The following is a 576,716-nucleotide window of genomic DNA, read 5'->3' on the forward strand; positions in this document are numbered from 1 at the left end:
TATAGAGTACAATTTGAGTTTACATGTATATGCTTTCTCTATATTTATATATAGAGAGAATATATATATATAGATAGAGTATATATATATTTACACTACTTACCATATGTATATGCTGATACAACAGATTTTAGATGAGTAATTGATGGTCACAGGTTCTACTAATGCACAGTCAAAAGGCTCACTGAAAGGCAATAAACAGCACTTTAAACTCCTATAAACTGTCTAGAATCTATATAAATAAAATCTTCAAATGGGGTATAGCCATTTCAGTCCTATCATGACTGATTACTCCTTTTAGCAGACTTATCTCTAGCAACAATAGTAGCAATCAGACACTTTTAAGCTGGTGCTATTATTAATGGTGCCTAGAATGTTTGCAAAAAAATTCCAACTTTGTTTAAATGATACCACTGCAAATTATTCTATCATTAGCACAATAGGATTTTTTTCACTTGTAAGTATTTTTTTTAACTGGAAGGACCTTTTGCTTTCATTATTATGGTACAGGGGAAAGATGGGAATAAATGTTTACAGGATGAGACAGCTCAGGACCTGAAACAGAACATGAACCTGCCTCTTCCTGATGGAGACTTCGGTTCTTTACTAACCACCAGAGCATTTCCCTTTCCTGTTCAGAGTCAGTGACCAGCTCCAAGTGCCCAGTGACCACAAGTCGAGATCCAGAATTGTGAGAGTAACACTTCCCCTCCCATTGCCAGAAGAGAGTTACTTGAATCTGTATTTCAGAGCATTTTATATTTGCTCCCAAGATTTCCCCTAACACTTGTGATGGTTAGAAATCTGCTCAAAATGACAGCCCTGGCTCCTCATAAATTGCTTGACTATGTGTTGCTGTTTAAACCCAGTCAGCAACTGGGACTGTGCAGCTGCTCACTCGTGGAGGCATCAGGGAGGTATTAAGACAGATAATGTTTTTTGGAGATATAAGTTTTTATAATGAGTGAAGAGCACTAGCCCTCCATAGTTCTTCCAGCATTTCTGCAGCTTGGGAGTACTATCTCATTACTCCTTTGAGATTCCGGGACCTGCCACCCTCTAGTCTTGTCCTAGTCCCCTTCTCCCCTTTCATTAAGGAAATCTAACATGCCTTAAGGAAACAGGATGGAGCTAACCTACTGGAAGGCTCATGTCTTCCCTGCCCTTCTCACTGCATTTTGCTAAAAGATCGCAATTTTCCTTTGCTGCATTTGTCTTACTCAGAACTCCAGTGCTTCTAGCACTACAAATAGCATCCTGGCTACCGGAAATTCTAAAATGAGCTACTGGGCCCTTAGCAGAATTCTTCAACTGTCTGAGCAATCCCCCAAAATAGGCCAGGACATGTGATGCTTCTGATTTTGAACCTGCAGCATTCCTGCATTAGTGCTTAGAGATTTATTCAGCATCTAAGAAGACAGAAAAGCCTCCCTAATCTGCACAATGATCAAGGGATGCACTGTAAGCAATTGGGTGTTTTGCGGTATTTGATGAACAGTTTCCATCTGGCTGGACTATTTCTCAGCATACTGCTCTGAGCTTTTCTAAGACTTCCTACTTATTCACAAATGCACTGGAGTGTTTAGAGCCATTTCTTGCATGAGTTAGTCATTGCTGGACAGCCATCCATGAAAACCTCCACTGGGATATAAACAGCAGACAAATACCTGCACTGGAACGGAAGGTGTGACTACGGCCCGTGCAAACGCACCCAAGCTACTGCTAGTTAACTAGCTTGTGTGCCAATAGCAGTAAAGCTACGGACTTCAGCTTAAGCTGTACAAAAAACACAGAGGAGCTTTGGAATTAGTTAATTAATTAAGCCAGTGTGCATGTAGATATGTCACCAGTATCAGTGAAAGGCCAGATCTATCCACACTACGTTCTGGGGAACATTCAGCCTTTGTATGCATTGAAGCAGCATTTTGCTTCATATTGAGAGAAGAGACTGGATCACATGAAAAATAAAGAGGCTTTCTCACATGAAGGCCTATATGTGAAGGAATTCAGAACTTTGGTTTGGCCGAATGTAGATGGCCAAAAAAGTAGCATTTCTGTAAATCACACCAGCCTAAAAAAAACCAAACCAAACCAAAAAAAAAAAAAAAAACCAAAACCAAACAAACCAGGAAATCTTTTGAGAGAAAGCAACCCTTTTTTACCGTACTGTCTGATACATGCTGCTTGGGATCGGGTCAGCAATGTCCCAAGAATAGGAACTCACCGTATTCTCGTACATCTGGTTCTTGTCCCAGCAAGTTTGGAGAGGTGTGAAAATGAAAAGTGGCTGTGCTGAAAGTTACCAGGCTCCTCTGACCATCAAGGAAGTTCAGCTCAGGTTTCAACCAGCAGCTTGCGGTTTGGCATGGAAGGGACTGTTCTAGTTCACAGCAGGATGTAAACACCCCGCGCCAGCATTACTCTTCTCTGGGAGACCTCTGGCCACCTGCTCCAGCATTCATCCTTGCTCCAGGCTTATTAGAAGTGCCCTGGGATTTGGTGAGTAGGAGTGGCAGTAAATACATGTTTTGTTCTCTCTTGTAGACAGCCTTGAAATCTTTGCTGTGTACCCCAGGAGAGAAGGGAAAAGTGAGGTTTTCACACGTGCTGCTGAGGTGCTGCCTGAGAGAGCCTCACCCCATTTTACCTCAGGGCCTCCCAGCCTGCTCCCCCCAGAGCTGCACCCCAGCCCTGGGCACACCCCAGCAGGGGCCCTGAAGTTTGCTGGCAGGTCCTCAAGGGCTCGACAAAAAATTGTGCCCCCACAGATGCTGCGTGCAGCCGGAGAAACTCACGCCAGCCCGGCGCTGTGCCCCTCGCAGGGCCTTCCAGAACGATCCCCCTCTGCCTTCCCCACGGCCTCCGGAGGGGTCTGTGAGGTGAACTGCCCAGGGAAGTTCACTTCTCTCCCCGCCAATACCACCTCCGCCAGGCTGTGCCGGCCCGGGCCCTGCCCCTCCACAGGCCGGACCCCTCAGCTGCTGCAAGCGCCGCCATTTCAGGGCTATACCCTCCCTTGAGGCCCGGGCGGGAAGGGCAGGTAGGTCGGCGCCTTCAGGCCCTCACACCGCCCTCGCCAACCAAGGGGACACGGTCCCCCTTTCACCCAGGCCACCATGGGGTTCGCAGTCTTTCCTCTCAGAGCAGCCCCCTGCAGGCTGGACGCTCCCGCTGCGACGCCGGGGACACTAAACAGACGCCGCGACCATGGCCCTGCACCTCCCTCCCTCCGGCGGGCGGGGGCGCTGGACGGGCAGGGTCAATTCCCCGCAGCAGCGCGGCTGGATGGTTTGTGCGTGAGATAAGAGAGTCCGCCATGGGCTGAGCTCCTGCAGGGACTCCCAGAAGCCTGCAGCTGTCGGGCGAGCACTGCAGCTGTCGGGCGAGCGCATCAGCACTCGGCTCCTGCTCAGCCCCATGGCTGGGTCTGCTGGTGCCCCGCTGCCATTAATGCCTGTAGTCACACAGAAAGTACACGGGAGCATGGTGGGTTGGTATCTGGCACATCCCTGGTGCATGACCAGGCACGTGTTTGCTGGTGTTCTGCTTAGTTCTGTTACCACAGCAATGTGCCGTTCTTTGTTCCATAGGGCATTAAGAAAGGTGCTCCTTTTTCAGTCATAGAATCATCTAGGTTGGAAGGGACCTTTCAGATCGTCGAGTCCGACCATTAACGCTGCCAGAACCACCACTAGACCATGTCCCTCAGTGCCACATGTACCCATCTTTTAAATAGGTCCAGGGATGATGACTTAACCACTTCCCTGGGCAGCCTGTTCCACTGTTTGATAACCATTTCTGTGAATAAATTTTTCCTAATACCCAGTCTAAACTTCCCCTGGTGCAACTTGAGGCTGTTTCCTCTTGTCCCATCGCCTGTTCCTTGCCAGAAGAGACTGACCCCCACCTCTCTACACCCTCCTTTCAGGGAGTTGTAGAGCGTGATAAGGTCTCCCCTCAGCTTCCTTTTCTCCAGGCTGAACGATCCCGGCTTCCTCAGCCACTCCTCATAGGACTTGTGCCCTCACCAGCTTCGTTGCCCTTCTCTGGACGCGCTCCAGCACCTCAATGGCTTTCCTGTAGCGAGGGGCCCAAAACTGGACAGAGCACTCAAGATGGGGCCTCACCAGTGCCACAGGGGAACAATCACTGCCCTCGTCCTGCTGGCCACACTGTGTATTGTCAACTGAATTGTGGCCCTCTCATTTGTGTTATTATGCCCATCATTACCTTTCTCATTTTTCAAGATGCTGAGGGTTCTCCGCTCCTGCTCAAGACCCACTGATAGGAATGAGTGGTTTAGTACTTTCTTCCATTTGAGTGATTACAGTTCCATTTCAGGTTGTACCAGCTTTCAGTGTATTGGTGTTGCATCATGGAAAGGCTGGCCTTCTTCCTTTCCTTTCTGCAATTTTCTTCTTAAGAGCATTCACACACGGATACAATTACATTAACATTAAGCAAACTGTTGCTTTAAAAAGCCATTGTAATTGAGTGACAGGTGCTTATGACTGAATCCATTTAAACAATATAAGACTAAAGTTACTATTCAGGGAGCTGCTTAGCATCCTGAGTACTCACTGACTTTCGAGTGGATATGCTGTGGTGATCAGCATCACACAGTCAGTTTGTAGTTCTCAGGTTAGAAAGTATACGATAATGCTATAGAAGTTCAGGTGGCACTTGCACTATGTGTCTGGATGTCAATGAATCTGAAACTATGGTAGAACATGGACTAGCAATAGTTTTATAGTAGTGTAACAATTTTCTTTTAGATAGTCACTTTTTGTTAACAACTGAAGGAACTTTTCTGCTAGCTCTTATTGCATTGCAGGTATTAAAGTATTTATAAACCTATGAGAACTGTATAGATATATTTAAAACATGGCTACAGAAAACTAAATTGAGACAAGTGTCTTTTCAACTTAAAAAATGATGCAACTTTATCTTGCTGAAGTTTTGAAGTATTTGTAAATATCCTTTTACTTGAATGATTTGCCACAGTTAGAAAGAAAAGGCAAATATAATGTGCATATAGAATTAGTTAGCATTAAGCTTCAAACTCTAGTCTGTGCTCTCTTACGCCAGATTTAAATCTTAATTTATTTTCTTTATTTCTTCAGGTAGTTAAGACTTATGAAGATGTGACACTTTAAGATATGCCTGGAAATTAGTACTTTCTTCAAGGAGTCAACCATCTAATTTATAAAGCATGTTGTAAAAGGTAAGGATGAGCTTTTGTTAAATAGTTAGATCAGGACTAATTCCTCAGAGAGGCCAGAACTTCCCTTGTTCTTAAACATGGCACTTCTCAAAGCAGTAAGTACCTATGTTTAGAAACTAATCCACTTTCCAAATGACATACACTTGATAATCTACTAACTTCCTCAGGATAAGATGACAGTTGATAGTATTTTGATCTCAGTATTCTGATTCTTCCAATGATGATTGACCGATAAACCAGGTTCTCCTACACAGACGAGAAGAATTAGAGAAATAGTGAATTTTGCCTCTTAAAGCCTCAGATATAGGCTGGGGATTTAAAAAAATAAAAATTCTTTGTAAGCAGTAAGGGGTTTTTTGCTGAATAGTAAATTTGCAGTGCTAGAAAACAGTGATTCATTAAAGTCATGTAGAACAATAAAGTGATGTTGATTAGAGACCAAACATAGCATACAATCCAAGTGACTTTAATATGTAATGTAGAATATGGTAACTAAAATATAATACATAAAGCGTATGTACATCAGATATGACGTATATGAAAAATAGTTAACAAAATATGTTAAACAGCATATAAATGCATGTATCTTAGTTACATAAGAAATCATATATGTACTGAAACTTTTATTAATCTGCTACTCATATTTTTAAATGGTACTTGCTTCAGATTTCTTCCCTATTCTTGAACTTAACAAGTTTGCACAAACCCTCCTTTTAGGTGTGTATACACACTCATTATGCATGTATATGTATGTGTAACATGCACATTACTCTAGGACTTGTTGCTAAGTTCACATCGCTCACATTGGACTGGAATACCTGAACACCATTTTAATACTTTGCTTTTGGAAGGAACACTTACCTGAAGTTCACACGGGTCTGATATTTCTTCCTACATTTTTTCGAGACATTTACACTCCATTTCTGTGAAGTGATGAGTGCTCTCTCCATTCAAAGCAGTAAGTGGGGTTTTATTAGGGATACTCAGGTACCTAGTCTATGTCCTGTGAGTTCCCAAAACACCTCTGAAGGTCTAGTGAACTCTGCCTTAAAAGAAGGAATGTCAAGGACTGATGTCTTTAGCAGAATATAGCTTTTTAAAAATACTTTTTCCAGAGCATTTTTCTGCATTTTAGTGAACCATGAGAAGGGAAAAACAATCTTTCTTCTTCCTTGGATGTTGTCTTTAGCACAAAGATATTGTTGTTCTTTTAATTATTATTCTGATCATAGAAGCTGATCTGAAATTTTGTAGCCACAAAAGTGGTCTGTGCAAAGTTTTCTGTAATTTATCTTAATTTTCTGTATTACCCATTTAAAATTTAAAAAGCTGTCTAACACCAAAGCGGAATGAGAGTATGGTAGGCTGAAAGCAGGCTGAAGGAACTTGTTCTCACAGCTGCAAACTGCATGAGAAATTGAATATTCACATGTATGGATTCATTTCACCAGCATGTCTTCATTTCCTAAGGAGACATTGCTCACATAATATAACAAGTTTAATCTAAAGATTTTCCTCCAAACAAAACAGCCAATCTTGGTAAACACCTTGTTCCATATGATCTTGAAGAGGTAGATTTTCTGATAGTTCTTTAAATGGAGAATGATTAAGCCCTGAAGATTTTTGAGCTTCCCCCAACATTGCACTAGCAGTCATGCAACTCCACGGGGAGAACTCAAATAGACTACCCACAGGCATTTTTCTGTGGTGTGTAATGCAGATCCACAGTTGTTGTTTTGGCAGCACGGATTGAACCCAGGACCTTTGAATCTCAGAGTGCAATGCACTTATTGCTAGAACTGGCTGTGTCCATAAGCTCAACGGCTGCAGGTGGCTCATAAATCTACGTGCCTCCCTGCCGCCCCCAACAGAAGAGTGAAACTGTGGGCTGTGTGTGTCAATACTGGGCCTGCATAAGAGGAGTAAAAGCCCATCTTCCCTGTGGTTTGTATCAGAAAGGAACAACTGTCCAGGCACTGATGGTGCCACAGAGCCCAGCATTGAAGTCAGTGAGGAGGGCAGGAGGAGTCCCTCAGAGGGAAGCTGTTTGCTTCTCTCTGCATGAAGGGCAGAGACCACCAGAGAGGGGATCTGGGTACTTTTAATGTAAGCAGCAGCAGGGACTGGGGAGCTCTGACAGATGAGTGTGACTTACAGGGAGAAGAGCAGCAGAAGGAGAAAGAAGACTCCAATTTGGGAGATAGATAATGTTGGACAAAACATTTGTTGCTCTGTGCCTGTAAGGCAAGAGAAATAATTCTCTCCTTTGAAATGCTGTCTCCTGTGCTGTGTGGCAGCAAGGTGACTTTTCTCCTTCTGTTGCCTTTATTTTCCTTTACGATGTTGGTTACTTAACCTGAAATCCAGGGAAGATATGTGCAATATGCTACAGAGTTGAGAAATTCTGCCGCTCTGCTCCCTTGAGGCTCTGTGCACTGTGTTACAAGAGAGTTGGTGAGTTAAAATAGTGGAGGCCAGTGTAGTAATTACAATGGAAAGGGATCACTTGTGTGAAGAACAACTAGTTTTTGTAGGCTCTGTCTGTTGCTGGAATGTTAAGCCCTATGGTTATTACTACTTGATGAGCCCAAATCTAATGTGCCATTTAATATTTCAGGAAAGAATGCCCGTATGATGAACTGCTTGGCATTTCAAGCTTTTATAGGTTAAATGGCAAATTCTTAGCAGTCTCCAGAGACATAGTTTTATGCCATGGAAGAGAGTCGTGGGTACCTGTAATCTAAGTTTTAAGGAGATGCTTGTGGTAAATTGGCCGCATTCTGAAAGTTGACTTGTATTGTCAGTCTTGGGGTGTTGGAGAGAACCTCTCTCTTCTTGGTAGTAATACTGAGAAAGTGCATACCATATGTAGGGGACATTATTTCATCTTACAGCATCATAGTCTTGGTGCATTATACTTTTTTAAAAATCCAGATTCTGCAAAATGCAGATGTCATTTAAATACTGTGGTTACACATTCTTGCCATTATAAATGGTTTAAGGTAGAAATCACCTTAACTTTAGACATCAAAATTCAGGCATCTAATCTAAGGTATTTGCCTAGGAGCCTTATATTTTCAATAGAGAGACTGGAATATTTCCAGACAGTCTTTTGTCAACCTCTGTAGTTGTTTGTCTTCTTCTGTTTACTATAGACAAGGTACGGACAGTTACCGACAGTTACCTTGATGAATAAAGCTAAATGAGATCACAGAATCACACGGAATCACAGAATGGTTTGGATTGGAAGGGACCTTGCCACTTCAGTGAATTTTAGGAATAAGGTTACCTTCTTCTGTACCAAGGTGTGAGCTCACTGTTGAGTCAGGAAGGAATTATTTTTCTCTAGCTTCGGTGCCCAGCTGCACAGGACCTTCTTCCACTTTTTCCTAAGACAGCAAAACTCAAGGCAAAGATATTGTCTTGAAATACGGTTTGAGGCAGGGTCCTAGATGAGGAGGTTGTTAACATCCCATGGCCAGATGGGACCATTTCATCATCTGGTTCCATCTACAAAGCACAGTTGTTTTTTTCAGTTTATTCTCAGATTATAAAACAGCCAATACTAGATTCGAACTGGGGTATGAAAATAATGACTGTTCTGTTAAACTGACTGCAAGGATGCCACAAAAAAATGAAAACTGGGTTAACAATGTATCCTACTTAGTACTTTGAGCTGATTTTTAAATTGGAAAGGAAGACTTTGTATAAGATTAAGTACAGCTGTTATCATGGATATAAACAGCATTCTTTCTCCCCTTTAAAAAAAGAATCAAAGAAGTTATCTTTTTGATGGTGATTTTCAAGTATACCTCTTTATCCTATTCACCATTTCTGCTACATGATAAATACATGTCTTTGGACAATATAGGGCATACTATATTATGCCTCCTGATATTTTTATTTGTATGTTTAGAAAATACCTTTCCCCAAGCAGTAAATCTTGCCATACTAATGTAAACTGCAGTCTAGAACCTTGTTGCTTTAGGATGGTTAAACAGTTGCCATAAAAGATATAAAGCACTTCTGTAAAATTCAAGAAAAATTAATGCAATGGAAAACAATTTTACCTCTGCCAATTTTACAGCTGCCCAAGTGAATACTTATTCTGCACATACCTGTATTTTAAAAATATAGTGGTATTTTCAGTTGTTGTGTTGCACAATGTGACAGAAATATGATATCTTTTTTCTTAAACCTTCTTGTCATGGCATGACTTTTTTAAAAATCCTACTGAAGGGTTTTGTGTTTTTTTTAAAAAAGAGTATTAGTTATCACCCATCAGCAAACATGGCCTGAGGGGTGGTGGTGTTGTCAGGAACCCCTAACTGTATCAGTCAGTTAGATGGAGTAGCATGATCTTCTGCTGCAACACCTCTAGTGGGATCTCTAGAGAGGAATCAGCGTTGATTCTGACATCAATATAACGCCATGGAAGTATGTCATGCTATATTACACATGGTGGGGGCAGCATCCATATCTACAAGTGGGTTCTTCAGCATTGCACCTGCAATATAAGCAAAAACATCTTAAGTGCTCACATATTTATTTCAGGTTTTTATTTAACAATATATTGTTGAAAGAATGAACAAAGGAAAATAACTAAAACCAGAAACAGAAACTGGCTACCACCAGAGTGCAACCAGGGACAGATTAGCAATGACAAAAGAATTTCCTGTTTTGTTGATTCAAAGTAAATACTGTTTCAGTCACAGAATACTGCAGTGATTAGCATCAAAACCCATCTCTTCCTGTAACTCCAGTAAGTCTATTACTTAATGGGCATCAAGGTATCTACTGCCATACCACACACTGAGAACACTCTTACACAGCAGGGGGTACAAATGATGTGAACAGTGTCATTGCCTTGAGTTGTGGCACAAGAAATTAAATAGTCGTTGTCATCCCCCGCCAGCCAGATGCCAGCTCTGGCTCTCATTTTGTCCTGTTTTCAAAGTTCAAGTCACAAACCCCAATGTAGTTGCCCTGCACACTTCAAAGCTACATGCAGTGGCTCTTTATGGAGTAAGAAATATGCCATCTGCATTTACCCGCAAGTGTCTTTTTAGCAGGAGTTTTGTCATTAAGCTTCTGAATTTTCATGAACTAAGTAAAGCGCTCCCCAGAGCCCCCACCACTCCTACAAATGTGGTTATATTTTTTTCATTATTCTTGACAGCGAGTGATGCTGTTCAGTGGTTTCCCAGCCTTTTTGCAGAGGAACCTCACCTTGAGGAACCGTAGGTGGAGATATGCGATCAGTTATGTTTGGCTTCAGTATTCTCCCCCAACTGCAGCTTTCCCATCGTCCCCCCTCCCCAGTCCAGGCCTCTCAACCTTCCCTTTCTTTGATGCTGTCCTGTTCCCTTCCCATGACATCTCTGTCTCTGCTGCTGGCTCAGACAGCAGTGACACTAAAACTGAGCAAATAGATTTGGATGGATCAATCAGTTTCTGCCTGATGTCTCTCGTGTGTCCCCTTCCAGGCCAGGTAGAGTCCTTTTCCAGAGCTCATCTAAGTGACTTGCTTGGAAGGCACTAATTTAAAGAAGTCCAGGATTAGATGTTGAATGAGGCAGTAGAGGAAAGAATATGCCTAGTCCTCCCCTAGACAGTTCTGCCTTAGTTACTCCTGAAAAATAATATCAAATCAGCTTGATGGACCTCTCTGGTGTATTGAGACTTGTGAGCTCTTGTAGATGTAATTCAGAGTATGGCTATTGCTGTGCTCTCGATTCCATCCTGCCAGCTGCTAACATCTGCCCCTTGTGAGGAGGAGGCTACAGAAATGTGACGGGACAGGCAGAGGAGGGCAGCCTGCCTGATGAACAGGGCAGGGCATCCCCGTGAGGGGACGCGTTCACCAGTCACAAAATCATAGCGTTGCCTAGGTTGGAAGGGACCTTTCAGATCATCAAGTCCAACCATCAACCTAACTCTGACAAAAACAATCACTAAACCATATCTCTAAGCACTATGTCTACCTGTCTTTTAAATACCTCTGGAGATGGTGCCTGGGATGGGCAAAAAAACCTTCTGTATCAGCAGGAGCTCACTCTTAACATGTTCTCAGCGCAAGCTCTTAAGTAAAAAACAGTTATTGCCCTCTTACTATCTTTATTTACATTTCAGTTTATATAAATGGAAGACACCTCTGTACCCCTTAAGTGGTTATTCTTACTCAGAAACTCATACTTAGGGTCTCCTGTCCACAACCAGTCTGTCGGCTTCCCTAGGCGGTAGCATAAATGGCTCCCCAGTTTGTGCCCACCTTCAAAGTGGCTGGGAACAGCTGCATTCCTGCCTGCTCCCTGACCCAGGCAGGCTTCCCAAGCAGGGAGGAGGCTTAATCCTTCGAGAATCCCAAACACAAATACTGCAGTGGTATTTGGCAGACCAGCACAGGAATTTGGGACATTTGTAGGCTTACTACAGTTTATTTTCCTTGATCCGGAGGCTGTTTTTCCACGGGTTAAGTGTGGCTGACGAACCAGTTTGCCCGCTCTGGCAGCGCGCAGCACAGCCTGGAAGCTGGCGGAGCGGCGGTGCGGAACTCCCGCGGGATGCGGAGCGGCAGGGCTGCCGGTGCAGCGCTGACACCTACCGGCTGATCTCCGGCTTCCGGACCCCGGCTACGTTCCCTCTGCTATTGCAGTCTCGGGCAGGCGGGTCCTTGCTGCAGTATTTTACATAATAGATACGTTTCCGTGGTTGGGTTTTTGTATGCCGGGATTGATGAGACCGGGTCGACTGCAGTGAGGAATTTATCAGGTTGACTCCCAGGTTATGTCATTCCTAACATTTTTTGCTAACAAGCACGGTTTCTTTGCCATGCCCCAAGTCATTCGGGATACTTGCCAAAAATGAGAGAGTTTTGGCACCTGAAAATCCCCACGTAACCTGAATGTTGGCGGTCCCTGAATAAAAGCAAAGAGGTTTAGCACGCGCCTGGAAAAATGATACGAAAAGCTGCTAAGTGCAAAGGCCTTCTTCAACTGTTTGGACTGCTGTGACTTCTTTCTGTTGCATGTACTCTGCTAAGTTCCCAGTGTGTGTCCTGTCTTCAGAGAGGTCCTGTCAGCTTGGAAAGTAATGTACTTTGCAGATCTCTAAATCCCCATCTGCTGTAAAAAATCACACCAAAGCCCTGTCACCCTGGTGAAATAAATGTCATATCTATTTTACAGCAAGGTAAGTAAAAGACTCAGGGTGGTGATTTGCTTATTCAAAATACTACATGTCAGCATCAGAGTTGGTAACAGGGTAGGGGAGTTCTTAATGTGTGTCCCCCGCTCTGGACCTTGGGACATGCTTCTTGACAGCCCAGAGGACAAGGACAGGAAACAAAGCAATGGCTTTTGTAGCAATTGTGAGAAATGTCCACCGTGCAGATCTTACCTGATGATCTGAATTGCTGTGAACTCAAAAATCTGCCTGTAGTCACTGAAAAATCTGACAACATCTGTGGGCATCTTGGCCTTCACAAGAATACAGAAAGGATTTTGATACCACAGCATTCCAGGATCCGTATGTCGTGTGTAGAGCTGTGGCACCTGGCAGAGGCTGCCATTTACAGTATTATGGTCTCAGAAAGTTTAAGCCAGAAGGACTTTAATGACTATATTACTTGCTCAGTTAACTCATTTCTTGAGGCAGTGTGTTGTCAGCTGGTGAGCACAGGGTGGCACAGCAGAGCAGCAGGTTGAAGGAGAAAGGGTTGCAGCAGGGTGGTAGCTCTGGTAGCTGGCTTTTCAGGTCCTGACAGTGCAGGAGGGCTCTGCAGCCCATAATTTCTGAGGTCACCATCCTTACTGCTAAGTCCAGTTGTCTGGTAGAACGTCTGACTTTTTAATATCTCCTGGGCAGCTCAGTCATTTCATCTACAGATTCCCTAGAATTTATGAGCGAATATCAGCTCAGCCTTTACTGGCATTGTTTAATTAAACAGTTACTTCTAGCAGCTCTCCTTTTATGATGCAGTTTTCATGACATCTCAGCTGTACCTGCAAATTAAAACTGTGGGATAGTCTCAGTGATGTCCTGACTCTCAGTTCCTTTCTCCTACAAGCACATTTGAAGATTTTTCTTGTTTCTGGTGTGATTTTCCTTTTATCAGTTGAATTTCTAAGCCTTGTTGTATATGCTTTGATTTTTTTGTTTATTTTTCTTTTTGCATCACACAGTTTTCTAGGGGTTACCTGAGGAACATATCCAATCTTTCATCCACTGGAGCAGAACACTGGCCCTTTAAGGCCAGAAGGGATGTTTTGCAAGATCAGTTGCTCATGTGCCTAAGGAAATCTGTTTAAAAATATTTAATGTAGCCTTTGCTAGAGAGAAGAGTGTCTTGGGAGCTATTAATGTCAGAGGCAAGTTAGAATGTGGGGCCACCAGTCCCTTAAGGGCCTGGTTTAAAGAATCTTATATAGTATGGCATTATAAGGTTTCTCTTTCTCTTATCTGGGACAAAGATATGTCTGTGTAATCAGCCTCAGAACTGAGAGTGATTAGATGAGTGAAGTTAACCATGTATCTGAAGGAAGATTGGGCTAATAATGGACTATGCAAGCTGGGAGAGAAGCCTCCTGATTGCAGTTGAAGGGGGACAAGAGGAGGAGATTCTAAATCAAGGAAGTCAGGACTGGGAGAGTAATAACAGCATCAGTTAAGTGATAAATAAAGACCCCAATACTCCTCACACCCCACCCACCCACTCCCCTCCCAAAAAAAAACAAAAAAAAAGAAAGCTGATTAACTTAAGTAGACACCGGGAAAGAGAAATTGAGGCAGGTTCTTTGCAGGAACAGTTTCTGCCATGAGGGAATGCCCTGAAGCATTCTTTGTCTAGCCTGTCCATTGAACTGCTGTAACCTTGATGCCAAGGTTATTTAATAGCTTTAGCATTATCACGCAGAACTAATTGCTCCAGCTGGTTGTGTAGATTAGAAGTTAGCTGGGAATTTTCTGACGGAATGAATTTCAGATGGGCAATACACTACTTTTCAAAAGTTTGAATATTCTTTGTGGAAATTGAGTTTTACTGGAACAAAATAGAATTCTTCCAGGAAAAATGCGTCACTGCCTAGAAGATTTGCCAATTAGTAGAATAGAATTGATCATAAGCAGCATGCACATAACAGGCAGATAATCTATCTCAGTGGTCTGCCACGGAGATGTTCAGAAACTCCCTTTCCATGGAAAGTATGGGTTTAAAATACTGTAATCATGAATTGGCCTGAGTTTTAAAAACCAAAAGGACTTTAATTTCACAGCCCCTCAGTTTCTCAGGGCATGTACCATTTCTGAATAGTGCCTTGAGCACCTTATTGCACATTAACAAAAATAAGTACAATGATTTCTATTCAGAAGCGCATTTTGCAGGAAACTTCCAACACTTCTGGCAATACTAGGTTGGATTTCAGTCCTGCTGAAGACTGAACACCCACACAGAAAGAGTGCAGCTGTGCTGGTGCCCCGTGAGTTTAAGAGGAACTCTGTGCAAGGGCCAAGGGATCTCGATCTGGTCAGTCAGTCCTTTATGTAATATTATATCTCTGAACACTGTGCATTTTTGCTTGCTTGTAGACCTCAAATTCTCAGCCTGAGTCAGAATGAGCTCTATACGGAGAAGAAATCCAGTGCATACTCCTTGTCCATCTCCAGCCTTTATATGCCACTCTAGAGGTCTTAAGAACCCAAAACAGTGATTTCTAGACAGAGCAGAGGTTCTGGCTCAAAGGCCAGAACTATACCGTAGATTTTGCTATGACATGCTTATGCACAGATCAGCACGCTGGAGTGTGACCTGACAAACAACGAATTTGCCAGGAGTCCCCTGTGTGAAAAGCCAACTTGTCACTCCCAGGGAATCAAGAAGTTATACGGTAAAAACTTTTTTTTGCTGTTATAAGCTGCATCTGCCTTAGAATGCTGTGCCAGCATAATATACTGCATAATATTATAATATATAATACTTGTGCTGACAAAGCACTCTGAGTGTGGACCTAGCCCAATCTGCTAGCCCCTCCTTTCCCCAAACTACACGACAGAAAAGGCACAGAAAGAAAAAATTGTTCCTGTAAGTTAAAATATCATCACATGCTTAATGCACTTGATTACATGGGCAGGGTCAGGCTGTCAGAATCGGTCAGCAATCTCTGCTTCCAAACGAAATTTGCAGTTTTGCTGTCTGCAACTTGTTCCCATCCTCATTGTCTGCTTCACAGCTCACGTTCAACCTCTGAGTCAAGGTCACAGACAGTCTGAAAATCAATTTTCTGTGCCTGCATTACACCTTCCTCAACCTTATTTCTTTTCTTATCTCTCTTTATGAAAGAGCTGCCTCCACAGACCTATGTCTAATGCATGGGACAAGCTCACATGTGCAAAATCTTTGCCATATAGGAAGTCTATAATAAAATAGCCTGTAAATAATCTGTTCCCCTAGCTATCACGGGCCTTTCAGATTATTTATATTGGATAGTCATTTGAATCTTGTCAGTGATGCATTGTGCTACTGTTGATTGAAATGGTAATGAATGCAATACAGTCTCTCAAATTCTTCAGTTTTAAAAAAAGATATAATTTACAGGCAGTTAGCAGTGTCACAATTGCATCTGGCTCATTGATTGCTAAGTACAAGCTGGCTGTGTCTGCGGGGTCTGGATTGCAGCAAATCCTGTGTCATCTTTGTGTTGTACATCTGTGGTGTATCTGCTGACTTGCTAAAGTTAGGGTCAGCAAAGCAGACCCTAGCAATCATTAGTAAGCACCAAACTGGTCTAAGTATGTTTGCAATTAATTTTCCTGAGCCAACTCATTTTCTTTTGCTGGGTACAGACCACTATCCTGCACGTCACGGGAGTGCTCTTTTGACTCAAATTTCTCTCTCTGTTCTCACATGCAGACTATGTCCGCATCTGGTTTATTCTGTGCATAAAATCCTTTTATCCATATGACTAAGGCTGTAATTCATGTTCTGTTCATTTTGCTTCCGAGGAATCAAAATTTCCGTTTCCTTTGCCCTTGGTAAGCACAGTCTTGCCTGTTCATATCCACTCAGAATGTTGTCACAAAGATGGCATTCTTCCATCTGTTTATACCAACCCAAACACCTGTCACTGCGTATTCCCCCTCATTTCTCTTACTCTGTAACATCCATCATTTGGTCGTTGACCTCACTTCCAAGACTTCTGAAGTCCAATCTCTATCCTGTCAGTTGTATCCTGGTCTACCAAGATACCGTTTCTTGTTTATGATTAGTTAACAAGACCAGTCCGCATTGTCTCCTTGTTACGTTTCCAAAGAAGAAATTTAATGTTTTGCCCTATGGGGCTTCTTGTGTTTGGAAGTCCATCCCTAAAAGTATGATAACATGAGATGACACTTCTGTTTCTGATGGGCTGACTGGTGCTATCTCTTCGTTTCCTTTTACTCTACCATCTGTCTGTATCCATCTGTGGGCATTTGCTTTGCATTGTCATTTCTCGACATCATTTCTAGCTCTTTGGAGTACAGACCCAAAATCTGATCTTTGTTTATACAGCATGAGGGGAGGAGGAGGGTAAAGAGGAAGAAAGTGAGACATCTGGGTCTGGAATATCTGGGCATGGCAACAACAGAAATTATTACAAAATCTCTATTTTTTGATTTTGCAAAACTAAAATTGAAATTCAGTCTTGCCTGAATATTCTCTATGGCCAACTATCCTTGATGCTATAGCTTACAAAGTCCTGCTCATTTTTTACATCTTCAGTGTATTTATAAGGCCAATTGTTATACTGTTTTGGTAGTAAGCAACCATTATACAGATCTATATACGTTTTTGCTAAGCTTCACTGGAATGGAAATCTACATGAAGCAGTGATGTGACACACAAAGAAATCATCCTAATTTTCCATCTGGAACAATTCCAGATTTAAAATGAATGCTTACACTCTCAGAAACAAATGAATTTCACTTCCTCTTATTGAAGAAGGCCAGACAGCAAGAAATAGAGCTAGAGACAAATTGCCAAGTGTTACGTATAATTTTATTGGCTTAATTTTGAGCCATGATGAAATAAGGTAAATCCTTCACTTTTTCCGTCATAAAAGGTCTTGGGTCGTGTAGAGTTTTCAAAGAGGTAAAAATAAAATGGACCATTTCCAGATCAGAACTTCAGATGACTTGTTGACTCTTCAGCAGAGGAATGAGACTGACTGGGGCAGCCTCCCATACTGAGGGAGGGCTGTTTTATTCCAGGAATAAGGGTCCCCGCTCTGTACCAGAACCCTTCCGTCTGACAGAATGGAAGGCAAGCAAAGAAAATAGCAGCTCCTTGATGTCAGGCTCACCTGCACTGCTTCATGGGAGAGGTCTAAAAGTTCACAGGTCTCTCCAGTGTCAACTCAGAGGAGTTCTCTGTGACAGCCTTGGGAGGAGATGGTGCCTGTCTGAGCTCAGAGGTTGTGGAGCTCTGGTGAAGAGGCTTTTTGACATGGTAATCATTTCCAAAGAAGATAACTGCACTATTAGAGAAAATTGCACTCTCAAAGGGGGTTATTAGCAGATGAGAAAGCCTTGCTAACAAAGTTCTTTATTTTCTTGCAAGTGTCTGATTCACACCTTGCAGGACAGGTAGACTGAGGAAGCCATCTATACCTCTGGTGCTTTAAAAAATGGTGGGGTGTTTAAAGAGCAATTCTTGAAAAATGCTTCTCTGGAAATAAAGCTAAAGAGACCAGGTAGACTCGTTAGATGCTGAGATCTGGTCCAGGCAGTCTAAGTTTAAAGTTTAGTGACAGGTATCCAAATTACAGAACCATACAAACCAGTAAAAAGGAAACACTGCTGCCATCAGATCCTTGACCTTTGTCTATGGTGCTCTGGAGAGAGCACCTGTCCCAGCGTCTGGATTTGGTTCTAGACAGACTAACTAACAGTAACTGCAGGAGAGGCTGAATTATGACATGTACTGTATTCCATCATCAGACAAAGCTGGCTGAAGTGTGTTTGGCACTTCACTGGGACTGCCAGAAGCTCTGGGGTCTTTACCAGCCAGGACTGGCAGGGCAGTGTTGGCAGTGGGACTTGTCTTTCGAGTCTTCAGCAAAGTCAGGCACTGAGGACCCTATGGTCCTACCGGACCCTGTACAGTCCTGCAAGTCTAATTTGTTTTGATGGCAATAGGAATATTTTCTTTAGTTGACCTTCCCACACCTGGTGTTTCTAACCACAGTTCACGCATTCGGCCTCCTAACAAAGACCCTAAGCATTAAAAATGTATGAGACCCTGGTGAGAGGGACAGCTGAATGGCTGCATTAGCACTGAAGCTGAATTATTGATAGAAAGGGTGATTTTTACTTTCCTTTTAGCTATTGAATAATAGCTGAAAAGCTGCACAATAAGATTATTTTCATTACTCACGTAAATTACTTGTTCAGTTAAAAAGAGTGAGAAGAACAAATGAAAAGTGCCCTGTGGGGGCAAATATATTACACTTATATTTTTTATGTTCTGGAGTATTTATTCATTTTGGACATATTTTCCAATAAACGTGTTGATTCAACAGAAGTAATAAGGAATGTTTTGTATAATTTAGGAGATAGGAATGTGCTTTTTTTTCTCTGAATGTAACTATGATACTATCAGTGAAATTTATCAATAGAGAACAACTGATGTGTTTTGTATTAGCTGGTGCCCATGCTAACCCAAATAAAAAGTGTTATTTAACAGTTGAAATTACCAGAGTGACTAATATCTGGTCTTTATAATTACTATGTTATTGAATCCCTCAGTCTTCCTATGTGTGGTATGCCACACTGAATGTGCCCATCTGCGTAGCCCTAGAGAAATAAGTTTGTTTGATTTTGCTTTTCCTATTTAGTTTGGTTGCAATAAAAATAGTGGCTATTAAATCTTTTCAGGGATTAATAATCTGTTTGTCTTTCTACGCTGCCTTTGGCTATCAGAGCTGCTGGCTGGTTATTAACGTACCCAGCAAGAATCCTGTTGCAGATTTCAGTTAATCAATTGTGTTGAAGGTATTAGATGTCATGGTGCCCTGAATTTTGGATAGACAGTTGCTTCTGCATTTCCACGTGTGCTACTCTCCTGCAGGGCTGGATGATGTTGACTTTGAACTGGACGGCTCCTTTTCTATCAGCTTTGAAATTTTTTCAGCACAGACTCAGCAAGTATCTGGTAGGCTGGCTGCGTAGCTTTCTACTTAAACCCCTTTGGCAACAATTTGAAAAAGAGGAAGAAAAAGCGAGTTTCCTTTAACTGAAATTATTCAAATCCATTCATTACAGCCTCTGTGGAAAAGTGGGATTTCCAAAATAGTTCACTTCCGTTCTTCTGTTGGTATTTTCTTATCCAAAGAACCAAACGTAACACAGCTATCAGTATTGCTTCATATAAATATCTCAAAATGTTAAGTTTTAGTCATGGTAGGTATTGATTTAGAACCCACTCAAATATCTGGAAAAATCTCCATGGATTTGGAACAGTCTCTGCAACATCTTATTGATGGGAGGCATGCTATTTAATACAGCAAATCAGGATTAGATTTATGCAGAATTGTACCTTGTAGCAGCCACACAGGCTTGTTTCCTTACACATCCCTAGCTGTTACAGAATAAGCAATTTCAATGCACTTCTCAGTACAACCCTCCTGCATGACAGCCTTCAACTATCCAGCTTCAATCCCCATGCATTTTCGGATCACGAATTTTCAATAGGGATGGGAGGATTTGGTAAATTTTGTGATGCTGAAGACTGTCTGGTAAGAAGAGAAAGGAGCCAGTCTGAGTTCACTGTGAGTAGGCTGCTAAGTGACTATCCAAGGGTAAAACAGAAATACGTACCACTGACCTACTTAGTGTTGAGCCTCCATATTCCATTATTGATGAGCTGATCTACTTAATGCCCTCCTTGTTGCCTGCAGTTAGTTCAATGGCAGGATGATTTCAACTATTCCTTCATCTCTGGACTAATGTAATTAGAACTTCCCTGTTTTATAGCCTGATAGTCTGACCCAACGGAATATGTACAGCTGAAATATATAGGCTGAGTCACAATTTTGGATCTGCTTTCAAAATCTAAATTTAAGCACACAAGATTGTAAATTTTAGTCTGCAGGGTCTGGTAAGGTGTATAAGGAAAAACACCAATGGTGCTAAAGTCTTATGCTTTGAGCTTGCAGTTTAGAACTGATCCATTTTGGTAGGGTGTTTTATAAGACAGTTTCTGCAGGGGTCTGAAGTATTGGCATTACATTTTTTGGTTTTATATTGTTAGACACACTCCAGCAATAGAACTTGCTTTTCTTTGTTAAAGAAACTTAATTCCTCTGACAGCTAAAACAGCAAATGGTGATCCCAATAAAACTAAGGTTTTATTCTAAGAATTTCATTTTTGTAGTGTATTTTAAAATTATCTATTTTCAAAACTTGCTTTTAGGTGCAGTATATGTCATGCAGGTAACTATAGAGATGAATATAGAGTCACATCTTAACTAGTGTAAGTGACTGCGCTCACATTGCTGAAGGAGGTGATTTTAATTTTGGAAGCTAACTTCTTTTTTTAACTGTCAGAGATAGGAATATGATAAATTGAGCTGTCAGCCATGCGTGGGGTGGGGAGGAGGGAAAAAGGAAGTCTTTCTGTGCTATATTTAGCAGTGTTCGTGACGTAAAAACAGCAATTGGTCTGGACTGTAGTAAGTTCTTTAAGTTTTATGACCCTGTTATTTAGAACTGACTGTATGGCTACGGGTTTGACTTAATAGCAGCCTCTTAGAAAAACAGGAAGGAAAAACAGTGAGTCACTCTAGGACATGCCTTGGTAAACACCTCAGGGTAGGCAAAGGGCAAATGCCCAAATTATTTCCTTTGGGCTTTGTAACTTCTAGGTTCCTGCCAGATTGAATAGCTTGCATTGCCAGTGATGGGGTAAAACAAATCACAAGGGCTATGAACTGTGGAGCAGATTTTATGTGGAGAGATGAGCTCATTTCCCTTCCCGTTGAAAGGAAAGGAGCATTTCCTGCAGGCTGCTTTAGAGTGCTAAAGAAGTTAAGCCATCCTTGGCTTTCCTGCTAGGTGAAAATCTCATGTTAAGTTAAATATTCTTCTGTGGTTTAACATACTTTTCAGACGCTAAGCTTTTTTTCTAATACTAGAAGTTAAACACACCATCTCTATGTGAAGAGTGGCAAGTCTTTCTGTTATAAGTTATTAACAGGATCCTGGTAGAGTGAGCCACAGATGTTGAATCCAGGCAGATCTGCTTGGATAATGATGGAAAACATGCAGGTACCACTATTGTTACTGGACCTATTCTAAAAGCAGGTGCAACCCAGCGATAAATGAAAAGATGGAAGCACGAATGCAGTTAAGTTTTCTGCGGTAACATTCGAGCTGTGCCCAGTGCTGCACTGAATGGAGAAGACAGTATTTCTGTGTCATCTTTGCCTTCCTCTGTTTCAATCATTGAGGGAGGCTGCTCTCATGCTCTCTTGTTTCAAATCCTGTAGAGTTGCTCTGACAACCGGAGGTCAGGCAATATGAATGGGTAACCCAGAAATGTTGCCAATTTTTTATAATACTGTTGAATACTTTTTCTCAGCCATCCAGGTATTCCCTTTTGACACAGGCAGTATTTGGAGAGAGGATCCACTGGATTTACAATCCTTAATCAAACCTAAGAATCTGTCCTGTGATTTACTATCGCCTTGACTGGTCATTAAGGTTACTCACCCAGCACTTTGTCAGAGAATGTTGAATCACTGAGCTTTTTTCATCTCATAACCACAGCACAGACTGTTTTGTTGCGCTTCCCCCCAAGCCCAAAAATTAGGACACAGTCTATTGTAAACTTGCATGTCCATTAAATGATGTGAATATAGAATGGGTTGGAGTATCTGGGAAATTAAGTCCAAGGGTGCCCAACTGCAACACAATCAGCCAAACATAGCATTCTTCTTGCTCCTTACCTTCTGGGGAAGGGAACTCTACTTGATAAAGGCAGATTACTAACACAGTTATAATTCATGTTTAGTAAGCATTTGTATTCTTGCAGATGAATCAGTTAAAAGGACAGATCTACACAGTATGGGGACATCCTGTTTTATTTAAAAGACGAAATGTGGCTACTTAGGCATCATACATGAATAATTTGTTGCATTTTCAAGTTTCCATTTGCATCCTCTTTGGAAAGTCACTTAGAAGGTTAGAAAGACACAGTGAGCAGGATTGTTTTCTATATTTTATGGTTAAAATTTCTAATAAAAAATTGGAGAAGACAGAAGAGAAAGTGATATCATATGACGCCTTAGTTCCACTAGTACATAGCATACTGCTATGCTTTCATGACCTGATGAAAAATATGATGATACTTGTATACGTAAGCTGTGTAAGTTTCAAGGAGAATAATTACTATTCCTGTTGTATATATGTTTGTGTATTATTTTGGAGAGATGGCTGTTAGGAACATGAACATAATCCATGAACGGTACACAATTGATGTATAGGAGATTATTTCATTATTTCACAGAACACAGGGAGTAATACATTCCCAAATATTGATAAGGCAGTAGGTGTAAAGTACGTATGGTTTAGTGATGATTTTTGTCAGTGTCAGGTTGATCGTTGGACTAGATGATCTGAAAGGTCCCTTCCAGCCTAGGCGATTCTAGATTCTACATAATTTTTTTCCCCATACAATGCAAAATTAAACTGTAAAATTCATTAGCACAGAATTTCATAGAGTCCAAAAGCATATATTGGTTCAAAATGTGATTAAATAGATAATGGAAGATGGGTCTGTTTATTAAATACGGTGGCATTGTTTGCCCTTAGCTTAGATAGCTTAATACCACTGATTGCAATATGATGAGAAATGCTAGAGTATTTGTCTAATTTTTTATTATTTGCCCTATTTTTATTCTCTTCCATAAGCATTCCTCCTGATCACTACTGGGGAGAAAGTAAATGGAGCTTTCATCTGCTCCGGTATGGATGTTTTGGATATTCACATAAATGCAACTGTTTAGTGTCAAATCTAGTAATAAAAGTACCCATTCTAAAAATCTGTCTGTCGTAACTGCCTGTGTATTGTAACTGCCTCTGTCTCTCCTCCTCTCTCATTTATGAGAACAGAATTCCTCAGGAAGACTCTTGAATTATGGAAGGTGTAAGTTCAGCCTTGTGAAATACAGCGAAGAAATTCTGGAATCTTTTAATTTTTTTCTGTTACAAATTGAGTCTAAGCCTTCATGCCTTGCTTTTCTCTAAAACCCTTTGAAGTGAACCTCATTGATACCGTGGATGAGATGCTCAGAGGTTTTCCAAATTTGCAATTTTGATAAAAACACAAAGATTTTGTGACCGTTTTTGGTTAGCTCCCACGGCATAAAAGGCCCAAGATTTCCAGAAATCAGTGAAGGACATAATTCAGTGCACTTTATACTCTTAGGTATTTATCTTTGTGGAAATGTGGTTAAGAAATAATAACAAGTTACAAATTAATGGAGAGTTCAGACTTTGGAAAGTATTTGACACTGAAGCAAAGTTTTCAGTGTTCATGTTGCTTGACTTGGTAATAGGTAGGCCCTTAATCAACTTAAGGATTTTCTTCCTGGGAGCTAGAGAAAGCTCTCTTTACAGTAGGATTTTTTTCCACTATGAAATGTTTTGTATTGGGACATTATTCATGGTTGTATTGTGCTCACTTTAAATTTTCATGCCTTTAATTATAACACTAAGTGGATTGCTGTGTGATATGATAAGTGATAAATTTCTGGTAGGGAAAGTTTACTGACTTATATTCTGTGGATGATTGCCATATGACGTTCTTATTAGATAACAGAATACCTTTTATAGATTTCCTGAGCTCATTAAATAAAATGACGACTGAGGCAACATCACAATGCCTGCAGGTCGGGTTAAGGTTGAGGTGCTCTCTGTGCTTGGAGTCAAAGAGACATATAGTTAAGAGGAGTGCAGATGCTCCAGGAGCAGCAGAAGAGGGTCTGGAAGTCGCTTCCTGAAAGACCTTCCTGGAAGCCTTGCAGCTTTGTGTCCAAACAACATACAAGAAAAGACAGAGGGAAGTGGATAAAGAATTGTTGTCTCTGCAAACTCTTTCCTGCAGGCAGCACATAAAGTTAATGCTGCTTCTAGCAATGTTACCTTCAGGCCTACATCTCTTCCCCTCCTGCAGAAAGGAATCAGTGCTAAGAAAGGTGAAAGAGGCAGCAGAAGCAGGGCACTAGCATAGAATTATGAAGAGGTTGAGTCTGATGATTAAAAGTAAGAAAATTTGGCACTTCATCCTAATGGAGAGTGCTCAGGGTCTACAATTGCCAAAAGGCAATTTTCTTTAAAAAAGACTGGTTTTGCTGAACCGATTTGTTACAGATCAATGGGGAAGCCAGTCTAAAACATATTTAGGAATCCTGTCTTCTTTTTTCGGTACAATCATTTGGTGCCATAGAGTTGCAGATAAACTCATCTATTCTAAATACATACCGTCCCAATTTCTGTTAAAATATCTTTTTTATAGCATTTTTCAAAAGCTTCATGAGTAATTAAAAAAAATAATAAAAGAAGGTCAGTGGTAGTTTACTAACCCACTAATTCTTGTAACTCAACATTAGGAGGTGGCAGCTCATTGCTAACAATGCTACCGTTGTCTAAGTAAGTCCTACTAGGCAAAGAATCAGAAGACATTTACAAGCTAATTGGAAGTTACACGAAGCATTCATTCTTGCAACACACATAGCATGCCATCAGAAATCAGTGACTAACAGAGCATTTATTAATAGAACCAGCCTCAAAGACTAAACAATGCGGCTGATTTGAGCACTGCAATTCTTGGGACAAAGTCTGTGCCCACTCTATCCCACAGACATGGTAGCATGAAGAAACTATGCCATGGCTGGGCAGTGAAGCGATTGTGACAAGGGGATGTGAAAGGATGGTGCATGGCCTGTGCACTGTAGGGAACAGCGCTTTTCAGCAAATCAGTGCATGAAGCCAGAGGTGACCAGTGGATTTGCAATTACAGTTAATGCTCCGTGATCCATGGGCAGTTACTGAGATTGTGGATTAAGCAAACTGTGCACGCGGGGCTAGCTAAGGTGGCTTACAGTGGGAATGCGTGGGAATGCATGGGAAAGTAAAGTACTGTGTTTGTGCTCTCACAGAACGTAGGTTTGTCTCGGTTTCTTAGATGCTATAGCAGGCCAAGCCAGATGGAAGCTGTTCTGTGCAAAAAACTTTTGATCCCACTGCAGTGCCCTCCTGAGAGCCCATATTACCTGTTTTTTCCACTATCCAGGTCTTCCCAGACCACTGAAAAGCCCCAATAATGGAGAGCTGTCAGCATTTGAAGAAACCTATGCCTCATAGAAACACAGAAAGAGATGTTGTCTTGACTGGGGAGGGCCAACTGTTTTGCACACTGCCTATATATCCTGGGCATATGCAGGAGAGAGGTATGTGATCTTGAGCAGTATAACAAAAGAAGTGCCCATAGGATAGTGTCATGGATTCAGCTGGGATGGAGTTATCTTTTTTGCTAGCAGTGGGTGTAGTGCCATGTTTTGGAATTGGGATGAAAATAGTGTTGGTAAAACACTGATGTTTTAGTTGTTGCCAAACAATCAAGGCCTTTTTTGCTCCACGTACCGTCCCGCCAGCAAGTAGGTGCACAGGAATTTCAGAGGTGACACAGCTGGGACAGCTGTCCCCAGCTGACCAAAGGGATATTCCATACCATACGACATCATGCTCAGTATATAAAGCTGGGGGAAGAAGGAGGAAGAGGGGGACGTTCAGAGTTATGGCATTTGTCTTCCCAAGTAACCGTTACGCATGATGGAGCCCTGCTTTCCTGGGGATGGCTGAACACCTGCCTGCCCATGGGAAGCAGTGAATGAATTCCTTGTTTTGCTTTGCTTATGTGTGCGGCTTTTGCTCTACCTATTAAACTGCCTTTGTCTTAACCCACGAGTTTTTCATGACTTCTACTCTTCTGATTCTCTCCCCATCCCACCAGGGGGGAGCAGGTGAGTGGCTGTGTGGTTCTAGCTGCTGGCTGGGGTTAAGCCACAACAGATAGCTAAACTGTGCTGCTTAGATTGTTGCAAATGTTTCACTTGTAGGTTTCCCAGATACCCATACTTCATAAAAATTTTCATTGCACTTTTTAAGATTATAGAGGTTGCAACATCCCTTTAACTTCCTTCCTCAGTGTCAGCTCAGCTATAGTAACTGTAGCACAGTGCAGGAGGTCTGGCCACCACGTCATATCAGTGGCTTGCTTCCTGATTTGCCAAAAGGGCATCTGGTATACAACATTCACCCTGCCCAAGCCAAGTGGTGCTGGCTTGTAGGGGATTGTGTTCCTCCCTTTGCTGATTGCTCATTGCTGGCTTGCTCAGTTCTCGGTGCGGGTGAGGAGTAACCCAGCTGTTCTGTGATTGTTGTCTCCTGTCTTTATCCTCCAGGCCTTTTCTAGGTGGCGGTAGTAAAGTACATAGGTTTAGAGTGAATTCCTACAGGAGACTGGTTGTACCTTGCAAGAATTTATCTCTCGAAGTATACAGCCAGGGTAAATGTAATGATTTATTTGTTCAATGAAAAATCATATTTACAGTCTATATTCTGTGATACTGCCAGGTGATTTACGTACATTTATTTGAATTGCCATATTTTCCACTCCTTTTGGTAGACTGTAAGGTATAACGTTAGATAAAGAAATGGAGAAACTCATTGATATTCTTTTTTCTTTCTTTCCTTTTTTTTTTTTTTTGCCAGCATTGTCTGGCAGTGTGGGCAACTTGGAAGTTCAATCATCTATCTGCAGAGACACCAAAATACAGCTGAGGACACTCTGCTACTCAGGATTAGGCCAATAATAGTTACTATCCAATAATAGTTACTGCAATTACAGACTTTTTCATTTTTTCTTTAGCAAATAAAGGAAGATAGCATACCTTCTGGCATAAGTCACATGTCAGCTCCGGGAAGAATCCTACCCTGCTGATCCGAGATAGAACACAGCTCAGTGCAGCACGGTTCACGTGAGCATACACATGATGGGGATTAGTGAAATTGATTTCTGAGGAAATCCCACAGGTATTAAGAGCAGTGTCCTATGAGTTTAAATCAATCAAAATTCCTAATGGTGTTTACTGATTCTTAGGCTGAAAGTGAACCTTGGCCTTGCAAAAATACAGTTTCCCTAAAACACAATTAAGGCACAGAGAGGAACAGCAGAACGGGAACAGTGTTATGGCAGACAGTGGTGACTGATGAGGGGTAGAACCAAGCTATAAAGAAGACGCTTTTATTGGAAGGTCACTAGAAAGGTGGAACCTTCCTTTCTGATCATGAAATTTAGAATTTTTGGAGGGGTCAGAAGTACACTGGAGAGCAGCAGTTTGCAGTTGGAGGTACTGGGGTTACTACTGGTCTATAAAATGTTAGAACATGACAAGCAAAACAACTGAGAAAATATAGGGAAAAACACATGTTTTCCCAAAAAACCCAAACAAAAAGTAGGAAAACGGAAGTAAAGTATGAACAATCAATATTTAGACTAAATTTTATTCAGTTAAATTAAAGTTACTTGGTCTCTAGACTTCTTTTAAAAGCCTGCTTCATTTTTGGATTTTTTTTTTTAATATTTTGAAGGCTAAATGTCCCTTTAATTAAGTAGGTTTGAAACACACTGCAATAGAGGCTAGTCTTACCTGGGAAACAATCAGCTGCCCCGACAATTTATGTTTGTATAGTTTGTTGGCTATTTGATTGAACCACTATGGGTCAAAGGCATTACGATTTGTATATACACTGATGGGTACGCCATCTTTATCTTTAATAATATAAAATGTGTAAGGTTCAGAGGTCAAGGGAGCAATAGAAAGAATCTGGGTTCAAAAATACAATCTTCAGTGCAGTAGACAGTGGGGTTGGCCTTCAGAGCCTCTCTCTGGTATTATTCTATTAGTGCCAACTCTTGGTTAATCTGTCTGTCTTGCTTTTAGACTTCATTTCCACCAGTGAAGTACTACACAAATTTCACCTAAGGGACACAAGGCTGTTTACAATATCAGTAAGAACTTTAAAAGTCCTTTTGTTTGAGAGAGTAATTAAAGTGTGTTCATTTCATTGGGGTTGCTTTACCAGTGCTTCAGAGATTTACTTAGAACTTTTTGGAAGGAGAAGGAAGAGCAAAGGAGTATAATGGGGCAACTACATTCCTAAAATTCCTTCTGAACTTCAAAATCATAGGCATAAAATCCAATTTCGAGGTCTGTATATGGGTGTATTTTGGTCTGGAATAAGTAGGAATGACAAACCAACACTTCTCGAATGCATATACTGCCCCTTTTATTTTTTTCTGCTGTATTCCTGAAGAAGGGTTGCATATTTTATTTTATTTTTACAGTTTTCTTCCTTTTAAGTGTCTGGACATATGTTTATAAAATCTCATAACAAGCCTTCACGTTTCTATCATTCACATCGTACAGCCCTCAATCGACAATAAATGTCATTTTTAAATGAACCTCATCCGTTCTTAATTTGTGCTTCAAGGATTAGACTCAGTCATACAGTCTAGCTGTCATCGCCTTTAATGAACTCTGAAGGGAAAACTAACATATCTTTCTCTAACAGAAAAACTATTTATTAGTTTTGTTATGTGATTTTAAAATAAAACAGCTTTTGAATTGTGAAAAAAGCTAAGAGCATTTAAAAATTTGTAAGTATGATTCATTAAGTGTTCCAAAATTCTGCACATTATAGTTGAAGAGCACTTTTGAGAGCTGAGATGATTCAAGCAATGTCTTGTTATTGATTGAAGCTTTAAGAAGTATAGCAAAAAAAAGCCTTAAATTGCATCCCTGCTGTTTCCTGGAATCTTTTTGCTATCTCAGTAGCAAACTGCTTCCAAATGCCTAATCACTCTTGCACATTAACCTAACCAACCTTGCCTCGATCAGACTCACTGTAAAAACATTCAGTTGTTACTCAGGAAGCTGTAAACTCGAGTTTTTGCAAGATGTATTTTGTGGGTGGTTAGACCACCATCTTAATTATAAACGGGTTTCAGGGAGTTGGTTGCTATAGCAACAGTCTACTTAGTGCTTTTTTCAGAGCAAAACCCAACTTGCCTGTATGTTCGAGGGAAGACAGAATGATTAAGGAAGGGAGATTGAGCTTGTATTTCTCCGAGAGCCACAAATTGCAGCATCCTCTATCTAAGGTATGCAGATGGGAGAGCTGCTCCTTTTCCTCAATGTTTTTCCTGCCGCTGACAAGCCCCTTTTGATGTTTGTGTAAAATACAACCTTCCCTTATTTCAGAAATGCAACTGTACCAGGGTTAATTAAGGCTAACACCCAATCGAATATTTCCTAAAAGTGCAGCTGAAAACAGAGGGCTCAATCTCCCTTGAAAAGCTGGAGCTGTGAAAATTTCTGATGCAGTGTTTTGTGTAGTGTCTCCTACTGTAAATAAGGCTCCCTCTCCATCCTTACTGAAGTCAGATGGAATTTTTTTTGCCGTACATTTCTCTGCCAACGTCTCCCTGGTTGTGTATCACAGCCCAGAAGCCACCTTGCCTTGATTTTGTTCCCCTTCTGTTGGCTGTGAAATGGAAAAACATAGCAAAGGGGCTGGGGGAACAAAAATCCTTAATCCTGCCTCATTTTAGGTTGCTATTCTCCCATCCCTGTGTCCTTCAGTCACCATCTGCACCTCTATTAATGTGACCAAAGCACAGAACCCAAGGCTCAGTTCTGTGGCTACTGTTGGAGTTAAACAGAGCTTGACCGGCTTGTGCGGGTGATGTGCAAGCCTGTCTGCAATTCGATTTTCATTTTGTGCATAATCATTTACAACATGCTGCAGGTTGGGATTCTGCAGAGTCAGCACATTTCCTTTGCAGAAAGGAATGGGGAGGAGGAGAGGAGCCTGTGACAGCAAAGGGCCAGTTCTGAATGACGACTTTCCTTCCTTTGTGTGAAATCCCTTTCCCAGCTGTTCCTCACTGCTTCAGACTCAGCCGGCGAGGTGGGGATGCAGGGATCTTATGAGCCTGGGGACGAGGCTGCCTGCCTGAAGAGGGGTCTCCAGGCTCTTGAGGGTGAGGAGAATTGTCTGGGGAGGGGTGATGAGCTGCGAGGAGGTGTCAGCTTATCAGGCATGTGGGAAAGGGGTTTTGAAGTAGGTTCGGTCACCAAAAGGGAGCAGAAGGAATGTATACCGTGTGAGAGGAAAGAGTTGAGCCTGTTTGGGGCAAGTTAGAGGGAAAGTTGTCATGAAGGGAAAAAGAGGTAGATTAGGAAAGGAAAATATCACAGTTAGAGAAGATTAGGAAAGAGGAGATGGGGAGGAGATGGGGCAATACAATCTGCATTTTTCTACCTTGTTCTCTGTTGGGAAACGAGAATCATTCAATCGGAAATAAGGACAAAGAAGGCCTTCCTTTTTCTTGGATCTCCAGTAACCTTCCCAGTATCTTTACCTGCAGACTGACAGTTTCCCCTTGGATGATATAATCACCTCAAAGGAGAGGATGGCTGATTGTGGGAAGAGAGAAAGTTGCTGGCTCCATCATTTGTGCGGTTGTCATCCCTGGCTGCCACAATCATGAAGTCCCACAAGATCTTTTAAGCTTTACCTGAATAGGCCTACATAGCACGTAGAGAGAGGCTTAGATTTAATGCCTTACTCCGAAAGAAAAATCTAACTTACAGTACTTCTTTGCTTCTCTCTAGCCTGAGCTGTATTGCTGTCCGAGAACTGCAAACATCTTTCTCACCTTCAAATGTCGCAAATGAGATGCAATCCCCATGATAAGAAACTCGCCACACCAGCTGTATACAGTCTAGCCTTTCTTGAAGAACTGACAAGATGAGTGTGCTTAAAACAGAACAGGCCTGATGGGGAACTGTGTTCATTTTGGACATTTCCTTAAAAGAGCGTAGGTTCCCTGTCTTATTGTTCATGAGCACTTGCTCATGACAACAGTGGTTCATGCCTTTCGCTGTGATGGTCAAATTTTTTGCTCTTACCTTAGCCAGATTTAAAATGTTTTGGTTTGGTTGGATGTTGGGGTTTTTTGAGAAAAATGCAGAAAATCTACTGGTGCTGAGCATTTCTGTGCTTTCTGTCTCCTTGGACTATCAGTCTTTGTTTACACAGAGACCCCAGACTTAGATACTGAAGCATGTCCTCTGCCCTGAATATACAATTACAACAGTGTCCATAATCTCCCAAGTGTTGCCAGGGACAGTGCCTGTTCTGGGGACAAACAGATGTCAGAAAAGGAGGAAATTAAAAAGGAATATTTTGGGAGTTTTACAAAGCAAAATTGATATGTACAACAAAATAGACATCAGATTTTAAGAGGTGCCTGAAAAACACACACTAAACAAGCTAAAGGTTCATAACACAAATGAGAAGGCTTTGAAGTTTGTATGCTTAAGTGAGTTTGGAAAAGGGAGCGCTAAACCCAGACATTCAGAAAGAGCCACCGTCTGGCTCAGGGAGTGCTGGTTGCCAGAAGATGGGCTATTTCAGGTTTCATAATTCTCCATTTGCCCTGCTTTTGCCACTTGTTTTCCAAGCACCTACCGCAGCCCATTGGCAGAGGTAAGGATGCAGTGGTTTTTGGAGGACTCTGGTTCTGCCTCTCTCTGCATGTTCTGATGGGGGGAAGAGAACTAGAGATTTTACACTTGAGGTCCAAAAAGCTGAGGTTACCAGGCTCTTCCTTCTACTCTTTTTTCCTTGATGGCTGGTGGGTATAAACGCCAGCAGATTTGTACAGAGCATTCTCGAGCTGAGGATCTGCTTTGCGTTCGGTGTCTCCATGACTGTACTCCAGATGGGGCAAGATTCTCTCCCGTTTGAATGAAGAAGCCTGCTCTGTAACTGGATACTAGTCTCTCACTTTCCCCTTCTTCCCACCCTTATGCATTCCTGGCCATCACAGCAGAACAGAAGTGAAGCAGTTTTTCATCAGAATGCTAACTGATTCTTCCCTTCATTTAAACAAATGGTGTGATATTTGGCCCAGTCCCATGCAGATAGTTATCAGGTCTCTAGCCCAACTTCTAGAGACAAAACCTGACTTGTATTTTTGCAGGTAAGTGTCAGGTAAGACACTAAGCCTCTGAATAAGTGGTTAATTTGTTTGCATTCTGCCTTGATTTCTCCCCATTTCTCACACAAAGGCACCGTGTTTGTTTCATACGCCCTGTCCCTCAGCCCATGCTGCTGTCCACAGAAACTGGTTTCTATTTTTTTTCCCCCTCCATCGCTGCCCCCCTAAAAGTCTCACATTCAAGGCTGGAGGAGACTGGGGGCCAACCTCTGCTCTCAAGGTTAAATCTGGGAATTGTTCCCCAGCTTCAAATTTATGCTGATGCAATGAAGATGAGAATTTAGCTTTCTGTACTGTTGTCAACAGGGGAAAAATAGAGTCTGTATAAGACTGTATCCATGGAAACCATCCTACTGCAATAGCGGGTAAAGCAGCAAATCAATTTCTTCAGTTTTAAAATGAAACACATTTAACAACATCATAGTGCATCTGCCATTTGAGCGATCCTCTGTGCTGATAACTGTGTTGAAAAACCCTTCTTTAGCAAATAAGCTGGCAAGAACGTTTCTTCCTCCTGGTAGAATTCTGGTTTTGGGTAGAGTAAGCTTTGATGACAAACTCTCATGAAGACAGTACAGTGAGGTGGAGCCAAGTCCAGAAGCAACAGTGTTTAATGAAGGAGAAAATTGTTTAATTTAGCATTTAGCCCAAGTATCTGGGCACATGATGACTAACACTCAAATGTATTAGCAGAGGCAGTGGCCTGTCACCGCTGTCTCCCCGCTCTTTGCTTCTGTGGTACCATATGAGACAAACAGCACATTTGTACTTCGTGATGCATTTGTCTGAACAGGAGTGTGTGTATGTGCTTGCCTGTGTGTGGATGCGGCTAGTGGACTGTCAGATGAGATTTCAATATCTGGTTCAGTGCAAGACGATCTGGGCAACTCACATTATAAAGGTGTATGTTTCAGAGCCAGAGGCATTTCCAATGCAGAAAATGTGCTGGCTGTCTCTGCATTTTATTGTTTTTACATTTCATCATGTGATACTTGACAGAGGACCTCTTTGCTATGCCATGGAGGAAGCATGGAAATACATAGATTTTTTACCTCAGGCTTTGAATGTGTTGCCATACTCTTTCCCTGCTGTGTGCAGATGGATTATGCCTTTATTTTTTCACCTGTTAAGGCATCTCTCCAGCAATTTTGAGAAATAATACCATAGTTTATCCGACAATTGCTTCTATGCAGATGAGGCTCCATTCTGCTTTTCCTTTTTTTCAAATCCAAGTACTGCAGTCTGCCTTCCCTATGCCTCACGGATAGAGAAATATCTGTCTGGGAGAAATGCAACCTTATTCAAGACAGAGGGAATAAAGTTGAACCAGGAGGGAATAAAAAACATTCCAGAAATTGCCTAGACTATGCGTAGCCCATCAGTTGGTGAGGATCAGATTCACATTCCTCTGTCACTTTGCAGTGTCCAGGCTGTATTTTATCTGCTTTTGAATCTCAGTTCCTAGATAACAGCAATCACATATGCAATACTGTCTTCTTTTATCTACAGCTGCCCTATCTATTATGGCAATCCCTCTTTGATTGACAGTTACCTATTTTTTGTGACCTGAGGGCAAGCTTATTGCAACGCGCTCTTAGCGCTATCACTGATGCATCCAAAAGCTTCAACTGGTGCATAATGTGTCGGTTCAGCATTTGCATGAAGTGAGCACATATTGTTGGGCGCACATGGGGGTTTTGTTGCTCTGCCACATCTACCAGTTAATGGAAGATGCAGTTCAAACCACGTTTAAATGGTAGAAAATGGTTCAGTGGTCTGAAATACTGCTGTTTGCAGAAAGTGCTTTGTTCTATCTGTGACCAGTTGCTATGACATGCAGTGTTGTCTGTCTGTTCGGTCAGTTCCAGAGATTTTAACGGTCAGGAAAAGACATCCCAACTCACTGCTTTAGGACAGTGTTTCCCTTGCTGAGGATATAGAGTTTCCTGATGGATAACATCTGGTCAAAAGGCACAAACTTCTGCACTTGGTTTCTATGGTCCATGAATATACAAATCTAGGAATCCTCCCCATATTCAGGCGATGGACTGCATTCAGTTCCTAAGTCCTAGCCTTTCAACACTGAAGAATGAATATTACGCCTTTCATTGCACTTCCTATGGGTAATTTCCACTTTCTACATAACTCCTCTATGTCCCCATGTAAGTTTGCCATTTGCCATGGGGGTTCCTTTACCATCAGGGTTCAAATTCCTGGTGAGCTCAGATATGAGGCATTTGCAAATGTTTCTCTAAAATGCCGGGAAAGGGAAGAATGGAAGAGGAGCTGGGACTGGCACTTCTCGTACCCGTTCTTCGTCACAGTTGTGCACCTGTGTTCAGCAGGGTAGGGAAGCCCCGGAGACCAGGCATGGCTCGGGGGAGCCCTGCACACTAGTTGGAGCAGAGAGGATGGGCTGATTTGTTACTGTGAGTACTGGGACGAGAGGAGATGGGGGAACAAAACCTGGAGATTTTAATGGCTTTTGATATCAGCTTTTCCTCTGCCTCATGTTAAATGGCAAGAAAGTTGACCTTCTCCTTCCCAGCTCCTCAAGGTCAACCCTGGGAATCCATGGGAGGGGCAGGGGCTGCACTGGAGCTGCTTATGCAGCATTTGTTCTGAGGGACAAAGCAGGAGCCACCTCTGGATCGGTCACTTCTCTCACAACTCCCAAGTGTGGTATTTTAAAATAGTGAACCTTGGAGCATTCTTCATGTATGAGCTCTTGGGGTTTGCATAGTCATGTCCAGAGTAGGAGTGTTTCTCCATGATGTCTGTCTCCATGGATTCAGAGGTGACACCATGTTTGTATGTTGTCTCTCTTAGACTACCACCCCCGTGATTAAGGCAAAGATCCTGAGTCACCCTCAAAAAAAATTAAAATTTCCGGCAAACCTGTAGGCCATCTGTTAATGTGGGCAGGCAAGAAGATACTGCGTAGGAAAACTCAGGCACATGGCAGTGTTTATATCTGTCACCACAGCCATTTCTTTTAACCATGTTAAATGACATTTTAATTATTGTCTAAATTCTTTTTCAGTAAGAAATTGTAACAAACAACAAGCCTGTAGTGAAATAATTCATTGAAATGAGACCATTCCTCAGTGTCACTTTATGAACATGCAAATCCCATCTATATTTTAAAATGCCATTCATTGTACTGTTAGAGAAACCTCTATCAAAAATCAGCACATCCCTTGGAAAAAACTTGAATTGTCTTCTCTCTGGGACTCAGGTGGTAGCATATGAACTGCGTCACGTTCCTGTCACTGCAGGTATTGGTGCTGATACATGGTGGCATACAGCAGCTTCCATTTGATACAACGCAGTAGAAAAAGTGCCCCGAGTCCAGTAGCGTCTACTTGCAATATGTCTTGTATCGTGTAAAGATACAGTCTCACCATTTCTGACAGTCATGGCAGCTGTGGCTCCCTTCTCCAGTTCTACCAGAAAGCAAGTGACTCCTCAAAATTAGAATCCCTTTGTGCGCTCTTAGCCTGCAAAGGCAGGGATGTGCTTAGCAGTACCCTGTAGACTAACGTTTGCGACAAACTAAAAATATCAGGCCAATGCAGACATCGATCTGCTGTTCTAACCCTAAAGCTGTGCCTAGCACTGGTTTCTTACGCATACCAGCTGTGCCCACAAACCTTTCCTTATTTCAGAAATAATCTAATAGAGGCAAGTAGTTCTAAGGACTGTGGTGTGTCCTTTAATGGCAAGTCCTGACCAAAAATCTGGTGACACAAGAAGGTGGCTTGCTAGTCAGCATTCTTTTCAAAAAAAACAAAATCACTTCTTTCACTAGAAGAAGACCTAGTTCACTGATGAGCAGGTTATAACTAGACAATGTGTTAGTAAAGGGTATTGACGACTGACAGGCTCTGGCCCTTAACCTCATGCAGACCCCTGAAAAATATCCCTCCCTGCGATGGTAGACTTGTTAGTGGGGAAGGGCACTTTCACAAAGATTTACATAGCAAAGTGTGTGGCTGAATCTTCCAAGACTTGAAAATGTGAGGGTGTTTTTGCCTCATGCAGAGAAAAACACTGTCCTTTTAGTTTCTGCTGCTTGGAAAGCCTTCAGAGATGACCAGAAAGCAGTCACACTGCTGTGAGCCAGAGAAGTGTTGTGTTCCCTGTGTCCCTCCATCCAATAATGAGCTGTTCCTTAATTCTCTATCCTGGCCCTTGCTGCAGCCTCCTCTCCAGCTTCCACCACCTCCAAAGGCTCCTTCTCAGGGTGCCAGGGCTGGGCAGGGTCCAGCCAATCTGTCAGATTTGGCAGGGCACACAATAGAGAATTTACACAAGTTTTATACTTCTACAACAGATTCCTCTCAGCAACTGGAGGACAGAGGATTTCTCAGCTGGCGTAGAGTTCGAGCAGTCTGTACAGATGGTATCTGCTCTGGCCTAAAGCCCCGTGTGACAGGCAAATCTGAGGCAGCACAATGACTGCGTACTTGATCAGCTCTTTCTGTTTTACAACAGAGGTGTTTCTTACCTATGTCAGACACCAAATTCTGGACCTCCCTATACTACGTAAGTGTGGCTCAAGGATTTTCAAAAGCTTGAGGTGCAGCACAGACCCTGTAATCCCTCTCTTGAGAAGCTTGTCAAGCCTTGCATACGGAGCCTGCCTTGGCTTCAGCCTGCCACAGCACTGTTTGGCCAGACACCAGCTGCACCTGCTGGAGACAGACTTCAGGCTTGCAAGAAGGAAGAACATCCTTTCGGCACACTTAGCAGCAGCAGCACAGTGTTGTGGGCCTTCCCTTGTGCCTGAGGGTGTACCATATATATGCAACTGCAGGACAGGGTATGTCTGTCTGTCCCATGACTTAACATGGCAGATCTCTGGCTTTCTCCTGTGATCCCCTGCATAGCAGCTCACACGTCAGGACTCCAGTAGAGAGCTCTGTCTAATATCCAGTTATCACTCCAGAGGGGAAGCAGGGCATAATTTTTATGCTGTCATTATGTAGCAAGAGGATTTCATGACCTGGAGTGAGGAGTCTGAGCTGAATGCTGCCAGCAGTCTGACTGCCCAGGCAGCTATATCCAACATGTTGTTCCAAATGTGGCAGATCCTGGAGTGGGAGAAGCGAAAATTTTCCCTGCTTCAGCTGGTGTAAGAACTGCTGCACCTGGGTGGAAAATGGGGCTTCAATCTTTGCATGGCACTTGTAAGACTCCGTGAATGTGATACCTGCTGTATGTGGCCCCTGGTTTGGCCAATTGTGTAATTTAACTTATGGTTACTCTTAACTACCACACTGAAGTGCAAGTTAAGAACAATGAAACTGTAAAAGTGACAAAGCCTGAGTATATATCAGACTCTGCTGCCTTAAGTGACCCTCTGTGAAAAGAGAACAGATGTTACTTATTTCACATTTCATTTCAGACTCCCCATAAGCACTCACCTTCTCAGTGCAGGTGTGTTACTGGTGGTTCCTCCCTGTCCCTGCTGTGTCCGGGGTGGCTGCCTCTGGGCAAGGGGACAGAGCGCTCCCTCCGGCCAGGCCCCTGCAGGGGGTCTCTGCATAACTCCACGGCCCTGGGCTGCACTGCTTGTCCTCCTTGGGCTGCAGCGTGTCAGCCAGAGACACCGTGGTGCTGCATGACGCTTGTGAAAAAGTAGCAGGTATGTCCGAGCAGACAGAGTTAAAGAGAGGTAAAAATGTTGGTCTACTAAGAGTTGTAGCAGGGGCAGAGTCACTTGGACTGAGATCAAATGTGAAGTCTTTTAAATAGGAGAGTGCTTGGTTATTTAGCTGGGCATATTCAAAATTTATCTTGCTTCTAGTGACCTCATCTAGGATTTTTGCTCTGGTTTTCTGATCTTCAGAGCGAATTTGCTCCCCATTTTGCTTCAAATGATACGGACTGCTGGATTGGAAACTTGTCTCATAGTTGTATTGGTTTGTGCTAGGAATACTGGAGTATTCTGGATTTTGGGCAATGCAGTTGCATTCATTTTGCAATAATAACTTGTTTTTGTACTGAGACATCTTACGAATGATATTGTTCATTTCTTTCCCAATGCATTTGTCTTCCAGGTGCTTGTTTTCATAGCTGATTTTTAATGATGCCACTTGTGATACACAGCGCTCTAAGAGCTGCACTATGTTAGTGCTGCTCTCCGTTGGCGTGGGGCTGATGTAGCTCTGGAAGTGTCTGAGAGTAAGAGGCTGCAGCGGTTTGTCACAGGAAATAGAGAGAGAGTGATACATTGGTTTATTTCTGTCCTCCCTCTCGAGGGGATCCAGGAGTGAGGTCGCAGCAGTCTTGTAGGAGTAACATGATTCTACTTCGTGATTATCATCTAGCAAGGGGTTTTCAGAGCTCTGGGAGCCACTCTCTTTATTCGGCTTTTCTGGCAGTGGGTTTTTATCTCCGGATGTCTCACATCCTTCTGAAATTGTCGCCTTCTCATTCTCAGCTGAAGATGTCTGCAGATTGTCTCCGTTAGCCTGTGATTGTGGTGCATAACTTGATGCTCTGGTGGTTTCCACAGTCCCAGGCACTGTAGATGAATCCTTGTGGTGACTCCCTTCCCTTCCTTGGAAATCCAAATTAGATGTGTTAGGGCAAGAGTCCAGGCTGTGGTCTCTTTCAGCAATGTTTACCGAAGAGGACTGGGCTGCATGGTTGCTTTCATCCAAAGACACACATAGGTTAAATTTATTAGATTCTTCCTTGCTTGGTTTCTCCTGCTGAGCTTCTGTGCTCAATTCTTGCTCTGGACTGGGACTTGGTGGGATCGATGAATCATTAGACTTTTCTGGCTGTGATTGAGGACTCTGAAGAGAGTCAGGGGAGGAAACGAGTCCTGAGTGTTTTCGCAGCCAGTTTATTATCCCCATGGTCAGTGAAAGCTCGGTATCACAGAGCTTTAGCAAACATTCTTTGCCTTTCCATGTGCTGTGGAAAAACCCCTGACTGATAATGTCTAGAGCTGGTTGGGAAGCCATATTCTCCTCAGCTCCAACATGAAAGCTGTAAATGGACAAAGGGATTTCAATAGCATGTTCTGAAGTGCTCTCAGATGTGCACAAGTCATCGTCTAGGACTGGGTTTATTTTGACTTCATTTGGGTCATAAAAGAGCTCATAAAGGGCATCTCCACTGTAGCTGTCTCTTGGAAATCTACCTGGGACCCCAGGGGTCTGAGCTTCCTTCATTTCATCATCTTGTCCAGGAGAGAATGAATCATAGTAACCTTCATCACTCGTGGATGTGGATTCCTGGTTGTCACTTTTCGGCGTTCCTGTTTCTGTGGAGCTGTCTTTGGAATTGTCACCATCTTTATCAGGTGATGCCTGGGGGTCTGTCACAGATGCAGCAGCCTGGCTTCTAGCCTTTTCCATATCAGGACTGGGTACCTTCAGTAACTTCTTATCAAACAGAGCACTCTGATGTAGCCTCACTGATTTGTTGATGTTGTCCCAAAACTTTGCAAATTCAACAGTCTCATTCTGGCCAGGAGAGGCCAGCTGCTCCACACCCCCTTGAAAAGAGCCCATGACAGGGCTGTCTTTGTGCTTGCTTCGTCTCAGCAGAACTTCTTTGCTGTTCTCCAGCTCCAGGTGAGCAGAGCTCTCATCAGCAAAGATTTCTCCACAGCCAGTGAGGGAGTCAAAGCTCTTCAGCGAGGCAACATCTTCACACAGGGTGTTGCAGCAGTCAAAGGACGAGTCAGACTGCAGTTCGCTGTCTGAGCAGTCTTGTGACGGGCAATCAGCTGCAAATGTTTCTCCGGTTTTGAAAAGATACTTTGCAAGACGCCCAGAAAATTCACTCTTGCAGCCTGGAGAGGACAGATTCTTGTCCTTCTCAACCAGGAACGTGAGGCTGTCTGGTTTATTTTTTTTAATATGAAAGATATCTCTGATCCCTTTCTTAGATCTCTTGAGGGAAATCCTCTTCCTGGGAATGGTTTTTGCGACAGCTGGTACAAAAGGCATCTGTGGCACAAAGTTCCTGTAATCGATCATCTGACTGCTGCACGCAGACTGGCTGGGGCTGACCACGCACTCTTTCTTACTGCTGGAGCTGGACATCCCCGAAAAGCTGATGCTATTGACAAGTCGCCCCTTACCCTTTCCAGAAAAACCTTCCTCGCAAGCCCTGCTGCTGGGGCTGCACTGCTCTGTTTTGTCTGCCTCAGTAACACAGTCATGGGTTTTACTCTTCCTGACAAGTTTGTAGGAGGACCCAGATGATTTTTCCAGACTGTTGTCACCAGGTCCGTTCCTTGCTGCTCTGGTAGAAAATCTGTAGTTCTTGTGCGTGGCCAAACACGCGAGCTGGACTTCACCTACACTTGGGTTTCCCTCCAGAGCCACCTTTTTGTCTTTCCCTGTATCATCTTTATTGATGGGAACTGTGTGCACTGGTGGCACTTTCTCATGTTGCGCGCTGGATTTTATGAACGTCTTTCCTCTTTTGAGCTCCATACTGCTTCCTCACATCTGTTTCTGTAAAGAAAACAGCAGCATAAAAGTATTGTGAGGTTTGGTGGCTAGCACTTGTAAACTTTGAAAACATCTGGAGAACAAAGGGATGGATAGTAAGCATTATACAATTAGTTTTGTTTGTCAACAGAATTTTGCATCACGAAGTCATGGTATTGCATGAGAAATGGATCGAGTGAAACTAAAGGTATGTTGGCAATGGCTGGAAGATCCAGCTAGGAGAAGACAGTATACATGGGTTGGCAGCTGAGGCTCAGAGAACAGTGTGTCTGTTAGAAATGAGGGGGGTTGGATTTAGGATTATGAGTGCAGGATGGCTTTAAACAAGAAAGAGGTCCTGTTCCAAAAGTAGAAGAGGCATCAATGGAAAGCAATGCCTGAGGAACTTCAACGTGCTAGTGTGTGCATCAGGGAGGCAGCAGTTCATAAATCTGTACCTTTGAGGATGGCAAAGAGCTCAAGGTGGGAAATCTCCTGAGAAAATGGATCAAACATTTGACGCATGATGCTCACTTTATATTAAAATAATCCTTATCTATGAATAGAAAATCCATAAACGTTCGTATTACTCTGGGAGGCATGCTGAAACCGAATTATTGTTTTTGCTTCCTCCTGAGCGGAATGTATAATTTTCTGCACTACTACTTTTATTGTAAAAAGTCAAAAATGCCGCATGGAAAATCACTGTTAATTATGACAGAAGTGTTGTTTCTTATTTAAGAAGACCAGTGTAATACACTGTGGCATTGCCACATTGAATCTCCATTGTGCATTGATTAGCTATTTCTAAAAGTACTCTTATTACCTCTATCAATGCCAATTTTGGTCTCTGACTGTATGCTTTAGAATTGAATCTGTTTTGTGTTTTCATACATTTAATTAGTCACGATTTATTTTAGCCATGACACTTTCAGTTTTCCAGCACTTATTTCATGGGCACATCTGATCCTTTCCTGCCTTATATCAACTTGAATATTGAGTAAGTCACTGGACTTACATAAAGGTAGGTCAGGGAAGAAGCAAGCACTTCCTAAAAGCTGTTAGAGAAACCAGATTTTTACTGGATGGGAAGCAGGACAAAATCTTCAAGTCCTGTTCTTGAAAGAATGGGATTAATGAGAACTCAGTTAATCATTTATCTTGTTTTGAATTGTGTAGATGTAACTAAAACCACTTACAGCCATTGAACTCTGCACCACACACAAACACCACAGTGAGATCTCTAGCACTCCTTGACAAACCGTACGTAACAGCTCTGATGAAATGAAAAATTACCAATACTCCCTTGAGAACAATGTTGGATCAGATCTATGGATCCAGACTTGCACCCAGTACAAAGACAGCCAGGGAGATGTTAAATTCAACACCAAGCCTTTGTACACTCTAAAGTACAACCTAAAGCAATCTTTAGTCTACATTGGACTGTAACAGCTGCCTGTAGCCTCCAGAGGCTTTCCAGTTGCCAGGGCTTGCTGGGAACAGCAACGCTCTGACCCACACCTCACAAGATAGGGGTCTGCGTATCTGGGAGTTGTGTCACCTGCAGCACTTCTCCAGCAGGCGGATCAGTGACAGCCTGTTTCTCACAGAAGCTGCAAACTAGCAGGCGACTAGCAATATTTACAACTAAATGCAGGTCGGTGACAAAAGGTAGAAAACATAAGGGTAAAGTGTGAATATTTGACATCAGGAGTATGGATGCTATGGAAAACGTGGTGGGTGGTGATAGATGGGCATCTATGAGTATGATTGAGATATTGGCACATTTGTTTTCATTTGGGGCTGCGTGTGAGTATTGCAGAGTATTCTTAATGAACACCAGTAAACATTTTACTACACTGACAGGTATCTGGAATTCACTGATGCTGCAGGAAACTTGTTTTGCATATTTAGAAGTAGGTCACTGGGACATGATTACACTGCTCTTCTGAAAAGCAAGGTGTGATTGAGAAGAAATTCAGCATGCAGAACCCCAGCAGAGTTGTGAAAACGATCAGAAACAGCTGACGCAAGACCATTTATTAATATCTCAAAAATAAAGTGTCTGACGTCTCAGTCCTTTGCAATTCTGGGAGTAGGTACTGTGTCCCTGTGGGAAGTCTTGCTACTGAGAAGCTCCTTAGAGGTCTGTGACATGGCAAATGCTAGCGTTACAACAATGTTATGTAGGACTCTGAAGTCCTACAGCTGTTTCTGCCCATTTTGAGTATTAAGCAAGAGTCATTTTTGTAGGAAATTGCAATTTTGGGAAGTTTTTCTGTAGATGCATTAAAAAGACTTTTAGAGGTGGATTTGTTTTATTCTGAAGTGTGAAATTATTAAAGCTAAGAATTCAGGACATCATTAGATAATCCTTTGAATAAAGAAGTCTTTTATCTGAATTGTATCTGCTTGATAAGAAACACAATAGACTGCCGGTTTGATAACTGGGTCTAGATACTTCAAGGCTTGTTCTTCTGTCTTTTTTTTTACAGATTAGGTGAACAGTTTTAGCATGAAAGGCCAAATGGCCTGAATAACATCTGTACTGAGAATATATGTAGTATAATAACATAAGGTACACTGAGGGCATCCTGTGCTACCTTTTCAGTTTCCTCTGATGAGAAAAAAAAAGCTAGGTATTGTTGGGGATTTTTGTGGAGGTTTTTTTTTTTGGTTTGTTTGTTTTTAAGATCTACTATACATCTAATCACCAACTTTGTATTCTAATCCTTTAACGTCTCTATTTAATCCCATATATTCTTTTTCTCATTTTCCCCCAGGATTCATGCCAGACTAATTAGTATCAAGTTCATTGTGTCATCCAGCTTGTCCTGTTTTAACACTGGCACAGTTTCGGGAATCTTCCCCATTAAAAATGTTATTAAAAATGAACACCAAGAAAGGGAGGATCTCCTCAGTCAACTCTTGGAGCGCTCTTAAGGGCAGACTACCAGAGTCTGCAGATTTTTTAAAATATTCGTCTCACATGCTGTTTTGTAAATTCCCATACTGTGAGTTCCTCTTCTTCCTCTATGATATACATTATCAATGAGCTTCTTTCCAAATACGGATCAGAAATAAATATGCCGCTCTCTTTGTGTGTCTATTAATACATTTAGCACTTTTGGTTGTAATGGACTGTACCACGGTACCTTTTTTTATTCTCTGCAGGGACAGTTATAGAGTTATGTCTCTAACCCCAGAAGCTGTACCAGTGAAGTCAGAAACAGATTAAAGTGCTGTAAGGGAAATTTAACCTCCAGTGGTTATGTAAAGCTAATCAAAATTATATGAAAAATGATTCTAGGCATTTAAAAAATGGTACATCTTCTCTGGGATTTCTTGACCCATGCACTCAGCTACACTATTGCCTGTTTCTGCTCCTTTTTATTTATTCTCCTCCTGGACTTAACTTGCAATATACTCTTATTCCACAGGGATAAAGAGTGTATGAGGCACTGATTTCCACCTTTGCAAAGGAAATATATTTTGCAATTAAAAATCACTATAAAGAATAGAAACCTGTGGAAACTAGCAGTCAGTTTACTCAGGCTAGGTTGTTCTGTTTTCAACAGGGTCTGGATGTTTTCTTTGTTAATGTTACTCGACCTCTTTTTTTAATATCTGTGAAATTACTTATGGAACACATGTTTAAATAGAGGACATCCTTGAATCTTATACTGGGCTACAGTTTAATTGTCATTTACAATGATCTTAGGTGCAGCAGCATTGAGACTTCCCATCTATAGTAAATAGTACTTTTACCTGTCTTGATCATACCAGCTACTCATTTTTAGGATTTCACATGTGTCTATGCAGGCAATTAGATCTGGATTTTGGGATTATACTATAATGGAATAAGGTTTTGGTTTAAATTTGGATAATATTTCTCATAAAATGCAGAGATACTTCATGCTTTAACATATACCATCTGCGCAGCGTGTCTGACAGCCTTTTCATAACACCAGAAGGTTTTACTGTGTCTGTGGTTCATCTAAAAGTAAATTAAAGTTTGAGAATGGGAAGGTGAACACATTCCTGTGGGGTGAGGAGGCTTGGTTTTAGGACAATCAAGGCAATTGCTTGTAGTTCTGGGTCATGAGGACCTGAACAAGACTGAGTTAGGTAACTGCTCTGGTTAATAAGAGCCATATTCAGATGGCCTAAATTCTACCTAAGTCCAGGTCAACAGATGAGGAGGCCAAAGAGGGGTTCTGTGTAGCTGGACTGGATATTCATTAGAAAGCAGGAGGAAGATGGGTGAAGGCAGGATTCAAGCTGTGCAAATATTGCCTCTGTCATGCGGGTCAGAGAAGAGAGGGGTCACACCTGCCTCTGCCCATGGCCCCCAAAGCTTTCTGCCAGGCCGAGCTGTCTGCAATTTTCCCTCTCTGGAGGAATGGAGGAAGACTTGCTTTGGTTTTGGGGCTGGTGTCAAAGTTGTTATATGTTACTGGCTTATCTCATTGTACTTTAATGTGTCAGTAGCTAAAACAGCAGCCCTCTTGAATGTAATTCTAGGGAGATCATCCTTCTGGGAAAGTAGAAGTATCTGCTTCAGTGAGGTTGCGTGACTAGTAATAATAGTATTATGAAGAGGAAATACAGATGAACTCTCTGGCTTCAGCAGGTTTGGCTCAAAATTGCTTAAGTAAGAAAAAATATAGTTAACATTCATTTATTCCAAAATCTTATCAACTGTTGGGCTTGGACACTCTTACTTGATTGTTTGATGTGTAATTTATATATAATTATCTCTCTTGAAGACAGAAATAAGCAAAATTCGGAATACAGTCGTCATTTTGCGGGGGGGGGAGGGTAGGAGTGCTCTTTCTTCTTGTTTGCCTTTAGATCTTTCTTAAAATTGGCAGGTTGTGGAGATGGTACCTTGCTGTCTTTTCCTAAGCAGAATTCTGCATGCCATTCGGAGTCTTCATTTCACCTCCCTCCAAGCATTTTCCTTTTATTAAATTAAAGACTTGATAAGCATTGCATACTCTTTTTGGGTTTTGAATTTAAAAAGAAGGAAATAACTCTATTTGGACTGCTTTTATGGTTTAGGATACAAGTTTGGAGGGAGTCCAAAATCCCTTTTCCACAAGTGGCTTCATACCGAACAGAATTAAGATCCTGAGTATCAGAGTTACCTTTCAAAATGTTACCCCTGCTTTCCAAACAAAAATAGTAGCATAATTAAATTTCCTGAAAACACATGTCTGGTTTGGGCATTCAGACATGTATTATACTTAAAAAGGATGCATTTTAAGATGAAATGGTTTTTTAAAATATTTCTTGAGAAATTGTATAATGGGAAAGGGAAAAAGAATGAAGGGCTCTGGGAAGCTCTCCCTTCCTAGTTAGGAGGATTTTTAGTGGGCAACGGTTGGAAGTCCTAAAATGGAAAAACAAGCAAGCATGAGGTGGTGAGAGCCACAGTTACTTTTAAAGTCAGCAGACAATACTAATTTTTAATGCTTAGGATCTAGTCAGTTAGCAATGCGTAAAGAACAGCTGGTGCTCCCAGTAAAGTGTGGGGGGGGTATTTTTGGAATAAGACTGTTTACAGTCAAAAACCTTAACTCCATCTCAGAAGATAAAAGTTAATAATGAAAATATCTACTAATAATCATGAGCATAAATTCCATTCTGTTAATTTGATTTTTAATTACAAAGCAATAAAATGCTTCCTTGCTAGAGGATAGTGATATCCTGTCTGCAGTTATTGTAATGACACTGTTTCTAGTAAGCAAATAAACAGAACAGTTCTTATGGTGAAAACCAAAGAGGATTTTAAAGCAGGGCTCATCTTCTCACTTAAACTGATTACCCTGCTAGTATCTCATCTCCATTAGAAAACATAAAAGAACAGGGTGGAAAGGATAGAGGATGTTATCAGGGACAGTCATGATTCACAAAACAGAAGAATGTTTATTTTTAAAGACGCCTGTGTGACACAGAAACCTGCATTGAGATCATGCTTCTTGTTAGGAGTACTCCTCTCATCATCGTTAGTGGCTGTGTCTTATCATTCCCCTTAATCATTTGTCTCTCTTGGGTAACCCAGGATGTCTAATTATTAGCATATAGATTTAGGTCAGGCAATGGCTTTCTCATGAAGAACCAGCAAAAAGCACATTGGTGTGTTTTTCTTCAACCTTAATTCCAGTGAGCACACAAAGTAAAATCTTACGCTCCCCAGCAGAATACTAGAAGGACGTGTAGTTAAATGCTTAATCTTATTAGCAATGTGCTATAGGGAAGCCTGAACCTTCCTTTAAGCCCTGCCAACTATTCTGTGGAGCTCGGGATTTTTCATAGTAAAATTAACCACGTTTCTACTCCCAGCATCCTGTCCCGCTGTGTGCCGAGAGGCAGGATGCCTGGGGGAACAGCAGCACCCACTGCTTCCCCCAGCCCCATGTGGGGCACCCACTGCTTCCCCCAGCCCCGCGTGGGGCGTGCGGCAGGGCGGAAGGAGGCTGAGACCACGACAAAAGGACGCTCCTTCTCTGACAAAACCTCTGCATCCCTCACTCAGTTTTCTTCTATACCTGAGGCTGAAAGAAATGTAACTGCTTGAAATGTGCCAATTACACCGTGCAAAAGGGCAGCATAAACTCCTGCACAGGGACCTATCGAATCATCACTCTATTGCTAGAAGGCAGCTGAGCAGAAATTTCCACTGTCTACCTGAGAAGGAAACAGGGAATTTTTTACTTGCCCTGACCAGCAGCCTGTTGGGACCAGACAGCAAAGTGTTAATGCTGTCAGCTTTGGCTGTTTTCAGTAATTTATTGCTTTAAAAGGATATAGGAGGTGCATTTATATAAATACAGGCACACACTTGTCAGATGTATGGAAAAATAAGTAAAAAACAATGCTTCAAAAACAAGCAATCATCCCAAAATAATAGTCCCTCGGAGTCGGTGCGAGTGTCAGAGCAAATGAAATGCCACTGCAGCAGAGCAAACAATAAGGCAGATCACAAAAATCCTACTCACCATGTTTTATCACTGAGCAGAAATCCTCTGTCTCCTAGCCTTGCTACTGAGGCTGGTCTTTATCCAGAGGCTCCTGTGATGCTTTTCAGATTCTGAGGGGCTGGACCACTGCTGCTCTCCAGTGTTACTCTCCTCCCCCTGTCTTTTCCTCCTCCTTCTTCCTTCATCCCCACCCCCTCATTCCTCCTGCTTGTAGCTTTTTCGTACCTTACATAGATTCTAGGCTTCCACATGTAGCTAGATTTAGGAAAGATGCTTATTTCAGCCATCTGCTTGATGCCATGGAAATGCCTCCATTGCTAAGGAATAAAAGCCCAGAAGGTAAGCTCGAGAGTCCTGAGCCAGGATTTTGGTTCCTCTCTATATAAGTTGTTATTTAATAGGGAGGAACACATCCAAATTAATGTCATTTCTCACATGTTTTTTTCATGTCTGACTAGGATTCAGGAAAAGCAGTCCTAACATGTTCTTAGTTTAGCAAGATGCTGCACTGTGCAACGTATACAGATTATTGGAGTGTGCTGCCTTTTGTAGGGCTTTTGTTAACACTGAAGCAAGAGGGGAGTAAAGTGGTGTAAGGGGAGAGAGTGAATATTTCTGTTGCCCAAAGCTAGAGTGCCTGGTGTTAACCTCATATTGCCTTCAACAAACACGATTTATCAAATTCTCCCTGCAGTCAGCCTAACTTCTGCTTCAGTGTGCACTGAAGTCAACATCTGATGTTACAGCATCGTTCTTTGTTATATAGATGAATTTATTACCATCACAAACGCCAGAGCTTTAATTTCACAGAAGCGTACAGCTGGCATCCTTGCCCCAGCCCTCTCCCCGTGAAGGGCTTCCAACCTGATCGTATCTTGATTGTCCCTCCCCTTTAACTCTCCTTTGAGTCCTTTACATCAGTCTCTCAACCCCCCTTCCTTCTCCTTCCTCCTTGTTGAAACACCTCTGTTGGGGGCACGTCAGGAGCCTCTTAAAAGCAAAAGTGTATGCCATGAAGCAGTAGCTTAATCCACTTCAGTAGCTCTCCTGTGAGCTGCCGTTTAAAGCTGTACTCTAGGATAATGCAGTAGTTTGTGCACAGGCTGGCATATCCGCGGGCAGTTTACCCTTGTGATGTAGGGACTACCATCACGGTTGCTCCAAGATGGTGAACACGCAGCTCTCAGATGACTGAGACAGAGCAAGTTTGGACAGGTCCGATCAGTGCAGGCATTTAGGAACTCCTTCAGCTCTGTATGAACTGAAGATGAGCGTTCCCTCACAACCAGAGCAGGCACATCAGTCAGAGAGCTGATCTTCTGTCCCCACATGACAGCAGAAAGGGAATAAAAGCTTTACCTTGGTACCTGTTCTCATTTTCCTTTTCACAGTGTGCTTGAGAGCACTCCCTTGGAGATGGAGAAGGGAAGGAGCTTAAACTTTTGTGCTGTCTAAGCTTCTAAAGCTGAATAATCAGGCAGTTCACCTTATAGGAGGCAGAACAGAGTGCTCCTGCTCTGAGTGCCAGTCAGTAAGCCACTCAGGTGTCTCCAATGGTAGACACTGGAAAGTTACATCTTTGAAAACACCCCAGGTTCAGTCCAACCTGCAACAAGTAGAAAGCCTTTGTGACTTCACCAAAAGACTGGTGGGAGGAAAGAACAAGCTGTGGGTGAATCCTAGTAGCTGTGGCAAGTAGATTAAGATGAATCCTGAGAGAAAATATATTAATTAGAATTAGATTTGATGGTTTTTATTCTGCATGAAATATTTGTATTAATATAGGAGGAAGCCTTTCTTCATGATGGGTATGTGAACCACTGAGTTTTCAGGTAGTAGATCCTTGCTCTGCAGTGATGTCGCTTTTGAGAGCATCCACTTTGTGCACTCTGTTTTGGAAAGAGGGAGCCTTTAAAACTTTGAAGTCCTTCTTTGTTCAAAGTAACACCAAGGCTTGTTAGAAATGCTGAGAGTCTTGAGAGTCAGTCAGAGGTCACCTCTGGTGCTGATCCAAGGCTGGTGGCTGGTGTTGGTACTGTTTGAGCAAACCTAGCAAAACCAGGGGTTTATATTTTTTATTTGAAAATTATTCATGCACACAATTTCTGAACTGAGTTTCTGAACTCTGAAGTGTAGGCATTAAAGGTAAAAGTACACCAGAAAAGATGTACCCAAATATGGCATGTGCAGACGGAAATAGGCAATAGAGAGCACTTAAAATTGCATTTGAGGCCTGCCTCATGTTCAAATCAAGCTCAGTAAGACAAAGCCATCCTCAAAGATTTGGAGAAGAGAATCTGGCCAGGGAGGAGCTCTTATCTCCAGTACTGTTTCAGGTAGTTCCCATACCTCCTGTCTCTAGGACAGTCTGTTGCTGCTCCTCAGGAACTAGGAAAGCTCTCATATAATGTCCCTGTTTCTAACAAATGGCATCTTTTGTCCCTTTGCTGGAGGAGTTAGAGGAGATCACTCTAGACTTGGATGAGATACCCAAATCTGTTCATGGTGACTCAGGTAAGGCAGCTCCTGTGATGAGAGTTCTCCAAGTTTTAGGATATTTACTTTAGGATGTCCATATGGATAAACATTTCCATCTTTAGGGCCTTTTATTTCCCTTCATCAAGGGATGTAGCCTAAATCCATTGTCCATCTATAGCCATAGCTATCAGCAGCTAGCCATGGCCATAGCCATCCATGGCCATAGCCGGCCATAGCCATCCATAGCCATAGCCTGCATTGGCCTAAATCACAGCCTCATTGCATGCACTGGTAAACGCACAGCATGTTGAACAGCAGCTGAACCATGGGAGCTTTATGCATTGCAATAGAGCTTTTTTTTCTTCGTAAATAGTTCTCAACTTGTAGTTCCCTGAACTATCCTTTCCTGCTACCACTTCATTTCAGGGTATTTCACTGTGGCTGTTGATCAGCTTGGTTCAAAAGGTTGGTTCTTGGGGAATCTAATCATCCTCTCTGATTAATTCTGATTAGTTCAGTCTGTCCAGAATTGTTTTGGGCATCAGTGGGCATAAAAGGGAAGGGAAATCAGAAAACTGTAAATGAGGGACAGCTGCCATCTGTTTAGCAGAAACACACAGCCCTTGGCATAGGGAGTAAGAAGAGGGCCCTTGAGAGAAGAGGCACTAAGGAACGTACAGTCCCTGGCATGGCAAGAGTAGGGCAGCCGGGATCCTTGGTATCCAATGAGGAAGACTGGGGAAAGGAGGAGAAAAAACCACATAAGGGGTGGTACGGAGACACAGGGAGGGAGTTTTTAGATGAAGCAGGCCCAGCCTGTCAGAACTTGGAAGCCTGCATCTCCCCAGTGCAAGTAGCAAATGTTTGCATCAAGTGATTGAAGCCGACTATTAGCATGAGCAACTCACAAAAAGGAAACTATACTGTTTTTTAATTTTCTGTCATGGAAGAATGTAGCAGATTCTTTAACCCCAAGACTCAGAACAAAACCGTTTGCTGAGATAGTTGTATTTGTTTCCAAGGAATTACTTACAGAGTGAATTTGACCCAGGCTATTTCCTGCCAGTGAAATAATGAAGAGTCTAACATCCCCCATCCAGTTAAGCTTTCTGCTAACATCAGCTTAAACTTAATTGTTCATGGATTCTTATCAGTATTTCTTGGTTTTGCATGTCATAGAGAATTGGTAATGGGATATGGAGCTTTTTCTCTCCAGATTGCTAGCAGAAGACTGCCCTAGGTTGAAGGGAACAATCTTTGCTACTTATCTGACTCCTTCCCAGGGCTTACATTAAGTTAATTGCTACTGTCTTCTCAGTTACTTGGTGAGCTAGTGTCTGCTGCAAAATTTAGGCTTCTGAATTGCTGTTCATAACATCAGTATTTAGCGAAGGAAATAGAAGAATTTTTATCCACAGATTTCTTTAAGTGTATTCCACCTCAACACCTCCTGCCTGTCTTCCCTGTGAGGCACTGTTGTTGCCATATTTGCTGCCAAGGGGATGAGGTGGAGCTCGTGGGGTTGCCAGAGCCCCATTCAGTACTGGTATTAAAAAGCTTGGCTGCCTTGCCTGCCAGCCAGCCCTCACAGTGCCAGTAAATGATGCCCTTGAGGGCAGGAAGGAACGCTGAGAGCCTCCAGGATGGGCCTGAGCATGTTCTTAGTATTGCTGTTCTGGGGACTATGGATGACTGATTGTGAACTACTTGTTGCCTCAAAGGAGAACGAAAAGGGAATTTGAGAAAAAGAAAAGAAAATGGTGAGGACATTTCTCCAGCTGCTCGTGTTAGAATAGTGGCTGCCCTTAAACTTCCTGCTTTAAACAAAAAGCTCTCAGGTAATAAATGCTTACCTGTAAAATCAACATGGGGGAAATGAGCTGCATTAAATGCGATGAAGAACTACTCCAGAAGAATTGTTTCACCAAATCATAGAACTTCAAGGCTCTATAGACCAGATACAACACCTGGGCGGCACATGACACCTCAGGGACCTGACTACAGAAATGTTTAAATACAAGGCGCGTTTTCAGAAGTTTTTCCATTCCAGATATGTCTGTGTGCCATAGACATCTGTCCAGATGAGGCAAGAATACCTCCAGTTCATTGAACTGCTGCTGTCATTAACAGACGCTCCCTGTCTCAAAGGCAAAATAATCATTCAGCATAAAGCATGTGGGATGACAAAATGCTCTATTCGACAGACATCCCAGTGCAACCTATATGCAAAATTTTCTCAGCATCTGCTGAGGAAGATGCTATTGTAATGACTTAAGGGAAGGTTATAGGAAATTTTTAATGACTGTTTTGTATGACTTGGTTTCCCTGCTTAATTTTATGTTGCTCTCTGCCTGAATACATACAATTAAGTGCTTGAAAGGCTTTGTTAAAAGCTCAGTCAGGAAAGCGAAAAAAGAGATATAGGTGTAAGTAGCCATAGATACACAGCTTCAAATAACAGAGACAGAACAGTGAGGGAGAAACTATTTCAGTGGCTCTAATGGGATAGTATTCCAAACGCTAAAGCTGGGATCAAAGGAGGGCTAAAACCAAAAAGACCTAGATAAGAGAGAAGTGAGTAATTAGACAAAGTTAGTGAGAGCGCAATAGCACAGCCGGCTCAGATCTACGCACACAGACAGGGGGATACTGAGCTGTGAGCAGGACAGGCTGCTGCTCCCACTTCTGCCTTTCACTGTTTGTATGCTTTATGTCGTATCTCAATGAAAAAATTAAATAGTGTGTTGCACAGAGATGCTGGCTTGATCACATTGCAGAAGATATATTTGTCACAGGATCTTGCACAGGACTCCTTGTGGGTGGTATGGGGGCCATGAACCAAATCACAAATCCTGTTCTGAGGGAAGAAACCTCTTGGCTGAGCATGTAGTTGGTGGGACCCTGAGGAAAAAGAGCACTACAGCCAGTTTGCTCACTGCGACAAGTCACCCCTGTAAAATCCCACTTGTCTACCAATCGGTAGACAAACAAAAGAACATTTGAAGATGGGTGATAAATGAAGCCTTTGAAATCACCAGCAGTGCAGTTGGTAACAACGCAGTTAGAAATGCTTATGGTTGATTTACTCAGTGGAACATACATTTTGGAAACAAATCTGTGTGTTGGATTTATGTTGTTAGTGGCAATGTCACAGACAGATTTCATTTTAAAGCAGCAATTTGTACATTTTAGAAGAGAATAAAATATACGCTTTTCAATGCAGTTTGCTAACAGACTTAGAGATAATGTTTGGCGGTGTTTGTTTCTCTTGTTCTCCTGCCTGCTGCGTGCTCGGTGGTGGTGGCCATCTCCAGAAGCTTGCTGCCCGCTGCTGCCTTAACTGCCATCACAGCTGGAGGGTGAAACCTCCCACCATGTTCCTTGAAGTCATTAAACGATGTTTGTGGTAGGAGTATGGCATTACAAGCAAGGCTCTTATGGTAGTGAAATACGACCATTAATATATTTTTGCAGTCACAGTAAATAAAGCAGTAAAACAGAAAGAACTCAGCTTCTGACGAAGTGCTCCATTAATGTATCATGAGTATTGACAATGCCAAGGTCATAATTTGGTTTGAAGCTACACAAATTACCAGCAGGTTTTAAAATACGGTATTTTGTGGGTCTTCCTAGCTGGCAGGCTATTTAGAGAGGGGTGATTTGTTGAGCGCTATTCTTTGGGCTTTAGCCTTTCATGGCTTTGGCTGTTACCATAGCTCTGCAACAAAACAACCTCTCCCAGCTGTTTGATTTTTCACAGAGGAGTTATTAAGGTTTCTAAGCTAGATGATATGCCTAGGCAGTACTCAAGCATATTAAACTGTTACATATTTCTCTTATGAATGTGCAGTAGCCATTTTCCAACCAGTAGCCAAGTGCAAGCCAGGGTGGCGTGGTGGCTGGGAGAGGGGAACAGTGTGTTTGAGGACAAAAAGCTGGGAGCCAAACTCCGCTGGGGCCATGCGAGTGGCACTGTGTTTCGATCGGGGGGATGCTCTGCTCTTTGCTGGGTGTTGAGGGGGGTGGTAAGCCTGTGAAATAGGACACCTTCATTTGGGAAAAGAGATTCAGAAATTATTTGTGAGCTTTAATACCGAGATGGCAATTTCTCGCCCTGCAAACGCACTACTACAACCTGTACTTCGGAAAAGGACTAGTGGTTTTTTAATAGATCCGTTTCTAGGCACCTGGTTTGAAACACCTTACAGGGAGTCTAACTCTTCTTGAAAATCAGACACCTTAAGGTGCTTCAAAGCCCTTTATATGTTGGATTTTACTGTGGGGGGAAAACAAATAAAAAACCAGCAGGAGACTGATGAGTTTGCGGAGCTGGAGTGAAAGGTGCATGAAAGAGTGTGAAGTGGGGAATGCTGGCTGCACGGTCATAGCTACATAGTCATTTGGAGCTTGACAGTGTTTCAAAGAGCCTGGCCCATTCAGAGCTAACAGAGTGGTGTCCAAAATGGACAGAAGCCAGCCACAAAGTGAGTTAACTTCTGTCTCAGCTGATTAAATGAGTTGCCCAGTCAAGAATGAAGTCTGGATTCACGTGTGTTGTCACAGAAATGGTATGAGAATGACAAAGGGATGGACACCTTGATTTCCTCGTTTGTTGCTTTAGCCTGAAGTTTTCTGTACAAAAAATGTTGCTGCATCTCCTCACTGCGGTCGGTCAGAGCAGTGCCAGTACTGCTGATTGGAGCTGGAGGAAGCAGACTTCTTGCCTTTGGCTTTTGCCTGTTATAGATGTTTTCCCTAATGCCTGCATAGCTCAAACCCAGGTTAGTCTGCTCCAGATTGGGAAGCATTACCCCAGTAGTTAGTAATTACCTAAAATAACAAGGTGCTGCAATACCTAGGTAGTGGAAGAGCCCAGGTAATATGCAGAGAAACGTGAGTCAGGGAGGAGGCTAGCTCTTGACTGCTGTGGTCCTCTTCCCACAAGTGCTACTGCCCATGGTGGTGAGGGCAGGAGTGGGCAGCCAGGTGGGCAGGACACCCCTCCTTTCCCAGCAGCAGCTCCCAGGTGAGTGTGTGTGCCCAAGGCACCCTGCGCAGGGCCCCTAGATTCTCTCATAATAGTATTGTTTTCCTTGTCCCATAAAGATCTTTCTTCAACACCTAAACAGGTATTTGAAGTTGTGAATTTTTTGCCTGCTCTACCTCATGTGTGCTGCTGTTTCCGCCTGAAATGTCTGATGTATTTCTGATCATTAAGGTGCTAACCTGTCACATCCCTTCAGCGTTCAAGGCTGTGGGATGAGTGGATCAGCAATGCGTGTTTTATTTCGGAGTTCTCATCTTTGGCTGTTTGTAGGGGGACAGAAGCATTCTGTGGAGATGATACGCCTGTCAGACTAAGGCAATCATCAGCACTTTCGGTGAGGAGAGGGAGACCAGATTTACTGCTGAAGTAAAAAGGCGTAATAACACTGCATTTTAGCACCCCAGCAACAAATTGTTGTCTGTGCCCCAGCACCCCCATTAGAGCTGTGGGTAACACGCTGGTGACAGCCCCGCTGTGCGGTGACGTGGCCGAGGAGAGGAGGCAGGGGAAGGGGAGCCCAGCTGCTGCGTCTACGTGGTGTGCGGGACCTGCCTGGGGTTGGTGCTGCAGCAAGAGGCTCGGGGAGCTCTTCTGGCTTCTCCCCGGTTTGTGGGCAGTGCATATACAGCGCGCTCGTGCCATAAAAGAAGGAAAGTGGAGTCAAAAGGCACCAGGAAGAATAGCTCTCGTTCAATAAGCATTTGAAATATTTCTAGACAGAAAAGATGTTTAAGAAAATGTGAGGATGTGTTGTTCCCGTTAATTCTTTGGGCCTTTTCCTTTTGCTGGTTGAATTAGGCATAATTTGTATTAATATATTAAGTATCATGCTTATAAAACAGATGCTGGTTGGTAAGAGAACAGCCCAAACTACACTCTCAGACACTGCATGTTCTTATTAAATATATTTAATATAACTGTGTTTTAATTTGCTTCAAAATACAGAAGAAATAAATATCCAAAGTCAGCTTTCATGGAATGAAGTAATTGGTTGCACACCCTTAAAGCATTTTTAACAGGAAAATTTATAAGAATATTTTAACTTCTTTTTAGCTTAATTTCCACATCAGCAAGATTTATGAAATCTTGTTGTTAGTACCTGCCTCCTTGTCCCTGCCTTTGAGTAACTTCTACGCTTATTAGCCAGGTTTATCCTAACTTGAGACAGTGAGAAAGCTCTCAGAAAATATTGCCTTTTTGTAATGGTTTCATGAAACTAGGTGGCAAGCAATCAGAGATGGGCCGTGTAAGTACTTCCACTGGGGAAAAAAAGGCTGCAAAAGAAACCCTGCTTTTATTAGAAAACAAATAAGCAGCATTGCAGGCAGGTTAACATCTGAGATACCAAATGCAGTTAATCAACAACAGATTACAAGGTCCCAGAAAAGTAGGCGTTGTTACAGTGCTTGAACGATTTACTTTATATGTGAATCAGTGGGGGGAAAAAAGCCCTCTGTTAAGCAGCAATTGTTTATAAGCTTTAATGCAGTAGTAAATAAAATATGAGAAAATGGTAAAAAACTAAATCTGAGAGACTTTTCCATGCTTTTGGAAATCCTAGTTGTTTTCCAGATTCACAGTGGGATTTATAAGTAACCCTACAACCCCTGTGAACCCCGCTTCTCTCCCTCCTCGCTGCACAGACGGGTGCCTGGGTGAATTAATCTGGACGTCTCTGAAGTGACTCCAGTATTTTCTAGGTTATCACAGTTGTTTAACCAGAGAATTTTGCTCAGAACACTTGATATTTCTGTGAAAAAATACTGAGTATCAGCCAGTACAGCTATCTGGTTAATTCAGTCAAATACCAGAGACACAGCGTTACATATATTTAATGCCTTTCTGTACCATCACAGTATGCTGCCTGATAGTGTCACTGAGCCTATTTTGCACTTGTATTAATAAGAACAAAAACTAAAACTGAGGGTTTGTGTTTTGTTGTTGTTGTTTCCTTTTTTTTTTTTTTTTTTTTTTTTTGAGGAAAGCTTCCTGAAGTCATTAGTCAAAGGAAATTACTTTTAGGAAATGCATACTTTGGATGCAGTGAGATCCTGCAGTGAGACAGGCTTGATTTCTTGTTCCAAAGGCTCTCCTGCAGATGCTGTAGTGTCTCAGCAGGGAAGCCTTCTGTCTGAGAAGAAAAGCTTGTAAAATGCATTTTTGAGATGTTAAGCAAAGATGCCTTTGTTCAGACTGTTGTAAAATACTACCTGTATTTAGGCTGTTGTTGCAAACAAAGAGGTTTTCCACTAGATGGCCCTCCATATCAAACATTGAATATGTTTCCATGTAAACATGGAAACAATTTCTCAGCTTTGAATTTCACTTTAAGCTTTGCCAACAAACTTTCTATCCCATGATTCATGTTGGCCAATCTCAGGTTTTCTCCAATGCTGAAACTGGGCAGTCCTATTCCTGCAACACAATACCTACATTAAAATACCTTGTCTTTTTTTACTGTCAACTTGGCTGCCTTCTTATATACGGGAGCTATATATAAGTGGCTGTTAATTATTCTTTTTATCCATTTATAACAAATTGAGATCTGGGACTTAGGGTTGCAAGGTTATCATTCATGTTCATGAACAAAAGAAAAAGCACTGATATTACAGCCTTGTCATTTATCTTGTTGCACCTATTCTGCTTAAAATTTTTACATCTGGCAGGGTTTCCTAAGGGGGGAGAAAACCCACAGAACTAAACTTTCAGAGGATGTAAACTGACATTACTCTATTAACATACAAAGAATAGCATTAATCAACCTCAGCTTTGGCTGAGGAATTTTGGGAGAGATCCCTTCCTATTATTCTGCCTATGACAAGCCAACAGAGGCTATTTTGGGACGTCTCTTCCTTGGAGTGTGGCAGAGGATATTTCCTTGTATTTGTTCCTCCAGGTCACTGCTGTTTGTCCAAATAACACCTTCCTGTGCTTCTTGCATTTTGCTGATGCTTCCCAGTGTTAAATTGCAGGATGCTTGACACAAGTCTCATCTTCCTGCCATGAGCTACATGTAGGTAAATGCTTTTCACACACAGCTCTTTCCAGTGCTAGTTATTCCCAGAGGACAGCTCACACATCATTACTGGTACACAACCACTCCAGAGCTTTATAAGTGAGCCTGATGGTGGGTGTGTGTCAGAGACTGTGTCTAATTCTGTTGGTGTGAAGGTGCTTACAAAGGGAGTTTCACCAAGCAGCCGACCAGGAGTTAATGCAATACAGGTCCCTGGTGCTAATTTGATGCTTTGTGCACAAATGGCAACTCGCAGCACCTGCAGGAACCACACAACAATTTAAGAGATGGAAACAGGCCTGGGGAAGAGACTGAGACCAAGGGTAAGGTGTTGCTGAGGCTGGGTGTATTTTAGGTTGGGGTAAGGAAGGGGTTGGGGACTAGGTCTGTGGGTTGGATGCTGCAGTAAAAGGATGGGGTAGAAGAACTTTGTGTCATGCCTCAATGCAGTGCGTAGAACCCATTGCAGAGCCGGGTGTTATTGGTCTCCTCTCAGTTGCTGCTGTTAATAATGGTATCCCAGATAAGCAGGTTTGGAAATGTCTGTAGTGAAATGAAAGCAAAGGTCTCCCTTCTCATCTTGTAAAGTGACTTGTGGACCTTGTGTTTTAAGCTGCTGCAAAACACGAGAAAGGCTCAGGACAAAATGAAGTTGCTTTGGCAGGAAAAGGGGCAAACAATGGTGCAGGGTAATAACAACTGATGCTGATAATAAATAAATTAAAACTATCACAAATAAGGTACATGTAGGGGGCATTCATCAAGCAATGCACAGAGGAGTTAAAAAGTTGAAATTAAGTGATCGTGATTAAAAAACAAAATACGAGAACATGTCTTAAAATGGGCTTTTGTGAGTAGGCAAGAACTGGTGCATTCACTGTGAAGGAAACGCAGCAGGTTACCAAGAATGAGACTGAATATTGCTGTGGGCCCTGGTGAGTGTTCTTTGTTTCACTGTGCTGCCTTCAAGGGGCTGGAATCAGATTTCCTTGCTGAGAAGGGTGGTGTTGCTAAATGGTATTATGATAACATAATGAGAAATCAGAGCAGCTAAGTCTTGACAAGGCATCCAGCTTGAGTTAATTAAAATAGAGAAGTCATACCATGGTGCCAAGGGAAATAGTAAAAGCACAGATGGGGAGATTTGATTGCTTACTGAGGATTAGTGTGGTTAGTGCAGAGGTCTTAAAGGACAAAGGGACAATCTGGACAACCTCAAGGCTGGGACCAGAAGATGAGAAGAGACGTGGACAGGGGGATTGCAGATAAAACAATTTTAAGACTCCTTACTAGTGTGGATTTGTGAAGGAAAAGACGAGCTTTAGGGTTAACCCAACTTTTTGTAATTATGGGAATTGCGTCTGGAAAAAAAGGGTGCCTGTATGCAGTCATGGCTCATCATAATAAATGTAATTATGCTCATACTGTAGTACAGCCAAGTCCAGGCCAGATCTGTTTAACAAAAGATTATCCTGAGCCAAACTGTTCCCAGTCCAAGCCAGGCTGGCCCATCCTTTTCAATGGTACAAGGCAGATGTGGTTCACAGCACACCTTAACATGCCAAGTGAGTCTTGGAGGTGACAGTCGCAACTCTGCTGGGGTCTGGTAGCAAGAACTTGTCTGCTCTGGCCTGGAGGGGCAGGAGGGCAGGAAATGCCTGTAGCACGGGATGGGGCATTAGTGGTTTTTCTGGGCTGCTCACAGCAGCCATGGTCCCCTAATGTTTAGTTCCTGTAAAAGATCATAGTGCAGAAATAGAAGTAGATCAGATGGAGGTGTCTTCCATGCTCTGTTTGGCCTCAGTGCTCAGAGCACACTGAATTAGACAGCCATAATCTCTCCTCCTCTGCACATCCTCTCATATTGGGCTTAATTCCTGCATGGATTTGGAGGCATGGTACATGGGCCTACTGTATTTGTTGCTGTTTTCACTGGGACTGCAGCGAAATGCAGGAGGCCTGGGCTGATCAGCTCCTAGAACAGGATTGTATGGAAGAGCGCTTCCCTCCATCCTCACCCAAAAAAACCCCACACAACCAGGTAAAAGCTCAGGGCAGGCATGATATTTCCCTGAGAAAAGGAATCGTCTGGAGGCAGAAGGAGGAAATTCCAGAGCACATGAAAATGGAGGAAAATTTTCAGATTAGGAGGCGTCCTTAGGAAAATAAATAAGTGCGTGAGCGTAAGAATGTGTTTTTTTCCCACTCTTCAGTGGACTAGATGCTGCTTAACTTCTGATTGTCTCTCTGTCCAGTTAGAGATCTTCTTGTGCCTAAATGAAGAACACAGCTGCTTGTTCCTAAGGCTACTATATTAACTGAAAACAAAACCGGTAAATTACTTCATAGTTCAGAGCTGCTTTTGTTGGGCCTCTTGCTGGAAATCGGTCCTGATTATGCATAAATTAGTAGAGAAGCTGGTCATTTATAGCATGCTAAAACCAGAAAGGACAGTATGAAGGAGGGGGTAGGAGGAGCTGATCCTACTCCAATTCATTTACAGAAACAAATACCTTTTTATAATTCTGTATCCCTGCAGACACCCTGTTAGGCTCCAAGGATCCTATCTTGAGTCTGACAAAGAGAGAGTTAACTCGCTGTAAGCTGTTCTCCGACAGGTTGAAAGGCTTTGCTTGGTGGGGGGGGAGAAAGTCCTCACACTGGTGTTTATCGATGGCTAATCATGGGACAGACCTCTCTCTATTTTGGGAACAGGAAGGGTGGGCCTGGGAATCCTGCCAGTAAACACTTGGGATGTAGCCTCCAGGGCCCTTACCTTCCTCTAGTCTGTCCTTGCGTGCCGTTTCTCTCACTCCAGGGCTGAGGTCATTGCTTCTGTAACGTTTTTAGCAAAGTGTCAAGGTGAGACACTTGCTGTGAAACCAAATTTAGACCCCGTGGCAGGCAGCTCGTATGTCAGCCCAAGCGTAACATTTGGTTTATGTGAAAAGCCCGTACTACTGGGGGTGCAGATTTGAGGCTGTGGGAGCAGAGGGGCTTCCCCTTACGCTGACTCCTCAGCTTCTCAGGCTGCCAACAGCAGGAACAGCCTTAGATACGTGTTTGTTTTAACTAAAACTGGAGCTCAGTGATGCATATCAGAGACTGCCTCACAGAGGGTGTTGACAGGAGCTGAAGTGGTTCCCAAATAGACAGTGTAGGAGACTTTCAGGACAGATAGCTGGGGATGAAAAGTGGCATTGTGCGTCTCATTTTCGCCATCACTTCAGTCTCCAATAGCAGGCAGGAGAGAGAAATAAGTGGAGAGACAGTCTCAGCTCAGAAATTGATGTGGAAGAAATTGGCATGATACTTGGCAGGGAATGAAGAAACACAAGTGGCAGGGGTTGAGGTAGTGTCCCGGGGGATGGCACACATAATTCCACAGCTGCTGTGCTAGAGCTGCAGCTGGCACAGATGAAACAGCACTGGTTTGAATACAGCTCGGGTCAGATCCAAAAACAAGAGAACATTGTGGGCTTCCCAGGGAAACCAAGTGTTTGAAAGGGGGAGGACTCATGGGTCAGCTAGTATTGGGGTGACCACCAGAACATTTGAAGGTGGTAGTGCTTCCAGGGATGGCAGCTGCACAGAGGTTTGTGCCCCTGAACTGCCTCAGAGCATCGCTGAGGGACAGTGAGAGACCAGAGTTCTGATCTGGTTCAACTCACAGCTTGTTAAAATGGCTCATTAAAATGTGTTGCTAATTCATTTAAGTTTTCTTCCTGTATATTTTGTCTTGCGGCTTTTGTGATCTATAGCAGTTTCGTGTTAGTTGCTATTCGTTGTGCTGGGCTGGCACTGAAATGTTTCCTTTGGAGCAAGAAACTGCTGCTTCATGGGGGAAGAAGCAGCTCAGTGAAAAGGATGGAGGAATTCCTGAGAAAATCAAAGAATCATAGAATGGTTCGGGTTGGAAGGGACCTTAAAGATCACCTCGTTCCAAGCCCCCTGCCCTGGGCAGGGACACCTCCCACTAGACCAGGCTGCTCAAAGCCCCATCCAAGCTATTCCTGAACACTTCCAGGGATGGGGCATCCACAGCTTCTCTGGGGAGCCTGGGCCAGTGTCTCACCACCTTCACAGTGAAGAATTTCTTCCTGATATCTAATCGAAATCTCCCCTCTTCCAGTTTAAACCCTTACCCCTTGTCCTATCGCTACACTCCCTGATAAAGAGTCCCTCCCTAAAGTGCTGAGAATGGGTTAGAAAAATTGTTTGTTTTCTAGTTGCCCCCAGTAGCTGTAAATAGAATGAATTCTTTACAGGACAGGCATTTCCCTGTGGATAACTGAGTTATATCTGAGCTACCTGGACGCAGTTTGGAGCTGCTACCACACTAGTAGGTAGCAATGCTTACAAAAGCATAGAGAGACTGAAAAGGGAGTGCAGTATGTTGGCCCTGAACCAAGACTCAGGAGGTGAAATTCTAATTTCTGTCTCTGCCACTGCTTTTCAGTATGATTTGTGTTAAATTGCTGAAAATGCAATTGTTCATCATCAAATTGTACATTTATTCAGAGACCCTTTGTTGTCTCTACGAGCTGCTGAGGACAGCAAGGAAAAGAGAGGACGTATCTTCTCTGGAGCACCCCATGCACATCCTCTAATGAGCTGGAACTTGAACTGGTGAAGAAAGAAACAAATAATTAAACTAGGAATAACACTGACTGTGTATGGTGAAGATCTCAGCTTGCTGGCTGCCTTCAGCAATGTTCTCTCCATGCCTGAGTCTCTCCCTGTTGTGAGCTGTAACTCTGCCAGGCAGTTTGGTGAGAGGTTCTGGGCATATGAGGGGGTGATGTGCCCTCTGCCTTGTCCCTGTGGGGGGCACCAGGAGAGTCAGACTGACGTGGGCTCACATAACCCAAATGCTGGTAGTCTTGCCTAAAAAAAAATATCATCTCTTTTCTTTACAAGTTTGGATCATTTGTGTTCCTGCTCCCTCCCTAACGTTGCTTTCCTGCCATGGAGCCTGAATCTCCCGTGTGAGAGGACAGGGTATTGCTATGGAAATGAGTGGGAGCAGCACAAAGCCGCTGTTACGAGGACAAGGCAGAGCCAGGCCCCATGTGGAGAAAATCTAATTTTTAAGCACCTGTGCTGGATAAGTAACAAAGGAGCTGCTGGGAAGGGACAACAGAGCTTGTGAATGGCACTGTGTATGTGACCCACGGCATATCCCCCGCTTGGCTAATAAAAGATTGTGACTCTTATTCAGCACATGCTGGCAGTTAATCTCTCTGCCATATGGCGGCTGTGCCTGGCACCTGCTTCATCAGTGTGAGATAAGGTCAGCGTCTCCCTGCGGGCAGAGGTATTTCGGAGAATCAATGTTGCTTCAGCGTCTTTGCCACCCGGGAACGACTGCCGTTCCTAGGTACGGTGCTGGGAGCTGGGAAGAGCATCTTAACTTTGGCAGTGGGGCTCCTTCCTCCCCAGGATGGTGCTGTGCCTTGTGCTGGTCCATGCCGTGTGCAGATTGTATCCATGCATTCACAGTCTGTCATCAAAAGGCATGAATAGGAAGAGGCAACATGTGTTTTCTTTCACACTGCTTTTTTCCTCCCTTTTCTCCGCTTCTTCTCCACTTCTGGCATGTTTCCTCCCTCCCGTCCCCCCCCCCCCGCCCCGAGTTTGTACAGTGCAGGCAAACGCTTCCCAGCTGTCAGGGAGGAACTGTGACAGCGTACAGCTGTGGCTGGGGTGCTCCTGTCTGCTGCATCGCCATTAAAGCCCCCGCCTGTCTGCCTGTATATTCCAATCTGTCTCTTCTACCCCTTTTTCCTTCCATCTCTCTTCCATATTTCATTTTATCTTGCACTTTACACTCTCCAGCCATCTGTCTCCCTTCTCATTAAATTATCCTTCAAGGAAATACTATGCTAAACCTCTCCTGTGCTGCATGGCTTCTTATGTGAGACAAAACATGTTAGGACAGGGACATAGCCAGACAACTTCTGCTTTTGCCTGCCAGCAGTAGTCCTTCCTAGGCAACGCTGGAGATCATTGCTGGTGAGACAGGACAGAGACAAAATTTTCGGTGCCAGCTGCAACCAGAAAAGACAGACAGCCTGAGATGGAAGGATGCCCTTAGGAGGTTGGTGGATGTAGGTAGCTCCCCCATTTGAGAAGCTTTCTCTCAGGAGAAGGAACTTTCTGCCTGACTTAGAAGAGGAGCCACAAATTCAGATGTGTATTTCTAGTTCTGCTCATGACTCTGTGTGATATTGAATGTGGGTTTAATCTCTTCTGATAGTTGCTAAATGCTCAGATAAGAGTGATATGGTATTGTTCGTTACCTAAGACCTCAGATTTCTGCAGATAACTCCTGTTAGCGCCAATGTTGTATAGTGTTTGAAATTCTTTTAGAAAGGTTCTACACAAATTAAACTGCTTCAGGAGAGAAGGATGATATTTTAAAAATAGGCCTTATTTAGTAGACAGTTTCTTCTGTTTCACAAATGCATTGTTTTGAAAAGTAGGTAGGCAGGAGAGATCAATAAACCTGAGAAACAGTCTAGAATCATTTCTCTTCGTGTCCTGTGAATCTGTTCAAAAATGACCATGTAAACTAGCAGTTGTTTGCTATAAATCCCTGTTCATATCTGCAGCTTGTCACATGAAAACATGTAGTGAATGAATCACGTAGGTCCTTTCAGCATGGAAGAGGCGGTGTGGCAGAGGAGGAAAACCTGTCTTGCTTTGCTTTGCCAGGCTCAGGAAAAGAAAATGCGTGAGCACTGCTAGCTGCAGCTCCCAGCAGTCGGGGCCAAGCAGTGACCTGCAGAAAAGTAGGTGATGTCTGGGACCTACAGGCACTCCCTCCCCACCCCACCCCCCCCACCCCCCCCACCCCGGGGAAAAAAAAACTTCTCTAACCTTTTGTTGCAATATTTGTCAAATATCCCAAAATTCTGTTCTTCTGTCATCCAGATTAATTCTCAACACTGCACCTGCAAGGCAGATTTGGTACAAAATTTACCTTGGCTTTGTGATCACCCTGGCCTGGTGGTATTTGGAATTAGAAAAAGTGATTCAGGGATTCAATGCTGAGTCCTCCCAGTCTCTCTCTCCATGTCCTCTCTTTTGGGAGCCCCATCAAAATGTCTTCAAACCAACGCTTTCTAATCCCTCTTTTCTTTTGTTTCACATTTCATTTGACCTTTAAAATCATTATAATCTGAGTTTAGTTTTCACACCCATTTCTTTAGGTATTTGCTATGCTTGATTTGTGAACTTTGTACCGTTACAAGAGCAATGCATATGTCTCTTGTCTATAGCAAATAACAAGCAAGGCACTCAACAATCGTTCTGGAGCCAGGTGGAGACAGATAGCTGAGGCAGAGTCTAGGACAATAAGACTAGGATGGTCAAGCTGTACCTCTCCCCTGCTGGTCCTGACCATGGAGAGGTGCAGACAAGTTTAGAGGGAATCTTAAAGGTTTAGAAAAAAGTTGTTTTAATTGACTTTCAAATTAAAGGAGAAGAAAAAGGGAAAGCTCACCCAGAAAAACAGTACAGTTAAACTGGTTTGATTACTTGTTTTTTCACTGGCAGTAGCTCATTTCCCCAGAGTGAGAATATGGATACAGGCAGGAAATAATTATGGCTGGTTCTTCCAGCCCTGCTGGGAGGAGCTGGCCTGCTCGTGGGCACTTGGCTATTCACGGCTGGGGGAGCTTCACCAACAAGTGAGATGCCTTCTGGACCTAGATAAGCCCATAAGGGGAACATTCCTGGAAGGAAATTGAAGAAACTGCAATAGCACATGAAGACTCTTGAGCTCAAGGCTCTGTTACTAAACATGGCTGGAAATATCCCCATGAAACAACATTCTAGTGAAAATGTTGATTTGTCCAACCCAACTGTCTCATCCAAAACACTTCCGTTCAAAGAGCTGGGGTGGACTCTGAGGCAGCCTTTCTACACTGGTGTCCCTGGGCTCCTGGCCAGGCAGATCAGTCTCTGGGGCAGACCCAAAGCACAGCATCATTTTCTAGGCTTGGACCCGGTGAGTGATGCTGGAACAGGCAGCTACATCAAAGACTCTGTGCTCATACTGAGACAGTGACATGATGGCACCCAGGGAACCTCAGAGGTGAAAGGGAGCATGCAATTTGGTCACGTACTTCCTCTGGGTATCCTCTCCTAACACAATCCCTTAGGATGAAGGGCTGGGGAAATCTCCGCATCATTATCGTTGGCTTCCCTTTCTTGTATGGTGCTTCCCTGTTGTGGCAGCAGTGTCCTTGTTGACTTGTTGAATTGGTTAGACTGAACTCTTCGCGAAATAGGAAGCTTCCCTATGTCTGTACACAGTTAAGTCCATACCAACTACTGTAAGATGGTAATATTTCTGACTTTTTCTGTTCAATTTGACAATACCTCTTTATAGTCAGTAACAGCATATAATGTAGTACAGTCTTTGGATTTACAGTGTTTAGTATGGCTGAATGTGTGCTCTCTTAGATCTCCCAAACTCAACAGATGAGATGACTAAACTTTCAGTGGGATATTGATTGAAGCAGAAATGAGTAAAGTAATGGACAGTGTGCGATTCAGTTTGAAAATCAATACAAACTGTATTGAGCCAGAATAAGAGCCAGAAGAGGGACTGCTATGTAAAAAGTGCATCCACCTAACATAAATTTACCAGAGAGCATTTTAAAAAAAATCAATAACTAGAGCATTAAGACAAGGTTTACAGGAAATTGCAGGAGAATCATTCAGGCTGGCACCACAAAATATTGAACACTGAGACGCAATGGCAAGGAGCTGTCAGTATCCTCAGGAGCGGTCTTCAGAGCTGCCAGCCCGTTGCAAATGGTCTAGACGTAGAAATGCCCCATAAGCTCAAGAAAATGAAAGGAGACAACAACCAGATATTCTCCAGAGCCACCTATTCTGGATGTCTATCAGTGCGCCAAGACACCAACCTTTTAAATTTTTAAATCTAGCAGAACTATACTAAGCCCCTGTGGAAATCTGAGGGGAGTGCCTTTGGCTGGACTTGCCCAGGTCTGATGGGGTTGAATTTGTCTTCTGGTTGTTTTGCTGTTTTCCGTTTTTGTAAAACTGAAGCCTGCTTGCATTCCTAAGACTTTTACAGTAGCACAGTTAAGGCTGAACAAGCTCATGCTATAGGGCTTACTCTGCCATCCATAGGCTGTAGCAGATGAATAATTGAGCACAGGATAAGAAAGGCTGTGAACTTGTGATGTCTCCTGGGCTCTGTGGTACTCTTTCTGGCTAAATGAGAGAGTCATGAGCTACTTTGCATTTGTCTTGAGGATCTCAGCTGGGAGTGAACCTGCAGTGAACCACAGCTACTGCAGAATAATTAGCAAGTTCATACCTTTACTTACCTTTCACATTATTTACTTTACGCTATTCACATTTACACTTTCATGGCTGTAGAAGTGGATTTTTAAAAGGTGGTTTGGTGGAAGGTTGCTAGAGTTACCACTTTTGCTTTGTACTTTTCAGTAGTGAGGATGTCAGTGTTTGTTACCCTCCAGATGTAGCTGGGACTTGTAGCTCATGAAGGCTAGGTCTTTCATCCAAGAGGAAGGAATAGATCTGCTATAAGGATGTTGTTTGCAGGCATCAGGAGAAAAATAATTAGACTGAAGAAATAAGAACTATTTGTTAATTGAACAACTATATATAAACAAAAAGCCCTTGAGATATATACTTGCAGAACTACACTGCTGTACAACATCACTCTGTGAAATACTTGGCTGCATTAGACACTCTATAAATGCCAGCGGCTTATTGTATATTGTATTTGCATTTATTTTTCTGTCAGCCAAAAGTGTGCAGCTGAGATGACAATGAACTCTTTCGTATGTTCACACTTAATACTAACTAGCTGGTAGAAAAGACAGTTGTGATTTTATATGGAAATGAGAGAATCTGCCCATTAATAGGATATCACAGAATCACACAGAATGATTCGGGTTGGAAGGGACCTTAAAGATCACCTCGTTCCAAGCCCCCTGCCCTGGACAGGGACACCTCTCACTAGACCAGGCTGCTCAAAGCCCCATGCAGCCTGGCCTTGAACACTTCCAGGGATGGGGCATCCACAGCTTCTCTGGGGAACCTGTTGCAGTGCCTCACCACCCTCACAGGAAAGAATTTCTTCCCGATATCCAATCTAAATCTCCCGTCTTTCAGTTTGAGGCCATTACCCCTTGTCCTATCATTACACTCCCTAATAAAGAGTCCCTCCCCATCCTTCCTGTAGGCCCCCTTTAGGTACTGGAAGGCTGCTATAAGGTCTCCCCAGAGCCTTCTCTTCTCCAGACTGAACAACCCCAACTCTCTCAGCCTGTCCTCATAGCAGAGGTGCTCCAGCCCTCTGATCACCTTCATGGCCCTCTGCTGGACCTGTTCCAACAGGTCCATGTCCTTCTTGTGCTGAGAACTCCAGAGCTGGATACAGTACTCCAGGTGGGGTCTCACGAGAGAGGAGCAGAGGGGCAGAATCCCCTCCCTCACCCTGCTGGCAATACTTCTTTTGATGCAGCCCAGGATGCGGTTGGCTTTCTGGGCTGCAAGTGCACACTGCTGGCTCATGTTGAGCTTCTTGTCGACCAGCACCCCCAAGTCCTTCTCCTCAGGGCTGCACTCAAGCCATTCTCCACCCAACCTGTATTTGTGCCTGGGATCGCCATGACCCAGGGGCAGGACCTTGCACTTGGCCTGGTTGAACTTCATGAGATTCGCACGGGCCCACCTCTCGAGCCTGTCAAGCTCCCTCTGGATGGCATCCCTTCCCTCCAGCATGTCAACCGTGCCACACAGCTTGGTTTTATCAGCAAGCTTGCTGAGGGTGCACTCAATCTCACTGTCTATGTCTCCAACAAAGATGTTAAACAGCACTGGTCCCAGTACTGACCCCTGAGGAACGCCACTTGTCACCAGTTTCCACTTGGACATTGAGCCATTGACCGCAACCCTTTGAGTGTGGCCATCTAGCCAGTTCCTTATCCACCAAGTTATCCATCCATCAAATCCATGCCTTTCCAATTTAGAGACCAGGATGTCGTGCAGGACAGTGTCAAACGCTTTGATTAAGTAAGTCCAGGTAGATGATGTTGGTTGCTCTTCCCCTATCTACCAATGCTCTGGCAACATCATAGAAGGCCACCAAATTTGTCAGGCACAATTTGCCTATCATAGAATCGTAGAATCATAGAATCATAGGGTTGGAAGGGACCTCTGGAGATCATCTAGTCCAACCCCCCTGCCAGAGCAGGGTCACCTAGAGCAGGTTACACAGGAACACGTCCAGGTGGGTTTTGAATGTCTCCAGAGTTGGAGACTCCACCACCTCTCTGGGCAGCCTGTTCCAGTGCTCTGCCACCCTCAGGGTAAAGAAATTCCTCCTTATGTTTAGGTGGAACTTCCTATGTTCAAGTTTGTGCCCATTGCCTCTTGTCCTGTCCCCGGGCACCACTGAAAAGAGCCTGGCCCCATCCTCCTGACACCCACCCTTTCAGTATTTATAAGCGTTGATAAGATCCCCCCTCAGCCATCTCTTTTCCAGACTGAAGAGACCCAAATCCCTCAGCCTTTCCTCATAAGAGAGGTGTTCCAGTCCCCTAATCATCTTGGTAGCCCTTTGCTGTACCCTTTCCAGCAGTTCCCTGTCCCTCTTGAACCGGGGAGCCCAGAACTGGACACAGTACTCCAGGTGCGGCCTCACCAAGGCAGAGTAGAGGGGGAGGATGACCTCCCTCCACCTGCTGGCCACACTCTTCTTGATGCACCCCAGGATGCCATTGGCCTTCTTGGCCACAAGGGCACATTGCTGGCTCATGGTCATCCTGTTGTCCACCAGGACTCCCAGGTCTCTTTCCACAGAGCTGCTCTCCAGCAGGTCAGCACCCAACCTGTACTGGTGCATGGGGTTGTTCCTCCCCAGGTGCAGCACCCTACACTTGCCCTTGTTGAACTTCATAAGGTTTCTCTCTGCCCAGATCTCCAACCTGTCCAGGTCTCTCTGTATGGTGGCACAGCCTTCCGGTGTGTCAGCCACCCCACCCAGCTTGGTGTCATCAGCAAACTTGCTGAGGGTGCACTCTATCCCCTCATCCAGGTCATTGATGAATATATTGAACAGGACTGGACCCAGTACTGACCCCTGGGGAACACCACTCGTCACTGGTCTCCAACTAGACTCTGTGCCCCTAATCACAACCCTCTGAGCTCTATCTTTCAACCAGTTTTCTATCCACCCCACTGTCCATTCATCTAACCCACACTTCCTAAGCTTCCCTATGAGGATGCTGTGGGAGACCGTGTCAAACGCCTTGCTTAAGTCAAGGTAGACCACATCTACCGCCCTCCCCTCATCTATCCATCTAGTCATGCCATCGTAGAAGGCTATCAGATTAGTCAGACATGATTTCCCCTTGGTGAATCCATGCTGAGTACTTCTGATAGCTTTCCTTTCCTCCACATGCCTTGAGATGACACCCAGAACGAGCTGAAGCCGTGTTGGCTGTCACCAGTAACCTCCTTATTTTCCATGTGCCTTAGCAGAGATTCCAGGAGGATCTGCTCCATGATCTTGCCAGGCACAGAGGTGAGACTGACCGGTCTGTAGCTCCCTGGGTCTTCCTTTTTTCCCTTTTGGAAAATGGGCGTTCTGTTTCCCCTTTTCCAGTCAGCAGGAACTTCACCAGACTGCCATGACTTTTCAAATATAATGGAAAGCAGCTTGGTGACTTCATCTGCCAGCTCTCTCAGGACCTGTGGATGGATTTAATCCGGTCCCATGGACTTAACGCACCTTCAGGTACCTCAGATGGTCCCGAACCTCATCTTCTCCTACAGTGGGCAGTTCTTCATTCTCACAGACCCTGCCTTTGCCTTCTGCAACTTGGTGGTGTGGTTGGAGCCCTTGCCGGTGAAGACCAAGGCAAAAAAGTCATTCAGTACCTTAGCCTTCTCCATATCCTGGGTGACCAGGTCTCCTGTCTCCTTCCAGAGAGGGCCCACGTCTTCCCTAGTCTTGTCTTTACCCCTGATGTACTTATATTTAAAGATATCCTTGAAATGCTGTGAGCTGGGAGGTAGGAAACACTTTTACTGTTAACAGAGGTCTGAAATTATAGTTCGAGGTGATTTGCATGCTTGAGTTTTCATTGCTTCCCTTCCATTTTGCAGTAACAGTTTAATTCAAGAGTTTGGGTGTTTGAGTGCTACCGTCTACTTAAGGTATTAACTGTGTTGTGACTCACTGATAGATGTGGGGCATGATCCTGACGCCAAATGTATAATTGCATCAATATCGTTCACACACTTTTCAGCGGGTGCAGGACTGAGTGAGCAAAAATAATCACCTTCTGTTTTGCCTGCCCAGGCACCATAGCAACTGAAATGCTGTACTTGAAATTATCATTGGTTTTTCCTCCTATCCCTTCGTTCCATATGGTGCAGCCTGTCAAACTCTCTTAACATACAGTTCCATGGATGCCAGCTACCAGTGTGTGAGGAAATGAAATGTGCACAAGATCTGATGACTGATGCTGAGTTTCATAAGCTGTCTGCTTTGTTACTTGGCATGCCCTGAGACAGCACCTCCGTGGCACAGCACGACTTTCTGCGAGGTGAGACTAGGCACCGACTCCCACGGATGGAAGCACGCTGCATTGCTATATGCTGGTAGTGCTGGGGAAATAACGAATACAACAATGCCGTATTAAGTAAGGAGCCGCGTTCCCTCTGCTCGTGTAGTGTCAGTAGTAGAACCCATATTACTGAAGAAGAGGAGGAAGATTATACTTGAAACAATAGTTAAAGATTTGACCATGCTGGTGAATGTGGGAGGTCCTGGTAGACTTGTCAGGACTACCAAAAGGGTTGTCTGGGCTTAGACAATTTTATTTTTAGGCACCTAAATAAATAATATAACTTCAAAACAGCTGAGCAGCCAGCAGATTTCATTGACTACTTATTTTGACTATTTTATTAGACCTTTGGCTTGTGCACACACTGTTTTTCAAATGCTGGGAGTAATCCTTTGATGCTTACCATTACTTAAAAAACTCCAGATACCCCTGTACGACCGGTGAGAAGAGCACCTAGAACTGGTAGCTGACAAAGCTGCATGTTCTGCAGATCTCTTGTCTTAGCTACTTATGGCCTGTGTAAACAGCAAGGCATTGTGATGTCGCAGGGGTAAGTGTACGCAGGGGTAAGCACTGCAGGAGGTGTAGACCATGAAATAAAATAGTGCTGCTGTGCCCACTTTGCATCACACAAGATGATGAACAACTTCATCAATACAGTCTTTTTGATTAAAACTAAAGCATTATGAGCCAGTGTTGAGCCTATTAAAGAAAAATTAGCTTTTCTTTTGATCAGACCATGCCTGGAAGAATTTGAAGAGTTCCTTCTCCACAGTCCAGATCCTTCACAATTCTCTCATTGCACCCCCAGCTCTGAGGCTGAGATCTGACAGTAAAAGCAGCGCAGTGCAGCAGCGTGCTGGCCAGCAAGCCAAGAATTTGTCTCCAAATGGCCATTGGAAATGCCAAGTCTGCTGTAAGGTATGCATTATAGTGTATGTCACTCATCCCAGACAATTCATGTATTGACTCTGCAATAGATGAGAATTCAGTATTTGTATATCATGCATTAAAAAAGGCAGGAAGGGCTTATAATCTATAAATAACATGATTCACTGAAGCAAAAATGTTTGTCATCTATAAATAAGATAACTTCATTCACTAGTGCCATCGTGATACAATTTTACAACAGGATTGAGAGCCATTTTTATTGATCACTTCAAGTCGATTGCGTTGTTGCATACAAATTGGTACAATACATCACCCAATCATTTATGACTCTCCTACATCTGTACACGTGGAATGTTGTTCTGTATCATCGCGTATTTGTTTAATCAAGCTAATATTTCATCTGCCTTGGAGTGATAATGCGGTGAGAACAAACTCAAATTACTGAAAATGATCAACCCGTTCATTTCTGATCAAAGAGCTAGCCGAGGGATTTAGACTTTTTAAAGCACACAGAGATTCATTCTCTTTTCTAAACATTAGATTTTGCAGAAGGAAAAGAAAATCTCCACTTTAGGCAAAAACATCTTCTGGCACCACAGAACTGACTTCCAAGTTTCAGCTTTCTGTCCTTGAGAAGAGCTGGTAGAATTGGCTACAGAAATCACTTTGCTTCCACAGGCTTTTTGCATCTTCTGCTTCATTTGCTTTTCTAAGGACGCAGCGTAGACTATCTTGTGTTCTCCAAGGCAGACAATCATCCCAAAATCCTAAGGAAATGGACTTCTCTGGCTGTGCTGTAGTAAGGAGAGCGAATGCAACTGCACACCGCCCCAGGGAGACAGAGTTCAACGGTTCCTCAAATCTGGATGACGCTTCTTTGGACAATTTGCTGGAGGAATGGGCTCTCAACCCACCAGGCACAAACATGAAGATGTTTTTAATCCCTCCAGTTGTCTGCCTCGTGGCAGGTGTCCTCATCATTCCTACCATCTTGTTTGTGATCTTCTCTAGGTTTAGCATCCGTCAGGAAACAAGGTACATGCTGCTGGGAAATGCTCTGCTTGCTGATCTGATCTACCTGTTGTTCTACACCCTGTCAGCTGCTCTCAATGCAGCACACCTACATCTCCCACAGGAAGCCTGTGTCCTCCTGTTATTTCTGCTGGCAGTGGCTTACTGTGGAGGATTGTTCACAGCTGCTGCAATAGTCTTGGACACGTACATAGCTATTTTGTTTCCTTTGCGCTATATTGCCATTTTGCCGCCTTCACGAACTAAAAATAATATTGTATTACTATGGATGTGTTCTGGGGCTTTCCCTGGGATTTTCTTCTTGGTGCTATCGAGCACGCACAGCTTTGTGCCCTGTGTCCTGGAAATGTGCTCGGTTCCAGTAATACTACTGTTAACTCTGAATGGGACTGATGCAGTGAAACTCTGTTTCTGGCTTTCTACCACAGTTATCATTCTCTGCCTGTCTTTAATATTTTGTTGCTATGTTATTCTGTATTTTAAAACCAAACAATCAGGTATATGGGAGGGCTTCTGCTCCAGAGCCAGTGTAACATTCTTAATGCACAACACTGTGTTATTTTTTTACTTCTTTCCACTCTTGGCCCTTTTTGTAGAATCATTCTTCTGCATTAATGTTGTCATCAGACTGCAGACAGGAATCTGGATCTCCCTGACAGTCTGCAATATCCTGATGATTCTGCCTAAAGTTTTGTTCCCTTTTCTGTATGGGCTTCGATACAGAGAGATCTCAGCATCTCTCAGATCCATTGTCCAAAGGAAGCATCTTCACGTGGTGTCACCTGCTCCATCACCATCTGAGCCAACACAGAGCACCACCACAGCAGAGGAGTTGTGCTTACCTTGGTAGCATGCAAGCCTGGTGGAAATCACTCAGCTTCTGAAGAAGTGATCTGAAGAAGTGATCAACTCATGACATGAGTTGATTTCTCCGTCTCCTTGGTGCCAGAAGGCCACAGATCTTTCATCACATCACAAATGGGAATACAGCGAATGCTACCCTGAACAAAGTTCCAAGCTTTGTTCTGATGTGGGAGGCAGTATCTTTTGGAGGAGATACTGAATCAAGATCATTTTCACCCATCTGTGGCAGATGTCTTTCTGGAAAACAGAAAATGAAAAATAGATGGTGCAAAGCAAAAAGAGTAACCACAGGGCTCTTGAAACCTCTACAGCAGAGAGGATCCTTAACCAAATGTGCAGTGACCACAATAGCTATTTCTTTCACTCGCAGTGTATTCTTGCAAGGTTGGTAGGCAATGTCCTGTTCTTTAAAACATACGCTGGAGGGTGCTTCTGGAAACTGCTGTACTCAGTGAAATGCTGTGCTTCGTCTTGTGCAGTGTGCTAGCATATTAGCTGCCTTATGGATTCCATCTGACAACCTGAAAAACACTGAATTTTTATAAAATCGCAGTCTGATGGGAAGTCACCTTCGATCAGTGTCTGCTGGGCAGCCCAGCACATGATGCTGTCAGGGAGTAACAGAGATGGGCTGCTCGGTGAGGGAAAATGAGCCAGGAGCAGCAGGTGGCAGTGCCTCCCTGCAGGGTGCAGTCCCGCTGTGCCCGTGGCTGGGTGAGCCAAGCGAGCGGCCACAGGAGCCTGGGTCAGCCCAGAGCCATGATTCCCTGCAGGGTCCATACTGGTGCGACCAGGCCAGGGCTGCGCCCAGCATCTAGGGCAGCAGGGCAGGAGCAGTGGGGCATGAGGCTGGGCACGGGTGTACCCACAGTGTAGTCATAGACAACCTGGGGCGAGGGACTAAGTGTGAACACTGCTCCTGAGTCCCTGCCGAGGCATTTCCCAGGTCTGTCTCACATAGATCCTCTCCAGCAGCCTGATCCCAGGTTATGGCTGTACCATATCAGAGCTGGTGTTGGGCACCTGCCACCAAACCCCGAGGAAGGTCAGAAGAGGCTGCAGAGCCTGTTGATGTACTCAGGGGGAAGAGAGATAATATCTTGTAAGAGCCTTTTAGGTTTTCCAGAGCAGCCACCTATATATAGAAGACGAGTGAAATGTTTTTCTAATCTTTAAAGAACCAAAAATTTCATTAGAAGTAGACATCAATATGGGAAATTTAAATTGCAGTGCTGTTCCTTGGACTTGAGAAATTAGTTTTGTATTTCTGAAGAGGATATTTTTAGAATTTGTTACTTTTTATATAAAAGTACCTTGGGCTTTGCAAAAAAAAAAAAAAAAAGGGCATTAGAAAACAGCCCTTGATGTCACTCTGTGCAATATTTTACTTGTGTGCAAACTCTCTCCACCTTCTCTTTGCTTAAAGCAATACACAGAATGCGCTGAATGTGGCTTTTGGGTATTTCACACTCATCTGAAGAATTCCACTAAGTGTGAGCCAGAAGGAGATGGGTGTCTGGTTGCATGAGATGTTTTTTCGCAATGAAGCCCATTTGAGAAGTTCCCGCTTATTTCTTTCTCTCTTCGTTCCCAAACTGCTTGCTACGCTCCTCGCATTGTAGCGTCTGCTCTCTCCAGTTTGCTGATACAACTGCTTCTGGGGTTGCAGGTTAAAAATATCCTTCCAGAGAGAAGCGGTGTTGTTTTCATTTTAACCAAGATTATCCCAGTGATCTGTTTTATAGCATTTTCCTCAAAGAGATGTGTCAGCACAACTGAGGGGGTAGCAAATTCCAGTTCAGAGATGGGAATGAGCAGGGACATCTTAGAGGCTTTGCTGCTATGGGACACTTCTTGTGGAAGAGCATCTTTAAGCTAACATTGTAGCAGGTGAATAAACTGTATTCGCGTGTATTTGCTTTAACCATGGTTCTGTGCTTCCCCTATTTTGACCCAAAGAAACATTGAGTTTCCTGAGTAATGTCTTTGTTTATCAGAAAAAAATCCCCACGTTTCTTCTCAATCCTCTTCAATAAAAAATTAGGACCTAAAAGTTGCTTTTTACTGGCTGCTTTTATTTTTCTCCAAGATGAATGTACCGTAGACGTTCAGCACACAAGCTGTGTTTGTATGAAGACTTCAGTTTTGGCCTATAACAGGGCTCTTCCATAACACTAGGATGGGTGGGGAAAATGTCTGTATACTAGATCTGGTGCCTTCTGCTAAATCCCTTTAGCATGCCGTGTGATCAAGGATGGAGGAGGTTCCAGGAACTCCCCCGGCCACTCATATCCTGGGCCAAATCTTTGTGCTGATGCCCCTTGGCAAAGACGCTAATAACTAACAGGTTGTTTTGTCCAGGCAAGATTCTTTCAAGCTTTATTACCTGAAGTTTACCCATATTGTAAATGTTCATGCTAAATAGCAAAGATAACTTGTAAATACTATGAAGTAGTTCTATATACAGCCATAGGTGACTTCAAATACAGTTAACCTGCAGCTATTCAATCTTCCTGCTAACCTCTGTCAATTATGAAGTTAATCTCCAGGACAGACTCTGATAGGATTATATTGCCAATTCTGTAACTTTTTCTTACATACACATTCCCTGGATATGTTTAGAGACAACTAGAAGTTTGGTAACATAAAGAAGGCCACTGAAAGAAGGAGGAAATTAATTGATGATCGTGGCAAGTTTATGTGTGTATGAAATCTGTCTACGGTGATATAAGAACCAAGCAAACAAAACACTGCTTTGTGGAAATGGTCTTCTAAGAAAGATGAATTAAATAATGTTATTCATATCCTTGAAATTGTTCCCTCAAATGGGTGTTTGCCTAGAAATGATTTTAGTTGAACTGAAATTGTTAAGTTGAACGGAATTCTGAAAAAGTCATCCTCATTGCGAGTTGATGGTATCTAATTAATCCACTTTAATTTGGTTTCACATTAGTTGGGAAAGATTTTCTTAAGTGACCGCTTGTAGACATCTCCTTACCGTGGAATATTAGTGTGCTGTTTGGTACAGAAGCAGTATGTTACAGCAGGTGTAGAAGAAACACACCAAACACCTGAATCATTTGCCTTTTGGGGATTTCCCAAATCTGTCTGGATTGGACCAAAGGAATCACCAGGGCAACATCACAAGCACTAGGTTCCTATAATTCTTTTCATAAATGTCTTGAGTTTTGTCTTAAAGATCGTTTGGCTTCTTTTTTTGCCAGAACCTCATGGCCGTGGTGACTAGCAACCTTGTAAGGATGTCTCCAGATAAGCTCTGGAAATTCAAACTGGGACTATTTACCAGAGCCCAACTATCGACCTTTGCGAGGTCACATAAGTGAACTTCTTGGATGTCACTGTGCCTGCCCAGCATTTTAATTTAAAGTGAAATGGAGAGCAGTTGGCTTTAACATGTGATTTGGCAGCTGGGGGCAGTAATCCTTTAATAAATTGCAATAGCATGAATCACTAAGGTGATTCTAATTTATAACCTAAATATATTCCTGGTCAGTTTTTCCCCTCTTTTCTTGTGCCAGTGTTGTCGCTTACCTTCCCACTGCTCTCTTCCCTCTCCCAGTTGGACTGACAGTGCGGCTGACTGCTGTCTGCAACCTGCAGACTGGCGGGAGTCAGGCCTCGTTCCAGGGGCTGGGTCCGTGCCATCCAGCACTGGAGAAATAAATACATCTGCACGTAGGTCTGTGCCTCACAGGAGATTGGTTTCAGTGTCACAAGACGCGGAGAATCTCCAGGCAGGTAAACAAGCACACAGCTTTGGATTTGAGGTTTAGTTCTTTTGCAACGATTTGAGTAATTATTCAGTAAAACTAATTAACCTCCTGCAGTTTTAGTAATTAATAGTCGAGTGTCTACTCCTGCTCCATCAGCTGGCTGTTTCATTTTCCAAGGGAAGTTTAATACAGTAATAGGTCAGAAGGCAACTGGCATTTGCCTGGTTGCAGTTGTGGCAGCCCCGTGAACGCTGGGGCTGTGTCCCAGCGCTGGGGGACGGCACTGGCTGCCCCCGGGACGGGTCACGCAGCTCCCGCAGGGACTCGGCTGCCCTTTTTTTCACTGGTGGCTGGTTTTGTACACGGAGATACTGTATGTATGTTTGGACAGAAACCGTGATTGTGGCTGTTCCCTGTGGCGGGAGGGTATGTATGACAGGTGAGAGAGAACCCGTGATAGGAAAAGGAAATTACAAGTTTCCTTGAAACTTGATTTCTGTTGTCTCCTGTCTCCACTCCCACCTCGCTGCTATTAACAGAGGGCACAGCACTGCTAGTTCTTGCTGTTTCTTCACAAGCCTCGTGATTTTTGGCTCCTTCCTAAAACTACTGATCCTGAATGTTTTTGTTTTTCAATACGCTTTGAGTCCTTCAGATTTGCAACATGAGTGTGAAAGGTACAAAGAGCAGGGAGGCAAGTAAAAATGACTCTCCCTGCACTGCTATTAAAACATCAGAGTTTTTGAGAGACTCTCATGAGTTAGGAGAGGGAAAGGAGCCAAGCTGTGTGGTTTTGCCATCTCGTGTTTGTCACTGAGGGATCGTCTGGCTCGTGCTTGCCCAAGGCCTGCAGGTGTGGCTGGGGAACCACCACAGGAGAGACGAAGAGGCTGCTTTCTGATCTGTAGAGTGAAGAATTTGTATTTGGAAGTTTATTTGGACAACTTTGTTCCAACTCAGTGGATTATCTTTCTCAAGCTAAAAAAATGCATGTTTTGCTACTGACATTGCAGGGAGAAAATCAGCAGCCAGCTCCTGAAGGCTACTGGTTTTTAGGATGATTCCCAGTAGGAAGAGCTGGCCAGCTTCAGCAGCCACTGTCATTAGTTTTGGCAACAGGTGAAGATACAGAAGCACAGCTCCTCAAGGGGAAGTGACATGCCCCCATTCATCCACCTTCTCTACCCCTGTAGACCGGCCAGTACTGCTAGCCTAGTCAAAGGTGGTAACTGTTCTTCACGAAAACCTTTTGAAATGAAATACCCTTTTTAGAGGGCATTTCTTCATGCCCTCCGAAAGGGGAGCAGGTTGGGACCATCTGGGCCAGTGTGGAAGCGTGAGAAGTGCTGCGCCCTGCAGGATGACAGCAGCATTAAGGAAGAGGACTGGTTAAAAAAAATATTTGAAAATGGAAGGGCTGTGGGAAGATTAGAGTAAGAAAATGTGGGGATTGGCTGGAATTGCAGAAGTGAGTTTTAAGGCGTGGGGCCTATTGCAGAAGAGACAGGATTATTTGCTGTCTTTCTGAGGGAAGGACATTCTGGAGACCTTCTGGGGGGGCAAGCACCTACATCACGGGTTGCATCTGCCCCCCTCAGCCTGTGTGGTTGGGGCAGACTTGCCAGTATGGTCTGGGACTCTGCTGTACCACTGTACCGCTGAGCACTCTGGCATTAGTATACCGAAATTCAGGAACCCGCGTCCTTTTTCTCAGCCCAACAGGAGAGAAATATTATTTTTAATACTGTATAAGGCAAAAGGAGACATTACAGAGAGGGAGAGAGGCTGGAAGGAGTCGCTGTTCTCCGCTTGGACAGATTTGTTTTGTACAGTGTTTTCTGTCTTGATTTAGTGGTGAGTTGGCTCTTTCCAGCAACTAGGCAGGGGAGGAGGGACGGGAACATGTTCCCAGCCTTTGGCCAAGAGTGTCCCAGAGCGTCCCGGGTGTGACCTCTTCAATGTTTATTTTTCTTTCTCTACAACTGACCCAGATGCTGGGACTTGAGACTCGGGCCCTCCTGGCCTGCTGAACATTTGCCCCTTCTGGTACAGCATGTGATGGTCCCAGGAATCAGACTGGGAACGGTACCTGGAACTGTTTGTCTCTCCAGCAGACTGTTCTGTCCGTTTGCATTCCAGGAAATCAACACCCGCGAGAAAAATCCTGGGAGAGCACTGCCACCCAGTGGGGATGCAGGCAGGGATGCCAGTCGGGTGCACCGGTCCTCCAATGCTGTACAGCAACAGTGACAGGAAAAAGCCTTTCAGGCAGAACAGTAAACCATCCCAGAATAGAACAAAAGGGAAACTAGGTTTTGGTCTGCTTTATTGGAAAACAGCTACAATGAATGTTCAGTGGAACCAGGTTAGCGTTCATTTCTATTTGCAGCCTATGCAGTCTCTATCGTGGGTATGACAGCAAAGTTTGCAAACTGAGATGGATTTTTTTGGTCACGCAGAACAGAAAAACTAACAAAGTGTCTTCAAGCAAACAAACAAACAAACCAGTTTTTAACTTAATCTAATGTGACAACCACTGGAAAAAACAAAACAAAACAAAACAAAACAAAACCAAAAATCCATAGCTTTGGTGGAAATGGCATTACATTTCATCAAAGTTACAAATCTTTCATTCCAAAAAAGCATCTTTTCTTTTTCACTAGTAGGTGCTTCAAATCCAACTTAATACAATAAATAACTGAACAAACTTCAGGACCAGGCTGAGCCAGTTCAAGCACATTTCTGGGCAGATATAGCTGGGAAGTAAATTTCCCGCCTACGCATCGTATTTCTTTGCCTGATTGGAGGTATTGTGTTCGCAGGAGTAAACTACAGCTGGTCCCTTTGTTTTTCTGTGGAGGGAAGGAATTAAGATAATTTAAGGATATACTGTACAGAGGAAATGCAAGGACTGAGCGTATATACAGATACTCCCCAGAGGACCCCAGTGGTGATATTTCCATCCATTGCTACCTGCAGCTAAAAAACCATCGTGTCAGGCTGCGCCACAGGGACACGGAGGTATTGGGTTTCTTTGCAGTTCTCCTCCAGTCAGACAGAAACTGCCCCAGGCACAATCCTACGGATGTGCGTGTAAGACTTCCTGAGGGTAACACTCCCGTGATGAGACACCCCCCGAGGCAGGACACACTCTTCGGTCAGCTTCTGAGTTTCAGGGTCCCAACACAGCACTGTCGCAATGACTTCGTTCTTTTCATCTCGGCCCCCAGTGATAAACAGCTTGTTGTTGCAAGGAGAAATCCCACAACTGGCTCTCTCATGGGTGAACTGAGTCACCAGGCACCACGTGTCTTCCTGGGGGCTGTAGGAGTAGAGTGCTTTCATTGCCCCACCTGGAGAGGAAATGGATATCAGTTTGCACCGGCCATTCCTGTAAGAGACTTTAACTAAACCCCCCACTTCAACAAGGCTCCATTCCTGACATTCATAAGAATGATTTATGCCCCAAGGCTAAGAAAAAACAAGGTCACAGGATACTTTATTGTTTTGAAAGCCAGATCCACAGAAGGCCACTTATTGTTCATAAGGCTGTGGAATTTAAGGCCAGAACAAACTGCTGTGCGACCACAGCGCAGCCATCAACAGACCTTTCTCATACCTGCTGCTTCAGCTAAGGACACAACTTCAGCAAAATACAAACTTGTTTAGAAGAGTTTAGATCATGAAGGACTAGATATGGTCAGCTGTCACTACTAGAAATGGGTGCATGATTTCTTCACTGACTAACTTCAGTGCCCATCTGCCCATTAAACCTTCCTCTGCTTGGAACTGGCTATTTTTGAAAGCCCATTTCTCATTTAGAGGTTTGTCAGACTGAACGCATAATCTCCTTATGGGTAAGCTAAACAGAGAGTGACCTTCAGTTTCTCCATGTTTCCCAAATCTGCAGTCATTCTTAAAACTTCCTGTGCACCTTTTCCAATTTTGCAGGGTCCTTTTCTTTTGAAAAATAGTCAATACCTCAGTACCCAAGAAAAGCTACGGAAATATATTCCCTACCAACAGTAGGGACTGGGTACCAACAGATGAATGGCTCTTATTCTGAAATTTGCCGGGACTGGGTCTGTCTTAAACTGTATAGAATAGGGCTGGGGAAACAGAATCACAGAATGGCAGGGGTTGGAAGGGACCTCTGGAGATCATCTAGTCCAACCCCCTGCCAGAGCAGGTCACCCAGAGCGGAATTACAGGAACGTGTCCAGGTGGGTTTGGAATGTCTCCAGAGACGGAGACGCCACCACCTCTCTGGGCAGCCTGTGCCAGGACCCTGCCACCCTCAAAGGAAAGAAATTCCTCCTCATGTTTGGGTGGAACTTCCTATGCTCAAGTTTGTGCCCGTTACCTCTTGTCCAAAAGCCGTGGTCTTATTGAATGAGTTGCAACAATACCTGGGATCCTACCCATTAGCAAAGTGAGGATTTATCTATTGTAGTTATAATAAATATTGGTTTTGGCAATACTAATCCAGTACTTCTGGGATGATGAAGTCACTGAGAGGTGACTTAAACAAGTTTTATTTCCCAATTGCAGCAGACTGAAAACATACACATTGTTAGTTACAGTGATTCATTTGGCAGTCTGGGTAATTTGATGGCTTTGGATGCAGCAACCAAATGCTCTTTTATCTTTTAAAAGTCAGGTGGGGCTGATTTCTATCCAATTGAACTAGATTTGTTTCTCAAATAGGGAAACAATAGGTTTACTGGTGAAAGATGCTGAATGATTTTAACTGGAGTGTCGTGTCAAATTTTATCGGGAGTTGTATCAGCTGGCCCGTAAGTCATGCCTTCTCTTTCTGTCTCTCATCTTGTACCAAGAGGGTGATATCAGTCCCTGTGCTGAGGCGAAGCACAAGGTATTTACATGTCTACAAGGATCACGCATATATATACATGCACATTATAAATCTCCCTTCAGAACAGCATTTACTATTTGGTGGCATCCTGGCTCTATGCCAGCCCTCAGCACCATACTGATTATACTGCAAGTGAAATTTCTGTGCCAGGGCTGGTGGGGACGACTCTTCAGAGGTCCTGTTTTAGAAACAAATGTTCCTCTTTCCTTCTTTTGGTTTTTCCAGCACCATCTGGAGATGTGTGCAGGCTCCCTCCTCCCTCCACAGTTCATCTCACTACCATTAAACTCTTTTTCTTCCATCTTTGCTTCCAGTTCTGGCAATTGACGGAATTAACCCCTAGCACAATCTAGTGAAGAGGTCTGGATCTTTGGGTATCAGTGGCTCTGCTCCTATGACCTGCTCCTAGTACTCATATCCCTACATAAATCTGGTGTGCAGTGGGCTGCCCCTGGAAAGGGGACAGGGGACATGATGTAGACACCGGTCATGCCCTTGCCACTATGAACCCACCTTTGGATGGTTTTAAGTTGTCTCTGGGGTAACTCCAGCTTTCCAAGATACCTACCATGCTAACAGGGAGTTTGACTTGGTGACTCTTCACTACTGTTTGTGAATGTGCTGGATTCCCATCCCTCACTAAGCTCAATGGGAAAAGCCATCTGATCATTGGAGTTTGTGGGTAAAACTAACACACAGAAACAAGCCCTGCTGTGTCTAAACAAGATGGAACATTAACGCTTCACCTACCCACAACATAAATGTGATCACGGAAACTTGCAGCATTGATGCATTTAGCTTCTACTGGCATGGCAGCTTTCAGGCTCCACGTGTTGGTCGCAGGGTCGTAGCACTGAGTCTTGTCCGTTGCCAGCTTTCCGTTGGGTCCTCCTCCGATCACGTAGAGTTTCTTCTTGTAGCTCGCTGCTGCAAAGGAGCTTACATTGACCATGAGGGGAGCAGCCTGTGTGACCGTAAAAACTCATTAGTAACCATTTTGATTTCAAGTACTCAGACTGATGCCTATGGGGCGGGAGCCTGATGAATTTTAAGTTAGATGGTCTTTTAAGATGATCAATAGGGTTCAGAAGATGACTTTTCTAGGGATAAGGGAGAAGTATGTTTCAGCTTTTTCTTAAGGCTGTAAACCTCTTAATAAAAATATGCTCTGTTCAAATAGTGTTATTAAAATAACATTGTCAACAATTCAAACGCTAGGAAATGTACAGAAATGCCTCAGATCTCCTTTACATACTTATGTACATTGAAAAAAACACAAGAAACTTGTTCATACTGATCTTTCTACTTGCAGTTGTGATTGTTAGATTCCTCCACATGGCTTCGTATTATCTAAAAACTAGGGTTTGTATCTACCATTATGATGCCTAATCTCATTAATTTCATGGATTAATTGGCTGCCTAATACTCTCTTCTCATTGCTTGAAGTACAGTTAGAACTGGGTTTTTTTCCATCCTGTTTACCTTGAAACCTGCACTTTCAACTTAACTGTATAATCCAGACCGTATATAATGCATAGGTTGCTATACACTTTATATATATATATTATGTATCAGAGCAGTAGTTTTCAGCCTGTGCTCTGGTTCAGGTATACTGTGTTCTTACTCACTGATTTATGAACTACTCGCTTTAAAAGCCAACTAAGAAAAGGAAAATTAGGCATTTGGTGTCTCCCAGGCAGTGACTGGCAGGCAATCCTATGAGTTTTACTTTCTGAAGGATACGCTTTTCTACAGAAAAAAATACAGACCAGAAATACTTAAAAGAATTGTACTAGATCCCATCTTGTTCATTTTTATGGTTCGAAGTCCTAATGTTTTCTGATTAAAATGTTCCAAATGAATAAAATGTTAAGCGATATAGTATCTTACCTCTGACCAGCAGTTATGAAAGGGATCATATGCTTCCATGCTGTTGATTCTTTGCATGCCATCGAACCCTCCAATGACATACACTTTGCCACCCAACACAGCCATTTTATGCCTCCATCGCCCAATATTTAGATACTCAATTTGTATCCATTTGTTGATGGAGGCGTTGTACTTCCAGACATCATGCTTTGTTTCTTTGCCACCTGCAGTGTACATGACGCATGTAAATAGCATAGCATAGCTTGTATTTACTCCAAAACTCCAATATGTTTAAATTTAAAAATATTCTCTCACAATAGAAAATAAATCATTGGTCCTTATTAGCTTCTTCATGACCTACACTAATGGCCTGGGCCTGTTATACAAGAAGGAAATTTCTGCATTTAGTTTACTTAATAGTGAAGGAAACTGAACAATTTCTACAGCCAAATATTCAGCAGATAAATCACTGTTCCTCACTCTACCAGACCACAGTCATTTTCATTTTAACACTGAGTGAATGACCAACCACACACAGCACGGTGATATGCAGGAGATTTTTGTGCACCACCACGGCTTTGCAGAATGCTGGGAAACAACAAATAAACAAATGTGATTTAAATAAGATAGTGGACGATGCTGCTGTTGGTAGCCCCAAATCCCTCAAAGACAGGCCTGCACTGGGGAACTGCCAGTTTGTGCAGGGCAGCTCCAGTCAGCTAGCCTAATGGTTTACATCGGAAAACAAAAGACCTGACTGTGAACTCCTATCAGCGGAAGTCCTGCATGAGATGGTAGGAGTTTTACTATTCAACCTTGGGATCATGTGGCTGGGATCTCACTTTTGTACCTCACCTTGTGCCCTCTTTCTCTGCTGACTTGGATTTGCTTCTTATTTCTAGATTGAAGGTCAGAATTGGACCCTGCAAACTCATTCTAGAGCTGACTTGCAAGTGAATCTTTACTCCTGCTAACGCAGAGAGCAGTGTTTTAAACAAGCACTTTTGTTTGCGTATAATTTTGGTGTAACTGCAATAGGAATGGATCTAGTTAAGCCTGAAACCACATTTACAGACTGAGCAGTTTATTCCATCATCTGCAACCTGATTAAACATTTGCTTCACTGGTGAATATACTGAAAAGATAATTCATATTCCATTGAGAAAGTGTCTGCCCTTATTGGTATTCTGTACTGCAGCCAGATCACTGCAGACTGATGGAGCTCATCTCTGGGCCAAATAGCAGATTGAATAGGAGATAATTAGCATGCTAGAAAGAGTCGTTTGTAGTGCTTTTGTCTCAGTATTTTTCACATGTATGTGTTGAATTTTATTTGCACTCAAATAGCTGAAGTGGCTGAAGGGCCTGAATGCTGCATTCATGGTTACAATGGGGCTGAGAGACTGCAGGTGTTCCTCTTCCCCTCCCTTGAAATTTCTCTTTTACATGAGCTTGTTCTTTCCTGCACAGGCTGAAACTCTGGTAGGAGCCTGAGCTGGACCGGGATGGGGGGGTGTGGGTGTGTGTGTGATTTGCTGCACATCAGGGGGCAGGGAGAGATTTTTGAGAGGACTAGAGGTTTATTTTGTTTCTGTTCTTTCTCTAGACCACAGTTCTTTCAAATTTGAGGAAAAAATGTAGCGGTGAGTGATAATTCATTGTCATTTTTAATTACACTACAAATGTAGTGTTTCAGTCCATCCAGGCCTTTATACTGTTCAGGGAAGGGTGATCCAAAAGTAGTGATAATCTGCGCAAAGGACTTTCCTGTTGTTCAGATGCTAAAAGAGCAGGGAAGACTCCAAACAGTACCAGGACAGTGAGGGAAATGAGAATGCGGGAGGGGAGATCAAGTTAGGAAAGATACAAGTCGAGTTAGAAAAGAACCAAGTCACAGGAGCTAAAAGAAAGCAAACAACAGTAGAAGGACACACAGGAGGAGGCAGATGTTTAGTCAGGATTGAGACACTAATAATTTGGTTCAGCTGGAAAGAAACTGCTAATGACTTTGGTCCACTCAGCCCTTTATTCGGGTGGGAACAGTGAAAAGGAGAAAGGCTGAAAGGGAATGGTGGGAGTCAAAGATATGAAACTAAGCAGAAAAGGAAGAAAGAGGAGCTGTGAGAATAGCAGCAGGAGGAAAGGCAGCTCAAGCTCACCATAGCAGGGGCGGTGTTAGCCTGGCCTGGAGGTAGCCTGCGTAAAGCATAAAAGAAAACCAGAGAAGAGATACTGGAAAAGATGTCAGGAATAGGAGGAAGCCAAAAGCCTGTGACCTTGAAAAAGAGGAACGGCTAAGAGATTAAAGGCAAATGGAAAAGAGACCTCTCAACTCAAGGGTGTGAAGGTGTGAGGGATGTTCCCTACTTGGGATGTTTGACTTAGGGTCCCCTCTGCAGCTAACCTTTAACAGAGGGGCTGCTGCCAGCATAAAAAGAAACTCCCTGTGGTGGGCTGAAAGAAAAAACCTCCTTTATTTGTAACTAGGGAAGGAATAATCTAATTCTTATCCTAGGATAAAGATTTAATAAACTTTAAATTGGAATGAGGTAATAAAAATCTATGAATTCCCAAAAGAGAGACTGCGATGGAAGATACTTGAATAAATAGCAATGGACCACTCTTCATGCTTAAGCAAAGCATTCATGCTTTAGTCCTCCCTCCTCCTTTGCTCTCTCCTATCTTAAGTGAGGATAGAACGTGGTGGATGATTTTGCACAAAAAAGTGCCCTGCCCATGGAAGCACTGCTCTACATCGTGGTCTGTAACATGGCAGTGATTACAGGCTTGCTGTCACTTTTCCTTTGGAAGGCAGAACGAGACCATCAAATTTGCTTTTGGCAGGCCATCAAAACCAGCTGTCACACTGGCTAGCGAGCTTGAGTTTAACCTTTTTGATTGTCAAAGTAAAAACTCTGTAACTCCAGGAGCGAACCCCTACGTGGAGCTCAGCTGTACTTGTGGGGGAAGTTATATGTGCCTCCTGAATCTCTCAGGATGAGGGCCTGCAAATGGTATGTTCAGACCCATGTTGTGTGTCTGGACCATTGGGTTTCATCTGGCTTCGACAGTGAATGTTGCCGTTAGCGAGTGGGCACTTCTGGAGTCCTGTCTGATGCATTGTTGAAGTGCTCCTGAAAGTGCAGTTTTCAGGTAGAAGCCAAACAGTGGTGACAGTTCCCTGCACGTTCTTGACTGACCCTTGCAAAATGAGCCAGATTCTGGCAGATCTTTGCTTACGCATATGGAGCTGCAAATGGACTTATTACAAGAAGATGCTGGAGCAAATATTCTTCATTTTACGTTTGGTAAATTGTTCTCAGAAGCCCTTCCAAGACCACTGTTGCTGAGTGCGCACACATAAAAAGCTATGCATATAGATGAATGTTGTTTGAAAAGGAACCCTTGCCAGGGCCAGGCAGTGTCCTTGCACATCCAGCACTTCTCTGCAGCCTGGTCAAAGCCAAAGCATTAGGAAGTGCTGTAGCGCTTAATTCGACTAAAGGTGCCTCAAGCATGCTTGTGATAAAAGCTGGAGATAATTGTGAGAACCCTCTGCTCCCCTCTTCCAATGTCTTGTTCCTTACCCGATATGTAGACTTCGTTTTTTAGCGTAATGCACGCAAACTCCACCCATTTTTTATTCTCATTCTCCGTCTCCTGCTCTGTGATTGGTAATTTTGCTACTTCCAGGCGGCTTCGCCTCAAAGGATCCAGGCAAGTCACTTCTGCTACAAACTTCTCATCTTTTGTACAGCCCCCTATGATCATAAACACCTCAGACTGGAACTCGTGCATCCTGGGCTTGGTTCTTTCTGTAATAATCTAAATGCAAGCAAGACAGAGTGAGTACACAGGGCACTGTAAGTTACAGAAAGGTCTGGTGACCTTTCTTCTGATTATCTGTTTTGTAAATCACAACTGGCTTACATCAGCTGAACCAATTATCAAACGCTCTCTAAGTTGAAAGCCTGGAAAGCACCCTAGAAGCATTCAGTAGAGGTTGCTGTATCGTTCTTCCCGCAGGATTTCTCCAACACTGGGCTTAGTTGCTTTTGCCTACCCGCTAGGATCCTTTCAGATCCTCTTGGGAATTCACAGGGTGGCACCAAGAGCTATGAAGGTGCGCAGTAGTGACACGGCTGGGTGCACGTGAGGCAGCTGAAGAGGACAGGTTTTATTTGGGCTGACAGGGTGAGGGCAAGGCAGGAGGGCCCTAAGGTTTGTGTATGCCCTGGGGAGCTTGGAGAGATCAAGGCTGCAGTTAGCACGATCAGAAAATAAACGCTCTCATTATCTGTCCTGAAGAGATATGTTAAAGCATTGAAGCATACTGGAAGGGTGCTTTTATTGGTTTCTTTGTTTATAAGCCTTAATTTTAAGCCAAAACCAGAAGATTTAAAGCCAGTGCCAGGCTCTGAAACGTGGTAGCTCTGATTTACTGCCTCTTGGCTCAGTTTATTCTCCAGGTCTTTGTCTCGGGAACACTGGAAAAAGTCACTTCCCGGGTAGATGTTCACCAGGACCAAAGAATGCAGGGGGTGCTTGGAAACTTCTGTTCTGCCTGGAGGAAATACTTACAAGGAAGTGGAAATGAATGCATTAGTGTTCCAAGGCACACTGGTGCTATCCTGAAGGACAGAAGGAATAACCTTCGTTATCCCCCCCAGTTTTTCATACTGGAAGAAATGCAGTGTAAAAGGTATGGGGAGCACATAAAGTTGTTCCTCTGCTTCTGCTGCATCAATTTGCAAACCCTCAAAATCTGCTGGGAGAGGTCTGCACTCCTCTGCAGCAATCTTACATCTGGTGAGGATCGGCTTGCAGTTGTTACCTTCTGCATGCCCCAGAGAAGCAGTCTGTGGACCCACAGGTTAAATTCTGTGGCAGTAGGCAACTTGCTTACAGTTTTACTTCTCTTTCTAAACTACTTTTAATATGTTTCTATAAATTGGCATAGTTTATCTATATTAAAAAATTATTATTTACACAGACTTGTGTAAATAAACCTTGTATTTTCGCTACATTTAGCAAATTATTAGGCAAATTTTTTGAAAATGTCTGTCCCAGAACTTGCCAGCTTTCAGAATCCTGTTTTAAACCCATCTGTCGCCATTGCTGGGCGTTAGCCCCGGGGAGGATAGCTGTCAGGGCTGCCTCTGACGGCTGCCCCTTTGAAGATGAGTGTAATGAGTGTTCAACCCCGAGCAACACTCCCTTATCTATCCCACATGGACCTGACAGCGCTGCTGAGCGGGGCAAGGCTTCCTGAGCAGTTCCCACCAGACTCGCCGGCATTGCCCGGGTCATTGTGTGCTGTCTTACGCAGTCACCGGCACAAAGAGCCCTTGGTCTCTGCCCTCTGCCAGTGACACATCCTCTATTAGCGATGGATCCACAACATGCTCCTGAAGCCTCCTGCCTTCCTCTGACTCTCTGAGGAGGCACACAAGTTTCCTCACCTGCTCACATACCTTTGCTGCTGTTGTGAAATCTGACCTCCGGTTGCTCTCCCCTGTACCCCACATTTTGGGCCAGGAGGCGTAACTGATGCCTAACTGTCCAAAGAGGACAGGTGATTGAAGAACTGGAGATCTACCACAGCCTACCTTGAGCAGGCAGGACAGGACTCGACTGGATGTCAGGATGAGCCTGTCTCTTTGGGTGCAGGGACCTCTGCAAATGATGAAGATAGGCAGACCTCTCCTCTGGGAAGAGACCGTCTTCTTCATGGGAGGTTGTCTCTTTCTGAAAGATTCCCCCCATAAGTAATGAATTGAGATGTTACATCTTCAGATTTGAAAGAGTCATTATAGATTGTGACTGAGTTTAGTGGGAAAATTATTCTTCCTTTCTTAGAAAGGAAGAATATTTCTTGGGCTTGAAATATTAGCTAAGAGGGTGAGGTGTCAGGAGTAACACCATTTGTCTTTTTACTAGGGAAGTCACCTGGGGTCTTTGTTTATCTGTACAAGTGTGTGTACGAAGGGTCAAGCTCAGATGTTCATATTCAGGAAGCTGTACGCTTTGTTTTAAAACAAGCTACCAAAAGTTTCTAAGCTCTCTAAATGACGAGGATAACTGGTGAGGCCCACCTTGACTTTTTGGTAGCACCAATTAGTGAAACTTCAGTGCAAATACCTTTTTCTACCTCATGGTACTGCTCCTTCCGATGGAGTTTTTGAGCAGAAGCATGAGACATTTAGAAAGAGCAGCAAATACCTTCCTTTTTTACTCACCTCATTGCCTGACAGATGGTACATTCTTGCTTCCTGGAGCAAAGGAAAAACATCTGGACACTGTCTAATGAGTTGATCAGCTTCAACAGTCTCTACGAAATACCAAGGGTCCAAGAGGGGCAGACGGACATTCTCCAGCACGTATGGCAGGAGAGGAAACCTTTCCGACTCTTTGTAACGAACCCAGTTCATGACAGTTTCGAACACCTGTGCCTCTTCCGTGACGTAGAGGTCATCGCTCTTCAGCGTGCTGCAGAGAATGTCGGCTGGCAGCTCCAGGAACTCCTCATAGTTCAGGACCTGGGTGAAGTTCTGGATAATGTAGTTCTGCACTTGTTGTTTCAGGCTCTGCAGGGAGTGGGCATCAGCCAGCCTCAGGATGCCAACACAGTTCTCTGGCTGGAGGGCTTCGGTGAGAAAACTGGCACAAGCATCTACCATGCGAAGGAACTGTGGACAGAAAAAGCACGTTTACGCACACAGTGGTTACGTGAATGACTGTATTGCAGATGAGCTATGGAGCTTTTTGAATTTTATTTTTGTCACAAAGGTAAAGGGGTTTCTAACATTCCCCCTACCACCATAAGATCTCAAACCACTAGCAAACATGGAGTTACAATGCACAGATAAGGTCCCCGGGCTTCAGATGTGCTTGCCCTGCTTCATCTTGTATATCAGCTCAGATCAACTAGAAGGGAGTCTGGTTTTGGAGTCCAGCTGGTTCCACAGTCTGCATTTATGCTCCCACCATGCAAACTCTGAACGTGTCTGAGGCTGTGCCAGGGTGGTGGAAAATGAGTGCTGGGGTCTGGGAGGCTTGGGCCAAAGTGCAGCCTCCTTAGAGGGTATGGGCATGCTCTCCTGTACTGGGGGACGTGGTGGGAAGAGACTGACCATCAGCCAGTCGCTGACTTGCCTGACAGCCAGGGTAGTCCGGCAAGTGTCTGTTCTGGGGGAGGCCTTTCGATGTTTTAGTGACCTTTGTTTTCCTTGTCTTCACCATAGGTTCAAAAAAACATAGATGTGTATTTTACACACAGAGTCTGCTTAATCAAAGAACTTCCCATGTTTGCATTCAATAGGGCATCACAACTACTCTCATTAGTTTCCTTTGCAAAAAGCACCACCTGAGGGTCCCACAGGTGCAGATCCTGGACCACAGATGTCTGTGGAGCATTGCCCATGGACTACAATGTGAGCTGGGTTGCTGGTGATTATTCAGGAATTGGGAACCAGTTTGGGATAGAACCGATAAGTTACAGTCCTTCATCCTGGGCTTTCCATCGCCTCTGTGATTTCAGATATGAATGGGGCATCAGTATTTCGTGTTGGTTTTGCCCCTGAGCAGTGCAAATACGGAAAGATGGGTCAGAACTGATGCTGTGCATTTCCGTCCATGCTTTTCGGGTCCTTTTTCCACCCAGCGTCAGCAAGCGAACCATTTTAACTCATTCTGTCCCACTGCGGAAAGTTGCACAACAGTAATTTAGGGGTAAAGAGGAAGTGAAAAATTTTTAAACACTGTTGTATGTAGATTTGTTTCAGTAATTAGGGTAGAATCTTCCAGACCCAGCGATGTCGTGTTGACACATTTAGACTGTTTACCAGAGCTGAGCGATCGCAGACTCTGCATACAGACTACCTGGTTCCTGTTTTACATTTAGATGTGGTCAAGAGTTTAGAGAAATGCAACTGACTGATGAACAAGGGTATGCGAGGTCTCAGAATATGTTGCTGCCGTTGGGATATAAATATGTCAGCAGCACGCTGTGGCACCGCGGCAGAGCTCGGTGGCCCCTCGGTGCCTGCCACGCTCACATTGCCTGTTCTCCGGGCCAGCACAAGGCTAACACTTTGAACTCACCAGTGCATTTCCCTGAGGATCTGAAAGGACTTTGCCAACACTGGGTAGTCCTTGGACCTGAGGCAGATTAAGCATTAGCCCTTTAAAAGTTGGCAGTAACGAGACGCAAAAAAACCAAATCTGGGATTTGCCAAGGTCAGTCATCAAGTCATCCACAAGTCTGGGAACAGACCCCAAAACAACGTTCTCACCAGCCTACGGTCCAGCCACTGTAGAGTGCTCTAATTATTTATACATGGCTTGTTAAGAGCGATACTCACGAGATGACACCAGCGGGTTTTCTCCCAGGCGGTGCACGCTGGTCTCACAGCCACGCAGGCACCACTAATCACGCTGGGTCGCTGTGTTTGTGGCCAGACGAATGCGGAACTGTGAGGGGTGGGTGTGAGAAACAGTCCCCACCGAGGGCTTAACCAGGGAGGTCAGACCGCTTGAGAGCATATCAAGGCAGGACTTTCCCTGGCTGCTGCTCCTTGTCTCCGTGCTGCGCTGTCTCCCCACCACTCCCTTCATTTAGAGACAAAACTCCCCTCAAAACTCCCCAAAACTTGCTGGGCGTGCTTCAGTCAGTCCCATGAGAGCGGGTGACTCAGGAGAGCACCCAGAAGGAAGACCCTGAGCCTCTGCTTTGTCTGCTCTGATTATTCTTGCAGAGCTCTAAATTTTCTTCTTTCCATCCTGCGAGTACCCCTCCTAATGCCACCCCAGGCATTTGAAAAGCCCTGTTCCCTGGGAACAGTTACTTCAATAACTGAGTCCTTCTCCTAATACCGCTTTGAATCCAGGTTCTTACTTGCTAGAGACATCCCGTGTGCTTACTTGGCCTCCACTTGGCCTTCTCTCGGAATAATAAAATTTATTCTCCCCATTGAAGCCCTTGCTTGTCCCAGCTTTGATTCAACTGTCCAGTGTAAGCAGTGCCAGCGGCCCTGCCTCCTGCTATAAGCCCCAGAAAAGGAAGGGAATGGTTGTTGAAAGGGCTCTTGTTCATGATCCCTCTCTGTATGCAGCACACTTCAGGGGCAGATCCTGCACACCGCAGCTGCGGTGCCCTCGGCCACCCACTCTGCCTGTGGCTGCAGGGGCAGCACGTCCCGGCTCAGCAATAACACCTGCGTCCCACAGGAGCCCCACAGGGGGAGCCGGCTGGGTGGTGAAGGGGTACAGTGACCCTTGCAGGGAGGCTCTCCGGGGAGCTGACGGCTTTCTGAGCCTGCAGACCCATCTTGGACCTGGAGCTGCCCAGAAGCCCTTCGTTAGCAAATCATGCCTTCTTGACTGTCACTGTGCGGTGGCTGTGGCGTAACTAGCGCTGTCCTGTGACAGCCACCCTGGCCACTCACTGCTAAGTGGCTACAGGATGGTCTTCAGATAATTGGCAAAGGATTTTCCTTATAGTGTCTTGTTCATGAAAAGCAGATTAACGTACAGATGAGAGGTGCTTTGGGAGTGAGTCAGGCCATCGGGCTGGTGGTGCTTCAGCTGCGCCCTGGGCACAGAGCCCTGCTCTGCTTAGAGCGAGGCAGCTCGGGGGCCTCCTCCCCTGTTCCCACTGCAGCTGGCATTGCCATGGCAGTGGTCATCACAGCCCTTCATGACAGTACTGTTCCTTTTACATCTGCTCAGGGGCTTGCTTCCCTCCCATAAACTCTTTGCTCCCACCAAAGCAGCTGACGTGGCCCCTCACCAAAGCCGCGCCGAGGGAGTGGGGTGATACAGAGGTTCCTGCGGGGCAGGAGGGGGATAAACAGGTCTGAAGGTTGTTGTTGTTGAGTTACTACGGGGGAAGCAGAGCGCTCTGCCACAGCCCTGAGAAGCAGCTGAGATCTTGGCCCTCCCGAGAGATGAAAGGATGAGCTGCTCCGCGGGCAGTGCGGGCAGCAGAGGCTGCTGGGCTGGATCCAGGGTGGGCACCAGCCTTGTGAGCACGGTGGCTGGGCAGCCGCCAGCCCAAGCAGAGGAGGTGGCTATTGAACTCATGTTGCAATTGTGGAAAAAATTTTGTGCGGGTCACTTCAGGGTGAGGCTTAGCTGTTCAGCAGCTCCCTGTTCCAAACCCTTCACCTGCTTCCCCCCAGGAGGGAAGCTCTGCTCAAAGCACACTGCGGCGGGGACTTCTGCTCTCTCCCAATAGCCTTCCCTCTCTCCCTGCTCTCAGTCTTGGCTCCATTTGGTCAAAACGCACTGGAAGGGCCTAAGGGAAGGCAGAATTAGGTAAAACTTCTTCAAAAATAGTTTCTAGAGAAAAGTGGAGTATCTATATTGGAATATCTAGAACTGTGCAAGTTACTTCTTTTTTGGTTCTTTGTCAAGTCTGAGAAATTGAAAAGAGGCCCTGCCAAAAATTGTTGCTAATCAGATATAAAAGCTCCACTTGGAATTTGGTTTTCTCACATGTCGTTAATTGGAAAGGAAAGAATTTCCCAAGCAAAAATGTTACAATAAATTGCAGAATTAATCTTTTCAGCTGTTGATATACTGAAATGAAACATTTGACTCTTTCAAGTGCTTCTGTTCTTCGGCATAAATAGCAGAGACAAGCTGGCAGAATGCTAGTAGTTACTAAATCTTTTTTACACAAAACACATTTTCAGCCAAAAACCTCACCCTTGTATAATGTGAGGCTTTAAGGCCTTATAAATCTTGATAGTATCCAAGACCATTGCAGTAAGACTTGGAATCACTGCTTTTAGTAGAACATTCCTGGTTTGCTAGGTTTTTGTAGTTTACTATTTCATCAATACACCAATACACTATTTTTGCTTATGGCACCCTCACAATTATATCATTACTTTAATAGTGTTTGATAGTCTTTTTACAGCACCGGCCTTGGTGATCAAATTTAATCTTAAATTTAATGAAAAATAGGGAAGAGAAAGGAAAAACCGTAAGTTTATGCTTTTGATGGTTTCAGAAAAAAAATAAAAAAGAACAAGGAATGATCCTAAAGAAAAAAGGTTCAAGAGAAAATAGAGTGATCACAGAAAAGTGTCCTGAAAATGAACCAAATGTACCCTTTGAGTGCTACCAGTTTGCCATATTGGTGTGCTGAAAATGTCAGTAAGTTACTGCACTCCAGCCGCAGGCAACATTAAAGCTAGAGGACCTTTCCTGGGTTACCTGGGGGAGCACTTTGTGATAACTTTCCCTTCTCTCCCCACAGCAAGTACCAGCTCCCATCACCCCAAAGGCCACAGGTTCATTTCAGAGCAAAACCTCCCATGTAAGATTCAAGAATCTGAAGTTCATAATGAACCACGATGATTATGGAGTCAGGTGTTTCTCGCCTTCCTTAATGAAAAGACTGGACACACATACACACATTGGCACTTGTCAGGTTATGCTGGTTGCAATTTGTTAGCAATTTGCAGCGTGGTACCAGAGACTGCAATTTGGTAGACCTCACAGGTGATTTACAGGGCACGTGAATACCTCATGGACCAAAGGCTGAGTAACGCTGCTCAAGTCTGACTTCCCACAAGTCCCAGGTCATGACTAAAACATCAAGAGTCCTACAAAGGAGGATGCTAACTCTGCCTCGTGAGCCTCCATCTTAAGGCAATTGAGAGGGAGAGATGAAGTTAGCTTCCTGAGAAGGCCCTGCGGAGGCCTCATAGCATCCTACGTATCTGAAGTATCTGAAGGGGGCCTACAAGAAAGCTGGAGAGGCGCTTTTTAAAAGGGCATGTAGTGATAGGACGAGGGGTAACGGTTTTAAACTGGAAGAGGGTAGATTCAGATTAGATACCAGGAAGAAATTCTTCCCTGTGAGGGTGGTGAGACACTGGAACAGCTTGCCCAGAGAACTTGTGGATGCCCCATCCCTGGAGATGCTCAAGGCCAGGCTGGATGGGGCTTTGAGCAGCCTGGTCTAGTGGGAGGTGTCCCTGCCCGTGGCAGGGGATTGGAGCTAGACGGTCTTTAAGGTCCCTTCCAACCTAAACCATTCTATGATTCTCTGGCCGGCCATACCATCCACTGCCCATTACCTCATTTGGGCTGGAGGATGACTGGTCTCCACCGCCTAACCTGATCCTTGGGGAGCACTGACCCAGCAACACAACGCTGCTGCCTGGCAGGCAGCACGTGGGACCAGCTCTTGGAGGCAGAGCCTGGCTCTTTGTCTGTTTGCACAGCACCCAGCACAGCAGCATTCCAGTACATGGCTGCAACTGACAATTTTTATCACACTGTAAGTGAAGCAAAGTGCTTCCAGAACCCACGAAATCAGACAAGTTTGCAGTGTGTTAACCAGGGTAAGACATGGTCTTGCCAGAGCAAGTCTGGATCAGTGCATCTGGATTATCTGTACCTGAAAAAGGCTGGCGGCTTCCAAGACTTTCTGTACATTTTGCTTTGTGATGAGCATCTTGCTGGTGTAGGTGTAGTCCAAGAGTATATTCATGGTTTCTGCATCAACTCCTTTAAGTATGATCTTCTCTTCATATTTCTCTCTTAAATCATTGCAGAACATGGCCCTGAAAAGAAAGACATTTATCTTTTACTGCATCCCAGCCAGGATGAGACATTCTGAAAACATTTGGTTATATAGATTTCAACACAGAATACTTGGATTGCTTCATGTTTTATGCAATTAGTCCTATAGCACAGTAACAAGGAAAATCCTTTTATTGCTTTCATGCCTCTTTACCCATGAGTTTGATAGGCATACACACGTGATGGATACCCCAGCACTGGACTCTGCGGTAGACCTGGAGGTCCATGGCAGCAAAAGGCAGCTGGGACCTTCTCTGAGCCTGGAGAGTTCCTCTGTGTCTCAGCTGATGCTGCAGAGTAGTTGTGGTATCTCACCTGCTAGCCAGACTCTTACTCTTTCTGTTTCTAGTATAGGCTCAGCTCATTAAGCCCAAACCTCCAAGACGCTGGCATTCTCCATACTTCGTTAACACTTAGCACGCATACTTCATCACCCTTGGCAAGGTCAATAACCCTGTGCTTTGGAGCTGCAGAACGCTGCTTAGACTGAACCCTGAGGGCCAGACCAGATCCACATGTCTGATAGCCTCATCTCTAAGCTTCCCAACATATCTTTGACCCCATTAATACCAGGGATGGGCCAGGAGGGAATGGCTTACGGATTTGCTTCTAATATAGAGGCTGTCTTTTCCTCTGCTAAATTTTGGGAGCTTCTGGTAGGATTGTAGAGTTGGTACCTCTTGGCTAGAGAAGTACTTGAATAATCATGAATTGGAAACCAGAAAACGCAGTGTTTTCATGCACGTTGATACCACCTCTTCTTTGGTGGATAATACTGCATTTGAAAGGCGACTGCCACACACACTTTTGGCACTAGTCAGATATTTCATGTGGGATATAAATCAGAAATTTCTCTAAGAGCTATTTAAATCCACTTTGCATTATGATAGCTGCAAGGCAAACACATGCATCTTCATCTGCATTTTCAATTCATAGTTTTAGGTATTTCTTCCAATGCTTTTGCTTTTCTTTAGAAGTTTGATCCGTCCTGTCTTGTTCACTGCATCCAGAGGGTGAGATTTCACATCATTTGGAATCTCGCTCAACAGATTAGAAGTATGTGAGTCCACTTGTAACTGCATTGGTGAAAAACATGTGCAGATCTAAAGTGTAATTAGAAGTGCTCTTTACCCTGCATACCAAACCCTTCTTTATTAGTCATGTACAATGTTGACGGGACAGTGCAACCTGGGAAGTGGCTAGAGGTACAAAGTCTTAGGCCATGCTTTTCTTGTAAAAGCGGTGCCAGAATAAAGCTGTCTGGTTGACACATCTTACTGGAACCAAGATGTTAACAGTTTTATTGCAAAGCAGTTAGGCATGGTGAATGACAAATGGACGGAAGATACCAGCTGCTCATTGCTCTAAGAGCTACCTGTTCCTTGCCTCAGCAGAGGTTTTATAGCAAGAGAGAGCTGGTATTAGTTATCTCAGTGTATAAAACAGCCTTTTTGATAAAGAGACCTAACTTTTGAGCAGGAAACTTGGGCAGAGAAGTTATTTGTCAGGAAAAAATGTTCAGCCAAAATTCTCATTTTCCCTTCATCCGTCTCAGCTCGTTAGACATTTTTGATTCACTGCTCTGCTCCATGGTCCAGTTTCTGCTGCCACTGAAATCAGAGTATTTGAAAGGCATTATGACAAAATGCTCCTTAACTTCAGCGAGCGCAAGAGCAGGCTTCTCCTTAGTGTCTCTCCCTTTTGGCAGTGTCGAATGTTGTATGTCTGGGGCATGCTGGCAGGTGGCCATTTGAAAACAACAGCCCTCAGTACCCACTTCTCCCTGGGAATGGGGTTTCAATGCAGAGAGGGAGGTTTGTACAAAACAGACATTTCAATTGCACGGGATTGATAGGTGCGGAACGCTGCATCTGAATGAGAAATAGGCCGTTGTAGGATGCAGGTGTTGTCTGCTCTTGTTCCTTTTATCTCTTAAACTGGTGACTCCAGTCTTGTATTTAACCATCCCTGTCGGGGAGGTGAGAGCTCTCACTTCCGTCCCTCAAAGCCGGAGGGTTTGATGGAGGTCAGTTGGAGATACCCAGCATTACACCATTGCAAGGCTGCACAGAAACCAGCCTTGGGATTCTCGTGGAGGCTTTGCATAGGGATATTCTCAAAGTGCTTTCATCTATCTCTCTCCTAATGTGTGAAATTGCGTTAGAGCTGACATCCACTCCCAATGTCATAGGGTACACATTCATGATGAGCAGAGGGCTGGAGCACCTCCGCTATGAGGACAGGCTGAGGGAGTTGGCGTTGTTCAGCCTGGAGAAGAGAAATCTCCAGGGAGACCTTAGAACAGCCTTCCAGTACCTGAAGAGGGCCTACAGGAAGGATGGGGAGGGACTCTTTATTAGGGAGTGTAGTGATAGGATGAGGGGTAATGGTTTCAAACTGAAAGAGGGGAGATTTAGATTAGATATTAGGAAGAAATTCTTTCCTGTGAGTGTGGTGAGGCACTGGAACAGGTTCCCCAGAGGAGTTGTGGCTGCCCCATCCCTGGAAGTGTTCAAGGCCAGACTGGATGGGGCTTTGAGCAGCCTGGTCTAGTGGGAGGTGTCCCTGCCCAGGGCAGGGGGTTGGAACTAGATGATCTTTAAGGTCCCTTCCAACCCAAACCATTCTGTGATTCTATGATTCTATGTAGCATGGCTGCAACCTGCAGAAATCACACATCTAAAGCACCATGCTTTCCCACCAGTACTCCTCTCTAGAAGGTGACAGCATGAATAGGACTGTACTATCCAGGAGAGCTGACTCCTGTAGTGGCCTTCCTTCTGCTCAGATGGAGTGGACCTCATTCCTACCCTGTGTGCCAACTGGAGGGAAGACCCTGAGACCACTCAGGACTGATCAGGATGAGATTCTCTGCTGGGGATTAAAATGCTGCTTATGAACCTCTGAGTTTGCGTGTACTTACCCAGAGAGGTGTGTGATTATTTTCTCTGGGGCTTTAAATCCTTCAGATGTGGCTACTAATTTCATTGTCTGTTTCCCTGGTTCCTGTCCCTGTGTAATTCTAAACTAAGCCTTTGACCCAACATTTACTCTAAGAAATGCACATCTGAAGTGAGGAGCCCAGGTCCAAATTTAGATACCTAAAAATGGGTAAATTCAGAAAAAAACAGGGAGAAATCTCAATGAAATAAATGTAGGGTTGCAGTCTGTGAGGCACTTTTTAGGCACCCACCCACACTGGAGTGCCTGTGCTTGGAATTGTGAACCTGACTTCAAACAACCATGCTGGAGTTTGAGGATGCTCTGGAAAATATTGCTTCAACCTCTCCCAGTCCCATTCTCCCACTACCTTGGGCAGTACAGGCGTAAAAGAACTACTGGTCCACCTTGGTCAGCTGGTATTTCTCTTCTCTGCTTTGTTACCTTCACCCGGGTTAAGTGGAGAGTTAATGCTTTTATGTGTGTAGGTGCAAGACGTGTCTGAACTACCAGTCTATCTACTCTCAGGCAGTGCTGAAGGAAGGATTAGAAGTTGTTAACTGTGTTTAACCATGTTGAAGTCAGCTGCTACAGATTGCATGATGGCGCCCGGCGCTCAGGAAGGGGGTTGTGCAACATGCTGTTGCAGGGCGATGAAGCCCATGACTCACAGGGTCCCATTGCTGTGCTCCTGTGCACGGGTGTTAGAAGCCCTGTAACAGCACGGAAAGTACTCACAGGAATAGTGGGATTTAAGAATGTCTTCCTTCTTTGGGCTCATGCAGCTTATAGTGAATTACGGCAAAATGAAACAAACCGCCTTGTGAGTAGCAGAGTTAGTGAAGCTCAGTTCCCTGCAGACTTGTGTTCTCCTTTCCCTCTTCACGGTAACCTCAGCTTCCCCTTCCCAAGCCCTCCATTCTCTCTCGCTGTCCCTCTCACACATTTCCCTGTCCCTCTCAGGACTCTCAGCTCTGTGCTGGCTGCTTGTGTCCGGCCGAGCAGGGGCAGCAGGAGCTTTGGCTGGCTCTGGGTGCTGCGTGTGTTGGCTGGCCAGGACGCAGCGCTGGTGACCCAGCTGAGCACCAAGGGGTCCCAGACCCGGCATTTCTCCTCTGCCAAGCTACTGATTTCCGTCAAATTTGTGGGAAGTTCAGTTTTGAGATTTCCACCCTCTGCCAAAGTTGAAACTAACCCAAAGAGTCGTGACAGGAGGCACTGTCAGACAGGCAGTCAGCATGACATAATAAATCTCAACTCCGTGGGAAGCCAGGCCAAACACAAGCACCCAAGGTCGCAGACCCCACACACATGCAGTTGCCTTGGGATGAGATGACCTCCGGCCAGGTACCCCCCTTCCTTCCCAGGGGCAGGCTGCAGCTCAGGGCTCAGTGGAAAACCGGACAACAGGAGTTACCAGACAACTGTCTTGCCTTTTTTTAACTGTTGAGGTCCCTTACGATTGCAGCACTTTTCCTCAAGGCAGAAGAAGAACGGCTGGGTTTCAAAGTAACATTATGGTAGTTCTTATCTTAATTTGTGCATCTTCTGTCATTCCTGCACACGATGCTCCCAAGAAATATTTAGGCGTCTCTGCTTTTAGTTCTACATTTTCACGTGTGATCTATATAGTCTATCTGTAGAAATAATAACTATCTCCATATATTCACAGACACAATCTATTACAAGATGATAAAAGCAGAACCGTTTTTCCAGGCACTGCCAGCAAAGCTTACTAGACTCCATTAAAATTAGCTTTCTGCTCATGTCACAAGTGGTCACAGGTTCTTTTTTCTCATGTTTCCTCTGCAGCTATTCAGTCATCTGACCACTTTAGCAGTAAAAAAAAAAAAGAAAGAAAAGAAAATGCCAGCCATGCAAATGTGATTGTCTAAACGATAACGGAAAATCTGTGTTAAAACTGATACCGAGTTCCTCTGTGCATCTAAAATTTGTTCTTGCCGGCCAGTAGGCTCAGATAGACTATCTATTGTCATACTGAAAGAATGAAAAATTCGAAAGGACTAGATGGAGGGGGTGAAATGGTAAAATTGCTTTAAAGCAGATATTTCCCATTGCAATTGATTTTCGGTAACCTTAGGAAAGATGGAAAATTCCTTCTCTTTCCCCCTCAACAATTCTACGCAATACATATATTTTTACCACAGAACAGTAATGAGAAAAATGATCAAGTTCCACAAACCCACTCCTGTCTCAATAAAAATACTGCACGATCTGCGTGAGTATTCCTCTTTGCCCGAATCCCAAAGGCACAATACAAGAGGCAGCAGATACTTGGTTAAAACAAAATTTTCTCATCCACTTGTCTGACAACCATTCTCTGTTTCTTTGCATGCCTTCAGCGGACTCGCTAAGTGCTGGTATCAGAGCTCCAGCAAATCCACAACTTGGCACCTGCCTTATTTAAGTCTCCAACTTTAAAAAAAGAGCTGAAAGGTGTCAGGAATTACAGACTCACTGCAAATTGGCAGAGTTTAGCACCCAGTTTACACTCCTTGAGATCTATAGTTCAAGGCTAAGAAGCAAAGTACGTTTCTTCGTTTCGTTTCTTATGTGCCTTACCTGAAATAATTGCTTGCTGCAGCAAGGACCACTCGGTGACAGGAGAATTCCCTGCTGTCCACGCACAGGATGACATCAGTAAGGGAATTTTCAAGCCGAAGGTTCTCCAGGCCATTCTGGAGCACCAGAGAGAGTCCCGTATCATCAAACTTGACCTTTTCGCTGCTGGAGACTTCCACCAGGTCCCCCATTTTCATTGAACACTCATTGTCCAAAGAGATCTCGGGCTCCTCAGAGCTCTTCTCCAGCGTGTCCCCCATTTTCTGGCCAGCACCGTCTCATTCTGTTGGTGCTTCAATCTAAAAAGAGCTCCTAAGCTTCAGACGAGTCACACTGCAGAAGTTGGGCGGATTTCCTGTCCAGAGGTCTCTGCTTATCTCTAGCTGTCACACACACATAACAGGAAGCCTTGCACTTTCTCATCCTGTTAACACAAACAAAGGGTGGGTTTTTTCGGTGAATTTCAGGCAGTATCAACGTGTTTAGAAAGGACTTAAGATGCCTCTGGATGTGAGAAGATTACAAGTGACAGGGAAGGCCTGCTTCCCACCCTCAAAGCAGCCCTTTGCCATTATCCAGATCTGCTGGTTGTAGTGATAGGTGCACCATATGGCTATCGAGTCAATCCTGTCAGACTGGGCTGCTAAGAGGAAGAGGGTATTATTTAAAATTTCTTTTTCCAGGTATGTGATTATTAAACAAAGATCTGGGTTTGGTTTTGGGTTTTGGTTTTGGTCTTGTTTGTTAATAATATGCTTGCATATTCAGAAAGCCCGCCAGGTGGCTGGTTCTGTCCCTCATGATACATTAGCTGACAAACATCGGACAGCTTTTCTTTAAGGCTAAATCGGCGTAACTGTCTCCAGGACATGGAGCAGCATCAAAGATCTTGAAGCTGATGGTCTTCAGGCCACACTGCTGGGCACAGTGATGTCCCTCATGTGTCCACGGAGCCAGTGTCATGCCACCAGCTCTGGCTAATAGTGGAAGCTAAAGGAGAGAGCCTAGGGAGCAGTGTATGCGTGCTCATCCCCACCATCCCCACTGCTGGAGGTAGCTTGAGTCACAACTACATCTAACTTGCAGTCCCCAAGATAAACATGGATGGTGGTGGGACTGTGGGCTGAGCACCTGGAGGTGGGGATGCTGCCGGCAAACGCTGGGAGTGACCCTCCAGCACAACCGGAGCACACAGAGCACAGGGCTGAACCTTTCACTTTCACCTAGGACCGAATTGGATCTACTTGGACCTCGACTAGATGAGAAGCTGACCCAAGCTGACTGACATAGTAAGTCACACAACCTATTGAAAGTAACACGGTAAATCTCCTGCCTCGTTTAGGAGTTAGAAAATCACACCCCTTCTCTCTCCCCCTGGGAGGAATGCAGGACTAGCCTCTAACCTCGGTAGCTTGAGTGCTAACTGACCTTGCCTTTGTGATACTTACTTCTAGGAATCCTCATTTGGCCAATCCTCATGTTTTTATTGTGTGTTTGGTTTCCTCTTTTGTCTCCAGTTTGTATAGCTGAACTCGCAGTGTTAAGGGAAGCTTGGCTTAGAAGAGGGAGGTGAAAGTGGCATTCAGAGGGTGCCAGATTTAGAGGGTTCTTGTACAGGATAGGATGATCAGGAGGAAGAAAAGCAAAAAAATATCCCTTCTGCTTTGTCTTACCTCCTCGTAATGGGTTTTTCTTCATTTTGTGTAGTCTATGCAGCACTTTGGCTTTTTTCTTTCCCAGCTGATGTAAATGTGTTCCTGCTGCATTTTGTTCTAACTTTTGGTAACAAATACTTTCTTTTTTAAAGCCAGTCCCATCCTTCCACCAAGCACTCCTCCAGGAATACAATCAGAAACTGAAGGAGACCCCTCAAAAATATGAGATGTGCTTTTAAAATCATACTTTTTTAACCCTATCTTGGGTTAGGTTCTCTTTGTTTATTGTCGTGACTTGTGACCTTAGGGAATTCATCTTATCAGGCTTTTCTCTGGTGGTGAGAAGCTTCATATTGAGTTTATCTTTTTAAGTGAAAGCTGAGATTCAGCAGTGATGACTTGATTCCAAGCTGCTGAAGCTTTAAACAAAGCATTAATAGTTGCAAAAGTTGAAGTAAGATTGTATTGGCTGTGAGTGCTGGGAATGGAAACCCTGCAGTAACTAGGTCGGCTGATAGCTGTGGCATTGTCACCTGGCTACCCATTAACTGCACTGGAGAAAGGACCTTAGTAGCTCAAACAAGCGATCACTATCTGCACTGTCTCCTTCTGTGCCATCGCCATCCCATGTGATATATTTTCAACCATTAAAATTCTTTTGTTTTTCTGCCAAGCACCTCCCCTCCTTTCTTCTTCTGTCAGTCTGTTTTTATAGGGCTGCCTCATATTTACAGAATTCCTTGCTCAGGGATTAATCTGCAAATGTAGTAGCTAGTTTCAGTATTTGGACAAGCACCAGGGCAGCGCTGAGGTGTCTTTGCAAGTGTAAGGGAACAAACCCAACACCAGGGAGCTGCTTGCCTGAGCTGCTCCATCGCCCAAGACTGCAGCAGCAACACGTTCATTAATCCTGGGGCAAATCCAGGTTGTTACTTCATGGTAGCAGCCTCCAAATATATTCTTCTTTTTGACCTTTAGAAACATGTTCTGGCTGCGCTCCTACTGTTTTCATTAAAGAATTACCTGCTAGCTAAATGAACCACTTACTTAATCTGGTAAGAGCTGAAGGCTTGTCTGTTCATGAAGTGTTTGTCTATTGTCTTTAGCTTACACATACTGAATTGACCTATGCCAGTTCTGTACCAGCTTGGGATAACTGGCTGGCATTACTGGCTAAATAATGTATATCCACCACTTTTGTCACATAGTAGGTTTATGTGGTTGCTGGCTGGGGCTAAACCACGACCAAGCACTTATGAACCCAGTGAGTCTGAGAGGAACAAGGACAGAAACATGGGAACATGTGGCTGCCTCAAGGAAGAGGCTAGATGAAGACTGGCAGGAGATTTTCTGGACTGAGACAGAAGATGCTGAGCCAGCCTGGTATCGCACTGGGATCTGGAAACTTCCTACTCTAGGTAATGAGCAGGTTGCCGAGCTTGCAGATGGCAATGGCTTCATATTTCTGACCTGGAAGGGAACTCTCCTGTGAGTGTCCTGTCATTGCAGAGCTCCCACAAAGTGCATCCTTGCTGTTTGTCTTCTTCCTCTTATTCCAGACCATGTCCATTTCACGACCACCAGTGTTGCTCCAGGTATGTGTGATCCATAACCAAGCAGCTGCTGTTGGCTATTCCACTTTATACTTCCCCCAGTGCTGCAGAAATCATCACCAGAGCTGCCAAGGAGCACGCAGATAACTTGCAAAGCTGAAGTTACCCAGCAACGTATTGACAGCTACATCTTCAGACCGCAACACACTTCCTGATGGCTGTGGGAAGGAGCATTCTTTCATCTGAGGTGGCCTGTTTAAAGGTGCTAGCCTCCGACAGGAAGAGGACACAACAGCAAAAGAGGAGTCTTGGGAAGTTTTTGAGTTCTACCTGAAGTCCCAACACTGCAATCACTTCCACTGTACAACCCGATAAATCCTGCAGAAAAAGCCTTGCAATGCAGAGGACCCTGCTGGGGGGCACACCTGCCTAATGCAGGGATGGTTCCTTTGTGTGGAAGCAGAGATGGAGACTGCAGCTGGACAGCTGGACACACGGATCAGGACTCATCTAACCATGAGCTATTTTTTAGCACAGTGTTAAGATAACTGAGGCCCGAGATAATCTTGCCAACGTTGGAAAGTTGCTGGATATTTTGTCTGTGTTTTCAGTACATACAGATAATGTTCACTAGCTTAAAATAGCATGTTCTTATTTTAGCTATAGGGAAACCAACATGATTTTTGTTTTTGAAAATAGACACAGATTTAAGCATCAGATTTTCTATCAACTGCGAGTTGCCATCTTTGTTTCATCACGATTGTACTCCTCTTCTGAACCAGCACCACCTTCCATTTCAAAGCGTTCTCCTTGGGCCTTCTCATATCCCTCTTTCTTGGGCAGCCAGCTGCAGTTGTTCAAAGTCAGCAAACACCCATGATTTTGTGAGGCTGGCCTGTCTCATCCCCTCACTCTTGATAAGCATCTCCTATTTTGAGAGTATCGCAACAGTACTCTGCTAGCGCGGCATTTATTATCTTCCCGACTTTTGCTCTCAGACTGCTTTTGCTTGTATTTAAGGTCACTGGGATGTTTCTAGAATAACTGCTGCTTCCACGTACTGTTTTCTTAGGGGTAGTGGGAGAGTCAGGCATTGTGCTGGCAATCCAGGTGAGTGACTCCAAACTGTGCTTTCACCTTGTATAAAAGAGAGGTCCCAGCTGACCAAACTGTAAATGCCAGATTATTTGGGTTCAGTATTCGAAGTCTGGTTGTTTTCCTCATCGTGTGACTCCCACGTGTGTTATTGGCTATAGAGGTCAGTAAGGCCTAACCCTGACGTGTGCATGGGCCAGTTGAGCTTGAGAAATCTTTGATCCCCTGCTCATAGGCTTTTGAGGGAGTGGTGGAGGAAGACTACTATTTAAATAAGTGTTTATTCTATTTGAAGAAGCTGGATTGCAGTCTGGGGGTGCAGTGTGGTCACTCCCAAAGCTGCAGGCACAACAAGCTGAGACATTACCTGGTGCTGCGTTTTAAGACCTCACAGCCCAAGATGGGATGCACCCAAATGAAAGTGGAAGGACGAAGCCTAGGGATGGGGCTGAAAGTCAGACTCCTAAGAAATGCAGTAGGTGCAGGCCATGGTAGTTGATGAGCACTGTAACCAGCCTTCCCCATTCGGAACAGCCTTTTCTTTCTCCCTGGAAGAAGGATGTTCTTTCCTCCACGCCTTACACTACTACAGGTCTTTCGTGAGAACAGACAAGTGCTTCCCCTTTCCCTCCCCCAAGATAATTAGCTTTTGAAACAGAATAGCAACAGTTGTATGCAAACAAGGAAAGAAATGCGATTAAAGTTAGTTTTTACTAGGTGAAGTGCCCCATTTTCTTTTAACTTAGTCCTGAATTGCTCTCTAAAAGATTTTGCCGGTGTTACTCACAAAGAGGTGTTGTCATCAGCATCAGACTCCCTCCTGCTTCAGTTTATGTAAGGAACAAGATGCTTGGGTCACTTGTCTAGTGCTGGCTGCTGTGCCACCCATTTGAATTTAAAAGCATCTTCTCTGTATTATTAGTTAATGGCTGTTTATGCGCAAATAATTCTTCCTCTAAGTAAATTATACCTTTGATCTCCGTAAGTGGACACTAGGAACTAGGTCCATGCTAGAAGAAGTAGAGGCCTGTTGTCCTCTGTGATATTTTGATCTTGTGTTCTTCGTGCATCTCCATCTTCTGCTGCAGCCAGGCCCTGGTGTCCAGCTTGCCAAGGTAAGAAATGCTGCTTCAGTTAGAAGTAACAGCACTATAGTTCAGGCACTTGTTCCATGGCTTGATAAAACACGACCACCATAGTAGCCTTGAAATGAAGGAAAGCTGTTCTGCCTGGCAGGAGCCTGGGAAATGGAGGAAACTGCCATTTATAGTGAACTATGTGGAGGTCTGGGTTTTAGTGCATGCTCAATGTTAATGAATGGTAAGGACATCGGTTGGACTGAAACTTCAGTTCTTGTGTCTATTCACAGAATATGCTAAGTGGCCCTTGTGCTGATGTGTGACCCAAACCATGGGAAATAAACCTAGTCTCAGATCTTATTGAAGTCTAAAGCAATGCTGACTTCTATTTTTCATTAAGGCTTGTCGATCTCGTGCACACATACCTAACTGATGAGTTCACGCTCCGAGTGACGCTACAGAGCTGTGACTGAATTTTGCTCTGGTTTTTGGACTGCCTGAAGCTTAGACATGCTGGCTCCAGAATCAGTGTGGTCTTTGTGTTCCTTGTGATGGGCTTTTGCTAGTTTGCAACACAGATTTCCTACTCGGGTTGGTTGTAAAGACTCTCAACCTATTACTTGAGAAGAGCAAAAGAGGAAAAGCCAACACGATGATCTGTGGGCTCTGTAGGCACAGAAAACAGTAGCCTGGCCTCCACACCACTTGCTGACTAGCCTCAGGGTCCTTTGTTTCCTTCTCTACAGGACTAAACCTATCAGACTAGAAACCCACATGGACCCAAGGCAAACGAAACTGTTCAAGTGAAGCTCAATCTAAACAGGCTGAAGCCAAATGAGATTTTTTCCCCCTTGCTCTGTCTGGGGGAAAGAAGCAAACTGGAAAGAAGCAGAACTTTACATATTTTCAATAAATAAATACATAACTTTTGGTCAAAGTGAAATTTGACTTAACACATCTCCACACATGTGCTCTCCTGTACGAAGCCAGTACATATGTCTGTCTCATTTTCAGTTTATTCTTTCCCTCCTCCAGAGCTATTTTGTTTAGTTCACGGCCAACCTTTAAACTTTCACTTTGATGGTGAGAAGAATGTCGAGCATCTGATAAACCTGAACGTTGGTTTAAAAAAATTTGATTATAGTGCTTTCAGCTTGTTCCACATCACTGTTAGAGCAGCTGAAGTTTCAGCAAGTTTTAAAATATCGTTAAAAAAACGGAGCTTTTGCAATTTTTCAGCAGGGTGTCTTAATTGTCTCTTTTGCAAGAAATTTGAACTTGTGTGAAACTGGTCTTTAGGCAGCGTCATTAGACAGCTTTCAAGACAATCTGATACTAGTTATACGCAGGAAAGGTCTTTAACCTTAACTCTGTACGGCGGGAGCCAGGGAGCTCAGCAATGTGCATGAGCCCTACTTCCCGGCTTCCACATTAATGTGGAGGAATTAAATAGGCAGATTGTCAGCTAAGTAGCTGAGCAGGTGGAAAAATATTACTCTGAGCAGAGATTATGCTGTAGAAATGTACATTTTGCTACTTATTACCAGTAGTAAAAATCATTATTGCATTTTACCTAACTGAATTATGAATGACCTAAAGTTAGAAACAGTGCAGCTGATTTGGTAATATCCTTATGCAAATAACAATATTGCGAGAATTGTAATGATTTAAAATATAAAAAGAGGAAGCGCTGAAAAAGTTGTAGTATTTCCTGATGGGGAAGGGCAATTATCCGAGTACGCTTTAACTGCCCGTGTACCGGGCGTGAAGGTGTTACGCTGTTTGGAGCCTGCTCATTCGCTAGTTTGGTTTTTAAGCTGATCAGGGTAACCGGAACTTCACGCAGCCGTAACTTTCTGTGTGTGAACACAGCAGATTTGTAGTAGCTGTAGCCAGAAAAGAATGTTATGATTTTCTAGACCAAGCCCTCCTTGTCCCGTGTGATGTGGGCCTGCACTCTGTAAGAATACGTGCCCCCGGCTCCACTCTCCGCAGGCTTCCGGGGAGCCGGGGCTCCAGCCCCGCTCTCCAGGCTGCTCCTCCTGCAGTCTCCAGCACCCTGTGGGCTCCCACTGACCACCCTGAGGGCTGAAAGCTCCTCAGATGGAAACACCAAGACTCAGGTAGGCTTTAGCTTCACTCCCCAGCCCAGAGAGCCTGCGTAGCCAGCACGGACCTCGCCAGGCTGCCAGTCAGCTGTGGTTTACCTGGTAGGCTGTGGTTTACCTAGGACAGGAGCAGGCAGGGGAAGTTCCGAGAGCACGGAGCGAGATGTGCTTACACAAGCTCGCAGGCTGCGGTTCGCTCGCAGCGTTGACATACCCCGAGAGCCTAAAGCGTGGCCGCTGCAGACCTTGGCAGGAGCGAGGAGCCCAGGGAGGTGCTGTGAAAGCTCCCGGGTAGCTGTCGGGCCCGGGGCTGTGCAATCAATCAGGGAAGCTGTCTGGAATGTAGGGCATTGGGACAGCTGCTCCAGGCCGGGCGAGGAGCTCGGAACGCCGCAACGCTGGGAGTTCGGAAAGCGTGACAGATACTTGTGCTGGCTGGTATCAGGGCCAGGAGGAGGAGCCCAGCTCCACGGCTGCGTTAAGTGTTACCAACCGTCGGGGAGAGAGTCGCGGTGCCTCTGACTACGTGTGAAATTTTGGAGGTGTGACATTGGAGAAAGAGGGGACCAAAGTCATCTTAGACTTGAGAAAGCAGGTAACTTTTAAAAGTTTGTCACTTCTAATTCTGGATTCTTAACTTTAGAAATGCTACTTTAATTTTTCTGCTGGTCGATATTGATTCAAAACAATGTAATTTTCCCATGGAGAGTGGAGAATTTTCATATTCCAGTGCAATTTCCATTTCCATGATATCTGCCCCAGGGAAAGACAGAAGAGCTTCAGAATTTCATACTCCTGTTAATGTGCTTCTGTATTAGAAAAAAGCTGGGCATTATTAGGTTTATTTCATTTTAGGAAAAAAATATAAATAACATACATATAACAAGCATCTAAAGAAATGAGACATGTATTTGTCTTTTTATTGCTTCCTGCCTACAGTAATGACCTGTTCCTCATTTCAGTTCTCCTCCCCTTTTAAAATTACAAAATATTGTCTCCTATATATCAAAATGTTAATATAAAAGGCTAAGAAAGCCTATCGTACCATATGTAATATTTCCATTTTTTCTTCAAGATGCAGTACGATACCGATGTATGCCAGAAAAGTCCAGTAACTGGCTGTGACATGACAAAACTATCTGTTTATTATCAGAAGCTCACCAACTAACCAATCCTAATTTTACAATCATTTCTGTCTAATGATACTGCTTCTGAATAGATGGGTAAGGAAGGCTTAGGATCAAAGAGTAAACCGCAGATTTCACAATGTTTTATTGGCAAAACAACATGTTGATTTAGCCACTGCACTGGAGTCTGCAAACCTTCATTAAGTGCATTTTTCCTGAGATTACTTTGGCTACCATTTCTTTCCTGTCTTCGTATGACAAATCTTTGTCCAGGACCGGTGATCTGAAGTTGCTTTAGTCTGGCTTCGCATTTGAATAGAGCCCAGCGCTTTCCTTAGAGAAGCACCCAACTCTCTTCCATGGGAGTATTTCAGGTCCAGAAACAGTCCCATTTTAGGCATTGGAGCAGGTGCTCAACAGCTTGTTTACGAAGGAGGGGGTGACCAGGGTGTTGATCTGGGCTGGGATTTTGGGTGCCGCTTCAAAGCAGCTGTATCCACGCAGCAGCCGTTCCCACTTGCCTCCCCATCCGTCCATGCCCAAGGCTGTCAAACAAGCCATCAGCATCCAGGCTGGGAATGCCGGGCTGGTGAGTCCCACCAGTGATTTCTGGATGGTAGGGGTCTTTTTTCTATGATGCTCTGCTGGGAGGCAGGAAGCCTGAGGTTTGAGGACAAACGTGCCACTTGCCCTTCTGGCATGCCGTGATTCCTCCATCTTTTCAGAGCCAAGTCATGTCAGTCAGGTCGGAGAGAAATTCCTTGGCGCCACAGTGCCAAGAAGAGCTGCACGTGCCTTAGAAAGCAGGTGCTGCGCCATTCGGTGCATCTGGCAGCAAGCAGAGGAGGAAAACATCATGGAGCACCTGGTGAACTAACTCTTTCTGGGTTAACTTGACCTGATGAAGCTTTGTCAATGACCAAAGTGAAGGGATAGCCAAAATTACAAGATGGCAAAAGTCATCTAGAGATTTGCCCGAGCACCAGCCCAAAGGCACAGCAGAGCAGTGTGAGGACCTCCTCAGCGTGCATGATGGCTGGTCCTGCAGCTGGGACCTTGCAGTCCCACAGTCTCTCTTAGGGGTAGGGAGGGTATTAGTCCAAGCTCCATTTGTAAACTTAGGATCTATTCCTCAGCCTATTGCCGGAGGGGTGTGTGCTGCACCAGAAATAGCTGGTGGCGTGGATCTGCAAGCGTGGAGGTCACCGGTAGCTTTGCAAGTCTCAGATTCCCAAATCTGGGATAGTGGCATGCACATGCCAGGTCAAAATAATGCTTACTTGAAACCTGCCTTATTTTCTGCTCCCCTGGCAGACAAAGCTTCTCACGGTCACTTGGGTCGGAGAAAGGATTTAACTTGTGAAACGCCTAAAGGTCTGTGAGATGAAGAGGTGTAATGCTCCTGCCTATTAATTGGTCCTGGCATTGGCAAACGGTTTGAGGAGAGAGCTATTAAGTGTGGCTGAAGGGCAGAGCTGGAGTTCAGCAGTAGGATGCTGTGTGGCGGTGTGGCATAAAGGGAAGGCCTGTGGCGTAGGGATGTGCGAAAAAACACTCTTGTAAGAAAATACTGAATGCAGTTGTGGGGCTGTGGTTGACTTGAGGTTACGGGGCTGGGTGGGAACACTGTGATAACGCCACATCAGCTGGGGCGACTGTTGTTGTAGGAACCTACCTCACTCTTTGCTAGGTTAGCGATTGCACGTCGTCTGTTTGCTGTTCTGCAACAACAGCTCCCTTCAAGTCCTTGCCTACGTGGCCAACAAGAGCTGAAACAACTTTTATTTTTTGCTTATTTCTCCCTGAAGAGAAGAACCAGACAAACACCAGCAGACTCTGTCCCTATCTCACCTGGTTAGGCATGTTTTCATGGTGTCTCGATAATGCAAGTGCTGTAAAAAAAGAAATAGTCCAATGTTTATAGCAGCAGTGATGCAACGTTCATTCTTCTCAGCTCTGCAATTCCATTCCCATAGTCGTCTCCCAGGCTTGGGAGATGGGAGATACTGGGTGGAAAAATTAAAGACGGTTTCTTTCTGCACAGGAGCGCTATTGGCAGGGGCCTTGTTTTGAGGTGCTTCCAGCAGTGAATGGCTACTGGGGTGAGCGGGAAGAGTGGAGATTTGCTTGGAGCATGGGCTGCCCGGGTGAGGACTGGAGTGTAACCCCGGCGTCTCCCCGGCCGAGCAGGAGCGAGTGCTGCGTGTGCGGGTGGTGGGATGGCACCGCAGCCCCGGCACAGGGCGGGCAGGGACAAGCGCGGCGTCTGGCTGCAGAGCATGCCCCATGTCATTCCCTGCGCTCATCCTGCCGCATCCCCGCTGCGGACGGACACCCAGGGAAGCATTGGCAGCCTAAGCAAAGGGTCGGGAGGTGCAGCATGTGGGGCCAGAGGAAAGGGGCATCGACAGAGCCAGCCAGGAGGCATGAAAATGGAAAAGATGAACACGAGGTGTCTGGGGAAAGGGAGTCCTGGTTTGCCAGAGCAGCAATCTGCGTTGCAGGTGATATTTCCTGGTGGAGCTGCTATTTCAAACAGGTGATGGGAAGAGAAGAGGCTGAAAGGGAGCAGTCCTGGAAAAGTGCCTTCCACCTGAACTGCTTATACCTGCTGATTATCCCCAGCAGACCAGCTCCAGTCAATGTGACCCACAGGGCTTTTGGCAGGATGATGGTGGTGGTCTGCTCAAAGTCGAGGGAAGGGCTTCGGCAAGTTTTGGTGTCTTCTCTCTGTTTCTTGGAGAGGTTTTTTTATCATGTGAAAAGACTTTGCTGTACCTTCATCCTCATCTAAATCCAGACTCTTCTTTTTAATGTTGTCTCCATACACCTCTTCCTTTTCACTTAATGCACTTTAGCCCTTTTTCCTGGCATACTCAAGAAGCAAATTCCACAATAGTTACTGAACTCACCCTTCTGCCCTTCCTCCCAAATTGCTATTAATGTCACCTTTCCTTTTGTTCAGTACCGACTGTTGTTTGTAATCCTGCTGAATTACGTCATTACGTTTTGTGCCTACCCGCATCAGGATCTGCAGCGATGCTGTCCCTTAACACCACCTCTTTCTTTTTGAAGCTTTCTGCCCACTAGAACTTTTTCTAGCAACATCAGAATCTGTTCTCCCTCCTAGTGCTGGGAAGTGTTTGTTTCACTTTTTCTCCGTCGTTAACTAAATGTCTAAATTCTCTCTTTTATCCGGTGATACAATCCCCATGTGGCACTCAGGGTTTTTAACGTTGTCCGCTGTTTAATGTTGCTCTCTTCTCTCTGATTAATGATCGGGGTGAGGGATGTGGTGCTTAGAGTGTCATCTCCCTTCGTATTCTTCTTCATCTTCCTGCTCGCGGCTGCTGTGGCTCACCTTCATCTCTGCCTTCATTCGGCTCTGAGCCCTTCCCCAGCCTGGTTAGGACAGGTGTCCATTAGCAATAAATAACTACTAAAAGAAATAATGGATTTTCTTTGGTTTCATTTTCTGTATGTTTGAACGACTAGGAAAACCACGTGGGTTTTGCTTAATTTTAGAAAAAAACTTGGTTAGGAGTTACCACGCTCCCCATAGCAGAGGGAAATTCTCAGGAGCATGCTGTGTCCAGCTCTGGAACCCTCAGCACAAGAAGGACATGGACCTGTTGGAGCGGGTCCAGAGGAGTGCCACGAAGATGATCAAAGGGCTGGAGCACCTCTGCTATGAGGACAGGCTGAGTTGGGGTTGTTCAGCCTGGAGAAGAGAAGGCTCCGGGGAGACCTTAGAGGCCCTTCCAGTACCTGAAGGGGGCCTACAGGAGAGATGGGGAGGGGCTGTTTGCAAGGGCATGTAGCGACAGGACGAGGGGCAATGGTTTTAAACTAGAGCAGGGCAGGTTTAGATTAGACATTAGGAAGAAGTTCTTTACACTGAGGGTGGTGAGACACTGGAACAGGTTGCCCAGAGAGGTGGTGGAGGCCCCATCCCTGGAGACATTCAAGGCCAGGCTTGATGAGGCTCTGAGCAACCTGATCTAGTTGGAGATGTTCCAGCTCACTGCAGGGGGGTTGGGCTAGATGACCTTTAGAGGTCCCTTCCAACCCAACACATTCTATGATTCTATGATTCTATGACTCCCCAAAATAGTCAACGTCTTTATTTGGAGGAAGGCCCCGGCTCATTGAGGTGGCACACCGCATCCTTGAAACGTATGTGAGAAGTGCCCGACAGTGGTGGTATTGGAATTCAACACCACCAGAAAAACATCAGAACGTCGGTGGATACACGCCAACATTTTCACGCAGGCTTCTAATTTTAGGTGTTAACCTTTCCAGTGCCCTGAAGATGCCTTCAAAATCTCCAGAATCACTGACCTCTTCAGAAAATATTGGCCTAAATGCTTTACAAGTACTTTACATTGTTAAAAAAGTATTAACACAGCTTTATAGAAATGAGTAATCTTTAATAATTGCCTTCAGCTTCTCAGGCAGTGTGTAACTGCTTATTTTGAGAGAAATGCTCGGCGCAGCTTGAGAAAGAGCAGCCAATTCCCCTGGGAGCAGAGGAATGGAGACCAATAGGATGTAGTAGCAACTCAACTATCCTTAATTTCAGACATCCTTGGTGACGTTGGCTTTCAGAACTGGAAGTGCCTGGATGTGACTGCGTGCACATTATACATGTGCACATTATGAAACAATTGGTTGCTCAATGAGTATTTTTAATTAGTATTTTCCTTTTAAATGCTCCATTTACCCTCTTCACGCCAGGTATTTTTGCCACGTGCAGTTTTTATTGGAGTAAACATACTCCTGTCAGATATCTCCTTCAAGCCAATTCAGAGATATCTTGACCCTCTTTTGATGGTTTTCCTTCCCGTGACTCATCCCTTTAATCCCGCTTGTGTTTTCTGAAGTGAACTCTGCGTAGTCGTATTGACCCCAAGAGTTACAGACTTAAAGGACAGATGAGAGGATATATCAGATAAGAGATCTATTTTAAGAAAAACATTTTTCTTGGGTTGTGCACTTTTTAGATTTAATGTCTTTGCAAGAAGTAACACCTCAGGTTATTAATCCTTTTTATATTCAGTGGGTAGAATAAGGCATTGCAACACAACCATACCATACAAGGTGAACTGTCTGTTAATTTTCTCTTTGCTGTTTATGTTGTTTGGGGTCCGTCTTGCTTTTCCAGCCAGAAGATGAAAAATGGCCTCAATGGTCCCACTTCTAATTAAATCTGTGAAGCAGGTCTGAGTTCCAGCTCGTCAGGAAAATGGTTGAAGGCTTCAATTTATTAAGATCTTCATGAAAACAATTTATATACGAAAATCAATTGACATTTTCAGAAACTTGGCCTTTTAGTTAGTAATTCTAAGTTTTGCAAAGCTGCAATTTACCTGACCCTGGGGAAAAGCAGAGCTTGTTAAGCCCATGAAAATCAGAGACTGGTTTGCTCCAGAGAGGATCAGTCCTGGAGTCCTGAGCACACGCTGCTTTTCCAATAGTTTCTGTGAAGGACAACCATCAGCTTCTGCGAAGAGCACGAGGCTGTGGAGGCTTCCCAGGGGGGGCCTAAGGGGGCGAGAGGAGGAATATCCTGGGCTCAGAAGATCGTGCAGGTTCAGTAAAAGGTAAAGATGTATCATGCCTGGGGTTGATGTCTAACATTTAGGAGAGCAAAGCAGATGGCAGCTCATAGAATTGCTGTTTCTTCCTCTCCCTCGGCGGTAAGGGGCAAGAGGAGAGGTCGTCCTTCCAGGAAGAAGGCAGCCAGTTACCTGCCTGCATCAGCTCCACGGTGTAGCATAAAGCCTCATTTAGAACCTGGTAATGAACTTAATTTAAGCATGTGTGTCCCTGCCCTTGCCTTGCTGCTCTGCATTATGGACTCGCAAGTTTGCTTATGCTAAAGGGCAGAGCAAAAATAAATTTCCATACTCCCAGGCATGTTCCATCAGCCTGTGTTGGAGCATGGGCCGGTGTCCAAATAGTTTGGCTATGAAGTGAATTTGGGCTCCAGGACAGGCTCAGACCTGCTCTTGAAATTGCACGGCGATGACACCAGGGTCCTGCTTTTGGTATTTGCAGTTGACCGGCTGCCACCGCTGCGACCCCCAGCTGCGACAGCGCTGCTCTTGGCATCCCAGCTTGGACTACCCTTGCCCCCCTCCGGTTAGCGGGGAAAGGGGCACCCCGTTTGGCATCACCGGTGACCAGGAGCTGCTGAAAAGCTTTGTCGGTTGGAAATTTGATATTCAGTAGGTGAAGCTGGAGCTCGGGTAGACAAAGAGCCTCTTTTTGCTTGATTTTTTTGGGTACGCTCATAGTTTCGCTTGTGCAGACTGAAAAGCTACAGAGACCTGGTGTCTTTGGGTCTTCATCCTGGGAGGTGGCCCGTGTTGGGGGGCTCTGTCTGGGCTCCCCGGTGCCGGGGAGTGTCACTGTGCGTGGGGACATCCCGGGGCGCCGCGGTCCCGCTCAGGAATACCGCGGTGCGTGTGCCTCCCGGTGGTCCCGGACAGGGAGGGCTAGCGGGAAGGGCTGACGGCGACAGCAGCGCTGCAGGTTACCGGGGGCTCTCAGGTCCCCGGTTCCCGGACGCCGCCGCAACTCGCAGTGTCTCAGCCGCCCCGGGGCGGCGGGGCCGGGGCCGGGACCGGGCGGGGCGGCGGGACTACAGCTCCCAGGGCCGCGCGGAGCCGCCGTGACATCATGTGCGGTGGCTCCGAGGTCACATGCCCCGCCGGCCCCTTTGTTTTGAGCGGCGCTGGCAGCGCGACCGGCGGCGGCGGCGGAGAGGCCCCGAGCGCACCGCGACGCACCCCTCCGCTCCCCGCCGGACCCGACCCGAGCCCCCAGGCAGCAGCTCCCGCGGGACGCAGCGCAGGGGGCCCGCTCCCGGCTGTGAGTGCGGGGCGGCGGGGTCCGGGGGCGGCAGGGCTCGGCGGACGGCGGGGCTCGGGGGGGCGGCGGGCCGGTGGCGGCCGGGGAGGGCGCGGGGCTCGGCCGAGGCTTGGCTGCGGCGGAGGCGGGGGCAGGGCGCGGGGCCGGCCGAGGACCGTTAGCCGCCGCGGCGGGGACAGCGCGTCCCTGCCCTGCCGGGCAGCGCGGGGCGGCGGTGCCGGCGCGGTGAAGGGCCGTTGGCAGTGCCGGTGCCCCGGGACCCGCCGGCTGCGTGTGTCGTGTCGTGTGTTTGTGTGTCGTCCCCCACTCCTGCGTGCAGGCAGAACGGTGCGGAGCGGCGGGCCCGGCCCGGCGGGCGGCGCGGAGCTGGGGCGGGAGGGGGCCAGTCGCTGCCCCCGGCCGCCCGGTACCGCGGGTCTCCCCGCGCCCCTCCGTGCCCCCGGGGCGGCGGGGGGCGCCGCGGCCGCCGATTGGGCGGGCGGGCGGGGGGAGGCGGGGCCGCGGCGCGGGACCGCCCTGCGATTGGTCAGGGCGCGGGGGGGGGGGTGCTGTCGGTAAGGCGGCTCGGGGTGAAGGTGAGCTGGAGGGCGCGCCTGCGCGCGGCGGCACCGCGCGTGCGCACCCCGACGGCCGCAGGGGGGCGCTGCGGCAGCCGCTGGCGCTGAGGGAGGGCGCGGGGGCGGGACCGCCGGCGGCTCCGGGGTCCGTCCGCAGGGTGTGAATCCTCGGCCTCGGCCGCACCTGCGGTGCGGGTTTGTCGCGCTTGCCTCGGGGGAGGCCGTCTCCCGGCTGGGAACCGCGTCTGCCCGCCTCGGGCGCTACCATTTTGTGCTGCTACAGCCCCGGCGGTGAACGACCGGGGAGTAGGCCCAACGGCCTTCCCCCCCCCCGGCCTCCCCCGCAACCCGGTTGTTTTTCTGGGTTGGTTTGTTTGTTTGGGTGACGCTTTGTTCCCGTATTTAGCAAAAAGGGGCGGCAGCAGCCTTGGAATGTCGGGGATTTGTCGGCCGTTGCCCCCGGGCAGGAGTATCGGCGGGGCCCGGCCGCGCCTGGCGGTGTCACATACACGCGTTTAGGTATTAGTGCAATTTCGCGTTGTTACAAACTCAAAATTCCTGTTCCCTTAGGTAGACGTGGTCTCGCTGGGTTGTGGTAGCAGCCTGGCTGCTGCCGGGCTGCTGGGTGAGTGCGGTGGGTGTTTGGTTCGGGTTCACATGCCTTGAAGCACACAGTTGTGTGCGATGTTCCAGGCTTTTTTTTTAAAGGAAAACGTGTAAAAATGACAGTGAAACCAAGGGAGAAGAGAGGTGACTTTTTCCCAGTCTCATCCCCACAGATTAATGAAAGTATGCAAGGCTTTTTTTTTTTTTTCCTCCCCCCCCTCCAGTAGGTGTGTGACCTTTTCACTTACACAAAGGTTATCTAAAGACTCCTGCCCAGGTTAAAGGTGTTCCTTTTTGCTGCTTGTTTTTGTTTTGTTTTACTTAATAAGTATGAGTCTCATGTCCGAATCAGTTCCTGTTTTTGCTGGGTGATTCTTGAGGACACTTAGGGCTTTCTTTGTGTGTCATTGGCCTGATTACTATTGAATTTTGGCATTCAGAGCATATATTTTTTAATGAAAATAGTGTCTTACATTTAAAAAACCTCTGTGGTGCAACTAACTCTTTACCACGTCGCTTGGAATCCTTGTTTACTAGTTATTCAGTATTCTCAAAGACTTCATTCATCTTAAAGGCATTCAGATCCTCAATTTCTATTGTAAAACAAGACAAATATTATGTTTTTTAAAGTCCTTTAAAATCGACAATGTTTTTTTTATGTCCTGAAGAAGGAAAAATAAATGCTGTGGTGTTTTTTTTTTTGGTGGAGGGAAAGGTTATGTTCTTTTTTTTTTTTTTCCCCTCCTCTCTCTTCCTTTAAAAGAAAAAAACAAACCCTAGAGCACGTGCAGCGCGTTGGCCAGTCTGCTGCTGTTTGCCTTCTGGTAAGGACAGCCAAGGTGAAGCACATCTGCAGATCACGTTATCTGAAATCACAGAGAAAATAACTAGAATTAGCCAAACCCGAGTTACAGTTCCCATGCTTCGGGATGAAAATACCATTTATTTTGTTAATTTGGGTTGCGTTACCTTGGGGTGCTGTTGCTAACACCGTGCCAGGTGATGGTAGAGGTGACTCGTCAGCTCGCTGGGGCTGCCAGGGCTGTGCCGGCGGTGTCCCTGTGTCCCTCGGTGGCCGCGGGGCAGCTCCCCGGGACAGTGTCTGTTCCCAGCGCCTCTTTTTTTCCCTCCACAGGCGGTCACCGGTCCGGCCACACCACACGAGTAGGCGCGCAGGGTGGAAGCCACCTCCGCTGGCAGCAGCGGAAGCCCAGCTCACCTTCAGGTACTCCTGAAACTACACCCTGAGGGTGAGCTTTGATGCCGAGCTTGGGCGCACCTGATGACTAGGTGTTACCCTGACCCTGGCTGCGTGGCTCCTCTGCTGCTTTCCGACAGTTCTACTAGCGGAGCAAAGGAGTCCTGTGAGGCAGAAGTGATGGAAAAACAGCCCTACCAGAAAGTTGTTAACTGTTGCCAGAGCTGCGTGGGTGAAGGGAGAGGGGTAAAATCCATGAGGATGGTGCAGTGGAGGAAGGAGGAGTTTAGTGCAACGTAAAAATAATTTGCCTAGGAGGATTTACTGATAGAAGGTGTCAAGGGCAAACACAGACCTCGTCTACTGGCCTCTGTGTTGGGCTCTTAGTCAGATTATTTCTGAGGAACGTCCTGTGTAGACAAGTCTACAGACAATATAGATTAAGGAAATAGAGGAACCTGATCATCTGGTAAACCCAGAGATTAATTTAGACATATACACATGCAAGGCAACATCCATGTCAGAGCTGTGTCTGTATTTGTAAACTGTTTTTAAAACATGTTGACAGAAAATGTGATTTGTTTTTCCTTTCCAGTTTTTCGAATGGGTAGACTCTGATTTGTTTAAGGTCTGTCCTCGTTGACCCTTGCTCAGGCAAGCAATCTAATGCATTGTGTATTTTTTTGATACAATAATTTCCAGTAGTTGTCTGTGGGGGGAAAAATCTAATTTTGCTTTTGCTTGGTTTAAACTTACTGAAGATATCTCAAATTTAAATTCTCCAAATGACTGGTGCTTTATAGTGCAGAGTCTGTAGGCATGTGCAGGTACCCTTACATACATAAAGGGAGGTGCGGGCAGGTCTGTCCTCTTGTAAGCGTGTCCCTCCCTTGCGCACGGCGCAGCACAGCCCCAGGCACGATTCCCCTTTCCAGCTTTGGGCTGAAATGTGGGGCAGGCAGCTGAAGGGGTGACTTTTTAGAACTGCCAGAGCAAGAGTTGCAAGAAGGCCATTTCTATGTCTGATAGAGCTGAACATGTGACAGTGTTACCGATAGTCTTACAAAATTACTTTGCTTAAGCAAACCTACAGAAGTAATTAACTGGATGGAAATCGAAGTATAGTATATTCAAAAGCAGCTGTTTCTGCAATGGAGTGTACTTCTTTTTCCTTTCCATTCTCTTCTTTGTGAATTTGCAGTATTTATCCCCTTGATTAGTTTTTGCTCCATGGATGACTTTTGTTTAGTCTCCCATTTCTTTAAACCATTGAGACATTAAAAAAAAATAAATCACTTGCTGACCACCAGTTTCATGTTGTTCCAAGCACAAAGACGACGTTGCTTCCTGCAGTGAGCAGTCTTAACCCAGCACCCTTATTTCCATTTATTAGTGATTGCATGATATAGTGTCTTCTTAAGTCTTCTCACATAATGAGAAAGATTTAATCTTGAAGCTTTTTTTTTTTTTTTCACTTCGTTGCCATGTTTTGCCCTTTTCATGCAATATGCCAGTGTCTTGTTTCTGATCTCAGGCTACCTTTGCTTTGGAAAAGCTCCATTAGCTTTAGTGAAATTCATCTGATTTAAATCTGTGACACTGGAATCAAGCCTTTAGGGTTTATATGTATGTTTTCATTGTTACATTTCCCTTTTCTACTGCTGATGCTTCATTTCTGCCGACTTTCTCATGCTGAGTAGTACGGAATTAATTGCAGATAAAGTTCAATGTAAGGGTTAGGGTGCTAGCAGCAGAGCTGCTGGGGTGGTGGTGGTTGTTGGTTTTGTTTTTTATCTGGCCTGCGTCATTACAGGGTAAAACGGTTGTGAAATATGTTGGCTAGAATATCTGCTACAGACTAGACTGTCCGTTTATGCCTCGTTAAAATCTCTCTGAAGCAATCGGTTATTAGATAGGCTCATTGCAACAGTGTTTTTCAGGCATCAAAGTGACAGCTGATCCTGTTTTAATTCAAATTAAGTATTTCGTAGGGTGAGCGATACCAAGAATCTACCTTGTAAATATGTGTAAAAAAAAAAAAATTGTATATGGAAAATTATAATTTTTAAACCTCTTTTCTCAATGAGTAAATGTACAGCACACATTCTTTTCTTGCTCTTTGTTAAGACGGTGCCTTTTAAAGGTGCTGTTGTCATGATTTAGCCCCAGCCGGCAACGTAAAATGCCTGTTTAAAAAAAGCGTGTTTATTGTGTTCTATATTAAGCGATGATGTAGCCAGACTTGGATTGGGTAATTGCAGCTCTAAAGATGCTAGCACGTCAGGAAATGAAATTGCTGTGAGGAGCTGACATTTACTGACTGTCTTAAGTGGGGAATGAGGGAAACTGAACATAACTTCTTGGAAGCATGAAAAAAAATAATCCATGAAATGTAAAATAATTCAGTGCATGTCCTTCTAGACATACAGATAAATATTACATGCATTTAGAATGATACCGATGTCAGACCCAAAAGGGTGTTTTGCCCAGCCTCTTGCTGCCTCAGTGTATTTTGGTGGGCATTCATCTGGTTCATTTGAAAGCTCAGGAGTGGCAAAAAGCTCTATTGTTGCTAGACTGGTTGATCACGTTACCTCTAACAGGCACTATCTGCAAAATCAGCAGCATCTTCTTCACCTGCAAGCTTGAATATTGGCATATGCTAACATTTGGCTACTTGGTTTTTGTAACTTCAGTGCTCTGATCATGTGTGTGTGTGTGTTTGCGTGCTGGGGGGACATCATACACTACATATTTGAAACTGGAAAGTGTCTGGGCATAAGGTTTTGCTAATAATGATTTGCTAGTAGTACTTTGGAAAGCAGAAAATATCCCTGTCCTCAGGTAAGTTGTCCTTGGTTCTTATTTTCACAAACAAACGCAGTTCTTTCTTCATTCTGTTTTGTGCGCTAGCAGTTCGCATTCATTTTTAATTGAATCTTAGATTATCAGTGAACTGATTTTTAGATGCCACGAATGAACAGGTGAAAACTTACGGCTGAGGTTATTCATAGAGATAGCTGAATGTTATCAAACACTAGTAGTATAAGAATTCATTATGATAGACTTTATAATGAAAATGGAGTGGTTTCTTCACTGAATTTTTATTTTGGAAACTTCAGTCTTTTTTCTCTCCTTTTGACTAGTGCTGTTATAGTAGCACTTGGCTGCTCCAGCTGAAATGAGGATTACACTGAAAAATTAGAAAAACCCAAGTTCTGTATCTTTATCCAGGAAATCTTTGGCTTCTGTCAGTTGGATGATTTGCCGAGATCTCATTTGGGTTTTTTTTAATCTTGAACACTAATGCAATGCCAGTGGTGCTCGGACATTCAGAACTTGCCTTCCATGACACCTGTTCTATGGGTATATTTTGTATTTAACGTGCAGCAGATAATGCTGTATTGCCTGGCGCAAGGTGCAGGGTAATTTGCCCTGTAATACTGTGTCACCTGTTATAAAGGTCAAAAATTGTACCAATCCTTAGAGTGACCAAACAAGTATCTTGTCTAATTCTTGTGATGAAGTTAACAATATACCAGATTGAATACTGAAGTGTTTTAATTTTTCAGACCGTAGCACTGCGAAGGAGAACCTCTGCAAACTTTTCTCAATGACTCTATAGCCAACTGATGTAACAATGGTACTAATCTTGGGACGCAGACTGAATAGAGAGGATAGCGGGATACGAGATTCCCCTGCAACCAAGCGGAAAGTTTTTGAAATGGACCCAAAATCGTTGTCAGGCCCTGAGTTTTTTGACTTCTCCTCGGGATCATCCCATGCTGAAAGCATACTCCAGATCTTCAATGAATTTCGAGACAGCCGGTTGTTCACGGATGTCATTATCTGTGTGGAAGGCAGGGAGTTTCCCTGCCACCGCGCAGTTCTCTCAGCCTGCAGCAGCTACTTCCGAGCCATGTTTTGCAACGATCACAGGGAAAGCAGAGAGATGTTGGTGGAGATCAATGGCATTTTTGCTGAAGCTATGGATTGCTTTTTACAGTACGTATACACTGGCAAGGTGAAAATCACTACGGAGAACGTGCAGTATCTCTTTGAAACATCAAGTCTCTTTCAGATTAGTGTTTTGCGTGACGCCTGTGCCAAGTTCCTGGAAGAACAGCTGGATCCTTGCAATTGCCTGGGAATCCAGCGCTTTGCAGATACACACTCACTCAAGACGCTGTTCACCAAGTGCAGGAATTTTGCACTGCAGACATTTGAGGATGTGTCCCAGCACGAAGAATTCCTCGAACTGGGGAAGGATGAGCTTATTGATTACATTTGCAGTGATGAACTGGTCATCAGTAAGGAAGAGATGGTGTTTGAAGCTGTCATGCGCTGGGTGTACCGGGCGGTTGAGTTGCGAAGACCAGTGTTACACGAACTTCTGACGCATGTCAGGCTCCCCTTGTTACACCCAAACTACTTTGTTCAGACTGTGGAAGTGGACCAGCTGATTCAGAATTCCCCGGAGTGCTATCAGCTCCTGCATGAAGCCAGGCGATACCATATCCTTGGGAATGAGATGATGTCTCCCAGAACTAGGCCACGCAGGTGAGGAAACTTCCCCCTCTTTCCCCCCGCCTTATTTATGTAGGAGAAGGACATAGTTCGATGTTCAGGTGTCTGACATACATGTGCCCAGAAAAAAAATCTTCTTGCCGATTATTTTATTTTGCATTCTGGAGCCACTATAGTTACGCTTCTGTACTTCCCCACAACATGTGAAGCTCACGCATGTCTTGAAAATGTACATAAGTGAGTCTTTTTGCACAAATCACTTCATTGCTATGAAATAAACAACTGTTCAGGTAAGTGAAGTTATATTATCTTGGAAGTAAAATATTTTCTAAAGGTTAATGCTTGCTAGGTGAGAGCTGAAGTTATTTCATACAATAGCACCGTCTTGAACTTACAGTGCTATAGCAGGTAAACCGTTCCATTTCCCAACCTTCTTTCTTTTTATAACAAAGTCACATAAGTGTACAGCACACTATAAAGGATGCGGATGGGGATATATATTCAGAGCATTTGCTTGCTACATCACAAATACTTTACAGATGGAGTAGTACACGGATTTGTAATAGACAGTAGACAGCAGAACAACAGATTCTTAACTGTAAAGAAACTAAATCTTGCATTTTCAAAGAATTATGAAACAGTTTGTGAAGTATTTCATGCTTATTCTGTGACATTTTAATAATTCAGATTTGCTGCCGCTTAATAATGCGTTACACAAATAGCTGACTGAAGTTGCAAGAAGAAATGAGGAAGAGTCCATTTAGTGGCATTTATGAGCAATGGTGGTTATGATGTTTTTTTTTTCCTGGAAAATATTTTCCCCATAAAAGCCTTCCCTCCACATGGTAGTTGACAAGATAGTTCATTGTTAACTCCAGCTGATTTGAGCTGTAGTTATAAAATCATGTGTTATATTGAGGTGATGCAATGAGCTGGTCTGGACAAACAGATTGTGTTAGGAGTTACTCCTCTTTGTTTACTCTTAGTCACATGTGGTTGCTGTACAGTGACTGTGCTGGGAACCTTTATTTTTTTTGGCATGTGTTAAAAGCTTGCTTATAGGGGGGAAGAAAAAAATACTTGGCAAGCTTTTGCCCCATTAGTGGCTTTCCAGTCTTCAATCCTGCCGTGAGAGAAGAAATTCTTCTTAAACTCATTGCAGCCCTGCTGTCAGGTTTTCTAAGCCATACGCTGGCATGGAAGGTCTTTGGAAACGTTTGGATTGTGGCAGTTTGGAAACTGATGCAATGATAGTTTCTGCAGCATTTCATACCCCGGGTCCGGGCCTGAGGGAAGGACCAGGGGAATTCAGACCAAAGAAAGACCTCCTTGTTTCACGAGCAGTTGGAGGGGGGCTGTATCTTGTGGTATTTGATGTGGCGTTTGTTGTACGTTTATTACTCAATTTGATAAAGAAAGCAAATACACTCAGACCTAGCAGTCTTGTCGAAGTGTATGTGCTTGAGAATGGGAATAGCCTCGGTGTAGCGTTCCAGTCTGAAAATGAAGTACCTTGCCTAATACAGGTGATTTCCAAAGCTGAGGGGAGCGTGTTGCTTTGGGATTTGGGGGGTTTTGTTGGTTTTACTGCTGAGCTTATTAAACTGCCCTGTGAATTCCAGTAGGCAGGAACAAGAGAAGTAATTTACAAAGAGAAAAACTGGCTGGCCTCCCAGCAGGAATTTTTTCCCCTTTTCTATATTACATTCATGGAATAGCTCTTTGTCATTTGTTTCTGTTGCCTGTTTGTTTCTGTTGCCTATAGCAAAAAGAGATTGTGTTTTAAAACAGTTACCAGGTCCCCCTTCCACCATGTCATCACACCTTTTCTGGGCATTTCACGGGGGTTTGGGGAGGAGAGGACACTGAAGAGCTCTCTGTCTTCTTTCTTGCCTTCCTCCAATTTCTTTTTCATATAAACTGTTTCTAAAAGAAGACAGGCTGTGGGATCAGAAATTCCCATGGCAGTGTTTTTACTGAAACTTCTGGAAATCAATTGTGATTCCTTGTATGGGTATGTAGACACCTACCCATTTTTTTTAAAAGAACACTGCGGAGTGCAGTTTCACAGTTGACTTTTTTTCCTTTTTGAAGCCAGTGAAGAGTTACCTGAAGTAAATAAAAGTTTAAAACGTGGCATAAGGGTTGTCTGCTTGCTCTTTGTGTTGCATGCCACATACATGCAGAAGGCCTCTTTGAAAGAGCTTTTCAGTTCTGTATTTGCAATGACATAGTGACATCTTGAGGTTGTCTCTCATGCTCCTTTTAAGTCTCTCTTGTCCCCTGCTGGTTGTGTTGCATAGCAAATCTCCAAGCCGACATCAAGCAGTGAGCAACAGTACGTTTCCATATCCAAACCAAAACAGGCTCTTCCTACTGTATGCTTTGAATTATCTTCAGGTTTTCATATACTATTGAATCCGTCAGTCGCACAGTACCTCTTAAGGTGTCTGATAACAATATGAGAGTGTCTTCTTAGTTAGAAGTTTAGTACATTTATTTTAACACATCCTTTTTGGTTGCCTTTAGAAAGCTTTAATGCAGTCCCTTATTTTTTACCCCAAGGAGATGAGTTTTTATTTCACTTTATATTTCGGTCTTGAATCCCATTTGCTACCCAAGAGTGAATTTACAGGAGAAAAGAAGTAGTAATTTACCAGAATCCTGGTAACTTGTTTCCCAAACTTAAAATGTTTTTGAATGTAATCTGTTTGAACTACTCGAAGTTGTTCTGTCCAGCTGAGGCTGTGCTGGCTGGTGTTCCCACCTCGTCTGGAGTCCTGTGTGTAACTCGGGACCCCTTGGAAACCTGCTCTTGGGAACGTATGGGATTATATGATACTCTGTCAGTTGTCTTCTACTCCCCCTTTTCTAATTTGTGCACCTTTTCCTGACGAGAGTCTGTCTCCTGGAATCTCTCTGGTGCCTTTTTTAGCTCACCTCTGTTATTTTGCTCACCTACTTTCTTCTGAGGGCTGCAAGGAGGACTTCCTGTACTGCTGGTTGAGATTGCAGCTTTTTCTAATCTCCATTCAAATATATCCTTAGTTCTGTTCTGGAATTAGCCTTTGCCTGTATGGTCTTTTTGTGTACTCCCATGATTTTTGATTTTATTTTTTTTAAACTGATGTGCACTTATTCGTTTGCAAAAAATCTTTTGGAACTAACCTTAAAACCTATACAGCACGAGACTCCTTCAAGAAAAACATAATGGAGAAAATGTTTGTTAACTGAAGAAAGGATATGGTTCTAAGGTACTAAAATGTTGGGGAAATCTTTGGTTTTCTGTGGATTTGAAATACTGTACTAAATTAATATTTCCTTTAAAGAGCAAAACTCCCATCACAGCAATTCATAAAGAGCTCTCTCCAAGCAAAGACTTTTGGTTCGTTTATTTTAAAATAAAGATTGATAAGCTTTTCAGTAAGTAAGTGGAGGCCTTGATTCTAATCTAGAAAGTAATCAATAGACAAACCTCTTTGGTACGTACAGTAAGCTGATGTATTTGGGCTTGCATCTAAGGCAAATGATGAGATGAGTATCTTGCTTTTAAGGAAATTTTCTGGGTAACGCTTTGCTGGCACAGGAACTTCCCCTCTCTTATCCTTTGAGAGATTCTTTTCAGAGTTGTTCCTCAAAAAAGCAAAAAACAGTAACAGTAAATATACATAGAACCCAAGAAGGAGCATGACTTCAAAGCTGAGGAGCTGAAGAGAGTGTTTCGTCTGACTAGTTCAGGTGCGTAAGTATGCTTCTTTCATACATATCCCCATTAGATAATCTTACAGTACATTATCATTCAGCATTGCCTTTGCCTATTTAAAAATATTCCGAGTAGAAATATGTATAGTATATTTAAATTGTGGTGTGTGGTGACAAGGAGATAGAAGGGCTAACTGGCTTTATGCCTGATGTTTGAAAACAGGGAAAACGTCATCAGGATTTATAAGTTAATATGTGCATAAGTTCACATGTTAGGAAATTTGGGGACAAATCATGCAACTTTTGTCTCAAATGCAGTCATAAGTCATGTTTTTTTTCCGAAACAGGACTGCAGTACTCAGCAATGGTGTGAATGAGATGCCAGTTCGTATCGGGATCAAAGTTAAAACACAGCAAAAGGGGTTACCAAAAATAAAATCAATCTTGCATTCAGTTTTACTTAATTAATAGACATCAGTCCTTGAAATAACTGTATCACTGCAAAATCCTTTAAAAATCCTCTGAAAAGATTTTGACAAATGCTTACAAGGAATTGTAAATTTGAGAGGAGGAATAAAAGTTGGTAATATGTTGATTTGCACGTTGAAAATGGTTGTTTGATTCTGTACATTCAAATGTGGATTAACATATAATGATTTTTGTTATTGCTGTGAATGCAGACTATGTGTAATGCAGAAGCATCAGCTTAAGTAGAAGGAGAATGAGAGCACAGAATAGAAGTTCAAGGCTTATTTCTGTACATTGCAGACTGTCTAATGCTTAATTTTTACACACTGAGTTTTAGGTTTTGGTTTAGGCTTTAATTTTTATTTCAGTGTTCCTTAATGTTTCCTTTTATCACTATGCTAGTTTTTCACTTTTTTAACTGTGCGTTGACTCTAAGGTCTCTTTCTTTTCCCTTATTTTGGTGACTGTATGCCTTCAGATTCCCCCCCCCCCCCCCCCCCCGGAAATAACCTAAAACATTTTACATTTCATGAATATTTAAGCAATGTAGAATACTCTGAATTTTGTGAAATTCGAGGGAGGGGAGTACTGGTTTTGGTGTGAAAGGGATTGCTCATCTCATTGTCTCAGGCCATACTTGAACTCTTGTTTCTGATATCTGTATGTACACAGTCAAATTATTAGAGTAAGGGCTTTCTGTATTTCTTAATTATTTGATTTTTACGTAGAACATTGTGCAGTGTGACTCCAGCACTTATACAGAACACTTGTCAGTGTGGTCCCCTGCTATGTAATGAGACAGCTGGAAACAGTGAAAACCTCTAACTGTGCTAAATGACTCTTTCTTCCTTTTTATTTTTACTTTGCTGTAGAAGTTAATGTTAAATAGTCAGTTCTTCAGTTTTCACACAATTCTGAAGACAATGTTGTTTGGCCTCCATGTACTAATAAATATCTTCTACATCTTAGTTTTCTATGTTCACTTTTTTAGATCAACTGGTTATTCTGAGGTGATAGTTGTTGTTGGAGGCTGTGAACGAGTTGGAGGGTTTAATTTGCCATATACTGAGTGCTACGACCCCGTAACAGGAGAGTGGAAGTCACTGGCTAAACTTCCAGAGTTTACCAAGTCTGAGTATGCAGTGTGTGCTCTACGGAATGATATTCTTGTTTCAGGTGAATAATCCTAAAAAATTTAAGACTTCCTTCTTTGCTGTTTGGGGGGGTTTGGGGGACTGTTTTTCGTACTGTGAACTTCCAGAAGCTCAACTGAAAGTCACTTTTTGATGTAAATGGTCACCACCAGCCCCAAACCAATCTTCTTGTAGACAAAAGTGTTTTCTGGGATTTTTGTCTGGTATTAATCGGCATTTTTTTACAGCTGATTCCAGGATATCAATTCTATTTAAAGAAACTAGCTTATGCTCATTAAGTACACCGCTTTAAAATATAGTAGTGGCCTATTTGCAGCAACAGTTGGAAAAATTATGAGCAAAAAGTCCCAAGCAGTCTTTTCCCAGCGGTGTGCTGGTTAAAAACAACAGTTGCTGAGGAGTGCTGCAGCACTGGTACGTTGCTGGTGACTCGTTCCTGTCGTGTGGGTGCCTAGACTCCAAAAGAAAAACAGCTAAAGCTTATTCTTATTGTGGGAACGGAAAATGGAAACAAATTCCTTTTAGCACCTGAGTTGGGGATCAGTTTATACCAGCCTTTTACAGTGAAATGAGCAATAGCTATGGGTTTTTAAAGACCTCTCATTCAGTTCTTTAGCAAATTACAGGGTACAGCTGATGGTTTAGACACCAAGCCCCATGTGTTTAACCAAAGAAGCCATCTCCTCAGATTTTAGTACCTGTGTCATGTGAATAAAATGTAAAATGAAGGCGGTGGATGCACGAAGCAAATAGAGGAACAGTCAGTGTTAGGGTTGTGCCATGGGGCACAGAAATGGTTAAGATTTCGAGTGTCTCATCCAGCCAGTGACACTAAAGAAACCTGAAGAGCATGGGCAAAAGCCATTAAAATGCATTCCAGTCTCAAGAAATAATCCAGTGCTATCTCAGTGTGTTACTGGGAAATCCACACATAAGTAAAATAACTTACTGTATGTTTTCAGGTTTTAAATCCACTGAAATTGACTTTTTCAGTCTAACATATATAGATAGATCTTTATTTCACCTAAAAGGATATAGTTTTCATTGCCTGCTGTAGGGGGGCATGTTAATAGTTAACGTTTCTCATTCAGTAATGAATTCATTCAAATTGTCATATTTTTGTTTTTAAAGGTGGAAGAATCAATAGCCGGGATGTTTGGATTTATAACTCTCAACTCAACATTTGGATCAGAGTTGCCTCCTTAAATAAAGGCAGATGGCGTCATAAAATGGCTGTTCTTCTTGGTAAAGTAAGAGAAGTATATTTATTTATTTTTTTTATAGTGGGGATGTTTGCTATATATAAGAAAACAGTGGAGAAAACATAGGTACGTATTCAGTCTTACTTTGTATTTCCTATCAATTATAAAAATACAATATATCAGATAAAATAATATTTTAAACAATTAGGCTTTTAAACCACTCGGACACTATCTGTGGAGATGAAAATCATGTTACCCTTCAGTTATGTATTTTCTGTGGGTTTTTTGTCATTGAAGTGGCTTATCCCCAACAAGCAATTTTTTGGGAAACAGAAGAAGCATCTGGATTTGCCTGTGCTTCGAAAGTGCTGTCAAAAGTTTAACAGTTTATGCAGTTATTAACAGAAACTGGTACTGCTCTGAATGTCAGCCCTGTGCTCTTTTATTTAATGTTTTATATTGAAATGAACCAAATATATACTGTGGGGAAATAGGAGGTTTTGCTGTGTTTTGAAGGTATATATGACTTAACGTAAAAACAGTAATTGGGATCAACTGCCCGTGAGGATTCCATTAATGAAAGTTAGTGAGGGTGTGCATGTGGCGTCCCTTGGAGTGAGTAACTTCTTGGAGATGAGATTTGCAGCTGGAGTAAACAGAGGGAAGAAGGTAGACACAAATAATAATGAGCTGTTTCTTCAATATGAGCGAAGCAACAGGAAAGTAAAGAAATGTTTACCAACTGAGAGGAAGAAATATTTTGTAAGCAAATAGGAAAAAAGTAAAAGACAGAAAAGAAAAGGTAAATTCAGGCAGACTTTTGCTGCTGCTGTTGCTGAATGTAATCTGTAAAAAGAGAAATGCAGAGGAGTGCCTTTTTTAACAAATGCGATTCAAATAGGAAGTTTCTATCTCAGTATTAGTAATACTATGCTTTGGATGTCTGTGTGCAGTGTCATTCTACATGTGACTGAATGGAACTCTCCAAAGAGTCTTTACCTATTATTTTTAGACCATATTCTTCTCTTATGTATAAATTAAAAATTTGAGGAAAGTATCCCTCCACAAACGTAGCAAATTAGGATTCTTGCAGCTTTAAATTAATTTAATATTTAAGTGTAATAACTACTCTAAAAATGGAATGATGATATTTTTCACCACTTTGCGTAGGTATATGTTGTTGGAGGATATGATGGGCAAAACCGTCTCAGCAGTGTTGAGTGTTACGATTCATTTTCCAATCGATGGACAGAGGTGGCTCCCCTTAAAGAAGCTGTGAGCTCCCCAGCAGTCACCAGCTGCGTGGGCAAACTCTTCGTGATTGGTGGTGGTCCTGATGACAACACGTGTTCTGACAAGGTCAGTTAATTGTATTTGATTGCATCTTCTATCCATGGTAAACAGTACTGCTGTTTTAAAAACAGATCATACAGAGATTTGTTTTAACTGGTTTGGACTGAGTGGAGTATGGAATTACGATAATACAAAAAAACACAGAGTAGAAAACGTTAACTCAATAACATACTGTTACTGTGGTCTTTCTCATGGATACTGTCATTGGCTTCACAAGTTCTGTGAATACTTAAACCTGACTGTTGGGAAAACAATGTTGAATATAGTGTTTATATATAGACATTATTGATATATGGACCTATATTTATACTGACTTCATTTTCATGGTGAGATACTACCCACCAGGTATTGCTTCTTTGGCTCTCCTTGTATAACCTGTGTGGGTGTGCCAGGTTATTATTTCGGTTAGGCCTTTAATCTGAAATGCGTGTGTTTGTTTTCAGGTTCAGTCTTTCGATCCCGATACTAATTCTTGGCTACTCCGTGCAACTATCCCTATCGCAAAAAGATGTATTACGGCTGTGTCTTTAAACAATCTGATCTACGTTGCTGGTGGGCTCACCAAAGCAATATACTGCTATGATCCAATTGAGGACTACTGGATGCACGTACAGAATACATTCAGCAGACAGGTAATTAACTCTAAATGGCCTGTAGACATCTGAAAGGTATTTTTTAACATTAGCATCTTGGCATGAAATGAGTATGCAGTTGTTTAACCCTCTTAATATCGCATCTCTGATTCCATTCTTGCTTTACTGCTCCATCTGTATAATTCTAAACCTCACAAGAGAGGAAGTTTCTAAACCGGTAGCTTTTCAGCTGCGTGTTACTGTTAGCCAGTCCAGTCCTTTTGCTTGAGAGGGGTTACTGTTGGAGAACAGTGTAACAGCATAACGGATGATGTTTTAATTGTCTAGAAGTTATCTCTGTCAAGTTCTGCTACATGTTTTAATTTAGACTGAAGATAGTAATTTCCTTATAATTGATTAAAGCCTTTCAGTGTAACAAAAAATATTGAAGGCTGCTTTTACTTCAGCAGTGAGAGCTGTAGCACTTCAACATATGGAACACCAAGCAGAATTTTAAAATGTGTCCCCTTGTTAGTAAAATGTGTGTGTGTGTATCAGTTAATTTTCCCTGTGTTTTTAAAACATCAATCATATACTCTGTGGTACCTACCTTAACAGAAATGTGTTCTTTTTCCTGGCCTTCTCTCTATTTTGATCAGCGTTCCTTACTTGATTGAATATTTTTTCCATGCCTGCTTTTAAGGAAGAAACAAAATCCTATCTCTCTCTATTTCAAATAAGACATAGCACTGTCTTTTTCTTATGCACACTTTTTTTAGTCATGGCTTTTTTCCTCTCCCCTGTTTACATCCCTCTTAATTATCTGTTACTCCTCTAAGGTGCTGCTCCTTGTTTCCATTTTTTTTACGTTAATAGTACGTACTGTGGTCCCTCTTCTGAAAACCTTTGTTCTCTCCTCCTTTCCTTATCTGATATGTTTAAATGGTAAGTACAGTGCTCAGCTGTATTCCTTGTCTGAGCTATGTGCAGTGAAGGCTTAGATCTGAAATACTCTTTTCTGTAGGATTGTGCTGATGATTTCCCCAACTGTTGTGCTTTCTGCATTAGCCCTTTCAGGAGGGAATAGTGTAGACTGGTCTGTTTACACATGGTAGTCACAATGCTGTCCTTCTGCACTGGGGTGGTAGACGTGCAGCAACTGAGGTCTTGTTTTTAAATAATCACGTATTCCTTTGTGTATTTTGAAACAGGAGAATTGTGGCATGTCTGTGTGTAATGGAAAAATCTATATCCTTGGTGGAAGAAGAGAAAACGGTGAAGCCACAGACACTATTCTTTGTTATGACCCTGCAACGGGCATTATCACAGGAGTAGCAGCCATGCCCAGGCCAGTATCATACCACGGCTGTGTGACGATTCATAGATATAATGAAAAAGGCTTTAAACTGTAATTTTTTTTCTCGAAAAAAGAAGATGGCATGAACGAATCCAGTGGTCTGCTGCAAGACAGGCTTTTTAAAGATTCCTGAAGTGGGAAAATGCCCTTTCCCTACATACGTGTCATATGAAAATTGTATCCTGTGCCTTTTAGAAAAAAGAGTTAATTTAACTTACAAAGCAAGTCTACAAATCTATCCAGTAACCAGAATTCAGTTTTACCTGCTGTGGGCTCTGATATGAGAGCAGTAATCATACGTTGTACTAGTATTCAGAAAGTTTGCCCTATGTGTGATTAGTAATTAAAATCTTGGAAGCCTTGTGCGGAAAGTGCCTTCACAAGTATTTGTGCCTGTGTCCTAAGAAGTGACATCTGCAAGGTGTTCAGGTTCTGCTAATTGGAAAAATAAATAGGCGAGTAAATTCCAAAGAATCACCTAGGATAATTACCTACAATTTTTAAAAAGCTTACATAATTATAATCTATATGCACAGCAATTCTTATAAGCAGATTGCTTGGCTTACAAGCAGATCATGCATTGCAAACCAACCCAAACAAAACAAGCTACATAGGACAGATATTAGAATCTTTGAGCAGTGCTTTTTTCTGAAGGAGAAGCTGTATTTTAGTGAGCCACTGCAACATTTTGAAGTGATGATTGTGTACCTTAACACTATGGACCTCATTCATAGTGTTGCTAAAAGTTCATCAGAAGTACAAGGCTAACAGGACATGGAAAACTAGTGACTGCTGGGGCGTAGGCATGCATCTGTGAAGCAAACTTCAAATCCCAGTTCTTAACTTTTTTAATAGTATGGCTGAAGTCTGAAAGTTACTGGGTTTGTTCTTTGCTCATAGTGAAGTCTCTCTAAACTATTGAAGGAATAAAGGGTGATGAACTCTGGATTCTTCTGCTTTTCTGAATCCCGTTATATAAATTACCCGGTGGTAAAGGTTGTGACTTGGGTTGCACCCTACAGCTTGTAAACTGGTCTTTGGGATAGCTCAGCTGCAGAGATGGCAGAGTACCTGCCAAGTGTTTCTTGGCCTTTCTTCAGACAATCACTTACTCTAGCACAGTTAAACTACTGTATAAGCTGCTTGGCCACAGATAAAGAAGTTCTGTGAAGGTCCCTCCTCTCACCAGAAAAATATCTGTGGACCTGTCCACGTAGCCATATGAGGTAACTCCCACGTAACATGTGTTAGCTAATTTTGAAGCCTAGGAAGCACCTGTATTTTGACCACCACTCCCCTTTTTCTTTTTTTTTAAGTCCTCCCTCGATTTCTGTCCTAGGTTGCTTTATTTCCAGTACAGAGTTGTATAGTTGAGGCACAAGTTCATAAAAACTGAAATAGCACTTGAGAGTTGGAAAATTAATAGGATTGTCTGTGTACCAATTTCCTGTTAAGCACCAAAAACCTCAGGAACTGCCTTTCAAAGGAATTCTGAGGACAGCAGCCAGTAGGGAAGTTGGTCAGTGCCAGGGTAGGGGAAAAAAAACAAACCATAAGGCCCCTGCAGAGACAGCCCTGGCCTCAGGGCTCTGGTCTCCGTGCTTGCTCAGGAGGGTGAAAACAAGCACCATCTCTGGGACGTCGTTTGTTCCACTGGACTTTCTTCATCCGTTTTCCCAGAGTATTTCTTCATGAGGTGGAAATTCTGACCCTCAGTGAAGCTGTGCCAAACTGGGAGTCATCATTTTCAGTAACATATGGTCATGACTTTTAAAGAGCACTGGGAGCTGCACTTTGTGATGCATTAACTTGTAACCTCAGGAAAGGACACAAATTTCAGTTTCTGGCTGAATACCAAACACTGCTTTGTATATGTTAAGAATACTGGTAAAATATGAATCTCTGCGTATCAGTGATGTAATTAGGGAGTCGGTCCCTGAGCATGAACATATATATTGCCCTAAAAAGAAAGTCCCTCGGTAGTGTAAGACAAATCAATTGGATAAATTAATCCTTTTCTGAATTTCTTGTGTTTCTGCTCGCCAAGCATTACTTTGAAAAGGTAATTTCAGTACCTGTGAATAAGGTCCGTTGATAGCAATGGTAATTGCCCAGTAACTGATATTATATACTAACACTGTATATAACTTGCGCCATCATTGTAAATGAAAATGTAAAAAAAAAAAATATAGGAGCACTTCATTAGAGATGCAATTTGAAAAATACTATCCTTTCCTTCGATTTCCTTCTTGTTTGTGTTGAGACTTGTAATGTTTGTCATACTAAACTCTTTTTAAGCATTCTTTATTCTGTAGGTGTAGAACAATGACATCTATGTATACATATCTTTTAATCTGTGTTTATAATACTGCAGTACTCTGTAAATAACAAGATACTGCTTTCTATGATTTTGAAGATTCATTTTATAGTTTAGTTGTCTTTTCTTAACAATTCATGTACTGTTACGGTTACATATTACTTTGGAAAGTGACTGTGTTTAATGAACCAGTAAATGCAGAAACATAGATGTAGAAGAAGACTTCTGCTTACAATTCCTGAGAACCTGTATTCAGTTATGCAGTGCTGAAGAGTTACATGTGTGGAGCATTGCTAAAATGGCAGTTACTCATGCAATGATTCCCTTAAAACAAGCAGTGGATTTTATTATTTTTTTTGCTTGTTAACTCTGTAAATAATTTGCACTTACTATTGTTCTGTTAGAACAATTATTTTTGGATGTACTAGAAAAGAACAATTCACCTCTGGTTTAATGAAAACTATTTTTCTAGAAGGATGCTTTAGCTTGGAAGTCTCATTCCTGAGCCACCTGTTCCCCGATGCATTTCACTTGGGTATAGATGAATTCAAAGATTTAAATTCTCACTATTATGAATATCTACCTGCTTGCAGTTTATGGACTTGAGCAGCAAGGTGGGGGTGGGGTCTCAGCTAGGAGAGAAAATTATTAATGTTGTCTAGTATAATCAAAAAGATTTCCATCATAAATGGTAATAGGTTTGGTAGCTCCACTCTAGAGACACCTGCACAAAGATGTAACTTCAGTCTAATCATACATGGGAAGGGGGCTCACGTATCTCCAAAGTCATACCGAAAAAATAAATTCTAAGACTTGTCTGATATTGCACTCCATTAAACAGATAATTATCTTTAAAGTATTTCACTCTTAAAAAGAAGTGAGAGTAAATGTTTCCCTTTTCCATTTTGACGTCCACTTCATGAGTTACATTCTTCTGTTCTTAGCAATGCGATGTTAATTGAAAGGAAAATTGATGCTTCTTTGCAGCCTGGCTTCAAGAAGGTTCTGAGTAGATAACTCCAGTACTGCAGTATAGTGCAGCATATAGCCTTCTGCTTTTACAGTACTGTGCATTCCCTCATTTTACAGCCATCGAGCATGTAACGTTGCCTGGTAATCGTTTAGTTTTACCTGTAGGCTCCATTCTTGGTAGTACTTAAGGAGCATAACTTGTGCGCTCTCTTCTGTTTGTACCATCAGGTGGTTCACTTTATGGTATGTGCCTGGTATGTGTTTTGAGGATTAGGCACTGTGCTTTCAACTCTAGCACCAAGGGTCCAGAGTTCTACTGTTTATTTTTTTTGTTTTAATTAGCACCAATGCAGTTCTTATCAAAGACTGCTTTTGCTTCTACTCTCTGAATTACAGATATCTTTAATGCAGATTATGATGGATATGGACCCTTATGATAATTTACTCAAGCTTTTTAAATGATACTTTTAATACTGCAAATTTTTGAGAGAGGCTGATGATGTAGGAAGAGGAGGTGCTCACCTTGACAAAGGCTCACAGAGGAAGCTTTGGTCACTTGTGCTTGAGAACTCCAGCTTCTTCCTCAAAATAGTTGAGTTCACCATGTTATCTTAGATAATTACTCAGTTTATCCTGCTTTTGTTTTATTTGACCTACAAGGACAAAACAAGAAGCAGTCTGGCTCCCTTTGACTTCATGTTTCCCTCCTGCCCCAGGCACAGTGATGTGCTGGAGCTATCGCTTTCGACGGGTACACAGAGCTGTGAACTTAGTCCAGCTCCAGAGAGACAAGAGAAACTCCTGGGGGGTGAGAAATGGCAGGAGGAAAGGCAGTGCGTGCATTTGGCTGGGCGTCCTGAAACCAAGATGCTCTGGATCCTCCTAAGTTTGCAATTCCATATGCTGAAACTTGGGCGGTAAAAATATTTAATGTTGGTCAACTCCCTGAACTCAGTTGGAGTGATAAAGATGCATATATGGTCATGGTCTTCTAGTGGCAATCTTCGAGAAAGCCAAAGGTTCGTTTTTCCTAATTGCCCAACTAGGCAATTATACATGGGCTTTTTCTACCACTGAAGCTGGCAAAAGCCAGTTCAAGAGCATTAAGAAACTTACACAACTTGATCACTGTGAGGCAAAACGAATGTTTTCGTCTGAATGCGGTCTCATGCACACAAGAAAGAACAAATTAAATGTTTTGTTGTGCCTGGTTAAAAAAAAAATCTGAGCAATATATACTCAGAAAAGGAGTCTACAAGGTAAAATGAGGTCTTTTAAGCAGAAATTTGCTGTCCTTGGCCTGCTGGCCAAGGAGTGATTTATTATTTTTTTTAATATGTCTAGCACACAGGTTTCCTCAGTGTTGAATTATTTCAGGTGGCATTAATAAAAATGGATGTTGCTGTCAGTTTATCATGATTGTATCAGTGCCATGAGCATTGCCACAAAACAGTAAGCAGCCTCCTACCAACCCCAGATCAGATGTGTGAATCACCTGTTCTCTGCACCCTGGCCTCTCATCAGCTGTGTTCCATAACTAATGTTACACATAAATTCATGTTACTGAAAGTATATAGGCCTGATAATGTTGCTGTCTAAGAACTCTATTTGCAGGAACATTTCTTTTTTCTTCTACTGTAGTGCTCCAGTCTCTGCTCATATGTTTATGTGTGCACATCTGTGCCTGTGAATAATTCTGTGATCATTTTCTGATAATGCTGTTAGAAGTAATGCACATAAAAGCTCCTGTGTACAGCATGTTGATAATGTAATTATGGCTTACTCTGTATTATTAGTTCCAAAGAAAATAATGTGTGTTAATTTTGAAAATACCTGTGCCTTGAATTCATCTGTATTTTTATCTATTGTGATAAAGAGCTTGGATTACTTCTCCCACTTTGTTATCTGTATTAGGATCGGTCTTACTGTCCAGACTGTTGATGTCCTTCTAAGAGAAATAAATCTTGCCATTCATTAACTAGAATAGTTAAACCTCTTGTTTAGAATATGCCTAGAATGCTTCCATTATTAGAATGCTATGTCAGATTTAATCTAGGGAAAATCAGTATTTGTTTTTTCCTATTTTTTGTTTCCAGCACTCCTCAGTGACAAAGGATTTGAGTTCAGTCTTTGACTTCCTGTCCTTAACATGTACAGTTTCTTTGATTTAGTCAGTAGCCTCTATGGTATTTCTGAACACTCCGACTTGTCAGTCATGAACCTCTTGTTCAATATACGTAATACGAAGCAATAATATGGTGCAGCATGGCAATAAGCAAAATCAAGAGACTTGAATGTAATGTACCATTTCATCTGTGTAAATGCTGGACCTATGAGTCATTCTCCTTTTGGTGCACCTGTAGCAATTTGGAGTCAGATTAATAGGAGCTACTTGGCCATGGAAAGGGTATTTACCTCCTGGACTGTTACTTATATTTTATCTTCACCTGAAATCATGTTGTGATTTTCCTTTTTTGCTGAGAAAGACAGCAGTTTGTGTTTTTCCTTGCCAGTTCCTTTATCTACTGAAACATAAAGGGTGTGGTTCCTTGAAGAGCTGATCCTGTCTTCAAGAACAACCTGGTGCAGCACAAATGACATTTGAACAAAAAAAAAAAAAGTGCAGACTGCTTGCTGTGTGCCAGAGTCAATGTAACATTATCTTGCATATAACATTAAGGTCCTCAGATTGTGCTGACAGTAGAAAAGTGATTTTGTAATGTAGCGCAATTGCAATAACACCTGTTATATTTAAATATATATTTCTTGCATAATTCTTCGAAAGTTTTTTAAAGTTCAGTGTACCTAATAAACATTTGCTTTTTGAGTAGTTCACTGTGTTTTATTTTGGTTATGAGAAGTTCCAGGGGCTTGGTGATGCAAGAAGGAAACTCCTTCCTGTTTTTTCTGGGCCATTTAACTTGTTGGATTCTGCCCCTTTGCAGTCTCTATATCCATCCATCGATCTCATCTTCTGTCACCTAGTCTAGGTGTTTTCCCTGCTCATCTTTCTGTCCTCATCGTGCAACTTTACTATTGATGTGAATAAAAGCAAGCTGGAGGCTGTGCAGAAGAGTAAACTTGAAAGAGAAGTGGAAAAATGATAAAGCAGAGGGGTGGGATGTGAGATAGTGTTTAGTCCTGGGTATTGCAATGGGAAGAGGATGTGAATGGACTTGGAAGACAAAAACAGCATGGGAAATCAGGAAAAGGTAACAATGCTAGGAAGGCAACTGGAAACAATACAGGTTGGGAAGAATCCGATAGAAGTTTATTCTCCTAAAATTAGCTACTTGTCCATCTCGAGGTTCCACTGCCAGGGCAGGGTAAGGGCTGAGATGGGGTGGCACTACACTTGAACGGATACAAAGAAAGTATTTGGTTTAATATCACATTTTTTTACAGATTACATTAATTTTCTCATGTATTTCCTAGTGGAACAGTAGCTGTACTCTTGGCTTCCTCTTTCCTGTAACATGTATTCTGGATCTCAGAATCATAACTTGCCCTTCATGTAATAGTAGTCTTGCCTTCTTCCCAAAAACATTTAGATACTGTGGCAATCAAATACAGCTTCCATAGCTTTGCCCTGTAGCCCACTGAGATCTAATCTGCATCACAAGTCTATTCCCTGTGTCGTGTATTCAGATGTGGGGTGTTCTGGATATACCAAAATAAAGCCCAAGGCACTGGGACCATGACACTTGATATACTCTGTCTCTCTGACACGGCAAAATAAGGATAAAGAGAAGCTCTTTTGTAGAAATGATGTCAGACATTCTGCATTTTAATATAACTTAAATGGACACAATGATATGCTGCATCTTTTTTTTCCTGCAGCTTTAAGCTGCAGAAAAGTGAAGTAGCTGCACTAGTTTCAACAGTTTTGAACCTAGCCCCATGGAGATGAGAGAGTCTATACGCTGTACTACTGACATACGCAGCAATTTTCAAATATCTTCTAATGTGAAATAAAACTTGGCAAGCCAGTTGTGTGCTGCAGTTCTACAGTGTGGCCAGGCTCGTTCACAGCAACCAAGAGGTTCTTGCTGTGGTGCCATAAATAAGTTATGACCAAGTTCAACGCTTGCAGAAGTTCACTTTCATGAAAGAAGTAACATTGCCTGAAAGGGAATTCACAGACTGCAAAGCAATGGAAATAATTCTGAGGGCTGGAAGCCCATCTTAAGATATTTTAAGTCTTAAAAATAGTGAAGTGGCAGCAATATTTTAACAACAGCCTCTTCTTCCTCTTCCCATTAAGCAGGAGAAATGAAGAAAATAAAACTGAGCTACATTATATACTTACGTTTCCTGATGAGCATGATACAATTTCAAGTATAAGAACAGTCTCAACTGATTTGCCGTAATTCACATTTGTTGTTTGGTAAGAAGTCAAAAAAACATTGTAGTGGTGGTCCTGAAATGAGAAAAAAAAAAAAGGACTTTAAGGCCTAAGCCTTGAACGTTCAGTGTACGCTTGCTCATTAGTGGCTTTATAAATAAGTTGCAAATACATGTATGAGCAGGACATTAATTTATGCTGGTTAGCAGCTCACTGTGTAGGCCATGGGACTACCACAGACCAAAGCACCACTTGCCACCAGCCGCACCCAACAAAGGTGTTACAACCTGGCCAAAACCAAACACAAACTGTGGTACTAACTGCGCTAATTTGTACAGTTTTAGCCCTGATTTGAGAGACTATGAAACACGGTGAGTGGTTAAGTGCGGTATGAGATGTTTTTGAAGCCTATATGCGAGGGGATGAGAGCAAAAGCCTTGTGCACACAACAGGCGAGGGCAGTCTGGGGCAGCCCTGTGAGGGGACACTGGGCCTTCGGCGTCCTGCACCTCAGATGGGCCGAGCCTCATATCCTGGGTCTTTGTCTAATCATCTTCCTTCACTGATCGCTACGTAAGATATCTTCTTCAAATTTTATTATTAAAGTTGCTTCAGACAGTAAATTGGGATTAGACCAGTACATGAATGTATATAAACAAAAACATTACAGCATCGCCAACCTCGGCTACTTTCTGGTGTTGAGGGTTAGTTAGTGCCCACCGGTGTTAAGGGTTAATTTGCGCCCACAAACTGCTTGTTACCTCCACACCCAGCGCCGAAGAGCAGAGCGGCGCGATCGGGTCTCCACAGCCACCGCGGTCCGTCCGCCTTTCCCTCAGCGGCCTCCCGCGCCCCGCGCCAGTCCCTCAGGGCCCAGTAGTGCTGGCGGTGCGGGCCTGCCCCCCGCCCCCCGCCAAGGCGGCACCTGCCCGCCGTCGCCGCCCCGCCCCTCCGCCGCTGTCCGCCTGCGCGGTCCCCGCCCCAGCCGCTGACGGGCAGCCGGCGGCGCGGCCCTGCGCTCATGGCGGCGGCGGCGCTGGCGGCGGCGGGCCGGGGCGGCGGGGCGCGGCGCTGAGCGGCGCGGGGCAGCGGCGGGCGGGGGCGGCCGGGGCAGGCGGCGCGCGGCGGCGCGCGGGTGAGCGACGGGGAGGGGGAGGAGGGAGGGGAGAGGGAGGAGCGCGCGGCGGCGGCTTTGTGTGTCCGTGTGTGTGTGTCTGTGTGTGTGTGCGCGCGCGCGCGGGCTGGGGGAGGGGAGCGGCACGTGGGCCCGGGCGCGCGGGCGGGGCCCCGCCCACCCACCGGCTTCACCTCACAGCGGCGGGTTCCCGGCCGCGGGGAGAGACCGCCCCTGGACGCGGGGAGCCGGGCTGGGCAGCGGCGGGGTCACCCCGCGGTGGGGGAGCCGGGCAGGGCCTGGGGGGCCCCTCAGGAATGCGGGGTGTGGGTCGAGGGAGCGCCCGGCTCGGCGGCACCGAGCGTTCCTTTCCCAGGAGGCGGCAGTGCCCGTGCCGGCGGAAACACGGCTCTCCTGAAGCCACCCCTCAGGCCACAGCCGGGTGTCCTCACAGATCTCCTGAAGCCACCCCTCAAACCCTAGCTGGGTGACCTCCCGGATCCCGGTGGCCACCCCTCAGGCCACAGCAGGGTGTCCTCCTGGATCTCCTGAAGCCACCCGTCAAACCCTAGCTGGGTGTCCTCCTGGATCCCAGTAGCCACCCCTCAGTCCACAGCTGGGTGTCCTCCCAGATTCGTGGGGTGCAGGGGGCTCTTTGCCTCAGCGGGCAGTGGTTTGCTGTGGCAGCATCGCCATGGCTGTGTGACCACAGGCTGTGGTGAGCTGCTGAGATCAGGAGGCGGTTGAAGCTCCTGGACCATACAGAGCGGGACCAGCACCCAGTGTTGCAGTTGTGGGTTAATCGTTAGCAACTGGGGAAGGAGGTGTCCCAGCTCTTTCTAGGCCTTCCCATGGTGGGAAGTTGAAGCCTGCCCAGAAGGTCACTGTGAGTGATGTTAGCACTTTTATTTTTTTTCTCGGCGGAGTAGAGGGGAGAACATGTCTGGGATCAAGAGAGTGATCGCTGAAAAGGACCCCGACTATGAGGACATCACCATCACGCATCGCAACAAGCGTCAGAAAGCAGCCGAACAGTCAGGTAGGAGCTGTCTGATCCAAAGGGATCTTCCAGGTGGAGTTAGAAATGCTAGGGATGTGCATGCTCTCTGCAGACTTGTCAGGAAAGGACTGGGGTAGGAGCTAAGGGGTCAAGGGCAGAAAATGAGCAAGGGAGCTAGCGATGCCTCTGTATAGCCAAACGAAGATGTGACTGTTGTCCATGGAGCCATTCCTGCCTGCTGGCTGAACTGGGCATCAGTAATGGCAACAGTAAAGCATGGTCTTGCAGACTTTGGTGCGTGATGGCAGCTAGAGCATGAGCTCTTCAGGGCCCCAGCCATCTACTTGGGTTCCTGTTGCTTACCGAAATGTTCGGCAGTGCATCTTCCCAGCAGTTGCCAGTACTGAGATGTACTCCAACCTGTGCATTTGTTTTGCAGTTGAAGTCTGCTTTGAGAAAGACTGACAGTTTGTTCACATTTTGAAGGATACAGGTACAGCGTGGGGACAGGCAGGAGGAAATCTATGACTCTGCAATAGTCTGGCTCTTGGAAGAAGACAAGTGCTTGCAAGAGTAGGCAGATAAAGTGAAATGGAGCAGCGTAGTAAGGGTAGAGCCGTGAAAAGGAAGGGACTTTGAAAGATGCAAGGCAGGAGGAGTGGCTACCTGACTGAAGGAAAGGTGAAAAAAGAAGTGTAGTGGAGAGAGTAGCTGGATGAGTAGGTTTGTGTTTGGCACACTCGGATATGCTTGCTTTGGGAACCAGCCTGTTGGCAGAGTGCCCGGGAAAGGTTGCAGTTGTCTCTGGGCAAACGAGAGTAGAGCTTCTTGCCCCTGGGACAGGGAGTCGGCTAGTGATTTCTGGCATGGCACAGCTAGTGAGAGGATCATGGTGGGAGGAGCTGACAAACAGGGAGATGAGGAAACTGAAGCTGGCTGTGGGATCTGAAGAAGATCCAGGAACAGAGCAGGATGCCGGAGCTGCCAGTTGGAGAGGGATAGATGATGGCTTTGTGAGTGATGTTTTGGAGGATGGTGTACAGCTGGACACATCTGAGGAGGCTGAACTTTGGGTTGAATGTGCTGCTGGGCAGGTCCTGTCTGCAAGGTCGGTATGGGGCCCTGACAGCAGAGCTGGCCGTGGCAGAAGAGCGTCACCACTCCCAGCTGCCTGCCCTGCCTGGCTGCCAGAAGTCACCACCCTCTGTGGTGGAGCGTCCCAGGGACTGCAGATGGGTTTTTAATCCACTTCTGATGCAACTCTTCAGAAGGTCTTCATAGTTAGCAGGCAAAGTCTCAGGGCCGTGGAAGACTGTCCTTGCCAAAGTGAACTTTCTGTTCAGGTGATGCCTCCAAATTGGCTTCTTCCTCTCATGGAAGATCTCCAACTTTCGTTGGAAGAATTCCTTAAGTATACAAATTTCACTAACACAATGTTAATTAGGGACTGTGGTTGACACTAAAAAAATATGAAAATAAAGTGTTCTTAAAAGCCTCTGTAGTATAACCACAAATCCTAAAGAGCTTTAATTGTCATAATGCTGGTGTTGCATGGTATCAGTCTTGGGAAGAGACGCAGTTGTCCCTGTCTGAACTGCGCATCTCATACCTTATTCTGTTTAGGTTTATTTTAAGTGTAGCCTTACATATGAACTTCTGAGGCATGCTGTTCATGGTTTGAGGAAAATTATATCCCTCTGTTTTTAATTTTGCATTACTCATACAGATTCAACCGTAATTATGTTTTAATGTACGTTTGAACTATTTCTGGTCCTAGAATATATATATGCATATCTGGAAATAAGTAAATATTTTTAGGATGCCCCTGTTGCAAACAGAAGCATCAATTACCTTATTCCAGTTGTCGATACCCAATCAGACAGTAAAATTACATGTGCTAACTGGAACATACCAGCAAAGTTTTGACTCTTATGATTTCTTTGCTCTTTATATGGGGATAATAGAAACCTCTTTAAACAGATATGTACCCTTTAGACTAACAAATGCTTCCTCTGAACTCAGAACAAAGTCTTGGTGTTGTTGCCTCCTATTCCACATAGAAGCAATGTTGTAAGAGTGTTTTTCAGAGGAACCCAGGCTGTTTCTCTGATCTGCTTTGTACCAGGGTAACTATTTCTGACTCGGGCTGGAGCACCTTTTCCAGGCTTGCTTCCAGAAGTACAATTCCTGCTTTTCCAAGTTCTTGCTTAGAACTTGATAAAAATGTTGTTTGAAACCCCTGATATAATGGAGATGGCTTAAAGGAAGGGCAGTATTTCAAGTCTGTGGTAGATGTAGAGCAGAAAGAATTGTTCTTCCTATGCTTATACATGTTCTAGAAAAATGCAATGAGATGCCAATTGAATTCATAGCCACTAATTTGCAGTAAGGTATTCTCACAGTTTGAAATATTGAACTACTTGCTTTCCACCAAGGTCAATAAACTCCTGCTGAAAGGCTAAAACTTCTTGACTGCTGTGCTGGAAGACGATTTTGTAATAGGTAGACCAGCTTTTGATAATGTAGTTTCTTTTGTGGGTAATAAAAGGCTTGTAGGCACTCCAGAGCAGTCTGCACTTCATGCCAGTGCTAAACATGTGAAGTATTAGTTTGCCTTATTATTGCTGCATGATGTGGTGTAAATTTCCTGGATATGAATCGGGCCAAAGAGAGCAGAAAAATGTACGTAGTGTTCCAACGGACTCCTGCACAATCGCAGCAGTAACTACACTTGGACGTAGCACGTTTGAGTTTTCCTTTTACTGTTTACAGCTTTACTGAGACAGAAGTAAACAGACTGGTCCTGTTCTTCCCATCTTCTGTTATTTGTCATCTCAGACTTAAAAAGGAAAAAATAGCCCTCTACGTAAAACAGCCTTTAAAGATGCATGTGGTTTTTGTTAAGACAAATTACTTTCTTTTGCAGAAAAATGATCCTTCCCATTTTTGTGTGTGTGCTGAACTTATTATCCCTTCCCTTCTCACTTCTGATCTTTATTTTTTTCAAATAGAGCCTCAGAAGTAGAAATATAAATACTTCCTTCTTTATTTTCAATGTGTGGCCTTGTATAGCTCGAGATGTTGCTGTGCAGAAGATTGAGACAATTATAAAAGAACAGTTTGCTGTCGAAATGAAGAGTAAAGAACATGAAATTGAAGTTATAGATCAGGTATAAATGTTTTGTTCTTAAAAAATACATAAGATTGTGGTGTATCAGAGTTGGGGGGGATTGCTGTAGTGGTTATCCATTAATATATATTATCTCTTCTTTTCGTAGCGCCTGATTGAAGCAAGAAGGATGATGGATAAGCTGCGTGCCTGTATTGTGGCTAACTATTATGCATCTGCTGGTCTCCTTAAAGCTGGAGAGGTAAAAATTACTTCGGGAATTATAAGACTTGAGGGAATATTTGCTAAGGAAGATGTGTAGTTCACCGGCTATTCAGCTGATGTTTGTTTTTGAGATTCGGTTTTCTGAAATGGTGGAATATGAACTGCGAACTGGGTGGCAGTGGGAGAGGACACCTGTGTGTCACTGACCGCTGGGCCTCAGGTACTTGGCAAAGCTGAGTCTTCAATGAGCAGTTGACAAGTTGTTCAGCAGCACTCGGTTCTGGTTTCTGAAATACTTTGTGCTTTGTTCTTGCATGAGAGCACCTTGCTTCTCACACACTGCACAGTTTGTCTTTGCAAAGCCCTGAAAAGTGGGGAACCCGTTTTCCCATTTCACAGGAGAAGAATGGAAGCAGATGTGTTTTGAAACTTCTCAGGATAAAAAACAAAAATGAAGATTTCTTGAGTCTCGGGCAGTGCCATTCCTCCCTTTACTCTGGCAGCCAGTCTATTAATAGTTTGGTGAACAGCCAGTAAAGCAGAAGGTAAATCAAGGAGATAGTACAACGAGATTAAAAATTCACAAGGAGATTAAAAAAAACCCAAAACCTACTAGTTAAACCCCAGTTCTGAGTACTCTGTCCTTAATGGGCTGGTAATCCCAGGGTGTTCGTGACTCATGCAGAGGCCCATGCAATCCCAATTGACCTGCAGTTCACTACCAGTTTAGGTATTTTAGTTACCATCTGCTCAATTCAGAGAGTTGATCTAGTTTCCAGTAAAGAGCTGATTATCTAGTACAGTGAGACTTCATCTTCCACGCGGTGGCTTGCACTGCTGCTGCTGTTTTCCTGTTGTGATTTCCAGAAGACTTGGAGGGGGGTAAAAACAAAGGGGTCCAGCTTGTTTTTCCTCAGTGAACTTGAGTTTGGCAACTGGAGATGAGAAAGATTATGGTAGTATTGGGAGGCTTGGAGATCTCTTCTCCCCCCTTGACTTTTGTGTAGGTGGCTGAAGAATGTGAGCTGGGTTCTGATCTTTGGAAGTGTTTTATCCAGTGTCATCATGTGCCAGCAAGAGCTTGTATTGTCCCCTGTTCTTTACTTGTTCTGCCATGCAGGGTGTTTTTTCCTTGCTGATTTTCACGCTTCTCAGAAATACTAACTTTTGTCATTGTTTCAAAGTGTTCACAAGACTTAACTGGTGTGGCCTTGCTTTGTTTAGTTTTCCCGAAGTTTTTTATGAGCTTATGGCTAGCATAGCGGTATCTTCAATTGCATTTTTATTTTTTTCTAAAAGTTCCTGATTTGCATGCAAGCTAAATCAGTTCTCTATTTTGAAATTGCTACTGGTTTCTATTTTCTTTGTCGTCTATTTTTAATCTGTGGTTAATGTATTTTTGACTCGTTTGGCAGTGAATGATTGTCTTGTTTCTGCTTTTGGTAGAATGGGAATCTTTGTAGTTTAATTCATAACTTCAAAAGATCATTTCAAAATTCCTAAACCATTCTCATAAATATAAAGAGTTCCTCAACCTACTGCTGCTGGGTTTTGAGGCCTATGATTCCGTATGATTACAGTTCATTACATTTTCCCACAAATTAGTGGACAAGCTGTTGGTCAGTTTACTTGACTAGAGGTAGGGGGAAAAAAAAAAGGGTTCTTGGAGGTGGTTTGGTTTGGTTTGGGTTTTTTTTTTTTTAGGTCATGTTGTATGTGCATCCCTGCCATTGGATATGTGGATATAACTCTCTTAAGTGCACTTGAGCAGGTAATTAAGAGTTGGTAATCGCTTTGCTCATGTACCTAACGGACAATTGGAAAGAAAGCTCTCAAATGAACCTCTGAAGTCCAAGCAGGATCAGTGTTTAACTCCATTCCTGCTACCACCTCTCGCGGGCAATTCTGCCGCTTTGTAGCAGTGCTGGTGTCTGTCCTCATGCCACCGCCTCCATCACGTTGGCAGAATTTTGGATTGAGGAATTTATGTGGATTAAAAATGACCCTGCAAAGGAAAAAAAAAACCAACTCAAAACAAATAAAATCAACAAAAACCCCCAAACAAACAAATTCCAATTTAGTTTCTGGATTTATTTTTGTATGTGACCTGCCCATTCCCCCTGAATAATTGTCCCAGCCCAGCTGATCTGGGTGGTTTGGGCAGAAGAGGAGAGCATCTTTCAGCTGATACTGCTGGCAAGAAAAGCTGTCATCGCACCTCTAGTGTGCATGTGTGGCTTCAGGAGCTGGAGTGAGGCTATCTGTGGGTGCTCTGCTGCTGGCAGAGGGGTGTTTCTGCTGCCTTCACTTGATTCATCATCAACCAAGATGACAGGGAGGACTGATGGCTGGGAGGAGAAGTGGCTGAGGGACACTTGTCTTGAGTGATGGGTGTTTTCCTTGCTACATCTGGGGTTAAAAGCAAACGCAGGAAAAAATACACTGGGCCTTCGTCACTGTAATGAAAAGAACCAAAATGTATTTAAACACACACACGTGCCCTGTGCTCCCCCTTGCAGGTTTAGGAGGATCTAAGATTTGCTCTAAGATGCCCATTTTGAGGAAAGTTTGCAAACATGCCTAAGCACATTATTCTTTATCCTCTGTTAAGCTTTGGGAGCAGACGGGGTGCTAATACATGTAGCTTGCCTCATAGGCACTGGCAAGACTGACAGTCAGTATCAAAACTAAAGAGCTTGATGCATTTACCTACCATGCTTGCTCACAGGAATCTGGCAGCTGTGGTCTTTCATATGGTGTAAGATCGTAGGTGGCTACATAGGAAGGGAAGCTATTATTTTCAAAGGGACAGTAGGCTGCAGTCGTCTTTTCCAAAACCAGGTGGATTTCTGAGATCAAAAGGTCTAAAGGAACAGATTAAATTTGGAGTCCTGTTTCTGTAAAACCGTTGTAAGCTTTTATCTTCTGCGGCATCTGTTTTTCTTGCAAGGCAGCTGATTAAATATTTGCTCTTTCTTCATACGTTGACTTTTTGCTCTGCCTCTGGCACAGCTTCGTTTTTATCTGGGCTGCAGGGAAATAGTGACAGATCTGCCTGACCTCTTTGTTGCAGGGGACCAGGTCATGCGATGCGACAATTCTTAATCACCCTTCAATCAAGAAATTCTTGGAATCACCCTCCAGATCCTCGTCTCCAGCTAACCAGGGCTCAGACACTCCATCTGCCAACCACTCCGAGAGTGACTCGCTCTCTCAGCACAATGACTTTCTCCTGGAGAAAGACAATGGGAACTTGGACGCAGACGAGCGTCTGACAAACAGCCTGGACCAGAGACAGAGCAGAAATACTGGCCGGGTAAAGTAAAACTCGAGTGGTGGTCAAGTTGTTGGAGGTGTGTGCTCTGTCTGGACTCAGTGCTGGCACCAGGAGCTCTTCATGTTTTCACCCACCTTGCTGAAGATCTGTTTCTTACCCTCTCCAACTGCTTGCTCCCACTCTCTCAGCCTGGCTTTGCTGGAAGGCTAACTGAAGTGCATGTAACTTGGGTAACTCCTCTTAACTCAGTCTTGCCCAACAGAGAAGTCAGCCAGGCAGCGGTGATAGCGTTCGTGTTGGCACAGCTGTCTGCTGCTGTCTCGGCTGGTAGCCTCTGGGGAAGGAGGTGTTTCACAGCTTGAGCAAAGGGTTTGGCTGTGCAGATGGAAGTCAGGTCAGGAAGGGTAGAGTCTGGAGAGAAGAACAAGATGTGTCATTGCCAGCAGTGTTTTTAAGTAGTAATGATGCTGCATGGCCCTGGGTGCCCATGGGGACTGCACTGCTTAGAGTGGTTGAACCACTGGAGTTTGGGGTTTGGCCTCCTCAGCAGCCTGTGCAGGAAACAGTGACTCCGGTGGATTAGCTCACCCTGGGAGCGTGAGCTGGTACAGCCTGGGTGCATTGTTTGAGTTACCTTTGTCTTGGTGGCACTGCTTGCTGTTGTGCTAATACCGCTTTTGCTTAACTGAACCAGACTGACCCAGGTTAAAAAGACGCTCTTTCATTGTTCCCCCATACTTTTTTCTGGGTTACTTTTGACCTGGATCCATTCCCTTTATGGCTTGCTGTGCAGCTACAGAAATACTTCACCTGTCAGCTGCAGTTAGCTCCACCAGAGAGATTCTCTCACTGGCTGCAGGTGAAATTTGTCTTAGCAGGTGAGATGAAACTCTTTGGTTTCCTTTCAGTTCCTTAAGCTGTCAGGCCTGCCAGAGGAGTACAGCCTCTAACCCAAACCAGGGACGGGTATATCTCATCGCATATTACTGCACTCTGCAACTGAACAAGTCGCAAGAATACATGGTAGAAAGAGCAATGATTCTGCCTCTGTTGAGCAGCATGATACCCTTGATAACAGGGCTACAGCTTGCTGAAACCCTGCCTAGGTTCCTTAGCAGAAGGCAGATATACAATATATAATGTGGACCCACCTGTGCTGTAAACCACCAGACCAATATAGCTTGTTTCCGCACTGGGGCCATTGATGGAGCAGTTGTATCGCTTGGGTGTAGCATGTTGGTATGTCTTCGACCAACGCAGCCCGTGGCCCAGAGGTGGCTGAGGGAGTGATGAGGAGCAGGAGCCATCCCAGCCTTCTGTGGCTCCTTGCTGTGGTTTGAGGCATCACTGAGGATGGTGTAGCGGTTCATAGTGAATCCACTGCTCCCCACGCTGACCCTCGTCTTGTGAGTGCTCAGTGGAGTATGCTCCAGGAAGCTGAGGCACCAGCTCTGTTGTTCACGAGAGGATGGCATTCCCTAATTTTCCAGACAGCCACTTGATCCAACAGAGCCGCAAAAAAGCCTCTCATTCCTGTGCAAACGACAGTGCAGCCTGCGTTGGCACTGTGGGCGGTCATGTCATCATTTTACCATGGAGTCTTGGCCACCGCTTAATAGCTGAGGTCGTGTTACAAGGTTGCTTAGGCTGGATTTATTGTGCCCAAGTGTTGCAGTGGATTTGTAGGCTTATCTGGATGTCAGTAACGTAGTATGGCTGACTGCTTTCCCTGTCGAGTTGGAGCTGAAGTCTTGTCTTAAGCCCAGCCTCGATTCTTCACTGTGAAGCAATGCTGTAGTCCCTTAAAGCAACAGAGAATGAGAAAGATTCAGATTTTCAGAAGCCACTTGTGGGAGATTTAGCTTTGATTCTGATTAGTGACCAACACAGTGCCACTCTAGCAGTGCTTGATTTTTTTTCAGATAGTGCAGTGGCAGTGCTTTTGAAACCCAAGCTGAAATCATGGCTCAGATCCACGTTATGTTGCATAATGTACGCTCAGTTAAGCCATGCAGTGTACATTTGGCTAGGTAGTATATCATTGTTGTGTGCCTGAGTTGCTTAAAAGTACCTAGATAACAATTTTAAGTATTTTTAGGGATGATTCATTGTTGGTCTCATTTAACTGTGCAGGTTTACTTTTTTAACAACACCTTACTTTTCTACTGCCAAACAAAATGATGTTTAAGAGGAATGTTTGGTTTTTTGTTTGCCTTTTTTTTTTTCTTCCCCTACCCTCAGGACAGTTCGGGTGTTTCAAGCTCTCAAAAACCAGGACAACGAAATGCCGGACTGTCAAATGATGAAACTTCACGGCTTTATGTGAAGAAAACGATTGTGGTTGGCAACGTCTCCAAGTTAGTACTCAGAGTCTGAGGGATGGTTGGTCCTTTATTTCAGGAATAAATGGAATAGGAGATTAAAATTAGGAGCTAAATAAAATTGCTAGGCTGTCACAATATGAGGTGTTGCCCTTAAATAATCACTGTATCCCAGGCTGCCTTCTTTGAGTGTCCCTTCCTTGAGCGACTGCATCATTTTTTTTGTGGAAGGAACGTGTGTTTTAGTAGTTGTCTTATTTATTTATTTATTTATTTGTATATGTTTTAAGATCTGTTTCTCTCAAGGGGAGTCTTTCAGCCTTTTATGACCAGTTAGAAAACCCGTTTTTCCCTGAAAATTTGGAAAAGCAGGTTGTCCTAAAGGCTAATTCAGTGTGTCCATAGGGACAATGTGGGGGTTTTTTAAACAAAAAAAACGCAACACTACCACAAATAACCAGAATGAGGAAAATTGTGAAAGTCCAGCATAGTCTGAAGAAATTAATTTGTACGGTTTTTATTTCTAATTTTTTTCCCAAAAAATTTTAAGACGGGTAATGTACATAACTTTTGAACTTTGAGGAAATTAGTGAATAAAGGCATTCATTTTAGGAAACTATGGACAAGCCCAGGTTTTAATTCTCCACCCTTGCACCACTCAAGTCAGTCTTTTCCTCTTGCATAGAAAGTATCAAACATTTGCTGATGAAACCTATGGTGTTAGAATTGTATCTTGAAAATCTACTGAAGCCTGGACCCAGAACCAAATATTGACTATGAAGTTTCTTAAAAATTTGTAAGAAGAATTCTTATTTTTTGTATTTATGGTAGCAGAGTTGCTGATGTTGCGTTCTGGTGTGGTTTTGCCACCTGATATCTCAGAATAAGATGGGGAGAGGTATTTGACAGTGGTAGAACGTTAAAATTAAGTCTTCATAATTAAGAGCCAAATGTTTAAATGGACGAACTTCATATGGCAGTTGTGCACTAAAATAGAGGAAGTGTGTTAGACGCATAAAGTAGATTATGGGACCCATATCTGCTTCTGGATGAACTGTCAGAATAAGGAATAATGAGCCTCCCCTATTTTTTTGACTAATCTTTCCCAAAATACTTTTTGTGATATTTAAATATTTGGGATTTTTATTTTGTGTTTGTTTTTTTAATTTCTTTGCCAGGTACATTCCCCCTGACAAGAGAGAAGAAAATGATCAGTCAACCCATAAATGGATGGTGTATGTCCGAGGCTCTCGGAGAGAACCCAGCATAAATCATTTTGTCAAGAAAGTTTGGTTCTTCCTCCATCCCAGTTACAAACCTAATGACCTGGTAGAAGTGAGGTAATAAGGAATTATTCCAGTCACTATGCCAGTCTTTATGCTTGCCAGGCTTACTGTGCCAAATTTCTTAGGAAGTAAGCAACTTCTTTTCCTGGTTTAGTATTGCAAGTCTGTCTTTAACTTCTGGCTTCGCTTGACTTACTCTGAAATAATAGTAATAATAAATTAGTTTTTATGTAGCAAATGTGCCAGACAGGTTTTTTTTGGAACTTCCTACTGAGAAAAAGCATTCAGTTGTTGCATTTCACGCTATTCATGTGAGTTCATTCATCTTCTGGATGTGTTATGCACTGGCTGCTGCACGGGTTAGATTTCTGTTGCTAAAAGAGGTGTTTTTCTACCTTCCTAGTGTGGAAAAGAAAGAGGAGTCTCGGAAAGCTGTTTTGCCCATAGTTTTAGTGATACATGTGCATTTAGGCAACAAATTGTATCCCTCTCCCAAGTACATATCTCCAGTGGCATAGGCTTCATGCTTCAAGGAGTTTTCCTATCTGCGTAATGGTGCTCGTGTACAGAAACAGAGCAGCTTCTCTGTCCTCTCCCCAACCTCTATTCAAAGCTGTGACCCTAATGAGACGAGCGGGGTTAGTTCTCTGTCAGCTGCTGCAGGGAAATGCCCTGTCGGTCTTTCATTCTTGCTCTGTTGGACAAGATGGAGGGAAGATGCCTTCAAACTCCTTTTTGTCTTCACAAGAAATTATTCTGCACAGGACGCTCAGCTGCCTCCTGTAGGAGGGTGGGGAGACTGCCTAGGTACAGAATGGCAGCGTAATTCTGGCAAAATTAAACTACTGAAAGGCAACTCCAGAAAGACTTATCTGAGATAAGAAGTGTTGTTAAGGCTAGGTTATGTTTCTGAGAAGGCAACCCTGAGCAGGACAAAACCAAATTCCTTTGTATTTCTTGTATAACATACTAAATTACACTCGACTGCTGTCTTTATGTGTCTTTCTCAGTTTCCTCTGATGTCAGTGCTGTTTGTCTTCTGTTTTAATCCCATCTGGTTAATTGATTTCTTGTTGCACAGTCCCAGTCATAGCAGTGAACATTAATATTCTGGGCTAAAAATAGCCTTTAAACCTTGTGCGTTTTGTTTCCTTGCAAAACTACATTTGGGATTTGCAATAACAACAAGCTGAAATACAAAATAACAGTAAATATTGGAGATAAATATGCCCTCTTTTTCAACTTGGAGAAAGACAGTGGTTGAGTTCGCTTTTCCCTGTTGTCTGCATGTTGTTCTCTTGGTGTTATATGAAGCATGTACCTTCTTGCTTCTAGATAGGGAATAGCAGAAAGTGATTGCAAAATGCTGCGTTCATAACTCACCTCGCAGCTGTGTACTAGCGGCTGACTTGGGGTTTTTTGAAACAAGTATTTTTCATTTGGCATGACACAGCTTTTTTTTTTTGCTTTTTTTTTCTTTTAAGATGCTTTTTTTCCATGTTCTCTCATCCAGCAGTGTTTTACCATTTTCTTCCTTGTCCCCTTGTGCAAAATAAAAGTGTTTTCAGCTGTCCAAAGCCATAAAATTCTCATTTCTGTGATTGCATTCTCTCTGTGGTGAATAGCAGGCCTGAAAATAGCTTTAGTTGTCAGCTAGAAAAGCAGTCTTTGGCTTTCTGAAAAAGAGGTAGATAAAAGCTATACCACTTCTGCATCCAAAATGTGAATCACTGTTTGTTTCCAGAGAACCTCCGTTTCACCTGACCAGGAGAGGCTGGGGAGAATTTCCTGTGAGAGTCCAGATACACTTCAAGGATAGCCAGAACAAGAGGATTGATATCATACACAATTTGAAGGTATTTGAACAAAATATTTGAGAGAAGGGCAATTAAATGAGCTCTCCTGCATAATCTAGAAGAGGCTCCGTTTGTGTGTGTGCTTCTACCTCTCTCTGTTGTGTGTGTGTCCTGCTGGTTGTTTGCACATGAATAGCTGAGCTGGAGAATCAGAAGAGATCCAGGAAAGCCTCTTACCTTGGCTATATTGGAGTCGATGCAGTAGCCAAGCAACCCAGCCTTGCAGAAGCTGGAACTGATTCTGCTCACAGCAGAAACTTGTTGTTTCCCTACTGTTTGAGATTTTTATCGTGCTCTCCCTGGCTTTAACTTGACGTGGTGCTGCAGAGCTGTCTTTCTGTTGGTAAAGTCATTGCTGTATCTGTTCTGTTCCTTCAGCATTTGCACGTGTTGGCTAGGGATGATCTCAGTTGGTAGAGTAGGCAGGGAGGGGCTGAGATTCCCCGTTCATTCCTTCTTCCTTTTGAAGAAAGCCTTCCTTTTCAACTCATTCACCTGTCCTGCAACACTCAAGAGGATTTATAGTATGCAGCAGTCCTGCAAAACTAGGCCATTGCTCTTGCTTTCCTTTTAATTAGTAGTCCCTAGCGTTAATGGAATTAAGTCCTGAGCTGGTTTAGTTTCCTGTTTCTTTGAGCAGTATGATTAGTTTTATTTAAACTCTGCCTTCATTAATGAATTTCCTGCTAGTGTAGATACCTCACTGCAACCCCAAATATAGCCAATAGGGAAGGTTGGAAATGTTCTCCTGGAACATTTAAAGCAGATGAGTGAAATATATTTGGAGGGATACAACTTGGGGAGAAATTGGTAACAGTACAATGGACATTGTGCAGCAAAGGAAGCCCAGCCTACAGAAGAAAACTGAGCTAGTCCATGGCACACAAGCACTCACATCAGCAAATCTTTGCTGTTTGTGTACTGAGCCTGTGGCTGCTGTGAGGTGATGTGAGTGAGCTGAGCCCTCCTCCGCAGCTGGCAGCCTGTCTGCCCCTGAGCTCTGGGCACCGGGAGCCTGTCAAACCCAGCTTTGCTCTATAAGTATCTTAACAGATCCCTCCTCATTAGCTGATACTCTGTGTGAACAGTTCTTTAATCAAAATTGTAGTGCAAACATAGCCTTTGTGCTGGTTAGTTTAAATCTCTGATTTTTTTCTCATTATTATTTCCTTATATTGATATCGGGAATAAATAAGGACACTCCTTGAAGGCTTCTCTTAGACTGAAATAATAATTGCCCCATCTCTGGAAACATTCAGGGTCAGGTTGGATGGGGCTCTGAGCAACCTGATCTAGTTGATGTCGTCCCTGCCCATTGCAGGGAGGTTGGACTAGATGGCTTTTAAAGGTCCCTTTTAACCCAAACCATTCTATGATTCTGTGTCCCCAATGATCTCATTTCCTTCAGCTTTTTTGCTCCTTTCTACTTTAGTGTAGGTTTTGGGTTGTGGTTGGTTTTTTTGCAGAAGAGAGGGTACTAAACAGAGCACACAGATTTCTGACCTTATGGCCTCAAAACATTTGATGCACTGCTGCTCAATTACATAGTTTCAACGCCTTTGAAACAAATTATAATGTAAACTCTAGGTAATATATGGCTTTGGCCTGGTTAATATAAATATATTGTATTGTTTTACCCAGTTGGACAGGACCTACACAGGCCTGCAGACACTTGGCGCAGAAACGGTGAGTCAGCGGGTCGTGGGATGGAGGTTGTACTTTGATTCCCTTAAGGATGTTTAAAAAGAAAAAGATACACGTGACTAGGCACAGAGTCAGACCCATTTGATTTCACGATTTCTGGAATGTAGATTTTGCTCTCTTGTTAAATGAAATGATTATGACACCTTGTCACTATTCATGACAACAGTCATTTTTTCCACTTTCTAGTTCACGGGAGGCTGTTTCCAGCTCTTCTTTCATGAAGAACTTAACTTGTAGTACAGTTTTAATTCTTATTTCTTTGTGGACCTTCTGGTACCAAATATCATGATTTGCATTCTGATGTGCTGCAAATCTCATGCATAAATAATTTAAATTAAAGGGATCACACAACTATCCTACTGAAATTTTGCAGTATATTAAGTACTTCTAAGTTTCTGCCTCTTTCAAGATGCAGTATTTTGATGGAAAATGAACTCTTGAAAGTTAAAATAAAATAAATGAGTGAATAACTCATAGTTTGCTATATCCCTGAAGGGTTTTTTGTATTACTTTCCCCTTGTACTGTAGTGAATGGAAATTTTTATGGTGAAATTGCATTATTTCAGCTTTTCAGTCTGTGGAGAAAACATTAATGTGAGATGTCCACTGTGATTAAAGAACACTTTTGAAGAGTAGATAAAGTGGTGTGTTTCTCAAGGCCTTATCAAAAAAGACAGAAAAGGCAAGCTGCAGTTTTGTGCCTGTCCCTAAGGGGATATGCCGTCCTTTCCTTAGTGGGATGCTTGGAGCTGGGCTCTATATTCCTTACAGTGTTCACTTCAGATTTCCCTGTGGACTGCGAGATGTGCTATTTTACTGTGGTGGGTAAATGCTGCAAGATTTTTGTCTTAGCCCAGGTGCTGCTGGACCTCTGGGAAGTCTCCCTGAAATGAATGGGAGTTTTATGCAGAGGTGGGGGGAGGAGAGGGAGAGTTTTCCAGACACTAAAATAAAAATAAAGGGCATAGTTGTTTTCACTTTTTATATCTTTACCTAGCTCCCAAATATTAATGTCATCCTCTCACCTATTTCTGGAAGGTAGTGGATGTGGAGCTACATAGGCATTCCCTTGGCGAGGAGTATCTCTTCTCCCAGTCTTCGGAGTCTGACCTTTCTGACGTTCCTGCATCTGTACCACTGCCATTGAGTATCCCAGCACCAGTCAAAGCTTCTTCACCAATTAAACAGTTGCGGGACTCCAGCCCAGATGCTTCTGTGGACAAAGGTAAAGTGAGTGGGTATTGGTGAAATCTGAGTTCTTGGAACCTCAGCTCTTCTGGATACCTCCTCTTAATTGCTCTTTTGGCTTAAAGGTTGCCAGTGCCACCTGCTCCTTGCTCACCTCAGATGATTATTTCCTCAATGTGTTCTGAAATGCAATTCAGAAATTGTAATGGTTTATTTGCTTTTGTTTTTCTAAATCTGGAGTTTGTGAGTGGGCTCTGTTTTGCTAAATGTAGTGAATATGGAGCTTTGTGCAGGGGATGTAGTTGGAATAAAGGTTGTTGAAGAGCACTTGTAGTTTTGTCCCTGGCAGACTGTTTTCAGGGAATTTTTTTAGGTTTCTGAATGTTTTGGAGACTGTGTATAGATTTAAGGAGTTGGTCTAGTGATGTGTTCAGTTATGTATCTTGGTGTTTAACGTGATTTGACTGTGGGAGGAAAAAAAAAGACTGTGTAACTGTGGTGTTGAACATAGGAAGTGAAAAAGACAGCATATGTTTGTCTGAGGGATGGCATCTGTGCGTGTCACGGTCTCTTTCTCGCCTTCCCCTGTAAGATCAGGAAATGCAGCACCCTTTTCAATGGGCAGCAGTTGATGCCTCAGGATCATTTGAATTGCCTGAAATAAGCTAATGCTGGCCACTTGGGCACACTGTTACGGTTTTCAGTTTGCCTGAGGTAGGAAAAACAGTGCCTCTGTTAGCATTTGGATTTGTTTTCTGAAATATATGGTGTTGAGGCTTACATGACAGACCTTGGTTAACTGGGCTGAGAAACAAGGATGTCTTTTATGGTTTGCATGTTTTAGTGTAAGAAACTTGCTGGAAACAGCAACTTTATATTTCAAAGTACAGTCGCATGCGACATGGTTTGATGCCTTTCTTGATTTATCCTGACACTCCTGTGTTCAAGGAATGGCTTTAAGCTGATGTCTTGTGTGATGCACTTTCTGGTAGGCACAGTTATGCCACCAGCAGTGTCCTGGCTTAGCAAGAAGAATGTCCTCTGTTTAAGTGCAGTGTTTTCTTGTGGCCAAAAAAGCAGAAATGCAGACAAATTTTAAATACTTTTGTTCAAACAGGACTTTTGTTCAAACAGGAAGATACACATCACCTTTAGGTGAGCAGTCCTACAGCCAACAGGAAGGAAGTAAACCTGCCTCTTTCTTACACTGATGGGCAGTGGCTTCTCTCCTCAGCTCCAGATTAATTGATCTCCTCCTACATCAGATAAGGTGGATTCCTTAACCCAGGTCAAAAGGCAGTAGGTGGTCTCCTTGTGCTCTTACTCCAAAAAATGCGTTGCGAGATTCTCTGCGAAGGAGATCCAGCCTTAGTCCTGTGGACCCCTAACCGAAGACACGAAACTATCAGCAGCTTTTGGTTAATGGAAAGGTTGTTCCAAGAAAACGTGTAAGAAGCGGCTGATCAGCTGCCACGGCTGAACAGGCTGTGCATGGTAGCATTTTATTCTTCCATTCAGAGACAAATCCAACAGGCTTGCACAGGAGGAACCCCCTACTCCACTTTCTCCCCATTCAGTGTTGCCCACCAGTTGCTTTTCCTTCCTTCCTTCAAGAGCGTGTTTGTCATACCTGAGTTTTGTTTGTGTAGAGAAGCACAGTAAGGAATTAGATGTCGCAGCCTAAGAACTATTTCTCTTCTTTTCCCTTTTTAATCAGGATTCTCTGGGAATGCTGAAACCGAAAGACATGCCACGTTTTATTCCCTGCCATCTTCGATAGAACGGACTCCCACCAAGTTAGCCACACAGAAAGTTACCTTTGGCTCTCATGGAAATTCAGCCTTTCAACCCATTGCAGCTAGCTGTAAAATAGTGCCTCAAGGTCAGAGTCCAAGCCCTGCAGAGTCGCCAGGAAAATCCTTCCAGCCTATCACCATGAGTTGCAAGATTGTATCAGGTGAATGTTAGTTTACCTATCCCAGTGTGCTTCAACTTGAAAAACAAGAGAGTGAACCAGCTGGACTTACTTGTTTTGCATCCTTCCCTTGGTTTACTGCCAGCGTGTGAACATCAAGCAGTAGGAAATTCTAGAATAAGAAGCTAAACACACTTAATGTTCAAGAAAAAAAATACAAGTGTGAAATGCTTCACATCAGATCAAAAGCAGGATGAGAGCTGTTCTCTCCCTGTTCTTGAATGCTTTTAAGTATGAAAATTATAGTCCTTAACTGGACTGCTACCCACAGAAATGTCCAGGCAAGGACACGTCTTCCATGTGCAGTATTTCTATGTGGGAAGAAACCATTCTTTTCCCTCCTGCTTTCAGACAGCTGGGAATGGATTAAGATGAAAATTTTTTTTCTGATTATCGGGCAAATAATTAGGGTCAGCCTTGTAGACTCAAATGGTCCCTCTTGTACTTGTGATATCTCCTCAGATGGAACAGCTTTGGTCTTCCTCTTCCAAAAGTCCACCCTCTGTTGGATTAAATTGTCAGCTGGCTGCAGTGAGCAAAGTGATACTCTTTTGATAGCTTCTGAACCAAATATGGTCAAGGTGCTGTTTACTTATTTCACTTGTAGTCCCTTCCCTGCCTGGGCATGATGCCATCCACTGGATGATGTTTTGCATCAGAAAGTTTTAATGTGCAGCTCACGGTGTCACATGTTGTGAAGCTGAAAGATGACCTATTACATCCCTTCATTTTCTGGTATTCAGGGTAGAGAGGATGAAGCACCAGGTATCAGTATGTGTGATTTCTGATGATCTGCTCCCAAACAATTTTCCCAAAGTTTGTCTGGTTTGTTGGGGGTTTTTTAATCAAATTTCAGTATTTTTTCCTTGACATCTTAAAACTATACTCAGGCTGATTTTCATTTGAACCTGTGCCAAGTGCTTTCTTCTTTCTTAATAAGCTCTTCTCTTGATCTTCTTTCCCAAGGCTTCCCAGAAAGCAAGAATTACAGAGGCCATCATATCTTTTTTAAAATCCTTGGACTATTCTCTGTTTATCTTTGCTATTTAAATGTTTCCCTGCTAAATACTTTTCCAAGGGTATGCTGTCTGCTGAGAAGTGTCACCCCTTTCAGATTTCAAAAGCAGTTTATAAGACATGGGGATTTTATTTGATCAGCATTTATGTTCCATTTTAATTGTCAATCACTGCCAAGAAAGCAGATTAACAGGCAGTTGAAGCTTAGTGTGTTTGCTGCCATCTCTTTTCTCTGATCACTTCCGTGCCTGTCCTTTTCTCTGCATTTCTTGTTTACCCCTGATGCAGCTTTTTTCTTCTCTAGTTTTTCTCTCTCCTGGTCCTCTTACCCCCAAGTTGCACATTTTACAGTTTGCTTTCAAGGGCTTCTGCTGTAGTGAGAGCAGTGAAGAGACAAGAGCGTCCATGCCTGTCTGACGGCTGCTGTATTGCACAGCTTTTTTACGTGAACTGCTTGGTTCCTAGCTCTGAATGCCTGTACTGTGGGCTCCACGAGGGAAAGAGAGCACCTATCGAAGAGTGCGGCTCTCTTTCTTCATCTCCTTGGGTGGACTGGTCTTGGCAGTGAGAACGATTTAGGTAACATCCCTTAGGATTCAGGAATCGACAAGATGGCTTCTCAAGGTCCCCTTGAACCCTGCTTGTCCTGGTAGGCAGAGAATGTCCAGGGTAGGTATAAGCCATAGTGCTTTACATGACTTTTCCTTTCCTTCTGTTTCCTCTTTCCTTCTCCAAGTCCCATGATCTCACTCAGGCTGGGAATTGCCTCCTCAAAAAATGTTCCTTCTCTAAGCCATTTAAGTAAGTACTACTATTGCTGTGTTTTTATGTTCTTACAACATTTACAAGACAGAAGCATTGGACTTTTTTTCTTAAGGTTCTCCAATATCGACCCCTAGTCCATCTCCGCTACCTCGTACCCCAACCTCCACTCCGGTGCACATGAAGCAAGGCTCTGCTAGTTCAGTCATTAATAATCCGTATATTATTGTGGACAAGCCTGGACAGATGGTTGGAGCAGCAGCCACAAGCACAGGTGTGTAGTGTGATCACAGAAGGCAGTGGCTTAGTCTTACCCATTCAAGTTTATTCTCCCTTTAAAACGGTTAGTATAATAACAGTATTTCAGCTTGCAAAGATAGAAGAGGACTCGCAAAGGAGGTATTGTTGGTTTGCACAACTGGCCGATGTAACAAGTTTAAGAGTATCTCAGACTTTAATGTCACTTCCTTTAGGAAACAGCACATATAACTTAAGGCAAATTGAATTCACAGATAGCTCGTCAAAGACAGCCTGTTCTTTGCAGGCACAAAGGGAAGGGGAGAAAGTAATGTAGACTGTGGGGCACAGAGATTTAAACACAAACAGTGTGCAGGTGATTGTGTGAGGACTGTGTTGTGGATATGGGCAAAAAGCATGTAGAGCTTGCAGCAACTTACAGATCAGTTGTAAGTCCCAGTGTACAGTGCTCTAGACGTATTGAAATGGTTGAGTAGGCCCGGGTTATCAGGAGAACAGCCGTGCTAGTTTCTGTTGCTGCTGTCAACTTCTAGCTGGTCTGATTCCAGACAGTTTGGATTCCTCTAACTGGATTCCCTTGGTGTTTCAGTGGTGACATAAGCCATAAGCCTGGGGTCAGGGTGGGAGGAGGACTAAGCTGCAGGAGATGGGTGATGGATATGGGAGTCAACTGGTAATCTGTGTGCTGGGGCTGGAGGAAAGGTCACTCAAAAGTCATTTATTTGTTGTGATTTGTGGCCAAGAATGCTATCTATTTAAAAACACTTGATTGTGTATGTGTGTGCTTGCCAGCATCTCAGAAGGATACTCAGAGCCATGTGGTGAACTGCAGCATCCATGTAACACACAAACCGTTCGCTGGGCATGGTTGGAAGGTGCAAAAATTCTTCTCTTAATAACAGTTCTGCCTATTATCTGAAGGAATATAACTGTCAATGTTAATTTTAACTTCATCACAGAGGGAATTGGTAGAGGGAACATAGTTGCAGCTGAATTTTTTTAAAGTATGTTCGGGGGCTTTCTTGGTAACACTGAAGCTGTTTCATCAATAGGGTGGGGGTTTTTTGTTTGGGGTTTTTCTGTCTTTTTTTTCTTTCCTGTTTCTTCCTTACCTCCAGCTTGACTGTCTACTCTGCGTATGTGGTTTGTCACGGTTTGGGTAACTTTCATGTTCTCCTGGTAGAGATTTGTACATGGAGGATAGGATCTGTAGATGCACCAGATGGTTTGGACATAGGAGTCTTAACGCCACTAAAGGTGCAGTTTCCCACCACATTAGTGTGATGTAAGTACAGACTGGCCTGGAAGAAACTGCCTGCTGCCTCTCCCTCCCTTGCACTCCTGCCGCTTCCCCTGCATCCTGCATGAGTCAGACCAGATCAGTGGCAGAGCAGAAAATTAATACCATCCCCTCCCCAAATTGAGCTTTGTCAGATAGCCTCATCACCAGACCCTGTGTGAGGGGGCAAGAGAGAATCTGGAATTGGCTTTTTGGCAACAGCAGCCAGGCTGGGTTGAGTGTGATGTGATATTACAGACAAAGTCACAGATCATATTTAAAAAGAGGGGCGAGATCTAAAACTTCATGCTGTGTGAAAACCAGCCTTCCCAAACGCCATTATTGCGAGAAATGTCTGTTCATTTACTTTTAAATTTAAGTGAAGGTTGTAGTACAACTGTGTGAGAGACTATTACTGTGTTTTCATGTGTGTAATCCATGGCTTTGGCATCTCATAAACTAACAAACCAAACCAACAGCAGTAACAAAACTGCTGCTAAGCAACAGTGTTGTTTACATGCTCTGGTAATGCAGGGTAAGTTTGCCACTGCACCCCCATCCATCTTGGGGGGGTCATGAGGGTGCTGTGGCACACATCTCCATATGATGATTTTGCAAGAGCAGTCTTCTGCAGACTTCATTCCCTATTTCTGTTTCTTCCTTTTCCCTCCTTCCCTCAGTCCCTTCCTCTTGTTACTCCTCACTTTGTCTCCCTCCTTTTCTAACCTTCCTTTTCCATCCCAGTCCAGGCTCCTCCAGGCCTTCCCCATGCCAGTGTCTGAGGCTAGTGTAGGTTCAGAAGGCTTCTGGGCAGTGGAGGGTGTTGCATCTGCAGCAGCAAATTCTGACTCATTTACTGTCCTAATTTCACATATTCACACCTCCAGCGGATATCCTCAGCTGCCCAGGAAGGTGTCTGACTATTTGTTAATGAGAAATGGAGCTCTGAGTGGAGAGTACCTTCTCTGGGGCATGAGTTCTGCAGGTAGAAATTCGGTAGTGGATTTGTTTTGTGCCCATGCCAACTCCCACCGATGTACCTCATGGAGAATACAAAGTCGAAATGCAGTGTTTCTTGTTAGAAGAGGTTTCATGTGTTCAGTGGCACCGCTCCCCATGCCTCACCCGACATCTGCTTTATTTTCTGTTACGCAGGGAGCCCAACCAGCAAATTGACCAGTGTTTGTCAGACCTCTCACGGAACTGCATCTCCTGTATCAAAGACCCATGGGAGCAGTTTTGTCACCTCAACTGTCAAGGTAATGTTCTCATTAGGTGCGTACTTTCCGTTTAAAATCCAGCTTCCTATCAAGTAGGACTTTTTAGTATTATCAGTTCTACAATTTGTGTAAGTTGTTCTGGTTGTCGTTTCATAAGAAGGTTTACGGTGTCTAACAGATGGAGTCATATGAGAGCATGGTGGTTATACAAGATGATAGTGTCACTTCATGCAGCTCTAATTGGATTTGCCTACACCTCTGTTAAAGGCACTGCTCTTTTGCTTTTCTACAAGGAAATCCATGGAGAGCATAGCTCTCCAAGTGTCTTATCTCTCAAGAAAGCTCTTCTGTAGCTGACTTTGATCTTCTTCACTTTGTTAGTGATGGTATGTGATTAAACCAGAGGTGTCTACCTCAAAACCTTCACTCTGTTCATTATTTTTGTGCAGCAGTTGTTCCTAGCAGCCTGAAAATAGCTCATTTAGTGGCTTTACAACTGCCTGCATTTAGAAAAATATTTGTGTAAACAGTGGAGTAACGAAATGTGTAAACAAACAGTGATGAATAGGGTTTGTGCTTCTGATCTGCAAAGCCAAAAAGGTACAGAGCTGAACGGTCTCACATAAAACCTCTCCCACATCTTGTACTAGAAAGGATATTTCTGGCAGGCGAGAGGCATCAGTGAGGCTCTTTCTGAAAGCAGCTGGTGGGTGTGCTGCTGAAAATAGGAGCGTTTCCCTGTCTCCAAGTCACAAGAATATTAATTCTCGATATGGGTGGGGGGGAAAGATTTGCCAGTCAGCCTGCAGAGAGCAAATCACTTTACATTTGGAACTGAAATGCTTCCTATGTCTGTTAGGGAAAAGTGTTGAAGATTGCTGTCTGAAGCAATTGGTTGGGAGTAGCATTTGAAGTGTCAGGTGTGCAGCTATTCAGCTTTTAAAACCCTGTCTGCTCAAATGGATTTTACTTCACTATATTGAAAACCATTCATTAGTCTTTATTTTTCACTGGTTTGGGACGGTTCTTTCTGAAAGGTTTTAAATGAGTCAGAGTAGGCACAGGTAGCAGTTGAATTCTGTATTTCCAGGGCAAAGTTAAAAAATGAATACATTTTAAAAAATACAAAAATCAACTCTGTAAACAGAAATGTATTTTGATTTGTGACCCTGTGCCTTCTGGTTGGTGGAAAGGCTGTAATTTTATGGTTTCTTTAAGGAGGAGGGGGTATCTGCTGTTATAGTGTAATGTTACAGATTGTGTTTCACTCACCGCTTCTCATCTCTTCACTGAGTGCTAGTTTTCTCTGTATTTTTTTAATGACTTAAGGCTGTGTTTCTTCAGTCACTTTAAAATGCCTTATATGCATGCTGCTGTTGAGAGGGCTGCTTGTGCCTCTAGCCTTGTCTTCACACCTTCCCTGTGTTTGCCACCAGTTGTGTAGTGATGTGGTGAGCCAGAGCAGATAAGTGACCTGGTTGAAAACTAACCTGGTTTTGGCCATATGTTTAATCACAAGGAAGATGGCAGGAGTATTAGGTTAGAATCTGAGGGCTTGCTTTCTGGTCAGGATCCAACCCAAGGATGGGCCAAGTAATAGTGAAACCATGGCTTTGGAGTTCACATTGATTTTAAAAGAGTATAATTATTTTAATGAAACAAAACACAAATGTAACAAACTTCCTCAAATACATTTTACTTCTCCACCAGTCTTAAATCCAGGAATGCCAGGTACACGATTTTGCAGGTGTGGAAATATTTTTTACTCCATTTAGTTAGGTAGCCTCACTTTTTCTGCCAAATGGTGAGTTCTGCCTGGGAAGACTATGTGCCATCAGGTCTTTCTAGTTACAGGAGAACAAAAATTCATCTGAGAGAATTTTGCTTGCAGATTTAAATTGAACATTTTTTTTTTTTCCCCTCCATAACTTGTTTCTTCTTAGATCTTTTTCTCTCTCCGAGATTGTGTATAGAATCACAGAATGGTTGAGGTTGGCAGGGACCTCTGGAGATCATTTAGTCCAACTTGCCTGCTCAAAGCAGGGTCAACTAGAGCAGGTTGCTCAGGAATTTATCCAGTTGAGTTTTGAGTATCTCCAAGACTGGAGAGTCCACAAGTTCTCTGGGCAACTGTCCCAGTGTTCGTCCATCATTAAATTAAAATAAAGAAATAAATATATCTTATAATTAAATAGAATTTTCTGTGTTTCGATTTGTGCCTGTTGACTCTTGGTCTTTCATTGGATATTATTGAGCATTGTCTGACTCAGTCTTCTTTACAACTTCCTATCAGGTACTTACACGCATTGATAAGATCCCCCCTCAGCCGCTTGAATTTTACAGCTCTGAAATGCTTTCTATAAAAAGCTGGGGGGTGGGGGGGAGGGCAAATGAGTCAATTTCTTTCACTTGTGTATGATATGGTAAGAAACCAAGAAGCTGTTACTGCTGTTGGAGGTGTAAATTTCCAAATACAATTTGCTTTGTAGATTGTATTAAGTATGTTACCCTCCTTTTACTTAAGTGTTGACTGATTTTGTAAATAGCTTATGGCAATTTAGGACTGCCCAGGTAGTCCGTGCTACCCTTTAATAGCAACCATTTGTTTTATTTCTTGTATTGGACATTTCACCAATTTTTGCACCGTGTCTTCCTATTCGCAGCAGGAGGATTCTTTGTTTGCCACCATGCCACCTCTTTGTCCTATCGGGAGTCATTCCAAGGTGCAAAGCCCCAAATCGGTCACTGGAGGACTTGGAGCTTTTACAAAGGTATTCCTCTTGGCTTTTGTGCTGAGACAAGATGCCCGAGAGTGCTATTTCCTGCTGATTTGTGCCACAAACCATGTGTCTTCCAGTGCATGTAAAACTATTACTGGCACCAATATGTCTTGCTGCCAAGAGCTCTCTATCACCTCTCAAAAAAATGTATCTTGTTTTCTTTTCTTTTTCCATGGCTTTACTGTTCCTGTGACCTTTCTTTCTGTCTGTTCTTTAAGCCTTTCTTGTTTTTCTTTGAATCACTGTCATATGGAGGCTGGTATTTTTAAAGCTATTTTTAGTGGGATACAGTAAAAGTAAACTGGGGTAGATTTGTTGGGATTTTCTTAAAAAATGCTATAGTGATTTCTGAATGTTGACGCTTATGAGTATATTTCCTTTGAAGTTACCATCCAGCATTTAAAGTTGTTTCTGGCAGTATTAGGGTGATCCAAGTAAAAGGTGGAAGAGTGCCTCCTACCAGTTACAGTACCTACAGCAATCTAACACAAAAATCCACCAGTCTTTCTTGAGTCGCCAGTTGTAGAGATTAGATTTAGGGCCTTCCCATTGAAACATAAAACATTCACAGGAGAATAATATCAGCTATAATAATTTGCAATATCTATGGTTATAATATTGGTTATAATTTTGCAGGGTAGAAAAAAAATTGAAGTTTAGAATGTGTTCTCAGCAGGAGGGTGCCTAGAAATTGGAAACCTTAAAGTGTTCTGGCTCCTTTCTGAGATGTAGGGCCTAAAGAAGTCAGGTCTGGCCATGTCCATCGTTAGTATGGCTACTAGTTGTAGTCTTACTAGCAATTTCTGTGATTCTGTAATTTCCATGAGCACCTCTCAAATTCAGAATGCTTTGTAAATGCAACCACCCCCTCACACACTTGTGTGTTGGGAGTAGCCCCCATCTTCGAGCTGAGTTAGACAGTGCCCCTGGTGCTGTGTAAGAGCCACCTCTGAGTTTACTGACTGTTGCCTGCCCTTTCTTGCAGACAGGCGGTTCCAGAAATGCTCCCCAGTTATTTAAAGGTGTTTGCTTTTTTTTTTTTTCTTTCTATTTAAAAGGTGATAATAAAGCAGGAGCCGGGAGAGCTGCCCCAGCAACCTCAACTACCAGCAACAGGGACAACCACGCAGACTTCTGTGCAGCAGTATGTCACTGTAAAAGGGAGCCACATGTTAGCCTTGTCACCGCAGAAGCCGGTTGTGAGCACAGGCGAGGGGACGGTGCAGTCTAAGGTATGAGGGAGGCGCTTGAACATGTTCGGTGTGGCGTAAGCTGGCTTTCTTGTGGTTTCATTGCAACACCTCATGCTTCTCTCAGGGCTGTAGGGTTCCTTCTGTCTCAGACCCAGGCAGCAGCACCATGATTAGCTGGGTTCCCCATGCGCACAGAGCGTCTCACATCATGCTCCCATAAAAGGAGCAGGGTGAGGAGGCATTATTGCATTTTGTTGTGTATGGGGAACATCTCCCACTTTGTCTAACCCATTGCAACAGTGGGGTGGGGGTATTTTTGAACTGGAGCCTGTCAACCCAGAAAGTTGGCTGCCATCATCAGCTCTTGCTGAAACTCATGATCTTTCTGCAAGAGGAGGCAAGTTCTTTCTTTGGACAACAGGCCTGCAATGAAAAAGAACAGGACAAATAGGGAGTGGGGTGGAGGCTGAGCCAGAACTAACATCAGGTGCAAGCAGTCCTACTTGAGTGGCAACTCATTGTAGGAGTCTGTGCCAATGTAGTGCTGCTCTGACAGGAGTGACACAGCTTCTGAGAAGGCACAGTAACTGTGCAGTGACGAGATGACAGATGTCTCAGAAATTGTCTCCATTCTTGCCTGTTTCCATTGTGGATAGAGTCAAATCATGTGCCAAGCACAAGAAACTACATATGGAGCTTTCACTTTTGCATAAGTAAATGCATATTTGCATTTGCAGCAGTTCATTGTCCTTTTTACTGCCTTGCCTGTTTGAGCAGGTATGCAAACTCATATTTGCCTGCAGTTATTGTCAACACATAAAATTGAAGCACTTTGTGGATTCTGCTTTGAGGCAGGGAGTCTGTTCCCATGAATGTGTTGAAACTAAATTTCTGGATCTCTGTGCTTTGCCAAGGCAAGATTTATCTTCAGCTGGAATTAAGCCATTGCTTATATATCAGAAAAAAATGGAAGTGCCCTGTAATTTGAATGTACTTAATCTTTTGTGGGTGCTCTGAAATCCCGGTTGTGTTTAACAGTTTATCTTTTTACTTGGGATTGAACTCTTGCCAATTTAATTTTGTTTCTGAATGAATAGCTGTTATACGTGACTAGACACGTATAAAGTGTCCTGAAATGTCTAGAGATGGAGGAAGCGTACCAGCTAGAATTCACATGGTAGCTCTTGCCAGCAGCACATCATCCAATACTTATTTGTTGCAGGTTGTTGGCGTTCCAGTTGGTTCTGCTTTACAGTCGACAGTGAAACAAGCGGTGGCTATCAGTGGTGGCCAGATACTTGTGGCAAAATCTAGCTCTTCGGTAGCAAAGGCTGTTGGTCCGAAGCAGGTTGTGACTCAAGGTGTAGCCAAAGCCATCGTGAGTGGAGGTGGAGGGACAATTGTTGCTCAGCCTGTGCAGACTATAACAAAGGCGCAAGTTTCTTCCACAGGTGCTCAGAAAAGTACATCTCAAGGCTCAGGTAGGGTAATTTTGCACCTTGTTAATAGCTCATGGTGGGTAGACTTTGGGGCTCTATGATGATTTCTTCAACTGCAAAATAGCTATGTGTGATTGAAAAACTTCAAAATGAGTGGAGAGGTCTTCAGGTAAATTCAGGCTGACTAAGGTTAGCAATAAAGAAAATGTTAACTCTTAATCTGTAAGAGGGAGCACAAGCGCTTTAAAACATGCTGTGTTCTGTCAGGGGAGATCAGACAGATATGCTGAGGAACATGCTAGAGACCAGTAGACTTTCCTGGAGCCAGATCTCACATTTTTGCCCAGCATCGTAGTCCTTAGATGCTCAAAGGGCTCCACGTAAATCCAACCATGAAGAGCCAAATTGTCCTTATGGCGTCTTCACATCTTCCCCAGTGCTTACAGTTACAAGAGTTTGGGCAGAAGCACCCAGCCTGCTTCTGCACATAGCTGGCTTTAGCTGAGCATCTTATCTTAGGCTCTGGACTGCGTGAAAGGTGCTGTGTGGCCTCTAGACCCAAGTAAGCCTGTAGACCCCAGGGCTCTGCAGCTTTGGCCCGCAGCTCTAAGTGGCGCTGCACGCAGAGAGGTTTTTTCAGACCTATTCAAAGGGTCTGTGCATCACAGGTGGAGTTAATCTGCAGTTCGGCCAGCTAAGAATGGATTATCAAAGGCTAGCTGCCTGTCACTCCTAGTACTTTCATCCTGTGCAGATTTCAGTGCGTACTACTTTCTGCAAGCAGTCGTTTTTATTTTTTTATTTATTCTTTCTTTCTAGTGATGGCTACACTGCAGTTACCAGCCACCAACCTGGCAAACTTGGCAAACTTACCACCAGGCACCAAACTGTACCTCACCACCAACAGCAAGAATCCTTCTGGGAAAGGAAAACTGCTTCTGATACCCCAAGGAGCCATACTGCGAGCCACAAATAATGCTAGTTAGTCTTGCAGGGAAATCTAATGAGTTAAATAATGTAATCACTGCATAATTAATATGTTTGGGCATTTTTGCTATAAAGCATCCTGGTACTGTGGAAGTCAGTAATGGGATGGGGTTTCTTTGTTCACAACAAATGTGGTATGTGGTGCTTTTTAAGACAGATCACCCAAGTGTCATCTGTTTTAGATGAAACTGCTTTTCATGCAGTACTTTCAGTGTCTTTCTGTGCTGAAAGCAGTGTATTTTCCTCAAAATTCAGTGTCTTTAACTGTTTGTTGTGATCTGTAGGAAGACAAAACTGCATTTTTGTGGTGTAGAACTGAGATGGATTTGAATGTAGTTGTGAAAGCTATTGATAAGTCATGGATTGACACCCTGGAGAAACTAGAAAAATAAGAAATTGACTTTGAAAAGGACAAGATACTGTATCTGGAATGAGGGAAAGAAATGGTTTTGAGTACTGATACAAGATTTCGCCCCAAGCTGTTGAGAACAGCAGAAACACTTTGTTGTTAATGGGCTTGTGAATCAAATTTGCTGTGAAATACCAGGAGAATAACATTGCTAAAATAGTTCCGATGGGTGATACTTTGTTTATAGTGTGCTATTGCTCTAGGGAAAGAATACTGCAGATTTTGGACTCTGTAGAGGAATTTTGTCATGAGCCTTCTCAAAGAATGCTCCTTTTGAGGCTGGGGATTGGGATGGGGGATGGATTGGATGTAAATTTTTTGCTCCCAGTTATGATACTGGCAGTGAGAAAAAGGTATTACTCAGTTTAATATATAAGGTTGTAAATACAAGCAACATAGCAATACAGTACCTGTCACTGAAAAAGCAGTGAAAATACTTTCTTGGTGAAGGTATTTTTGGGCTGTAGAGCTGGTGATGGAAGCCCTGTTGCTTGAGATTTAGAGAGGCAGCTGGGGCAGTCCAACCTTAAGAAGGAAGTAATCTCATAGGCCTCAAGGAAGAGCAAATACTTGTGATTTTCATGACAGAGCCACAAGTATGGGCTTTTTATCCTTGTTTCTTAATGAGAGACTGCAAAAAAGTCAGTGTTCAGGGTGTTCCTTCTGGAGGCAGAGCAATATTAGTGTCGCTGCAAATTGCCACTGCTTGGTATCAATTGTGTTGGAACAGCCAACAACAGTAAAATTAAGAAGCCAGTGGGATTCAGAGTGATTTTAGGGCTTTTGCTGCAGATTCATAACCTGCAGAAGACTGATGAAAAGACTGTTCATCTGTTGGACAGCATCTTCTTTCGAGAGAGAACTCAAACCAGCCTGAAATGAGCTTTGCTTGCACAACAGTCCAACAGTCCTCCTTATTTCCCCCATAGCCCCTTTCATTCATGGCATTTGCTGAGCTGTAAGAGAGCACAGCAGCACATCTGAACTGTGCTGTACTGGATAATAATGTTATTCAGCTGCAAAACATGGCAGCAAGCATCTTGTATACACAGGGATGCTTTAGACACTGTCTGGCTACCAGAGTCAAGCCTTTTCTTCTGGTTACAGGTCTCCAATCTGGTTCTTCTACGAATAGTGGAGGAGGAGGAACCCAAAGCACAAGCAGTAACTTGTCACAGCACCTCACCTATACATCCTACATCCTGAAGCAGACGCCCCAGGTCAGTGGTGTAAGCATCTTAGCTGAAGCAGATCGACATTTCAGGCTGCAGTGGTGACATGTGGATATCCTGTGGTTCTGTAGTACATGAAACATTCTTGGACTATGGGATCTAGACCTCTCACATAGCCCTTGCCTCTCTCCCCTCTGCCCGGCACTTGCTTTACCACTTGCTGTTGCTATTGGCACATCTCTGCCCCTCACCTCCCCTGGCAGGGTGGTATCCTCATGGCTCCTTTCAGGCTGAGAAAGCAGCACTGAGTAAGACCAGGGCAAGCGGTGGGTCTCCAAAACAAGAGAGGTGATATGACAGAGATGAAGAGTTATCCTACACAGTAGGATGTGTAAGAGTTGGAGGAAAGTGGTAGAGAGAGGAGAATAAAGGAAAGTTATTGGAGAGAAACAGCGAGGCTGAGTAAGGAAGTAAAAATGAGAAAACAGAAGATTGTGTGAAGGGGCCCCTGTGTGACAGTGGGTGAATGAAGCCTCTGAAGGGCAGCAGCTGAATACTGATGAGAAGCAGGAAGGGTGGCAAGGTCTCAGCTGTTAGGTTATTACAGCGTGCACCTCCAGTTGTCGCTGCATGCTGAGCTCTAAATACGTTTTGAAGTGAGAACATGATAGAATGTCTCGATTTCTCTTTTTTTTTTCTTTTTTTTTTTTTGCCTCACCCAGCAGTAGCCTTTCTGACTTGCATGTTAAGCAACATTTGTCATGAAGACATGAAGAATAAACTCGAAGAGCACAAAGTGTGTTAAATTTTAGTGGATGCTTCTGACAAGACAGGAAACCGATTGTGGCTTTTTCACCCCTTCCCTTGCATCAGAATGTGGTGTTCTGCACCGAGAAGGCTGTGTCCAGCTCTTAGTGCAGAAGCATCCACTGTAATTAGCAGTGCCTTGTTTTTAGAAGATAAAATGTTGTTGCATTACAGCTACAGGCTTATATAGTATATTTCTGTTGACTCTTAACTGTGTTTTAAAGTGCTGACTTCCCTAACTTATTTTTGGAGCAGGGCACCTTTCTGGTTGGCCAGCCTTCTCCTCAGAGTTCTGGGAAGCAGCTGACTCCAGCTTCAGTTGTTCAGGGTAATGTAGGAGTCGGAGCATCTTCCACACAAGGACAAGCACTAAAAGTGATAACTGGACAGAAAACCGCTCTATTTACACAGGTAATGTGCAAATTATGTGTTTCTTACGAGTCAGCGTTTTGTCAGATAAAGTATAGGAACGACAGACACACACTTGGAAAGTTTTTCCTTTTGCAGTTGTTTGGTTTGGTGTTTGTACCATTATGATGCTGACTGTACTATGATAAGGAAAGCACACGAAGGCCTACTTTCATATGCAGATATTGGACCACGGTTTTCCAGCTTTGTTTCTGTTCTCAAAGTGGGTCATGTGTAAGCTTGGGTTGCGTGTTTGTAAGTGTGCTCTGGGATTTCTTAGTGAAATGGAATTAGAGAAGTGAATACAGTCAGGTGCAAAAATGTGCTTAAATATTTGAACCTTAGAAATAGGTCACCTGCTAAAGCTCTTCAAAATTTTTGGTTTTGTTATCCCTCAAAGCTCCTTCTTTTAAAAACTATCAAGTGGTCCTTATGAAATTCAAACTCCCCAAGAGTACTTCTAATTGATGATGCAAAATTCAAGATTGATAGGCATATTTTTGCAAAGACAACAGTTTCATAAAGTTGATTTCTCAGGTGATAATTTTGTTCCAGCTCTTATTGCCATGATTTGCCTTTTTCAAAAGTCTTTTGAAAATATTTTTCAGTAATACAGAAAGCATTTGACTTGTTTGTTTTGTTGTTGTTGTGTCTGAGGGGTTTTTTAAGTCATTTTAAAAAATCCAAAGAAATACACCTTTTTCCTTATGCTGAATTCTTTTTTTCAAAGGCTGCACCCAGTGGGCAGACATCGCTGGTGAAAATATCAGATGGGTCTATAAAATCAGTGCCTGCCTCATCCCAGCTCTCCAAACCCGGCACCACTGTGCTGAGAGTATCAGGAGGTGTCATCACCACGGCTGCTGCTCCTGCTGTGGCCCTTCCCACAAACGGGGTGGCCCAGGTGAGAAACAACATTGCCAATATTCAGTAATACAATGTTTTCACTCTAGCCAGTATAATCCCCAGGAAAGGACTTCCACTGCTTTTTTTTTTTTTTCCCCTATTGGTATTCTTAACTGACGTCATTTACCTGGACCCGAGCAAAGCCTTTGACACTGTCTCGCATGACATCCTGGTCTCCGAGCTGATAAAATATGGGTTTGATGGACCGACAATTCAATGGATAAAGAACTGGCTTGATGGCCGCACCCAAAGAGTGGCTGTCAATGGGTCCATGTCCAAGTGGAGGCCAGTGACAAGTGGAGTCCCTCAAGGATCAGTACTGGAACCAGTCTTGTTTAACATCTTCGTCAGCGACATGGACAGTGGCATAGAATGCACCCTCAGCAAGTTTGCCGACAACACCAAGCCATGCGGGGCGGCTGACACACTGGAGGGAAGGGATGCCACCCAGAGGTGGTGGGCTGGAGAGGTGGGCCCATGCCAGCCTCATGAAGTTCTACAAGACCAAGTGCAAGGTCCTCCATCTGGGTCAGGGCAATCCCAAGCACCGATACAGGCTGGGCAGTGACTGGCTTGAGAGCAGCCCTGAAGAAAAGGACTTGGGGGTGATGGTGGACGAGAGGCTCAACATGAGCCGTCAGTGCACACTAGCAGCCCAGAAAGCCAATCGTATCCTGGGCTGCATCAGGAGAAGCGTGGCCAGCAGGTCGAGGGAGGTGATTCTCCCCCTCTACTCCACTCTCGTGAGACCCCACCTGGAGTACTGTGTCCAGCTCTGGAGCCCCTACTACAAGAAAGATATGGACATGCTGGAACGTGTCCAGAGAAGGGCCACAAGGATGATCAGAGGGCTGGAGCACCTCTCCTATGAGGACAGACTGAGAGAGTTGGGGTTGTTCATTCTGGAGAAAAGAAGGCTCCGAGGAGACCTTATAGTGGCCTACCAGTATCTTAAGGGGGCCTACAAGAAAGCTGGTGAGGGACTTTTTAGGATGTCGGGTCATGGAATGGTAGGACTAGAGGGAATGGATTATAACTAGAGATGGGACGATTCAGATTGGACGTTAGGAAGAAGTTCTTCACCATGAGGGTGGTGAGACACTGGAACAGGTTGCCCAGAGAGGTGGTGGAAGCCCCATCCCTGGAAGTTTTTAAGGCCAGGCTGTATGGGGCTCTCAGCAACCTGATCTAGTGGGAGGTGTCCCTGCCCAGGGCAGGGGCATTGGAACTGGATGATCTTTAAGGTCTCTTCCAACCCTAACAATTCTATGATTCTGTGATTCTTCTCAGTCAGCATTGCTGGGGGATCTGCTCTTATTTGTGTCCCAACCTGTCGCGTTGTTTGCTATTTGGCATAACTGTGAGGCTAATTTGGCATATCTGCGAGGAAACAACGGTAGAAGAGAGACTGAAACCTGCACTTGCTTGCTTTTAATGTTGTTAAAATTCAGGTAGGCGGGGAAGGCTTTATCTGAAACAGTTTTTGCAATCATACAAATCAGATTTTTTGGGCTATGCAGCTTTCAAACACCAAATATGCTCCTGGCACAAAAATTTGCAGAAGAATGTGAAATGCCTGAAGCTCTGTATCCAGCAGGCCAGTGAAAGCCAGCAGTAACTAGGCTGTTGGTCGCTTCCCTGAGATCACAGACTTTACATGGTGCTTAGTGTGAAATCTGTCATCAACAGATTTCAGAGGCCAGCGGTGGCCAAGGTTCATGGTCCTTCAGTTGTGACTGTTCAAAGGGTGTGTCCTCCCTGTATCCCCAGGGAGTTGTAACAGCACAGCCTTGGCATAGGGTGCTTCGGCATAGAGTGAGGTTGGAAGAAAAAAATTTGCATTCCTAGAGTTAGTGCTCTTGTGTGTGGATCCGGGTTGTCTGCCTGGAATGTGGTTGGAGTTCACAGGGTGGCGAGGAGGCAGCAAAAAGGACAGTGTAAAGTTCACTGGGAGGGTTCCTGCAGCCCTGCTGCTTTTGCCTGTAGGGAGGCAAAGATTAAACAACCAGAAGGTTGATGCCATGCTGCCCTCAGAGGGCTGAACGCTGGCACACAGCATATATAGGTGAAGATGCTAAAATTTGCATTAAATGCTACTCACTGATCTTACAGCTCTCAGTGAAGCTACAGAGATAGAAATTTTCCATGCAGCCTCTGCATCCCAGACTTCTTTCCATTTCTCTGAGGATACCTCTGGAGTTCTGAGCAGCAGGGAAATATGAAACATTCCTGGGTCAGATTTCTCATCTGGAGGCCTCCCTGCTTGCTGAATTTAAGAGACCTGGCTCCAGATACTATCAAAGCAGTTGTGGTAGCAGTTCCTGTGTGCACGGTTTCTGCTTGAAACAACCTCCATTCTATATATACCATCATTATAGATAAGGTTTTGCATATGGGCTTGAGAACTTCTTAATGACTGATGGATAAACATTTGGTTTTGCTACTTCTAGATATTGCCTTGTTGTGCTTATTGTTGAATAACGTATGACATGAAAAGGAATTTGTTATCCCTCTCTGCCTCTTTAATGCAGCAAATAGATAATGCAGGTTCCAGTTCATCATCTTCTGGAACTCCTGCAGCAAAGACATCTGGACAGCAACACCAAATTTGTATAAGCCAGAGCCAGTCAACTTCATCAGTAGTGAATAAGACTGCAACTTCCACTGTTGTAAGTGTTGCTTCTCTGATGACTACACCAACGCCTGTGACTGGAAAGGCTGCAGTATCAGGTATTAAACTCCCTTCATGCCTTTCTTATAGCAAGTTAGAATCCAGGTGTGAGTTCTTTAGATGTCTTCATTGTAAATGGAAGAATGTAGCGTCACCTGCATTTGTGCATGTGTGGAGGTAAAGTCATGCTTTCTAAAACGTGTCGTATTAGCATAACTTTTGACAGAGAGATGTCTAAATAATTTGGCATCCTATCACATCAGTGCACTGACTGTATCTGTTACAAGCAACAGTGTGAATTGCCCATTGGTACTGGAGAGGGATTTTAGTTTTCATGCCAAGTTCTTATTAGAAGATGCATTCTGCCTGTTCAAGAGCACAATGTGTCACTGAATGCCGAAACTATCGAGGTACCAGCAATATTACAGACCTGATTAGTTTGTGAAAGTGAAACCCCACTGAAGTTGGAGAAGCTCCATGAGTAGAATTTGGCTCTGAGGCTTTGCATCTGCCCTGTTTGGCTTGGAAAGGAGATGTTGATTAGGGGGACCCAAAGGCTTTGAAGTCAAAATCCATTAAGTACGGTGAGGAAGGCTGGATCTGGAATGTTTCAAGTTAATAAAGATGACGTAATAGGGATGGACTGCCCTTACGTAGAGGGGAGTTTTCATTATTTAGTTTTATTGTCTTCCAGTACCTTTTGTACCATGGAGAGCAAATATAGCCAGTTTAATTTGAGTATTATGGATTAAAATCAGAAATTTCCATTTTGACTAATTTACCTGCTGGCATGTTCTGTTGACTTGAAGTGGCTTCTTACTAAGTGGAAACAGAGTAAAAATACGGAAAATAGAAAGCAAGTAACACTGAGCTCACCTGACAGTGTCTTTTTAAAGCAACTCTTCTTGTTTCCTATGTACGCAGTCTTCCAAATTCCTCCTGTTTTCATCACTCTGTTTTTCCCAGAGCTTGAAAGTAAACAGCATAGTCTGCTAAGACTAATTAATTCATAATTCTGCAATAAGCATTTGAGTGTTTTCCGCTTTGCAAACAAAGCAGTGAGGTGGGTTTTTTTTTTAAGAAAATATGCCATTCTAAATAGCTTTCAGATAAAAACTCCCATTTACATATGAGAATGTTATCTAGATTTGGTTTTGTTTTGTCTTTTGTTTTGTTTTTGTAACCTGAGGCACTGACTTCATCATGAAAAAGTATTTCTTCAAGAATCCCAAAAGAAGCAGTGGCTATAAAACATATTATTGCAATGTAAAACCAAACCAAAACTGTGTTAGAATTCTGGAGATTTTTATTTTTAAAGGCAACTTTTCAAAAAGAATCTCAAATTTTCCCATTGTTTTGCAACGAACAATGTCTCTCACCCACCAAGCTAATGTGGCTAGTTGAAAATGTTGTCGTTTTACTTGCTTTGCTGTTTGGGTCCCTTGTGCTGTCTTATCCTGACACATCTGTGGATCACACGCTTGGGACGTCCCCCAATGCACTCTTTTAAATGATGCACTTTCTCAAAGTGTGGTAGACTGTTCTGGAAAGAGACTCGTGAAACTGTGAGCATTTACTAGCTTGCTGGAGAGTGGCTCTGTGCCCAAAGAGACCTTCAATTCACCATTTAACATCCCCAGGAGAACTGCTGGTGGTTGGTGTATCAAAGGGGGCCAACCACCACTGAGCCTGGCCATCCTGGGGCTGTGTGTTTGAGAAGGTTGGAGGCAAAAGAAAAGGTTTTGGCAAGATGTGTAGCAATCCTATTTTTAATTCTAATAATACGGGCTTTTATTTAAATGAGGCTTAAATAGAATGCACTATGATGTTTAAGAATTAATTGGTAATACTGGATTAGCCGTCTTGCCCAGTGGTGAAAGCCTAACTGACCAGTGCTATGCATCTTTCAAAACCAAGAAATATCTTCATCAGACCTTGTGTGTCTAGCACTTGAAAGGCAGCTGTGCTTCTTAAACAATAATAATAAAATATGAGGATGGAAACTTTTTTCTCAAAACAAATTGTGAGTATGAAATTACCATTGTGAAATAAGAAGTCTAGTCTTGTCATTGTTCTAAAATAGAAGCCTATTAAATTTCCACAATCTGAATAAAAGTTAGCTATAGATTGAATACAATTATATTGAAAATAGCTGGTTTACCAGTAGAAAGGATGGGCATAGGCCCAAATCACAGCATTAGAGTGCTGGCTGTGGTGTCTTGAGATGTCATCACTGTGGAGGAGAGAGCTGATGAGTGCTACTCACCCATGGCACTGTGGCATAGCTTGGATTCCACCAAAGTCACTGGGTGCTGCCATTGGTAATGCTATTAATATCTGAATGTCCTGCTTGTTCTTTTAGCCTTGACTATAATCAGTGATTTAATTCAGTCCCCACTTTATAATATGCTTCATAGCTTGATTAGCCATCCTTATGGATGTATTCAGTGCATGTTACAGAAAGACACGGGACACTCAGTTCAGGTATGTCCTTCATCAGACTTGCTGCGCAGCCTTGGGCTTGTCGCTTGGTTAAAACGTGGTTGATGGTGCTCTGCGGACTGCAGTGGATTCTGCTACGCTGAGCTGCAGAGGTGTGTGTGGCACTTGGGTGCCTCAGCGAGAGGGGCTGTGTAAGTACAGCAGAGCTGTCTGTCACTGGCTTACCAGACCCTCGAGCACAAGGGCTTGTTCTGACAAGAGTTTTACTCTGTGCTGAGCCTGCTTCAGTTCCAAGGTTTGTGCTACATCAGCTTTTGCTTAAGATTACTTACGTTCATTAGGAAATCTGCCTCACAAATATCAGAGCGCTGTGCAGCATGTTATACTGCACATACTGTGGTGCAGCACCCCAGTATTTTAGCAATCATTTGTGTCAGAAAAAACTTGTCTGACAGTTCACTGAACTGTGGCTTCTTAAGAGGGTGGCTGTGCTAGCTTACATGCCATCCTAGTTCAGGCAGAAAGGGAGAGAAGTAGCTGGAGATAAACAAAATGGTGTGTTTTATTTAACATTTTGTCTTCCGTTCTTCTTGCAGGGTTGCTAAAAATCCACTCAAATCAGTCTAGTCCACAGCAGGCTGTTCTGACAGTTCCCAGCCAGCTTAAACAGCTCGGTGTAAACACAGCTTCTGGAGGTGTTCAGACAATACTCATGCCTATGAACAAAGGTAAAGGGCAGAGGAGGATGACAGATGGTGTTTGAAAATCCCCTTCGACGCAGGGTAGCTCTTGGTCGCTGTTGGCATACATGGTCCAAAGTTAGAGAGAGAAGAAAATGTAGCAAGGAATTTCATCCCTAAACGTTGTGCTGCAAACACTGTGTTGCTTCTGAACATGGTTATTTGTTGAAGTGTGTGAAGTTTGATATTTTGTTTTTCTTTTTCTTTTCTTTGTTGTTTTGTTGTTTGTTTTTCTTTTTGCTGTTCCTCTCCAGTGATACAGTCACTTTCTACCAGCAAAGTTTCAGCTGTTACAGCTGTCACAACAGCAAGTACCGTTGTCCCTAGTCCCTCTACAGCATCCATTACTAAAGGTAACACGGAATTCTCCGTAAGATAAGTAGTAGAAATAAGCTGGTGCTGTTTTGTGCAAGTGGCCTGACTAGGAAAGTAGACTCTGTGACTGTGGGCTCCTTTATTTCCGTTGTTAATAGGGTTTAAATCAAGTAAAAATGGCATCGGGGGACTAGGAAATTAACAGTGACTCGCCCCTCAACAAATCCCAAAGGAGAGGCAGGTAGAGAGAGAAATGAGGATTCTATAGACAGCTACCACAAGTAGCTTAAACATTCATTGTTTCAATCCATTTTTGCAGAAATGCATAAAGCAGCATGTATTTAATCACAGTTACTACTGTCCTTAGAATAGTGACTGTGGTGAAATGCACTGGGGAATGCTTTCCAGCAGCACTAGACATAAACAGCATGTTTACTGGGAGAGACGCGCCCACAGTACTTGCCAGAATAATGGGCCAGAGCGGAGATACCCAAAGTCCAGTTCTTGCAGAACTGTCAGGCATCTCTCCCAACCCACATGAATGCCCAGACTGCCTAGCCATTCGGATTGGGAACATCTCTCTCTCCTGCTCCTGTCTCACCAGAGTTCTGTCCTAGATGTGAGAAAGTTCATTGATGTCAAAATCAGTGATGTCTTCGCAAAGGTTCTCACTTTGAAATGTCACTTCTTGCTAAAACTGTTGGTAATTTTCTGTACAGCTCTTTGTTTACAGAAAGGCCAACATACATTTACAGTTCAGTTTGGATCAGGCAGTCATATGCAAAACATCAGCAAATGATTTATGCACATGCAAATTTTCTAAAAAGGATGTGAGCGTATTGAGATTGGGGTGGGGCGGGGAGGGGTGTGTGTCGTGTTCTGGTGGCTTTCTTCCAGCAGAATTGAAGGCCACATTTGTTCATGCTTAATCAGAATGCGAACAACAAATTAAGTGATGCTATGTAAGACCCTTAGTCTTACCAGCATCTCACAAGACATTATTTATCAAGCTTACTGGTACTTTTTGTCTCTTAAAATGTGTTCTGTTTCTTTGAAGTTAAGATGGAGCCTGATTCAACAGGACAAAACTGCAGTTCTGTGGGTACCCAAGAAAGTCAAGCAGCCGTAAAAACAGAAGAGAACTCTGAACTTGGGAATTACGTTATCAAGTAATTGCTCATTTCTCTATAATTACTTTTGGTCTTTGAAATACCAGGGGGAAAAGAGGAGGTTCTAAGGATACCTGCAGTAGTGTTAAGTTTGACCCAGAAATACATTATAAAATCTTCTGTCCCACACGCTGCTGTATCAGTACTAATTCCACTGGCTGGCGTTTGTTCCAGACAGTGTCACAATATTTTCTTTGTAAATGGATTTGTATGCAGGGGTCATGAAAGGGCAAGAAAAAATTATTTGAAGATTTTCAGTGGTTTTGTGGTTTGCTAAAATCTCAAGCTGCTAAAACCTCTTTATCATCTGATGCTTGTATAATTCCCGTTGCCATTGTGTGTCCTTACTGAAGTCAAACTGCCCAGTGAAATGCAGGTCAAACAAGGGGCATCTGAAATAAGTAGAACTGTCTCTCTTCTTGCCTCTCTAGTCTTGTAAAGTTCATATGCTTCTGTAATTAGTTAGCATCACGGCTGCCTTTGTTCAGAATTGGAATTAAATAATAAAGATCGCTGGAGTGTTTGTTCACTGGATGCTGTGAAATCCAGTGCCTTATTTGTGATGCTCTTGCAAGTACTTGTTAGTGTTTTTTCCCCAGAGCTCAGTTTGCAGGATTTTCTCTGCGTGTTTCTTGTAATGTATAGGGGGTTTCTTCTGCTCTTGATTCCTCCAGTGGCTGACTTTCCTGTCTCCATGTTTTGAAAAGTTTTGTTATCCTGACATATCCCTACAGACATTACCCTGATGGAGAGTGTGTGTAGGATACAGGAATAAATCTTGAGTCAGTACACCCTGGAAATTATCCTAGTTATAAAATAACAAATGGAAAATACAGTTCTTGACAGTTAAATACAGTATGGCTGGTTAAGTAAAATTTCCTTAAACTCCCTTAAGTACAGAGCTTCCCATGCAGTATCCCATGTTTCTACTGGCACAGCCTGTACTAATAGGTGCGTCTTATCCCTCAAAGTAGTGTTGCAGCTTGCAAGATGATGCAGGGATTTCTTCCAAGCCAGCCCAAAAAAGCCTGTCTTCAGTTTCTTCACCATGACAAATGCAGCTTCAGATGTGGGTATTTCAGTGAGAGAAAGGGCTGTTTGAAATACCTTCTCCAGACTGGGGCATAACAGTTTATCCTCATATTAATATTGCTATAATGCCTTGGGGCTAGGGACTTTGGACCATGCAGTGATTTTGAAACCTTTTGCATCTGATTCATTGCTTCCAACAGTATTCTTCATTGTGATTCTTTTTATCCCTTGCAGCATAGAATATTTGGAGAACGTCCAGCAGCTTTTAACAGCAATAGTGAAGAAGGTTCCATTAATTGCTGAAAAAAGTAAGCAGTAAATGAAAAGGCTTTGCTTTCTACTTTCAATGTATCAACAGAATGCCTTGCACACTCTGTAGCTGCAAAAATTATTAAATGGCAGAATGAAATGAAGCCATTCTCCTAGAGACCTTACTCCAGGGATTATTCTAAAGATGCTTAGAATCAGGTTCTTCCAATAAAGCCAAGTATGTTGTCAGCAGTTATTAACTTTCACCTGTTTTTTGGCTAGAAATAGATTTTATTTCCTCATATAATGGGTGCAAGTAAGCTTGTCCTTAATAGATGTGCTGCTTTTTTCCTTTTTTTTTTTTTTTCTTTTTAATGCCAGCATTTCAGAAATGCTTGCAAATATGATAAAGTAGCTCAGCATTGGAATGTGTTTGTTGTTGGGGGTTTTACTTTTTCTTTACTGGTAGTTAGCAGAGAAATGTTTTAATCTTTTTTAGTACTTTATAATTGTGTACCTCTTACTCATGTACATAGCTGAAAATTTATCAGCTTTTTCTGGTAACTAATGCACTTTGAACAAGTGGTCCTGGAGTCTGGGTAGGGCAGACCCTCTCAAGATAAGCACAGTGAGCAGAGCAGGAGTGGGCGGCGCAGCAAAGCTTTCGTTACATACAGTTCTCTGGCCTACAGTAGCGCTCATTAATCCATTGCTTAGGATTCATATCCTCTCCTCATGTTTTTGCCAGGAAGCCTTTTCATTATTTCATTTTTATATTGCTGCCAGGAAACATTTTCACTATGTCATTTTTATATTGCAATTTGTTGGCAAAAAAAAATGTTTTCCAAAGGAAGAGACTTTGACCAGTAAGACAGACTTACAGGTCAACATCCTTACAGTTCTGGGGGAAGAAGAGGCTTAAAACAGCTGATAGCCACAGATGTCTGTATATCCTGACCAAGAAGAATGCTGATTTTGCATTCAAAACCCAAAATGTCTGCTTGCACCTATCTATGCTCTACTCAGAGTGAGCACAACATTTGTGAGAGTTACACAACTTGATCCTGTGAGCATAAAACACATTTCCCTCTTCTTCTACACTAAATAACATAAAAAAACATAAAAAACTTCACCTATTTAATACTGATTTTGGCTTTGTGTTTTCTAGGTGAAGATGCAAGCTCTTTTTGTGCTGGTTCAGTGGAACAGTATTACAGCTGGAATATTGGGAAGAGGAGGGCAGCCGAGGTAACCCTGTCCTCCTGTGTTGCTTAAGCAGTCCTTAGGGACACAAGAAGGATTTCTGAATTATGGAACCTTTCTTGTTGTTGGCTGGTTTGTTTTCTGAAGTCTTAAATGGAAGCATTCCTTACTGCAAGACGCACTGATTTGTGTCCAGGTAGTGATCCAGTTTATTGTTCAGAGACGTTCTCAAGCAGAAGGGACTCTAAAGGTCATTTTTCGTTTGGTTCAACATAAGATGGTTTTGAAGCATTTTCAAAATTAGAATTTTTGCAGACTGTCCAGTTAGCACTTTATCCCCCTCTGTGGCATATTGTGGTCATGGGAATTTTACCCAACGTACTTGGCCCATCTTTTCATGGGATTGTGTCTGCTTTCTGTAGGAAGAGATCTGAGGGATCTGACATAAGCAATGCTAGTGCTCAAATAGGTTGTCAGTTCACCAAAAAGAAATACTTTGGTTAATCTGGACCTTTTTGTATTGCGATTATTATGTTTCCCTCTATTTCTTCATAGTTTTGTCATCCTGCAATGGAGTTTTATGGGGAAGATGTTAAAACTGATTAAACCTTCTGCTGTTGCCAACTTAAATGATTAAAGAGTTTAACCAAAATTTAGAGCAGCATATATTGCTCTAGTGGATTTCTCGCCCTATGCCATCTTAGGTGTTACTTGGGAAATGAGACAGTTCAAGTCAAGACAAATGTGTCTGGGCCCCTGTAAATGTGTGTCCCTTTTTCTTGAGGTTTCTTGAGGTTGAGTGAGAAAGCAGAGTTTAAATGTTCTGCCTACAGCTGCCTGATATCAGGATTATGCCCATCTTCCACATTTGTTTTTCCTTGTCATTCTGACTTCTGAGAAAATTGCATTCCTTTCGTTTTCCTTGCAACCTGGATTATGGTTCTGGGCCATAGTCTAACCTTAAACATTTTAGCCAATGTGATGAGCTTTCCCTTTGGTCTGTCACAGTGGCAACGAGCAATGACAGTGAGAAAGATCCTACAAGAAATCATCGAGAAGCACCCCAGGTTTCACAACATTACACCCCTGAAAACAAAGCATGTGGTGCACTGGTGTCGGTGCCATGGCTACACTCCACCTGACCCAGAGACCTTGCGGAACGATGAGGACTCAATTGAAGACGTGCTGACACAGATAGACAGTGAGCCAGGTGAGTATGGAGGGACAGAAAGCTCCTTTTTGCCATAGATGCTGTTTATTAAATGGCTCAAGACTCTGTGTGTGTATGCACACACGTGCTGCTGCTTCTGGGGAAGGGGATTCTTACTTCCTTTTTTTTTTTTAACTTGATTCACTCTGGAATAACAGAAGTTGGAGATCTTAAGGGCAAGCCTACATGTTGAGGTTCCCCCTTGTCCCTCACAATTCTGATGTCCTTTGAGGCTCTCTTGGGTTTTATTGTGCTCTGGGGCCTTTGGAGGCCCAGTGTAGAGAAATCTGACGAGAGATGATTCTTGCCCCACAGTGTAACAATTTATAGGTGGGCACAGAAGCTAAGCATAGGGAGTAGTGACAGTTCTGCCCTTGGGTAGGCTTAGCCTCTGTTAAAAGACTTACCGTGCAAACAGTGTGAATGAGTTCAGGTGCAAAACAACCCAAAACTGTCAGCGTCAGCATGGACCTCAGTGGTGCTTAGTTTACCTCCAAAAGTGAAGTGAATTGGCCCGTGTGAAGCTTCACGTTGTGTTATTACAGCTGCTACATTACCGTACTGGGCATAGCTCTGGGATCTCCACACTCCATTTTAGTATGTATTAAACATACATCTTTAATTTCATCCATTCTTCATAGTTAAGCTCCCTTGTTTCACCTTCAGGTAATCCCTTTCCCAAAGCTGAACGTTCTGTTCTGATCATGCAGGGATTAAAAGTATTTCACAGAAGTGTGTGGATTTGATTATTATTTGCTAAGTCTGGCTCTACGCTGCAGTTGTTGAAGGTGGAAAGGAAGCCTACATCCACCTTTTAATATTTGTATATAAATAACTAGATTTGTGTCTGTCTTTGAAGAAAATAATCTGTTTATTGCATAGCTTTCCACTAAAGGTTTTACTGGCTCATGTCGAGCATACAGAGAACAGGTTACCCTTTTGTAACTCCACTGCAAATCTGTCTTCTGATTTTTCTAAAAGCATGATAATACTTGTCGCAATGTGAAAAATGACTTAGTGCTATGTGGCGCCTACATAGTAGAAACTCCATTTCTCCAAGCAAGTTGAAGAGCATCAGACTGCATTGCCAGTTGTCAAAAAGCTTCTGTGAGAGTGTTTAGGAGACTCCCATTAGCCTGGTTTTGTGTGGAACGCAGCCTTCTTGGTTGGTGTAGGAGCAGATGAAGGAGAGGACCATGAGTGTCATGAAGATGTAAATAGAAGGCTCTCAATGACTGTTTGCATTTCTGTTCATCCTTATCTTTGGTAGGAACTACAAAAATAACTTCCAATTACTTAATTTCTTACCATATTTTGAGTGTGCATCTGTTTATAAACAGCTTTCCATAACCTATCATGTATTTAATTGATTGCTTCTTTTTCAGAATGCCCTTCATCTTACAGCAGTGGTGAGGAGCTGTGCCGAAAACTAGAGGAACTACAGCAGTTGCTGAAACAAGAACCAGAACACGAAGAGGAAGTAGATATTCTCAACTTTAGCGAGCCATTAAAAATAAACATTAAGAAAGAACAGGAGGAGAAACAAGAGGAGATGAAGTTCTACTTGGCTTCCCTGCCTGCATCAGAGTTTGTGAGGGACGCTGCAGAGAAGGTAATAAGTGAATCATAAAGCTAATAAAAACTGTTGTTAAGCTAGTTGTGGTCTTACATTTATTTAGTTGCGTTCTCTCATCTATATGGGCCTCTGGATGCTTTGTGAAAGTTTTTATAAATGCTGTGTAAAAATTGGACCTTCTGACTCATGACACTCAGCGTGCCAGTGCTGGCAGAAGTAAGTGAAGCATGTCAGACAGGAGGTCATTTCGGAGTAGCTGTGTTGCAGGGCTTAGTACCAGAAGATTTGTCCTGGAAGGCTAGAAGCAAGGGGAAATGAGGGAAGAGGAGCACTAGCACTGAATTCTTCCTGTCCCATCACGTGAAAGATTCAAGCTCGTTGCTTGGACCCGTGCTGTTTAATAGCAGCTCCTGGCAAGGGGTTGTGGTAAAGGTTAGACCACAGCAAACTTCTCTACTGCTTGGATTTCCTCCCTCTATTCAAATTAGGGTAAAAGAAAAAGAGAGGAGGGGTCTTCTGTCACAGCAGCCCCAAGGAAAGAGAGGAGACTCACTTGGCTTGCAGGAAGGAGTGCTCGCCATTGTACCAGCAGGGACAGGAGCAGCGGGAGGGGTTAGCATGCAGCACCAGTAGGAGAAAGAAAGGATCTCCATCTCCACCTCTAGTGCTGACATCAAGGGACAAAGCTTTGGTTCTTCAGTGTATCTGGTCCCTTGCTACATAGGTGACAGCTCACGGCCATGATGAGAGTGAGAGTGGGGGATGAAGCACTCTTGTGATGTGGAACTTTTGTGCCGGGGGTACTGTTTAAAGGGGTTTCAGTTGCCATAGTTAGGTGCAGGGAAGATTATGCACAGATGGATTGAATGTATGTACAGTTTTAAAATGGAGGTTCCATTCTCAATCAAAAGATACCCAATGCAGCCTGGTTTCTGTGTGGACTTCGTGAAACAAAAATCAAAACCTGCTTTTGTTTTGTCTTGTGTTTTAGAGGCGTTTATGCAGGCTGTTCTAGTGGTCGAGCTTCATTTTCTCCAGAGCTTTTTTAAAATGAAGCCTAAGATTATACTGCTTGAAAGTTCTGCAGTGTCTGCTTGCTTGTTTTTTCACTAGCCTGTGTAATAGATTTTTTTCCTGTTAATGTCATTCTCATCTAATCTGTAGTACAACATGGCTTGTGTTATTTGATGTACTGATTTTTTTTCTCTCTCGTGTTTTATAGATAGGGATTTCTTTTCAGCCTGCTGAGGTACAAAAGAATGTTTATGCGTCAGTAATAGAAGATATGATTTTAAAGGTAAGAAATTACTTCACAATAAGAACTTTTCTGTAGCTGTATTGACTCAGTAATGTAGAAAAAAGATGAGATATCCTTATTAATATGCATTTTTCAAATCAGGAGGTACAGCGTCTGATGTCCACCTCCACCTTTGTGCATGTATAGAAAGATAGATAGCTGGCCAAAAAGAGTCATATGCTTCTGTGCGTGTTTCCGTCTTTTTAACTGATTTGTTGGCTTGGACACAGAATAGTGATTTGCAGATTTTCACTGCCAGTAAGATACTGACTCACTCTGTAACTTTGAAAGTACCTCTTACTTTGTCCTACCCTTCAGAATTGGGGCAGGATCTGCCAGAGTTCTCTAAGACTTGATTGTTTTATACAAGGTTAGCTGATTTTTTCCTAAACACTGTTCGGTTTCTTTTTGCCTGGGTTGTCTCTGCTGGAAGCCTGCTGAATTCCTGCAGACAGTAGCAATTCTGCCTTATACGAGAAACCAGTTCTCTATCATAATCACTTTGGAAAAACAGAGGCAGTTTCTTACCAAAGCTTTGAACAGTGTGGAGGTTTTGGGTTTGGACTGAAGGCTAACAAAGATTATTTTTAGCAGTGCTCTGCTGTATTTCAAGCCAAAGGCAATTTTGGGGGTTGTTTACACAGACTGCTGCTTATCAGAGGATCAGTTTTACAAAAGCTAATTAATTCCAGGCTACACACGCACTTGCGTGCGCGTTTCTGTGCTCTCTGTTACTTATCATAGTTGAACTCAGATACAGATACATCCATTTGTGGACACAGATTGTAACCATCAGATTGCTCCATTGTAATTGTAGAGTTATGCCAGCTTTCCTGACTGAGCGTCCCAGAAACCTCTGCTCTAGTATTGATACAGGCCCAGGAAGCCAAGAGCCTTAATTACCTTTTGATTGAACCTTGATTAAGCCAAGTGTGTAGGGCATATGGCTGCCATCTGCTTGCTGACCAGGCTGGGAGGTTTTTGTGAAAAGTGTCTTGACATAAGCGTGGTGACCACAGGAAGTGGCCAACAAGCATCTACCAGCTCCCAGGAGAATATTTGGAATCTGCCACGTACAAAACAAGCTCTGGTGTGTGAGAGGCAAGGCCCTAAAATGCTCTTTGAAGCACAGGCTCGGGAGCATTGGGTCCACCCTGCTCTGCAGGTCCAGAGGGAAACCAGACTGGGCGGTTGCGGTCTGAGCTCTGTGCATCTGTGAGTCTCGTTTGTTCTGTTAAATATACTCAGTTCTTAATACTGTACTAATAAAACTCACTTGGGCACCTTGAAATGCCCTCTCCCTCTGCTGATTGAATACCGGATTGAAGTGAGCCAGAATTTCAGCTGCTCTTACACTGGTACTCAAGCAAATAGCATGTTCCTTTCCTCTTCTATCATGCTGTCTTCTAATGCTGTCTTTTGTCACAGGCCACTGAACAGCTTATGAGTGACATCCTACGGCAAGCACTGGCTGTGGCATACCAGACAGCTCCTCACAACAGGTACGGCACCTTGTTTCCTCTTGGACCACTTACGCCAGACCTATGGGCTGAACTGCTACAGGGATTTAGTCAGATTAGCTCAGACCATGTGAGTGAGGGAATTTATGATCTGGGAAGGTCCAAGCCTGAGGAGGGTGTTTGTCATCTCTTAGCTCCATAGTGGCAAAGGAGTGGTATCATAGGCAACATCAAAAACTGAGGCAGCATTCTCTGCTGTTGCCACGCTCAAAGGCAGATGGCCTGTATCTACACAGGCACTCCTCTGTTTCAGGTTACCATGTAGACAACTTACCCATGACCCGCCAGAACTTAAACAACCTAAATGATCTCCTCTTTATTTTACTGATATACTCTTTTCTTGCTTAGACACTGAGTGATTTTTATGATAATGATTAGGCCATATTTTGATTTTTTGTTTCAGCAGCATGATTTGGGATAGCTTGAAACTGAAAAAAAAAAACACTATGAGAAAATGCCTAGTTTAAATATTTACTTATATGCAATATATAAATATTTATATAATATATATTAAACATATGTATATGTGTTATCTATAAAAATGGATGTGCATAGTCTGTGCTATAGAAGTTCAAGAATTAATACTTCAGCGCTTGATTTTCCTATCCCAGTGCCCCAGATGTTTCCCTGAGTCATGTGAGAATGGCTTTTTTGTGCTGTGACATTTTAATGCTTTTCCTATGTTGCTCTAACACCTGCTCTTTTATTCTGCTTTTTTATTGATCTTTTTTCTTTTTTTCCCCACCCCTGTTAGTAAATTTATTGACTTGCTGCTTTATGGACACGTGTCTTTTTATGTATTATAATAGCATCTCTGATGCATTCCCTGCAGGACTCCAAGAGAGATCACAGTGATGAATATTCACAAAGCCATCTGTAATATTCCCTTTCTTGACTTCCTCACAAACAAACATATGAAGATACTAAACGAGGAACAATGAAATAGAGCAGAGAAGATGCTACAGGAAAGGTGGATTTATGACTGCAGTTGGGTTGACAAATCCAGTGTTTCTGTAGGACACTATTATATACATTTATAACATTGGGCTACTAGATTGTTACCTCCAATTAAAGATGCACCTTAATGCAACAAAATGATGCTCTGTTCCAAAATCCAGTTGTTAAATGTCAGTGTTTACTTGGTAAGTGTATGTTCAGTGGCTGAACAAACATTGTCAGTTTGCATCGAGTTGCTAGCTGTGAGAGACTCCACAGGCCTGGTCCCTCTGAGACAGCTGTATTGATGAGATTGAACATTTTTTTAAGAAAAGAAATTATGCTTTTTGATGCAGTCAGTATACGAGTTAGTTTCCCCATGCAGTGGGCAGAACAGTTGCTTTGGCACTCTGAACATGAGAAAACTCAAAGGCAGCTTTTCAAGGTGGACCATTTGAGTAGATGGGTGGGTTGGTTGGTTAGGTTTGATTGTGGGGGAGCAGAAGGTTGATGGCTGCAACGAATTCTGCCAGTCCTGCTTGAGCATGATGTATGTGACTGAGAACACAGCTGGGTAGGTTTATCGCTAGCTTGTTCAGCTTAGTGTCACCTAGCCAAATTCCTTGCCTTGCTGGAGGAGGTGTCGTATGCCACCTTTTTTAGTCACCTCAGAAAGGGTAGACTGTTCATCTTGACTGAACATGTACCAAACCGTGGTCAGACTTGGTAAGATTTGACTGACCACTTGTCCTGCAGGGGAAAGGAGAGGAGCAAGTACAGTTTGTGGGGCTGGACTGGCTGAAACCCTTTGCTTGCCCAGCGAGTGCCTCCCCAGGCTGACAGAAGATTTGGAGTGGGCTGGAGGGCAGGTGACCAGCTGTGTTGTACAAGTCACTAGTGATCAACGTGGATTGTGAATTGCTGTGGGAGCAGCATCACTTTGGCTTACGTTCTCCTCAACAGGGAGGCCTGATAGGATCAAAAAAAATCAGAGTTTTGCCACTTGTGGGGAGCTCCTCTGATGTCTTGACTGCAGGAAGAAGTTCTGCTACTAACCCCAGCACTTACCTGTCTCAGGAACATCACTGGTGTCGGAGACATTTCTGCAGCCTGGCTATCAACACCTCACTGAAGAAGGCTTTGCTGACAACATCCTGACCACCCCACATCCACCACCCCTTTGTCCTGCCCCATGGGTGCTTGTTAGTAGCATGAATAAGCCATTGTATAGTTGGTGGGACTCCTGTTGGACTGTCATGCTTTCAGGGTGCTTGTTTTGTGAGGCAGTGCTGTCATGTGGGTGAAGCATGGGTCAAACAGCCAGAACCTCCAATGTGCTGATCTCAGCTGGGTCTCTGATCTGCTGCATGGCCTTTGATTTAATCACTCTGTGCCTCAGTTTCCCCATCTCTGAGCATGGGGAGCAGGATACCTACCTCACAGGGGTGTACTGAGGCCTCGCTCTTGTTGGTGCCGTGTTTTGACAATACAAAGCCTTTTATAAACATTAAACTACAGCTATCTTTCTTGGCCTGGGGTAGGAACAGAAATCTTCAAAATGTTATCTTTTGGTGCTTTTGGGGGCTGTGAGAGGGTGGGTTCAGGCTTGCAAGGAGAATACCATAGGTTCAATGCAGTTCTTTAAGCTGAAGAAGGTACTGTGTGCCTCAGGTGAGGTGCTGCCTGTCTTCTCCACCTTAAATAAAACCAGGGTCTGCAGATAAGCCCCTCTCAGCTCATCAGAGCTAACAGGGATTTACAGTTCGCTTGTGTAGGAGTGACAGAACCTGGCCCTCGAATCTAGGAAACGGGACCAATGGATGAAATCCAAGCAGCATGCAGAGAAGGACTTAAATGCCCCCTAGAAAGGGCGTTTCAGATGCTCTGGATTCAAAAGATAATCCTGGCTTGTTCGGGTGAGCTGAGTGCCGGATTGCCTGCACAAGTAAAGTGCACAGCTTAGCCCTGACGTTAGTTTTCAGCTGAGGTCAGTGTGAGAAGGAGCCGAGCAGCGGTGATGCTGTTTGAGCTCAGTGTTGAGAGCTGGGAGGAATCCAGGTAGGTGGGGAACTGCAGGCCCCACACTTTGTAGGCTCTAGTGAACTCAGCGTCCATACTGCTTTCAGGCACCCCTGTACACAGCTTTTACAAAAGAGAAGGGCATTTTCAAGATATCTGTCACTATGGCTATGACAGCCTGCAGGTTGTGTGGGAACAGCCTTTTGGGCAAACTCAGTTGTGCTGTGATCTTCTGCAATGACACATGCATTTCCAGCCCCCGTCTCCTGTGGGCTTCGTTTCTGGGATTTTGATAACGCCCAGAGCAGCTCTTGAGGATGCAGGAGCTCGTCTTTGGGCATCTGTTTGCAAATTGTGGCTTCCTTGCCCGTGTCCTGCTTTTCTATGAGGAATGCAGTTTCAGAATGAGTCCTGAACCTGGCCCTGAAGCAGGCAGGTAAATGCCCCCTGTCCTTAATGCGGTTCTTGCAGTGGAGATCTGTTGCTGCATTTCTGAGCAACCACAGGTTATTCTCCTAGGAGATGCTATATTAATAATATATAAAGTTTGCTGAAGAAAAATTAACTGTTAAAAGCAGATAGAAAATAACACATTTGTTTAGTCCTTCAGATGTAGGAAACATTTGCAACGAGGTGTTGGAATTTTGAAAAGTGGTGGGAGAAAAAAATTGTTGGCGAGAAGTTCCTGTGGGAATTGCTTGGAGATGAGTTAGAGGTTGTGGAATTTCACGCACCTGTTCAGAGGTGTGTGGAGCGCTACAGATGATATGGTGTGTTGAAATGTTACGGTATATTTCTCTGGCTTTCTAAAGAGTCTTGATACAAATTAAAGATCTCTTTGCAAATATTGCCCCTATTTGTAATGCTGAGTGTTTAAATCCTTCATGTTATCTGTATTATACTGTATAATTGTGTAAGATACGTATGTTTACAATAAATTCTTTTATTAGCTGTGGTAGGATTGCCTTGATTCTCACCTGTCACTCAAAGACGTTTCTCCAAATCCACTTATTTCTGTGTGCTCTATATATTCAGAGTGTTTTAGTTAGTTCTTGATAAAAATTGGCGGTTGTGGAATTGATCTGAAGGAAAAGGTAACTTTTCCCTTTTCTAGTTATTTAAGAAAGCTCTTGGGTTTGGAGGTTGGGGGAAGGGAAGCCAGGAGCTCGGCAAGCTCATCTCCTCTGACTTTTCATCCTCCAGAGCAGCCTGTTTAAACAGCAAGTAATGGGTTTGTGTGGAAGACTGAACAGCGTGGTGGGTTGACGTAGGCTGGCTGCCAGCTGCCCACCCAGCCGCTCTCTCACTCCCCTTCAGCAGCACCGGGGGAGAAAGCAAGATGAAAAAGCTTGTGGGTCAAGGTAAAAACAGGGACATAGCGTACCAATTACTATCATAGGCACGAAATGAAATGAAGCCGTTTGCACACAGAGCTGGCACGGGAGCAAGCGGTGTGTCTGGGTCCCTGCGTGCACTCTTGGTGACACCAAAGCCTGTGCCACCAGGAACGAGGGGTCGTCCATCCTTTCTGTGCCATCTCTGCCCTGAAAGCGAACAGCCTCTCTGGGCTACACGGCATCAACACCCATTTGTGGTAAAACAGGTTGGTCCTTAGGATGGTACGTCGCTGCAGTGGCCGAGATAATCAGTATGAATAAGGCAGAGGTGATCGGTTTGCATCTGATTGTTCACCCTCCAGGAGATCAGTGCGATGCAAAGAGAAATGTACAGTTTATGAAAGCAGACAAATCATTCATGTGCTGCTTGTGAAGTTTTCAAGTTCAGGTAAGGAGAACTATCCTGAGCAGTGGAGTATTTCCCACACCAGAGCTTCACCTGAGCCTGTGGAGGTGCAGGTGTTCACTGCTCCCTGGCGTAGTGCATGCAGCTGGCCCAGAACTCGCTTTCAGCATCTGAGCAAGCCAGGTGTCAGCAAGATGGAAGGAAACAAGCACCTTCAGCGTCACCCTATAGGTAGTAAATTATAATGCTTCAGGTGTAAAACCTTCCTTTTCAAGGGCATTTATCTGTGTGTCAAATAACCCTTGTTTGCAGTGTGATTCACAGTCAGAAAGCCTTGACAGACTTGGATGTGAACCCAGAGCAATTGGGAAGACAAATACTAGTGTGAGAGCAGCGTTGGATGCAGTCCTGGCATCATGATGCCCTGGAGTCCGCAAAACCGGTGTAGATTTGCCCTCTGGAGAGGAATCTGCTGTGGTACCTTTCAATTTGGCTGAGGCAGGCACTTTCCGTGCAAATTCATGTGCGTTGAATGTCAGCAGGCAGTTGCGTCCCCCTGTCCCTTGCAGTGGTAAGTACCTGTTTGGTTTTCCTTCCATTCTGCCCTCCCATAGTTGGAGCCAGGCAACAGCTCACGAGCCTTTGGCTTTCTCCTGGAAGTCTCCTAAGGCATAGCTGGAAGAGCTGGCACTTTAGTATCTGGGGAGGCTGGCTGTACCTTCAGCACCTTTACTCGCTTAAATGTTCTCAGGAGCATCTAAAGTGATGGTCTTTCTTAAAATTCAAAGCCAGCACCATTTTCCCGTAATCTGTGTGAGATGGCAGAGTAAAACAGGTGAAATGTGGGTTGCTTGTCCCTTTCTGTTAACAGGGCACGTGGTGGGCACCACTAAAGGGGGTGTTGCGAGCACGGCACCTGCATTAGAGTAGATCCAGCCTCTGTGTCCCCCACAGCGAATGTAGCAAACTGGTATCATTGGTACCCTTTCCCCTTCACGCTGATGGACCACTTTGCTGAATAGTTTGCTTTCATAGAACTGTTTGGGTTGGAAGGGACCTTAAAGATCATCTGGTTCCAACCCCCTGCCCTGGGCAGGGACACCTCCCACCAGACCAGGCTGCTCAAAGCCCCATCCAGCCTGGCCTGGAACACCTCCAGGGATGGGGCAGCCACAGCTTCTCTGGGCAATGCTGCCTAAAAGAAGAGTAAGCCATCCCCTGCGTGTCAAGCACAGTGTGGATGGACATCGGTTGAAGCAGACATTTTTGCATGCAGTAAAGGAAGGCCGGCTGGGGCAGTCTGCGTTTCCCTTTGAAAACATCTGGGAAAAATCCCCTAAGCGCTTGTGAATTCTGCAGAGCAACAACTTTCCTTTGGAAAGCACTTGCGCTTTGGAATCAGCAGTTGGGCCACAGCTTGAAACGTGCCTTGGAAGCCCTTTGTGCTGGGGGGGTCTGTGCGTGCAGATGAGCTTGAGGAGTAAGGAACTGACTGCTGCTGGCCGTGAAGGCAGACGGGCACCTCCGTGACACCCTGCTCGGTGTCCCGTGTGCCCTGCTGCTCTTGTGAAAGAGGAATGCAGGGACAAGTTGTCCCACAAGGTTGAATACCCGTGGGTTATGTTTTACTTTACAACACACAAAAAATTGGGAAAGAACCAATAGCCAAAATACATTTTAATTTATTAAATTAAATCCAGTCCATTTGATAAAATACAAGCTTATTATATTACCAGTTTGTTTAGAACTGGGTTGATTTTTTTTTTAAGAAATACAGTGAATTAAGAAGAGAGACTGAATAGACAATCTATCCTTTTTTCTTCTTTTTTCTTCTTTTTTTGCTGTTAATAAAGTCCAGGATCGAAATGAACTTAAAATGTTTGAACAAAACTGTTAAAAACATTATAAAGAGATTAAACAAGCAGATTGAATTCTTAGAAACATCTAACATGCAAAACCTGTAGTACAGTTTGAATGTTTCAAATGGATTTCCTGAAAAATGAATCTCCTGAAGAATTATTTTGGCAAGCATTAGTATTCCCGTCCGTTCCTCCGGGGCCAGGGCTGAGTGTGGGAGGTGCCATCCCTTGTCCCAGCGTTCTGCAGATGTTCCCTATTCTGGCGGCTGAGTTTGGTCCTGCTACTGTAACCGACAGAGGTGGCACCGTTAAGTTCTCACATAATGCAGCCAGAAGATGCTGTCTGCATTGTTTTCCAAGTACAAGCCACATGCCAACAGTTCAAAAATGGTTCTTCTGGGAATTATCGGCAATGCATTCGTGCTTGCACAGTCCCCAGGATTCATTACGTTTGCCTTTGACTTCAGCTAGTAGGAAGGTTAAGGAAAAAACCCTCCTGTGTTCAAGCCCATTTCGTTACAGATGAATGAATGTCCGATGGCTGCGCAAGCCCGAGGGGAGTTTCCTTTCGTTCCAGCCAATGCATGTGTGTGTTTCAAACGCGTGAAGTTTTTCAATTTGGTCTTCTTTTTCCCCCAAAATAATTAGCAAAACCATGAAATAAGCAGCAGGCTAATTCTATTGCATAAGTCACTGAGATAGGAACTGTAAGCCCACTACAGTCTTGATGAACAAAGGCTAAAAAATGGTTCCTTAAAACACACGTACCTCAGCAAAAGTTAAATACACACCAAACTAAAAAAAAATCAGCTGTAGAAGAATGACACTTAAAAAGGTCTATCTTAAAAATGAAGATGTCTTACATTCTATGTTAAGTTTTTCTTTAAGAAGAGTTTCTAAGTAACATTCGCTTCTGGTTGTTCCTAGCATTAGCATTACCAATATACAGGCAAGAATTGAGGAATTTCAAGGCAATATTTTTCCACCTTGCATATGCAAAGAGTTAGTATTTATTAAAAGTATAAGCATGTCCTTTTCATTAAAGGATCACAAACTGCTTTAGGTAAAATCCATGTACAATATTTACACTCCCTCTAACAGCTGTACAAATTACAGAAATATTTCAGATGCTCTGGAGTCTGGCAGGTGCCTGTCCACGCGATCTGCTCCCAACCGGGCTGGGGTGTTGCTGTCAGGGCTGTCTCCCGGAGTTCAGGCCCCTCTCACTCCTGCCTTAGCCCACCAATTCTGGAAATATCCAGCTCTCCAGCCTTAAAGCCCCAAGACACTGCTCGTGCCAGTTTTATTTTAGAGTTCAACGATGCGGATTTCCTCCTGCTTCTAAAACAACCCTGCGAGTTCAGACCAGCCCCTTTGATGCTGTGATTTCTGGTGATGCCGTTTGAGGTCCTATTTCCAAAACCCCTCAAGAAGCGCCGAAGTCAGCCAGACACACTCTCCCTGCCGTTCACTGGCCTACTTAGAGGGTGCTGCTAAATAAAACTCTTTTTTGGTTTTAATTATCCATCCCGCTTGTGATTGTTTTCCCTCCCACCCTGTGCGGTTAAGCGTAGGGATGTTGCCTGCGATGCTGCCTTGGCTGCCCAAAGTCAATCTCCTAATGCGACGCCAGCTGGCATAGTAATGAACCTGCTCCTCCGAAAAACTAGGTCACTCCTCGCAGCGCGTTTTGCCAGTTCCGAACCGAGCGCTTTGCGGTTTGTTTTGTTAACAGAAAGTGTGTGTGCATATCATTAATCGCTGGAGCTGCTTTTTGATAATACCGGTTCTTTGATCTCTAACATTCCTCATGAAAATTGCATAGTGATACATCTTAACCGAAACGCCGCGTTTAAGCTGCCTGGGTGTGAGGAGGGTCCGGGTTCACACGTTGAGGATCCGTGACGGCGCCTGGAAAACAGCAGAAGGGTTGGGGGAGAACCTGGTCTTCACCTCTGGGATCTAGTGGGGAGAGAAACGTTAGTGTGACACGGGGTGCAACTCTCTGGGGAGCTTGAGGGGGCTGGAGCGTTGTGCTGATCTATCTGCCCTCCCCGTAAGGTGCCACCAGCTAACAAGCGTTAGCTCTTGGCTGGATGTAGCCACTAGCCAACAAGCGTTAGCTCCTGGCTGGGCGTAGAGGAGACTGGTCTCGGGGCAGAGGGCGATTCGAGGGCAGGCATGATGCTGCGGCACCGAGGAGGGGCTTGGTTGTAACCCAGCCCTTGGACCTTGAGGTGTGTGGTGCGACAGGGGATAACCGTGGCTGGGCAGGCCTTAGCAGGAGCCAGCCTTGGCCAGATCGAGAGCTGCCCTCTTCACACACTCTACAAACATCACAACAAATTCACCGCTGGGCTGGAGCTGCGTTGAAGTGAGAGGAATTACAGCGGTGTGTGTCGGCTCCTCAACCTTTTGGAGAATGCCATCCAGGCTCCATCAAAACCCTCCCCTGTAATGCTCCATGGGGATACAAGTTATGTGTGCTGGGAACAGGGGCACGGGCCTGGAGTACCCAAAGGAGAAAAAAATTGGTTACTGGCCACGCCAGGCTGTGAAACTGCAAGGACTTTGGTAAGGATGTAAACTCCTCAGGCCTGGAGGAAAGGCAGAGATAACAGAGGCGGCTCTCTGCTGTCTGTGGAGTCTGAATTTCACCCAACATGTAGCTGTCGTGGCTGTACTGAAGCATGAAGGGCACCTGGATACTTGTGTCTTCCCTAATGCTTAAAACCCAAAGGATCTAAACAGGACTGGCCCTAATTGTGCACGACCACAGGCAAAGAGAGCACAGGGAAAGCCATCGATCTGGTGGTGGTTGTTGTTGTTGTTGTTGTTGTTGCATTGCTCTGATTTTTCCGTTCCTCTGGGGATGCATCTGACACGCTAAGGAACAAGAGGAGGATCACAAACAGCCTGCGCCCAGCCCTGCAGGCTGTCAGGACACAACGTGTCCAGCAAAGCCATGGGCTTCAGGCAACAGGAAAAGGCCAAACGGCCAGGTGTAAATCAGGGACAGTCAGAATTCTGTTTGAACTGGTGGCTCCTTGGCACCATCTTCATTCCAGACCACGTGTCCCGTGCTGTCTGTGAGAGAGGCCGTGGTGGCACTCTGGGGCTCCAGGAAATGGGACCTCAGCTTACATGGTCCAGAGTCCGGTGTCCTTGGCGGCGTGTGTTTGTGCCTGGGATTCCAGTCTTCTCTTTGCCTTCTTCGAGAACTGGGATAGGGCTTTGAGGGGTTCATCTAGGACCCTCTCCTTTGCATCCTATCTGTCAAATAGGAAGACGGGCTGCCCAGAGAGGTGGTGGAGTCTCCTTCTCTGAAGACATTCAAACCCCACCTGAATGAATTCCTGTCCAACCTGCTGTGGGTGACCCTGCTTTGGCAGGGGGGTTGGACTAGCTGATCTCTGAAGGTTCCTTCCAACCCCCACCATTCTGTGATTCTATATTTTGTCCCTCCAGGCTCAAGATACAAGATTAAATACAAGGTTTAAGGGTTAAATACCCTCTCTCCTCATTGCTGCCCTGGGTAAGCAGCCCACACTATTTGGAGCCAGGAGGAAGTTTTGGTGAGGTTTGCAAATTCTCTTTTGCCTGAGGTCACTGTCCCACTTTCGGTGGAGCTGGATATACCCACCCTGCGCCTTGTCGCAGCAGCGTGCCAGCAAGCCTCTGCGGAGGAGGCACTTGACTGTCTGCTGATTAAACACTTCTTCTTTGTCTCCTCCAAGGCAAAGATTTACTTTTTACAAGTGGCCCTGGAGTAGCTGCTATTACCAGCAGCACGGCACGCTGCGGCTGGGGCATCCAGCTTTCCCAGCCACTCGGTGCAGCCTGTGATCGGCTTTTCCTGTTGGTTATCAAGTGCCGATCTCTTTGGTGGTCTAAAGCAAAAAGCAGCCAAACCAGAGCCTGGTTGGTGTGCACATTCCTTCCTCGTAGGGACGGGGAGCGTATGGAGCCCTGCCAGGGAAAACACTGAGTACAGAGAGAACCTTTCCTTGTGGGATTTTCAGTAACGCTTAGATGTGTTTTGCCAACAAGAAAACGATTTTACACTGGTATAGAGTGTTGTAGAAACTCACAGTAAAATCCCGAGGAAGTCCCGGAGGCCCAGGAGCTGCGCGCCTTGGCTGCTCCTCCTCGGTGCTGGTACGGGGGGCAGCTTCTGCCCTTACCAGCACGGGGGAGTTTTGTCCTGTTCAGGTGGGTGCTGTTCCTCCGACACCAATCTGCAACTGTTCCCATGCAAACACCCGTGTCCGTGGCTGATGTTCACACCAGGGGCTGAATCTCCCGTTGCTGCCCTAACGCTCGCGCACGCTGACTGTCCTGAGTGCGTGCAGAGGGTGTTAAATGCATCTCACGCAGAGAGAGAGAATGACACACACCTTGTGATAAGGTATCCAGCTGAGGGAATGGCAAATCTTCAACCTCCTGACTGTCACGCAGCTTAACATCTTGGTTTCGGGTTGAATTATGGTAAGTTACAGTATGACATTCTCTAGCGTGTCTCTCTCAAAGCAAGGGATGGCCACGTTACCTACCGGGCAGTGATGAAAGGGTGGTCAGTGAGGACGTGGCGTTATTCTACACGCACCACACCGATAACAAATGAAGGGTTCCTGATGTGCACTTTGGGATTTTTAAAAAATGTTAATTACCTTAAAATCTGCCTTGTAGCTTGTCTCTTGAACAAAATGATCTTCTGGGATAATGAAGCCTTGCTTTGTCTTTATTGGCTTGGATGGTTTTGCTCCAGTCCATGGGCGATACTCCTGCCTGCAATGAGATTGTCAAGTCAGAAGAACCCATAAAACACAACATACCCACAGGGCGCTTCTGCTGAGGGGTTGCAAAGCCAGAAGGCAAGGCTGGCTACAATCAGCTTGTAAGACTGAACTTGTCTAAGGCATAATGGGAATAAAAGAAGGACTGTGCCTAGAGGCCTGCCCCTCTCGGACAAGATGCACCAGGGCATAAACTGAGATAACTGGCTGCCCTGACTTCACCCTTCTTTTGTTCCTGGCCAAACATGCCCTCCCTTGGAGGTGCTTGGTGCTTTCCTCCTGCATGAGAAAAGGTCAGGGTGCCTTTTTGCTTGATAGCTCATTGACCACTTCCAATGTAAAACGCTGTCTAGCTCATTGGCCCCTTACAATGTGAAACACCTTGGTCTGGGGCTGCGGGTGCCCAGCCCTCATGCGTGGGGAGGGAGGCCGCGGATGTTCCCCGCTTGGCTGTAGGTCTCTCGGCCGCAGGCACGTTTGCCAGGGCGTGCTGGGCTGCGCCTCTGTGGCAGCTGGGCCTGAAATGCGCACGGAGGGGGACACCATCTCAGCTGGCAGGTGCTTCTGCTGATGATTTTCCTTCAGGTGGGGGCAAGTGCTCTGACTTGGGATCTGGACAGGGTGGATCAATGGGCCAAGGCCAATGGTCTGAGGTTCAACAAGGCCAAGCGGTGGGTCCTGCACCTGGGTCACAACAACCCCATGCAGCACTACAGGCTGGGGGAGGAGTGGCTGGAGAGCTGCCCAGTGGAAAAGGCCCTGGGGGTGTCGGTCAACAGACGGCTGAATATGAGCCAGCAGAGTGCCCAGGTGGCCAAGAAGGCCAACAGCACCCTGGCCTGTATCAGGAACAGTGTGGCCAGGAGGGCTGGGGCAGTGATCTGTACTTGGCACTGGTGAGGCCCCACCTCGAGTGCTGTGTCCAGTTTTGGGCCCCTCACCACAAGAAAGACATTGAGGGGCTGGAGCGTGTCCAGAGAAGGGCAAGGAAGCTGGTGAGGGGTCTGGAGCACAAGTCTTTTAAGGGGTGGCTGAGGGAGCTGGGGGTGTTCAGCCTGGAGAAAAGGAGGCTGAGGGGAGACCTTCTCGCTCTCTACAACTCCCTGAAAGGAGGGGGTAGCCGGGGGGGGTCGGTCTCTTCTCCCAAGTAGCAGGCGATAGGACAAGAGGAAATGGCCTCAAGTTGCACCAGGGGAGGTTTAGGATGGATATTAGGAAAAATTTTTACACTGAAAGGGTTACAAAGCACTAGAACAGGCTGCCCAGGGAAGTGTTTGAGGCACCATCCCTGGAGGTATTTAAAAGCCGGGTAGATGTTGTGCTGAGGGACATGGTTTAGTGATGGTTTTTATCAGTTAGGTTGATGATTGGACTTGATGATCTGAAAGGTCCCTTCCAACCCAGGCGATTCTATGATTCTATGACTCTGTGACTTTGCATGATGATGTCTGAGAAGGCGGCACTTGGCTGACGACTTCTTGGAGCAGTGACACCTGCGAGATGGGTGCAGGGCCCGCACCGAGGAAGGGGCAGCTCGTGTTTTGAAGAGCACCGAAGCGCAGCGTGGCAGGGTCTGGCTTCACTCGGCTGCCAGGTCCCTTCTGCAGCCTCCCCTCTGCACCTCTTGTCACAAACAGGCTTCACTAACGCCCTCCCCACCAGGGCTCTGGCTGCTGCAGCAGCAGCCGGCTGAGCTGGCTTATTTGCTCTCAGGAGAAGACAGAAATCTGCTCTGCTTGTGTACGTATCTCTGGCAACCAACTCAAACAGCTTCTGCAGCAAAAGGCAAGGTGACTAACCACGATGTGACAATTGTATGTCCATATCTGGCACACTTAAACAATAACTGCATTTTACTAGCTGCTTATACGCAGGACCAAGGGACAGGGCTGAGCCCTGGGCCATGTCCAGGGAAGGGAAATAGGCTGGGTGTTAATGTGCCGAGCCGAGCTTTGATCACAGCCTTCCTGATTTCCATTTTTCCAAGCATGCTATTTGCTATTTTGATACTAGCTGCAAATTCCTCTTTAAAAAAATAAATACGTTATTTAAAGTGTGTACATGTGGAGTATTATTTTAGAATGTGTAATTTAATCTTGATCCTTTTAGTATATAACCAAAACAACCGCTGCCTGGTTTATGCTTGATTTCTAAAGATAGACTCAGCCTTAAAATGCAGCCTCTTGGTTGATTTGTAGATACAGGGTACAACCCTGGACTGTACCTAAGCCAGACAGAGAAACCAGCTAATAAAATTAATTCCAAAAAAATTAAGTTACTGTTTCTTGACTGAGCTGGCTGCGGGCAGTGGCCCCCGTCAGGCGGGGTGAGCGCGGGTGCAGGCACAAGGAGAGGGGCAGGAGCCCGCAGCCGGGGCCACGGCAGTTTGTCACCTCGAGTGGAGGTGGAGCGAGTTCTTAAATCTGCTCAGTCGGTAACAGCTACTGCTCTACAGAAGGCCTTCCTGCCCGTGAGAAAGGACAACCAGGCCCCTGTCAGGGCTGTTTATGTGCACTGCAAATCTTGTCGATAATTGTGCCCTTGTGGCCAAGGCGGCCAATGGCATCCTGGGGTGCATCAAGAAGAGTGTGGCAAGCAGATCATGGGAGGTCTTCCCCCCCTCTACTCTGCCTTGGTGAGGCCACATCTGGAGTGCTGTGTCCAGTTCTGGGCTCCCCGGTTCAAGAGGGACAGGGAACTGCTGGAGAGGGGACAGCAAAGGGCTACCAAGATGATTAGGGGACTGGAACACCTCTCTTATGAAGAAAGGCTGAGGGATTTGGGTCTCTTCAGTCTGGAAAGAAGATGACTGATGGGGGGATCTTATCAATGCTTATAAATACTTAAAGGATGGGTGTCAGGAGGATGGGGCCAGGCTCTTTTCAGTGGTGCCCAGCAACAGGACAAGAGGCAACAGGCACAAACTTGAGCATAGGAAATTCCACCTAAACATGAGGAGAAACTTTACTCTGAGGGTGGCAGAACCCTGGAACAGGCTGCCCAGAGAGGTGGTGGAGTCTCTATCTCTGGAGACATTCAAACCCCACCTGGACGCATTCCTGTGCAACCTACTCTGGGTGACCCTGCTCTGGCAGGGAGGTTGGACTAGATGATCTCCAGAGGTCCCTTCCAACCCCTACCATTCTGTGATTCTGTGAATTGCTTTTCTCTCGTCATTCTGAGCCTTCTACCTTCCCTGCATCCTGCTCCGGCGGCAGGTAAGCTCCTGTGCAGCTCTCCCGAGGCTGGCAGTGTGGTTCCTGCTGCTTTAGCACCTCGGGATAAGGAAGCACCTCTGCAGAAAAGTGATTCTGGCCAAGCGATGTCCCAGGAAGGCAACCTTTCAGCAGGGCATCCCAGACACGTGTGAGTGCCAAGTTAAACCTGAGCTCTGCTCTGCTGCGCAGCCAGAGGGAAGACATGGAGCTACTGGGCAAAATACCAGCAAAATGGTACAAAGCCATCAATTACATCCCAGCAGTTTCCAGGAACTGGAACCTGCTGCCCCACATTAAACTGGATTGCCTCAAAGATGCTGGTGGCACTGATTCCTCAGCATCCCTCCTCCTGCCGGCTGCCCTCCCTGCTGCATGACGCTGCAGTGGAATGTGGCCCCAGCCGTCAGTGAATGATTCCGCTGCCGGCGTCTCTGCAGCCAGCTCCGTCTCCCTGCTTCCTAGCAGATCATTTGCAGATTTGGCAGGCCCCCAAATGCAGCCCTTTTGGATCTCGGGACCCTCACTTTGGCTGGAAGCCACACCGTTCTCCTGCATAGCCAAAACTATTTTCCAGGCACCTACGTGGAATGAGGAAATGCTCTGCCTTCACCCACAGAAACAGAAGCACGAGGGCAGAGACAGTCACGGCTCAGATCCACAGCAGCATTTCTTATTTGGATCCAGCATTTGACCTTATTCAAATAAGGGAATTTGGGGGAATTTGTCCTGAGGGAACCCAGGACACTGGGCCATGGGGAAGAGCTGGGCAAAACAGAGATGTCTTGTCCCCTCTGGGAGCGAGGGTACTTGAAACAAAACAAGAAATGAAAATTATAACCATTGGTCCAGAGAGTATAGCTAAGAAAATCACTCTGCCTTTCAGCTTGCAGGACACACGCACCCATCTCCAGCTGTAGAGCCCAGTCAGAAGGAACACGAGCCCAAATACCAGTTTGCTGACTTGTCTAAAAATCAGCCGTGGTGTCAGGACTGCAGTCAAGACACATGAGCTACTCGGAACCTGGGGAAGAGGAACCACCTCTTTTTAATGTTACTTAGTTTAAGATGTCAAGTGTCAAGATTTAGTGGCTTTCTCTCCCCGCCGGTACCCCCTGGTGCAACATTTGCTGCCTGTGCGTGAGGAGCCAATGCAGGAGGTGGCACGCAGCCCGTGCATCGCCTCTCCCTGCCTTCCCCATGCCCGCCGCTGCCGTCCCGTCCCAGAGCGCACGAAGTAGCAAGAGACCAGCTCGGTGGGAGAGGAGTTCACAGAAATGGAGAAGGGGAGAGTCCAGTGTGGCGTGACATCCAGCTGCTGCTGGGCACGAACACAGGAGACATCGACTCTTGCTGCTGCGGACAGTCATCTTCATCCTTCCTGCTGTACCCACCTCCCTCCTCCTCCTCTTCTCCCGAAACAGCAGCAGTTGGCAGGTTACCTGGGGGCTGCAGGCACCTGAAGTAGAGGAGGAATAACCTCCAAGCCCATCACTCAGTGTCTGGGCTCTCTTTAGGTTCTGTTTCGGTCTTTATTTTCACAACCCAGAGGTGAGATTTTTGATCTCCGTAAATAGAAATGACCCAGCGGTACTTGTAAGTCCTAAAGCACAGCACTGGGGTTATGAAATAAGAAACACCTCCTGAGTTGTAGGCGGGCTTTAAAAGAGTAGAGATCAAAAGAGAAGGGCTGCTTTCTGTGTCCTGCTCTTTCTTTACCCCCCACTCGCTCTAGGAAAGAAAAAGAAGACCCTTTTTGCAGGTGGTTGCCCTGTTAGTCTGCGGAACTGCTTTGATCACGTAAATCACTGGTTTGTCAATCATTTGTTTGCTCTTTCTTGCAATTGGTTAATAGAGCCTGGGGAAAGGCATTTCTTTTGTAACGTGTTGGGATAAGTTGTCTGGAGGGGAAAGTTTGGATCAATGCAGTGTGGAAAGCGGGAGGCTGGTGGCCTGCTGGGACAGTTTAACCCCCAGCAGCGATGGGAAACGGAGCAAGTGGGAATACAGCTAATGTAGAGGCTAGAAACAAACAAACAAAAGCATGGGGCTGTTAATTACCAGAGGGTTACTGGTGAGCCGGTGGTTGTGTGCCGTCTCCCTCCCCGGGGGAGCAGGACCACCTCTACCAGGGCCGTCAAACAGCCTGGTGAAGGGGTCGGGCAGGGGGGATGCCCCCACCAGCTCTCGCCACGATTCACCGTGTGGCCTCGCACACTTCAGGGCATGATTTGGGAATGATGGATTCAGGGCTGGTCCCTGAGGATGGAGCACAAGGGTGTGATAGGACAGGCAGCTGCTTCCCTCTTACCGGAGCTGTGTGAATGGGAGTTTGTGGGCAGGTCTTAGGGTCTTTGGAGGAAACTCCTCCTACCTTTATGCAACAACTTGGAATTTTCTCCATTTCAGTTCTGCAGCATATTTTGCAGAACAGATGTCCCCTCTTGAGACACTGTTTCCAGCCCCCCCTTTCTCTGTCCCCCTCCAAGCCCCCCCTTTGCCCAGCCAGGCTACGCAGTGCACTGTGAGTCTCCCTGGATCCATCCCAATGCCTGCACCAAGCAAGCTTCCTTCTTAAATAGCGTAAAAATCAGGGACTTCAATATTAATTTCCCCAAGCAGCAAGATACTTAATGTAAAGATAACTGTAAGCCTTGATTATAAAAGCTTTACTCCTATTATTAAGGATAAGCATGTGTTTAAATATCTTGCTGGATCAAGGATGGAGCTCCTCATACACAGTACCATTAATCCCGCCAGCTCAGGTGTGTGCTGTGACCCCATACTCTGCTGAACATCAGTGCCAGTATTTTCTCTATTTTCTTCTGCAGGGCTGAAATGAGATGCTTTTCAACGTGAAGCAGCCACCACCGCTCACCTTGCCCTCCTGCACAAGTGCTATTCGAAGGCAGGCGAATAGTATAGATGGCAAAATATGGGGAAAACTGTCATTTCCTTTTGATTTTGCATTCATCCCCTCCAGGGGGATGAATGCTCCTGGGCACAGCACGCGTGCTGAATACTTGCCCAAGAAGGTGGGTGCTCAGTTGGTGGAGGGATCTTCCACCCTGCTATTCCCGAAATCATTAGCAATGGCACATCAGGCCCTTTCCCCTTAACAACCCCCAGCTCTTTACACCTTTTCATCAAAGCAACAAAACGAAATTGCTCGGTTGGGGCGAGCAGGAAGCCCTGCTGATCTCAAGGCCCCCAGTTTGGTCTGCTTTCCTGCCGTGCCTCCCACCTGCAAACGCGTTGGGGGCTCTCGGCTCCCGCACCCGCTCGGAACACCTGCAGTGGGAAACACCAACTGCGGAGACCAGGCTCTGCTCGGGGCTGGCGTGTGCGCAGAAATTTGCCGTCGTCCTCCTCCTTCCACCAGGGCTAAGACAAGCAAAGCCAGTGGGTGGGGGAAGAAGAGGCACAACAGTCTCTCACAGCTCTGCTGCGACCTTTTCACCTTCACATTTGAAGCACTTTCCAGAAACCGGTGGGTTACCGGAGGGGAAACTGAGGTGTGAAGTGACCTGCGGAGCTACAGCTGAGCCTTGAGTGGGGCTCTCCCCCCAGCAGCACCAGCCCCGGCAGAGAGGTTGTACCCTCACCCCGCCTTGTCTTCTGACAAGGAAAGAAGGTGACATCCAGAGAATGATGACATCCAGCTGGAGATACCTGCTGGCAGCACCAGCTTCTCTTAGCCACTGTAGAAGGGAGCTGAGTAAAGCACTCATCTACTTATAAAATGTCTGCTAGATGCAATCAAGACCTAGTCCTACAATTAATTGTGTGCAATTAATGTCTGCTGTGTCAGAAGTACACAGCACCTCAACGTACTGCTGGGAGGGAGAAGCCACTTCCATGGCCCCAAAGGACAAACCCTCAGGGAGGTGCAGAGAGGGCGGCTCAGCTCTTCCTTCCGCCTCCTCTGGCAGCAGTAAGGTGTCATCCACCGCAACCCTCTGCAGCAGAACCCAGCATCTTTTCACACTTGGAGCACATCCCATTTAGCCTTTCAAGTGCAGCTTGTATCGATCTGCCTTGGCCTGTGTGCCTGAGCTCCATCCCCACGTAGCCCAGCTGGGGTCCGACCTGCCCCAAAGACCTGGGGTGATAATTTGGAGGGCAGCAGCTGTGTTGTCCTTCCACCCTTTACGCAGAGTTATTCTTTCAAAATTAAAAACAGCTTTGCTTCTTCAGAGGTACAGGTGTTCTTCCAACCCCCCCCTCCACCTTTATCTTTCTTCTGGCCATAGAAAGGCTCCCCCAGAAGTCACCAGGAGTGGGACTGGTCTTGGTCACTGACCCGGGGGGTTTATTTTGTTCAGGCCGATTGACTGCACCACGTACAGCAGTTTTGTATGCAGCCGAGTTTTCTTCTGAGCTTAAAAAAGAGCACAGAGAGAAAAAGCTGCAGCAGGAGCTTGCAGGATGAAGTCTCCCGGGAGCAGGGCGCCCATGCACATCCAGCGGCGCTGAGCGTTCTGGGGGACTCACTGCCACACTTAGGTGCTCCACAGAAACAAATACGCAATAGGCTGTTGTAGAACCACGCAGTCAAAATCCCTGAATTAAAAAGAAACAACCACAAAACCTAAAAAAACCACCCCAACGCCTTACAGAATTAAGCGAGAAAACCACGACTGCCATTAAAAGCTTGGGGCAGCCCATGTGTCCATGCCAACTTTTCTGTACTGTCCTGGTCAAGCCAGCCTTTCCCTCCCTTCGAGATCTTTTCTCTTTAACACTAAGCAAGCCCAGCCAGCTGCTGAGACCTGACAAAGTCACAAAACACGGCTGGAGCCTGCGGAGTGGCAGCATCCATGCAGCTGGAGCTGGTCCCACTGGCAGGAGCCCCGTGGTGGGTGCCCGACCTGGCTGGGTGCGGAGCCTGCTGAAGCACCTCCAGCACATGGGACTGGGATGTCCCGTTTCTTGCAGGAGCGGACACAGGTCCCCACGCACAGAGCCCCGTCCTCAGGGCCACCCTACCCGCTCGCAGGGCCGAGCCATAGGGAAGGGACGATACTCCCACAATGGAAAAGGGGGAATCACCCCAAGGCGAAGGAAAAGAAAGAATGAAAATAAGAGAGTTGGACGAAAAATACATGCCTTCCACACCTTTGCTCCTCCCTGACCTACCTGCAGTAGTCCCTGCCTGCGTGTCACTATGCGGGACACCCTTTTCTCAAACCCCCTAAAAGCATCATGTAGTTCCCACCCAACCTCCTCCTCCTCCTCAGGACCCAGTGACCCCCAGCTGCGGCCAGTGCCAGACCCCGCCTTGCTCTGGCTCTGCCCCAGCTGACCTGCCTCTCCCCACTCCCCACTGCTGCCCCACACCTGTGGGGGGCACAGCCTACAAGAACCGGGCAAGGCCCAGCAGCTAGAGGTCTGTGGGGCTGCCTGTGGCCACCAAGGCACAGCTCAATCCACAACTAGGGTCTTTCTGGCCTTTGTTGGGAAGATGAAGAACATCAACCCTTAATGGTGCTGCTTGGCTACTGCCTGAAGGTGAACTAAGTGTTTGCAGGCTGCAGCTGCCTCTGGAAAATGATAAGGTAAGAGGAAAGGAGACCTGAACTGCAGGGGTGCTACTGGAAATCTCCCTGTGGGTGCTTGCGCTGTGGATTGTCCCCTCCCCACCTCAGCCTAGCTCCTGGGGCATTTTGGGGACTAAAGCTGCCAAACACAGACCCACTGCCCCAAGCAAACCTGAAAGTGAGAATAACTCTGCCAAGTACCAACCACTCTGCTCCTGCTTAGTCTTCCTTTTCTTTTTTTTTTTTTTTTAAAAAAGGCAATAAATCCAAAACAAAACAGACCCCTGCAGCTTGCAAAGTTATTGTGGACTTTTCTGCTGCTTGTTGTGACTTCTCTCGGGTGCGCCCAGTGGTATGGGGACTTCTTAAATTCGCAGTGTTGTACTGGGTGATAATTCAAAGAAACTGTGGAAATTACTGGAATAAGACCAAGGTGGCTTGACTTGACCAGCTGTGTCTGTATTAGTTGTACCATGTGGCCTTCAAACAGCTTAAAGGTGTGTGTGACAACTTGGTCCTGGCCTGGCTGTCCCCAGCTTGTGCCTCTACCTGCACTGCTCCTGTCTGTCCTGCTCTGCTCCTCCCCCCAGCCGTGGGGAGTTCCTCCACTGCTTTGAAGTCTTCTTGTAAAATTTGGTTTGATTTACTTGTTGGTATCTCGCTTTGGCCAGTGTGACCTGCAAGTTTCTTGCTCTTTCACGACAGCAGGTGAGAGCCCTGCGCAAGAACAGAGAAGTCGGGGAGGAAAGGCGCGAGAAGGGACTCTCTGCTGGGCGTCAGAAGAGCTGTAGGGAACCTGGGGGTCAGGGGGAAGAAGGGGGGGACAGGCTCAACAACAAGGTGGAGGTGGCCGTGTTTCTGAAAGATGAACCTTGCTCGCCTTGTTCTAGGCAGGTTTCTCGGAAGTAATTCCTGTGCGGCTTTGAAATTTAAAAAGTGCTTTTCTTCGAAAATAATCCTTGCTCTGTGATTGTCCCGTGAGGTGTGGCAAAGGATAAAATGCTCCATAAATTCAAACACTGCAGTTATCCCTTCCGGAGTCCCTACAGTAACTGTAGTAGCACCAGGGCAGCCGCCGGTGCGGGGAGGAGTGGGATGAGGAATATGCGCTCTCATGCAGGACCGTAATCCTTCCCAGGGTGTTTGTCTTGAAAGCACTGATAAATAATCTGATGAATTGCAATTATGAAGAGAAATGTCTCCTAGCTACCTAACAGATACTAAGTGTCTAAATACTTGGGATTCTATTAGAATAAAAAGAATTACTCTATTTATATACCTCATAGGTGTATTAAAATCTGCCAAACGTTATTATCAGGGGGTGTTACTGTAACAACGTGCAGCTGGTACAGCGCTTAACAGCAGCCACATAGGAGCTGAAATCCCCTCTCCTCCTGTGGTGGACGTCAGTGAGAACCGGGGCTGAATTTAGATGCATCCCTCCTGATTGCTTGGTCCAGAAAATAAGCATCTGTAACCAGTCATACAGATCACAGGGAAAGGAAGGCATCGGTAACAGAAGAGTCACTTAATCGTTTTCAGAAGCTCTTTGGGAAAGGTGGTTTGTGACACAGTTTTTTTGCCATTACCCATACTGGTGTGTTTTTGGGGGTACATCCCCTGTGTCTCGGTGCCTGACTAATCGTTGAGGCTCACCTTAAACATGGCATTTCCAGGAATTTTTAAGGGAAAAAGACAGTGGTACTGAGGGATTCGGGGCCGTGGGGTAGGGACCGGTCCGGGCAGCTCCCGAGCGGCGGGCAGAAGAAGCGGGCTGTGCTCGGCTGCGGATCACGGATCCCGCCCGGTTACCCTCTTATCGCCCCGGGATCCCGCCGCCCCCGCGGGAGCCGGGCGAGGCGGGGGTCACACACCTGCCTGTGGGACGAGCGATGCGGTTTTGGCGGCCGGTTGAGCCGGCAGCACGCCCCCCGCTCCCCTGTTACAACCTCCCCCCCGCCGGCATCCCCGCGCTGCGGAGGAGCATCCCTGCATCCCGCTCCCGCGGCGCGGGGGGGGGTCGCCCGTGCCCGGTTACCTGTAGGAGGTGGTGTGGCCACCGTCCGCCTGCGAGCGCGGCCGGAGCTGCTCGGGGCCGCCGCAGCCGTCCGCCGCCGGCCTGCCCCCGCCGCCGGGCAGGGCGCAGGCGGCGCGGCCCGGGGCGGGCTGGGGGGCGGCCCCGTCCCTCCCGCCGCTGCTGGCGCTGACCCAGGGGAAGGCGTCCCTCCTCGGGAGGGGCCAGGCTCTGAAGTCCCGCCGGTACTGGGTCTCCGCCGCGAAGGGCTCCCCGGCCGCCGCCGTCGCCCGGCCCTTCCTGCGGCCGCCCGCTCTGCCGGGGTCCCGCGGGCGGGGTGCCGGGGCGGGCGGGCGAGCGCTGGCCCGCGGGGGTGGCCCGCCGCGCTGGGGCGGCCCCTCCTCCTGCTCCTCGATGTCGGAGTAGTTGTGGATGGTGAGCGGCACGGAGAGGTCGGACTTGTCCAGCTGGCTCCAGAAGCGGGCCAGGCAGCACACCCGGCTGATGCAGGGCCAGGCCATGGCCGCCGCTCCGGCCCCGGCCCCGGCCCCGGCCCCGGCCCCCGCCTCGCCCGCGGCTCCGGCACCCGCAGCCGGCCGCGCACCCGGCTTCAGCCCTCATGGGCGGCAGCCCCTCCTCCCGCCGCCCCCTTCCCCGGTAACGACACCCCCTCGCCGGGATTACGGCCCGCACACGTGACCCGGGCTCGGTGCAGCTGCCGGTGCGGGGGGAGCCACCGAGACCGGCCCCCGCATCGCTCCCCCTGCTCCCCGAGGGATGCTGCGGCGCGGCCGCGTCCCTGCTCCGGCGGGGCCGGGGTCCCTCCCGAGAGGGGCCGGCTCCCCCTTCTCTCCCTGCGCCTCCCGGCCCCAAATAGCTGTTTTATATCTATTTCAGTGCGGCGGGATCCTCTCCCGGTGCCCGGGATGCTCCGTAGCACACCCGATGGCGGGCATCGGCCCGAGCAAGGAGTGTCGCTCTGCTCCAGCTGGGTACTGCTGCCGAATTGTAACTCCAAGTTACCCGTAACCGCTTATGATCAGAGAAAGCATTTGTATATGAAACCTGATGTTTATAAAATAAGCCATCTGCATGAGAAATAGCAATGTTAGTTTCTGACAGCTGTGTACCAAGAAAACCCTCCTCATTTAACACCCCCCCCTTCCTCCATTTACATTAACACTTTAACCACTGCACTTTTAAAATATTACCTATTGAGCAAAATCTAAGCCTCTCTTACATATCTTAATATATGGTCCACACCATCTACTGTTCGCAAGACTGGAAATTACAGCTTTTTCTTTTGTACATTCATGTTCAAAACCAAAGAGTCCTGGCGCAAAGCGCCAAAGCTGGCAGAATTCCATCGGGGATAAGTCCGGCTTTTGAAATTCGACATCTTATGCAATAAGTGGCTACAGGCCATAACGCTCCTCCACAATTCCCCATTCAGTGGGTTATCACAGAAGCAGCCCAGTCTCCCCATGGGGTGCCAAACTGAAATATAAGGCTGTAAAAGTGAAGAGTGCGGATAAACTGAGACACTGCCTATTCGAAAAATCATCTATTTAAAGGCTAACTAGACAGGTACTTCATTTTAGAATGTAATCATTTTATCTGGTAAGATCTAATGAGAAATTAAGTATGCAGTGGAACTGGAAAAGCTGAGATTTAGTGCTTTAGTTCAGCTGAGCAGTCTGTAGCTTATTTGCACCTCTGTCCAGAATTGCACTGTCTTCTGGTGGGGAGAAGGGCTGGAAACGTGGATGTGGGACTAAGGCAGAACCTCTCCTTGAAACACAGTTATCGAGGGATAGACAGAAATTCCTTTGCGGATGCTCCTGTTGTCCTAAATGACCGATTTGACACTTGCTAGTGCAACGAGCAGTTTTGATTTCACACAGACACACCACCCACACCCCCGTGTCAGGGCAAGGAGACTCAGAAATTGCTGGTAACAACCTTTTGGTCGCCCGCAGAAGCCTTGACACAATAACACAGGGGATATTGGATGCTGCATTTCGTTTCGTTTGTTGCCTGAAAAAAACCATGAACAGAATTTTACTGTTAGGAATATGCAGGGATCTATTTCATAATTTTCTGCTGCTGCTCTTCTCTCCCCTCCTCTCCCCAAACTACTCTGCTCTATGCAGTAATTTTTAAAAATAAATCGCATTTGGTTGAAATTTAGAACGCTTTACCCTGGTAAGGAGAAATGGATTTTAGAGTCATGGGAAAAAACTAACATCCGCTGTATCATCTGTTATTACTGGCACAGTACAAACGATGCTCTGATCCTTGTTCCTAGGCCTGACTTAGCAAAATACATTGGGGAATCAGTCGGATGTCGCTGCTCTCCCTGTGCCTGCCGCTTCCTAGCACTGAGTTCAGCTCTGGCACCGCGCGGCTCGGAGCCCACCTACAGCACGGGGAAAGCTCTGAGCAGCTGCTCCTCCTCGCTTGTAGGACGGAATTGGCACAAAGAGCATCTCAGACAGGGAAACCAGAAGAAGCTGGATGGGATTTAAAAAGTTGTCTGCATTTAGAAGAGATTTATCATGATTAAAAGCTGGGGGGGGGGGGGAGGATATGCTACAACAGTAAGACAAAGGCAAGGCACGAAACCAGAAAGCAAACCAGCTGCTGCTGCCAGGAATGGGGGCTGAGAGCTCCACCAGCCAGTTTGTTCTAACGCTGACATGAAATTTCAATAGATAACGGCACTGAAGCAAAATATTCCTTACACATGGCAGGTTTTCTTAAAGCCACTGCAAAGGAATGAAGGATCGTGTCTCTACGTGATCAACCGACTTTACACTTACTGCTATTTTCCTACACAAACACTAGCTGCTGTCTCTGCCCAGCATCTGCATAATTACCACATTGTATTTTTATTCACAATAATAAGCTCTTTGAAAAGGGAGGAGAAAAAGGTCTTTCCATGTGGTTAGTTTTGTTTTAGGCAGTTGGTTCTTTTTGTTGTTGTTTTTTCTGGGTTTAGGGTTTGTGTTTTGTTTTTTTATGTGGAGGTTTCTTTTTCATTCTTCTAATTTCTTTGCCATCCAAAGGTGTGACTAAATACTGAGATATGGCATATACCGATGCCAGGTTTTGCAAGAAGCTTGCCAGAAAAGTATCTTATTTACTCTAGTGAGCTGTCAGAACTCCAGGCTTTTCCTGGTCTGACTGATTTGAGTATTGACTTTCACGCTGCAGTCTGAAAGCTGTTTTGGAGCAGAAAAGAGATTTTACCTTTGGCAGACAATGCTGCACGGAGGCTCGGGTGCAAAATGACACGAGACCCACTGCCTGCCTACGTGAATGCTTTTTTACCACTTTACATATGTTAAATACCTCTAGGGTTTCTATAAACGAGGAAGATTCGGGTATTGAGCAGCCTTTAGAAGGGTAAATGCTGGTAGGCCTAGAGTTAAGGTGAAGCTTAGGCACGAGACCCTCAAACCGCAGCCACTGACTGAAATGACGGTGATTTCCAAACCTCTCTGGCAGTTCCAGGATGGTTTGTCAGGAGCTTCGAGCCCCTGCAACTCTGAGAATCCAGCAGAAGTGGATTGCCTCTGAAGGGTCAGCCTGAGAACATCCCCCTGCTCATCTGCACCCTTCCTGCGAGGATGCAGCCACACCACAGGGCCTCGGCAGGGCTAACGCACCGTGGGAGTGGGCCTCCAGCCCCTGCGAACAATACAGGGGCACGACTTCCAAACTTGGAGGTAGGCACTGGCTACTATGGTGAAAAACTTAATTGTAACCTTGACTTACTCATCTAGACCTGTGAAATATAACATCCTTCAGGGCTTATATGCTGCATTTCCTGCACTATTACTCCCTGCTGCTTTCAGCCAGGATCTCTTAAAAACCCTTGGCAAATACAGAAGTGTTGAAGAGATTAGATTAAGTTGTTCGGTGGATATGCAAGGAAGGGAAGGGGGGGGAAATAAAAAGAAGCAGACAGAGACAATAATAGGTGCAAAACCAACATGTAAAATATGGTGAGCTATGGCTTTTGAGCTTCTTTGGCATGAAATACTCCCTTATGACAAGCCCGTTCAGTGGCCATCTGCTGCTGCCGCCGGCGTCTCCCTGCCTGCCTGTGCAGGAGGCAGGTGCTGCTGGCGCACGTCGGCTGCCCTCTGCTGCAGGCAGGGCTGCACTGTGGCTCAAGCCCTAAAAGCTGGCGTGCTTGTCCTGCGTGTCAGAGAAGCGGGAAAGGAGAAGTGACAGATTAGAAAGAGAAAGCCAGAGAGCTTCTGGAACAGAGTAAAGGACTATTAGATATTCCAACTCTTTCATTTTTTTTAAGTGTTTAAGTCGACAGGCACTTCAGAGATCAAATCCTCAAGTGTCTCATTTTCCAAGGGAGAAAAAAATTGAGACTTGAGCACTGGTCTGTGGCAGTAAGGGAGGTTACGGCAATTCTGCCTTCTAGGAAAGCACCTAGCGCCCTTTGGTGGACATTAGGGGGAGGCGTGATCCACTAACTTCCTCAGTTTTAAAAATGTTTATCTTCCTAAGTGTTAACCAGTTTACACCCTTTTGAAGTTTCCTGGACAGAGCTTTCCGTTACTTCATTGCAAAGCTTTTTTTTATTCCTCCTTTACCAAATGTAATGCAGACTGTTACCTCAGAGAGCAATAGGATAAAAACCTTTATTGTTCCGCCTTTGTCAGAGTTCATTTTCTATTCATGTGTATTTTTGTAAGTGTAGTTTGCATTAGAAACTTCAGCTCCTTCGAGGCTTAATGCAGAGTAACAAAAAACCTTCACAACCAATTCAATCCCGTGTCTTCAAGTAATATACCACTTGGGCACAAGGAATCTCTAGCATTGGAATCAGTTCGATCTTCCACCTCCTCCTTTTCCTGTGTTCTTTGTCCTCATTTCATGCCAAGCTTTCACCAGCGGTTCTCTGTTCTTCCATATGAGCTCATGGCCGTAAGTCACGTACCACCTGAGAGAGAAAATATGAGTTAAAACTAACTGCAACTTTTCTCTGTAGATGAGGAACAGGCTGATCACTAAAATCAAGTGACTCAAATGTGTAGTGTAGGAGACAGGATAAACTGAGGCAGAAAGAACAACGTTTTCAGAGAGCGGCAGGTAAGCTGCTTGTTCTCTTGGCTCCTAATAGTTAATCTCTCTGTGTTCTTGCTCAGCTCAGTCTTGAGGAATGGTTTTCATGTCTCTAAATTCATGCTCTCATGATTTCTACTTAAAAAAGATGCAAAAAAGTATTTCCATTTAAGAGACTGTTAAAACAGTACTGTTGCTTGTGCTAAGCCTTCCTGACAACGCCAAGTAAAAGTATTTTTCTCATATATAAATTCAACTGCCCCATAACAGCCACATTCTGTTCAAAGTGAGTTTTCTTCTATAAACATCTAAATGAAGATTTAATCTATCTGTGTTCTAGCTTAATTTATATTCATAGAGAACTATATATGCTTATATATATATCATATATAATTGGTTATGATATTCATATATGATAATCAGAAGTGATTAAGGCAGGGAGGTTGTGGTGCAGAGGGGAAGCAACTGCATGAAAATAGGCTGAAGGTTCTCCCAAAGGTCTGACCTCACCTGGGTCCTGAATAACAAAAGTTGTGTTACATGAGCCATCGTGTAACAGGTGCCAGGCCAAATCAATCCCTTAAATCACATAGTCGCTTTCTGAAGGGGACAACTGTCTGTGAGGTCACATATAGAAAATACTTTGGCCATTCAACATATGTCCTAAATAGAGGCTCTGTTTTAGGATGAAGTGACCAAAATGATCATAGAGAAGGACAGACGTAGGTGAGGAAGGAAAGTATTTGTCAACTCAGGACAATTTTTACTGCAACTGGAACTGCAATCCTATTTAAACAATGAATAGGGGACCAGAACATCTCTCTTATGAAGAAAGGCTGAGGGATTTGGGTGTTTTTAGACTGGATAAAACACAACTGAGGGGGGATCTTATCAACGCTTATAAATACTGAAAGGGTGGGTGTCAGGAGGATGGGGCCAGGTCTTTTCAGTAGTGCCCAGTGACAGGACAAGGGATAATGGGCACAAACTTGAACATAGGAAGTTCCACCTAAACATGAGGAGGAACTTCTTTACCCTGAAGGTGGCAGAGCCCTGGCACAGGCTGCCCAGAGAGGTGGTGGAGTCTCTGTCTCTGGAGACATTCCAAACCTGCCTGGACGCGTTCCTGTGCAACCTGCTCTGGGTGACCCTGCTCTGGCAGGGGTTTTGACTAGATGATCTCCAGAGGTCCCTTCCAACCCCTGCCATTATTACAATGAACAAGCTGATATAGATACATCATGGCAGAAAGTAGTTATGAATTGGCAAGACCGCATCAAATGCAGTTGTGATACCAAAGAAGGGGAGAAAAGGAGACTGTGCAGCACAGAACTTATGGACGCCAAAGCAAAAAATAGCAAACAAAGGCAAACCAGTTTGCAGATCAAAATAAAAACGTCCTCCATCTGTTTCTTTGTCAGGTAGGCTTTTCCTATGCCTACATAAAGAGTTTAAAAATGCTCTTAATTGTGCAAATTAAGACAACATTGCAATCAGGTAGAAGGGGAAACACTCGTTAAATGATGTAGTTCAAACATGGAACAATGCAGAACTGTTCCCTACAAACTGGTTTCTAGGAGTTCTTCCCAATTAGGAATGTTCCACACAAAGACAACAGCAGCAACACTGAGAAACAGCTGAAGAGGCTGCTCAAAGGAATTTGGCCTGAACTTATAATAACTCTGTAGCTCTCTCTAAATTGGTAATTAGAGGAAAAACGTTGAGACAAAGGAACTTTCTTAGCTGTGTAATTCTAAAGTTATTTTAATTTGTCCACGCTGTGTTTTGTGAGATCTTTTCTGCCTTGTGACTCTCCTCATTGTGCTGAGGAGAGCAGGACAAGAGACAGCCAGCCCAGGTTATGGTGACAGGACAATCTGACATCTAATCTATCATTCTAAGGCAGTTCAGCTCAATTTCTTTCAGTTCTATGGATTTGTTAACAGCATTTTCCACACAGTTTTATAGCGCTATAAAGGTAACAGTGAGTTGTCTTCAATGCTACTTAAGACAACCTTCTAAAAAATCCCCACGCTTCAGAGATAAGAGGAAGTAAAGAGAAAAAAAAACAGGATGAATTTAAATACAAAACAAAGAGAAGTCAGTAAATACAGACTTACATTCCAAAGAGAGCTCCCCCAAGATGTGCAGCATGGTCAAAAAGTCTCCAGCCTAGAGCAAGCCCTGCAGTGTCAAATGCAATTATGGCTTTTAAAGCCTGGAAAGGAAAGGAACGTGAAACAGACAGATCAGTCACAGCATATAATGGTCACTGATAACAAAGTTCCATATTCTGTCACAGAGCAAAAATTTGGTATCAAAACCCATCCCCTTTATATCAAAGAAATCACTGTAAAAAAAAATAATATTGTTTTAAACCAACAGACTCAGTCTTTAGCTGTACTGTGCTGTCAAAATACAGACATGAACAGCTACAGAATAATGCAGGGTGGGAACGTGGCCTTTTCAAATACTCGGTCTTTTCCAATCTTCATTTCTGAAGCTACACATACATTCCAAACTTGGAGCAGGGGAAAAAAAAAAAAGAGGAAGTTATGTGAAAGAGTACATGCTACAGGAGACCACAAAACACGGAATTGCAACATGCTCATTCACATAGCTCAGATTTATATGCATCTCTCCTCCCAAACACAATCCTCTAGTGGATGGAACGTGTGGGGCAGCATCCCTGTCATCTTAGCTCATATAAATTGATTATCACACTCTCCTAAGCAACACATCTGTTGGAAGGCAGAAACTCAGGATGACAGCGAACAACTCCATGGCCAGAAACAGCACGAGCATCACTACACCAGCCCCAAGAGACATAAACCACCATAACTGTAATTATGCAAAATTTTACTAAATACCTCATTCCAAACAGACCAGCAGATTTAACATCAGGATGAAATGTTACTTTAAGTAGGATTTCTCTCCTTAAGCATATGTGTTAGAATAGCAGCTATATTGCTACATTGGCTTGTTTATTTTAAAAGCAGGTTACAGTATATGCAAGGTAGGCTAAAGGAGTGCACAAAGTTTAGAAATACAATTACCCAGTAGAGGTTCTTACTTAGGGCTAAAATTATTCCAACGTTTGTACTGCAATAGCTAATCTTGCTCTTGTCTTACTGTTGCAATGAGTAATTCCTCTGTGGCTCTGCTTTCTGCTTTCTCTGTGGCTCTGTCAAGATTTCTACCCTGCCCATCTTTTTTAGGAAAGATGCAGTTAAAGAGTAGCATGCAAAAAAAAAAAACCAAAAAACAAAAAAAACCAAAAACAGGTCCACCTAAGCAGAAGTGCAAGAAAAACATGAAGGCTACATCTAAGAACACTTGTTCAAATCTGTAAGCTTCGCTTACAAAAAATATTAAATCTCATGATCCTGAAATGACAAAGCTTAACTGCTTCAAGTAAAACAGTAAAATAACTTTTAGTAGTGGACCAAAGATGATTAACTTATTAAAGCAAGTCCAGATATGACACGCTTTTCAAAACTGGGGCAGTGGATGTGCTTGAAAGAACTTAATGAAACAAAAATGAAGTCCTAGTACTACCCATGAAGAAGAGCCTCAGTAGTGGATTTCTAATCCCAACAGTGTTCTTAAAAGTACCAAAAGATGGCATACAAATGACAAGGCAGATATTCATCCAGGGCTGGAATGTTAGTTTACTGGAGAAACAAAATTCTGTTTTTCCCATCTCGATAATTTTTTTTTTTTTTCAAAAAAAGTGTATCAGTATTAAATTAGCCTGTAACGAGTGCTGCTATAAAAATATCACCCATCTGAAAGAACAGTATGTCTACAGACGTTTCCTCAGACAGGTGAACCTGAGTCCCTCCCATCTTCTTTTGCCTCTTAGTATTAGATTTGAAACAGACCCGTGGAGGATGGAAGTTAGGATAATTCTAAATTGACTCCACACTTGTGTAATGACTGTGCTAGGCTACAATTCAGAACCAGTCTCCAGGACTTCCATGACCTGTGTTCTCTTTCAAAATAAATTTAACAGCTTAGAAACACAAAGGAAGAGGACATACGCTCAGATACTGCAGAGGTATGGGGGAAACGTTTTACGAGTAGGATTTCTTTGAAGTTCAAAGGCACTTACGTTTCCTGCTGTAAATGTGAACATTGGAAGAAATATGATGGCTAATTTTGCTTCTGGCATCTTTGTACATACGGCTGCAAGGACAGTCATTATAGCTCCTGACTGCAAATACATTAAAATACACAAAAGTAAGCTTGAGATGTTACATAAGGGGAAACTTATTTTTCTGCATGTGAACCCGTTTTCCTTTTGGCTTTTCTTCTCAAACACTGCCCTGTGATAAACGTCAAATTACAAACCACAACAGCAAAGTTCAGAATAAAATAAAACAAGACACCATTATTTAATTTCAACATCTGAAATTATAAATACTCAAAAAAAATACCCCTCAGATCCTCTTATATAATTAAGAAACACCCACCCCCCCCCCCCGATTTTTTTGAAGATAACAATTTATGTTAATGTGCTTTTTTTCCCAGTAAACCACAGAAATCTAACACATATTAATCAAACGCAGACATCTCAGATAAAGGGAATCATTGTGAAGCTTGAACCGAAACAAGGAAAATAACAGATGGACAGGGACAATAAACCTTTTGTCAATGAAACAAGCAATTCCCTGGTTTGTACTAAATTGACCATGGGCTTTTGTATCTGTGAAATATCTCAATGGAAAGGCTGTAAATACAGTGAACTAATGCAACGCATGGCAATTTCAGTAAGTTTGGATCAATAAGACTAATGGAAAGTAACTTGCTCCAGATACAGTTTATTCAATGATAAAGCGACAGTACATAAACAGCACTACCAAAAATTCTAACTTCGGGACAGCTCAACAGATTTTTTCCATTCCAATTGAAAAATAAGAATCTGAACTTTTGGCTCTTATCAAAGTTACTTGGTAAAGTTAAGAAGCCTTTAAAACTTGACCAATGGTTAGGTTCACCTCAAACTTCTAGCAAGTTAAGTGTTTTTAAGTGTTCTACTACTAAAAATACTTGTAGACAACCGCAACACCTTCTGAGCCTGCCTCATCTTTCATACTGCGAGACTTTTGGCAGGAGCACTGCCCTTTCTGCATAGCACGCCCTACAACTTCCGCTACTATCACATGCTGATTTTCATTGTCTGATTACAGTATCTCTTTCTAAAGTGTTCTATTTTCCATTAGAGAAGACTGATACACAATTATGAAATGACTTATGAAATAAGTGGTAAAACTGAACTATCTGCTCAGTGACAAGAGGTCCTGCTGTTAAGTAATCATTTACCAGTCATTAGCATTAAGTGGCATTAGTTATGGGCTGTCGCTGCAAGAAAGAGTTCGCATATTTGAAGACTAAGCAAGTTCTTGCACAGGTATCACTGCCTGTTACTTGGTTTTGGTAAACCTTCCTAGTTTCCATAATCCCAAATATATTCTTGGCTTTTAAGTAGGTTAAAGAATACAGCAGGCTTTGAAAAGGGCTTCAGAGATCATTATAAGGTCTCCCATATTCCAAGATACTTACGGCTCCAAGGGATGGTTCAAACTTTCCAGTGGCCATTTTAGCAACGTAGCTGACAAAAGTGGAGATAACCCCTAGAAAGCAAAAATGCTTATTGGAAACAATGCCAGCAACGCAGAAAAGTGCGAGAAAGTGCAACGATGTTATCTGAACATCTTCCTAAAGAAGTTAGGTGGTGTGGCTTGGGGGTTGTTTTTGGGTGTTTTGGGGGTGTGTGCCATGTGCGTTTGTTTTAACTTGAATTAACTGTCATCTTTTCCCACAAAACTCCCATGAATCTGTATTAAGAACTATTTTATTTTGGTAGCTAAGCATGACTTAAAACCAGATACTTGTATTGTCATGATATTTTGAAGCTAAATATCCTAAACCCATTAAAATTCTGTATGACAGCAAATAAGTACTGCAGTTAGTACAGAGCAATGCGTGGGACTGAACTATGGCCATCTGTCATCATACATCTATTAACCGTGCACTTGCTTTACTTGCATGAATACGTATGTATATTTTTTTAAAGTGTTGTAAAAATATATATATTTAACATTACCAGCAGAAAGGTACACTGCAATGAACTGCTCACATCCCAGAAGAGAGACAATGCTGCTGGAAAAACTCCATAAAACATACATATTTGCCGCCATGTGGAATAGAGAGAAGTGACTAAATGTAGAGAGCAGCATGGGAGAACACAGGGCTCCTACAGAAGAGAAAAACAATGGGAAAACAAAAAAAAAGTCAGTGCTTTAATTTGCTTCAGCTTCCATGTCATGCAGACTAGAAATTTATCAAGACATACTATAGGCTAATTACACTTAGAATTCTCAAATACAAGCTATGTAATAAACCCTGAAATGTGACAAATTTCAAATTCCATGTAATACCTTTTGAACGGTAGGACATGTACCCCAGAGATACGCAAGCCGTACACACAGCTACTTTAGAAAGCCGTAATTACCTACTGGGGAATGTTTCATATAAAACATTTATCTTAAAACATGTCTCCTATGCTTTGGAAAGGAAAAAAGGTTTTATTCATGTATGTATTTGGTGAAAAATTTTTAATATCTCATGAGCATCTATATAAAATTATTTTGCTACAGAGATGGATTCATAAAAAAAACCCCTATTTTTTTCTAAAAAGCTACTAGCTCTCCCTCACTGAAATAGTAACCTTGAAATTGCAAAAAAAACCCATTAGCAGGTTTAAAGGTCAACATTATTTAAAATAGGGGTGTTTGGGATGACTGATGCTCAGGTCTGGATAATAGCGATCTTCAGCTTTGGAGCATGTGTGGGAAATTGGTTGAGTTTTCACATTTTCAGCAGAAATTAAGAGGACAGCAGAAAGTACTCTCCTAACACACGTTTGTCTCACCCTTTTAGTTCTTTTCTCTACTGTAGAAATGAAAGATAATTGTTGTGCCATTAAATACTAGTCACTTGCTTTTCTAAGTTAACCTCTTCAAAATATTTCACATACAGTGAAAGCCAAGTTTCTGTAGGTTTGTTTTGTTTTTTTTCTTTTAACGCCTACCCAAAGCACAGCTTTCAAACAAGGGCTCTATACATAACACACAGAGTAATGCTTGTCCATTGACGAAAGCGCACATGCATGGGACTGATGACTGTTCTATCTGCAACCCCCAGAACATTAAAGGAAGAAAAAAAAAATCATATTTGAGACTATTTTTCGAATGGCATGACATAATACAATTTATTTTCCTCCCAACCAAAGACTGGCACAATTAGCATTCTTTCCAGGAAAGCAGTGAGATCCCTGGGAGAAGCACCTTTACAGAGGCAGGAGCTGCATCCCGCTGAATGCAGTATAAGGCCAGATAGCAGGCAACAGTTTTGATGTTACAACATTTAGAAAAACACCAGTGAGGGCTTTTTTTTTTTTTCTTAATCCATTACTTCTAACTTTTTTCCCCTAGAAGTGTTTTTTGTCTGGGCAAAATGTTGTATTTGGGCATGACTGAGATCGCTTGTGGGTGATGGAGCTGTAAGCAAGCTATGTGCTACCCAAAGCTTTTGCAGTACGATCAGAGGTTCTATGACATCCCAATTTAAAGAAGTTCCCCAAATTACTGTTCACTTACTGGAGGATGGATCTGAGGTGAAATATGTAAACATAACCCGTCGCATACCAGGCAGCCTCCATAAACAGAATACAAAGACATTTGCAGCTATAATACCTATTAAAAGGAAAAAAAAGTATAAAAGCAAGTTATGCCTGTAACATGACACAATGCTTACTGTAAACAAGCATTCAAAAGTAATCTTAGAAGATTTATACTTTTTCTTCACTATTTCATTAAGAGCAGTATCCACTTCTAACTTTACAAAACGTTTTGAAAAAGCAAAGGAAAATACTGAAAGCTATATTCATATAGTGGAAGCCTTCCCAGGAATAAGACATTTGATTGTTTTAACGTACGATGTAATGAATGAATGCAACAACCCAGAAAAGCTGTACTTCAGACATTCAAGGTATGGTTTCAAACTCCTATTCCACTGTAGAACCACTGAAACAAGGGCCAGCTTAAGAGGTCTCACTTCTTGCCTCTCAAGCTGCTTATGCCCAAATGCCACCGATCTACTGCACAGTTGCATTTAACTGCGCAGGGAGGCTTGGGGAAGCACACAGACACACAGAACGCACCCCTTCCATCTTCTCGGGAGGTTCGGTTTTGAGGTAATGGTAAAGATAAGTGTTTAGAGATCAAGTATAAAAAGTTGAGTTGGCATTGCTAAGGCACAGTTACCGTTGGGAGAGAGCAAACGCACAGCTTTTTACTTCACAGATGTTTACTGCAATCTTATTTCAGTTTAAATAAGAATTAGAAACATAATGATTCAAAGTTATTGTTTCTTGTTTAAAGTGCCTTCTCTATTTCTACCCAAGCATGTAGGTATTTAAAATGTTTTATAATAGCTAGAAACATTAAAGGGGAAAATAACTGTGCTTCCTTTACAGAATGGAAAATGTCACATAATTATTCTCTATTTGAAGTTTGCAACAAAATGTAAGAACCGTGAAAAGCTATGGTACATAAATCCCAGAGCCAAAATTTTAACAGATATCATCTTTTGGCACGCCATCCTGTTCCACCATGCTCTTTTATTTGAGGAAATATTTTGCCTTCACGCTACACTAGGATGTTACAAAACTCTCAGTAATTTCACTACAGTAAGCTCAACCTTTTTATGGCAATCAGGGCTAAGTATCCGAATGGCTTGGGGTCTACCAGCTAGAATTTATATTGCTTGTGAGATTAACTCCATGTTGAGGGATGCTCTAGGGAATACAGAATATGAATCTTCACCCCACCCCTCCCTCCACCCCAATACGATATTTGTATCTGTATCCTGACTTGGCTTGCATGTTGAAGAGCAATACAAAACTTCCTGACAGGACTTATTAGCATGTAAAATATATAACAGCAAATACAGCTTAGCTACTTTATTTGGAAAGCTCACAAGATAGTCGCTTCTTGTTTGCAACAGTATGTATGTAAAATAGCAAAAAAATTAGCAGGGAGTTTTATTTCCACGTATCAGTGGAATATATATACTCATATTCCTCCTAAAAGCATTTGCTGTTTTTCACAGTTCCCGAGAAAAATGTTGCTGGGAGAAGATTCTTGCTAATCCTTCACACTCTCTCACATAAACGCATAGGAATTTTTTCAACGTGTACAAGAAATAGTTTGTGAGAAGGAAGTGTAGCAGAAATAGTGTATGTGCAGGTGTAAGTCTACACATGCTTTGTGCCTAACAACCTAAACGTGGTAGGAAAGCCATCTGTTTTAACATACTGTACCTGTTTGCCATATTTCTCTTCCTGTGAATGTCTAATACTTGTAAGCTAACACAAACCTGTCACAGTCCGCTGACCCTCAGTCAGGTTATTCCACCAGCTGTTAACCTGAAATGGAATTGCTGTACATCAGTGCCGCTGCAGAGTATTAGCAATTTCAAAACCAGTCACACAAGGTTCTACCTTTTTAAGAATGGAAAGCATTTGTTTGAAATCTGTTAAGTAAATCTGTTTCAAACATTTTTGTTCTCTGATTAGTTTAGCTTTTCAAGTCGGCGTTTCCTTACTCAAGAACAGTTATTTACCCTCCTTTTCATAAAATATCCCAACATAGATGAAGAGTTTCTTCAAAAAGAACAGGGTTATATCCTTATAAGTGGTAATTATAATCTCACCTGCAGTTCATATACACCGAGCAGTTATATCCAACTGCACGGGTTTAACTCTGCTTGTACTAAACAAGGATCTAGCCCATAATGCTTACTTTAGCAGATTAGCCAAAGTTAGCATAAACGCTGCCTCCACTAAGCCTCACCCTAACACTGTCTAACATCACACCACCCACCTTTGAGAGATTCCACTTTTGTGCCAGGGTCACTTTTGCGGAGGTGGCTCACAAGATGTGGAATCCATTCCCCCTTGCATCCAGCTCACCCAGCCCTCCTCCAAGTTTAAAACCCCTGAAAAAGTTTATTTTGAGTGCAGTCAGCCCACAGACAAATTCCACCCCCTCTTTCCCTTCCTCAGCTTTCAGAATCATTTTGGACAAATATTTTACTGATAGCTCAATGACCTTCCAACCATACTGATGGGGACAACATCACAGAAATTATCTGTAGGTTGGAGGAGGGTGGAAATAATGTTGTATGAAACAAATCATTCACTATTTGATATCAAAGTAACGATTTAATTGCATTTTTTTTGTTTAATTCTCTGGCACAGGGTACAGATGCTAGTATTTCCTACAAAGTTCTCCAGTATAAGAACACTAAACAAACATGATTTTACTAAAATACAAGAAGTAGATGCCCTCAGAAGCTATTGGGGGATCCTGAACTTTTAAAAACAGAACTTACCAGCTGAAGACAAGGTTTGGGAGTTTAAGCCCATTAACAAGGGGGCAGTTTTGTTTTATTTTTCGGATAGCTAATCACCAGATCTTCCTCATCAGGTTTTGAAGGAAAATAAAAAAATAAACCCAAAATTACTTAATATTTTAAGTGGTAATTATAATCTCACCTGCAGTTCATATACACCGAGCAAGAAAGCATGGGTCTGGCTAGGACAGAGTTAATTTTCTTTACAGCAGCTCATACACGGTGCTGTGTTTTAGATTTTTGACCAGACCAGTACTGATAACACACTAATATTCTAGCTTTTGCTGAACAGTGTTTGCACAGCATCAAGACCTTTTCCATTTCTCACTCTGCCCCTGCAGTGAATAGACTGGGGGTGCGCAATAGGCTGAGAGGGGATACAACCAGGAAGATGACCCGAACTAACAAGAGACCTATTTCCTACCATAATAAAAGGAAAAAGAGGAGATTTTAGGAAGTTTAGACATTTTTTGTTCACGAACTGGCTGGGCATTGGTCTACCCACAAAAGACCATGAGTGATTGCCTTTGCATCACTTGTTTTTTTCTCTGACTTAGCCTTCACTTTAATTATACATTTTTTTTTGGTTGTTGTATTATCTTTAGCCCCAAGTTTTCTTGCTTTTATTCTTCCTTTCCTCTTACCCCACCCCACTGGAGGTTTGTGGGGGACGTTTGCAAGCAGCTGTGCGGAGGTCAGCTGCCCACCAGGGTTAACGCACAACACATGCCCATTTCAAAACAAGTACCACAGTTCACACAATTCGTGTGACAAAACCAGCTCCTCTGTGTCCTGCCCAGGGCCCTGTGCTTCTCCAGCTCCACACTCAGCCCTACTGCCCTTGGACAAGCAGACCTGAAAGAGTAATGAAGCCTGGTCCATCACAAGCCACAGCAGTAACCTTGACACAAACGTAAAACACATACGCGTGCTCAGTTTAGTTTTAAACACACTTAAATTGAAACCTAAATAACCGATATGCTGGGGATGCCAATTAAGTTTATAATAAGTCTTGCAGTACTTATGTTGCTCCTACTGCCCAAACTCCAAAGTATTTGTATGGAAATGTCAGCTCTCACAAAGTAAAAAGCCCCCTAAGCCCTCATATTTGTGAGGTAGAGGTTGAAAATACAAATGCATTCCAGAAGCCAGAGCATTAACAAATGTAATGTGTAAGGTTCAGAATTTAAACTAGCTCTGTCCTCTCTGGGAGTTCATGTTTGCTTTTAGGATTGCTTAGACATAGCAAGAATGGATTTTTTTTTATAGTCAAAAAGCAAAAGGTACCTAGTTTAGATATACAAACTACTACTACCGACCCAGGGCTATGAAGATGATTAGGGGATTGGAACACCTCTCTTATGAAGAAAGGCTGAGAGATTTGGGTCTCTTCAGTCTGGAAAAAAGACGGCTGAGGGGGGATCTTATCAATGCTTATAAATACTGAAAGGGTGGGTGTCAGGAGGATGGGGCCAGGCTCTTTTCAGTGGTGCCCAGTGACAGGACAAGGTATAATGGGCACAAACTTGAACATAGGAAGTTCCACCTAAACATGAGGAGGAACTTCTTTACCCTGAGGGTGGCAGAGCCCCAGCACAGGCTGCCCAGAGAGGTGGTGGCGTTTCTGTCTCTGGAGACATTCAAAGCCCACATGGACGCGTTCCTGTGCAACCTGCTCTGGGTGACCCTGCTCTGGCAGGGGGTTGGACTAGATGGTCTCCAGAGGTCCCTTCCCCCTACCATTCTGTGATTCTGTGACCTCCCTTCCCTGCTTTTCAGGATGAAGAGGGCATTTTTCTCCAGTATAGCTTTTGCAGTGATATTGTGAGTTAAAGTTTTCTAGAATGAATTCTATTGGTTTTTTCTTGTGAGGTAATGCATCTACTGTAATTTGCTGAGAACCTACTACTTCTCCAAGTGAAAAATCAGGTTAAGCAGGACAAGTTGTACAAATAGCACACTGGACGAAAGCCGTGGTCACGTTTCGCGTTTCCGTGGGGACCCACCCGTATGCGAACAGGCCTGGCCTGGCTCCGTGTACCTGCTTTCTGAAGTCCCCCCTCTTCTGGGGCCGTATTTTATCCAACCAGTCCGCCCGGGCTTCCTCGAAATAGGTCTGGACCCGCGACTTGAGGGACTCATACTGCCAGATGGCGGCCGACCCGAAGGCTGAGCCTGTGAACTGGGCAACATCAGATAAGAGTCAAAAGGAAGGCACTGTCCTGAGAGCTGTCCCTACGTGGCTTCACCTGAGGAAGCCAGGCTCGCCACGGCCTGCGGTTCCTCGCCATTCCCGGTTGCCCGGCCCTGAGCAATGGGTCATGGCGACCGAGGCACCGCTGACAGACAGGGGTCTCGCCACCCCGCTCCCCCCCAGCCCCCAGCGGCCGCTTACCCCCACCGCGAAGAGGAGTGGTTTGACCAGGCGTCGCGGCGAGGGGCGGCCGGCGTGGGCGGGCGGCGGCGGCGGCGGGCAGAGGCTTCGGCGCGGGGGCGGCGGGCCGGGCCGCGCCTCGCCGGCGGGGGGCTCTTCGGGCCGCGGCCTCGCCCGGCGGAAACCCTGCCGCTGCTCCAGCAGCACCGTCAGCCTGTGGGGGAGAGACGCGGACCGTCAGCACCGCCCCGATGGACCATCCCCCCTTCCCCGGCTCGTCCCGGCCCGGCTGTACCTGTGTGGCCGGGGGCCCCAGGCGCGGGCCCAGCACCACCACGCCATCTTGGGCGCCTCCCCGCGCGCCGAGCGCTTCCGGGGCAGCCGGCCGCCATCTTGCGGTGGGGCCAGGGGGAGCCGCACGGTCACCCCCAGAGCGCCGGGCGAAGGGGCGGCCCCGAGACGTTCCCGGCGACGTGCCGGGGCTGCTGCTGGCCGCCGGGTCCGGTCCGCCCACCTCCCGCCCCGGCCGCCACGTGGAGAGGGTCGGCCCGGCTCTGCCCCGCCATGGTGGAGCGGGGCGCCTTCGGCCGCCATGATGAGTGTGGCAGCTCCTTTTGCCTCTCGCGTCCCTGGGTCAGTAGCGCTGGCGCCATGTAATTAGGGGCTTCCGTGGCTTTAATGTATTCTTTTCTCTAGAAGGCTTCTGGAATAGACAGAGCCTGTCTCTTCCTAAGCCTGGGGCTCAGCCTGCAGCAGAGGAGGCTGTGGCTGCTGTCTCAGCCTTGCCTTGGTCGGCCATGTGGCTCCACCACACCTCACCACCTTTCCTCACCTTGTCCCTCCGCCCTGCCTCACCTCGCCTCACCACCAGGCTGCTCCGGGGAAAGGCTGTGTGTGGCTGAGCAGGCGCCAGGCAGCTGCTCTTGCCCCACAGCCTCTTCTCAGGCCTCCTCATGGTGTTCCCCCTCATCCCGGTCGGTTGACGCCCTTGCTGCAGGCTCTGTCACTCTGCTCTTCCTGGTGCGATCCTCATGCCAGTGATGTGGCCGGGTGGTTCCCTGCAGGGCTGGCAAAGTGGTGTGGTGGGCAGTCCCTGCCCAGCCGGTGCTGCCAACACCAACGCCCTCCTGAAATTAAATGGAAAAAGAAAATAGGTATTTTTGCTTTGAAAGTAACTTGTAATTGGTAAGTTTCAAGAAGTTGCGTGCACCTTTCTGGTTATCTGTGTTGTGGAGATAGTAATGGGACAGCCAAGTGGCCTGTGCGCCAGTCGTGGCTCGGCCTCCAGAGCTGCCAAAATCAAGCACCTGAATAAACAACGGCTTATCTCAAAGGTGCATGGGGAGGATGAGAGGCAGCAGCCACATGTTGCAGCAGGACAAGTTCTGTGTGGGTGTGAGGAACACACCCCATGGGAGAGCGGTTGTGCTGTCTCCAGCTTTGGAGGCTGCTCTGGTGTGACAGGATGGGGCTTGGGCAACCCGACCCAACACTGAAGCTGTGCTTTAGCATGAGGTTGGCGTCCATGCTGTCCCTTACAACCCAAATTATTCTGTATTTCATTGTGTGAAGGGACAGTTAATAGCAAGATGAGAATAATCTGTATATTGTAATTGTAAGTGGCTATAAGCCTGATTAGACTATTAATAAGTTAAACCTTCAGGAGCACAGTTACAAAGTCAAATTGTTTGGAAATGGAGAGGAAATAAATTAACATTGTTCCTCTTTTTTTTTTTTAAACAAGTAGTGAGTTTACCTTTTCAACTCAAGGTCAGACTCTGACCTGAGGTAGCCTCTGTAAACTTGTGGTGGGAGGCTGCTCTAAGTGGTTTAGTACTGTATTTAAATCTGCATTTTATCTCTTTCTGATTGTACGGGTGGCCATGGGTCAGCCTCAGAATTTGCTTGAAGTCAGAAATGATTAGCAGGTTCAAAGCCATACATTGCTGGTGTTAAAATGTATAGATACATATGTAAATGAAACCAGTAATCAATGCTCTGTCTCTGTTATTCTATCTAACAAAATGAAAAAGAAGTAAAAGAGTTTTTTAACTTTCCAGTTTAGGCACTTTTATCACTGGTTTTTGCTTCCAGAAACCTTATCAGGAGTGATTTGATTGTTGAACCGACTTAAATATTTTTCTTTGTTAACCCTTCCCATCCTGTGTTCAAGCCACATACATTTTGGCTGTGCTGTTTTTAATATTAAGATGATTTTGCTCCTCCAGGGCTTGTTTTTATCACATTAAAGCTCTTAGCTGTATATAGCCTATGTGTGAGGTTTGCGAGGTGTGATGCTCTGCGCTTTATGTATTTGTTTGGTTTTGGTTTATGATCATTCTCCTTTGGGCAGTTCCAACGCATATTTGCTATTGTGCCATCTGGCAGATGTGGCAGCTGGTATGATCAAGTCCTGAAGGGCGGGGTGTATGTGGCACAGGTTGAAAGAGGAGGACAAATGTGGTGTCATTTGAAGTAACAAGCTGTTTGCTTTTGAAAGCTTCTCTTTTGCAGATGGTTTCTGTTAGCGAACTCTTACCCTGTTAAAGCGATGTGTTTCAGGGGCATTGCTTTTATTGTTAAAACTACAAGAGTGGTAAGAAATCAGCACCGCCATCACATGGGGACTGCAGTCGTGTGCATGACTGGTGTCCCAGAGGGAATAAGGTATCGCCTGGACTGTCCCATGGGTTTTACATGGTAGCAGCAGGGTCAGGAAGGGATGAATGAGAGTGGCTCCTTGGGGCAGGAGAAGACTAAGAGAGGAGGAACAACAGGAGCAAAGTGGTTGCAGAGCCATTCCTGGTGGATCTCCTTTGGCCAGGAGCCAGGGAGATCTGTCCTGCCTTAGGCCATGTCTGAAATCACAAACGGTTTTGTTAATGTGATCCACTGTATGGGTGTCTGTCTGCGCTGATTACTGATTGCAGGGCTTAAATGCTGCTAGGGAAATATAAAGAATATAAAGAAAATGGATTTTTTTTTTTTAAACAAGCAAACACCGCCCACCCCCTGCCCTTGTATTACCCACTACAAACATGCGTTTCAGGAGAGGCTCTAGGGCTCTCTGCGCCTGCCTTTTGTGCCCTATTAATATGTGACCCATCACTGGGCTCTCAACCCTCACTGAGACCCCACACCCACTCCCTCGTCCCAAAGGGTTCAAATCCCGGCACTGCATGCTTTGCTTCCTAAGCAGTAAAGGTTTTCTTTGCATGCTTGTCTTAAGAAAATAAAACACCTTTGTGTTGGTCCATTGTGCACCGTGCTATCAAAGGTTATTCTTCTTGCCACTTTACATCTCCCTGTGTATTGAATTGAAATGTCACCATCTAGATTCAGACGTGTACCTTTCTGTTGAGGAGTACTTGCCCACAGCGAGGAGCTCATGGATGCTGAATCATCTCTAACAGGCACATTAATACGGGAGTATTAATATACCTGTTAGAGACAGTGAAAGAAGGACTTTTACAGTGGCGTTTGTAGTCCTGCTATAACAAGGTTGAATTTGGGTCAGGGTGGAGGATTGCAAAATCTGGTTTCCAAGCTTCCTCACTTTGCAACCTATGATATTTTAAATTATTGTATTTTAATGAAAAGTTTGTGTTTACAAATTTGACATATGACCTACCTATAGTGATGGTGTAGAACATATAGTTTTATCTACTTTTCCTTACTGCCAGGAGTGGATTGTGATCGGACGGATCATACCTGTGTAATAGGCAGAAACATTCATTTAGATTATTGGCCTGACCATGTGGTGTGAAGTCTGCTTGAAGTTGTTGCTGAATTTAAATTTATCATTTATTTCAGATATTCTCTGTTGACAGTTAGGCATGTTTTGAAGAGGCTGTGCAATCACTTGAGAGGCAAATGCTCCCTCCTCAGTGTGAAATTAGACTTTTATAGTGGAATGTACACATTTTTAAGAGTGCAATAAACTTACTTTTTCCTTCCTTGTGCAAACAAATCCCGAGTGCTGCAGTCATTTAAAATGAATGATTATAGGAGGAGGCTTGCATTCTTCTTCTTTTTTTTTTTTTTTAAATGCAGAAAACTTGCATATTCCTTCACAGTGGGGGCTGCATTCTAAAACAAATCCTGTCTTCAATTGTTTGCCAGCCCACCTCGAGTGCTGTGTCCTGTTTTGGGCCCCTCACTACAGGAAAGACATTGAGGTGCTTCTCTGGAGAGTGGGTCCAGAGAAGGGCAAGGAAGCTGGTGAGGGGTCTGGAGCACAAGTCTGATGAGGAGTGGTTGAGGGAGCTGGGGGTGTTCAGCCTGGAGAAAAGGAGGCTGAGGGGAGACCTTCTCGCTCTCTACAACTCCCTGAAAGGAGGGGGTAGCCAGGGGGGGTCAGTCTCTTCTCCCAAGTAGCAGGCGATAGGACAAGAGGAAATGGCCTCAAGTTGCACCAGGGGAGGTTTAGGATGGATATTAGGAAAAATTTCTACACTGAAAAGGTTGTCACGCACTAGAACAGGCTGCCCAGGGAAGTCGTTGAGTCACCCATCCCCGGAGGTATTTAAAAGCCGGGTAGATGTTGTGCTGAGGGATGTGGTTTAGTGATGGTTTTTGTCAGTGCTAGGTTGATGATTGGACTTGATGTTCTGAAAGGTCCCTTCCAACCCAGGCAATTCTATGATTCTATATGGACACAGTCCTCCTTTCATGAAAACAGTGTTTTGGTGACAAGTGCAACAAAAGTTTCAAGTAAAACAATCATTGTGGATATCGTAATAATATTCTTCTGTATTGCTTTGGAGTCTGATGGTGCCTGGGCAGCTCAGTGGCACTGACAAAGCATGTTATATGCCAATGGTTGCCAGGTTAATCTGAGCATCTTCGGTACTAACTTACATGGCTTTTTTGTAATTTTAGTAGTTGAGTTGTCCATTTCACTGAAATTTCGCTGTAGCGAAAAGCCATGCCTGAGCCTTTGTGCAACAGTCGGGCAGAGCTTTGGCCCCTGGTCCTTGATTTTTAGAATGGGGGGAAAGGTCCTAAAGAGTACAAAACTTTCACATGTTTGATCAAACTGGTCCTCACAAAGTGCTGACACTAGTGTCTAGCAGGAAGGTAGATGAAGCAGGTTGGAAACATACCGTAAACGTAAGTATCAAAATTTATTTTGTTTTAAATTTGTATTGATAGGCATTGTAATTGGAAGATGAATAATTTATTAAAGCATTTGATAGTTTTAATTTTAAAAGAAATTTGAGTTAGCAAACAAGTAAAGAATGGATAAAACGTTGCAAATTCAAATTAGAGAATTCCTCAGTTGAGTCCTCTGGTTTTGCCCTGTTAGTATTTTTTTGTGGTAAACATATATGGTAATAAAAGAGTTCCTAAGAAAATACTCAGAAGTCATAGAATATTTAAGTATTTCCAATTATTTAATGAGATTTAGATTCCAGTTCTACAATTCCCTTATGTGATTGTGTAGGTAGGCATCTTTTTGATGTTTTTGTAAAGGTCAGGCTTGTGTACAGGTAACTCCATGTACTGTATGTGTATAAACTGTTTCAACAGGTTTCTAATATCAGAAATTTCAGGAAGTTTCTTCAAAAACAACTTCTGTCAAAAGAATGGCATCATCTTCTCTACAAATTTGTGCATTGCTGCTGGCTTTAGCAGGATTCACCATTTCACTTGTTACTACCATGTCCAACAGATGGAAGATTTCAGACACAGCAACAGTGCTTGTTACTACAGACTGGATTTCCGAAGGTCTTTGGATGGACTGTGCGGTGGTTTCTTTTGGATCAGTACAGTGCAAGAGATTTCCCTACATGTTGAGTTCAGACAGTAAGTGTGCATGGCATATGTATATAAAATCCAGGGATGTAGTTTTATTCCTTCCTTCTGGACAGCATTAGTGGGGTTGGATGGCATCTACCGTGGTTGTCACGGGGGGTCTGGTGTGGACAGGATTTGTGCTGTAGTACTTGCAGGCAGGTTAAAGGCCCCCACTGCATGTGCTTCACCCTGCAATTCAGCTTGGTAACTGTTGTGGCTTTATTGCCATCTTTGTTGTGTTGACATGGAGATATGGGTGATATACAATGAATCTAAGGGGTTTTTTTTTGTTGTTTTGGAAGAAATATCATCCTTTTACTCAGCCTGATACTTAACTACAAGCAGATCCTAGGTCAATGAGCACTAGTGCTTGTTTGTGCTTTGGTGTGAGATAAGGGCTTCGTCGATATTCCAGAACTTGTTTGATACTTTGTGCTAAATCTGTGTATTTGTTCTGGAATTTCTCAGAGGTGGCCAGCTTGAATTAACATACGTCTGTGTGACCAGTGCTTTTGTGTTTTCCGAGGCTGACTGTGCTAGCAGAGTAGTTTATCTGCAAATAGAAAGAGAAGAATTGTCTTTGTAGGGACTGAAAATTGTTTGGATTGTTCTGGATTTTCAAAATATCTTTCTGTAAACACCGTTTTTATGGTAAAGGACTAAGAAGGACTGACGTTGCAGTTCTTTCCTTAGAAAACTGAATGTAGAAACAGTAACAGTATAGCCTTTGACAAGTGATTTTGTTAAAGTTTCTTAAACAGAACGTTTATTCTTTTACTACTTCCAGTATTGTGCAGTCACTTTATGAGTTATGTAATGGAAACATTTCTTCAAGCCTTCCCTGCTTTATAGATCCCTGATTACTGTCATTGCTTTTTGTCTGGACTCTTTCCAGCTGATTTATTCTTGATGCGCAGTGCTCAAAACTTGTAAATGCCACATCTCACAGACTACAAACACTTTCTTGACACAGACTTGGATTCCACTGAAGTTAGAGCTGCCTAACTGTGAGGCAAATCTCTAAAATGTGAGAGGTTAACTCTCGAAATTCAGCATATTCGTGAAGCCTTCCTCGTGGCTTCAGTGGCCTCATCTGCTTTCATAATGATGGTGCCAGTTTAAGAATAAGTATCAGCACCCTGTAACGAGGTCAGATTTGTAGCCTCAAAAGGAGATTAATCATATGCTTCCAAGGATTTTAAAAACACTAATCATTGTGTCAGAGACGTCATCAGCTTTTCATACCATACTGGTACCTGTTCTGCTCCTTTCCAAGACTTCCTCTATGTAGATACCAGGATGCCTAAGTTTCATCTAGAAACTTAGATTTGATTTCTGGAAATTAGAATGATGAGATGGGGCCAACAATCCTTCAGTTCTCATACGTGGTAGCAAGGTGGCACGGATGCTTATGATGGGGTGTCAGCTCTGCCTTGCCTTGCGTAACAGGGAGAAACAGGTATTTCAGCCCTGTTATAGAGACAAGCAGGGTTAATGTGGGACAGCCTCCTTTTTTCTAAAATGCAGTTTCATTACACCCAATGTGGAGTGTTCCCGGTGAACTGAAGCAGTCTCCTCCCAGGGGTTCTCTTCCCTCCATTCCCATGGCCCCCATAATTGGAAGAGAGGTCCCCTGGTTGGCAGGGCTCGGTGGAGTGGTCTTGGAGTGCACAAATTGGTTTCCTGGTGGAAAGGAAGCAGAGCAGGGAAATGTGCTCCTGGAATGCACTTCCAGACTTTCAGCTGTTGACAGGCATTCAGTTCACCAGACTAGGTGAAGGAAAACTCCCAAGTCACGGATGGTGTTGATGCGAAGCTACCAACACCGACTCTTTTAGGCTGCTGATGCAGAGCCTCCTGCACAGCAGGATTTGCTGCTATGTCCATCGCATACCAAACCATAGTTTACAAGATTTAGGGAAGAATAACTCTATGTTCTTTAACACTATTGAAGAGTGATTTCCTTAAGGGAATGATTAAAATGACTGGTGCCATATAGGAAAAACTCCTGCATTCCAGGTGTGCAGTTTGATCTTTTCTGTTTATACGTGTGCTTTATGACTGCTCGTTCAAATAGCTTTTTTAATGAGGAAGAGCTATGATTTAAAAGATATTTTTATCCTTGGCAGCAGTATAAAATCCAGGGACACTTGATTCAAGGTCCCAACTAAACTCAGCTTTGAAAGTGCTGTCAGCAGAAGTGATCGCTGAGGTCACCAGGGTACCTACCACCTGTGTATGGATAGATTAGTTTGAAACTCTTTGAAGGGCTTTTAATGGGATGCAGATACTCCGACATACTGGTACAGTGTGTTCATTTTATTATGCCACCATTTTTCAAATTTCAGTGACTTGGCAGAAGGAGGGAATTCTGTAAAAGTCACCCAAGAACATCAATTCTTGCCACACACCATGTAGTTTCTTTTAAAGATTGCAGGTACAGAGCTGTACAGGATCACACTGGCTGTGCTGCCAAATCTGTTCTTATTTAAATCAATGGCAATGATCCTCTGGGCTGCCACGGGAGCAAAAATGTCATGGTGGCACTGTCATATCCTTTTGCAGCTGAGCCTGCCAACCTACAGCATCAGCTCAAAGTGACCAGTGAATTTTGAAAAATAACACAGATATCTGTTATGGACGAGTTTCGACTCAACAGTTAATCCTTCTGGTAGTCTTTATGTGAATGCTGTGAATCTATTACCACGTTGCATCATAGCAGGATTATTTTATGAAGAAACTCTGACTTCATTTCCTGGAGATAAGAGCAAGTTATCACTGCAAGAGATGGTTAACCCCATTTGGATACACAAGCAGTTTAAGGTATTAACATTAGTGGGTGATGTGATTTCAGTCTATGATTTTGTGTAGTCAAGAGCAGAAGCAAGTTAAACCAACTTTAACATTCCTCTACTTTGCCTAGAATAGATTTTTATTAATACTAAGATATTCTGATAAACAGATGAAATCAGCTGATATGTATTATTTTTCACGTAGCTGTTTTCCTTCGTCATTTTATTCCTCGTGAGATGGGTCTGTCACATTGGCTCATTCCCTTATATTTAATTTCTGTGAAACATACATCATTACAATTGTATTCCAGTGTAAGTGAGACTATTTTTAAGACTGAATGTGTTTAACTATAGATCAATCGACAGTAAAATATTAATGGAAACCACTCATTCACAGACTTAAACTTCCTGAAGATGCTGGCAGTAATCCAATTGCTATGGATTACTTACGACCATAACTCCAAAAAATGTGATAAATTTTCTAGCAGCAGAATAAAATTCCTGTTCTCAAGTTTAAGTCATCAAGACAATGACATAGTAAAGCTTTTTGATTTGAGATGAATAATAAAATTACAAACAATTTTAGTCTTGTGTAAATCCTAGTTGACTTCAGCGGACAGGCAGAAATTACGTATTTGCCAGTATTATCAGTCTTAAAAGAGATGTTGTAGAAATACTGGCTGGAGTTTCTAGGGTGAGACTAAGAATAGGCTCATTTTGTCACTTCTCATTAGAAAAAGAATTAATATTGTCATTTAAAAAAAATGTTAGTATCTTTATCATGAACTGCTCCCACTTATTGTCATGCACCGTAAGCCTTATCTCTGGGGTTGAGCAAAGAGCAAAGGTAGTCTCATTTTGGAGTGAAACCCAGAGATAAAACAGCAAGGAGGCTTCTGAAAGGCTTCACTTGATTGTAATCTAATAATAGGGATATTTAACTGTTACTACCCACAAGCATGACTGCTGCATTGGAAATTGTTGGGTTTCTTTTGTGCTTGGGTGGGTGGGCAATTATTGGAGCTACTTTGGCGAATGATTACTGGAAGGTCTCTTCTATACATGGTAGTGTGATCACAACGTCTACGTTGTTTGAAAACCTATGGAAGAGCTGTGCAGAAGACAGCACTGGAGTATCCAACTGCAGAGAATTTGACTCTATGCTTGCACTGCCTGGTATGTGACTTCGCACAATCTTGTTTATATTGCTTAAAAAGTTGTTGGAAAAAAATAGAAAGGCTTTTGTTTTGGTAATCTGGTAGTACTGGAAAATAAATGGCTAAGAAGGTCTTTGTGGGGTGAAGTAATAAAAATCTCTTAAGCAGCAGAATATGTCAAGCGCATTAGGAAAGTCTATAAAATAAGGCAAATGAAGTTGCTGGCTATAAAATAAGGCAAATGAAGTTGCTTGGTCAAGCATAGGCATTTTAAATATGGTGTAATTTGTTTTCTAGCATCTTGTGGGAGGAATTAGTAGGAGACATTTTTTAACACATCTTATGTTGATCTTTATTTGGAATTATTGTATAGGCCTTCTTTTGCAATACTTGATAGCTAGTGTACTGTAGCTATATTTTTTTATATAATAGGTAAGAAATACTATTTATAGCTAAGGAGTGGTAGTGGTTTTTGCATGTTGAGACTGAAAATTGTAGATAGTGCAAGAAATACAATGAGTATATGTTACACATATTGTAATGTATTATGAGTTATACAATGAGTATATGTTATAAATTAATACACTTGCCAGGACTTGTTAACTACTGTCTTGTTGGATGTGATTCTAAATATCAGGAAATTTAGATCTGCTGGCTCCTGTACTCTGTATCAGTCTTCAGCATAATTGTGGATTGTCCTCAAATTCTCAATGGAGGCAGTATTCTGTGGATAGTAAGCATGTTTATAGACAGTAAAGCTAGTTTTTATTAATCTTGAATAATTCAGTATGTAGATACTTATCCCAGAATAAGGTGAATCCTACTTAGTTGAATCTACACTGGGAGGTGACTAAACTTAAATAGGTAGGAGGATACTCCTAATCTGAAGAATGTGTAATATCGGATTAGTGGGAATGAGGTATTAAATCACTTTCTCAGTCTGAAATAAACTGATGTTGTTGACCAGCTCTGACACTAACGTAGCAATTCTCTGAAACGGTCTGTGTCCAGTAGTTAGGGATTAATCTGTTCTTTTAATCTTTCAGTGTTATCTAACAATTGGTTTTAAAATGCATGTGTGTATTACAAGGAACATCACCCTAGTTAAACTTCTTAGACTCAGGAATAGCAGGATCGTGTCCATCAGACACTACCATCTGCAGAGTGCTTATGTGAGTGTGCATTTGGTTCATGTATAAACTACTTCAAGGGATGGTTAATAACTTAGAATCCTAGAATAGCTTGGGTTTGAAGGGACCTTAAAAGGCTGTCTAGTCCAATGCCTGCTGCAGTGAGTAGGAACATCTTCAACTAGATCAGGTTGCTCAGAGCCCTGTCCAACCTGATCTTGAATGTTTACAGGGATGGGGCATCTCCCACCTCTCTGGGTGACCTGCTCAAGTGTTTCACCACCCTCATCATAAAAAATTTGTTCCTTATATCTAGTCTAAATCTACCCTCTTTTAGTTTAAAGCCATTACCCCTTGTCCTATCGCAATGGGCCCTGCTAAAATGTTTGTCCCCATCTTTCCTGTAGGAGCCCTTTAAGTGCTGAAAGGCCACAATAAGGTCTCCCTGGAGCCTTCTCTTGTCCAGGCTGAACAACCCCAACTCTCTCAGCCTGTCCTCATAGCAGAGTTGCTCCAGCCCTTTGATCATATTTGTGGCCCTCCTCTGGACCCACTCCAACAGGTTCACGTCTTTCCTAAGCTGAGGGCTCCAGAGCTGGGTGCAGGACTCCATGTGGGGTCTCACCAGAGGGGAATAGAGGGGCAGAATTACCTCCCTCAGCCTGCTGACCATGTATTTTTTTGATGCAGCCCAGGATGTGGTTGGCCTTCCGGGCTGCGAGCGCCCAGCTTTTCATCCAGCAGTACCCCCAAGTCCTTCTTGGCAGGGCTGCTCTCAATCCCTTCATCCCCCAGTCTGTATTGATACTGGGGGTTCCCCTGACCCAAGTGCAGGACCCTGTACTTGGCCTTGTTGAATCTCATGAGGTTCACACAGGCCCACTTCTTGAGCTTGTCCATGTCCCTCTTGATGGCATCCCGTCCCTCGGGCATGTCAACTGCACCACACAGCTTGGTGTTGTCCGCAAACTTGCTGAGGGTGCACTCAATCCCACTGTCTGTGTCATCGGTGAAGATACTGAACAGCACCGGTCCCAGTACAGACCCCTGAGGGACACCGCTTGTCACCGATCTCCATCTGGACATTGAGCTGTTGACCACTACCCTCTGGATGCGACCATCCAAACAATTCCTTATCCACCTAACAGTCCACCTATCAAATCCATGTCCCTCCAATTTAGATAGAAGTATGTTGTGGGGGACCATGTCAAAGGCCTTACAGAAGTCCAGATAGATGACATCTGTAGCTCTTCCCATGTCCACTGATGTAGCCACTCCATCAGAGAAGGACGAGATGTTGGCCAGGCAGGACTTGCCCTTCGTGAAGCCATGCTGGCTGGCTCGAATCACCTCCCTGCCAACTTACTGCCAACTGACCAACTTACTGCCATTGACTCTAGGCAGCATCTTGTCATTGATGTATTTACATGGCGTGTTGACTCTGAGAGTGTCATAGAGCTCCCATGTGTGCAGATGTGGGCAGTGGGGCCACATCAGGCCAGCATCATGGAGGTGCTAAGGAAAAAGTGAGTTTTAAAGAAGGTGGAGGGGCAGAAAAGAGCATCATAAGTAGATGCGCTAAAGCAAAAGAGAAAGGAAGGCAAGCAACAGCAAGGCTCTTGGAGAATTGCAGATAACAACATGGAGTCATCAGGAAGGAAAAAAATGGTGCCAGACGGAAAGTAAATGAATAGGCCGGGTTCTGAAAGTGAATTTGGGAAGATTAAATTTGAGTTGTTGAAGAGGAGATCGGTTATGCTGTTGAGAACATGGCAGTATATTTGAGGGGTATAGGCAGGGGGAAGGGTAAAGGCAAAGGAGCTTGCAGAATTGTAGAGAAAAAACGGTTTTAGGAAGGAGAACTGAAACAGAACAAGTTAGAAGATACTGAATTGTAGAAAAAGTTGAGAGGGCAGTTGGGCAAACCAGGAAAGAGGAAGAAAGTGGGGCTGGTAGCAATGAGGGCTGAACAAACAGTGGGACCTCCAAGAAATGTCTGTAGCACTTGCAAATGTGAGCCAAGGCAGACTAAAAATTATCATGGCTAGTTTAGGCGTGTTTCAAATTGCTGTTAAGAAACTTAGCTGAAACTGCTGCAGCAGCAGAAGACGCCAAGGATTGGTGGGAGGGGAATAAAAAGAAAAAACAAAAGTGTCTTTGTTACCTCTCATCAGAGGGATCATAAAGATTTTCCGTTAAGGTTTCCTTATTGGCAGCTGAGCCATATGGTATACCTCTGGTTTTTGTTTTGTGCATGGGAAATATCAGACTTGGTTCTTTTAAACAGATTTAAAGCTTCTCAATTCAGCAAGCCACTAGCCCAAATCACAAATTTTTGAAGTGAGGACCTTTTTAAAAGCAATATTGCATAAGATTGAGACCACGACTGGCTACTATGTATAACGGTCACTATCTATCTAGTCACAACTAGATCAGACATTTAATATAAAGGAATTACTTAGATGCCAAATAGTTCTTAAACTTTTTTTTCTTTTTCCTCTTGTTAAGATTCCATAGATATTTCTTCCAATGGCAGGATTTGGGGATGATTTCTGACAATTAGTATTGATTGATAAAATGAACTGACTTTATATCTTGTTCAATAAGCTCATTTTTTAAGATAAAGACAACAAAAAATTGAGCTTTGCGGACTGTGAAGTAATCTCCTCAGTTGTTGAGGTTATCATATTGTGGTCTAAAGAGGACATGGTATGAAATCTCTTCTGTTAAAATAATACAGCCATTGGCTTGCAAGCAGTTAGCCTGAGGATATGCTTGTTCCTCGTAGAAAGATAGGGGGAGTGCCATCTAATACTGCAGGAGTCCCAAAGACCTAAAGTATAAGTTGTTGTATTCCTGCTGTGGGTAATTCCTGCTGCCATGGGGTATGGTCCCAAACTAGAAAGCAGCATCCAAACAGTCTCTTCTACAGGCACAAGCCTTGAGCTGTTAATGGTACTTTGAGGGGTCTTTTCACTTTTATTACTGTCTGTATGTTTTTTCCTGAACATTTTAAAATTAATGCTTAATGAAACACTAATTCCTCTAATGATGTTATCCTTTAATTCTGTGTATTTATCTTATGACTGCTTATTACTGCCTTTGATAACTCTCAGGCTTGCAGGACCAACAGTCTTAAGCCACATAAAGCTATACAGCCCACTGTCTGAGTGTGAATCTGTTACTTCGCCTCCTGTTCCTGTGCCTGATTTTTATTGTTGGGAGAGTTATGGGCTCATTCCACCACTGAGCTAAAGAGCAGGTTACCATGGAGGACATGGAGGTGCTGAGGGAGCAAGAGCTTGAACGCTAGCATCAACGATGTGACTGTCCAGATGGAACTCAGTTCAGACCCTTTTGATGTGTGGGTAGACTCATAGAATCATTTCGATTGGAAAAAAACTTTTAAGATCATCAAGTCCAACGAAGTCAGCAGCCAGACCTGCCAGATTGGTGACACTTGGCACGTTTATTGCATAATGAAGGTGCCGTTTGACCTGGAACCTGCCAAATCCAGGCTCCCATTTTAAAGGAGCCTTAAGTCTCTGTCTGACCTTCCTTCTTAGGCTGGTTAATAATCTGGTCCTGGTTTTTATGCAATCGATACCTAAATGTGAAGACTGGGAGCTTAAGCAATGCAGGGTCACCAGCATAGGAAATTCCCTAATGTGCCCACACCAGATGTCTCCTCTCCGCAGGGAGGAGAGGAGTGCTGCAGCTCTCTGTTCTGCTCATTTCACATTTGTTAGCCCGACTCAGAGTTTAAAATGCACTGATAACTTGAGCACTTTCTTTCCCCTCTCTGACTGGAAGTAGCAAAGCTGGCCCATTTTTTCAATTCCCGTGTAGTGCCAGAGCCCCACACTCCTTGGCTAGGGCCCGGAGTTCAGAGGTGTCCTGTGCGCTCAACTGTGCAGGTGTAAGAAAGTCAGCAGGACTCGTGAGTAGACTTATTTTTGCTCCTGTAAATGACCACGTATACAGCTACGCATTTTCACAGGGCTTAAAAATGTAAGCTATGAAGGGCTTGCTATAATTTTTCAGGATTTACTAAAGGCCCAAGAGGATTTGCTGAGCTTATAAACTATAAGCGTAGTTCAACTCTGAACTCTGATTGACTAAGCACTCTGGGGTTTGGGTGCTTCTCCGAACCACATAACAAAGTTGGACAAGATTCACTCATTACTGCTCCTGTTAATTTTGTCACTCCATCTAATTACTTTTATTTTTTCATCACAAGATTAATTTAATTTCTGTGTAGATCCTGATTTGTTTTCTCTTTTTCTGTCTAGCTCATATTCAGGCATGCCGTGCCTTGATGATTACTTCCATCCTTTTGGGATTCATAGCTTCGGTACTCACGCTGCTTGGTTTGAAGTGCACAAAGGTTGGGTTGAGCGATGAAGAAGGAAAAATGAAGTTTGCTGTCACGGGAGGATTTCTTTTTATTTTAGGAGGTAATTTTGAGGCCGAAATGACAGGCTATCAATACTTTGTATTGCTTTCACAGCTAGACTAAATGAAATGAACGCTTGGTCTTGGTTTAAAGCTGCTACAGCATTAAAGGAATCATTCACCTGTGTGTGTTTTTAAACTTTTTCTGGTAGGTCTCTGCTCCATGGTGGCCATTTCTTGGTATGCTGCAATGGTTACTGCTCAATTTTTTGACCCATTGTTCGCTGGAACCAAGTAAGTTAATAGATCTGTCATATCAAACTCAATCATGTGTTACAGGCAGCTGCACTAATCTCAGCTGCTCCAGAGTTTCAGAACCTGGATGGATCCCGTTATCCAGTCCTACAGGGGGAAAAATTTGCCTTCAGGGAATCTTTTCATCTCAGAGATGTTGGTGGGGAAGGAGGAGAGTTCTCTACTGGAAGGTTTAGTGAATGTCTGGGGAATATCAACCCCACATCTGGAGAGTTTCTGTACTATGTTTGCATTTTCTTGTGAGACTCAGTTAAGCACACATCTCAGTGCTATGGAGAAGAACAGGTAGAAGTCTTAATTTTCTTTGGCATTTAGACCAAAAGAGGTACAAAATTCTAGCTAAGACTAGAATACAGTGCCTCAGATGTACAAGCACATGAAAAAACATTACAGAAACCAGCTTGAACTGCGTACTAGTGACCTGCAGATAACTGAGAAGCGTCACTGGAGTGTGCTGCTTGTCCTAAAGAAGTAAAAAAAATGTTTTTCATTACATACTAATAGCTCAACATTTATTTGCCTTATGAATGAAAATGAGGCAAAGTCTGTGGGACTATCAGCTCATACAGTTGCGCACAAACAAGTTTCGAGGTATAAAAGCCCTTATTCTTTTCTGATATAAAAGCAACAGTCTTCAAAACCAAATGCCTGCTTATGGCACCTTATCTAGGTCAATAGATTTAGCAATGAGGAACAAGGGTGGAGGTGACGGGGCCTCTCCTTCAGAGAGGAGGGGAAAAACGGAGAGTGAAACACAATGTGTTGCCTGTAGAAAATGAGAGGGCTGGTTTGGGGAAAAGGGGACATTTATAATTGGCCAGTACCACTACCAAGTATATAATTTTTAGATCAGTGAACTATAACTCTTTAGTTACTAGGATCATATTTGAAGTGTTTTGTTAGTTTCCTCCTGAGAATCAGAATCGGGGAAGACAGAGGTGAAGTGCTTTGCTATGAATCAAAGTACTTTAAGCAATTGCTTTGGATGTTTGTCAGTTTTCCTGACAAAGAAATTGCATTTGTTAATACTTTTTGTTGTTTTATATCCCCTTGAGTGAATTATATGAAGGGTAATAAATACGTTAGAGGACCGAAACAACTGTTGATAAGCAATTTCAGTTAGTGGGGTAGTCAGAGAGTTTTATAGTTATCTGGTATAGCTTTGGGGCTTCAACATCAATGCATGTTAATCAGTTACCAGGCGGTTTGGATTCAGTAGCTAAAGAAATATTTTTTTTAATTTCTGAACTTCATGGTTAAGACTATCGATTCACTAAGCAGTTCTTAGTGAATTAACTTTGATCATTGGTAAAGCCAGACATGCTCTTGAGGAAGTTTGTGCTCCTTGGACTCTGTGAGATAGCTTTAAATTCAATTGCAGGCCAGTATTGATCTTCACTCTTAAGAGACTGGCAAATCTGGTTTTTTTTGGCCTGACTTCAGCAAAATAGTAAGTTAACCACTATTAATTCTTAGAGGAATTTCTCATACAGCTGTGAAGGCAACCTAAGTTCTCCTGCAGATCCCTCCTGTGTACTTTCCTTTGGTATGGCGTCTACAGCATTCCTATCTATAGGTGACTAGTGAGCAGAGATGATTGCATGCGCTGGGCAACACTCTGATTGTTCCTTAGTGTTCCTCCAGCAACTTGCACTCCATTTTTATTTTGAGATAATGATTGTTTCCTTGTTCCGTGTTTGGAAGGTGCCTAAAACAGTGGAGACCTTGCAGCTCCAAAGTGCAATGAGAACATGGAGAGCAGTGAACCTGTCTAAATCTCTGAGACCTTTATGTTAGCAATTAATTCTGGAGTCAGAAATTTGGTCTCTTTTAAATAATGATTTTGTGTTTACAAGTGGAAAGAATACACACATATCTGGTTTCAGTACGCCTTCTACGCAGTCCATGGAACTTATTTTGTCCTTATATTAGGTGTCTCAGACCACAGAGGTACAGCTGTATTGTGGATAGTCTTTGTCTAAATGTAAAAACTTGTTTTCCTCTTTTTTGCAAAACTCCTGCCATGGTTTCCCAGGCTCAATTGTGTCTAGCCTTTGGGTCAAATTCATTATCAGTGCATTTCTTGGATTGGACTCGGGGGGTTCCTGAAAGGTGTAGTTTTGTACAGTAAAATGCAGAACTATTCTTTTTCAACTTGGAACTATTCATAAACGTATTTTAGCCATAGAACCGCAGAGAGCGCTGAATATTCTTTAGGACACGTAAGTTTGAAAACTAGCCCTATGCAAATAGGTACTTGTAGGTGATCTAGCATTGTGATTTCTATGGTTAGCCTTTTCTCACGACACAGACAGCAAGGTCCAATTGTTCAGTTTCACAAAATGACTTAAGTGGCACAGTTAATACAAGGGCAAAATAAGTGTTGTGGACTGCACAGAAGGTATATTATTATCATTTATTATCAACAATTTATTAAATATATACAAGTATTTATTACTGCTTATCTTTATGTTGCTTAGTACTTTCTGTACTGTCACTAATTTGGCAGCACACTTAAATACACATGTAAGAGCTTTAGTGAAGAGACACAAAGCCAGATCCGTTTTCCTCTGTTATCAGTTAGCTGATTTCCACGCAGACTAGAATTTGTTTGTTTGTGTGATTTGTGTACCTTGTGCGTCACTCTAAAATAATGGCTTTGTGATCCTGTTACATGCCGTTTCCATAAAATTTTTCACATTTCAGGTATGAACTAGGAGATGCTCTGTACTTAGGCTGGGCTGGATCGCTTCTTTATATGCTTGGTGGGATCTTACTGACCTGCTCATGCAAAGGGAAGAAAAACCAGGATTACAGGTAGTCTTGGATTTGTCACTTGAAATAGTAGTTGTCAATTATATACCATTTTCTATCTGTATACTGTTCTCTTTCTCTCACCCGCTGGTATAAATCTGTAGCCATATAAAGTACAACCAGGAAATTGTACCTATTAATTCAGTGCTATGGCATGTCACAGACTTGTGATGGCAGGGTATGCTGTCCCAAATATTTGTACCTCCCAGATAGTGTACTTCCTGATACTTTGCCATCAGCAGTCACCTATAACTAGTATTTTGTAATTCTGAGTACGCTAATGCTTCTAAGATCTACGTGATGAAAACGTGCAATGGAAGAGTGAACTATCTGTTCCCAAAAGAAAAGTATATCAAAGAATACAGTGTATTATAATCAAGTTTCTCTGCAATACTCACTACTGTTAAAATATTCAAATGCCATTTAATTTGCAGAAAGTGTAAAGGCATTTCCTTCCCAAAGCATATCTAATTGATCATTAGACATGTGTGATTTTTTTTCTTGTTCCTTATGGAAATGTGTTGTTGCATATCGAACCACAAAAGCTGAGATTTCTGGCCTCAATATTTAACCTTGCCTGGATTATTTTTTTTTTTCGATCTTAAATTATTCACGCATTCTGAAGGAGAGGGATGAAATTGTCAGAAATAGCAGTGGTCCGTGTCTACCCTGAAGAACTGAAATGGCGTGGAGGCTGTACGGCTAAGCTTGAGAGGATGATAACATGGAAGGGAAAAGCATGTTCACTGCTGCCGTTTTTAATCTTAGGAAAGTTATGTCAAAGCACGTCATAAGTGAGAGTGTTCCTCTCATATGCCATTGCCTAATCTGAAGCCATTTAAGTTTTATGGTAATATTTCATCAGCCACTTTGGACTTTAGATCTCACTCACCATACTCTGATACAAAGTACCGAATATCCTGAAATGTGTTGAAAATCGGGTAAAACTGATGTATAAAATAGTTCAACATGACGAATGACACCTCAAGGAGTTGGCCAAAAATACTTCTGTTTTCCTTTCTCATCATCTTGATTCCTGTATTAAAAACTAGTTTGCACAAAGGCATTAAGGTCTAGGTTCTCTTCCGCTTTGGGGACTTGACTAAAATGCCTTGAGAAAGAGCATTTTAGATGTACGAGAGAGAGATGGCTGTGCTGCCTGTCAGACAGCCCATCTCTTTCCCGTTAGCTACAAGACTGATAAGAACAATAGGCCTCTTATTTCTGCACCTTTGTGAAGTATGTGCTATCGGTGGGTTGGATACAGACCTAAATGAGTAACTTCCTGAGTATCTGAAACTGTAGATGTATGTAATACGTATCATTTTGTATCTTTTTTTTTTTTCTTAATTTACAGTTGCAACAAATATGCGTATTCAGCAGGCCAGGCAGCTCATCAGCAGCGCATTTACACCAAAAACACTGAAACAGTCATAAGCAACAAGGAGTATGTCTAAACCTACCTTTTACATCACTTGTAACGTTAGTGGGCTATGAACTCAAATAAAGAAGTGAACTACTTCCAGGGATCCAGTTCCAAGTTGCAATTTTTCATCTTAATCTGGAGGAGTGCAAGGAGGAGGTATAGTTTTCAATGTAAATAGGAATGGTTCTTTGGGAATGTTTTTTGAATGTAAATAGGTTTCTACAGAAAACGCTGTGATGTGAAATCCAGTGGCATGAAGGTTTTCTGCATGCTGAGAAGCCTGGTAAAATTTAACCACCGAGAGCCATGTGTCCTGGCAATCGAGAGCAACTGTTTCTATTTCAGCTGACTCAAAAATGCGGAACTGATATGGTGTAGCTGACTGCAAGTTAATACGCCTCACAGTTAGAAATGTGTTGTGTTTTCATTAATGTTTAGCTTCTTACTTTTGTTTAGCAGCTTTAGCTCTTTACGGGAAATAAACTTTATTCCTCAAACTGACTGAAACAGATTTTTTGATGAGTGGTATCCTGGCCATTAATAAGGATATAGTCCACATACTGTGGGCTTGAAGTCTCCTGTTATACTGAATATCATATGATGTATGATAGTCAAGATTTATAAAAGCTACAAAAAAAATTCCCTAACAATCCTTACCTCCAAATCTGCAGATGTGCAAGAATTTCTTGTTGATTGTAATGCAGATACCAAAGATAAGCGATAGAGAATGAACCAAACAAAGCTGGGAGTGGAGAAAGTATCTGGTGCGAAAATGCCTTGTGATAGCTAAGAAGATGATAGCCCTGATTTTTTTATTTTTATTTCTATGTTTTCGGCTTTTAAAATAATCCTATTTTAACTTTGAGCAATCTTTACCTTTGGGAACTTCTGCTGCATCTGAACAGTCTAATTCATGTAATTGCCCATTGACTTTATTCTCTGTCATTGTTCCATCATTAGAATTTCTGCCTTAAACTACTTCAGTGCTGGGAGCATATGTTTGCCTTGTGCTAACTTTACTTTGTATTGATGCTTTGAGCAACGTGGAATGGAATTTCACATGGCAGGTTCACAGGTTTCATAACTTGTCCTTTTAAAATTACAGATGTGTTAATACAGTTCGACAAAATACCTTGGCGTTTCTCTCTACTTCTAATGTCTTATGATAAACATAATTGTAGTCTGATTTAGAAGTTTTGTGCAGCTTCCTCGATATCCCAGTAGATAATTTCACAGGGCGACCTGCAAGCAGTCTTAGCAGAAGTGATTTAGCCTTGTCACTTGCACGCAGATACGGCTGACTTATAAACTGACACATTAAGGCATGAACTGGGCACTGATAGATCTCGTTGGGCTTAGTAGGTAATGCTAAAAGGAGTTAGGATTACTTTTAGATTGCCAGCATCATCCTCTTCCCCTGACTATCAGCTATTGTTTTTAAAATCATCCCTTTGGTATTCTGGAGAATAATTTCAAAAGCTAAAAAGACATTTAACTTGCATGGTGGGAGTTGAACTCCTTACCATCACCTGTATATTCTGTCCTCTGGATTTTAGTTACTTTTGTGGTGGTATTTTGGTCTAGTTGAACATAAGGTAAATGCAGAACTCAGGCAGAGACTAAGCAGTTCTAGTGTTGGTTTCCCACCAAAGGTTATGTTGTCTCATGAACATGAATTATGATCCAGGAGGTGAGATAGATAGATAGAAATTCAAAACTTCCTTGGTCTGGCATCAGATCTTCTAGTGACGTCACTGGGAAGTTTAATTAAAAACCAAGAGTGAAACCCCTATGCAGTAACTCATTAATTTGTTCAAGACATTGTTATTGTATTCAGTGTCATTCAGAGAAAAATAAATGCTGAAGATACTGTGCCTTTCTCTGATTTGTTTACAGTCCTTCCAACCATTTCCCGTTTCTGCTGTTTCTCCCCGCTGAGCTGCCCCTTGCCCATGCGCCTTCGATGGCAGTGCTCTGAACGAATTTAATGAACCGTCAGCTCAGTCTGGGGAGTAAGGCATTTTATGTATAGGTGATATATGAAGTGACTTTTTTTTTTGTTGTTTAAATCTGTGGCAAACCACTTAACTGTCTTTAAAACATCTTCACATGTTGCTATTTTGAAGTCCTTTGTTCAGCGGATCAGGCTGCTTTGGTATCTGCAAATCTTCTTCGTATCTCTGCAGCTGAGACCAAAATCCTGCATTGGGTTCTGCTGCTGGTCTGGCAGTCTTCACAGCCTGGGAAAAAGGAGAGACATTATGGAAGCAAGGGCGAGTATCAGGAAAACAGATTTTTTTTCCTCTTAGACTTCTGGGAAGATTTACTTTGGTTTTGATTTAGCTACGGAATAATAAACGGATATTTTGGTCATAGCACTCACTCTCTTCTTGCTAAGGCCTCTTGGCATGTGGTCCCTGTTACAGAATGGATTCGTGGGCAAGACATAAAAAGGAGTGGTTGAATTAGCTGGAAATGCAAATGGCTCTCATAAAGTGTGTCGATACCTCTTGTGTTTAAGATAGCGTGAAACTCAGTGACATATCTGCACGCCTCTGGCTAGTACTGAGCAAAACCGTTATCTAAATTAGAGACTTTAGTGATATACCTACAAAATGGGTGAAGACTAAAAGCCGGTAGCGCATGAGTCATATTTATTGGATGGACTTCCTAATAAAGTTGAGCTGCTATTGCTGGTAGCTGGCCAGTCCTGAGCTATTTAGTGTGTGGGGCGGGTGGGGGTGATTCTTTCCTGGGTTGAGCTGTCATATCGGTGACAGGAGCAAATCCTGCAAAACAGCTCCCGCACGCACTCACATCCATTTCACTCGTTTGCTTTATGTCTCTGTCTTTAACTTCACCTATCATTCATTATTGATGATTATGATATAATACGATGATATTAATGATATCACATATCATTAACATCACTTATCACAAGCAAATGATAGGAAAAATGTTGACAAAACAAGCAGCTTTGCGTATCTGTTCCAGGGCTTAAAGCCTATTTTGCATTTGCAATTATATTTGTCCCAGAAACCTCACATTGTCTGAGCTGGGGGGTGAAAAAACTTACAGTGGAATTTTTATTCAAATATTGAATAGCTATGTAACTGCTAATAAACAGGTGAGAGCACCCAAGTAACTCTATGAGAAATCATCATTACTCGTAAATAAGCATAGCATTTCTTACCCAAAAGGTGGCTAACTATAAATCTGGGTATGAGTACGGTACCTCGAAGGCATCCTTGAGTGGGAGCTTTCTGTGTCTCATCAGATAAGCAGTGCAAATGGCAGCTGATCGGCTGCGGCCGTTTTTGCAGTAAACTAAGCACTTCCCACCGCTCTTCACCGCCTCTTCTATAGCGTCGCTGCACTGCTCGAAATAGCGATACAGGTCTTCGGCCGGATCGTCGAACACGGGTATGCGTATGCCCCGGACCTGCTGGAGGCCGGGGAAGGGCTGCTGCCTGGTGACATTCACGCAGAAGGTGACTCCCTCTTGCATGAGCAGCTCCTCGTTGGAGGCTGCCCTGGCATTGCCGATGAGCAGCGAGGAGGTGACCTTGGAGAGTTGGAGCATCGGCAGCCAAGGCCACAGGGTCACCGGCACTGCTGCCCGGCCACAGAGCTCCCAGATGGCCTCCTCCGTGTGGCATTCAGGCAGCGGGATGGGGGGGGGATCGGGGAGCTTCCCCCAGCAGCCTGTACGGGCTGTGCTATATTTATCCCCTCTGAACAGGCTCAGGCTTCAGGCAGGTCCTAGTGCCTGCTCCATTCTGAGATTTAACAGCTAAAAGCAATTTCAGAGCCCCCGGGTCGTTTAGACTCATAGAATCCTCTAGGTTGGAAGGGACCTTTAAGATCATTGAGTCCAACCATCTACCTGACACTGCCAAAACCACCACTAAACCATGTCCCTCAGCCCCACGTCTTTTAAATACTTCGTAAAACATCTGGATTTGTACAGGTCCTATCCCTATAGCAGCTTCTTACAAGAAGCTAACACACGCACATCCACACACACCCCCCGTCCTTCCCACGGAAGGGGTGCTACTGGGGTCAGCCCTGATGCAGTATTGCTCCCATCACCTCCAGCCCATCTAGTTGTCCTTCACCTACAACAAAAGCGTCTTTGGAGTACCCAGAAAATGATTTACCAGGTTATCTAGATACAGTAGTGCTAATCTTTCTGGACTTCAGTAAAATTGCTGGTGTGTTGCCCGGGCAGAGAGTATCTTGTACGTGAGGGTGCGGACACACGTTGGGGCTGGGAGGGGATGGGGCAAGGGCCTGGCCAGGGCAGCGCCACATCAGCCGAAGCCGGGTGGGGGCTGGAGGCTTCCCAGCAGCTTCAGCTGAGCTTCCTGACCACTTTTCTTTCTGCCCATGACATAAAAAAAAGGAGCCCGTGACCAATATTTGCTGCTGGCACAAAGATAAACCTGGACTATCACAGCGGCAGGGCCTAGACTAACAGGATGGGTGTGAAACATAGTGCCAGCCCGTCAGGAATCAGCCGAGAGGGTTGATTTTTTTCAAAAGCTCACTGAGGGTGAGCTTTTATTCCACCGTGGAGGGAGGGGAAGCCGACCTGCCACATGCCTGCCCTCACTCGTGTCAGTAACAGCCTGCCAGAGAGATGCCGGCTCCAAGGCCAAGGGAGGTGGCTCCCTCGCACAAGCACAAGAGCACGGCGTCCCCTCCTGCCACCCATCACACTCCTCACCTGCCCGCAGGCTCTGCCTCTGCGCGGCGCCTCCTTCACCCAGGGCTCAGGGGGCACGGTTCAGGCTGGGTCCCTGCAGCTGGAAAGGAGGAAGCTCAGCAGGAGAGCATCGCCCCGACGCTGCCCACCCCAGCAGCGCCAGAGGGACCTTAGGTTCTCCTGCAGCCATGATTTCTGGGAGTTTTGGACCCTGCCTGGCGCTGGCTCTGGTCCAGCTCAGCATTTCCATGGCAGCCCGTGACTTTGTGGCTCAGCACTTCTGTAATCACTGCTGGGGATTTTCCTGATCGGACGGACATGTGTTGGTTCCCTGCACTGTGGAAAGGAGCCAGCTGCTGCCTTCGCCTCCTCCTCCCACCTGGGACATGGCAAAGGCTCTTCTTTCTTCTGCCTGCCCTCATCAGAGGGCTTTCTTGGGCCCTTGCAGAGGTCCCTGGGTGGTGGTTTATGGACACACTCCAGTTCGAACCTGTGTGGAAGGAGAAGCTGCTGGCATGACTTGAGACACCACAATCCCTTTGCAGCTTGCAACACTCATCTGCTCACAGAGCCATTTTGGCCATGCCGTGAAGGCCAGCAGTTTCCAAACCCGAGCACACCACAAGCCAGCACTATCCTGGAAACCGGCACAGCCCATGATGAAAATTCAGTGTTGCCTGAATTCCTCTGCATGGCCCAGCGCTCCGCTAATGGCATGACTGCATGCTGGGGACACAGCTGACAGCCCCATGCCTTGCTTGATGCCACGCACAGTCATGAGGAGCAAGAGCAGTCGAGGAGGGTACTGGGAACAACTGCTTTGGAGGCATCAGTCCCCAGCATCTGCCAGCACAGGCAGCCCTGGCAGTGGCCAGCTGGGTCAGCTGAGGGCTACGGGCATGCACACACTCTGGAAAGACAATGATGCAGCCAGAGCAGGTCAGGGAAGCTGTGGTTTCTTTGCAAGGTCCAAGTCCAGAATCCCTGGGACCCGCAGTGGAGGAGCAAAGGCCTTGGGGAGGTGATGCTGGGGAGATGGCCTCTAGTCACAAAAAGGCTGCTGGCTTCCCACCGCCATGAGATGACACTGCCTCTCTAAACCCTCACAAGTGCTCTCTCATCACTCCTAGCCCAGCCTTCTAACGAGCAGGTGCTGCCCAGCAAACCTTATAAACCGCCCAGCTTTTTGTGAGGGCAGCAATCAGAACGCTTGAGCAGGGACTGGTTCTTGCCAAGCTGAAAGCTCAGGCTTTGGGGCACCCCCAGTGTGTCCAAAGTGCAGAATGTCACAACTACCTGGTAAAGTGAGAGCTGGTGGGACTGGAGCTCCCATCCAACCCAAGGGGCTGCCCAGGTCATGGTCAGCTGAGAGCGCGTGGTGCTGGCAGGAGCGCTGATTTCAAAGGGTGAAGCGCAGCAGAGGAGAAACAAAGTGCTTACCCTCAACAGATTTCCTTCCAGGGTGTCCTTCCCTGTCATCATATCCACAAAGTCAGGGTACTGTTTCATTTGCACTCATGTGTCTTCAATGAGGAGCATGCCTACATCCCTCAGGATGTACGTGCTGGTCTTTCTCTTCCTGATGCAGTGGGAGAAGAGGGACATGGTGTCCCACCTCTCTCTTTGGACACAAGGTGGCTGCAGGTGTCTGAGCATACCACAGGGGCTCCAGTACTTTGCCACCAGGAAAACCCCACAAGAAGGCCCAGGTCCATTATTGCAGCTGCCCATCACCAGGCTGTGATTGAGTGCCAGCAGCTCCAGGACACTCGGGTGATGCAACACAGAGGTGACACAGCTCTGAGCCGTGGCTGGAGACAGCAGCGGAGAAGGTCCCAGGGCCCTGTCTCCCTCCAGGCGGTTTTCATGCGTGCTGGCTATTCCACCCACTGTACACAAAGGGTTCATTTTTTGGACTTGCTCCACAGCCGGTGATGAGATATGAGATGTCCTGTTGCCCCAGCCATGCAGCAGGGGAACCTGCACCACCACCCCCCCCGCCCCCCGCCCCCTGCAGTGGCCAGAGCAGCAAGGGCTTACCTGGAGGTCCTACCTGGCACATACACCTTGTCTGTCAGGCTGTGGATACCAGCAATGTTCCTGGCCAGGCAGAATACTGCACAGTCAGGCCACTGTCCCCAACCTGGACTTGTTCAGGGACGGCATTGAAGGAGCTGAGGGTGGGAATTCGGACGCCTTGAAAGCAGCGGAGAACAGAAAGTCAGAAGGGGGAGGACTGACTGGAAGGAAAGCACTGAAACTGCCCTGCCAGAGCTTTGGAGAGGAGCTGCCACATTCCTGCACTCTCCATACAAGTTGTGCTGGAGCCAGGGCAGAAGCAGCATCCTCACCCCGGGGATACAGACCACTCCTGCACAAGGCTCAGTTCTTCTTTGGCTGCAGGTCCCTGCTTCCCAGGGAGGTGAAGAGCAACGTCAGACCTGGGCCCAGGAGTGACTCCCGAGCACCTGCCCCCACCCCAGAGCAGAGAGGGGCTGGAGGGTGTGAGCCCACCTTGTGCAGCAGGAGCTGCTCTTGAACACAGGCAGCCACAGTGTCCCAGTCAGCAGCTCTCACTGGGAAGCAGGTGAAAGCTGGGTCACTCCCTGCGTCCAGCAGCACCCAGCTCATCAGCTCACCCCAGCTGGTGCTGTGGAGGCAGATGGAGGGTCACGGCTGCCCCCAGCCCCGCTACAGACATCCTGAAGAGCAGCACAGCACCAGGTCTAGTCCTTGCGATGCTCAGCTGCATGGAGAGCCTTGCAGGGGGTGGGTGTCCTGGCACTGTGATGCAGTGATGTTAGGTTATGGCCACACATATAGACTCACAGAATGGTTTAGGTGGGAAGGGACCTTAAAGATCATCTAGTTCCAACTCCCTGCCATGGGCAGGGACACCTCCCACTAGACCAGGCTGCTCTAAGCCCCATCCAGCCTGGTCTTGAACACCTCAGGACTGGAGAGGTCCATGGCAGGTGAGAGGGCCCGAGCAGTCACTCCTGCCAGATGGGCCCAGATGGCAGAACAGGGCTGTAGTGACCTGCCTTTGGCTCAGGGCTGTAGAGGATCTGCTCGAGTGCAGCCACCTTGCTATGGGGTGGCTGGAGGCTGTGCTGCTCTCAGAGCCTTACTGAAACCTCGGGGGATCTCTCCAGTCCCAGCCCAGACGCTGCTCCCATCTGCTCCAGATTTCATAGAATCATAGAATGATTTGGGTTGGAAGGGACCTTAAAGGTCATCTAGTTCCAACTCCCTGACCTGGACACCTCCCACCAGACCAGGTTGCTCCAAGCCCCATCCAGCCTGGCCTTGAACACCTCCAGGGATGGGGCAGACACAGCTTCTCTGGGCAACCTGTTCTAGTGCCTCACCACCCTCACAGTAAGGAATTTCTTCCTGATATCTAGTATAAATCTATCCTCATTCAGTTTAAAACTGTTACCCCTCGTTCTATCGCTCCACTCCCTGATCCAGAGTCCCTCCCCAGCTTTCCTGTAGGCCCCCTTTAGGTTACTGGAAGGCTGCTATAAGGTCTCCTTCTCTTCTCCAGGCTGAACAAACCCAGCTCTCTCATCCTGTCCTCATAGCAGAAGTGTTCCAGCCCTATGATCATCTTCGTGGCCTGGACCCATTCCAATAGGTCCATGTCCTTCTGATGCTGGGGGGCCCCTGAGGAGCTGGTCCCAGTACTGACCCCTGTGGACAGCCTTACCTTGGGCAGTGGCGGTTGGCATCATGGTCATCACCACCACCACCACCCCCCCTCCCCCCAGCCCATGACCCAGAAGCCCATTCTTGCCCCTGTGCTGCTGGTGGGGCACTTCCCCATGGCGAGGGGCTGTGGAGAGCTCAGACCTTCCCTGAGGGGCCTCGTGGGCTAGCGTCTGGCCTCCTGGGCTGTTATCTGGCCTCCCTGCACCCTCCCCTCCCCATGGTGAAGCTGAGCAGCCCTTGCTGCCGGCAGCGGCCGGGCAGGGGGAGAGGTCTGCAGCGAGGGGCTGCCCCACAGGGTGGGCAGGGGCTGGAGTGCTGTGGGGTCGGGGGGCTGAGCCATGGGGGCCTCGTGTTGCCTTGGCAGGTCTTGCACCCTGTCTGCTGGTGGCGGTGGGGGAAGCCCCATTTGCCCCGCTGCACTTCGCCTGGCCTGCGCCCACCACGTCTCCCAGGACCAGGGGTGGGAGCTCGCGGCTGCTGCCTGGGACAGCCCCGGGGCTGCTCAGGGGAAGAGGCGCAGGTGCCACAGGCCCACCCAGCGGGGAAGGATGCAGCAGCAGCCCAGCACTCTGGTTGGGCATCACTGGTACCTTCCACAGCCTTTCCTGCCCCTAGAAGGGCCGCTCCTGGCCCCCTTTCTTCATCAACCCCCCCTTTCCTAACGGGTGACTTCAGCTTATGGAAATTACTGGGGAAAAAATCTCTTCCATAAGCAGCAAGTAAAGGAAGGAGCAAGTTTGCGTAGGCTGTGATTGCCTTAGTTTGTATGGTCAAATTGCCATTGCTTTATAATGAACTGCTTTCGGCTGTCCCTTTCTTCAGCTTAGAATCACAGAATCACAGAATGGTTCGGGTTGGAAGGGACCTTAAAGATCATCTAGTTCCAACCCCCCTGCCCTGGGCAGGGACACCTCCCACTAGACCAGGCTGCTCAAAGCCCCATCCAGCCTGGCCTTGAACACCTCCAGGGATGGGGCAGCCACAGCTTCTCTGGGCAACCTGTTCCAGTGCCTCACCACCCTCAGTAAAGAGTTTCTTCCTCATAACCAATCTAAATCTCCCCTCTTTCAGTTTGAAACCATTACCCCTGTTCTATCACTACACTCCCTGATAAAGAGTCCCTCCCCATCTCTCCTGTGGGCCCCCTTTAAGTCCTGGAAGGCTGCTATAAGGTCTCCCCGGAGCCTTCTCTTCTCCAGGTTTAATGTAGGGCTGATGTACCGAGCAGCGAGATACTCTGTACGGCCTTTCGTAGTAACTAATGCTCCCTGTGTCTCCCAGCATCTGAGCTACCGGTGTGTGAGAACCTGGGCGCTGCCTTTGCCGCTGCCGGGCTGCGCTCAGCGGGTTCAGTGGGCGAGGGACCCTCTTCCTCTCTTTCACCACACCCCGGCACCTCTGGCTCCCTGCTGTCCTGGACCCCCCTCCTGCCCCACACCCCCTCCCTTGCCCCGGCTGCCAGCGGTGGTGCTGGGCCACTGGCGTGTGTCTGACCAGGACGGAGAGGCTGCTGTTTCCGAGGGGCACCGAGCTGGGGCTGAGCTGAGTGCTCCGTGCCAGCCCCTCTGCCCCATGTCCTGCACCAGCAGGGCACAGGGATCCCCATCACTTCCTCAGATGCGCTCCTGCTGTGCAGTATCAGCTCTCACCATTAGAAAACCGTATTTCACTGCTTTGTTTTCCTTCCTGGGTGCCTGCTGTTGGCTTCTGCGGGTCATACTTGGCTTCAGTGCAGCCCAAAAACCCGTTAAAAGACTCTGGCTAATGGCAAGAACACTCCTCCCTTTGAAAAGTGCCCACTGTGCTGAGTTTTCCCATCACACCTGCTCTGGTTACCAAAACCATGATCTTTATTTCGCATGGCATCACACCCGATGTGGCATGAACCCTCCACCGATCCGTATGGGCGGCAGCAGCCCAGCAGATTGCTCCGGGATTTGCCTGGTGTCACCTACTGGCTTACCAGTTCCCTGCCGCTCACGTCCAGGAGGCCCCTGGGTGCCACCATCCCAGAGCAGTGTTGTCCCATGAGCACCAACCGATGTCACCGCTTCCGTACCCGCGCTGCCTCTCCGCGAGGCTCGGGATGTTTACTAGCTACCTGCCAGCAGCTGACTTGAGGATGGTCCTTCATGCCTGAAAGGTTGTCCCTTCCCACCAGCCTGCCCTGTATCGTGTCACAGGGCAGAGGAGGAAATAGGAACAGGGTAGTTATGGTTCGCTGGAGAGTAATTATAAGCTAAATGCCAAAAGGAAAGAGATTTGCCTCCTCTGCAGGAAGATGGTTGAACTGCAGGATAATGGTCTCCCCCCGCCCCCCGGCTAGAAAAGCTCTGATGCCTCAGCCCAGCGTTTGCTGGGGGCCACTGGGGTGTTTCAGGTCTTGGTGCCGCTGCCGTGCACCGCTCTGAAGGCCTGTCCCCGCCGGCTTGGTGAGCTCCTTGTAGGTCAAGGGCTGCTGTTAGAGCCCCTGACGCCTTCCCTTCTTGGGGACGCAGGAGCTGAGCTTGTAGCATGCCCTACGCCTTCCGCCAGCTCTGAGCAGTGCAAATATATGGCGTTCAGCGGCATTCCAGACCAACGGGAATGTTTTACAGCACAGGGGAGGCAAAGGAGGCGACTGGTCTGCAAACAGCTTCTCCTAGGAGAAGGCCAACATTTCTACACTTGTCTGTATGTACATAAATGTGCGCACGTGGTGCAAACAGCTGGAACTGCAGGACAGGAAACCAAAGAAATACCTACTCACTCAAGGGTATCACTCAATTTATTAAATTTAAGTGATATTTGCTTCCAGGCAGATAGATACACTTTTAGTAGTTCCCAGTTATCAAAGCTCTTTCGACACTCCATGAGTGGCATCGGATGCATTCCCTTGACTCCCGCATTCACCCACGTCTCAGAGCGGAGAGGGCAGAGCTGAGGTTCAGACCTTCCTGCGGCACCAGTCCTGCCCCCAGCACGCGCTCGAGACCAAACCTCCGCGTCACAGAGACAGCCCAGCGTCTGCTCCGCTCGCTGCCACCCCTGCCAACCGCTGCAGTGGTACGCGGTCACGGTGAATAACTAGGACGACATTTTGTAATGACAAAATAGCAAGGGTAGTTCTGATTCCTCATACTGTTATGCCATGACTTTTTTGTGCATCTCCATGAGGAAGAGAACACTCAGCGTACTTGCTCTGAGGAGTCAAACCAGGTTGCCCTTGTTTCCGCGCACATCCCCGCCATACAACCCCGGCGGTTGTCCCTCCAGATTACGCAGGGTTGGATGCAGGCAAATCCCTATCGCCAGCATCGGCGTCAGCCCGTTCCAAAGCTTGTGGCTGAAAGCACGATTTCGTTCCTTGGTCATTCCTGACCTGGCCTTTATCTGTGCCTTAAGGGGGAAAAAGAAAGAAAAACTCCAAGCTCAGCTTAAATAGAGAAGAAATAAAACTGCCCTGTAAATACAGATTGAAGTCTCCAGCCTTTTATTTATACAAGGATTCAAAGAACATATTTCAACTTTAGATAAACAGTGCAAGAGAGTTACAAGTACCTTGGTAACAGAAAGAAAGAGATAACTGTCCAGCTATGCCAATAAGTGAAATAATTCTTACTTCTGCAGATAGAAATGCATCTGTTTAAAGCAAAGGTGGACTTTGGATACTTTGCTATACCTTCGCCCCTACCAAGCCCACCGGAAAACAACAGGCAGTTTGTCATTTGTAAATGATAAGTAGCTGCGCTCTCAAAGCCTTTTGAGACCCTCGCCCTTAGTTAAAACATACACGTTATGGCACGAAAGAGCAGGCTGAAAGACAGAGACACTTGGAAATCCACCATTTCTAGTTCTCCCCTTTCCAGGGACAGGGCTCCTCGTTAATATTTTAGACCACCACACCCCCCCCACCCCTCCCCCCGCATCCCTGTGAAGTTTGAGGCCTTTTCAAACCCAAACACCATGAATCACCACCACGGTAACATCGAAGCGGATGTTCCTCCCCAGCCACCCCCCCCTTCCCCAGAGCTCCCCATCCACGTACCCAACCCACGGCAGCCGCCAGCCCCCACCGTGGCTTCAGCCCGCGGCCCGCCACCACCCTGGGGAGGTTTGTCACAATTGTTCCGAGCAGGTGGTAGCTCAGGAAATGTCATTTATAAGCACTGAAAAGGCCACAGGCTCCGTGCCAGCCCCAGCGCCAGCTCAGGGCTTGTCCGGACCTGGGCTGACTTCAGCTTGTTGACCCATGCCAGAACTTGTCTAGTTGCCTAGCCATCGGGTAACTATGGTTTGCTTTAGGTTTGCTTTAGTTTAGAGCGATACAGAGGCGATACCCTGGGGGGACTCGGCCACCTCGGCTCCACAGAGGGAGGTGGCACGGCCAAGCGCGGCCCCGGGCCACCCAACTGCAGGTCGGGGAAACCGCTTCGGAGTAACGAAGAGAACAGAAAAACTGAATAACCGGGAACTGATGAAAAGCAGCAGCGTAGGCGGACTGTGTGAAAAAGAATACAAAATAAACCCAAACGGACCCGGGGCTAAGGAGAGAGGAAGCGTCAATGCCAACGTCCTGCACCTCCTGGCAAAGAGAGAAGAGCCCCCGGCACTGCCCGCGCAGACCTGGGGCTGCCCACCACGCGGGGACAGCCCCGCTCGGTGCCAGGGCCACCGAAGCGTCGTCCTCGGGGCCCAGAGGGACACCGAAGCATCAGCTCAACCCCAGCCAAAGCGGGGAGGGATATCAGGAAGGATTTCTCCTGCTTAACGGTTTCTACTGTATCCTTTGAGGCTTTGCCTTATTAATTCAGACTATCAGGTTTTAATATCGTAACAGGACCAATAATTTGGGCTGTTGTTAAAATATTCACTGGACAATCAGTAAATCCTCGGCTTCAGGTTTAAGGTGTGATCCCCCTGGGGCCCGTAAGAAGCTTTTGAGGGTAACAAGCTGACAGCAAACGCTAACTGCACAGAAATGGAAACGACAAGGACTTTCCTTTCAATCTCCCATTCTGCAAAGCAAAACATTGACCTCGGCAGTCATGTGTTAAAACTCCAATCCAACCCAACCGGTTTTTGAAGAGGGTACAACGTTTCAATGCCCCTCTCCCCTTTTTTTTTCTTTTGCTTTGGATGTAAAGTTTCTGCAGGATTGCTCGTGGGGATTTCTTTAATGGAAGGCTAAATTTGTATTGGCATTTCTGGTAAAAAGAAAAAAAAAAGAAAAAAAAAAGACTCACAAAAGTAAAATGTGGAACTTGCCATACTTCTGGAAGTAAATAAATCTGTATAAATCCATGAGTTGTATTTATCCACTCCTGGGTTTTGATGGGTCTAGCGGTGCTGTCTGTCCTTTAGCCACCGTCCAGCATCCCGGCTTTCATTTCTGAAACCCAGCCGGGTTAGATCAGAAGGCGGTGAGCAGGCAGGACGGATACCGAGTCAGTAACATCAGTCACCGCGACTTGGAGAAGCCAGTCAAAGCTGGCCTGAAATCTCTGCCTAGTTCAACGAACCACGAGTGTCATCACCTGGCCCCAGGACGAGGTGGGCAGGAGCCAAGGTCCCCCCCCGCATCCGCCTGAGCCAGCTTTTGGTGTTACCTTGCTCATGGTCTCGTTTTCCCTTAAATTGCACATTCTAGAAACTGCTAATATTAAAAATGTTTGGCTTTTTTTTTCCCCTTTCTTAGAAAACAGCCAAACCCCAACCCCACAATGTTTGCTCAGCCCGAAGGCACGTCTCCTCTGGCGGGGCAGAGGAGAAATGCTCAAACACGTGCTGTGCAGACCAGAGAAGCAGGAGACAGACAGACCTCTGCCCTGCCTCTCGCCCGCGGTACAAACACATCTGAAACCCAAACCCAACCCGAACGAATGAAGCCCGACCCCTGGGCGTGCTCATGGCCCAACTGGTCACAGTGACTGTGTTGTATCTATCACATCTGCTAAACCTACATCTCCAGCTGACGCTCGCCGTACCTGGGAGGTACAGAAGCCATCTGGAAGCCCCGGAGCACACAGCCCTACAAGCACAGACACTCCTACAGCTACGTGAGGATATTTATATCGTTTACCAACCACCCCTAATCTCAAAACCCAGCACACATCCACCCCACCAAGTATTTTTGGGTTGGGGCAGCCGTCTGTGTCACCCAGCGGCTGGTACGTGGTGGGACGGGGTGGCAAACGGTGAGCCAGGCCCTTCCCTGTCTCACCCCATCCCTGCAGGGTCAGGGAAGGTGCGTGGGAGGATGGGGAAGATACAGGGAAAGCAGGAATTCACTGAAAAAACCTACAATGCAACAGGAACAAACGCCAAAAGAAAAAATATCCCAAACAAAACGTGTCCCATCCCCCCGTCCTCCCTGGTAGGAGCTACCTTGAGTCAGTCTCCTGGGCAGGGACCTGCCCAGGGCTCATCGCCACCAGCCCCCTGTGCCCTACGGCAGCTGCCAGGCGGTCGCTCCCACACGTGCGAGCTCTCACAACTAGTCGCAATGCTCCAGTTAGTAAAAAGTCCCTGGTCTTTCTTATCACCAAAACAAAAAAAGGGATTCCCATCCAGGGCTGGGGCCACAGGAGGAGGAGGAGGAGGAGGAAGCACAACTGTCTGTCAAGCGGAGAATCCCACTGTGCATGTTTTCATCTCTCTGTTACCTACGACGGTACTGCACTGCAGGTAGAAATTGGACCATTATTACTTGGGTAAAAAATGGCTTTCCAACTAGCATGCAAAGAAAAAATACCCCAAACCCCAACCCCTAACACTCATTCCCAGTCACTCAGATGTAGGAGACCTACATTTCAAATTGTCGTCAGCTACGAGCTCTAGTCAAGAAACCCACTTGTGACCTTTCCAAAGAAAAAGGGAGTTCTGCGTTTTTTTTGGGTCCAACAGCCAAACTGTTCCAGTTCAACCCACCAAACCTGCTCAGGCTTCTACGTACGCCGCTGGAAGTGAAGGGCCACCTCTGCCTGCCTGGGAAGTACAGAGAAAAAAAACCCAAAAGAGCCCCTGAATGCGGCCCTCGAGCCGCGCCGACGCTCTCCGTCTCTCCGCGTTAGGAAGCGGCGTTGCTCTCGGCGCCGTCGTGCTTTCGGTCAGCAGCGCTTGGGGAACAAGATCAGGGCAATTGCATATTCCACTGGAGGCAGCAGAAGAGCTGCCCTCGGAGGGGCCGGCCGGGTTGGGTTTCCCCCGGCGGCCTCTCTGCAAAGGCTTGGTTCAGCCCCGAGAGCCAGGTCGTGGCAATAACAAAAGTAAAACAATGAGGTACGGAAAGAAGGGCCCAGCATTGGGGAAGAGACCAAGAAAGAAGAAAACAGCTCGAGCACTGCCAGAAATAGCAAACAACTGAAACCTTTTTCTCCTCCCTCTTTTTTTTTTCCTTTCTTTTTTTTTTTTTTTTTTTTTTTTGCCAAGGTGAATTAAATATGTCCTTTTGTTGGTTGGTTGGTTGGTTGGTTTTGGCAAAGTGAAGCCCTCGGCCGCAGTCTCTTTCCTGGCTGTGCTAGTGAGTTACCGCCACAAGTGCTGCGTGGCAATGAAAGCCACCGAAAGGAGGAGGAGGAAGGCAGAAGGCAAAGATCTGCTGCTGGCCCCATTGATGCCGTGTCCAGACTGCTTAGGAATAGCGTGCGTTTCTGGCTGCCTGGTGCTGGGGCTCTTAGAAAGTCTTTTGCCACAGACGTCGTCAGGACAGCTGTCACCACTCCCGGAGCCACTCATGTCGTCACCTGCGCAGAGACAAACATGGCGTGAGCCCCGACTGTCAGCCTTATGGTGGGTGACGTCCCTGCCTTCCCCTTGCTGCAACCCTGGGGAGCTCTGGCCACCAGCCCTGCCCTGGCCACCTCCTCCTATCTGCTTCCCCCACTATGGGAGGCAAGCCCATACCTGATCTCCATCTGACTGCCACCAGCCGCTGCTGCAGCAGCTGGAAACTGCTGGAGCCCCTCTGCTACGAGGACAGGCTGAGAGAGTTGGGGCTGTTCAGCCTGGAGAAGAGAAGGCTCCAGGGAGACCTTACAGCAGCCTTCCAGTACCCTAAAAGGGGGCCTACAGGAAAGCTGGGGAGGGACTCTTTATCAGGGAGTGTAGCAATAGGATGAGGGGTAATGGTTTTAAACTTAATGAGTGTAGATTTAGATTAGATATTAGGAAGAAATTCTTCACTGTGAGGGTGGTAAGACACTGGCCCAGGTTGCCCAGGGAAGCTGTCAATGCCCCATCCCTGGAGATGTTCCAGGCCAGGCTGGATGGGGCTTTGAGCAGCCTGGTCTAGTGAGAGGTGTCCCTGCCCAGGGCAGGGGGGTTGCAACTGGATGATCTTTAAGGTCCCTTCCAACCCAAATCATTCTATGATTCTATGAAACCTCTGGAGCAGATGGGAGCAGCATCTGGGCTGGGACTGGAGAGATCCCCCGAGGTTTCAGTAAGGCTCTGAGAGCAGCACAGCCTCCAGCCACCCGGCAGCAAGGTGGCTGCACCTGAACAGATCCTCTACAGCCCCGAGCCAAAAGGCAGGTCACCACAACCCCACTTTGCCATCTGGGCCCAGCTGCAGGGTCTGCACGGAGGCCCATGCAGGCTGGCAGGAGTGACTGCTCGGCCCCTCTCGCCTGCCGTGGACCTCTCCGGTTCTGCTAAACTCACTTGCGTCTTGGAAATCCACATCATTCCCGATGTTGGCGTTGCCCAGCCGGTTTGTCATGATCTTTAACTGCATGATTTGCTGGCGAATGGTCATATCTGGCTTGGTGATGTCCACCTCCACCTCCGGGTTGTTAATCTGATTAGCTAAGCCGTCCCCCATCACTTCAGGCAGGTAACTGCAAAGGAAGGTGACTGGTTTAGATGACTCCCCCCAGCTAAACTCACCTCACCCTGTTACAGACACTGGTGATAATCCAGCCTCTTTGAACCCCAGAGAAGCTGCAGTCAGTGGCGTTGGCTTGTCGAACAGCCTCCATATGCTGGTGTTTGCTGCGAGGCAGCGAGCTCTAGGGATGTCCGAGCCACGCTGCCATGGCCAGACCCCATCAGAGCGTGGGGCTCGCCCTGAGGCCACCTCAGCTGGCAGGAGGTGGCTGGCGGCCTTGTGGCATCACTGTCCTGGCATGGGGAAAGGCTCCTGCAGGAAAGGCTGAGGGGTTGCTCTCAGGCTGGTACCTGTGGAAAAGCTCTGTCCATATGGGAAGCTGAGGAACACCTTCATCCCCAGCCTGGTTAAACCCTGTGGGGACTGACACCCTGGGACGCAACAGGGCAAGAGGTAATGGGCACAAACTTGAGCATAGGAAGTTCCACCTAAACATTACGAGGAACTTCTTTACCCTGAGGGTGGCAGAGCCCTGGCACAGGCTGCCCAGAGAGGTGGTGGAGTCTCTGTCTCTGGAGACATTCCAAACCCACCTGGACGCGTCCCTGTGCAACCTGCGCTGGGTGACCCTTCTCTGGCAGGGGGTTGGACTAGATGATCTCCAGAGGTCCCTTCCAACCCTACTATTCTGTGATTCTGTGAATGCCCCCAGCCCAGTACAACCAGACTGGTCCCCAGGGAAGGTTCAGTTAACTGGCAGCTATCAACCAGCAACGAGAGCTGGGCTGCTCTCTTCGGCAGTGCCGCAGCCCATCTGCTCCTGCACATCTGCGGCACTGCCGGCAATGACGTGAAATATGGAAGAAGCAAAGGCACCGTTTCCGGGCTGGCAGAGACCAGCCCAGCAGGTCCGTGGAGAGGAGCGGAGAAAGGTGCACGTCCAGCAGCTGCCCCTCTCCCCTGACAGCCATCCTTTAACCCTCAGCCATGGGTGGGAGGTCCTTCTGCAGCTGCTTTATGTCACCTGGGTGCCTCTTCTCACGAGGCAAGAGCATTTCAGAGCAGGTATGGACAGAAAGACGCATATGCAATTCTCTGCAACAGCTCTGGAGTCTGTGGGGTAAATCCAGCCCTCCTGCCTTCTGAGTGCATGTGGAATTGCAAAACTGCTTAATTAGTGCAAAACTACACAGTTATTTCATGACGAATGCATTTCAATGGTTAATCCTCCAACACACAGCAAAATGACAACAGGCTTGACGTTCCCAGGTACCAGTTTTTCAGGAAACACAGCATTTCTGTGGACAGGGACAGACCTTTTGGCTGTGGGGCTGGCTCAGATGATGTCTAAGTGCCTTTTATCGAACCCTCCCTCTCTCACCCCAGAACAGTGCTGTCCTGGTATCTTGACCCTCTCCATACCTGCCCTTGGTCATCCCGTTCCAACACTTGTCGTCTGCTGCTGAGCTGGCCATTACTTTTTTGCTGCACAGGCTGCCAGGCAGGGTGATCCAGTAAGTCTTGAGAGCTGTCAGATTCCCTTTGGCATCTAAAACCTGTAAACAAAGAGGATGCTCAGGGCCAGAAAAGCTCTGAGGTCCCCCAGGGCTGTGGAAAGGACAAGGATTCTGCCTGGGTTTTTTGTGTGTGTTTTTTTTTAGCATCACAGGGTCTTTTTTTATGCAGACAGGGATGTGTCGCCAACCTCCCCCTAAAGACCAACCCTCAACCCAAGCACCCAAGGCTGAAGGTTAGATGCTAAGGATGGGTATAAGATTAACTAGGAGAAGACCGTCTTCTGGGCCATAAGAAGCAGCCTTGATGGGAGCCAGCAGGGCTCTGCCAAGGTGGGACAGGCAGGTGCCTGTGAGTGAGGAGCCTCTGAAATGTGGGACCATGGCAGATTCTGCAGCTCATCATCCATAGAATCCAAAAATCTCTGTGGAGGAGAATCTCTGGCCCCAGTATCCAGGCTGAATCGCCTGAGGCTGAATGACACCGATGGCAAGGAGCCTTTTCAGATTAGTTTGGCACCAAATCCCTTAGAAATTGGTTATCAGCAACCTAGACCCGGACCCTGTGCTGAGGCAAGATCAGATCTGCTTAGGTCATGCCGCCACTCGCTGATCTGATCTTCTTCAGACTTGCCAGCAAAGGCGATTCCGCAGCCTGTGGGGTGGTCTGACCCAAACCGCAGGACCCAGTGCTGCGCCGGCCGGGCTACTGGTGCTACTGGGGCTACCGGGGCTCCCAGGGGAGGCAGCACACCATCACGCCTGCCCTGGCACACCGGTGGGGAGGGGGTTTTAGAAGCAAACTCACCAGCATCTCCAGTGCTTGTGCAGAGGATTTTGGTTCCAACGTGGCCTTCCCCCGCCTTTTCTTGTCCTCGCTGCTGGAGCCTTTTGTGCTGATTTTGGGATTTCCACAGCCCTGGAAAACCTGAAAAACAAACCAAACTCTCTACCCTGTGTTTCAATACTATTTCTGTAATTAATTAGCACTCCACAGTTATGTGGTTTTTTTTTTCTTCCTAAGTATGTTTATCTTTCGTACCTGCAAGATCTCCGAGATTCTGGCTTAAGGTTACTCGTGTGCCAGGATGTGTTTTCGGCACACCGTAACTGGTTTTGCCTACCGCTATCAAGCAAAACGTTCAGCACTAACACAAAATTAGCACATGTTTTTGGATGAGTCACCAATGTTGGTATCAAATTATTTCTAGCAATTTTATCTGCTCTTATTGTGATTGAAAAATAAAATTCTGGGAAGAACAAGATGGGAGTTGCTCACGCTCATTACAGCAGTGGTGTGGGCTTCAAGATTGCAGAGCATGTGAGCTTCACTGGTTTGGACAACAGACCGAGGTGGGACTAGCCCAATGATTCTTGTGATCTTTGGGTGCCTCCCATCATCCTAACTACTTACCCAGGTGTGCTTCGTAGCCAAAGGAGAGCAGAAACACTTTGAAGGTACAAATCATCAGATTTCACCTCTAAGTGGAGACGAAGGGTGCACTGGAAGCACCTGTTTACCCCAGTCTCTGCATGACCAGTCCAGGCAATGACACCTCTGTTGCAGATAGCCAGTGCTCAGGCAACTGAGCCTCGCCGTGGCTGGTGGAAGGAGCGCTCAGATGGCCAGATTTAATGAAGCGTCAAAGGTCAGGAGGGCCTTTGCACTGTCAGTTTGATTCAGGAAACACCAGCCTTTACAAAGCAAGCCTTCTGATTTGAAAAGACGTCTCCAAGCTTGTTGTGGACAGCAGGGTGCTGTCAGAAGCTATTGATAAACGCGCCTTTGCACGGTGTCCCCTTAAAGCAGAGAAATCAAGACCTGGGAGAGGAGCACTGCTGACACAGCTTGTGCCAGCTGCTGACTGCTTTTGCTAGTGGATTCTGACAGCCATCAGCAAAGTCCTAATCTAGACGAGTGCCTTTGGTGACAGCGAGTCTCGTCAGTGTGTCTGAGGGACATTCAGCCTGGAAAGCCCCCACCTGGGGTGCACTGTCCTGCTGACCAGATGGATCCCACCACTATGGCAGCTCAGCACCAAGCCAGTTTGTTCACCTCTGTCCTTTCCTCCGTGCAAAAAGCCCCACCTTGAAAACTGCATATAGAGTATTTTCAACTTGGTTCTACCAAAATAAAACCAATTTGGTTTCACTGCTGTATCTTTCTTATTGGCCTATTACTGTTGATAGCAGGAAAACACTCTTTCAGGAGGTAAAAGCCCTGGGAGGTCCCCAGGACAGTGGCTCTTGTGGCAGCTCCAGAACAGCATGGTATCAAGGCGATCCTCTTGCCAGCCCAAGGGCTTTAGGTGAGCAATGCCCATTACTGATGGAAAGGACATGTGTCCTGCAGATGAGGTGATCAGCAGCCTCCTGCATAGTGACAGCAGATAGACGTTTGCAGCCTTTGATAGTTCCTGCCACCTGAAATCCATCAGAGAGCCACAGGGGCAGGGGGAGCCGGGGGAAGCAGGGAGCGTGCTCCGCGGTGCAGTGAACACAGGGCTCAGTACCAAAAGTGTTTCTTCCCAGTTTTGCCCCAGATCCCAGGAGAACCCACGAGTGAGGGTGTCGCTGGGTCCAAGGGCCACTTCTGGCTCTTCTCACACAGGGCAGACAGTGCCCTGGCTCCACCTGGCTCTAGGCTGGTAACGTCTGAAGCCCTCAGCTGCAGCCTGACCCTGCTGCAGCACCCTGCGGCCCTGAGAAGACTCCCAGGACTGGCCTGGGCCAGTCCCGAGCTCATCTGACAATGATATCCTTCACCTGATCACATTGCCATGCTCAAACCCAGAGCTTAGAGCTGCAGCAATTTGCAGCTCCTGACCTCTGCTACCAGTGCCACCAGCAAAGGCTGTCACATTCACCTGGTCACCAGCTCACACTGAGAAGCTTATCAAACATGCCTGGTTTCTCCAGTCAAACACCAATTAGACTATTTACTCCTTTTCATTTTACCAGATTTACTACATGCCCCTTGGAAACACCTTTCTTTGCAGATGATGCCATGTTTTCCCACATCATGGGCTTCTTTCATGTGGACAACTTCAGTCTCACGTAACAAGGGCAGAAAGAATATGGCCTTTCATGTCAGAAAAGAAACCGTGTACTTGGATGCATGCTGCTGTTAGTGCTTTGGCATGTGCCAGTGAATTCCTGCTTGGCTAAGCAATACTTCTGGCCCTTCCCTTCTCCAAGACCCCGTTAGGACCTGCCCTGCTCCTTTCATCTGCATCTTTGCGCTAACTGTGGGATCGCTGCAGGACTTGGGGAACATCTGGGCAAAAAGCAGAAGCCCTGGAGGGCTGGTTTTGTTCCCAAAGCTTCTCTTCCCTGCAGCTACAGAGGTGATTGTGGTAAGTGGATAAATATACTAAAAATAGAAGACCAATAGCAGAGAGCTTCATGATATACTTCTTGGAAGAGAGGTGAGCATCAGGAGAGCCTGTTTTATGCTCTCCAGATGGACTGCCAGATTGCAACTCTGTCCCACAGATACAGCCTGATAGCCCAGTGTTTCCACTGCAGAACATCACCCCAAGGCAGGTTAAAGCAGCTGCCTTCTGTCACTAGGGACTGGGCACTTTCTGTGAATGCCTCAGCTCAGCCAAAATACCTCAGGACTCTTCAGACACAGAGGCTCCTGACAGCAAATGGCACCATGCCTCCCGCAGTCACTGCATATGTGGTCCCACCTTGCGTGTCTGTACCTAAAGGAGGCTGGCTGGATGTGGTAGGGAGGAATATTTGGAAACGCCTGAGAAGTTTTTGCCTGTGTAAGGTGGGTGGTTTCCTATCATTAAAAGAGCGGGCATTTGATCTCTTTCATCATGTCCTTTAGCTCAGTTGAATAGTGAGCTCAGAAAACATCTGGTCCTGGCAGCTACTCACGGCGTACCCTCAGCCAGGCCCAGGCACACGCTCTTACCTTGGCCGTGAGCGAATCTTTGTTTTCTTGCAAGTTAGAAATAGCTTCGGCGATCCTCATGTGAATAGTCCCTATTACAGTGTCTACGTTGTACGGTCCATCAATCCGATCAGCCACTCCGACCAGGGAATCTAGTAAAACAAGACAGAGACATCTCTCATCAGACTCTGTACAAACCAAATTAAAGTTCGTGCTCATGCTGGATGGGATAAGTTGTTGGCCCCTCAGCAGGTTTGTTGGGAGACATCTCTCCATTTGCACTACAGCCCAAGTGCTCATTTTCCTCTGGCGTGGGACAGCTGTCCCTTCCCAGCACGTAGGTAAGGCCACCCTCCGTGGCACAGGAAGAGGTCACCTCCCGCAAATGGTAAATGCAACCTGTATTCACACCAAGTGACCAGCATTTCCCGGGGTGCTACAGAAAGGAAAAATGGAAAATTGGTGCAGAAATAGTAAGTGATTCCTAGCAATACTTGGCCCTAACCCTCCTAATTCATTGCATTGTCTTCAGTAAAGCACTCCAGCCAGCAGAAAGTGGGAGAATTCATATCAATAAAGTGCCAAAGGTACTGGGCAATAGCTTCTGTGGCAGTGAAGGAGTGAGAAAAGGAGTAATTATTCTCACCATCACCTCTGAAAGGACAATACATGACCAGCGAGGGAAATATCAGGCTATAAAGGCAGAGAAGCAGAGCAAAATTCCCACAACTAAACCAGTAAAGAGGACAGGGAGTGACTGAGCGGTGCCTCTTGCTCGCAGCTCCCCTTGTCTTGGAAAGCTCTGATGTCCACGTGCTCCTGCCTGGCCTGGAAGCTCCTGCCTGGATGGCTGCTTTGGGACCGTGCTTGGCTTACAAAAAAATTACCAACCTCTGCCTACCTCCAGAGATGATTCTCAACACCCAGGCTGGGTCTGAAATAAGGACAGCCTATATGTTCATAGAGCTCGGGGCACTGGGGAATGCCACTGCAGAGCAAAGCTGACATCCTCGGTCTCCAGTGCGATTTAAATAGGATCTCAGGGCAGGGAAAAAACTGTGTTTGGACATCTAAGATGGGACCTTAACCAGGTCTGACTTTGCCATTCAAAACTGTAATTCTGAAAGTCACTGCTAAAGCTGCTGCTGCCTCAGTTTCCTACCACTTGTGCTTTAGTAGCCCGGAGGCCAGGCCAAGCTTCATCAGCATTTAGGGACTTGGCATCCAGTTACGTGTGACCTCAGATGGCTCCAGTGTGGTCTACGTCTCCTAGGGCACACACCAGAAACCTCCTGGCAGGACAAGGGGTCTGTCTGAGCGCTGGGGTGGCCTGTGCTCATCTGGAGCAGAAAGTGCTTCATGTTCCTGTGGCCTCGCCACATGGAAGAAAACAAGTGTGATGGCTTCGTGGTGGTTCTTCTCTACACAAAGAAAGTCAAATCCCAGGGTCAAGGTTGGAGATCTGTAGCATCCGTAAATGGAGGTATTCATTAAGAGTGATTAATTCTTCTGTCCGAAATCCTGATACCTCACCCATCAGCCTGGCAGGAGGCAGTCAGAGCAGATGGTGTGATGTTGCAGAAAAGCTTATTCAGCACGAGTTTGTGGTGCTGACATTAGTCAGGAACAATAAAACCACCAGGTGGATTACACCTGGCACTTCAACAGAGTATCAATAAAACCTGTCCTTCAACCTTCACCATCCCACAATCTGTATTGTCACCTGTGATACCGTTTTAAAGGACTGACACTTATCTTTGGGTTGCACAGCAAATTTCCTTAGAGCAAGAGTCCAGCCAGGTGAGGCACAACCATGGACTGTCACTTCAAACCTGCTAGGAAAGTGTCCAGTCCCTTGCCTGGGCAAGCCAGCAGGACTCGGCAGAAAGACCTCAAAAGGCCTCCACGAGGTATAGGTGAGGTTTGTGAAGAAGCATTAGGTCCACAGTGGACGTAGTGTGTTAATAACAAAGGTCTGATCCTGAGCCTACTGTTGTCAATTTAACAGCACGCTCAGCCCTCGCAAGTGTGTTCTCTCTGCTGTTACATGATGGATGTTCAGACCCTGACAGCTCTCAGGGAATGACCAAGCTGGGCAAAGACCAGACGAGGGACAGCACAAACTCACAGAAGATACCAGATCATGCCCACAGGGCTCACAGTCCCAAAGCAGGTCCAGGGAGGGCTCAAACCTCAGCCAGCCTGGAGCATGGGTCACATAATACTCTTTGCTTGGGTCTATAATATAGAATTTAACAACATGCAAAGTCACAGCTTGGAAACATTATGTATTTATTTTCAGCTCTTCAAAAAAAGAAAAAAGGTTTTGCTGGTTAGCTTGAGCAAGACGGGAAACAAGGGCCAGTTTCCAAGTTAACGTGCTCTCTTTTCCTGCCACACAGTCCTATGGCAGCGCTGATTTCTAAAGCTAAACATGCCATACGAGGGGGTAACATCTTTTTGTATTCTGTGAAATAACATCTCCTGCGCCATTAAAGAGCTCGCAGTTTAACTTTGCTGCCACTCAGGGGTTGCAGTGTCACCTTCGAGACTGTATTTTCCAGACAATTTTAGCTTGCAGGGGCGCTAATGTTGAGATACAGACATTTATATCTAAAGCTGCACCCCCAAATTAGCGATAAATTCTGTTGAACCACTTACTATAAAAATCTCCCTGAATTTGACCTGCCCTAATTTGTCAAACTGAAAGAGTAACTCTGTGTTTAGCGTAACAAAATCCTCTCCAGCTACACAGAAGGGCCTGGAGAAGGGTGAAGAATGGACAGTGCCAGCGAACTGCTACCTCTGACTCTACGTCTTGCTCCAGTCCTTGATCAGACTGTGACCTCTGACACTAAAATGTACAACGGCAATTTGAAAGAAGCTCCAATTTCCTCCTAGCCGTCACCCCTTGACAGTGTCTCTTGGGGAAGAGGAAGCCAGAATAAGTGCAAAATGCACCCGGAATTGCCTCCCTGTCAATCAAGGAGAGCTGCACGTTGACCTTTCAGGAGACGGGCCGTCATCCTGCCAGGAGAGCAGTGACAGGTAACAGTTGGCTTGCTCTGGCCAGAAAGGCCAAAACGCCATCAAAGTCCTGGCGTAAACCCTCGGGGAAAGGAATATTCCTCCCCCTCTTTGGCAGCAGCCTCCCAAGTCACTCTCATGGGGAGCACTTCCAATTAGCCGCAGTAAGTTGCCACTTAGTTCGTTAGCCCCCAGGGGGAGGCGGGCAGCTGGCCAACGCACCTCACTGAGCAAGTGCATTGGCCCCTGTGTGCAGCGGTTTGATATTTATTTTGCAATGTCCCTTGAGAGGCAGATGACACCCCCTGAACTTCAGCAGGATTTTCACCATTAACACCACCACACGTCAACCCTGAGTCAGCCTGTCGGGCTGCAGCTGGCCAGTGAGCTGGTAGCCTTGCTGGCCAGGCAGCAGGTGCCAAGGTAAGGGAAAAGGCCAAGCCCAAAGCTCATGTCCCCTGGTCCCTGCCTTCCATGAATCCAGACAAATATCAAGGCTCCCTCAGGTCTCAGACCATTCCAGGTCTAAACATAAAACCTGGGAGAGAAAGAGGAGCTTGCCGGGTGATGCTCTGTGGGCACAAGGAGGAGCGAGAGCTCTACCACTGTTAACAGCCTCCCCTGATGGACTGCAGGTGGGGAGAGGATGTGTGCTGCAACAGAAACACATGATTTTCTAAACACAGACCCTCACCAGCCTTAAACCACGTCCATCCGCTCCACAAGTCACTCTCAGCAGTAGTTCACATTTAAACTGGGAGCCACAGGCTTTGGAAAAACCATCCGAATGACACCCGAGGTCTTCTTAAAAGGGATGCCCGGGTCTGAGGAGGCAATGCAGAATTTCCTGCAGTAACACCTGGTTGAAGTTCTCCGGCCTGCGTTGCACAGGAGATCACACCACCATGGTGGTATTTCTGGCTTTAAACTCAATGAAATGGACACCTTTATACACATACAACCCACTTTAAAATACCCATCATCTTAGCTGAGTGACAAAACAAAACCGAAATGAGCTCTTTTCTTATTTAAAATACAAGTCTAATTTTGCCATTCCTGGTGATGCCACGCATTTGTTTAAGACACCTCTTTCTGTTTAGCAGTACGTGACTCTGATCCCTTTGCTCTCCACCCATGGGAAGAGTTTATGGCTTCACGTCTCTAGACTACCTCCCAAGGCGGGCAGCAAGTGCTTCTCCTGTGCTCTCACAAGCACTCTGGCAGGGATGAGGAGGCAGCTCTGACAGTGTATGGGTGGCAGGATCTGTCCCTCAGCTCCAACACTTGGGAGGGAAGGAAGAATTGCTTGAATGCAAAGTGTGGGCAAAGCCAAACGAGCGCGGGCAAGACGAAAACTCTTTAAGCCCTTGTTAGCCAGCCCAGCAGTGTCCTTTCTAACGGTGTTAAAGCCCAGCAAAATGTGCAATAGTTTCTATGTGTCAGATCATGGACAGAGAAACTGTAGTGTAAAAGAGCCTCCAACAGTCCTTGCTTTACTCGCCAAACACTGCCTCCGAGAGGTCAAAAGGTGCTGTGAGAGGCAGCTGTGCTGCAGCAGAGGAAGGACATCTTACCCATCAGGTACTTCCACTCAGTGTTCAGGTCCGCTTGGTTGGCCAGGCAGCCCTTCACGACGTTCAGGCAGTAGTTGTTGCACGGCTTCACGCTGGACATGCCCCGGCAGTGCGGGCAGTACATCAGCTTCATGATGGCGCGAGTGCACTCGTGGCTGAGAGATACCTGCGGGAGACAGATGGGAGTCAGGCAGGCAGACTGGTCAGGGGGGCATGTGGGCAAACTCCCCCTTTCCCCCGGGTGAAGGAGCTTGGTGTCATCTGAAAGGCAGCATGGTTCCCTGAGGGCATGGCTTCCCCTCACACTGCCTCTCCTTCCCACCACCCTTCCTTGGGTGTCAACTCTGTTGGAGGGATGGCACCTCCCAGGCAAATGCTAGTTTCTCAGGCTGTGTTTGAACCCAGGGTTCTGGGAAAAACCCGTATGTGGGCACCGTCCCCCTTCCAGCCAGGTCTGGTGGCTACGAGGACAGCCAAGGCTGTCCACCGGCTGTAACCATCACCCTGACACATGGTGCACATGTGTCCCTGGAGCCTCTGCAACCAGTGCCACCGCTGTGCCCTTTCTACAGGAAGGGTTTGTTGTTACTGCCCGGCAGACACAGATGTCCCACCACAAACTGCATCTCCAGCTTCCCGGAGGGGACGCACAGCGGGGGCCTGGACATGGAAAGTTCTCAGCTGGCATCTTTGGAATGGAGAATGGTGTTGGGGGAAGACTTGAACAACTCCAAAAATACGGACAATTGCGAGCACTCGACACTGGGAAGTGATCGCTCTCTGAAAGCACTTCAGGAGCTGCAGGCAGCCGGCAAAGCGGGCCAACACGCTGTGCCAGCAGCTCACAGGCACCGCGCGGGCAGCTGATGCTTTGCACAGATGACTCTCGAGGTGGCTTTGTCGCCTTTAATTAAACCACCCTGGTCCCATAAGCAACAAGGAGCCAGCGCAGGTGCAGAGCCCGGAGAGCAGGGCAGCTGCCTCTGCAGCACAGCAAAGCCCCCCATGACTGTCAGCCACGGGACAGTGTCCCCCTCTGACTGCCACGGGCAAGGGGCTGCCAGCGTAAGCTGAGGGAGGAATAACCACCCGGCAGACCCCGCAGAGATGCTGGCAGAGCTCAGCGCTCCCCCATCCTGTTGCTAAAGTGTTTTCTCCTTTGTGGTCTTTTTCCATCTTCGCTCAGATCCATTTGCAATTCCCTTGCCATTCTTTTAAAACCATTTACAAAACTAAACTAAAGTGTTTACATGCAAGTCTGCCTTGGGACCAGGTACTTGGCACTCACAAGGAGCCCAAAAGGGGAAAAGTGATGGAAGGGGCAAATCTCGACTCCGAAAAATCCCTGAGCCTCAAGCTGCAGCTGCAATGCTGAGAACTGCCCCGATCCCTTTATAACGTGTGAAAAATACTTTGAATATGGCCTTTTAAGTTTCTTTTGGGGGACTCCAGAAAGATTCAGTTCTGAGGTAGGAGAGTGTGAATGTGCCGAGCCCACTATGAGAGGTTGAGAGAGAAAATCCCGCAGCTCCCCCCCTCCTGAAACTGCCTGTGCAGTAGCACCTGGCTTCCAGTCAGCCTTGGAAAACAGATGTTGGGTGGTGCTGGGACTTCATCAGGCAGGAATACATTAAAATAACCTCGAGAGAACCTTCTTCAGGACCAGGACAAACATTTCTAGGTCTCAAAGAGAGAACCCAAACGGAGACCGCTTCCCTGCCTTGGCAGCCAGAGCAAGCCCTGAGATGCCTGTGCTCCTCCAAGGCTGGAGGGGTTGAGCCTCGCTGGAAGCGTCAGGCACAACAAGGCTTCATTCTGCTTCCTCGGCGAGCTTTCTGCCTCCTTTCTGGGACGGAAAGCTGCTCCCGGCTGCCATGCGGCTCCGCTGCCAGGAGATGGAGGCTTTGTCCCACCGCACCGCACGGGTGCCACAGGCTTCATCCCCGGGAGAAGCCAGCGAAGGCACAGCCGTCTGCCGCCTCCGTGATCTGAGAGGGGATGCGGAGGGGCAGGCAAACAAAAGAATAGCTTATTTTTCATCTCAGCCTTTCAATAACCATGACTGAATAGCGATTGAAAAGACAACAGGTAAGAGCACGTTGAACACGAACACAGGCTATAGCTGAAGACCTTCCGAAACCAGAGGATTTACACCGAAACCAGGAGACGCAGCTAGGAAGAGATTTAGGAAAGGAATTACAGGGTGACATTCCAACCACAGCCTGTAACCTGTGCAGGCAATCAGGTCCCCAACACAACTTTGTCTCTGTGTTTTACCTGCACGCCCCGTCACCGCTTGTCCCGGCTTACCCAGCCGTGGCCATGGACCGTGGCAACCTCGCACAGCACAAACCGGGGCGGCAGCACCCTGAAACGTGGGACTTTCTCCAGCACTGATGGGCACCAGGGAGCAGCCGGTGGTTTGCTTGCACCCACACACATCCATGGGAGCACTGTGCAGCCTTCTGGAGCCGGGGGAGCTGAAGTGCTTTGGCTGGGAAGCGGGAGCGCAGCATCGCCTGCGCGGGGAACACCCCTGGGGCGGTGCGGGACAGCCATCCAGTGGCAGAGAGGACAGCCACCAGCAGCTAGAAAAGAAAGCTATCTGGTACCCTGCCAGAGCCCGTGGGGGACATGGAGAGAGGCAAGTGACAGATCTTGGCTCAGAAAAGCATCTCCGACAGGCTTAGCTTTAAAGTACAATCGAAATCCAGCAACTGTAGTGGAGCTACCCAGGTGACCACAGTGAGCCCGTATTTAAACGAAGCCTGTGACAGGCCCAGTGGGCTTTTCACAGGTATTTCTGCTTGCAGAATTTATCCTGGTCCCTGCATTTATTCTTGTGCATGTCTTTTTCCAACAAAACAGAACGACGAGGCTGGATGGGGCTTTGAGCAGCCTGGTCTAGTGGGAGGTGTCCCTGCCCATAGCAGGGGGGTTGCAACTAGATGATCTTTATGGTCCCTTCCAACCCAAACCATTCTATGATTCCATGACCTTCACACCCCGAACACAGCAGTCCCTCGCCCACTGGAGACTAACGGTGCAGGGCCACCCCGTGTCCTGCCACCACGCAGAGCTGCAGAAGGGGGGTGGCAGCGGGGGGACCTGCTCCTCAGTGCCCACCTACTCCATCTGGCCTCCGTCACGACTGGCAAGCGCGGGCAGCTGCCAAGGCTCCCCGTGATGCAGACAGCTGCCTGCCGTCCTGCAACTCACCTCCCTCTGACCCCCCCACAGCTGTCAGCCTGCCAACACCCCCTGTCCACGCTACACTACACTGTCCACGCTGGTGCCCACAGAGCAGCCACCTCCTGCCCATGCAGCTCTTGTGGGCTGCTGCCACCTGCCTTGGGGCAGCGGGTGACAGTGGCGCCTGAGGCTCAGGCTCAGCTCCTGAGGGTCTGAGGGGAAAAAGAGCTGCTTTTGCACCTCAGCAAGGATCATTTCTGGATGTCAGAGAGGAGCTGTGTCTGTACCACCAGCCTGTCACTCTCGCAAGGTGGCTTTGTCTCCCGGAGGACGATGGAGTGCCACACAGCCCCAGGTGCGGGGACCCTGCAGCACCCAGGTGAGGTGGCATTCCTCGTCCCCGCTCCCCTGCCCCACAGCCTCTCCTCTGATGACAAGCAGGTGAGACATCCACCACCAGCTCTTGCTCCACTGAATCTGGCAGGTACCAAGCGTTCAACTTAATCTCTTGGCAGAAAGGATTAGTATTAATTTTTGCAGGTGGAAGAGGCTCCACTCCCTTCCCCAAAGAACGACACAAACCCCTCCTGTTGGCAGCAGCACTCCTTTTTCACAGGCTGCAGAGGTGAACTGAGAACAGAGGGATGTGAGGGCAGAGAGGAATTTCAGAGGGCATTTTCCGCATGTTTTGCTTGGCCAGAGTTTAGTTCCTCGTTGTTCCACCCAGTTTTCTGGGTGCACTTCTGCTGCACACAGGGCAGAGAAGAGCGAGGGCTCGGGGCTCCCAGGGCACCTCCGGGCCCTGATCCTGCACCATCCCTTTGGGGGACTTGCAGCATGTTAAGGAATGGAGTCCTTCAAACATCTCTTAGTCCTTGTGGATTAGTTTGCTGAAATGAACTTCCAGGGTTTTTTCAGGTATGCTGTATCCACATGGGGGAATCCCAGCCTGTTACGAGGGGCTGAGATTCCCTCCCCTGTAGGGATACAGCAACACAATCAGGAGAGCGCTGCAGCTCTCCTGCCGGCTCACCTCTTGGGCACAGCCAGCTCCAGCAGTGGCACCGGGGAGACCTCCTCAGGCTGGAGACGTGGGACCATGTGCCCTCCGTAGCAGCTCATGCCAGATGAACACCCCCACAGTGAGAGCAAAGCAGTTTCTCCAGGCTGGCAAAGTCAAGACCGACCTCCACCTGCACACTGAGACCTCATCACTTCCTTGTGCTTCTGCTTTCACCCTTCAGCCTCTAAAAGAACCTGAAACGTTATGACCTACACCCCTGCCCAACAGCTAATGGATGCCAGCTAAGACCTGGCGGAAAACCCTTCTGGCTTCCCAGCGCAGATTTGCAATAACTGCAATAAGCAACGTCCTCTGTTCATCACAGGTGGCCTGAAAGCAGGAGCACACAATCTCCTGCAGATGGAGTGAAAGCTAACATAATTTCTTCATCATTAAATGATCTGGCACAGCATGAAGACAGGACATGACAATAATTGATTTCTCTAAGTACCATCAACCTGGCCCAGCCTGTGGCTGGCTCTCCTTTAAGGAGACATGGTTCTCCTTTAACTTTAGTGGCACCTATCATCTTTTCTTAGCTCAGTGACCTAGAAACTGCATTAAGACGTCAAGAGAACATGCACAATACATTGGAGATGCCATTTCCCAAGGATGTGAAAAAAAATTATTACTGAGAGAGATGGCTTGGAGCCAGGGCACTCCTCAATCAGTCGTCAGAGGTATAAATAAATACACAAAGAAGAGCTAAGCCCAGCTTAAAAATACATTGTTCCTACGCCATTGCTCAGTTAGAATCCACATACTCTATTCTGATCCTAGTGACATCAGTGGGTACAGTCCCTTAAAATGTAAGCCTAGTGATGAAGTGATAAGGAAAAATTATTATCTTCTAAGATATACCCAAAATAGGGGAAAAATTGGTATTGCGCAGTAAATCTTTTTAATTAAAACCACTTTACAGCTGGGGCTACATTCGAGCGGCAATGAGGTAATGCAACGGGAACAGGTGGCTGCCTCATAAAAAGCCCCGTTCCACCATAAGCGCTGACATTTCAAGGAGGTTGTCATCAGGTATTACCCCGCGACTGCGGCTCGTAGCAAGAGCCGAGCTCTGCGCTTTTCCGTGGCTACTTTCCAAAGAAAGCCCAATGTGCCCAGGCTTTGTGGATGGAGCCACTCGACCAGATGTGAATTGCTGGAGGCAAGCGCTTTGCCAGAGCAAAAGACCTCTGCAGACTCTCTTGTGTGGTGTCTGGGACGGAGCTGGAGCTCGCCTGCCGGTTTGCCCAGCTCACGGCACAGTTGGCCAGTGCCACTGCTGAGCTGGGCCACTATTCGGCACCGGCGTTTGCACAGCAGCCAACGGGCACGTGTGGAGATAATATGACAGAAAATTGAGAACGCATAATTCTCAGCATTCGGAGTGCCACTGGTTTCCCTAATTTTTTTCTCCTCCTAAGCAATGTTTAAATCAATTACAGTAAAATTAATGACTTTTGCAAGCAATTTGCACAGAGGATGGGCTGGGGGATTAGTCGCTAGCTGGGTTCTGTGCCACCCCCCAGCCAATTCAGAAAACAGTCAGTGTGAAAGGCTTCTAACAAAAAAATAAGCTCCTGCCATGTATTTTATGAATATGTTTTCCAAGCAGAGAATCACAGAAACACAGGAGGCTCAGGGAGAGGAAGCAGCCACCTATTCTGTCTCCCTGCGTTGAGACACATTTGAGGAGAGCCAAGTTATCCTTCATATTACCTAAAACATAACTTCAGAACAGTTATAAGCTTTCTGAAGCGAAGACACAGGGCAGCAAAACTACCTGTAGAAGGGGAAAGCACTCAGCCCAAACAGGCGAGATGCTCGAAGGACCGAAGACACCTGAGCGCAGACAGTTCTTGGGACAGCCGGGGCTTTAGTCTCTCTAGGACACAAGGCAGCCAGGCAGCGCTCTGCTCAAGATGGGCTAGATTATTCCAGAACATAGGAAAAAGCCTTCTTGTCCTTCCTCTGTGCCTTTAAAGAACAAATCAAATTTGTGATTTGCGTGTTCAACCCAAGTTACCCATCTTTGCGCAGACAGACATGCTCACACACAACACAAGCGCGTTTTACAGAGCTGTGGGACGCTTCTCTCTCAGACCCACCACTACCTGTTCTTTCTCCCACTAAAGCACCTTCCCAGGTTACATGCTGATGCTCCAAACAACACCCACTGATTTGTAGACCTCTTTTCAGCCTAAGGTTTGGTGCAAGTCACAAGGAATGCAAAAGAGGGGTGCAATTCCTCCTGGCCTGACCCCGGACCTCTCGGAATCTACAATAGCAGGAGGTTTGTTAACCTCCTGAATTGGGACATCATTTGACAGCTCACACAGAAGAACAGAGAGGTGCAAAAAGACATGTTTTCTGCTGTTACCCTACTGCCTGCTGCTTGGAAAATATTCAAGAGCCTCCAAAACAGCCTGAGTAATATCAGGGCACAGAAAGGACCATGGAAGTGATATACGAGTCTTACGTGTTACCGAGTTTTCACAAGCGCCCTGTCTCTTTTAGTTAAAAGCTGCTACACCCTCCTCACTCCAAAAAACATTTTACCAAGCCAATTATTTCCTGAAAAGGTGGCCGGAAAGACCGAAGAGCGAAGTGTGGTATGCAGAGAGGAATGCCCTGGGGAAGAGCGACCATGGAGGCACTAATACTGGGACAAGCCCCATATTCATCTCCAGGAGTTACAGGGTCTTTTCCATCGAGCGATGATCCTTCTTCCCAGCTCCCTGAGCGTTGGAGAAAGGTTGAGCTTTAGGAAGCCACAGGCAGCTGGAAAAGTGTTTTAACAGCGGTGGTACCAAGCAGCTGCCGTAACAGCACGCCTGGCTCCGGCCAGCAGCGAGGGCTGAGCCCGGCTCTGCTCCTCCTGAGCCGGCAGCTGGGCTCCTCCTGCGCCCATCAGGAGGTGGCCAGGTCCTTTGGCACCCAGAACCTGCAGCCAAGCTGCAGATGCTGCTTTTGAAGTGCTGGCTTCAAACAAGGAAAAGGGAGAAAAAAAAAAAAAAAAGGCAAGCAAAAAAAAAAAAGCCAACCCCAAATCCTTTCTCCTTTTGAAGCCTGGCTTAAAAGCAAATGAGAACCTGCAGCCTAGCTGCAATGTGATGGGATGCCTCGGCCTTCAGGGGCCTTTAAGTACATCTGAAAGGCATTTAACACCAATAAAATAAGCGGAGCTCTTGTTGGTATTTTTCCTACCCCCCTCCCCTTGCACATTCACCCCCAGGCTGCTGCGAGCCATCTGTGCCTTGCTTCCCAGGGGAACCAGGGTTAGGTAGAGGGGAGAGACTTGGGGATGGAGAAAGAGGCCTGGGTGAAAAATACAGACTGCTGGAAGTGCTGTCAAACTCCCTGGCTCATCATGAGGATTTGCAGGTCGGCTGATAGAGGGAGAAGGCTGAGCTTGCCCCTAAAGCTGTCAGTGGAGGTGTCGTTCCATGGGGTCTGTCCCCTCTAAAAATGTTGCCCAAGGAAGTACGAGGTTGGCCTGCAGGAGCTCTCTGTGGTGTGGTGTTGGCGTTCACTGCGCTGGACCACGTCCCTGACATGTGGCTGCTCTCCCGGTCCCTTCCTGGCTGTACCTCCGAGGACTCAAGGTGGGCACGGGGACCTGCAGCTCCTGACTGGGGTTTTGGTGCGATGCGGGGATAGTTGGGGTGAACACAAAATACCTCCAGACACGTCAAAATGTGCCTGTGCTAACTCTCAGGTGTATTTTTTACTGTCTGAATGGCCATTCTAACCTCCAGAAGCACCAGTTAAACCCAGCAACATCAGGCCAACTTAGATTTCCAAACCAACGGATGCTTTAAAGCCCACAGAGAGCAGGCAGCTTTCTAGAGGCAGAAAGCACAGACAGCTGGAGACCTCCACAGGTTGGGTTCCAAACACAGTACCCTCGCTTACCTTCTCATGCATATTTTAAAGGCAGGTGATAAAAGTAAGGGAAGTTTTTCCCACCAGCTGTGAAAAACCCATTCTGGGATAGCGTTTAAGAGAAAACAGGTCAGCTCTTTAATTCACAGATCAGGCTGTGTGCGCTGGGAAACGCAGGTGGGTGTTCAGAGCCACAACAATTACCCCAGATCCTTCAGCTGGAATTGGACAGTTGGGATAAAGTTGTCAGCATGAAGAACAGCAGCTCCAAAAAAAGGCCAGGCAGGGGAGCGGATCCTGCGGGGCTCGTGGTGAGGAGCACTGCCGAGCCACCCACGGCACCACCGGCAGCCCAGGAAGATGCTCAGCTTGCCTTCTCTTTTATAGCAAGACGGGCACTGGGAGGACAGGTTTGTGTTTCAGTGGGGAGCTGGATGGCTCCATGATCTGCAACGTGGCAATTTCGTGTTGGGAAACACTTCATTCTTACGGTCTCCCCATGGAAGGACCCTCAAATACTACGACCAAAACCCAAGCTGGGCTATGCTGTTCTTTACGTCGCCATGCGTGCAAGCTGGAATTCTGGGCCACGAGCTCCATGCGCCGGGCCACCAGTTTCCCCAGCAAAAGGAGCGGGAGGTGCAGGTGCTCCCAGGCCTGTGGAGGCACGGGGGAGCCGGCGCGGGGAGCAGACCCCGCTCCCTCCGCCACATGGCCAGCAGCTGCCTTCTGCATGTTTATGCCAGCCCTGATGTAATTAGCACCTTGACGTGTGTTAAATGAACCAAGCTTTCCAATCTTTCAGAATAAAACTCTAAAAGAAACAGCTGTGAGGCTGACAGAAATATGATTCTTTCAAAGTCTAATGAATTGTATAATCACTCCAGTCACTATTTTGCATCTTCCTTACACCATTGCACAGCCACGAGCCCTTGGAGCACAGGGAGTTTTAAGCCTCACCGAGCCCATCACTCGCGATACACCAAGCCTGTTTCTAGACCAACGTGAGGGATGAGAAAACGAGGGGACGGTGGCTGTGCTGGGGTCCGGTGGCAACGACAGGGCACGGATGACCCAGTGTTTTGGTGACCCTCTTGCTTCTACCTCACTCGGCTTAGCACAAGGCGAGGGGACACCGGGGATGGAGGCTGGTGCCAAATCCGTGCCCTTCGCGCTCCAGCAAACCCGAGCTGGTGTTAAGCCTGAGGCCAGACAGACTGCCTGGGTCCGTCCCTGCCAGGCAGGCAGCCGGTTGGCCATTTTGCAGACTCAGAAAAAAAAAAAAAAATTTTTTAAAAAAATGAAGGCTAGGGTAATCCAGCCAAACTGGGACAGCAAAATGGAGAGCAGTGTCAGCCCCAGCTCCCTCTGCAGCCAGCGGCAAGGACGCTCCAGAGGGCAGGGACGATGGCTCCAGAAGGCAGCACAGCCTGCGAGGGACGCCAGACCCGCAGATATCCAGGGGGATCTGCACCTTCGTATTCCTGCCTAGTGCCTAACTGCCTTCAGATATGAAAATGAGAAAGATTCATGTGGATAGACAGACTGCTGCCATGCTCCTCTCCCTCTGGAGGAAAACACTGCAAGCCACCACCTGCCTATTCAACACGCTCCCCGCTCTCTTCATCTGATGCAGTTATTTCCAGCTGGTACAATTTTCAATCCTTCGAAAACCAGATTCAATTGACTTTTAACCACCAGGTAAATATGGGAGACATATATCTACTTGCCTGGATTATTTCTATTATATTCAGAACACCTATGGGTTTTTATCCCCGAAGGGTTGTGATTTAAACATAATACTGGATAGAAATACTGGAAAGTAATATGTGAAATACATAAGGATGTGTTCAACACTGCATGCTCCCCATCCAGCTTGATTTGAATCTGTCCAAACAAATTCCAACTTTATTGCAAAACTCTCTCCCTAGGTTTACAGGCAGCGGCGCTGGAAAACCTCTGCAGCTGCAGGCCCCGCGGTGGGGCTGGTCCCGGCGGCTGTGCCGGAGGCTGGGCACAAGCAGGAGGGAGCCAGCGCAGGAGCTGCTGCAGAAACTAGTCCCTGAAGGTGCAAGAGCTTATTTCAGCCCGTAGTCTAAGACGGTGTTCACAGGCAGAGGTGTCTGACATACCACAGGCTTCCCACCTCCTGGGATTTCAGTCCTCCTCCTGAATACAGCCCGAACCTGCTTGTGGCGTTTTCCAGCCTGTGGATTGCCGCTGGGTCTGCAGCAGCACAAACTTTTAGCACAGGCACTGACCAGCTCATTTTCAGAAAGCTCCATCACTGATTTGCCATGATGGTAGGGGAAAAAAAACACCAAAACAACCCCCCTCAGCACATTCCAGCAGTTGTTGTCTGTACCTGGCTTGGGTGAGCTGCATCCCACCTCCATCCCTGCCAGTGACGCCAGCACCTTTGGGACCCGCTGCTCCCACTGCTTGTGTCCCACAGGGAGAACCGGCAGGACCCGTCTCACATTACCTCCCCTCTTTTTTTTAAAGGGGAGGCCAGACCTGAGCCTGAACTCCTGGATAACAGTGTCTTACCAAGACCTGCTGTAGGTACAGGTGACTGCAGTCTGGACATGGGAGGCTCATTAAATCCCATGCCAGAAAACAGATGATCTCCCTGAAGGAAAACGCTACCACCCTTGGGGGGAGCGGGTCTCAGATGAGACCTTCTCCCAGGTGGAGAGAGAATTAACTGTGGCACCTTATGGGTCCCTGGGGTGAAGCTAATCTCTGCACACAAGCATCCCACCATCGAGTCATTGGCATAACAGGAGAACACACATCTCTGGTGTGCAAAAACCCAACAGCTCCAAAGTGAGGGGTGGGATAACAGCCAGAAAAAAGGAAATAAACGTGGTGATATGAGGATATTGCACTCACCAATGCCATGGAACAACACTCTTACAACATCTATTTACAAACATGAATATTATCTTTTCAGGATCAAGAGGAGGCCAATTTAGATAAATGCTTGATTTCATTACAAAGGTGAAATCCTTTAAATGAAATAAAATGTTATTTACGGTTGTATATCCTTGCTGCTGATGCTCTGAATAAAGATAAATCACTGAAAAGATGGAAATGTGTCACCGAGGACCTGGGACAGGAATTCATTGCACTCGGGTTGTTTTAGCACAGTGGTTTCCTAAGTGTGTGAAAAGAGATTATATTCTTCATTTCATTAGTCAGATTCATTTTATGCCTAGTTCACCTAAGAAGCAACTAGAAGCTGCAAGACACAAGTCAACTACATCCTTTCAAGCTATGGAAAAAAGTAGGGTATGAGAGATGGCTACCATCCTAAAAGACACGAGGATCAGGAGTGACATACTGTCCTTGTTATATTATTGACTTGTTTGAAATGTAAAGCATGTTTAGATAAACATTATTTTCCATATGTATCCAGCACATTCATTTAAATGTTAAAAACACTTATAAAAAGTCTATTTTTGGGCTTTTTTAATTGGAATTCAGTTTCCATCCAAATGCAGCTTGACCCACCATGTGTTTAAAAATTACTCATATGGTAAATAGGAAAGCTGCCATTTACCTTATAGTAACATTAAAGTTTAAAAAATAAGGTTGAAATGTGTCATGAGACACACTATCGCTTAAATAAAAATGTACTGATAGATGAACTTCATCGGTAAAGTGAAACACAGGATTTAGTGAAAAAGCTTATAATTAGTAAAGAGAATCATCACATTTTGTTTCCAAGTCAAATGAGAATCAGCCTTAAGAACATCTACTGAGAAAAGGAAATGCAAGCAACCATTAAAATTGATTATTTAAGTAAGCGTTTCTTGCTTACGTAGCTGGTGTTGCTTCACATCAGTCCCCATTACCATGGGGAAAGTTAAAATTCTGATCTAGTTGAAGATGTCCCTGCTTACTGCAGGGGGGTTGGACTAGATGACCTTTAAAGGTCCCTTCCAACCCAACACATTCTATGATTCTATGATTTGGCACTTCAGGGCATGCTCTAGTGACAGAGATTGTAAGGGTTTTTTTGTGTGTGTATGGTTGGACTCGATGATCTCAAAGGTCCTTTCCAACCATGAAGATTCTATGATTCTATGATTCAGGAGCAAGAAGCAACAAAGATCCAGCAAAGAAAAGATTGTCCTCATAACTCTCTGACCGATGAGCAAAATTCATTTTAAGACACCTCCTCTCCCTGCCTTTGGAAATAGAACATTATTTCTTGACTTTTTGAGCACTCTCACCTGAGATTTGCTGGTTGTCCAGGTCTCCCAGGGGAATTTGAGGACTCAGGGCATGTTTTGATGTGCGTGGGGCAGCTCTCCTCCCCGTCCATCGGTGCAGCACGGGCATGGTGCTGAGATGCAGCAGGCTGGCAAGGACCCCTGCGCCGCCTCACTGCCCTTTTTGGGTGCCCTGGTGTAGGCAGGATCACCTCTGCCACCTGTCCCCACAGCACTTTGTGCAACAGCCCTCACCTAAGACTTAGATGCCTGAGTGGTACCGTAACGTGAGCAATAAATAACAAAACCAGCCAGGATATTCCTGTTTATCATGCTGCATCTCTCTCGAGGATTTTTTTGCTTTTGTTTTTGAAGGGGTTGTCTCTCAGCCTTTGCTATTTTTACTGTCTCAGTTTTTCCTCCCCTCCCTGCTCCCAGTATTTCAATTCACCTGCACGACGTATTTCCAGGGGCGCACTCTTGCTCTCATGGCTGAACGCAGCAATTGCTCGCACCAAGCGCGGCTCTCCAAGCAGCAGCTGGCAGACAGCAAGTCTCCCAGTCACAGCAAACGCTGATTTTGGGCAGCTGCCCATCTCACAAGCAAAGAAAAGGCTCCTAAACAAACTTGGGATATTTCTTCTCTCTTGCCCTGGCACGCAGCAGGAGGTGTGCATCACTGGGGGAGCCCCATCTCCGTGTGTCCTTCATTAGGGATTTAGTGGCTGCTGCCGTTTTGGCAGCTGCTACTTCATGCAGACGATGAAAAATGCACTTGGCATTGTGCAACTTAAGGGAAAACCCACAATTTGTGCTGAAAGAATGAACAGCTACAGAAACACACGACCTGAACGCAAACAGAGAGATGCTGCCCCAACACTGCCATCAAGAACCCCTAGCCCTGGACCAGGGCAGGGAGCCAAACCTGCACATCCATCCCTGGCCCGGCCGCTCTGCGCAGAGCCACACCAGCCACACGTGTGCCCTGGTTCCCCTGGTCCCCCCGCAACAGCCGCCGTGCAGATGGTAGCGCTTACGCCGCCGTCAGCGTGGGGACCAGGTCAGTGGCAGGAACCACGGCATTAAAAGCTTTAGATCTTGGTGTCGGAGCCTGCAGTCTGTCAGGGTGACTTTGCCTTAAAAGATAGGACAGCAGTAAAGATGAAAAATGGTTTTGCCATTTTCTCCCCGGCTGCCCTCAAGCTATCCCCAGCAGGACGCAGAGCGTCTGCTCGCGGCACATCGATCCCATTCCTATCCCTGTGCCACCACCAGCCACCGGCCAAGGATGCCCCAACCTTCCTATGAGATCCAGCAGCCAGAGGCTGGGGAAGAAACACCCCGTGGGCACAGCGGAGAGGCAGCCAGGATGAAAGAAATCTCACAAAGTCCCCACCTGTAGCTCAATCGGGGCAGGCTCTTCCCCATTTTAAGACAGCCAGAAAACCCGGCGAACAGCACTGGTTTTTGTCTAGAACGCCCAGTAATGCAGACTCCGCACATGGACCTGAAATGGCAATAGGATACAGGTGACAAACACTGAACTGGAAGTGTCTGAGAAGCCGCAACCAGGAGGGTTTTAATAGAAATCAGTAGATTTGCAAATAAATAAAACCGAAGTAATCTAATTTTTCGGAAGCCCAAAGCTGGGTAATTTATTTCTGAGTGTTCATTTAAACAGGCTTTCTCAGACTTCCTGACCAAAAACCCTCTGTACGAAATTTCAGCTCAAAGAGTTAGAGACCGCTGCTACCAGCTGGCTGGAAAGTCGAATCCCAGCCTCTGATCTTAATAAAAGTCTTATGCACTTTCTCCTGACGCCGTAAGTATAAAGCAACATGAAAAATGACTAAAAGCGAAGCACCAGTTGCAGAGCGAGTTCAGCACTTCACATCCGTTCGGCACTAGTGTAAAACCACATCTGGTAAAGGAAAGCGGGAAAAACAGGCCTTTTATTTTAGACACAGCTGAGGGCTACCAGGGTATCCATAAAATAGATTTCCCACCTCAGCATTCTCACCCCCTCTTGCCTAAAGTACTAAACCCGTTCTTGAAGACAGGGGAAACGGGCCAGTTTTGGCTTTTGTGACAAAATCAGCTCTCAGGGAGGCTTTGCTGAGGTTTCCTGACTGTTCATGCAGATTGTGCAGGAACAGATTGTGCATGTTAACAGCAACCCCAGGGAAGGCTCTTGTGGGAGAGAGGAATGGCTGGGATCCTCCTGGAAGACCCTCCATCCCGGAGAAAGGGGTTGAGGAAGAGGAGAATCGGTGACCAGTTGTGTACTCCACATCCCGTTTGAATTCAGAAAGGGGGGACCGGAATCAAAAGCTAATGGGTCAGAAGCCTACATGAAGGTGGGGGAAAAATATGCCGCAGATCAGTACCTCAGGTTTTTCCCTTCCACTGATGCCACGGCTGCAGCTGCTCTGCCAGCCTGCTTTACCCACCAAACCTGGCTGCATCACGCACATCGAGCTGGAAATCTCTGCCATTCAGAGGATTTGTGAAAAATATTTCACTTTGGTCCCCCTGAAATTACACCATTCTCCTCTTTTATCTGTCTCAAGTGTCAGGAGAATGTGATGTTAATGAGATGTACAAAGGCTTTTGGGGAGCTGAACAGTTTTATAGTCCCACATTGATAAATTAAAGCATTTGTCACTGTTACCACATTAATGTTTCTTCCTGAGATCAAAGTCTGGATTTGCTGCATCAAATAGTACCGTCCTCTGCTCCGCATTACCACGCACTACCTCCCGAGGAAATTAATTGCGATTCCCTATTTTGACATTCACGGTTTAATCATGCCCCGATTCTCATACCTGCTGATTGCCATCTCCACACACAGAATGCAAGTCATTCTTTTAGTATGGATTTTCTCCTCACTACCTGTGCGAAAAGCCTGAATATCTTGTTTCAGGACAATCATCACCTTCTGGCTCTGAAAGGCTGTTTCTGCAGTAAAGAATACAGACAATTTCCTTCCTCCTGAAACCCTGGATTCAGTCATGTTAATTTACATTTATATAGCACCTTTCATCCCTGAAGATCCCAATGCACTTTACAAACTCACCCTCTTTGTACACAGAACCCGTACAAATACACACGGCTACATAAACAGACACAGCAATCCCTTCGCCGACTGCTGAAAACGCATCCCTCTGCCTGTATTCCCAGCACACTCGTGGCAGCTCAGCTCTGCACACCTTACATCGTATCGCCATCAAGGAGGAAAACAAGGCGGCGTGATTTAGAGGTGTGCCATTTCCCCGCCGGGGAAGCGCGAGGAATCCAGGCAAGCAACAGAACGGCTTTACAGCCTGGGGGACTGACATCTCCTTGGCGCTCTGCTGCATAGGTTAACATGAGGTAAAGACTGATTTGCGGTGAGTTATACCTCGCTTCTCCTGCGCTATCAGTGCCTGTAGAAGTCCAGGCTTGTTGCTCCCTTCCACTAACGGGTGACCCTCAAGCAGTTTGTTTTACTAAACTGAAAAATACCTGCTTGCTTTGTAATGAAAACGTAAAGGGAAATAAAGCCCCCTCTCCCCAACAGCTGACTGGTTGCGGCCAGTCTGAGGGTGGAGGAGAAGGAAGAACCCCAACATACCTGAGAAACCTTTTTGACCACGTCGCTGCCCACAAGAAAGCCCTGTGCGTAGGAGCGTGCTGCGATGAAGGCTCGGGTTGCCTTCACCTTCAGGTCCCTGGGAACTTCCCCAAAAGGTTTATGCTGCTCTGCGTGTTTCACCATGCAGTCCAGGTACTCATCTGTGATATGGTACTGGGGATTCAGCAGCTTGAAGAGCCGCTCCAGCAAGCGTGTCCAGAACTCATTGAGGGCCTCTTCCAAGTTGATGTTGGAGCCCCGGTAATAGCGGCGTAGCTCACTGTACAAGTCCTTGAAGACTTTCATGTTTTGAGTGTACAATTCTCCATAGATGCTTGGAAAAGCATCGTAAAGGGCCTTTTCTGACTTGTTCAACAAATCCTGGAAATAACCTGAAGAGACAAGAAAAAGGAAATGGTGATGCATCAGTTGGACAAGCAAGAATTCAACAGGCTGCGCTGTTTGGCAGCACAAATGAACGCCCCGAGAAAACAGAAGGGCCCTAACAGAGCTTTTCCTCCAACAGACCTTACCCACACTCTCAGTCTTGAGCCCTAGCTGAGAATATTGAAGGAGGAACCCCCCAGTGCCAGAGCACCATGGACTGGGACCTCTCCGCCTCTTCTGGCAGCCTCACCTGGAACCAAAATTGAGGCTCTTCTCTGAGCGTGTAAGGTGCCACAGCATTACTCATAGGCTTTCTTCACAGAACGCACCAACTGGCATTGCTGACATATACCATAACTTGCCAAACAACCTGATCTAGTTGAAGATGTCCCTGCTTACTGCAGGGGGGTTGGACTAGATGGCCTTTAAAGGTCCCTTCCAACCCAACAGATTCTACGATTCTATTCTATGAAAATTGTCAGCCAACACCTTAGGAGACACTCAACCCCGAATCAAGAACCAACCGCTTCTGGCACAGAAGTTGACACTTGTTAAACAATACTAGAAAATGCTGTAAGCACACAAGGATGCCCGGATGCTGCTCAGGCAATGGAAGTCTATCCTGCAATGACTGCGGTTAGAGTCAGACTAGTCTATCAATATTAACATCCACACCAGAATGAAGTTGGATAAAGATTTCATCTAGAAGATAACCTGAAGTCTTCCATTTCATCACATCAACCGTTGGAATTCATCCAGCATCGCCTGCTCTTACCATCACACAGAAGTGAGGGCTCTTCTGGAGAAGAGACAGAACTTCTCCCCCCCAATTTCCTTTTTCCTTGGAAGGCTGCCATTCCCAGCTGAGGCACTGATAATCTGGGGAAGCCAGCAGGACTCCAGTACAGCAGACGTGTCTCCTTGCAGGCACCAGCCCTTCTTTAGGGGCAGCACGGTTACTTGAAGAGGACAGGGCTTTACCTAGACTAGCTGTCATACCCACTAACCCAAAACCACCGTGATCCGTTGCACAACTAGAAGCTGGTAGTACAGAAGCTAGTACAACTTGTCTGAGCTGCCTGTCTTTCCTGCCTCACCGCTTATTTTCCGACGCTTCATTTCCAAAGCTCCGGTGAGATGGAGCAGGGCTGTTACCAGCGACGGTGCCGGCCCTTCACAGAGACAACCCCATCAGCCCAAGTCACCGCAGCCAGCACGGCTCCAAGGCACAGCCCGTAAAGCCTGTGCCAGAGTCCCAAGCGCTGCGACAGGAACAGGCACGTCTTATTACGTGTTTAAAGACAGGGTTGTGCTCAAGCGTTTTTGAACTGAGGCCAACACCATCATGTTTGAGGTTCTCATCCCATTTGCTTACTTGGAGTTGCACCCTGCTTTTATTTAGGTATAAACAACTAAACGGTTTTACACCCTAGGCTCAGTGGTCGTAGAGAAACGTGACTCTTTTGCTACATACAGCAGGGTAAAGATGACGGATTCAGCTCCTCCCTTATCAACATCTTTAGGCGTTTCCATCCTCTCGACTTCCAGCTACTTTCAGGCTCTCTGAGACTGCACGGTGGGGAACTCATAGCAGGACCGGCCTGATTCAATTTATTGATTTACATAAGCAACTTTAATCATCATTTAAGCAAGTGAGAGGAAAAATGATTTAAATAATCATTTTCATTTCAATTATGTTTGTACTTTTTAGGGCCTTTTTGAAGCAAACCTGATTATATTATTCTTTAAATCTAAATGACTATTATTTTCTGTGGTGATGTATGATAAGCTCTAGTTGGAGGGAAACCGTTATTCAATTAAAATCAAACAGCATGTATTTAGGTATATAAATTAACTTCACTGTGCTACGCATATAAGAAAAGAAAGAAAAACTTCTGAAAAATGCATATTGCATGTACAAAATTTTATTAAACAAAGTATTTTTTTGAGGGAACGGCACTGACTACAGTTAAAGACCTCTCAAATTTTAGAACTAGAAAAACTCATTTCCATGGGTCTTGTTTATATTCATAGGCTGGAAGGGCCATAAAAGTTTTCCTACGTTAATAATCTCTCATTGGCTTCTCGGATTTGAATGAAGCTAAAACTTAACAAGTGGATCGAGCAAGTGAAAGCACCCTCTGCGTCTGCACCACAGGCTGCTAATACCAGAACTTCTTGTAGTATTTTATCAAACTGATTATCGAGCATTAATAGTCTCTCTTCCTCCAGCCACAATCATGTACTGCTTCATAATTTAAAATTTTATTTAAGTGCTTTTAAAAGACTGTGAGCAAACTAGGTCTTAGCAGAAGTTTAATCACTTCTGCAGAAAATAAAAATATGTTATCTAAAATGTTGAATAAAAGCTGTGGTTTTCAGGTGTACTTTTGGAAAAAATTTGTTCTTATTTGACCTGACCTAGTTAGCAGTTTGTATCTCCAAATATTTGTACTGAGATCCCTCCATCTCTCACATGCCTGATCTGCATGTGTTTCTCCATCTTCCCTATTAAAACAGGATTTCTTCCTGCAGACAGCAGTGTAAGGGCTGTCAGGGCACTGAACCCACCTATAAAATTACCTTGTAATGGGGGTTTCCTAGTATGAAAAAAGTCAAAACCTGATTCCATCAAGTACTGTGATAAAGGACCTCGATTTAATAAGAAGAGATGCCCACAGCACGTGCTGTCCTAACGCAGCTTATCAAAGCCTCTCCTGTAGAACCGCAAGACCAAGGGCGATTTGACCGGTGCCTTCTCCCTGGGTCCCAACTCCCACCCCCTAGCCCCAGCTGCCAGAGAGGAGCTCTCTCCCAAGGTAGGATAAACTTTCCGCAAAGCCTGGGGCCTCTCATTCCAGCCCAAGGAACTCTTTGGGTCTGTATCTCTCCCAAGTCAGACAGTTTGACCATTGCTAGTCCCAAAGACAGCAGCACAGAATCATACAGAATGGTGGGGGTTGGAAGGAACCTTCAGAGATCACCTAGTCCAACCCCCTGCCAAAGCAGGGTCACCCACAGCAGGTTGCAGGAATGCGGCCAGGTGGGGTTTGAATGTCTCCAGAGACGGAGACTCCACCACCTCTCTGGGCAGCCTGTGCCAGGGCTCTGCCACCCTCAGAGGAAAGAATTTTTTCCTCATGTTCAGATGGAATTTCCTGTGTTACAGCTTGTGCCTGTTGCCCCTTGTGCTGTCACCGGGCACCACTGAAAAGAGTCTGGCCCCATCTACTTGGCACCTGCCCTTTAGATATTTATAATCATTGATGAGATCCCCTCTCAGCCTTCTCTTCTCCAGGCTAAACAGCCCCAGCCTTTCCTCAGAAGAGAGATGCTCCAGTCCCTTTTTCCTGTGACAAAATCATCACTATGAACTGCTTGGCAAGTGTTACTGGCGCATACATAGTAATCCCAGTAACCCTGATTCATTGGCCTCTAGGCAGACCGCTCGCCTTCTGGAAAGCGCTCGAGTATCCCCTCTTTCAGCCATGGCTCCATCCAGCTGTGTGCGCCTACTCCTAGGAAATTTTGGCTACTCCACCAGCAGATGAGAGGCCGCAAGAGGATGATTTACTACTGGGGAGCTTCTCATCCAGCGTTTCTCTCCCACCCTAGCGTGGCATGTGAGCCCGGGCTAAGAAGACCCCAGCCCCGAGGTCCGGCACTGCCGTGAGATGACTCGGGGCTGATCCTGCTGCAGCATCACCGTTTCTTGTTGCATGGTCACCTTCCCCTGCAGCACCTCCTGAAGGGCCTCACTCCTGGGCTCACAAGCCAAGCAGATAACTGCCAGGCAGATGATTTGTCCTGGCAGGACACATTTTCGGGTCTGACTAATCTGAGGTGGCTTCATTTTTCTGTTGCCCCAGCCTTCCTACTTGTACAGCGAACAGAACGGCATTCACCTACAAAATACACAGTTGGTCTGATGCTGATGAGATATCTAAAAGCCGCTCTGTATCTTAATGTGTCACTCCAAGCGCTGATGGTTACCCATTCACAATTTAATTAAACTGAGCTCAAACTCTCGTTCTTGTATAATCAGTGCTCTTTTCTCTGTGACAAGCAACACTAAGCGAATAAATTGCTCAGCAATCCAGGTACGACATGCATCTTGGCACTCACCATCAGGAGAAAGAAAACACCAACAAACGCAGCCCAATTTGTCAATTCAAGCTAAAATGACTTTCTTTGGATTGCTACAGGAGAAACAAGATGTATATCTTCCTGTCAAAAAATTGGAAACTGCTCTCAAAAAAGTCCAAGCTAATTAAGAGTTGATGAACTGTTACTTCTCACCTAAGTGAGAGAACACCAATTACAGTCAACTCGTTTGTGGCTGGTTCTCAGAAAGTTCTAGATTTCACACACTGAGGAGGGGGAAAAAAAAAAAGTATCTACCTTATCTAGGGAAAATTAATTAGCTATTAAGTCTAAATGCGTTTGTGATGAATGGCTGACCTGGCAGGGAATTTAAATGCCCGTTTTGCAGCATTAGAAGGCTCTAAGAAGTGGAGTTTGTCAAGAGGGACGCACAGAAACTTGTGCCAACTGCTGTGGTCCTCGGCACGATCTCAGCCTGTATACGTAGCACAGGTATCCCCAATTAACACTGCATCTTCTCCTTAACACTTCCTATCTACTAATATCCAAGCTTTTAACGTATTTAGGCATGTGTCATAGATTAAGGATGTGCAGGGCCTCAAGATTAAACAAATTGCTGAACCACAGTTCAGGCGTCTGTCCTCAATTTCAGGCAGAAGTAATTATTTATTCTAGGGTAGGCACCTGATTATCTGCAGCCATGGTGGGTGGGAAACCTCTAATAATACAGCTGTCCCACTATTTCTGTAAGAAACTAAAAATAACCCCCCAGTGGCTCCATTTGGATTTATTAACTCTCACTCGGTCCACCACTGCTGGGTCTGCCTGGGCTCCTGAAGGACAATTTGAGTGATTAGCTCAGGCAGAGCACGAGCGTATGGAGGCAGCTCCATCCAGGTCACATCCCAGACACATCCCCAAGGCCCCTGAGCTCTGCCAACACCACGTTCTCCAGGCCGGCACCCACAGACTCAAGCTATGCCTGCATTTGTGCACCATAGCACCCAGCCTCGTTAGCCTTGGGAACGGCAGGGATGGCGGAAAGGGCTCATGAGGAGCCAGAGCTGGAGCTCTAAAGCCCTTGCTTGCCCCAGGAGTCACCACTGCACTCCCATCCCTGGGAGCAGGTACATAAACACCTGAGGTGGCCCTGCACAGGGCCAGCTTCCCTCTGAAATGATGCATTTGTTTCTGGTCCAAGTCACAAGAAAGCCGTTATGTATTTTCTGGACCCATGCTGAAAAAGCTTGGGTGTTCTCAGCTTCTGCCAGCCTCAGAAATTTTACAGTGGAGGTGTACGAGCCAGAGATACCTTCCCTGCTCAATCCACGACTAGGCTTCCACTTTTTCAAACACTTTTCTCAAAAAGCCATTGAACAGGTGAGTCCTTGCTCACTGCTGCTGGCTAAAGGCTCCACAGCACTGCGAAGCCCAGCAGGTGATTTTCTAACACCAGTAACTCAGTCAAATCAAACTCAATTTTCCCTGGGCCAATGAAAGGCACAGCTCCTCAGTCAAGGCTGTTCCTATACGAAACACCACCTTTCACATTCTTGCTGTAAAAGTATTCAAAAGAAAAAAAAAATCAAATGGGAATCTGTTGTTGTTGTTATTATTATTATTATTACTATTATTATTATTATTATTATTATTATTATTGCCTCCCACTTCCAGGCTCAGAAACAAGACAACTGGCTTTGCTCAAATGAAATTTGCCTTTTGGCAGAGGCCAGGCCTGAAAAACCTCTGCCTCAAGTACAAAAATTCCAGAAAGTTATGAGCAAAGAAATGAAAGGTTTTTACAGCCAAGACAATTCTGCAACCTTGGCTGCTGTTTCTCTTGCTGTTGTAGTGACAAAAAAGTTACTTATTAGAGAATTAAGTTTTCAACCAGAATCTATAACCTTTGCATTTGAGAGAGATTGTAAATCCCCACCCATTCCCCTGCTTCACAGCTTCCCAGTGTTCGCAGCTCATATTTTCACAGTTTCCACTTTTTCACAACTCTGGATTCAAATTGGGAAGCTGTGAAGAGCAAGGCAGGCACCGGCAGTTTCTCTCTGAAGATGTAAAGTTCTGAGTTCCCCCTTCCTTCCCACCGCCAGCACCAGTACTTTATCCAAGCTCTTTGATTCCATTTGATCACTCAACATCTGGAACTCACTGGGGTTTCTTCAACTAATATAATGATGGAGTGGGAATGGATGCAGAGGGGAATGAAGAGATCACTAAAGGAAGCGCAGCCAAATGCTCTTTGGGCATGCAGCAGATCTGGTTTTCTTCAAAAGCCATCACATTTTAGAGGCATACTAGAAGAAATATGAGAACTGGAGAAAGGTGACTGAATTACTTTCAATCTGAATATTATTAAACCTTAAGCAGAAAATGGTAGTAAAAAAAAGCCTTAAGCCCAAATGGAAAAAGAGGAGTACCAGATTGGAAGAGATGAGGGAGGAAAACACATTGCTCAGATGATGCCATTAATTCCAAAATCAGATTTTAAGACGAAACGTGTTCCCAAAAGCAGGTTTAGCAGTGGATGATTGGATTTGGTGAATGCTCTGGGCAACACCTCTACCTACATCTTGAAGCCAGACATGAGGAGGGGAAAGGCATGAGGGCTCCAGGAGGAAGGAAGCCTGTGGCAGGCGATACCTCCAACCCGTTGCTTTCCCTTGGAGCAGCAGAAGCAGCACCCAGGGCTCTGCCCTGCCTCCACCTGCCAGCTCCAAGCGCTCCCCTACTTCTTGTGTTCTCGATACAAGAGCAGAGTGCTCCATGCCGGGACAGCAAAATTTTGCTTATGCTTCCAAAAAGCCCTCAGTAGTCTCTGCAGGAACTCCTAATGACTTACACTGCAACCACATTGTGCAGCAGTGGGGCAAGATGGAAACTCTCCTGCTGGCCAGACAGCTTTGCATGGCAAGCCAGGCTTGTGGTCCAAGGGTCCTGCAGCGCAGCCATAAACTGCCAGGACAGCCGGAGGTGGGGGCAAAAATGTGAGGAGGAGGAGGAAGTATGAAATATTGTATCGTAATTCCTCAAGTTTGACCAAGCACATGAGCCTGCGGTGGAATTCACAGAGGGTCAGTGCCATGGAGCATCTCTGCAGCTCTGAAGGGAGGCCGAGTGAAATATGCTCACCAGTAGCACAGCTACCGTGTTTCAAGAAGACTGGACTAAGAACAGGACAGAAAGGCAAGCTGAATCTGTGGTGTCCTGTACAGCAGTAAAAGCAAGGAAAGAAAGAGCACAGGGATGTCCGCAACATCCGAGCTCTCTCTCAGGGCCAGCCCTGTCCATCTGAGGCACAGCATTTCCCTGGGCTGAGTTCCCATTTAATACACTGCCGCACATCCCAGTGCCTATTTGCTTCTCCAGTTGGTTTTAATGCCGTCCTTGCAGTCAAACTACTATTAGAAGAGAATAATTCAGCAACAGATTTAAGCCATTAAAATCCAAATCTAATGCATTCATGTCTATTTTATTCACTTCAGCAAGTACGGTGATATTTTATTTATAAAATTATTACTCATTATTCATTTAAGTCCTCCCCATGTCTGTGCTGAGAAGCTGATATCAATACAACAACAGTGATATGCTCCAGTTTGTACCTTAGCTGGGTGCTCACAAAGGAAATAACCGCGGTGAAACCAAACGGCTTAGGCTCCACGTGCAAATAGCCCTGTATGTAGCAATCCCGATGGCATTTGCCTTGGGAGATCCCTCTCTCCTCACAGTTTCTCATTCCTGTGAAAGAACTGGTCTTGTACAGCTGCTTCTTCAGTCCTGACCCACCCCGGAGAACGCAGTCCCTTCCTGCATATTCTGGATCGCTCTGCTCTACAACGCCTGTCCCAGGTTACACATCGCCCTGTTTGGTGGCTGGGACCTAAGAGGCCTCCTGAGAAACCAAGACTCAGATTGCAAAAAAGCCCAAACAAACGGAGATAAAATTAGCTTCTACCTAGAAGCCAGAGGATGAACAGTGTGAACAAATGTGCCAGGATACAAGAATTATGATGCTTTTAGGCAGTGGAACTTCTAAATTTTTAGGATTCTCTCCAAAGAGCCACTTTGCATTTAATGGGGGGCCAAATACCTCTATCTGATTTCTGCAGTGCACTCTGCACCCAGGGGGTGCTTAGAACAGTGTAGGAACATAGCACTGAAGAGATGTTGTGGGTCAATGAGACAAGTGCCAGCTCTGCCACGCCATCATCAATTTTGTCCTCTCCTAAACCTGCTCAGTGCCCAGCACAAGAGCAGTTAAGAGACTTTGCCCTCCCTGCTCCTACTGAAAGGGTGGTCCAGAACATCTCCTCAGATGGATGGGCAGACTCCTTTTCTTAATTTCTGGTCTAAGTTCATTCTTTAGTCTTTGTCAATGTGGTCTTACAGTTTCAATAGTTGTTTTTGTTTCCTGGTATTCAATCTCTGAGATATTTATGCAAAAAGTCCCATATTTTCTCAGCATCCATGCTGCCTTGCTACATAAGCGAAGGTACTCTCCTCTCCTCACACCTGACGGACTCCCCAGTCCTCTGATCTTTCCACTAACTCTTCTCTTCACCTTTTCAGGTTGGCATTAAATTTTCTTAACTGTGGGTAGTCAGAACTACAAAGAACACCTTTTCTTCACTGGAATTAACACTGTGAATACTGCAAGGACTGCACTTACCTTTGTTAGGAATGCATCACATTAGCATTTCACAGACTTTCTGCCATCAACTGGTACTTCCCCAACACTCCCCTTTGCCATTTCCAACCAATTAGTCCCCAGTTGTATGCCCTACTCTGCAATATTGAATTTCACCCTGTTTCTGTTATCTTGGTCGTCATGGTTATACACTATCCTCTTCAATAATGACAACTTTTCCCAGCACTGTGTCATCAATTAACCTCAGGAACACATTTCTTATCATTTCTGCCAGTCTTTAACGGGGCTGTTGACCAGGCTGGGCTCTAGGCTTGTCTTTGAGAACCACAACTGGGACCCCCCTCCAGCCCAGGAGCGCTTCTTTCAACACAATGTACTGCTACCTCCCCTTTAGCAAGTTCTTCACCTGATAATTCCTTTACTAATTTCCATCTTCTTTGGCTTAATTAACTACTCAAGGCACAGATGCAAATGCCTTTGAAGTCTCCTGAGATGAAACAGTTGATAAAAGAGACACACCATGAGCAACAGTGAAGGTGGGCAGCTATACAGGACCTAATCTCTACAATAGCTGGCTTTGGGTAAGAGCAAAAGATGGCCTACCTTCAACTGGTTTTAGACTGGGGTATACAGCAGACAGCTTGTTTCTTTTGTTAGGAAAAAAAGAGCTTTTTGAGAAACCCCCCCACCTTTTTCCTGCAAAAGAAAGTTGCTGTTGCATGAACAAGGCTCTGCTAGTGAGAGGTCCAGGGAGGAAGCACCACCAGTCACTCCTAAGAAATAAAGTGTGCTTTTTCTGCCAGGTCTTGGATAACACTTTCATACTTTATAATGCAAGCTTTGTGCCCATTTGACAGTGTTTTGAATGGCACTCAGGGAGATGTAATTATTTGCACCTATTTTTTATTCTGCATATTCCCCTCCTCTGTTTCTATGACTTGTGAAGATAGTCTGCTTTTATCTAAGGCAAGAAGGACTGGATCCAGGTATTGAAATACGGGAGTGGAGAACTTTCCCTGGCTGGAAAGCTCCCAAGAGGGAAAAGATGACCCTCACTCGAGGAACAGCAGGAAGATGGATATTCTGCTTGTCCTCCTGCTGAGCACCATACAACTGCTGGGTGCCCAAGGAAAGCCCAAGGACAGCGACAAGCCTGGCACAGCCACTGACACCCTCCCCAGGCCCAGTAGCAGCTCTCTCCAAAACACAGCTGGTCAAGAAACCACTTTAGACTTTGATGATCCTGATGAGCTCAGCATTATCTTCCTACTATCCCTTGGAAAGAGACTTGTGCAAACCTTAAGACATCCCTGAATTCAAGTTCATGCAACAACTTTGCACAGACAAGAGTCATTCAGGGATGGGGACCAAAGAAGACTAAACTGTATGAGCAGCAGGGCGTATAAACAAAGCCTGTGCATACGCTGCAGCGTTAACAGGAGCAGTATCCCCACACTGGAGCGCCCGAGCCCACGGAAAAATAGCAAGGAGGGAGCAGGAACAAGTGGCATGCACCTGCTCGGAAAGTGATTCCAGGCGCCACACAACACCCTCGCAGGCCCCGGGGATATTAAATACCACGAAATGTGATGCAGCTGACATCCCAGCCATTTGCCTGGGTAGCTCCCCTATTGTTCAGGCTTGAAATTTCCATGTTAGGAAGCTTGCTGTGGCGCAGCACCCCAGGCAGGAGGAGGGATGCTCAGGGCGAGGGCGGCCGCTCTGGGCTGCACGTGTGGAAGCGCACACGTGCTGTGCATGCTGCCGGGCTCCAAAAGTTGAAATAGTTGAGCAGGAGTCAGCTATTAAAGTGTGCCAAGGTGTGCAACTACAAGGTCAAACAGCCTCCAGTGGTGCATGCAGGCAGACAGCCCCTTGCATGGCTGGAAATATTCAGAATTGTATGTGACTGTGGCTCTGTGTCTGCTGTGGGAATGAAACACAAGCTGCACGTAGGCCAGATTTTCACATCGTTTCCTCAAACTTGCGCCTCCATCAATTTTCAACCCTGTTCCCTGTACTTTTGATTGAAGTCTATAATCCAACAACAAGCCACAGAAACGCTCATCTCTTCTGGACACTCTGAATATTTACATATGAAGATTTACATATGAAGCTCTCCTTGGTCACACTAAAGCTACACAGTCTGGAGCTGGAAACGTGTGCGGTCCCTGAGGCAAGGTCATACTGCGTACTGAGAGCAGGCACTAAGAACAGGACAAGGAGTGATCTTACCCCTCAAAATCCACCCACTAAAAGGTTTCCTGGCCCAGTCCCTACATTTAAGAGCCACTGCTGGTCACCAGCTTCCATGGACTTATCGGACTGTTTTTGAGCTGAACAACACTGCTTAGCTCTTGCCCTGAGCCCCACATTTAGTTACATTTTCTGGGGAAAAGTACTTCCCTCCACTGGATTTAAATCTCTTCAGTACAACAGGCAAACCATAAAGCTTCTAGCATAAGAAATAGAGTGTATTCACTCCGTATTTGCTATCTCTAAGTGTTTCACAGACCTCTATCATACCTCCATGTCTTCACTAAGCTGAAGAGCCTTATCTATAAAAAGCAACCTCATTCTTTCATTTTCTTTGCCATTACCCTTTTCCTCCTCAGCACAGGCTCCTATTTCCAGCGTATGAAGCTCAGAAAGCTCTTGTGGTCCGAGGTCCCACACTCCATGCAGAGGAGCCTTGTGCTCCATCCAGCCTGCCTGGTGGAGAACAAAGAGCTACAAGGTCCTGCTGCGAGGGAACCGGCTGCAGGCTGAAAGCCCTCGCAGAAGGGATTTGGTCCGTTTGCATGCAGGGTGGGATAAGCAAATACAAGAGATGTGAATCTTGAGATTATTTTCCCCACGTGTGTTCCTGGGATCAGAGCAGGCAAGAGATTTTAATCACGGTGCCTTCTAAATATATCCGTGAAACAACTCCAGACTTGCAGCAAATGATGAACAGTGAGTATTGCCCCAGCAGGCTCTTATCAAACAGATTTCACAGCAACCTCTCTGCGAGATAAGGACTGGGAAGGCACGTGGGTGGGATTCATCAAACAGGAGTCAAATCTGATCTGGCGGCTTAGTCCCCACTTAGGGAAGAAACGGCACCTCCCACTTACTGCAGCACTCACTTTAGCATGAGTCTTCAGAGCCGCCCATCTCTCTCTCTGGACTGTAGTAGGAGCTGGGAAAATTAAGAGTAGGCTGGACTTTTGGATAAATGAAATTTTGCAAGATGAATTCCACTCTAATTTTCTTTCTCTAAGAGAGCCTGCATTTAAAGGCAAACCAACAAGCATCATAGCTACCACTGACAGGAACATGAAAGCTGGTAAAAGTAATTGCTAATGCCTGTTCCTCTCCAGGTTTATTCAGTAAGACCCAAAGGGCTCTATTTCTTTAACAGTAAAATAAACTCAGAAGTATCTTACAATATTGAAGGTTGCTGGGGGTTTTAAAAGGTGCGATATACACCCTGGATAAATGCACAGTACATACCTCATACCTATACAGCAGAGGTATTTTTCACTCCAGAAAGAAAAGTGTCCTGAGAGAGTTGGGGTTGTTCAGCTTGGAGAAGAGAAGGCTCCGGGGAGACCTTATAGCAGCCTTCCAGTACGTAAAGGGGGCCTACAAGAAAGCTGGGGAGGGGCTGTTTGCAAGGGCATGTAGCAATAGGACGAGGGGCAATGGTTTAAACTAGAGCAGGGCGGGTTTAGATTAGACATTAGGAAGAAGTTCTTTACACTGAGGGTGGTGAGACACTGGAACAGGTTGCCCAGAGAGGTGGTGGAGGCCCCATCCCTGGAGACATTCAAGGCCAGGCTTGATGAGGCTCTGAGCAACCTGATGTAGTTGAAGATGTCCCTGCTTACTGCAAGGGGGTTGGACTAGATGGCCTTTAAAGGCCCCTTCCAACCCAACACATTCTATGATTCTATGATTTGATTCCTTTCCTCCTGCTGAAATAAACCGCCAGTGAGGCAGAAAGGTGCTCCCCCACCTGCAGCTAAAAGGGGGCTACCACCAGGGTAAACCCCTGACGCCCCGGCTGCGTGCCCACGTACTGCGCTGGTGACAAACTGCAGAGACATGGCGCGAATGAGAGAAGCGGCGGATCCTTTCAGCAGATGCCAGTGTAGGTTGTCACCCTTCCAACGCCACCTTCCCCATCAGCCTCACTAAGGTCGGGTTTGACTTTCCGTCCCTTTCAGCAATCACCGCTCCACAACGTAACCTGCCAGGGCACAACAGCTCGGCACCCTTACCTCCCCTCGAATAATTAAGCCTTTATAGATTTCATCACACATCTTTCAACTTCTTCCTTACTTATAAAATACACCATTATCATGAACCAATTTGTCACCAAGTCAGGCTCTTTGCGTTAACATTTTAATTGAGAAAAACACCAATGAATGATTATCTCTTTTGAATTAAATGTATTTCACTGTCTCTACAAAAAAAGAGACGTTCAAAGAGGGACTTAGGCACTCAAGCATCCTCACTGTGTATTTTTCAAGATCAAAACTCCCTGTTTAAGTTTTCGAAAGCTGTAGGCTTCATACTGTGGCAGTGGGACAGACCTGACTTTGGCTTTTTATCTTTTTCATTAGTGCGCTCGAAACGGCCTCCAGACAAACTATTTATTGTCGGGTTAATTAGATCATTTGAATCTATGCTTGCCACTGCATTTCTGCAGTATAGAGTATCTAAGACACATGGTCCATGGATATCTAAGTATCTTGAGTATCTGACACGCGGGCTTTCCCAGAGGAACAAGGAAGATAGGAATTACCAGCTGGGGGGATAATGTTCTAGACAGGCCAAGTTCCCATGTTATTATTGCAAGAGTTTATCTAAGCCTATATAAAGCTCTTAATCTCTAGTTTTCTCTCTTTCGATGCCATCAGAAAGGAACCTGTCTCTTTGTAAAAATGATTTCCTTACGACATTCCCACCCATGGGAGCAGCATGAAAAGGAGAAATAGGCAAAGATGAGAGGAGACAGCTACTGCTAACAGGCAACTCAAAGCATGCAATGTGTATGTGTATCTGACAGCTGGAAGAGCCAAGAACATACACAGACACGACAATGTGCACGTCTGTTATTTGAATAATAGGCAAATTAATACCCATTGCTATTTTAATATAGCTGAAACACAGATATATTATATACAGCTACCCTAAAATAACATCAAGACATTACAACACACTTTCAGAAACTAGGAAAAGTCAGAAGGACGGTGGGTAACACAGCACTCCCTCTGCCCTTCAATGCATGGGGATTAGACTATATATAACCACATGGTACTTCTTTCCCGAGAGGACAGAGAAGTGTGTCTTCTTCCCAAATTTCAGGTGCCTGCTTCAAAAGAAGCAAATTTTATCAATTGTTAAGGAACAAGAATTCACGTTGCCCGGCAGATATTACAAAAATAAATCCAGTAGCAAATTATTTTAGTTCCCCTCCCATCTGATGGCACCTGTTTGTTAAGTACTGCTAAGTTTTCACCTTGTCCAATGATAAAAACTTGGATAAAGCTTGATTTTCAAAAATCCTGAGCCTGAGATTCACAAAAGTAAAAGACCTTATCCAGTATTTAGGCCTTTTTCAATTATGTCTGAATATATTTTCTAAGGGGCATAAACATATTTTTGTTTGTTTGTGGACTTTACACATGTCACACATTACTGGTTTGATTTATTACTTGTGTATAAGTCTTTAAAGTAAAAATCGCATCATGACTGTGACCAGCATGGAAAATCTGCCACAAAATCTATTCGCTTTGGAAAATTGTGTGATGGAGGAAGCTGCTGTTCCATCCTAACTATGGCTTGAAAACCCCCTGTCCCTCAGCTGTTCACCGACACTCTTTTCAGACGAGCCACAGTAATGGAGTGAATGTTCCCAGTCCAACCATTAGGCTAAATCCCTGTGGACAGCCACATAGGCTACACCTGACAGTGGTGCATAAGGCAGCAGCAATCTATAAATACGTGGCCAGTGTCACTTCGGCCCCCCCCCACCTTCCCTCTATGAAGAGGACAGGCAGGACACATCAGCATTTGCACTGACCCATGTGGCACCTTCATTCTGTGTGAACACTGCCAACCTGAACCGCTGTGTACACAATATAGTCCTTATTTAGGGACCAAAGTAAAGCAAAGCAGAAACCAGTTTCTGCTTGGGATGTCCTACCCCTCCCAATCAGGCGTGCTTCCCTCAGCCAGGGCTGACTTACAGACCACCACTCACCTCCACGATATTTGTAGCCATTTAAACCTCATCAGAACCTCATCTGGAGGAAATACAATTTTGACGGCTTGGGAAAGAGTCTGCAAGAAGCTGAGAAATGTCCCTTGTCTCCCATCCTCACGAATTCCATTTTAAGATGTACGTATAATACGTGTCTTTATAATTGATATGAATCAAACATAAATCACCTTAGAATTTGCAAGCTTTATAAAACCTTGGGAGACAACCTGCTTGGGCGTCTGGTGCTTCTCAGGACTATCAGCTGGATACATCAATGACTGAAAACATCTGCATCCGCCATGGGCTGTCATCGTGCTTACAGAATGGAGATCAAAAATGCGTGTTAAAGAAAATATTAGCTGAGAACTGGAATGTTAACTGCACTCTGACTGCAGCTATGCCTAGGGGGAAAAAAAAAAAAGAGGAAACTACTTGTGCTCCTTGTTTTAAAAAATTCATTTAAAACAACTAAAAAAAGGGTTTGGTTACCCTGAGATGCTGGCACTTTCCTCCTGTCTGAGTTGGGGTTTCTGCTGCTTTTGAAGCATGTCTGGTTCAGATCCAGGTTTGACGGATGGGAGAAATGGATACTTGTTAAAAGCATGGGCTTGTTCCACTTTACCCAACTTCAAACTTTTCCTTTCTTTTTTTCCTGTCAGATTTTATCCCAAGTATATTGCACCAGTGAACTGGACATGAGTAATAAATCCTGACCTCTTTTAAATGTCCTCCCGTGAGTTTAGATTGAAAACCTCATTAAACAGCTAGATAAATGAATGCATTTAGGAGGATGCACAGAGATCATAGGATCATAGAATTGCCTAGGTTGGAAGGGACCTTTCAGATCATCTAGTCCAACCATCAAAAAAAAGATGTCGAGAAGCAGCTGCCATTCACCTTTTTCTCTTATCACAAATGCTTGGGGACAATCAGAGACATTTCAGATCTGGCAGAAGATTCAGAACAGACAAAAGGATATACTATTTCAAACAGACAAGTTATGGAAAAATCTCACCCCTGGTACAAAATGTCCTGGATGCCGAAGACTAAAATAGACCCAAAAGATCAGAAAATCAGAAACAGGGAGGTCCATTTGGTGGACATGAAACAAAATGAACACGACATCCAGGGCAGCGGAGGAATTCATGGGGCAGAAGGCACACAAGATAACTTTGGTGCTTCCTCCATAAGCAAGGGTGCACCTTACTAATTGCCATTACCTTAATTACCCTGGGATGCTGTCGAGATTGAGGTAAGAATCAAAGTGAATTTTATTCTCTGGGAAAAGAAAGTTAAGAAACAGGTCGCTAGACTCAGAACACAGACACACCGAATGGCAGCAAACCCGCACCGTCCCAGCCATGGGCCGCTCCCCAGGGCCACCTCGGGGTTCTGGTCTGCTCACTGGGGACCAGTCACCCCGCAGCCTGCTACAACTGGGACCTAGGGCTTGGACAAGCTCCTTTCTGGCACTGTCCCCCTAAACCACAAGCTTCTTCCTGACACAAGTCCTCTCCTGTGACCTTGTTTTGCCTAAATGTATCCCCCCGGGATCTTCCATGACCCAGAAGCTCAGTGACTAACTTAAATAGGAGAGCAACTTCTGCATCTCCTGTTCATGAAAAGCTGTGTGATGCACCACTGGATGATGATGTGCAGACGTGCTTTCTGAAAATGAGCTCAGACTGGGTGAAGCAGCCCATGTTATAACCCAGCTTATTAACAGGCAGCTGGTCCAGGTGACGCAGATCCAGCCTTTTCCGTACACACTGGTGAGGGAGACTTGAAAATCTCCTCTGTGTGTACATGAATCCAAGTAAACCTACAAAGATGGCTTATAGTACCACTGCAACCGTAATAATAAACACAGCTTACTGTCAGCCCTGGGCAGAGGCAATAGATAACGAGACAACCTGAGCAGTACCCTCATTAGGGCTCTCTGTTAAGGAGAAGCTATTCTATGTATTGACTTTTCCACGTCTGTTGTGGTGGTGGGTAATTCAACAGTTCGCCTTTGATTCCCTCAGGATGCTCCATCTGGGTTCGGATCAATGGCCCACCCAGCTGTTTCAGCTGAAGTCTGCTTTTAACTTGCTGGCTATAAAACAGTCATATAAATTTCTGGTGTGCTCAGGAAAAAATACGAGTGGTCAAGCGATGTGCATTCCCCAGAGAATTTCATCCGACTAAGCCAACTTGTGTCTGGAGGAACCAATTTTGGGTTAAGTTCTGTGAGCTTTTCAGAAGAACGTCAAGTACTTTTCTGTGCAGTTCAGACAGGACAAAGCAAACGGAAAGACCTTTCCCCATGTCTGAGGGAGCTGCAGAGCTCTGAAACCAGCCCTGAAACACCGCGGATGTGGAAGCTGCCAGCCGGAGGGGCCCTGGGAGAGGGACAACCCCCTGACTGGACACGCTCTCACAGCATCTTTTCTGAAACTTCCATTTACACCATTTAACTGCTGCATGTAACCAAGAGCTTAGATAGCTGATTTCCCACGCTTTTAATTCCCATTTCAACTACATGCTCGGCAACTTTCTGTGTATGCTGCTCCACTGTCTTTAAAGAGGGAAAAGCAGCTCAAGTCTTTGTTAATGAGGTAAAGGGCAATCTTACTTCATTTAAAGATCCCCCGTGTCCCTCTGATATGCTCCAGGGCTCACGGCACTGGATTCTTCATGCAGAAAAGAGTAAGGACCATGAGGAATGGGTGGCACTTCTGTGCCACTATCAGGAAGTCAAAGACAAAAGATCAGTTCCCCCCCGATTTCATGAGACGGATAACCAAACCTTCAGCCTTCGAAGCATTTCTCATTGCTGACTCGATCTTTTGCCATTATTGTTCTTTCACATAACAAAGGGAGGAATTGCTCTGCATGATCGCCATCTGCCCAAGTCCTCCTTCAGCATCTAATGGTAGTTCTACCAGTAAGACAGAGATGTCTCTTTTCACCAACTCATAGGCAATGGCTTCGATTAGACACCTGGAGGCCCTAGTTGAGGTGAGTTGAAACTCACCCCCAGTCTTCAGTCTCCCATTCAATTAATTAAATTAAGATGCTATGCTCCTGGGACCACCTCCCTGCCCTTCATTATCAATGCTTGGGGAAGGAAACCCCCGGGATTTGCAAGCTTGTTCCTGCTTCAGTTTCTTTAACCAGTGTCCTGCAGTGATACAAACTACTGCTGCTTTGTGGTGCTGACAACAGGGAAGAAGTCACTGAAGGTCTTTGCAGCCGTTCAATTTGTGACACAGGTTTTGGTGCTCCTTGGTAAGGTTTTTTTTGGTGTGCAATCTCACATAGCTGACGGGGTGCATTGTGTCTGCAGCGTCTCTCAAAGGCGGCGAAGTGTCACAGAAGCCCGTACGTGCACATGGAAATCTGTGCAAGGGGTTTGAACAAGTGAGAAAGAAGAAGAAAAAAGCAGGTTTCCTACCTATGGTGGTCCATCCTCTAGGGATGAAGTTGGAACATGCTGGAGGATTCAAACCAACACTAACAGAGAGAGGGAATGAGATGGGTAGAAACACAGCTCCTACCAGCCTTGAGAAACAAGGAAGAGCCGGCCAGGAGGAGGAGAGCATGCTGGCTGTGTGGGAAAGGCTCAGAGAGCTTTTGGTTTACTGACTCCTAGAGAACGCATGCAGGAGACGGACAATATAAATGTACTGAGCCCAGCAAAACCTTCAGTGGGATCCTACACCTTCTGTGACATGCAAGTCAATTGTGCATGAAATACAAAGTCCTTGAAAAACAGACTTCATTAGTTCTAGTGCTCACGGAACCACTTGCACAATACGTTAAAAAATAATCATAGAAAAACTGGTCATAAAATATTGGCAGAATGGAGCTGCATGTCCAGAAGCTAAAATGAGTCAGAACAAGAGAGAGAAGCCAAATAGCTGCAACTTATTTATTAGAGATCTATTGAATGAATGGCCCTGGGAACTACTGTTCCAATTCATCCTCAACAAATGAGAAAGCAAAAGCCTTTTCCTTAAAGAACTGCCTTAGAATGAAATAATCTGTAGCAATATTAAAGCAGACCGTATTTGTGATTATTATTATTTTTTAAAAAATTATTCAGTACTATGTTTTCAAGTCTAACAGCCAACCTTGGAGGCTGGGCAGGACCTGTTACACTTTTACGGACGTATTTCTAATGCAGAAAATCGCATGGAAAAAGCACCTCGAACGCAAGTGGCCGGGAACAAAAGGCACCTGTGTTTGCCTGTAAATACAACAGCAAAGGTGTGGAGTGAAGCTGTTCTGCGCCTGAGTACGGGACAATCGGTCTCCAATGAGTCCATGGCCACCGACTCCAACAAGCACAAATCCCAGTGATCAGGTGTGACCATTTCTCCGCTAAAGCAGCTGGAACCCAGAACAAGCCTGACGAGTGTTAGACTTCCCTGCTGACCACGGAAGACAAGGAATATCTGCTGGATTTTCAGCTTTCTTTGGCCACAGCAACACTCTGTGCTTCAGTGTGAGGGTGGGAGAGAGAAACGTGGGGTGAGCTTTGACCAGAGAAAGCCATGCCCTTCCTCCCTGCTCCTCTGCCCCCAGATACACGGGCAGTACGACAGACATTGAAATGAGACCGCTTGGAGAACGCACACGCTATCAAAAGCGGAGTGTGTGCTTTGTAACTAACTTTAGTTGCACTGCTGAAAGCTTTAACTAACGGTAATTAATGTTTTTAGCCCTTGGCATTTCTATCACTTGGTTTGATCTAATAGCACTCCTTTTTCTAATCCTCTTAAAATAGGCTTTTTTAAAGGTTTACTCAAGCTGACACTTAGATGCTAAAGTATTGTTATTATGAGCAAAGCTATTTGGCGTTCATTAGCAGGACGACAATTAGCTGAAAAACAAGTGTAGCTTGAATCACAGGGCTCAGGCCTCCTTACTAATTTTATCTGTAGCTCCTAATGACACCGAGGCACCGCCAGCGCTAAGGGAGGAGGCGGAGAGGCTCCTCAGGCCCCCCGCGGCAGCCAGGCGGGGAGGATCCTGCACAAATCCCCAAAGCCAGGCGAGTGCCCTGCCCGCCTGGGAGTTTCACTTGAACAACCACAGCCATTTTCATTATTAGCTTTTACGGAAATTCCTCCCTTCAAATGCTTTCCTTCCCGCTCGCCCTACCCTTTTTTTCCCCCCTCCATGGCTTTGAATGGATCTAAAGGACTTTTGCTGTCCGGCATTAAACACATACCACACAACAGGACTCTCTAAAACACTGATTTATCACCACCAGATTTATTTTTGTCTGTTTGTCTGTGCCACATGAGGTTTGAATGGGCTTTTGAAATACCGCTGTGGTAGACTTTGGGGATAATGATACTGATTTTGGTCTTCAAGCAGCTGTCTTCTCAAATATAATCAAACTACTGTATTATTTTCTCTCCCCACAGCATGCACAGTTAGTTTATATTTGAACTTTTCTGTCTTTGAGAACATGTTTACCACTGCCTCCTTGAAGGGCACTGGATCTCATTTGCTTGGACTTCCTCTGTTCTGCTCTCGCTGTGAAGAAAAGCCCTTTATGTTGATGTGACACTATAAAAATCCATAATCATAAAGTTAAAAATAAATGCCCTGCTAGAATAAGATCAGCTGAATACACTGAACTGCTTTCTAAAGTAGTATTTGGTTCTGCGCTGTATTTTCACGTTGACTTCAATTAAATTAATTTTCTTCAGCAATTCAGAGGCCTTTAAGTAACCGTATGTCATTGGATATAAAAATCACGGTGTATTTATCGCATAAATAAGAATGCACACCACCACAGGCTGCCTCACTTCAAAGCTCTTATTCCAACACAAACCTGCTTTTCACCACTCAGAAATTGCCACCAAGGACCTATTAAAGCCCCGAGCCCATCGCTCCTGCCTGCAAGAGCGCTCTGGGCGTGGGAGGCAGCGCTGGGAATCCTTCAGCTTGCACGCTCTGACTGGCGGTGCTGCACCAGCGAGGGCTGCGGCTGAGCCCTGTACCATCTCATGGCCTCTCACCTGCAAAACCAGAAACCACTTTGCTGCTGAGACCGTACTTTGGGCCAGGCAGACTTACGAGTCCTCCTTACCTGGCATAATCCCCCCGCCAACATGCTGTCATGACACATGGCAGCCAGTGCCACATGGCCATGTGAGACCTTAGCTTTACAACCAGAACCACAGAAAACCAAACCCTTCAACACTGGCAGAAGCCAATGCCATTTGGCACAATGACATTTAGCCCTAACCCTGCCAATACGCACCACCAGGGACCTGGACAGGCTCAAGAGGTGGGCCCGAGCAAACCTCATGAAGTTCAACCAGGCCAAGTGCAAGGTCATACACCTGGGCCACGGCAATCCCAAGCACAAATACAGATTGGAGAATGGATTAAGAGCAGCCCTGAGTAGAAGGACTTGGGCGTGCTGGTGGACGAGAAGCTCAACATGAGGCAGCAATGTGCGCTCACAGCCCAGAAAGCCAACCGCACCCTGGGCTGCATCAAAAGAAGCATGGCCAGCAGGTCCAGGGAGGTGATTCTGACCCTCTACTCTGCTCTCGTGAGACCCCCACCTGGAGTGCTGTGTCCAGCTCTGGAGTCCCAAACATAAGGAGGATGTAGACCTATTGGAACAGGTCCAGAGGAGGGCCATGAAGATAATCAGAGGGCTGGAGCCCCTCTGCTATGAGGACAGGCTGAGAGACTTGGGGTTGTTCAGCCTGGAGAAGGGAAGACTCCAGGGAGACCTTATAGCAGCCTTCCAGTACTTAAAGGGGGCCGACAGGAAGGATGGGGAGGGACTCTTTATCAGGGAGTGTAGCGATAGGATGAAGGGTAATGGTTTCAAACTGAAAGAGAGGAAATTTAGATAGATATTAGGAAGAAATTCTTCACTGTGAGGGTGGTGAGACACTGGCCCAGGTTGCCCAGAGAAGCTGTGGCTGCCCCATCCCTGGAGGTGTTCAAGGCCAGGCTGGATGGGCCTTTGAGCAGCCTGGTCTAGTGGGAGGTGTCCCTGCCCATGGCAGGGGGCTTGGAACTAGATGACCTTTAAGGTCCCTTCCAACCCAAACCACTCTATGATTCTACGATTACCAGCTTCTCATGAAGGCGGTGAGGTTCATTGGTTCTATCAACATCAACCCAGCATCATCCTGAAGTCCCCTGCTGCAGCAGTCACTGCAGGGGTGACGGACCATTGCTACCCGCACCGTTTTCTGCCTTTCTTCTACAAAACCCACTGATCCTGAGGAAGCGTTTGGCAGGTAAGAGGAAGGGATGAACAACACGTAGTGGAATTTTTCCTCCCGAGTATTTATTGCAATCTTGAGTCATCTGCCGCCGTGGAGGGTTTGATTCTCCAATAATTTCACACTACATAAAAATCGAATCTGTGATAATTTAGGTAGGCTATCAAGTACTGCTGATCTTGACCGTAAACAAAGCAAAACCAGTAATTGCTTTTACTGGAAAATTATGTGTGTTTTAGGGTTTTAACACTGGACTATCTCAGGGGAAGGAGACGAAGATTGGAAAGTGTTGGTTTCAACAAACATGAAATTGGACGAAACGTAGCAAAAATTAGATGATGCTGAATTTCCACATATAAAAGCACATAAAAATTCTGTAATTTTGGCTTCTTCAATTTAATCCAATCAGCCTTTAGCATTTCCATTTGTTTTGATATGAAAAATATCAATTCATCACAACACTGAATTTTCCAATTACTTCATTGTGATTCTATTAATAAGAAAAAGCTATTGATTTAAACCGTGCCTACACAACCATGACTTCTCAAACTGGCATTCATGTTTTTCTCAAAGGTTTTTCTTTTGGTAAGCTATTAATTATTAGAATTCTACAGCAAAATAGTAAAAAAAACATACCCAAAGGGTTAAATCTTGCAGCCCTTGCTCTGTCCGAAGGGCTGCCATCCATGCATGGTGGACGAGGATGACAACCTACCAAGCCAAGGGAATGCTTAAGAACAGCCCCTGACAAACACTGCATTTATGGCTGAATTTTCTGTGAGGGAGGAAGAAAATAATGATTTATGGCTTCAGCAAAAGCTTTCCAGTCCTGTGGCTCACAAGCTGCACGGCAGCTCCTGGCAGCTTGCAGTCAGAAGAGTAGCAAAACTTCATATTAAGGCTCACGGACCTCTGCAACTTCACAATCCCCAGCTGAGGTTAGGAAGGCATGCAGAGGGCTCTAACTAAAACCATCGGATTCTAAGGCCTTAAATCTTTTTAAAATTTAAAATATGAAACTTCTCTTCCTATACTGCCAGTTTTACTCCTTCGCCTTTGCCGTTCCACAGTTTTCAAAGGCTAAATTGGGTGCCATTAATTCCTAAAAGAATTTCAGGGTTATCACACAGGATTTCTACTTTTACATTCAAAGTATTCCTGTAAGCTGCAAAAGGCAAGCCTGGGGCTCGATGACGCAAAAAATCCTCCCACTGAAATGACAGGAATGATAGACTTGGCGATAGATTGACAGAGCGAGGATCCTCAAGGCAAGAAGTAGGAAGGCTGTAACTCATCCGTGCCCCTCCGGGCATGCAGAGCCACCGCTCCGCACACAAGGACTCACCTTGAGCCCCACTCCAGTTTAGACTATAAAGCACCCATTATCCTCGCTTGGTGCATATATAGCTTTTCTTAAATTAACACAGATGCCATTTCCTATTATAAGTAATTTGTTCCACAAATAGACATTTTCAGGAACAACATCTGTGCCTGTGCTTAATTTGCAGCATGCTGGTTGTCTTACAGGAGTCAATGGGAGAGGTCACACCAGTTAAACTAGTTGTGAGAACGGAACTTTGTGGGCCTTCATTTACGTTTTGCTTTTGTTTTGTCTTTGCTCCACGTGTCTTTTGTGGTATATCAGTGACAGGACTCTCGTGGGGTGTGGGGGGCGTTATTTGTGGAGGATATTGGAAATGCCAGCCTGAGTATTTCAGCTACTGGTTTTAACACGAGAGGCAGTTGTAAACATTTTCTAAATCATTTCAGAAAGCCTCAGAGGCAGTTTTTTAAAAGGTAATTTTTAGTAGCATTGCCTTTAACTGTTCCATGCTGCTGACAAGGCTTTTGCACGCGGGTCTCCCAGCTGCTGGGAATAGGAGGAGAAAAACAGGGTCCAGTCGTCATCCTGCCACATTCCCTAACCCGGGCAGGCGGCAAGCTCTGCGCTCACAGGCAATGCTGCACTTGAGGGCTTTGTGGTTCTGCGTGTGCCTGCGACACAACTTACAGCTACCGAGATGCAAAAGGCCCGTGCTGTACCCTCCTGTCAGCAAACACCACGTCAAAGCTGCAGTGCCCAGGGAAGAAGGGTAGTTGCCCCAGGGATGCTCTCTTGAGCAGCAGCATGGCCAGCAGATTGTGCCGCAGCCTGTGGGCTACCGGCAGGGATCCCCTGGGAGCCCTGTGATGCCCCCATAAACTGGTCCCCCATCTTCTGCTGCCCTGGACCAGTCTCCAAAAGCTGGCACCAAACTCATCTCGCAGCCAGCAACTACCCGGCAGGGTGAAGCTCCCCGGGACACCAGGATGACCGCGGCTACCAGTTCACCAGGGCTCAGCCTGCAGAGCCCCCCGGCAGCGCTGCACCTCTGCCCGCCTGCCCCCGGAGGCAAATGTTAACGAACCTGAGTGCTTATTTGGGGTGTGGGGTTGTATGTCCAACCTGAGTAACAAGGGGAAAAGCTTTCCAACAGCAACCACAAAAGATAAGAGATCTCCAGTGGCTCAAAGGGTATATTGCTGCTTTCCTACAGCAAATAATAGACACCAAACTGCCCCCAAGAAAATTTGTTATCCGTGTACGATCAGGAGATTTTACAAATCATTCCTTCCTCCTTTTTCAATTTTCTCCACACCCATGATCTATAATTTCACGTCTGGTACAGACCTGATGGATTGCAGCACCATTGAAATACTGCAATAACAAATAAACAGTTATTATTAATGGGACTATAAATCACACGATCAACCCCCACGCCAGCTAATTGTCGTCATTTACATTCTACCTGCAGCACTGCCGCTGCCATTGCAGCTGAACGCAGCATTCCCTCTCAGAGCCAGCCATAAAACCACGGGAGCGTGGAGTCCCAGCGGTGGCCGGCCCTTCAGGCACGAACGAAGGGAAACTTTCTGCAGCATGATGGCTGTGTGAGAGAGCATCCGGGTATAAAAATGAACGTATTCAGGTTTTTCTCTCTGGTTAATTTACTGCTATGACTATACAGAAAAATGAATGCTAATTGAGCTGGTATGTCCGAGCATTCATTTTCCTTTTCGCTGCAAAGGAACAGGCGGTAGGTTTTCACGCCACACCACGGAATGACATTGCAGCAGAGCTTCATCATTCAGCCAATACACGATTTGCAGCTCCTTGGATCTAAAACTCAGCAGCTCAGCATGTAGCCGTGGGCTGACGGACCCCAGTGATGATCTGCCACAGTGGTTAATCATTTCATCTTCATGTTGTGAAACCCTTCCATGCGTTCCTTCAGCATTATCTCCTGTTGTGCTGGGGTTTAGCGCAGGCAGCTCCCTTGGGATCTCAAAAAACAGCAGGGTGGTGATTTTTATGTGTGTTTGCCGAATGGGTGAGACAGGCTTTAAAGGCCTGTGAACTACCTGGGGTTTTTTAAATTAAAAAAAAATCACCCAGAATCTCCTGCTGCCGACTCTGGTGACGTGGTTAAATAAAGTCCTTGTGCCGCTAGGCTCGCAGGGACGGTGGGCAAATTGAATGGTTGGTAGAAAGAGAGGTGCCAGCTGAGGACGGTGCTCAGTGACCCACCTCAGCGCTGCGGGGACAGACGTGCTGTCCCCAACAAGCGCTCAAAACAGGTTTGTCCTGTTCCTGCTAAGAGGAAAGCGGATGGCATTTCCCCAGGGATATCTCCCTGGTTCGTCTGCCCCGCCATTAATCGTCTGCCCCCGCCCCGTTAATCGGAAGATTGAGGAAAGGAGCAGGTGAAGGAAGGCAGGGAATCCCCACTGAGGCACCCGCTGGCAGGAATGCTTTATTTCCTTGAAACACGCTGCCTGCCTTGGTTTTAGGGCGGGAGGCTGCATGTTAGACCATATCCCTTGTTAAAACAGCGCTGCTCAAAGGTTGGTGGCCTTTTCAACACTGCAGGATGCAGTAATTCCCTTTTTCTTTGCGAGCCCCTGCAAGAAGTGCGTGTGCTGGTGCCTGTCCTGCAAGGCCACAGCCACGTGCTGACACATGCGCTGGCCCGTCACCACCTCACGGCACCTTTTGCATGGGATGAAAATACAAAGAGGGTTAATTGGTAGGAGGGTGCTGGGTGGTAGGGAACTGGGAAAAGGGCTGCACTGATAACGAGAAACAAAAATACTCGCTTCCAAACTTTCTCTCACCAAAAAATCAGGCCATATTAAGCACTTATCAGAAAAGGAATAAATGTTTCAACACCAGCTTTCGGGAGAGCGGGAAGGGAGCAGTGCAGCAGCAGGAGATGTGTCATCTCACAGCTTCTCCCAGGCTCTCTGCCCCGAGGTGAGAAGTTCTTCCAAGTCTCCCTTCCAGGATAAAATTTCCCCTCCCCTGGAAGCTGCTCCTCCTGATCTTTACTGTGTTTTATTGCGGAAAGAAAAGAATGTAACTGCTACCAAATTTGCTGTTCACTTCTGGTGGGGCTCAGTTAGCCTCTGTTGGCTTGAAAACAGGCTGAATTAATTTGGGCTGAGCAAATATAGACAATAAACCAGGCTTTTAACATGAGAGCTTGTTCTGTATTATTTTATATAAAAGGAAACTCTCTGCCACTTGAAGACGCCTCCCTTCCCCAGGGGAGGTTTTTTAAACAGCCCAAAGCATGGGAAGCGTCCAGGTCAAACACGAGCCCTTTAATCCCATCAGAAATACATACACACAGACTTGCCCATCGCACAATCCAGCCTCCTCCACCCAGAGCCATAAGGTGAACAGCTTTTATCAGTGCCAGATTCATTATCTTTTCCCCAGTGGATACTGGCGAGGCACTGGTCCACCCAGTGCCTCCTGCCATGCTGGAGGATGCCCTGCAGAGCCGAGCCGAGATGGCTACTGAAACCCCAGTTGATTCCGGCAGCACTAATTGCCCCTCTCAGCCCCAAGGCTGCGGTGATCCCATCCATCGACCCCCATGGCTCCTCTGCCTCCTTCCACCTGTTCTGGCACAGACACAAACCTTCCTTATTTCTCTCGGGCAGGAGAATATGGGGCAGTGGATATAGATTTTCTGAGAGGTGGAGAAAGTAGGAGCAGGAGATTGGCATGAGACTGGACAGGCAGGAAGGTAAATGAAGAGATGAAGACGGGCTGAGATTAAAAGACTGTGAAAATGCAGGATGTACCCACTTAGGCTGAGAGTGTCAGTAAGAACAGAAAAATACGAGACAGAAAAATACAAACCAAAGGAATCACAGAATCACAGAATGGTTCAGGTTGGAAGGGACCTTAAAGATCATCTACTTCCACCCCCCTGCCCTGGGCAGGGACACCTCCCACCAGACCAAGTTCGTCAAAGCCTCATCCAGCCTGGCCCTGAACACCTCCAGGGATGGGGCAGCCACAGCTTCTCTGGGAAGAAGTTGCTAAAACCATGATGGGTCTTTTCTACTGCACCAGGCCGCTCCCATGTGTTCACCTATCTGGAACAACTGCACTGAGCACACAGTTATTTTATCATAGAAGAAACAGCAAATTGCAATTAAAATATTTAAAGAAAGGGTTAACCAGCATCACTCTGCCTCAGCGGCGCATTCCTCCGGCAGTAATCTCTCCTATTTTTAAGAGATTAAAAACTAAGAAAGTACAGCGGCGTCTGGCCCCTAATTTGCAGAAATAACAAATCAAATGCCTTAAAATTGGTAATTTGGTAGATTAAATTATCAAAGCTTAGTCTGTTGGTGTCCACATCTGATAGTGTTTTGATCTTGTTTATATCTTAGAAATTGTTTCATGGACTAACTTTGTTGATTATCTTCAAACTGTGACAGGTTTTATTCCATCAGCAACTCAGTCGCCTTCCCAGCAACAGCCTGCTCTTTTAAGTGCAAATTAAGAGCCGGGGTGGGGGGGGGGTGCGGGGGGGAGAGAATAAAAGCTGGAGTTGTTTGAAGGAGCTCCTGGATGTCAACAGAGGTCAGCGCTTTGGTTTTTATTTCTTAACTACATATGTACAAATGACCCAACGCAATCCCAAATTAAAAGCTACGACGAGGAGAGGAGGAACAGCCAACTACAGTGTTTCAGCATCCTGAGCAGTGGATGATGGATGTGGCCACACCAGCCCCGGGGCCACTGGGGCAGTTTTGCGGAGGAGGTGACAGAAGCCACAGCAGACTCCCTCCTGGAAAGCCTACAGCAGCGGCATCTCCCAGTGAGGAGGAGGAGAGGCCAGTCTATTCTTTTGCTAAAATACATAACAGCGCACGCAACTGGGGAAACACCAAGCAGAACAGAGCTTTTAAAAGTGGCACTGCATTGCCCGTTCAGATATCAAATGAGCTCGCCATAACCCAGGAAACGCAGGGAAATGTGGCTTATTCCACTTCCAGTTCTACTGGGAGTAGAAGAGGTCAGGGGAGACGGCTGTCAGCCGGGGACTGCTGCGGCTGGCTCTGTTTCCTTGGGAGCTGCCACCACACAAACCACCGTGCTAGTCCTGCCAGAGAGATGCTGACCCGGGGATCTCCTCAGGGCTCTCCCCATCTGCTCGTGGCCCCACCGGCAAGGCTTGCACACCGGCAACGGCTGCCCGGAGCATCTTCTCCCACCCTGGTGCCCACCCTCTGCTACACCACAGCCCCCGTCGGGGCTGTGTACGGCAGTTGCCTGTGACCAGCTCTCACGACAGCACTGTGGGTGCCGGCGCTTGCCTGCTCCCCGGAAAGCGAGCCTGTCTAAATTAACGTGCTCTAACTGTGACAAGCAGCCAGTATTAGCCTGGCTTTTTGAACTAGCCCCAACACCGCAGAAAGATTACATCTTTATTTTAACAAGATTATTATGGTTTCCTAGGCAATCCAATGCATACAAACAATGGAACTAACAAAACATTGGATAAAGACGTATCACTGCAATTCCCACATACTGCAAAGTATTACTTGCCCTGGGGGAACTCGGTGGGGAAGATGAGAACGCTTCAAGAAGCTTAACCCTGAAGAAATGAGCTGGAAACTTCGAGTCTGACCAGTGTGAACACGTTAGAAACTGTGCAGCTGACATCCAGTCTCCAGCCTGACCGAGTAAGATGCTTTACCTCTGAGCCAAGGTTTTGCCCAAACCGCATGAAAACTTGCTTATAGACATAAAGAGAGACAATTTACACGCGTACACCTCTATCTTAAGAAACGTGATTCTGCAACCTGAGGGCTGGCTATATGATTTTGAAAGCGGCTTGACATGAACTTTATGGTTGTTATTCCTTGTGTTACTGCGCTTCAACTCAGCAACAGCTAGAGTCAACTTCAAATTATTAATCAAATAAACACATGCAGAGGTTCTGAGGGCACGATGCCAAAAGCCAGTAGGCAGCTCAGTAAAGGAGTGGGAATTTGTCCAGAGCTGAAATTCAAATGAGGTTTACTCTTTCACAAAACCCAAACAGTACCTCCATCCCAGACTTTGCATGAACACATTGAGTTAAAGATATCTGACTTTTATGCCAAAACTGACAAGTCTATTCTATGCCTGACTCTCCTTGTCCTCTACTCAATCTGCAGCCGGCATTCCTGGGGAGGACACAGAAACCATCGTCACAGCCTGATAAAGCAACCCTTTTGCTGCTCAGAGGGGTTTCCTCCTCTGCAACAGAACCAGCAAACCACGGTGTGCAGCATTCAAAAACCTGCTTCTGCACAAACACTCAAGAAAATTTCAACACAGTCCATTAAGACAAAAACTTCTTAGTTTTATTATTAACGACCCACCACTTTTCGGGAATTCTGGTCCCACCTAACCTTCCAGAAGCACAAAGAGAATTCAGTAGAGTCACACGCTGAGATTCTCTCTCCCACCTGATAAAAATGGCAGACACACACTTGCAAACAAAACCAGGGAGCTCCTCCTCCGTGGAAGTTAAGTCTGCCAGCCCCCCAGAGCAAAGGGTCTCACTGAGTCTGACTTGTGGGGTTCATCTCTCTGCCTTACCAGCTCCGTCCTGTGCAGCTTCCCGCTCCTACTAAAAAACAGTGACACCCAGAGCACAGTACCTGCTAACGCATGCTGTACACCAAGGCTTCACATTGCAGTACAACATAACTTCTCGTTAAGCCAGGAAAATGAGAATTGCCTTCTTGGGGTTTTGATGGAGTCTACTCAATGCACTCATTCTACTTAGGGTTGCCGTCTGGTACAGGAGCTAACCACAAGCTGCTGATAAAGAATTTACATAGCTTTGGTAGACTAGATTGCTCATCAATTTAATAGCTCCACTCAATTTTCTTAATAAACCTCAGGAGACATCCTCTGCATTCCCTAACTGACCTAATCTATGGGGCCCCACACAGAACAATCCATTTTTTTTTTTCTTCAAAAGCTGATGGCAGTAATAAATTGCATTTCCACAGATGAAATCAATGCATCACAGTGCTGCTCAGAGAAGAAAAGCTTCAAAGAACACCAGCTCATATAAACCAAACCCCACAGGGCTCAGTAGCCGTTGGAAAGGAGAAGCACCTATTTCCCTGCTAAATAGGTTTTCCTCCATGTATCTCCTTCTTGAAGAAGCTGACATGGTACAAGTTGGAGATCCTGGAGCATATTTCACAAAGAGCAAGGATCTCCTGGATCAGGCTTGCAACCAGCCTCCCCACTGTATTGATAATGTGGGTTTGAATGCTCAGGTCTGTGCAGGAACGGAAGCCGTTAGAGCTTCATGTGCCTCCTAAGAGCAAGATCTGTCAGAGCATTACATTACCCTCATCCTGCGACACAAGTCCCTTAGGCCCGGCCTGTCTCATGGACTAACCTGGATTCTAGAAAGTAAGGCATCACCAAAAAGCAGCTGTTAATAACAAAGTACATGTTCCCACTTGCATGATGCTTCCACAGCTGGAGATACCCGGAGTCCAAAAGCGCCTGTGGGTCACCCAGGCTGACCATGATTTTTTCATGTCAGAGACAGCTAAATTTCCTCAGTTGCATCACAAGAAGTGCCACAACTTGTATTTTGGTAATGCATATCTGTCAGAAGGATATATAAAAAACAGACTCCATTGCTCCTCTCAGAAACGTGTTCCAACCGTTAATCTTCCTAGGTGCTAGAATATGCGTCTTAGTTTACATCAAACTGATTTTAGCACTCAGCTTGCCTGCTAGCAAACTGTAACACAAGGAGGAGCCTCAGTGAGCTGAACCTCTCAACCAAGCTCACTGAAACACATTGGGTACAGCAAAGGGCTGCAAAGATGATTAGGGGACTGGAACATCTCTCTTATGAAGAAAGGCTGAGGGATTTGGGTCTTTTTAGTCTGGACAAACGACGACTGAGGGGGGATCTTATCAATGCTTATAAATACTGAAAGGGTGGGTGTCAGGAGGATGGGGCCAGGCTCTTTACGGTGGTGCCCAGTGACAGGACAAGGGATAATGAGCACAAACTTGAACGCAGGAAGCTCCACCTAAACATGAGGAGGAACATTTTTACCCTGAGGGTGGCAGAGCCCTGGCACAGGCTGCCCAGAGAGGTGGTGGAGTCTCTGTCTCTGGAGACATTCAAACCCGCCTGGACGCGTTCCTGTGCAGCCTGCGCTGGGTGACCCTGCTCTGGCAGGGGGTTGGACTAGGTGATCTTCAGAGGTCCCCTCCAACCCCTATCTTTCTGTAGTTCTGTGATTCTGTGGGTAGGAGCAGCTCTACTGGAGAAGTGTTTGTCCAGGAGTTTAGCAGAAAGCATGGAGTTTCTGTCTCTGTAGAGTACAGTGGAATATTTCAGGTATCGGCGGGAGAGGTGAGGGTCGCGATGGTACCATGAAGCAATCCTGTCTGAGGCACTCGGACACTGATGGAAGGCATGCTTTGCACAGGCACCCATGTAATTCCTCTCGTGCATGGAATGAGCTCTTTTTGAACCATACAAATCCTACAAAAATACCAGCGATGCTATGATTGCTCCCTGTCTTTCAGATGAGCATTTGCCACCAGGGCCTTTAGGGCCGAGGGCTGTCTGTTCATCCCATATTTCTACACCACCTACCAACTTTGAATCGAAGCTTTCATAGATGCTGTATCTGTATCTCTCTGTATAGGCACTTCTTCAGTCCTGTTGTTACAGAGTCTCTCAGCAACAGCATGAATGTTTACTCAATTATATTTATTTTATCTGGAAGGATATTTCTTTTTTTTTTTTTTTTAAACCCATGTGCTTGTAGTTTCTTGGCGAATGGTGCCAAGGAATGGAAAAAAAACCCTCGGCAAACTGTGCCGAGGAATGGCAGAAACACATTTCTTCATCCTACACCTCTTCAACAGTTCTTCGCACTCCCAAACAAGCCCCCTTTCTCTCTACGACCTGACAGCACTGGTGCCCATGGTCATTATGGAAATATTTGCAGTGCTGCAGCCCGCCACAGCTGATGACAGCTCTATAATCTAGGTGCAATCGGATACGTTGCCATGCTCAAGTCAGCTGGTTTGTGTTGGAGGTTTCAGCGTGGCATGCCTTTGAACTGATGTAATCCTCCATGTTTTGTCTGAAAAGTGTGGCTTTTTGTCAAGTTCCTCTGGAGCCCAATGAAAGAAACCTATATTTTTCAGGCCTGCCTTGGCCGCAGTGACAGTCGGTGGGAGGCTGCCACGTGTCACTCAGAAACTTGGGCGCATCCCTGGGCAGCACGCTGAGCGCTTGCCTGCAGAAAGCCAACTTTCGGTTGAAACCAACCCAAATCACTGCCTGACTTTTTAAAACAAGACATGCAGCTGTTCAGAAGCAACAGAGATTTGCCAACCCAAACTAAATCCCTCCAACAAATTAGCTCCCATTTGTTTATTACCGAGTATTTACCACCTTGCAGTACCGTGAAAAGCTGAAATGTATTCCACGTGGGGAAGCTGCCAGGGGATGTTTTGCCGAGAAAGGCCGACACACATATTCCAATCTTGCTGGTGCCACGGGGGCCACCCCTTCCAATCTGTGCCCTTCTCTATAAAACCAAACCCCTCAAATGCCATCAGTCTTCCATTTGCAGCCTCCAATTGCACGCTGTCCAGACTTCGTGGTTTCCTCTGAATTACTCGATTTTCAATGCCAATGAGGTAACGGGCACAGACTTGAACATAGAAGGAACATGAGGAGGAACTTCTTTACTCTGAGGGTGGCAGAGCCCTGGCACAGGCTGCCCAGAGAGGTGGTGGAGTCTCCGTCTCTGGAGACATTCAAACCTGCCTGGACACGTTCCTGTGCAACCTGCTCTGGGTGACCCTGCTCTGGCAGGGGGTTGGACTAGATGATCTCCAGAGGTCCCTCCCAACCCCTGCCATTCTGTGATTTTGTCAGCAGACACAGAGAGAAGCTAACACCCTTTGTCTTCTCTCCAGTGACCAGGGACAAGACCCACCACATTAACTGGGATTTTAACTGGCCGTGCCCAGCACTGCTGCTGCCCGTGAGCCACAGAAAGGCCAGTTCGTAAGCTTTGCTTGCCCACTCCAAAGGATAAAGGCGTTATAAAGGAGCGATGCCTGGCTAGTTTCAGAAGGCACCAGAGCACCATAAGCCTGTGAGACGGAGGGTGTCAGAGCACTACGTGATTATCAGGGTACTGCAAAACAGTGATTTTTCAGTTTCTGTTTAGGGGAAAAAGGGCTTCTATATAACATTTGTACACTCCAGTATCGGTGGCCTGGGCACCAGCTCATGGCTACCCTGACTAGAAAATGGAAAATGAAGGGCCATTCCCTTTTGAAACCTCGTAAACAACAGCGAATCAAAATAAGAACATCCTTGTCTCCTCTTGCTACAGGCAGGTCTGAACAAAATAGTAGGATTCTCTGTAATTAATTGCTACCATTTCCAAAACAGCAAATCAAGCATTTTCATTTGTTACCTATGCTTGTTTCTGTCAAGGGAAACATAAATTTAGAGCTGGATGAGAATGACTTCCGAGGACTGGGCAACAGTGCTGGAAATGATTTATTCCTTTACCCTAATTTTTAAAGGTACCTTTATTCAATTTTAATACTTAGCTACAATTTTTCCACATAACATTGGATAAGTCATGCAAATTACCACTTACTGATATGGCATTATTAGCAATCAGCTCATAAATCACAAAGGCTTGGCTTTTCCTTGTTAGGTCACTACTACGGAAAGGCTGTTTCAGAAGGAAAGCAATGGACTGACCTGTACAAAAAGCTTTTTTAGGGCTGACTTTAAGACCCGGCAAACAAAAGCAGAGACGACAGCAGCTAAAGGCAGAGAGCAAACGTCCTCTAATCTTTTTCGCTTCAGGCAGATTATTGAATATACAATACATAACACAACCTTATAATGGAGCCCACTCCAAACTCTTGGCTACGAGCACTAGAAACGCTTCCCAAGCGCTGCCCTTTCATACCGACTCACGCTGCATTTCACAGTCTAGCAAGTGAAAGCAGCGAAATGTTAATTTCAGCTATTGTTTTATGTATTCCGCAGTAATTTATCCATGACCTGACTGACATAGCTGCTTTGAGATCTGCAGCCTACCTGCTTATGACGGTGCATGTGTAATGGGACCTCAGCTGCGGCGGCACGTACCACTGTCACCGGCGCTCCTCCTTGACCTGCCTCCCTCTAACACACCTTGATGCTTCTGACAGCTCTACCACCACGATCTATGCAAAGCGAAAACCAGTGAGCCAGGAATAAAAGCGCCAGGAACAAAAGCTGCTTGGTGAAGGGGAAAAAGAGAATGAGTGAGAACCTGCCCAGACATCCCTTCCATACAAAGCTGCAAGTGTAGGTTGGCCAAGGTGACTCTCACGGCAGAGGGGCAGTGGTGAAATTACAGTCCCAGTGCTGGCCTTGCTGGTAACGCTCAGTGAGTTTTGTGCCAATACAGAAAGATTTGCCCACATCGATATCTAATTTTGAGTCATATTTCCCAATATGGTATACACTTTTGGTGGTGTTTCTTCTTTTTTAAACGTCATATATATCATGCTGTTTGGTTTATTCATGCACATGCACATAGATACAGAGAGATAAGTAATCAACATATTTGGGCTTTAAGAGCCAGGATTTGGGACTGCTTACATACATAATGTATATGTTCCATACAAAGCCATGACTAAAGCATTGTGGTAACCTTCAGAAGAGCCTCCATGTGATGATGCATAATTAAGGGGCTTGCTTAGCCTAAAGCTACTGAGAAAAACAAATTAGAGTAAAACCAAAACCAAAACAAACCCCTGTTATACTTAAATCTAGTACTAGACACCTGTTGTGGGGGATTTATAAAGTCCACCTTAAAGCAAGTGATTCATAAGCCATAGGCAAGTGACGGACAGATAAGGAACAGGAGAAAATAAGCTGGCATGGAGCCTGGCGGTGTCCTGGTGAGCCTCACATGAAGTACCAGCCCTGCTACCCCGACACACCCTCCATGTTCTTAAAAATGGCATGACTCAAAAAAAATCAAACCACAAAAACATGTTTCATAAGAAATAATGGGTGATGGCAAGTTGCCTACGGCAACATTTAGTATTTTTCCTTCTGTCAGCAGGAAACGCGGAATTTGCTGCCTTGCCAGATGAACACTGTCCACACTGAAAGCCAAGGGCACGCAGAAGGGAATAACACTTCTTGGTTGCTTTCATTAAAATTACTTACTTTTCACAGTATTTAATATAATTCAGCTTGTGCATCAGACTTCGCTTCCGAACTCATCCCCTGTACCCAGTTGAGAAAAGTAATTATATCTAAACATTTAAAAAAGCTTCCTGGGAGCGTAACAGATGATCAGTGAGGTCTAAACCTCAGGAACACTTCTGTGCATGCGAGTCTTCCCATGTCAACTCAGATCTTTTAATTTTTATGAGATGTTCTGGGATTTAAACCTTTACTTAAGCCAACATTTTCCATTCTCAACCGCTCAAAACAGTTTTTTCTAATTAAACCCAAGTGATGCCACAGTGGGAACCACTTGGATGATGAGCTGCTATACAAGTCAGTCTGTCAAGACAAATCAGTTTGTTATATATCAACTCAGAAAAATAAACTCTGTATTCATGGCAGAACCCATTTAAGCTAACAGCGGATTATGGATATTTCCCTCAGCACGACGCGCACCCTCAAGACAAGGTTATTTTTTTCCAGTGCAATCTGATTTGTAATTGCTACACAGAAAAAAGAATGCGGAAGAAAAAATGTCCAACCTGCCCTTAGAAATGAACAAATCCCACATGTAAAGCCAAACGCTGCTGCGCACGTGTACTCTGCTGAATTCCCTCTAACTGTACGTGCACTGCACGCGCTGCCTTACAGAAAGGCAGCAGAAGGAAATATTCACCGAATCACAACGAAGGCCCTTTATGCGTGTCAAGAAAGGAAAGAAATGCAACGGATATCGAAGAAAGTACAATACGTTGAATGAAACAAGCCACCGTTAGCTACTCAGCATTTTTTTTTGGTGAAAAGGCAGCCCGTACTCGCAGCTAGGGCTCTAACTGAAAGCCCTCTAAAGAAGTGTTCCTATTGACTTCAGCAGGAGTTTGGATCGCATCCAGCAGCTCCTGAATGCTATCCATTACCATTCGATGGATGTGAATATATACCATCACTAATACTCAAAATGTCACCTCTTAAAAACTGTATAAACAGACCAATATAGGAGAGTTAAAAAAGGAGGAGATACGCAAGAGGAACTGTTGCAGGAAAAAAAATCATGGTTAAAAAAAAAAGGCAAACAACCAAATCATTAACGCTCTTAAAACTGATTATGTCATTTGGTGATGGGGAACCCATCTCAGAGGCAGAGAGAAGCCTGAGCTGTGGCTTCAGGTTCCCACACCCTCAGACACTAAAATTCAACCACCGGCTTCCTGGTTCGCACAGAAACCTATTCAAAAGTTTGGTCCAGAGAAATAGACAGAAAAATCGCCGCTTGTTGCCCATTTATCTAAACACACCTACATCGCTTTCCTTATGTTGTTTGTATTTGTTCTTCCTGCTCGCTCTTTTGCGATCTCGGTGTTTCTGTGTCCAGATGAAGCAGTAAGATGAGCTGACGCAACAGCCATACCAGCGTTCTCCCATTTCTAACTCTCAAAACTTGCTCGTGTTTAGTTCGATTAGAAACTGGGGACGGATTCTTATTTTGTTTAAATTGGTTTTCCCTCTCCTTCCTTGAAGTTTTCTCTTGACATTGTAAACAGTGTTTTAGGCAGGCAGGTAATTAAACGCTCATTAAAATGACTAATTAGCGTAGCACCGAAAATCTGAGATTTTTATCCAGTGCCTTAAGGGTCTTCAGAGGGAAAAAAGTTGATTTGAAGCAGAGAACTGACAGAAAACCAGGGCCTCTAATAGAGTCTCCAATGAAGTCTAAGCTGCAATTGATGGACCAGAATTATAACATCTTCTGTGGTCACCAGCAGATGTTATTGCACAACTTCAAAGCTAAGCACTAAGTACAGAAAAAAATAAATATTCTTCTGTACTAAGAAAGGGATTAGCACATCACAGCGAAGTCTGCAAAATAAATATCTAACTTCTAATTGCAGCTTTCAGTGTTCTAATTACCCATTTGCCCAGCACACACACACACGGACGCACACCCCCTTTGCGGGGCGGGTCTGTGCTCACATGAAGTGGTTCCATCTCATCACCTGCGCGCTGATTACAGCTCCCAGCGAGAGAAGCGTGCTGCGGAGCTGGTGCTCACAGAGCCAGGGCAGTGCTCGTCACAGGCCGGCAGAAGGGGCAGGCTCACAAGCTCTTATCACTTAAAAATTTAAAAAGAATGCAGAGCTTTGCCCTTCCCGTGGAAGATGAGACTTACTCTGTCAGACAGTTTTCAACATCATTTGCGAATAAATGCTTTTATAAAACGGCAGAGACTGCATTTATGATCTGATATAAAAATCAACAGATGACTGTTAAGTTATTATAATGAAGAACTTGTTCGACGGGATTACATTCATTACTGTAAGTGATTTATGTCCTATAAATCACTTCATTGGGGATTTACTTTAATTTTCCTTTGGCTGGCAGTGCTACTCATCCCATTCCTGCTATTTTGGAGATGAAAGTTTGGAACATCTCACATATGTAGAATGCATAAATATTACGAGGCAGGCTGAGAAAAGCTGTCCTGTTTGTCAAGTGCCTTTGGCTAAAGGAAATTTTGAGCTTCTTGTGCCATCTGTGCCTGCATCCACATACACTCACTACCTCAGCCCTTTCTGGGGCAGTTCCAGCCCCAGAGCCGGGTGCCCGGCTGGGTGCAGATGGGCAGATCTCATAGTTGACCCCGATCAGGTGAGAATCTCGTGTCTTATACCAGGAACCATTCCTTAACTTTATTCACATGGTGGAACGCTGGAAGAAGGATCACAACAACCTGAAAACAATCTACTACTGTGTCAATGGGGGAGAGGAAAAGCACTAGAAATGTGGCAGCCTGGAACAGAGCAAGGACAGGTTTAATGTGTCCTGAACCTCCTGTCTGCAGTGACGGAGAGGGGAAATACAGGCTAGACGGGGCCTGAAGTCATGCAGAAGCATTACAAGCAGAAACCACAGTCATGTTAGATTTACAGTAAAGCTAAATCAAAGGGAAAAGCAACCTGTAAAGTCTGGATAAGCAAAATTTGATGTGGTGCAGAACAAGGAATCAAAATCAAGCAGAAAATAATGCCAGGGAAAAAGACCTGGAGACAAAGAGCAAGTCCTTAAGGCTTCAAGTCCCTCTCTGTAATTAAGGCTTGTCTCTAGCTGAGTCTACAGAATGTAATGGGGAGATATGGACAAGCCATAACTATTTAACGGGTGAAAGGCTGCAAGACTGAGTCCTAATGCCTGAGCTCTTCCCCCAGTAACTCCCAGATAACACTGCTGCTCAGCGTCTCTGTGTGCTCCAGCCTCCTCATCAGGAACGCAACAGGAAAGACAGTTGGCTTTGAAGTTTGGATGATCACCGCAAGCTTTGTCTTGCCCTCATCCCTTTCACCGCGTCTCGGATTTCAGTATAAACCTCATATACCCAAATGCAAAGGCAGAATTTTAAGTGGTATCTCTTCTGCCTCTGGAAGCCTCTCGGGGATGGAGGTACCGTTCCCAGAGGGTGCAGAGAACGATACAAAACACGGAATGTTAGACAGCTTGGATACATAAAGCGTGATATAATGGTATATCAATATTATATGCTAGAAAGGGTATTACCGTACTTTGAAATGAAAGTCTTTTAAAGACTGGAGGGGTAAAAAATGGCATCAAACTCCGAGGAAGCTTCACCTTGAAATGAGCCCTTTGGGAACCACAAGGATGAAACAGGATCAAATGGAAGAACTGCCCTATCTTGGCAAACGAACCATGACCAAATTGCTTTGGATGAGTGAGGGAGGCTTGCAAACGCCTGCTGGGCCCCGCGTGCCATACGGAATCTTTGATGGGAAGTTAAAACAACGGGAAATGCTCTAGATAAAACCCCTCCCTACTCCCCAGAAAGACTGAATCCTACTGACTTCTCCACATCAGAAATCATACTATGGAAAAGATGAGCAGCATCTAGGAAAGATCTCTAGAACTTCATAGTTTCCTTTTTCTTTTTTTTTCCTTTTTCTTCTCCTTAAGAGCAGCTGGAATACAGAATAACCCATGAGTGCCAGTGAAGATACTATACCTCCAAAAATACCCTCCCAGCTGGTGTTGGGCCAACCAGCATGCTTTCCGAGGGGCCACAAGCCATGTGTCTAGCTGTTGAGCAACCAGCCTTGCCATCCAGCGAGGCCTCTTAAGCTTTTGGTGGCAATGGTGGGAGCTGCGGCTGTGGGCAGCCAAGCAGCTCCAGGAAGCCCAAGCATCTCACATGTCTGCAGCCGAACAGCTGCACTATGGCGGCTCCTGGATAATCATTCCCATCCCTCTCCTGGTCCCAGAGGGAGTGGGCGACAGCTCCCTTGCCTCCATCTGGAGGAGCAGCTGGACATGACATGCCAAAGGAAAAAATTCCAGCCAGGCAAAAATAAAATTCTCTCAACAAGAAATTTTTTTTGTGCTAGGAAATGTTACCAACCCAAATCCCACAGGGTCTCACTAACTAGTAATTTAATTATTCAAATCCCTTTCCAAAGGCACAGTTTTTCCCCCTGAAGAAGGAGCTGGTGATGTAGGGAAAGCCCTGTAGGGAAAGGAATGTCTGTGTGGTTTTTACATTCCTCTCCCTTCCCTTCCCCTCCCAATTAAAACAACCTCCCTTTCCTCTGTGAGTGCTTATTTTGCCCCTCGGACCACCTTTCGTACAAGCCCTTCCCTCTGTTTTATTCACCCGCGTGTGGCAGGGGGACCTGCAGGGCTGTGCCTGGCCCCCGGGCTGGCTTTGCTGCTGCTGCCCGTTTGCTCCCCAGCGTGGTGGGCAGCCGCTCTCCCAGCTGCCGGCATGGGGGACCCCAGCCCCCGGGGACCCCCAGCTCCAAGGGACCCCCAGTCCCATCTGGCTGCAAGCCCAGGCAACGTGCCCCAACTGCTTTTCCTGGGCTAGGAGGACCCATCCACACTGTGCCACCTACAGCAGACTGCAGCAATTTGTCCTGCGCAGTAATACCTGAAAAAACCCTCCACCATGGAAACGAACGGTCAGTCACCAAAAATAAGCAGGTCTTTAGCCACAAGGCTGACAAGAGCCGTTCTTGTTTCGGGAGGCTGCGTTGCCCTCTTCTTTAAAACCCGGAGTCAATGCACTGAAGTCAAAGCTCCTTTGGGGAAGGTTACCAGGCTTTTAAATACGCAGCTTACTCTCTAAGAAAATGAACAAAGACATCAGCCCCATGTTTCTCCTGGAAGTGTGCACTGTTATCTTTAGCAAAAAGATATTATTTTTATTTTCAGGAAAAAGCTCCAGGGAAGAGTGCTTATAACCAAAAATTATGTTATTTCTCAAACAGCCAAGAACACTTGCCTGCGTTGGGGCTGTCTTGAAACTGCAATTTTTCTCCAAAATGACCCAGTATCTTTACAAAGTGATGAACAGAAGTGCCAAGAAAAGCCCCCTAAGGAATGAAAGTGGAAAAGGAACACTCGGCTAAATTACACGGACACCAGCAAGTGCCCAGGCAGTCCCCGCAGGAGCTGCCCTGTGCCCAGCCGGCGGGTGATGTGTGACGAGCCAGATCCCTCTGCCCACAGCCCTGCCCTGGGGAGCCACACAAGAGCCCTGCGGAGACCCCAGCATCACTGAGGTAGCCCAGAGGTACATCTGGTTCCCAGTGTAGTGTGGGCTTTAATCACTGCGGAGATCTGAAAGCGTGTTGCCAGGTCAAACTAACAAGACTCACTGTGTGAGAAACAGCTTTCCTCTCCTCTCTCTGACTTCACAGGATGCTCCAGTAAGAAAATTGGTTTTAAGTTGGAAGTTAACGTAGAAACGTGATGTTTAAAACCAGACAATTTAAAAATAGAACTTTAAGCAGAGCCCGAATGTGTCAAAGCACTGTACCCCTCTGCACAGGGAGAACAGCAAAGTAAAAGCTCTTTGCAGCTCTTCCCACGATGGACTGGTGCTCCCAGATGCAGGCTGCATGGCGGGCAGGCATTTCCCTGGTCTCTCTAATGCATCTGTGCTCTCACCCCCACAGAACCAACCTGCAACGAAAACCAGTTTAGCAAAGCACTCTGACTTGCGTCAAAACTCTCCCAATATTTTACCTGAGTAAATGCTACTCAATGACCAGATTCAATCCTATCTGTACACAGCGTTTAGGACGACACTTTCTGTTTCTCATGCTCAATCTTCCATCTTCATACACTGTACTTGTTTTCAGACAGACCTTTCTCTTCTCCAAGTCCGCCACTTCCTGCCTCAATAACCAAGCACAGAGGAATCGCCTACAGTCGCCTGGCGATGCCACCTTAACCACACAAGCTCCAACAGAGAGCCGTGTGAACGTGGGACCCACCTGGCGACCACGCGTAGGCTACTGCAGGAATCCCCTTCTCCTTTCCAATAGGAAAGTTGCCTCTGTCGTATAAATCTCCTGCCATCAAAGTGAGACTCATCAGAACATAGCGCAAGCTCTTGCAAACTGTTGTTTTCTGGACACGTTGCTTTTATTTGTACAAACATGCCTGCTCCATCTGCTCAGCTTCAGGCACATTGTTAATGCAGCGGCAACCTGAAAAGCCTCGACTCCCTGCACGAAGAGCAATGTGACTTCAATGACAGGGTTTCTGAAAGGAACTGGTGCCTTTCAGGAGAAATGAGGAGTTCACCATCGGCTAAAGAGCTAAAGAATAGCCTCAGGGGTGAGAAGATGCCAAGGACTTACCAAAGAGTAAGTGGCAATGGAGGCTTCCCAGAGCACATGAGGCTTGGCAGGAGCGGTTGTTAATACTGGTGGTGGTTTGTAAACTTAAGTCCTGAAAGTGTAAATGAAAGTAGGTCTATAAATAGAAAATGCTACAGGGACAAATGCCTTCATAAACTTGGGATCCTGGAACTACAGCTAATGGTGAAGGATGCTTCCCAAACCAAATGCTTATATTCCAATTGTTCATAACATGCCCATAAAAAATTAGGAGTGAAGAAAGAGAGAGAGAGCAGCTCAGGATAAGCACGCACAAGCCCATTTTGGGCTCATCAAACTGCCTGGCAGCTGCCATGGGTGGCAAGCACTAGCTTGCTACAATGGCCACAATGGGAATGGTCCCAATTTCCCACTGATCCCCTGGGAGGCCAGCCCATGAGGATGCGCCCATGGGCGTGCACACAGAGTGACATTGACCTTCTGTCCCTTCTGAGAAAATGGAATCTCTGTGAAAGGAGACTTCAGAGGACTTCTTCCATGGCAGCTTCCCACCCCTCCGTGCTCTCCCAGCAGCAATGGGCAGCACGCCAAAGGCAGAGGGCACACGCACAGCTTTTTCGCCAAGGGCAGCACAGGTTAATTCCCCTCTCTGAACATCCATCTGAAGAGCAACGGCTCTTCAGAGACTATGGGAGAGACAAAACAAGAGAATATGCCTGAGGTATTTCTGGTTGACCAAGCCTTCCTGCCTTGCTTTATTTTTGCTTCATCATTCAACCTTCTCCGGTTTTGTAAAGTTGGAGCAAAATCAATGCAGCTGGTATTCAGCTGGACAAGCCTAAAAATATGCTTTCTCCCCATATGCGCGGAGCAGAAATTTTTGCAGCTGTATGGAACTGCTTAGATCAGAGGGCCAAATCTTCAGCTTAGCTTTGCTGATGTCCGGTACCTTTGCCAACCTACGCCAATTGGAGAGTTGGTAGAAAACATTTTGTCAGACTGTTGAAATGTACAGTGCAAATGTACAATAACACCCTATGAAATCTAAAGCAAATATACCAAAACAAATACACAAATCTAATAAAAATATTGTATCTTGGTTGGGTTTTCCTTCCATGGACATTAAAAGTAAACCCGTAATTCCTCTCGATAACTCTTGCAGTGCTTTTTTAAAGAGGCTGCAATCCAGGACAATTGATTAAAAAGCCTGAAAGCTGAATATGCCCAAACACTTCCACTATCTAGCAAGATGTGGTTTGGAAAGAGAACTAATCTCCTTTATTACACCAGCCTCATGATAAGATCACAGCCTTCCTTTTCGTCAAAGTTCAAGCCTATGCAGGGCCATGCTATTAAAAACCCAATCAAATTCCAGTATCAAAACAGGCACATCTGAACCAAATTACAGCTTCTTATAACTGAAATAGATAAGCAAAAACCGAAAGCATTTAGAAAACAGATGATATTAAAGTTTTATATATTTTTTCTACTCTCACTTTTATTGTTAAATACTCACATTTGAGATTTTTTTTATTTTTATTTTTTCCCCTGGATTCCAGATTGTGACATGGCAAAGTAGCCCATAATAACAGGGAATATGCATTTTCAGAAGCAGTAGATAAGGAAAGAGCTCAAAGTCCAAGTGACTGGCCAGAATACAAGTGCAGGAATACAAAACTTAAGCCTGGTTGTTGTATCCAACAGTTTGAACACTGAGATGGAAGTGGATTATTGACAGCTGCCTCCGCCAGACATCGCCAGAGAGAAATCAGATAAAGCAGAATTATATCATGTTCTTGGGTTGAAAGGAGGAGGGGGACAGAGTGACAAGCACTTAGAGAGCTTAGGAGAGGAGAAGAGATAAAGACGACTAGGCCAGAAAGAAAACAAACTGGAGGGTAAGGAAAGCAGAAGTGCTGACAGCGCTAATATAGAAGCAGATGACAGGGAAGACAGTTCGTGGTGAAAGGTAGGATTTATGTATCACATTTCTGGCACGATTCCTGAACAGTTCTAGGGGCACGACCTCCAAAAAGAACTAAATTTAAGGTAGAGTATATTCAAAAATGTTTGTGTGCCCATCTAGGTGCTCCAGCTGCTGACTGGAAGGTTTCCATTTCCCCAGCTCAACTCTCCTATTTGTTTGTTTGACTCTAGCTGGGCTCTCATCACAAATTAACAGGCTTGCTCATTACAGCATAAGATGATGAACACGCCGAATACCTTCAACCAGTGCAGCAGCTCTCATCTACTTGGAGAAAACGGTCCATTTCTTATGGGAGTCGCTTAGCACTAAATGCCAACCTTTCTGTTCCCACAGCTCCTCTGACGCTGAAACACATGGCAAATCTCTTCATAGTGTTCAGAATGGTTTGTGCAATAAATCTTCACAGCCCGCTAAAACACGACCAGTTGCTGAGGTCCCAGTGGATTCATGGGAAATTTGGTCCCTCCCTTCTAACCTCCACTAAAGACAAAAAAAGCATGAAGGCTACACAGAGAGAAACCCCTCACAACAGCAGCCTCAAACATCAGAGAGGCATTATTATGGTCTTCTGGGCTATTGCGATAGAACAGCGCTTCTTTGTCAAGGCAAATGTCAGAGGCAGACACCGAACATTTCCCTCAGACCTGAGCTTTTCAATGTGCAACAGCACAGCAAACAGCCTTGCCCACTTCATGGCATTGAAACGTGAGCTCCAGGGCACTTCAAATGCTAGAAGCAGCTGCCAGCCAAGCTTCAAGTGCTAAACAAATGGTAGTTAAAAAAAAAAAAAAAAAAAGGAAATAAATAACCATTTTGTTATCTACAGGTACCATTGAATCATTACTTCTGAAAACCTTCCCAGAAGCTCTGAGGATCCAACACACAAAACAGCCCACAGGGAAGAGCTTCGCAAGCTGGAGCTGGGGCACTGTCAGTCATTCAGCAGCTTTGGCTTCCACCATCCCAACTATTTTTCTGTAAATATTGAATCAGTTGCTAAGGGATTTCAGTGGACAACATGATATCACTCTGTTATTGCACCAGTGACTATATATCATCCCTTGAAAACAGAACGGCCTTGTTTAAACCCAAACTTAATTTCTTGTCAATACAGCTGTGGTGGGAAAGTCTCAAGAATCCACTTGGTGAGCCAGCTCCCTTCAGCTGCCGAGCCTGCCAATGGTGCCTTCTCCAACATGAAATGCAATACCTCCCCGTTAGGGTGGGAAATCCTAGAACAGTTAGGACAGAGCTTAGGATAAGGCATATCTTCAACAGCAAATACAATCTCTCTGCCCTAAGCAAATATACAGAAGTTGATAGCAAAAGGCACGTTGTAATAAAACATCACCTCCCAAGAACACAAGCGTATTCATGGGAAAAGCTAAACAATGGGGTTTATTCCCTTAGAAAATCTGGTTGAAGTTAATAATTTGTGATATGGGATGGATATACATGTTACAGACAAGAAAACACTAGACAATTATTTAATTAATGATCCTTCTTAGGTACCATCCTTTTATTTGAAGGTACCTAATGATTGTCACGGGCTCTTTGCATTTTATGAGCTTTATCATGAACTGGTGGCAAAGAATAACTGTTGCTTCCTATTATAAGCTCGAAGGAGTGCCAGTCTCTCCAGCCCTGGGAGGGAATTTCAGTTCCCCGAGTTGTGCGAGAGGGTCTGAGAAAGTTTTGGAGCTTTTCAGTAGCTCGGCGAAAGGTGGTGGAACAGCAGCACCAGGTGACTGCTCTCCTTCCAGGGCTGGCTGCACTGGCACGGGCACCTTCCCAAGGGAAAGGGGATGAGAGGTAAGAGACGGTGCCTGGATTTAGACTCTGTATTTCAGGCTTCTGCATGATACCCACAGCCCGAGCTGCAAGAGGGAGGGGACCACTGGTCTCGTGCTGCTGTTAAGCAGTGTCCTGTCCCATGCGACCATGCCACCACCGCCATATCCTTGTTGTCACAGCGTAGCATGGGTGATTCTGCCTGTGCATGATGCTTCTCTCAATCGTTTAACTGCCTCATGCCACGGTTTTGACAAGCAGTATCTGGTGATGCACAGAGAAATGCTAATGCTGATACAAACGCTCAAGTGGGCGCATTTAAAATTCTCCTCTGCATCACTCTGTTGCGAATAAACCCCTCTTTCTCAGCTGTGCAAAGGACTCACGGAGAGAAAATGGCTGAAGTATAATGATTTCAAAACACAGCCACTCCGGAATATCACTTAGCGATACTCGCGGTGGGCTGAGGCACATCTGCGCACGTTTCTCAGGGGTTTTACAGGGCCAAAGTATGTGAAAGTTTGCAAAAGGGCTTTTTGTTAGAACTGGAGCTTCCCCCCAGCTCTCCCAGCAGAGTCAGATTCCTCTGGCAAATGCTCCCGCTCCCACCCAGGGGCTGGGCTGCCCCAGCCACCGCCACTGCCCCCTTCCTCCTCCTCCTCCTCCTCCTCCACAGCAGGGCCTGGCTGCCTTGCAGGAACAGCAGCCCACATACCTACAGGTAGGACCAGCTTGTTCAGAGTCAGCTTGGGCGAGAGTATATACGGCAAGTCACAGATGAAGGGTACGTAATTAGTGATAAACAACTTCCTAACATGACCAGCACATTTGTTCTTAATTAGCCTCTATTCGCATTAAGTGAATTTATGTTACTGCTGTTATTAAAAATCTTTGCAGAGGACAATCAATATAGAGTTACGACAGCAGAATGCTAACAGGCAGTGCGTTATACATGGATGCATTTCGGAAATCTCCATGCAGTGTGAAAATGACCTTCAAACTGTAGGAAAACAATATCTGCATTTCCAGTGGTCGTTCTTCCTAGCAAAATGGATTTTACTGTACTTTTGGGCAGATCTCTTCCCAGCACCCCTCCCCTCTAAATCTCTTAATGTGATGGAGATGATTAGGATCACTAAACTGCTCAAGCAACTATGAATTTTTCTGACATCATCCTCCAGGGGAAAAAAAAACCAAACCAGCACCACCAACAAAAAAACCCCAACCCAAAGCAAAAGATGACCCCATGTTTGAAGGGTCTGGACTCGCACCGTGTGGAACACGCAGCTCAGGGAGATGCATAGCTCTGATTTTTGGAAAATGCAAGGTGTGACCCTATTACAATTAAAGCCTTTTCAGCTGTCTCTGAGCTGAAGCAAAGCAGGGAGTTTTGCTGGGTGGGGATGAAAAAAAGCAATCAGAAAATTTTTGCTACTGAGTCATGACCTAATGGAAAAAATAATTTAGCTATTTCACATGCTTGGGAAGAAAACAAATTTCAGCCAATGGAGACAAATCGGGATTATCTAAGTTAAACACAGAGAAACTTCTGACTCCTTCTGGTATTTCTTGTGTTTAAGTACGGAATACTGTGATGGGCCCCTCCTGCAAAATGTTCTACACTTGATCCACCTCCTGCGGGTCTGGATTTCAGCACCTCAGCAACCAGATATGTTTATAACAGTAACGGTTGTTTTTCTCCCTCCAAAAGGCTTGAGCGTCGCTTACTTTAACCATTATCTACTAAAACGGTAATTCTTTCTACCGAGATGAACGCTGGGCAGTGTTTCAAATCCCTTCCTAGCATGGGCCAAACCTCACTGGAGGACACACACCGAGAGCCACCCGCTGCCACCCACGGCCCCATCTCCTCTCGTGGTGCAGCAGCAGAGGCTACAGCAGCAGCACAAGAAGAGAAGGAACACCTCCTCTTTGTTGTGCTTCAGGAAGGGGACAGGGAAAGAACGGGCCACGGTGTCTGCCTTCTGCAGGTTAGCAGCGTTAGGTGAATCCTGCTGTATAAATCACCATCTATTTTAGATCCCAAATTAGCATACCTTCAAGAGTATTAAACAAAGATTAATAACTTCTTGAGAGAGTGAGTAAATTAAATACATATCATCCTTTTTGACACGTCAAGGGCAGTACAGCAGAGTATAGGTGGGCAATGAGGAGTAACATACTGCCTTTAAAAAAAAAAAAAAAATCAATAAAAACTTAATCATGGAAGAATATAACCAACGTATATCTAATCCACTGAGACGTTCACAGGGGAATTTCAGTTTCAGCAATAAACCAAATTCATTTCAAGTTAAACTAATATGGACATCTTGAATTTATTAGTGAAAATGAAAGCAATGTGAACTTTAAGTTTTCAAAAGCAAAAAGACATTTAATAAAATTTCTCTCTTTCTGCCACAGCACCAAGGGAAAAATCCAATAACATATTATCCATGCAATTCTGATAAGTTATGGATTCTTATTTACAACACGTTTTAGCTTGATTTTATCTTAATATTCTGTAATGATTTGCTGTCACGATTGAAATTTGTCCTATTGTTAATCATTACCATAATGAAGAAAAATTATTTACTTTATAACTAAGAAAACACAACTAACTATTGCTATTAAAGACAGTCTGTGGATACGCTGCCTGGGGCTGGTGCGACCATTACCCTCTATTAAATAACAAGTATGGATTACTTTAATTGGCAAATTGTTTTGAAATAGGAAAGCATGCTAAACATTTTCTACAAGAACTTGCATTGCTGGAAAGATGCTTTTGAGAAAAGCATTTTGCCAAAAGTGTCGTTTTCCAAAGAATGACTGAACCAGAGATATTTCAGTTTGGACAGCCTGTGAGAAGGACTCGTCGTTCAGTTCTCTCATGTCCACCATCCCATCTGTTGGTGGGTTTTTGGTCAAAACGCATCCCTGGGGATGCTCCTTGCTCCTGCGACCGAGCAGCGGAGCCTCGCAGCCCCCGCAGGCAGCCCAGCCAGCAAGAATGGAAACAGCCCACGGCTCCTGGCACCACGTCCAAGCAACAACACTCTAATAAAACATTTTGGCCCAAAGGTTTAATTTGCAATTAAATTTGTAATGTTCAGTTTTCAGCTGAAAAGACAAATATGTTTACAGAAAATTCTGATGCAGTTTTTTTCCCTATGTTCACCCTAGTATTCCATAAATTCATGCCTGTTGTCAAATGACCACCAAAAAGTAGGGCTTAATAGGCTTCAACCTGCCTGCTTTCCAAGTCGGCAGCTAGTGGCAAATGCTTTTGGCAAACAAGCCCTGTGCTCTACCTGCTGGTCACCCACGGAACGCTGAGGGGCTCCAGGCTACTTGCACCGGGCTTGTCCCACCCAGCCTCGTGCCAGGAAAGGTTGCTCACACCTGCCTGTCTGATGTCTCACAGGAGGTCTAGAAACTGCAATCAGCGTCTCATTTCCAGCTATTAATAATTTTTTTTTTCAACTCCGAGAACACATGTAATATTGGGATTCCTTCTTCAAAGGACAACGCGATGAATGGCATGAACAGGGACCACGATCAGAACAGTGAATAAGGACTGAAAATGGAGAGGGACTCTTTATCAGGAAGTGTAATGACAGGATGAGGGGCAACAGTTTCAAACTGAAGGAAGGGAGATTTAGATTGGATATTAGGAAGAAATTCTTTCCTGTGAGGGTGGTGAGGCACTGGAACAGGTCGCCCAGAGAAGCTGTGGCTGCCCCATCCCTGGAGGTGTTCAAGGCCAGGCTGGATGGGGCTTTGAGCAGCCTGGTCTAGTGGGAGGTGTCCCTGCCCAGGGCAGGGGGTTGGAACTAGATGATCTTGAAGGTCCCTTCCAACCCAAACCATTCTGTGATTCTGTGATTCTAAAATCCATCTGACAATGGAAGGTTGCCACAAAACACTAATACTCAGCGATAGCAAACGCTCCCCAGCCCATGGAGTTCTGTTTTGAAACAAAGCTGACACAGCCAAAGTGAGCACTGCCTACATTTAGACTTTCTTCTTTCTCAATTCTTTTTGATAACTAGCTCTAAATTTTATATTGTATCTATAGCACAAGCCTCCAGGAGAAGTCCTACCCATTGACAGAGCACTCATGCAGGACACCTGAGAAAATACAGGCTACATGCTGTTACACAAGGATCAACTCCATACTTGGAAATAGTGTGGTAAGAAATTATTTGGACTTCTGACCCCCACCAGTTGTATCGTAACACCTCGCCTCTTGGCTTTGAGACACAGCGTGTGGCTAGGATGGGGCCAGGATGGTGCACACGGGCATCTCCTGGTGATGCAGCGCTGTAGAGCCCAGTGCTGGCTCACCGCATGGGCAGAGAGCCAGCCTTTCCAGGCCCGTGCTCCCAAGTCATTTGCTCAGCCCGACTTAGATTGCACATTTATCCTTTCTGTGAAAATAACAAGAAACCTCAAAAAGACGCCATGAAAAAAGCCTTTTCCTTGGCGCAAGAAGAGCCCTGTATGAATAGACCCACCAGACGTGTAAACAGCAGGTTGCGCACCCGATATTTGTTTTTTGTCTCAAACAAGGAGAGTGTGCTCAGTGATGAAGGAGGCCGAGCACAGACTTTTATCCAGCCACTTCTGATCTCCCGATTTCTCTCACGCATCCTGAACTGCCTGAAGGCAACTTAGAAAATCCCGCAAAAGGCGTAAGGTACATCGTCCTCAAAGCAATGTTTGTTCCTCTCGCAGCTGTCTCGCTCTTTCTTCCCCCACTGCTCCCTTCCTCTGCCCTCTTCTCCTCCCTCTTCCATTGCTCTGCAACTTATTTTGTTTCTTCAAAAACATACTCCCTACTGTGTACATGTCTATGCGGAGCTCTAGCGAGCTACCAGGTTATCTGACAGATACTCTCTTATTATATGTCTTGCATCCACCCTGCCTTCCCGTACTGTCACGGCACATCCTTCCAGGCAGTACAGCATCACCCCTGCATTGTGCAATGCCTGGCACATGTCTGGGGACTGTAAAAAATAAGGATTTTTAAACACTACATAGCTGCAGGACAAGCTTACGCTACCCATCTTTTCAGACACAGTCACAAACACTTATATTTTCATTCAAAAGGTCCCAGTGCTTCAAGATAAACACATGGGAAGGGCCACGGGGCTACCCACGCTCGCCAGCACCAGCCCGCCCAGCTTCTCACATTGAGCAGCGTCGAGCTTCACCACACAATCGGTATTTGTAGCCATACTTCTCTCAGGTTCTGTGGTTGTTCAGTCCTGGAGGCTTGGGTTAGGGCTTGTCTCTACTTCTGACACCATGAGAACAGTAAAACCTTGTTTAATATTTAATGTGTGCCTTAAAAGCATGGGCTTAAAAAACGGGCACCTTCCTTCTTCCTGCTTAGGCACCGGGGGCTTTCCACAGGGCACAGGCGGCCTGTCCCTCCTGTCCTGCGGGAGGGATGGCTCGGGGACATGGCCTTTTGGAGGAACTTTCAAGGAGTGTCACACAGAGCGAGTGATGCCGTCTGTCAGCATCACGTTTCTGCACTCCGGAACTGAAAACCTCTGATAGAAAAAGAGTTCAAAGTTAGCGTTAAAATGCAATGCTACCTCAGGGCAGGAGAGACCTTAGAAAACCATCTTCTCCAGTCCTCCTCAAAGTTTATATTGAGAAATTTTCTTACTTGTCTCTTGTTTGTGGCTGCTTGTTAAAAAGAATAATGACCATGGATTTCCTGGAGAAGATGGAGAGCATGACCTGAATAAAATGGGTGTCCCAAAGTGGTCTTTCCACAGATCCTCTGAAGAATACTTTTTGTGCTCTTCATAGCCCAGACAGGCCCATGCTCCAGCACAGAAGGAAGCAAGAAGGAAGCAAAAAGGACAAGGAGAAGGATTTTAACAAAAAAAAATTAAGGATCCTGAAAAGAACCTTCAGAATTACATGGAGCTATTTCTGTGCAGAATTAGCAGACTTGCCAAGGATAACACAAAGGGGAGAGTAATTATATTTGCTCACTATTTAGAATAAATTCAGATGAATGCAGTGCTATCGCAGGGTGATGACCAAATATTTCTTGTTCCAGCAGTAAAGGTAAAACAGTAACAACTGAAATAGCACATGTTAAAAAAAAACCAAAGCCTTCAGCTATGCAATATCTGAGAGTGCTAAAACTGCTGTAGCTTTTATAGTTACTTTTAGTAACCCATAAAACACTGGGCAAATTTCAGAAGAAGAAAACTGTAACTGTTGTACAAATTCTGAGAAGGTAAACGAGCAGCTACAGCTCTTGCAGCCTGATGCCAGTGCCCTGCCTGACATGGGGTTTGACTTGTGAAATGTCAAAAGAATGAAAGGAAGATGGTAACTTGTGTGCAGCCTGTCAAACCGACTTAATACGGGGAATTGTCTACAAACAGCTCTTCTGTCAAGGAAAAAAGCCGTGACAATAGCCAGTGAGTAGAAGGTAAAGAGGATTAAGCCAAACTTATTAATTTTGAGGGTAAAAACCACCCGAGTGGTTTTTACAAGCTACAACTGAAAGCCCCATCACAGGAAGGGTGAGCCCAGCCCAGCCACGCCAGCAGGAACAGGGCTTTGTGGGTGAACGCGCAAAAAAACCCCTCTCCCTTGCCTCTGAGTGTGGTCACTGGTCATGCCCAAGCCACGGGCTCTGGACCACATCTTAAAAAACCCACACGCCCTGCCGCAGAAAAGAGCTAACAACACAGAAACTTTTGCGGGTTGGGAGGATGCTGGAGGGAGGATCCTTTGGCCTCTTTATACCCTCTTTTGCTTCCTAAGCTGCTTCTGAAATGCCATTTCTTTGTCTTGATATTCTCATCCATTGGCATTCTCTTCCTTATTCTTTCAAGTTTTCATTTTCCACCCTCTTTTGTCTTTCACGTGGATCTATTTAGAAATCGGCTGTGATATTCCCACTTAGAATACTGAGTACTGGTGAGCTAAATCCTACCCTACGCTCTGTATCCCTTCCTGCACCTAGATCTTTATCCCGGAAAATCACTTCTATCCTTCTGCAGACCACAGGCAGCCACCAGAGTTAGCCAGGTTCTCACTATTCCCAGAGGCGGATGACATTGCTAATGTGTATGTATTACATACAAGCAGAAATCGATGCTGTCTGCTGTACATCTGGATCAATATCATGGAAATAAAAATGGATTCTGGACATATGAATAAAAAAAATGACAAAAAAGAAATCAGAAAATCTTTAAAGAAGCCCATAAAATGAAAGGCAGAAAAAAGCAGCAATTCCACCACATAAATACCTAAATTTATTTGCAGCGCAACTATTTTTAGATACCCCATTTTAGTCACTAACCTGCATTTATTCTAACGTAGGCTTTGGTGGTTTTTCTTTTAACTGTCTGTGGAAGCTTTTTGGTCAGATATAGTAACAAGCACTCACCACAGTCATTTTAATTAACAAGCTCTAATAAATTTGCACATGTTGCAGTATACAGCTCTAAAAATACATGTGTGCATCCCCAAGACTGCGGACAGATTGCTTCCCAGGAGCCGTAGGCTGCTCTTTGACCATCAAATCCAAGCCCGACGCCGGCACCCAGGCGACATCCTCCCACCCCGAAGCTGCCTCTGGCTGTCCCCCATCCCTGCCACTCGCACCCTGTCCCACCCGCCACATCCAGAGGTTCCCGCAGCCCCGATGCCGTATCCACCTCCGCAGAGATGACACAAAACGCTCCCTTTTTTGGGTTAATCTCACTCATTTTGGCTAGAGCCAACCTGTCAGTCAGATGCCAGGCTCTGCACTTGGCAGAACCACAGTTAGGCAGCCATGCCAAAGAAGGGGAAAAATAAATCTCACTCTTGTCAAAACCTTCCAATTCCCACTGAAATCGTTCAGTGCGTTGATGTTTGCCCCCAGTTTTTTTTAACCTGTAAAAGGCTGTTCAGTCTCTGTGTGGGACACTGAGCATGAACAAAGGGAACAGCTACATTTTTCCCCAGCTCTGATAGTCCCCTGCCCCAGATCTGACTCCCTTTCCTATGGAAACGTTGCACACTTCAGTCAAGGGCATCAAACCCAAGGCAGACATCTGCTCCTCCCATCCCACACCTCACTCCCAGATCTGGTCCCCATCTCCTGGGGCTGAAGTGGTCCCACTGACATCAAGAGACCGGTGCCAGGAACCGAGATTGGATAATGGTAAAATGGATGATCTCTGCTGTATATGGTGTGCACACAGCCGGTCAGCGCGATACCCACTGGGACTTTCCTTTTTCAAAGAAGAGAAGAAATGGTTTCAGGTGGATATACGTACATCTTTACCATCACAGTTATTTTAGAGGTAGTATTGGTCAATCATCTTTTCTGCCACAGTAAATTGTTACTCATTTCAAGGGAAACACACAGAAAAGGGTATAATGTACTTACCACATATCAGAAATACCCAGCCATATCATAGAATTGCCTAGGTTGGAAGGGATCTTTCAGATTATTGAGTCCAACCACCAACCTAACACTGCCAAAACCACCACTAAACCATGTCCCTCAGCGCCACGTCTGCCCGGCTTTTAAATACCTCCAGGGGTGATTACTCCACCACTTCCCTGGGCAGCCTGGTCCAATGCTTGATAACCGTTTCTGTGAAGAAATTTTTCCTAATACCCATCCTAAACCTCCCCTGGTGTTACTTGAGGCCATCTCCTCTTGTCCTATCGCCTGTTACTTGGGAGAAGATACCAACCCCCATATCATCCTGTTTAAGTATTTTGAAGAACTAAACTATAACTGAGAGAGTATCAACATATGCTGAACAGAAACAGGACAACTGCCACTAGGTTTTGTGAACCTTTCCATGGTTTGGAGAACTTCAGTGAATTATACCCTGCATAGACAGCAGCAAGTTCGCAAAAGCTTGTTCTGGGCCGTACGTTGTGCCGGCATATGGGAACATTATACTGATGCTATTAGCCAAGACTCTTTTGACATGATGTAAAGCATCTAATAATTATACAGCAAATATGACGAGATGGAATTGAACCTGATCTCAATTAGCAACCAGAAGTATCCTTCCAACTGAGATTAATATTGATTAAACCATAACAAGACTAGTACTTGCCAATAAGAGCTCTATAAAATCAAGGAAAGGTGAGGCCAACCTCTAAGTTGGAAGCACTTTGTCACGAGCTGTAAAGACAAGTGATTCTCCTATGGCCTAATTTGTCCTTTTCAAAAATGGAAGTTTGGCTCTGTATAATTCAGGAAATTACAGTCATTTCAGCGGACAGTTAGCCTGGCCAGGAGCCCAGAGCAGAGATCAACAGCCTTCAGGAGACAACTCTGTTTTCCTTTCAACTTTCTCTATCCCCAGTACAGCATTAATCCCACCAAATCCCACTCCTCTCTCCCTCCCTCCCCCCCTCCCAGAAATACAAGCTAAAACATGGTTCCCACTACTGGTATACTGTACTTCAGAATATAGGCTTGTGTGTTTTAATTTCCCCCCTTGCACCAAATTAAGGCAGAAATTTTGAAGCTGAACAAATATATTGGATTTATTGGCTCTTCCCCCGAGTGAGGTATAATAGTTCCACCAGTCCAATCCTACATTTCCTTTACATGGAAATGATTGGATTTATTACTAGCCATTTTTAGATCATATTAAGTCAAACCATAACAACTAAGCACCCTTCAGGGCTTACTGCAGATTATAAAATGCTGCTTGAAAAACAGACATGCAAGGGTATGAGAGGCAACAATACAAAGCTTACAACAAATCTTATTTTCAAGATTCTTGATCCTATTTAAGTAATGTTTTAAAATGTTCAGGCCAACTTCAGAGAGCTCCTATATAGTTCATCAAACACTGAGTGCTAATATTCTTCAAAATGTACAAATAGACAAACACAGACAATTAATTGGCAAGTCCCTGTTAAAGCAAACTTCTTTTAATAAGTTTTTATTAATACTTTTCCGATCAAGAGCTACTTGCAAAGAACAAAAGACCAAATGTGACAATTACTAATTACCTTAAAATGAGGGTAGGTGGCAAACAAGGCCTGGGAGCCTCTACACACTAACAAATCTTAGCTTGGGAAAGGATTTATGCCCATGTTCCTAAACTGCACCAAACAGAAATGCTTCCCTAAAAAGGTGCTTGTGTGTTTTCCAACGCAGTAGCCACATGGCCCCGGCCAGGGAGCGTGGCCACAGCATTTCATTAACATGAGCTGCTCCAAGATCTGCTCCACGGTATGCGCTGAAAGACAGACTTCATCTGTCGTGGTGAGCAGACGTCTATAGTTCATTAGCTGAATAGAAAAAGGCACTGAGAGTCCAGGAGAAAAAGGCAACACCTTTTCCAGACCAGGAAAAGGCTGGAAGAGATCAACTCTAAATGCAAATTCATAAATATTAATGTAAAGATGTAGCAGGCCAGTAAGCTACAGGCACAGCCAATGAGTATTATCTCATCAAGGAACTTTTCTAGCCATTTCAAATTTCACCTGTGCACAAAATTGCAATCCTTCACATTGAACAGCAGGCAGACAACAGCCTAACATAGTGAGGATCATAAAGCGTAATACAGAAGCTTATTAGGAAATAAACAAGTCTGTCTCCAGCAGGCCATGACAGGAGAGCATCAGGAAGCCAAGAACCGCCCAGATGCTTTTTTCACTGGGTGAAGCCACTGTGACTTCTGCAGGTTACTTGGGACAATGGCATAATACCAGCAGAGTGACACCCAAGTGCTGCAGCGTGGTAAGAGAGCAGTAGCTGCCCATGGATGCACTCATGATTGCTAAGCCTCTAATCCCAGCTTTGATTCCTTTTTCCCTCCATAATCACAAACACAGCTAGAATTAATCACTGTTTGCAAAGTTAAAGGTTGCTTTCTTCTCTCTGCTTAGGATCTGCCCCCGGTCACACACAGGGCTAGCATGGGTGAAGACACGGGCCAGACCTCCTTCAGAGTCTGGCACTCCCTTAACACGCAGTAAAGCCCATAGCAAAAATAATAAGAATACCATGGTGATAAAAACTGCAGCTCCTACTTACTCAGCAGTGGCTCTGACTCTGGCTCTGGCCACTCTTGCCTGTTTCCTGGCTCCCTCTTTGAACAGACCCCGACACCCCCACCCATAACATCTCTGCCCACCCTGGCTCTGGGCTAGCCCAGCTCCAGAGTCTTTTCTCACTCACCTCCTCCCTCTTCTGGTACACTGTTCCCCCACCCGCTCTATTCTTCCTTTGATACCAGATGCATTGAGGAGAAGCCTGGGCTGGACAACCACAGGCTGGCCTGGACCATACCTTCTCTTGAATGCTGGCCAAACTGACGCTCGTTCACATTAAGATCCTTCTACCTTGCTCCGGCATTCAAATGGGCATTTTGGCCAGCACAACTGCAACTGATTTCCAATTCAGGTCACCTTCACATCACAACCATGATCAGGCTTCAGTCATTAGGTCCACCGGCATTAATGATCCCTTTGTAACTCTTCTAGATGTTATTACATTGCACACTGCTTTGTTTGGATTATTTCAAAGCGTCCCATTTCTTGTTATTATGGAAAGTCAAGAAACATAACATGAGCAGGGCTCCTAAAAATGAGATTTATGCCCAGCTGCACTGTGCAAGCAGAGTTACGGTGCAGAGAAAATTACAGGCAATAAATAAATGTGTATATGGATAGAGGATGTCTTTTAATACGTATCTGCAAAACATTCTTTGGAATGCTTAATGAGAAACCTATTTCTGGTCCTCTAAAACCATTTGCTTAAGACTTAGTGTGCTCTGTACTTAACTAGGGTTAGTGGGCCAGCAAACACCATATTTTTCATTTCCATTTCAAAGGATTCCAGCAGAGGCAGATATTTTCAAACATTGCATTTGCAATATAGTGCTGCTATTAAACCTGTAAGACAAACTAATTGCGTCACCCGCCACAGAAAACCTGGGTGCCATTTGGTATGCCACTGGAAGCGCAGAGGGACGGCGGGCATCCTTCCAAAGTACAGGTTACACCCATAAATCCTCTTTCACTAACCCCATGAGCTTCTTTATCTGATTCTCTGGGATCATGTAACACTTCTGGAGCTGACTTTCAGAAAATGAACATAGCCAGGAGTCTACAATAAAGTTTTTTCATCCTTGCCTCCCATGGTCTTACAAAGCAGCGTCATGTGAATAGACTGGGCTAATTTGATAGAGCTGCCTGCTAAAATAACAGCTGATACTCAAAGATGATCTGCAAAATACCATCCAGCAAGGTTCATTCCCCACTGCTGCCCCTCTTACCCAGAAACTGCCCAGGATTAATGAGCATCTCTTCCTCTCACCGGTGTCTCATGGCTCCACAACAGGCTGCTATTACTCTGGCAGGACACCCTAGCACCCAAGGTGGACAAAGACCAGAATAAATCATGTGCCTTCCTTGCTTATATGCATGCAACCAGCAAGGAAAGCACCGCTACCTCTTCAGTGGCATATCTGTCACACGAAAACGTCACAGCAGGTTTCATGGTTAGCAAAAGTCTAAACGTACTCACTTAAGTCAATACGCAGGTCAGAACTGCAGTCTGCAGTCAATAAAGGAGGTGAAGATGTGGTGAAAGCCCATAGATGACAGACAATAAGCACGAGAAACAGTAAAAGATGAGGATGCAACATCCCACTAATTTCACAACAAAGAGGTGGCTTTGAGAGCTAAACCAGGCAGCTAATAAAACCTGACATATTTAAGTTGAAGATATTATCATGAAAAACCTAAAGACTCCCCATGCATCAAGAAAATGAGCTTGAAAATGCAATGACTGGTTGAGCCAGTAATTTATAATCTCTCAGCTGCTGAGATTGTGAACAGTGGCACTTTGTAATCTTATAGGGAAAGCAGCTCAAATGCCATCTGGTCATATATTTCCAGCCAAGATCATTTAGTGGAGCCTCTAATGAAAAAAGTTGCGCATCCTCCTAAAAATCCGAATTATGCCAGCTGTGCCACAGTGTCACTTTTGTTTTCAAGGAGAAGGACAGCTGTCATTCCCCTTTCCTCTGAAGATAGGAAGCAGACCGCCTTGCTTAAGAGACCTAATTTTTCTTGGATCGCCCTAAATTATCTTACCTGTCGCTAGGCAAAGAAAGGGCGCAGTCCCTGTTAACAGTTTTTGTTTGATTTTTGGTGACATATATACAGCACTCGGTTTCTCTACCCACCTTGCTGAGCTACTGTGAATGAGGTGATATTTGTACCTTAACTCTAATCTGACCTGAGGTCGGTACAAAGAGAGTATGGGCTCGACAAAAATCAGCAGACCTGCCTTGGCATAAAACCAGTTGGAGAGAGAGGGCAGTTAAACTCGTCATCTTCACCTCTCCTAACGAAAGAGACATTTCATATTTTAGATATTACCTCAGCAGCTTACTGCCAGTTTTAAATTGCTCTGTCATCTCAGATTAGCGCTCATCATTCATGCTCATGTAAACTAAATGGTACCTCTCCTGAAACACATCGGGGAAAAAATGGGATTACAATGAGGGCTGCAGGGCAGGAAACTTCTAATCCGTGAGCAACTAATTGTCGTAGGTACTTCTTCGTACTCCCGTCCACTGAGCCATCCATTTGAAGCTGTATATTTGCTATTACGTTATTTTAAGGTCAAATCTTGTTTGCCTTAAGCACACAACGACTCCCACTGGCTTCAAGGGGCTATTTACAAAAGCAAAGATATACAACCTCAAACGTGCAGCAAAAGAAGTACCACCACCAAATTCTCTATAGCAAACCTACGCGCTGCCAGGACGCAAGTGCTAAGAGCACACCTTCAAACCCACAGCCTGTCTAGGCTCCTCCACCCACTCACAAAGAAAAGCACCAGCGGGGAGAATTATAGCCCAATACTCCGTGTGACAGGAAGGAAATAGCATTGGGAAATGCTTATTTTAATGACAGAAAAATATTTGCCAGGCTTGGGCTTAGCAGCAGTAGAAATGTTATTACTTTCCAAGCTGGAAGAGGAAATATTTCAAGGGCTATTTTTTGACACCTTCACTGTGGCTTGATTTCTGCATCTATTAAGAAAAAGTCTATATAGCCTGAGCTGTGGCTGCTTTGCAAATCTTTGCATACAACTCCATTTTATGAGACTATAGTGAGATAGAATTGTATATCATTTACATTGGGCTGAACAGCTACCAAAAGTGGATGTATATGAAAATATTAAATTCCCCTTGGTTTTGTTTCTAGAATTAATGCTAAATTCAATGTCGTCTTCATTTTATTATTTCTCAGAGTACAAAGAAGCAAGACAGAAAAGTGCCCCATGAAGCACTGCTGCGTAAAGAGGGCTGATGCATACGGTTTCCTTCGTAATGCATGAGTTTGTCATCCTTTTAACCCAAAATATCCTTAAAATGTTCAGAATATAGAAAGCTTTATTTCCTAGTGATTTGCAGTTTCATCTTCCCAGCATGCCTATGTTGAGTGAAATCCATTTACAAATACCATCACTGCAAGCACTTCAAAGCCTAGGAAATGTCTTTTAATTGTAATTACTGCGCCTGTCTTGGGCCATCCTGAACCTCCCTTCAAACGCCCACTGATTTTGGTGGGACTGCAGAATACTAAGCCATGACACCGGCGAGTACATTACCTCTGTTACACTGCTGTGAAATTAGACAATGAAGAACCAATATTTCTGTACTGTAAAGTTCCAGTAACCCAGACAATCATGGCAAGGGCAGTAAGTGAATGGCTCTGAAGGATGAACATTTACAAATGTGGGACCATCTAGCTCTGGAAATTACCTCTCGGGGTTATGATGATGTACTTTAGCTTCTCCTTCATTATGTGCAGGCAAGTTTTTAGTCTAATTTCTGGGTTCAGGGCTTTCTGAAAAGAAATAGCCATTCATTTTAATCCTGGAATAAAGAGAAATGGGAGAAAAGAAAAATGAGGCAAAGATGTCTACAAAAATGCTTCTTAATATGGATTTCTCCTGGCTATTGCTTATTTCCCAGCTGCTCCTCTTTAACAGAGCCCATCTCTGTTTTGAACACATAATGTTATCCTTCCTCTACCCTACTCCTTCCATGCATAATAAAGTGCATTTAAAGTACTTATATGGCTGTTGTTACTAAAGGATGTGTGCACCTTTTTAGTCTATCTATCTTCATAATACCTGTGGGAGCTGGGAAAGTCCTATTACAGTCTCAGGCTCAGAACATCAGAGATATTTAGGGGCCTGCCACTGAGATAAATGGGATTAGCTGCCCCATGGCTTTCCTGGCTCAGAGCCTCCACTATGTCCCTAAAATCACAAAGGACATCTTAAATGAAGCAGGGAACCGCTCTTAAGAGTCTCACTACCTAGGCTGGGGGGCTCATTTCTGGACCAGCTTTTCTTTTTTGATTTAGCCTTATGTTGCTGAAGGATAAAGATATTAGATAAGGCAAAAATCATGTCGTTATTCTTTTCTGTCTATGTACATCTTTGTTAAAAGCTTTCAACTGTTGGCGTACACTGGCTACAACCACTTTGGTATACTCTGCTTTAATCCAGCTCGGTTTTGTCTCAAAAGGCTCTGCATAGAAGTCCACAAATAACTACCAAAGCTCTTATTTAGCTCAGCACTCCTGACTTCTTTCCCTACAGAGCAGCAAATAGACTTTTATTGCCCTTTGCACCTGGCTTTGTTGTGCAGAAGCACTGGTGAGCAGCTGCTCACAGAGCATGCTCGGGTGAGGGCCGGGGGGCTGTGCAGTGGCTGTACACACGCACCCTTACCAGCACGGCCGACTTAAAAAGGAAATTTCCATCTTTTCCTGGGGGACTCCACCAGTTCCCTGCCCAATTCTGAGCCACAGACGTACAAAACACCCAAGCCGCCCGCCCGCCCGCCCGCCTGCATGGCACAACAGGAGCAGCGTAGCTCCTCTCCTTCATGCTTGGGAATTTGGCTAAACATGCTCTGCTTACTAACACAGGTATCTGATTTGAATGTCAAACTTCCCAAAAGCAAACAGCGAACCGCTCTGACGCAAGGTAACAGTAGACAATTTTCATAAAGAAACAAAAACTCGCTGTCTCAAAACCGGGCTTCATACAGGCACCTTCGGCTGGTCAAAACAAGTCGCTACCCTGAAGCGCTTGCCTTGGGAGGGTTATCTCAAGGACCCTGGCCTCCTGGTGCAACGGCACCACGACCTACAGTGGCCAAATATTCATCAGGACAGTGCAGGCGGAATATTTTTTCTTACCGCAACCACAGGAAGAAGTGATTTTTTCCTCCACGGTCACTAAGGAGCCCAGAGTAACCCCAAAATACTGTTCTGTCCTAATTGCCACAGGCACATGCCTTTGAATAAAGAAGAGATGGTATTTTCCACTTCCTCAATGCAATTACCTCTTAAGATATGCATTAGTTCAATCTTTCCAGGATTTAAATTAAGCCAAGAATTAAATCATCCAAAGCTAACTACCTGAACATTTTCAACGTCTTTCAACACCTTAAAAACAGACAGTCTTTGATGCTCATTACTTTAAAGCCACAGAATTTTGTCTGGAAATTGACCACTTAAATTTCTTAAAGTGGAAGTTGAGAAAAAAAATTATCTATTTCCAGACTCTAATTAATATTTTATTATTTAGCCCATATGTGAAAAGCGTCTTGAGCCTGGTGGATTTTTATATTAACTAGGATGTTAAAAACAAGGGGGTTGTATTGGCATACAAATACAACTACATTTCAACATGTGTTGGGTGTAGGAGGGATAAAGGTGAGAATTCCCGCTATAAAGGATTATATCGCGTTTTTGGACTTGCATTCTTCGCTTTGTCTAAGACGTTGACATGCCAGCATGGTCACGATGGTAAGCCCTCAGAGCATTAACACAGGTCTCGTTCATCAGATCAGCAATTCTTGTAAATAAGAAATTACAAATTGTTCCTTGGATATTAGTTTTGCTAATTTGACAGTGTTGAAAAATAATTTTGTTCCTAATAGGACTTCAAAGCACGCCTGCTTCCTTGCCCAAATTGCCTGTTTGCAGCAATCTGAAATGGAAGTATTTTATCAGCTGAGCTTGACAGAGTGAATTTCTATTACCATAAGAAAAAGAACTTCCAGTATCCGATTTCAGGATCCAAATTGTTTCAGTTCATTGTGAATCTCTGGAAGTATGGAGAAAATGTACTCTATTTCCAGTTTAACACTGCCACAAAATACCCTCAATCTGCAACTCTACAGATAAATGTCTGGGTTTACACACAAAGAGGACAAAACTCTAGTGAAATAATTAGCAAGATTTACTGTAGCACTCTGACTGCAGGGGAGACCTGAGAAAATTTAAATGTGCTGTTGGTGGCTGCTTGGGAAGCTTCTGGTGCAGAACACAACAAATATCAAACAGTCCAATTACCGTGATGAAAGTGCTCAGTCAACACGCTGCGACCCATCACTCGGCTCTGGCGGGGAAGCATTTTATTCATATTGCGGTTTGTGGCTTGCACAGATATCGCCCGCTAGCTCAAATGCCCGTCCTTTTAAAATCTATTGCACAATAGAGACCTGCGAGTTTTACGACAGCACAGATTCCAATCTTTTTAGCCCTTTTAATGAAAATTAATCATCGTACTTTTTTTTTAATGGAAAAAGACCAAACCTAACCTGTGCCTGCTGATGGAGTTCTGTAATATCACTCCTAATTCCTTTAAATGTGCTTTTTATGTTTGCAAGAAATATCCTTTTTCTGTCTTTGCTGATATACCCCAATCTATCCCCCAGCTGTCCAAGCACGACTGCTGCTGATCAGGCTGTTTCCTCCCGACCGCCGTCTGTCAGCATCTCCCTCCCGTGTGCTCAGGAATCTGCCTCTAAAGAGCCTGAACGGAGGGTGTGCAAGCGTTACTGGATACAGGGTAGTTATCTGTTCTCCTGGTGTTAAGCTACCCCCATCTTCAAAGCAGAATCCCCATCCAAAGAGAATCCTTCAGATCTGCAAATGCCGAGCATGCAAAGCAGCAAAATTCTCAGCCCTGATGCCCAGGAGGGACAGCCTGTTAAAGCTCAGCCTTTCCAGCTTCTTCACACCTCAGGCTCGGGGTGGTTTTTCACCTTATCCAGGCAATGTCCACTTCATCGGCCATGGAAGCACCCCTCCAGCAATTTTAACAGCCCCTGCATCAGATCCTTACCCCGTGTCATGTTTATTTAAATGGAAAGGGAGGCTTTACACTCTATATCTCTATCTTTGCCAAGAGAGGTGGTGGAGGCCCCGTCCCTGGAGACATTCAAGGCCAGGCTTGATGAGGCTCTGAGCAACCTGATGTAGTTGAAGATGTCCCTGCTTACTGCAGGGGGGTTGGACTAGATGACCTTTAAAGGTCCCTCCCGACCCAACACATTCTATGAGTCTATAGAAGGGCCATGGGATTAGGAGAGTGTCTACTCATTTATGAACAAAGAGCAGAGATCCTGGGGAAGGAGTTGCTGCAAGGACAGGCCAGTTTGCTTCAACAGCCTTTTTTGGTGGTGCTAATGTCTGCCTGTTGTAGGGAGAAGTCAAAGATCCCCCAAGAGGGATGCCTGGCTGTGCCATTCAGTGCAGGATGAGGCATGAGCTTCCTCCCCATCCCTGCACCCCACCAGCTGAAATAAGAGCAGCGGCTACTACCAGGATTGCTGCCCTCCGGCACCGCAGTCACTTCATGGCCTTACACATATCCCTTCTTTAACAAGTCTTGCCACAATGCTTACCCCTGGTCTAAGAGAGACATTTATTCCCACGGCTGTATTTCTGCTGTTTCTGTTCACTCAGCAGTTGGGTTTGATGAGAAGATTTCTTGGGATGACTCACATTCCACCCTCCGTTCACCCCTGAGGCAGCTGTTATCTGGGCAGTGATGAGCAGGTTTACAGCAAGCAAGTATTTCCCATTTTGTGCTTTCGTTACCTCCTCCCTTCCCTTTGGAGATGCACGAGGCAGGTGCCCACCAACCCTCTGCCACAGACACCTCTGGCAAAAGTGTCCCCAAGTGCTGCCACAGATGCTTCCAGCTCCTCCAGGAGCATGACTGATCTCAGCATCGCTGACCAAAGAGGTCCCAGCTGAGTGGCAGCACACACAGCCCCACCAGCACGCAGAATGAGGGCAGAAACAGCCCCAAAGAACTTAGAGAGAACCGCAGCATGCAGCTACCATAAGGAGAGGGATGTGAGCCCTACAGGCTCTCAGCTCAGTAACTACAGACTCAAATAACCGATAATCGCATCCTGTAAACTCATTTCTGTTAGCTCCGCTGACCAATGGCTTCTTTCCCTTCTCTATACACAGCAGACAAGGGCTTGTTCTATTTTCTTTGCCTCCAAGAGATAAAATTTTATATTTGTTACTGTGTATTTAATTTTCTGGGTTTCTTTCAGAATGATACAGTCTGTCACAGCTTTATTCCCCAGTGCAAACCTGAAAATCACTGGGCCATGTCCTAAGCCAGTTACATCAACTTATTCAGTGTCAAAACTTGGCTCGGTTTTACAGCAAAGGCTCTTCAGTGACTCAGCTTCCCAGTAAATCTTCAGGGCTGTTAATCCACAGGCGGGTCCTACTCCAGTGCGATACATGTATGGTGTTTTCCTTGGCTAGGAATAAAACAGAACAGCTTCAGACACACTGTGCTTCAGCTGTATAAAATATCTCGATTAGCATTTCTTGTTTTGTTTTCAGAAATAAGAGGAAATAACAATAGACTCCAAATCGCTCTCTCTTTCCTCCGTAGCTGAAGCTGGCCCGCATAATTAAAGGTAATTGTTAGCTTCTTAATAGCTTGGCATTTTCCGCTGCACCTTCTAGAGAAGAGAAAAATCCAGAGCAAAGAACTATTGAATTGTGAACGTTCATTCAGCGTTCTCAGTGGGCATTTTCCTCTTGTATTTAAGCCAAAACAGTAAGTAATGTAGGCAGGAAGCATAGAGAGCAATTGCTTACTGGTGACCAAAGGTAAGAAAGGTCAAACGTTTATTTCCTATGTTGCTCCTATGCCTGCAGTGCCCAGAATCTTTTAATTATATTTCATGGTACTCTGAACTCGTACAAGGACATAAAACATATTTATAGCTCACTTAAACTCTTGGTAATGAAACAGCCATCCTACGTAGGACCTCTGCTAATCAACTGAAGACTTTCTGTGCATTAACTTTAAAAATGCAAAAAAAGCACTTGTTCCTTCTCCAGCAGAAATGCTTATCACAGTATAAAGGCAACAACAAAGAAAAGCTTTTTTTTTTTTCTTTTCTTAGGTAACAGTTTGAGTCTGTATCAGTCACCTGTGATGTCTGAAGTACAAAAATACAATTTCACTGGCAATGCACGTTTATTGTAACTGTTATTATAGCGCTGGAAGCTCTGAACCACACTGTGCCAAACACCGAAGAAACATATAATAAAAAGATCACCCCTCTCTAAAGCTTTTCCTGCCTAAATATGCAATTTTCTGCCTTTTACACAACAACAAAAAAAGGGGCAATCAAATAAAGAGGTCCTTAAAGATTTCACTTAACTAATCATACTTGATGCAAATTTCTGATGAGCAGACTGAAAAGCTGCCTAACGTAAGTGGAGCCTTACGTTATGTTTGTAATGAATACGGTCAAGTCTTCTCTTATAATTGCAAAGCCAAACATCACCACACTCAGGGAAAGGAAAAAAATTGTTGGCGAAACCTTCATTCAGCTCCCTGTTGTGCGTGCATTATGATACAATCTTTAATTAGCCTATGAGGAAATTAATAATTATGTACTGAGCGCAGGCTTTGGCTCCTGTACAGTAAATAATGCACCACGCTACACAACGAATTGGTGATGATTCAGCAGATGTCATCTATCATATGCCCCGCGAGAGGCAAGGGGCCTGTGAGAAAAAAAAATGGTCTAGGATCACATCATTAGAGAGAGAATATGAATAGTATATTTATGCCAGAGAGGGAGGCACAAATTAATACTGCACAAGGAATCTCAGTTCTAGTCTTTCACCTTGCTTTTTTGTGATGGACTATGCAAACATGAAAATATCCGGTGTTTCTGAAGGCGAATGCTCTACCGGGCTGGGCTCCACCGCGACCTGCGGGGACGAGAGGAAAGCTCGCCCGGCTCAGCTCAACTGTGTCCTCTCCAACCTGACTGAAAACAAAAAAGCAGAGGATGCCAAATCCTGCAGAAACAAGAACAGTTACATTCCTTTCACAGAGCTCCTTGAGCCGGACCAAATTCAGGTTTGAAGTAGCCGTGATTTCTCTGAGCTGAAGCAAATGCATGCCCAACATTTAAAATACTGGCTGGTTTTGTGATGGGCACAGCCAGCTGCGTAGCCTTCCTATTCCCTCGAAAGTGTGAAGGAGGAGCACCAGCCGGTGCTCTGGGGCTCTCAATTCCAGCCAAAGTGGTGAGTGTTGGAGGAGGAAGAACACTACCTCTCTACCGTTATTAACTGGGAGCCAAATTTGGAGAGCAAAGATAGAGACAGGCATTTGATTTACAGTGAACCAAGACAAACAGGATGCTCTACTTCTGCCCTCAGATGTCACGAATAAAGCACAAAGCAAACAAATGACGGCTATATATTATTCTTGGGTATTTCCACCTAAGCCCCTGCTTTTCCTACGGCCAGGAGCAGAGCCGCAGGCACAGACGGGTGCACCAGACCAGAGACGAAATCCTGCTCTCAGGAAAGTAAATTCCAGCCATTTCCCCCACGACAAGTTTACTACATGCTGCCATGCAATACTTTTATTGGCATTCATTAGTCCTTGAGGACCAATTTATTCATTTTTAGCAGCATTAAAACAGAGGTTGCATTTTATAAGTGAATCGCTATACTGCTGGGGCTGTGGGAAGCTGCTCAATTATCTCCAGTGTGTTAAAAGCTGAATCCAGACTCAATGCTAACCTTAAATTGTAACAAACATTATTTCCCTGAGCCTTGATTTACTGACAGTCTGATCCCCAGCTCGCAGCTGTCTCGGGCTTTTGGGGAGGGAGGTTGGGGCTGTTTGGTTTGCTTATTTATTTTTATCATTGCCACGCAGCTTGAGAAACTGCAGAGCAGAGATGGCCACCACTGGGATGCTCAGCAGCAACTCACTACTGGAAAGGAAAACCAAAAGATTGAAGCCCCCAGTATTCACAGTGAAGCCGTTCCTCATTTTATATCTGATTTCTCCTAGATTTGGAGCTTCACTTCTGTTTAAGAACAGCTTTTTACTAGGTATTTGTGGCATTCCCAAGTCAAATTAACAAGCTTGTTACCTCTTGACATGTAAATATCCCGTAATATTAATCCCCAGTGACACCTATAAAGAATACAGCAACTCCTGAAATTGGGGCTTGCCTCATTGCAACAGAAATGCACGCACATCTGTCTGCGTATGTACATACACATATATATCTTTCTATATATTTGAATGCCTCCCTTAAGCAACACCGCCAAGCCACCGAGTTTCAATGAATTGATGCTCTTGACTGTACTGCTTTGGAAAAAGTCACAGCCCTCATTCTTTTCGTAAGAATGAAAATCCAAACAGCTTTCATGGCTTTCTTTATGATAATTTTTCCTATTTTGTTTAATTTTGTTTCAGACTATGATGTGGCAGCTCTTGCAGGTTGAGCCAGGGAAAGAGATTACGGTTGTTGTTTTAAGCAGCAGGTGTGGTGATCAACGTGGAAATGTATGTATCCCTCCTGGAGATGTAGCTATGACAAATGGAGACAACAGTTCCAGCACTACATGCAAAAATAAAGCTAGATAAGAGATAAAAAGGTGCTTCAGAGGGAAAAACTGAATCCTTATGTCTTTTCTCTACTAATGAATGCACTCTCATTGTTTTCCTAACCAGGTTCCTACATGGGCTGCTTTCACATTGGCCTTTGGGCAAAGCGTATGCTGATGCTACCCCCTTGGTCAGCAGGAATCATCTCTGAGCAAGTGGAGCAACTTTCTGGAAAGGACTGATCCTGCTGGGATAGCAGTGGATTAAGAGGAGTATTTCTAAAGAGAAATCTTTACAGGCCCCTGACAAAACTACCATTTTTACATGTCCTCTCCTAAAGAAGGCAATATTACTGAAGCAAAATGCTACCCCTGGTTCCACCAACTCAAAGCACCTGATGCTGGACTCACATTTTGCAGAATCAGGTCCCGTGAAAGCTGGGTTTTCTAATTTCTATTTCTCTTCACAGCGAAACAAACCCAGCTCATTGGTGTCTTGGCCAAATCTGCAGGTTTAATGAGAATGACTTAACACCACCCAGTTTCTTCAGAAGTAGCTACGAACTGCTGGGTAAAATGAGGGTTTTCTTTCCCTCTAACCTGGCTAATTTCAGAAAATACAAGAAATAGAAGCAAAATACCCTGCACAGCCTGGAAGGGAAGTGAGGTACTGGAAAAAGCTCTGCACGTACTACACCCTGTGAACTGTGCTCTTAAATTCAAGAAGCTGTGTTGATCTGAAGGGAGGAAATTAAATGAGAATTTATTTATCTCATGTATAGGGGGAGAAGTGAAGCATCCTTAAGCAGCCATGGCAAATATAAAGGTGAAATGTTTGTCAGTGAAGGCACTCAGCCTCTTTCCACCCCAAAGAGGGATTATCTTTGACTCTCCCTGTAGATCAATTCTGAGCCTAGTTTTCATAGGCACAGAGCACCTTTGAGCTCCTATTGGTACCACTGGTACTCATGCTACATGTTATGGTTTGAGAAAACCTGTAACAATTTATTGTTGTTTAGACAACTATTCTATCACCCGATGACCCCTCCCCACCCAGAAAAGGGAATCAGGGAGAGCAAGGAAACACAGGGGTTGAAATATAAATATATTTAATAGGATAAGACTAAATAATTAACAATAATACTGAAGAACCAGTATTAATCCCGATTCCAATATAAGATATACAAGAATTATACTGAGCCACTTATATCAGCAGGAAGCTGTGCACTCCCAGCAGTGGACAGCAAACGTCAGACACCGCGAGCGCAACGGCTTTGTGAGGAAAGGAAGGGCTCAGGGGTCCAGCACCGGGGCAAGGAGTTTCTCTGGACTGCTGCCATCAAGGGAGAGAGAAACTACGCAGCAAACTTTCTAATTTATATAGAATGTGACGTTCATGGCATGAAATAATCCTCTTGGCCAGTCAGGGTCAAATGCCCAGGCCTTGCTCCTCCTCATCCCTGCACCTGGCAAGGCTTGAAAACACCGAGACCTTGAATCCTGCATAACCTAGCTAGCTATAAAGTAAATATTTTCACAAATTCAGACACTAGAGTCTTCCAAAAGGGGAGTTTCCCCCAGCATTAGAAGATAAATTAGTCCTGTGTCTCTCAACCCATGACACTACACTCTAAAAAATCAGCTCAACTACTCTAATCACACAGGTTACCAGACGCCAAAAAACTCTGTTACATCTTTGCCCTCATTTATACAAGTGGTTTGCAGACCTCCCTCATGGTTTTGATCATTACTTCCCCTTTGGAAGGGGCATTACACAAAAACCCACTCGTACCAATGGCCCAAGGAGCATTTAGAGCCAGTGCCTATTCCCCCTGAGGTGGGGGGCACTGAGAACGAACGCTTCAAAAGGTCTTGGCTGATAAACGCCTGCAAGACATGGGACGACGTGATGTATTTTGTTGTCTTACCAGAAGAAGATTACTGCATTTTATGGACTACAGGGACTTCTGGTACTGCTGTACCTTGCCCAAAGCCAAAGGACTTGGGCTCGGTTCCCACCTCTAGCACAAACCTACTGTATGACCTTCCACTCATCTCTTCCCTCCATACACTGCTCACCCAAACCTAGGGTTTTAGTTGTTTTTTGTTTTTAAACATAAGGCCTTGGACCATAGGTTGAGTCTCAGACGGGCAGGATGCCCTGCAGTGCATTACAGTAACAAGAAGCTTCTTGGCTCTATGGATGCGCTACTTCCATGCCAATAGCTAATAAGCAGAATCAACAGTTTGCTGCGAGCATTTCTGGTGAGAGAGAACAAAGTAGTTCTATCATCTCAAATGAGAACAGACATCTTCAAGTACTCAAAATAACACAACCTCCTATGTCAGGACATGCCACATATTTCAGTAGCGTAGTTTCAAGCTTATTGTGTCTGATCTGTAAGCAGGGACAGCACCTTGCCTCTGGAGCCCATGACGCTCCCAAATTACCACAGCACTTGGCTAGGCACAGAGCCGTGATTCTTGGCAAACGCCAAGCTGGGGGGGAATTACCAGCTCAAGAGTTGATTTAGAGCACCTACATTTCTTTGCAAGAACAGCAGCCCAGGAAATCCTAGTATTTTCCTCTTATGAGAAACACTGAGCATCAGAGAGCTGACGGGTGAAAACTGCTTCCCGTGGCAAACCAGTGAACTAGCTGGAAGATGGCTGAGTGTAAACTGGTTCGAGACACAGGCTCTGCAGGAGAACCATGCAGAATAACCTCTGCTGTTTGTCTCCGGTTTCGCTGCTCTGACGTCCATCTGGCCATCTGGGTGTAATGCTTCTGCAGTCACCAGAGGCCACATCCTTGTAATAAAAGCTCAGCTGCTTACTCTGTGAAATCAAGGTTTTCAAAGAAAGAGATTTGTGCGTTGATTTCTGAACGTCAAAACAAACTCTGCCGACACTTTCTTCTGAAATGACTATCTGGACATCACTAATTTCTTGCAAAATACGCCTGTGTCATCCAGTATCTTGGAAGAGCAGGTGCTTTCTTTTATGTCCCCAAGCAGATGCACATTTCACTGTTCTCTGAGCACTCACAGGCAGCTTTATTTGAGTGTGTGACAAAACACGGTGACAGCTGCTGAAACCGAGATGCCTGATCTACCTTTTCTACCTAATCTGACTTCTGCAGGGATGAAACAGCTCATGTCTTCGGGGTGTGCAAGCCCTTGCAGAAGGCACCCCAGTGCAGTGCTCTCATCCCAGCCACTGCCTCATTTTACTCTCTTTTCTTTCTATAAAAGAGAATACTGTGCCTATGCCATCTGTTAAGCAAAATGCTGCACGTACATTGCAATATACCCTGCAGCACACAACGGAGCCTTGCAGATTAAATGTGAAGAGAAGTGGCTGGAAGGGGAGAGAAAACTCCAGGTGCTGGAGCTGTTACAGGTGAGCCTAAGCGTTTGCTTCCCCGAGGCAGCTACCTGTCAGGATTAATCTTGCCGAGCCCAGGAATGCGCCTCACTAGACACCGCACCCCATTCCAGGAAACCATAAATACCAAATGAGATGCTCAGCACCACACATGAAAGTATCTTCTTTCTGCGGAGCATGACTGTGGGGGAGCGACGGCCGGACTAGCATCAGTCCTGCCTCGTGCTGGGGTTTTCTTAAGGTGGTTCCTTGGGGGAAAAGAAGGAAGGAGGTGAGTGTGGGCGCTTCTGCCTTCCTCCTAAGGAGGCCTCCAAAGGAACCCCCTTATTTGTTTCTCCGTCCTGGATCTGCCTGGGGACCCTGCTTTTTTATTTCCAGGTTAAAGGACATTCTTCCTCTTCCCAAATCAACCCTAATCAGAATCATCTTTGATAGCTCCTCTTACAAGCACTTTTGATAACGTGACCCAGAGGCAAAGCTGGGGAAGAACTGGTCTTCTGAATGACGCTGCCCAAGTGCCACGCAGAAGGGGGCACAAAACAATTAACAGTGCTTCGAGTAGCACAGTTTTGCCGAACAGGGTACCCCTGGCCTGTCAGAGAAATACAGTGCGGGTGATGAACACTTATTTAGCCAAAAAGATTGACTCCTGGGTTTCTTTTCCTCCTGTTTGCTTGTCATCTCACTAGGAAAAGTCACAATTTTCACAAAGATTGTTAAGCATCCTGCTTATCTCAAAGATCTTCCTCTTCTTAATTCCCCCCTCCTCAGTTTCCCTGACCCTACAAACTTTTTGCTGGAGGGCTGAAATATTTTCGGTCTGTTTATGCTTTTCCATTTGGAAACAGGCACTGCTTGGTATTAGATGTTCAGTTATGAGACCAGCAGAAAGCCAATGCAAGACTGATGTTTGGAAAGGCAAACATCAGGTGAGCTGTGGAGGCCATCCCTGTGTCCCCACCATGTCCCCGGAGGGATGATGGAGCCTGCTGCCCCGCGGGGTGCTGGCACCCGCTGCCACCTCCCATATGCCCGAGGATGGCCAGCGCTATCCTACAGAGCTGAGCCTATGGCCAAGGCCACCAACTGAGGCCACACTCCACAATTTCAGGGGCAGAGCCCCAGCGTGGGGAGTTACCACAAAAAAGAGCGTCCCCAGCTAATTAGGGACTTCTGGATCAAAAGCAATATATTTAAAGTCCAAACCCAAAGGCTTGACTCCAAGGAGCAGCCGGTGCCGATGCCAAGGGCGGTGGGAGGCAGCCAGCTCGACCAGCACAGGACAGACGCCAGAGGGACACTGCTGACTCCAGAAGTGTTCCCTTCCACAACCTTTGAAACAAAGGAATTTATTTCAAAACACAACAGCATTTCCATATTTTGAGGCATAACCAGCCCCTGGAAAACTTCTTTCCTGTTTCTACACAAACACAGTATGTTTTAGACAGCACCTCACCAAACCCAAACCACGCGATGCCTCCACGGAACAGCCGCAGCCCAGAGTGGTGGCAGCAGGACGCTGGAAGTGTGGTGTGATCACGTTGGGGACACAGGCACTGCAGTCCCCATGGCCCAGCCATTCACTGCTTTGGTCTTGTCTCAATCATTTTCTGCAGAGAGTAGTCCCACACCTCTCAGAACGGCTTTGGGACAAGAAGAACACATCTTCTGGTGCATGGGCCACCCAATTTGGATACCTTAAAATTTCAGACTGGCAGGGCTTGGTTCGTGTTATCATCAACTGAGAAAAACACTTGCAAAATTCAGCTACAGGTATGGATTTTGTAGTCCAGGGTAGGACAGAGCTTTGCTTTGCTGGGCTTAGTCCACAGCCTCCTGATCATGTAAATAACTATACTGTATATATCCTGTTCTCCCCAGACTGTCCTTTTAGGGGCCGAAACCCTGGGTACTGTGGGTTAAATAAGTCAGTTCTCTGACAATGACACATTTGGTTGAATTTTAAATGAGGCCTTTAGAAATCTCTAAAATTTTAACCATCGGTGTGTAACAGCTTCTAGGACGTTCCCCACCTTGTAACATTTAAAACAATGATTCATCTTCATAAGAAATATGTAACTGTCTACAACTAACTCTTAAATAATGTTAATTATCTGCATGGTCTGTGTTTCAGCATATGCGATTTCCAGCTACCAACATTGGACATTACGGAAGATTTTACATGACATCAACTTTCCAACGAGCAGCGACCTACAAAATACATAATTTTTAATCTGCAGTTAATTGCCACATCTTAAAAATCCCAGAATTTATGAGAGAATTTATGAGAGCTACAAATAGCTTTGTAGCCTGTGCAGTGGGGAATAAAAGCTACGATTTTTGGTTCAGCTTGTTGATATTTCCTGAAAACATGAAACAATTCTGAAAGGACAGATTTCCTGGCTCCCAGCTAAAGGTCAGCAGTCACACAGGGAGCGCTTGCTAAGTGTACCAAAATGATTGGAAAGGAAAGATTGGCACAACATTGCGGTACTATTAAAAAGTGATTTAAGTGGGGGAAAAGGGAGAAAAGAGAGAGACAGACAAGGATTAGCCTCTCAACAAGTGAGCTTTCATCAAGACTAGAAAAACAGCCTTGTTCCTTGCTGCTTGCAGCCCCGCGCTGTCACTCCGAGCTCCCTCTGTCTGCCCCCTCTGCCAGCTGAGCAGCCCCATCCCATGCTGCCATCCCCGGCTGCCCCGACTCTGGACGCAACCGCTCCATCCAGGCATCTCCAATCACTCCTCCAAGCCCTTCCTGCATGGCCCAGAGCTTTCTCCAGGCTCATCTCTGTAACACATTACAGAGGCACAAGTTTCACTGGGAAGGACAGAAGCTCGAAAGTCCCATGACTTTGTGCAACACTGACGTACAGTTGTGTGATACGCAAAAAAAAAAAAGCTCATTTTCCCAAGGAATCCTCCCCAAAGCTGCCCGATGTTTATAACTTGCTCTCAGCACAACTCAAGAACCAAAGCACTTTAGTGGCTAACTCCCGTTCTGCAGCCGGCAGAGGGGGCAGCAGGCAGCTCTCATCGCTTTCCTGAAACCCTCTGCTTGAACAAAGTTCCTTCTCAAAGTATTTCATTTTATAATAACAGATACTGAAAATTTCCCATCCACTAAGGTGATACCAGTTTGAAAACAAGCACATCCTGCAACTAAAATCTCCGAGGCACATACAATGTTAGTAGCGTCATTAAAACAATATTTAGTACCAGTCTCAACAGAGACTGTCCCAGCTCCCTCCCAGACTCCCTGACTTGTTTTCACATTTATTATTCAGGTTTTTCTTTTAAAGTCTGGGTTATGTACAATTTTCCAGCCTCCAGCAGGTCCCCACCACAGGCTGTCCTCCCCGGTAACTACATCCCCCTCGCCTGACCAAGAGCCCTGGCACACCAGAATTAACAAAGAATTTGTGCGTATAATCCTGCTAATGAAATACCGCCACTCTGACCTCAGCGTCCTTCCTAACACTGACTTATCAAAAGCATATGCTCCCATCACTCATGGTCTTTCTTTTTTTTCTTTTTTAAATTAAAACCAATCGACTGTAGAGCGAAATACTACCTTTTCAGCTAAAAGGTTAACAGCAAGCCAATGAGCACATGTGTAGCTCGAATCTGATGCCCCTAAATCCTGCTAACTGCAGTAAACTAAAGCAAACCAACAAATGCCCCAGTGAGCAGCTAAGCAATACTGTAGGCTGTTCAAATTTAAATTTAGCCCTGGCAGATCCTGGAGGAAGGGCATCCCAGAAGGCATGTGTCCTCTGCTATGTGGAGAGAGCACTCAAACCAGAGGATTCTATTCCACATATATCACTTTCGAATATACGGTTATACCTATCGTATATCATCTGTATTTCATATGTATATTTTCTCTAAAAATACTTTGTATGTGATAAAAGACACTCTGCTCTTACCCACAATATATTTTCCCCAAAAGCAGCCAGGTGAGACTGAAACAACAGATTATAATTCCTTGCAATGGGACAAAGCCGTAGCTCAGAATAGAGGTGCTCTGACAATTTAGAATTTTACAGACCACAATCTGCAAGGATGAATAATTCTCCAAAGCAAAATGTTGAACACTAGCATGGAGAGTATTACTTCAGAGGCAGATTGCCGTAGCCTTGCTATTTTCTACCGGGAGCTTCAGGGCAATTTACAAGTAGAGACTATTGCCATGATCAGCGCTGAGATTACAGAAGCCAGATTTGCTGGGATGAATCTAAAAAAGACAGCTCCAGGCCTAAAATTCAATGTGCCACACCTGCTAGCAGAGAATATATGAATAATCTGATCTCCAGGCTGCAAATACTAGGAGAAAGGGTTGGACATCCCCATCCAGTGGAGCCTCCCCCACTATGTCTTCCTAAAGCCAAACGAAATCACCAATATGAAGACAAGCTGTGCACTGATACCTCTGCAACCCAAAACCTGCACTCTAAGTTGAGGAAATCCGACAAAACCAGGCACCCAGTGCCAGAAAGGCTAGAACTCATCAACCTGACATTAAAAAATTCTTCTATTGAACAGGTCTAACCAGCACTACCTGCAAAACATCTTCTTAACTGTGAGATTAATGACAGTAGCTGGAAGATAGGGTGGTTTCTACGGCATTGTTTCAGGAGCTGAGGTGATTCCATTGCCCCACCACCAGAACTCCCTCAATTTTAAATCATCTATGCAGTAGCTAAAGAAAAAATAATAATATCACTTATAGGTAAGCCATGCTTGAAACTCAGACACAATGCGATGAATTTTTCTTTTAAATCATGTCTTGCATAAATTATAAACTCTATATTGATTGCAAGGGTAGTTAAGCAAACTAAAAACGTATAATGGGAGTAGGAGACATCTTCTTGGCCTTGTGGGCTCAAGTGAGGTTATTCCTGCTGCAAAACACCAATGATCTGTGCATTATGGTCTGTTAAAGTAATACTTGGCTTATTGAATGCTTACTTTGTTTGATGCTTAAAAGAAACTCGGGCATGCAACACAGAAATAAAGCTCTATTTTTGTAAAGTGCTGGGGAACAACAGAAAAAAAACCAACCAAAAAGGAAATTCCTTGCAGCTCTAATTGTCATCTCAACACATGCATCCCCCTTTCATATGCTTGGGTTTGCTTACTATTATTCTTATCGCTGTTATTATTATTAATCCACCAAATCATCACACTCATACTAAACCATTGTTCACTAGGCAATTTTTGCTCGACAATATAATCCTCAAAGCTTCCATCAAATAAAGCGCAGATCTACCAGCCAACACTGCGACAGGCAATGGAGGGAGAGGGTGCAAGGTCGGCGGTTGCTCTGCATTAACCCCTGTGAGGGGCTGGATTTCAGAGGTCAGTGAGTGCTCTCAGTGTCAGCTATGTCAGGTCCCATTCAGACATTGGTCTGAGCAACCAGCATTGTAAGACTCTCTTGAAAATCCTGATTATCACCTTTTAAGGCAGCTGAAAATCAATTAATTTTGAACTTTTAAAGGAATGCCTTCGCTCTGGTCAACCCTGGCCACACAGTTACAATGCATTTTGCAGAGTCGCACTGCCTTTTCTTTCTATTCAGTGTAAAAGCACTTAATCTTGGTTATCAGCTCCCTGAAGGTCAGGCTTATTTCTTTAGATCTATTATTTACTGCTTGAGATTTCCAGTTCCACCTTTCTGGCTATTACAGCTTCTTTCCCCAACTCCTATTCTTTACACGATAACTCCATATGATGACTGTTGATAAAGTTAGGAGGACCATGATTCTAAATGTCTGACCTTCTTCAAAATCTGATAATGGATACAGTTTCTGAATCATAGGTCATCTCAATTTTGCCAATAAACCATTTATTTCCAGTGGCCTTCAGACCTTGAGGCTTACTGTGCACTGCAAAATGGATTCTTCAGGGAACAATAAAAGTAAGAGAGCCATCCTCTGCCTTCGCTTAGCACTTTAGGAGGGGTACTGTATTTTGGAGAGTGTGTTTGTCCACAACATCTTATGTGCCACAGTCTCCAAGACCTTCACAGTCTTAGTACTTAGAAAATGCAACACTTTCTGATGTTTGTATAAAGCTGAACATTATAAACGTCTAATGTGAGCTAATCTCCTTTTCATTTGCAATCTATATGGAAAAGACAAGAAAAATCCATGCCTCCTTAAATCCATCTACCGAGGGCTATCCAGTCACCTTTACTGTATTCTTCAACTTACAGCTCAAGGCATCGGGCCAAGTTTTACATCACTACCTCAAATGTTATGCTGCTGTGGTAAGACCCGATTACGCCATGCTTGTAAAAGCTGCGTCGGTGCCAAGGTACACAATTTGTTGGTATGAGTGCCTGCCGCCCTCCTGCAATGGCTGCGCTGAAATGGACTTCTCAAAATTACTTGGTCTGGCAAAAAACACTGCCAGAGGTACAATTCCTACTGAAGGCCAACATTTCACGCAACTATTGAGCAAGATGGAGAGGAAGGCCTGTCGAACACACATCCCCGGCTCGAACAGTGCTTGGAAAGTTAAGCAGTGACTGGATCCTGAGCAGGGGTTGAACCGAGCAGGTTTACTTACTGTCAAAGCTCCTGTACTGCGCTGTTAGGGTCGTCTGCACAGAGCGACCAGCCTCTTTCATCATGGCTTCAAATTCACTTCGGCTTTTGTTTGCAAAGTTCTCCTCCATCTCGCTGGTGCAGCAGGTATAGCCTTGTGGGCAGATTCGCAGGTGCTCCCCTAAAATGAGAGAAGATGTTGTTGAATGGCCAGGTCTGGAAAACGAAAGACTTCACCCCAAACCACCTCAGCATAAAAATATTCCATCTCCTTAGTAACCTGGATCTGCACCAGGCCGTACATGTTTACCCCTTAATTTGAGTTATCCTGCATTAGTATAGTGGTTGGTGTGAATACAGGTACCAATTTTCTCACTGCTGACCATGAGGGAAGGAAAAGTGAAGGAGATAAATGTTCATACGCAGCACAAGAAGGGAAATAGAAGTGTTTTCTGCTCAAAGTCTGCCCTAGAATCCATCTCTGCCTAGAATCCCAGAAGACATGGAAGTTTCTGATTAAATGACATATTAGTCGTCCTCATTCCACTTAACATGTATATTAGAACAACTGTTTGAAACTACTTTGCCAAGAAAAAAACGCGCCTCCAATGCGCTCCCCCCTGTCCCCAGCCAACCTCCCAGAAAAAAAAGCATTCCTGAGAAGGCATTTCCATAGCCAGAGAGGTGAGACTAGTGAGAAGGTTTCAAAAGACAGAGACGTTGCTGAATGTCAGTGGAATCTGGGTGACTAATTCCCCTCCACACATTTTGAAATCTGCCCATTTACTATTTTTTTCAATGAAAAATGTCCTTCCCAGCAAGAGACGACCACCCAAAAAAGGGTTGCTATGACAATCACTGATCGAATACACCCTTTGCTATAGGGAAGAACAGGAAAAGTAAGAGGACTCGGCAGTCAAAGTGAACAATTCTTCAGTATGGGAGCTGCTCCTGCCCTCTGCAATCCCTTTATACTGTGGAGCAGCAAGCGTTTGCATAGGCAGAGTCAGCAACATTTTAAAAATAATTGCTTAAGTTTTTATGAGTCCTTACAAACAAAGGCACATCCACCTGCAAACACACCCTGTGTTTCTCCTTACCCAGCAATAAGAATTCATTTCAATGAACTCAAACATCAGGGATATTTTTTTTTGTTAAGAATAAAAAAAACCTTGTTCCAAGCACGCACGGAGATAAACCAATTAAAAAGAAGTTACCATGCTTAACATAATTTGATTGGGATTGCCAAGGATTTTGCTGGCAGTTTTACAGGACTGCTGTCTTAACGTCATAGTTGAGCTGAAACATATATTTAAAATTGTGTTTTATCTTGTGTGTCTCAACAGCTTCAAATCCTGAACCTGCACAGTCCTCTACAGTTCCCCATTAAAGTCCTTCACTATTTCCAGCGTAGAGTAAATGGGTGCCTTTGGGTAAAGGGTCTTTGAAACCGGGCACATGTCCTACCCTTGTGAATGCCATGCCATTAGCAGCCTGACTAAGAGCAATCTTGACAGGCGTGCTCTGCAGTTGATGTATTTTAGGCAGAAGCCATTCAGGATGAGTTTGCATTTTGCTGGCCCTCACGTCCCTGCTCACAGATGCCTCTGGAGCAACCTCTGCAGGGCACCGGGGTGAGCCTGCCCTTGGAAAATGGGTTATCGTGTCATTTGCACCGACAGAGCAGCCTTCCTGCCTATGTGATGGGAACTGCTGGTCACCACCTTTCCTAAGAGAGTAACTCCTATCATCAGGAGTAAGACACAAGTCTTACCCCCAGCTGAGAGGCGCATCCCAGTCCCCATGAGTGCCCAGGGACCACCGTGCCATGCCGTCAAAGCAACAGCAATAGCAGCAACTTGCTTCAATATAAAAACTCGGAGTCAAATACAAACGTCACGTGGCTCAATGCTCACCATACCAAATGCAATTTAAGTCACAGGGCTTGCCTAAACCTTTCCTTCCTTCATAAACTAGATCGTTGCAGCTCATTCCCTGAGCTCGTTTCTGCAAAGCTGCATTTGTACCAGGAAGCGATGGTGAGGATCGCTGACATGTGACAGACAGGCAGAGCTATAATTTTTTTGACAAGACACAGCTTTGTTTCCTGTCATGGCAAATTAAAAACTTCCTTCTTGTCCAGCCTCTTCCATGTGATTTCTGCTGCCACATGATTTCTGACGAGGATCGAAGTTTTGCTGATAGCTGTTCTGCTGCGGTTATGCATCCTTCCATGCCATCCTTGGTGCCCTCAAGGACACCTGGGTTGGACTGCCTGGCCTCTTTGAAAGGCCTATAAACACAGAAATGGATCCCAAAGGATCCCGATGGTTCCCAAAGACTGCCTTTACCACCACCAGCTCAGTCGCTGATAAGTTTTGTAGATGAGGTCCTGCGAGCCCTTGCGTTTGATAGCACCCAAGAGCACGAGCAGTCCCCCCACTTTTCCATCCGCCGTTACCCACCAGGGCCTGCAGGTTCTGCCTAGGCCACGAACAACCCTTCACAAATCCCGTTTCGGTAAACCAAGATAAAGCAGCGGGAACCAACCTGTAAACCAAGATAAAGCAGCGGGAACCGACCCGCACAGGCTGTAGAAACCAAAGAAAGGGGAAAAGTGTGGGGATGGCCTCTGGGGAAGAACAGGGCCTGCCCCCAGGAGGAAGATGGAGGGGGAGGAAGAGCCCCGTGCTGCGCCCGAGCTCCCTGACCAACGGTGAGGAGCGGCAGAAGTGTGAGGCGCGCTAATTAAAATGTGACATGACCAGACAAAAACCCTGCACGCTCCCACCCCAGGCAAAGCAGAGGGAGCGTTCCAGCAGGATGGCCTCCGTCCAACACCTCCCTCTGCCATCAGAGCTCCAAACAGCCTCCGGCCAGCCGGCACCGCGGAACAGGGTGGGAAGCGACAGAGGGGAAAAAAGACAGAAAGCTAAAATTGCTTAATTTTAAACAACTTTGCGAATCGGATATAGAATTTTTTTAATCCTTGAGCTCAGAGCAGTTTCAATCCCTTTTGAAGCAACATTTATCTTCGCTTTCTGCAGGCATTTGTGTGGTACTCAACACCACAGCACTTTATCTCAGCGGGAAGCAAAGTTTTTATCATTTGTCTTTGTAATTCGAACTCAGTGCACACAAAACAGTCTTACAGCACTATGAAAATGCTTTGCTCTCTTTGCTTTTTAACCTGACCCACCCTGGAAACATTCCCTATTATTTTTTAACCTTTTTTTATTGACTCCAAAAGAAATGCACTCTAGACCACATTTTTCCTCTCCTTATATTTCAAAGTTCATTTGTTTGCTAACTTGCCGCTAAAGTTGCTGAAGCTGCGCTATAAATATCTCCGGGTTCACCTGGCAGGAGATTATCTGCAGATATCTATGGAGAGATAGAGGCGTTTTACGAGGAGTAAAGCTGCAAGACACAGTGTATGTTCCCCTCTCGGCTGCGGCGGCAGAGACGTTTCCCCTCGCACACCCCTGACACGCTGTTAACTGCCCGTTCCACAGCGCGTGCTCCAGCCCCTGGTTTCTGCAAAGCAGAACCCAACGCAGCAGCAAGCAGCGGGTTGCTCCAAACCTCCTTGAAGACAACAGATACGCTCACGGGGACTCAGGCCAGCTCTTGGTCATGCCCAAAGAGAATTACACTATCCCCTATGAGTCTGTAATTGAAACCCAGCCATCTCTCCCCAGCCCTTGACCAGCAACCCCCGCAGCAGAACATGGAGTGCCCACCGTGCATCCAACGGCTCAGCTAATACCATCCCTGTGCCGCCCTAAGCACTCCAGATTTAAGACACGTTTGTAAGTAAGAGAAGATGTGCTTTCAGATGCTCGGCTTCCCTTCAGAAAACTATCAGCTTGCCCAAGCCTTTGGCAGCCAAATTTTGCGTGCTTCAATCTGGATCTCCCTGGAAGAGGCGGCTCTCCTGCGCAGGCTGCCGAAATCGGGGAGGGATGTAACCCACCGACTTCACGGTCTCTTGGAAATGGAGACAGGGCGGAACATGCATGAAAAAAGCATCGAACAAGTATCTCATTTATGATTAACTGCCCTGGAGTGGAAAGGAATAGGCAGGAGGCTGATGACAAGAAAATATCACGCTGTCTGGCTACGGGCTTGGATCGTCCTTCAAATACCCTTTCAGCCGGCTGGGTTACCAGATCATTTTGGCTATCAAATTCATTACTGCATTTGAGAGTGCTGAATATTAAATCACTTGACCACTTTCCCCTCAGGGAGGGAGCCAGGCTGCTTTGTGGCAGGGTCCCCGCAGAGGGAATAGCCCTGTTCATAGCCACCACTGACATGAGCTGAGACGGGGCTCAGCTCCCTGCTTCTTCCCCTGTGAGCCACCGGCCTCCCGGCCCTGGCCCACGCAGGCTCCCCTCGGCCGTGGGCTGTGCCAAGAGCCAGTGCAAACCATGGCGTGTGGTGTAACACACCGGGGCATCAGGATTTCAGCTCACTGAGATCAGAAAAATGCTGTAGCTATTCACTGCTGCTGTGTGTCACCCCACCGTGAGACTCCCTGGCCACGAAAACCAGAGAAGGGCAGTCGCAGGCGTGTAAAATACAACACTGAGAGAAGAGTCCTTGGCTCCTTTAACCATGTAAATAGTGCTATTTCTATCCCTCTCACAGGACGCTGGAGATTGAATTCATTACAATGTTTGCAAAAGGTTTGGGGTTATTTGGATGTCAGAGTATCTAAATGCAAATTATTACAAAATAATTCCCAGAGGTTAATTTATTTCAGGCTGTGATAAATCCGTCAGGATTCTTCCCTCATATTTGTAACCCTGCTCCCACTCACTCTCCAGACTGCTCATCTCCAAAACCTCATCTCATGCTCCTAGACCAAAAATCGACCCAGTCCAGCCCCCCCACACCAAGACACCTACAGCCCAAACCCCCTCCTTGGGGCTTTCTGGGTGGACACGTCTCAGGCCACCAGGCTCGCTGAAGCCCCACGCTGCGGAGCCCCCCCTGTCACACACGGCAGGGACGCCAGGATGCAGCCCCTGGCTGGGTACCGCCACTGAGCATGAGAGCACCTGGCAGCTGAGGAGCTCCCATCCTCTCCTACTGTCCCTGGTAGGCACTGCCGGCTGTTGGCCTCTCCCTCTTCACACCTAAATCCCATCCAGGCTAATGAGCATCACAGCCAGGAACTGAGGACAAAACAGGCTAATTCAGACCATGGCTTTTTTTTTCTCTCTCTCTTCTTTTTTTTTTAACCAAGTCAAAGTGTCTGCAGCTGATGCAAAATGAGCTTGGAGGTGGTACAGATGTTAAAAATACATCTGGTAGTGCAGGTAGTTCAATGAAAGTAAATCCCTTTCCTTATGCCTCCCAGCTTTTCCTGCTTCAGGTATTCCTGTCCCCATCTCTCTTGAAATACATATCTTTAAAGAGAACATGATTTGGCGCATGCTGATAAGCAACTGACAGCACAGCCTGTAGCGCTAGTATGCCACGATGCTACCTTGAAACCCAATCTTGTCACAGATAACCCCTAGGGGTTAGCCAAAAAACATTCAGACAAGGAGACAGTCCTGGCTGACCCTCCCAGGAAGAGCTCTTCATGCCCTTCTCCTTCTAGATGCGCTGAGGAACATCAGCTGGGAAGCCACTTCCAAACACCTACGCCCCATAATGTTCATGTAGGGTGTCCGGGGGTACAGCTGGTCTCCCACAGTAGCTGCTAACATCAAAGTCAACCAGCCACCAGACTGCTCTATTAAGGAGTGTGCGAATCAGGAATATGCCCATATTGCAAAGGCAGGTGTTAGCTAAGCGCTGTGCAGCCTGTTTCTTTGATTTGCAGTCAGCTGTCGGCAAAATACGATATCTTCTATTTTCTGATTATGTATTAAGAGTACCAGCTTGTTTGGCTTCAGTTTGCACATAATGTCAGGGGAGTCATAGCAGGCCTGAATTTTAAGTATTGTAAGGCAAACCTTCAAACTTTGATCAAAATGCACTGAACCACGCTCTTCCCTGGTATTAGCAATACCACAGGACGAGGATGTGCGGGAGGGGGTAGGGGTAGGGGCTGGCCAAGAAATGAGGGGCAGAATATGGGCTAGTGGTCATGAAGAAGGGTTGTGCTCACGTGAAGTCTCCATTTTCCTGCACTTCCATACCAAGAAGCACTCTCAGGATAAGGAGTGGAGGTGGCAGGGTGCAGCTGGGAGCCTGGCCCCGCTGTGGACTCTGTGGATGTCTGGGATGAGCCAAACTGGGACCTGACACAGCAAATGGGGGGAGGAGAGCCAGAGAGAAGCCATCTGCTTCACCAGCACCCTGCAGGAACCCCTCGTGGACCTCAGCACGTGCTACATGGCAGGACACAGGTTAACCTCAGCCAGCCCAGGGCCACCGCAGAGCAGTGTCACAGCTCCCGGTGAGGGCTGTGAGGAAGAGGCAGGCGCCGTCTCGCCTGCTGCATCCACACCAGCCTCCCCACGCACATCGCTGCTGCCTCCCGGCCCCAGTAAGATGAGAGGGATTTGGCTCCAGCACAACCGATTCCTGTATCTCTTTGCTGCTGCTGAGGGAGTAGCTGGGTGTCTCAAGGGACTGAAAACAAGGGCATGAAGTCTTTTCAAGCTGCACGCCACAGGTCTGAATTTGTCCTGTGTCAGCAGCTTGTATAATGCCTTACCATCTGACAGCTGATCAAATAGCTTGTGCTATCTGAGATGAACGAATGTTTCCGTTGAAGATAAAGAAAACAAGCGCTACGTTCCACATCAGTGATAAAAACAGCAAACTGGAAAAAAAAAAATCTAGAGAATATGCTTATCCTGTTAAAGCAATGCACGCATTTAAGACGAGACAACAGCAAAACATTAAACGCTTGTTCCCACAGCTCATCATTCAGACCAGGATTATACCAACAGAAGTGTTGGTATACCAAGACCAGATAATCCATGAGATTTGCTCTTTCCACTCCTTACCTTTTTATTCCTACCAGGATTTAGTAAACTATCAAAACACTGTTAACCAAATAAGACGACTTAATCTGGCTACTGCGTGGAGCTGGCTCCCTACCAGGTTAGCACTGCTCCGTGACTGCATTACTGTGGAACTCTGACACAGTGCAGAGATACAGGTATTCCCAAGAAACACCACAACTGGCATCCTCGGAGCAAAAAACCACTGATGGGTGGGAGGGTTTTGGGACTGCCATGTTTCCTACGGAGCCTGGCTCCCAGGGAGCTGGGCAGGAGGGTGCAGGGGATGCTGAACAGGAATTTCCTCTATATTTGCTCTGTTCCTGTGTGGAAATACTTCGGGCTCCGAGGCTGTCAGCTCAGTGTCACACTCACACGCTGGTAGTGTGGTATCAATTTGTTTAATCCTAGACCTTGATGTCAGAGGAATTTATAAGGCAAGCAAACATAGGCAAAAAAAGTTAATTAACAGAGGAGAAAGAGCCACCTCCATGTCCCGGAAAAATATTAAGTACAGAGTAGATAAGACAGCCTTCAGAAATGGCAGTTGGAAAATCCTAATGTCATCTGTGTATGTTACAGTGGCAAACTGCCCAAAGGAAAGGAACAGAGAAAATGTCACAAATGCTGACAACAGACTTGATTCTTACTGAAAAGAACGGCATAAAAGCACTTCACCCAAGCATTGCTCCTTTGGGTTTGGGGAGAGTCTTTCTGAATGAATCCACAGCTCCAGAACACCCCTTCCCATCACTCTGCTCCCCAGTTTCTCACTCCGGACCTGGACATGCCCTTAGCTACATGGGCCTGGCTCTCCCCCCGACTCCGACCTGTGCACATCCAGCAGGGATAAGCACAGGGTGCAATGATCCAAGCCTGTGTTTAAGGACAAAGTAGGAATCGCTTTATAATTTGCAGTAGAAAATGTCTTTTTCAGCAGTTTGAGAGAGGAATGAAGGAACGAGGGCCAAATCCACACGTACCACAAGCAACGAGGGACCTCCTATCTAGCAGAACTGACTCAACACACCAAAACCCAACGCTCCCCAGATCCTCTTCTGGGCACTGGCGCCACCGTTAGGGAGTTTCTGAGCTCCTGGTCTCTGCTCCCGGAAAGGAGATGATCCATTTTGAAAGGCTTCAAAGGGGAGCCAGGACATGGTCCACAGTTAGCACTTTCCAAATAAATCAATCTTGAAAGAAACCTTCAGTTCAGACCAGACCAGTTGCAAGGATCATGGAGAAACGCACAGGGAGTTCACTGTTACGCTCTTTCCCTTTCTCTGAAAAACTGAAAACACTTAAAAAGAATCTTAGACAAGGGAAGAATTATCTTGTCTCTTCACATAACACTTGTGGGGACGTATTGAAGTTGTGTGTCGTAATCCATCACTATCAACCTCTTTCAGAGTTGTCCTGAGCACATCAGCTTCTCACCAGATGTTTTGGTGTTTTATTTTTTTTTCTCCTTCTTGGAACAAAGACTCTTTTTATCCTCAGTTTGCTGCTATCTAAAATAAGATCAAGCTGGAAACCTATCACTCTTATCAGATGCGGCTTCATTGGAGGCTTCATAAGAAAATAAATATGTTATTACACAAGAGGCAAAGCAATTCATTAAGCAGAACCTTTTTCAATTTCTTCGCAGAAAAATATCTACTGGAGAAACTGGCAGCCCTTCCCCATGTCCTGGCAGCTTGCTGCCAGAAGGGTCAGACTACAAAAGGAATCTCAATAGTAAACTGAAGATTAAAGATGCAGTTTCTACTAAAAGCTTTAAGGGGTGATGGATTTTGGTTTCCATTAAAAAAAAAAAAAAAAAGTTTTGGGGCAACAATTCATATAAACATGACAGGAACATGAGGAAGGGTTTGGTCGAAAACAAAAGGCTCCTCCAGTTCCCCTGTCGAAGCCCTGCAAAGAAAATGGTGATACTGCACTTCAGGTTATTTTGGGATAAAGAGACTAACAAGCTTCAGCGAGGCTGTGAGACTGTTGCCTGAGAACAGGGAGTGCTCATAGCCAGCCCCAATCATTTCATTGCAAAGAACAAACCTGGATTCACCTCTCATGGAGAAGGAAGCATTTAGAGAACATTTCCTTCTAACCCCAGCAATGCTGCTCAAGCAGCTGGTGTGAAGATGATGAAAGTCATCTTCCCGGGCTTCAGACACATGCTCAACACCGGGTTCCTGGTCCCCTCTATTTCTTACTCCTCTGCCACCCTCGCAGGATGCTGTGATGAGCAGGACATACTGCAGCAGAGGAGGAGGAGGATGGGCATGATGTCCAAGTGGGCTACCATGGCTCCCCACCTTGAGGAGCCACACTCCTGGTTGCTGGCTCGCCCAAGCGAGGACCTCCCGCTGCTTCCTCCCACTGACCAGAGCTATGGACCCTGTTGGTAGCACTGGGGTGTGGGGGGGCAGCTCATTCCCATCCTGCAGGAGGATGTGTGCGTCCAAGAAGGATCTTGCCTTCTCGCAATGAAAATCTCCCAAGGGAAAACAAATGAACTAAAAACCCCTGACCGCTCTGTCTGCTGGTAAGAATGAAAACGACTCCTGAGTTTGCAAAAAAACTTGTCTTTAAATAGTTATTAAACAAACTAAGTTCTTGGGTCTGAATCTGCTTCTGAGAGTTCACAAAGTGCCTATGCCTAAAAATTTAAGAAATTAGGTTTAATGATACTCATTAATCTTAAATTCCATAAACGTGCATACACCTTTCAAAATTAAAAATAAAAAGATGCATGTAATGAATTGCCTGAACCTCACAAATTCAAGATCACCCTTTTTTAAATTTTTGTAAAAATTTAAGAGACTTCACTTATGCAGAGTTGTTGGCTTGTGCCATAAATTAGGAGTGCTTATACCTTCTCTAAACCTCTTTGCTGTATGTGTTGGCAGGGATGTGGGAAGGTGCAGGATTGGAGGGGCAAGTTCTGGTTGCTGTGGGCTTTTTCATTTTGCAACTTGAAGCTTTTGTCAGCCCCAGAAATGCTTGGTTCTTCTTCAGCTATTGCTTTGCTTTATTTGTCTCAAGTTTTGGCCAGCAGCGCAAGTGCTGAACAACTGTGGAGCCCTTTCCTACAATTTGAGCCACCATGAAAGGAAGCAGCAAATACAGGGTCATCTTGTGGGAACATGAAATTGCAGACTTCCAGTTCCACAAAGCTGATGCGCTGATGTAGAACTTGGACGGGCGAGTACCAGCATCAAGGCTGGAGTCTGCAGAAACCTCTGGCCACTGCATGCGAGAGATCTGCAGCAGAAGGAATTCAATATGCTGCCTTTCACGTCTGGCTGCAGAAGCACGTAGGTGAAACTGTGCCATCGCTCTTTCTTTTTATACCTCTATCTCATCTTCCAAAAGCAGATTACAGAAAGCTGCCTGAAACCCAAAGATGCAACAAATATCCATAAGGAGCTCCTCTTCTACCCTTAAAATTAATCCAGGGGTATGAGGAGATGAGGGCACCACTCTGGTCCTTCACAAGCCTTCCATGAAAAGATTTCTATTTCCACAAGAGCCAAATCATCACCTTTCAACACCACACAGAGGGGTGACCCAGAGGACCAGGTTTAAACTGGGATGAACATTTAAAACTCCAACGCCCTGCTAGATCTCAGCGTGGCTCATAGTGCATATGCCCAAAATTTTACCAGAGAAATTTATTTTAGGCAACTTCTGTTTGAAAACTTAATGGGAGTGTAGCTGTTCTCCCCTGAGCGTCAGCAACAGATGACTAAGAAATGTTGCCAGTATCTGTCTTTCAGTGAGATTAGTGTTGGGTTTGTGTGGTATCCTATTTATAACTTTGACAAACAGCTCACCCAATCATTTCATACTTAATCATAGCTGTCTGCCCGGCTCCCTTCAGAGAAAAGCTTTTCAAAAAATACGTGCCAACATAATACGAACAAAAGGAAGCAAACCACAGTCAAGAAAAAAGAAACCTTGCTCCCAAACCCAGCAACTAGCAAAAGCTCATGAGCTACACAGAAACCAGGTCTTGGTAGATCAGAAGGCATAATTAGAGCGCCATTATTCATGGGACTGCATAGCTATAGTTAGTCAGTGTTTCCACTGTAAACCCCTATTTTCATAGAGGTTTGCAGCTCAGCTGCAAGGAATTAGTCCATGATGAAATTTAGCAGTAGAAATTTTAGAGCACGGATCGGTTTTTTTAAACCATTTAAGGATTTTTTTCTTTCCCCACTTTCAATTCCCCTCTTACTTCTGAGGCTGTAGCAGTACTCATAAAAGAAAAGAAACACACTTCTGTGTGTTGTTTGATGTTTGGCTTCTGTGCATGTCTCTGTGTGATAAATGGGACCAAAAATATCAATTTAGTGGGGATTTTCAAATACAGAATTCTCAAGAATGTGAAGTTGTGATTCCCACAACAATTACAACGCAACTGTTCCTTGGATGCATTCATAAATATTGCTGTCTATGGTGTTAATTGCTATGCATTAAGGGGCCTTTACATCCAGAGTAAACCCTGTATATTCATCTAGTGCCAAAGATGGGTTTACATTTCGTGGGATAGAGCTGTTAGATTTCTTTACATCTTTCTTTGAAATAACATTTTCCAGGGATTATAAGAGACTACTTTCTGCTGGACTCGCCCCCAAGCCCTGCATTTGCCCGGCTGCTCCTTCCCCACCTGCCTGACTCTTCCATTAGGGCTCACATTCCAGCACGTGCACAGGCATGGTTGGGACCACTAAAGAGGAAGCAGGAGGAAGGGGAAGGGACAGGAGAAATACCTCAATAGGACATTTTATCCCAGACAATATTAAGAGCCTTTCACAACATTTTCAACCACTCAAGAAAAACAGACTGTTGCTGGCATTCGTAAGAACACTGGAAGAATGCGTTTGCTCTTTTCCAACTAGCTCTGGCTGAAGCATCCTAGAGATTCGGCGTCCCCAGATATGGATGAGATTTACTTTCACACATATGGACCACACAGCTAGCAAGGCACAGCAGTCTCTGGGCACGACGGCTGGCTGTCACCGCATGCCACAAGCAGCACACATCAGAAGGCAACAGCTTCAAGTGCCGTCCCAGCTCAGAGTGGCGGAGTAGAACAGTTAGCCAGCTTGAAAAAAAAGCGTAGAACTGTGAGCTTGAAGACTTACAACCCTCAGTCTGGAACTGGATCATTGTGAATGGTCTGAGCGTTCATACCAATATCTTTGGTACACGGGTTTTTAAAGAACAGACTGGTTTATCCAGGCAATTTGATTTTCTAGTGAAACAGATGCCACCATGTAGCACTGCCATGCTTCACACCTTGTATTCCTGGACCTTGATGTTGGCATATGGGAAATCGGGCCACCTCTGAGCTTCTAACATCTTGCAATGTTCATGCCTTCCTTGGAGCTCCCCACCCTGGCACTAATGAGCTTCCCCTCGGACAGCTGGGATACACCACCACCTTGACCGCTATGATTTGTGAAAACCACAAAAGACAAACGCTCCTTTTAGAGTGAAAGTACTTATCTCTACTACAAATTGTAGCAACCACAGTATTTATGTTGCAGGGAGGAGCGGAACTCCTGCCACATCTTAAAAACAGCACAAAGCAGAATTCCTAGATAAACCACTTGAATCTGCTTTTCAAGGTGGTAGTTAGGAATTAAGAGGCAAATGAACTCAGTAAAATTACTCATGTACCTTCAATCATTTACAGGAATGTTAGCAAGATCTTGGCTTCAGAGGGCTGGATCAGGCTTTCCCACTGCAACCATTATTAACCTGACATAACATGTTCACAGAGTAAGAGATGATAACGATGCTGTAAGTGGTCTCCACAGAGTATGGTTATGATTAGGGAATATCTTAGAGAAACTGTCATTCATTAAGCACTCAGCTAAATGCATAAAGTGGGTGAAGGAAAAGTTCTGCAATTTCAGGAATTTATAACTTGAAAAAGGTCCGTTCTTGACATTTTAGTTATTGGGTCTTCTTCATTTGCGTGTTGCTAAGAAGGGGCAGATTCAGTTTAAATGCAAATTGCACAATTTTTTCTTCACCTCTGTTCCCCTGAATGTAAGCATTCTGTCTTCTGCAGTCACCTTAAAAGACATCATTGGCCAGTCAGTAAAAGATGCAACTTTTAAAACATGAATTTAGTTCCAGTGCTGCGTATCCGAGTGAGTATATTGTTCCCACCTGGGAAAATCCGTAGTGCTTCAAAGTGCATCTCATACATCAGGTCCCAGGTACTTAACTAGGTGTCAAGGCAGAATCCCAGTCAACATGGCAAGCTCTCCTTTTGATCCCTCTGTTCTCTGAGCTCACCGAGATGCTTTTGCTCTTGAATAATCACATTCTTTGCACATCACAGCACAATAATGCTGCCACCAAATTTTTCTTTCTTGTCTCAGCAAGAAAGAAGGGACCATTCCCAGGATTCAGAAAACAGTTTTAGCAAGTCTGCAAGTCAACTCCACTCCCAGATTCAGGTAAGCCAGTCGGAAGCGCTGTCGGCACTCTTAAAGATGTGATACACTACCTCCACACATTCACCACTCTGGCCACTATTAGCACAAATCATGAATGTAATTCAAAAGCACTTTCTCTTTTTGCAAGATCTTAGGAAAAAAATTAATACCAGTCCGACCAGTAAGTAAATGACACTGACTACCACCAGGATCAACATGTTTTTCAGCAACGCCTTGCTGCATTCTTTCCCCTGGCCCTCCCCACCTCTTGGCTTGTTTCTGAACTACTGACATAAACCCAAGTACCCACAGAGAAGCAAAGGCTCCCAGAGCAGACGACTGGGATGTTCTGCAGAGCAATGATACCTGTGTGCAGGCTGCTTGCCTCCTATCAGCTAACTATGCGGCCTTTACTGAGCAATTTGGTAGGAGACTGGAGAGGATACGCTCCTCTGAGCACCCATGGAAGTAAACACCGCGCAGTTCTCTTGGTTTTGGTGTTTATAAGCACGTCATGTTCCAGCCTTCAGGCTTCCCCAGGGTACTGCTGAGGGACTGCTCCTCTCCTGCCGTATGTGCTCACACAGCTTGATGCCAGTCACGGTGAGCCTCAGTGAAACTGCACCGGAGAAAATCCATGTGGAAATCTCACGGGAACAGGTGTTGTCCCTGGGGATGCTTAGAAACAGGCTGGGCAAACAGCTCTAAATAGACCCTACTGAGCAACTCTTATTTGCTGTATTCGCTGAGACCACATGGTCTCAGAGGACTTTTTCATCCTCCATTTCCCAAGATGTTATGACCTGTCCATCTCCCTGGCTGGGGCGTCAGGCACTGGTAGAGACTGTAAGCGAGGTTCTTGCACCTCATCTGGGAATCAGGACAACACATTCATCAGGATGCGAGAGTGACAGTGAAGCATGCTTATCCAGCATCAGAAATAAGAGGGTGCAACAAGATCTGCACCTTTAATTGCATCCTCATTCCTTGTGACAGCTGAAAAACCTTTAATTAATACGCTTCACACACTGTCTATTTTTGATCCACTTCAAATTCCAACCACCAGCAGAGTATGTTCATCCCATTCCTACTGAGGGCCCCCCTGAGATTTGTGATGTCCATCACTCAGCCTCACTGGAGCAGGAAGACAGCAACAGACACCTCTCCCCCTTCCCTCCTTTCTGAGTAGGACTTGCTTCCTCAGCAATCCAGACTGCCCTTCCCTCCCGTGGCACTTAACCCTTTAATAAACCCTGTCTTCTACCCGTCTGTCAGTCCCTGTCTCTGAAATTTGACCATGAGACTTCTCTGTTACATTTTAAAAAAGTACATTGCTTGTCTCTTGTAATCAGCAATTCTGTACATCCTCGCACACGTACAGCTCATCAGCTGCCGACCATAGTGCATCACTGCAGGGAGGACACCACGTGGCTGACCGGCAGCTCCACTGTCATCTCTCCTGTTCATTCGCAGGCTCTTCTCACCGACACAGACTGTCCACTCACTCCATCTCCTTCTTCCTCTTCTTTGACCCCTTCTCCTCCACCCCGATCCTGTGCTTCCCAGCATTAGTGCCAAGTAGGCAAGCAAAGCTGGAGTGGCAGTGCAGCAGCCACGCTCTCAACTCCACAGCTCACTCTGAGCCAAAACCTTTGACTTCCTCAAAGTTCCACTTCCCTCATAGCACGTGTCAATCACCTGGCTTGCCATGGACGTGAAGGAAATATCCGTGCTTCTATCCCAGAATGACCTTCCACTGACAACTGGCTCCTCCCTCCGCTTACAGAGTTCTGCATTGGCCTTAATAAGATATTTATTAGGGTGCACAAATAACAAAACCTGCCCTTTGATCAGCGGTTGCCTTAAGCCAGCAGAGACACTGAGCTACTGACTTCTGAGGCAGCATCTGACAAGGGGAGGAAATGGGAACGGATCAGATCTTCTTGCAGAGGAGCTGCTGTTAGAAACCTGGCTCTGTTTGAACGTGATGCAAAGCACTTGTAACTTCAGGTTGTTGCCCACCCGAGGCCTGAAGCTGCTCCTGCTGAAGTCGCTGGTAAAACTCCCGCTGACTTCAAAGGCAGAGGGACTGGACCCCTAGTGCTTTCAACTCTTGTAACCTACCCGTGTGTTTAACAGCGGGTTAGCCAAATTGGGAAGAGCTTTCATATCCATCAGCTCTTTTCTGAACAGCAGAGAGAGGTTTGTCTCTGCTGTTTGAGCAAAGCCTGTTGCTCAATTACTTTAATCACAACCACTATACAGCAATTCGTTCTGATGTCGGGAGCTTGAACAAAGTGCTGCTTTTCAGAAGTGAATTGTGTTGAAAGTAAGATGCTTTATAGATGCCACGGGCCTGAACCAACAGTTCCTCCAAGGTGGACCCTGTGCCAAATGGTCAACTAGTTCCTAGCTATGACCCTTTAGACTCTGTAATTAAAGATACCGGCAAAGATGAGCTTCCTTCACAAGTCCTGGAAGTATTCTGATTCCATGCTTTTGCCTGCCAAAAGATGTGGACTTCCTAAACGGATTTTAGTGTTTGTTTTTTTCTCCATCCTGAAATGCGATAGTTCAATAAAGGGATCCAAGGATCTGTCATGTTTTCAATTGGGATAGAGTTAACTTTTTTATTAGCAGCCTATAGTACACAGTGCTACGTTTTGGATTTGGGATGAGAAATACTTTTGATAGCACACTGGTGTTTTTAGTTGTTGCTAAGCTCTCAAGGCCTTTTCTGCTCCTCACACCACCCTGCCAGCGAACAGACTGGGGGGCGCACAAGAAGTTGGGAGGAGACAGAGCTGGGACAGCTGACCAAAGGACTATTCCATACCACATGATGTCATGCTCAGTATATAAAGCTGGGGGAAGAAGGAGGAAGGGGGGAACGTTCGGAGTTACAATGTTTGTCTTCCCAAGTAACCATCATGTGTGATGGAGCCCTGCTTTCCTGGGGATGGCCGAACACCTGCCTGCCCAGGGGAAGCATGAATTAATTCCTTGTTTTGCTTTGCCTGCATGTGTGGCTTTTACTTTACTTATTAAACTGTCTCTACCTCAACCCACAAGTTTTTTTTCTCACTTGTATTCTTCGGATTCTCTCCTCCATCCAAACTGGGGGCAGTGAGTGAGCAGGTGCATGGTTCTAGCTGACGGCTGGGGTTAAACCACACCGCGATCACAAGAACAAGATAGCGTATGCTTCCTGAGGCAGTTCAAAGCTACCAAGATTTTGCATGAAAACAAAAATAGTAAAACGCAGTTTAAGGACAGGAAACTGATCTCAAAGCCTTACCGCTCTCTAAAATGGGCAATTTTCAATGTGTCCCTTACTCACATTATCCCCTTTAATTCCTAGCGAATTCCACTTTCATCGCTGATTTGTATTCAGAGAAGCCACACGGAGCAGCCTGCAATGCAGCAGCAGCACTGTACTTTTCAGGACTGTTGTCATTTTGGGATATCCTACTCCTTCCCCCTTCCCCGGATGCTTTACTCCCCCCCCTGCCCCCGAAACCCCCAACACCACTAATCCAATTCTGATGGATCTCTGTTGTCTGTGGAAGACTCTCTACTATGCTCAGATACTCATCTGACCAAACGGAGAGCAGGAAAGAAATTCAGATATGTTTTCTCTAAAATCACAATGTACCATCAAGCACCAGCCCGGGATGCTCCTGAGCACAGTGAGCAGAAAAACTGAGTCCAAAGAGCACTTGCCTATTCCATCTCTGTGACGCAGCACTGAACCCAACCCCAGCTCCCCTTTCCATTCGCTTCCTTAGCTCCCTTCAAACAACCCCTCGCTCTGCTCATGGCACTGGGTTGTGGCTCCCTTTCCAGCAGGAATCCTCTCCCCTCCCAACAGGGCTGAGATTCGACGCCAAAGGGGTGGCTTTGCCTTAAGAAGGAATTAATGCATGTCGTTTTTTCACTCTGACTTCATCATAGAATCATAGAGTGTGTTGGGTTGGAAGGGACCTTTAAAAGCCATCTAGTCCAACCCCCCTGCAGTAAGCAGGGACATCTTCAACTACATCAGGTTGCTCAGAGCCCCATCAAGCCTGGCCTTGAATGTCTCCAGGGATGGGGCCTCCACCACCTCTCTGGGCAACCTGGGCCAGTGTCTCACCACCCTCAGTGTAAAGAACTTCTTCCTAACGTCTCATCTAAACCTGCCCTGCTCTGGTTTAAAACCATTGCCCCTCGTCCTATCGCTACATGCCCTTGCAAACAGCCCCTCCCCAGCCTTCTTATAAGCCCCATCCATTCAAACTTCTTTGCCATCATCTGTCCTTTTTTCTTGTCTCATAGATAAGAAGCTTGACAAGGGCACACTAGCAGCTTCAACTACCTGAATGCAACTCTGAGGTTGCTTGCTTAGCATGAAGAAATAAACCCCATCAGCTGCACTGCCATGAATTCATTGTCTCTGCAAGGCAGAATGGGCACCCCTGTGGTGTTTCTTAAAAAGAAAACGAACTTCTCCTAAGAAAGCTCAGTATCTCAGAAAAAGAAACATTTAATGGAGTGGCCTTACTTAAAGGGCACGCTGCACTGAGGCTCACAAACAAGTGGTTTATAATAATAAATTGTGCTTATCTTCACAAAATCACCAACGCAAAGGCACTGTTTATCTCAGGAAACGTCAGCTCAGCAGTGCTACGTACCCGCAGCCCCAGGCAGGCTCGGGAAAGCCCCCAAAGTGTACTGCTGCCTGCTGGCATCCAAACTGCAGACCACCATCTCCTCAGGAGAGATGAATTATGCTGGTAAAGGACTTTGGCACCTTGTCCATCTTCGATGTGCACAGCAAAATGGCTGGAAAATATGGTCAAGGACCAGGATCACAAAAAACCCACCGCATCCCCTGAAACAGCTCATTCACAGCCACCTACCGCTGCGCTGAGCTGGGTGTCAGCATGCCCACCCATCCACATGCAACACACTTCTGCACCAACGCGGGCACATCGCCATAGCCTTGAGCAGGAACTTCCCCTTCTCTGGGCTGGAGAACCCAGTAGAAACAAGCCCAGCAATTCACATGCAAATGCCAAATCTGCCTGTGAGGAGGGGACGTGGGGAATGGGGAGCAGGCGCAATCCACAGTGCTCCTGACAACAAGCAACAAGTCTTTCCATAAGCAGAGTGAAAATATCACTTCCCTGAGGAATGCGGTATTAATTATAAGCCTACACAGTTTTAGCCATGCCTGCTACTATGTTTATTTTGATCCTCACTACCACACACATAGGAGCCACAATTCCATCTTTCCTTGGAAGTATTAGACATTACAAACCTCGTTTAAGAAAACAGATTTTGCCAGCAGGCCATCAGAAAGATAAGAAATAACCTGACTACACTCTAAGGCCATAATTGTTTCAGGATTTAGCCATGGAAAATACACCTTTTGTAGCCTGCTAGGGTTGTGAGATAGCATCTTCTTTAATCACCTTTGCTCAAGCCCTTCAGATGCTCCTTAACAGGTCTATTCAGACCTAGAAAGCACAATTCTGGGCTGTCATTCCTGTTTGCAATCACTATTTGTTTCCGTGCCATAAAGGGTTGCTGTCAGCTAGGCTATACTTTTTCTTTACGCTAACTGATGAAAGTAAGATTGTGGGAGGCCCTTACAAGAGCTTGTAACTCTTGTCTTTCCCAGCAGCGCAGCCACTGTTTTGCTTTTGGTTCAGCTCCCAGACCACACAGGTCTGTGCCAGTAAATTAAGCAGTATCTGGTGTTTATATCTCCCACTGGTCACTGATATTTTTTCCCCCAGGGCCTGACTAACACCAAATGCAAGCCTAGCTCCAGAGCTCAGCCTTTTGAGCTCGTGTGCTTATCCCTCGTGTTTTTCAGTCACTGCAAATTTCATAGAACCACAGAATAGTTTGGGTTGGAAGGGACCTTAAAGGCCACCTAGTTCCAACCCCCCTGCCATGGGCAGGGACACCTCCCACCAGACCAGGCTGCTCAAAGCCCCATCCAGCCTGGCCTTGAACATCTCCAGGGATGGGGCATCCACAACTTCCCGGGGCCACCTGTTCCAGTGCCTCAGCACCCTCAGAGTGAAAAATTTCTTCCCAATATCTAATCTAAATCTATTCTCTTCTGGTTTGAAGCCGTTACCCCTTGTTCTATCACTATATGCTTTTGTAAAAAGTCCCTCCCCATCTTTCCTGCAGGCTGCTTTCATATACTGGTAAGCTGCTATAAGGTCTCCCCGGAGTCTTCTCTTCTCCAGGCTGAAGAACCTCAACTCTCTCAGCCTGTCCTCTTAGGAGAGGTGCTCCAGGCCTCGGATCATCTTCCTGGCTTCCTCTTCACCCACCTCCAACGGGCCTATCTCCTTCTTATGTTGGGGGCTCCAGAGCTGGACGCAGTACCGCAGGTAAAATTTGGTTCAGTGTCAGCTAAAGTGGGCTTGATACCCGAGAGCTGGACCCTGACAGACCTTTGCTTGCATTCACACACCAGGGCCAGGCCACCATACAGCCGGGCAGGGAACACACTGCAGGAAGATCCACCTTGTCTCCTCTCCATTTTGACCAAAGTTTCTTGTACCTCCTGTGGGAGGGATGTGCCCCACTGTGAAGCAGCGGCTGCTGCCCCCTCGCTTCCAGAGCACGCTCAAGACTCTGAGGCTGTGAAAACTTGCGTTGTTTGGATTCGGGACACCAGGCAGTTACTGCTACAAACCAGCAGCTGAATGGCCCTGAAACGTGGCAGTCCTCAAACATGTGTCTCTTGAGGTCAGGGTAGGTGACTCATAAGGGAAGCCCTTAGTCTGGATATCTTCCTGTCCACTCTGGCCATTGTGCTGACTTACTAAGATAATCTGATTAATATTTTCAAGAATTTTGTGTTATTTTGAGTGACTAACTTCAGGCATCTTAAAGAGGCCCAGTTTTCAAAAAGCACTGAAACTTGCCTTCCAAAATTCAGAGCCTCTCAATGCCGCAAACTAAACAAGTTAAGGCAATGGAAGTAACTATGAAAATCGGGTAGTAAATGATGAAAAAAGAGAGCTAGTCAGGAGCAGCCCTTTTCTGCACCCTTTTCCCCATGCTTCCAATGTTACAAATCCAGCTGGATTTCGTTTAAAATTCTCTTTCTATTGACAATAATGAGGTACCCATGGGGGAAAAAAAATGCTGAATATCTAAGTCGCCCCTCGTGCCAGCTGCAGGCCCTACAGCAGAGCGAGACTCAGGTTCCCAACCCTGTCGCTTCTTGAGTTCACAATGCGATGCCTCAGCAGGTGAAGAATCTCTGCCCCATGGAGAGCCCCTGCCTGAGCAGCGGCCTCCTCCCTTCGCCGCAGAGCGGAGGTGCTTGCTTGGGGATGCAGGCAGGAGGATGAGAGGCCGCACACAAGGTTGAAACAAAGGGAGGGGACGCAGGAAGGCCATCACAGAGCTTCTGACAGGTCTGCTTCCAACACTCTGGCTGGGCAACCGGAGCCCGTGACTCCGAGAGCCACATGCAGTGGCACAAAGCAGCGCAGCAGCTGCCGGCTTACCTGGGGCTCCAGCGCCCGCCCAGCTCTCCCGGGCCAACGCCTCCACTTTGCACTCCAACACCCCAGCAGACTCGAGTTCTCTGCAGGGACTGCCTTCCTCCCTCACGTCAGAGCACAGTGGCAAGCGGCTACGCTGAGAGAGCAAAACTGAGGTCCTTCAGATGAAGTAAAAATCTATCTGCATTGAGTGTGAAGGGGGCTGCCTCCGAGCCAGGACACAGAGAGGGGCTTGTGTGGAGGGGACAGAGCCGGCGCTGGGAGCTGCTCCATCGTGCAGGAGTTCCACAGCTCCTGGGGTAAGCAAGCGCTTTGGGTTTGTACAGACTCAGAATGGCAGATGTTGCTCCGAGACGTGAGCGAAATCACCACATGGAGCCTTTTTGAAAACACCAGGGAGCTAAGTGGTGTCTTTAAGGACAGCAGTAGGTTTATAAGGATGCTGCTGTGCCCGAATCACATGGTGATGAGCCGAGCAGCTACGGTTGCTCAGGGGGAGAGAACGCCAAGCTGCGGGATCAAAGGAAGCCATCACCCACCATGCAGAGCCAAATCCAGCCAGCCTACAGCATGCTTTCCTCCCCTCCTGCTCCCCACTCCACCCCGGGTGGATGTTGCAAGCCCTGGTGGCTTTTCTGCATCATTCGGACGAGTTTGAAACTCTCCTCAGCCCACTGCCAGGTCTCTGCAGTGCATCTCCCTGTCCTCTTATCTGCTGGGCTGCTGACAGCGTGTGGGAGACGAGCGAGCAACAGGCGCTCGGTGGCATGCCACCTCCCAATAACAAGGCTGTGTTTGATCTCCCCCTGACAAGGAGCGGCTGACGCTCTTGTCTTTGTCTGCCATGCTGGAATGTGAGGGAGGGGAAGGGAGGAGAGATGGAGTTGGAGAGCAGCCTGGTCCGGTGGAGCCAGCAGGAGAACCACAGCAGCAATGCCAGCCTGGGCGGGCAGAGCTCAGCCACAGAAGGAGGAGCACTGCTGGCTCCCCCAGCACCCGGCGCCCAGCCTGCTGCCCTCCTTGGCCCCAGGGCCAGCCCCTGTCCAGCAGCGAAGCCACAGAGCCACCTGCAAGTGTCCTCTGGCACAAACTTGGCGGCTACCCACCCTGGAAGAGAAAGCACTGTGCCCTGGCGGCTTCACTTTTATACACTGGCTCATCTCCAACCAAAATTCTCCCTATTCTTTGGGGTATAAAACACCCTCAGCACTTTGGGCCCCTGCTGTCTGGGCCAAAATCCATCAGTGCGTTCTGGTACCTGACCGCTGTGCACAGAGCCAAGGAGCACCCCCGGGCCTGGCCCCAGCAACCCAAGCACAGCTCTCACAGCAGAGCAAGTGCACTAAGGGAGAGAACAGGCATAACCAAAGACGATCGGGGGCAACAGTCTTCCCGTAAAGCATCCCTGATGCTGGCATTTTCTACCTGACTTCCTTAATTCAGCTGAAATGGGTTTTCTGATTTATGAAGAAATTTATGATTTATGTTGGAGTGGGTCCAGAGGAGGCCAGGAAGATGATCAGAGGCTGGAGCTCCTCTGCTAAGAGGACAGGCTGAGAGAGTTGGGGTTGTTGAGCCTGGAGAAGAGAAGGCTCCGGGGAGACCTTATAGCAGCCTTCCAGTATCTGAAGGGGGCCTACAGGAAACTCTAGAGTGACTTTTTACAAGGGCATGTAGTAATAGGACGAGGGGTAATGGCTTCAAACTAGAAGGCAGATTTAGATTAGATATTGGGAAGAAATTTTTCACTCTGAGGGCGGTGAGGCACTGGAACAGGTGGCCTAGAGAAGCTGTGGCTGCCCCATCCCTGGAGGTGTTCAAGGCCAGGCTGGATGGGGCTTTGAGCAGCCTGGTCTAGTGGGAGGTGTCCCTGCCCAGGGCAGGGGGGTTGCAACTAGATGATCTTTAAGGTCCCTTCTAACCTGAACCATTCTACGATTTACAGGAAATCTCATACATAACACTCTAGGATTTTTCATAAGCTCCTAATTGAGTGTGAATGGCATGGGAGGGAAAGCTGTGAAGTCCAGATATGTTGGGTATTAATTTTATGCTATTGTTTAGTATTTTAATATACAACAGGCAATCATAAGCTACAGTAGGTATTACTACACATTGCAGAGAGAGTGCACACGCAGTACAATGGCTCCCAGCTAGAACAGCCTTGGTTTAAGCAGTCATAAAACCAGTATTCTTCATATTACAGTTGCAGGCTGTTTCCTGAGCTCAGGTTGTTTTTAAGATAGCATCTACCATTAGCAGTAAAAGGTATTCAAAGTTCCTTCTAAATTACCTTTTGAGAAAATGTGCAATAGGATGCAGAAGGGATAGTTTGCTATTTGCTGTTTAGGTTTATCTTGAGGAACAGCTCTGAGAGCATATATCCACTGGACAGGGTTTCTTGTGTGTGACACGCTGCACTGCATATCTAAATATTTTATCAGTTCTTTGCTTCAGCTTTATATAAAGCAAGGAATTTACATGTAGAGAGAGCATTTAAGTCAATAACTGGACTTTTAATATACTTGCAGCTTCAACAATCCAAGAGTAAGAGCATAGAAGTATCTAAAATGTCCTGTCTAAACCACCTAAAGCACTTCAGACTGCAGTATATACCTCCTTTCCTACCTCCCCTCAATCTGCAGAAAGCACAGCACCCAAAATGCAGTCTTTTGACTCAGTTCATTTTTGCGGTCTAGTTCTCTCCCCGAGACTCCTTGGCATGTGCCAACAATATCTGGAATTTCTTTTTCCACCTCCTGTCCAAGCTCTGGACAGGGCTAGAACTGCTTTGCTTGCAAGATTAGACACAACCCTGTGCATTCAGCCCAGGACAGATACCGCAGATCAAACACGCCACTTGTTTCCAAAGGCATGGCCTCCCACACCGTCTTTTTCTCAGTGCCTCTTTTCACTGGGTTAGTGACGAGATTAAATTCTGCTCAGACAATGTGCCTGGCAGTTCCCTTCCAGCAGCACGCGGTGCCTGAGCGTACCCTCCAGGAACCTTTTCAAAACACCTTTTCAATTCACTGCAATGGCAACTAAAGAAGTTCAAGAACCAACACTTCATCCTCCTCCCCATTGCTTTCAGCCTCTCCTTGCCTCCCCTGCTGACCACGGCGAGAGCAAGCGCGCAGCCCCTATTGCGCTGAAAAGGCACGCCGTGGAGTTAAGCCTGTGTGTCTTCGTGTTTCATCCAAACCACTCAAGTGGCAAGGAGCGAGACAGCCTGCCTGCTGAATTCCCAGTCCCCAAACGCTCCCCCGACACCCTGAAAGCTGTCATTTGCATTCTCCAATTTCCAAGCGTTGAACAGAGTTCATCCGTGCTGAATACATCTCTGTCGTTGCCTTCCTTACCAGCTGTTTTGCCTGCAACGCGCTGCCGTTTGCAGCCTTACGCTTATTGTCTTACAGTGATTTCTGCTTCGCATGTGCAGCAGCTGAAAAGCAATTAGGGGCCAAGCCTCCTTCCCACAGAGTCCCGTTGTTTTAGCCTTATTACTGGAGCGGGATAAGGGAGAAGATGTATATATATATGTATGCATGTATGTATATATGCACGCAACTGACAGTTACATTCTTTCCCTACCTGGTCACCTTGGAAATTCAGCCTGGATCTGGAGAATGCAGGGAGACAGTTGGAGGGGGCTTCTTCTCCCCAGTACCTCCGATATATACTAATTATTAAACAAAAGATTCAGCAGGCTTAGCGCAGTTGCACCATTTCCTGACTTGAACTGGGTAAACCTTTTGCTGAAGATGCAAGAAAAACGCAACAAAACCAGCTCAGCTCTGCCAGCTGCAGTGGGCTCAACACATGCCATGTGTTAACAGCAACATTTGCTTATTTTGGCCGTAACCTCAGCAAGCCAGGCTCTTAATACAGCCTACCTACACATCTATTGTGCACAGTCATTTTTCAGAGCCAAAACATTCTTTAGGATCAACTGTTTCAATGCACTGCAACTTACAAATTGCTTTTGTTTAAAAGAAATCACAGAAGAGTTCCCTGCAATATGGCAATGCATCTAGGCAGTTACTTAAGGGCTGTTACTCATACACTGTTTCAACTCCACCAGGGTCCCAGTACTGGTGTCACTAAATGATCTCCATGAATGTGCAAGAAAGCCTAGTTCTTCCAAGTTTTCCTGAGGGAAAAAACCTTGTCAAACAACATTACAACCCAACGATGGAGAAGACGCAGTAGGCAGTCTGGTAGCACAGGCCTGGCCATAGAAGGGTAAATGTTTCCAACCTAAATTCATCCCTATGAGCACCACATCCTGCTGCTTTTTGCAACCTGCAATCCTGACAGCCCAGCTTGAAATTGGTGAATATCCTACAGACCACAAACACTGATGCCGAAGTTGCATCCTTGTTACACTGCTTTCCCTTGTGAATTTATCATTCCTCTTTCAGTACGGCCAATGTCATTCTGAAGGACTGCAAGCTACCAATATCTTATTATCACATCTCGGTTCAGAAAGGACACACGTACCTGCTAAACTGCAGGTCTTGTGTTCTGGATTTACCCCTCCAAAAGAGGACACCATCTGATAGATAATTGTGATTACTCCTGACCATTAAATACTTCACTGGAAACCACGGTAGCTTCACCATTTGGAAAACAGCATCTGAGAAGTGGATTTTTTTTATACTTTGAAACTATTGGTTAACATAAATTGAAACATAAAACACTGCGTTGGAAAATGTCAAAATTTAGAGTCCAAAGGAAAGACTATGGTTGCCCTCGGCAACTTCTGCGCCCTACTTCTCCTGCATGAAGCACAGAAAGTTCTACAAACAAGGCTTGATTCCCTGTCAAGCGCTCTTTCCTTTGCACCTAGCGCACCACTATCCCAGGACAAAGAAAACCAACTTACTCCCAAGCAAAGCCTGATCTCTGCCATGGACTCCCATCCTGTGGCCCTTTTTCTATTCATTACTGGTGAGCAGACCCCCAGGCCCTGGCTTCCATCATGCCTTCCCTGTCCTACGCCTGTCTGCTCCGCTCCTGTAAACTGACAGATTATTGAAGGCTACAAGAGCACAATTCTTGTCCATATCAATAACCTGCCTGTTCCAGAGAACAAGCAGGTGACCTCGTGGACACCACGTGTGTGTCTCGGCTGAGAAACACGGTCAGCAGAGAGTCACTGGATAAGGCAAATCTGTCCCCATCATCAGGGTGTGTTTGCTGTTGCTTTAAAAATTTATTCCTGTACTCGTTTCAAGGATCAACTGGATTGATATTATATTTTTTTTAATAACAGGGATAGTCAAGAATAGTCAGGTGAGTTGGGTTGGATGTGAGGCCCAAATCCAACCTTCAATTACAGTAAGAAAAGCAACAGCCTGTTATTAATGGATGTAGTTCTGATACAGTGAATTGGCTGGTGTAAGCCAGAGCAATTCAACTGGCCCTCATTTGCTAATAGCTAGCATCCATTAATTATCCTTATTGCAGACGAGTATGTGTAAGGGCTGCTCAGACGCAGACAGACGGCACTGCATCATTTGCTGCTGTCACGGACATCCATACAAGGGCTAATCCCGAGCAAGTCTCCTCCATGCTGCTGCCAAGGAAGAGCTTTCGACCTCCTTGCATCTGGGCATGTATTGGAGAGACGAGGGATAGATAAGAGATGGTTTGGAAGGAGCTGGGCTACAGCCTGCTCTCTGCAAGACTTGCTGCAAGGGCGTCTATGGGAGAGAAGGCAGATGGAGAAGTGCTCTTTCCTCATTACAATTACTTCACTACTGCCAGCAGCCATCAAACTAATACGGGTTCCGGCTGGATGTTTGTATGGACATACAGCCGTGCTTTCCTAGCTCTGGAAAAGGTCTTTCCACATACCAAAGAATTTACAGCCTAACCGGACATGACAGGAAAAGGGCAGGCAAAGGAAGCTCCGTGCAGAAGGGGTACTGCCTCGCTCAAGTGTATGCAAGTCTGCAAGAGAGCCAGAAACTGTATCTACAACTCCCGCATCTCATATTTGCCCTTTAACCATCAGGCTGTTCTTCTTTGTGGGTCCTCGTGCTATAACTGACAGTCATGTAGAAAGGAGTGTCATCTGCATAGGCCAGGAAAATGCAGCATATCCAGCTCCAGAATCTCAAAACTCCATCTTTATACCGAAGTTTTGTGATAGAAAAAGGTTCTGTGAATGTCAGCATTTCCATATTATCACCGTCTGTACACAGATTGCCATGGCAGTGAGAATTTAAAAGATAAAAAAATGCAATTTAAAGATAAAAACCAGTTTAAAGTCGACAGTTTGTGAGCAGTTTCAGTCCCTTGCATCTCTCATCGCTTTTCATTCATCTAATGTTTTCTTTTAAATACACTCAACAAACTCAGATGCTTGGAAGGGAAGTGCTGTACCCAAGAATGCAGTTCTGCATGTCTCCCACGGCACCACAGCCCAGGGAAGAAACGGCATTAAAAGCACAGGGGAGGGCTGTCCCCTGCATCCAGTATTTGCTGCACTGTGTTACAAACCATAATCTGTGTTTAACCTCTCACGTCCATCACACCCACCCAGCCACAGCAGCTTTAGCAGATGCAAAGCCGATGATACCAAAGTGTCGGGGAATATCAGACGCACTCTGCTGGCAAAGCATGCTTATCCTGGAGGAGTACCTCTGTGCTTGCCCTGGGTTTTGTATTCTCAAGCATAGGGTATTCTGGCTGCAGTAAAGAAGAGATAAACATGGTATCACGAAAAACGAGACAGTGCCTCAGAACTATGTACCCACTTTACCGCCATTTTGTGGATTCAACCACAACCAGCTTTTTCAGTATGTCATTAGCCAGCTACCAAAAGACAAAAAGCCAGGAATACAGCCAAGAAAGTAAAATGATTATAGTAGTTATGGCAATAGCCACCTTCATAAAACCATCTCACGCTACTTCATGATAAGATAAAGAACCAGAAATTTGAAAGCAGTGACTGACTGATATTGTCCTTTGTCCAAGGAAAACACTGACTCCCGCCACTTGGAAACATGAGAGGAGCAGACTCGCTGGAATTCTAGCTCTTGAGACAGAAACCATCCTGTAAATTCAATATGGCTCTTCTGGCACGAGCCAAGGTATTCCTTTGTTTCACTTCCACAGCTAAACACTTAACTAAAGAGCAAACAAGACATAAGCAAAGGGCAGCCAGCACCAATATGCCCACCAAAATGGTCTTTGCTGTTGCAAAACACACTGCTGGGCCAAACATGGGACTGGGAATGGAGATGAAGTCTCTCACCCTCAGGCCATTAATCTGAGCCTGGACAGGACAGTCGTCACGACTTAAAACTGTTCTAGGCCCTGTGCAGGCTTCACTGGCGATTTTAGTCCATCTGAGGCCAAACAGGCATCTTTGCTCACACATGCAATCCTGCCAAGAGATACGGCACCTACCAACTTTTTGGGGAGCTCTGCTTGCTCAGGAACTGCAGGGTCAGAAGAAAAGAAAACAAAAATCCCTTGCTGGTAGGATCGGTCCCACAGTTCAGGACTATCCCCTGTTCCCAGGATTGCTTCTACAGACCAGAGAACAGGGGAGGACTGTGTTGTGCTCTGGGCTGGAAGAACAATACTCTCTTGCTTTACAAGAGGCCTCACGTCTGCCAGCAGCACCGTCACTTTTTAAGATATTTTGGGGCTTGTTCATACCTGAGATGACATGTTTCTTACAGGCTTTCCTGTGTGATTTTAGGTGACCTAGAATACTTGGGAGGTGTTTAATTTCAGAAAATACCTGGCTATATTTGAGATTTTGTCTCTGCCTCTGAGAGAGTCCACTTCTTGAATTCCCCTTTCATTTCAGGGAACAAAACAAATGTCTCCTTGCCGTCCCGCTTTGCACCTTTGGCCTTTTGATGAGAAGCCAAGAGACAAACGGCTCAATTTCTCCAGCCAGCGCAAGAGAAGTGATGAGGAAAATTTGTCATCTCCGCTGCAGTATCCACAAAGTTGATATGCAAACCCAGCCTCGTGCCAATCAGACACACATGCCCTGCAGGCTGTGAAGTCCAGGGGTAGGAAAAGGAAGGATTTTTCATGGCTCATTCCAGCACCGAGACTTCACAGAAAGAGTCATCTCTCTCATACAATCATCTCTTACACTGGGGGAAACCGCAGTGAAATCCAGGTGTTGCGATGAGATGGGGAATCCCCTGCCTGGATCTTGACCTAATCCTGTTTGCGCTGAGTTCTGGGAGCGAGAGGGCAGGTTACATGAGCGTCAAACATATTTCAGAACAAGAGAGCACATATATTATATACACACACACATATGTATAAAACTGTTGTTTTTATTAAGTGGCATGTCATATTTCCGAGCATACACCATGCATGAACGAGAGACAGTGGAAAGCTCTCAGTCCCCAGGATTCAGGATACCATGAACCAGACCTTCATGTGCTGTAAATCAGAACAGGGACCCACTGTTATACCAATTTAAACTATCCAAAGAGCCTGTGCTCCTGACTCAAAGTGGTACAGCGACTAGCACGTACCATATCCATATTCCTAATGATCAGAAATGAAGTGTACAGGTAAGGAGAAATTGTAAAACAACAACATAAGTAGTGGAATAAAAAAGGGAAAAACTGCTCATCATTTGCACCCCATCTGCCTTGAAAGGCAACGGTGTTTTATTTCCTTTGGTACAGGAGGGTTTGCATAAAATATAAGCAAGGTTGTACAAACCCTTGGGGTTTAATTTGATTCTAGTTTATCTTTTGATCAGCACATCAAACAATTGTGAAGCATTTTCTCCTCCCGCCTCTCCTCCCGCTTTCTAAAAGCTGCCTGAAATATCTGTGTGCTGTCTCTCACCAGGGCAGCGCAGAGCCTTCAAGGTAATGCCATTATATTTAAAGGGAAGTCTCTGCCAAAACACCCCAACACAGGGGCAGACCTAATGCCTGCAAAGGGTTCTAAACAGTAAATTAAAGATGCCTTTCGGTTTTTTGAGCCTCTCTTGAGTGGAGAGGTTATTATGGGATGGAGAAGGGGGAGGAGAAGGCAAAATTACTACCCACCACAGCAACTGCGAGAGGCCAACCTTCTGCCATCTACGCCACCAGGGACCTGTCACAACTAGACAGCAATCCAGCTGCAAACATCTGTGACCTGTCCCCACTGTCTGCAGACAGAATCACTGCAGGAGTCTCATTCTGCTCACACACTGGAGAGCAGTCAACATTATTTCAGTGGACACTTCAAAGTAGCAAAGTCTTTGACCTCTCAGTACAAGCAAAAATGCCAGCCGTGCCATTTGTGATAGCAGGCAAGTCCAGAGGGAAACCATCCTGTGCCACCACAGACTGAAGTCCCTCCGGGGTAAGTGGCCAACCCAACAGTGCCATCACAGTTCATGCAAAATAGTTTGCCTGGCTCATTAAATACATGTCTGGACATACCTTGTAGCTTGCAAGAAAATAATGATGTAATAAGAAAAGAGGATTGCATTTTCTTACCCAGCCTATAAACTGCACAGAAGAAAAAAATGTGGTTTTCAAAAGACTCACGGGGCGGAAAAAGCCAGGAAATGTGAGTGACTGACCAGGGACAGTGATGCCGCAGTTCAGGGCGGTGGGAGATCGATCTGGTCAGTCCTTGCTATAGCTGGGAGCTATCAACAATCTGGTGTATGCAGTTTCAGATCTTTTTGTTGTTGCTGTTGCAAAATCATATTTAGTTTAAATTACCCTGGTGATTTCCCTTTCTGTCACTGATGTTCGTCGTTCAGCCTCACAAAGCCACAGTCTCTACACGCTCATCACTATGAATACACTTCACCTTTACCAAACACTTCCTCCAAAATGCCATTCGCCTTTCAACCTAATGTGACTCTATGCCCCGGAAAAAGGCATTATGTTGCCAGCCCCGTAAATCAAAGCCCTGTATTACTTACGGAGTGTAAGCGGACGCAACGAGTAGGATGAACCATAAGACTCCTCACCTCAATGTGCGGCAGTGGCCCCAACCCCTGGCTGACTCCCACTGTCCCTAACAAGTCCTGCACTCACTTGTATCTAATAAAAGCTAACAATAAAAGCACTTACAGCTCCTGCCCTAAGTGCTTTTGAAAAAGTCCTCAATCCTCTGAGCACTTTGCTGCAGTCCCTACCAGGAGAACGTGCTCACGATGACAGTTTCTAGGATGGGGTGCCTGGGGCTCACTGGCACATGCCGCCCCGGAGACCATGGCAAGCCACGTGAGCTGCAGGGCAAGTACCGCTCTCCTGGGCACATAACACACTGCTGTATGGACAGTGTTTTGCTGGTGACACCGTGCAAGAGTTGAACAACTCAGGTAATGAGCCATCCCAGCCGGCGGAGGAGGTTTCCTGACCTCCTGGGTTTGCTAGGCTCTCACAGCACCTCGTACAGACCTATCTGTGGGTGTCACACAGAACATCAGGGCTGTAGAGCAAGCAGGAGGCCCTGCAACGCGTAAAGCAGTTTGCTACGCTTTGTATTATATCCAGGCCTGACAGTATATTGAACTGATTTAGCTCTCCTGTGCTGGAACACCGGCTTATTTTAGACATGCTTTGTTTCCTGGTTTCATTCTCTTCGTACTTCTCATAATCTGGTATAAAACTCTGGGTTTGCTTTCAGCACCTTCTGTAGCTTGATTTAAAGGCTAACAAAGAGCTCAGTGCATATTTTACATTTGAGGATAATGGGAAAAAAATCCTACATTTTTATGACCAGAAGGGGGCCACTGGATCATTTAATGTGACCACCTGTAAAGTACTGTTTCCCTCTGCTGAGCCCAGTAACTGCCTTCGACTTAATTAGAGCTTGAAGCATTGACAGTTCTGGTGTTCCATATAAAGACCAAGCACAATATAAAACAACTTTAGAATAATAAAAAAAGTTCTGAGAGCCTCCTGGGTGTTCCTCACATATCATAAGGAACTTAAAAATCCCTTAACAGTCCTTGCAATGTTTTTTTATGCCCCAGTCACAGTTTCTCTGAATAAAAGCAGACATTCTTCATTGACCCAAATAAGCTGCAGTAATCATAAAAAACTGATCATCCTCATGGGGTTTGCTGCTCCTGATATTTAAGGGATTTTCTCTGTGCAAGTCATTTTTAAAACCTCTCTATGCTTGGCTACGCAGACATTCACATCCTCCTGAGTCCTTAAACAAAAGCTCAGAGAAACCACAAGGATGGCAAATTGAACCGAAGAGTTATGAACACAGAACCAGGAGTCTGCACTTAAGTTCTGATGATTAACCCTGTGTAGAGGCCACCTCTAGCTCCCTTATCAATTTCCTTGTCCCTGGTCAAAAAAATAAATAAATATCACAGATCAGCTCTCCAAAATAAGCGTGTTGATGCGTGCACCAAGCTGCATTACATTTGTTTCCTCGCTTAGGGCATTCGAGCCGGCTCTACCACCTCCCGGCTTGGCAGGTGCCCTGGATAGACCATTCCGGGGAATCTGCTGGCACTGCCCCAAGCCCACCTGCTCTCCGTGCACCCAGACATGTCCTGGTTCACCTGCCACTGGGGTGACCGCAGCCACTTTTCCAGCCAGTGAAACATTCGCCTTTCACGAACATTGCAAATAAGGTAAGACACAAAAGCAAAATTCATTCTGCAATCTCCTGCCAGTACCGCTCCATTCTGGAAAAAGCCCTCATAACGTCTTTTCAGGTAAATTATCACCAAGAATTTATTTGCATTTAAGAACATAAGCCATGCACTGTCCTGCTGTGATTTCAGCATCAAAAAAGCTGATTCAGATGCCTCAGTCCTCCTCCTAGCAATGACAAGTGGGCACTACAGTCCTGAAAGTTCCCTTTGAACGCTCCTGCCCTGGGGTTTCCATCAATGGTGTGGTTTGAAGGCCACCATCGGGACAAGAATTGTTCCAGCTCCTCCATATTCAAAGGGCCAGAAATGAAACAGAATAACCTGACAGGTAACTAAGAGCAGATGAGGAACAAGAGCAGAAGGAGATGATAGAGGGACAAGGAAGTCAAAGTAAAGGGAAAGGCGGCCATGGCAGAAGGATGGAACTGAAACATGCTCCAAATATTTCATAGTTAGTGTACTGTGTGGAGATTATTGCTTGGCTTTTCAGAGGCACTGAAAGGAGTCAGCTGCCCAGCTAACCAGCACCGTGAGGCACATAACTCACGCCTTTAACTGCTTTGGAAATCCCAGCTCAGAATGGCAAAAAGACTCTGCATTCATTACCTTTGCAGTAGCACGATTTTTCCAGTATGTGTTAGAGTAAATTCACTCCTCATTCCCTCATTCTGGCAAGGACCTCCTGCTACATCAAGAAACCTTTTTGGAGGCTCCCTACCTAAAGAACTAAAAGCAAGTTAACAAAGAGCAATCACACATGCGCAAGTTCAAAATCACAAATGTTTTCTTTGCATGTGATTGTGACACAAGCTGGCTTAAGGAGCGCAACAAAGACCTCCCTCCCCCCACTTTACAACAGAGAAAAGTTGGAGAAAAAGAATTAAAACCCAAAGGAGTGTTCACTCACTCTCCCGGCTGGCACAAGTATGTCAGGGGATACAAGGATCCCATAACCTGAGCCCTACCTGTAATGCCTTGTCCCATGCACTTCAGACCTGCAGAAACAACCTATTTTTTTTCTGTGTTAGAGGAAATCCAGTGCAGGGAACCCCTCTCGTGAACCCCCGGATCTGTGCACCAGACGGGTGAGGCAGAGCTATACCCCATTTATTTATGCAGGCTTTATGCCTGGAATAATACTAGCCTACCTCGATGAATAAAGAGGAAAAAGGTTATTCTTCACCTTATTGCAGTTCCCACTGCTAAGATTGCTCCAGTGCCTCCGAAGAGCAAACAAACTGCATGAACAACGCTCTCTGTAGGACACACACATCATCACTGGGACCAACCCCCCTCCAAATGTCACGTATTTTAAAGGCCTCATTGGGGTACCAAAGATTTAAGCCAGCCACGTACATATGGCTCAGCAAAGCCCGTTTTCTTGCTTAGAGCCACCAGGATGCACAGAATTATTTTCCTCCTAAAAACCGTGTTACCACAGGAAGCTCATACCATAAACTCTCCTACCAGGACTAAAACATCACAACATTCCGTGCTTGAGACCATACCATAAAGCAGCAGTCACCTCTGACCCCGCAATCATTTGGAAGAGTTAAACTCTGTTATAAATCCTAATTTATATGCCAAGTGAGTACAGCCATGGAGCAAGGGATCAGATCTAGCACTCACAAGTAAAAGCCCATAAAAGAGGGGGAAATGTGTCATTAACATTTACTCCACAAACAGGCAGACTGGGGTGGGGGGGAGGAAAAAAGCATTTCTCATTTCTACAACATGGCTTGCGAAATTGGAGAATGGTATCAAGGCTCACACATCGTTCTGGAAATCAAAATCTGTGTTTAGATGCATGATGCTAATTCAGCTCTGCCTTGCTGAGGTAAATTAAAGGTCAAATATAGATTTGAAATCTTGTTTAAGCTTCTTGCTGCCTTAATAACAAGCGCTGAATTACTTGAGTTTTCTTAACAGTGATCCTGTTTCGAACATATTTCAGCCAAAGATATTATTTCCACTATCTTGTTACACGGGTTCCTGACCAAGAGGTAAATTCACCTGTCATGACCATGAGTGCAAAATTAAAATATATTCCACAGAGAAGGGTTCACAGTGCCCCCCTGATAGCCAGTCAGAATTAATGAAGTGAAGGAAATTAATTTATTGGGAAAAACTTTTCAGACCATAATCAACCACACTTTTTATTTGCCTACTGTTACAGGAGAAGCGACTGTGTATTGTTCACCCTAACCAGCAGAAATGGCACCCCTTGCCACTGCAGGTAAACAGGGAGAAGCGTTTTAATTGCTACCTTAATTAAATTGTTTAAATAAGCAATAAGAACAGTAAGCGTGCATCACTCAGACATTCACCCACCCACAGGCGCAATATTTGGCACGAGGGCAAGCATCTTCCCAGCCTAGGAAACAAGAGATTGATGTGAAACTTGAAAACCAGTTGGCGGTGACTGGGACTAAGCTGAGCAGGGGAAGGCGGCTGGTGCTCAGTGTTGCTGCCCGGGACCCAGGCGACATCTACAACTGATGGGGAAGGGAAGGGGAAGCTCCGTACTCACAAGCAGAAACACAGCTCTAAAATATCCCCGTGTCCAAATAGCTGCATCTGAGGAAAGGTGAGCAGCAACGCCCCCATCTCCCATCCCACGCCGAGTTCTCCACAAAGGCAGCCAGAAGCGAGAGGCGACAGCAGCTCAGCGGCTACCACCCTTGCTCACACAAGGGGAGAGAAGCGGAGAAGGCAGTAATTTATTGAGGTGTCCAACGACAAGGAACAGCAGGCCAGATTTAAAGATAAAGCTTGTTACAAGAAATTGTTCTGCTGGCAGAGCAGATTGTGACTCGCACGCAGCCGTTGTGACAAACTCCACGTCTACCCAACTGCAAAAATTGTTCTGTGCAAAGTCTGATCAGATTGATCTGATCACATATTCAGGATATAAAGCATTGTACAAGTACCCGGGGATGTCTGTGTGATCCCACAGGTAACGACAACATTGCGTGCCGATTGCTTTCCAAAGATGGTTCAAAAGCAGAGAGAATGTTTGAAAAGCTAGATTTATTTTCTTCTTGACGGGTCTCCCTGCCATACAGAAGGTGCTCTGAGATTCTGTGGTGATCGTACTGGATGGGACATTGACATAGCTCTAGGCCCTTATCACCTCAAAGGGTCAAGGGACACCTAATACTTGGTTCTCCTTAAGTCATTGGATTGTAATGTCTTTTGGCAGGGGAAATGGTGGGCATGATCCGACTCTAATATCAATGGGAGCTTTAACTGCTGAATCCTGAGCCCAGGATCATGCCCATTCTTACTTCTGGTTAGACTACAGCCTAGGAGGAGATCCTGCAGCATACGAATAATCAGGTGTTAAAAAAAAACAATTCCAGAAACTTATGACTGTTATAAATGTGTATGGAGATAAGCACTGGACATGAAGACAGACCCAATACTGCTTGGGAAGCAACAGCTCTTCTCTGAGGCCACAGCCGTAACCTCAGCAGCCTGAAGCAGGAGCCTCTCGTGCTGCAGCAATAAAGACCTTAGTGCCGCGGTTACTGGCACCAGTCCCTCCTGCCATACTCTAGAAGCACCCCATCTATCCCTTCCATCAAAATAAGTGGGGCATGACTTGACACCTACCAAAGATCTCTAGGAAGATATGAATGCCTGTTTGTTTGTTTTTCTAACTTTATTTGGTCAGTCAGCTCTACCTTGTAATTACGTCTGTCCTTTATTACACTGACAAATGGCTGGGTGCTCAGCCGTATTTATTGTTCCATAATAAAATAAAGCCTGCTTGATACCGACAAAACATAAACACAGAGTTTATTAGAGTCAGGAGGAATCGTCCATTGTATTAATTAGTTTCATTTCTCATTTAAAGCTGTGTTTTAATAGTGGATAAAATTAAGTAAATTTTCTCAATTACATAAAGTGCATATGGTGAGCTGAATTGTGTGTCGTACAATTATACATAGCTTTGGGATTCAGAGAATAGCTCTGTACCACAAAACTCTCAGCAGTGAGAAGCCTGGGGCTAATATTAGTGAAATTACTTATATAACTTGCTCTTTTATTAACATGAAAACAGACTATGATTAAAAGCTGGAAGCTGGAGAAAGGAACTATCTGGACCAGTTTACCAGACTAATGCTGTTTATTAAATTCCAAAAATACTCGAAGACATAGAGGTTAAAAAGGGAGAGATTTCAGACAATTTAGATGCAGCATTTCTCTAGAGCAGCTGGCTGGGTTGTACTGCCCGGCCCCACTCGGTATGCACTGTACACACTGCGTGTCCATTTGGGTTCAAATAATAGTTAGTTTTACTGCTATATTCTCAGAAAATTAAAGAATGAAAGAAGAAGTAAAAGCATTAAAAGGCTGAATGAGGAGGGGTGATTCAGCTGTGCAGCTGAACAGAAAGCAAAGGGCACATCCCTACACAAACCAGTGATGCACAGGACTAAGCTCCGGCATTAGCTTCGCAAACACCTTTTCGGAGACGCTCCACTGATATCCGTGCGGATGCACAACTGGGCACCTTGGCTTCACTTGGAGCAAGTGTGAGGGCAGGTGTCTGTCTTAATGAATTAGACATTTCCAATCTACATCCAGGTTAACAAAATTATTTTCTTCTGGAAGATGCATGCACTTAACAGACTAGTTTTCTGTCCACTTCTCTCTGTGGTAGCTGGAATTTTCCAGCTAACAGCTCGCCATAGCAAAAATGAGAGGACGCGTTCCTGGGAACCTCAACTCCCTTCCTCCTTAGTCTGCAATTAATTTCCTTTAGCTTATACTGAAAGGTCTGCTTGTTTTTTTTTCTCAGGCTTTCCCAGTGGAATGGAAAGAGAATTTAACAGGGTTTTTGGAACAGATGTTTGGGGAATCTGGTATTTAGTCTACGACAACTGCTTTGTAAAAATGTTCCTTACTTTCGCATAAGCCACTTTATAAACCCAAATAAATAAAACTCTGTTCCAAAGTTACCCTTGTTGACTCTGTTAGCAGTATCACTGCCGCACTAAGCACTGCAACTGGAGTTTGTATTAAGCCAACAACTGAGCTTTCCACAATGTTACAAAGGGACACCATATAATCAGATCAAAATTATATCCACTGTGGTATTTGTGATCTTGCTAGAAGGGCACTGAAGATCGTCTGCTGACAGAGAAAGGTGGCACCAGATCAACATTCGTTCTTTCTGCAAGAAAAGAAAATCTCATCCTGGAAGCGAGCTGCTGACCACCAGAGTCCATTTGCTCACTCTGTATCTTACCGAGCACCCGATCTGCAAAACTCCACCAAACCTAGGGGGAAATCTGTCCGTCTGAGGAAGCACTTGGGTTCCTTCAAAACTGGTTCTAGCCTTGTTCAGCCAAACGAGGAGATTTACCTCAACAGTAGGAATTAAACATTAAAACCATTCATATTTCTGAAGGTGTTTGAGGGGACTCTGTGCCTGTCAGCTCCCAGTAGCCGGAAAAGGTGGAGGGACAAAAGCTTTATTTTCTTATCTTCTGTTGTGCTTTTCAATTAACACCTCTAAATGCGATGACTCTTTTTACCTTGTACAGAGACGAGCTCAGACTGCAACATCACAACCTGTGACCAGTCACTGAGAGCATACTCTTCCTCTCTTTAACAAGAATTGTGATTTTTTTTCCCAGCATGGCAGGTGTATTTATTTTCCACTTAAAAGAAACTTCAATCACATCTGACAGAACAAGGGAATTCATTAAAACGTATTCTGATCTTGCTTACTGTTTTAACCAAGTCCCCTCACCCCCTTTTAATATCATGTAGGCAGGTTTAAAAATTTGCTAAGAATCACTGATGAGCATCCTGTAGAAAAGAAAGCCATTAAAAGGAAACTTAACAGGTTCTAGGGAACAGGGACACCCCCCTGAAGCGTAACGCAGAGGCGATGGATTTCTAACCACTTCCAAGCCCCGGCCAAACCTAACAGCTATTCCCAAACTGACAACTGCTTCATGTGCTCTATCTTGCAGTAGGAAAGCATAGTGCGTCTGCAAAAAACGGAGATAAAGGCAGTAACACAAACAGTGGCTGACTGTGTTTTCGCTGCTGGATAAAAAAAAAAGAGAACAAATAGTTCACTTAGTCTCGCACTGCTGTCAAAGACGGAAGGACCTCTAATCTTCTGGGGAACGCAGCCAGGGGCGTGCTAGGGCAGTCTGAATGCTACAGAAGCAGGGCTTTGTGGAAAACTCTGCAAATGCTGTTTTCATATGAAACACAGTGATGAAAATATGCAGCGCTAAGGAGGAGAAGCCCCTTTCTCCCAGCACTGGCCCAGCCCTTCAGCTCTGTCTGCCGCTCTTCACCCACCGAGCTGCTGGTGTGGAACCAACACGAGCCTGTCCCCTGTGTGTCTGCCAGCACATCCTCGCCTCCTAAAAACACTCTTATTTCTAGCAAAAAGATCCTTATGGCCTACCCGTAAGAAAACTGGAAACCTAGCCACCTGGGGAAGAGGGAGGGAGAGCATGTTTGGCAGTCCTGTGGGCAGGTGGTCAGGCAGGAATGGGGCCAGGTTGATCCAATGTTTCCAGCCATGTCCCAAAACACTTCTGCAAGTCCACATACACTTCTGCCTGCATTGAGGCTGCGGGCAGGACACCCAGGCTGCCCACGCTGCCACCGAGAGCGACGGCCACAGCCTTTCCCCCTCTGGCACTGATGGTCTTGTCTCCCTCATGCCCCCAGCAGCACCCTCCGCCTGCGGATGCGCTGACGGGCAGGACCGTGCCAGTCCCAGAGTTTCTCACCCAAGCAAACACCAATTTGCTCCTTGCAGCGGGGAGCTCGCAGATTTGCTCCTTCATGTCCTTCGTGCCTCTGTTTTCTCTTCATGCCCTGCACTCCCCGCCTTGCTTGGCCACGTGCTCCTCGACTCATCCGTTCCCTGAGGAATTTGTGGTGTATTTGCCCAACGCTTCTTATGACCCATCTCCACCCGAGGCACTGCTCCCCTCCAGAGCACAGCACGCCAGCGATCAGCAGACAAGGCACCTTCTCCTCGGGCCTCAAATCATTACAGCAAAATCTTTTGCAAACCTGAGCACCCTAAGGAGTACATACACCGTGTTTCCCACCCACTACATAAAAACATGTTTTGCCTTGGCAATGAGATACACCACAAAGGTGTGCTGAGTAGAAAATAAGGCACAGAGGAGGGATGGGTTTCTCCTGATGGCTTGCAGCCTGGCGTGGTCCTGGAGGAGAGGGCATCTCCCGTGGCTCAAGGGAGAGCCCTGCCAGCGCCACCCTTCAGACGTCGGTCAGTCCCAGTCCACTTCTCTGCAGGCCCGGATATGGAGGCTGCAGGCTGCGGTTACAGGCTCGGGCAGACATGGCCCAAAGAAGTAGGGAGGCTCCTCAGAGCCTGGCAAGGAGCCCGCTGCTTTCTCCAGAAGAGCCTTCCGACTGGGTTTGTTCCATAGCAAAGGGCTCTGCTACAAAGCTGTGTGGGAGTAGGAAGGAATAAATGCCCCCAGGGCTGTTGTGAAGAGCACACTTCAGAGCAGCTGCTCTCTCTGTTATCTAATCTTAATTTTACTTGAGGTTTTTTTTTTTTCTTGTTTTGCCTGGGGTCCCGAGATCCCTCCGCGCGTGCTCCTCCTGGGGCGGCCAGCCACAACCTGCCCACACGCGCGGCCATGGCTGGCCCTGGGCTCCCCGGCAGGACCCAGACCAGGCTGTACATACACTTTGTGCAAGCTCCCCTCCAAGATGCTGCCTTTAATGCCACCTCTTCATCTCTTAAATGTCTCCAAATCGCCAAATCCCTCGGAGATTCGAAATATTAAACAAGAAGGGTTATTACAGTACACCCAGCAACAGAAATCGGGGTGACGCTGACGGTCACGGATAGCCTGAACCAGAGTTAATTAATACATGCTCACTCAGATTTTTTTTCCCCCTGTTTTGATAAAGGGCAATTTATAGCTGGCATGACTGTCACAACACCCCATGACCCTCAGTCTAATAATAAAATATAGTGTGAAACGGCAAATGCAAGATCCTAGGGAAGAAAACCCCTGGCTTCTGCAGCTTTTACTCTTTCCCATTCCAGCTTTCTTTTCCCAGGGTGTCACTGTGGCTGCGAGTGCATCACAAGCCCAGAACATTAACGTGTGTTTATTTAGAGACGCTTCTAATGTGTTTGCGTTGTGTGTTTCTAGAGCTACAGACCAAAACAGGCAAGGTAACAGCTAACCAACTGCAGAGCAAATTCCCAGAGGGGAAGACAAGAAGGGTTAGTTGCTGAATGCATCTTAGTCAGGAGAGAAGCTGGAGCTGTTTTAATTGTTCATCAATCAATTAACGGCACTCTCAAATGTCTAATTAAGCAGACAACGGGAATTAAGCAAAGGGCATCTCTGAAATGCCAGCCCTCTTAACGAAGGCACTTCTTACATTCAAGTGAGTCCTTGATTAAGGTGTGCTTGTGTGGAGAGATGTGGAGAAAAATCCTCAACCAAACGATGAGTAAGTCTCCCCGGTAAGCCTATGAAAAATCAATCCTTTGGTAATGCAACTTAACCTTCACATCCAACTGAGCACTTGAGCGAGGCAGCAAAGCGCAAAACAAATTAGCTTCACTCAGTGTGCAGGACTGTGGCGCAAATGCCAAGATGCCCTCAGTGGCCATGCTGGGCTCCATCAGGAAAAAGATAACGGGGATGAGGTTTGTGCTCACGGCGATGGAAACCCTGAGGATGCCAGTGACAGCGCAGCAGCCCAGAGATTGTGCTGTGCTGTGACGGATGTCCCTTGGCAGCTGAAATGCCACTGCAGGCACCTCAGCAAAGAATCACCCCGGGGGAGGGAATGAGATGGAAGACCTCTGTCTTGTGGGATTTCGGTTTCATCTTCAGATGACACCGAAACGCTTGTGATCACTGGAAACGGATGGTTGCTCGGCTCCTTGGAGTTCAGTGCAAGGACGAGCAAGGGAATACAAAGATTGAAATTCTTTCCTGTGAGGGTGGTGAGGCACTGGAACAGGTTGCCCAGAGAAGCTGTGAATGCCCCGTCCCTGGAGGTGTTCCAGGCCAGGCTGGATGGGGCTTTGAGCAGCCTGGTCTAGTGGGAGGTGTCCCTGCCCAGGGCAGGGGCTTGGAACTAGGTGATCTTTAAGGTCCCTCCTAACCCAAACCATTACATCCTATGATTCTATGCTGCCACCATGAAGGACCCATACATCAGGGACACCACAGACCCTGGGCGAAACCATGCAATAAATGCAGAGCAGCAGGAGACTTAGCGTATATCAGAGAGATTCAAAACCGATCCTGTTTTCCTTTAGTGCTCACAGGGATGGAGACATTTCCACAAAAGCTCCACAACTGGTTGCACACACTGCACTACGCAGCATATGCCATGGGTCTGTGCCCCACCTGTTTAACATGATCGTTTCCACAGCTATGTCCAGATATTAAAAAAAAAAAAAAAAATCACAGAGAAGAAAAGTATTTCCAGGATTTCCCTGGAAATCTTCTACCAAGGGGTGAGGCTGCTCCTGTTCACTGAAGTTACCCACAAAGCAGCCTGGCCAAGAAAAAACCCCCAAAGTTGTCCTTCAAAAAGAGGATAAAAAGCGAGAGCACTCCATCGTCCTCGTCTGGTGCATGTACCTGCACAAGGAAGTCCTGAGCCTCTCCGTGGAGGGGTTAGAAAGAGCCTAAAAATAACCCAGTGACAACCGATAGAGCTATCCTAAAAATCTCTCTCGTGGGCTTAGTCCTGAAGGGTGATACTTTGATACCGACTTTGGCCTTAAGCCGAGCTTACAAGGACATACCAGTCTAGAGAGGTCAGTTTTCTTTCATCTTTATTGGCTTTTTTCTGCCCTGGCAGATACTCTGTCTCCTTGTCTGCTTCTCCAGTTGCTCCAACATCACAAATTACCATCAAAACTCTGTGTACTTGCTTTCCAAACATGTAAGCTGATAAAATAACAACTGCTGGGCTGGCTTTACTTTGCAGCGAGGGAGCTGCAAAGGGGACATTAGGATTTATATTTCTGAACAGATTCTGTCTCTTGAAAAAGAAAAAAAAAACAACGCAAGAAAGAATATAAAGAAATCACAGAAACCACCTCCCTTGCCACCAGGTGCTCTTGCAATGGGCATCTAAGGGAAAAACAAATGCTGCAAGCTTACAACAGTAGAAACTATTTTAATACAATGGTTTTCTCACATATATAATCAAGGTAGAAAAGCCTGAAGTGTGACACATTTCTTGTTTTCCTTAAATATTTTCTGGAAATCCCAGTAATTATTTATGCTGTTGCTTCTGGAAATAAATACTCTCACAAATTAAATAATAATTAAAAAAAACAAACAGGAAAAAAACCCCAACCAGTCATGACAGCAGCTCCGGCACTTCCCTGGAGCTCAGCTTCAGCAAACTAATATTGGCATGTTGCAATATTGATAAATTTTTTTAATATATATTTAAAAAAAAGTCTACATTTCAAACTCTTTATATAAAGGAGCCTAGATGGTACAGAATTGTACCTGAATAAGAAGAAATCAAGCAAGCTCTTCCACAAAGGAAATTACTATCAAAATTGATGCCTCCTGCCATGGTAAAATTCCAATAAGCATTTATCTCAGCAAATCCTCCGCAGCCTCTGACATTTCTATTATTGGGGCTGACTGGGTTCATCCTGCCCTTATGACAATAAACAGAGGAACATAAGAGGGGAAGGGACCTGCTGCAATAATACACACATCAGTCATCAATTTAAAGCTCGTCTTTGGCAAATGAGAAAGTTGGCTTTTCCCAGATGTGGTGCCAAAGGGAACAGGGAAAAACGGACACATTCAGCAGCTAGATCTCCCCTGGTATCTACCGAGGTTATGGTGGTGGTGTCTCACAGCCCATGAGCCAAGCAGTGCAGCCTGGCTGGTCTTCAAGCCTCTGGGGTCCATGGTTAAGGAAGGTACCCAAAAGCAAGAGCTACCCTGCTCCTGCCAGAGGCCACTGTCCATGGCCCAGCCCATCTCTGCGTGATCCAGCGAGGAACGAGTCCTGCTGGCATAAACTTGGTGGCCAGGAACGGCCCCAAAGACCAAACCTGAGATGGATCATGCCCACACTAAACATAATCCAGAGCTCAACTCTGCCTGGTATCGCTTGGGGTTGCTTCAGATACAGGGGAGGCGGAGTGAAAGCCGACAGGAACACAATAGGGCCAAGAGGGAAGGCAAAACCTGAAAGCGTAAAATAAAGCCAGCCAGCATGGGTGTCGCAAGAGGGAGAAGGCCCCTAAGTGAAATTCATGGTAGGAAAACTGCTCTAGAAGAGCAATTCGGGCTATGCACTTATCTAGGGGCTGCCCTTGTCATTACAAGGAAGCAAACTACTGCCACGCTGAGCCCAGTGCCACCACGAAGGCTAATTCCCCACAGCCAAATTAGCCACCTGGCAGGAGCGGGGCGTGGGAGCCCAGAGGCTCTCCCTCCTCCAGGCAGCTCCAGCTCATGCACGGGGTCGCTTCCGACTGCTGTGAACAGCTACGGTGCAATATGCCGCCTGTCACTGCTAAACGAGAAGCACCAGTGCCAAAACCTGAGTGCCTTTCCCTGGCAGAGAACCAAATTCTTTACTTAGATATTATTTCTATGACTCCTTCCTTGCAGATCTACAGCCAATCTTAATTCTTTTGGGAAACCAAGAGAAACTGTCTCGCAGCCTTTCAGAAACAGATATCCTTATTCTTTTAACCTTCCCTTTATTTGTTTGTTGTCTTTTTTTAATTAAAATTTTTTCAGTTCTTAAAATCAGCGGTCAGTTTGTCCTCGCAGCAGTACTGCCAGTCAATTCAGAGGAAGAGAGCTTGCTGCTTGCCCATGAATTTGGATTTAAAAAGCCAAGAGAAAAAACAAGCAGTATTGTAACTTCTTGGCCATTTGGAAATTATTTTCTAAAGTATCCAAACGTGGAGACTCTCCAAGTAACTGGCTCGGCATTACTGCAATGTTACAGGAATATATACCCTCACACCTCACCCACAGACTGTTTATCCACTCTCACCTCCTTAATGCGGGCAGTCCCAGACACTCCTCATGTAAGAGCACACGAAAGATTGCAGAGATTGGTCCCTCTTCCATATATAATCCATGCAGCAGGAGACCCCTTAGGGAGTCTGGTAACCAGAAGGACTAATAACAAAATACTGCTCATGATTTTGCCTGTTTGGGTGACAAAATTTCTTTCTTCAAAGGTCGCTTCAGGGCAGGGGAACAGAAGAGCTTTGCTCTGCCAGCAGGTTCCCCTCCCCTGCCACTGCCGCTCCACAGAGCAGCCAGGACCAGACCTTTGCTTCTGATAGACCACTTTGTGCTGCAACGTCCAGCACGGTTGAGCGGGGAGAGCACGGCTTGTTACCCTTTGTATACAGAACAGCCTGACAGCACTTCAGAGTTTCAGAGGAACAGAACCCCATTAAGATAAGGCACACGCGGTGCGCGTGTTGCGAGATAAAATGCCAGAGGCTGCAATAAGTCAGGGTGCGAAGGATCAGCACGTACCCTGTGGGTGCCTGCTCACACGTGCACGGGTCAGGCATGGTCCTGCATTAACCGGAGCCCAAACTGCCACTGAGCAGACAGGCAGGTGTTGCAAGGAGACCAACCGGATCAGCAGAAAAGGGCGACAGCCAACCTAAACATGTCTTAGTGAAAAGAAAGCACACAAACTCAGAGCCCTACAGCAGACCATAAGGGTGGCCAGAGCCTCTGGCGTAGCACCACCGTACTCAAGGCTCCTCTCAGACCTTGCAGCCTCAGGCTTCCTCCACCAGACCCTAATCCATGCTAAATACAAAGACAGAGTTTTTCTTCCCTTTTTTCTGGCCCTTCTCCCACACAACAGAATTAAACGTATGTTAGATTTTGGTCTAGTTCATCGAGGTATCAGCAAGAAGATCAAGCACATTCAAGCCCGCTCGCACGAGGATATGGTCAGTCTCATGGTGGTCGCTGCTAGAGGAGAAATGGCTTGGGGAGATCTCATCGACACGTACAAACGCCTGAGGGGAGGGTGCAAAGAAGATGGAGCCTTTCCAGTGGACAGGACAAGAGGCAACGGGCACAAACCAAAACACAGGAGGTGCCGTCTGAACATCAGGAAACTTTACTGTGAGGGTGACTGAGCACTGGCCAAGCTTGCCTGCAAAGTTTGCGGAGTTGCCATCCTTGGGAGATACTCAAAAGCCATCTGTATGTGGTGCTGGGCAGCCTGCTCTAGGTGATCCTGCTTGAGCAGTGGGGTTGGACAAGATGACCTACAGAGATCCCTTCCAACCCCAACAATTCTGTGATTCTGTGAAACTGTTAACATAAGTCAAAAGCTTAAGAATAGCCTGGCAAATGTGATGTTTTTCAGATGAGCACTGATGGCCCGTTTACATGGCAAGGAAACGCAGCTCTCAAGGCAGAACTACAACAGAAAAAGCACAGAAATCGCTCTACAGACCAAAGTCAGCTTTAGTCTCGGGAAAGCCTACGACTACTTCATTTTTATCTGAAACATAAAGCCAAGCATATTTTTCCACTATTCTCAGTAATAGGAAAGGCGAAAAGTTCAAGGGGTTACTTTTAAGGTATTTGTACACTTTATAAACTTAGTTTTAAGTTAGGTTTAGGCTAGGTTAAGTTAGGTTTTTAGGTTAGTTAAGTTTTAACTTAGTTATAGTTAGGAAGCAGCTTCAGAAAGCTCGGAGAGCTGCTTGCCCTGGAAAGCCACGCTCAGTGGCAGAACACGAGCTCCAACTGCACCAGCAGCCGGGCAAGGGTCCAGCAACGGGGATCAGACCCAGGAGTGATGAGCAGAGCTGTCACCAGCGACAGCACCTTAATCCGCCATCTCTCCACTTTGCTTCTTTGCTTCCAGCTTTGTACGCCAGGTATAAACCTTTTTCTCTGCTGGAGAGCTTTTTGACAAGGTTTATTTTTAACAACTTCTGGCAGCAGGAGTAAACTTAGGATAATCTGGCAGGCGCTGTGCTCTGTTACTCAAAAAGCAGCAGATCTGCCTGCGGTAGGATGCAGATAGCTGCTCTGCTACCCCTGCTTTGGGAGTAGGGATGGTTTATTTTTCCCACCAAGCTGCAGCAGCAAGGAATTTCTCTTCGAAAACTTACTTAGTACACCTTTAACCTTCGGTGTTGAGGACACATGTTCAGACATCTGCTCTGCAACATTTTATCCAAAATTGGTATTCTTCTCCTATCACGAAATCTTAGCAAAAGTGAAAAATGTGTTCTTATAACGCTCTTGGCTTTACTTCCGCATAGCCCCTAAGATCCAAGACCTCCAGGCTTCCCGTATCTGTTTGAAGATGGTTGCGGAACTCAACAAGTCTGTACCCTTCTATTTTAACATTCATTTTTCTTCCCTGCTGATACCACAAAGCAATCTCTAATTCATAATCACATCCGTGTCAGGTTCCCAATCTTAAGAGAAGCACTTGGCACTTTAATCTTTGAGCAGATTACACATTTCCTGTTAGGACTTGAAATCTAACTCTGTGCATGTGTGTGGGTGCCTGCACGTTTCTTAAGGTTTGCCTAAAAAAAAAAAAAAAAATAATAAAAGAGGACGAACAAAGGGTTGAAACTTCTCTATCAGGCGTCTGGAATTAGTTTCACTGATGAAAAAATGAAATGGAAGTGGCTGCTTTTCCTCCACTCTGCCTGTGTGCCATCACAGCTGCTTTCTGTACTGAGTCTCACTGCGCTCAAAGATTGTCCCTGTCCTCCCAACCCCTTCCCGCAGGGAGTGCTGGAAGCACCAAGCCCCAACTCCTCAGGAGACACAGCAGTGCTGCAATTACACAGAGCCCGGCCGTTTGCGATGTGCATGTTTGGAAAATAAGGCTGGCTACACAACGTGGAAAAGCTAACCATAGAGGAACTTACAGAAGGAGAGAAAGTAAAAACAACACATTTTTGACTGCAAAATACTCCATCACTGAGAGACTGCTAAAATAAGTTTAGCTTCAGCAGCTAAGGAAGGAGCTGGCATTCCCGAGCCTGCCACAGAGCCACTCACGTCCAGCCAACGGGGGACATAAACCATCATCTCCCCTAACAGGGGCTGGGGCATAGGAAGGGCCTCGAGACGAGAACTTGACTCGGGTTACCGAAGGCTGGCGCGAGCTCTGCTAGAGAAAAGTGCAGGAGAGATGAATGATATTAGGAATACAATAAAGGTTTTTTTGAATAGTGGAATTTGACATGTTAGTCACTGCTTTTAAAAATATCTTCCCCTTAAATCTGCACTGGCAGCACAGTAACTGTAAAGTTACCGATATCTAGGACGTGTACATCAAATCAAAATTCTCCACACACTGCTCTGCTTTAACTTTGATCCAAAGGGACCGCTCCTGATGCCCGGAAGCCTCCAAGACTCCAGGTTCATCCATTCCCTGGCTTCCCATCTGAGGCTACCAGTTAACACCGCCAGCTGGGTACTGCTGTGATGTGGAAGGCTGTCCGCTAGAAACTGGAGCGGGGTCAATAATTCAGAGCACATACTGGATGCAGATGAACCGCCGCAATTACTGCAAAACCTTTGGTCACCCGCAGCCTGGTTCTGATTCAAACCAGAGACTGGAGCTCTCGAACGCAAGCACCACTTTTATATTCAAGCGATGGAATAAACTACTTTTATGTCAGACCAGAACGGGGTAGTTTTTAGCTGGGGGAGAGAGTACCTTACATTGGTATTTTGAGCATATACATACTTAGACACTCACAGAAAAGAGCAGGATAAACATCTCCCTCCCCTTTGATGCACTTTGCCAGGAACTAAGTACAGTTCCTAGAGTTTCAGCTGTGTTGTGGGCTTGCCGCTCCGCAGCGTGACAGCAGGATTGTGCTGACGGCTGAAGAATATTCCCCCTCTCAGGGATGGAGCAGAGAGCTGTCAAGGCAGGAAGGCTTTGACTAAAGCCCTGTCTGCCAGTGAGTCTGATGAGAAAAACATGGTGGTACCTAAAAGCTAGCAGTTAGGGGATGTAGCACTCCCTCACACACTCATTTTCAGAACTATTATAATCAAAGAGTGCCCTTAGCAGTTTGCTTTGCTCTATATAAATGGGGGACAGAGGCCAGCAGAGTGTTTTGCAGTTAATCACACAGCACAATACAAAATAACTGTCAGAGAACTGCCCCCCATACCACTTATGAAAGGAGGAAATGCAGCAAGAGCGGTAGCGCGTACCTTCACTAACTCATCCCTGCCCTGTGTGGCATCTTGTGCCCGTAATGCCACCTCACCAGAGCAGCCTCTTGTTAGGTTTCCAGCCCCAATGTCACAAACCCACCAAACCGGTGCCGAAATAGCGATGGATAAAACGCAGGTGACAGCCTGGCGCGAGATCCCCTGTGCTGCTTTCTTACTGCACGCCCCAGGTGGAAACCGGGATGGTTCACAGGAAAGGCAAGAACGGCTCAGAAGGAATAACAGCTCTTATAAGGAAGTAAAATATGATGAAAACAACCAGCAGAAGTAAATTTAGACTGAGTATCAGGGCAATGTAGTGCTGAGATGTGTTAGAAAAACACAATAGCATCCCCAAAGTATGGCTAATAGACAGCTAGTTAGAACTGGGCTGGAGAGGAGCTACAAAGATAGCAGTCTTGCTCCAAATCAATATGGCCTGCAGGTCTTCTTATGTCTTTCCTGTCTCTGAAGCCTATGAAATATGTAATCACCTTGCCCGTTTGCTCCCCGACCCCTCCATAAAGGCAGGCACTGTGAAGGCCAATTAGTGCAAGGTGGGGTGGGTTTTCCACTGCTTTACATCTCCTGGCTCGGAGACGCCCCCGGTTCCCCAGCCACAGGAGAGTGTTTGTAAGAGAAGAGCGGGGCTCACAGAACTGCAAGTCAATAGTTCAGAGGTGCTTTTCCTACATATACACACACAGCCCCCCTGTACTTGGCATAAACAGCCCAATCTGATCCAAACCACTGGATAAGTAAACACCTCCAATGCAGAAGAGGCTAATAGACTCGAGAGAAGGGCACTTTGGGGGGAAATGGGACATGAAGCTCAAGAGGGCACTTCTAAACGCTGACTCTTACCATCAAGCCACTGGGAACCCAGGAAGCAAATACCCAGTGTTCACTGGAGAAGTGCTGTCCCGCATGATTACAGAGCTAGTCAGGCAGAGGTGATAAGTGAGCTGGGTGCAGTCATTACACCCCTCGCTCTGGGAGAGATTTATTCAGGCCCATCAGGAAGAAATGAGACAGGACTGTGTGACCTGACTTGCAATAAGCTTCAAAAAAAAAAAAAAAAAAAGTCAGTCATGACCGGGACAGGAAATTAATTTGGCAGCATCCGGGACAAACCCAACACATGATATGGGTCCTCAGCTTCTTGTTCATATTATGCAAAAAAACACCATGTAAAAATAATAGCAGTGACCTTTAAGGCCTAGAAACCAAGTCGAACTGGGACAATTCTCAAAATGAAGAATCTTAAATAATAGGGGATATTATTGCCTCTGATCCCTGGCTCCACACCCACAGAAAGAAAAACAAACCTTCATTCCAGATAATTTTTACACAACAGTGTTATTTGTTGGGTTGGTTTGTTTTCAAACATTTATTTCCTAAGATAAGCTTATGTCAAATTGAAGAGTGGGGCAATGAATCTGGCAATGTTTGAGCGTAGCTGTACACAAATCCATTCCCAAACTATTAATCCAGGAGCTCTAGAAGTATGTAGCACCAATATCTTTTACGTGGAAAACAAATTCTTATAAGGCATATGTGGCTGGGACCTTTATATACTGCCACATTACAAATATTAAGAAAGTACTTTTCCAAAGATCTAGCTACCACTTTCAGGCCAGCTTCTGTCACCTGACTAAGCTGGTATTAATCAAAGGTTGAATTCTTTCTTTGCTTTTGGTTTTGTTGGGTTTGAGCAACACAGAGACTGACCTTTGGAGAGCAACGAACTCCCGCAGCCTTCGATAGTGCACGCACATACGCAACTGCTAAATGTCCGCCAGCTTGGAGAGAGCTAACTTTTGGACTGGATATTTCAGATCTAATGGGAAAGAAGAGGTTTTAATCCCCACCTGAACCTCCCACTGGGCTGTGAGCAAGCAGAGACCATTTGTTAATCATGTTAATGTTTATATGTTTATAAATTAATAAATGTTAATCAGTCACATCTGATGCTTGGTGTTCAGCACTGTCCCTAAACTTACTTACCTCTTCCTAAAGCAGGTCCTTGATGCTGAGAAAATCCACCTATCCTGCATCAAGGCAGTGGTTTAAGTACCAAGCAGTATGGCAGCTCAGCGCATTTAGGGTCCTAAAAAGTCTCTGTCCCACATTTATTGCAGTATGTAAATGAAGAGAAGTCCAATATCTGCAGACTCAATTCCAATTCCTTTATCCAAATGAGGTGAGGAAAACAGCAGCTCTCTAACAGGTATTTCAGAGTGTGTCTACGCTAAAGCTGCAGTTTGTAGAGAAGCACGCTTCCGAGACAATCTCCCCATCACCCCCACCCACCAGGGTCTGGCTCACAAGGTTCTGGCAGCCACACACCACAGGAGCTGGATTCCTTTCGGCTGAAATGGAACCGCGAGACGTGCACTGGAGCACACCAGGAACGCATCCATCGCTGGCAGGCATTCTGTCCCCAGGCAGAAATAGGCTGTGGCACAGCCCCTCAAAATGCACACAGCGTGGATATTCGGTCCTCAGCACCGACTGTTCCGCTCTGTGGGTGCTGCTCTGCTCCAATACACCACGCTACCTGCTAAGGTAGCCCCAAGGGTCTCACCCGCAGGCACCCAGCGCACAGCGGCAGGAAACCACGATTTGCCCATCTGTGGGACCTTATTATACACGTTATTTGTACAGCACCACACACAGCGCACACAGCACACGTGGCAGTAAGGTCTCTGCCCATCTCTCTGCTTTTCTTTCCATAGCTTTACACTTTCCTGCTCACACTTTTTAATTATTTCCCACTTTTGTCTTTTACCCACCTCTTTATTCCTTTTAATTCTCATCTCATTTTCTCTTTTTTGTCTCATTTCTTTTCCTGTTCTCCCCTGCACTCCGCTAGCACGCAGACTCCCTTTTAGTTCTCAGCCTTCGCCTTTTTTTCCCCATTGACTTTTATTTCTTTCTGTTTTCATTAAGTCTCCTGTGCTATTTCGTATGTTTATGAGAAAGGCTTTAAAATGACTAATTGTTAGGAAACCCCAGTTATGGGTCAGGTCCCATAGCGTTAGGTGAATGTGGGGCATTCAGCTCTACAAGGACTTCACAACCCGAGCTTAGCACTTCTCCACCTCCGTGCAGTTACTCCTGTTTGCCGGGTGCTCGCAAAAGAAGCCACACGCCAACACTCGTGTTTAAGCAGGGGACTGAGGTTTCCTACCACAGCTGGGCGGGGAGCGGGGTGTCTTTATGTGAAGCGGATTTTGTGGCTGAAGGCAACCCAGAAACCTATGGTCAGGCCTCTCTTTCAGCCTTTAATGCTAAACACGTTAAATAGGCATAAAAGTTCAGTATTTCCATAGGCATCCAGAGGCACTGGACTTACAGGAAGGAGTAGCATATGACTACTGCCTCCTGAGAAAACAGGTGTTTGCTCTCCACGTTTATTTCAATTCCTTCAACTTTGCTGAGGTTCATGAGAGACTAAATATTTATTACCAAAGCTGCATGAGAGTTTCACTGTTTCTGCTTTAGCAGGGAGAGGAGGGACAGTGCAAATAAGACGGAAAAAAATAAAAATAAAAAAAAATAAAGCAAGCAAACTCTAAAAACTAACATTGTGGGAAAGCTTAGCAAGCATGCTGACTAGAAGATTTATAAAGGTGTGTAAGAGGATACTGACCAAGACTATTACAGTAGACTCACCCGAGACATTCTGAGAACAACTCATGCCTCCTTAAAGGAAACCAGGCATTAAAAAGAAACTTATTCCCCTGTATTTCTTATTATTTTCCAATAACCATATAACACTCCTGTGGTAAAATAGCAACATGAACTTACTCTGACCTTTGATATTTGAACTCGGACCGGAAGAGAATAGGAAACGCTGAGTCCAGGAGAGGCCAGAAGTTAATGGGGCTATTCATGACTGTGTGCTGGCGGGGGGGGCTTGCTAGCGGTGGCAGCCCCCTAAACCATGGGCTTACACTGCATTCAGTACCCCGCTCCACCTCAGGGGACAGGAGCAGCCAGTGCTTACTGGGTTACAACACACACCATCACCGTCACCTTCTTCCATATCGACATTTACCATGCCTACAGATCGCGTTATTATCTTTCTGCTCCCCCACTCCCCACCCCCCCCACCCAAAGGCCAGGTTACACATTTGCGTTAGGGAGCCATAGGCCACATAATTCAGGTTGCGTGGACCTCAGTCTCGACACAGTGCTAATGCTGCCTTTGGCTGGGTAGCGCGTGGGTGCCAGTATCGCCACTGGTTAGTTCATTAAAAGGGCACTTGCGATGGCAGCCAAAGAAAAGCATTAACTTCAAAGCTGAAGCACAGGAGGTAATTTTGAGCCTGCATTCCACCCTCACTTAAAAAAAATAATAATAATCATCACAGCGACATATGATATGTCTGCTAACCTTAGGCTTCCAACCACCAAACTAACTTCCTCCTGCAGGTACCTCATCTGAACATGCAAGAGAAACTCTTCAAAGGCTTCCTTGGAGGACAACTTGTCTCATTTAAACTGAAGGTAGGCGGATCTCAAGAGGATAAGCCAGTCAAACTCAGTTTCACATCTGATCACGCTCGTCTGTCCCAACAAGAGTCTTTGCTACAAATGCATTTGAAGTTTTAAGGATGCTGCCAACTTCCTAGTGGCTTAACACAAAAAAAGTAGCTAGGGGAGATGCCCCAAGAGAAGTTAACTGTACAGGGAAATTAGAAAAGATCTTCTGAATACAGACCACAGAATGTGAATTGTGCCAAAATATGCTCAGAAGTTTCCTTCGTAACCTTGTAAAACATCGGAGAAAGTCAGAAGTGAGACAATTCCTCCTTTTAAGAGGGAAATTTATCCCACTTTAATTCAAAATGCAAGCCCCGTTAAATTTTAGACTTCACATTTTATTCAGTAGTAAAATTCCTGTCCTTATTTGCCAGATCTTATCCAAGCGCCCAAGCCCGCAGCGGTGCTGGCACTTCACTCTGCTGCCGGCAGGGAGCTGCCGACAGATGGACACTGCAGAAGATAAGCACCGGAACCTGCCTCCAGCTTACCCCACCACCCAGAAAAACTGTGCATCAAACCTATTTTTCAGCTTCCCCTTTGACAACTTAACCCACCAAAAAAATGTCTTTTTTCAGTGAATCAATTCTCACGCATTCCTACCAGTTGTGGTGGTGGTGGAGGGGAACTGGAACATGCAGTGTGGGCTGAAGAGGTTGGTGGTCCCCCTCCTGTTTGCTGTCAGAGAAAAGCCAGGGTAGACTACAGCTCTGTAGCCAACTCAAGCTCATTTCAAAACAAAAATTGGATTACTTGTGGGCAAAGCTTCCCCAGGGAGCACGGGTTTGGAGCACGGTTTTGCAAGATGGACTGCTCTGGATGTTTAGTAATCTCAAATTCAATTCTTTTCCCCAGAGCCCACGGGAGCTCAGCACTACGGCACGGTGTCTGGACGCATCTGCAAAGTTTCCAGAGCGCTCGTGTTACAGCTCAATCTTCCCGAGCTGCTGAGCAACTTCAGATGCCTTTAATGATAGTGCCAGAGCCAGGATGCTCAGGCCCTACACGGTTGCCTAACAGCCTTATCATACACTTTACTAAAACTATGAGAGCATTACATCACATATAAGGGCAAGATGAAAAAATACGCGGGTTAAAAAGAAACTGAGATGATCTTCAGAACTGCTGTTCTTACAAGCCTAGAAAGTGGGTTTTCTGTTGCTTAATTAAGTTCAAACAAAATGTTCGATGAAATCTATTCATCCCAATATTAAGTGCTGCAATTTCAGGTGGGTAAACACTATTCTTTGAATCGTGCTGCCAGTTGAAAACTCTTATCAAAGCCTTTCGTTTACATCTGTCGTGCTGAAGACGCCCCGACACTCCGTCTTTCTCTAGACTCATACTGCTGTGTCTTTATAGCCAACTTCCTAAGACACGTCTTTCTTTTATTTTATTAAATGCTGGAATTATTTTGCTGCTTGCTGAAGGTGACATACGCTTAAGGTGGACAAATAAAGCTCATGCACCTCATTCGTGATCTGAGTAGTTCTTTGCAGATAATTCAGTTTTCCAGTCAATCTAATTATAGTCTGAAGTTATTGCAGCAAAGACTTTCAAGTACAAAGCAAAGAAAAGGGAGTAGGAGCGAAAGCCATTCATTAATCCCGGCTGGCATTGGTAGGAGTGGCTTGTGCCCTCAGGCTATTCTCCCCACCTCAGCATTCAATCTTTATCTTACCTATTATGTGAATCAGATGGTAAATATTTTACTTTCTCTAAACTACAGTAACCCTTACGGTGATTGCAGAGACAGTATGTTTTGTTACATGAATTTCTTTCTTCCAACCTAAAACATTCCTGAGCAAGATCCCCAAACAGTATTAACTGACATCATGGCAATGATTTATTGAGAGGATGGGAATAAGAAAAGAAAGCCTGTTCACAAGAAGAATTTCTTCCTCCATAATACCTTTCATAAAAACAATAATCTATTCATCCTTCTTTAGTTTTCATCATCTCTCCCTTATTTGAAGAAACTACATCTGCCACATCAAGTGCTGCTGGAATTTAATTTTTAAAACTTCAAGTCATTAAGATCACAAGGTAATTTTAGCCCAGCAGACTCAGAACCTCCCCACTTCGGGGCATGATTTGTTACAAGGGGGGGTGTGAAAAACCCAACCCAACACCCAAACCCTGCAGGTACAAATTCTGCCTTTTCCTTTTGATTTTTCAGGGCGGACGGTTTGTCTTCTAAGATGCAGCCTGCCCCCTGGGAGGGCAGAGGCGAGCCTGCCTGGGCCAGCGAGGTCCCTGCACGAGCAGCCCCCCCAGCGAAGGATGCCCGCCTGCCACACGCTTGTCTCTCTGAACAAACCCACAGCGCTTTGAGGGTTTCCCATTCCATACTGCAGCCAAAGGCTATTCCAGAAAACCCTTTGCCGTTTCTGGCACAGTTATAATATGCAGCCATCTGCAATTTTGCACCCACAAAACCAGCTTATAAATCACAGCAGAGCTGGTGGAGCACTAATAGGTCTCTCAACGTGCTGGTACGCCCAGGTTTGTCCGAGGGCAAGTGTGGGAGGCTCGCAAGCCCTCGCACCCTGTGCTGGGCAGCGTTGCTGGAGGCTGACTGCAGGCAGCGGGGGACACGGCTCCTTTCATCAGGCTGCACTCGGCCATCCCACAAAGGAGCACAAAGCCCCTCTTCTCCCTCTTCCCTCCCTCAGAGAAGGGGACCTTTTTCTGATAAACCCACACAATGAATTCACAATGACAGCTGGCTTTACAGTCACAGAATGGTTCAGGTTGGAGGGAACCTTAAAGATCATCCAGTTCCAACCCCCTGCCCTGGGCAGGGACACCTCTCACTAGACCAGGCTGCTCAAAGCCCCATCCAGCCTGGCCTTGAACACCTCCAGGGATGGGGCAGCCACAGCTTCTCTGGGCAAACCTGTTCCAGTGCCTCACCACCCTCAGAGTGAAAAATTTCTTCCTAATATGTAATCTAAATTTACCCTCTTCCGGTTTGAAGCCATTACCCCCTGTCCTATCACTACATGCCCAGTCCCTCTCTGGCTTTGGGGGGCAGCACAAAGGAGTGCGGATTGAATCTGGCACTCAATAGGTGAGGCAGAACCAGGCAGTGCCTCAGCTCAGCTCCACTCCTGGCATCCCACCGGTGCCAGAGCCGGGCCGTGAATAGGGCCATGAGGATCCCAGGTCTGTGGCAGGAGACCAAAGCCCCCTGCCACCTACAACCACCACAACAGCAGCGATCGTGAGCATGCTGTATTCCAGATACAGGCTGTGGCAACCCTTTATGAATGGTCAAAACCAAAAATTAAGCTTGTGAGATTGTAGCATGATGTTCTGAGCAAAGCCATGACAGCATCACCTTAAGTCAAAAGTTACTACTCTCTTGAAATGTTGTATGTCAGCACCCGTTACGAGCACACTGCTCTGCTGCAAGCTCAGAGCTGCACGTACCACTGGTGCCACCACTGCCATCTGCTCTCATTTCCAAAGACAGCAGTCTTGGGGGGACAGTTGAGATTATCAAACACGCCAGTGGTTCCCAGTTTGCCAAAAGACCCATCAGGGACAACACCCGTTAGGATTCATGGCGTTTTGAAAGCTTGCCTGGTGCTCACAATTAACGGCATTATAAAAGGGCTGCTGCGGCCTGGCACACTCGTCCCAGGGAGTCCCCTGTGCCCAGAGGCAGCTGGGCAAAGGCCCTGGCACAGCCCGTGCTGAGACAGGTTTCTGTTCACTGTGTGTCCACCTGCGTCCTGCCGGTCACTGGCCCCCTGCCCACGCCACACGTCTGCTCCCCACCAGCTCCCACCACTGTGGGACCCCACCAAGGGCGAGCTCTGGGACAGACCGGATGCCGGGAGCAGAACTCGCCCTGCACTGCTGGCTCCAGGGGTGGTGGCAGGAGGTACCTGCACTCCCAACACTGGGACCAGCCAGGCTGCAGGGGAAAACAGCAGGTGAGGCAGGTGGCCAGCACTCACATATTTATTCTGGCCTGCAGCCTATTCTCATTGACAGAGGTTGTCCTTCCCAAAGTATGACCTACTCTGCAGAGGAGCACATGCACCCCAACAACCAGCAGTGGTTCAAGATCCACTGCTATCGCCGTAGTGTCCTGTGGGTGCCAGGTGCCAAGGGTGGGAGGTAACTTGAAGCAAAGCACTTGGAAAAGGTCACTGCTACATTCAGCGCCAATAATCCTTGCTCCTCCTCTCCCAGCTTCCAGGCTCTTACGCAGCCCCCTCAACACTGCCCTACCAACTGCCCAAAGCTTTCTCGTACCAGTAACGACAGTGGCCTCAGCCATCTGCGTGCTGCCCACACTCTGCCAAATGCTGCCCGGAGCTGGAGGAACTCCTCAGCTGAAGGCAGAAGCGGCTGCTGCTCTTGATACCAAAGGAGTTATTTCAAAGGTGTTGTAATTGAGTGTAAAACATGAGAGGAGACAGAGAAACCTGATACGGCATTTGTTACCTGGTGAGCAGAGGTCTGCGCTAATGTTGCTCAGGGTAGTTTGTTTAAGGTCTATACGTTTATTTGTCATCCTGTGCTTGCAGGGGAGAACCTTTCAATCGTGTTATACTCCAAGACGAGCCAGGCAGAGTTCATTCCTGGGAGCTGCTGGAGAGTAGGAGCCTGACATCTGCTATCCAAAAGGGAAGGGGTTCCCCCACCCCCCAAACAAATTCAGAGAGAAGAGTGGATGGATGCTGACACTGCCTTCGGCGCTGAAGCTGCAATGTGCTCTGTGTGGGCAGATCCCACTTCAGCAGTGTTCACGGTACGATCACACAGTAATAGAAGGGAGTCTGAATGAAGGGAGAATATCACGTCTAGGCACATAATCGAAAAGTCCAACTCAATTTCTGTATGGGCTTTTATATGAAATTCTTGCTTACTTCATATGCCAGATGAAGATTTTTATTTAAAGCTGTGTCAGAGAGTTCTGAAAGATAGCATTGATTAAATTCGCTTAGCTCCTGAATCCAGGTTTTTTCAAAAATCTTCCTCTCCTACCACCCATTATTCCCACCTAGTAGTCTCTCATTATTTGTTCAGCAGTGCGCAACACAGCTCTTTCTTTTTAGAATTACCCTCACTTGATTGCAGTGATCAAAACCAAAGGAATACAATCAGAATTTCTCTATTCAGTAAATATGGACAATCAGCAAGATACACCACAGGGGAGTGCTTTTAGCCAATTCTTCAAAAGGACACCAAACCGCCCTGTTTCAGAGTAGGTCTTGCAGAGAAATCAGGCAGGACTCTCAGAGATGAGTACAAACAGCACGGAGCATCCGCCTGCCACCCCGCTGGATGGGTTTCCCCTAAGGCAAGACGATTGGCCACGTGCCTACGTAGTTCAGTGGTTGTGGTGACACATTGCTGCTTGGTGGGATGGTGTCCCCATCACGCTGCCTGGTCACGCCTCGGGTGCCAGAGCATCAAGGAGTGACATGCTGCGCTTCAAGACAAAGGGCACTTGAACCAAAGTCTGAATCCGTCAGGTTGAACCCTGTCCTCCTGCTTACCTCTGTTCAGTCCTCAGTTTTTCTGGGAGAATGAGTCCCAGTGGAGATCACCAAGATGTGTCTTTACATAGACAGGTATTTCAGAAAGGCAGATACCAAGAAATAAAAAAAAACAAACCCAAAGCCCCCCCCTTCAAGACCCTGAAAACAACTAGAGCACCCCAACCACAGGATTTAAAGAAATTATTAAAAAAAAAAAGGAAAAAAAAAAGCATTGTATGGTTTATACATTCCTTTTGTATGAGCCTTCCAGAGTTTAATGCTTTGGGTTGTATCTTTTATCTCTTCCTCTTTATCATGAAGAGGTTATATTTTCTATTGTGCGAGGTTATTTTTTTTTTAATTAGAGTCAGACTTCTCACAAAGCCCCACTCTTGGCAACCAAATGTTCCCCATCACCAGGCTTGTGATGAAACCTCAGGAGTTACCAGCGCTGGGATCTAGATATAGCAGCAGAGGGCAAAAATTTCCCATTCAGATCCAGCCACAGCGTGGCTATGGACAAGGCCATCGGCCATCAGTCACACAGTTAAGCACACATATAAATCTGGGCTGCTCTCTTGCCTTGAGCTCTGCCAGCCTCCAGGCACACAGATATTGCTGTTTTATGTAAACTCCAACAACTTTTCACGACTGCTCTTTACTTTCATGAGGAATGCCTCCTTAACAAGGCACCTGCAACATGAGTTTTGCCTAATAACAGTATTGCCACGTTAGGAAATAGCCTTTTTATGACCTCTTCAAAATAAAACACGTTCCAATTAAATCTGAGGTGATATCTTTTGATATCACCTAGACCAAAAATCTGAACCAAAAGGGAGAAAAAAAAAATAAATCACTGACCTAGTTAAAGTACACGCTGTTGATCATAACCTTCGAAAAAAATAAAAAAAAGACATCCTCTTTCGGCATATCCATAGACAACATCGCTAAACTGAACTGATTTCCAGCTGCCACACTGCAAGGCAAGGCAAAGCAAAGCATATCTCAAATAGAAAGTGTCTGGTTTTGAGCCAGTAAAACACATGGATTGGAAAGAAAACAATGCAGGATATACCAACTGAAGGACTTCATGAGAAATGCACGGCTTCTGTAGCACTCCAGCTTGTGCCCCTTCGCACAGCTGACAACACCGATGGGACCATGGGACACAGCAGTCCCTGAGGTGGTGGTACGCAGACCATTAATCAATCGCTCTCCTTCCTCCTGCACTTCCATCTCACAGCAAGTGTTTCCAAATGCATTTCTAGGCTGTGCAGAGAGGAGCTTTTGCCTTACATGTGAAGCCACTACGGTGCCTACACCAGTGAACTCTCCCACATCCCAGGAGAGACCAGAAGGCTGAGCTCTCGGCGGCTGGACAGTCCCACAGGTAGTGTCCGTTTGGATGATGTACTCATGTACTTAAGGAGACAGAAAGGTACAAGTCACAGCTCCAGGGAGGGGATTTCTACCTAATAGCAGCAAGTCATTTGAGATTTTCAAAACATAACTTAATCTGTGTAAAGACCGTCAGCGGTAAATCCTAGGTAATTAATTATAAAACCTTCCCCTACAGAGTCTTGTCTGTGCTTCATTTCTGTAAAGTGAGCGAAGAGCATTTTTCCACCCCATGGTTCAGTTTCCAGTTAAATGCTGCATCAGTAAGTGGTGGGCTCGGAGAAGTACTCCAGCAGATATGTATCTAGTGGCCATTCACAAAGAGGTGCCACAAATCCACATCCCTCTGTGTGACAAAGCATCATCTGTCATCTTCAGGGCCTTTACCTCATGACCCTGATCTAGTTCACAAACAAGAAGGAAAGTCACTGTGGATGACTGAAATTCAGCATGTTCCTCGTGCTGCTCCTGGAGCTCCCTGTGAGTAAGCACCAAACACACACTGGAACTAAGCTGCCTCTAGAGAAACCTCGCAGTCTGTTTATACAGCTACACAGTCCAGAGAAAACATTCACAGCTTTGCAGCATAACCAAGACATGAATTGGCTCCCCATCACTGCATTGCATCTGGCCATCATCGTTAGCGTTGGCCTTCCCTGTTTGTTCACACCAGTTTCTCATCAAATCCCCTTCTTCCTTCAGTGACACCAAACAGATCCTTGAGTGAGAGCCTTGCCTAAAGACCTCCACGGTCTCCTCCCCAGTGCCCTGCAATGCCTGTGCTGCTCCCCCCGAGCACCTCTCCAACCCCACAGCCCTCCTTGGGGCTGCCCTGCAGCTGGCACAAAACAGCTGATTCATGGGGACCACCAATTTCCTCAGTAAGTGACAGGTGCACAAATGACTCCAGGTGAACTTTGAGAGAAGAAGTGTGCAATGTGCCCTTGTGGCCTAGAAGGCCAATGGCCTCCTGAGGTGCATTAAAAAGAGGGTGGCCAGCAGGTCGAGAGAGGTCATCCCCTGCATCTGCTCTACCTTGGTGAGGCTGCATCTGGAGTGCTGTGTCCAGTTCTGGGCTCCCTGGTTCAAGAAGGACAGGGAACTGCTGGAGAGGGTACAGCAAAGGGCTACCAAGATGATCAAGGGACTGGAGCACCTCTACTTATGAGGAAAGGCTGAGAGTCCTGGGTCTGTTTAGCCTGGAGAAGAGAAGGCTGAGAGGGGATCCCATCAATGCTTATAAATATCTAAAGGGCGGGTGCCAAGTAGATGGGGCCAGACTCTTTTCAGTGGTGCCCGGTGACAGCACAAGGGGCAACAGGCACAAGCTGTAACACAGGAAATTCCATCTGAACATGAGGAAAAAATTCTTTCCTTTGAGGGTGGCAGAGCCCTGGCACAGGCTGCCCAGAGAGGTGGTGGAGTCTCCTTCTCTGGAGACATTCAGACCCCACCTGGACGCGTTCCTGTGCAACCTGCTGTGGGTGACCCTGCTTTGGCAGGGGGTTGGACTAGGTGATCTCTGAAGGTTCCTTCCAACCCCCACCATTCTGTGATTCTGTGACAGTGGCAGTGACATGCCTCTCATCAAGGATTACGCTCAACTGGTGCAAGAACAACCACAGAGAGCCAACAGCTCAGTGAGCTTTAAATTAACCAGCTGCAAGCTACCATAATGCGATAGCAAACAACAGAGGTGGAGTGACCTACACCCACTCAAGATCTCTCCCTCAACACAGACATCTGATTACAAGCCTGTTTAAACACAAAGTCGAGACCTGCACAGTTCCCTGTAATCTTCTATTTCAAGCTGAGTATCAATGAGGCAGCACGTTTTATCAGGAAGAGATTATTTTCTCCTGATATCATCTATCCCGACACTCTAATGTAACCCAGTTAAAACATAACTTCAAACTCCGCAATCTCTACTACAAAAGGTTGAGGGAAAACATTGTTCACGGGGCTGGGCAGAGTATACGCCTATTTCTGTTTGTAAAAGCTCTAACAGCTGAACTTTGAAAGATGTTGGCCGTTATAAATAAGACAACATCAGCATACAGCTGAACTGAGACATGCACAGGACCACGGCATATCTTCTCTTCCCAAATATTTTCAAGCAGCCAGTTGCAGTCCATGTTACAGCACTCTTTACAAAACAAGGAAAGTACAATTCTACACAATTTGACAAATAGGATAGGCAGCCCCGCAAGTCCTTCAAGGATAAAAATTCATAGCTGGTTCCATCTCAGTGAACTGCAACAGGCCTCAGAATAATACGCAGCTTTACATACATATGAATGCTGCATACTGAAAGCATCTCGGCAACTTGGCTGTGGGGTGGTAGAAAGTTTGGGAGCTGAATTTGAGAGATGTCAAGCACCCACTGCCTGTTCTTGAAGGTAAGAGGAGTTGTGGGCGTTCGGCATGCCTTGGGGTTAACCCTTAGGAATAGCAACTCTCCAAACGCACAGCAAACATCGACATTGTTGAGGCAACCGGTCAAATTTTACCGGCTTAAATGGCCACATCTGTAGCTCATTAAAAATGAGAAATTAAAAAAAAAAAAACAAACAAAAGCCTAACTAGCAAAATACATCCAAACCAGTTTCATCCCTGAGGACCAGAGAAGAAAGTAAATGAGACATATGCTAGTCATATTGTTTAACACGTGGTTGGAAGGTGCTCAGAAACCACAGTGACAGCAATATCAAAACCTGAACAGAACAAAAGAGACAGCTGAACATCTCCAGGGAGCATTACAGCGTAGCCTGTGCCTAACATCAAAATAAAGAAATAATATCTCAACTGACTACATGTATCAGAAATTGAACAAAAGATCAATTCTGCTTTCAAACAATAAAACTAGGAAATCCCTTAATTCCGCACCCCGTGCTGTAGGTATTTACATATAGTGATTTACTTGCACACGTTGCTCCCATAAATGCCAGGGTTTGACCTCTTGATCACTTGAGCTACTTCAGGATTTCTGACAGCCATAAGCAGCAGTTACAGTTGGGGTCGTGGCTGTCACTTGGGATCTTTGCACTGATATCAGCTCCCAGTGTTTCCCTATATGAATTTTCCATTCTCAGAAAGCACAAGTTATATTGACAGCGAGTGCTTCAGCACCTACGGGCACCAGCAAGAGGCGCAGAAGCAGCTGGGTTAAAAGGAGAGACAGCCAAACAGCAATCGCTGCTCAGTTTAGATGTCCGAGAAGGCTCCTGGTACAATCTGCAAATGAAAAACAACACGACTTGCCAATTTGGCGTTATGGGAACCTTGAACCAAACCTCACTCCCTGGGACCTCGCTTGCTGGGACTTGCAACTCTTTGATGTTCACAAAGACAAAAGATGGAAGGTAATGACTCTGTTCTCACTGCGATGAAATCTTCACAAGACGCGATGTCAGCCCGCGTTGGCCACAGAAGTCCAACCTCCAAGGCGGGGGGAGGTGGAGGGGTGACACCTCATGATGGCTCTCAGTATGAAAGGGGACATATTGCTGGTCTACAAAAAGAAATCTAAAATACTTCAGCAAACACATCACAGAAGCTTGTATGAAAGCCAAGGAGAAGTGCATAAAGAAAAGCCACTGCATCGCTCGTAGGGGTTTAATTACTAAATGACTGATCAGATATCGATGCATAACAACACGAAAGACCCTCATTTTTAAAGCATCTCAGCTCACACCACTGGGCAGAAAACAGAGTCAAATGCATAGGCCAGATGGCAGATCAAAGTCCCAGCCTGATGAACAGCACGGAGGTTAAGCAATGTCCAACAGAACTGATATTCTTATAAAGGGAACAGGACGGGGAAAAAAAAAGAGAACAAAAATACCAAGAAACACCAATCATCTCCTCTTTGCAAAAGACAACTTGCAAAACACTTTAAAGAATTCTGACTACTTAAAAGGGAAAAATACAGCATATAAAACTGGTAACATTGGCATTATGTAAAATATATCTAAATGCAGGAACACACTGCAGGAAGAGGTATCATCAAACTGATGGAAAATGACGAGCTTCATGGTGATAGGTCTTCCTTAAAGTCTAAAACCGAAGCTATAAGTTAAGCTAAGTACAAATTAAGACGACTACTTATTCTGATTTAGTTTAAAAGAAATGTGTTTGCGGAACAGAAGGGGGAAAAGGAGGGAGACCCACAATTACTGCCCACATATCTGGGCAAACTGGGGAGCGTGGGGGGAAAATTCTACTGGGGCATAAACCCCATCACCTTTACTGCAACTAAAAATCAGAGATTAAGTGGAGTTATAAATTTTCGTTTACAGACTTGTTTCATCACTCTCCTGTGAAGTTTATTACTGAGAGGAGTAAGATAGTGTGGATGATCAATGAAAAATGTTCTCCAGTTAGTAAATGGGTATTTCCATCCTCTCCAAGTGACTTCAGAGTTCTTTAGTTGCTTGCTCGCATCCACACCAATTGCACCTAGTACAACAAATAAAACATACTGCAGTACAAGACATACCTGAATTCAGTGATTTTGATGGCTCTACTGAAATCAGGAGGTTTTGGTAGTGATTACCATGTTTCACAATTTTTGAATTTGCCAGTTTGGCATGGTCTGCTAACACTAAAGCCTCTGCTGGTCTGCAGAAAAATTGCTTACAGTAGCAACTGTAGTAACACTGAAGTTGTTGACTGAAGCGTAGGAGGAGTTCCCACTTTATATCCAAGGAAAGCGTTAGGAACTCTATTGTCTTAGCTTATCAGCTGGTTTTAACAGGAGGGATTACCTCCCCTGCCAGTCTAGCCCTGCTTATGATCTGTGGCTGGCATCCTTAGAAAGAGCACAGAAGATTGCAAAGGTCAGCAAAACTGGGAGTAAAGATACTATAAAACTCTTAAGTCCAAAATACGTGTCTCTGTGTCATGACAGAACAATGCAAGTAGAAGCACTGCTACAGACAAGGGAGACAGACAGACAGAGGTCTGTCCCCATTGGCAAGAGCCAGACCCGAAGGCTGCTGCCTCCATGGAGTTGTTTCCTTGCCTTCTGCAGGCATTAACATAGACCCTTAAGGTCATTCACAGAGGACACACAAATTTGTCTTCCAGAGGGAGTGAACGGGAATAGCAAACTGGAGGCAGAGGTTAAAGAAAGCATTTGTTAACAGCACTTTTTACAAATGGCAATTTTGCCTGTCTTAACACGCTGCATGCGAGCTGAAATACAGCTCAGTAGGTGGGAGCTGCCAGGGGCAGCAGGAGCTGGTTCATTGGGCTCAAGCCCCACGAAAAGGGATCGCAGTGCCAGTGCAGGTGACCGCAGGGCTCTCTGCCCTCTGCAGCGTGTCCTGGCCCCCACTCCCCAGCCCATCGGCCAAGATGTTACCACGATGGGGGAAAGAGCAAGGCGGCAGCTATCTTTTCTTGAAATGAAAACACCTACTGACACATCCCAAACTCTTCCATGCAAAACAGCAGACCTCTCCACAGCAGTGACTGATGGCGGATTAGCTCTTATACATTATATGGGGAAAAACGTTGTTGCACTCTCCAGTATCAGATTCTTATTAATTTGTACTATAGAAACGTATAGAAACCCTGAACAAGCTGAGTGAGGGCTTTACCGTACTGGGCATTTTACACCTACATCAGAAGAGTTAACCTCTGAAGGCAGAAGCTGTTTTTAGGGTATTCCCCGCAAACAGGGAGATAAAATGAGCAATCACTGTGTCTGTTTTGCAGTTGGAGGCACAGGTGTTCCCCTGCCAGCTCTTGAACAACCAGCTGTTTTGTCACCGCATGGTGACAAGCAAGGCCATGAGGCCTCTTATGGCAGGGCACTGGCAGAGCTACAGACCCACCAGCACTGGAGTGAGCAACTCTGCATGGCTCCAAGCGGCGACAGGAACAAATACCCCATTTCTGGGCTCTGGATACATAACCTGCACTGAGCAGTGGCTACGTGGCCCAGAGGACGCATTCAAGGTCACAAAATTGACCAAAAGTTGGTCTCAAATTTTCAAAATCCTACCTCTAGAAGCCTTAGATGTCCTACGAAGGAGGAAAAAGAATACGGGGAGGGGATGTGGAGAGAGGCAGGCAGGACGGTCCCCTGCAGCTGCTTCCTGCAGCTAAATGAGGTTAAGCAGAACGTGAGCCCGCATCGCCAGCCACCCTTGAGGAGTCCTGTGCCTGCGAGAAGTGCACACTGTCAAGTAAAGGAGAACAGGAACGACAGCCAGAAAGAGAAATGGAGAGTGATAAGAGAAGCTAACAGCAGCTCTAGCAACCGCCTGAGGACAGACTGGGAAATTTAATGTATTAAAATAACACTTTTAAATAATGGTCTGGTTAATTGATGCTAAATTACAGCTGAATGCCTGTAGAAGTACTTATGACATCTGCACTAATACCATTTCAGTTCATCAGGATTAATATTATTCTAATACATGCCAAAGGAATTAATAAGTATTGGTACTTTAAAGCCTTTAAAGTGATGTTTTGAAATAGTTCGGCTTTCTTATCCTCCTTCTCCTTCCTCTCAGCTCTCACGAAAGCTCTTTTGCAAAACTTATTAAAATAGAGGTGTTTTCACAAATCTCATCCACTTGAATGATGATGTCGTTCTTATCATGCTACTTTCTACACCTGAAGACTGGAAGAACACTTCAGTTCTTGCAACCACCAGAAAAAGAGGTGGGCCTGGTGCAAAAATAGTACCCTGTTAAGAAAACATGCCCAAAATGGAAAAGAAGGTATGATCACACATCTCCACCTCCCATAAACAAGAACAAAACCTGAAATATTATCTATTGGCCAAGCTTTGATTACAGTAGTAAAGAAAAAACCCCGAAGCGTCAACTCTTCTGTTCGGATACAACTAGGGTTCAACGCCTCCTTCCCACTCTGCTCCAGGGTGCCTGGGTAACAGAGGGCTGGGAGGAGGAGGTGGGGGGGGAGGACAGGGACCCTACCGGTCCTCCCCGTCTCCTGGTGACAGGCCCCACGTGGCCTGTAATCTCCCATAGCTCGGAGGTAGCAAAAGCAACTGCACAGCACTTTTTGATGGCTTGGCCAAAGGAGTTGCTTCCCACCATTCCCGAGCAAAGCGCCTTCCAGAGCGGCCAATATTTCAGCTCTGAAAGCCACACGCTGGGCTGCAGGTGTTAACTCACAGGCTCTCTGCTGTTATCAGTCTCAAGTGTTGTTTTTCAAGCCGTGACACACAAGGAGTTGTATCTAAAATCTCATTAAAATTTAACAGGATTTGGCACCCTTAGCTTTCTGCTTCAGAAGGGAAGTCTCCAGCTCAGATAGTCAATGTTTTTATTTTCATATATCACATTGCTTCTCTCACAGTACCACATGCTAGCAGAGTAATTCCGTAGCTGAAAATCAGCCTTTTATACCTTCTGCTATTCATCACCTATTGTATTCTTTCATTTGTTAATTGCTATAGACAGTTTCTTTTTCCATCTTGTGTGTTTATTTTTATGTCAGGGATATCTTGTCCTCAGAGCCCACCTTCTCCTCCAGCAAGCTTTCCAATACCAAAGTAATACTAGAGAAAGCCCAGGAGGAAAAGGACAAATCATTAATGAATGGAAAGCCTTGACCTACAAGAGAATACTTACGGTCGATTTGGCATTTCTCACAATTACCCTGTTCAGGAGAGCTGTGCACGCAAGAACACTCAGGATTAGACAGTAGCAAACTCATTACAGCCAAGACCAAGAGTCCTGTTGACCCTGATTTGGCATTAGATACTGAAAGAATCATCATCTCAGGGGTTCAGGGTTTGAGTAAGCAAGAGCTAAAGGGAGCATTAGTATGTAAAAAAGTATTTGCTAGATATAAAAAACCCCCAACAAAACAGACAAAAATCCCAACACAAACCAACCTCCCTGTGCCCAGAAAAACTCACTCCCCAACTTGGATGCACCCTATTTAGGTGTCTCATATGCCGGCCACTGTCATATGGCAAGTACAGATACAGCTGTCAGAAAAGCTGAAAATGAGAAAAGGCTAGAACATGTCCAATGATGTCAAGACTGACGTTTAAAGGCTATTCCATAGCCTGATACAAGACAGAGATGACAATCTTTAAAACTAAGCCAGAAAAGACGTAAACCAACAGTGACGTTGCAGTCCCAACAAGACCTTTGATTCTCAGGGAACGTGGTCCATCAGCTAGGATCTTGCTTTCTAACTGAGGGACAGCAGTCCAAATTTCAGCTGTGCCACCAGCTAAATAAGTCACCTGTGAAAGTCCCCCCGATCCATCTATAACTCTCCTTCCATTGACATGTTATGCTCCAACATAATTTTACTAGAAACACTAATGTTTGCCCAGTAAATGACATGCCTGCTACTGCAGTGTAGGAAACTAGAGGAAGATATGATAAGCAGGTGACAAATTATATCACCAAATAGACAAACACAAGCATGACGGCAAGAGGCATTGTAAAATTTTGTGAATTTAACCACAATGGGATAACTCTAACTCAACAGTGGCTATCCTGCTTGTGAGTAATCATGGAATGGTTCGGGTTGGAAGGGACCTTAAGGATCATCTAGTTCCAACCCCCCTGCCCTGGGCAAGGACACCTCCCACTAGACCAGGCTGCTCAAAGCCCCATCCAGCCTGGTCTTGAACACCTCCAGGGATGGGGCAGCCACAGCTTCTCTGGGCAGCCTGTTCCAGTGCCAATACGCTATTGTCAAAACAATGACAATTAAAAAAAACCCCAAACAACACTTCTTAACACCCATAGTCATCACATTCCCTTTTTCCCTTGCCTTTTTTTTTTTTTTTTTGCATATAGGCACATACGTGCTAGCATCATGGAAAAGAGTGGTTAAAAACTCTTCATGAGAAACTAGTAAATAAAAGTGAGCCTCAAAGATGCCTCAAATGAGACTTACAGTATAACGAATGACACAAAGCATTTCTGCTACAGAGTGCTGAAAGGCAGGGAGACACCCAAGTCTTGTGTTAAGGTTTAAGACGCTGCTGTAGATTAGGGGCTTGGGGGACAGTGCAAAGCTGAATCACCCCAAAAGCAGCGCTGTGACCCCCACATCCTCAAGGCTGGTGCGCCCTTCCCAGCAGGACAAGGCACCCTCCCTTCAATGGCAGCACACAGATTCCAGGGAGGGGGGTGCGGCCACTGTCCCACTCAGCAACTCCAAGAGTTCAAGAGCAAACTTTAGCTATATTTAAAAAAACAAAACAAACAACAAGACACCAAAAAAACCCAATTCAGAAGCCTTGAGCTTCAGTTCTTTCTTTGTATAATGCTTTTTCACTCAGATTTATGCCCCAAAATATCACGCCAAAATACATTTTACTAGGAACAAGAAAGTGCACCGAAGCTTTCAACATTTTTCTCTCTCAGCGCATAACCCATGTCAGTCTATCTGGTCTGTAAGCTAAATGCAGATCAAAGGAAAGAAAAACACTCTTTCTAGCAAAATCCCAAGTTGATTAAGGACTTTAAGGAGACAAAGTATTAGAAAAGACTCCTTCCATCCTTTCTTCCTTCCAAGATAAAGACGCAAACGTAGCAAGCCCCGATAGATCTGCTTGCCCCCCAGTTTTTGTTTTTTTCTGGTCCACCGAAGTGGAAGAAATGACGGGGTGTTGGTGGGCTGCAGTTCCCCAGAGCCCCGCACAGGGTACACCGTCGTTCTGAAGTCTGAAGCATTTGGAGGAAAAGTTTAAAAACCTCAAAACACACAGTGGAATTGATTTGTGATTAAAGGAAGGATTAAATGCTGAATCTGGGGCAATCAATAGCCCTGCTAATGCTTAGTGCAAGATTTCCTGCTCCAGCCAAACCTCCTTTTCTTTGCTTTGAGACCATTGTCCTTATCAGTGGAAAGATGATCCTTTGAAGATAACGCCTGTCTTTGTTTCCCCCCACAGCCCAGTGCCTGCAACCCACTGCCAGCCAGCCCACAATCCCTGCAGGACCCTCATTTCCCATTGGTATGCCGTGCCTTATCGCTCAACATCCACCCCCCACAAACACCTCCCGCTCCAGCCCCCCCAAATGCTACCCCTGAAAACCCACACACCGTTAAAAGCACCCAAGGCATAAGTTTACTCCTAGAAACAGGGGGGCTCTGCTGACCTGGGTTCAGTGTTCTTCTCTTCTCCCACAGGCCGGGATGAATCTATGCAGCGTGTTTACAGACAGTGACGTGGGATGTGGCCAGCCCCACTATGATTTTTAACTTATCAGAATCCGTAATAACAAATTAGCCCCCATTAAGCAAAAGATCTGCATGCTTCCACTTCACAGCAACAGATTTTATTTCTTTTCTTGCAATGAAGTATTTTTATTAGCCAGATGGATCATGAAATTATTACAAAAACTGGCATGTAAACTCTCTAAAAGCACCTAGAGTAATTAATACTGATTTATAAACATTCTGGATTAGAGAACAAATACTTAATTCTCCCCTAATCCCTCAGCCAGGGCTGCTTTGTGTTCAACATACAGGAATATAGATTAACCGGGCTGAAGTTAATAGCATTTGAAGGACAGAGCTGATCAGTCATGCAGAGCACCATGATATGCAATATGCTTCCACCACCGATTTACTGGAACCTGGGGGATCAGGACAAATTCAAGAGACTGTCACTTTCCTGTTCCATTTCCAGCTTTCCTCATAAACTCCCAGACAGCGAGATTAAAGATAGCGAACCTTTACAGAGGATCAAACCGGACACCTTATAAACCTATAAACCAGTACGCTACACCGGGATTAAGTGCCAAAACTGGTATCACCTACGTATTATTTCTGTTGAGTTTCATGAGAACTGATTCCTATTCCCAGCCCTGCCAGTGACTCGCTGTATGACTTGGGGCAAGTCACCTCTTGGCATTTCTGTGTCCCTTGTCCCTTACCCGCCTCCTCTGCTCAGCAGGGGCTGCCCCTCTCGCTGCCGCAGAACCGCACGCAGTGCCACTCACTTTGAACAAGGCCACCAAGTGCTGTTGTAATACAAACAATTAATAATAACACAAGCCAACACCTGGTACTATTAACCTCCCTTTCAAGCTCTGTGTCAGCATGAAGCGCGCTGCTTTGGGTGCTAGAAGGAAATTAGCGCAATTTGCTGAAAAGCTCCTTGGTACAACTCACTGAGCCGAAAAATTTTTATCTTCTCCTCTCCTAGCTGGTGGTGCCCTTCTGTTCCTGCCAGGTACGTGACAGCTTTAAGAACAAAGGCTTTTCTGTTATAAAGGAAGGCCTTATTTGCTTCGGTGCTGGTTTTTTGGATTAAAGACGCCATTGAGGAGAAAGAGAGTCCGTCTAAAACCTGATTTCAGGCAAAGCATGAGAACTGCCACCCTGTTGCATTACTGTGCGAGCCCGGCGTGATTCTCACAAGCACAAATATGACTAACGGCAGGCAGGCAAAGCCGGCAGAAGGCAGGCTCATCACCTCTGCTAAGGCAGGAGGTTCACCAACGCCTTACATCCAGCGGCAAAGAACCAGGCGGGGAGGAGAGGAAGAGTTACACAAACCCAACAAACACCCTGCACACTCACCTGTCGGTCACTCCAATTCATCTAAGCATGGGACGGAGCAGAGAATCTCAGAAGGGCAAAAAACCTAAATGAAATCGTGTTGTCTTCTGCCTGGAGCAGACTTGTTTCCCTGGAGCAGCTGTGTGCCAGCATCATCAAGAGTTAGTGCTTCATTTAGCACAATCATCATTTCAAGGGTTTCAGGTGTTTTACGGCACAACCTTTGCCCACAGGACTAACTCCAAGCTCTCCTGCACATACCCGTGTCCCTTAAGAAGCCCCCTTTGCCCTCATGTGAGCTAACATGCATCAGGACTGCTTTTCACAGCGCCTTTCCCAAAATAATCAGATCTTGCACTTATGTAGCACTCCAACTCTCAAAAAAACATCTCGGTGTTTTATGAATTTAACAAGATAAAATACACATTCTCTTTCGGGGTCACTTCATCCAACACGGACGTGAGGGCAGCTCAGGGATGAAATCCTGCTGCAGTCTAACAGTTCCCTACAAGTTTTATAGCAGCAAGAAAATACCATCCTGTGCACCAGAAACTGCATTTTGATACTTGAAACTGGGAGTTAGCCACGCATAAGGGAAAGAAAAGGGAAAAAAAGAAACAACCCACAATTCGTTTGTTTTGTGCCTGACGCCTCGTTTTTTTCATTCACTGCTGCCTAACTCATGTATTGGAGGAGAAAGAAGAGTTGTTTGCTTTATCCTCCCTGCCAGACTTTGAACTTGATCTCTAATATTATTTTGTAGGTGCTGCTATCCCTGCTGCATACTGTCAACTAATTACCAGCAGTGAAGCCACCCTTCAACAGAGCTCATCGCTAGAGGTGCCCTTTGAAAGGCCACCAACCCTCCTCCATCCACACCAAGCAGTTTTAGCAATGCAGAAAAATGTACGTAGCAGAGCAGAATGATGTGTTTGGCGGAGTGTTTTCTCCTCCACTGATCTACCCTCAGTGATAGCAGACAAACCAGCTTCTGGGCATACGCAGGGAGCTCCCGTTTGCTCAGTGGAACTTGGGTCATTGTTTTCAATGCAAAACATGTTTCTCATTCTCCCAGCTCACCTCTCACTACTCTCTGTGCTGTCCCTTCAGATTATTTTAACATTAGTCATAAAAAAGCATCCCCCGTCGCCTACCTCTGCTGCCTGGAACAGCCGTCTTATCTGTTAGCCGCATCAATCCTCCAACTGCTTCTTTAAAAAAAACCTCTCTTTTGTCACATCTTAGCTGTCTTGGTTTCTTCTCTCCTCCGTGATTTTGATGTGGTCATTCAACTTAATGGAAATTTCCCCCAGAAAACTGGCTATGTGCCACCGGTTACCTTTTTCACATGTATTTAGACATCTGATCCAATGAATAGAGCTGCATATAAAATAAAGCTATTTTATTTATGAGCTGCAAGCACTAATTCCCAACGTTTGTTCCAAGAATGCAAAGTAAAACACCTCTCTGCTGCTTTGTGTAGCTGCCATTAACGCCAGTGGATGTAACATACAACCAGCGAGGAGAGATTGCTCTTGGCTGTAAAGAAAGAGTTTATTTGGGCAGATGTTTTACAGCAAGACAGTCAGTCTATTTAACTCCAAGTTGGTTTAGTGGCTCAAGGCATTACCGAGTACTCAGCAAGAGGAGTCCCCCTGCGCAGTTTCAGGCTATTTGGGACTGGATGCTGAAGCTGTACTTCTTTACCACAGTGAATAGGTTTCTTTCTGGGAGATGGAATAAGGTTGTTAGAGGTCAGACTGGAGGTAAATAACAGAAGTCTTGTTATATGCTGCTACGTGGAGCATCTGGATAAATACCTCGACGAACTTTCTCCAGACCGAGGGGGTTAGATTGCTCTATGTGGGTAGAGATGCAGCAATTTCAGGACTTCAAAAGCCAATATGCCTGGGAGACCGAAGTTATACTTGCATTTAAATTACTGTGCAAGCCACATTACACACAACATATGCGGGAACCTAATGAAAGAAGATTTCCATGTTACTCCTCATTCTCACGGGTAAGAAAGTAAGTCAAAGTGAAAGCATTACAGACGAAGTACAGGATGAAGATACAGTACCATCACTTGCATAAATATTCACCCTGACAAATTTTAAGGCTCTTGTAGGAGGCTAATCTCCTTATAAGTGATGGAGACAGATCAGAACCTGGAGGGTAAGAACATCCAAACACAGGTTGGTTGTGTAAAATACCTGAGGTTGGCCTTGGGAATACCTCTCTGTGTATTGTATGACATTTCACAAGAACTGCATTAAGTCCCATCCGCTCCAGATCAGTTTTCCAAAGTCCCACTCGGACTGCCAGGACCCTCCTGCGCTTTCACCTTCTCTGATACGGCAGAAATTCCACATGCAGAAGCATATTCTGACCACCCACCTCCAGCATTATTGCAAAAGGAAATGAGCTAATACTTGTTCAGTATTTCAAGTATTCCCTATACAGGGTGTATCATCATTTGGTTAAACACTAAAAATTTCCAAAGTTCAACTTGTGTAGGTGGAAAGGGCAGATGTATCACTTACTAGTCCTCTTCAACTCCCAAGCCCTCTGGAGAAGCCTGGAAATGCAAGCTGGAAATTCAGCCATTTGCTCTCAGATTCAGCCCGGATATTTGACATGAAGGCCTTACAGAATTGATATTTACCATAAAAGCAACAGCCCATAAAGCTGACTGAATGGTGGGGGAAATTCCCCTGCACATTCAGGGCCTCCCATCTTCAGGCAAGTGATTTCCTTCTAGTTGGCAGGGAAGATGATGACAACTCCTGAAAGTACTGAAGAAACACAACTCCTGAAAATTTAGGAAACACAAACTTGTGGATTCTGCTTAATCAGCAAGGAAATTTACTCCGTAAGTCCACAGCACAGAGGGCAACAGAAACCAGAGCCCAGATGTGCCAGGCACAGATCCCTGCCTACAAGTAGTTCACTTGCCGCAGACTATGGCTAGCCCTAACTGATAGGTAAAAAGGAGACGGGATGAGGGACAAGGTAGCAATGAATGCTGATAGCTGTATTAGGATGCGCTCTGAGGGCTCACAGTCATCAGTACGAGTTACTTACAATTAAAGCAAACAGAAACATCTCCTGCTGTACAGCATCACTGCCTTAGCGCACTCCCTTCAGCTAGGTGCCTGCTTGCAAAGGGGGAGCCATGAAGAAGGCAAAAAGGGATGTCCGTGTAGTGCATCACCATGTGTCTGCATCAGCATCCCGGTGCAGTTACTGCCAGCCTCTGGAGCTGCCGTCGGGTATTTCCTGCACGCTTTCGTACTGGTCATGAACTTGATGAGTGACATTTGCTGCAAAGCACCTTGTTATGCTCTAATGAAGGATGCAGGAAAAATAAATGATAGAGAAGTAACAGTGCCTCCTGAAATGAAAATCTGGAAAATGGCCAAAGAGATCTATGCAAATTGTGTATTTTAACCACAGGATGTCTGCAATAGTTTTCTATTAACCATCAATCACTAGTTTTAAATCTAGTCTGCCTTCAGTATAAACCAGAAACAGAAACGACTGCAGCGGTCATCCACACAACATATATTACACCCTTATGCTGCAGTTTACCTTTCTTTTTAAATAATGCTATTTCTCCCTATGCATAATATAAAGAATACTGCAAAGACAGCAACACTATCATTTATTTGCAAGGCGAATAGAAAGGTTACAGGTGAACACTACATAAACAGTTATTATTTATAGACCACAATGGTGTCCTTTCTACAGTAGAAACACAGAAGAAGATACTGTCCATTCCCCAGAGAGATTTCATTTTAACTGCAGCAGAACCAATACTGAACAGCCATAAATGGTACGTACAGTGGAGGAACATATTTTGAGCTGCCCTTATTTCTACACAGTTACATACGGTGATTACATCTAGACTTATAACCTCATATCTTGTGTCTATGTCTGTGTACAGTGCTTTAAAGTTCAGCGCCTTGTGGAAGAAGCGTGTTTTAAAAGGAAGGCTTTATGCAACTCAGTGCTGCCAACCTGAATTTAATTATGGTGTTGCTTTTCAGGTGAAAGAGGCACTAGCAAAATCTAACACTCGATTCAAGAACTCTTTCAAATTCCCTGCTTATAAAAACAAGGAAGGTACTCAAAAAGGTCCAAGAGCATTAAGAAGCTGCAGGCCTTAAAGATCTGTACGTTCAGGCCAGATTCTAACAGCCACGTACCAACCAGGGCCAGGAGCATCAGTGCAGAAAAATGTGTGCGCTTCAGCTTCCTCAATCCTGCCGCTACACATACGGAGTAAACCAGCTAATTCAATAACTAATGACCTAAGACCAGGATCTTCTTGGGTGTCTCTGGAAGTTAAGTGCCAAAATCCCACTCCAAGTTACGTGGTTGAAACTAGGGGGATGAAGTGTGGAACCATTTGCAATTGTGGAGCTATTGCTCTAAGCTTTACACGTGAGCCTTCAAGGGCAACAGTTAACATCTGTACCAAAGAGGTGCAACGGAGGTATTTTCACAGCACAAACATCTCTTCTGGTTTTGCCTTCAATTCAGAGCAACTTCAGATTATTTCCTGCATTACAAAAATGCAAAATAAGCAATCTCACAGTTTTTATCGGGCAGTCCTGTTGAGATATCAAGAAAAAACTTGGTAAAACCTCTGCATTTTTCTGTGATGTAGGATGTGTTCAAGCCTAACACAAAAACCACCACGGTTGGTGCTAATGCAGTTCCATTAGCAATGAGAGGCACTAAAAGAGACAAACCTCATGAGTAATAACCAAAAAACTGTCCAAAGACAGCACAGGACAGTTACAAAAAGCACAATTTGGATGTGAGCTCCTTGCAATGACTTAGCTACCACCTCCGAAACCCAAGGCAATTCTGGAAATGCAAAAAGGAAAAAATAATGTCCTCCTCTGAGTATCAACGCTGAGGTACTGGACTGTTGCCACTTGTTTCAGTAGCTGAAAGAGAAATGCAGGTTCACTGACATTTTCTCTTTTGTTGGTACAGAACATTCACATCCAAAAAATCACAAGAACACCTCTGGAAAATCTCCAAACCCGAGCAGCTTGAATTAAAAATAATGGGCAAATCTTGCGCGACGTTTCTGAATGCGGGGATTCTAAAGGTGGTGTAGGATTGCTGGGCTCTGCCGTCCGAAAGATAAATGGGATTAGCAGGAGGAAGAGAAAAGCACCAGCCTGATGGAGGTACGCGTCGCTGTATATGGTGCATTTGAAAGACGATCCAGTGCTCACCCATCGCCACCTTCTAGGCTTGCACTTAAATACCACCTGGTGATATTTGATGGCCTGGAGGGAAATGCTTTTTTTCCCCACAGCCACCCCGGCTGTCTTTGTCTGTGCCACGCTCAGCTATTGCTGCTGTAGGCAGCCCCCCTGTAGGGCTGGGTGTGTACGGAGCCCTACCAAGAAGGATTTGGTTTATTATTATTACTGGCCTAAGATCTAGGAGTTCCAGCATAAACCCGAATCCCTCTGCACGTATGCCAAAGGCACACAGGACAGACATGGCTCCCTGCCCCAAGGACGTTGCTTGTGAGCCGCAGCGGTTCCTGTTACAGCCAAGCTCTGCTCCATTATATGATTCGGAGACCTGGGCATAGCTTCAAAAGCTACAGCAGTAATGAATCATGACACCAGTTACTCATAGCTTGCTGTAATGTTTTAGAAAGCGATCAGAAGTATTTATATGTCCAATATACAGAAATTGCCGCCTCCTCCATGCTGGGCTAAAGCTACAGCTGCTATTTGCCTCAATTAGACAAAACGTAAAAAGACTGGAAGGCTGAAGAGAAGCAGAGGAGGCGACCAAAGAACATGACCTGGCTCCTGTGCGTGCCAGGATCGTCCTCGGGTACAGTGAGGGGGAGGGATTAAAAACAGCAAGAAAACGAAAAGCCAACACTGCAATCTCTACTCAGATCTTCAACTTTGGGCTGACTTCTGCAGTCAGAAAACTTTGGTAAGAATTATGAGGAATATATTGTACATTGCCAAATACACCTGTTTTTAAAGAGACTGAAAATAAACACACAGTGGGCTTCATGACCTCCCTATACACTACAGAATTTAAGATGAGGGCAACCCCATCGAAGGAAATGGGATTCCCAAGGTAAGAGCGCGTTGGCTTGTGACGATGTGAGACAGTGTGAAGAGTAACCGGGTCAAGCAACTCTCCCAAGGCCTGACCACACAATTATCCTCCAACTGGTATTTTTTGTTTCCATACTCAATACCTGCATCGTGCCATCGACTCACCTTTGTTTAACTGAACATATTTGAAGTCTGATTCTGTCACGTTACCCAAACATAATGATGTACATCATCACCAAACAAAACGCAACCAACCAACCAACAAAAAACTGCTGTGCAGACTGAAACGAGGACTGGGTCGAAGGCTGTGCAGAACCAGCCCTTTATTCTCCTTCTCCTTCCTGTCATTCACTGTCACAACTATTAGTTAAACCCCACATATGCCTCCCCTCCAAACCACGCGATTTCCTCGTGTGCATGGATTTTAGTCAGAAAGCAGACAGATAAAAATGCCACCCCAAACAAATTCATCGGCAGCAGAGATATTCTGGTGCTGCCTCTTGCAGAGAGCTTTCAGCTATACAAAGTTTAAATTAACTTTCTAAGAGGGCACAAAAGCCAGACCTCAGGTAATTACATACTCATCTCTCCCTTGGGCTCAATATTTATTTATTTCAGGATGTCTAACAGCTCTCTTGAGCTTGCTCTACAACTCAGGAAAAATGATTACCTAGTCCCTGAACCTACAAACTCTATTCTGTGTAAATTTTACACCCGGAGCTATGCAGAGTGATTAAAAAAAGGCAGAGTTTATCAAACTTTCTGAAAGCTTGATTTGCTTCATGGCTCATCTGTCTTCATAAAACCCACTGAAGGCTGAAACAATGGGTAAAATTTCACAATCAGCACTTAAGTAAGAAAGAGAATGTGTAGGCAACCACTTAACTTTATCGATTTTTATTTTTATCTTGTTTTCTTTTCATAATAACTGGTAAGGTTATTTGTTTTGTTTGTTTGTTTTTTTAAACAAATCACCTTATGAGGCTATTAATAATAATTCACAGCCCCCTATACCTTGAATCTTTTTGCAACTCTCAAAGGGGACACAATCCACAATTTGAAACAGGGACAATATTCCTGGCCTTAAAATCTATGAGCTTTCATACCGATGCTTCAATTTACACACCCCGGTCATTCCCCTGGCGCCCCCAGCAGCTTGTCTCTTCTGGGCTCTAGAGCTTCCCTCATTACCAGAAGGACCTTCTTCCCCACATATTTATATGACTGTCACCATAAGAGAGGTCCATGTGTAAAAGCAGATGTTTTCCCACCGAGGTGCTGCCCTGGAGGTCCACATAAAAAACCCTTATAATGGATACATGAACGTATGGAAATATGCAGGTTTGTGGGGGTTTTTTTGTGTGTGTTTTTTTTTTAATGGATATTTCATAAAATGCTGGTTCAACAGCTGGAACCAACTCAATGACTAGGCTACACTGAAGGGGATATCCCATTAAGATACATGACAAATTGAGCATTTGTGTTGATATCAGATCTGCTTTTCTATCCACTTTTCTCACGCTCTAGGAAAATGTGGTATATTATCTCTTTGTCTGTAATTTGAGGGTAACTGAAATGAGGATTATGCGAGGCTGACAAGGAGGACCTTTGTCCCCCTCCTTCCTCTGCCGGCTGCATGTGCAGTTTTTACTGCCATTCCCAACACCTCTCTCCTCTGCAGATGGAGAGCAGCAGGTCCAGTACAAAGCCACCTTTCCAGGAGGAGCAGACAGACATGATTTGTCTTTAGTTCAAGCAGTAGGTCACCAGGAGGTCGGTAGCCAAGCTTCTGACTGCAACTCCAATGTGTGCCACAGACAATATGAATGGGACATACAACCATGCAGCCCCGCAGCCTTCCCTTTTGACCCACCAGCCTGACTCCTCTCCCATCCTCACACCAACAACGCAAAGCAACCAGAGACACTGTAGCGAATCATAGAATTGCCGAGGTTGGAAGGAACTTTTAAGATCATTGAGTCCAACCATCAACCTAACACTGCCAAAACCACCACTAAACCATGACATCTATCTGTCTTTTTAAATACCTCCAGGGATGGCAATTCCACCACTTCCCTGGGCAGCCTGTTCTGATGCTTGATAACCCTTTTGGTGAAGAAATTTTTCCACACAGCACGTTTGAAGGGAATTTGCCTACTTGCTTATATGACAGTTGGGCACGCTGCAGCCCCTCCACCACTTTGTGACGCTGGAGACTTGCTAAAGGTCATCAGCACAATATCTCTCGAAGTTGCTTCATCAGAGCCACAAACGCCCCAGCCCAGTTGAGTGGTGAGCTCGCTGCTTATAGCCAAACCACAGCTAGAAGAGACGTTCAACACAAAAAACTGCTACGGCCACCTGCCCCGGAGAGCTGACGAAGCCCAAGCTAAACAGCCGTGCGTGGCCCAGGCTCTCACACTGGCTTTGCTACTTCCACCCTGGGAAGAGCTTTACTGATGAATTGCCCAGGCTCTGCCAGTGTCCTAACCCTGGCCAGCAACACAACCTACATTCTGGTGACTCAGTGTCACCAGACAAAACTCACTGTATCTATCCATGCTCTGCTCAAAGGACTAAAAACATACATTTCATGCTAAAGTATACATCCTGTAAGAGCTGGTTCTCGCTTAACGTTAATTAGCACCACCATAACTGTACAATGTCTATTATTTAACATTCCAGCTTGTTGGTTTGTAGGGCAGGTTTTATCCATCCAGGCTCTTTACAGCACCCCTGACCATTTGGGCCTGGCCACTTATGGGTCTCCAGCTTGGGAGCAGCTGGATTCAGTCATCAAACCTTCCCTCTCTGCTGTGGGGTGACACGGCCAGCAAGAACCACGCTGCTGTCCTGAGACAAAGCAAGATTAAAAGCAAGCCTAAAGCTGCATGGGTGCAAGAGGAGAGAGGAATCACATTTTTGTCATGTCTATTTAACAGATATAGTCTCATTTTATTCCTAGCCGAGTTGAATCAATCACTTATCTCTGACCGTCCTGTGTCACTTGTTTTTATCTGTAGAAACTCTTTAAGCTTGAGAATACAGTAAAGAGTGAAACCATAGTAATGAAAATCAAGGAAATTAGGAAACATCATTCTGAATACTGAGCTCTCAAAGCAACCTTGAACAAATCATTCCACTTCACAGCAACTTGATTTCCCCAACCACAAACCAGGATCGCAAATACTTTGCTGTTGCTTTATTTGAACGGCCATTCTGAAGTCTCTTAGGATATGCTTTGCAGATGGAAGAGTTGATGAGGAGATATATATATATATGCATATATAAAACATTCATATGCCCCAACGTGCTGAGCATCCAACACAGCTAAAAATCAATGGCAATGATAGAGTGAAAACCATTATTTAACTCGCGATGGTAGCTTTGGAAGTATAACAACCTGAGTTCCTTCCTTCCAGGGGTGCAATTATATCCCATAGCATGCCTAGGTAAGTGAGGCAGGATCTTATTTTACCAGCTCTGACCAGTTCATCCTTATTGCTGGTCACTAGCAGTACCCCCTTCTCTGTTTTAGGGCCTGGAGGAATAGGAGGAAATAAATACCTTATCAAGGCTGAAGACAGCAGATATTTTTGTGATGCGTGGGAACACAGGCCATAATAAGTCTGCAAGAGATTGCATAAATGTCTGCAGATAAAATCGTTAGCTCTGGATGGTGCACATTTCCTAAATGCTTAATATTGAAATTACCTCCCAGAAGAGTTTCTCCATGTTTTGCTAAACTATTAAAGACAGACAGCCCAGATCCATGCAAGAACCTCCAGCAAGGAAATACTCAGTCAATTCAACTGCGTAATGATGACAGATTTTGAAAGTTCCATGTGTAGTGACTGCTGAGGGCCAGAAAGTGAAAAGAGTATCAGTGAGGGACAAGTCTTCACCAGGCTTTCCAGGGGCGTCAGGAGGTCCAAGCCACCAGGCTGCCACAGCAGCCGTGCTGTCAGGAGGGCAAATGAGAGGGATGTTTCTCACTCAGGTCCATATGGACATGTCTACGTGGCCGAAAGGCAAGCATGCTCCCACAGGTGGTTCACACCGCATAGGGCACAACAAACTCTGCTCTCTGAGCTTGGTGTGTTCCCGTGGGAATGTTTTAGGCAGGCCAGAAAATTGGAACTGCTAATAGAAATCAACAAGTTGCAACTTAAAAATGCAAAAAGCAATATTTCAAGATTGCTTTATAACGCAGACATTAAACAGATGATAACTATTTAAAATACTTCGTAAAAGTACTGAAACTAAGCACCTCCTAGAGGCAGAGCCCTAACAAATCGCCCAGCCACCTACACGCATTTATGGTTGTGGCTGTCCAGGGATCACTTAGAACTAAATTAGCAATGGAAGTCATTAGACAAGGAATAATTCCAAGAAACTGGTGCCTCAACAGCAGAAAGTGAATGAAGAAATCATAATTGCAAGCAGTGGGGCAAAATGAGAGTGTACCAGACAATTTCCTCAATGAAAGAAATGTGAATTGTAATAAAGTCGCACAGTCAGCATGTGGCAAAGGTGCCCTCGAGAGACCATCGTTATTTCTCCCTTTAGGCTACAGAAGATCATTTAACGCTTTCCATTTAAGCAGGAAGGCACACAATGAGGTCCCTTAAAACCCCATGAACACAGACTCTCCTGAGCCTGAGGACTGCTTCTGCCGGGTGTGATTGCACCACTGCGGCCCCGGCAGGCTGCGGGCAGCCAGCACCCACCGTACAGAAATAGCCAAGCTTTGCTGCAACAAATTTATCTCTTGAAAGGAATGAAATTCAAGGAGACTTGAAATTGAAGGAGAGGACGCGAACTACACCGCTATTTCCTGTGCCCGCTTTGACAAAATGGGATCCGATATTTTAGAGGGGCAGACCTCTTTATCTGCTTACTCTGTGACAGGAGGAAAGAATTTGTGCAGGACATCACATGCTATGTTTCTCAATCCTGACGCAGTATAGAAAAGGTGCTTGAAACTCCCTTAATACACTGCGTGACATTCATTTCACAGTCCTAAAGAGAAAGTCCAAAAAGGCCGTTGAACCCTTAGATACCTGAAGCCACATATCTCTCAAGTCTGGGAGACCATCGTGGGGCAAACGATCACAATATTCTCACTCTGTTGCTTCATTCTTCCTCAAGCACCTGTATTTGGTGTCTTTTAGGGACTGCCAAGCCATGCAGATGTTTGCTCTGATGGTTATCCCTTCTCTTCGGCTCTCCTTCTCCTGTCGCTGATGTCTGGCTCCATACATGCACTAAGAACGTGACACCAAGCCCAACTTCAGCCGAACTTTCAGCCTGCTGTCCCTACGGCAGGTGTGCAGAGCCAAGCAGCGCAGGAAGGAAACAACCAGCAGCCCTGATGTGGCTCTCCCAAACGCAAGAGCAATTCCTGGTGATGGCTCCATCCCATCCAGGAGAAGAGCAGCTGTGCAGCTGCTGAGTGCTGCAAACCGCAAAGGCTTGATCACACGGAGGCCCTTACTGGCAGACATGTGTACTGAACTGGGACAGCTTTTTTTTCCCCCCCCTTTTTTTTTTTTTGCTCTGTCACTGATGAGCAGGGCAGAGGAAACACACTCCGGATACATACACATACCCAAACCACAGACAGCCTGCTCTGGTAAGAGCTTGGTCCTAATAACAACCAGGTCTCCGTTGCTAGAAGCCTCCGGTCCATGTTCCTCAGCCCTCTAATAGTGACAAACTTCCATCACACGACACAGCCAGAATCCGGTTAGGCGGCTGCTGCCAGAGCGGGCATGGGAGCAGCCCTGATTGGATTTGCTACAGATAGGTCACACAAGAGACGTACCTATATTTAACTGATACGCACAGCCCCAGCCGTGGTTTTAAGGAACAGGCAGTTCTTCCAAGGACAGAATGAGGCAAGATCAGTCAGTGGGCTACAAGTTAGGTCCAAGTGAGTGGACACAGGTACCTGTTGGACTTTGAGCAGCCTGGTCTAGTGGAAGGCGTCCCTGCCCATGGCAGGGAAGCTGGCACCAGATGATCTTTAAGGTCCCTTTCAACTCTAACCATTCTATGATTGCAAAAGCACTCATTCCCAGCCCAACAGTTTCCAGTGAAGTCAAGAAGAGCTTCAACAGAAACAGTTCAGTCAACACAGGCAGACTTGAAAATCCTACTCTTAAACTCCTTTGTGTGCCAGCAGCTGCTGCTTGGCCAACTGAGGAGCCCTGAACCTTCAGCCCAGTTTCTCTTCCCCATTTATTCTGAGCGCTGAAGCTCCCGCCTGGCCTGGGCCTTGGTTGCTGACAGAGGTGTGTAGGTAACAGAAGGACAAAGGCTGAGGTTGTGCCCTGTTCAGAGTTACCAGGGAAGCTGTAAAACCCTGGCTGCGCGTCTCTGTTGCAGAGAGATTTCTGGCTCCAGAACCACTAGTGCATATCCTTTCCTCATGACTAAATTCAATAAAACTCAGAACCCTGATCTCTGTGTGTGACAAGTCAGATTTTCACCTTGTCAATCCTGATGAAAGGCCTTTACAGGCTGTCCTTGCACACCATGGGCAGCCCTCGTGGGGCCTTACCAAACGTTGCAGAACTACCGCTGAAAGGAGAGGAACCCAGACAGATGGCTGGTTTGGGAAGCCCTGTGAGCTGTGATCTGGACATGCAGGAAGCAGCTCCAATTTGTCTAGACTTCTGATTTCTTTGCAAGACACTGGAGTTTATGTAAACAGAGCAAAAGCAGGAGCTACAGTGGTGACAGACAGCCTTGAGAGCTTCAACAGAGGTTAGGACCTAGGATCAGGTTGCATCTCGGAAGCACTTTCTAAAAGGTACTGTTAACTCCCAGATTGGACAAGGTAGAGAGCTTTCCCTTATGAATTACAGATAAGCCCTCTGATGTAGCACATGCCAGATATCCTGATGCTCAGCTAAATGCAAGGGAGGATGGCGAAAAACCATCATTCTCCAATCTGGTGTGAGTTTATAATCAAAGATTTTTAGAGGCTAAGGGCCAGACTTTCAAAAGTACTCCCATAAGGATCTAAACAAGCGGTTAGATCTTCAAAGAGCTCAGCTCTAATTCAGGCACATAAATGAAGTGGACCGATTAAAACAAAACAATGCAAAACCCACGCTGAGACAACAGCAGCTGTCTGTGTCCACAAGCAGCTGAGAACGACAGCTGAGAGAGGAACGTGGGCCACCGGGGAAAGCTTCAGCAACGGCGCTTTGCTCAGAGTCGCCCAGCTCCGTCGCTCCCATTTCTGTAGCCTCATCCAGCGACGCTGCTGGGAGAGTCCCATTCCTCCTGCAAGGTGCCGGGTGCCAAGCACTTTGCAAAATCTGGCCATGGGAACCAAGCTGGAAGAAGGCAGCACGGGCAGACCATCAGAAAACGTTATACACCATCAGGGGATGACACAGACTCACAGATGAAGAAGCGGCCTTACGAAGTATCCCCTCTTTCAGTAGAAAGGATAGAGAGTCCCATGGGATTTGGTAACTGAAACATTTACGTTACTGCAAACAAACACTACGGCTTTTGCAGATGCCTGTGAAGGACTGTCAGGCAGCTGTGGAAAAGGAAGATGAGGAAATTGCCCATAAGAAAATGGTTAATTCAGACCAAAAAGGCAGAAGCAAGAGAGCTTGGCAGATCTTCTGAGGGTGAAGCTACAAACCCCACTTATTGAAAGTCTGGATACCGGGAAACTCAATCTGATAGAGTTAAAAGACCCTATTTTGGCCTGCCAGAGCCCTGAACCAGCCAAGTTCAGCCCAGCTCCTGCTGTTCACAGCTACAGCAGCACCTCTGAGCAGGGAACTCCTAAAGGAACACAGGCTTCCCAGCACATCAGAGAGACCTCTGAGCAATGCCAGAGGACTGTACACCACCAGTTAAATAAAAAAAATAAAATATTTAAAGTAATTAAATATTGGAAAAAATCCTCTTTTTTAATTCAAATTATGACAGTGTTGAAAAAGGTGAAGGTAAGGCATTTAAAAATTATTTCATCTAGTTAGCAGAAAGTGGTGGTGGGTTCCTTTTTTTTATTTTTTTTTATGTCTCCCACCAGCCCCTTGCACTACCATATCAGAGCTGGCTGCAGAAGTGAGAAAAAACACTGTTAAGGAGACATCCAGGTTTTCTACTAGCAGTTTTAGTAGCTGGCTCCCTCTTGTTGGTGCTATGCTTGGCCCTCTTGTCCTCCACTCCAAGATACTTCTACCAGTTGTCATTGCTAGTTAGACAGCTTCAGGACCTGGCAGGCACGGCTACTTATGATGGACAAAAGTCTGGAAACAGATGATTATTTTACTAAGATTCACAGAATCCTTTAATGCTCCTCCTCTCACCAGACTCCCATAGCACTGAGGATCCACTACAGATGGCCTGTCCCAACCTGAACAGGATAACTTGTGCCCGCAGGTTTCCTGGGTGGGTTACAATAAGAAGCCCCAGGTCAGAGTGGAAGTAGGTGGCTGGGCTGGGACAGCCCCGGGACACCCCAGGGAGGCCATCTGCTGTGCGTGATGAGGGCTTGTCAGCACGCTGCACTCCAGGAATGGCACGTATTATTTGCAAAAAAATAGTAGCAGCACCATACTGCACAATTCAAGTGATAAAACCTCACTTAGTTCACACCGACATACCTTTCCGCCCCAAGGAGTGGCAGAGATGGGCGCTTAGGAGAACCATAAAGTTGCTGTCTCACGAAGGAAAATAAAAAGTTTGGGGAGCTGTTTTTTAGTTTCTTTTCTATCGTGTACTGGGACAGCAGTGATGCTTTTGATCTCTCTGGCCATCTCCTCGTTATTGACCTTTGCAGCATTTCTCGGCTGGTGGTACCAGGGGACACATGGAGGTAGTTCAGGAGACCTTCACGCATTAGGCTGCGTGAGATATCAGAGGACTGTTTTTTCCCAACCCAGCTGTCCTTTCCAACTCCACATCCCTAGGAAAGACCTGCCAGACTGTTACTCCTTCTGGCTGAAGAAAGAATGAATGCAGGTAACTCAATTAACAACAAAGGATCAACTACATTATTGCAGAAAACAGAAATTCAGGATAGGCATGACTGCATGGAAGTTAGTTTCTTGCTATATTAAACTCACTGGGATATCCATCTGCTCTGCCTTTTTCCAGATGAATTCTACAAAACAGTTTTTTTGAGCTGCCGCAGTCGTGTTTCTTTACCAAGCAGCGTCCTTTCTTGTTTCCTCAAAACTAAAACCAGCTCCATACAGAGTCCTGAAAATAAGAGATAGGCCCCAAATATCTGTCACTTGAGAGGTAAGCTTAGGCTGTTTTTAATAGTTTGTGGTACTCATAACTGGTTTTAAACTGACACGGGAAAGCGATAAAAAGAAAGAGATCTGTGTTTCTGAGCTCACATCAAAGAAGAGCTTTAAAGAACGAGGAAAAAGCCTGTCAAAAAAGGAAGGCTTTACCCAGCAGTCTAACAAAACAAGCTTCAAAAAAACAAGAAATACTGTCCCCAAACAAATTAAACAGATAGGGAAAATGTTAGTTGAAAAAGTAAATATTTAACAGGGCTCGTATCTGCTATGAGAAAGACAAAAAAGCCCCAAAAAAATCTGATCACAAAAGAGATGTTTTTGCTGTAGAAAGAAAGGACGGCCATAGGATTTGGAAGTACTTACAGTTCTTTTCTGCACTACTGACTACGTTAAAGTCATCACCCTGAGATGGGCTCTCCATTACACTGCGCAGTCTTCAGATTATTCACTCCCTGACATGAATTTCTCTTACAAGGCTTCTTTAAACTTCCCTTTGTACCCACAGCTTTTTAACTGCCATCACGAACCTTCAAGATTTAACCCTCGGAGACAAAGCAGCAGTCTCCTGATGCAAAGATTAACGCTGCCCCACAAAGAAGCGCAGACACACGAATTATCCACAGGTCTTCCACTCTGACAGAGCCTTTTGCCCCCAGCAGTTTGCAAGGCAGGTACACACACCCCCACCACCGCTGGAGCGGAGCCGCCTCGGGGGTGAAGGGCAGCAGCCAGCAGTTTTCCCTCGTTCGCTTCCCTCTGGATCTACAATGCACAGAGCGAGGGCAGTTTCTGGAGATTTTTTCTCCTCCCTGCTGAGCTATCCCAGAGCAGATGGTGTTCGGTGCTTATACCTGGAGCAGTGTTTAGCAATCCCAGAAATGCTTTCTGACGCGTACTTCCCCTAAATTGTCTTTGCCATTTCCTAAACTGCAACTCAGCCTCAGGGCTAAGTAGCTGCTCAGTCACTAGGCTCGAAGGGAGCCCATCACCCAATTCAGGCAAGCGCTATTCAGCGTGGAAGCAAAAAGAGGTTTTGGCAGCACCCAATCCTGTTGCCAACCAGGATTTCCCAGGTCCTCAAGTCACTCCAAGCAGCTCAATTTACAGAATCACAGAATGGCAGGGGTTGGAAGGGACCTCTGGAGATCATCTAGTCCAAAACCCCTGCCAGAGCAGGGTCACCCAGAGCAGGCTGCACAGGAACACGTCCAGGTGGGGTTTGAATGTCTCCAGAGACAGAGACTCCACCACCTCTCTGGGCAGCCTGTGCCAGGGCTCTGCCACCCTCACAGGAAAGAAGTTCCTCCTCATATTTAGGTAGAACTTCCTATGTTCAAGTTTGTGCCCGTTACCCCTTGTCCTGTCACTGGGCACCACTGAAAAGAGCCTGGCCCCATCCTCCTGACACCCACCCTTTCAGTATTTATAAGCGTTGATAAGGTCCCCACTCAGTTGCCTATTTTCCAGACTAAAAAGACCCAAATCCCTCAGCCTTTCTTCATAAGAGAGATGTTCCAGTCCCCTCATCATCTTGGTAGCCCTTTGCTGTACCCTCTCCAGCAGTTCCCTGTCCTTCTTGAACCGAGGAGCCCAGAACTGGACTCAGCACTCCAGATGCAGCCTCACCAAGGCAGAGTAGAGCGGGAGGATGACCTCCCTCGACCTGTTGGCCACGCTCTTCTTGATTTTCCTTCCTGCTTCTGCACCACTGCAACTGTCTGACATTGTCCCCTTCCCCCAGGGAAAAGACGGTGCAACCACTTCCCCAAACCTTGAATTGTCTTGTGAATACAACTCCTCCTTAGCATTTGGGCTTAGTAATAAAAGGCCTTTTATGGATTCACCTGGCCAGATGATCCGAGGGAAGGACAGCCATGCAAGCTCAAGCACTTTGCCAGCTTTAAACAGACAAAAGAAAGTGCTTCTTTATATAGCGGGAGGTGAACTTTGGAAGCTTGCTGCCATGGGAGTTTGTGGAGACAAACCACATCCAGTAGGTCTGAAAAAAGATTAGACAGATTGATGGACAAAAGGTCTGTAAAGGACTGGGCAGGGATGTACCCCCTGATATCCCCTCTTCAGAAACTGTGGGTGCTTGGGAGTACAAAGTGAGAGACTTCAGAAAGGTGCCACAGCCACACGCCATTCCTAAATACTATCTTCTGCTAGCACTATCAGACACAGCTTGCAGGGCTAGACAGACCATGGGGTGACCTAGTCAGATATTTCTTATGTTCCTACAGGGCAACTGCAGGGCACCAAAGGCCCTGACACACCACTCCTGGGCCTGGCTGTGAGAGCGAGAGCCAGCTGCCCTGCGAAGGCCAACCAGACACCTCAAACGGGTACATGAAGCCCTCAGAAGCCCTAAGGCCCTGCTTCTACACCGTCATCAGGCAAAATATGTATTCCCAAGCACTGGGTGTAGGACACTGCAGACAAAAACCTAAGTTAGAGTCATCTTCGCCTCACTTGAGTTCTTTGTGCACACCAGACAATCTAAAGCCTTGTCTGAGCTTGGTGGGCACAGCCCAGCAGTGAGTCCAGGGAATCCAGGTGTACAGAGGACGGCCATGCAAGCGCATTCATACCCAGCAAGGGGAGGAAAACAAATCATCCCATACATGTCAATTTTTATGCCAACTTGATGTGTTGCATGTGTGATTACTGCAGAAATCAACATGGGTAATTACAGCCATCTGCACCCATTACTACCATTTGTATGCGTATTCATAGTAACTGCACGTTAGTTAGGCATGCCACTGCACAAACACATTAAACAGCTAATTAATTAAAAGAACAGACTTCCTCTGCTTAGGAGGAGCCCATCACCCACTAATCACAAGAATACATGTTCTCCATCTGTTGGATTATTTGCCCCCTCCCAAGGTCACCAGGGAAGATGCAACCAGCCTGCAGTCTCAAGAAGGCTCTGCTGGGGCCGTGAGCATTCTGTTTAAGTGACTTCCTCGGTGTAGCAAGGCTTCAGACCATGGCTGCTCCTGAAAACACGACCACGGCACTTCCATGGAACAGCAGAGTGCTTTTGGATTACCTCAAGCGACCTTTGGATTAGACATCAACCATCTTTCTACCACTTGCCAAGCACCGAAGAGGCTAATGGCATGCCTCTTAGCAGGGCAGCAGAGCAGCAGCCCAAATGCACAGCCCGTACAACCCCTCTTGCCATGCTGGGTCCTCTTCCAGCTCCTGTTTCTATAGCAAACTCCAAATGCAGATTATAAATACACAGCGGATGGCTGTGCCCCAGCGCTTCACTGACATGTGGTTCTGTCTTCAGTCCGAGGCTACGGATTTAAATTTAGGGATGGAGCAGGAGGTTAGGTTTCAAAATTCCAAGATAAATCCTCCCAGAGGAGGCAATGAAACCAGAATTTTGTCCCTCCGGTACAGCCTTAAAGCAGATGGGAGCATGGAGTCAGCGCTGTGGAGCAAACCACACTGCTTGTGCGGCCCTGAGACACTGTGCCCAGCTTTTCAGCTGTTGGAAGACGGCTGTAGCTACAGCCCTTGGTACCAGCTGCTGCTCCACCAGAACAGTCAGGACTCTTGCTGGGCGTCCAAACTTTGGGTAGAAAAAAATTGCCTCAGCTATTGGCTTATAATAGTTTCTTTTATTACAGCAAAGGCTAGTGATACTCTGCCTCAGGTTGAATTGGCACCTTCATTAGCTCCCCATCCCTTTCAAAACAAGGGTTAGTGTGAAGGGGTAATAAGCTACAGGCCCAGCAGCTTTGGCCATTTTTCATTTGTGATGAAAAAAGGAACAGATACGTTTCAAATCATTGTGAAATATTTGTGAAACAAACCAAACCCCTCCCTCCTGCACACATGAAATACAGTGCTGAAGAAGCCACTACTATCCAATAAAGCGGAAAATGCTTTCATCATTTGGCACTGAAAACACCCTGGTTATGAAGTTAGCTCAGGACAACTGTACAGTAGATTTTACTTTGGGTCTCCTAAAGCTGGAGACAATTCTCTGTCTTTATGTGCTTTTGTTAAAAAAATAAACAACGACAAAACAAATATGAAATAATTTCTATTGCTCCATATGTTGTCAGACAGGCTACAGTTGACGGTGCTTTGTGAAATGGGACCTGTGAAAATACTTTAGTTGGATCACCACAGTGGTTGACCAGGCAGTCTAAGTGCTTTATACTTGCTAAGAAGCCTTCTGACAGCTCTTACCCAGCCCCCAAATTTCTACAGCTCCAAAGATGTCCTAAGCTCAGTAGAGCAGAAAAAGGCCAGATACCACAGTGTAGCTCCTGCCTGCAGCTCCTCTGAGCTGCTGCAAAGGATTCAGGGCTGGACCGAGGGCTGCAGCAAGCGACCACGACACATGGGCATTTTGATCGTTTCTAGATGATTCTGCTGCAGGACCACACGAGCACCGCCGTACACATGCACGCTTCACACACAGACACACTTTCCCTACTCTTCTCCGAGCACAGACAACTTACCATTGTGCGAAGCACAAAATTACGCTGACTGGATCCATGATTTGGTCCAGCACCTTCTGCACTAAGGCAAAATGCCTTCAAAGAAACTGCATTCAAACGTGACCTGAGCAATGCTGTCTTCCCCCTCTCCTTCGTGGGAGGCACGGACCCAAGACAAGCCTTTTGGGAGAGCCTGCAGCCTTCCGTGCTCCCCGCCTGCCCGTCTCAGCCAGGAGGAGCTGCTCCACAGGCAGAGTCCTCCTCTGGGCATTGTCCCCTCCTCGCGCCGCTCGACCACCTTGGCCTTGCTGAATCCCAAAAAAGTCTTCTAAACAAAACCTGCCATCCTCGGTCCCTCAATCATAGGAGAGGCAGCAAACATGCTGAGTTAAGTGCAAGGTAAGCAGTATTTTTATTTGGTTAATTAGAATTGCTCATCAAATGGAAACAAAGAAGTAATTTACCACAGAACTGGTACAGGTAGTTGTTGCATAAGTACATTCCTGCATATTTGGCTACTTTAGCTGAGAAGCAACTGTTAATTAAAAAAATATTCCTAAAGCAAACCATAGAAAATAAGGAAAGAGAAGTTTCACACAAGGACATTGCCGAATCCTTCAACTGCCAACTCTTTTTTTTTTTTTCTTCAGGGAAGATTTTAAATTAAAAGCAGATTGCCTTCATTAGCATTACCAGAAGCCATGTAACTGCCAAAGCTGACAGAAACACAACTGTGATTTGCAAATTTGGCAAGTGTCATTTTCTCTTTCTACAAACGTGGGTAATGTCATTCACATTAAGAGGGCTTTTGTGGGGGACACTGTGTAAAGAACAACTCCTTCCCCAGGAGTGGAAAAATATATGTCCAGAGCAGCAACTTAGTATTTTAGGGCATCTGGGACCTCTCTCCTTCTTTATGTTGTGAGAAAGTGCATTGCATTAAATTTGTGCTGAGAACGGTCAGGCAATAAGAGTGCTATGAATGGTCTTCTCCTCCTGACTGAGCAGAAAACAGTAGCAAGCCCATAATAAACATTGCAACACTGATCTTTGACATATAGCCACACAACCTTTCCGGGACATGTTGCCAAGCCTTCCGAAGCCATTCGGCATGGTTTCTCACTGAAACCCCATCCTCTTTATTTCCTTGTAGCTGAAGAAGTTGACAATATCCTGATAGAAAAGTTACATTTCTACCGAGGGCAACTGTGTTTGCAGGCTTGGTGGTCTGCTCCAGAGTCTCAGTCTTGGTGATAAGGGCAAAAAGTCTTGGTAGTATTTTTACTCTTTCAAATTCTTGTGTGAATAGCTGCAGAACTGAGGGAGGCACGCGTGAAGCCAGCCTGCCAGGGTACAAGAGAAGGCAGCGACAGATGAACAATCTGCTGTTCATTTTTAGAGTGACCCCACGTGTCCTGCTCCCCACCCTGGTACATCAGTCTCCTCTAACTTCTGGTGTCTCTAGCTTGCCTCACTCTTAGGAAGAGCGCTTAACATAACATCACCAAGGGGGTTAAAAATATACTGGTGTATTTTAGTTTGTGCTATATGCGACACAGGGGATGTTGGCTTCAGGGGCCAAACCGAGTTGCTGACTGCAAGCGAAGCCATGGGGGTGACCCTGACCTGTGCATACTCTTGTGGGTCGGTGACAGCCCCCTCAGCACCACCGCGGCCCCAGAAGCTGCCACTGGCACAACACGGCGAGATGGCCAACGCCTGCTATGCACTGTTCACTGAGCCTTCTATGATGAAAAGATAACAAAAATTACAGGATGAAGAAAGGAGAGAAATGGGTAATCTCCAAACACAACCCACATGCTCAGCAGCATGGCTCTAGAGACCACAGCAACCCTGAGAGAACGAAGCATCGATTCCCCCGGCTGCAGCTGAAATGGGAAGGTCTGAACACAGCATTAAACTTTGCAGGAAGCAGTTTAACACAGTAAGTGTGACCACAGTCACAAATGCAAAGTCTGTCTGTAATAATTAGGATTGTACTACATGTGATTTTATTAGACACTGTCTTATAATCAAGACAAAAATAACTGTCTATATAGTAGTCACCAGTTTCTTAACTGTCTAAAAATAAAGCAACAGATGTAGTACAATGCCAGGCATGGAACCAACCGAAATAATGCTAACCTATATTCAAGCCTGCAAAGGTAACAGCGGTACGCCTACTGGTAACCTTCAGTCTAACCTAGAATTAAATGTTCAGTGACTCTGCAATTTTGGTTTGTATCTTCAAAAGAACCGGAGAAGCCAGTTCTGTCTCTGTAGTCCAACTCTTTTCCACCGCACGGTGAACAGAGTTCATCATCCATTAAGCTAAACAATAAGTAATGAGTTAACAATAATTAAACTGAAAGACATACAGATTAAAGGAATTTATTATTCCCTGATCTGCCAAGCAAATTGTTTAGATACCTGCAATCAATGAGTAATGATGAAACAAAATAAAAACCCAACAAACCAAAAGAGCCAACAACAGGCTCGTAAAAATCTGTTCAGTAAGGCCCATGTATCTTCGTTAGGTTGAACAGCACAGCATTTTAATCAGCAAAACCCCCCGTCTTTATACATCATGAGAACAGAGGCGGAATGCAGCCCTAAATTATGCCATTACTGTTTATTATTCACGTATCACAGGACTGATGAAGATTTATGGTCCCATTGTGATAAGTACTGTATAGTGAAATACAGAGAAATAGTGAGACTTAGTACGCCAAGACTTTATAATTTAAAGACAAATTACGCAAACAAGATATTATAATTTAAAGACAGCAATGCACAGATGGGGACTGGAGCTACAGACAGATTAAGCAACATGCCCAAGGTCATGCCAGACACATGTGGCAGAGCAGAAAATTGAAGTCGGATCTCTGGAGTACCAGCACGGGTTTTTACTCATGTAGGAGAACGTTGCTTCTCCTTTTTGATTTCGCTAGATGTCATATTTCACAAACTAATAAATAAGTTCAAAAAATACAAACATTACATGGCAGTACTGGAAGGATTTCCTTTGACTCCTCCTCCTCTGAAGAGCTTCATTAATGAAAGAGCTTTACCTACACATACCCCTGATTTGTCTGCGTATGGCACAATTGCAGCATCTGCACAGAATCACAGAATAATTTCAGCTGAAAGGCCTTCTGGAGCCACCTAGTCCTACCCTCGCTCAAAGCAGGTCCAATTAGAGCAGGTGCCCCAGGGCCTTGTCCACTCAAACTCCAAATATCTTCAAGGATGAAGATGGAAATCCCACCACCTCTCTGGGCTCCTGTTCCCCTGTTCAATCGCTCATGTTGAAAAAAATCTTTCCGTGTATGAAACTAATATTTCTCCAGTTCCAACTTTTGCCCACCATCTCTCCCACCCCCATGCACCCCACTCTACCTCCATTTTCTCTGTTCCCACCCATTAAGTGGTTGCAGATAGCAATGGGATCTCCCCTAGCCTTCTTTCTTCTAGACTTTACTTCTCAATGCTGAACAAACCCATATTTCACAGTTTCCCCTTGTACATCACATACTCTAGCACCCTAACCATCTCGGTGGCCCATCCCAGATTCGCTCCAATATAGCCATACCTTTCCTTTACAGGGTAGCCTGAAATTGGACATCATGCTCCTGACGCAGCCTCACAATCACTGAACGGAAGGGTGTAAGGCACTCCACACTTTTTTTTTTTTTTAAATAAAGCATGCAAATAGTTAATTTTCTTTAATCTATTATTGTATTTTTTATGTATTTCAACTACACAAATTTTGCATCCCTCAGTTTACAGAGCAACACAGGAACATTGTTTTTCCACGCAACTTCTGGAAGCTTGCTGTTGCAGGGGTCTCGGTACACGCAGGCACACCGGGCTCCGAAAGCAACCGCTGCTCCCGTAAAGGATAATGGAAAGGGGCATTTCAGATGTCTTTTCCTCTAGCTGACAAAAAGGACAGCCAGATCAGCCCGGGTGACGTAACACGCTCAAAATATATCAGTGATAGCAGGATAACACAAGACACCATGTTGCTGGATACACATACATCAGCAGATATATTTAGGTATTTAAGTCCTAAACCCTGTCACAGAGTGTATTGGTAACAGCGAAAAATATTTAATTTATGACTGTGACAGGAGATCGCTTCAGTGCAACACAAACAGTAGCAGCAGTGTTACTTATTAAGACAAAACTCAAGCCCCCAGACAGCTGATCCGGGATAGTGGGAGAAGTCATACTGCATTTAAACAGAGTGGCTTTCTTTCCTGGTTCACATTTGAGATGTGCCCTGGGTCAGAAGGCATTTGCTCTCTGTTTATTTTAACAAGAGCAAAGTCACAGCTTCAGCTTTGCTTATTTATATTTGCTGGCACCTGTGAAGATTTACCAATGAAAATTTCGCTTTAATTAGTTCTGCAAAAGTGCTATCAACATTTCTTTTAGTTTTCCTCTGAATGTATTGTCCTACAGAGCAGCAAAATCAGTCTACTTGGCAACAGGCAGCCATCCCGATATGAAAGGCACCTGCATGGCATGGAGACATTTGGGGTGTTAAGCGATCCCACAACTCACCAGCGCGGTACCTGCGGATGTGACAAAGCAAATTGTCCTCCCTGCTGCTGTCCAGGATGGGACAAACCAGTTACATGTCAGAAACAAGCATGGCTCTGCATGTAACTGCTCACCTTCATCTCGGGAGGTTGCTGCACATCTGAGCTCCGGCAGGGAAATCTCCTCCCGCAGGGCCAGCGGCACAAGCCAGCTGCCATGGGAGCAGCCCCTCCATGTCGCGGGCTCAACCAGCAGCGCCAGGAAGAAGCAGGGCCAGAACAGGCCACACCCCCTCCTGCAGCCAAAGCCAAGAATGGCCCAGTCTACATCTCCCAGAGCATGGGGTCAAGAGCCGCTTGTCAAAACTCCCTTTACAGAGCTACCACCCCACGTACGGGCACACACGCACATATATAAATAAATAAACCCCATGAGCTGCTTCCGGTTTCTTGGCAATAAACCATAACCTCTCTTACACAAGAGCAGCAGTCAGCTTTTCAAAAAGACATAGCTGTGTCAAAAAGACACACTCCTTCGCCTTCAAACAACAAACTGTTCTGGATGCCAACGTCACCTTTACACCAACACTAAAAGTAAAGCAATGGAGCCCCAGCTTTGGACTGGGATGAGTCATTCCTCCATTCGTGGGTAAGTTTAAAGACATATCAATGATTCCTTACGCATTCCCAGAGCAAAGGTGCATGCTACATCAAAGTATAGGCATTGCATCATACCCAAGAGACAACTTATCCAGTTGCATGACAGGTGTGTGTCTGTGAACACAGGGCACATGGCCAGACGATGCCCTCATCCAACACAAGCCCAGCATATACCCACCGTGCGCCTGCAGAAGTTTGTATTTTGGGCACAGGACAGACCGCCACAAGTCATGGAATCAATCACTTAGGTTGGAAAAGACCTTTGAGATTATCGAGTCCAACTGTTAACCTAACACTGCCAAGTCCACCACTAAAGCATGTCCCTCAGCACGACATCTACATGTCTTTTAAATACCTCCGGTGACTCAACCGCTTCCCTGGGCAGCCTGTTCCAATGTTTGACAACCCTTTCGGTGCAGAAATTTTTCCTAATACCCCTCCTAAACCTCCCCTGGTGTAACTGGAAGTTGTTTCCTCTTGTCCTATCACTTGGGAAAAGAGACCGACCCCCACCGCGCTATAACCTCCTTTCAGGTGGTTGTAAGAGAGCAATAGTCAGCATGGCAAGGAGTGGCTGGGAAACTCCATGGAGAGAGAAGCAAAGAGTAGGCCACCAGTGCACACACCATGTGCTTGAGGTTGGACATCAGTTACCTACACAAATCCTTTTCTAGCATGATTTGGCTCACTTCCCGTACTCCGCAACTAGTCAAGTAAAACACTTGCCAGGTAAACCTAAAGAGCAATTTACAGCACTCTGCTTTGCTCTCCCACACCTAATTCCAACCCTCCACATCATCGCTTTGACCACCTTGCATTAATGTGTCTAATAAGTGGTATCACCCATATAAACTCTAGCACACAGAATAATTTAAGCCACACTTTCCACATCCAAACTTTTTCTGCCTCTTAATTACCTCTGTGCAGCAGATATAATTGAGTTATTGTTTACTATTAACTGATCAAATAAAATAAAACACAACTTCCCAAGACGCGCCGAGTCCAACAGATACTGTTCTAAATCAACTTAATGCAAAGTCTAGAAAGGGAGCAAATGCACAAACTCACCCGGGCAGACGTAACGTAGTATCTGATCACCCACACAAGGACTGCCCCTCCATGGCAGCACTGAGGAACGAGGGGGTTACAGGACTTCCCTACTCTTGCGTTCTGTGCAGGGACTCCACTACCTGGTACGTTACAGAGATTCATGCATATATTTGTGCAACATCATATCACTTTTTGCTCATCTGGGCTTAAATTCATTTCGGGAACATGCTAGTGTCAGATGAAAGGCCAAAACTGGAGCACTTCTCTGACCTCCCCAGGCACTTCCCAATCTCTCCTCCACACCAACCCCCCCGCCCCGCCAAAGCGCAAGCAGTTGGGCTGTTGCTACATCCTACCACCATCAGACAGGATGGGGCATGGGCCCTGGGGAGCCTGCGGCTGAGTCAGTGGGGCTTCTACCCACGGGTTCCCACTATTGTGCAGCCTGTCCTCAAATTCACAGCAGATGAGGCTCTAGCTCTGGTTTGGCCTTAGAGAGCCTCTCTAACAAAAATACCAGCCTCCTCAACATGGAAGCCTCTATGGGACCTCCCACAAATGAAAGGGGAGCAAGAGGGGTCGAGGTTTTTTTTTGCCGGGCTTGTTTGGTATTCTGTCACAAAGCCAAACAGATGTTTGCAAAATCTAAACTGGTTATACAACTGTTGTAAACTCATGCAGCTGTGCACAGCGAGCAACTGCATCATGGGAGAAGACCACTGCTCTCTTTTAAGGCACTCTTATATCTTACAGGGACTAGAGTTTAATGAACTCAACTTCCCATGAGCTATTCAAGCTCTCACATTCCAATTTAGTGTTTACGGTAGAGGAAACTGCTGAAAAGAGCAAAGCGAAGTGGCTTTTCAGCTTCATGGTGAAAATCTGCACCTGGATGGGGACTAGGACTCAGACCTCCCTCCTGCCAGACCCGTGTGGTAATTACAGCTCCCAGTTTCCACCACTCAGCTTATGTGGGGAGACGGCAGGAATAGACAAGAGGTGCTAATACAGCCACCCTGCTTTGCCACTCATGCCAAATTCACTCTACGCTATGCTCAGCCCTCACTTCAGGATCAATTATACAATCAACTCACTGCAAACCTGACTGCAACAACACAGACCGAGAGCTGAAGAGACTGAAGTAGCCTCTTTTTATCTGTATTTAAAAAAAAAAAGGTAAAATTAATTTCTGACAGTGCTTTTATTATATTCTTATTTATGAACAAAATTTACAACTAGAAGAATTTCTACCATATTCATGGTTTAGAAATATGCCTGTCTGCTCCAGCTAAAAGGCAAGAGACTTATGTAAAACTAGTGGAAACACCCCAACTAAATTATACAGTATAGTTTTACAATCCTATAAAATATCAATTTTTTGCAAGCCAAAACTATTTGTCGTAGAGTATTTGCATTTTAGTCATATAAAGGATTGACTGTCTGCATAAGTACTATCGTGTTGCTCCCTGAAACCACAGTAAAACTTTTTTGTTGTTGTTTTCTTCTTTTTTTAATACTTCAGAAGAATGCATGGCAATTTAAAAAATTGTTTTACTCATGTTGCTAGCATAGGAGTTCCTAACAGCTGGGTAATTCTGTACCTTTGATTCATGCTGCACTGTATACAAAAAGGCACAAAAAATTAAATTAGTCTTATAATCTCTGTACAGTCAACCCAATTGCAATTAATGTATTTTCTAAAACTCAGAGCTAAAGCGTTGTGAATAACTGTCACAGCACAATCTGCTTATTCAAATCGTAAGAAAGAAAAACCAAAAAAAAGTTTGCCACATATGAGGAATTTCAAGTAAAATGGGAACATGTTGCTGGGCAGAAGGGACTGACCCAGCTCACAGCTCTGTCACGTACAGACAAGCATTTTAAGTGCCTACAGTCTAAAGCTTCATTATTTTTTGCTGAACGATCTGGCAACGGAGGTAACCTGATTCCCTGGGAATCAAATGTTACTTAAAGACAGGTTTCACCTGTCACGGATATAACATATTCCGAGCAACAAAGTGTCAGGGTATATACACATCACGGGAGAGGGCAGTCCGTCCTTCACGGATAAGAGGGGAACAAAGGGAATTTTCTGCTTTCACAGAGTTTTGAATGGTATTTATCTCGGTAACTTTGAGCGGAAATGTCCAAATGCAATGGCAGCTACAGTAACTTTGTGCAAAAAAACTACAGAACACGATGGAATGATCTTCAAGCAACTGTTATGAGGGTTCCTGCAAGCTTTGGGGTTTCCCTTGCCTTGGTCTCTCCCCATCACGGTGGGGCAGCTATCCTCACAGCGGTCAGGAAGACACCCTCAATCCTCGTTGCACAGACAGCAAAGCAAGACTGACTTTTTTCAGGGAGATCTAGAGACAAAGAGCCCCTGTACAGACTTGCTCCAGGCCACCACCCAAGCAGGTGGTATCTCTGCCCCACCACGCTGCCCACTGAACCCCTCCTTCCCTCTCACAGCCGGTAGGAAGCACCTGGAGAAACATTGGAAAAGATGTCCCAACTCCGACCTAACCTGTACAGGTAGAAACAAGGAGTGACTTGCTTAGGGTTTTCAGAAAGACTCAATCTATGCAGAAAGTCCAGAAGGGACAGATGAAAGTCAGCATCAAGCGCCCTCCCCAGCTTTACTGTCATCCAACGCCTTTCCAAATAATTAATGCTTGGCTAAGAAGATGCTCTTCCATGGGAAAAGCCAAAAAGGTGACTCTCCACGCTTGTGACATGCCTGCTGCAGCACAGACCATTCAGGGGGATATGGGAGGACCTATGTGTCTCTCCAGGGCAGTGGGAGCTGAACCCTGCCATCACCGGCGGCAGCAGCGCAACACACCGAGTGTGAGGAGCCATGCGCTGCCGGCCAGAGACACCCTGCCGTCTCAGGATGGGACTCCTCACTGAAGGCAACTCTCGCTGGGGCTTTTTTGCTTCTCTGAGCTGAAGCAACACATACACATACCATCTTGGAAGCTGCTTGCTGATTCCCCGTTTGCGGGAAAGCAAGGAATCACGTTTAGAGGTAACAAGTGCCTGGTTACAGAAGTTAGGCAGAGCCGGCAGGGCCAACTGTAGCCAGAGCAGCTACTACAGACAGCAGAACTAAACTTTCATGCTGTCTTGACGCTACTCCCTCCATAAGGCTACCTGCCTGCTAGAACAAAAGCACCTCATGGGACAAAGAAATAAACCCAATATATAGAAATACGTTGCTTTCAGCTGAGGCCAGGGCAGCAAACAGAAATTAAAGCTGTTTTCCCCAAGGAAGCCTGCAGATTTCCACAGAATTGGGATGTCTATTTCCTTGTTTTTCCCCTGAAATTCCCAGGCAGTATTTCCAGCTGAACACTGCAAGCAGATACAGAAGTTGTTCCCGCGCCAGTGACACCTGCCAATGCCGTCCCATCTCCCCTGACTCTTCACTTTCACCATCCCACAAAACGAGTGGCAGGAACACCTGAGGTGCTGCCAGAGACCCAACTTGCAGCCCTCACCCCTGCCACAGGGTGCCGGAGCTGCTGCAGACAGCAAGGTGGGGGTCACTGCTCAGACCAACAGCTCTCCCAGGCTGCAGCCAGCCTCTTATCCTGCCTTCGCCTTCCATACCGCACCTAATGCAATTTGATGCTGCGACAAAAAATAGATGATCGTGACCACCCCCCCTCCCCAGTCCGATGGGCAGCGGTGGTGGGGTGCAGAGCCCGTGCTCAGCTGCTGCTGCTCCACGGCCTCTGCTTTTAGTTGTTGTTGTTGTGACCTGCGAGGAAAATAAAAGCTCTTGCTCTAAATGCACATTTTTGATAATGAAGTTAGCAGCTCCCTCCCCACCTTTGGTTAAGTCAAAGCACACTTAGTTATTGAAATTACCCAGAGGAATATATCTATCCGGTCCCCTCAATGTGAGACAATTGTACTGAACGCAATAGAACATTAAACCAACCATTTCACAGTCCCTGCCAAAAGCCTCACATCTCCTATCAAACCCATCTGGCATATCCAGAGGCTGAGTGACATGTGTTCTTAAACAAAGCAGGGCACTTACAGGGCAAGAACAAAAAAAAAAACAAAAAAAAAAAAAAAGAGAGATGAGGTGAGCTCTGTGGTCTCACACAGTGGGGGTGGTGGGTGTCTCCAACTATACATGCATGCCATTTTTTTTTTTGGAAAAGAAAATATCAGGCTTTTGCTTCATCAACAAAAGACGTTGTTGAAATAGTTTTGTCAGACACAGCTGATAAGGATAATTATGTGATGAGAGCTTAGTCATCCATATCACGGTGACAGAAAGGCAGAGTCTCTTAAAAATAAATGTCAACGCCACAAAACTCTAAAGAATATCGAAGTACAAAGCTTTCCAGATTCGGGAGATGGCTCAGGTAAGCAGTGGGTGTGCGAAGGCACAGGCTCTCCGGATCGGTTCCGAAAGTAACCGCTAGAGGGAGCCCACTTTTCTCCAGAAATCTCATTTTCCTACTAGTTTTGTCTGCACGCGTTCTGCAGTCACAAATTAACAAAACAATCACAAAGTGTAAAATATGCAAATTTCTGTGTATATTTTAAGTTAAACAGAAATGGAGATACACAGTTCAGGCATGGCCTCCTCTAACATTCGCACCAATATACTTGCCAGATGGAGGAAAAGGCACAATTCCCTGTGTTTCGCCTCATCAGAAGCAGCACTCTAAACCAAGCAGGCTACAAAGGCCATGCCAATTTGCTCCTAAAAAATTCATTAGCATCAATGGGTCGATATTGCATTCGGGAGTTCACCATATAGCAGCTAAACTTGAGAAATCCCACCTCCTTGAGTAACTACAAACCAAATACAACCACGACCTCAAAAAGTGCTGGAACAGCAGAGTGTCCCCTTTTCAATTAACTGGTAAAGACCATTCCTTGGGAATGGAAGAGCCCCAGATTTTATTTTTCATACCACAGACGCATGTTTGCCCATCTTTGCATTTATGTCTTTTGTACTGCAACTGCCAGAAGTCAAAATGCCCTCCAGTATTGGGTTTTATTATCCTCTTCATACTCAGAGCCTCCTCAAGCCCCATCCTGCAGCCAGACCTGTTCTCAACTTAGGTAACACGCCTCCAAATGGCTCTAGCACCTACACTTGACAATGTTTTCATTACAAACCAAACTATGCAGCCTAAAAGGACCAAAAGATTAAAAAAAACATTGTTCTGACTCCTTTCAGCAAAGGAAACAGGGAACCATGCATGTGAGATACACGACCGGATGGGCAGCAATATGGCCTGGCAAAGTCCAGATGGCTTTATTCTGTGCCCTCCTCTTCTTCCGCTGCGTTACATCCATCGCCCGTGTCAACAAGCTCAACCTAGCAGCAAGCCAAGTCTATGAAGGATTAATCTCAGGGATAAACAAACAAAAGCAAAAGTCTAGGCCAAACATTGAGCAAGGGCCAAGCACACCCATGCCCAATCACAATTCTCAAGTCTTCTCCAGTCCATGAGAGAACTATCTCTGCTCAAGACACTGGGGAGCAGTCACCCATCCAACATCGGTAATCCTAAGCCACTCCATCAAGTCAGTAGAGAAAGCCAGATATCCTCCCCAAAACGCAGTATTTTCTGCTGTAGGCTTGCTCTCTTCCACCACAAACCACACTGCGAGCCCAAGATGACCGGTCCTTAGCACCGGCACTAGGAAGTACACCTAGAGCAGGGGACCTCTCTCCCTCCGTCACCAGAGCAGGGGACCCATGATGGGGTGATGGTGTCTGGGTAGCAAGAATGTAGGAAAGTAGGAACTGAGGCTTGCTACCTCCAGACGACTCAAGGAGAAACAGAAGAACTGGAAGCTCTCCAACTGTTTGTTCGGCCATATTTTGTAGCAATCCCAGAAAGGGGGTGTGGGTCAACCAGCCAGTCAGTGGGAACTCTCTCCAACACATAGGAAAACTTTGCTCAGGTTAGTACGTCTTATGGAAGCAAGTGTCATAACTTTCCCAAAGTCAAGGAGTAGAGAGCATTTCCCCCAGCCTTTAGAAACTTTCTTCTGGGCAGATCTTCACCCGAGACTCTGGGTGCTTGTCTGTCTGTCAGGATTACTAATACGAGCAGACGCTTCTTTCGTGTTTGGGAGTTTTGCCATTGACTTCAAAGCAGTGAGATATAACACCTTGCGTATTCCCTAAACACACTTAATAACAGTACCTGACACATTTAAAGTGCTTAGACATGTTAAAGGCATTGTACAACATTAGCAAAAAACCAGGAACCCCTGTCTAGGTGGTTCATGAGAAATCTGGTAAGCCAAGAGTCTATCCCTGAATCAGATGCTTATCTATTAGCCAGCTAATAACTGTGCGACTGCTTCTCTAACTGATCTATTCAGTCATAAGCAGGCACTACCTTCTGCTGAGCTGTGGAGACTTCATATTACTCATAATCCTCTTAAATCACAACAAAGAATACAGATTAGAAGGTGTAAAGCATGCAATAAGTGTTCTAAAACCAACATAAACAGAGCCATCTCAGCCTGAGTCAGAGCCTGCACCATGGGAGCTTGCTAAACTCCTTTTCAAGTCAAGTTCTGGGGGTGCGAGCAGCCTGTGGTTTGGCTCCTGGTGCCGGGCTGGTGTGATGGCAACACACACCAAGCAGTGCCTGGAGCCAGTTCAAAGCAGACGGGAGCACGGCAGCACCACTTCGGGGACAAGGCTGTGGGGCTAAGAAAGGAGTTTTCTCCTTTGCTTCAGGCCAAGCAATGGAAAGAGAAGGAACAGCAAGATCCCCTTAGAGAGGGAGAACGTGAAGGGCTTTTGCCTCCAGCGGGCTTGGAAGTAAGACAAAAACATGGTTCTTGGGTTGCTCTTGAACCTCTCTGACAACATGGAGAAGGCCACCATCAGGAAACCTCAGCCCAGGAGCCACCACTGAACCGTCTTCATGGGCACTTCCTACCTTAGCCAAAAGTTGCCATGGTATGTTGATGTGTATGCATTTACAGGTGTCAATCAGGTGTAACCTGACAAGGCTCCATACAGATTACAACCCCCGTGGCCAGCAAGCTGAAGAAATGCTGTTGAAACCGACCTTAAGTGATGACTGAGTACTTCAACAAAACGTGGACTTACAAACTGCACGATCGTATACTTACTACATATGGGGATACTGCAGGAGGGTCTCCAGACTCTTCTTTTTGGAGACAACGAAACTGGCATCAACTTCTACACTAACCTGCACAACTGCTAAAAAGCATACACGATACGCGACACTATACTTCATTAGGAACATTTCCGAGGTTAGTATTAATGGACATCAATGTTTTAACTGTACTGGGTAAGTATTACAGCAATAGAAAAGGGCATTCCTGAATATGTATCAGTCGGAAGGTATGCATGATAATTACCACTGAAAATCATTAAGTCCGTTAGCTGTTTTAAATACCGGGGTAACAATATCAGCAGCAAGTTTAGGTGTGGAACCTTCCCTCAAGCACTTCTTCATATTACTTTCCATGCGGTATTCCTCAAGTTTTTATAGCATTTATCTATAGAGTTTCCCTGTTTACAGTAACAGCCAGAGATGCCCAGTTTGATACTATAACTTTAACTACTGTTGCTTAAGACTGCCAGCGTACACGCTCGTGGCAACAAACAGCAGGAAAGAAAACTCCTGGTTCCTAGAAATCTGCGTGTCCTCTGTCGCTTTCTGAACCTCAACAATTTGTAGGCACAAGATGTTTTACTCACTGCTAACCTGGGATACGCGACACTTGTAACCACAATTCATGCTCTCCCGAACGACTGCCCCTGTAGTACTATCCCTGCGCACAATGCTGTAGCCATCTCCACGAGTATTTGTAAACATTCGGTCTTCCAAGAACTTTCCACTTGAAATATGACTGCTAATGCATTCACATTTGCAATAATTAGATGCAAATTTATAAAAAGCCACTTTCTTGCTCAACTAAATTACTCTTCTATTAATAGTGATGTTCAAATGATTTTGAAATTCCCACTGCTTAACTTTAAGGACCGCTCACTTTATTTTGGAAATTTACTCTTGGTTGCAACTTGACAAAGCAAGTATTAATTTGTTCACATTTATGAGACATTTATAAGGTTCAGCCTTTTCCATTCGCAGGTCACATAATGAATTGGTTTCCCTAGAAAACTCCACAATGAAATATTCAACATAAGGCATTCTGTAGCTTAGATGTGAACTACAAACTGCAATTTTACTGGGATGTCCCTGTAGGTTGGCTTTGGCACGTACGCCTGCATGTTTTATGCTTTGTCTGAAGGAGGGAGCTCCTGCAAGTGAGGAGAAAGCTCTCAGATATGGGTCATAAGTTGGTGTATCAAAACTTAGACAAGAATTAAAAAAATGATACAATACTTCATCAGACTTCCCCCAAGCTTTCAGGAAAAAAGGAAAAAAAAAACAAACACCCAAGCAACCCAGCATAAACCAGACCTTGAATATTCTTTGGTATTTCAGTGTTTTTTCTGCAAGGAGAAGGAAATCAACCAAGATTTGTCCAAAAACAGAATGAAGGCAAGAGGACAGACTGTGATGTAGGTTGCTCAGGTTTCCTCTACGCTTTCCACACTTGACACAGGGTCATTTTACTCCTGCTTAATTTTTAACAACTGACAAATGCCATTTACCAGTTTATTTCCCATCCAGAAGAAGATTAAGAAAAAACAATTTTTCTGTCTCGTAACCTTGTGGCATTTTCCATCTCCGCCACCAAAAACCATTACAGTCCAATTATCCCGATTTCTGAACCCAAACCCCAAGACCGTTTCGATTGCGCTCAGAACAGAAGAAACGAGACAATGAGAAAAAGGAAGCAAGCCACCACCGAACACTTGGTGCGATCACCCCCTCTCTCCCAGCTCCGTTCGCATCGCCACCGCTGGAGAGAGACCCCTTCCCGCCTGGGCACCGGCTACCAGGGGGGCTGCAAGGGGAAAGGGGCGCCCGGCCCTCGGGGAAGCCTCTGGGGTCCGACTTCTCGCCGCCCACGACCCGAGACGCAACTCCAGCGGCGAGTGGTGGGCGCGCCCCCGAGCCCGGGGCACCCCCAGACCGGGGGGTACCGCGCTTTCTGCCGCCCCCCGCCCCACTCCACCGCGCTCCGCGGGACTCACCGGAGATCTCGGCCTGGGGCACGCCGCTGAGGCTGAAGCCCTTGGCCCCATACAGCTGCCGGACCTCGGCGCAGCTCCTCGCCTTGCTGCCGCTGTCACCGCGACCCGGGGCGGAGGCGACACACAGCAGCCAAAATCCCCACGGGAAGAAACGCATCCTTCTCCGCTGGCCCCGCCACCTGCCGTGCGAAGGGCAAAGCCAAGGTCCCGCGGCGGGGAGGCGGCCGGGGTCCCCCCGGGGGCGGCGCGGCGTCCGGCTCCGGGGCGCGGCCCCCACTTCCCCGGGCAGCCCCTGCGGGACGGCGCGGAGCGGGCGAGGGCGGCGGGCCGGGAGGGATCCCCCGGGTCTCAGGCGCTGCCCACGGGGAAGGCACCGGGGAAGTTCAATCCGGACGCCGCCGCGGCTGGGCGGAGGGGGCAGAAATCCAAGTTTGGCCGGGCCGCTTTCGAGCCCCGGAGCGTGACCGCGTAGAGAGGGCTTTTGTTCTTAGCGCGGCTGCATCCCCGGGCGGTCCCGCCGCGATGCTGCCGGCTGCGGCGCCGCCGGGGCGGGGGCAGCGGGGCCGGGCTGGGCTCGGCGGGTCGGTCGGTCCGCGGGTCGGTCGGTCGGTCGGTCGGTCCGCCGGCACCGCTCCACCTGCGCGCCGAGCCGGGCGGCGGGGGAGGCTCCCGAGCGAGGCAGGGCTTCCCCCGCCGGACGTGGCATCACGCCGCCCGGCGCCAATCCCGGGCAGGGCGCAGCCCCCCGCCCCGGGGCCCGGCTCCGCCCCCGCCACCGCCCCGGCCCCGCCGCACACCCAGCCGGCATCCCTGCGGGGAGCGCTCCGGCCCGGCCCAGCCAGCATCGCCCCCGAGAGCAACCGGAGGGGCGAGGGGCATCGCCACCTCCCCCCGCTGCGACGGGAGGTCCCGGCGGCGGCGGGGACGGACAGTCCCATCCCGGGCAGGTTTCGAAGCGGCCGGGGTCGCACGCCCGTCCTTCGGGAAGGACATAGGGGAAAACGGGCGTTAAAGCCAGCGTTGGAGGTCCGGGTGCTTAACCCGAACACCCCGAGCTTCTCCAAATTTGGTGGGGAAACAACCGCATAGAAGACTTAACTTATAAAACACTTAGCCAGAGCATCTTAACTGAGAGCCTGGGAACCCCAGCGAGGTGCTGTGGAGGCTAAAAGTGCCCCTTTAAGAGGAGACGTGGGAAGAGAGGTGATTTTCATTCTCAGCTCTGGAGTTTAGTTCCTACAGCAGCCTGCCAGCTCCTGGAACCGGTGCTCTGCAGCTCTGCCAGCCGTGTTTTACGCTGCTTCCCACCTGTGTGTCACGGTAATGCCCGCGTGTTTCCCCCACAATGAGCTCTCAGGCTTCTGGCCAGTATCTAACACCTTTCACAACAGATAGAGGACCCAAAGATCGCTCCTTCGAGTCTTCTGAGAGCAGTTGTTTTTTATGAAAAAAGTAGAGGGAATCTCCCGTGCCTCAGCTGAAGCACTTGTGTGAGCTTACACCTTACTAGCCATCAGAAATTCCACACAGAAACACCACCCACAATGGTCCCCCCCAAAACCCCAGCAAAATTTACCAGAGATTGTACCTTTTGGACTAGGGAGTCACTCAGACATGCAAAAATACATGAGAAAGTCAGGTCATTCATCTTGCTGCTTCAGAACTGCTTATTCTCCTCAGGAATGAATAAGGGAGAAGAGACAGCAGAGTAAGAGCCCCAGGGAGGGGAAGGATGGCAGTGGGGAAGAAGTTGTTGCTTTCTTATGAAAATTGCCTAATGATTTCCTATGAAATCTTCCTAATTAAATTCATCTGTGATGTACGACAGAGCAGATTAAGAGGATCTGACTGCAAAGACACGGAGAATTTTGTAATGAAGATCAGGGCTAAGGTGACACACGGTTGTCACCAAAAGTTACAATATAGTCAGATACACCCCATACACCCCAAATCTTAATTCTTTTACAGATGACACTATGCCTTTTGGTCTCTTGCTGCATCTCTCAGTGATGCAGACTTTAGAAACCTGAAGCTTACAGAGTCCCAAAAACTTGGTACACCTCAGTTGGAGCTTGCTTTGCAGGCTTTCTGGAGCATGGAAATGGGTCTTTTTCCTGGAAATAATGTGGGGAAAAAATCTGCCACAGATGATGTAACATCTGACCTACCCTGTTTTCAAATGGGATCTCTTTTGTAAATGCAAGAGTACCACGCAAACAGAACAGGTTACCAAGTACATTATGTGGCACAAGATTATTTCAGCCCTTACTCCTGAGTATTTATTCTAATTTTATAGCCATAACCCTTCCAATAACAGCACCCGAGGAATCCATACATATATTGCCAGGGCTACAGGAACACCAGGACCTTGTTTCCTCCTCCTGGAAAATCAAAGAGGGAAAATCAAATACTTACAGACACACAGTTAACAATGCTCTCACTTGGGTCCGTTGAGGGGAATAAACTCCAGGAATGCGAACTCCAAAGAGACAAAGTACTTTAGATAGAGAAGAAAGGCAGAGTCATAAACCTCTTATCTGGTCTGGCTGCTATGGAATGACTCTGGATGACACAGGGGACCAAAGTAGTACCTAATTTTCTCTTTTCCTTCTCAAAGCCTGGGGTTGGATACTTGCCACCGTTGTATATTGAGGGCTTTGCTTCCAGCTCTGCCTGCAGCGACCTTGGGGAAGCTCTCTGTGAGCTACGGCTGCACCCCAAGGTTGCAGCATGAAGCCCTCTGCAATCACACAGCTGCTGCAGCGCGCTGAAATACTAACTGCTGACAGGGAAAGAAAGAACTGGGACTGAAACCCTTGGGTTCTGGCCTTGGAATCATCCCCTGAGCTATAGGTCATTTCACAGACCAAAGTATTTCCCTTCTTCACATACATCTCACTTCCCCAAGCTGGGTGACAACAGTGCCTGCGGCAGGGACTAAAGTCATGTCATTCCTGATAAAATCCTGAGAGAGCGCAGCACACGCTCTGCTTATTCACATGCACTCTGCTATTCCCATGGAGAAACACTGGGATACCAACTGCCAGCACAGACCCCTCCGCTTGCTCCCAAGCCCATTTCAGGCACTAGAACTGAAATACAAGCTCTGCCACCACACCTCCCATCATCATCAGGTCACTTACGTCCTACATAGGCATAAGAGTGCTTCTTATCCAACCACCTGCCTGCGAGATGCTCACATACTATCATAATGAGAAGCTTTTAAGCAGACAAATTAAAAATAAGCCCGAGCTGACATAATAAGCTCTTCAACAGAGAAGCTATCTGCAAGTCTACACAGGATCCAATCCTGAACAAACAAAGCTTAAATTATAAGGCACATCTGTTTGTTTTGCTGTTAAGTTTGTATGCACATGCAGGATTTGGGCTGGGTACATTTTAAGCAAATTGAAATAAACATCTCCAAAGTGTCATGATGAAAACATATTGTTGGCATCCATTATAAACTCAATGTCTTCTGTGTGTATTTGAGGACCAGATCCACTTTCTGAACACTCTCAGTTAAAACCATGGAGCTTGGCAAAAAGTGAACAAAAGATTGTCCAACAATGGGCCGAAAGAGCTAGAACTGGGGAAGATAAGAAAAAGTATGGTAAAACACAAAGATGAGTAGACAAAATGCAGAGGAAGGGAAAAGCACACAGCCAGCCAGCAAGATAGTCAGAGGAAGACAGAAAATCCATCCTGCTGTGGAGATCACCTCTTGACAGTCCCAACAAAAAGCACTGCCCACAGAAAAGCTGACCCAAGCATTATGAAGAAGCAAGAATGATGAAGAGGAGCCAAATCATCTGGCACAAGTGGGGAAAGCTACCCTGTAAGAAAGAAAAAAAGTAGTAAATAGAGACTTTGTACAACCTCAATTTTCACAGGGATGTCTTGTTTCTCTAGCACTCTCCCAAAGTTTCGCAATGCAGTGGCCATGCCTCTCTTTTTCCGTATTGATGCAAATCAAGAATTGTACAGGCAGCAACACAATTACACCCACCAGACCTCCAGCTGGTTCCAAAATGGACCTATGCTGAGTTACAGCAAAACCGGAGCAGGAGAAACCCCGCATAACCTTATCAAATTGCATGGTATCTTTGATGCCCCATAAAAGACTAGAGCATTCCCACTTGAATTCAGTGGCGTTTCTACCTTTTTCACTATGCATCAAGTATCGAGCTCACACAGAATGGGGAGTGGGGAGGGAAAGGAGATGGCCAAAGCCTAAGAGGGCTCCAACTTCCTCCCTCTCACCAATGTCGCGTAATGAAACCCTTGGCACCTTTCCCTTAGCCAGTTTTACACTGCTTTTGATTCTGTGGAAACATCAGAAAAACAGCACCTTTGGATTAAAAATCTTCATCAAAGGAGGAGTATCTCAGTACCTTTTCTGCCCGTTTCTTTTAATCTCCACTATATCTGTCTCCTACAGGTTTCACGAAAGCTCCCCCTCTTCTCCCTGCCCCCCAACATTGGCTGGTGTTCAGCAGAAGCTGGACGTGTGTTTTGCCGAATCAAATCTAATTAAGTTATTCAGAGGATTTACTAGATTACACCTTGCTATCTACAGCTGCTTACTTCTCCAGTGGATCTTACTTCGTTAGAAATCCAGCAGCTCCTCCTCCCCTCTGTGCACATTGCTCCCTGGAGCTTTTTTGACATGCGCAGGAAGCATGTGCCTGGTTGTTTCGGTCACCAAAAATATCAGATCCGTACCTTTGAATTGCTGGGACATCTACGTACAACAAATCCAGCTTGAACCCAATTGACTTTGTAAGAAGCCATTTGCCTTACAGAAACGCTAAGGCTCATTGGGATTTGTGTGTCCAGATTAATTAATCAAGAATATTGTTTAATAGGTGTACAGAGTTGGGGGATCCTTCCTGGGTCTCGAGAGAGCAAAATTCATCCCACGGCAAGGACGATCACAGTTGTGGCTGCTGAGGAAAACAGGAGGGAGGCTGCACTGAGGACAAGTGCAGCAGTGTGCGCCAAGGCTTGGCCAACCTATTTTTTGACCCTTCAGTGGAACAGAACAGTTCCCTTTAAATGCAATGCTTAATTCCCCCCGTGTGGGGTTGGTAGTCTGCGGAGGCAGATTATGAACAACTAAGTAATTTCAGGTGGAGAATCTGGCTAACGCAGGCAATTGCCACTCTGTGCTGTTATTTTGAATTGAACAACCCCAATTTTACAGCAGCGACTTGAAGGAATGTATTCCTTTAATGACCTCTTACAAATGACTCCACCCTGCACGACTGTACTTGTGTTATACATGAGTCAGAGATTTCCCAGTAGAAAGAAGTCTTAAAGGCCAAAAAAATAAATAAATGCCATAAACTCATTAGAGAAACTACTGCTAATTGGGTCTGCCCCAGGAAGTACATTTCATCCTATCTGGACACGACTTTCAATAAAGCTTTTCCCACTCCCAGCTCCTCAAAACATACGCAACAGCGAACAGAGAATAGAGACATGGCACCAAATCTGGTTTATGCTTGATAAGCAGAGCTTAGCTCGATAGCATGAAATGGCTCAAAATTGCCCCCCATATTACTAGGTTAGAAATCTGTCATTTCAGCATGCCACTACAGGATATGTAGAAGATTTCTCCCACTTCCTGCAAAAGTCACAATCAGATGACTTCCTCTTATCATTCAAGAGGTTACATCCAGAAGTTGACTGTTTTTGAAAGGGATTTTTTAGGTATAAATCTCCCCTCGTTCTCACTGTCATCAGTTTCTGGGCATTGGCTTAAGAAAAATGCCCATAGGAACATACTCTGTTCCTATGAACGCTAGCTTGCATTCCTGAGCATTGGTCCAAGGCACGTGGAAGGGGGAAAGACATCTCATAGACTTCTGTGAGAAAAAAATCCTTACAGCCATGAAAAAAGAAACATGTGGAGTCGCAACACAGGCATCTGGCAATGCTAATGGAACTTCTCAGCTGACACTACCCTCAGCTGTTGCTACATTAAACACTACAGACTAAAGCACTTAGATGAATTAATACAATTATCTTGCGTTCTGCTCAAGTGTTTATTTTTCCCCTCACATCCAGTTAAGGTACAACATAACCTGTTTTCCTAGAGAAACTGACTGTGAGGAAAACACTGACAACATTGTACTGAAAAGCACCGAACACCTTCAGTTGTGAGCAGAGGCTCCCGCGCTCGGGCTTCGTCTGTGCTAATAGACACAGTGCTTAGAGATACAGTTTAGTGATGGTTTTTGTCAGAGTTAGGTTGATGGTTGGACTAGATGATCTGAAAGGTCCCTTCCAACCTAGGCAATTCTACGATTCTGTAAAGCAAATAGCCGGTGCTAAGCGGGTGGCAGCCAGAGGCGCAGGTAAACTAGGGTTAAACATGAGCTGGCTGGCAGGAGAGCCAACAGCAAATCTGCCTTTCACACAGAGGAGAAAACCTGACTTTGAGTCTGGAAATGCGCCCTTCCCATGCCTTTTTTTCTGCATTGTTAGTAAGGTAATTACTAGGTGACACACATATTTTGATGTGTGCCAGCTTCACTTCTGCTGTAACTGTACACACGAGTAGAGTTACAGCTGGAATGGATTTGGGCCAGCATGTTTTTCATTTTAAGATCTGTGCATTTTGCAACACAAAGGCAGCGTGTGAATCCGCTATGGCTACACAGATTTAAAGGTGACCAAGCCCTCAGAAGATAGTGTGATGCCAGTGAAGAAACACCAGTATAATCCAACATCCTCCCATAACGTTAAGTCTCTCTGGGTACTGTTGCTTTGGTCAGAACCACATAAACATCCAGTGTTGGATTTTTCAAGACACCAGACAATGCAAACCCATCTTCTTAAGATTAAAAATAGAGCTCTTAATCTGATTGCATTTCCTCAACCCGCTAGAAACCAGAGAGCATGAATACAAGGAGATGCAGAGACACTGGGTGTTAGAAACGATACAACTCACCAGGAGACTTAGCTCTTTCTTAAAGGGTTTTCTGTTTGTTGGTTGGTTTTTACAGTGCTAGTTTTGAGCATAGCCTTGAAAATAAATTGTTTGTACTAGCTATGTATTTTTACATCACATATATAGTTTTGCCTTAGGCAGGACTTTTCTTCTGTGGCTAAAGGCACAGAGCTTAGTTCCTTTGTAGCAGATTGTAGCAGATGCCAGGGACGTTGCTTTTTAAAGCATTTGAAATAGAAGTTGGTGGACTGGGGGACCCCGGATCCCACTTTCAAATCTTCCTTGCTGCCTTACAAAAGCTAAGCAGTTAGGTGCAATGACTCACTCACACTGACATTTTTGGGAGAGAATGATGCCTTTTATAATAACATTGATATTCTCCCATTGATGTCTCAACACTGGCTAATTTAGAAAAGAAACATGTAGTGCAAGGTTGAAAGGTCACAGGCCAGCCAAAGAACTCATGAGATCATGGGACCATGAAAGAGGCTCCGGCTTTAAAATAAAATAGCCTCTTTTCTTTTTGTTTCTTTTTTTTTAAGGAACAGACAAACTTTTCTGAAAGGCCAGGAATTTAATCTGAACTCTTCTTTCACATACTGTACAAATAAAAACTACGCTGCAGGACTACTGGGGGGGGGGGTGTCAGTAGGGTTTATCTCCAGAGGTCACTTTAATCTATATTGAGTAGTGAAAGAGAGGGAGAAGGAAGGACACGCATTTACTTTTAGAAAGCTGCCAGACCTCTTTAAGCTCTGATGTTACCATTGTCAAGCCAACACCATTCTTCAGTTATTCTGCCCATAGTTTGCAATGCCTCGGCAGTCTAGTGAGTGTGAAATTAAATTATGAAATATTGGATTATTTGTGGCTGTTGTGTTCTGCTCTGTCCACACTGTTCTTTTGCATTTCCTAGTCTCCTGATTTTACCCTGTCAGAGCTAAAGATTAAAAAAAAAACTTACAATAAAATAAATTTACCTCTATGGCATTCTCTAGACTGATGCTTGCACCCTCAACAGATTTTAACACAGATTTAGTTTTGAGACTAAAATCAGGGCCAGATTTTCTGGCTTTGAGTCCTTTCAATGACTGCTAAACTACAAAATATATTTTTTTTTTTCCTGAAAAGAGGACTCTATTAGTTTCTTCCCAATATTAGGTGTATATAAAAATAATTAGTCTGGTAGAGACTATCTTTCGGATTCCAAATGAAACAGAGCATCCTTTCCTTTATAAAGGAACCCGAAAACGTTAATGTCAGATTTAGAAATGGATTTGCTAAAACACAAGAGGCCTAATGTGCCGTGTTCCCTCTTCTCTCCAGTGCAGCAGCAGCTAACAAAAATTATTTGTTGATGCAATATATATATAAAGCGTATATCTTTAGGACGAGAATTTGTTATTAAACCAAAGCAATTAGGCACCGAGTGCCTTCATAACTATAGCTGCTCAAACTGAAAAAGATAAAGTGGTTTCCTAATGGAACATGCAATTGATAAGAGAAGAAATTATTCTTTCATAGCTCACATCTTCAGAATTTAAGAAAATAAAGACTAGCTCCTACAATGAAGCGCTGTACTTTAGCCTCCCCATCCTCCCAGATTTTCATAGTAAAATGCTTCATTTCTGTGTTTTCTCAGCTCTTGTTTTCGTCATGTTAGTAAGGTTCATAAACTCTAAGGTAACCAAGAATAAGGCACCTGTAAAGCTTACTGACCAGAGAGAAGAATTTACTTTTGGGGCATATTCAAAAACACTGTTAGAAATTGCATGCATTTGCTTACCCAAGTGAGGACTTGCATATCCATAGAGTTCTCTGCTTAGAAAGAGGCTGATCCAGGGTCAGAGGAGAGAGTTATTTGCAATCTCTGCCTGCCTGTCCTTCCTAGCTCCAGCCTGATGGAAACTGGAGTCTCTCTCCTGACTCTCTTGACATGCAAACACACAATCATCTCAGTTGAGAAGCTCATAAAGTATTTGCCTGTAAAAAATTGTAACCTGTGAAATCCTGGTACAGGTCAACCCCAGTAGGCACGTAAGCACCACACTGCTGCAAAACCAGTTCACAGCCATAAGTGCTCACTCTTTTTCCAGGAAGAATGCTGTAATCGATTTCTTTGAAAGTCAGAATAGAGTTCAGGGCTCTTTTAGCATGTCCTTCTCACAGTGGCCCCCCATATTTCAGGGTTATTTCAGTTAGTTACTTACATGAAAAGTTTGGCAAAAAAATTAACCCCAAGCCATTTCAGTCCATGCAGCATCCATTATGAAAATAATTCTAAAAGATCTCCATTTTCACTCTTACAGTCCTCCACTACATGAATCAGCATGCTGATGACCCTGCAGTGAGCCTGTGAGTCCTCATACGTGCTATGGGCTCTATTAGTGAGTCTGGGTCACTAACATCTATGTTACTAGCATCAGCCTGATAGCTCAAGTTCAATGACAAAAGCTTGAGCTTGTATCAGAATTTAGAGTTGTTCACTTAACAGCAGCTGTTGCTCTCATGCCCTCAAGGCAGACAAAAGTTGACCCATCTATGGCTGCCATTGGCTTGATGGGTCACAAGGTAAAAACACGGTGCAGCGTGTCCACAACGGCCTTCTTGGGTGTCAAAGCCCAGCGGTGCCTGTAAGTCCCTATAAATTATACCAATATACTATCTAACCTTCTTATGTAGGCTTAGACAATTTCCTCCCTCCTACCATCGCTCATTTTCCACAACTCACAAATGTCTCTCGCACACAAACAAGAAAAATGAGCTGGCAAACACCCTGCCCATAACTCAATTTTAAGGCAGAGAAACACAATTTTCCCCAAATCTTTCCTTCCTAATGTTTTGTGAAATGAACTGTTCAAAACTATCTATTGAGAAGGAGCTGAAAAATCCTTCCTTCCAAAAGGCAGCATAATAAATGTACTCTTTGCTCTTCAAGAGATGCAGCACAGCCCACAAGAGAAAGTCCTCTTTTTCTCCATTTATGGGTTTTGATTAAGCGTTCTGCTCATATGAATTTGGAAGTTTTGATGTCATCCTTTTAAGTGTTGCTTTTGTATATGAAAAGCAAAATTGGAGATAGCCAAATGCAGAGAAAAACTGCAAAATTATCTTTGTTAGCTCAGTAGGGATGGCTGGAATCTCTTTCCTCAAACTCCCCTTAACGTCAGTGGGAATTTTACATAGCTATTAAATTCCTTGGCTGGAGAGATCCTCAGGCACAGACTGCTGGAAGCTCAGAGGGTGTCGGTGTGTAAGCACCACTATAGGATTTTCCCTAGAAATCCGCTAGTGGCCATTGTCAGAGACAGCCCTTTGGTCTGACCCATTCTCACGAACACTTAACAGAGTCTCCATGTTCTAATCTGGTTATCTGAAACCGTGTCAAGTTACAGTTACTTAAACAACAGCATTAAGAACTCAGGTGACTCCCAGTGAGGCTCTTTGTGCACTTAGGTGCCTGGGCAGCAGCCCATTGGTTTCCCGGGATGAAGCAGCTTAGCTCCAAGGGAGCTCGTGTGTGTGGGGTGGGGATGCTGAGGACAGGCTTCTACCTCTTTGTCAGGTCCTGCAGTGGGCAAGGAGCCTCCTGTGAATGCCTGGGCAGCCTCAGCTCTCATGGCAGTCCAGAGGAGAGAAATGTGCTTGTGTGATGTTTAGGAATACATTTGGGGCAGTAATGGCTACAAAAAAACCCCTTTGAGGTATCTTGATGTCTTTGGTGTGGTTCCCCTTCCCAAATTGACATTTGTATGACATACATATAACGATGCTAGCAAAGAACACAAGTTACATATAGCCAAGGAAGTTCATAAGAACACTTAATTCATCCATCACAGTGGTGCCCCTTAGTACGTCTGTGCAAACCCTCCAATAATATTGTATATTATGTTTTTCTTCTCCCATACTCCACGAATCTCCCTGCTTTCCCTGCCTGCTGGTTTTGTTCTTTACTCAGCTAGAGGGGCTGCTGTTAGGGTGCTCTTTCTCCTGTTTGGGCAGATTGCTTTGCCTTTCTAAAGCTCCTCCTGATCCTGCCAGCCCAGGGAGCACGAGGCTCAGCAGAGGAACTGAAGTCAAAACTTCCTAACAGCAATCACAAAACCCGAGGTGGATGAGCTTTCACTTGCCTTATTTTGTATTCACTCAGCAGTGACCCACAGCCACGAAGAGGTTTTGTTTGTGTGCAATAATCAAGCAAGTCAGGAACTCACCTCGGAACTTGCTATGCAGGGCTGCTTGTAGCCATAGCTCTGACTCCGTGATTCATCAATTCATCTGATTGATAGGGTTAATACAAGGTCTTAAGAGCCCTCCTGAGAATCAAATCAAAAGAAAATAAATCCAGATACGAAGGTGCCCTATATCTTTCTAAAGCTTCTTTTAGTTGGGAACTAAGCTCATCTACTTTTAATTTCATATAATGAGAAAGTACGGACTTACCTGAGTAAGAACACGGCAAATATTAATTAAGTACTAGAAAGTAAAAAGAATAACAACAGCTACCAGGGAGGATGAGTCTGAGAGTTTGGGCTTAGACTGTATGAGGCTGAAAAAATAATATTAAAAAGAAAGCATGGAATTTAAAAGCAGTACTTGTTAATTAGAGAATATTGAAAGCAGCAGGACAATGAGAAATGTCCACTTTTCACCTGTGACAACGGAGACAACTCCTTCCTATAACTAAATCTCTGGTCTTTCTCTACATGGTCCTGTTAGAGTGGGGTACTAACAACATCACTACGTTAGATCCCTTACTTTATCATGTGCAAGCATTGGATTGTGCCCTAACGGACCGAGGGCTCTCCCCAAAGGCATGTGGTGGTTTTAAACCGACCTCACGGAGCTGAAATACCCATTTGTAAGAAACTTTCTCATAGAAAAAGTTGAAGTTCTATCGTTATTGTTGCTAGACCGTCAGAATTTCAGTGGGGACACCTGACTGACTTACTGGATCTGTGGCTTCCTCTCCAGCTGAGCTAAAGCAGTTAAAGGCAACCGAGGATCTGCATCACGTTTCTGGTTCCAGGCAGAAACCTATTTGATTAGGAGGACGGAGACAAACAAACTATAAATAAAACTGCATAAGGGCTTTACAAATCAGTGTTTTAAAAACTTAACTTTTCATCAAACTGTCTGCTGCTCTGCTCTCTGTGATGCCACTTTATCTCAGCAGAGACACAGGCAGCCTGTATTCTTTTAACCTCAGCAGCCTGTCACTGGTCTTTTATATAGCAGCTGTCTCATAGCTACCACTAGATTTCAATTAAATCAGGCTATATTTAGGGTGAAAACAGGGCTATTTTAAACTGCCATACCTGCCAACTTTTATTCACTCTCAGCAGCAGTGATTTTATTTGATGTTCCTGGTTTTAAGCTGTGCCATCCATAAAATCAAAAAGATACCAGAAACTGATGTATTTTACATTCACATCACCAAAAATCTATCATTAAAAGCAGCACTTCTCCAGAGAAGAAGATGCTTAAAGATGATAAATAATAAAATGCTCTCTACTCCTAGCCAGAGTTGTTAGCATAGACTTGCCATCGTGGGCCAATACAAATGATTCTCCGGTGCCAAGGAGAATTAAACTCAATCCATTTTTCACTGGTCACAGAGGTCTGTCGCTAACACTGTTAGTGCTTCCATGGAAAGAAATGGCACGTGGGATGCTAGTGTAACACTTTCATGTTGTCCTACACAATGTGCTTGTCTTAGGGACAGATTTGGAGTAAAATAGTTACGTCTCCTCGCATTTTCACTTCAGAGGGTCATCCCTTTCCTCCTTCTCTATCAATATTGCAGCATTCATATTTCATCAGCAGATAACGCACGAAAGCCCCACTAACGGACTGACTGTAACCCCCTTTCCCCTCCGTTACGGTGGGGCACACTTTCCAAAATACTGTAATGCTCAGCCTGTGGTCAGCGTGGTCCACTAACTGTCATAAAAATTCCATTATATGTGCAGGCATATGTAAATGCATGCACACACACACGCTGTGACACTAACCTGGCATTAAAAGCTGTTCTAAAATGTGTGAAAACTCCGTATTTTTACATAATGCAATTACCCGCATGAAAACAGTGGTGCACATTTTTACGTGAACAAGAAAGAAAATCTTCTTTGAGTCATCTAAAATTTAATAGGCTCTGAACACAGCTAAAGCAAAAGATAACTCTCTCATGCAAAAGCCTGCTCATAAACAGTCTATAATTACACTTGCTGCCTTTTGGTAGAAGGCATGGACTTTATTAAGTGCAAGAGCTGGTTTTCTGCAAGAAAGCTTATTGGAGAGTGAACTAAAACAAGCACGATCACATTCTGACATGCATAAAATGCTGATTGTCTCACTTGCCTTATATGCCAAGTGCTTACTCTTGCAAGGTATTTGGAGCTGTCAACGCCAGCTGAACTCAGCGAGACAGAGAGGTGCTCAGCACATCTTAAAAAACCCTTGGCATCGGGAGCAGGCCTCAGATACACGCGATGTTTGCCAATAAAACATACCATGGGAGCGATGGCAATTACAGAGCAACTATTTGTGCGAGCATTACTGGAACTCCGTATCATGCTTCAGCAAAAGGACACTGGCAAGACAGGGTGGGGGGGGGGCGGCGTTGCAAAAGAGCTTCAGCCGTGGCTCAAAGACTGCAAGCCTACCCGACACCAAGAGACTAAATAAAGCGTACCTATTTGGCTCATTACCTGCAAAATACAACATGAAAACAACGCTGTTTAAAGGGTCAGAGACACTCAAAAACCAGAATGCCAGAATGGTTACACCTACAACCTCTGCAATATGTTCTGCCATAGCCTTCAGGTACGGGTGTTTGGGTGTACTAATCATCAGCTTCAGCTGGGGCATAAAATGGACAGTGCATACGCGCCGGGTGGTTATTCGATGTTTTGTTTTAACCTCACTCTCCCAGCAAGGCCTTGTTTGGTGTACCTCAACCGAGCCCAGCTTTGAAGGCAGAACAATTAATTTTTTTTTTATCTTTTTTTTTAAATGGCAAGATGGTATCAGAGCACTTCAAAACATCACAGAATTTATTTCCACAACAAAGATACACCTTTCCAAATGCTCATCAAGGCGGCTTTTTTTTTTTTTTTAAACCATTAAAAACAAACAAACCAACCAAAAGATGTGCTTCCCTCTGCTTATTCTTGCACATGACTGAATCATTTTGGCTGAAACTTACCAAACAAAACAAACAAACAAAAAAAGCCTTAAGCAGTCATTTAGCTCAGAAAATAACCCTGACCAGAAAATCAACCTAACTGGTACCAGTTTGGCAAAATGGTAAGCAATTGGAAAGAAAAGAATGCTACAGTGAGAAGCATCAGGCAACCATCATATATCCCCCAAGACTGTTAAAGAACGCGTTTAGTGCTAAGTGTGTATAAGTATGTATTTCTCAAAGCAAAGATCCTCATTACCTGGGAGATAAAGGTATAACAAAACCCTTTTAATGGGAGCCACTCAGATGAGAGGAGATACTTCTTTTTTTAACCCCCAGGGAAGTCGATATGAGAGCAGCCCATTCAGGGATGTGTTATAATTTCCGGTTCTTGATGTCTTAAAATCCCTAGCAGACATACGCCTAAAAATACATGGGTTCTAACAGATGCTGGGAGATCAATGCCAGAACCTTCCAGTGCAGTGGCCAGGGCTGTGTAGGATGGTGGGCTACAGAATCCCTTCTGCCCCCAAATGCTATGCTTTCCACAGTGAATGCACTGAATAACCACTGCTGTTTTTTCAAGTGGATGAGATTTTTTTTCTGAAACGTGTGGCTACTCCTTTTTGAGTAGTCAGAGATCTTCTAACTTTTTTCCCCATTTAATATGTACAGCAAACCTCTCCTTTTATTAGGAGCGATGCCATAACAGCAGCTGATCCACACAAGAAGCGGCGGCAGCAGAACATTGCTTACTGAGTTTTCAGAACAGTTGTAGTGAGTATGAGCTTAGTATGTGCTTAAACTATGCCCTCAAAACTCACTCCCCGCTTCCCAAAATTTTGCCGGTGTCTCTGGAATCACAGGCAGACACACAACAGTTATTCTGCAAAACCTCATGGCTTCCCACAGCTCCTGCTCTAATATTAACCAGCACAGCTGACTGAAAACTTGTAATCTGTTTTTCAGTTCGATTACCATCATTTCTGCTTCTTCCAGTTTCCTTTTGCTGGAGTTCCTCACTCCACTGAGCACTTGTCAGGCCACACCTGGAATCCTGTGTTTGGCTTTGGTCCTCGCTATACGAAATAGATGTGGACAGGCTGCAGAAGGTCCAGAGAAGGGCCACCAAAATGATCAAAGGACTGGGAAGCCTGCCGTATGAGGAAAGGCTGAGAGAACTGGGTTTGTTCAGCCTTGAGAAAAGGAGGCTGAGGGGAGACCTTACCACCATATTCCAGTTTTTAAAGAGTGGAGACAAAGAAGATGGAGACTCCCTTTTAACAAGGAGTCACATGGAAAAGATGAGGGGGAATGGGTACAGGTTACTCCCGGGGACATTCCAATTGGACACAAGAGGAATGTTTTTCTCAATGAGGACAATCAGCCGTTGGACTGATCTCCCCAGGGAAGCGGCAGATTCCCCAATATTGGACATTTTAAAGATTCAGCTGGACATCTTGTCTAGACTGTGCTTTTGCCAAGAAAGGTTGGACCAGACAATCCTTGAGGTCCCTTCCAAACTGGTATTCTATGATTCTATGCGTTTAGGACCACCTCTGATCTTTTACCTTTGGCAATATTCACAGATTCTTCACCTTTTGCTATAATTTAGAACCATTCCCGATGTCTCAGAGCTTGTGCAGTTTTTAACTGCACGTCTAAAATATATCTCTAATTCCTTGGGTTTTCAGTGCTCTTGAGCTCCAAGGCCTTCATGTTTCTCCAACCACTCCTTCTCAATTTATTCCACCTCTGATCCCCATGTGCTGGTTGCCAATTTTTCCCCTTGCTCCTTATTGTGAAGCTGACAAGGAGCACAGCAAAACTGATACGGCGAGACACAGAGATCCTGCAGAAATGGCTAAAAATTGACAAGTGATGGCAGAACAAGTGGCAGTGACCAGGTTTTGACCCTGAGATCTGATTTCACATTTAATGTTCCTTGAGATGATGTAGGAATAAACAGATATTTTGATTTTACTCCTTTTTGTGATCTCTGTTGTAGAAATATGACTAGTTTAGACCCGTTGCTCAGAGCAATCTCAGTTTTGCTGGGATTATTTGATAGACTCTAGGTTCACTCTTATTTCCTAGAGCCAGAACAACAGATATATGGGGGTGGGACTTTCAGGAAGGCTGGTGGGCCTGAGAAAATCTGACTTGATGTAATGGTAATGAGGGACCAGGCAGAGACAGAAGATCAGTTTTGCTGGCCCACTGGAGGCTCATTAGCGTGCTGGGAACAGTTTGAGGCTTTGGCCCCATCATCTCACTGGGCTGCCTGAGCGACAGGGCTGTGGGACTTGTTGGGGCAGCTCCCCAGGTGCAGAGGAATCTGACTGGAGAAGCAGCTCAAAGCCCAGGCTCCTTGTGCTCTACCTGCCTGGGGACACCTGGAAAAATGCAGAGAGAACACCTATTTTTGTCACTGTTTATAAATTGTAGCCACCCACTGTAAGCGCTGTCTTTATTCTTCCCTAGCCCAGCCCAACACATAACATTTCCACAGCAGTCTGACCTTAAATCTCAATTCACTCCCAAATCCCAAGGGAGAGCAAGCTCTGTGAGGACTCCAGGAGATGGGTCAGGAAATTAGCATTTTTGTCTCATTAGCTTTTGAAAGCAGCAGTTACAGCACAAGGGACTTGGCCCGGTGATGTACCTACATATGCACAGCATGCTTCTACTAAATCCATTAGAGCACCGCATCTGCCTAGAGTACATTTTTCTGGCCGGAACCCATAACATTAATTTCTGCTGTGTCCTAAATCCAAAATCTGTTTTTACACGTATTGTTCTGGGAGATGCTGCATGAGTAAAGGGATATGTCATTCTCATTCCTTTGCAGATGGAGCCATTCCAGGTTCCACCCCAGTGCTGCAGGACCCACAGGCGAGTTTGGGGATGACATGGGGACTGAGGGGACAGCAGAAGCCCAAGAGCACTGGTAGGACTAAGGATGGACAGACAGTGAGACAAAAGGAATAGATGACAACAGCAGTAGTTTTGGGGTGAGGAAGATGAATGGGGGTGCTACCTAGAAGGCTACAGTAATGAAGACCAGCACTGAGAAGTTTGATTGTTACCACACCGAGTTGCACACACACATATATGCGCGCGTTCAGAAGCCTCTTCTTAGCCATGTCTGCACTTATTTTCATAAACAGCATAAATGGATGTGGAGAGCAATGCAAAGAGATAATACTCCAACCTGTGCTTGCATTAGGGCTAAAAGTTTAAGCACAAGCTCCCAAAACAAATGTCCAGTTTATAAAACTCTTTCATCTGGATGTTAATTTGGCAATAACCGCTACAGAGAAAAGAGATTTTGTGTGAGCTTGTAAAGCTATCAGCGCCTCTGCTAACCGGTATGAATGGCAGCATGCGGCAATTGGACTCACCGAGTACACGTAAATATTGCGGATCCATTTGTTGCTGTTGTCGTGGTGTATTGAACTTGCTTAACTCTTCCGTCCACCCTTATTTTGCACTGAGATCACTCCCTCCAGGTTCTCCATGCATACCTGCAACATCAGAAGCAAAGCTGACAGCTAATGTCCCTACTGTAGGCCCTGCTTTCCACAGAAGGTCGGGGCAGATGAGGTACCTTCCGACCGAGTCTTTCTATGATTGTGTAAGAGAAGTTTAAGTTATTTCTGGGAAACTATGCAGAAAAAAATGTGCCGGGTACACAGTTTGGGATAAAACTGGTGAAACAAAGACCAAAGTACCTTGTTCTGCTAATGTTGAAGTTTCTAAACAGTTACAAAATTTGATTAACACATCTAACACGACAGACAGTACCTAACAGCTGTCAGTAATTATTTAGCCTCTGGCTGGCTTGCTTATCCTGAAAAGATTAAAGAACCTGCAAATGTACTTCACAGTGGAGACAAGGAACTAAATAAGATTATTAGCCTTTATGAGAATGATCACTTCACCAATAAAAATGACATGGGAGAGCTCAACTCTATTGAACAAAAAGAAGTCACTATCCTTTATAGAGTTAATATTTCACAAATGCCAAGATTATGTACCTTGGGAAGAACCACGGGATCTGGTTAGCATCACAGAAATGGTATTCCCCAGTTACAGTCATAGCTACTGTCTGTACTGCAACAGATGAGAACTGGGCATGAATGCACACGTTTTGGCAGGAGATGGAGAAACACCATTCACAGGAGCTTTCTATGCTTAACAGTTTCTTAAACTATGGTACAGAGAACAGAAGTTATTCTCAGGAACAAATCTGCATTGCTTTGCATAGTGGGTATCTGTCATTAATCTGATGGCAACACTTGGGGCTGTCTGTTTTACCACTACGCTGATTGGTAGGACTAAGATTGCCATTAGCACAAGTTTCCTTCTAAAGCTTGGTATCTGCTGAATTCCATACTCTGAGTAAGATTTACGCCAAGATTTTGTGCCAAATGGTGAGAAATACTGTATTCCCCCTACAGCCAGGAGAAGCCAGAGCAGAAAGATGGAAATGGATGGAAAACAGTCATCAGGGAAATTAAATGATTAATGGAGAGATGGCTCTGCCAGACAGTACCATACTAGAGGTTAAGCCTGGTTTTAAATGAGACGCTACACATTTAAAGCACCTCCCTTTACTTAAAGCTTATTACGGAGATCTACGAAGTTGGTGGATTGCCTTTTGATTACAGCTAGGAGATCGCAAACATCCCAGAGGCAGGGTCTTTCCTCTTCTAAATATTTGCATGCTGGACCAGAAGAACTATCTTTGTTGGGAACTCAGGACTATAATAAAATACAAACAACAGTTACCAGGAGGTAGCTGCTCAGTGCCACTGCTACCTTAGGCAAGCACAGTGTTTTGTATTAACTGAAAAGTGACGTTGAAAACAGCTGAATTAATCCACTATTAGAGGTGCGTGTTCCATACCGCACCATGCTTCAAGGCATTTCTTGGTTACCTACTCACAAAATTTTGACGTCGGAGTACAATAGCATTAAACATTAACTGATTCCCCAGAGGGCTTGAGATTATTTCTATCTAAATAGGCTAAAAACCCTACAGTTAAAAGTTATAGCTGAAATTTTAAAACTCAGCGAGTAACTTCAAGTTACAGTGAATAACTGGAAGACCAGAGCTGATGGGAAATTGTCTTCTTGGGCTTGTTGTCATCCTCTCTGCCATTGTTTCCCTCTCACTAATACAATGAATGGTGTGTGACTGTTGGTATTCAGGTGGCTATAATATATGTAGCACCTTAGGAACTGTAATTTAGCATTAATTAGCATCCACTTTAAATAAAGTTAATGGCCAAGATAGTTGTCCATTAACCAAATGAAACTCAAAATGAGACTCTAATTGTCAAGGGAAGAGTCTAAAGAGTATCTTACAGTTTTAATGGTTTTTTTTCCACTCCCTTAATTCAGATTAAAACTTAAATCAGCAACCAGATATAGCACACGTTTTCTGGTTTGGTTTTCAGCTTTTTATCTTTTACATAGAGCAAAGTTAAATGCACTGATTTTCTTTTAAGTTTAAATCTCGCAAGGAAATAAGTGCTAGCTGGGCTTAGCAAAACAACGCCATATTTGTGGAATACTAATTAAGAAGCCCCAACCCCAAACAATTCTCTTCCCTCTGTTTAAATAGAAGGTTGGTGCATATCGAACTCTGTCATCAGCTATTATTCAAATTGAAATAGGCCAGGTCCCTGAACACCTGTAAATTAGCCTGGAAATTCCCTCAATTAATGAAACCTTGTCTGCCTGAATTTATCCTGCCTTCCTCATAACACTTGGACAATCATAGCTGTAGCGTGTAAAATTAATCTCATTCTGTTACTTTGTGTGGAAGGGCATTTTGATTGTGCTTTGACCCCTGAGAAAAAGGTTAATACTTGTTCCTTCTCCTCCACATTTTGCTCAGCAGACATCCAACTCGGCCAGTCCAAACCAGCAGGCTTACTTGAGTTGACAGTCACAGGGCCTGAAGAACTGGACTGCACGGCTAAGGCCTGAATTTGCAGTTCCCCATAATACAAGATGCTTACACTGGCTTAAAGAGAAACTAGTGTAAACCAGAATGTTATTTTCTTAATGCTTCTATAATGACACAAGAAGTTTCATATTAAATTTACATTGGAAAAAATAGTCTTTTTCAAAAAGTCCTTCAGTTACGTGAAACTGTCAGTTGTTCTGTTCCCTTCTTCCCTTTCTAATGGCTTGTGCATAAGGTTTGTTCTGGAGCACCGCACTGGGATTCATAGGCAATTCCAAGCAACCTTTTTCCAGAGTTTGCTCCAAGTTTTTAGTGAGGTTTAACTTTGCTGCCCTGGGTGTGAGGAGTTGGACCACTCACTATCGATGATGGTATTTGTAACTTGTTCTTACACCATCAGAGGTATGCACTGTACAAACTGGGAATGAATTAAGTGAATGCTCTCAATCAAATAAAATGCTGTCAGCTAATAACGTAAGTGACAGTGATTAAAGACACACAAAAAAGGCGCAATGCAAGTAGCTGAAGTTTAGTGGTGGATTAAGTTAAGCAGGTACATAACACCAGCATCTCTGGTACTGTTTTTGATTGGGTGGTCTTCAACCGCATGGAAGAAAATTCTCATTTGCATTTACTGCCAATGTTCTAATCCCATAGCTAGGAAAAAATAAAGTCATATTTAAAAAAATGTGCAGGGACAGGAAAGGACCTTGTTGAAATACTGGCTAGGATCATAAAAATCCATCTGACCCTCCAGCCTGTACAGAGTGCGCTTTCCCACCAGGGGAGACAAGCGCATCGCTGCCTGCAGCCTCCCTCACCCATTCTGAGGCTTCTCTGGCCCCAGCCTGGCTCTGCTGCAGGCTTCAAAGGGGACTTTGGTCAAGGCTTTCTGTTCGCCGCTCCATCTCCAGTCATGAACACTACGGTGCCCCCACTTCTCCCGACCTTACCCCTTCTCTTCTCAAGTTTTTACACTGCAGGTACCGTCTCTGTCTGTGCTGGCAGAATCCTTCTTCCGACACACTCCAGAAATGGAATTTGTACCCTCAGGCTCTAATTCAATCATATTCTGCCAAAATCTGGTGTTGAAGATAACTGCTGCAGAAAATTATCAAAGCACTCCGTCTTCAAGGAAGACTCAGTTCTCCTCACAAGAAAGAAACTTGTCCTTTCCCTTCTCTTCTAAATATTTGAAATGTTTTATTTTATCTAAGCGATCTTAGCTTAAAAATGAGTTTATATATAGGTATGGATATCTACATATATATAAATATAATGGCCCTACGGGAGCCATCAGACATGAGCTGAGAATAAACCTGGAATGGTTTAAGATGTTTCTGCTGGTCAGGACCCAGCTGAAACAGACAAAGCATACTCACACGATGTGAAACAAGTTAGTTTTAAGTCACCTTCACTAACCGGAGGTGCCCCTAAATCTCTTTAATGGGGTAGTCAGAGATGCGATGAAGTTAAAAGAGCATGTCTAATTTACATGCATAATTATTTCAACCATATATGCAAATTAAGCCCTGAGGGCCAGCCCTTAAAGAGGCAGAAGCGAGAAGCAGCTGATGTAGGACTTGAGAGTAACAGGCAGTTTCAAACTCAGGCAAGCACAGAGCTCAGCCCTGTGGCCAAGCAGAACCCCTCTTTTTGAAAACAAAGCCCGGTTATGGCCCATTTAAACTTGGGCCCTGATCTCGCAGGTTACAGGGACTCCCTGGGGTCATACACCACATCGCTGAACTCAGATGGCACCGATCTGCTGGTTCTGGAAAGAGCCACCGTGCAAGCACAGTGCTCACGCTGGCCCTTACTCAGAAGTGCTCCTTCTCTGCAGCATAACTAACTGCTACAGGAAAGCTCATCCCAGGCAGCGTTATTTCTAGCCAGGCTGTGCCAGAATAGCAAAAAAATCCAAGAGTTTAAGAAATGTAGAGCGTTTTGCTTAGGAACTGTCACTCACTTGAGGTTCACCCTGCCCCATTCAGCTGCTGTTCCCATCTGCGCCCTCTGTTTGGTTTTCTGTTCATCTTCTGAAACTGAATTGGTAAGCAGAAAATTTTAGTTTCTGAATGAACTACTGCCAAAAGTCTCTAAAGGATACACTGAAGAGCAATGACGTTGTTGCGCGATAGGCAAAGATTGACTTCGAGTCTGGAGAAACTCAGTACAGTTTCCCACTGGTGTGGTTAGAAGGAAAGTCCTTCACAGCTCCCAGGGAAGCTGGAACCCATGGCTCATGGGGTCACACACTCCCACACTCCCCATGCCCATTCTAAGGGTGCAATTTATTTCATTTTGCACTTAGTGGTTTCCACTCCTTCCACCCACTCGTAGTTCCTGCCTTGTATCTGGGCTAGCAATCACCAGTTAGGTCTCTTTTACATCCACAATTTTGCCGTTGAATGCAGCATATCTTTAAGAAACTCTTGATCTGAAGACACAAACACCAATGTCCTTAGCAGTGTTTCTCAGTGGTGAAGTGCTCCCACTTGCTAAAAATGCATGCTTCATTTCGCATTTAAATTTGTCTACCGTTAGCTTCCAGCAATACGTTTTCATTATGTCCTCCTTTGCTGGTTTAAAGAAATCTGTACTAGATGGTTTTCCCCCTCCATTAAACAACTCTCCCCTCACCTCTTTTTGATAAGCTAAATACACTGAATTCCCAGACACACACACTTATCTCTAATTGCTCTCTTCACTGCAGAACCAAGAAAACCTCGAGTCTAAAACTGTAACCTTCCTTCCCTGTAGCTTTCTAAAAAGTGCTTCTTACACAACTTGCAGTTTCTACTTAATTTAGTTGTTTGGTGGGTTTTTTTGTTTGGTTTTTTTTGTTTGGTTGTTTTGTTTTTTTTTTTTTTTCCATTTGGGTGCTTTCCTCTTAATTTTCTTTATTTGGAAAAAAGATAGCCCTTCTGAATCATCATTTCTGGTTGGGACTGCCATGTATTTGCTCATAAGCTCTACTATCTACATACTAGCCCCAGTTCCAGGGCTAAATTTTTTCTTTCATAGCAAGGTTCAGACAGGAGTATCCTGTGTGATGCTTCTTGTATTAGAAAAAACAGTCAATTGTTGTATGGTGTAAACTGCGTCTCATCTGTATGTGTGCAGGATGCTTATACTCCCAAATACCAAAGTTTTAGTTGTGTTTCCTATAGCTGTCTTCCTATAAACATCTTGTATCAAGTTTTGCTTGTGTCCTCCAAGTCTCATGAGCTCACGCATTTAACCGCCAGTGAATGTACTGGAAGAAAATCCGAGATGACTGCAAAGATGAGGGCATGAGAGCAAACCTGGTATATAATCTGCAGTTCTGTGGGACTTAGGACATTTTTCCTGCATGAGATAGAATGCAACAGAGAGACCTCTGAGTTAGTGAAAGCTCAAGGCAGGAAAGTAACTCATGGTGAACTTCTCTGGTGGCTCCTCAGCCTTGGTTTAACTGCATTGCCCTTGGGCTGGGTGGGAATGACTCAGCCCATTCTCCCAGCAGATGTTATTACCTCTACAGCAGTGCATGACCAACACTCGTGTCCAGGTGTGAGCTTACCCACACCAACACACCAGCACAGGAACCTCTTTTGATGACAACACAGCAAGCTTTGATCTGATCTCTCCGTGGGCATAGACAGACCCTCAGCATCATAGTGTCTCAGGTCATGCACTTGTCCAACAGGCAGCGGGCGCAGCTCCTATCCAGAAGTTAAATTGAGTTGTGTCGTTTTGATGAACGACCTCTCAGTGACTGATGGGATCTGCTGCCCAGGAGTCTCTGCTACACGGCTTCTACTCCTACAGCACCTAGCACCGAGAGACAGGCAGCAGGTGCCAACTGTGGGTACCTAAAGGGCTGACATTATCAATATTAAATTGATAATCAATTGAAAATAAAAAAAACACATGTTGTGTAGAAACTGTCCTGAAAGGGCAGGATTTTTTACAGCTGAGACTCTCACTTCAGACTATTTTCACTTATTTCAGTGCGATGGCTGAAATTTAGTTATTAGGAGCATCCAGCTTATCAGTTAAACGGATTTTTGAGTAGCTCTTCATCGTCTCTCCAATATTGTCAGGTTTTGAGGGAAGATGTTTATAAGCCATTATATAGAGATACCTTTTATGTGTGCTAAAGACCTCTTTCTCCAAGATCTTTACACTCACACTCCAACGTATAATCAGCTTTTACAGCTGTATTAAAGTCTTCAGAATAGGTGGTTGGTTTTTACAGTGGAAATCCCTGGTACATCCTTAACTCTACACCATTGCTCAATACAGGAGTACAGGAATACATCTAATAAAATACATACAACATTTTATCACAAAAACTGCAATTACTTTCAACAGAACAACAGTTTCCAACCAGAAAAGCTGACCTGACTGTTCTTCTGGGGCAAATGCTGAAACCAGCACTTACACATTGCAAAATAGAAGAGAATCTCTCCTTTGACAGGGCAAATTACAAAAACTAATGCTTACACTGTAAATAGATTTAAATGCAATATAACGTGGGTGTAAATTAGGGCACCATTAGAGCTATTCTCATTTACGCCAGGCCTCCAACTAGCCTATAGCCCTGTGTAACTCTAGTATTAATTACTGGTGCTTTTTTAGCGAATGGCCTATTGTTGGCTCTCTCAGCAGGCGTTCTGTGTTACTGGGTGAATTGCCTCCCGTTCACCTGATACACCAAGAGTTATGGCATATCCTGTAATTTCCCAGCAAAGGAAAACAGAAGTTTTAAGTGTTGTTTCTTATTATATCTCAAAATATATTTCTTCTGCATTTGTGGAAAAAGAAGGAAGAATAACAGTAGTTTAATAATACAGAGCCTTTTACTAATCTTTGCAATCAGATCTTTGGGATTTTGCTGCCATCACACAGTGCAATCACTTCATACAAGTGAGAAATCAGCACGGGGAATCTTGATAAAGTTCAGTACGTACATCAGCTAAACCTGGACATGCTACATCAGTCTTTCTGGTTGGTACTTTATTTTGATAACTACTGTATTTGTGTCCTTTCAGATAATATTTGTCTAACATTAACATAATCAATGTAAGTTGAGAATTAAATTTAAAATGTTTAAAACCATACCTAAACTCCATATGTTGCGTGCATTCTGCCAGTATTAACACAGCTGAATGCTGTGAGGCATATTAATGAATCTCATCTGCAATTTGCTACTTGTTTTAAAAGAACTTTGTTGCAGAAGTTCTGCAGCCAATTCACTGCGCGCGTGAAGTCAGCAGAACAACTAATTTCCCACTATAATAAGATTCCAGTCTCTGGTTGGGATGGTTGGTTGCCAGAAGAAATGGCTTTCTTAAGAATGGAAGCACACAATTGCCTTTCTTAGCTGGTCTATTATTCATTGTCAATCCAATGACCTTGCCATTTGTTTTTTCAGCATTGATTTGGAGTTTTCTGTTTCATTGAAAAGGACACATCGCCTTCTTTTCTCCCTCCCGTCAGCTAACTGTTTCTTTAAATTACATAACTCCTCATTTTCACAACAGCTCCTTAACTCACACTTGCACCTTTCCCTTATTTCTCCCCTGTATCTGTGTATTGGTCAGCCCCCTCAATGAACACACGCTGACCTAATTCCATCAACTCTGACAAGCCCACTCCAAAGTATCTCAACCAAAGTGTAGCATATGTTCCCTAAAATTATAAGGTACCCACCTTCTGGAAGTCAGGCCCATTCAAGACCCTGCATCTTGCAACATAAAAAAAAAAAAAATCATCCAAAGCTGCTGTGCATACATTAATAGTAATTAGGAAGGTTCACGTGGTAACCAACATGGTCTTGTCAGGAAGACATGCATCTTCCAACAGTCCAACACGTATATTTTTAATGAACTTGTAGAAGGTCTTATTTACTCCAGATCTTTTCCTTTTCCCCACAGCTACGTTACTTGGTCTAATGAAAAGATTTCAGGTCTCCCTGCCAAGCTTTCTCATAATTAGTAATTGCGAGCAAGCTAGCTGATGTTATCCTTGGACATTCTGGTGAGACTTGAGACATAAAGCCACAAATTAGGTCACCTGTCCTCAGCAGACTCTCCAGTTCCTTTCTGTATTTTTACTGCACTTCTACAAATACCCTCAGTACGGAGAAAGAAGAAAAATAATCTCATACGGAGAACTTTTTAAATTCAGGTTAAAAACCGGGAGAGGTGGTAAAGGAATATTTGAGAATGTTATGCATCTGTGCTTTCTGGGGCACCCATCAGTGAGAGAATTCCCTGATCTGTGTTTATTTTTCAGGACATCAATTTAATTTCTCTGTTTGAGTCCACTGTGTTGAACCACCTATGGTTCTTCCTCTTCTTTTGGGGTTAACTGAAGTGGCGTTTTTCTACAGCTTAGGAATATATAATAATTTTCAAATATCTATCACTAGATGAAAGTAGAAATTAGAGCAGCCATTTTGCTACAGTAGACATTTGTTTTCTTTTATAGCTTTCCTGGCGGCTCGAGGGTAATACAACCAGAACAGGAGAAGTTTTGTAGTCTTGATATTCACTGATAATTTTACTGTAAATTTTCTATAGTCTTCTGTTCTTGCATTTATCTGCGCATCTGAGCAATGGAAAAAAAACCCCATGAAGTATTCAATTCAATCTTGGCAGAAACAGCATGATTCCCTTGGACACTAATGCATATTGCACCTAGTAATTATCATGATATGACCCAAGATTACATTTTCCCCTTCAACACCCTTGTACAGCTCTAAGAATATAGCAAGGCACTAGATCTTGTTATAAACTCATCCACACTGAGCCTTCATTTCTTTCATTCTTCAACCTCATTGGGACAATAAAAGATTGCTTCTCCTGCCTTACTCAAAGTTTTAGCTCTTTTTACAGTTTTTAATTACAATTTAAGGAGGATGCCTCTCGCTAAATACATCTTCCTTTGACTTGCTGTCCGTGTGGAGGAAATCCACGTTTGTTGAAATGACTCAACTAAATATCATGAATACGCACTCACCTTGACCCCTTCACACACAGAACAGGCATCAGCACTGGCTACTGAGACACATAATGGAAAATGGTATTTCACAAATAATGTCTTTCCTGACCCACACGAACTCGTTATGCCTGCCCTAAGTGTACTGAACTTGCTCAGTGTCTTCCCAGTGCAGTCTCTAAAGCCAAGTCAGTGTGAGTACACACAATTTGGGAGATAATGAAGGGAGAAGGGCAACTAACTCTGCTTAAAAATATGCATTACAAAAGCAAGCACTTCTCTAACTCCTCTAAACAACATCTCTGAGAAAACACCAACTCTAACAGAATCACAAACAGCCATTTCAGAAATACATAGGTTTTCCTCAGTAAAAGTGACAGTAACCTTTATTTAGCCCTTACCAAAAAAGACTAAAAGAACATCCCTGAGACCAAGAAATTATTCATTGTTGGAGAGGGTCAAAGTCCTTTAAAACAACGCAGATTGCAGAACTTTATTTTTACTGACACATTCTGTTCTGAAACCAGTCTTGATCCCAATACTCATAACGTACAACTGCAAAAATTATCCGTAAGTATTAAAAAAAAAAAAGAAAAAGAAAAAAATTCCCTCTCCATAAGAAGTTTGACTCCGATGCTTCAGCGTAACTCACAAGTACTGACACAAGAGACTTTGGCTTACTATCATTAAGAATGAATTAGAATAAACTGTGAATCCCAAAGCTCCAGTTCATAGAAGCATAAAGAGAAAGTTGGCAGGTAGCAGTTAAGACAGTGGGCTGAATGGCTGCCACTGACAATGCCTATAAATAGATTTTGCAAAGACAAACATATTTTATTGCATACAAACATAATGCCTTTTTCCACTTTGGGCTAGTAAGAGATTCTCATTTTTTAAGAGATGTGGAGAACAACCACTTTACAAGTTTGTCACAAGAGCAGATTCAGTCACTGCATTTGTATTCAACTTCCCATATGCTTCTCATGCCTGTTTGATGCCGAACAACATGCTTCTGATACATGGTTCTAACTTTGCCTTAGACACGCATACTGCAAAACTAGAATCTGAGCGTGAACAGGGGTAGGTCGTTTAGTGCAACTCCTGTATAATGTTCACCCTCCAACTCGGCTTTGGCAAAAGCAGCCGCCATCACTGCGGGAGGTGCCTGAAGCCGGCCGTTAAGCAGTGCTCTTAACATCCTTATTCGTTAAGGCTCCAGAACAGCAGGACAACTGTAGAAAACTTAAGTGGGATTTTCAAAACCACTTGGTATTTGTCAAACTTCTTTCCAGTGAGGTCGAGAGCAGTTTTACCATTGCCCCTAGTAAGAGCATATTTAGACCAGTGCTGGAGTGCTTTCCAATGCCTAATGATGTCCAAACACAACCATTCATACAGAAGCAAAATGAAGACTGTCTGTCCAGACCCCAACAACAGCTAACCGCAGATTACATTTAACTCAGTTTTGGGCACCTGGGCCCTTCAAGCATCACAGACATGGACACAAAAGGGTGTCCTGCTCTCTGTGAAAGTCCAAAACAACCAAGCCGTTGGAGTGGATTTATGGTATTTGCCTCACTAAACCAGCCTGAGATCCAACTACACTTGACGTCATGCCTTCCGTTTGAATTATTCCTGCCAGCTTAAGTGGGTTAGTACAGAAGTAAAATGCTAGTTGAAAAAGAATACAGCTTCTGGTAAATTCTGCTCACTATTTAGGATGTCTGATTTCCACCATTACGCGGCATATAAGAACCTGGACTAATGATACTTTACGGGAAAATGTTCTCTCAAAAAATACTATCTTCAGGATGGAACGTGCCTTGGGAGAGAAACTTGAAGGACGTACATGAGACAGGCAAAGACAGAAGGCAGATGAAAAGGGCAATAGCAGGTGGAAAAGAGGAAACAAAGATATACTATTAAAAAAGAAATTAAAAGGGGGGAAAGCAGGACTGGCATGCAGCACAAAGGAAGGATATGAAGCAGAAAAAAGCAGGTCTCTTCAGCAACCTTTTTGTTGGTGCTGGTTTGCAAATAAATATGTTGATTTAGTGAGCTTTGGAGGATTTTTTGTTTGTTCATTTTTACCTTTCAGAAATCCACAGCTTTCAGCCCTAAAGTTTGAGCTAAATTCAAAGGCTTCAGAACACAAGCAATAAAAGAATGACATAGAGCAAAGAAAGGAATCTTGTAAGGCTGAATCCACCATGCAGACAGATATAATGACTCAAGTTTCAATATATGACCAATTTCAGAACAGCAATATTAACAGAAAGATAAAATGAGTGAATGTCACTGGAAAATCCCTGTAGTTACACTTCTGTGCCAAAGAAAGCTAGAAACCAAAGGCTGAGATGCTTTTGCCTGGAAGTGCTGTTGTAAGCAAAGAGTTTAAGGCCAGCCCCGCCTGCCTTCTCCTTTGCTGTACTGAGGCAAATTATTGTAAAAAATCTGCACTGTACATCAAGCTTGCAGGAAACCCACAATTCGGGCACTAGTCCTGTACACTTCCATTCCAAAATGGACTATTATGATTAAGGTTTTTGGAGGTGATTTTGTTTAAATGTTATTTTGCTTCAGTGGGAGCTCATGCTTCAGTGGTGGGAATGATGACTATTCTGAATGCTTTCGGATGAAAGCCACGACAAAGTCCTAAAAAACACCTATAGTGAGATGTGGCCAGCCATCTGAGCTTGGGACAGGGGCGAGAAAGGCTGGCTACCACTTTTCATCGGAACAGCTGACTTCATAGTCCAGTTGTCTGTCTTTGACTGATTGAAATTGCTATTCTGAAGCCCATTGGAATCACATCTCCATAAAACTATGCTCAGGTTTGGATCAGACTCTTGTCCTTTCTTTTTTTCCTTCTTAGGAAGCCACAGCATGGCTGGATACAGGAACTTTGCTTGATCCAGCTGCTTACTAGAGAATCTTCATTCAGGTACACAAAAAAGCTACGAGCAGCTCTACCTCTCGTCTTCAGGGAAATAACTTGTCATTTTAGGAATGTTGACGGATCATAGGGCAACAGCCATGGCACACAGGATGAGCCATTGGTGAGTTTGTCCTGTAAATTATCTGTACTTGAGATAGAGAGAAAAAAGTTTCATTTCCCTTAAAGGCAGGAATGTTCCACCAGAGCGGGATGATTGACTGACGCCAGAGCACTAAGGCTGATCATTTGGCACTAGCGTAAATGAAAAATTCATCAGTACCAATTTTTGACTACCCTAGAAAAACCAAATATTAATATGGTTTAATACAGCACAATTGAAAATCCAGAATGCAATAAAGCCTTCGTATCATGCCAGCACAGGGATTTCTTTGTGTTATTCATTTAAAGAGTAGGATATTCTCCCTCTCTATTTCAAGTCAATCTTTCTGGAGCTGAAACAATATGGCATTTCATTTGAGTACCTTTCACCACCCTTTCAATATATGGACTCACAGGTATGCTCGGTCTTTCATAAATGATAAAACTTTTGTCTGCATCTTACCACAAATTCTGAACAGAGTCGCTGGATTATTTCCCCAAGAAATACTTGGATACGTGCTGCATAAGTACAACAGCCTGTGAGGTACTTCGGCACTAGGAAACTCCACTCCAGAGTAAAAGCTAAAATAGAAAAAGGGATTCTTTACTGAGAGAGGTGATGGTGACCTTTAGAGGCTTAGAGCTGATAAACAGCCCAAGTCTATGACGTACAATCTCTATACACGAGACCCTCAAAGGTCACGAGTCAAAGGCAAGGTTTCATATTTTTCTAACCTGAAATTGGGATGGCACTAGTAGAAAAGAAATAATAGTCTACCTTGGAATAGCGTAAAATATGAATTAGCCACAGGGGATTCACATTTTCTAATTAAATGCCGATTAAAATCAATTAAGAAGCTATAGCAGTCCTGCACTAATGAAGGAAGTCATATTATTACCTCTGCATTAAGTACTGTATCATCCATTAATTCCGTTTAATCACAGTGAATTTTTTCTGTTAATACAAGGACCTAGACCAATATTGCAGTAGATTCGAACAATGAATTACACAGGTTCAGTGTTTCCTAGACAAAGTAACACATTTCAAAGTAACACATGTATACTACACATGATGATGACTCTAAATGTGATCTTGTGAAAATTGTAAGCAGTGTCCCTCCCATTTTTTAAGTCATTCATGTTTCAATAGTGTTTTTGAACTCTACAGATTGCTAGTAGTAAATGTTACTTGTCCTCTTAAAATGCAGGTAGAATTATAAACCGTTGTGATACAAGATTTATAAAATCTTGGTACTGTATCTTAAGGCACCAGTAATGAACAGGAAAAAGGACAAAGATGAAGACAATATGTAATCTAGTAAGAGAATAGAAATAGGTATACTAATCAAAATGTTAGGGGAGGGGATAAAAGGACTTTAAAGGTCCCTTCCAACCAAACAGATTCTGTGATTCTATGACCCAAATATCTTCATGGCCACACGATGCCCTAACTTTCCAAATGCAAGAATCACGAATGGGCAAGAAAACAAAGCTGGATCTTTCCATTCAGTTTACAGAAAAGAGCAAATCATATTGTGATCTGGGTAGCACAGACCCAACTTCAAACAAGAGTAGGAAACACATTCCTTCAAAAATTCTCCAGGACACATTCACCCTCGACTAGCTTCAAATAGCTAATTAGCCTCCTCATCAGCAACTGAAAGGCTGAAGTTGTTACAGAGGATCTCTCTTATTCAGTATTAACTTTGATAACATGCTTTGTTGGTTTTTTGCTTTGTAACTTGTCCCTGTTACTGCAAATCTATGTTCCCTTAGCAAGTGATAAAGCTGATTCTCTAGTAACATATAGATAGCATAGCATCGCTCCACTCCTTCAGGCAAAGGCAGATTCGTTACTCAAGGGGACACTGGCAAATTCCTGGAGCGCGTCATCCCACTGGATATGGAGACAGGAGGTTTCTGAATGTCTGGAGGAGCCTGTCCCAGAGCTGCACAGGTTTGTAGGAGTTTAACACACCTTGCCCAGTTGCTGAGAAGAAGGGCTTGAGTCTTCACCAACAGGTAGAGTACAGTGAGGATCTGAAACTCAGAGCTCAGGCTTCTCGTTTCCCTTGTTGGTTTGTTTCTAGTATTTGATATGTAACTGTTGCTTGTTGGATTCGCTTATACAAAACCTATCTGGCCTAGTGAAGCAGCTACACACTATGTATGTTAGTGCTTTCTTAGGCAGCAGAGTTTGCAAATAATGCAAAGCCCTGCACAGCCAGGTCACTTATTAAAGAGGCATTTACTAGCACGGCCATCAGAGCTAAATTATAAGCTTCTCACTCTTACCGACCAATAAACATAAATGTGCCTTAAAATGCTTTATAGTGATTATAGTGCTAAGCTGAATGGTGCTCACGATTTATTCACGGTTACTGATATGATCATTTTTAATGTGATTTCCATATTTCACCAAGCTTCCCCCCCGCAAAAGTGCAGTCTCCCTGTAAGACATGCTTCTTTGCTCTAAGAATATCTATGACTACGTTTAGAAACCTTATTGAAACTAGAGTGGGAAAGGGAACAAACACTGTCTTCCAGACTGGCACTGCTTACCATGCTAATACTTGACAGATAACAGGTACAATCTCTGTAGGTGGCCTTGCAGCCCATCTCCCAAGGGTGCCCAGCACAAGCCATTCATGCAGAGACACCAGGAACTGCACAGGAAGGGGGAGAAACTAAGTGCTTATATTGATCAGTACTTTAGAACGTAAAGTCATCAGTGCAAAGCCGGTGTTCCTGGCAGGTGAAGAACTACTACACTTTCCCAATTTAAATGGAGCACGGTGACACAGAGAGGCTAAGCAACTCATCCAATGATTTGCAGTGACTCAGGGAGCTGAACATGGGATAAATCTGGTAATATGACTCTCACCACCTTAGTGGAAGTTGTATGTCTCTGGATGTACTATTTTCAGAAGACTCAGTCCCTCCTGAGTATCGCTGAAGTCTTTGCTATGGGGATCCTCTGGAAGGCCAGGCACTGTTGTGGACCCCAAGCATTACTCCACCATCCCATAAGGGCTGCAATCCCACATACCTTGAAACCAAGGCATGGACACTGTAGTGATCCATGGGGTTTAGGAAATGAGAAAAATCAGAGAATGAAGGAAAGGACCATTAATGAGCAAAGTAACAACCTGTAAAATATCTTTAAAATGAAACCTGTAGTGTTTATCTGTATCTCGTCCTCGGGAAACTTAACAGCCCCTCCAAAAGCCCCGACCAGAATCATGAAGTTCACAGCCTGGGCAATTCAAATACTTCCTGTTCAATGAGAGGAAACCAATCCACCTGAGTTCTCCTCATTTTTGGGACGAGCCTGGTGGAAGATGAAAATCTGAAGAGGGATTGTTAATACAACATGCTACTGACTGTAACAACTCTTTGACAGTGCACGTTGTCAAAAAAATTTCCATGTTGGCTTTTTATTAAAAGCTTGCTAACCCTTGCTAGAACTGACAGAGAGAAGGAAATGTCTTGCAGCAGTCCAGGCTCGTAGGGCAACTGTTGCAGCTTAGAGCTCATCATTTTCCCTCCTCTTATTATTCTTCAGCCTGCTGTCGCTGACACTATGCATAACCAGCTCACAATCGCTTCCTTATTGCATTTGATTTCCCATGTTTCACCCTGCGGATTTTATCTTGCTAATGAAACCTAGGCTACTTGTCCTCAGGTATTCGCATGGTCCCCATTGCCAGACAGCCTGAAGACCTGAACATCTTAATGGAGCCTTACAAATTCCACTGCCTGCTTCTGAACCACCCGAGATGAAAATAAAGACTTTAAGTCATTCAGGCTGGGTCACTGGTGTTGTGTATCAATTATGCAGATTCTCTCAAATAGATTCTGAAAGCATCTGTCACACATGAAAGAAAAGCTCTGTGAGCCTTTGCTAACAAAAATGTCTTTTGTTCCCGGACAACTTTGTACATAAAGGTGTGAAACAAGACGGTTTAAACAGGCTTTCCTACTACCTCGAGCAAGCAAAGTCTATTGCAGGGATGTGGGGGAGACAGCTTTTCATGTTTTGAGCACTGGACAAGGGAGGTGGGGGCTGGCTACCCCCGGTCCAGGACTCGCCCTGGGGCAGTTCTCACTGGGGGAAGAGCATAAAGGGAATTCTGTGTCCTCCCTGGGCACACAGGAACCCTCTGAGAGGAAACGTGCACAAGCACAAGGCTATGAAAGTTTCAAAGACTGTATAATGAGACTGATACGCTGATAATCAGTTTAATTCCCATTTCAAACACCTAAGTCCCTTTGTGAATCTGGCCCTATAGACTTAATCCTGCATATAGCTTAATTAGCCTAATTATTGACCATGTCTGGTAAAGGGAGGGTGGGCAGGACAGTGTGCTCTGGGGAAACTGTCCACACCCAGCAGGTCAAAGAAAAGCTTATGGTGGCTGGGGCTTGGAGGGCTCTAAATGGAAATGGCTTTGTCTCAGGAACAAGAAGCCTGGGAAGAGGTTGCAGAAGTTTGTGTTCAGATAGGCAGAAGTAACTGGGACTGAATGAGGAGGAACCTTTTAAAGCTTTTCAGGACCAGAATGATCTCATGCCCAGGGCACTGAGGATCACTTTTACATTCTCCACCCCAGACAAGTCTGATTTCACTATTTATGATTGGGGAAGTAAGCACGCAAGGATCTTGAGACTTATTCCTGTTCATAGCTCAGGCCTGGCTGTATTTCCTCCATGTGTCACTTCATACTTTCACTGGGACAGGGCCCGTGTGCTTGTTCTTCTCTTGTAGCTTTGGACATCTTGCAGGATCAAGATCATGCTGCTTAGGAAACTGCTTCCTGACATGTTGGAAGAATTTGAGGCTGTGACTGAGGTCCTCATGTGGAGGAGACTCTCAGAGGCATGAAAAGGGCTCTGGGACCAGACCCACTGCTGATGGCTTTGGAAGGACAAAGGCTGCCACATGCACCTCTGGCACCACAGCTGACCTTTAATCACTCTACAGTTCAGGTGCCTGAAGTCACATTTTCCACTATAAATCGCTAAGAACCTGGCAAAAGAAGCACTCGAGTATCTTCCTCTCTGTAAGAACAGTAAACAGAAATTGGCCTTGTTTGGGGAACTTCTGGGAAAGTATTTTCTGTTGCATACAGGAAGCATGCAGTTTTACTTTATGCAGCAAAAATCAGGCGTGTAATTAGCTGAGTATCTACCTAACACTAAGTATTCATATAAACCTTCAATTAGGGGATTGAGAATGCCAGAACTGAAGTTGATTTTGGATTTTTTTTTTGTTTACCCTGGTATACATAGTTAAATGAGAAGAAAGTTGGGTCTACCAAGCTGTCTCAGTTTTTAGAAGGTTCATTAAAAAATAAAATAAGCTATCCTTCTACAGTGAAGAAACCATTAAATGTAACTTCTATAAATATTTACTCATGTGAAAAAATTCTTAATCCAAAGAGTTTGAGAAACATAGTCTTGTTTTACTTGTCCTACTATAAAAAGAATCCAAGCCTGCCCAACCTGATCAAGCTGCCTTTCTAATATTGCAAACATGCGTATGGAATTGTTTTTTACATTTTCCCACGTTGTCCCAGAGGACAGCATCATATTACATTATACACCAAAGCCACAAGCATTTAAACAGACATAAAGTTCATCCTGGCTATTAGCTAGTTATTCAGTCATTCAGGCAAGGCAGTTAAACTGGAGTCAGAGCAAAGAGCAAACACCAGGAATTTCAGTGAAAAGAACCTTTCAAGAGCTAGAAGTCTTCTGCAACCCAAGATCTTCATAGTACAATCGAACTTACCAGACTCACTGATACATTTGAAAAATCAGAAGAGGAGAAGCAATTTCCCTAAATTCTCTCCCTGTGCCCCTAGCAGTGCTGTCAGCGTGGTTTGTGTGGCAGATGATCAGTGCTTCCTCGGCAGTGGAGACCTGGATGGATCTTGCGCTTCCCCCTGCCTAGCACAGCTCACGTTGGAGGCAGGTCTCCACACGAGCTCAGCGAGGACGCTCAGCTACCAACCAGGCACTCCCTATTTCTCAGCACATGGACTAAAAAGTAAATCTGCATTGGCGCTGTACTCCTGAATGTAACCTGAGTATAGACCAGCTTGGGATAGTCACTGTACCCATCGAGGGAGACTGGGACCTTCCAAACACCTAGAGCCACCTGCTTTTGAACCAAAGCCTGAAGACAAAGAGTTCCCAAAATACAGTATTTTGTCAGATGCCAACTACATGGCAGGAGTGGTGCCTTTGGGCAATCATGCTCTCACGGTCACCAGTCTACCTTTGCAGTACAGGCAACTGCTGACCTGTGAAGCAGCCCCCTGAGCACAGTGGCACTCCAGGTAAAGCTCTCATTTCACCCTCTGCTTCTGTTAATCTCAACAAAATAGCTGTCAAATACTCCACCTTCTCTCCCCAGTTACTTCACTTCCCTGTTATTTTGGCTCCTTACAGCACACTCTTTGTTTAAAGTAATAAGTATTAACATATCTTTTTTTGCCAGTGCTTTACAATCTGTTCTGCCACTTCAGACAGGTGGTCTTTGTTGGTAGACCATGCATCTCATCATCTTCTCTGTCCTGACAGTCTTTGACCCTTTGTACGCACTTTTCACGCTTCTAGTTAAATGGGCATCTGTTTTCTCCTCCTTCCTCCTTATGGGAAGGTTTCAGCTAAGTGCGTATCAGACTCTGCTCTCTAACAGTCATTCAGTAACTCAACAAATAATTTTTTAGAGGATTTTGTTTGACAGTTCATACAAAAGCCTCTTTTCCTTTTGAACGTGCTAATTCAAGCTTATTTTGCACTTAGTTATTCCTGCAAAAGTAAACATATGAAAATATGTTTTTTTCATTTAAGGCATCGCTATATTATTCTATTAATTAAAAGCATCCTCATGTACTTTTCCATGACAAGACTGTGGTCCTGATTTGCAATAAACACTCGTTACAGCAAGCTTAATTGATGCTTTAACGCTGGAGCCTATTATCATTCAGTGTTTGCTAATACAGTCAGTGGCTAGAGTTAATTTTTCTCACAGAATTAACGTTTCATTTTCTCCCAGTGTTACCTACCATTAGCAGATTTAGCTTATCAGAAAATACAGAAAAAAACCAAATGCAGCTCCAAGCCTCTGACTGGACCAAGTCAATATTTTTCAGTTGGAATAAGAAGGAGGAGGAGAGAAGACAGCTTTTTGAAGGACCCCAAATCTTACTTTTTTCTGGAATTTTTTTTGTTTAAATAGAAATAAACATTAATGAAAATATATTTCTCACACATAATTTCTAGGACATGGCAGCAGAAACATTAATGAATCTAGCTCCTTCCACTCACATAAAGCCGCCTGCTATGCCCTCAGGTTGCAGTTGCTTTTTTTTGCTGCACCGTTCTGTTGCTGGTTGCATGAAAGATTAATAGGGGCAGGGGTTACTTGGCTTGAGAGGTTTCATGGGATTCTATGTCAGGTGGGGTTATTTCACACGAAAACGATGCAAACACCGTTTGCCCTTTTGCACTGTCCCTCATACAGGAAGGGATATCAGTTTGTTGTCTAAAGACATCTAGGGCCTGAGGAAAAATACTATTTATTTCAATTAATGTACACCAATAGTCATTTAGACCCTCTCAGTATTCAGGAGAAAATTAAAACTGAAGATGGAGAAGCTTCATGCAGCCATGGCTAGGTTTTCAGAATGAAGTTTAGATGAGTGCATGTGCGTATGTGCATGAAAAGCCTGTGTGATCGCACCCATATTAACTTAAAGCATATGGAGATTATACCTTCTATCTCGCGCTTTCTGGATCATTGGTGTTGGTGTGAGGTCACCGCTTCATTTAGCTTTTCTGCAAATACAGTGGAACATTTCAGATGTCTAGGAAAGATGGTCTTTTAAACAGCTTGTGAGATAATTTTGGCAGGGTGTATCCTAGAACCTACCAGCATTACAGAATAAATAGAGAAATATATTCTAATTTGTTTTTAAAAATATTTTATACAGGCATACACATCCACAGTGCGGGTATTTCCACATACTCTCCACACAAGATGTACACATCTTGATCTCCACATGTACATATGCCTACATGTAAACTATATGCAAAACGTATTCACGTTTAAGTTAGAATATAGACCCCTACAAACAGGAACTATTATATGCAGATATATTAAAAAGGACTGTAGTCTAGCTGCTAGTTTTATTTCATAAAAATTATATAGGATTTAGTCGGAGTACTTAATAAAGAGATACAATAAAGGCTACTGTAGTTCAAGGTATAAGGCACCAGTCCAACCAAGAGGATGACATAGGTACTCAGAAGGCTGTAAAAGCCTGTCAGTGTTAAAGCAGAACGACAGATATTTAGAGAGCTGTTTCCCAGGGGGTTGATCTACAGAGTTTCTACAGCTGGAACTGAGAAAATGGTTCTGTGACACAGGACTGGCTGTGATTAACCCCAGTGTGCAAACCCCATGCTGCCAAGGGCCAGGCGGGTGAGGAGGTATCAGTGCTGCAGACTGCAGTATAGCGTAAATATACCCGAGCCATTTTAAATAACCCAAGTGGGAACCCAGGAGCAGCCTTGATGCCATAGCAGAAAGCACAGTCAGCTTAGAGGCAGCCTAGACCCCCACTTCCCAAGAGCGCTGCTGTTAACTAGTCTGCATCTAGTATCTCCCTGCTGCACAGCACCCCCCCTCAGAAGACATATCTTAAGTCAGAGCACACAGTTCAATACCAAAGCACAAAAGAGAAAGGATGGTGTTTCCTGTCGGGCTCCTCAAACAGAAACCCAACACTCCCTGCTTCTCCCTCTCATGGGAAAGCCAGGCCAGCGCTCTGCCCCCTGTGCTGCATGTTACAGCGTGTTACTGCTGATACCTGATTTCACACTCCTGTTCAGTTCCTGAATATCCTGAAAATATATATTTTTTTTAACTGACTTATCTAGACTTCAGTTACATTTTTTCCTGCAGAAAAATAGAGAAGCAGTATTAGACTCATTCTGAGACTCCGTGTGGGGAATCCAGAGAGAGTCCCAGTCCATTTTGAAGAGGATTATCCACGTCCTCATTCCCCCTCCACAGGGACGACAACAGAAGCTACTGCCATCAGGCTGTCTCCATTGCTCCGTCAAATCCAACAGGCAAGTTCCCTGTTGACACAACTCCATTAAAACCAAAGGACTCTCATCATTGGAAATTACAGCCCTAAAACTGTTTGCAAGGATTTCCCCGAAGAAAGAGCATGGATTGACCTTGAAAAGAAACTAAAGGCTCAGTCATCGATTGCCAATATTTGAAATTCAACAACTGTAAGCTCAGGGAGGACCAACACCTGAAGAAAATTCTACATATCCTATGGTTAAAATCACACCTAAACACAAGCAGCACACGTTTTTATGCTTAGTCCCCAGAGACAGTACTGTCATGGCTAATGTTTATGTATACTTGAACCTGTATTGTTTCTAAGGTCTTATGCTAACTTGAGCGCCCATGGTAGACATAGAATGATATGAACGCTCAGTTGATTTATTAAACCACATTAAGTACACTGTCTAAACACTTAAAAAAAATAAGAACTGAAGCATCACAACATTAATTTTAGGAATCTTCACTTGCAAAGTTTAGGTTCCTGCATTTGAAGTAATGTTAGAAATTAATGTGGGTTAACTTCCCCTCATATCTGTGCATACACATGCCCTAAGCAGACAGTGAGAGGAATTCAAAACTAGATCTTCTTTTTCCTTCACAGCTTCCCCCTCCTGCTGCAGTTTCCAATGAAGTCACCACCCTCTGTAGCTCGGCGCAGTTGTCACTAAATTCAGTGAAGCTGTCACAGTTGCATCAGGGATTTATTTGGAACCTCTCTTTAACACAGGAACATGTGGAACCAAGCATGTAGAAGAGGAAACGGCTACTCAAAAATGAAAGGGAAAAAACGAAGGAGAGAGGAGAGCTCGGTGCTTTGCATACATCTCGAGCTGCTAACCGCTAGACTTGCGGTTATGGTGGGTAGGCTGCACCAGGGTTGGCTGGAATCTGTCCCTGGGAATTTTTCCGAGTGCTGTCAACAGTATGGCTAGGCTGGATCTTATTTTAGCCATCCAGCTTAACCATCGTCTGTCTAAAGGCAGAAATGATGCACTCTCCCCTCCTTCCACCACGGTTCCCTCCTGAGATCAAGACACAGAAAATCATCCCCGCGTCTGGCGCTGATTATGAGACAATCCCGTCATGGGAAGGATAAACAACGTGTGGGGAGCCACATGCGGTGACCGGGAAATTCACCGCACAGCGGAAGAACTAGGGGCTCACGTCCTGAGATTGCACAAGCGCGTTGTCTTTGTTGGGTACTGTCTAACAGCCTGGCTAGCTGTCATTGGGGATATCCAAGTGTTTGCTGGTTTGCGTCTATTTGTTTTAAATGCTATTAACAATTCAAGACATTGAGGATTTGGCATGATTTACCAAGTGGATTCACTTCCCTTGCAAGACAAGCGACAGAAATACCTCCCTCCAAGGAAAACGACGTTTCTGAGACAGAGCAGACCATGCTGAACCCGCTCAGTCCTGTCCCAGCCATTGCTTCCCTGTCCATACAGGGAGACAAGGAGAAGGAAGAGACCTTCCTGCCAGCTGACAACTGCATACAGCTGACAACTCCAGTGAGCTTCTTAATATCAATAGGTAAGACTTCGATGAAAGACAAGGTGAAGAGATTTGGTATTCTGAGGGGTTTCTGGCTGATTAATTGAAGCCTCAGCAGACTGGGTGGTTACCAATTAAGCATAATCAAAACTTGCATTTGTTTAAAAAAACAGGAAGATTTGTTAAAACAAGAACTAATATTTTTTGTGTATCATGGCCCATGCAATGATGTGTATTTTACAGTTAAAAAAAAGCAAGAAGAGATAGAAGAACAAGTCTTTAGGCAAAAATGTGAAATATTCTTTGCAATTACTTTTAAAAGTCATTTTGAGCAAAGAAAAGAAAAATGTTTGCTTTCAGAACGTTCCCTTCCTTTTCAGTAGCACAGAGAAAGGAAAAGAGAGGGAATGGAAAAAAAAAAAAATTCCACCCCATTTTTTCCAAGACTTTGGATCACGTGGAATACAGAGTAATAGTAAAATTGGGCAGTTGACTTTGAGGAAGGATGAGCATTTGCAACAGCCGGCGAGAGCAGCCTGCAGGAGCCACTGTGCGCAGTGGCTCTGAACCACGTCCAGTACAGCGGGAGAGACTCATCTTGGCAGCACTCAGCTGGGCTGCGTCTCTGCCCACAGCCAGGACATTCAGAGAAGTCATTTACAGCAGAAAATATGCCTGGACCGTGCTCCTCAGCACTGGCATCAGCATCTCATGCTTTCTCATTACCTATTTAGGCCCTGGCTGGGACGAGAACCGAAGCCTATGTCTAGGTTCTTGGGTGGTATTTTCAGTCTGAGTTGGAAACGTGTTTTCTGCAGCGTAGCTCAGATATGTTTACAAAAATTGCAGTCACTCAGCAAGGGCTTATTTTTGACACCTTTAGAAAAGGCCTTCAAATGGCTTTCGGGTTCTCTCTGGCTTTTACAGAATTAGGTGTCTCATCTGCTTGGTTCTTCTGTAGATCCCACCCACCATGGTAACCCTGTCAACGTGATAGCAAATGCGTTCTGCCTCAGCTTCACCTTTGTAAATTTGGGAAAAAAATTCTTAGTATTTCTCCCATGAAAGAAACCCTGCAACCACAACTGTTCCCTTTTGAATACTTGACTTTCACAGAACAGTGCCTCAATCAATAATCAAGACAACAGCTTTGAATGCATACAAATCACGCAGGTCCACTTCACTACAACTATAAGCTGCAATTTATTTTTGAGCTGATAAACATTTTCCAACAGATTGTATATTAATGACACGGCTGCTGGCAAAACAAGCTGCCTTCACCCTGAGCTGCGTCCATATGCTAAACAAAGCCTTAATACACCTAGACTATCCTTAAAGGTAACTATCTCTACACCTGTATGAATGATTTAACATACAGAGCTGCATATTCAGCATCACTGGTATATATTTTCTCTGACTATACAATGAAAGTTCTTGATCAAAGCATAAAAAAACCGAGAGATTAAGAGCTGCCACAAGGATTTGCACGTAAAATGTTTATTTAGGTTGCAGAGATTGTGTTTTCACTTTTTCCATGGCCATTTCAGAATATATTCTCTCTTTGTATGGAAGATTTCTTCCGGATTACCATAGGAATCATAGAATGTCTTGGGTTGGAAGGGGCCTCCAAAGGCCATCTAGCCCAACCTCCCTGCAGTAAGCAGGGACATCTTCAACTACATCAGGTTGCTCAGAGCCTCATCAGGCCTGGCCTTGAATGTCTCCAGGGATGGGGCCTCCACCACCTCTCTGGGCAACCTGTTCCAGTGTTTCACCACCCTCAGTGTAAAGAACTTCTTCCTAATGTCTAATCTAAACCTGCCCTGCTCTAGTTTAAAACCATTGCCCCTCGTCCTATCGCTACATGCCCTTGCAAACAGCCCCTCCACAACTTTCTTACAGGCCTCCTTCAGGGACTGGAAGGCTGCTATAAGGTCTATTGTTTCACACCTATCCACCTGACACATTGTACAGAATGAAAATAAGTTCTGGGGAAGTCTTGCTGTTGGAATAATATGGTAATCTCAAAAAAGAGTGGTGTCTAGTCCTTGTCATTTTGCCATATAAATACTATAACCACAATTTCTTTGATGAAGCCAGAGAAAGATGCTAATCAGATTACATCTTTGCAGACTTCTTCATTTGTAAATAAATAAATAAAAAGAAATCATAAAAAGCCACTACGTTCTCTTCCAAAGACAGTCATATCTATTGGTAGAAACAAGGCAACTCGTAAGATAATGCTTTAGCAAAGAAACAAGCACAGTCATGAATAATTCACCATCTAATAATAACGGGAAGGGTCTGGGATCTGGAAAGATGTTAGTAACTCAGAACTCTATACCCGGAATGATTCTGTAATTTTTAAAAAAAGTAAAATGGCAAAAAAATGGGTTCAGGGAAGCACAGAAAAGCATAGCTACAATAGCAAAACAAATCAAACACTGATCGATATCACTGTGGTCACCCTTTAACAAAGACTCATGATGCGTTTCAAATGCACTCTGTATCAAAGCCATATTTCCCCTTGTTTCCCTGATGCTTTATGGTAATGAAACACATGTGAAACCATTTCTGGAAGAAGGATAGTCCTCCTCCTCCTCCTATTTTCCTTTCATACATCCTTTGTGGTGGTGCCTAAATTGCAGATGAGGGTTGGAAAACAGTGCTTACAGCTACATCTGATTGAAGATGATAGAAAGCCATACCAAAGATACATCTGAAGGACTTCAAATCAGGATTTCACATTTTGGAGCCATTAGCGTCTTTGTTTCAAGGAGCTTCTGTCCTTCCCTCTGCATTCATAGAGAGCCTAGATAGCAGAGAGCAGGGGGAGACTACTTTGACTTTCTTGGCTGTGGAAGAATATAATGAAAGAATTTTCTTTTAAATATAAGGACCTGAATTTTAAGATCCCTGGCTGTTTCATTTACAAGAACTAGTAAGAACCTAGTAAACCCGTGTTTGCTCATTCCATTGCCAGATGCATGAAGTTCCTCAGGGTAGCAAAGTTGCTAAGCACTGTTAAGGTGCTGCTACTGCTGCTTAACTAGTGTCCTGTAAGAGGCAACCACTCTACATTAGCATAGCTTTTGGGAACTGGCACCACCACACACACCAGCCATCCCTGTGCAGCACAGTAGCCTCTGCTACTCTGGCACCTACAAACACCGGCAAAGCAGGAGGGCCTGTTTTGCTCTATTCTGTAACTACCAAAAAAAAAAAAAAAAGACAGAACAGCTTCTGACATATCTCAGAAAGAGGTGACAGCAGGCTGGGTTACACCAGCAATCAAGCAGATGATGAAAAATCAAAAAAACAACCCCAGAACCCCCACACTGAAACACACTTAGTCCCTCTCATTTCCCATTGTTGTAACAGGGGTAAAAGGCACTATCGAGCATGACTAACAACAGCTTTAACTGCAGGTTGAGCCTCTGCTCCGTTAGTTCAGGCAAAGATCTAGAAAGGCCGTTTTGGCCAGCCTGTACTTTCTGGGTACTAAGTGGAAGCACCTCTCTGTTTCAGTTGAATATAGCTGCACGCAAGACCCTTCTCAAGGCATCTCTATACAGAGCGGCAAGATCTTTGCTGGAGTACGAATACAAGACGTGCCATTTTCTGCAGCACAAGGTAATGAATGAAAATTTAATGGTAATCAAATCAGACTCAAGTGTTTTAAAGAAAACAAAATTGTGTGTTATCTTTGAAGCCTTTAAGCAGCAGCAGGCTGTCTCTCTCACCTTTAGCGGAGGACTCTGCAGCAGAAGCAACATGCAAGGCTGGGTTCCATCCCTTGACAGCTCGACAAGGGTGGGTACGTGTTTTTGTCCAAGGACTGTGCTTGTGTCCCTGAGCCAGATAAATACTTGGAAAAGGAAACTTTGTACTGTCACCACACCCCATTTCCACAGAATGCTAAGCTCTCAAGCAAAGCTCTCGTAGAAGAAGCTTTGCATAGAGAATACAAAAGGAAAAAAAAACCAGTATGTTTTCCTGATTGCAATGACTTAATACAAATACACCATATCAGGTACTACTTAGGTCAATGTCTTAACTTTAAAAAAATAAAATAAAAGCCATTGCTTCTTTTGGAAACCATCCATATTTTCTTGACATGTGGCTTACAGTCTGGGGTTTCCAATTGGAAATACTCTGACAAGGATCTATTTTCAGGATAGGTTTTAATTTCTTTTGGAGATTCTCTGCAAGGTGTTTCAGATGGGAATTTTAGGGATGTCCACAGAGTGGAGAGTTGTCGCCAGTAAAGGTTTGAACCATAAGGTAAAGATTATAATCCATACCCACGTAATAGCGACTGTGCTGGCAACACACAGCACAGAGTGGGAAAGAGCCCATGCCCTATACCATGGTACAGGCTGCCTCACCTGTGACTATTTTCCTGCTCAAGAATCCCTCACAAAGACCTGTCTTCACATAATTTTCCTGTACTTTACTTGAAGCATTTCATTGTCTAACTTGAGAAGGCAATTTCTAGTTTTGTCCATGGTTGGTCTACATGTTAGAACAGTGGCAGAGAGGAAAGCCAGCATGAGCATGCTACCTCTGTTGGAGACAGCTCAAGACAATCCTGCGCTCCACCTAGCTTTGATGTTAAAATCCAAACACAAAAAAACCCACGTTGTTTTTCTAGCAATGTCACCCCTTTTCTGATTAGACTCTGAGATTTCACTCCATCCCCACTGCAGTATCTCCCCTTCTTCACAGGCTCCAAAGAAAATTCAGAGGAGCCCTTCCACCATCTAACACAACTGGTGCCCTTCCAACTCCTGCGGTGCCACCCACTGCCCTCACAGATCAGGGTGACGAACTCCCACCTTCTGCAGAGAACTGTATTTTGGGATGGCATTGCAAAGACAGGAGACACAGGGACGCCCTATGGATCATTTAGCAACAAAGGTGGCTTTGGCCTACTCGCATATAACCATGAAATAACTGTGTTTACGGGCATTTTGTTATCTTTAGGGAGGCTCTTAATCAAGCAAAGTTGGTGGAAAAAGCATCATTGATCAGAAAAAAAAAAGACGACTCTTCACGTACATAAGGCTTTCTTTGTGTCTGAACTAGATAAAAGGACACGGGTAAATTCAGGATCAGCCTGAGCCCAGGCTAGGCCTGGAAGGGCCATGCATACATAACCATTTAGGTTGTTTTCTTTCTGAGTTCACATAAAAACTGATCTCAGTGCAAAGTTTTCATAGGGACAAGTGAAAATCATAACAATCTCTCTGGAAGCAAAACTCCGTGAACTTCAGGGTTATTGCAACTCTCTCCTCCTTTTTTTGTGACTAGAGCACATCGTATCACCTGCCAAACTTTCTGTTGTTCACAGGAGAAGGTCAAAGTGCTTAATAAGAAAAGATGTAGCAGATGTGTTTTGGATAAAACTGCATTTTTGATCTGGCCACTGTGTTTTATGAATGCCTTTCTAATCACTTCATAAAATTTCACTAAGTTTTAATCTTACTTGTACTTCTCCTAATTTACTTTCAGACATGTTTAATTAGTTAGAGACATAAAAAACACTCTCAAAAAGCCCTCTTCAGGCAACAAAACACCATCAGAATACAGCGTGTACTTCACCACAAAAATCTCCATGATGCTTACTCCTATAAATCACACCTCTTCAAGGTAGACAGGAACAGATTGCAGAAAAGCCTCACCCTAAATTCCTCAGAACCTGGAACCGCAGCCTCACACTTCACCTCCATCTTAGTCCATTATACAGCACTGCCATTCTAGCTACAAATTGAAGGTAGAGTTTTCAGGAGTGACCCATTCTCCTCATTGCCAGACAAAACCCTTTCCTGCTCCAGGTGCACTCTATCATGCAGCAATAAAACCAAATCCTCAGAAGGCAAATCATCTTCCCAATCCTACCCAGCTGATTGCAGTTGCATTAGCAAGCCCAACCAATTTTTTTTTTTTTCCTTTTTTCTCCCTTCCCCTCTCTGAGGCTCTTTCAAGTCAATTCCTGATTTCCAGTGAGTTACCACATCCATATTTGGGTTCACATAGTTTTGGGGATTCATTTACCTACCAGGAATCATTTCTGATTCATCACCCTGCAGTTCCTTTCCATTAACAACAGCAGCAGCCACCTTGACTCTCTAGAGCTTTGACACATAGCAAATTAAAACCGTGGGGTAATGGCTGTTTCCCCGACCCCAACAACGTGTTACCTAGAAAAGAGCCAACTATGCTTATGCCTACAGGAGGATTCAAATATTCCTTTCTTACAGATTCATGTTTAGAGGCAGGGATTTTCAGAAAGAGTACAGAAACTCCATTGGCAAAAGATTATTTTTAACTGTAAAGATGTAGCTGTCAGCTCGCAGAAGTGCAGTTTTAACGAGCAACAAGGAGAGGAAGGTTGTCCATCTCCTGGATTTGCATGGGGGACCGGGGCACTGGTAAACTGTTCCCATGGTAAATGAGTGGAACAGTCAGGCCCACAAATTTTGAGAAGTTCATATTGAGGAAACCTGCCTGGATATGACATACTAGTTGGAATCTGCTCTCGCAAGCTCTCCTTTCGTTTTCAGCAAGTCACAACATGCAGTGGTGCAAACCAGAGAGAGCACCAGCATATGAACAACAGAATATGAGATGTTGAATAAATAGGGATTTGGAGGGGATTATTTTTTTTCCTAGCAGTACACTCAAGCTCTGATCCGTAGTGCATCCATGGCCTCAGCTGACACCTTTTCAGATGTTTACCATCCAAGTCCTGCTCTTCCACTTTTGCCAGGCCACTGAACACCACATGTATGTTTGCTGTGTCAGGACAGCTCCTCTAAAAGCCCTGCTCCTTTTCTTTACCATACAGTGCAGCATGGAGGGAAGAGCATATGTTCCTTGGTTTGCAGCAGAGGAGCTCCTTTCCCTTAGAGACGCCCGTCTGGCAGCCAGTCTCTCTTTTTTGAGATGCAGTTTTTCTGGAGGCGATAATCTCTGATTACCCCAGAAGTACCTGATGCCGCAGTTTGGTAATGAATGCTCAGTTTATTCTCTGAATAGGCTATGTCTCTCCTTAGCTTAAGTGGATGGTATTTCGTGATATTCTGCATTCTTTTCTTTCAAATCCTTGCCTCACATAAGGAATATTGGTTTGCTTGCTGCCGCCACTATATAAATAGTAAACAGAGAGAGCTCTGAAGTTAGTCATCCTAGAGAGTTCAGAAGCTTCTCAAAAACTGCAGGGTAAATGTTGTATGAATATATCCATATCATGTCAGCTAATAGTCTATGGATCTTGGATGCTTTTTAAAAAGCAGTCTGGATTCAGTAAGTCATACCGACACGTTACCGATTTTGGCCCTAATTGATGATCTGTCTGAAAAGAACAAAGCTGCTACTTTGGTTTTGGTTTTGAGAGTGACCACAAATCTTCACGTCCCAAGCCTGCTGGATTTTATTTGACTGCTCTTAGTAACAGAAATACTTTTATTACAGCAGTGCCAAGAAGCCAGACTGAAACCATACTGTGTTCAAGACACTGCACAGAGACAAGACTACAAATAGCCAGAAAAAGAGGAAGAGATGAAGAGAATTAGCACTAGGTAAAGCAACTAGTAAAAGAGCACATGCCTGGTCAGCAAAGGCACTTAAAGCACTGACAGCTTTTCCCTAATGGGCTTGCTCTCCGCCAGAGCCATTTGCAGAGTGACGTTCCTCTGAGCCTTACCTAGCTTAACAAGCCACCTTCCTTATTTTCCTGCCTCCTCGGGAAGAACGGACAATCAAGATTTCTGTACGACACAGGAAGCTAAGAAAAAGTTTTCACTAGGAGTGAGGAGAAGAGAAAGGGACAAGTCCACGTAGCTAAAAGTGATGCAGACAGAAAGAGGTTGGAAAGCCCCATACGCTCTCCCCTCTCCTCTCCTGTGGCTCCATCTGTCCCACGTCCTCCCTTTTGCAGAGGAGATGCCATTTCAGTGTCATTCTCAGACTGGAGAAGGACAGATCCCTGGAGTTGCACAAGAGCAGGGAGACACTAAACGATGCTACGGAGAATGTGAGCAGGAATATACAGTGCAGGTATTCCAGATCTGGGGAAATGAAAAAAGATCCACACTACCAAGCAGCTTTTCAGATAAATCTGTGCAAGATGATCTTATCTGAGTTCACTTGGCAAAATTCTGTCAGCATAGCCCAAATCAATTTAAGCTTTACATTTCAGAGAGCTGACACCAGGAGCAGCCTTGCAGTGTGTGTGTGTGTCAATTTTAAAAGTCAAGCAGCCAGCTCAAACCAGAGCTCATGGCTTTTGGGCCCATCATCATCTCAGCGTGGGAGGTCTGACGGAGGAGTCTGAGGTGCTGGGTGTGGTACCAGCTCGCCTCTTGGAGCACCCAGTTGCATGGTCAGTCTCTGAGCCCCTATGCTACACCCAGATTGCACAGAAAGAGCCAAATTTGCTCGGGGACTGGGAGCAGTGCAGCTGCGTCGGCACAGCTTCCTGCTCAAACACAGCACCGTTCCAGGGAGGTAGCTTGGCTACCTCTACTTGGCATAATACTGGATATAAGCAGGTTTGTCATTTCAGAGTTAGAGCACTAGAAAAGACATCATATGCTCTTATTCTTTATGTAGGATTTAAAAAAAAAATCAATTTAAACAACAGAGGAAATGCGATTAAAGTGTTTTTCCCAGGCCTGTACAGCCCTCCACAACAATCGGTACAGGGTACTTCTGCGCATAGTTGCTGCTCTGGACAATGTTTGGACAATGCTGGGTAGGTCGTCTTTCCAGCAGTTTCCTGCACAGCACCCTTGAATCCACAGGGGACAACCATCAGTGGCAGCCAACAAACCAGGGAGAAGATCTGAAGGAGATCAGCAGGACGCTGCAGAATTATATTATTATGCCAGCCCAGTCATTCAGCTGAATACATGTTAAATTCAGCAGCTGGCTTGTGGCCAACCTTCTATTTCTCCTCAAACCTGAATAGCCACCAGTGGGTTTGCAAACAATTGCCCCTGCACCAGACAGGCTGGCTAGTACTGTCTTTGCAGGCTTACTGGGGTTTGCTCCGCATTGCACACAGCCTTCACTTGAATTATGGCATCCGTTAAAAAGAAGGCTTCGCAGTTCCCGAGGAGCCTGTTCCTGCTCTCCCCCACATGGAGACCAGAGACTGGCCTCCAACTCCACCGGAGGGAGGATCAGGCCCCCTTGCAGAACAAGCGCCTACCAATTAGCGACACTTACTGATTCTATCTGTAGAGAATCATTATGAAAAATGCAAAGCATTATGCAGCCACTATTAATCTTCTGCTTTTGTTGCATTTACTCGTGGTTTATGGCCCTCCAAGGAGGATAAATGATCAAGGCATGTACTCACATTGTTATTTGTCTATTTGTCTGTGCAACAATACACGTGCTCAGCACTAAGTAGAAGTTATTTTTCATGGGGAATGCAGCTTTAAGGCTTTTCAAGGTCAGAAGGCTTTGTGAGAAAAAAAACCTGCAAGTGACTCCAGCTCATTTGCTGCCAGCTCTTCCTTTTAAAGTTACAACCCACACAAGACCATAAGCAGGCTAAGACTCCAGGAGGACTGGCCACAGACGCACTCTTGTATTTTTGTCTTTTGCTCGGGTACAGTATGGCACACAGGTGTGTAAGCATGACAGATAAGGTGATCGTTGTCAAATGACAATTCCTGTTCCAAGATATTTAATGTTGGTGGAACAAGCAGTTCCGCTCTGCACTTGTGATGCTGAAAACTCTCCCGTCTTCCCTGCGCTCCTCATTGGCTTATCGCACATTGTGAGTAACAGTATTTTGGTCCATTTTTGTTTATAGTAGCAGGGATTTATTTCTGAAGGTTAAGTTCCAGCAAATTCAGGCTATCGTACATCTGCAGTGGTTGCTGAACTAGCCGGCAGACACTAACAAATAGCACTCAGAAATGTTCTTTGGCACTGCATAGCTCTTTGCAAGAATGACTACCTCCATTATGAACACAGAGTGCTTAAAACAATATTAGTCCAAAAGTGGGAATGCAAAAGCAATACAAATATTTTAGTAGCTGGTACAGAAACTACATTCTAGTTAAAATGATCAGATTTCCATGTTTCCTTTGAAAACATACAGATGTAAGTACAAGCTTTCTGTACGTTTTTAGTCTTAATATAGAAATGTGGTATTATGATAGGGATGGCACTCTGCAATTTGAAAGATGATAAAGATAAGAAGCGGCATTTTTCATCAAATACTCACATGGCAAAGCAAGGGATTTTTTCCCTTCCTTGCTTGTAGAAATATTGAGACTGAATTTGGTCTAAAGCCAACTGTGTCAATGCAAGTCTTCCCATCACTTTTGCAGCTTTTGGATCTGACCTGGTATCCCCAAAAGACTATAAATACAAAACGGCTTCGGCACCATGTCACACAAAACAGGGAATTAAAACATGCTGCCAAAGTAGATATCAGGTAAAGCCAAACATCTGTCACCTGATTCCCCCAAACAAAGCTCCATTCAGGCAGAGGGTAGTATCAAATATTTATAAAACACAGTCACAGAGGAACTCGGTTTCACACCTCCCGATTATCTTTTGTGCTTGTATTTCTTCCTCTCCATTTCAAGTCAACCAAAAATAGCAAGAGAAATCTGAGAATACAAATTTTCCCGAGACACTTCTTAAATTTATTCTTTAAAATAGTTCTTTCCAGAAAACTGTTCAGAGTGTTCACGTTTGCATATATCAGATCCACCAAGTCATTTCCATTGGTGAATCTAGCAGTCATTAAGTTAAAGAACTCTAATTTCAGTAACTCAAGGTGTGCAAAGAGCAAAGCTAGTGAAATATTTGACAATAAATATTCAGGCATCTTGGAGGACACCGAATAATATTTTCACACTATTTAATGAGATATGATTCAATGCATCTTGCCAGGTGATAAATGGCCATTGTTTGAATAGGAGGTAGTTTGCAGGACATTATCAATGCTATGCCATGAATATTGTATTACTAACAATAAAAGTTTTGACACATAACAATACATTTATATGTAAATCAATCAGACACTACACTTTCAATTATCCGTATTGTTAATTGTTCAATCTTTTTAATTGTTGTGAATGGTACCTTAATCAAGGGTTTTGTCTGTTATAAATCAGAATGGTTCATTTAATACCTCCTTGGACAAATTCATTTACCTTTGTGGAAGAAGAATCTTCAGAAATGAAGGATTTCTCTTAACCTGAAGCGTTGCCTCCTCCAGCTTCATATACAGCTTGTGCCAGCACTGATACTGTCTTTTTAGAGACTCTGAGTATACACACAAGGTCCAAACTCTACCTTGTTAATTACAAGATGTAGGACAGGAGAATCAACCAAATAATTCTCTTTACTATTTGAAAATCAGTGCTAAAGCCACATAGCATTTTACTATCTTTTTTTTCTTTAACTATAAAAATATATTTCTGTCCCATTAAGTGTTCCTTTACTCTGAGTTGCCTACACTTTCTCCTATTAACATTCCTATAGCTACTGTTCTTCTTCCTGGAAATACATGGAGAAAGGCTATTGCCTCTGTGCTGTGGTGACATGTCATCTGTGCTTCCCGAGCTGACAATTGCCTTGACCTTTCTACCTGCCACTTTGCATTGCATTGCAAGTTCATGTAATTTGCTGTCCACTATCACTTTTGGATTGCACGTCTGTTTCCCTCTATGCCACTGAATCTCTGGGTCTGGAGTTACTTTTCCTCCCAGATGCCCTCTGTGGCTTTTATCCAAGCAGATTCTTACTCGATGGCATTAGGTCATATTTTTTTCATTAATAGTGAATAGTATCCATATCAAGTCCACTCTGGCATCATATATGCTTTCACATGCCACCAAGTGCTCTTTCAGATTCGTAGAAAACATGTTAGGCAAGAACGGATCTCACGTGAGCGTGCTGATTTCCACTAGACATCATCTTCATCAACCCCCTGCTCGTATTTCTAATTGTTTCTTTCCCTTCTGCCAGTTAGCAGCCAAAAGACACTTATAAATTCCAAAACATTTCAAAATTCAATTTTATGAGTAAGACTTCACCAGAAACCACATAACATCAAGCCAAGTCTTCTTCATTCACAACAATCCAGTTTTCAAGCCAGGTTTCATTCTTATAGCCCAATATAAAGCAGGTGTTTATGAATCTGCAGTGGGTGATACACTTCAGGATACCTGCAGAGTCTCATGCAGAAACCTCTGCTGTTTGAAAAGGAGAGATCGCTACTGCTTTTCCAACAAGGGCCTGCGACAATAGAAAAGGAGAATGTATGTAGGGACAAATTAGTACATTCCCTCTGAGCACTGGCTATTTGAGGTTTCCAGGCATGGCTGGAGTAGGAGCAGCAGCTCCAGCAGAATTCCAGCTCCAGCTGGCTGGATTGCACAAACAGATGCCATGCAAGGACCATGTGCCCTTGCATACATGCATAGTTCTTTGTTGGGACTTACTGGAACTGCCATGAACGTATTGAACATGCACCCAGATTATGGCAGAGTAAATCCTACGCAGTAACCAGTCAAAGAGCATCAGACCTACTACACATCTGCAGGACACCTGCAGGTCTGCATATGCTTTTGCTTTCATTTGGGAAACCAAAAATAAGTATGTCATCCCTCCCTCTACAAGAGCTTTTCTGAACAGAACTTTGTACCAACCCATCCCTGTCCCTGAAGAGGGAACCTGTCCCTTCTCTGTCCCCTGTTTCCTTAGCAGAGCATGCGTTTGTCTCTGTTATTGCAGAAAGCACTGGGTGCCTATATTGGTAGCAGACCAAAGGAAAATATAAACAGGAAGAGAGGGCTGCTGTGTCTGCACTGATGCTTCAGTTTAAAAAAGAGCACCAGCCTGCTCCTACTGCTGCCTTCTGGGCTGATCTGCAGCATCTTGCCATGGTCTTACTAGAGCTTGAAATTAGATCTGCCAGGCTTTTTCAATTCTGGTATTTCTAAGACATTCACAAATGCTAGATACGTCTCTCACCCACCTTATACATCCCAGAGGTCAGAAGGAAACCTCAGAAAAGCATGACAATTCAGAATCCAGAAATAAAAGCTGTCAGACAGTAGAATTTGATTACAGTAATGAAAGTTATCTGACAGGAATAAATGAACGCCTAATAGCATTCTCATGTACACACACACTTTGAAACATAACCAGCAGAGGGAAAAGAGAGCAACAAAAATCCTTTCTCAAAGGCTTCTGTTATATCTTGACTTTTCTAACTCAAAAGCTGTACAACAGAACAAGACAGTCGTGGTTGTGCACTGTAGCCAGAGCTGTCAGCACAGACCTTGTTTCCCAGTCCTTGCAGTGTACAAGCAGTTTGGTGCCTCGGAGAGGACCAAAGCCACCCATTTCTGGGTCCTGCAGAGTCCCTCACACAGGATGCCTCTGGTGACAGCAAGTGGCAATTGGAGATGTCGCCTGTGATGCAGAAAAGAGGCTTTCCTTCCAACCAGACTCTCACTGACTCTGCCATCGAGAGGATGGTAAGGATCCTGTTACCACAAGGTTCAGGTCCCCCTTCTACCTCAATATACTATGGAAACATGCAGTGATGCTTTATCCATCCTATCGCAAACACCTCTCTCTCGACAGCTTGTTCCCCCCTGAGCTTTCCATTACATCGTATTCACCTGAGAGCACTGGCTTTGAAATGAGAAGACTGTTCCTCTGAGAGGAGTTCTGTGCTCATGGCTCTCTATACAGCAGGTTTCAGCAGGTAATACATACAATGAATTCATTGCCAGGTAACAATTACCAATGCCTGCCATATGGGCCCTAAATTCTGCATGTCACGCACTCAATTCTAACCCCAAAATTTAGAGGTCCAGATGGTCCTTTGGGCTATCCCCATCTGGAATCAAGTAAACAAGGCACCGGGTAGATACGGTAGGGTGTTGCTTGTCAGGTCCACTCTTATTTCACAGCCATTGCCCTGTCTCCGTGTCATTCTGCTTGGGTCCTGCGTGCAGAATCAGCCTGTTTCCTGCCTGGACTCCTTCTCTCATCCATATCTAGATAAGGGTCTTCACAGACTTCATTACTCATGTCTGCTTTCCTCTGCACCATCATTACTGGCATAACCTACAGAAACTAAAAGCTGTTGTATATTTTTTCTCTTCTGGATAAAACCTGCAAGTCTCTCCATGTGCTAAACTATCTCATTTAGTTTGCCTCTAACTCTTCAGCGTTGTATTTCACACAGCAATTAATTCATCCTCTATTTCTCACTACAGTGAAGGCTGTACCATATTGAAGTCTGCATCTGAGAAGAGCTAGTAATTCATCAGCACTCCAGTATCTCTATGTACAATGTGCTCATTTTGCTATAACGGGCTTTTTTAATCTTGCTGACAATTGAAATGTTGATATTGTTAAGGTTAATGACCCACTGATAAATACCAGAAAACACTTTTACCCTCAAATAGTTTTTAATCATGGCTGTTGCAAAGTGTGACAAGAATGCTTTGTGCTTAAATAGGCTTTAGGAGCAGTACGTTCTAAATATCTGAAGCCCCCTTTTACTACCAAGGTGGTTACCCTGACAGTTACTGGGTTTGCTTTTGTGCCAGGTTCTCAGGTTTATTATACTGAGTTTTTGTATGAATTGACTGGCTTTTCTTTCACACTTCTTAATGGTCTGCATTGTGTGTTAGATGTGTTGAGATGCCTTCGATCTATACCTTACAAACGATGAAATCAATTCAATCAGTAAGCAAGCTAATGGAAAGAACTGAATGCCCGTGAGACTTTTATTGGGGTAGAGCCACCTAAAAGGTACTCTCGATAAAGTACATTCAGCTACGGTGGTGGCGTTGTAAGAAGGCAAGATTGAAACTGATTTTTCACATTTTAACTGTGCATGTTTTAACACAAAGTTGCTTGTGGGGAGATGTTTGCATTGTACTAAGGAAAAGGCATGCCCAGTTAATTCATGTAATTGCTAAGCCAGCATGCAGAGAGGGCTGGAGAAGTAGTTTCCATTTTTAATCCACATTGTTTTTTTGCTGGATTTCTTCCAAGCATTGAACCAGCAAAAGAAATATGAAGCACTTTACATTATGTTCTCAGAGATACTGCCCCAGCTCTCTTTAGCCAAAGAACGTCAATATAGCTTCACTGGAGCCAAAGCAGCACGTGTCTGTCAGCTGATGATCTGACCCTAAACAGAGATTTCTGACTGCAGAAGCTCTGTGAGAAAGACAGCAGGGATGGATATCACAGTATGCACAGTATGAAACAATGGGAATGCAAAAAGAAAATTCCCATTCAAAGTGAGCAGTATTTTACAGACTGAAGGGATTTCAAATGGGGAAATAAAATCCAGGAGGTGCAGGTCTCATAAATTAAATGTGTATTGTATCTACATGAGGGGGAAAAAAGCCTTTTGCTTTTGCATTTACTGTACTTGATTTGTCCTGTTAATCCCCAAAAGGCTGGCTGTAGAAACAGCTAGTACTTACAAACACTTTCAGATGAACTGAGTGTTTTGGAGCACGTTAGCCAAATGCCACTCAGATCCATGCTCACCTCACACTGAAGCCAAGCAACGGAGCCAAAGGACAGTGCTGGGGAAGGACAAGGAACTAATGGAAATGGCTAGAGATATATTACCTCTGAAAGTAAGAGGCTCGGTGAGAAATGATTTCTGCTATTTGCATTATGAAGTATAGCTCCTTCAGAAAAGTCAAGGTAACCATTTTCCCTACAGAGACTAGCCAATACATCTTAGCTCTGTTCTGAAATAGCCTGTGCTACTTGTGTTAGTAAGAGGGCTCCAGGAAGAGTCCACTTCTGATTGTGGATTTCAAAAGTGCTGGACCTCTAGAGCCAAGGCTGAACCTGACAACCTGCACTGCTCAAGTGCAAGCTACATGAACAACATGAGGATGTAGGAACTGCCTCCTGGGTCAGACCGATGGTTCATCCGGCCCAGGATCCTGACTCGGAGAGTGGCACCAGGATAACTATTTAGAGAGAGCATGTCAACCTAGTCACTCTCTGCTCTCCATTTACTTTGTACTCCCCCACAGCTCTTGTGTCAAGGATGCTATCGAGTATATCATTGCTCAGTCCTCTTAGTATCTATTTGCAGACTTGTGGTCCATGAATGTCTAATCCGTTTTTGACCTGCTTGTACTGTCTGCCTCTACGAACTCCTGTGGCAGCAAGCTCTAGAAGTTCACCACCCACTGCATAAAGAAGCACTTTCTTTTATCTATTTTAAACTTTTCCTACCAGCTTCACTGACGTCTGTGAACACTTGAAGTGATTCAAACAGTAACCCCCGCTGCATCACAAGGTAACAATAAACGTACATATGTGGTCCCTATTCCAGACGCGAGAGTTCCAGAGTCCTGCAGAATAACTTGTAAGTCTCCAGGAGCAAAGAAATGGACTTTTGTCCATTTGGACAAGGTCCACACTTTTGCACTGATTTAGTGCTGAAGTACAGTAGTAATATTATGTTGGTTTAGCTCACATAGTAGCACCCAATGCAAAGGAAAAATAAAAAAAGCTTATTTTATATATACATACACACACATACCAGTTGTTCTATATTTTTAGATTGTCTCAGGTGTGTGTAAAAGCAGGTTTGGGACTCATTGATTGTGGAGTTGTGCTAACTGTCTTAAGTTTGTACCATTCCAAAAGAGATATAGTCCTAAGAGCCCTACTGCTAACAAGCTAGGCACTTTGCAGGAGCTGGCTTTTGGTTTGACTACATTTATTTCAAACTGTGTTATTCTCTGCTAATTAAACTTTTGAAAAGGAACATAGCTGACATGAAGTTCTGAGTAATTTGCTCAGTCCTTGACATTAACCAGAAAGTCTCAAAGCAGAGGCCACAGAAGTACAAGAATACTAACCTCCAAGAGAAGAAACAACAGTCCTTAATTAGAGTCTTACCTCAGATGTTGTTGTGAGGGATGAGCTGAAGATATCAAAGATATCCAAAACACAGATGATTCTGGTGGTAAGCGATCAGTTCAGACACACTGTGGCTGGTGGATCCCTAGAGGCAAAAAAGAAATGGAAGAAATTCTGAGTATAGCTTGGAGACACAGATGCAGAGACTTGGCATTTGCCCTGTGGAATTCTTGGATGCACTTGAAAGGTTCCTCTCAAGGATGAAAGTGCAGTCTCTGTTTGTTTTGTGCCTGGAATGAACTGACACCATCGTATTATCTCAGACTCATTGGCAAATGGTCTCTTCCAATGGCTGCAACTGTTACTAGATTACAAAATATGCAAAATGACAGATGGCTTCTAAATTCATTGCCAAATGATTAACTGCATGTTAATGATGCAGGCGTTTAAGAATAAAATTTAAGGGAAGAGTCAGGTATGAAGGAAACCTGAAAACTGCTCCCATTTTCACACCAACAGTGGCTCGGCTCTATCTTATTAGAGTTCACTGTTAGCCAAGGAGACACATTTTTTCTAAGTCATGAGCCGCACATAAATTTTCCCTACTCAGAGCAGGAATTAATAATTCAGTGACACTTCACCCTGTCCCCAAACTTCAGTGGAAGTCTTTGAACTCGTTCTTTACGCAACAAGACTTACTACCCTCCCTCGCTCCAACTAAAACTACCCTCCAGTAGAAATTGTCTAATGCAGCGTTTGTGGAGGCTTGGATACAACTGCTCCTTTTTTACCAAATGTTGTGTATCGAGATTAGTGCTGTTGATGTCTACAGCAACTCTGGACTGTGTAAGTAAATGACAGTAAATCCACTAAAAGACAGACTTAAACACCTCCCCTTCCAGAAGAGCTATAGATTTAGGCACACCCCAGTCCCTCTGGCTCTGCTTCAGTCCTAAACATAGTCAGGCTTCAGCTAGAGACACACAGATGTGTCCCAGCTACAGCACTTCCCTGGCACCCCCAGCTGGGACCTGCACACCAGCTCTATGTGTGGAGACGTGAGACCAGGCAGCCAGGTCTGTCTGGGTTGCTGCCCCAGGCTCCCGCAGGTCAGTTGTCCCAACCAAAAGTGGCTGTATTGCTTCAGAAACCAGGCTCATCCGTAAAAACGGGATCACATTCCTTTCTTCAGCATACAGTTAATTTATATAAAACCAGAACTGACGTATATTTAGCTCTGCACAACATTTTCTGAGAGGTTCTGGGAAAGTAGACCTCTGTCTGTGATTTTGCACAGGAGGCAGAGGGGTGGGATGGGGGCATACAGGGTGGTCGTCAGCATCTCCAGACCCATTACACTAATTTTCCAGGTAGGGATTGCTTTTGACTTTCTCCACACGATTCCTTAAACGTTATTGTTCTGGCCAAGGTCATTGTCACTATGTAGCAGCACTCATATTGCTAACCGTAACTGCATAGAAAACATCACAGCAGATGATTAAGAACTACCAGAAAACAATGTATATCCAGTTATTCAGTCAACTCAGAATGGCAATTTGCTTGCTCCTATTCATTTTGCAAATGTGTACTGACAATATTAACTGTCATAGATGTGAACTTACATGTAACAGTTTTGGGGAGGTACAGCAGCAGGACTGTAAGCTTCTTACATCCCACAGCACGTACCACTGAGCGTTCGTATTCCAAGCTGTCTGGCCATTACCACTTAGAAAAATATCAGTGTCCAAAACTCTGTCAAGGCTTCCTGTTAACCCCACTGACCCACCCCAAATCCAAAACTTTGTACAATGATCCCAAACCTTCACTAAAAAAAAATTAATACACTTAATTCTTCTGCTCTCTTCAGTTTTCTGCCAAGCTGCTCAAATGCTTAGCCTTCCCATATGTGATGGGGAGTCTTCTAGCTATTGGCCTGAAATACACAGAAGAAAAACCCACTTTGAATCCCGCTTATACTTGGCTTTAGAGAATTTGGTTAAGTTTGTTTTGGGACATGTCACTATGGTCTTTTTCCTTTTAGTTACCATGGCTGCCCAAGAGAGACATGACGTGACAGAACATCTGCAGTGCATGCGGTTCTCCTGCCCAAGTACCAGACCAAGAAAAACAGCCTGGCAATGAAGTCAGCTAACTACAAAGTAGCACACGACAATTTGTGTGCTTTTTGCTGCTGTTAAAATAAAACCATTCAGAATTCCGTGGACGCTTCTACTCTTTTTTTGTGGCAGGGTGTCCTATGTGTTTCTGTAAGTGCTCCATGAGATGGCCTCTACCCTCTGCCATCTCTTTTCTGCTCTGTTTCCACTGCTGCTTTTTGGAAACCCAGCTGCCTGCAGTTACGGGATGGAAAGAAAACATGTAAGGGATGTGTAGAAGGAAGATGGATAGTCAAATTCTGTCTGGGAAGGAGTGGGATGGACCCCCCAGCAAACATTAGCTACTATCTTATTTTTCAAGAGCTTGAAAAAATGAGGAAAGGGGGAAAAAAATTGCACAGGAAAAAGTCTGTACATCCAACCTTAATTATGGTAATGGATCACAAGTGGCTTCTGGCACTCAGCTGAAACATGTCACCCTGTCAAAGACCAGCGAGATGAAGCACCAACTTCCAGCCAGACCGAGACAGGCTAGCGGTCATGAAGCAGAGAGCCTCAGGAAGTCCAAAGTAGGAGCAGAGTCCAACAGCTTCACAACTCCAAGCACAAGCAGGCTGGATACCCTGTTCAAAAGTCATCATACATGGTGGATTCCTCACGCTGCTTTTTAAATGCATCTTTCTGCATCAAATGGCACTTGTAGTTAGCTGTGTCATTTCACATTGCATTAGGCTATATCATGTCATATCATTTAGCAGTAGAATGATATGCCATGCCATGTACATAATCTGGGGCATGTCACACCCTATATTTACAGTATTTAGTATATTTGATTTAAATATATGACCATCTCGTCCATCTTTTTCACATCTTCCTCTTACTGAAACCGATGGGAGAAGCATATGAACAACTGACAGGATAATCAGGATCCAGAAGCAGAAAGAGAGGGTGAGTGACAGTCTAGTTCCAGTGGCTTATTACTAGCAGCATCATTTCAGTTAACCTTGCATACTTCTAATTCCCCTTTCTGTCTGTGGAGCATCCCCTGTTGTCATAATGTCAAAGAATGCCATTAAGCCTCTATAGTCACTTGCAAAGTCTTGAATAAACCAAAGGAATAATGTTGAATTTTATTAAAGCTGTTCAGCTTCTTCATTTGCTTCTTGCTTTCTCAAGACTATCCCGAGGAATTTGAGTTTTCTTCTTGCCAGATAAGGTTTTCTCTTCCCCCCCGCTAGATTAAAGTCTATAAAGTGGCTTTTGTTGTTTAGCCACAACCAATCATGATGGCATAATGCATACTATATCATCTATATCTACATATATGATGACATGATATCTACTTTGGTGAAGTCTTCCTCATCTCAGACAGGACAAAACATTTCAAAACAGCCAGTCACTACATGCTGTAATAGCACTCTGAAATCTCTCCTCAGCACGTATCAGATCAATATCAGTAACTGGAAAGAAACTGGTCTGGAGCAAGAAATGAGGATACAAATTTGTTATGATGCTGATGAGCCTTCAAGTGGAAGCTCACTGCCAAGTCGGAGATGAGAAGAGACACGAAAAGAGCTCAGACAATAAAGCACCATTTCCCAAACTCCTAAAATTCAAGTGCTTCACTTCCAGCACACCTGTTCTTCAAAACTAATCTGCTTTTCGATGAAGACCTGCACAGAATTAAAATAAAAAGGTATCTACATCACTCCAAGTCACAGTCACAATCAATTACAGCGGACAACCAATAAAACGCAATATATGGTATCTTCAGTCAAAGATAGAGTAAAATTAATGAAGATGCCTAGACCTGGCACCCATACGCGATAATAAAAATGTAGACAACCTCTCTTGTTAAAAAACAAACTCCGTATAGAATTGTATATTGCTGTGCACAGGCAGTTTCTGGGCAGTTTCTGTGTTACAGTACAGCAATAATTTAACTGCACACAGCAGCCCTGCCTGGCAGTTTATGGAGAATCTATAAGGGAGCACAATATCCAAATAACACGTTGGGGGTTTTTAGATGGGCACAGTGCAGTAACTGGAATTGGATTTGGGATGCTCTCGCAGCCTCGCTCGCAATCAATTACAAGGCCACTTGGAACTACACATGATCAAAACCTTCATTCCCACCTCCCCGACAGCCTGCTCTCAGGTACACACCTCAGGAGTGGCTGGGGATGACCCGCTGTCACGTTCCCCGCTCTCATTTTACCTGCTCCTCTCCAGGGATCCAGGGCTAGAAAGCTCACTGCGGGGTGGGAAGCATCAGGCACGGGCTGGAGGGTGGTGTCAGTAGCCACAACTCAGTGCCACATTTTTCCCAGGGGGACGCATGCAGGTAAGGTGACAGCCAGCCTTCTCAAGCTTGGCTACCTGGATGCCCATTTACGCTCTTTCTTTTTAGAACTCAGTAATAGAACAATTCTTAACTTCAGATAAAACCTTTGACTCTATTTCTTTAAGTGACCTTTTCATGTACAGATGAACACTGGTTATGTTATCCTCCCTTCTCTTCCCAATTTAACAGGCAACACTCAGGGGCTGAAGTGACCTCTGTAAGATCTTTTGCCATTTAAGAATTAGAATACAGGAAATGACTCAGTTTAGAGCACATGAAGTGTATCTGTATGTCAAACACCCTGTTTGCTTGTGTCAATGGCGAACACGTACGATATCACGGAATCACAGAATGATAGGGCTTGGAAGGGACCTCTGGAGATCATCTAGTCCAATCCCCCTGCCCAACGTCTTCAGCCCATTTCTCAAATTAATTTCAAAGACTGTGCCAGCAAACACTTAAATAAGCATGTGAAGAAACAAAATACAAACAGTGCAGGTGAAAGATGTGCTGAAGGAGCTCACATAGCCAAAAGAGTTGAGCCACCCCATTTTTTTCTGGGCCCACAAAACATGCTACCTCATCTTCTCATACTGGCAGACTTCTCAGTCTGGCAGACTACTCGCACCAATATGCTTTAACAAACCACTGGAGCTCTACTTTGGGATAAGTAGCCATCACTCAAGCCCACTACTTCTAGTTTTCCCCGCCACTGGGTCTATTGCTGAACATTCCCAACTGCTTTCTGGGCCCCCAAACAAACACCACCCCTTCCCTGGGCATGGCGAATGTGGGAGGATGGGATGGGAGGTACGGACAGAGTCAGCCTCAGGTTACCTGGGTGTTGGTGAGAGCCTAATTCCCCAGTGCCATCAGTGCTCCAATGGCAGTGGTGGTGGGATGGGGAAGAGCAGGGCTGACTCCCCGCACTGAAGCAGGAGCCCAGCCTCAGCAGTGGCACCATGCATTCACGGGGATGGTCTTGGCAGATTCCTCTGGGAAGGCGTCTCAGCCAGAGACACGCCACTCAGCCACTGAACGGAAAACCTTTGCTAACTTGTCTTTGCATTTCTTTAATATTTCATATTATGTACTTCAAGTCACTCATTTCTTGGGGATTTTTTTCCAGTGAACATTTTATTCATTATCATTTATTACTTGATGGTCACAGGAGAGTTTCTCACTGAAGGTTAACTAGATTAAAAAGCTGTAACATTTTCTGACCCTGGGTGAGCTTACCAGGTTAATTTTCATCCATGTCAAAATGTTACAGCACCTTGAATCAACAGAAGAGTTTTGTGCCTGCTGCTTAGTTCAGAGTTAAAGAGAAAGCTGCAAGGTTAATGAGTAACAGGAAGCAATTCATTAAAGTTTTGATAATGTAATGTTTCACAGCAATTTCACTTCATGATAAATTTTACATCCCAAAGGAAGAACAAAACCGTGGAAAAATGTTAGCCTCATGTAAGAGACTGGCAAGCAGGGAGGACTTCTCAGCACTGCCCGAGAATTTTGGCAGCTTTAACACTGTGGAGCTCAGGTCTTTATTCAGGAGTGCTTATTCGTTGAATTGCTTTCTTAAACTTGGCTTTTCCTGATAAAATACTTCATAAAAATTTTGATGCCTTCCCTTTAAAAATTCAATTCTGTATGATAACACCCTCAGAACATCTGCAGATAAGTTTCATGTAACTTGCTCTGTACCTTTAGAATTAAATCTTTTTAATGAAGAAGTACAGCACATGTATCTTCTGACACATAGAGTGTTAGCCCCTCTTGGAGACGAGATGCCAGACTGGACAGACATGACATCTGGTCTAGTAAGGTGGTTTCTACAGTACCAACAAGGAATTCCTGCAAAGCCTTGCAGCCTGCAGTGGGCTCCACAATGAGTCCAAATGATTTTGCTTTCCTCTTTAGATCAAAACTGTAGAGTCTAAATTAACTTCCCAAACTGAAAAATCCAGATATCTGTCCTTTTAGCCTAACAAGGACTATCAACTACAACATTAAAATTTTGGCTTCTACTTTCTCCATCTCCCTACTTCCTGGAGTTGCTCAGAAAACAAAAAAACCCTCCTTCTTAACCAGTGAACAATAGCAAAAATATGAACGTGACAAGAAAATGCGATAGATGACAGCTCTTGCAATAGCAGTTAAAAGCTAGAGCCCCCAGCACAATTCTGCTGAATGCACAACATTACTATAGTTACAGGTTAGAACAACGAATGTATTTATTTATGCAGTCATTATTGTGCATTTTAACGCATTGGTAACTGGCATTTAACTTCTGGAGTAACAGCTTAAATCCAGCCATTAAATTAATTTTAATTAAATGTTTGTGAATGCTTTTTGCTATTGTATACTACACAGCTACCGCTAATGACCTACTCCATCTAGTCCCCATGCAGCATTATCCCCTGTAGGAAGCCCCTCACTGTTTTGCCTGCCCTGTTTTGGGGAGGGCGTCAGTGTCAGTCTTTATGCACAGGGCTGGCTTTTTCTGCTGCCGCAGGAGGACATCTCATTCCTCAGACCGTCACTGCTCATCACTCAACACCGCAGGGGATCAGCATCACGTATTCCAGGGAGACGATGCATGGGAGGATGGAGCATAGTTTCTCTCCTACTGCAATTCTTTCCCCTAAGGATATTTCTCGCTTTCTGATAGGTTTGAACAGAGCTCCTGGGTGTTTACATAAACTTAAAGGATACAATCAGTTTCCAGAGGATTTGGATTTTGCTTTCAAAAAAGCTACTGGCACACTGAATTTTAGAGGCATACCTCTTGTCTTCCCAGACAAGCCTGAACGCACACACAGGAATCCACAGTAGTAACTGTAATCACAGTCACCTTGTCACCACCCTCCCCATAAATCTTCTCCGGAGTTAAGCACATAAGCCAGTTAAGCAATATGGTTTTAAGAGGCTGTTGTCATAGTACCTCTCCATCAACAGAGACTTTGCAGAACTGCCATTATCACCGAGCATCATCATGTCTAGCCCACTTCTGTAGACAACCACATCATATAATGTTGTTCATGAAGCGATCTCTTTCCACCTGACAATTAGATCCCCCTCATTAATCCTACTGGGAGCTGCCCCAAAAACTCACTACATTTATGGTGAAAGCTTCCTTCTGCTCTCCAGAATTTATATTTGGTTAATGCCCATTTTTTTCTGTTTAGATTTAAATGGTTAAGAGGGAGAACTTCCTAAAATTTCCTTGCCTAAGTCACCTCTGGTACGATATAATTGTGCTGCAGGTCAGATATACACTAGTGGTTAATCTTTTTTTTCTAATAGTATAAGGTAGCTCTATCACAGAAGAAAGAGATTAAAAATATATATTTACCTACAGTGTGCATGGTGTTAGGTGGGTGGAAGACTGAAATACCAGCAAGGATACGCGGGGAGAAAGAATACTATGGGTGGTGAGCAAATCCTAGCTTCTTCACTGCAACCGGTTAAAGAAGATTTTGGAAGAAGTGTCACAGCATCTGACTTGGTTAAGCTTTCCATAAACTTGACAAATAAAACTCTGTCAAAATAAATTGAGAAATATTGTTTTCGCATGCTTAAGGCACTAATCTCTGGAACAGAGGGACTATTAGCGGGACAGTCATTTGTCTGCAGCTGCCAGAAAAGCCAGGAAGTGAGAGAAATGGTATTCTCTGCTGCTAATGGACGGGAGAGACTTTTCTTGATTAGCGGGAGAATGGAAGAAAGATGAACTCTTTGCCTGCAGAAACAAGCTATTACAGCAACAACAAGCATAACTTGCTAGAGAAAGCTCAAGAAATGTGCCTACAGCTCACAGGAGCTTAGAATTCCCACTGCATGAAAACAAACACATAGACACAATGTCATTGGAAAAAAGTCAATCCTCCTATTTAAATAATCTTTAAATTTTATCACAGAAGGAGATCTGAATTGATGAAAACTCCAAACATATCATTGACTAGCACACCAAGGAGGGTTTTCCAAAGTCATGCCTTGGCAACAGTTTTCAATATCCCAGTCTTGCAGCCAGGAGCAGGGAAACCCTGGGAACACCAGCCAGACCCACTGAGGTCTGTGGCCACGGCTGTAAGGGCTTCTGTCTGCTCCGGGATGGACTCCGACAGGCTGCCAACCCAGCAGCAGCCTGCTGGGAAGGCAAGTGAATTGACAAGAAACCATTCCCATTAGAGAATTGTGAATAAAAAACCCCATTGTGTTCCTATAGACTACCTTTATTTCACTGCATACCTTTACTTTCTGGCTGAGGAGCACTCCACTGGAAGATCCGCTACTCGGAGATCCTGCTCTGAGTAGGATTATTGTCTGTACACTGATCAGCTAAATCAGAAGTTCCTAAATTGATGAGCACTTCAGGCACATTCAAGGAGAAAGAAAAGGATTTCAGACAGGCATTTCAAAACTAGTTCCTGAGATGCTATTTCAAGTAAAGAGACATATCACTTCATTTTCCAGACCACTTATCCCACAGCTCCCACTGCGATGAGTAAGAATTTCTGGATGCTCAGCAATTTTGAAGAGCAGGATGCCTGATTTGGGAACAGATGAACGGTGCCAGCACGAACATGATGGCTCAGCAGGAGGCATGCAATACCAGGGAGGCGGCAAAATGCTCACCCGCTCCCATTCTGGAGGCAGCCCCTGCTCAGCAAAAGCTCCTGAATTTGGCATTCCTATGGCTACATTCACAGCAGCCTTCTCTAAACCCAGCTGTGATATCCGGCAGAAGAAGAGGTTGCATGACTTGCCCACTGGCCAACTATATAAATTTATTTGGTTCAAGGAATTCCCTTGCCTACAAATCCCACTGCCCAGCGCCTCTCCATGCATTGCACAAGGAGCTTAGGCACATTGTTTGCATGCTGCGGCACACAGATTTATGGGGTTTAAGTCCCATGTGCGAATTCAGCCCTAAGCATCACAAATATAGTATTGAGTTGTGAAGACCTCGGCCTTGACCTTCCACTTTAAAAAAGAATATTTCACATGAGCCAATGGAAAAGAACAATTTCAGCCACTATGGATTCAGCACATTATTTCTTTTCAAAACATGCTGACACAAGTTACATGCTAGGGGGGAAAAAAGGCAGGGATTTTAGCTGATTCAATTCCATATCCGATGTGACAAACAATGAGGTTCATCTTCTGGAAATACAGATATTATTTTTTGGAAAGCCGAAAGAACCTAAAGAAGACGAGAGGTGGACTGAAACTTACCAGTCTTAAAAGAACCTGTGACTGATGAAAGAGAAATTTTTTTTGTTTCAGAGTTTTCAGAGTAGAAAGCCTGAAGGGATGACTTTAATTCATTTGCAATTTCTTGTAATAATCTAATTTAGATGTCAGACTAAGTTCTGGGTTATTACTTTTCAGAGAAATTACAATGTAATTGTTATTGTTTTCTTCTATAATTATTCTGATGTAGTTAACAAAGGATATTTTTAATAAGCTTTGATTATCTGAGAGATAACACTTGAACTAACATAGTATAAACAGAACTTATCCTTCATTGAATGCCATAATATTTTCAGTAGATGCGTTCACACTAGCGTTAGAATGTTGCTAAAGTAAAACCTGTTCCTGTGTTGATTGCGCATCTGGCTATATTCACCTATCAGCAGTATGAACTGGACAACAACACTGTTGCATCAATAACAAGTTTTCCGTACTTTTACTTAGAACCTCATATCTTAGGCAAAGTACTATCACTCTTTTTTGGAATACGCCAACATATTCCCATGTACTTCAATGAAGATTACAAGATGTAACTGCACAGATACTGCTGTCTGTCAAGGCGTTTATTTAATGATTTCACTGGCTTTAAAGACAGTGTGCTAGCCACTGTTTTCACATTGGATATCAAATATCAACTTTGACACATACACGTTGTAGCCATGATTGCACCTGGAAGCATGGGCTAAAACATTAAAGTGTGCACTTTGTGGGAAAATCACAATGCTTTAGCAGAAATGGAAGTTTCCAGTCTTTGTTTGCATACCTCTAAGCTTGTAAAGTAATTAGGCATCATGAAGTTTAATTTTAAGGTCTCAATTTAAAATTTCAGATTTCAGCGTTGGGCTCTCCTCTTTTTTTTTTGCAGCATCCAGCATTTTGATGACCTGATTTAGGAAGAAATAGATGGCTGAGCATGCATGCATGTGCACTATCATCCATATATCCATGTTAGCTGCAAACCATGCAGTGAGCTTTCTCGGGGGGTTTCAAAACTGGCTTCCACTATTCGGATGCAATTGTTTTGGGTGATCTCATTCCAAGATTTTCACCTCTGTAGATGGGGACTGTCCTCTGGAAAAAGTCCTAGTAAGGGCTATGTCAGATCTACAATATACAGCAGTATTTTCACAGACTTAAATCATGGGAGTTCCCACAAGGTAGTGACCTATGTTTATAGAGCTAAAGATTATGAGCTATATATTTTATTACATGACTGTCTGAAAACCATATTGTAGTGAGTACTCTGCATTGCCATGAATCACTGTGGGAATCGCTGAGGAAATGTATAGGCATCTCTCCTTCAGGGTCAAAAGTACATTCCTCTGTGACCCTTCATTTTAACACAAGGCAAGGATGTAAAATGCCAAAGGCTCTTTTTCCACTGACTTGAGTGGAAATGGTCCAGAGTTTATTAAACAGCAAATAATTCCACTATCAATCTAGCATCTTAAAACTGGAAACCACCTACAGAGAACAGACAAGTACAAGCCAACATTAAAACATAGATACATACACACACACACACAGAGTCTGCTTTTCAACGGGAGTGGCTTTAATAAAGCTCTTTTTCTGGAACATACTCCTGCTGCTGCCTGAATGACTGTGGTCTTTTTTACCTTAACTATCCTGCTCAGTGAATTAAGGCAATGTAAATTATTCAGGTATGCCTTGTTGTGAATCTTTAATGAAGAACTTCTGTAGCAAAAGAAAAAAAAAAAAGCCGGACACGTAATTTTGTCCATTTGCAAAGGCCTTCCCTAAGTCTATTAAAATACAGTACATTTTATTGAAGAGAGAATTCATAAGATTAACATCTCATTTGACTGTGGTCTCTACATTTCTCAAATACTAAGAATAACTTGGACCAAGCATTATTTTTACTGTCAGATTTTTACAATGAGAAATCTGAAGCACATGATACATCCATAGGATGCTTAAAAAAGGCCTAGAAATTGTGTATGAACAGCAGTTAATTTTTGAGAGTGAAGAACAAGATCCCATCAAGAATCACAGTTTTTCAATTTAAAAAAACAGGCGGACATTGTAGCATCTAATTTCACAAACAAAAATATCTGCTTTCATCTACTGTAAGCATCTTAAAATAACTAGAGGAGTTTTGTTTTTATATATTTCACTTGAGTGAAAAGTATTTTTCAGTGAAGAGATAATTGATATTGCGCTTTAGAGCCAACAAGGGAATATAAATGCTTTGGAGATAAAAGATATTGAAAGTTAAAAAAATTAATGTTTAATAACTAAATTTTATTAGATGTTTAAAATCATTTATTATTCAACATTGCTGGTTCAATTATTTAAACTTTGAAACAAAAAACGTCTGTTGGTGGGTCAGTCCCACAGTAAGGTGTTTGGGAGCCCCGTACAGGGCCAGTCCCTCTTTCACATCCTGAATTCCAATTACAGGGCACGTGCCCAGAGCACCTATTGCTGCTCGGAAGGTGGAGGTCCCTACCTGCGAGGCAGTCTCTCTGCCACCGCCTGCTCTCCAGCTGCACTGGGACAGGCTCCTCCTAACACTTTCACGCTCCTGGGTCACTTAAAGAGGCGATGGTGTCATCTCATCCAATTTGACATCAAAATAGTAGAGGTATGGAGCACTGCAGCAGTGCTCACGGTGTCTGCCCGCAGGACTCACCCTCTGCAAAGCCCATGCTTGCAACTTGCAAGGAATCAAAAGTATGCGCTCAACTGGCATGTGGTTTAACTGTAATAAACCTGAACATTGCAGCTACCTGCGCTCACTCACCCTGCTTCCACGCGCAAGGAGACAAGACAGAAGGCATTCACACGCCATACAAACTCCTCGCAAACACAACTCCAGTGACAGCTGTGGTGTTACACCAGGACAAGGGCTTTCTGTGTGTTGTGTGGCTTGTGGGTTAAGTTCTACCAACACCTGGCACATGCGTACACTGTGGAAACTCTCCCTTAATCCATCACACAGTTACTTATACTAGCAGGAAAGGTAGGCTTGAATCTTATAAGAAACTATGATTTTTTTATTTGTTGAAGCTTATGAAAGAAAAGGTTTGTCTGGAAATGTAAGTGCTCCCAACAAGGTTTCCAGAAATAGCAGCCCTCTTGTTTCAAACTGGGTAATTAAGGCAGTGATTTATAGCAACTCACTGTATTTTCTTGAAAAAGCTCCAAAGTGAATCATCTCCTGCAGCATCAGAACGAGCTGAACTTTGTTCTCAGATTCTTCAAAGTCAGCTGAAAGGTGTAGGGCAGTTTTTTGTGGTGGTTTTTTTTTTTTTTTTCCTTTTAAGTGGGGCCGTAAACCTCAATGCGTATGTCCTTACATTAGGCATCGGAAAAAGGTGGATTGGTCCTTAAAAGGGCTTAGCACAGTGAAGTTTAAACAGACAACATTTAAATGTTTTTTTTTTAAAAAAAATCTAACAAACATCCACATGTTTAAATATAGCTTTATGCTTCTAGTTGTAAAATATGATTTCTAGGACTTGAGATTTTCTTCTCCTGGGTGGGTGGCCTAGTTGCCAGGCTATAAAAAGTCATTTATTCTCTCAGTCAGGCCCAATTAATATTTAATTACGTCAGGCAAAGTGGAACAGCTTGAGTGGAAGGACTTGAGGGTCCTCACACAGTCCAGGGTAGCCCAAACTTACAAATTCGTGTGGCATAACAAAAGCAATAGCTGAATCTAGGCCTTCTGCATCCTAAGCAAATACCCTGACTGCTAAATTGCTGGATAACAGGGAACAAACAGCATTACCTCTTTTGTCAGCTGTATTTGGGCCTGAGACCAAACCACTAGATTTGCTCTGAGGCTCGAGATCCTTTGAGAAAAGGAAGGCAGACTCAGCCTGTGAAGCCCGGCGGGGATTAATGCGAGAAAAGTGCCCACCTACCCCCAAAATTACCAAAACAACGCACATCCACAAATGCCGAGACAGCTTCGGCACCCAGTCAGGGTATTCTTCATTTTGGATTTCAGCAGCTCAGCAGCATCAGGCACCAAAGTCCCTCTCTGATCTAACCTCTGATCTGGGGCAGGATTTTGACTCAACAGTCTAAAGTGACAGGAAGGGGGAGAGAAAATGAATGCATTTTTCTGCACACCTTGTCTTCTAGCTGCCATTCAATGCTTCATGTCAGGTGTTTTATATGCAAGATGTTACAAAGAGAATTGCTTTGTGTTTTCTTTATGTCTAAAAATGATTTTTTTTTAACATTTGCTTTTGTCTCCCTCAATTCAAAATACATGCTTCCTGGACTGAAAAAAAACACATCTTCCCACAGATGTAAGAGAAAGCTTTCCAGTTCCCATCACTATTTTGTGTAAATCCATCTTGCAATTCTTAAAAAAAAAAAAGTAGAGCTCTATTTATGCTGTTATTTTATACTGTACCTGAAAGCTTTAGCCAGCCAAGGGCTAAGGTGAACTAACTCTGTTTTCTCTGTTGTTCAGAGAAAATGAAACGTGGATGTGAAGGACTACATATTAACCTGGCGGGCCTATGTATAAGAATAGCCCTTAAAGCCGAAAAAAAGCCTGAATATTGAAACAGCGCAATTCTAACCCAAAGGCAGACTCTGGGGCTTGAGTTCACGCGTTTTGCCCATCCATCAGGCAGGGAAGGCAGCACAGAGAATGGGTGGAAGAGAGAACTGTGCCTGCTCCCAAGGCAGCACCCCCATTAAAGATGCCCAGAAGGAGCGAGTTTGTGATGCTTGCAACCCTCATGTCCCACAGGGTGCCACAACCCGCAGCACCCAGACCTCTCTCACTGGGAGCTCATCTCCCAAGCCCTGCAGCTCCTCTGCTCTCCCAGTGCAGAACTCCTGTTCCCTGAGCTCTTGCCCCAAATCTACTTCAGCCAGTCCCAAAGCTACTTCAGTCCACCTCCATCCTTTATGTCAATACTTCCAAAGACTTTCAGTTGCCTACCCTGAAGCCTCCCATACCGTGCACACCTGAGCCCCTCATTGCATCTGTCCCACATCTCCCACTGCCCTCTCTCCCAGGCACCTTCCCGTCTGGTTTTGCGCCCACCACAATGCCCCTTCACTTTAATTTCTTCACTCTTTATGGCTCCATTTATACCCAGCCAGACTCCCCACTCCCTACCTCAGGGCCACAAGCCCTGTTCTACTTACGCTGACATGACTATTGATTTTGTGGCCCCTGCTGTCCCTCATACAAGCTCCCACTTCCCACCAGTATTCACTGCCATCTTCTAACCTCCCACCCTGGCCAACCATCTCCCGTCTTCCCAGAACTTTGCATGTAGAAGGTTGTTCTGTCTTCTGCTTCTAGCAAACATTTGCAAAACCTGAACAGAGGCTACACTTGCCCAAAATCTGCCTGGCTCGGCTCTGAAGAAATTAAAAATAAGCCACATACAAGGATGATAGGATATATGGCAGTTAAAAAGATTTGCTAGTGTGAATTGGCTGTTAGGCCCCTAGAATCACAGAATCATAGTTAACAATTTCATAATTAAAAAATAGGCAACTACAAGTCTAGTTTCGCTGCACACGTATGTGAAACCAGGTTTCATTTCCACAGTGCATCCAGTTACATCTGAAAACTATAGGATAGAGTTGTAGAGGTATACATATTGTAAATATTGTGAAGAACCTTGATGCTTTAAAATGTGATATAAATATCAATAAGCCATCATTATAGTGCTAAGCTGTAAGCAATGCACATGGGCTTACAGCTGTCACAGCTTAGTTCCTGGGAACGACCGCTTAATATATGTTAAAGAACTCCCTTTTGCCTCAAGAGTAGCAGATTACAGAGTATTTTTTAACTTCTTTTGTCATGTGTTGCACATTTCTCGGAGCTCAGGCCTGAAAATGAATTATCTATAGCAGCAGGATGTTCAACCAGTCCTGACATCCGAGCGTGATGTGTGGACATCATTACTGACCAGGCTGACCGGTCTCAGATCTTGCCTGCTGATGAATCCTCAGCATCAGGAGCACAAATTACAGAATACCTTTTGCCAGCGCAAGAAGGTGGTGCCCGACAGTCATAATGTCAGTTGTCAGTCTGATGGCACAGATCACAAACAGCTTAAAAGATTGTCTTGTAAGGATAATATTAGTGCAATGTAACTGTTGTTCATATCAGTACTTGGTCAGCAGTTAAGGATGTCCCACATCCTGCTGATGTTCTCCAGTTTGGGGTTCTTCCTGCATTTGGCAAACCATGAAAATATCGAAAGAGTTCAGCGACGTAACTATTGCCTTTGGGGCTTCTTCTATATATTGTTAGTACCTGTGGGAGAATATTATGTCTTCATTTTAATGGATCTCATCTCCAGTCCCACTTTCCAGTAATTGTATTCATTGTAAGAATTTTTATCATTATTTCCCCCCTTTTTTCTAGCATTTATAATTTCTATTAAGGTCATGAAATACGTATTTGGTGATGTATTTAATTTAGACAGGCACATACTCAGATTGCTATTAGTGTTAGTATTTTCTGTTCAATTATAGAATTGTCTAGATTGGAAGGGACCTTTCAGAGCACGAAGTCCAACCATTGAGTTAGGTTAACCTGTTACTCAATACTTATGGTAGACAGTAGATCAGATTTATTCTTTTTCCGGGATAAAGAATACAGACATCTCAGCATTAAAAAAAAAAAAAAGAAAGAAAAAAGAGCAGCACGTACTTCATCATTATGGAGACTGCAAGGCATCTACATGTTTCTAATATGTTTATCCATTTTTTGAGAAAAGGGACACTTTAAATGTCTGCCTATTTGGAAACTTGCTACTGACCTGAGCCATTAAATACGTTCATACAAGTTTTGCTACTTCTGAGAATACCATCCTTACAAAATATGAATACCACCTAGTGACTTTGAAACTGTTCTCTGAACTATCTGTGGATCTAGAGTCAAATTTTTAAATATTCAGCCCACAAAGTTGGACAGACATTTTAAACAGGCTTGATGCTCACGCCAAGTACCTACTTGAAATGGTCTGAGTTTCAGAACAGCTCATCACCCAGCAGCTGCTGCAGCCTCCAGCAGCTCACTCTGCATGTTCAGATCTTGTGCAGTATCCACCATAGTTTTGCTCAAAATAGGGGCTTAGGCTGTAACTGAAGCCAACGTAATACACTGCCTACCTCAGGATGCATCCCAGAAAGGCACAACTCTGCCTAACAAAATGCCTGTGCAGTTTCCAATGGCTATCTGCACAACGCTATAAAAGGCAGACATAGACTTATACAAGCTTCCCTGTAATTAGAAACTTTATGGATCTTTATAGCGGTTTTATATAATAGTTTAGTAAAGAACTGAATCAATAGATAATTTTTATGATAGTCCTAAGGCCTGCATGTATTAAAGCAGTAAATATTTCATTTTCTCTATAAATGTTAACAGGAATAAAATGCAGCAAGATGCACTAAGACTCAAATATATAGCTCTTGGTTGGAGGCATGCACCGTTCTGTCATGTTTGTGGAAGTCGGGACAGTCGGTGGAGCAGCAGAGCCAGAAACCAAGCTGAGATTCTGCTCCGACTTCAGACACGAATCTCCCAAAGGAAATGCTCATCACACTTTGTCCCACTGCAGCCTGTGACCTCCTCCCACTACCACCGTTGCATCACCAACCACTCTTCCCGCGCCCCAGCCAGCTCCTCCTGCTCCTGCTTCCCTCTCTGCCCACGGGGAGCTGTGGGAATGCTGGTGGGAAGACGGGAGGCCAGCTGCGGTGGGGACTGCTTCCCTGGCCAGTCAACTACAAAGGCAACTTCAGCCCATGAATTACTGTGAGTAGGAACGAGAGCCTGGGAACGCCTCGGAAATCATTTTCCCTGCATCTATAGCATAGCAGGAACATTTCCCCCATCTTTTCTACAAATGCTCAGAGATGGAACTTAAGCTGGTGCTAGCATCGTGTCACTCAAGAATAATTCTATCAGATTTATTACATCTAAGCGCTTCAGTAAATATTTAAAGAATCTGATTGCAGCATATAGGGTTCCAAGAGATTAAAAAGAAATAAATTACCTTACATTAGCATGTAATATTATTTACCCAAGATCATTAAATCAATTCAGTTAATCACTAAATCAACTAAATTTTCATTACCATGACATGCTTAAGGAGTACAGGTAACGTTTGCTTAGAAATGTTAAAGCAATAATAATAACGGTTGGTTGGTTCAGCTAAAATGTAGTAGTATTAAAACACACGAAGTATCCTTCCTGTTAATCTTAGACAAAAGTCAAGTTTGCACTGTCTGAGGGGAGAGTACTCATTCAGTTGTGAAGAGAAAAGTATAATTTAAAAACATTCACCACTTTACCCTCTACATTAAACAAATATCACAGTGTCCTTAACCACATCACAGGTGGGAAACCAATGCACCGCGTCATGCACCTTCCAAAGCAACTGAAGACTTTCACAAGGCCTAATCTTTTGATGTTTTATTTGATACCTCACAGGGAGCCCTTCATTTGAGCGCTTACAGTTACTTAGCTGTTCCCTGTCAGAGTGTTCAGGGTACTCAAAGGTGATTATTATATAAAAAGGTGGCTGGTCAGAATCATTTTACTGCCAAAAAACTGGAAGGCACATATAGCAGACCAATAGCCAGGGAAGAATGATCAGAGGAATCAAGTCTGAGAAAGTGTCATTAGCAGTAGCAAAAAAGAGACTTTTTACATGAAACAGTGCCACTGTATGGTTCTATTTCATATTTTATTTGCTCTCTGCACCTCTGTGTATCTGATAACATCTGGATGCTGCTCTACTTGCACAGACACTCCTTCCTTGGGAGAAAAATCTGGCAATCCCTGTAACTGCATGCAACAGCAACACCCCAGGAGTCAGAGCTTCCCGTCACCACTCCCAGCAGCTGAGCCAGAGCTTTTCCCAGGGAAAAGCTGAACTTCTGCAATTTTACTGTTCCTTTCAAGATGTAACTTCTGATTAAAACTTCGTTCAATCAGAGGCATTCACAGGCAATACCAAAACTGTTCCTCCTCGGCAACATCTCTGTAGCAACTGATTAAAATGAAGGGAGCTTATTCTCAGCAGACGTACTGCAAATGGTAGTGTCCCAGTCTCACTACTTGCAAATGGAAAATAATCCAATTTTTATTGCTGACCACAAAAAAGCATTAAAATCAAACTTTTAGAATATTTTATTTTATGATTACTAGTAAAATGAATTAATGGCGCTTTTTTTTTTTTAAGGTTTGAGTACTCTGTGCATTTTTTTTTCACCCACTTATACTATTAACATCTTTTTTTTCTGTTAACATCTCTATAATACCTATAATTTGTCTGTATTCTTCCAGTTATAGGCCTGGGAAACAGAAATAAGGTCATTCCATCAAAGGCAATGGAAAAAGTGGTACAGAGAGAAGCAGAAGCAAGCATTCACTTAAAATCATGATTAATTTATGTAATCTACTGGTCACTGCCTGTTAGGAACCTTCCTTCCCCTGTGCTGATCCATGGGGACTGTTAATGTCTTGCAATTGTCAGCTTGAGAACCACACGTATGCAAAAGCCTTGTATTTTTAGCCTAGATGTGTTGATCCAGGTGGCATTCCTTAAATTTCCATTTACTGGGAGTCCATCCAAGAGGAGATGGAAACCTTCTTGGCCAACTGCATTGCAGGAAATGGGCCACGAGTGAAAAAACATGGCTGAGCATCAGTGAACAACAGATAGCGGAGCTTCTGTGAGACTGTAATGGTAAAGGGAGGTGGGAGGGAGGAGCTGCGAGAGCTAGAGACTTGTCAGGACAGCAAAGGGCTCTACACCAGATATGGAAAGCACAACTTTCACACTTGCTCTGTTTTGATTTGTGGTCAATATTCTTGGTTATAATGCAAAGTCTCACCTCATTTACATTGAAAACACTGGATTGTCTGACGAGATGACCTGGGGGATAGCTACATTTCAAATCCTTAACACTTGCAGTTTACATTCACCTTTCATGGCTCATCCTTGTCAGAACTTTCCATATTTTCCTGTGGTAGTATATAACGTACAGTTTCTATTCCTTTAGTCTTAATCATCTTTAGTGTGTAATTTTCTTAGGTACTTATCTGCCTTTTCATCTCCCTGCTTTGCCTGATTACCTGTCCCTTTCCTTCAGATGATTCTTTTATTCCCTTCTTGCTTTTCAGAATCATTAGCATCGCATTATTATTCTTAACAGCAGTATGTTTATTATGCAGTGTTTGCAAATAAATAGAGAACTGAACTTCTGGCTGTATTTACCTAAAGCTAAAAGGAGAAAATGCAATGCGGGTTGAATTCTCATTTCATTTACTTGCTTATTTTTGGAAGGAAGAATTTTTAATGACTTTAAAGACCTCTGCTTTGCATTCAGTACTTTTTATAGCTTTGCCATTTCAAGGAATGTTGGAAATATTTATCAAATCATATCACGTGAGTACCAAAAAAATTTACTAATATTCAATCAGATTTGCCTCTTTCTTGGTTCTTTTCCTTAAGGAAATATTTGTAACTAAGTCAGATGACTGACATGATCCTGACTAAACTCTGACATTCTACCCTGGGAAGCACTTCTTGCTAGTCCATGTTTGGCTCTGTAAACTTCATAAAAGGATAAACCTACCCACCTGCTGGTTTACTGCTTTAACCAGTTGGGTTGTTTGGTTTTTTTCTTGTTTCCTCCTGACTGTGTGGCTACACTGCCACTGGGTAAGAAGACTAAAGTGATGTCTGACCCTTCTCCCATTCAGGTGAAGTGCAAACACTCCTACAGATTACAGTGAAAGCAAAACTAAAAGTCAGCCAGCTCCCCAACTAGGCAAGTGTGTAGTCGTGCAGTAGTCACATTTAAGTCAAAAGGCCTATTGAGTGCACAAAGTCCAGCACAGGCATCCCCTACCTGATCGAGGCCCAGTACACCCGCTGATTGTACATCTACAGATTCATCTGGTTTTTCTTTCGTAGAAGCAGCAGGAAGGTGGAAGCTGTTGGAGTACACTATTGCTTTGTTTGAGCTCATTTGAGTTAAAACTAGCTCATGCTATTGTGGTTTTGTATAAGCTAGTCCTGCTTCCTGACAGCCTAAGCACTGACTGCCATAGCCACCACAAGCTCTCAGCCAGACTCCATTCAAAAAACTGACACAGAGAAACTCAGCCTTTGATGAAAGAAAAAGACATTCTCTCTTCCTCCGGTTTAGGCAGCAGCGCTTTTAATTAGCCCAGGGAAAGAGGGAACTTCTTCCACTAGGGAAGACCCCAGTTGCCCAGGTCTTTGTGAACCACTCGCTCCATGACTCCATTTCCCTTTCTCCACTGGTCTCTGTTGAAAACCATCAGCTGTGACTTGTGCCCCTTGGCTGCTCTCACCCCCTTCACTGCCACACATTGTCATAATGTGGGGTCTGCTGGTAGCCCAAGTTGGTAGGTCCCTTTTATTGCTTACATTCATACGAAAACAACACTTGTTAAGGCATACTAGGCATGAAGTGACCCCAACATCTCAGTATTAATCCAAACGTAGTTTGATTTGTTACATGCATTCTTCTTCCTTTGCCAGCAGTACATAACTACTTGAATTCTAATGGGAATTCTGCGCCTTGCCCATTAAATGGTGTCTGTGACTTCTAGGATTGGGCTGTCCTGTGAGATGCACGGTTTTATGAATGCAGGATGCTGGCTGGGGACAGCTGCATGGCCTTCCTCACACAAGAACACAACCCCAGGCTGCAACTGGGTCACGGAACCGGTACGTGTCTGGCTGCCAAAGCAGCAGGCACTATTAGCTCATGGGATTGCATCTCACTGGGCGTAGGTTGAAATACTGGAGTGGCCATTAGTGCTTGTTCTTCTCCGAAGAGGCATCACTGAGCTCAAAGCTGCTGCTTCTATCATTTCTTATTTTTTCCCTGTTTTATTCTTTATGTCAGAGACATTACCAGTCAGTGAATGCACTAAATCATATAGGAAGCAAAGCACTTACACATCAATCTTTCCCTGAGAAGCTACAGTTGTGTTTTATTAACAGCAACATTTCAGTTTCATAAATACTTAATGAAGTGACCTATAGCAGAAAGTCACTTCAGAGCTAATTGTTGCTGTGGTCAAACCACCAAGCTGCTTAGTATTTGCTTGCAGCGTCACATTACAATGAACTTAGCAGACAAACCGGTTATTAAAGTATTGGAAACATCTTCTCAAAAATAGTGATTGTTTAGTTAGTACAAGTCAGTTGCATTACTTGTGGAACGATGTAGACCAAGAGTCTATTGAAACACTGCATAAAAGAAAAGTCAAGGTAATGAATACATCCTATACAGTAAAACTAGAGGCCGTAGACTCTGGGGCAAAATGTCAGTGACAATTAATTTGTAGCCATTTATTTCCATGAGAGCAGCAGAAACCTAAAGTTATCCTGCTGGCTTATACTGGTAGAGCAGCGAGCTACAAACCAGAAGGTGCGAGAGAAAGGAAGACAAAGGAGACTACTGATCTCAGGAGAGGTCTGAGCAGTATCCAAAGGCATGCCATGAAATGCTCCAGTGGTGCCAACAGGAGCAGTACAGAGTGGCCACTCATCTGAAAGAAGTCAGGGGAGCGGTGTTCACTCAGCTCCTCTGAAATCGGGTAACACAGAAAGATTACTGCAAGATTAAAGTAGATAAAGAGCTTGCACAACTAAGATACTGAGGAAGGAAAAGGGTAACATAGCATCTAGATGAGACAAAAACATCAGGATATGAAGCCTTACGGTCAGAAGCTGATCTGGACAGCCAGAGATGGATTTCTCTCATCGAAGGTAAAATAATTGTATGTGTTATCTTTGTAGGATACTGAGACACGTTGACACAATGAATTGTACATAATTTTTTCCAAGATAATCCTTGCCATGTATGCATTCCCCTACTTAACAGAAGGGCACTAACACCTAAACAGGAGGTAGCATGTTTTCTTCCGTCTCTTTTTTTTTTTTCCCCCCTTTTATTCCTGATTGCTATTTTTAGTGAACTGGGCTGCACTGTTCATTTTGGTTTGCCCATGGGACAAAGCCTGACTGATGGCCTGAGAGGACAAAGCTGTGCGGCAGAAACTAAAGGAGAGCCTCATGCTTTATACAGCAGTTCCAAAATGACCTCCTCACCCGCTATAGCGGGCGTCCCCACATCCACTAAAAAGGCATCACTAAAGATGTCTTGACCACCCTCAGGTTCAGAGCCTAGAGCAGCCTGGCCATACTGATACTCCTATCCCTAAAAACTAGAGGTGAAAATAAGTAGCAGATACTGACCTACTGGGGCCAAGGGCTTCCAAAAACAACCATCTGTTGGTCTCACTGTGGGACGGGTGGACTCCAGATGCTGTGAATCACCACATAGAGCCTTAGGTATGACTGCTAGAGATTTTTTGCTATTTCTATCATTACTTTTCCCTGCTACACTACACAGTGAGTCAGAATTCATGGTTAAAACAAGTGGTGAGTCATACCAAGAATCACTCTCCCAAACCTATAAAAGTTAATTTATTTATTTTCCTTTTCAGAGATTTTGCTGACCATCCACTGCTGTTACAAGCTCCGTAAGTCAGCAGTCTGACAGGATTGTTTCAAATATTGATCCAAAAAAAAAAAATACATATGCTGAATCAAACAATGGAAAAACAGAGAAGGCATGCAGGGACCTCAGCACTGAGATGTGATTCAGAAAGAAGCACAAGTTAGAGGAAAAAAAGCCATGTCAGGTCAAAGTCTGGCGAGCTGCAAGGCTGCAGCTAGCACTCTCAAAGGGTTGCCTGCAACAGGCAGTCTTAAAGAGTACTGGATTTCATCTCCAGACATAACGGAGATCAAAACAACGAAAGCTATTAGAAAATATGAGCAGCATTGAAAGACTCTCCAAAGGAAAAATACACATGGTTGACTGAAGGAAAATTTAGTTGGTGATTATGGCAGACAGCATGTTGACTACATATAGATATTTAAAATTATAAAAGAGCATGTGAGAAAGTAATCCATTCAGTGTTTTGCTTTCATGTTGTTCCACTCCCTTACTCATCACATTTATATCTCAACTGATAAGTTCCTTTTTAATTTTTCAAATGTAGCTCTTGTCTTGCTGTGGAGAAATACTGTTGAATGTATGGGCACCAAGAAACACATGATTCTTTTTTGTATTGAGAAATTTCCTTGTACAAGAGCTCTATCGCTTCCTGCCTACTGCTGTGTAACACACACCAACAAGCACTCAGTACAGTTATGGAGAAAGACTGCTGTGAGGTCAACAGCCTACTTGATGCTTTCCTTTATTTTATTTTTTTTTTTTACTGTTGAAATGGAGACTTATGCTCAGTAGTGGGGAAGCTGGCTAGGAAATATTTAAACAAACAGGACATATATGAGTCCAGGGGACCTGATGGAACGCAGTCTTAAGCACAGAAGGAGGTGGCCAATGTCATTGTGAGGGCACTTTCAATTACCTTTGAAAGGTCATACTGATCAGTGGAATTTTCTGAGGGCTGGAAGGAAGCAAATCTTCTTCGTACCTTCAAGAAGGGTAAGGAAGAGTACCCAGGGATCTACAGGCCAGACAGCCACACCTCAATCCCTGGAAAGGAGCAAGTCCAGGGAAGGGCCACGAGGATGATTAAGGGACTGGAACATCTGTCATGTGAGGAGAGGCTGAGAGAGCTGGGACTGTTCAGCCTGGAGAAGAGAGGGCTCAGGGGGATTCTACTGATGTGTATAAATACCTGACAGAAGAGCATAAAGAAGGTGAGCCAGATGCTTCTCAGTGGTGCCCAGTGAAAGGACAAGAAGCTATGGACACAAACCGAATACACAAAACTCCATGAAACATGAGAAAAACACCCAAACACTTCTTTTCCTGTGAGGATGGTCAGGTCCTGGAACAAGTTGCTCAGAGATGTTATGGAGTCTCCATCCTCTAAAATATTGAAGACCCAACTAGACATTGTTCTGAACAACCTACTCTATAGAGGTCCCTTCCAACCTCCACGACTCTGTGATTTTGTGTGATTCTGGTTTTGTGTTAATTAGAATCTCCTGGGTTTATTTTTCTAGAAGACTTTCTGAAGATTTGAAAATTCTTTTCAAATCTGTGGTGATCTTCAAATCTGAAGACCTTAGATTTGAAAGGTTTGCATGATGGACTATCATACTAAAGACTACCTTTTTCCAAAATGTCCCCTGCCTCCAAACACAGGGTATGCATAATTGCAAGTAAGAAGTTAGACATGATCTATGTCATCTGTCCCTTCCCCACATTGTTTATTGCTTTCTTCTCTCAACTTCTGTGATGCTGCGATTCTTGCCAACAGTCTCCCAGAACAAGACAATTTAAAATCCCAGACTTCTAAACGTTTTCAAGAGGGCTCTATACATCATAAAGTTCTACAATGACAGGTATTTTTTTTTTTTTAAACATTCATACTCTTTACTATAATCCTCCAGATAGCACAGGGACACCCCAACTATATTCTTTGACTTAATATAAAATTCATTAATTCCCATTACTTTAAACAACTGGGCTGTTGGAAATCAGCATAACTCCACTGAAATCTGAGGAATAATACCAGCTGACTTTAGCAGATGATCCGACTATTAATCCCAGTGCAACAGAATTTTAGATTAAGATCTGAGCATGCAGGCCTTCGGTGACAGCCAAAAGCAATCTTATTAAAAGCAATTCTGACTTCACTCCAAAGCACAGAACTTCATTTCAAAGACTTCTCATGAACCTAAGGGCTTACAGGACTACCTGGCAACTCAGTAGTTTCAAACCATTTAAAAATAAATCCCATGAGCTTCCCTTGGCCTTTAATAATATCAAGATTGTGAATACGGGCTATAGCACCTGACCCCATTACAAAATCTTCTCACAAACTGATCAGGCTTTCTCTCATTTACAGTTTTTAAGTATTACTATGCCTACAGTACTACTACTTCCAGGTTTTTCTTCTAGGTTGTAGATATAAGTCATCAGATCCTGCTTATTTGTTTTTATGGAACTGGTTCTGCACCCAGCCTCTGATGTTACCCCACAGCGTATACTTAGAGAACAATTATTTTGCCAGAGTAAACCAGCTAAGTCTGCTTAGCCTCCCCTTATAAGGCAGGTTCTCCACTCTCCTAGTGTCCTGGTAGCCTTTTTCTACACCTTTTCCATTGTGACTTAATCCTTTCTGAACACAAATGACTAGAATTATTCACACTGTTTAAGATGAAGTTAACTCAGGGCCATGTACATAACCCTATCTCCAGTGGAAAAATATTGTCTGACATTTTAGGTCCACACTCATCTCGCTTACAGTGACAGTCACCTTCTGATGAATGAATATATTTATGCCTTGCTTCTCCTTTTTCTTTGTCAAATGTAGAGCTCCAACAGTATGTAAGAAACTATTATTATTAGTCCCTAACAGCACAGACTTGCCCTGTGCACTGCGACATTTCTGCTCACTATGTTAGTTCAGTCCTTAGAGTTCTTGTTTTTCCCTGTATATGTTGATCTTCTAAATTTTGGATCAATTTTATATGCGTACTTCAACCTACCCAATACTAAACAAGATCAGTCCATCTGTAAATCTCCTCTAACCTTTACTCCCCCCTTCAGCATAAGCTACTGTTCTCTCACATTCAGCCCACTTAACAATTCTTGCCCTTGTCCATATCTTCATCATCTTGACTATTAAGTTCCCACCTGCCAAGGCCACATGAGTTGTGCACTTCCTGAGGCACAAAATACATGTGTGCAACTAAGGAATGAAAAATGACTGCCAAAGACAACAGGATGAAGGGAAGACTCCTTTTATGTGTCTTATCAGCCATTACTACTTTTTGGGTGCTTTAAGGACGAATATCTGAAGGTGTAAATACCTGACCATTAATTTTTGGAAATTAAGTATATGATAAAGTCAACTTAATATTAACTCAACAGTTTCAGCTTTAACTAGATTGATGTCAGGAGTGCCTTTTGCTCGCACATCTAGAGATGAAGACTGAAAAGAAATCACGAAGCGCATGAATGGGGCTCCGGAGACATGGCTTCCAGTGCCATTTGTGCCAATTTGATTTCCTTCCCATCCATGTCCAGGCCTGTAAAACGGCAATAGTCCCTGTTATCTTCTTTGTTCAATGTTCCCAGGGCTATGAATGCTCAATGATCTGTAGAAAGGACTATATTCTTAAGTGTCTGCTATTCTCACTTGATCTACGGAGAAGCATTTCCTCTCCATATAGACCTTGCCTCACTTACCACCACTGCTCGCACATGACTGCAACAGTGTTACTACCACAACCTGGAAGACAACACAAACCATTCAAGACAGCAAATACAGAACATGAAGAAAAGTGAAGTTAAATTGCATGTACTTCCAGAGTTAAAGAAATACATACGCTTGGTGTTCATTACCCATGTCTGTCTCTTTGACCACGAAATGCAATGACAAATACCACATGAAATGAAGAGTGCTTGTGCCCGTTTTGTTCACCCCATCAGACGGTGTGTAATACAATATGCAGTAAGCTTGCTAGAAACTAGGTATTTTGTAACATTTATCATAACAGCGCAGAGGATCTGCTGTGAGGAAGTTCTTCCTTGCGCCTTTGCTCTGACACTACAGTATCATCTTCCTCATCTCTTCAATACTGTGCCGTTTCCCCTACATAAGACAAATTTCATGTACCAATTGCTGCCTCTAAAGGACCACAGACTGATACCAGAGAATAAATGGTAAGAAAACAACGTCCTACATTGGTGCTGCTGTACCTGTCCATTTCTCTTACAGAGAATTGTCTGGATCAACCTGCTGGCAAGGGAAGGGGAAAAGAAAGCCTATCCTTGCTAGTAAGTTCCTCACACTTCCCTATGAAACACCAATTATAGATTCTACTATATCAGTAATAACAGAAAACCATGACTCAGCAAGCCTATTACAGGAGGAGCAGCAGACTGAAAACCTGTACTACTTTTGTACAGTTTATTATAAACAGAGTGCTGAAGGCCTGAACCTGGAAAAACATTTTTTCAGGTAATTGTAATTTATTACCTTGTTTTAGCCCCTCCCTAACAAACCTTTCAAAAAGTTTGAACCAATCTGCTAATAACCGTTGTTCCGGTATACTGTGCTTCTGTATCAGGTTTTACAGAATATGTTACCAGCTTCTTTAATAAGCGCTATCATTAAGTTGCCCCATGAACATTTAGGAATGGCACTCCACAGAGGTAAATTATGCAAAAGATTATGATCTCTTTACAGATTATTTTTCTGACCACTTGGCTGGACGGGGGAACATTCAAGGCCTTGAGCCCTGCAGTACTGAGAGCACTCAACTGATGGGGTTGAGCCCCCAGACCAGCGGCAAGCGAGCTGAGCGGCAAGTCCTGCAGGAGGGCAGCTTGCCCTTGGCACCACTGCCAAACCCATAAGAGGGGCAGAGCCGTACAGACAGCACCTACGAAATACAGCCCTCCATCATGCTGAATCCTGAGACGCTAACAAAGGACGTGCGGCCTGAGGAAGCGTGTTTATTAAAAACCCTCATTCTCTCACACGCAGTGCTGAATCATTTGTAAAAACCCCGCAACAAACACAAAAGACAAAGGGAAATAACCACAGGGCAGACACCCACTTGCTGGCTTTGAGATGGAAGAAAATAAAGTACCTTGTATATTAAGATCTTTTGTTCCACGAAATAATGCACTTGTTCTAGTTAAACAATCCACACCTGGCAAGAGCTCATTCCAATTGTTCCCAATGCTTCCGAGGGTTCGCAGAGTAGAGAAAAACTGCACTGCTAATGTTTCATTTCATCCTCCTCCGATGCATGTTGCGAGCGACTAAAAGTCAAACACACTCCTACCGGGTTTAAAAATGATAAATTATTATAATGATCCAACTGGTGGGCAGAATGGTTAGCAGGAGTACAAATGAAAGGCTGGTACTTCAGCACAGCAAGTGATTGTGAACAGAAGAGGGTTGCGGACACACAGTTACCTAGAAAACGTGCCATGACTGATAGTCATGCTGTGAAGAAGGAAGTAAAGAGCCACATGCCACCTGGAAGAAATGTTTGTGCTTTTAAGGACTTAAAAAGAGCAATGCATGTTTCTCTTTATCAGCAAAATTTGCAATGCAAGAGGAGGAAAGTATAAAGGAGGAAAGTTACAGTAACAAACAGGTGTTACATCATGTGATCACACAATTTCTTTTTAACAACTGCAGAATTTTTCTTATTTTACTTCTTTTCCACTCCTGACACACGATAGGCATGTTTTGTCTTCGTATGACATTTCACTAATGCCAGAGTATTCTCTCAGCTCCATGTGCTCAATGAATCATTATAACATTTGGAATGGAGATTTATTCACAGTAATTAGAAATGATTCTCCAGTTTTCTCTGGGAGAGGTGGGGGGGGTCATGCTTCCATCCTTGCACAGCCTCTAACCATTCTCGATCTGAAGAGCACGCCTTCTGTCAGAGAGCACTGTGCTCCCAAACTTGCCAGTTCTTCTAAATCTGTTCTGGAGCCTGCACTCAATAAGCAGATACTCCACACTTCTTCAGCCTGCTTACTTAGCACAGCAAAACCACAGGGTCATTCAGCCTGTTCCCTGGAGAGATAATTCCCTCTCGAGTCCAGAGGAGAAGCCTGGAAAGGGACAGGGTTGGCAACACCAAGCTTCCCTGGTCCAGCTGCTGCTACGGGTGCAGTACAAACCCCATGTGTGCTTCCAAGGCAAAAAAGAACTTGAATAGCCCACGCTATGGTTGCCCCCGGAGAGTGCTTCTTCAAAATAAACCTGCACAAGTGGCTACTGAAACCTTTATTCTCATTTCGCCACTGAAGTGAGACAGATTTAGAAACCCATTTGTATGCAGGCAGTTGCCAAGATTCATGCTCAGAAGGGTTTCTTTGCATGGGCTGAAAAGTTAGTTGTTCCATTTAGATGAAAGTTTAGCCTCTGGATAAGCGGATGGCACCAACAGAAGTCTCCCAGGAAAATAATGCGCTGGCAGCCTTCTCATTTTTTCCAGGGCAAAAGGATTTTGCAAGCCTGTCAGAAATGAACTGTGCTTACTACCTGACTTCAAGGGAGGTTGCATTTTGAAGCCTGTTACGCTCAGCTGAGTATGTCTGACACTGACGCTTTAGAGCTATTAGTAGAGCTTACCAGCATCTATTTTAGTGTTTTTCCCTTTGCTGAGCATGGATCCTACACTGTTTTTTGTGTGCTTGTGCGCTCCAAACCTATCAGAAGGTAAAAAATGCATTAGCTGGCCCTGATGCACTAGATGGCTCCAGCTTATTTGAAAGCTGACATTCCTCAGTGCCATCTCCTCCTGCCTCGGGTAATAGATCAAACCAACCAAACCTATTTCTAGTTAGGCTGTTCGTTGTACCCGGCAGGAATCAAAGTAGTTGTTTTTTCTTGCTCACGTCAAGAATTTGACCACTAGAGAGAAACTCCCCTCCAACACCTCCTTGTGACAGCCAGCACTGCTGATGGGATGCCACACCAGGCCTGTTTCTGTGCGAACCCACGTTTTGCTGTGGTCCCTAAATAGGGGTAGGAGCCCAACGGGTTTGACTGAACACTTTCATTCATATTTGCAGAGGTCTAAATCAGACAGATGCTTTCACAGTATCCAACCCAAAAACCTTTACATAAGGAGGACCTTACTTTTCAGCACTATGAACTTCAACTAGAGGCTAAATGAACGTTTGATGAACGAATTGTGGTTCTGTGGCTGTCTTTTCTTCTGGATTACATGGATTAGCAGCCCTTGAAACACAGTTTATCAGAGAAGACTTCAAAGTGGCCGAATTGTAATCATTAGTAATTTCAGACATCTCACATACAGTATCATCAATTGCCATTAACACTTCTCCTTTGTGAATAAAACCTATATTTTATCTGTTATTTACCTCTTAAGATTACCGGCCAAGTAAAAGCAGTGCAGTAATAATTCAGAACATTAGCATAGTCTGTTGCACAAAGTATATGTAGTTTGGAAAACTGATATTGCTGCTCTTGATAATAAATGCTGAGAAATCTGTTTGGTTTTCAAATTTTAAAATTTAGTGACGCACTACGCAATTAAAGTGGACTCGGCAGTTTCCTTTTTGCTCCTCCTTCCCAAATGTCATCTCCATTTAGCAGCCATTCCTGTGACAAAGAATACCGTGAATCCAGCATAAATAACACAGTCCAGATCTGTGTAGACCAGGCAAAACAGAGAGCAAGTATCTTGCAGAGACAGAGCAGACAATTGCTCACTTTCATTGTAGAAGAGATACTACCCAGTGCCTTACATGTAATAGCCTTAGCTAAAAGGTTTGCTGTCAGCTCAGCCCGGAACAATATTTAAAATCATTAAGTACTAGACCTGGCAGACAATGGGAAATCAGCTAGACAGGGTCTAATGCGATGAAAGGATTTAGTGTGTGTTCTGCGTTTTAATTTTTTTTCCTGTATGAACTCTAATTCTAGAAATAGTTTAATAAAAAAAACAAGAGAAATATGAGACATCCGTATGATGGAATAATGAAGTCAAATGAGGCTAGCACATGCATCAAGAAATACATATGAAACAGTAACAGGATGCAGTTATAATGACCGCCGCTTCAGTGGGCTCTGTGAGAGAGTTAAGTAAAAGCAGGGACACTGATGTTTCTAATTCATCTCATCAGTGGATCCAGAAATGGTTCTTAAAAAGCAAAGGCCCAGTTAGTGTCCTGCTGAAGCCTTATTATCTCCTTGGCAAGCACCAGCCCCATAGGGAGCAAACCCAAAGGCATTGTACATAGACTGGAAAAACCTCAGGATTTGTTTCCTATGGGAAATTCTGATATTTCTTAAAAGGCTTTGTTCTGAATTAGAACAAGAAGAAATTTAGAAATATCCAGAACTAAGGACATTGTGGAAGAAGAAGGAGAAAAAAAAAAAACAGTAGAGAAGCCAAAACAATTTTGTTGGGTTTATTTTTTTTTTTTTCTGAATGAAACAGAACAGTTGATTGCTCCCAGCTCTGGAGGACTTTCTGTATGTTTTATTACGCTGAGGGACTTCACAAGAAGTCCTTGAAAGTCATTAGTGGGACCCTGCATAGAGAAGGACAAAACCTTGAACAAAGGCTTTTGAGGCTCTCTGCCAAGGAGAAGAGAGTTGGCCATCTCAGAGCTTCCCATTCCTAGACCCCATTTCAGAGAGCCCAGAAGGCCTGAGGTCCCAAACCTCTCAACAGCCCACACGCGGAGCCTGTGCTTGAACTGCGAGTCCTTCAGCTCCCCAGCATCAACCAGACAGCAAGAAACCAGATAGTTCTCTATTAGAAACTCTTGAATATGTCAGCAATAGGTTGTCAAACAGCCAGGTTTCCTCAAACGTTTTGGTTTTGACATAACTGACATTTTCCAACAAACTCCCTCTCCTAGGGGGGAAAAAGGCATTCTTGGAAACTTCCCATCCAACTGTACTTGTGATATACACCTACAGAAATAGCACTGCATTTAAAGCCCTTTTAAGCTTAGTTTATATGAACCCTACAAAAAAAGGAGTACGATCGCATGCGATGAGTGCCTAATAGTATGCAATACCCTCCTGTGAAAAAGCATCTCAGAGTACAGTGCATCTACGTAACATTCGTGTATCACAATCTGTACATGTCTGGCTCTTAGTCACTGAAATAACACCTTGGTATTTCATTTCTGTGACTGCTAATTAGAGCATACTACCTTCCTTTGTGGTAACATATTCTCATGCACAGCTTGACATTACAGTGCACACAGATTGCCCAGAGAAATGCAAGCTTTTTCTTTTTTTGGTGCGATAATTGAGCTGAACTTGCCTGCATTCATTTCCCTCAAGATGCTTCAGATTAAATGAATGAATCTCGTGGCTGCAGAAGAGCTGAGTATTAAAAGGATTACACTCACCACAAGAGACCCAGTACGCCTACATCCACAATCACTTTTACACACGTTCTACCTGCTCTTCAAAATACGATGTCTCCTCACTAAATGTCAGGAAGTTGTGGAGTTCCGCTGAGTTTAGAGGTAGAGATGTGCTGACATATTTTGCTCAGGCAGCCCATATACCAAGAAGTACTGCTAAGGTTAATGACCTAATGATTTAACAGCAGAAGACACCTTTGCAGGCAGATGAAGTTCACTAACAGAATTACTAAAATGACAATGAACTTTGCTCTCTTCCAGATTATACATTGCTGCACCCTGGGAAGGTGCAACCTCCTACCAGAATCATGACTGGTCACTTAGCAGTGGTGTTTTTAAACCTAATGATGGCTAGACAACCCTTCGTAATTTTTAAGGGGTAGAATCACTGTCTTAGTAACACTAAAATGATTTCTAAAAACATAGGATGGAACTAGCAATTATATCCACTGACAAAAAGGTCATGAAACAGCAGTTGCTACAGGTCATCAGTATAGTAGGTTTTGCCAGCATTTGAGCAGGAGATGGTGGCAATGGATTAAAGTGAAGTCACCACCAGCAGATACAACATCCTTAGCTCTCATTATGGGAGTTGCAGAACCAGAATGATGCTCTTTGCAATGGATGTCCCTCCCTGCTCGATTGGGCCCTTGGGGACCAGACCAGTCTTGTAGACCTCCCTATCTAATGGCCTCTGCTCTGTAATCTCCCATCTGCCAGTACCTGATTCAGGCCCAATTTCCCTCACTCAACAGGATCCTGCTCTCTAGATCCAGTCTAGATCTCACAAAATAGTTTAGATCATCTTCTCCAGCTCCCTGGTGAAAGCACCTGGTTACTCAGGGCCTTCTCCAGTCCAGTGTTGAATGTCCCAAACGTCTCAACAGCCCCCACACAGCACCTGCACTTGGACCATGAGTCCTTGAGTCCCCCAGCATCAACAAGGCAGTGAGAAACCAGGTGTTCACTTTCCATTAGGATACAGGCAATCTCCTTTAGTTTGGAGAGTTGTCCTCCAGAATGTGAAGTCAAAGTTTGCAGATTTTGTATTCATATCAGAAGTCCTTCCTATTAACTGGGGTGGGACACTGTGGAGGGATAAGGTCCCAAAATCCCTTGCCAGAAGCTAGGCACAGAAACAAATAAAATAGAGTCAAGATAAGGATTTTACCACATTCTCTACTGCTTAAACTACCCACGAACCAGACAGATTGTGTTGGGCTACACCAGAGACAGAAAGCTAGACCAGCAAATTGATAAGGCACATCAAACGAGAGGCTTCAGAGAACTACCTAGTCACTGCTTTAAATATATGCATTAGACAGTATTTTATAGAGCAGGAGAGGAAAGGTGTTTCCTCACTAGAAGAAGCAAACAAATCAGCTAGCAGGAATTACAGGCCCAGAGAAAAGAAAAAAAAAGAAAAAAAAAAAGTAAAGTTTTCACATATGCTGCCTCCCTGCCTACATCCCCAACCAAATGAAAAGTCATCCTGTAGCCATATTTTCCTGGGAGTGATGACTTAGATCTGTCACCCATTCTTCCTACACACACATGCACATATAAAATCACCAAAGCTCCTCAGCTGTGATCATTGAATTACCCATCTTTGTGCTTGCATCATCCAATTCACCACAGGACCACTCAGCCCTGATGGTGCCCCCCTCTTTCCACAGGAAAGTCACCAACTCCGCAAGCCACTGAAATGCACCTATCTCATGCAGAAAGACAGCACTTTCTTCACGGTATTTGGCACGTCTGCACAACCCAGAGGGCTGGAAAGAGACCGCCACCAGATCCCACTGAAATTGCAGTGGCACCACTCATAAGAACATACCAAGAAGAGTAAAAATATGACCAGGGCATGGAGCCAACAAACGCACTTTTGCTAAGGGAGCCATCAGATCAGCACTTGTCTCTAGTAATCAGTGCTTAGAAACACAGTGTCACACACACCTTGTCCCCCAAATACACAGTACCATGAAGTTTGCTCTAAGTACAAGAAACAAAATGAACATATATGAGATGAGGAAACTGACAAAGACTAGGTACTATCACAGAAAGCATTAAAATTTATTGCCTGTGTTTTAATTATATCTCTAAATAACCCTTTCTAAAGGGGAATCACTATGGCCACAAAATCAGCACCTGTGCGTGTGGGTTGGGAGAGGTTTAAGCAAGAGAAACAGATTGCTCTTTCAAGCTCTTTTACATAACAGGGCTGCAGAATCCCTCAACGGCTCTTAAAAACACTTCAACCAGAAAAACACAGTGGATGACTGAACAGCACAGGGGGAACAAAGTGTAGCTCTATTCCCAACCTGACGTCTGTGAAACTTTTTAGATAGGAGCAGTGTGGGAATCTCTCCCGCTTGCGCTGTGCATCGGATTCATCATCAGGCTATCCGGGAAGCATTCCGTTAAGGAACCAAAAATATCCAACACCTAGCTGTCCTCCAGCGAGTGTGGGCTGGGACCGACAGGCAACTTCAGTGTGCAGAAGATGTGAGAGTGGGCATGTATGAAAATGACTGTGTTTTTTTTTATGGGGCTGACATAAGGGGTGACCTTTAGGACATTAAAAAAAAAATGACAACAGCATTAAAAAAATACTGACCACATTGACATAACAAGGTAATGTTGAACTATTTTTTCAAGGCTTTTTTTTTTTTTCTTTTTAAAAAACATGTATATGATGCATTGGGGGGGGGGAAAGAAGAATGCTTTGGCAATCAAAAGCTGGCATTAAAGAACTACTTGGTCTGTTTATCTCCCCTTCCCCCCCGCCTTTGTTTTTAAAGAAAGCTCAAACCTTTTATTAGAAAAATGGGATGTCAGTTTTATCAGTTTTTCCAGAAAGCCATTTAACTAGTTCTTAAGAAAATACCCTCTGCTTATAATGGAGCTCTCCCCTCTGTTTCCTTGTTTGCCAGTCCCAGAACTAAGCAAATTCACCTGTAGGTCACCTCTTGCAAGGACGCAATTCTCTGCTTTCTTACAACATGATAGAGCTGCTATCCGTTCATTTTTCAGTGAAGTACTGGATTTCCTGCTCTCTTCTGCTTTTTCAGGACAGGGTCCCTACTAGTGCTAAGTTCAAACTGTTGGCTAAGCAGAATGTAAGGTTGGAAAAACAAAGAACAGGGCTGGAAAAACCCAGACTGTTTTATCAAATCAGAACAAGATTAAAATTGCTCCATTTGAAGTCCTGGAAAAATATAATTTAGCTCTAGGGTGAGTGTCAATAAAAGCACTCCAATATGATTTCACACCTCATGTCAGTGCATTACTATTCTTGCTGCAGGTAAGCGAGAAAGGTAAATTTATTGCCATCACATACTGACAAATATGTAATTTTGGTGAGCTCTGAGGCTGTGTTAGCCTTGCAAAAATAAAGCATCTAGAACCTGGAAACTGACACGTGCCCCAAAAGTCACCCACGCCAGGTTCATTCGCTGTCCGAGCAGGTGAAAAGACCTGTTTTCCATGGTCAGAGCTGCTCGCTGCCAGAGGCCTTTGTCTGCTGGGAGCACGGGCTCCGTTTATGCAGGTGGGATGGGTGCTCTTGCAGCATTTCAGGAAGGAACCAGCACATTCATTAGTTGCTCTTTTGGGAGTTGTAGACAGCATCCCTCCAGCGCAACATGGTTTTCAAGTACTGACATGAAAACCCTTGAGACAAAACATACATACAGCTTAAGCCTAATACCAATAGCTCCCGCTTAGGCTGTCTCCAGTGTCCCTCCTTCCAGGAACAGACCCCAGTCCCCACAGGGCACAACATCAGGCCCAAAACTAGGTCACTATACCTTTGCAACTAAAGCAAAGGAATAGATATACACAATAAATTTAAAAAAAAAAAAGTCCCACCATGACAAAACACATCATTATTTTTCATTTAGTAACAAAAATACTGCAGATGGTGCCGTCATCACCTGTGGAGAAATGGAGCAAACCGTTCTTCTCGCTGTGGATTGAATGAACCAAACACCACTGGATGGTTAGGAACTCTGCTCTATCAAAACACACCACCTGCTCTGGCCCCATCATCTCCAATGCTGTTTAAATTATGTGTCTATGCTGCAGGGCTGTCAATAGAGTCAATGCGCTGGGGAGGATGAGAGATTTCTGGGGTAGCATAGTTCTCACTTGAACACCAGATGCCTTGCTCACAACTGAGAGAAAAGCTGGGTTGTTTGGCTGTTGTTTTAACTCAGTCTTTTTGTGAGAGGATTGAAAGAAATATACTCTATAAACTCAGCTTGACCTTAGATCTTACAACACTCAAGACACAACAGGTGTATTAAGGCTAGAAAGACTTTTCAAGAAACTAAACCAAGCCTTTTCAAAGAACTGACTAGAATTAAAGTTGCAAGCTCTTGTGGGACTAAATCTCAGTACAGCACTGGGGTGAACACTATTTAAGCTTGATTTCTTTTTTCTCTCCAGTTTCT

General features: G+C 44.9%; 10 protein-coding genes and 1 long non-coding RNA gene across 32 annotated transcripts; 4 read left to right on the top strand and 7 right to left on the bottom strand.

The window, feature by feature from the left end:
* Positions 1-8,567: 8,567 nt before the first annotated feature.
* Positions 8,568-47,995, bottom strand: AMER3 (APC membrane recruitment protein 3). Its single transcript, XM_074592461.1, has 3 exons — positions 47,857-47,995; positions 37,820-40,876; positions 8,568-9,731 (listed from the first exon to the last, which is right to left on the bottom strand). Exon 2 carries the CDS (start codon positions 40,853-40,855, stop codon positions 37,838-37,840), a length of 3,018 nt encoding a protein of 1,005 aa, XP_074448562.1. The 5' UTR covers positions 40,856-40,876; positions 47,857-47,995; the 3' UTR covers positions 8,568-9,731; positions 37,820-37,837.
* A 25,696-nt stretch (positions 47,996-73,691) lies between these two features.
* GPR148 (G protein-coupled receptor 148) lies at positions 73,692-74,798 on the top strand. The gene has a single exon (XM_074593029.1). It carries the CDS (start codon positions 73,692-73,694, stop codon positions 74,796-74,798), a length of 1,107 nt encoding a protein of 368 aa, XP_074449130.1.
* A 3,604-nt stretch (positions 74,799-78,402) lies between these two features.
* On the top strand, positions 78,403-136,549 carry KLHL24 (kelch like family member 24). Of its 11 annotated transcripts, XM_074591729.1 has the most exons (10): positions 78,403-78,571; positions 104,642-104,703; positions 106,278-106,487; positions 106,629-107,732; positions 124,841-125,828; positions 130,957-131,141; positions 132,251-132,369; positions 133,492-133,680; positions 134,118-134,306; positions 135,458-136,549. In XM_074591729.1, exons 5-10 carry the CDS (start codon positions 124,909-124,911, stop codon positions 135,656-135,658), a joined length of 1,803 nt encoding a protein of 600 aa, XP_074447830.1. In that variant the 5' UTR covers positions 78,403-78,571; positions 104,642-104,703; positions 106,278-106,487; positions 106,629-107,732; positions 124,841-124,908; the 3' UTR covers positions 135,659-136,549. The 11 variants fall into 11 exon arrangements, with proteins under 11 accessions (XP_074447830.1, XP_074447832.1, XP_074447831.1 ...); XM_074591736.1 differs by lacking the exons at positions 78,403-78,571; positions 104,642-104,703; positions 106,278-106,487; positions 106,629-107,732 and adding exons at positions 118,072-118,261; positions 121,206-121,295; positions 121,864-121,896; XM_074591731.1 differs by lacking the exons at positions 106,278-106,487; positions 106,629-107,732 and having other exon boundaries at positions 78,519-78,571.
* KLHL6 (kelch like family member 6) lies at positions 80,856-103,751 on the bottom strand. Its single transcript, XM_074591724.1, has 7 exons — positions 103,415-103,751; positions 97,707-97,872; positions 91,531-91,980; positions 88,879-89,116; positions 85,313-85,515; positions 84,173-84,386; positions 80,856-81,899 (listed from the first exon to the last, which is right to left on the bottom strand). The coding sequence occupies exons 1-7, from the start codon at positions 103,672-103,674 to the stop codon at positions 81,598-81,600; spliced, it is 1,833 nt and encodes a 610-aa protein (XP_074447825.1). The 5' UTR covers positions 103,675-103,751; the 3' UTR covers positions 80,856-81,597.
* On the bottom strand, positions 120,495-144,152 carry LOC141744888 (uncharacterized). Its single transcript, XR_012587618.1, has 5 exons — positions 143,999-144,152; positions 143,202-143,312; positions 129,286-129,428; positions 121,040-121,307; positions 120,495-120,936 (listed from the first exon to the last, which is right to left on the bottom strand). It is a non-coding gene; the product is annotated as an uncharacterized LOC141744888 (long non-coding RNA).
* Positions 144,153-144,316: 164 nt separating this feature from the next.
* YEATS2 (YEATS domain containing 2) lies at positions 144,317-196,266 on the top strand. Of its 9 annotated transcripts, none has more exons than XM_074590875.1 (32): positions 144,320-144,372; positions 145,281-145,390; positions 148,424-148,521; positions 148,630-148,722; positions 151,759-152,001; positions 154,204-154,319; positions 155,462-155,623; positions 157,314-157,425; positions 159,067-159,111; positions 160,168-160,354; positions 162,035-162,274; positions 164,187-164,345; positions 166,764-166,867; positions 169,492-169,599; positions 170,667-170,840; positions 172,024-172,282; positions 173,060-173,221; positions 174,744-174,856; positions 175,871-176,026; positions 176,754-176,927; positions 179,461-179,659; positions 182,639-182,770; positions 183,037-183,135; positions 184,155-184,266; positions 185,533-185,606; positions 186,716-186,795; positions 187,759-187,960; positions 189,346-189,572; positions 190,759-190,833; positions 192,262-192,335; positions 193,186-193,323; positions 194,253-196,266. In XM_074590875.1, the coding sequence occupies exons 2-31, from the start codon at positions 145,291-145,293 to the stop codon at positions 193,292-193,294; spliced, it is 4,188 nt and encodes a 1,395-aa protein (XP_074446976.1). In that variant the 5' UTR covers positions 144,320-144,372; positions 145,281-145,290; the 3' UTR covers positions 193,295-193,323; positions 194,253-196,266. The 9 variants fall into 9 exon arrangements, 5 of the variants coding, with proteins under 5 accessions (XP_074446976.1, XP_074446977.1, XP_074446975.1 ...); XR_012587510.1 differs by having other exon boundaries at positions 144,321-144,372; positions 193,186-193,495; XR_012587511.1 differs by having other exon boundaries at positions 144,317-144,372; positions 186,716-186,946; positions 193,186-196,266.
* Positions 196,267-198,715: 2,449 nt separating this feature from the next.
* On the bottom strand, positions 198,716-215,084 carry MAP6D1 (MAP6 domain containing 1). Of its 3 annotated transcripts, XR_012587712.1 has the most exons (4): positions 214,500-215,084; positions 203,581-203,698; positions 203,308-203,459; positions 198,892-200,872 (listed from the first exon to the last, which is right to left on the bottom strand). XR_012587712.1 is itself a non-coding variant. In XM_074592600.1 (3 exons), the coding sequence occupies exons 1-3, from the start codon at positions 214,994-214,996 to the stop codon at positions 200,795-200,797; spliced, it is 642 nt and encodes a 213-aa protein (XP_074448701.1). In that variant the 5' UTR covers positions 214,997-215,084; the 3' UTR covers positions 198,716-200,794. The 3 variants fall into 3 exon arrangements, 2 of the variants coding, with proteins under 2 accessions (XP_074448701.1, XP_074448700.1); XM_074592600.1 differs by lacking the exon at positions 203,308-203,459 and having other exon boundaries at positions 198,716-200,821; XM_074592599.1 differs by lacking the exon at positions 203,308-203,459 and having other exon boundaries at positions 198,716-200,872.
* A 4,033-nt stretch (positions 215,085-219,117) lies between these two features.
* On the bottom strand, positions 219,118-233,016 carry PARL (presenilin associated rhomboid like). Its single transcript, XM_074590745.1, has 10 exons — positions 232,718-233,016; positions 232,444-232,636; positions 232,090-232,230; positions 229,011-229,059; positions 227,231-227,326; positions 225,676-225,825; positions 225,132-225,202; positions 223,681-223,782; positions 221,687-221,784; positions 219,118-219,444 (listed from the first exon to the last, which is right to left on the bottom strand). The coding sequence occupies exons 1-10, from the start codon at positions 233,014-233,016 to the stop codon at positions 219,327-219,329; spliced, it is 1,317 nt and encodes a 438-aa protein (XP_074446846.1). The 3' UTR covers positions 219,118-219,326.
* Positions 232,856-254,625, top strand: LOC141744543 (claudin-15-like). Of its 2 annotated transcripts, none has more exons than XM_074590746.1 (7): positions 232,856-233,055; positions 238,097-238,230; positions 242,083-242,189; positions 247,593-247,757; positions 247,908-247,989; positions 250,717-250,827; positions 252,182-254,625. In XM_074590746.1, exons 1-7 carry the CDS (start codon positions 232,987-232,989, stop codon positions 252,279-252,281), a joined length of 768 nt encoding a protein of 255 aa, XP_074446847.1. In that variant the 5' UTR covers positions 232,856-232,986; the 3' UTR covers positions 252,282-254,625. The 2 variants fall into 2 exon arrangements, with proteins under 2 accessions (XP_074446847.1, XP_074446848.1); XM_074590747.1 differs by lacking the exon at positions 232,856-233,055 and adding an exon at positions 237,517-237,534 and having other exon boundaries at positions 252,182-252,757.
* DUSP28 (dual specificity phosphatase 28) lies at positions 253,084-255,980 on the bottom strand. Its single transcript, XM_074590748.1, has 2 exons — positions 255,486-255,980; positions 253,084-254,490 (listed from the first exon to the last, which is right to left on the bottom strand). Exons 1-2 carry the CDS (start codon positions 255,831-255,833, stop codon positions 254,356-254,358), a joined length of 483 nt encoding a protein of 160 aa, XP_074446849.1. The 5' UTR covers positions 255,834-255,980; the 3' UTR covers positions 253,084-254,355.
* A 9,803-nt stretch (positions 255,981-265,783) lies between these two features.
* Positions 265,784-482,543, bottom strand: GPC1 (glypican 1). Its single transcript, XM_074591440.1, has 9 exons — positions 481,883-482,543; positions 374,845-375,003; positions 295,474-295,865; positions 279,504-279,669; positions 274,924-275,054; positions 271,804-271,923; positions 270,904-271,037; positions 269,316-269,491; positions 265,784-268,396 (listed from the first exon to the last, which is right to left on the bottom strand). The coding sequence occupies exons 1-9, from the start codon at positions 482,037-482,039 to the stop codon at positions 268,179-268,181; spliced, it is 1,653 nt and encodes a 550-aa protein (XP_074447541.1). The 5' UTR covers positions 482,040-482,543; the 3' UTR covers positions 265,784-268,178.
* Between the last annotated feature and the right edge of the window lie 94,173 nt (positions 482,544-576,716).

Source organism: Larus michahellis, chromosome 6 (genome assembly GCF_964199755.1).
Source record: "Larus michahellis chromosome 6, bLarMic1.1, whole genome shotgun sequence".
NCBI lineage: Eukaryota > Metazoa > Chordata > Aves > Charadriiformes > Laridae > Larus > Larus michahellis.

Excerpts from the sequence above, each read along its gene's own strand:
- MAP6D1 (XM_074592599.1), bottom strand. The coding sequence starts at position 214,996 with ATGGCCTGGCCCTGCATCAGCCGGGTGTGCTGCCTGGCCCGCTTCTGG. Across the intron at positions 203,699-214,499 it reads GGCCACACCACCTCCTACAG|GCAGGAGTATCGCCCATGGA; the intron begins GTAACCGGGCAC and ends ATCTCATTGCAG. Across the intron at positions 200,873-203,580 it reads GCTACAAGGCAGATTTTAAG|ATCCCAGAGGTGAAGACCAG; the intron begins GTAATTAACATT and ends TCTCCCCACTAG.
- AMER3 (XM_074592461.1), bottom strand. The coding sequence starts at position 40,855 with ATGGAGCTCAAAAGAGGAAAGACGTTCATAAAATCCAGCGCGCAACAT.
- GPR148 (XM_074593029.1), top strand. The coding sequence starts at position 73,692 with ATGGACTTCTCTGGCTGTGCTGTAGTAAGGAGAGCGAATGCAACTGCA.
- GPC1 (XM_074591440.1), bottom strand. The coding sequence starts at position 482,039 with ATGCGTTTCTTCCCGTGGGGATTTTGGCTGCTGTGTGTCGCCTCCGCC. Across the intron at positions 375,004-481,882 it reads GCCCCAGGCCGAGATCTCCG|GGGAGCACCTGCGAATCTGC; the intron begins GTGAGTCCCGCG and ends CTCTCATTTTAG. Across the intron at positions 279,670-295,473 it reads TGGTCAAAAAGGTTTCTCAG|GTATCTCTCAGCCACGAGTG; the intron begins GTATGTTGGGGT and ends TGTCTCCCGCAG.
- KLHL6 (XM_074591724.1), bottom strand. The coding sequence starts at position 103,674 with ATGGGGGACACGCTGGAGAAGAGCTCTGAGGAGCCCGAGATCTCTTTG. Across the intron at positions 97,873-103,414 it reads GCAGCAAGCAATTATTTCAG|GGCCATGTTCTGCAATGATT; the intron begins GTAAGGCACATA and ends CTTTCTTTTCAG. Across the intron at positions 89,117-91,530 it reads ACCATCTGTCAGGCAATGAG|ATTATTACAGAAAGAACCAA; the intron begins GTGAGTAAAAAA and ends GCTTGCATTTAG.
- YEATS2 (XM_074590875.1), top strand. The coding sequence starts at position 145,291 with ATGTCTGGGATCAAGAGAGTGATCGCTGAAAAGGACCCCGACTATGAG. Across the intron at positions 173,222-174,743 it reads GCGAGCCACAAATAATGCTA|GTCTCCAATCTGGTTCTTCT; the intron begins GTTAGTCTTGCA and ends TTCTGGTTACAG. Across the intron at positions 184,267-185,532 it reads CTTGGGAATTACGTTATCAA|CATAGAATATTTGGAGAACG; the intron begins GTAATTGCTCAT and ends TATCCCTTGCAG.
- KLHL24 (XM_074591729.1), top strand. The coding sequence starts at position 124,909 with ATGGTACTAATCTTGGGACGCAGACTGAATAGAGAGGATAGCGGGATA. Across the intron at positions 125,829-130,956 it reads CCCAGAACTAGGCCACGCAG|ATCAACTGGTTATTCTGAGG; the intron begins GTGAGGAAACTT and ends TCACTTTTTTAG. Across the intron at positions 133,681-134,117 it reads ACAACACGTGTTCTGACAAG|GTTCAGTCTTTCGATCCCGA; the intron begins GTCAGTTAATTG and ends GTTTGTTTTCAG.
- LOC141744543 (XM_074590746.1), top strand. The coding sequence starts at position 232,987 with ATGGTGGAGCGGGGCGCCTTCGGCCGCCATGATGAGTGTGGCAGCTCC. Across the intron at positions 238,231-242,082 it reads CTACATGTTGAGTTCAGACA|TGTGATCACAACGTCTACGT; the intron begins GTAAGTGTGCAT and ends TATACATGGTAG. Across the intron at positions 250,828-252,181 it reads AAGAAAAACCAGGATTACAG|TTGCAACAAATATGCGTATT; the intron begins GTAGTCTTGGAT and ends CTTAATTTACAG.
- DUSP28 (XM_074590748.1), bottom strand. The coding sequence starts at position 255,833 with ATGCTCCAACTCTCCAAGGTCACCTCCTCGCTGCTCATCGGCAATGCC. Across the intron at positions 254,491-255,485 it reads CACTCAAGGATGCCTTCGAG|GCTGTGAAGACTGCCAGACC; the intron begins GTACCGTACTCA and ends CCTTTTTCCCAG.
- PARL (XM_074590745.1), bottom strand. The coding sequence starts at position 233,016 with ATGGCGGCCGAAGGCGCCCCGCTCCACCATGGCGGGGCAGAGCCGGGC. Across the intron at positions 225,826-227,230 it reads CACCTCAGATCCATCCTCCA|GAGCCCTGTGTTCTCCCATG; the intron begins GTAAGTGAACAG and ends TCTCTTCTGTAG. Across the intron at positions 221,785-223,680 it reads TCACATTTACAGCAGGAAAC|GCTTTAAAAGCCATAATTGC; the intron begins GTAAGTGCCTTT and ends TTTCCTTTCCAG.